The sequence below is a fragment of the Eublepharis macularius genome, chromosome 6 (genome assembly GCF_028583425.1).
Source record: "Eublepharis macularius isolate TG4126 chromosome 6, MPM_Emac_v1.0, whole genome shotgun sequence".
Taxonomy (NCBI): Eukaryota; Metazoa; Chordata; class Lepidosauria; order Squamata; family Eublepharidae; genus Eublepharis; species Eublepharis macularius.
The window spans coordinates 60,328,863-60,905,578 of NC_072795.1; the positions used below are offsets into that span (position 1 = coordinate 60,328,863).

The 576,716-nt window shown below is 42.8% G+C and overlaps 9 protein-coding genes and 2 non-coding genes across 19 annotated transcripts; 8 read left to right on the top strand and 3 right to left on the bottom strand.

The window, feature by feature from the left end:
* The first annotated feature begins 3,731 nt into the window (after positions 1 to 3,731).
* Positions 3,732 to 24,223, top strand: AIRE (autoimmune regulator). Its single transcript, XM_054983905.1, has 11 exons — positions 3,732 to 3,881; positions 5,057 to 5,231; positions 5,859 to 6,011; positions 9,786 to 9,919; positions 16,125 to 16,240; positions 18,027 to 18,123; positions 18,471 to 18,632; positions 20,184 to 20,305; positions 21,293 to 21,389; positions 23,689 to 23,757; positions 24,143 to 24,223. The coding sequence occupies exons 1-11, from the start codon at positions 3,732 to 3,734 to the stop codon at positions 24,221 to 24,223; spliced, it is 1,356 nt and encodes a 451-aa protein (XP_054839880.1).
* Positions 24,224 to 25,383: 1,160 nt separating this feature from the next.
* On the bottom strand, positions 25,384 to 94,013 carry SP140L (SP140 nuclear body protein like). 2 transcript variants are annotated; one of them, XM_054983729.1, is made up of 17 exons: positions 93,889 to 94,013; positions 92,433 to 92,603; positions 90,662 to 90,824; positions 75,381 to 75,437; positions 75,133 to 75,243; positions 58,090 to 58,232; positions 55,182 to 55,229; positions 53,746 to 53,814; positions 52,007 to 52,046; positions 37,391 to 37,450; positions 35,655 to 35,794; positions 34,553 to 34,615; positions 31,581 to 31,699; positions 30,332 to 30,437; positions 28,761 to 28,829; positions 28,459 to 28,554; positions 25,384 to 27,182 (listed from the first exon to the last, which is right to left on the bottom strand). In XM_054983729.1, exons 2-17 carry the CDS (start codon positions 92,559 to 92,561, stop codon positions 27,102 to 27,104), a joined length of 1,494 nt encoding a protein of 497 aa, XP_054839704.1. In that variant the 5' UTR covers positions 92,562 to 92,603; positions 93,889 to 94,013; the 3' UTR covers positions 25,384 to 27,101. The 2 variants fall into 2 exon arrangements, with proteins under 2 accessions (XP_054839704.1, XP_054839705.1); XM_054983730.1 differs by lacking the exon at positions 75,381 to 75,437.
* A 41,819-nt stretch (positions 94,014 to 135,832) lies between these two features.
* Positions 135,833 to 178,011, top strand: EFHD1 (EF-hand domain family member D1). The gene is made up of 4 exons (XM_054983689.1): positions 135,833 to 136,251; positions 160,853 to 161,000; positions 171,868 to 172,002; positions 176,577 to 178,011. The coding sequence occupies exons 1-4, from the start codon at positions 135,917 to 135,919 to the stop codon at positions 176,709 to 176,711; spliced, it is 753 nt and encodes a 250-aa protein (XP_054839664.1). The 5' UTR covers positions 135,833 to 135,916; the 3' UTR covers positions 176,712 to 178,011.
* A 10,935-nt stretch (positions 178,012 to 188,946) lies between these two features.
* Positions 188,947 to 289,453, top strand: GIGYF2 (GRB10 interacting GYF protein 2). 2 transcript variants are annotated; one of them, XM_054982823.1, is made up of 28 exons: positions 188,947 to 189,025; positions 209,188 to 209,244; positions 222,664 to 222,793; positions 224,542 to 224,637; positions 227,889 to 227,997; positions 233,251 to 233,362; positions 235,442 to 235,482; positions 255,620 to 255,799; positions 260,468 to 260,685; positions 260,773 to 260,935; positions 261,019 to 261,216; positions 262,030 to 262,220; positions 266,454 to 266,613; positions 267,015 to 267,181; positions 268,685 to 268,776; positions 269,370 to 269,471; positions 270,457 to 270,557; positions 273,045 to 273,145; positions 273,881 to 274,036; positions 278,481 to 278,639; positions 280,906 to 281,142; positions 282,318 to 282,440; positions 285,115 to 285,345; positions 285,496 to 285,704; positions 286,062 to 286,216; positions 286,714 to 286,874; positions 287,205 to 287,352; positions 288,387 to 289,453. In XM_054982823.1, exons 2-28 carry the CDS (start codon positions 209,204 to 209,206, stop codon positions 288,452 to 288,454), a joined length of 3,849 nt encoding a protein of 1,282 aa, XP_054838798.1. In that variant the 5' UTR covers positions 188,947 to 189,025; positions 209,188 to 209,203; the 3' UTR covers positions 288,455 to 289,453. The 2 variants fall into 2 exon arrangements, with proteins under 2 accessions (XP_054838798.1, XP_054838799.1); XM_054982824.1 differs by having other exon boundaries at positions 260,776 to 260,935.
* KCNJ13 (potassium inwardly rectifying channel subfamily J member 13) lies at positions 243,875 to 245,932 on the bottom strand. The gene is made up of 2 exons (XM_054982825.1): positions 245,455 to 245,932; positions 243,875 to 244,494 (listed from the first exon to the last, which is right to left on the bottom strand). Exons 1-2 carry the CDS (start codon positions 245,930 to 245,932, stop codon positions 243,875 to 243,877), a joined length of 1,098 nt encoding a protein of 365 aa, XP_054838800.1.
* A 7,194-nt stretch (positions 289,454 to 296,647) lies between the features above and the next one.
* Positions 296,648 to 312,328, top strand: SNORC (secondary ossification center associated regulator of chondrocyte maturation). The gene is made up of 3 exons (XM_054983258.1): positions 296,648 to 296,865; positions 308,713 to 308,892; positions 310,160 to 312,328. Exons 1-3 carry the CDS (start codon positions 296,793 to 296,795, stop codon positions 310,267 to 310,269), a joined length of 363 nt encoding a protein of 120 aa, XP_054839233.1. The 5' UTR covers positions 296,648 to 296,792; the 3' UTR covers positions 310,270 to 312,328.
* A 76-nt stretch (positions 312,329 to 312,404) lies between these two features.
* Positions 312,405 to 403,774, bottom strand: NGEF (neuronal guanine nucleotide exchange factor). Of its 3 annotated transcripts, XM_054983255.1 has the most exons (16): positions 403,603 to 403,774; positions 372,225 to 372,488; positions 368,860 to 368,989; positions 360,918 to 361,169; positions 359,992 to 360,134; positions 355,483 to 355,760; positions 343,983 to 344,143; positions 340,331 to 340,480; positions 335,296 to 335,425; positions 334,572 to 334,646; positions 331,936 to 332,025; positions 327,367 to 327,530; positions 324,432 to 324,587; positions 318,828 to 318,907; positions 314,534 to 314,638; positions 312,405 to 314,092 (listed from the first exon to the last, which is right to left on the bottom strand). In XM_054983255.1, the coding sequence occupies exons 2-16, from the start codon at positions 372,466 to 372,468 to the stop codon at positions 313,920 to 313,922; spliced, it is 2,331 nt and encodes a 776-aa protein (XP_054839230.1). In that variant the 5' UTR covers positions 372,469 to 372,488; positions 403,603 to 403,774; the 3' UTR covers positions 312,405 to 313,919. The 3 variants fall into 3 exon arrangements, with proteins under 3 accessions (XP_054839230.1, XP_054839231.1, XP_054839232.1); XM_054983256.1 differs by lacking the exon at positions 360,918 to 361,169; XM_054983257.1 differs by lacking the exons at positions 360,918 to 361,169; positions 368,860 to 368,989; positions 372,225 to 372,488; positions 403,603 to 403,774 and adding an exon at positions 360,259 to 360,301.
* A 15,429-nt stretch (positions 403,775 to 419,203) lies between these two features.
* INPP5D (inositol polyphosphate-5-phosphatase D) lies at positions 419,204 to 531,498 on the top strand. 2 transcript variants are annotated; one of them, XM_054983732.1, is made up of 28 exons: positions 419,204 to 419,433; positions 438,392 to 438,455; positions 458,511 to 458,661; positions 462,373 to 462,535; positions 465,388 to 465,528; positions 465,896 to 465,983; positions 466,891 to 466,959; positions 468,845 to 468,916; positions 469,834 to 469,957; positions 477,285 to 477,391; positions 478,480 to 478,582; positions 479,735 to 479,931; positions 480,458 to 480,575; positions 481,993 to 482,089; positions 485,346 to 485,484; positions 493,143 to 493,251; positions 493,635 to 493,723; positions 493,913 to 493,994; positions 494,790 to 494,879; positions 495,027 to 495,140; positions 497,231 to 497,313; positions 511,717 to 511,804; positions 512,459 to 512,608; positions 515,543 to 515,639; positions 516,157 to 516,273; positions 524,933 to 525,202; positions 526,437 to 527,001; positions 530,450 to 531,498. In XM_054983732.1, the coding sequence occupies exons 1-28, from the start codon at positions 419,300 to 419,302 to the stop codon at positions 530,489 to 530,491; spliced, it is 3,663 nt and encodes a 1,220-aa protein (XP_054839707.1). In that variant the 5' UTR covers positions 419,204 to 419,299; the 3' UTR covers positions 530,492 to 531,498. The 2 variants fall into 2 exon arrangements, with proteins under 2 accessions (XP_054839707.1, XP_054839709.1); XM_054983734.1 differs by lacking the exon at positions 524,933 to 525,202.
* Positions 531,499 to 547,902: 16,404 nt separating this feature from the next.
* On the top strand, positions 547,903 to 574,890 carry ATG16L1 (autophagy related 16 like 1). Of its 4 annotated transcripts, XM_054982804.1 has the most exons (20): positions 547,903 to 548,026; positions 548,198 to 548,391; positions 550,253 to 550,346; positions 551,053 to 551,158; positions 552,076 to 552,149; positions 552,250 to 552,501; positions 554,003 to 554,068; positions 555,241 to 555,327; positions 556,456 to 556,512; positions 556,708 to 556,755; positions 557,447 to 557,549; positions 560,848 to 560,953; positions 561,972 to 562,042; positions 563,356 to 563,427; positions 564,234 to 564,354; positions 569,929 to 570,034; positions 570,737 to 570,886; positions 571,149 to 571,196; positions 573,142 to 573,243; positions 573,569 to 574,890. In XM_054982804.1, the coding sequence occupies exons 2-20, from the start codon at positions 548,277 to 548,279 to the stop codon at positions 573,660 to 573,662; spliced, it is 1,872 nt and encodes a 623-aa protein (XP_054838779.1). In that variant the 5' UTR covers positions 547,903 to 548,026; positions 548,198 to 548,276; the 3' UTR covers positions 573,663 to 574,890. The 4 variants fall into 4 exon arrangements, with proteins under 4 accessions (XP_054838779.1, XP_054838776.1, XP_054838777.1 ...); XM_054982801.1 differs by lacking the exon at positions 556,708 to 556,755; XM_054982802.1 differs by lacking the exon at positions 556,456 to 556,512.
* LOC129332976 (small Cajal body-specific RNA 6) lies at positions 557,709 to 557,981 on the top strand. The gene has a single exon (XR_008597375.1). It is a non-coding gene; the product is annotated as a small Cajal body-specific RNA 6 (non-coding RNA).
* LOC129332975 (small Cajal body-specific RNA 6) lies at positions 562,311 to 562,576 on the top strand. Its single transcript, XR_008597374.1, has one exon. It is a non-coding gene; the product is annotated as a small Cajal body-specific RNA 6 (non-coding RNA).
* Positions 574,891 to 576,716: the final 1,826 nt, after the last annotated feature.

The window sequence follows — 576,716 nt, forward strand, 5'->3', positions numbered from 1 at the left end:
GTCTTGCATTTACACTTCCAACCAGAACCAGCAAATCATACGGCTAAAATCTCTTTGCATTACTGTCTGGCCACTAAATGCCTGCCCAATACGATCAATTGCTCAGCTGGGGTCCATAAAAGAAGACCTACAGGTTCTTTAAATTTAAGGCCTAAGAAACGTAATAGATATAATATTGGCACCTTGTTCCCCAATGCTTGAATGATTTATTTGCTGTGGCAAGTGGTTGTGCTGTTGCTTATACATAAGGTACTTGAAATGTAGGACATTGCAAAAGATCTGTTGTCATGTGACCATTGAGTTGAAAGTGTTCTATGGAGAAACTTCTTAAAGTATGAAAGTAATAAACATTTTAGAATTAGAAGGGGGGTGTATTTTGAAATCCGGTTGTACTCCTTGCATATTGTGAGGGAAAAACTAATTTGAAGACTTGTGTTAATACCAGCTGGTTAGGTGCTTTGTAGTGCAATCCTAAACAGGTCTATTCTGAATCCTACTCATAGTCTATTAATGACGCTTACTCCCAGGAAACCTGTTAGGATGGCACTGTAGAGCAGTCATAAATAGGTTGCTTAAGTTCTATCTTAGTCAATTTTTATCCTAAAAGCCAGTGTCTTTAAAGCAGCAGTGAAAAGGATGTGAGTTATTTACGCTTGTTTTTCCCTTCGTATATAGAGTTTTCAAGGCAGTATCTGTTATGACAATCAGTCATTTTGTGTTCAGGTTGGTCTCTGCCAGTACTAGCAATGTCAGATTTGACAGCATATGTAGGAGCCACTGGTTCTTCAAGACTACTGAATTCCTTACATGCCTGGAATGTCTAGCTCTGACAAAGGCTAGAAGTGTTCTTCTTCAGACTTATCTGTAGATGAGACTGCCACCTTTTTCATGTTCAGATCGTCTAACAATAATGAATCTTATCATCAAAATCCTTGATTCTCAGCTTCTGATATATTAATTCCATACAGCAATTCTGAAAATCTTAGTAGGTACAGCTGAGGCAAATATCTTGTCTCCTGCTACTAGCCGTGCACCATTACCATTGTTGCAATGTTGACTATGGCTGCCTATAATTTTCCAGACACAGTTCAAAGTATGATTGTGGAACTATGTTGCCTGGGAAATGGTTAGAAATAAGTTCTTCGGGACTAGTCCATTTCTCTAAAGGCTTGTTATACACCAACTCTTGAGTGTTCTCCAAAAGCAATGTACAGAGTGAAATGAGGCAAAAGAGCAAGGGGGTAATTGAGCTCTGTGGGTATGCAATAGTGAAAATGAAAATGGGATTGCTGAGAGATGGGAGTATAAAAAGGTTGGGGAAGTAAGGGAAATTGGAAAAGGAGGGCAAATGGAAATAGAAGTGCAGACATGCAGTAAAGAGAGGGAGAAATTGTGGAGCAGAGAGGAAAATTGTAATGGTGAATCAGAAGATCTATCATGAGTCTGAGGTTTTTTTTGGGGGGGGGTGTTAAGTTCAAAGTAGACATGAGGAATGGGAATCAAATTAGGGAACCAGTGCTTTTGGAAGGGGTGTTTAATCCCCCCCCCCATACCATTTCCCCCAATATAAAGTACATACAAAGCTGCTACTTGCCCCATGGAGGGAAACCAAACAAAAATGGCCATATCTAGTTAGGCTGTGAGAAATGAGGGTGAAAAAGACCCTGTTGGTAGGAAAACAGAAAAGAAGGGGTCAGCTGAAAATTGGCAGTGATACAATAGAGGAAGCATTATTTCCCTGCACCAATTGCACATGCTTCTGTAACAGACAGAACTATAGAATAGGGGGGAAAGGAAGGGATTCACTAAGGGACAAGCTACACATGACGAATGACACTTGAACAGCAAGTGTATTTCTCCCTGTTCACTTGCCCTCCACTCAATCCACTTGCTGTTCAAGTGTCATTCGTCATGTGTAGCTTGGCCCTCAGAGACTGGCTATGGGAGGCGTGACTTTGTGTGTATTGAGGCATGACTGGGAAAGGGTTGGAGGTTTAATAAGGAAATGGTTAACAAGAAAATGATGAAAATTATAATAAAATGATTTTTACTACAGTTAATAGAGCCTTCTTGAATTAGTAAAAAATGTAAGTGGCCCTGTGTGTGATTTTTGTTGTGCACCCATTCTGATGATTATAGCTTACTTTCAGTGTGAGGGAAGCTAAGCATTAATGGAAGTATAATGGAAAGTCCATACATTCTGAGATTGCCCATAGCAAATGTCTAGAATCAATCAAGATGCTAGAGCTGCGTCTCTTGCATGAGCAATCGCCTCTGAAGCAGTTTAAAATTAGCCTGTTGAAAGCAAAGCCATATGCTGCCTGTATTTAACTACTCCCTCTCACCCTGGATTACATGTACACACGAATAAGAAAAGCATGGGTTTGTGTAAAGAGTCAAGAATTTTGAGATCCACTGGCATTCTGAGGCAACTTGCGATCTTACATGGAGCCTCTCATTAACAGGCTATCAAAAGATGCTCCAAGCAATGCAGAAGGAATCTGGAAATAACAGTTTTTCATTTGTGCGTACAAGGATTTCTTCCAATCAGTTTCAAAGAAAAAGTTCCAAAAGCTAGTAGGTTACAGATTGTATCACGTTTTGCTGATGCTATGAAGATCTACCCATAATCTGACAATTTCCACCTTGACTTTATGGGAGAACCACAGGTTTCTGCTGTATCTGTAACAAGGGCCCAGACCCACCTTCTTCTGACCTTGCTCCATCCTTAACCTACAGGTTCCTCTATAATATGGTCCACCAGACTCTCTAAACTCTGCTCCTAACCTACTATGTTCTGCCATAGCACCATCCCATACTGATATAGCTCTGCAAGCCCTGGCTCTGGCTCTAATCTCTTGCCAGAGCAAGTATTTTTTTTAATCAACAACAATAATATTATGAAATAAGCATGGAACTCATTTCTTGATGACTGTGTGGTTCATTATGGGTACCCCCTGCAGAGACTGTACAGCTTTTCTAAATTATTCCTCGGGCATTGAGCCTGTTGTATTGAGGATGTAGAGTTCATTAAACTCTGTTACCACTATATAGTGTAAAGTTTTTATTTTCTGCTCATGTAAGGTAATATATAGGGAATGCAGGTGGAGCAAAGTTCTCAGATCACAAAGAAGCCAAACAGGCTTAACTGGATACTGTTTCAGCTTCCTAAATTCATCAGAGCTTCATCACTGGAATTTTATTAGTTTCTTGATCAGTATTTTTTTTTTGCTATTCTATAACGACCCACACACTCACATCACTCAACCTATCAAACCTTATAAAAGGTACAAGGAAATTGCAGAAAACAGAATAACTAGTGCTGCTATCAATGTGACAAGTAAGGTCAGTACTCCTGCCTGTTTGTAAGGATATAGAATGGGAAAAGGAAATCAAAACTTGGATTAGTTGTCACTGAAGAAGTGAAAGACCACGAATAATAGAAAAAGAAGAACATGAAAATATGTTTTGATTTTCCAGATTTTAACACTGGAAGTACAGCTGAGTTGACAGTGAAGGTTGCACTGATCCAGAATGCTGTTGCATTTTTACTTTAGAAGGGAGGTTTAGTCTACGCAGAAGGGTCAATTGCACAAAAGATGCATGTTCTTTCCTTCCACCTGCCATTACAAAATAGGGGTATATCACGAATAATGGTGAGATTGTGACGTCTTCAAGTAAGAGTTGACAGATACTCCTAACTGCCCTGTGAATATTATTTTCTACCAAGGATGTTCAGTTCTGATAGGCCTTTGGGAGAGGGGGACCTACGGAAATTACTGAAGCTATACCGCACAGAGATTTCAATGGCAGTGGATGATGTCTTCCCATTGCTTCATGGGCTTGTGGATCATGACGTTGTCACTGAAGAGATGTTCAAGGTGAGAAAGCTTTAAATAAATGTTTAATTGTGGGGAAAGAATCTTATGTTTACACAGCATGCAAGGCATGGGGAGTTGTATCCCATCATGTTGATGAAAAGTAGATACTAATTCTCCAGTAAATGGGAAGACACAGAAGTGTAAGAGAGTCGAATATATTGTTGGGTGTGGGTCTTCTCAAACATCTTAATACTTTTTTTTCATTTTGGAATCACAGTGACCTTTCTTTAGGACTGTCCATATGCCATATTCTGCTTGTATATGCCTTTATCTAATTATGGAAAAAAGATTTCCAACAGGAGTTGATTCGTAGTGCACTGTTTCAACTGCATTCAATCATGAATATCAACATATTCTCTGGAGGACTGATGTCTCAGTTTGCACACACCAGTAGTACCTTTTGAAAATCCCTACACATATCTTCTAAACTGTAAATCTGATTCTCTCTGAAACTATGCACGCATGACAATAGGGTTGCCAGCCTCCAGGTGGTAGCTGGAGATCTCCCGGAATTACAACTGATCTCCAGGCCACAGAGATTAATTCCCCTGGAGGAAATGGCTGCTTTGGAGGGTGGACTCTATGGAATTATACATGCTGAGGTCCTTTCCCTCCCCCAAACCCTGCCTTCTCCAGGTTTCACCCCTCAAATCTCCAGGAATTTCCAGGCTTGGAGCTGGCAACCCTACAGGACACTGCTTTAAGCCAATGATTCATTTAGTTCAATATTGTCTGCTTTGGCAAAAGCTCTCTAGACTCTCACCAGAAGTCTTTTGACACTTGTTGATTCCAGTCTTTTAACTGGAAGCACCAAGGATGGAACCTGGAGGCTTCTGCATGCAGGGCGTAGTACCTTCCCCTTTCCTAGCAACTGTGCTGTATAATAGTGTCTTTGTTTAAAGCAGTGAATGGTTTTGCTACTTAAAGGAGTGCTTGTGCTTTAGCAACATCCAATTCTCTGTTTTAGTCTTCATTATTTTTGTTTATACCACTTCAGCTTTATTAGTGTTTTACATCTTAAGGATGTTTTGAAGATTTGATGTGTATATTTCCACACTGCAGTGCCATAATGTTGAACTTTCCCTGCAACTGTTAGCTTCCTTTTCCTGTAGGCAATTGCTAACACTCAAGTATTTACTATTGACTTGGGTTTTTCATCCCCCTGGTTCTTGAAGGACACTATCCATTTGAAGGAGAAAGAGGGTTGCCATAAGGCTTTTCATGCCGTGTTGACGTGGCTGCTGAGTCAGGAGTCACCTTCTATCCAGGACTTCTGGAGGGTCCTCTTCAAGGATTACAATCTGGAAAGATATTCCAAGCTCCAGTCCATTCGGAGTAGCTTTCCCAAAGGTATCAACTGAGATCACTGTAGCCCAGAAGAAATTGAAGTTACTCCTATAGTTGAATTATATTTGGGGAGAGGGGGATATATCCTTCCTCATTTTTGCTTTTGGAAATGATCAATTGATCTTCATGCAAACTCCTCCCCCCCCCCCCGCCCCCGGAAGCCCAGGCACAACAAACTTACAATACCATCCTGAGGGGAGTTACACCCTTCTAAATCCACTGAAGTCAATTGATTTATAATGCTGTTACTCTGTATAGGTTGGCACTGTTAATGGAGGGGAAGCAGAGTGGATACTTTCTCTGCTTTAGAATTGCTGCTAGAGAGGGGGTTAACTGGCTACCTATGTCTATAGGTGTCATTGGGCAAAAAGTGTCTTTCCCCTTTAATAGTGTGTGGAATAGTGTGTTTAGTGTGTGGAAATGGGTACTTGAAGCTTTTAATGGCATGGTAAATAACATGACCTGATATTTGCAGCAGATCAAATTGATATTAAAGAGACAGCTAGAGAAAGTAGTGTAAAAGATGGCAACCCAACCCATATCTGATGCAGTTGATTTTAACCAGTGTTTACCTAATAGTGCATCAGTTTTATCAAGCAATATTTTTTTGTCTTTTCCTTTTTTCTTCAGATATGGATCTTGGCAGGCACCGTAGGGCAAGGAAACTCACAGCCAGTCCTAAGATACTGGCTCAGCCCAAGTCTCAAGGAAAGCGGAAGGCAACGGAGGAGAAAGACCCTTTGCACCTTCCTCAGCCTTTACTGAAAGGCGACCCACACTTTGGTATTAAACTATTTGCTGGGATTAGAATTAAGCAGAAATGTATGACACATAAAGCATAAAGGATAGGATGCCCCAAGGTACATGTAACAAATTCAAATTATTACACACTCATGCCCTGAGGGAACAATCCTTTTAATATCTGCATAACATGTTCCCTTTCTTTTAAAGCTGTATTCATATTAAATGCAACACGATGTGGAAGCTCCTCTAAATTTCCTTTCATGAACACTTCTGTGCAGGGCTTTTTTTCTGTGAAAAGAGGTGGTGGATCTCTCTATTATCACATGTGCATGAGCAAAGTGTGTGCACGCTGCCAGAAACACATGATGACATCACTTCCGGGAAGTGACCTTGCTTCCCAGAAGTGGCCTCGCTTCCCAGAAGCAAGGTCATCGCGCAGGGCGCAGCCACCCCCTGGAGCGCTGGATCGATTTGAGCCCGCTCGCCTCCCCGTCCCTTACCGGCAATGTTCCCTCTAAGTGGTGCAGTGTTGTGAGCAGGAATCTACTTTGTGAGCAGCAAATTGCGTTAGGTCACGCCTTTTCCAAAACCAGAATCCATTTGATTAAAAAACTTTTGAATTAGATTGTCTGAGGCATTAGTATTGGGTGCCATCAATATTTTGATGACACCCACTTATGCATGTGGTTCTCAAAAGCTTATGTCTCAATACAGTTGGTTAATCTTAAAGGTGCTACTGGACTCTTTACTATTTTGCAACTACAGACTAAGAAAGAAAGAAGGAAGCAAGGAAAGAAGGAGAGAGGGACTGAGGAAGGGAAAGCCGGGGAAGAGGCTGGGGAAGCAGGCAGCCTGGGAGAAGCTCCACCCAGGGAGTCAGCTCACGGGTCTTTGGGTGCCAGGGGCAGGGCCACCAGTCACGTGATCTTTTTTCAGAGTTTCCAGATCTCAGATCCTGGAAGATCCCACTGAAAAAAGCCCTACTTCTGTGCAAATGATTTATGAGCTTCTGGCCAAGGCTCAAAGCACCCATGTTTGCTTAATGGGATGTGCAACTGCAGTGCATTTTGCTTTCAGAGTGTTATAACCTATACTATGGGTCAACAGGGACTCTGCCAAAGGCAAAAGCAGCAAAGAAAGCAGAGAATGCTGACATTCAGCACTGCCCACTTCCAAACGGTAAGCACTTCACTTCGCCATGCCCATGTCCTTCTTTACTGCTTGTCTCCTGGTTCAAAACTTTTCACAACAGGTTATTAATTATTTGTGAGATTTTTTCTCTGTGGAGAACATTTTTGCAGTCCTTATCTCCCAAAGATCCTGCAAGTGAGTTTAGGCTGAGAAGAAACTACTATCTCATGACCACACAGGAGCTTTCATGGCTGAGCAGATATCTGATCTCTTCTTTGCCATATCCAACCCCAGTATGCTGTCTGCTGCATGAAAATATCCCCCAAGGTTACTTGAGTTGAAAAAGTCCAAATTACCATTTGGAAATTTTGTTCCATGCTGTATTTCCATCCTGCCCCACAAACCAGGAGGAAATTAGACTTTCCTCTTGTAACTCTGTCACCTTTTGTACCAAACAGAACAAATGGGTAGCTTGGAGGAAAGGCAAGGAAGAGCATGGATACGTATGCCACTTTGGTCAACACACAACTAGTATGATAGCTACCATGAAAACCAAGCATGGATTTGTGTGGCATGTCCACATCTGCTTGTAAACTTTGACTAAATCTGGGTGGGGTTTTTTAACCACCAAAAAAGCAATGACACTTGAATTCAACAATCACATTGTCTATGGGATACATTTTAAAATTTTCAGTGCTTTTCACTGTAGACACTGTGTGCAAGCTGTATGTTATCTGCTGCATTGCAATGACAGTATTTGTCCCAACAGTATTTGTTGACTTTATCCTGTGGACAAAGAAATACTAGGATGATACCTGGCTAATTCTTAATTGTTTATAGAGTGAAAGTTATAGGCATCCTAATATCCAGTATGTGAGAATAATGAGCCATAAACTGCTGTTTCTGTCCTCCAATTTCTCTCCTGTGTAGTTTTTATATTATGGGTCCTCCTGTGATGTTAGGACTGTTTTTGAAACAATAGGCGTTCATATTGTATCTGCTTCAGTTCAGAAGGCTGTTCTCATGACAGACACTCAGTGAAAAACCAGTGAACAGTAGGGATTTAGAAGGAATTTTCCTCAAGCAGTTTCTGAGTCAGGTATATGTTCACCTTTTCTCATGCTGAGAATTAACCAGTTCAAGGATAACAATGACTATGAAGTGTTACTGGAACAGTGTTCATAGCAGGTGTATTTGACACAGTGATTTCTGCCTAAGTTCAAACTGGTTAGATGGAAAAATTTAATGCAATATTTTCTGTTCCATATGTGACATGTAGTGCTGTGCATCTACCTCTGTGTTGTTTAAGAACTGCACTGAATGTCCATCTAGCCCAGCAATCCGCCTGCAGTACAGGCCAGCCAAATGCCCCTGGAAAGCTCTCCAGCAGAGGATGATAGTTAGCCACCCTGGTGGTCGATGTATTAGCAGGACTAAATTTTGGGTAGTTATCAGTTTCTAATAGAATAATTACACCTTTGAGTGATAGGATATTCAGAGCTGTCTTTGCAGGGACACTTTCCTTTGTAAGAACGACTACTGGAACAGTGCCTTAGTGAAAATTTGTTTAAAAGTGTACAAAATAAGAGGAAAAATATAATGATGCACTAGAAAATTTAGGCAATACAAAATTAGTGCAGGTTACTAAATCTGACAAGACTTAGGCATACCTTCTTTTCTTTACCGGACCATTGCTTCCTATATCCAGGGCTCCACTTGAGCATTGTATCTCATGCATTGAGGAAGGGTGGGTAGTAAAAAGGAGTTGTAATTGTTTTGTTTTGCTGAAAGTAAAAAATTATTGTTTGCAGCCTGATTCTAACTGTGTTTACTGCCACCTCCTTCATAGAGAGCTTCAAGGAGGAGGCAGAATCCCAGCACTATGTACTGTGTGTGAGTGTGTGTATTACAGGATTTTTATCTTTGCCAAAATCAATGTAAGGTTAGTTCAACGATGAAAGACGGGCTGAGATGTCGCCCAATGGAACAGGTGGTGGAATCCAAGTTAATTAAAATCCAGCACTCTGTCCACTTCATCTCTACAAAACAAGGTCTGATGTTCTCTATAATGTCTTAATCTCCTCCCACCCCCCCCACCCCCGGTGTATTAGACAATATACCAAATCATGATTCTGGTGGACAGATGAAGAAAAAAGTATTTTCCATATGTCGTTGTGTACATTTTCACAAGGAATAGTTCATTCAACATTCTGTTTACAGTTAAAATGTCTCAATTCAAACTATACCAAATATGTCTAAGGAAACTTAAATATAATTTGGTATCAAGTTTGAATTGAGAAACAATGGCTTACAGTTGGCTGGCAGGCCAGAATCAGATGTCACAGTTTAACATGGACTTGCGAACAATGGTGTGATCCTTGAATGAACAAACCATAGTTAGAGCAAAAGCCCTGCCTTCAGGGACTCTTGCACTTTAGAAATGGGAGTGACGGCATCAGTCCGAGTGCCGAGATAATGGATAATGGAAGCATAGTTTTAAGCTATGTCTTGCCTGTTGTATGTTTGGACACTCAAGTTATGGCTTGGAGTCTAACCTATCATAAGCACAAATTGTTGTTTGACTTGATGTCTGAATTGGGCCAATTACATTTTCCCTATTAGAACAATGGCAACTTATTTCAGTACTAGAGACATACATTTAGCATAATCTTCCTTTTCCAGGAGATGGTAAGAAATATATCAAAGTTGGTGGTGAGTTTTATACCACAAGAAAATTGGAGGAGCCTGTAGAGAAGAGTAGAGCTCGTGAACCAAAGCCCAGTGTGAAAGCCAAAGAATCCCAGGCCCCCGAATATGTATGTACCACAACATGTTTCTTCCTACACTGTGCTGGCTATATACCTGTACATGTTAATTACTGAATTAACATGTTCACACAACCACAAGTTCATGGTAGCTACATGTTTGTTTCGTTTATGATTTTACATAGTGATTGTAGTGTGACAATTTTAATGTAAACTACTCAAGGCATAGTTTCAGGTAGGTAGCCGTATTGGTCAGCAGTGGAACAGCAGGATTTGAGCCAATGGCACCTCAGAGACCAACAAGATTTTCAGGGTATAAGCTTTTGAGTGTCAAAGCTCCCTTCTTCAGATGTAAAAATGTTGTTGGGCTCTAATATGCGACTGGAATCAAATTCTACTTAAAGCATGTTATTGGGGAAATGGGGATGTTATTAATGCCTAATATGAACCCATTGGGCTATATTAATTTATGGGAGTCTGAGGCATCCATCATACATACACCTATATATCCCAAATATCTTAAATGTTATCTTTGTGTTGGAATCAAACTGTTATAAGAAAAGTGAAGCATTAATATAATTTAAAATGCATTTGTCTAGAAGAGATGCTATTTATTGTTATTTGTATAGCACCTGTATAGCTTTACAATTAGTTCTGTATGACACTGTTTCATACCATGATGCAAAACAGGCAAACAAGTCACATGACTCAGAGTTGTCAGAGGCTGAAAGAGCTGATTCCACAAGTCCAGTAGTTGTGTGCATCAGCCCTTAATAATGTATATAAAGGCCTCAGCACGTCACTCATCTGGCCTTCTAAGTTCGCAGCTCATTTTGGTTTATTTCTATGGGGAAACTGAAGTGTGTTTGTGCATTACTTTTTCTTGCTCTAAGGAAGGGTAACAATTAAAATTCTCTAACTGAAACTTACAGTATTATTTTTTGGATTTGATGTGCCTCAGTTAATGAAATTCTAAAAAGAGATACTCGAGTCTAAGCCCATTGTGTCTCTCACAAAGCCCTGGAGATGCCTGTTTCTTCCACTATAACCAAAATGGCTGCAAAAAGTCTAACAGGAAATACATTATTAAGTGACAAATCTGCTGAAAGATTGTTCTTTTTTTCCAAATATTTTTATTACTATAAAATAACTCCTCCATTTACATCAGATTGAAGAGAACAATATAGATGATTGAACATTATCCTTACATGTATTGCTTTAAAAATTTGAAGGGAAAGCATATCTTTCCATGAATTTATCCATAAACATGCCTTTTCTGTGGCTCTGCTACAAGTTCACTTTGAAAAAACAATTTTCATGCCATCTTCAAGTATTTGAAGGGCTGTTACACAGAAGATGGAGTGGAGTTGTTTTCTGTTGCCCCAGAGGGTCAGACCAGAATCAATGGGTTAAAATTAAATCAGAAGAGTTTTTCAGTTAAACAGTAGGAAGTACCTCCTGAGTGATTCCTCAGTGGAACAGGCTTCCTTGGGAGGTGGTGGGCTCTCCTTCTTTGGAGGTTTTTGTGAAGACACTAGATGACCATCTGACAGCAATGATGATTTATTGACTCATTATAAATTTAGGCTGATTGGGAAGGGGAGGGCAGGAAGAGATGAGCTCATGCTAGGCTTTTGTGGCCCTTTCTTATATATACAGCATAATGCCAATCTGCACTTTGGGGCCAGGAAGGAATTTTCTTTTAAGCTATATTGGCCAGAGACCCTGGAGAATTTTTGCCTTCATATAGGCATAGAGCAGTGGTCACTGGGGGAGGGGGAAGTAGCTGTGAATTTCTTGCATTGTTCAAGAGGTTGGACTAGATGACCCTTGGGTTCCCTTCCAGCTTTATATTTCAATGTTTCCACAAAAGAGCAGTATATTGATTTCTTTGTCAAGGTGCAACAATATTGAAAGCCTGCATTGTATTTTAAGTAGCCCATAGTCAGCATGTTAATTTGTACATCTTCACACTTCTCTTCGTCTTCAGAAGGGAGAACAGAAAGGAAGTTTGCAGAGCAAGTTCCCCACTATCTCTTTCCATACTGTTGACCCAGTCCTCCAGCAGGTAATAGGAAAAGTATTTTTACTTCTACACTAGGATAATGACTTTTCCAATCCCTATGTTCTTCACATTTTCATTTGCTTTGGTTTGTCCATTTACTGCTCTTTGTACAATTCCTGTCATGTGAACAGTAGAAGGTGCCTTTGAGCTACCGAAGTTGGTACTTTCTACTTAGTTCTCCAGACTCTCAGGGTCTTTCACATCACCTATCACTGATTTTAATGGGTGATGCTGGGTATGAACTTGAGAAAAATTGCATGCAGTGTTTTAGGACCTGAGCCACAGCTCCTTCCCATCTACAGTCTATACAGACGTGTCTGTCTGTACAAGCTTTGTCCTGTTGGGATTGTGGGATGTTATGGGAGTCAGACTTTTTAGTAACGTAAACAGTTAATGCGCCATTAAATACTTCACCTGCTTTGTAGCCCATCCTTCTTCTAAGGGTTTTTCTCATTTTATCCTCATAACATTACTGGTGAGATAGGCTAGGATGAGAGAATGAGTGGCTCAAGGTCAGGCTGCCAGGCAACAACAAGGAGACTGGGGGAGCATGGGGGAGGGGGCAACAGCATGACATCACTTCTGGGGAAAATCCAGGTGACAGCAGTCCTCTTTAGGAATCTCTATTATAAAAGCATAGAGTTTTCAGCAATTTCCAAAGAGGATTTGAACTCAGATCTTCCCAGTCCAAGTCCAGCACAATATCCATTATATCACATTGGCTCTTTAGAGTACAAAACAAGAATCTATGAGAGATTTCAAAGTTGCTGGAACTAAAGGCTAAAATGAAAACCAAACAAAAAGGGGGTGGTTGAATAGATAGGAGGCTGTAAATGCAGCAACATTTTAAATAATTTTAAAAGGAAAACATAGAAGAGGAGCAGCTGGGCCGTGGTCTATATAAACAAGTATAGTCATGCAAAAGGTAACAACATTTCAGTAAGGGATATTTGCATTTTATGCTGCAAATTTTCTGCACTTTCTCCAAATGTACTTGTGGTGAACACAGCAGCATCTGAAGGGGATGGATGCATCTAGAAAAATGCAGCAGGGTGCACGTTAGAGACATGCAACCAAAAGCAGCTCCCTGGAGTAGGTCATTTACATTGTCCTGTGTCTTTAGTGTACAGCATGTATCCCCTACTTCTGATATTGCTGTTTGGCTGTGAAATGTGTTACAGACCCCAAGAAATAGAGATGTCACCTGAAGGGTAACCAGCATTCACTTTTATATTTAAAAACTTCAGAGATTGGATGCTGACTGAGAGCACAATTACACATTACAATTTCCTCTATATTTAGTTGAAATGACTTATTTGAAATTTAACTGCCAGGATTGCTCAATTGTGGAAGAGAATGGTGTATGAACAGAGGAGAATTTTAATCTTTTCCTCCACTGCCATTTTCTTGCTGGAAAAAGCCACTCCTTAGCTGCTTTAATCTCCTTTGGGGATAGCATACAAGTACCTATAAATTTTCCCTAGTGAGGGTAAAAGCACTCCAGGAATAGGTTTTTCCAGTGAAAAGCATGGCAGGGGAAGAAAGGGTTTACATTTCCTCCTCTGTTTCTCTGCACCTCCCCCTGATCTGTTCCCCTTAATAAAGCAATCCTAGCAGCTAAATTCCCAAAAAGAAAACACAAACTTACTTTAAGCATTATGGTTATTTTAAACATGGATGCAATTGTAAAGTATAGCTGCTCTTTAAGATGGGGAATGGGAAGAAGCATGGACTGCATAAGCTTTTGCCCAACTGCTCCTCTCTCACATTTTCCCTTTTTAAAGAATTGCTCAAAATATTGCTGAATACACACCCTTCCATCTAGGCAGCCATTCAGCTACAAATCATACCCAAACCATCTGGAGTTAACAGGAACACTGAAGACAGTATTTTGATCTGAAAACTGTCCTTTCCATTTACAGAACAGGTGCTCAGAAGGCCATCACAAAATTCTCCAATGCAAGACATAACAAAGGGGCATGTTGAGAGCTACTCCTTATGTTTACTCACTAACTCATTACTTCCACCAAATTCACTGCATGGGTGAGGTTAGTCTGTTATACTCTGGAAGTTCCATCTGACTTGGGAAGTCCCAGGTTTCCTGAGCTATCTACTTGAGTTTGTGCCAGATTCCCTGAAGGGATAGGGTTTGGTCAGGGTGAACATTTTTCCTTGGCAGAACTTGTCCTCCTCATGTCAAGATGGAATTCCCCAAAGATTTTAACATTAAATCAATGGCACAGAACACCCGTGCTGCAGTTCACAGCCAAGTCATTATTGCCGACCACCTTATCCAACAATTTTTTTTGTTGAGTTCACTTCTGGCCAAACAAATAAGTGATGTTTGCAGAGGTTCTGCTTCCATGCACTATCTACATCCTATCAGGGTTATCAGAGCCTATGCAGATTAACAAATTTAAAACCTGGAATAGAGGGAGCACTGTTTCACATAGGAAATACTACATAATTACACTGCCAAATGGTTGTCACAGAGATTATCAAAGATCTTAAGGCAAAGGGTTTAAGAATCACAAAGTCTGTTATCAGCTCCTTCTTCCTATCTTTGCTAGCATTGTTTCTCATGCTGTAAAGAAATATTCAAAAAGATCAGCTCTTTGAAAACTTCAGTGTTCCCAGTTTAGGGTGCCCACAATTGCATGTCATGGTTTTGCCAACTCACAGAATCAGAATTGGAAATGGCATCTCAAAAGAGGGAAAAAAAGATCATCAAGATCTAGGTATGGACAGTCCAGTGTGAAAATTCCAGATGTGGAGCAATTACAGGCTCCAGTACATGCTGGAGCCAAGAGGAATCTCATAAGACTAGGATACCAGCCATAGTGTAGACCCTAGCTTGAATCCTAATGAATCTGAAGATTCAGATACACATTCATTGCTCCAGTCTTCATCTAGCCCCAGTACAGCAACACCTCAGAATCACTTTCTGGATTCCAAGGAAGACACTGCTGAACCCAAATTAAAGCCAACTTTAGCAGGCAGTGTGCTTGCTTTGCACAATAGCCCCCCCCCCCACCTCTTCAGAGCACTGCCCCAGTGGAAGAGCACTTGACTTAAGTATTACTGTGGTTGTTCTAGGAAGGCTGGAGCTCAGGGCAAAGCTCCTTCAGTAACTGTCTGCATATTGCCAGACAGTACCCTTTTTGCCTAGCTCCTTGATGTCACACTGGGTATATAGTTGGACAGCTCCCATGCTATTTCAGCAACCTTGACTTAAAATTTGATTGTTTTCCTTGGCACGCTGGATAGCTCCTCTGCCTTGCTATTAGACTTGGAGTCTGAGTCGCACAGCCTCAGAGCCAAGCTACAAGTGACGAATTACACTTGCTTGGCACTACTTGATCAAGTGGAGGGCAAGTGGAGGGCAAGTGAACAGGGAGGAATACACATGAGTCTGTTCACTTGCCAGGCAAGAGCTTGGCTCTTAGTGTTGATGGTAACAGGATACTGAGGAGCTTCAACTAACACGGATCCATGCAGCTGACCACAGTGGACTGGGCATTTTGTATAGGACTTTCTGAGCTAACCAGAGGGTTTACCTGGGGAGAAAGGTACTGGGTTTTCTCCATCTTGGAATTTAATTTCTGGGGTATCCTATACTAGGACCTTATAAGACCATATCATCATTTTGAATTCCCTCAGCATGGCATAGAGATCAGGGAATGATTAGTGAAAAGGCAAGCCTCCATTTGAATGTTTTTCTTAGCTACATGTGGCTTCTGAGCCATAGTTTTGTCACCATACTGCATCTTGATAAATTTCAAGGTAGGTAACACTTCTTTGTTCAGGGCAATGAATACTGACCATAGTAGTAGAAGGACTCCACTATACTGACAAAGGACATAAAATGCAATAGCCTGAGTGTTGAAGTGCTTGGACTAGGAACTTGGGTTTAAATCTCCATGAAGCTCAGTGGCTGACCTTGTCTTAGCCTAAACTACCTCACAGAGTTATTGTGAGGATGAAACAGAGAGAACTGTGGAGAGAACTGTGTTCACCATCCTGAGCTCCTTTGAGGAAGAGAGAGATAAAAATGTGATAGCTAGCAGGGGATGATGGTCTGGCTTGGTGGGGGAAAGCGTCATAGATGGTCCTGCTGAGTTATATGCAGAGGAACTGGATGATAACAGACTTTTCTCTCTGCTTTGATCCTGCTGTAACTTGTTGGGTCAGAAGAATGATGATGAATGTGCTGTCTGCAAAGATGGTGGGGAGCTTATCTGCTGTGATGGATGCCCCAAAGCCTTTCATCTTGCCTGCCTTATGCCACCACTGACAGAAATTCCCAGGTAACTGCAGTGGCCATTTAAACTTCAGCAAACATTTATATATCCTCCTGGAATCAAATAGTGATCTTTAGAATATGTCCTTTCCTTCCAGCTTGTTGTTGTTGTAGTGTAATCACTACACTATTTCCTTAGCTGACTGTATTCTACAGTATGTTCCCACAGGTATCTCTCATATGCCCAAAGTTATCGCTAATGCAAAAAGGAGTACATATGTATGTATGTACATATGTACATATGTCCATCTTTCTCACTGAGACCCAAGTCAGATTACAAAGTGCAAGTCAATATGATCAACAGCTGGGACATTCAATAAACAATACAATAGGAATGCATGGCAGAAATTTGAAAAGAAGTATACAATTCAAATACATGAATACAGCAATTAAATTAAACAAGTAATTTGACGTGACCTATTAAATGACATGGAAACTACCCAGTAAGATAATATCTACATCCATGGACAGTTCCCAGTAATATAATCTACAATCCCTGTCCCTTTACCAAATGATGTCTTTGAACCATTTCCTTATTCCTTGTTTTCTGGTTTTTCATCCAAAGTATGTCTCCTATATCCATACCAGTATATATGTCATATATGCTGCCGGCATATCTGTCATGAATGTATATTAGCCTCTGATCTCTGGTCTCTGAGAGTATAGGGAGTCCTTTATTGCTGCAGTGCCAGTAGGTTATCCTGCAAATGTTTACTTTCACTTTCGCACTCTGCTGAGCCAGTGTCCTTGACTGCCAGCTGAAACGGGCCCGAAATGTATCCTTCTTGAGAACCAAAGATAAGTTCATCTTTCTCACTATCTACTCTAAAACAATGTCTCACCTCCCATCCCCCACCCCGTTAACGGTCTCCTTTCCCAAAGGTGGGAAGATTCCCTATAACTAACATGGCTAGCCCCACATACATCACTTCTCCAATTCCACTGTCTATGCACCTTGTACTGAATGGATCTCTAATAAAGTTACTTCAACTGGAACACCTGTGTGTTAACTGTGGAGAACTTGGGGACCTAACTGCCAGGGACTGTCAATATAGCACTCTGGTGGTTCTAAGGTCTTTGAGTTGAAAATACTTATTAAATATTAGGTCCCCCTTTATGTTCTCACCCAGTGAAACGGAAGAAGCTGTCCTATGGTTCAATCCCAAACCTCTAGGAAGTGTCTAAATATTCCAACCATGTAGCCAGGAACTGTAGAATGGGTCATTTTCACTAGATCAGTACTGTATGACCCCATGGGAGATGCTACCAGGTAGGAAAGAGCCATGTGATTGACTCCATCCATGTGCTTAGAATATTCTCACAGATGTTACCCAGCAGCACAGAACCACACTGTAGGGAAGCCATCAGGTGAATGTTTACAAGTTTTCCATCTTTTATAGGCTGCTGAGAATGTGATAATACGTTCTTACTATGGATTCTCAGAGTACATATACTTGAAATAATTCAGCCCATGTTGGTTCTACCACCAGCCCATCCCCATCAGTTCACAGAGGGTAATCACAGGCTGCACAGGAAATTCTCTGCTGGGATCATAAGAGTATCTAAGCAAAAAGCACCTGTCCTTTCCCAGGATTCCTCCCGGTCACAGACAGCTGCTCTTTGGATAGGTCTCCTCCCTCCATAGCCGCAGCATGTCTGAGATTGGTGGTAGTTGCACAGAGATGCCATTTGCAAGGGGAAATTATTTCTGTTTACATTTATTTAGCTTTTTCATTTCTTACCTTGTTATTCATGATCATGTTCCTGTCTTTCTGCTTTGGGATACTGGGCAGCGGAACATGGAGATGTGAATCCTGCTCTCTGGGGAAGCTGAAACTGGACAGGCACAGTGAAGAAGAGAACAGCAGACAGCAACTTTCTCAAACTCTGGTATAACGGTGATCCACAGTTCTCCATTTCCTAGAAACTCCATGCCTCTTTATGCTGCTTTTCTGTGTAGAGCCGTAACCTACACGAGGCAGCCCTGATGGGGTGCCCTTATTTCGATGGCTATTTGTAGTAGCAGTCAGAGCTCTTCATGCTCAGTCTGAATTTTGCTCATTTACAGCCCAGACATTTGAAATGCAGGTAGTCATGCCATCTCTTTCAAGGCATTTTAAGATTTACACAGAGCAGCCAAAGAGCGGAAATGTATACAAAGTCCTGTACTGCCTCCCTGTGGTTACTTTCATTGCTATAGAATAGGGACTGACATGATATTTCTCCTTCTTGCATAGGGTGCTCTTACTCTCTATGGCCAGAGGATAGCTGAAGATCGGAAGAGAGTTCTCATCAAAGAACCTTTGGGGACTTCCTTTGGGCAACCTGTGTCTGCTGTATCCCCAGTGTCTGTGGCAGTAGTACCAACAGTACAGAATGTGGGAACAGAGGCCCAGCTGGTCAGTAATAGCGCACTTTGCTATGGAACTTTTTACTAGTTTCAATTGTCTTTGACATTTCAAATGCTTTATGTAAGAACAGAACTATTAAAGTATTTTGTAGCTGCAGTGGTACTTTTTTCTGCTAAAAGGCTTTTAAAAATACTTTATTTTCATTTTAACAGTTTAACAACAGACATCAACATAATATTAACCCAGCTATGTCATAAAAGACACTGTAGTTAAAATTATATAGTGTATTAACCAGAAGATATAAACAATTTTACAGATATATAAAATAACATAAGATCGGCTTATACATTTCTATTATTTCAAAGAATTGCAAGAATACTGCATGCCACTGCATCAGGTAATTGTGATTGGCCTAAAGCAACCATATCTTCTAGAAACAGAAGCCATGTGTGCATTAAGTTAGACTGAAACTGTGGATTATCAAACAAATAGAGTTGATCAGCTATTTTTTCCATGACAAAATACGCCCAGGTTTTTTTTGTACCAATTCATTATAGGGGGAAGGGCAGCTTTATTCCAAGAAAAAACAATATTTGATTTAGCTGCAGTAAGAAAGAAAAGGATTAGGTCTTTTCTTATATTTGGGATAGTAGGGTCTTCACAGAGGATTAGCAGTATAACTTCAGGTTGCATAGGGACTTTATAGCCCATGAGTCTATATGTTTGGAGAAGAATTTGTCTCCAATATGTTTGAATTTTGGGACAGGCCCACCAGCAATGAAAATAGCTACCATCTTGGCCACACTGTCTCCAATAAAGAGGGCTGTAACTCAGGTTGATCAAGTGTAGTTGAGACAGTGACAAGTACCACCTAGATATAAACTTAAATGAAAGAATCTGGATATTAATAGCCTTTGTATTTAATGTTTTGGCTTTCCAAATTATTTCCCATTAAGCATCCATTATCTCAAGGTTGCAAGCCTTATTCCACAAGTTTTGATAACTCAAGAGTATATGAATATTTCTGTTATTAATCGCCTGATAATGCTAGAAGGCTTTTGTGACAGGTTTAAGATTCAAAGGGCTATGGCAGAGCTCGGGGGGTAGGGGAGGAAAGGTTGTATGATCTTCTAAATATGAACTAAAATGGATTACTTAATTGTTGACATTCACTCTTTTCTCCCATGTTCAGCATAAGAGGGGGATCAGTGCAAAGTGGATTGTATATGTTCTATATAACACACATACCCTCGAGTATACAAAGCATTCCTTGTTTATCATTTAGTGCATCATAAGTCCACTAATATTAGCAATAACAAGGGCAACAAAATAGATGGACCTGTTCTTACTCATTTTGTATGCATTTAAATGGGAGTTATTTTAGTTGTGCTGCTTGTATTAAGTTTAATTTTCTGTTCTGCTTCAGTCACAAGAATAGGGCTGGTTAGCAATTACAATTCCAGAGTGGCAGTAAAGCATTAGGTACGGGGAAAAAAACATTTAAGTACAGAGGCCAGCTGGAAGGACACCTCTGCAAGATAAGAAAGAGCCAAGTCTGGCTAGAAAGGTACTCCTCGTTGTTGTTTGCTTGTTTTGCAGAAACTGACCACTGGGGAAAAGTGTGGTGTTTGCAGGAAAGGAGGTGACATGATCTACTGCAGCAAATGCTTCAAGGCTTTCCACTGGCAATGCCATTTTCCTGCCCATGCAGATCAAATCAGGTGCAGATTTCATTAGAGAACAAAGCTATTATGAATTCTCCGAACTTCCTGGCTCCTGTTCTTTGATGCCTTGTTAGGATGGTATGCCATGGCTGGTTTGCACTACAATCCTAAAAAGAGTTACATCCTCCCAAAATTTATGAAATAATCTTAACAGTGACCAAAAAATACAAATCAGAGAAATGGTACATCTCAAACTTCTGGCAATCCTGTGGATGTTCAAAACATTTTAACTCACAAGAAAAAGAACAGAACATCCCTCACATGTACAATGATCTAAGACAGATTCTCTTTTGTTGTCATGTGATTGATATTAGAATGAGTGGAAACATCCTGAAAATTCTTAAGTTCTTTTAAAACCAATAAAGGAGAAATCATTACAACCAGACATATATACGTTTAAACACATGCCAGAGTTTACATATTATTCTCTGGATGAAATAGGACAAATGTGTATATTGAAAAGCCCAGGAAATGTAATTCTTACCAGGTTTGGTTTTATCTAGAAGCAGCTCACTCATGCATATTTGTTCAACTCTTAATATCAGCATCCCAATGTATGGATAATTACTATCTACAAATTAAATAAAAACCTAATTTCCTTTTTTGAACGCAATACTCATGTAGTGTTGAGTTCTTCTTCTTAAGACTGTTAAGCAAAGCATTCAGGGGCAGACTGGAAAGTTAAAATGGCCCTGGAGTAAGCCAAGCTGAGCAGTCTCTGCTTCAGTACAAGCAAGTGTTGCAGTTTAGCTGTGCCAGCACTAATATTAGCTTACTCATTCCCACAAATTGGTGGTCGTGCAAGAGGAGGAAATCATGATGAGCTGACCCTGATTATTGCTGTCATTGGAGAGTCCAAGCCAAGTGAGCCCCCATTTACAGCCTGAAGTGATTCATCTCAGCCACAGATCATCTGCTGTTTGTTAGCTCTAGACCCCTGTCTTCAAGAAGATCTTAATGGTTCTCCTTTATATTCTCTTCCAGTGGAATCTTGATCTGCAAGTCCTGCTCCAGCAGCTCTGCAACTATCACCGTGGAAGGAGCAGCAGTCTCAAACAGCTCAGTGCTGAGAGCGGTAAAGGTCAGGACTTCTGTTGTCTTTTTAGCCTTATGGGTAGAAGTGAAAACAACTGAAGGAACTTGCTGAGAAAGAACTGCACTTTCACCAAGATGTCTAAAGATTGATACCCTTTATTTTCTACAAGCTTTTTTGTTGCAGGATACCTAGAAACATGATTGACAGAACCTCGTTGTATTGAAGCAGTTCCACATTTTGCAAATGGTGACACTTGACAGTTTGCAATTTTTTTTGCACAGAGAAATTCATGTGACATGGTTCCCACATATTACTGTTGTTGCTGTTATTATTTATATGACACCAACGGTGTGTATGGTATTTAACAAAGTTTCATAAGTGAAAAAGGGGAAGGTCCATGCCCAAGGAACTTGCAGTCTAAACTTAACAGTGAAGAAAACAGTGGAGGGATGGGAGGGAGAGGCAAATGTAAGAAAGGATGAATGTGAAAAAATTCAGTTACTTACTCAGTTTTGTGTGTGAGAAGGAACGGCTGGTTAAAGTCATCATGGAAATGATGGGTTTTGAGGAGGTATTAGAAGTATGAGGCAAAATCCTTACATGTTCAAGGGAAGTGTTCAAGGCATCGGGAGCAACAGGTGAAATCCGGGAGATAAAGTTATGATACTGCTTAACTTAAATTAGGGTATATCTGGATCAACAACCACATCCATGTGACTGTTATTTGTCTGTACCACAAGGAGTTTGTGCAGACTGTGTCTCCTTCCATTTTCCAGTCTCAATATACTGACTCCTGTATTTTTGGACATCCTGGCCATTATTTCACTACCATTCTTCCATTTATCATCTTTCCCCCCGTTTAGTTAAAATAACACCAACAATGCATATTTCCACATTCTCCTTTCTGCTGCTGAAACATCCTGTTTATTTGCTTTGGAAAGTTATTGTTATTGCTCAACCAATCACGTTCCGAATCTCAGGCCTGCCTCTTTCTGCATGTGTGTGTGTAGACAGACTGTCTCTACGCAAATTCAGAGATTTCCTATTTTTAAAAAGCCATCTGACCCATGAAATAGCCCACAGTTCTGAGTGGAGGAAGCATTTATGGAGAGGAAGCACACAGAGAGCAGGAGAGGAATATGGAGTATTGCAGCCGAGGGTCACTACTAGGCACTGCACTGTTCCAAAAAAGGCACCTGGCCAAATCCTATATCTGCCAAAAAATAAAGTGGACTAAGGCTGACGCAGTTCCAGATGTTCTGCTGACTTTTATATAACTTGCCCTAGTTATTTAAGAATTATGTGAATTTATTTAAATGTATCCTGAGAATAATTTTTTAAAAATATTTACCATCTGCTAATTTAGAATGTGGCATTATCAGGCTGTAAAAAGGTAGGATCAAATGAAGCTGATTGGATGATCTTGGGCACAAGACTCATTGTCTGTCTACATGAGACATCTTACACGGGGATGCTCAAGTGTAGGGAGATGCAATGTTAGCTGGGAAGCATAGTTTAAAAAAGACAGAGCCAAAGGCTCAATTTCACCTCTCTACACGAGGGTAGTTTAAAACGACAGAGCCGTTGGAGATTGCCCGGGGAAATTAACAATCCTCTGAGGGGCGATCTCCACTGGCTCTTTTTAAACTTCCCGGCGAACATTGCGTCTCCCTACACTTGAGCATCCCCGTGTAAGATGTCTCATGTAAAGAGACTGTTAGACTAATCTACTTCAAAGGGTTTTTGAGATAACATATAATCATGAAGTCACTTCCTCCCTTCTCTCTTCTGTTGCAGTTTCAATACTTGGGGTGATATAGACTGATACCTCTCTGTTGTCTCCTGGTCACAGAGCTCTATGACAAGAGATAAAAAGAATGGTTTACTTCAGTGGGCTTAGGAGGGTGTAACTCTGTTTAGGACTGCATTGTCAGTGTTTCTTGAAGGTCTTTTAGTATGCAGAGCTTTTTGCAACGCTTATTTCACTCTTCTTCATGGTAACCCCATAAGATTTCTATGCAGTAGGAAATCTTGTCTGCCAGAAGGAATGAATCTATAAATGTGATCTAAAGGTAATTTCCAGCTGACACAAGACACTTGGGGGAGGCAGTTTTCCCCTTTGCCCACCATGTTCTTCCTAAGGGCTCCCTATCCTCTGGGAGAAGCATTTCGCAGTGCTCACTGGGCTGCAGCAGGAGGGGGAAGGTGATAAAGTATTGCTCTGTTGTGCGGGGGGGGGGGGGGCGTTGCTGGCTATACTATGGATCTCTTACTGCAGCTGATTGTTGGCCAGCATTTATATGTTAGATTGATTGAAATACCAAAATTCTATTTTGAATCATAGGTGGTGGAAGAATCTGCTGAGGCTGAACCAGTTATGAATAAAGATGAGCTGGACTCTCTGTTAGGGGAGGTAATGAAAATGATCTTCGTGTCCTTTGACTTACACACTTATTTGGCACGCTACTGACAGCCTTGCAGGTTTCAGCACTCCCTCCTAATATTACATTGCCAATCATTGCACCACTTGGTACTCCAGCCGTTATGACATGAACAGTTTCATAACTTCCCATTTCCTCATGCAGTAGAATCAACGGCAAGTTGCTATAAAGGATGCCACATCACAGTTGTGTGCCCTGTAAATTTATCCTGAGACACAGTCAGTGAACTCAACTCAGAAAAGCACAAGAACAGCTGTAACAGTATTGTTCATAGTATGTCCTGTTTCAATTTTGGTTTTGTATTTAAATATTTATTAACAGGCAGACAAAGTATCTCTGTTCTTTATTATCTTCCAGAACACCTTTGATGGTATCCTGCATTGGGCATTCCAGAGCATGTCTCGCCCTGTGCCAGACACCCAAGCGTTTTTTTCATAGGATCTTGGATTTGGCTCTTGTTTTCTAACGTCAGACTTGTCCTCATCCAGCTGCAGTTGAAATGATGGCACACAAGTTTACTCCAACATACCGTCTCTTGTTTTGGTAATAATTCTAATAAATTGGTACCTCTGTGCTTCTATCTACTTGAGAGAAACAATTTGTTTTTTTCCAGGCTGTACTTGAACCTGGGTCATCTCCCTCAAATAACTGTACAAGGGAGTATGAACTGATTTGTAAGAAATTCAATTCTTTTTCTCATACTTCTTTTGCTAGGGGCTTTAAAAACAAAACATTCTTTCTAATGTGCATATTTCATGTGTCCTGTCTTAATGAAATCATTTTGCTCCATTCATACAGCGTGCTGCTATCCCAATCTGACCATAGAGTTTCTCTAAATTGCTCTCCAAATTATTTTTGTGCTTTTAAACACCATAACAGTGATTGGAATGATTTCTATAGTTGTAGCACATCTGATTGTTTCCATAATATGTGAAGAAAAAACTGCAACAAAAAAGAGCAGAGCAGAAAGAAAAAGGATGCCCAAGGGGGGGGGGGCAATAGGAAAAAGGCCCACAAACAGTTGTTTCTGTCAAATACAATAGTTATATAATGATCTTCCACAATTCCAATTGCTCGGAGTTTGAGAGATGAAGTTTCTCTGTTTTTGAAGAACACATTCTGGTCTGTCCAGCTAGAGCTGATACGTGGCCAGCTGTACTGAGTAATCAAAAGTGATAAACATTTAGCATTGTGCCCTATGATACCTTTATGCAAAGTTGATCCTCAGAATCCCTTCTGGTAAAGAGTTCATCTGATAGCAGAAGTCTTTATCCATTGGAATACCACATGTTTCCACTAGAGAAGAACTTAGTGGAAAGGTAGTATGGAATGCAACCCATGATGTTATCTGCCTTCAAAAATACCATAGAATTGGGCGTGTCCTAAGTAGATCAGTACAAGGAGCTGATCACATTTTGAAAAGTTATTAAGTTTTACTAGTTATTAATAATAGATCAGCAGGAGAAACTGCACCCTCTTGAACTTATGTCTTAATGTGTTTTATTACATTTATACATTTTCACCAAAGGCAGTATACAGTTTAAAGTAATGGACTCATGACACGAAGAAAAAACATAGGTTTGGGGGGAGAAAATAAGCAAATTCAAAGTCCAAACTCTTTCATTATGATGGCAGTTATACAACAGAACCATAGGAGACAGTTTCTCCAGGTCAAACAGATGGAACCTTGCTGTCTCTTTTCTCCCTCTAATATAGCCATGGGTGATAGCCAAGTTACAGTAGAGGCAAAGTACGATGTTCTGAAAAGTAAAGCTTCTCTAGAGTTAAGCTGAACTACAAATACTGCATTTAATGCAATCTTTCTACATTCAATGTGAGTGGAAAGAGGCAGATAAGTGAAAAATGCTGAACAATCTTTGTCAAGACTACCAAAGCAGAGATGATATATTTTCCCCTAAAATGTAATGATACAAAGCTCTGTTTTTTAAATTAAGCCATATATTTGTGCACAGCCTATCAACAAACTGAATATGCCTAGTCTGTTTCTTGGCCTATTCAAACTTTGGTTCAGGTTGTGTGGCCTAGTTAGAAGCTAGTTAAAAGCAAAGGAAGCTTTCTCTGGGAATATGCAGCTAGGATGACACTGCAGGTTCCCGGATAGATAAGAAAGTGAGATGGAGCCACAGGTGCAAGATCTGAAGGACTTCAAGGCCAGAAGGTTGAAGGGAGTTTTCATAACTGCATTTCATCTCATTAATGCATGGCACTCTGGAAGTGGAGTGATTTACTCCCAACCTGTGAAGGTATGCTAGCTGCAGGAGAAGCTCTTCCCTGATTGGGCAAGCTGGATAGGCCATACTGTGGGCAGGTAGCCTTAAAGCCTGAACGCTCCTTGCTTGGGATCAGATCTTTGTTCTTGGATGCTATTCTTGTTGGGATGGTTGCTGGTGGAAGCCTGTAGCCATTTGCCATCTTGCCTTTGTTCTCTGGATTTTGAACTCTTAAGTTTTGCCTGAACTTTTGTGCTCTATCTAAAAGGTAACATCTGGTTTGGGCTGAAAGCATCTATAGTGTTATCAGTTTAGATATTTAGCTTGTTATGTTCCTTTTCCTGTTTTGCACACTTCTATAATTTGTATTTTCTTGGACTTCTTTTAATAAACTTTACTAATTATATTTGTGTGGCGTTCTTTGGGTTTTATAATGCTTCAGACTGAATCCAACCCCTTGACCAATTTGCCATAGCTACCTGAGTAATTGTTTTGTGGAACTCAGTCTGTGAAGTGCCTTACCTTCTGTTTTGGTTAATTCCCAGCAGGACTTGAAATTTACCTCTTGGTCTCAAGTTGAGGGTTAGTCAAAGAGGCTGGTGACTGCATCACTACTCTGGAAGTGAGGGTTTACTTTCCAGTCTTGAGTGTTTTGTTTCTTGACCGCCCCCCCCCCTATGAAAAATGTTCTATAAGACAAGGAGGTTTTCCATACAACCTAATGATTATGCACGGTTAAAAAGCATTGTCAGAGCTGAGATGATAATTGCAACTTTTGCCCAAGGCGGAACTTTTTAAGAGTACACAGTTACATATCAAAACTCTAGTGCAGAAAAAGCTCCAAATACATGAAAGTTTGTTTCCTACTGCTTGCTGCATATCCATATGAAAAGAAAACTAGCAGTTAAAATCTTGACTTCTAAAGGAATCCACATGGCTTTGTGATATCCTGACTATTTTTTAAAAAAGAAATATCTGACATTTTATAGTAGTATAAAAGTTTTACGAATATAAGATTTTTTCATAATTATGATATTTTGTAGTAATCCTTGATGAGACTGTTATTTTTCAGCTTCAGAAATTGGTTACTTAATGGAAAACACTTCCTTAAAATTCTTCTCAAATTCATCTTGTGATTTCTGTATCATCTCTCTAATCTTCTCATCCTAAAGAACAAAGAAGTTAAAATCTCATTTTGAATCCTGTGGAGTTTGTTGCTTTATTTATTTACAATTTCTCTACAAAATACCAGATATGCAAGGGTAGATCCTTCAGATCAATTCGACTAACAGCAGCACTTCTCCTAATGGAAAGTGCTTTTACCAAACACGAATGCTCTTTCACTGTGCTTGGTCATAGGAAAATAACTTGCACCAGGAAAGCTCCACGACAGTATCAAATCCCACAGAAAAATCTAGGGAAATCATCACAATAAATTTTAATGATAAATGCTGGAGTGAGGGCAGAGAAAATAAAGCTGCCAGAAAACAGAGTGCAGTAAACAAAAAACCCGCCTTTGGCACTAGGACCCTGCAGCAACTGGCCACAGCTCTGGAGGACCCCACAGAGCTGAAGGAGGCTCAACCCACCTCAGGAGGCTGTTTTGGTCTGAGGAGAGCAAGAAGCTGCCCAGGGAGACCTCCTGTCCCTTCCCTTATGCTTACTCCTCCTCTATGTGGCAGTTTTACTGCTCTGTCTTTCTGTGCTTGCGGCCTTATTCCTTTGCAGGGACCAAAGAGGGTGGACACAGCAGACTCCTCAGGGTCAGCTCTGCTGGGCTTTCCTTTCCCGCCAAACCCTACTCCTATCAGAATGGCTTTTGCTTTTTGGAAAGCCTCTTGGGTCTCAAGGGGGAAGCTTCACCTGCAGTTGCCAACTCTGGGGTGGGAAATTCTTAAGAGATTTGGGTGTGGAGACTTGGGAGGGTAGGTTTGGGGAGGGACCTAAGGCAGTATAGTGCTATATACAGTCTACCCTCCAAAGCAGGTATTTTCTCTGGGGGAACTGATCTCTGTTACCTGGAGATCAGTTGTAATTCCAGGAGATTGCCAAACCTTACTTCACTACAATATCAAATCCCTCAGAAAATGTAGGGAAATAATAGAATCTTAAAAAATACCTGGCAATATTTTATTACATTTCAGTTAAGAAAAAAGCCCACACATAAAAGAAGATTTGCACCAATATTCTAAATATTGGTGGGCGGGGGGGCAGTTTTTCTTAAGAAGGCCCAGTTGGCTGCATGGCTCCATGGAGGCGGGGCTGCCAGTGAATAGTGTGTGGGGTGGGTGAAAGTGCTATTGGATTAAGTCACCTCTAGCCCTTGTCCAAGTTTTTTGTTCATAAATTCAATATGGAATGAAATTTTGACTCTACCCCACCCTTATGCTGGTTAACCATTCATAGGGAGGGAACTGACAGGAGGTAGAGATTAGTGCTTACCTGAGTAATCTGGAAATTGCTGAAGGTCTGCTGCACATCATAGATGAAGTCACCTACATTTTGATAGAGCTTTTTCTGCAGCTTCTCTTTTATCCTCTTGAGACATATGGATTTATCAGATAAGAAATTATAATTATTGTACAAATCAGTAGTACTAGACAGTAATATTAAAATAATATCATCTTTGAATATTCTCATTACTTTGCAATCTCAATGAAAGAATCTGAAATATTTAAAAGTATTTGCTCTGTGATGATGACCCCAAAATTGTGCTGTTTTAATCTTGCCATTAATATACTTACTTTGATTGGATCCTTAGCAAAATCTCTGGCATCTTGACAACAGACCTTCAGAAGCAGGAACTCACATTTCTATAATGCAAGAAACCCATTTCTAATCAGCATCAAACAAAATAAGAGCCTTTACTAATACGCATAAACTGATTTATACCTCTACTTAAAGAAGATATACTTTGAGATGAGTCCCACCAGGGCCGGCGCACCCATGGAGGCCAGGTAGGCAGTGGTCTCAGGCGCGTGGACACTGGAGGGGCGCTGGAGGGGGTGTTGGGGGTGGAGGCGCGCGCAGCGAAGCTGGCATGACTGGGCTGCCTGCAGCTACTGCTGCAGCCAGCCAGCCAGCCCCTTGCTGCCGCCGCCGCCGCCACACACCCCAGCCGGGCACAGCCTCTGTGCGCCGCTCAAGCAGCGGTTTGCGGCTTCTGCGCCCAGCTGGGGCGCGCGGCGCCGGCGGCACGGAGCTGGCTGGATGGCTGCAGCAGCAGCTGTAGCCAGCCCACGCCAGGTCCGCTGCACGCTCCTCCGCCCCAGCTGGGCGCAGAAACGGTGAGCTGCTGCTGGGGTGGCGCACAGAGCAGCCTCCGCGTGCCGCCCCAGCCCCGGCTCGCAGCTTCTGCGCTTGGCTGCGGCATGTGGCGGCGGTGGCACGGGGCTGCCTGGCTGGCTGCAGCTACTGCTGCAGCCAGCCACCTCAGCTCCGCTGCGCACTCCTCCGCCCCAGCCGAGCGCAGAAGCCATGAGCTGCTGCTGGGGCGGCATGCGGAGCAGCCTCCGCGCGCCGCTCCAGCAGCAGCCCGCAGCTTCTGTGCTCGGCGGTCCACATGCCGCCCAGCCCCCCTGTGGCGTGTGAGGACGTCTGTGATGACATCATCACGCCACGCAGAGGCGCACGCGGACGCCGCCGCAGGCGCTAAAACCTCTGGCGCCGGCCCTGAGTCCCACTTATTTAAATGAAAGTTAAATTCAGAATAAGGAGTTAGCCGTGTTAGTCTGTAGTAGCAAAATAGTAAAGAGTCCAATCCATGCATCTGATGAAGAGAGCTGTGGCTCTCGAAAGCTTATGCTACAATAAAGTTGGTTAGTCTTAAAGGTGCTACCAGACTCTTTACTAAATTCAGAATAAGCGTCCTTAGAGAGCAATACTAAGCAGGTCTATTCAGAATCCCACTCAGATTCAACAGGGTTTGCTTGCAGGAAAGTGTTTTTAGGATTATATTCCAGTCTGTCTCTGGCAACCATCCAGGCTTTACTGCAATCTTTCACAAAACCTCACAACAAAGCAGGTTTCAGAAAGACCAGAAAAGAGCTGGGGAAACCCCAGAAGGTGCATAAGTGCACCACAATGCTATGGTGAAGCTGAGGAAAAGACCGATTCCCAACAGCATTGAACCCAGGGCAGATAAACCATGTGGAAATGGCCTTTATCACAACCAAGAACCTACCAGCAGAGATTACGGCTTTTTCTTTTGTAAAGTTACTTGCAGAGATTTTACTGCTTTGCCTACCATTTAACAGCAATAGGAAAGACTCATCTCTAACAGGTACTCCCACTCCAAATGTCTGATGCGACTCACCAGGCGATGCCGAGGGACCATTTGATATCCTAGGACATCTCTTTGGTTAGAGGACTTTTCTGAAAACTGACTTTCAATTTTGCAAAAGGTACATATCCACTTCTTGCTAAAATGCAGTACGAAATGTGAGGATAGTGTTAGTTGCAACTTTCTCATAACCACTGAGAACGTCTACTATGGCTATAATAATTATTAGCCAGACTGCCATATAATAAACATGGATTGACCCTCCCAATGGAATAACGTGGAATATTACATTCCCACCTAAGAAAAGGGACCGTGAGAGTTTTTACTACTATTAATGCCTAAAAGTAATTGTACAAAGAAAGTAGATTCAATTCTTTTGACCACAACATATATATTTTTCCTTGCATGGAGAGTACAAAGTCCCTGCATTAAAGGGAAACATCCACATGACTTCATGCTTCTTCTGAATAAGGTTTGTGCAGTTCTCAGAGCTTTTCCTTTCAAGTTGGACCAAAGGAGAATCTGCAGATTGGCAGCCAGGGAACATCCACGTGGAAATCACTCTGTTGCAGCTGAGGAGGGGAGGAGTAGACTAAGCTCCACTTTCAAAATGGCATGTTACAGCTCACTGCGGTATGCCATGCTCACCCACCCACCCCCACTTAAGCCCTTTAAGGGGCTTTTCCCTTTCTCTACTGAGCCTTGCCGATGCATTACAGTACACTTTGGTAAAGAAAATGAAAGTAAGGGGAATGGGTATTCTGGTGTGATCACTATCATGCCAGTGCTTTGGTAGAAGCAGAGTGGGGAGAAGTGGGGGGAGTGGGGGTAGGACAACAAACAGTGTGGGTGTGAGAGGGTGCTGTTCCCATGCCACTTGCTGGTGCTGCCATAGCTGGTGAACAGATTTGCATCTTTGGCTGGAAGCAGCCTCTGAAAGCTACTCTTTTTCAGTATTCATTAAACAAAAACTATTGCTAACAGATTTTTTTCATCAGTGTAATTTTGCTTTCATAAACTTGTAGCTTTACCAGGAGAATACTAAAATTTGTCTACAATACAATGGATCCTAAATCCCTTTGTTAACATTCATTCAAGGGGTCACAGTTGGGACAGCCTAGAGTTCGTTAGGGTAACATCGTTAATTTTTCATAGGCACTGGTTGCAATTAAAGTTGTGTGGCTCTATTCTACTTGCCAAATGTAGCTGCTGCTTTACTTTTATATTCAAGTTTTGCTGAGGCGCTAGAATTCTAAATTTAAAAAAAAGAAACTAAACCAACCTTTTCGTAATAGAGGCATCTGGAACATGGCAAACACCATGGAAGGATCTAGGGCATGAATCACAGCACATCAAGAAACCATCTTCCTTACAAACTTCACAGGTATCATCATTTTCTGTCTTTTAAAAAAAGATTACTATGAAAAATAAACATATACCAAACTTGAGAAGAATTATCTAAATAAATAATGATCACTGTAAGTATCCAATTTATTAGACTACACCCCCTTGGCATCTTCCCATGTTCTCAATGCGGTACTTTTGTTACAAACCAGAAGAGCAAGAACTGGTAACTTTTCTTAGGGGATGAAAGCATCACTTCTGCTTTGCCGACTGCATCATTAACAGCAGAAGGGACTGTGGACAAATTTCTTCCTCATTTAAAACATCATTTGTAGATACCTGAGGCTGGCTTCTAAGGAAAATAATAAGCTTTTGAAATGGCTTCCCTGTGTTGTGTTTGCTCTCTACATATTTTGCATGTGTGAAGCAGTGCTTGCGCTGTTCAGTCTATTTCTATGCAACTACCTCACTCAGTGGATTAGATCATGAACTGAACAAGTTTACAAAAGCAATTTTTGGTGCCCTCTCCTCTGTCCAGCACCTTTCTGCTCTGCTCAGAAGCCACTGCTTTTGGAGAGACCCTCCATAACAGTACGTAACACAGTACAGGGAGTTGCAACAAGAAGGGCAATTCAACAGGAATAATTCCTGCTTCTGTGTGTGCAAAGCAAACCCATGGAAGCACTGGAGCTAGCCAAATACATATTTTTTTATTTACATTATTTATAGTCCACCTTTCTCAACAAGACTCAAGGCATATTAGTAAGTGTAAGTCAATAAAATCAACATGATGTAACATCCCATAAGCAATGTAATATAGGATTAGGATTGCAAATATCTGAAAGAACATGACATGTCAAAAATGCAGAAACTATCCTATGTATACATTCATACAGCAACAGATAGTATGTACTGTACACAGTAGTAGTAGTCCATAGTCCCTTACTAAAGCATCTTTCTGAAACTTTCCATTATAGTATAGCCCAATTGTTTGTGTTATGTGCCGTCAAGTCGTCTCTGACTTATGGTGACCCTATGAATGAAAGATCTCCAAAACGTTCTATCGTTAATGGACTTGCTCAGATCCTGCAAACTGGAGGACGTGGCTTCTTTTATTGATTCAAGGCTTCTCATTTTAGGTCTTCCTCTTTTTCTGTTGCCTTCCACTTTTTCTAGCAATATTGACTTTTCCAGATAATCTTGTCTTCTCATGATGTGACCAAAGTACGATAGCTTTAGTCTTGTCATTTTAAATTCTAAGGAGAATTCAGGCTTGATTTGATCTAGTACCCACTTTCAAATGAATCCATTTTTTTCCTGTCAGCTTTCTTTACTGTCCAACTTTCACATCCATACATGGCAATGGGGAATACCATAGTCTGGGTTATCTTGATCTTGGTTCCCAGAGAGACACCTTTATCTTTAAGAATCTTATCTAGCTCCCTCACAGCTGCTCTTCCAAGTCTTCTTCTGATTTCTTCGTTGCAGTCTCCCTGTTGGTTGATGATTGAGCCAAGGAATAGAAAATCTTGAACAACTTCAATTTCCTCATTGTCAACTTTAAAATTCTGTAACTCCTCAGTAGTCATTACTTTTGTCTTCTTGATGTTCAGCTGTAATCCCGCTTTGGCGCGTTCTCCTTTAACCTTCATCAGTAGTTGTTTCAAGTCTTCACTATTTTCTGCTAGTAATGTGGTGTCATCAGTATATCTCAAATTGTTAATGTTCCTCCCACCAATTTTCACTGCACCTTCTAGATCTAATCCAGCTTTCCTTATGATATACTCTGCATAGAAGTTGAAGAGGTAGGGACAAAATATGCATCCTTGCCTGACACTCTTGCCAATTGGAAACCATTCTGTTTCCCCATATTCTATCCTGACAGTAGCCTCTTGTCCAGTGTATAGGTAGCGCATCAAAACAATCAGATGTTGTGGCACCCCCATTTCTTTTAAGACTCTCCATAGCTTTTCATGATCCACACAGTCAAAAGCTTTGCTGTAATCTATATAAAACAGGCTGATTTTCTTCTGAAATTCCCTAGTATGCCCCAATTAGCTATGTAAAAATGCTCTAATGCATAATTCAGTTTTGCATTGTTTGCCGAATGCAAGGAGAATGGCAGCCTTCCTGATTTCAATTAGATCACTCCCAAATGTGCTGCCGGTTATAGGAGTATGCTATCTGCATGAAGACAATTTCAACTGTGGAGTCTCCTGGATTTGCAGCTTTATGAAAAAGTGAACATTTTGTGTGTGTTGATTCATGCAGTAAAACACCGAAGTTTTCCCAGTAATTGGTGTTTCATTCTTGAAAGACTACCATTTCCCCCATTCCACCTTTCTTTTTTCCCTCCCTTCCCTTCAGATTTCTTCTCTTGGCCTTTTATTTTGCCCTTCCTTAAATCTTGAAAAATAAGATAAATTTAAACTTAATTTGTTCATGTTAAATGTGACCAAGGTTGCTTCCGCACCAGGTATTTGGTCCACCTTTACTGCTGATGGGAAATGGGGTTTCCCCTGCTTCCACACAGCATCATGGGGCTTGCATGCCCTTTTGGCTTTTTTCTGGCTTTCCTGTGATCTTTTCTACACTTGCTTTACAACAGATTCCAGCAACTGGTTAACTGATTAATGGCTACAGTGATTTTTTTTCAATTAAAAAAAATTGGAAAAGCCCACTCATGGCATGGAGGGGCCTGAACCGTGAGGCACTGGTGCAGAAAAAATGCAGAGAAATCTGCCATGTGGAAGCCCCATTGCTGCTGCAGTGGCAGTGAGAAAACCACAGAATACTGTTGCTGTGCGGCGAGTCCTCCAGGGTAAATCTGAATGATACATTATATGATCTATATGAATATCAAAGTTAAAATGAATAATAAACATGAAAAGTTGGGTGACCTTTACTTACCCACTTGATTCCTTTGCAGTTATAACAAGAGCAATCATTAGAATGAGTTTTCAAAGTTCCATCCTATCAAAGAGAATAATTTTTCTTCACTTTTTGTTTTGAAAGCTGATTACAAAAATTAATTAGATATTTTACAGTGAATATTTTCAGTTCAAGGGAATTCAGTTCTGAAATGTTAGCTTCAATTATTTTTTAAAAAACTGAACAAGAACAAAGTTTATTTGAAGTAACACAAACAGTAGTAAATACTGAGGTAAATATAAACCAGTCACATACTCACTTCCATTACAGTCTAGGGGGACTTAATGAAAAATCTGATCCCTCTATAGACCCTTAAAATCACTCCCTTGTTAAACTAACCCATTAATCAACTAATTAATCAACTCTCTTCTCCATGTCCCAATTTCCAACTGAGAAAAAACCCTACCTGTCAATTTTTAACTCTCTTCACCTGCTTCCCAGCACTCAGGTTCTATTAGCTTTTTCAGAACAGTGTTTTCATTAGCTCCTATGTTACTGGCTCCTGTCCTGTGTTACTGTGTTACTCAGGGGTTTTTTTCTGGGAAAAGAGGTGGCGGAACACTCAAGAGGGAAATGAGGAAGAAACACACGGGATTCTTTGAAATAATATTATTTTCAAGCACTATTGTTGAGTATTTTCAAGAGGTGCCAGAACTCCGTTCCACAGCGTTCCCCCTGAAAAAAAGCCCTGGTGTTACTGCCAGAATTACCAACCTGTATGCCAGCCTCAAGTGTGGCTGGCAGTGTTCCAGTAAGTAAAAAAGCCAGTTAGAAAATCACAACATTTTTCTTTATTTGATTTGCAAATTTTTGCAAGCAATACAACTTTTCGGCCTCAATTCCTAGAAAATGTTCCCCCAGATTTAAGTGGTATCAGCTGGGAAACTATCAAGAGATTATCATGTCATGTAGGGGGAAACTGAGCCACCTTGCAGACCCAGGGCAGCCTAGTATGCTTGTCATAACCAGAAGCACAGACACTTTGAAAAAATAGGAAGGTGTCGGTGACCTGTGCTAACAATGCAAAATGGCACTTTAAAAAGGTAACCTGCAAGTGTGGACATGCTATAAAAGAGATTACCTCTATTAGATTTTGTAGTGGTCCTTCATTGAAATGAATGTCTTTGTTATAAGATCCATTCGTGATTTTATCATTAATTTCCACAAACTCCTTAGCAGTACACCATCGCTCTTCCATTCTGATGCATTTTTTAAGTGGACCTACACATGAAAAAAATTGTTTAGAAAAGGAGAAGTTAGACATCCTGTGCACACAGAATGATGTGTCTGTTATTTAACCACGCTCCTCTTCCCTTGGAGCTATTAAGCTGTACATAGCAAAAGAGGCATACATGTCAGAGGCAACCCTGGCCCATCCTGACTTAGGGCCTGCTCATAGTGCAGAACAGCAGTCATCTTTATTTTCTCTCTCTCTGATGTTAGCTGAGTTGAAGCACTGAGCTGAGGAAGAGCCATTGTCAATGTTTTGCCCTACTCATGATTTGCTCTATTCCTTCTGTGCCAAAGGTTCTCTTCGATGTTTAGGTAACATAATGTAAAGAGTACATAGTTTTGATGAGCTCCATCTTTGGTGCTAGACAGTGCCAGAGAGGCTGATAGCCAACACTGAGCAGGCCTTGAGATATACCAGCTGCCCAGGATAATTCTGGGAGAAAAGCCTCTCCTTAGGAATACCCAAAGAAGGTCGAATTGTGCATCTTCTGGATGATACAAGATACTAATTAGTTAGGGATGGAAAATTGGAACTGGAGGTATAGAACTCAGCGTGCAGTCCTGGGGCAGGGCAAGGGGGGGGGACCAGTCCTGTGTGAACTTCATTGATTTGCCCTTCCTGCTAGCCAATACTTACAGCAAGATCTCTCTGTATGTTTTGTGTTGAGTGTGGGATGAAAGGTCCTGAAGTAAAATCTCGTAAGTGCTTGGGCTCTAAAATGTGTCCTCTGGGCAGGACTGGATGTGCTCAGAATGAGTTTTTTATTGACAGCTACATTACTATCCATAGGAACTCCATAATACTTATACTCAATACATCATGTTAGAATTCAGGACCTGTGTGACTGGTGAATCTGTTCAGCAAAAGGGGAAATCAGATGTTGCTGTTTCGGTAAACCTGCAAGGTGAGATCACCCTTGCAAGGTTAATGGGAAGGCCACCTCCACTCACAAAGAGAATTCCCTCTAACCACTGTCTGACAGTCAACAGCTTTTAACTCTATCACACACACTAGCCCACAAATGTCTCAACATTTTGCTCTTGCAAAACATGTATAGATGTTTTCAGAAGCTATATATCTAAGAAAATACCTTCCTGAATTCCAGTGTGCTATTGTAGTGCATAATAATAATAGTAACTGCACCTTCTAAACCACTCTTCTAGATAGATTAGTGTCCCACTTAAAGTGGTGAACATAGTGTTATTATCCCCACGATACAGCTGGGGAGCTGGGGCTGAGAGGAGTAGTTTACTGAAGGCCATCTACTGAGCTCATGGCACTAATGGGATTTGAACCAGCTGACTTGCAGCCCAACCACTTAACCACTATGCTATAGCATAAACAACATAAACATTAATATAGGCAGTATATCAAGAGGAAAGTATCTTTCTTGCTCCATGACAAAACCAACTCCTTGGAATGTATAACATGTTTAGATAAATGCAATTTGAAAACTCTTTAGATCAGGTGATCAGATGCCCTACAAACAATGATTCTATTCTTTTAGCCACATAGAGATGTTCCCATTTCAAGCACAGGATTTTGAATCTTTTTTTACAAACAGAAACAGCCACTAGACTCACCTGCTACAAATCTATGTTTATACAACACTCCTTTCACAGCACCACACTGCACTGGGATACCTGAAGAAGACAAGAGATTAGTAAAGCTTGTGCAGTACTCCACAAATGAAAACATTTCCCCTGCTTCTATGCCTTTAATAACCAGAATGCAAGGAGAACCAGAATGCCAATGAGAGTAGAGAGATCAAGAAAGCGCTATCAATTTTAGATGGGTTAAGTTTGATAGAAAGTTGTTTACAATGATTCTCAAATAAAAGCTTTAACAACAGCCATCTGGTTGTTGTGGGTTTTCCGGGCTGTATTGCCGTGGTCTTGGCATTGTAGTTCCTGACGTTTCGCCAGCAGCTGTGGCTGGCATCTTCAGAGGTGTAGCACCAAAAGATAGAGATCTCTCAGTGTCACTCAGTGACACTCAGTGACACTGAGAGATCTCTATCTTTTGGTGCTACACCTCTGAAGATGCCAGCCACAGCTGCTGGCGAAACGTCAGGAACTACAATGCCAAGACCACGGCAATACAGCCCGGAAAACCCACAACAACCATCGTTCTCCGGCCGTGAAAGCCTTCGACAATACAACAGCCATCTGCTCAGTCTTTATGAGTGAAATCACTGTAGACAGCTTTTTGTACGAATAATCAATCAATCAAAACATTTATTAGCCACCTTTCTGCCTTAGATAAACCAATGCAGCTTACAATGTAAAGAACACAATGATAATACATACATAGAGCACAATTTAAATCACAATTAAAAGACTATCAATAATTAAACAGAATAAACTAATCGAATACTAACCTAAAAGCAGCCATCTTCTCTCAACATTACTCATCGCTACAGAATTGCTTCACATGGTGGATTTCATACATTAAATACATAGTTACATCTGTTACATTTATTATTAAAAAGAAGAAGGGCAAATCATCTGCTTCTCATAGATTTGAAGGAAATATTTGGAATAATTAGGCTTAGAGGAATGGCTTATTAATAGGTCGTCAGTTTTCCCCCCTCTCCCTTGGCCAAGAATAGATACATATCACAGGGATATGTAGAACAGGGAATCAGACTTTTCCAGAGAGGAAGAAAAATACTTTTGTTCAGTGGTAGACTAGCATTTACATGCAGATTAACTCAAACACAGTCTTCTCGTATACATTCAATATGAAGAAGAATGTGAAATTGACATATAATCAATGTATCTTAAAACTATCGCTAACAGTGTACACCAGGGGAAGAAAACATGGGGAATGCATATTATGGTTCCTAATCATATGTGGTCATGGTCAGAGGGCACCCAATGAAAAAATCGCAGAACATTTTGCATTATGTTCCTATCCAATATATAAATCCCAGCCCATTGCAAGGCCATCCTGAAAAATTAGGCATCCAAGACAGCTAATTGAATATCTTTATTGAATACATGGTTTGGGGGACTCAAACTACCCTGTGAGTTTAATACATGAATAGGGGCTTAAAACTAATTTCCTATATATAACCTGTATCTAAACAGGATAATGATCAGGATAATGATCAGGATAATTTCCTATATATAACCAGTATATGATCAGGCCAAAATAAAGGATAGATGGAAACAGTACATTGAAGAACTATACAAAAGAGATGGAAAGACGATAGATACTTTCAATGAAGAATCTTTCGATGAAGAACCAGAAATCCTAGAAAGTGAAGTAAAAGCTGCACTCACAGCAACTGGGAGAAACAAAGCACCTGGAGTAGACGGAATACTATTTCAAGCAACAGAAATGGTCCGTCAGAATCTTAACAAGAATCTGTCAACAAATATGGAAAACAAAACAATGGCCCACGAACTGGAAATGCTCAGTCTACATTCCGATTCCAAAGAAAGGGTATGTCAAAGAGTACAGCAACTATTGGACAATCGTGTTAATTCCCCCCCCCCAAATTTGGAATGAAGAGACAGACACAAGGCTTGGGTGAAAACAGGGCCATTTATTGACCAATATTAACTCAATAATGGCAAGGGCTAACTAATGGTACAGGTTGAGCCAAGGGGTCTACCCTGGACCACCTCCTTGACCTGTCTGGGTGAGCACCCACTACCCCAGGTGTGAGCCATTCAACTGCATGGCTGTAACCCAGCCGGCCAGGCAACTGGTTCCCCCCTTAAAGCTCCATGCACTCCAAGCCATGGACACCAATTCCCCACCAATGGGCGATGCCACCGGATGCTCACCAGCTTTCAGAGCTGACTGCTGCCCTAAAGAGGTGGGGCCAACCTTTATAGGGCTTGGCCCCTGCCCATTAAAGTCCCAGATGCCTGGGAAGCGCAGAGGCTGTCTCCTCCGGGTGGGGAGGCAAAGGGCAGCTCCCAGGTAAAGCGCGTTTTATGCACCTTGGGCATGCCGTTTTCCCATGCAAGCAAAGTGATGCTCAAAATTATACAGCAAAGACTCTTATCATATATGGAATGAGAAATGCCAGCTGTTCAAGCTGGATTCAGAAAAGGAAGAACACCAGAGATCGCATTGCAAATTTACGATGGCTAATGGAACGTACCAGGGAATTTTAGGAAAAAAATCAGCCTGCGTTTTATAGATAGATTACAGCAAAGCTTTTGATTGTGTGGCTCATGAAAAGCTGTGGAAAGTCTTAAAAGAAATGGGGGTGCTACAACATCTGATTGTTTTGATGTGCAACTTGTACTGTGGACAAGAGGTTACTGTTAGGACAGAATATGGGGAAACAGAATGGTTTCCAGTTGGTAAGGGTGTCAGACAAGGATGCATATTATTTCCCTACCTGGTCAACCTCTATGCAGAGTATATCATAAGGAAAGCTGGATTAGATCTAGAAGAAGTTGGCATGAAAATGACACCACGCTACTAGCAGAAAATAGTGAAGACTTGAAATGACTACTGATGAAGGTTAAAACGCCAACGCAGGATTTCAGCTGAACATCAAGAAGACAAAAGTAATGACTACAGAGGAGTTACATAATTTTAAAGATGACAATGAGGAAATTGAAATTGTTCAAGATTTTCTATTCCTTGGCTTAATCATCAACCAAAAAGGGAGACTGCAATGAAGAAATCGGAAGAAGATTGAGACTTGGAAGAGCAGCTGTGAGGGAGCTAGATAAGATCCTTAAAGATAAAAATGTCTCTCTGGGAACCAAGTTTTGGAATATAGGCTGCAAGGTCTAACATTCAGTTATTATGTGCTTACCCAGTGTGCTATTATTTGTATTGACCTGGAAGGGAAGCCTGGCAGAGAGGCAATAGCCTTATCTACCTCAAAGCCTGAGAAACTGAGAAACTACTATTGGTCAATAGGTCAGGTGATTTCCTTTCTAAGGTCAAGAGGAAAGATTGCCATTACTGATGTGGTCTCAATCTAAGTTTGTACTTTGTGGTGTCAAAATGTAGGTGATAAAGAGTTCTTTGTTTTGTAGCATTCCCATGTACCTTTTTTCATTTAGAGTAAACTTTTCTCAAATTCTTAAAAGCAAACAAAGTGTCTGTCTCTATTGATTCAAGATCCATTGCAACTCTGAATTTAAACTATTTTTAACCCCTTTTCCCAACACCTAGATCAAGATAATCCAAACTATCGTATTCCCCATTGCCATGTATGGATGTGAAAGTTGGACAGTGAAGAATGCTGACAGGAAGAAAATTGATTCATTTTAAATGTGGTGCTGGAGGAGAGTTTTGCAGATACCATGGACAGCCAAAAAGACAAATAAGTGGGTACTAGATCAAATCAAGCCTGAATTCTCTGGAAAAGTCAATAATGCTAGGAAAAGTGGTGTCAGAACTGTGGCTAGATAATGTCCTTACTCCAGACTACCTTCTGCAATCAGACAAAAGCCCGTTGTTTTCAAAAGTTTACTGAAGAAAGAATTCATTATAGTCCACGAGCCTGAATACAATATTCAGGATGGTACACGTGAATTGTTACCAATGACAGGCAAAGCATAAGGTACAAAGTAACAGATCCCAGCCGGCCCAACCTCCCCCCATAGTTCTCATAACAATCCCTTTGAAGCCGAGAAAGTGAAAGTCCTTCAAGGCTGGAAAAGCGGTAGCCAAAACAATCCTCCTCTGTGAGAACGCTGCTTGGGAACATCTCAGCACCTGTGAAGAAAGCACTCATAATACTGAAAGAATTAAAATGGAGTCGCTTTGGTTATAGCATGCAGGAAAGTTTTCTGAACATGACATTCTGCCCCCTCTAAGATGCTCCCCCCCCAGGTTTATGTGGATAGCGATTATGGAACGCCTTGATTAATCTAGGAGCATGAACATGCACAGAGTTCACCCATTCATCAAACCCAGAGTCAAAGTCCTTCCACCTGATGAGGTAAAACAGCTGGTTTCTTTTTAGTTTAGAGTCCAAAATTTGTTGTACTTCGTAATGGGTTTGATCATCAATTAGAGTTGGAATAGGAGGGGCACGGGTGTGCCATTGGTTTGCTGGAGGAGCTCGTTTCAACAGGCTGAAATAGAAGGTATCATGTACGTAGCGTAAATTCTTTGGTAAATCTAGGGCAACAGTCACTTTGTTGATTACTTTACGAACAGGAAAAGGTCCTAGAAATTTCAGAGCCAGTTTGCGGCTGGTTTGGGTTACTTTTAGATTTTTTGTGGAGAGATAGACAAGATCACCTGGTTGTAAATCCCATTCCGCCGCACGGTGGCGGTCGGCATACTTTTTGTAATCCTGTTTGGCTTTGTCGAGGTGTTTTCTAATTAGAGTCCATTGTTGAGCAGCTTCCCCCCACCATTCGGTGACGTCTCTGGATGCTGAAGAAGGAGGGGGGAGTGCTTCAAACGGGAAGTTTTTGAAGTGGAAGCCATAAACTACTTTGAAGGGAGTTTCTCCCGTGAAAGCGTGCACGCTGTTATTGTAAGAGAATTCTGCCAGGGGAAGCAAATCGACCCAGTTGTCTTGCTGAAAATTAATATAACAGCAGAGAAATTGTTCCAATATTTGATTAGTTTTTTCTGACTGTCCATCGGTTTGAGGATGATGGCTTGAACTTAAACCTTGTTCAATACCTAGCATTTGCAAAAGCTCCCGCCAGAAGTTGGCAACGAATTGTCCGCCGCGATCCGAAATCACCTTTGATGGAAAAGAATGTAGTTTTACAATGTGCTTTAGAAAGATATCAGCTAGTTTTCGCGCCGAGGGTATAGTGGTACAAGGTATAAAATGAGCTTGTTTGGAGAACAAATCCACCACCACCAAAATACAGTTATGTCCTTTGGAAGAGGGTAGGTCGGTAATAAAATCCATGGATATGGTTTCCCATGGTCTGCTAGGTGTTTCTAACGGTTGCAATAATCCCGGTGGCTTGCCTTTGTGGGACTTGGCACTAAGGCAAATGGGGCAGGATGCTACATATTGAGAAATGTCTTTGTGCATGCCCGGCCACCAGAATTGGCGTTGAACTAGATGGAGCGTTTTTAAGTACCCATAGTGTCCTGCCGTAAGGGCGTCGTGACAGCGTTGTAAAACTTCTTGTCTCAGACTTTTGGGTACATAGAAGCGATCTCCCCAAAGCCATTCTCCTTGTTCCGATTGTTTCAGTTTGTCTTTGGGTACTTCCCCCCCCTCCTTTTCCACTTCGACTTTCAGTTTTAGTCTCCACCCCTGACCGGGTTGAGGGGGTTGGGTTGTGCGGCTGCGCGTAGTCACCACTCCCCCTAATTGCGTAGGCGAAAAGACGGTGTCTATTGTCTCCTCCCTTTTGCTTTTGTGCTGGGGCATGCGTGATAGAGCATCGGCTAGAAAGTTAGTTTTGCCCGGCAAAAAGTTTAAAGTAAAATTGAATTTTGAGAAATATTCTGCCCAACGCAGTTGTTTAGCATTCAGTCTCCGGGGGCTGCGTAAGGCTTCTAAATTCTTGTGGTCAGTCCAAACCTCGAAAGGATGACGGGCTCCTTCTAACCAGTGTCTCCAGGCAGCAAGAGCTGCTTTTACAGCAAAAGCCTCCTTTTCCCAAACATTCCAATTTCTTTCTGCTTCAGAAAATTTTCGGGATAGAAAGGCACAGGGCTTGAGCTTCCCGTCCTCCCCCCTCTGTAAAAGTACGCCTCCAATTGCGGTGTCGCTGGCGTCAACCTGTACCACAAAGGGGCGATTTTCATCGGGGTGTTGTAGAACGGGTTTGGAAACAAACTGCGTTTTGAGGTGGTTGAATGCTGCTTGGCATTCCGGTGTCCAAGGCAATTTGGCACTCGGTTTTTTGGCTTGGTCCCCCTTGTCTTTGGTTTTTAACAGTTTGGTTAGGGGGAGTGTAATCTGAGCAAAGTTCGCGATAAATTTTCTATAGAAGTTGGCAAAGCCCAAAAAGGATTGTAATTCTTTGCGGGTAGTGGGGGTTTGCCAATTTTGTACTGCTTGTACTTTGCCCGGGTCCATTTTCAAGCCATCTTTGGAGATGCAGTAGCCTAGATAAGTGAGTTCTGTTTTGTGGAACTCACATTTAGATAGTTTGATGGACAGTTTGTTACACATTAAAGTGGTCAAGACCTTTTTTACAAGTTCTACGTGTTCTTCCTCAGATTCTGAATAGATTAAAACATCATCTAGGTACACCACAACTCCTTTGTATAAGAATTCATGCAGTACTTCATTGATCATGGACATGAAAACCGAAGGGGCCCCGGCCAGGCCAAACGGCATAACTAAATATTCATACTGGCCGAGGGGCGTGTTAAAAGCGGTTTTCCATTCATCCCCTGCCCTGATACGAACGTGGAAGTAAGCGTCTTTCAAATCCAATTTTGTAAAGATCTTACCTTGAGCCACGACGTTGAGTAAGTCTCTGATGAGCGGGATGGGGTAGGCGTTGCTGGAAGACACAGCGTTAAGTCCTTGAAAGTCCGTGCACAGTCTTAAGCCCCCATCCTTCTTTTTAACGAAGAGCACTGGCACAGCATGTGGGCTGTTGGCAGGTCGAATGAATCCTCTTTGAAGATTGGTGTCAATGAATTTGCGGAGTTCTTCCCTTTCGTTAGGGCTCATGGGATATAGTCTGCCTTTGGGCAAAGAGGCCCCTGGTAATATCTTTACGGCACAGTCCGTCCTTCTATGGGGAGGTAAGGTATTGGCCTCTTCTTCAGTGAATGCTTGAGTGTAAGCCCGGTATTGTTTGGGTATTTGATTGATTTCTTCTTGAGTGAGAAGAGCATGTTCAGTGAGGGTAGGATTGGTACCCCAATTTTGATTCCAATGGTGCTTTTTGCAAGCATCATGGGTGAATGTGATACTCCCAGCTGCCCAGTCTATGTAGGGGTTGTGATCCCACAACCATCTGCTTCCCAGAATTAATGGATATTTGGCAGTGGCACTAATTACAAACTATCTCACTTCCCAATGTTGCCCCATGCCTGTTATGACTGGCGCGGTTTCAGTAGTGACCGGATTCATGTTAGTGCCATCCATTTGTTCAAAAATAACTGGAATTTCCAATTCTTTGATGGGAAGAACTAATCCATTCACTAGGGCTGGTGCAATAATGTCTCTAGAGCAGCCTGAGTCTATAAGAGCTTGAACACGGATGTGCATTTTCCTTTCTAGATTTACTAACGTTACTGGAATGAAGAGTATGGACCCTTGAGGTCTGTTCAAAGTAGGAACTGACTGAGATTTGATCTGCCGTTTGGGTCCTTTTACGACAGATCCATTTCGTTTCCCGAGGTAGGACTCTCTGGATTCTCCTCCCCGGTTAGAGCTGTTGAATCATAATCCATAACTTCTTCTAGCTCTAACCCTCTTTCGGGAGGATTTCTACGAGAAGCTCCTCTACCTATTGCTGTTCTAGGAGCTGGTGTCGGGCGCGGTGGCGCCGGGTAGTTTGCGGGGGCTGGACGTCTTAGTTGGAGTGGAGGTCTTTGCACAGGCCGGTACGGACATTGCGCCGCAAAATGACCACTTTGGCCACACTGCAGGCACAAACCTTGTTGCCATCTAGCGTCTCTCGCTCCACGAGTAGCATATCCAGCACCTCTGCCTCCTCTAACGAGAACTGAGGAGCGCCTTTGTCCCGCATGTTGTTGTTGTTCCACTAAACGGACTTCTAGCATGCGGTTTTCTACTTCGCAAGTCAATTGGATCCACCCTAGTAAGGTAGGAGGATTATCTTGCATAAGGGCTCTATCCAACAACTTAGGATTCATGCCCTGTTTGAACAGAATTATTTTGGTCGATTCCTCACACCTTGGGCATTTGGCGGCAAGCTGTCGGAATTTCGTAACATAGTCCCTAGCCGACATGTTGCCTTGCCTAATGGACTGCAATTCTGTTCGAGCTCTCGTCTCCTCTAAAGGGTCTTCATATTGAGCTCGCAGTGCATCCACTAACCCTTGAAGAGTATTCAATTTGGGGGCACCGATATCGTAAAGTCCTACATACCAATCTGCAGCTTTACCTTGGAGTCTCGATCCAAGGTGTTCGATTTGACTGGCCTCACTTCCAAAAAGATGTCCCCATCGATTAAAAAACTGCACCGCTTGTACGAGGAAAAATCCCAGTTTGGAAGGGTCTCCATCAAAGGTAGCTTCTAACTTTACCCAGCCCATGGGTAGTTCTTGCCTGGAAGCTGGTGCTGGCATCGGGTAAAAGTCGAGCGGGGCGAGTTGTAATGGAGGTTGTTGCGGTGCGGGCGGTGGCAGCAACGGAGGTTGCTGAGGCCGTGGCTGAGGTTGTCGTGGAGGAGGTCCCCCCGGGATCGGCTGGGGAGGAGGCCCCCTAGGTACGGGCAACCTGGGTGCGGGCTGTACTGGTGCTGGCTGTAAGGGCACAGGTTGAACCGGCAGTGTACCTTGAGGCGCCGGCAATCTGGGTGCTGGTAACAGCGGAGCGGGAGTCGGTCCTTGGGGTGCCGGTTGTAACGGGGATGGGTGAGGAGATGTAGGCTGAAGAGGCAAAGGAGTTCCTCCGGGGATTGGTTGATTCGGTGTTGGAGTCCCTCTCGGCCCCGGCGTTTGGAGTGGCCGGGGAGTGGTGCCTCTTCCAATCGTGCTCGTCACCGGGATGAGACGCGGAGTATCCCCTCTCGGTAGAACTGGTGGCTCACTCCCTTGGGTCGTTACTGGGGAAGTAACCGGGGAAGCGGGCCCCGTAGGGCGTACCGGTATTTCTCTTTTTTTTTTTTGTAAAATTTTTATTGGGTTAGAACATTAATATTTTTACATTACATTGCATTCAATTATCCCCTAATTTTTCGTTTCTAACCCCCTCCCTTTCCCCCCCTTTTGTTGACTTCCAACAGCTTTCCCACCCTCTGTCCCTTTTCCCTTACTTCTATTAATTTCCTCTATCTAAAACAAATATATATTCTCCATTATATTAAGCAGTACATCTTTAACTCTTTTACTTACTAAACATCCAAACTATACTTCTTTAGATAAACAATTTATCCCATTTTCCAGTTTTGAATATTTCTGTATGTCATAAACCATAAAAATTTCCCACATTTAAATCAAACAATTTGATTTGTTCTCTCTATATTAATCATTTCTTCTTTTTATAGTATTTCTATATAACTCATCACATAGTCAGTCATTTTAACTCTTCTATACATTCAGTTTGGTGCATATAAGTCTTATCAAGTAAAAAAAAAATATTGTTAATTACTCAATCCTCATGTTTAAACCGTTAATTATTCTCTATCAATATTCTATCAATTAACCTTTACATATCTATATATATCTCAATCAATTAATTAATCTAACTGCTTATAAATTCACATTTCTCTTCCTCCCCCGGTAAAGTCACCCCTCTCTTTTATACTTTTATTGTACTTCAGTAGTTCTCAAACTGCCACAGTTTTCCTCCCACCTCCCACTTCTTCTCCAGATATTGTTTCAGCTTCTCCCAGTCTGTGTTAAACTGCCCTGAGTCCAGATCTCTCAGTTTTCTTGTCATCTTGTCCATTTCAGCCATATACAGCAATTTGTAGATCCAATCTTCAATAGTTGGCACTTCTTGTACTTTCCATTTCTGCGCATACAAAAGTCTAGCTGCTGCAGTCATATAAAATATCAACGTCCTATGGTGGGCTGGGATTCCCTCCATTCCCAAGTTTAGCAGCAGGAGTTCTGGGTTCTTATTTATTTGAAACTGTAAAATTTCACTCATTTCTCTTATTATTTCCCCCCAGAACTGCCTAGCTACCTCACACGACCACCACATATGATAGAGGGAGCCCTCATGCTTTCTACATTTCCAGCATTTATTAGAAGTGTTCAAGTTTCCTAGCGCAATCTTCTTTGGTGTCATGTACCAACGATAGATCATTTTGAAAATGTTCTCTTTAATATTAATACATGTCGTTGTCTTCATTGTAGTTTTCCACAAGTATTCCCATGCCTCCATTGTTATTTCTTTATTAAAATTTATAGCCCATTTCACCATTTGTGTTTTAACTGTCTCATCCTCGGTATACCATTTCAACAGTACTTGGTATACCTTGGATATTCTTTTCTTGTCCTCTTTAAAAAGGGTCTGCTCTAGTTCCGAATTCTCTGTTCGTATACCTCCCTTTACAGAGTCCGAGTTATACAAATCTCTGATCTGTCTATACTGGAACCAATCGTAGTTCGGTGATAGTTCCTCTTGCGTCTTTATTCTAAGTTTAGACACTTCAGTTTTAGTTATTTCTTTGTACGTTAAACATTGTTGTTCATTATCAACAGCTCTCGGATCTATCACCTCGTATGGAACCACCCACAAAGGGGTTCCTTCTTGTAGGTAAATTCTGTACTTCTTCCAGATTGTATATAAACTTCTCCTTACAAAATGATGCAGGAACATCGAGTTGACCTTTACTTTGTCATGCCATAGGTATGCGTGCCATCCAAAAATTTTTTTATATCCCTCTAGGGCTAATAGTTTCTTATTCTTTAATGTCATCCACTCTTTTAACCAAACTAGGCAGATTGCATCATGGTAAAGTCTCAGGTTGGGCAGTTGCATTCCGCCTCTTTCCTTTGCATCTTGTAGAACTTTTACTTTCACTCGAGGCTTCTTGCCTGCCCAAACAAAATCTGATATTTTCCTCTGCCATTTTTCAAATTGTTTAGAGTCTCTGATGATTGGTATTGTCTGTAGCAAAAACATTACTCTTGGTAACACATTCATCTTAACTGCTGCAATCCTGCCCAACCATGACAAATTCAGTCTATTCCATTTGATCAAGTCTCTCTCTATCTGAGTCCATAATTTTTCATAATTATTCTTGAACAAATCTATATTTTTTGCAGTCAGCTCAACTCCCAAATATTTCACCTTACTAGTTACTTCACAGTCCGTTGTTTCCATTAACAATTGTTGTTTCTGCTTAGTCATGTTTTTACATAATATCTTTGACTTCTTTTTGTTAATGAAGAAACCTGCCAAGTCACCAAACTCCTTGATCTTGTCTATCACTTTTGGCATGTTCTCCAATGGATCTTCTACAATTAACATTATGTCATCTGCAAATGCTCTAACCTTGTATGAATAGTCCTTTATTTTTATTCCTCGTATTTCCTCGTCTTGTCGTATTTGTATCATCAGAATCTCCAATACTAAAATGAACAACAATGGAGATAACGGGCAACCTTGTCTTGTTCCTTTACTAATCGTCAATTTCTTGGTCAGTTCATCATTCACTACAATTGCTGCAGTCTGGTCTCTATAAATTTCTTTAATTGCTCTGATGAATCTTTCTCCCAATTGTAGCTTTTCCATAGTGGCAAACAAAAAATCCCAGTTTAAATTGTCAAACGCTTTTTCAGCGTCTACAAAGAAGAAACCAACCTCTTTGTCACAACGCTTATCATAATATTCAATAGCATTGATCACTGTCCTTAAATTGTCTCTTATTTGTCTGTCTGGCAAAAAGCCTGCTTGTTCCTCCTCTATGACTTCCGAGAGCCACCCCTTCAGTCTCTCCGCCAATATCTTCGTAAAAATTTTATAATCATTGTTAAGTAGTGATATAGGTCTGTAATTTTTCACGTTAGTCAAATCTTGGCCCTCTTTTGGGATCAATGATATATTCGCTTCGCTCCAAGTGTCTGGAATTCTTTGATCCCTAAAAACTCCGTTCATCACCTCTTTTAGGAATGGTGCCAGTTCGTTGGCCATTGTCTTATAAAATTTAGCCGTAAGTCCATCTGGCCCTGGCGCCTTTCCTAGATTTGCAGATTGTATTGCCTTACTTATTTCCTCATCAGTTACTTCACTATTCAACTTATTTCTCCAAGCTTCCGAGATCTCTGGAAGTTTGGTTTTCTCCAAATATGATGCTATTGATTCTTTGGTTACTTCTTTTTTATTATACAGCTTAGCATAAAATTTATAAAAGGCTCTACTAATGGTAATCTGCTCCAGGTACGTTTTATTTTCTTCACAGATTTTATTTATTATTTTCTTTTCCCTTTTCTTCTTCAATTGCCATGCCAAATATTTCCCAGGTTTATTAGCACCCTCAAAAGCTTTTTGATTCAGTCTTTTAAGGTTCCACTCCAATTCTTTATTACTCATTGCTGTTAACTGTTCTTGAAGAATTTTAATTTCCTGATGTATTTTCTTTTTCCCTGGTCTCTTTTTTAACTGTATTTCTTTGGCCTTTATTTTCTCCTCAATCTCTTGTCTTTTCTCCTCTTTCTTTTTCCTTGCTCTGCCATTTAAGTCCATTAGTATGCCCCTTACAACCGCCTTGTACGCGTCCCAAACTTTACTGGTTGGTACTTCTTTATTCACGTTATATTGTATAAAAAACTTTGTCTCTCTTCTCAATATTTCCATATTTTCACTTTCCTGTAGCAAGTCCTCATTTATTCTCCAGGCTTTCCTTTTTCTCCTTTTTCCAAATTTCCACATAATTGGATTGTGATCTGAGCCTACCATCAGGGCGTACCGGTATTTCTCTGTCTCCATCGTTTCGCTTGTCATTTGGTTCCGTGGGATAAGGTTCGACCGGCCCTTCTGGACCTGGTCCTTCTGGACAGGGTCCTTCTCCGGTATCAAGTTCGGGATCTCCGGGTTCATCTGGTTGCTGGGGCCACGGTTGGATTGGGCCCCCAGGCTGTGGAATATAGCTTTGTAACGTGGACAAACTTTGACTGATGTCGGGCAGACCAACTGGTGGTTCTCGCCCACCGTCCCCCACTACTAGTACAGACAGCAGGTGGACAGCGTGGGCTAGGCTTTCTTCCATGCTTGCCAGTCTGGTCTCCAACACTTGTACTCTATCTGGATTTCCTTCCCCGAGCTCAGCATACGTATCGGGTAGTTCCTCAGTAGCCTGCGAAGTTGGCACATATTCGGCATGTGGTTCCGTCGCAGCTGTCCGGGGCCAAGGCTTTATTTCTCCCATGCCTTGTTCCTCTTGGGATCTTCCAGCTAAAATCCCTTTCGCTAAACCAGTGACCGCCGAAATACCAGCGTCAATCGCAACAGTTCTGCTTTGAAGTTGCATCCAATGGTGCTCACTTACATCCGGTTGCCCCGACCATGGGGTAACTTCTGAGTAATCCCAGCTTAGGACACCGTGGCGGGACGTCTCCCACTCCATTTGCTCGGTTGTCCTGTTCCAGTAGAGCCACGGTTGGCTGCTGGCATGCTCAGGAATCGCCTCTAAACTTCGTCGGCCGTCCATCGGTGGTTGCGTGAACATTGTACTAGCCCTTCGTTCTCTTGCCTCCCTTGGTCTCGCGCCCCATTGCGTCAGGGTGGGTACGGAAAACAGTGGTTCGGCTGCAGCTCTAGGCCGGGTATCCGCACTGCTGAGAGCGAGAGTGTAGATCATAGTAACAGAGGAGCCGTTACCTCTTGGTACGGGTCCTTGGGGTTCCAATCCTTGAGAGCCGGGGGAGGCATACGGGTCAAACAAAGGGTCCCTGACTGGGACAGCTTTGGAATCCGTCTGATCCGGCCTAGGCATTGGAAAATTGTGATTGGTAACAAAATGTCAGAACTGTGGCTAGATAATGTCCTTACTCCAGACTACCTTCTGCAATCAGACAAAAGCCCGTTGTTTTCAAAAGTTTACTGAAGAAAGAATTCATTATAGTCCACGAGCCTGAATACAATATTCAGGATGGTACACGTGAATTGTTACCAATGACAGGCAAAGCATAAGGTACAAAGTAACCGATCCCAGCCGGCCCAACCTCCCCCCATAGTTCTCATAACAATCCCTTTGAAGCCGAGAAAGTGAAAGTCCTTCAAGGCTGGAAAAGCGGTAGCCAAAACAATCCTCCTCTGTGAGAACGCTGCTTGGGAACATCTCAGCACCTGTGAAGAAAGCACTCATAATACTGAAAGAATTAAAATGGAGTCTCTTTGGTTATAGCATGCAGGAAAGTTTTCTGAACATGACAAAGTGGAAGGCAGTAGGAAAAGAGGAAGACCTAAAATGAGATGGCTTGACTCAATCAAAGAAGCCACATCCTTCAGTTTGCAGGATCTGAGCAAGTCTGTTAATGATAAGACATTCTGGACGTCTTTCATTCATAGGGTCACCATATATTGGAAGCGACTTGACAGCACATAACACACACACCCATATATAACCCAAATTTCCTATTTATAAGAGGGAAGGTGGCAAAACCCTTCATCTAAAACTGATACTGACCTGGTAACTGGAACTGGGTTAACTCTGAAGCATTTCCCACCTGACAAATAAAAAGAGACAAAGGTGATAACTATTTTCCACAAAACAAGTGTTATTCAACAAAAGTAGTTCTGCAGTCCATAGAAACCCCAAGTCTACAGAAGCCAGTTTAGTGGAACAATGAACTGAAACCAGATGTGCGTGGCCTGTCACAGCCAGTGCCAACTTCACCTCTTCTCTGATTGGCTTTTGCTGGCTCCCTTCTTATAGTATTTCCTAGGTCAACCCAAGGCTCTTGCACTGGACAAATAAAAAGACAACCCTGTCAGCTGCCAAGAATATCACCTCATCTTGCTGATTTCTGGTGCACGTCATTCTTTCATTATCAGTTCACAGTGTCTTCTTTATCTGACCCGTTTTCTGAAAGATCTTGTAATACCTGACCCATCATGTCTTTCAACCATAATATTTAGCTCATTCTTTAGCTTCAACTTTGGCCCCCTGCCCCCACTCCTTTTGCTCCAATCTAACCTGATCACACCCTTGAGCATTCTGCCACAAAGAGCCTACCTGAAGATCTAATCCTGATGACAGTAACATGTTCTACAGAAACACAAGATATGCAAAATAACTTTCTAAATCACGTATTCCCATATTCCACATTCTTCAGAGACTCTGTTTTTTGAAAGCCATTTGTGTCAAAATAGGTTCCTAAGACAACTGAACTACACTTCCAAAATGCTCCCTTTACATGTTCTACAAACATCTGTCTTGGGGGGGGTTGCACGGGACTGATATGAAACCAGCCAGATGCAGAAATAAAAGGAAGGAAGAAGATTTTACTAATTTCATTTCATCTCTTCCCCGTGGAACAAACTCAAGGAGGCATACATAAAGGTCCCAGAAAATCTCCCATCCAGACACTAAGCAGACTCAGAGCTGCGTGCCTTGGTAATGGAGTCCCACATCTAGTACCTCTCATAAACTCATCCTGAGAGACACCTTTCACCATTGAGGACTTATAAGCATCTTTCTGGCACACTTGGGCCAGCAGGAAGGAAAGTGATATAGTAATACTAGCACATATCACATATATCCAGATAATTATGTGTAAGGATGCTGAAGACTAGGAAGAAATCCAGGGTGAAGAAAAGCAAGAAAAAGCACTTGGATTATGGTGAGCAAGTCCTACCAATAGCTAAAAATGCAGTAGGATAACACACCATTCCCAGAAAGTACTAGCTAGAGAGAAGGTCTGAGCTCTGGGGAGAGTATCTGTGTGTTCAGATTTGATCTTGACTTTCTGCATTCTCCTGCCATCACAATTTGCAGAGTGAGGAAATCCCAAGTTTACTTAAGAGACAAACCCAAGCCACTGATGAGAGAAAACCTCATGCTGTATTTATTATAGACCTATACCCTGCACTTTCAGTCAGAAAATTCCAGTCTCAGCGCAGCTATTTTTGGGGGAAGCTAAGCATCTAATATGTGACTCAAACCACATCTGCGACCTCCAGGGTCTCGCTAGATGATATGTTTCTGCTCAGGCATGCGCTGGTCAAACAAGGTCAGAATGGCCCCCAAGGAGAAGGAGTGCTCCAGCCTTCCCTCAAGCCATTTTCCTAAGAGAAAACAGCACGGGGGAGGGAATTCTGCCCATTTGCTGCTCCATGTAGGGCTGCAAAATCTATTAAATGACTGCCCTCGCAAGCAATTTTCATGCAAGAATCATGCAGATGCACAGTTCCACCATCACTTACAAGTCCTGCTTGACTCCAAAGCTGTGAAAATTCTGTAACTTTCTTTTTCCGTAGACATAGTCTTGAAATCTGGTTTTCAAAATGGAGAAAGCCGGTTTTCAAAATGAAGATTTTACACATCACAACACCAGTATCATTTCAAATACTTTGATAGTGATCCAAGAAAACTCCATGTGTTTGTGAGTCAGACCCTCACAGCCACTTGTATTGCCACCATTTGCACTGTTGAAGAATCAAGCCACTTCCTCAGAGGTATAAATGGCTGCATATAGCTTTGCTTCGCCTAGTGAACCATAACCTTGTCATTCAGCACTGACACTTCCATTTCTGTATGTGGAAGGGTGGAACACCTTTTGCCCCTCACTTATCTCATGCAGCAGTGGCAGTGCTGCTCTAGTGGTATGTTCTACAGAGTATAACTTTGTATACAGACACCTAGGCTGTTTTCACATGTCTTTAAAATAGCAGTACTTATGGAAGGCTGCCGGCTTCCTCGATTTTTGATGCCACCTGTTTACAAATCGGATGCAGGCAGCCACGAAAGCACTACCATCACGGATGGTGTCAAAAACCATGCAAGAAAACCGGCAGCCTTCCATGAGTATCCTGCTATTTTAAAGATGTGAAAATGGCCATAGGCTGCATCCACACATTGTTGGATATTGTGCTCCCATTGTGCTACAGCAATCATTTGCAACTGGACTGGCTTGTCTACATGGGGGTGGGGGGAAGCTACCAGTCACCAAGAAAAAAGTAGGCAAAAAGCCAATGATGCAATAAAAGACAGCGAGTATTTATTAAATTAATAATCCCTACGTGTTTTAAATAAGCTTCATTGGGGGATCTAATAGAATCTACACAGGATAATGCACTCACAAATGAGTGCTATAGAGCAACCATAGTTCAATATCTAATGATATATGGATGACACCCCCTAGAGCAGGTTCTCTTTTCAAAGCTACAACACAGCCAGAAGCTACCGTTATATGACTACTATTAAAGAAATGGGAAAATTTTCTGTCCACTCGTACAACAGCTCTGTGAGGTAGGTTAGGCTGAGAGTATGTGACTGGGTCAAGGTAACTCAGCAAGATTCCTTGGCTGAGTGGAGAGTCAAATCTGGGCCTCCCAGATCCTAGTGTGGCACTCTAACCACTACACAATGTTGGCTCAAGTGAGGACACAAGTCAAAAATCTGGATTTGTTATGTTTGGGAGAGGAAACTCTCTTGGACATGTGCTAAGGATAGAAACTGATGGGATAGGATTAGTACTTTCCTTGAGATTTTCTTCATACTAATGCACAATCAGATCATGTCAAAAGCTTTCTTTCTTTAAAACATAAAATTATAAATAAAATATGTTAACAGGCTCTCAGGATAAATTAGGTGGTTTGTGAATAGCATATCAATCTGATAAAAGTTAAGGAATCATTACCTTATTTTTCATGGGGGATGATCGTGGTGGGTTCAGAAGATATCCTTTCTGAAATAAACACAAAATGACAGAATCACAAAATACTGTACAGAATTGGAGAAGTAACTCAACTGCTTCTAGCACTTCCCATAGATACTTGTTCAAACCATTACCACAAATATACCCTTTATTGTCATATATGCTTGAAACTTTTTAATATTAACATATTTGAATAGAATATACAGCCTGACTTCAGTTGGCTCACAGTTGAGGAACTTATCTGATTTTGCACACCATTAGGGCTGCTCTGTATGATGACTTTTTCATTATTTTTTTTGCAGTGGATTCTATAGGATCATTTAGGCAGAACATGAGGTTATTCATACAGCCAATAATCAATGAAATTGTTTTATATGTTGGAGAACTGCAATGTGCCAGTTGTTGACTGTATTGTCTTACACTGAGTAATCTACCTTGAGTCTCAGTGAGAAAGGCAGACGATAACATAAATAATTAAATAAATAATAAAACCACCCACCCACATTTTCACTGAACAAGCTTTTCCATTTTTAACGGAGGAGACTGAGGGAGGTTGTTTCTCTGTCAAGCTTACATTATGTATATATTTTTGTATTTGTGCTAAGCAGTACAATTTGTGCATATGCAGTACACATGTGTACTAGGCAGCTCACCCCACCCTAGGTGAATCCATTCATTTGCCTCCTAGGATTATTCTCACATACCCTTCTGGCCACTTTGAGCCCAGAATGCAGGCTGGCAGCCTGGCTAGTAAACCTATTTGTTTATTTGGTATATTTTATCCTGATCTGAATAGCCCAGGAAACTCTAATCTTGTTAGATCTCAGAAGTTTATTAGGATCAGTAATTGGATGAGAGACCTCCAAAAAAGACCAGAGTTGCAGAGCCAGGCAATGGTAAACCACCTCTGTTAGTGTCTTGCCTTGAAAACCCCAGCACGGGTCACAACACAGTTATGACTTGTGGGCACTTTCTACCACCACATGTTTTATTGTGCCCTTCCTATAAGGAGCTTGGGGCAGGCATGACTTTCCTCCATTTTATCCTCAGAACAACCTTATGTAGTAAGTTAGGTTGAAAAAGAGTGACTGTCTCATGGTTCCACAGCAAGCTTAATGGCAGAGTGGAGAATTGAACTTAGATTTCCCTCAATCTTTGTCCAACATTCTAACTAATACATGACACTGGGCTCCTAGAGGAGAGTCTGCTTCAAAGGCAGTTTAAGCCAAGTAGAATGTCCGTGTATGTGTGAATCAGTGAAAGAAAATGATTGAATGAAGGGGGTGGGTAAAAGAAAGAGAATGAATATGGTGTATGAGAATGAATGAAGCATGAAAGTGTACACAGCTATCTAAATCAGAGAGGAGTTAAGTACACATGGGAGTGTTGGCTTACCCCCTGCATTTTCTGCTTTGCGGGAATGTTGAGTCCTTTGCCATGCATTCCCAAATGAACAGTGTTTCCCAGAAAGTGTCCTACGTACTTCATTTCTTAATAATGTGTGTAACTTAGCATGTAAGCTATGGCTGGGCTTATCTGCTTGAGTACTTGTTTTTTTACTTGTGAAACGATAGATGGTGTTAGGTAGGTCTGTGTTGGGCTGCTGTCACATATGTATGAGAACAGGGGTCATTTCGTAGAAAAAGACATGGAGGAACTCATTAGCATAACTCATTAGCATATGCCATGGCCCTTGACATCACTGGAAATGTGTCATTAGCGTGACTGATTTGCATATGCCACACCCTCTGACATCACCTATCCTGGCCGTTTTGGACCCAATCCTGGCCATTCAAGGCCGAAATTGGGCCCAAAATGGCAAAAGGGGGCATAAAGTGGTTGAAAAGGGGCCCAAAATGGTCAGGATCGGGCTGCTGCTGAACAGGAGAGTGATCCAGGACAAAACGGGCCCAAAATGGCCAAGAGTCAGGTGGGCAGGGCCACCTGACATGTGACCTCTTTGAGGAACTGCTGGAACTGCGTTCCTGTGCGTTCCCCCTCGAAATGAGCCCTGTATGAGAGCCAGTTCAGTGTAGTGGTTAAGAGCGGTAGGACTCTATTCTGGAGAGCTGGGTTTGATTCCTCACTCCTCACTTGAAGCCAGCTGGGTGACCTTGGGTTAGTCACAAGAGCGCTCTCAGTCCCACCCACCTCACAGAGTGATTATCGTGAGGATAATGATAACATACTTTGTAAACCACTTTAAGTGGGTGTTAAGTTATCCTGAAGAGCAGTATACAAATTGAATGTTGTTGTTATTATTATGATGTCTGCATTGCTTGGGGTAGGGAACTTCTAAGGGCATGAAACAGCCATGCAGGTTAAATAAATAGTTTTCTACAGGCTCTGCCCCCCTCCTTATTAAGGCTGCTACTCTCTTAGCACTGGTTTCCCCTCCTTGACTATTTGCATGGAATTTTTTTGTCAGTTCTGTCCACATACTTCTTCAGTTTATTGCCTGGTTTCTGCTCACATTTCTGTGCCCTTTAGTTTTTGCTTGTTATTTTGTTTCCCAACCCCCCATCCCCATCAATTCTTTTGAGACCACTTTTACCCCAGCCTGCTTCTGGAAGCCAATTTTGATTTCTTTGCCCTGCCCACTCCCACCCCATCACCATCAAACCACTGCCTCTCTCCCCCTCCTGCCCTGAAGACAAGTGGTTGCATGTTTGATCTATTTATTTAAAAATCAATGCTTATATCAGTATTAGCATGCACAAAAATAGACTGATAGATTTAGCAGCTTTCGTTTTTTCAGGGGGACAGGACAGGGCATTGGAGATGTTAAGAATAAAACACATTTCTGGTCATCCAAACAGGCTGGTTTCTTTGGGATCAGAAAGAGAAAATAAGTCATTAATAGTTCAGGTAGTACAAATGAACTACATACCTCTATTAATGTCTTTAACTGAAATCTATTACAGTGAATGCTTTTTCTCCAGTTTTTCTGACTTCCACGCCCTCCTTTACGTTCAAACTCTATTGGCGTGTACCAGTTTCCACCATCATCCCTGATACATTTCTGCGAAACTCCTATTAAAAGCAAAAAAGTGGCAGCATATGTCTTATGTACTACTCAGCAAAGTTCACCGAAGGGAGAAAAGACAGAAGTTGCTGGTAGCCATTCTGGAAAAATCCAGAACCAAAGGCCATATAATGCTTCTTATTGAGACCAAAACACCATAAAACAATGTGTCAGTTTCCATGTTCAACCAAAAAGCTTCATCAGGTTAGATATTAAAATAGGGTGTGAGAGTGGGAGAGATGTTTTAGGCTGTGGTCTTAAAGTCTATTGTCTGCATCCAGTATAGAATACTAGGTATGTTTAGATTTCTCAGATGGCTACTGATGGTTTTATGTTTTCAATTGGAAGCCTCAATTTTCTCCTTCTTCTTCCAGAAGATTAAATATGTTACTTTGTGTCAACTCCACACCCAGCACTACTTAACCTATTCAAGTCTGCCTGGCATTCTACACAGGATGCAGACTAGAGGCCTGATGAGATCTGAAAACAACACACACACCCCATCCAGCCTAATGAAAATTGCTGATGTTTGAAAGCCTGCACACTATTTTGTGTTGTTTTGTGTAATTTTGGTTATTCTGAATAAAAAGTATAATATATTGTCCGGGGTGGGCCCCTCCCCCCCCGGACTGGACCCGACCCCCCACCCCGACGGACCCCCCGGGAGCCCACCACCAGCCGCCCGAGCCCCGCCAAGTCCCCCAACCTACCTGGGGGCCCGCAGCACCGGGCCCGGAGTGGGCGTCGCCCCTCGGCTTCCCGGCCGCACCCCCGCCTGGCCCGTCGCCGCTGCGAGAGCCGCGAGGCCTGCCGCCGCCGCCGCGGCCATCGCCGGAGCGGCCGGGCCCAGCACCGCCGCGGCCGGAGCAGCAGGGCCTACCGCCGCCGCCGCCGAAGCCGCCGGGTCTGCCGCTGCCGCCGCCGGCGGAGGGGTCGGGCCTGGCGCCGCCGCTGCCGCGGCGAGGCCAGCCGCGGCCGTGGCCGCGGCTCGCGGCGGCGGGGCGGCCGGGGCCGGGCCGGCTGCCCGATGCGACGACGACCGCACAGCAGAGAAGCGGGAGCGGCGGGCGGAGGAGGGCAGCACCAGCGCCGCCGCGGCCGCCCTGGGAGGCATCCCCGGGGCGAGCGCGGCCAAACGCTGGGAGAGGGAAGGCGGAAGGAGGGACGCCCAGCGAGCCATCCCCGCTCTGGGTTGGCTGGATGGCTCCTGGGAGGGCTCCCCGGTCTGAAGCGGCACCAGGGATTGGTGATGGATGGTGGAGGGAAGGAGCAGGCATGAGGGAGGGGGCATGGGGGGAAGAGGTGATGGAAGGGCGGGGGAACCAACCGGGTGGGCGTAACCAGGTGTCAGCCACCAGGGCAGATGAGCCGGGGGAGGTGGTTGGTGGAAAGCCAGGGGGCAGAGCCAGGAGGGACTATAAGAGGGGAGCTCCCAGTGACGCCGAGGAGGAGAAGGCTGGTTGGAAGGTTGGTCACAGAGAGAGAGAGAGCGGATTCCAGAACGCCGGATAGGAGGCAGGCCTTGGTGCTTAAACCACTGCCCCTATCTAGTCTGAGGTAGAGGGAGCACCTTCAACCTCCCCCTGGTGGTCACCCCGGGACGGCGGGGCCTCACAAACTGGTGGAGAATGCAGGCACTGGCAGCCCCATGAGGCACCCGCGCCCGCACCTGCCCACTCCAGCCGGCTGGAGCAGCCCCCGGCCTCTCCTGCGCCCAGCGGTACTGAAAGCAGCAAGTGCGGAGACTCCGGCCGAGACCACCAGCTCCACGATGGATCTCGCGCAGTTTGGCCAGTGGCTGGCCGAGCACCAGGGGCAACTACTGAAGGAGGTGGCCCAGCAGCAACTGGACGCTCAAGCTGCTCTGGCGTGTCAGCAGCAGGACGCCCAGGCGAATCTCTTCCAGAACCTCCAACAGGCATTGGCCGGCGCCGGGGCCGGGGCCGGCGGGGGCGCCGGGCCCAACCCCCGGCCGCCATTCCACCTTGCTAAACTGGGCCCGGAGGATGATGTGGATGCGTTCCTGGAGGCCTTCGAGCGTACCGCTGAGGCGGCAGGATGGGCACCGGCCAGTGGGCCTTCATCATTGGGCCTTACCTTACGGGGGAGGCGCAAGCCGCCCTGAAGGCCCTTCCCAAAGCCGAGAGCGCGGACTACGCAAAGCTTAAGGAGGCGATATTGGATCGCTATGAGATCACCCCGGAGACTTATAGACAGAAGTTCCTGTCCATCGCCTCCCAGAAGGCGGACCGGCCCCGCACCCTGGTGGCCAATCTCCAGGATGCCGCCTACCGCTGGCTGAAGCCCACCTCGGACGAGGGCCGGAGGATTGCTGACCAGGTGGTGCTCGAACAGCTGCTCCAGGTGATTCCCGCTCGGGCCCGGAACTGGGTGGCCTATAACAAGCCCGCCACCCTGAAAGAAGCCACCACGCTGTGGGAGAACGTGATGGCCGTAGAGGCCCGGGAGCCGGGGAAACCAGAGCCCCGCCTCGGGGGCGGCGACGGGAGCCGCAGCACAGGCGAGAAGGGGGGACGGGCGCGGGCGGAGCCCCGGCACCCCGCCCCTGCCCAGCTGGATCGAGCAACTGGAGGGCACTCGGCCGGGCCCCGACTAGCCCTCCCGCCGCCCGTGACCCCCGCAGTGCCTAAGCCTGGCGGCTCAGCCCGGGAGCTGGGAGACAAAGGGCCGTGCTTCACCTGCGGGCAACGGGGGCACTGGAAGAGAGAATGCCCCCTTATGGAGTGCGACCTGGGCTGGGACACGGCCCTGCCCGCAACAAGTCGGGCCCCCCGGCCTCCCCCTATGCTTGTCCTGGTCTCGGTGATGGGCAGGAAGTTGACGGCGCTCCTCGACAGCGGGAGCTCCGTGTCAATGATCCGCTCCCACCTCCTGCCCGCCGACCTCCCAGTGGTCCGCCAAGCTGTCATCGCCTGTGTCCACAACCATGTGGAGGAGTGCTGCTGCGGTTCTTCGCCCAGGTGGGGCTGCCCCGGGAGTTGCTGTCGGACTGCGGGAAGCCGTTTACGGCCCAGCTCACCAGACACCTGTGCCGGATGCTGCAGGTATGACAAATCTTCACCAGTGTCTATCACCCCCAAACCGATGGACTGGTGGAGAGGTTCAACCAGACCTTGAAGGCAATGATCCGCAAGTTGGCCCATGACCGCCCCCGCCAGTGGGACTTGTACATAGACCCCTTACTCTTCGCGGTCCGCGAGACGCCCCAGGCCTCCACGGGATATGCCCCCTTCGAGCTCCTGTATGGGCGGTGACCCCACGGGATACTGGGACTGGTGGGGGAGCAGTGGGCCCCGAGGACCACCCCCGAGGGACGGCCCGCCCCTGAATATGTCCAAGACCTCCAAGCCCGTCTGGAGACATGTCGGGCCGCCGCCGGGGAGCATCTACGAGAAGCCCAGCAGGCCCAGAAGGCCTACTACGACCGGGGGGGCCAAGGCCCGGACATTCCAGGTGGGGGCGAAGGTCCTGGTCCAACATCGGGTCATGGGCCGGGCCCAGGGACCCCGTGGCGAGGACCCTACCCCATCACCAAAGTGCGGGGACCCCTGTCGTATGAGGTCCAGTGTGGGCCGAGCCCCCGGCACCGGAAGAGACTGCACGTTAATGACCTAAAAGCCTGGCACGAGGCGGAGGCGCACCAATGCAACCTGTCGCCCGACCCCCTGGAGCTCCCCGCCGGCGAGTTGCCATGGACCCCGAGCGGACACGCCGAAGAGGAGCCCGTCCTGGACTCGGGCCTCCGGGACGACCAGCTGGCGCAGGCAAGGGCGGTGATCCGACAGAACTCGGGCCTTTTCGCCTGCCGGCCGGGCCGGACCACTATGCTGTCTCACCACATACCTACACCCCCGGGGCAAGTGGCAAGGACCCCCTGGAGGCCACTCCCTCTAAAGTGGTGGGAAGTCATGGCCAAGGAAGTGGAGGACATGCTCCGCCTCGATGTCATCGAGCCCTCTCGTAGTGCGTGGCGGAGCCCCATCGTGCTAGTGGGGAAACCAGACGGCTCCATCCGCTTCTGCGTGGACTACCGGCAGGTCAACGCCATCGCCACCTTCGATGCCTACCCCATGCCCCGGGCCGATGTATTAATCGACCAACTTGGAACGGCACGCTACCTGTCAGCCCTGGACCTCACAAAGGGGTATTGGCAAATACCCATGGCACCAGAGGACCGGGAGAAAACGGCCTTCGCGACCTCCCAAGGCCTGTTCCAATTCAAGGTCATGCCCTTCGGTCTGCATGGGGCCGCCGCCACCTTTCAACGCCTCGTGGACCAGGTGCTGGTCCACTGCCAGGGATTCGCCCGAGCCTATATAGATGACATCATCATCTTTAGCCCGGACTGGACATCGCATCTACAGCACCTGGGTACGGTCCTAGCAGCCCTAGCCGGGGCAGGCCTGCGAGTCAACCCCCGCAAGAGCCGGATCGGATTCCAGGAGCTCACATACCTGGGTTTCCAGGTGGGCCGCGGGGTCCTGCGCCCCGTGCCCGACAAGGTCACTACGCTGGAGCAGAGCCCCCGCCCTCGAACCAAGCGCCAGATGCGGCGCTTCTTAGGGCTGGTGGGCTACTACAGCAAATTCATACCCCACTTCGCCACTCAGGCCAGCCCGCTTTCCAACTGCTTGCGTAAGGACCAACCGGCTACCATCCACTGGGACCCCGACTGGCTCCGTGCCTTTGAAGCCCTGTGCCGGGCCCTGTCGGGAGCCCCCGTACTGCGGAACCCGGACTTTGGACAACCTTTTCTCGTCCAGACGGACGCCTCCGACGTAGGGCTGGGAGCGGTCCTCTCTCAGGAAGTCAACGGTCAGGAGCACCCCGTGTTGTTTATCAGCCGGAAGCTGCAACCCGCGGAGATCAAGTACGCCACCGTGGAGAAAGAGGCCCTGGCGGTGAAGTGGGCAGTGGGGGCACTTCAGTTTTACCTTGCCAACAACCCCTTCACCCTGATCACGGACCACGCTCCCCTGCTATGGATGGCCCGCATGAAGGACCACAACCCCCGGGTTCTCAGATGGTACCTCTCTCTACTCCCTTTCAGCTTCCAGCTCCGACACCGCCCGGGGCGGCTCCATGTGAATGCGGACTACATGTCGCGAATCCCGGAACACTCCACGGACCAGGAAGCTCCCGGCCCCAGGGGGGGCGTGTCTGGGGTGGGTCCCTCCCCCCCGAACTGGACCCGACCCCCCACCCCGACAGACCCCCCGGGAGCCCACCACCAGCCGCCCGAGCCCCGCCAAGTCCCCCAACCTACCTGGGGGCCCGCAGCACCGGGCCCGGAGTGGGCGTCGGCCCTCGGCTTCCCGGCCGCACCCCCGCCTGGCCCGTCGCCGCCGCGGGAGCCGCGAGGCCTGCCGCCGCCGCCGCGGCCATCGCTGGAGCGGCCGGGCCCAGCACCACTGCGGCCGGAGCAGCAGGGCCTACCGCCGCCGCTGCCGGAGCCGCCGGGTCTGCCGCCGCCGCCGCTGGAGGGGTCAGGCCTGGCGCCGCCGCTGCCACGGCGAGGCCGGCTGCAGCCGCGGCCGCGGCTCACGGCGGCGGGGCGGCCGGGGCCGGGCCGGCTGCCCGACGCGACGACGACCGCGCAGCAGAGAAGCGGGAGCGGCAGGCGGAGGAGGGCAGCACCAGCGCCACCGCGGCCGCCCTGGGAGGCATCCCCGGGGCGAGCGCGGCCAAACGCTGGGAGAGGGAAAGCCCGGGTGGGGCAGGCGGAAGGAGGGACGCCCAGCGAGCCATCCCCGCTCTGGGTTGGCTGGATGGCTCCTGGGAGGGCTCCCCGGTCTGAAGCGGCACCAGGGATTGGTGAGGGATGGTGGAGGGAAGGAGCAGGCACCAGGGAGGGGGCATGGGGGGAAGAGGTGATGGAAGGGCGGGGGAACCAACCGGGTGGGCGTAACCAGGTGTCAGCCACCAGGGCAGATGAGCCGGGGGAGGGGGTTGGTGGAAACCCAGGGGGCAGAGCCAGGAGGGACTATAAGAGGGGAGCTCCCAGTGACGCCGAGGAGGAGAAGGCTGGTTGGAAGGTTGGTCACAGAGAGAGAGCGAGCGGATTCCGGAACGCCGGATAGGAGGCAGACCTTGGTGCTTGAACCACTGCCCCTATCCAGTCTGAGGCAGAGGGAGCACCTTCAACCTCCCCCTGGTGGTCACCCCGGGACGGCAGGACGCGGGGAAGGCGCGGCCGGCGGGGCGGGGCCTCACATATATATTTTGAAGTGATAAAGAAATTCTGCCAACAGAAGACTTACCCAATTTCTACTTAGGAAACATCATATCAGCAAGTAATATTTGGGAAAGCAAGTTCATCCTGGAAACCCAGCATGACATTGTTCGATTATGACTTAGAATATTTATATCTTTTCTCTCCCTATTAACTGTCCAAGGCAACTTAGAATAAATAAAGAAAATAGCAAAACACAAAAGATCTAACTAACAAAATAAAATATCTGTAAACGTTGCCAAAAACATCCAACATCATGGCTTTTACTTACTGGTTCCAGGGCTTTTTTTCAGGGGGAACGCGGGGGAACGGAGTTCCGGAACCTCTTGAAAATGGTCACATGGCCGGTGGCCCCGCCCCCTGATCTCCAGACAGAGGGGAGTTTAGATTGACCTTTGCGCTGCTGAGCGGCGTGGAGGGCAATCTAAACTCCCCTCTGTCTGGAGATCAGGGGGCGGGGCCACCAGCCATGTGACCATTTTCTCTGAGGACAACCCACTGAGTTCCACCACCTCTTTTCCCAGAAAAAAAGCCCTGACTGGTTCTTTCATGATGGATCCACAGATCCACACCACAGATGAACAGAGACAAAGCAGAAGCTAGGCCACTTCTACTTTTCAGACAGCCTCTTCCATAGAGGAAGGCAGATGCCCCACTTAGGGATAAAAAAGGCAACCACAGCAACAGCCAGTGATGAGGAAGGAGTCTTTAAAAGAGTTCTCATAAAAGACACAGCTTACAACAGAAATTCCTAACTCACTATGCTTGTTTAACTCTCTTGGTGCTGGAACCACCAGATAGGTGATGTACTGAAAATACCATTGCCTTATAGGAAAAACAGTTTTTAAACAGTCTTCCAAAATACAAGTGATATTCACATGCTGATCACATGGATACATTCTTCCTTCCTACTACGCAAGAAAAAAAAATAATCTGCTATCTTATATACTGATATGTAAGAAAGGACAAGCCCACGGGGATACAATGAAACAATGCTTCACAAAGTGTTAAATTTTTAAAGTGCCAATGCTATATAATTCATACATATTTGTGCAACTCTTTCAGGAACAAGAATAAATCCATCATACAAAAAGTGCATTCATGAATATTGCAACATGTCCGGGTGTAATAAAGTCAGTACAAATTCAGATCCTTGCATTGGTCTCTTTCCTTCTTTCTTGTGACCTTTCCATGCACAGAGCAAACGCAGAGGTGGGATGGATGTAGAAATCCTCCTCAGGCCCGATCTGGGGCCGGCTTAGAAACCACAGATTTCGTGTCCTCTTCCACGGGAGCACTGCCTCTGCTACAATATTACAACATTACAGTTTACAGTGTCTTAACTACCCTTAAAAGGCTACAACATAACGCATGGCTTTACTTACGTTCCATATGCTTGGAGATTCTCACATTATATCAACTGGATTGGGCGGCCATCTATTCCAGGGCGCGCCCCACTAATGAGCAGCAAAGCTAAAAATACTCTCATCCATTGAGAATCCAATTTGCGGGTGACGTGTGTGTTAAAGCTATATTCCACCCCAATGCAAAATACAACAGAGACAGCTTTCAAAAATACATAGAATTACTGACAGTACAGAGTTATACCAGGAGGTGGCACCATAGGACTTCTTATACATAACAATTCACGGATAATTTGTTGTTTAGCCCCTTTGGTTTAACCATGTTCAGTCTGAAAATCCAGAAGGATTCCCGACGGAGTAGGAACGTTTGTTGAGATGTGTCCACCACTTCCAACACAGCTACTTGGAAAGCATTATCCAAATGTTTATGTTCCTTAAAGTGCCCTGTCAAAGGTGCTTCCTGTACATCATTCCGGATCCTTGAAATGTGTTCAAGGACTCTAACTTTCAGGGGTCTGGTGGTGCACCCTACATATACTAACTGGCAGGGGCATTGCAATGCATAAATCACATTTTTGGTATTGCAATTAGCAAAGTGGGTAATAACACATTTATTTCCATTAAGTATGTATTCCTTACCTTCCCATAAATTCCTACATATTCGGCAATGGCCACATTTAAAATTGCCTACAGGGCGATGCAGGGAGATCTGTTTGCTCCGAATATCTGCTCTAACCAGATGGTCTTTCAGATTTCTGGTTCTTCGAAGACTACACAAAGGTAACTGTTCGCACCCCTCTATACCAGAAATTAATTTCCAGTGACGTGTAACTATTCTTTTAATGTTGTTACTCAATGGGGTGTAGTCCAGGGTCCATATAATTCTATTTGGTTGGTCCTGGCTCTTAACATTAAAGAGAGAGCGTCTATCAGTGATCCTTGCTCTCTCCCATGCTCTTTTTACAACCCTCACCGGATAACTCCTCCTAGAGAAATTATTACACAAAATGTTGCCATCCCGTTCAAAATCTGAAGCGGTGGAGGAGTTACGCTTTATTCTTAAGAGCTGAGTGAATGGTATATTCTCCCGCAGATGTTTAGGATGAAAGGAGCTAAACTCCAAAAAAGAGTTCTTGTCTGTCTCCTTATGGAAGGTCTTGCACTTGATTTTGTTATTCTCTCTGTATGTGATCACATCCAAATAATTAATTTCTGTAAGGCTATAATTCCAAGTGAATTGCACATTGGAATCCCTCCCATTCACCCAATGGCAAAAGTCCTCCACTTGTGTCATGTTCTTATAAATGAGGTAAAGATCGTCAATGAAACGGAAATAAGTAACTATATTGTCCCGAAAGGGGTTGGAAGTATTCAAAATGTGTTCATTTTCCCACTTATGCATAAATAAATTTGCTATGCTGGGTGCCGCGGGACATCCCATGGTGATGCCCTTGGTTTGAAAATAAAAAGAGTCTCCAAAGCGGAAATAATTCTTCTCCAAGACAATATCTAATAACTGTAGTACGAAGTGAGGTGGTGCATACAAATCCCGCCTACCCTTCACTTTGTGAAGCATTGTTTCATTGTATCCCCGTGGGCTTGTCCTTTCTTTTCTTTTTTTAAAAAAAATTTTTTTTTTATTGGATTAGAAATATTTTATGTCCATTACAATCAATTCCTTTTAAATATTCCAATTCTAATCCCCTCCCTTCCCCCCCCTTTTGATGACTTCCAACAGTTTTCCAACCCCTTGTCTATTTTCCCCTACTCGTTCCAAACTTATTTTACCTATTAAACATATACTTTCACTCTCTTCTAAGCTTATCTATTATATCACAGTGCTATCTCTGTTTCCCTTCCCATTTAACTTAACAACTAAATAGTACATTTCTGGCATATATTCTTCAATAATCATTTTAGTAGCCTATACTCTATCTTACTCATTCTGGTCTCATCTATATGGGACAAACAATTTGTCCCTTGTTATACATAGCGTTAAGTACATTACTAACATTTCATACCTTCAATATAAATCAATTTAACCTCTACACCATGTATTACTCTTTGCTTCCTTCTATATATCTTATTTTCATACTATTTTAATTATCTAATATCTCCATTATGCAACTCTATCATAGATAGTCAGTCACTTTGACCCATATATACACATTCGGCATAAGTCAATCAATTTGACTCCTATTCTGTATGCTACTGTATGTTTTCCCCTCCTTTCTTGTATTCATTCATTTTAATTATATAGATTCTCTGTTATACCATTATACCATTATCAGCCAGCAATGAGATTAATTAGTTTCTGTCCTTATAAATCTTATAATAACACCACTATTACTTAATACTATGCATAGTAGTCGAATAAAATAATTGCTTAGAAATTTTCAGTTAACTCTCCCCCCCCCCCCCGGTATAGTCACTTCTCTCTTCTTTTGTTGTGTTTCAGTAATTTTCAAACTGCCACAGTTCTCCCACCTCCCATTTTTTCACCAAGTACTGTTTCAGCTTCTCCCAATCCGTGTTAAACTGCCCTGGATCAAGGTCTCTCAATTTTCTTGTCATTTTGTCCATCTCCGCCATGTACAGCAATTTGTAAATCCAGTCCTCAATAGTTGGCACTTCTTGTACTTTCCACTTTTGCGCGTACAAAAGTCTGGCTACTGCTGTCATATAAAATAGCAATCTCCTGTATTGTGCTGGGATGTCTTCCATTCCCAAGTTCAGTAGCAGGAGTTCTGGGTTCTTATTAACTTGAAATTGTAAAATCTCACTTATTACTCTTATTATTTCCCCCCAGTACTGCCTAGCCACCTCACAAGTCCACCACATGTGATACAAAGATCCCTCATGCTTTTTACATTTCCAGCATTTATTAGACGTATTCAAATTCCCTAGTGCAATTTTCTTTGGTGTCAGATACCAACGATAAATCATTTTATAAACATTCTCTTTAATATTGGTGCATGTCGTAATCTTCAGCATATTTTTCCACAAGTATTCCCACGCCTCCATTGTTATTTCTTTATTGAAATTTATAGCCCACTTCACCATTTGCACTTTAACTGTCTCATCTACAGTATACCATTTTAGCAACACCTTGTAGACCTTAGAGATTTCCTTTTTGTTTTCTTGTAAAATTACTTCCTCTAATTCCGAGTTCTCCATTCTTATCCCTCCCTTTGCACAGTCCGAGTTGTAAAGATCTCTGATCTGTCTATATTGAAACCAATCATAATTTGAAGACAACTCTTCTTTCGTCTTTATTCTTAATTTAGAAAGGTCTGTTCGTGTTATTTCCTTGTATGTTAGACATTTTTGTTCATTGTCAACAGTTCTCGGGTCTATTACTTCATAAGGAACCACCCAAGACGGAGTTCCTTCCTGTAAGTAATTTCTATACTTCTTCCAAATTGTGAAGAGGCTTCTACGGATATAATGGTGCAAAAACATAGAGACTGCTTTTACTTTTTCATACCACAGATATGCATGCCATCCAAATATTTTTTTGTATCCTTCTAAGGCCAGTACTTTGCGATTTTTCAAAGTCATCCAATCCTTCAACCACACCAAGCAGATTGCATCATAATAAAGTCTTAGATTGGGCAGTTGCATTCCACCTCTCTCTCTTGCGTCCTGTAATACTTTCATTTTCACCCGAGGCTTCCTGCCTGCCCAGACAAAGTCCGATATTTTCCTCTGCCATTTTTCAAATTGCTTAGAGTCCCGAATGATTGGTATTGTCTGTAACAAAAACATCACTCTTGGCAACACATTCATCTTGACTACTGCAATTCTTCCTAACCATGACAAATTCAATCTATTCCATTTAATCAAATCTTTCTCTATTTGAATCCACAATTTCTCATAGTTATTATTGAATAGGTCTATATTTTTTGCAGTCAGTTCGATTACCAAGTATTTCACCTTACTTGTTACTTCACAGTCTGTTATTTCCGTTAATAACTGTTGTTTTTGTTTAGTCATATTTTTGCATAATATCTTAGACTTCTTTTTATTTACATAAAAACCTGCCAAATCTCCAAATTGTTTGATTTTTTCTATTACCTTTGGCATATTCTCAATCGGATCTTCCACAATTAACATTATATCATCTGCAAATGCTCTGACCTTATAGGAAAAATCTTTTATTTCTATTCCCCGGATCGCCTTATCTTCTCGAATCTGTATCATCAAAATTTCCAAAACTAAAATGAACAACAGTGGAGACAACGGGCAACCTTGTCTTGTGCCTTTGCCAATCGTCAATTTTTTGGTCAGCTCATCATTCACTACAATTGCTGCACTTTGGTCTCTGTAGATTTCTTTCACTGCTCTTATGAATCTTTCTCCCATTTGCAGCTGTTCCATAGTGGCAAACAAAGTCCCAGTTCAAATTGTCAAATGCTTTTTCAGCATCCACAAAGAAAAAGCCAACCTCCTTATCACAGCGCCTGTCATAGTATTCAATAGCATTTATAACTGTCCTTAAATTGTCTCTGATTTGTCTATTCGGTAAAAAACCAGCTTGTTCTTCTCCAATAACTTCGGATAACCATCCCTTTACTCTTTCTGCCAGGATCTTCGCAAAGATCTTATAATCATTGTTAAGTAAGGAAATTGGTCTGTAATTTTTAACATTAGTCAAGTCTTGTCCTTCTTTGGGGATCAATGATATATTAGCTTCACTCCAAGTGTCTGGAATTCTTTGATCACGCAAAACACCATTGATCACTTCTTTTAAGAATGGTGCCAGTTCATTGACCATTACCTTATAAAATTTAGCTGTAAGTCCATCAGGTCCTGGCGCCTTTCCCAGATTTGTTGACTGAATTGCCTTTCTTATCTCCTCCTCTGTTACTTCACTATTCAATTTATTTCTCCAATCTTCCGAAATTGCTGGAAGCTTCATTTTCCCCAAATATGTCGCTATTGAGTCTTTATTCACTTCTTTTTTATTATACAGTTTAGCATAAAATTTGTAAAAAGCTCTGCTAATAGCAGTCTGTTCCAGATGTACTTTATTATCCTCACAAATTTTATTTATTGTCTTCTTCTCCTTTCTCTTCTTCAATTGCCATGCCAGGTATTTCCCAGGTTTGTTTGCATCTTCAAACGACTTTTGGTTCATTCTCTTAAGATTCCATTCCAGTTCTTTATTGTTCATTGCCGTCAGCTGCTCTTGAAGGATTTTAATATCCTGATATATTTTCTTTTTCCCTGGTCTTTTCTTTAATTGTGTTTCTTTGGCTTTTATTTTCTCCATAATCTCCTGTCTCTTCTCATCTCTTTTTTTCCTAGCTCTTCCATTTAAGTCCATTAGTATACCTCTAATTACTGCCTTATAGGTATCCCATACCTTGTTGGTTGGAACTTCTCTGTTAATGTTGTGTTGTATGAAGAACTTAGTTTCCCTTCTCAACGTCTCCATATTTTCTCCCTCTTGTAACAAGTCCTCATTTATTCTCCATCCTTTCCTTTTAGTTCTTTTTCCAAACTTCCACATAATTGGATTATGATCTGAGCCTACCATGGGCATTATTTCCACATCCTTAGTCCAAAGCACTAAGTCCTTTGAGGCCCAGATCATGTCGATTCGTGATAAAGTGGAGTGTCTTGCGGAGAAAAATGTATATTGTCTGCCTTTGGGATTCTGTATTCTCCATACATCTTCCAACGTTTCCTGCTGCATTAACGCAAAAAAAGTCTTTGGTAATAGTCCTCTTTTCTTTTGTGCAGTTGCTGATTTTTTATCCTGCTCCAAATTTGTAACTCCATTGAAGTCTCCTGCAAGAATTATCTGGTCATAAGAAAGTTCATCTAATTGCTTCTTCAAGTCCTCGAAGAAGCTCTCTTTTGCACCATTCGGTGCATAAATTCCAATCACCAACACTTTCTTTAAATTCCATGTACATTCCACTGCTAAAAATCTGGCTTCCACATCTCTAATCACTAACTTTGGCTGTAGCTCCTCTTTCAAATATAATACCACTCCCCTTTTTTTCTTTGTTGAGGCCGCTACAAAGTCATTGCCCAATTTGCTCGATTTAAGATATTTTACATCCTGTTTTCTGATATGGGTCTCTTGTAAACAAACAATATCACATTTCTGTTTTAATAGCCAGTGGAAAATACTTTTTCTCTTATTGGGTGAATTAAGTCCATTTACATTCCACGATAAAACTTTACACTCCATGTTCATGGCCTTGTTGTTGGTAAGTCCTTTTCATTGTCCCTCAAAAACTTTTCCATTTCAAATTCAGATCTGATGCACTTTTTCACTCCTCCAAATTCGAATGACAATCCTTCCGGCAGTTCCCATCTGTACCTTATTTTCAAGTCCTTCAAAATTTGGACTAAAGCTTTATATTTTTTCCGGTCAAGCAACACCGATCTGGGTAACTCCTTCATGATAATAACCGTCTTGCCACCAACCTCCAGTGGATCTTGAAATTGCTTACTTACAATAATTTCTCTTATATTTCTAGTCGTAAATTGCACAATCACATCTCTTGGTAATTTCCTCTGGGTCGCAAATCTTGAATTTATGCGATACACCACATCTAGGATAGCCACAATTTCCTCCTCCTCCTTCCCCAGGTATTCAGCTAACACCTCAACAATTTGTTCTTGGGCTGTCTTTCCCTCTGCCTTTGAGGTTTCTGCCGCGAAACCTCAGCTGCTTCTCCATATACTTGCTCTTCGCAACCGCCATTCTGCCCCTCATCACCCTCATCTCCGTTCGTTGCGTATCTGAGAGATTCTCCACCGCCTTCTCCACTACATTAACTTTTTGTTGTGCTGCTTGCACGTCATTTTGTATTGTTTCCATTCCCTTCTTCACTTCTGCCAGTTCATTTTTTACTGTCTCCTTAACCTCTTTAACCTCTTTCACCAACTCCTGTTTTGTCTCTTTCAGTTCCTTTAACATTTCCATAATTTTTTTGTCCAAATTCTCTATAGCCGTTTGCCACTCTTTCTTCGACATCGTGGGGCCTGACTTACCTCGCTCCCACGTGTCTGCTCGTTTCCCTAACTCCGTGGCGCTTAGTTTATGTCCTTTTAGTTTAATTTGAATGTCCCGGTTTCATGAAGAAAAAAAAGATGTTTAAATAGTCCAAAATGTCGGGTGTCTTTTCTCTATGGTTTTTCTGTAGTTTTTGTAATCCAATATGGCCTACTTCCTCTTCTGCTGAAGTCGGGACCCTTCCCTTTTCCAAAATGGCGATTCCCTTCTTCCTGTCTTGGGGTAAGGGCCGTCTCTCTCCAGCAGCTCTATCCCTGTTACGCACTTCCTGTTTCCCGACTCCCCACAGCAACTCTCGTGATGGTAGGAACTTTCTCACAGTCTGTTATCTCCTTGCAGCCACAGGTATGAATAACAATAGTCCAATTTCTTTAATAACTTCGTTTAATTTAGTCCTTTTTCTAATCTGTTTCTTGCTGAGTCTTCCCCTGCTTCTAGTCAATCTGTTGCAGTTTAAAAGTCCACTTTAATACTTCCTTACTTTAAGTAGTTCGTCCCGTTTCAAGAGATAGTGATCTTTACCTTTTCAAACGTCTTTCTGGGTTGTAATCGCTGTTTCAAACTCAAAATCTTCTTCACCTTCTTTCCCCCTGTTGAAGCTTGGGCAGGTAGGTCTTATGCCAGCCGCACTGGCTCCAGGACTGCCGCAGAGATTTAAGCCGACCTGTCTTAGGGTGGGACCTCAAGGGTCGAGAGAGAGTCCGTTGTGTAGGACCCCCCCTCTCCCGAAATCAATGCGCCCTGAGGTGCTTGAGCATTCTATGCCTGTTCTCCGCCTGAGAACAGTTGGCCGCGGGCTTGTTTGCCCCGCCGGCCGCTGAAACGGCAGCCCGGTCAGCTCTGCACTTAGAGCTGTGTTAGACCTCCATGGATCCCAAACCGGAAGGACTTGTCCTTTCTTACATATCAGATTATAACGGGGTTTGCCATCCCTCCCCTTTTCAATCTTATATACTGATAGCCAAGTGGCCCTCATCTGCAGATCCTTAAATCCAGAGAGTGGAGCCATGAACAGACAAGACAGATCTTCCCTCACACCTAAAAAATGCCCTAGATATGCAGACAAATCTGAAATCTGAAAAAATATATGGGGTGGGTGGGTTTAAAAACCCAAAATGATAAAAGGAGAGCCTGTAACTTTAATCAGATGCCCTCAGTGGCTATTTCTAGGCAACCAGCCAATATTCCAGGCATGGTTTTTGTCAGTAAAAGGCCGGGGGATGGGGTAGGGTTCTTTAGGCCTTTGAGAGAGGACTCAGTGGGCCCAGGCCCAGAAGCAACCACCTGGCAATTTGTTACCACAAGACTTGCATGACTCATCCAGGCCTGGCTGCTTGCTATTGTATAACAGCAAAACCCTCCCCCCCACACACACACACACAAAACCCCACACTGTAATGTAGTGGCTGGAGTTTCAGTGCAGGATGTAGGAGACCCAGGTTCAAATCATCATTCTGCTGTGGAAGCTCAGTGGAAGACTTTGGTCCAGTCACACACACTCAGCCTAACCTACCTCTAAAGGTTGTTGTGAGGATAATATAGAGGCAGTATAGAAAGGAATAAAATTATTAAATATAGATGAAGCTGGAGTGACAGGTAAAAAGTAAGTTGTTTAATGGGCCTGAAAAAGAGAAAAACATAGGGAAAGGTGAGCATATGGAGGCTTCCAGGAGGAAGAAAAAAAGAAATCGTGTGGGGAAGAAAATATCGCAAAAATTTAAGTACCCTCAGCAAGACCTTGCTGATTTCCCACTATGCAACTGGGCCACAGGAGAGATGCTGACAGTAGGGGGATGTGAAGACAGGGGAGCAGACAAAGGTGGGTGGGAAGGAGAGAAGGAAGTAGGAAAAGGAAACACTGTGGGGGACAGAGAAAGCAAGAAGACATTTTTATTTATGTCATTTATAGTCCGCCTTTCTCACCGAGACTCAAGGCAGATTATACAGTGTGAGATTAGTACAATCAAGTACATTTCAATACAGTATCAAGGACATTTCATACACAATACCATAGGGTAAATAGATACAAGTTAAAAAGACATAGTGTTAGCAATAATCCAATACAGAGTAGAAAAAATACTGAAGCAGAACATAATCAATTCTAGAACTAACATTAGACAACATGGAGCACTGGTGGTGGGGATAGGAAAATGAGATACTACCCACAAGTCCTTGCAGGTCTCCGCCTTGTTGTTAGAGTCTAATAGCTTGAACAGACTTAAAACATAATTATACTTTTCCAAACCAATTGTTACCTGCTGCTAATTTTTTTTTGTACAAAACTCCTTTAGCTTTTCCGCAGCTTACATTCAGTTCATCACTCTGGAAATCTAAAATCTGGTGTTTCTCCTTTTGTACCCTTTTTCCTAGATGGAAACAAGAAATGGAAGTTAAAAGATTTGTTCCTTGTATCCTGGGATTTGGGTTTGTTTTTTTTTAGGTTTTGGGTACTTATCTGTAAAACTAGCTTGGCAGGTTTAACACATTTAATATGAATACTTACCTATATTTAGAGCAGAAGATCTGTGTGGAAGCAGCTCATAAGAGACATGTGGAAGGCCTAAGGAAAAAGAATGACTGAGAAAGAGAACATTCTGGTTCTATCTTTAATTATGTTGCTTAAGTTTGATTCTTTATACATATTTTTCCTGCTTTCATTTTCCTAATTAAATAAAACATTTATAATTCTATTTACCAATGGCAAGAGATAGGGTTGCCAACAACCTAGAGAGAGAAAAATGTCCTGCCCAAAATGTAATGCTTGGAAATGAGCAGGTGAAGCCTTTCTTGGCACAGAGGTAAATAATATCAGCTGGGAAATAACTTCCCATTAAACCTGTATAAAAGCAGCAGAGCATTTTTCTCTAGATTAATGATAACTCTAGAGGTTTACAAAAAGGTCTGTGGATTTGTTTTAAAACTATACTTATTATCTGCTGGTAGATCTTTCCTGGTCAGGAGTAGTAGAAGCCAGAAGGCTGGAGACGCTGCTATTTTCTCCTCTTTATCTTGCTTCAACTAACCCAGACCCCATAACTCCTTCCCTTAAATAGGGTTGGTGGGAGAAAGTGGAGTTACATAAATAATTATTATTTGTAGTACAACCCTCACAAGTCTCACTCCTTCTTAGCCTCATGGTTTCATCTGTCACCACCAAACATATAGGCTTAACCCCTCACCAGCCATTTGGAAACAAGTGAAATCCTAAGCATGTGCAAAGTACTAGCACAGTTGAGCAGTAGACCTGGGGGTGAGGGCACCTTGGTACAGCTTGTGGCTAACCAATGAAAGATTTTTATTGGATTACTACAGAATATAAAATACAGAGAGCACACAAATTATAGGAAGGTATGCCACACTAAGCTAGCAACTAAATAAGAAAGTTACTAAATCTAGATATAACCTTGAGAGTTACAAAAAACACCTGGACATCTCTTCAGGATGGGTGAACATCACTTGGTGAAGATTAAGAAAGTAGAGATGAGCCTGGCTCCACACACCCCTCCCTTCTCCCTTGCAGATAACCCCCACCACACACCCACACAAGGCTACAGACTTTTTAAAACACTCTCCTAGGGGTAGGATGTCCCTACCTTCTTGTGAGTCCCATCAGCCTTTCTAGGGTCCATGACTAGTCTACTCCCCACAGAGCTGGTTTTATGGTGCACCAAAAGGCTGGGAAAGCAGCATTCCTCCATCCCAAGGTGACAGTTGGAGCAAATGATATACTGCCCTGCCAACTTTTGATATCCCAGGGGAGATTAGGCTGAAAGGTGAATTAAAGGCCAGCTTGATATCCTTGGCATGACAATCTGTGCCTGGATTAATTGACCATAGCAAGTGTGGTCACCTGATAAATTTTAAATAAATAAACTGTGGATCAGTTGGCTTCAAAGGAGTTTGCCCTGTTAGTTACAATTACAGGACCCAATGGCATCAACTACACTGTCTCTGGCTCTTACAGCTGCTCATCCTCCAATCTGATATATGCCCTCATGTGCCAACAATGTCCTTCTGCTCTGTACATTGGACAAACCAGCCAACCTCTACGCAAAAGAATAAATGGACACAAATCTGACATTAGAAATGGAAACGTCCAGAAACCAGTAAGAGAACACTTCAATCTACCAGGACATTCCATCAAAGACTTAAAGGTCGCTGTAGTTCAACAGAAACCTTTCAAAAACAAAATCCAATGGGAGGCTGCTGAACTGGAATTCATATGCAAATTTGACTCTCTCAAGATGGGACTGAATAGGGACTATGAATGGTTATCACATTATCACAGGTAACAGATTTCCTTTACAGAGGCGGGGTCTGGGGGAGCTCAGTGGCACCTGGTGTGGGCTTTCAGGGACCACAGATCTCTTTGTCAGATGCATCTGGCAAGGAGAGCTGTAGTTATTGAAGGCTCATACTGCATTGGAATTGGATGGTCTAGCTGTTTGGCTGCTACAAACTAACAGGGCAAACTCCTTTGAAGCCAACTGATCTACACACCAAAAGGAGATGTTTACATATACTAGCAAAGGAATGTTTTGGTTGCACCCTCCCCCTCTTCCCCCCCCTAATTGCCTCTTCTCTCTCCTCCCCTTCTCCTCCCTCCTCTTCTATATTTGACCAGTCTCTGTATCATGCATCTGACGAAGAGAACTTGATTCTCGAAAGCTTATGCTACAATAAAATTGGTTAGTCTTAAAGGTGCTACTGGACTCTTTTTGATTTTGCTACCACAGACTAACACAGCTAACTCCTCTGTATCTATGCAGACTCCCTTCTCCAATTGTCTTTCTCTTATAGCTACTGCCAAAGGTTCTAGGGCAATGGCAAATAGTATTGGTGAAAGTGGGGCACCCTTGTCTAGTTCCTCTGCTAATATTTACATTTTCTGAAGTTCTACCATTGATTCTTATGTTTGCAATAGGATTGGAGTATATTGATTTTATTGCGGTGAGAAATTTAGAGCCAAATCCCATATATTCTAGAATATTGAGTAAATAAGGAACTTCTAGGGAGTCGAAGGCCTTCTCAATATCTAAAGATAAGAATGCTGCCTCAGTATTGTAAGCTTTACAGTGCGTTACTAAGTGCAGTGTTTTATGAATATTATCTGTTATGTTACGAGTAGGAATAAAGCCTGTTTGATCAGAATGTATGTAATTGGAGATGAATGAGTTTATACGCTTTGCCAAGATGGCTGTAAAGATTTTATAAAGCTGATTTAGTAAGGAGATTGGGCGATATGAAGCATTTAAGAGGATCTTTATCTTGTTTATGGATTACTATAATAGTTGCCATTTTCCAAGAAGGAGGTATTTGGCCAGTATTCATGATTAAATTGCAAGTTTCAGTTGAAGGTTTTGAAAGTAGAGTGGCATATTTTTTATAGAATTCTGACGGATAACCATCTGGCCCGGCAGCTTTATTGTTTTTCAGTTGCTTTATAGTTTCTATAGTTTCAGTATTTGTTATAGGGTTATCCATAATCTTGCTGTGATGGCATTCTAATTTTTTTAAAAAATATTTTTTATTGTTTTCCAAAACATATATACAAACATGAGACAGTTATCATTTTACTTGTCGATATCTATTATCTATTTCTTTTATCTTGTATATTCCACCTTATTACATCAATTGTGAGCTCTATTATGTCATTATACAGTTAATCTTAGTATCATATTTATGTTTACTGGTTATTGTTGTTTGTCATCCATTTGTAGAAGGGTTCCCATGGTACAGAAAAATCTTCTTCCACTTGCCCTTTCATTAACAGTGTTAATTTATCCATTTCTGCTATCTCCATTACCTTCGTTAGCAATTCTTCTTGTTAGGGAGTCTTGTTAGACTCTTTGTGGTTTCCAATAGGTTGCTAATAAAATTCTAGCCGCTGTTACTATATGGATTACTAAGTGTTCTTGCTCTCTCTTCATATCCGACATACAGTTTAATAAAAAAACCTCTGGTTTCAAAGGAATTGTTATCTGTAGGATATTTTGTAATAACTTATGTACCATTACCCAATATCTATGTACTTCTTTGCAGGACCACCACATATGGAAAAATGTCCCTATACCTTCTTTACATTTCCAACACTTATTTGACATATTTTTAAACATTTTAGCCAGTCTAACTATCGTTAGATACCATCTATGGAACATCTTATATAAATTCTCTTTAAACACAGCAGATTTAGTTATTTTAACATTTACTTTCCATATCTTATCCCACTGTACTTGGTCAATATCATTACCTAAATTCTGTATCCATAGTCTTTTACATTTCTCCACCCCATCATTTTCTTTCATTTTCATTAGGAAGATATACATTTTCTTTATCAACTTTTCATCTGAGTCACATAACAGTTTTTCAAACTTTTTGTTCTAGATAAAAGCCCCCCATTTTTTTAAATCTTTATTGTATCTGGATTCAATCTGCATTCTTGACCACCAGTTTAAATTAACACCTTGATTTTGTAATTCTTTCGTTTTCAGTAGTCCTTTATCATCTAGCAACTCTTTGTATCTAATAATTTTATTTGCCAAACAGACATTTGGTTGAGTGAATGTTTCTAATGGGGAGACCCATTGAGGGGTCTTCTCATATATTTGCGGTGCAATTTTTTTCCCATATTGTCATGAGGGATTTCCTTATCAGGTGGTTTTTATGTCCAGCTGTCTTCCCATACCATACAAATGCACGCCATCCCAGCTGTAAGTCATGACCTTCAAGGGCTAATAGTCTTGAATTTTCCAATAAAATCCAATCTCTCATCCACACTAGACCACACGCTTGGTAATACTTTTCCCAGTCTGGTAGTGTGAAGCCTGAATTTTCTTTCAATCCTTGGAGTACTTTTAATCTAATTCTTGGTTTTTTCCTCTGCCAAATAAATTTACTCACGGCATTCTGATTTTTTAAGATCCTAAAGTGAATTGATAAAGAATGATATCTTGTTGATGTTTGGATTTTTAGAAATATAAAGACATTTGTAAAAGTCCTAAAATACTTGAATAATGTCTACAGTTTTGAATTGTAGATTGTTATTCTTATCCCTAATATGATTAATATAGTTAACAGATCATTTTTGTTTTACCCTGTTTGATAGCAATCATAGAGATTTGGGGCTGTTGAACCAATATTTTTGCTTTAAATGCATAAGATTCTTCTTTATTTTGTTAATTTCTAATGTTTCCAATAATTTACGTTGGGCTATTAGCTTTTGATATGATTTTTTATTACCCATTCTTTTGTGTTGTTCCTCAAGGGATTTAATATTATTTAGTATTTCCACCCTTTGAGCTTTCCTTTGCTTATTTATATGAGCTGTTAAAGTGATAATATGCCCTCTTGCTACTGTTTTAATTGTATCCCAGATGATATTTGCACTTGTACAATTAGATGGATTTTCCTTAATTACCAATTCTAAAATATTTTCAATTTCTTTAGCTGCAGAGGGTAATGTCAGTAGTGTTTTAGGTAAACAGCAAAATCTATTTTCTTGTACCTCCATATTTCCAGAAATTATTAAGTTTACCCATGAATGATCTGACACTGTGATAGTGCCAATTTCTGACTGAATAGCTCTATTTATTAGGGTGTTTGAAATTAGTATAAAATCAATTCTGGTGTAGGTGTTGTGTCTTGGAGAATAATATGTATAATCCTTTTCATTTGTGTGTAGATGTCTCCAAATGTCTATAATATTATTATTTTTTAGTATAGATGCTAATCTAGTATCCTGTTATTTTTCCTAATGCTAGTTTTATTGAAATGTGATTTATCTAATTTATAATTGATTATATAATTTAGATCACCACCTGTTATCCGTTCTCCTTCCTGAAATGTGGAAAGCGTGGATAGAGTTTCTTCAATAAATTCAAGTTGGTTTTTATTTGGAGCATATATTGATGCAAACGTATATGTTTGGTTCTCTATGTGCCCTTTTATAAAAATAAATCTGCCTTTAGGATCTTTTAATGTATTTTTATGCTGAAACTGAATATCCTTAGCAAGCAAGACTGCCATCCCTCTAGATTTTGAGGATCCTATAGCATGGTGTTGCAACTGTATGCTTTTAACTCAGTTTGCTTTTAACTCAGAATTTTTTTTAGGATCAAAGTGAGTTTCCTGTAACAAAACAATCTGAGATTTCGTCTTGGCAATATTCGCAAAGATCCATTTTCTCTTGAAAGGATGACCCAAGCCTCACACATTATATGAAGTTATTTTTAAATTTAAACCCATTATGGATTAAATAACAAATAAATATGGTACAATGAAAAATATAACTTTTAAATATTACCTGGAATTATTTGTAAACTATGAAGCTTCTACTTACAGGTAATGCAAGTAAATAAATATATGCAAATATATATGTGTAACAATAAATATGAATAAATATATTGTATATATAAGTATAAATATATAATTATTAAATGGTATATATTATTTCTAAATATTGCAAGTCCCTGTAATTATGATAATGATATAATTTATCTGGATTTATTTAGTAGATTTATAGATGCCAATTAAATATATGTATATAATAAAGAATAAAAATATCAAGTATAATATAAAATTAATTGTAACAAGTATTAAATAGATTTAAATTAATACAATCTATAATTATAAACAATTAATTTGAAAAGTATAATTTATAATTGATTCAATCAAAAATTAGAAATAATAATAATATATGATTTATACCATTACTTTACACTTAGCTTACCAATCCCTTAAACCACACCAAATAAAGCCAACAACCCTCCTCTACTGTACAACCCCCCTTAATTTTTTTTTAAATAAGGACAAACACAGAAGTAATCACGTCATTAATGAGCAACCCTATCTATTACAATGTTAATAATAAATATCACTACTGCCAAAATATTGATAATTAATTATTAATAGGAATTATGGGTATGACTAAAAGTTATATTGACAGAGGATAGAAGTGTAACTATGTCAAAATCTATTTTATAAATATAGAGAAATAATTGTACAGCAAGACTTCTTGGGAAGGTAGAGTCCCGTCCCCAAACCCAGATAAACCTTCTCCTATTTCCTCTTCAATAATATTTTGTCCCCTTTTTGTTATTTATATGTTTATTTATTTTAATTTTAGATAAATAAAAGAATAAATATGATACTGAATAGAAGAGAAAAAATAACCCCACCCCAATTTCCCTCCTCCTCCCACCAATCCCTCCCCTTCGTCTTATTCTATAAGTTAATGAGAATTAAATAAGGTATAACAGTAACAATCCGTAACTGTCATGCTTAGGTTAAGCAAGACAGTTATCAGCCTAAGATAACTACTTTAACTGTTACTTAGTGAAAGGAGCTTAGGATTATTCTAAATGGGTTCTCCCATAACCTCTAAGAAGTATTTAAATTTACAAATATACATATAACATCTATAAAGGTATATTAACAAAGATTACTACAGCTTCAGTAAGATTCAGATGTGTTTGATGGGGATTTTACTCCCTTTAATGGATGAAGGTGATGATGAAGGAGGCATTTTGCGCTTCTGCAAAGCTCTGTCGTACTCCATGGGTGAAACAAAGTTCAGAGTTTGTAGGAATTGCTTCCCTGATAATTCATTTTCAATTATAACACGTTTTCCCTGCGATCGGATAAGCAGGTTTGTGTAGTTCACCCATCTGTAATTTATATTTACCTCACACAGCGCCACAGTTATTGATTTCAAAGCTCTTCTTTTTTCTAAAATCTCAGCTGGAAGGTCAGTGGGAATGACGAGTGGAGTACCTTTATAAGATATAGAGCCATTCTTTTTTGCTTCATTAAGGATTTTCAATCGTATTCTTTGATCAGGGATTTCAATTAGCACATCCCTTGGAGTTTCTTTTTTTGTGTGTTTAAGAGAGCCAATCTGGTAAGCCTTTGTTATTATTGGTGAAACCTCCAATTGGAGCTGATGGGAGAGCCATGTGGCTATAAAGGCTGTAAGGTCGACATTACGTGTAACTTCCTCATTCAAGCCCCTAATCTTGATGTTCCGCTGCCGGGAGAGTAAGTCTAATTTAACATTTTTTCTTTAAGCATATCAATTGATGCCTGCTGCTCCCTCAGATTGTTTTCTGCCACAGTGCTCTTACTAAGTGCTGTATAAGCTTTTGAATTCACTATCTGTAAGTCATGTTGGATTTCAGCGATCTGATCTGCTAGGGTCTTGATAATTAGTGACATCTGATTCAAAATATTATTCTCTAGCCTTGCTAGTTTAGTGTCCAGAGACTCAGATGTTAAATCCTGTGGTGAAACAGCAGTTAAAGGAGCGGTTGCCATTTTAGTTTGAAGTGAGATAGAGCTGGTCTCCGTCTCTGGCAAGTCTAGTAACTGAAATAGATTATTAGTTTTCCTTACTGTCCTAATAGATTGTTTATTCTTTTCTGAATTGGATTTTCCCATTGTACAGGAAATTGACTGAGTCTGAGGTGATGTTTTTGAGGTTTAAGGGTTCAGGGTTGGAGAGCAAGTTCAGTTGGCTTCCATCTTCTCTGGTTCCGAAGCCACGCCCCACCTTAAGGCATCATGTTTGAACAAACTTTTTTTAAAAAGCTCTCTTGATGTGATTGTTTTTATGGTGTCATAGCCAACAACACTAGTAAATTAGTATGCTACACATTCAGAAGATGACAGCCCTGATAGGTTTCTAGGATTTGAGCTCAGTGGCACCTTAGAGACCAACAAGCATTTTAGTGTGTAAGTTTTTGGTGACATTGAACTCAAATTCTGCTATTCTGTTGCAGACCAGCAGTTACCTACTTGAAACTAGATTTCCAGGAGGGGCTGTTTGAGAATGGAATAGTACATGATAAGCCAATCAGGTAGTATCTCCCAAGGAATGAAGTCTGGCCCAGGAAACGTCCATTGCAGCCCCTAGCTGAAGTCAGTCATTTACTCTGAACAAGTAACAGCTCCTTCCAGGCATGTAATACATTCTGTGCGTCACTATTAAAAATGACACCAGGCTAACAATAATAACCTGTACAGTAAAGGTAAAGGTGCAAGTACTGAGTAATGGGGGGACATGGGGGGACATCACATCACGACATTTTCTTGGCAGACTTTTCTTTACGGGGTGGTTTGCCATTGCCTTCCCCAGTCATCTACACTTTACCCCCAGGAAACTGGGGACTCATTTTACTGACCTCAGAAGGATGGAAGGCTGACTCAACCTTAAGCTGTCTACCTGAACCCAGCTTCCACGCCATGGTGCAGAGTGGTAAGCTGTAGTACTGCAGCCCAAGCTCTGCTCATGACCAGAGTTCGATCCTGGCAGAAGCCGGGTTCAGGTAACCAGCTCAAGGTTGACTAAGCCTTCCATCCTTCTGAGGTCAGTAAAATGAGTACCCAGTTTCCTGGGGGTAAAGCATAGATAACTGGGGAAGGCAATGGCAAACCACCCCGTAAAAAGTCTGCCAAGAAAATGTCATGATGCGACATCCCCCCAATGGGTCAGTAATGACTTGGTGCTTTACCTTAACCTGTACAGTATTCATGTATTTAAAATGTTTCATGAATATTCTCTCCTTACAAGATCAGAGTTAATATTCCCATACTGCAGACTAGAATCCAATATGGTGGCTGACTGGTAGGAACTATCTTTTTTCCTTCCACGCTGATCTACTCAATGGACTTGGTCCAAGAAGGCAAGATTGGAGTAATCGACCGGAGCCTATCTTCTTGATAAAAAGATTAAGCAAGCACCGCTGGGTGATTTGAGTTGTCTGCTCTTTTTAATTAGAGGGAGACAGCCTTTGTTCTTCAGCAGCAGTACATTTTGCTAGAGTTAGATTGTACGTGGCTATTGCCACTTAAGCTGATCTTGGAATTTTTCTCTTCTTAGATTCTGCTAGGACCTTATTTTTTCTTCTTCTTTTAATCAATTTCTTCCTTCTCCCCTGCCTCTAAGAGACTGTGAAGGGTATTTTTTGTATTTTGTATCCTGTATTTGTGCCAGGGACGATAGCAATTTCAACGGTGGAAACTATTAAAGACGTCTGCTCTTCAGCTCAGCATTGATGCATTCAGTTAAGTGAGACATAAAATAATTGGGATTTCCTCTCTGATCTGCAAGTTACTGATAACGATAGAACTGCATTTGGGAACTCAGCCAATTTTATACAGAACTCTTCTAATTGAATTTGGGAATTTTGCCAGATCATTTCCTTCCTTTCTCCTTTTACTGTTGGCTTGCTTTACTAAACTTTTTAAAGAAGGATTATGAGAAGTGATATTGTAAACAAACAACTGATTTTAATACCTTTCATTACTTGGCTAATCTGGACTGCAAATTACCTAAAGGGAAGGACTTAAAAGTCTTTATATTAGAGATTTAACAAATTTGTGGTGATAAACAAAATAGGAGGGGGAATATGGTGGATTTTGATCTATGTAGTTTCACCATCTACTACCACCTGCTGGACTAAAAAATGGTTGCAGTCATGAAGCAAGCTCGAGAAGAAATTATACAAAGAATCGCCCAAGGAATAGCCACCTCCCTCTCAAACCGACTTGAAAGTTTGCTAAGCAAAGTAAAGCAAGATTATGGAAATATTTTAGCCAAGATGTGTCAAGGGGAACAAGATCGTCCAAAACTAAATACAGAAGACAATGAACCAGTACTGCTATCTCAGCAAACTGATCAGGCCATGAAAGGAGTTTCTGAAGATCATGACTATGGATTTGAATTACCTTCTGGACTGCCCAAAACAAATTAGGCACTTCAAAGAACCAAACAAGCCATCCAAGAACTTAAGAAACAGTTGGAGAAAACTACTGATGTGGGAAAGGGAACTGAATTCCGACATTCATTAAAAGCAGACTTTGAACTCAGGAAAAATAATCTAGGCTTCCATGAGGACTATGTGAAGATCTATGGTGATTTTGACCCAGGAGGTCCCCCCCCCCTACTGAGACCCCAAGGAGTACAGATACTGAAAGCACATGTTTTGTTACATGTAATTATGGTTGACTATCTTGCAAAATTGCCATCAATTTACCTGATATATAATAAGTAAAATATGCTACAAAGTAAAGTTTTAGAAGATTTGGTATTTATAATAAATAATAAAATTAGGTTAAGAGGTAAACAAATTAATCAAAATAGCAACGTATGAGGCTAATAGCTTCCTAGAATGAGTAAATGTTGAAACTAAAATATGTGAAATTCCCCCTTCAGATAGAACTTAAATCTAAAGATCACTTTTCGGAAATTTATTAAGATCCAATTTATTTTTGGTGGAGGGAGACAATTTTTATCTGCCAGTTTAATTATATATTTTCTTAAAGTAATTGTTTACTTTCCCTCTTCTTTTCTTTTTTTTCCCTTTCTTTCTGAAATATGTTGTAATCAAAATATGTAGAATCTTTCCCTTAGACAAACTTAAAATGTAAAAGATTTTTTCTCTCTCTGTTGGAATATCATTACTCTTTTCATGAAATACCATGTTTTTTTAGTAATTTCTTTTTACTTTGTGTGCTAATGGAGTCTATATATTTGATTACTGATATACTTGCTTAGAGTAATTTTTAAGTTTTTTCATTCCTTTTCTTCTTTTTGCTCTGTTTTGAAGTAATATTTCTGCATATAGTGTCTTTATTATGTCCTTTTAATTATGATTTCTAATGGCTCAACATATAAAATATATAATAGGTTAATTTGCTAATTTAAGACTAGACGGGCAGCCCAATCCTAAGAGGGGCGGGGAAAGTGAATAGGAACCGAACTAAGGCTTGTGATGGCGTATCTGGGCTTTACGCCCGCGTAAATTGCCCTCCGCCCGCGCTGGGACGCGGTGCTGGCCCGCCGGCAGGCCGGCACCAGCGCAAGCCTCAGGCGGCCAGGCGGAGGCGGAGGAGCGGCGTAGAGCAGGGCGGGGTCGGAGTTAGTCTGCTCCCTAAGCCCCTCCAGAAGCGGGAACGCCCCCAGTGGCGCAAAAAAGCTACGCCACGGAAAAAGAAGGCGTAGCCCATAGGCGCTCATGGAACAGCGAAAAACCGGCCCCCTCTCCGAGCGCTCAGCCCCGCCTCCATGGCCCGAAGGAGCATAGGATGCGAACTATCCTGGGGACCAAACAGCATGCGCGCCCGGCGTGAATGAGCCCCCCTCTCTGCACCCAATCACCTGCGACTGCGTCCTACAAAACATCCGGCCAGCGCCGGCCAAAACCCTCAGGTAAGTGAGCACGTCGCCGGAGGCTCTGTCCGTGTGCTGCGTGGCATTGCCCCTTTGAACACAGAACGGGGGTGAGGGCATTCACAGTGGCAGGCACAGAATGCACTCGGGGGACTTTGCGAAAAAGTGGGGGCACTTCCCGTAAAAGGGAAGAAGTGCAAATGTCTGGCTAACCCCCTTTTTACCCCGACAGGAAGAACAACTCAACATCTAACTGGACTCATGCAAGCTAGTTGCTTCTAACTAAGCACAAACAAATTAACCCTTCCGTGAGAGAAGGGAGTGACACTTGGCGAATTTACAGCAGCCTCTCCCGTTTCCTTGCAGGTACCCTGACTCTGGTATTCCCGCGTGGTGTTGACTGACGGAGCGCTGACAGGTGAGGGGGAGGTAGGGGAGGGGGGATTAGTGCAAACTGCCCATTCACCTGACCCCACCCGCTCACTTGCCGCTTCGGGTGAGGCCCAGCAGGAGTGGGGGGCGACCATGGCCGCCCCTGGCTGCCCCTGGCCGCCTCAGAGGCAGGCGCCCCAAAAACCACATGCGACCAGGTGTTTGTTATGACCAGCTCATTCCTTCCCTTAAAGGTAAAGGCTTGCCAAGGCCGAGTGCATCCTCGCCAGACCGTCATGCATCAGCTGGTCGCTGCTGCCCTCGACTACGTGCATCCTCCCGGATGGCGATGTGTGGGGCTTGCCTCGCCAGTGGAACGAGGCAAAGCCCACATGTGTCTTTTTCTCCCGCAGGCACATCCAGGGCAGGGCTGCTCCCCCGCGTCCCGCACTCCCCAAACATCTCTGACGGAGGGTTGGCTGCAGCCCAGGAAGCACTTTCGCGCCACGGCCTGCATCTCAGCCCCGCCCCGCCGAGCGGGAAGGAGGGCTGTGAAGAATTCCCCGGCTCCCTTGCTAGCCTAAAAACAAGCCCACTTGTTCCAGTGCAATAAAACGAGTTGTAAAACAACTGCCTTCTGTGTCTGCGAGCCTGACTTCGTCCTCTGCCCCTCCCCCAGCACTCCCGTCACATATCTCCACCTGCACATTGCCACAAATGTATCTGACAGACCCCGTTCTGCCTCCCCGCCCCCCCCCTCACAGTAACGTCAGGTAGAGGGTTGGGGCAGGGCATGTCAGCAGGAAGGGGGGAGCCACCGAGGGTGATCAATCCCTGGTAGGGCGAGCAGCTGGCACCCGATAAGCCAGGGAGAGGGTGGCTGGGGGTGCTGCTGCAAGGGGGCGAGAGATGGCAGGGGAAACAGTCCACTCACTGGAACCCTAGCCCCATCAGTGAAGAAACTAGGGTAGCGGCAGACAGATGCCGTATCCCAGGCAGGAGGTCTTGCGCGCCTGGGGAGGGTCACTTCCGTTGCAGCCGCAGCCACAGCAACAAAGTCCCATGAGCGGCTGTCTCCCAGAGTGGGTCCAGCCCCTCGGGTGTCTGCGGCAGCCCCATTGGTCATTCCAACACCCTCCACCCCACGGTGTCCCACCTCGCATCCATCCTGCGGGGCAGTTGCGAGGCTCCCGCGCCAACATGGCGTGGTTGTTGGGAGGGGTGGGGTGTGTCCGAGGCTGTGTGTGGCTCTGCCCTGCCCAGCGGCTTCCCCCGACACTGGCCGCAATGTGGGCGGCAATCGAGAGGGAGCGGCTAGAGGTGCACGCCACATGGGAGGAGGCGAACAACCGCGGCCGGGAGTTCATGGCCGCGGTACTGGAGGTGGGAGAGGGGCTCCGTGCCTCTCAAGCCCGTGCCGAAGCCCTGCTCGGGCGGCTCGTCACCATCCTCGACCCGTCGGCCCCACCCGCTGCAGCAGCTCCACCTGCCCCAGAGGCACCCCTCCCTTGGGCCCAGTTGGCTGTGAGAGGCCGGGCCCGTGGACGGCCAAGGGGGTCCGGCCGCCGGCCTCGCCGGTGAGCCCCGCTGCCGCCTTGCAGGGGGTGTGTGTTCTGCTGGACAGGTGGGGCCGCGGCCCAGGGTGTTATACAGCTGCTGGAGGCAATAGGGCCGGGTCCAGGGGGGCCAGGGGCAGCGGAGCAGGCCTTGGCCGCGTGACCTGGTCGCCGCAGCCGGGAAGGCTGGGTGGAGGGGCAGCTGCTTCTGACCATGCACTCGCACAGGCGCTGGACGGCACAGGGGGCGAGCGGGGAGGGGGCTGGCGAGGCAGCGCCCGGGCCGTCGATGGGCCCCTGGCTGCCTGTCCTTCCAAATGGGCTCTGCCCAGCCCTGCCTCCCCATGGTCCCTCGACACCCACCCTCTCCTACACGCCTCCCCTTCCTCACGTCTGCTGGGGGAGGTGGGATGGTATAATAATAAAGACTGATTTCTGTGCAACGGGTGTCTTTGCCTTGGGACGGGGACGGGGGCGGGCCCGCTGTGTCTGCCTCTTGGTGGCGGCCTCAGGCCAACCCTCCCCTTCGGCGCGACTTGGTGGCTGTTCCCTACTGCCGGGACTGGCTGCTGCCCTGGATTCCTCATGGCAGGGTGCCTGCCAGTCTCATGCCAACCTCTCTGGACGTGGCCGCCACGGACTTGGCGCTGCATTGGGCAAACGGTGGAAAGGCTCCTCAGACCACGCCCACCCCTCTCCTTCCCGACTGCGAGCCCCACCCAACGCACGAGCCGGGGTGGTCTGCCGGCATGGGCGCGATTTGCCTTCTGCTCTGGGGCCTGGCCGGGATCGCGTGCTGCCCATTGGTTGTGCCTATCCTGGCCCCTCCCCCTGCTGCTTGTGGGGAACAGCGCCCTTTGGCTGCGCCCGGCGGTGGCCGCGCATCAGGCCCGCCCACAATGCTTTCTGGTTCTCCCAATTTGCATCTCTGCGCTGCTGCCGGGGCTGGCTCTGCTGCACTTTGCTGGCACAGGATACGGCCTGGCGGCACCACTGCTCCATCTGTGCAGGCACGCCAGCGTTGGGGCCGGCCATAGGATTGCGCAGTAAATTTTAAGATACTAACAATGCAATCCTATGGTGAGTTACTCAAGTCTAAGCCCACTAAAGTCAATGGACTTAGACTGGAGTAACTCTCCATAGGATTGCACTGTTAGTCAAGTAATGGAACTAATATTAAATAATCTGTGATAGAATTTAATTTGGATACATAACATACAGATGTTTATAGTTTCATTCATGCAGGATCCTCAACAATAGGTGGAAGTATAATTTGTATTGCTTTGGACTATCTGCTTTGGGGAGTAAAAAAACAGTTCATGTATTTTACTTATATTTTGTAGGTACTTCAATTTATTGTTATTACTCAATGTACTTTACAGCATATCTAATCTGTTAGATTTATTTAATAAGTTTATATATAAGGTTCTATGCACTATTAATTGTTCTTTCTTACTTCTTAAATAAAATTTTAAATTAAAAAAATACTCCCATACTGCTGAGGGAGGACAAAGGCACCATGTTTTGCCTGCTGCCTTGTAAATTCATGATTAAACAGAGTTTGAACCAGAGATTTCCTGGCTCACAATCTCAGGCACCAACCATACCAGCCTGCAAAGTATTTTGATAATTTTTGGTAATCTGTAAAACTAGTTTAGCAGGTTTAGTAAAGCCATCATGAATACTTACCATTTTTTAGACTTTTATATATTGGCTGTAAATCTTGATATGCATCCAAGTTCTCCTTGCAGAAGAGCTTCCTATATGTTAATTCATTGAACTCAAGGCCTCTAAGCATGTTGTATATTGCTTCATTAATACCTCGATTTGAATTTGCCTCCCTTTCACATTTCTAGAAGGAAACAACATATAGCTTATTTCACCTAAGCATTCAAGTATCTATTTATAGAGTGACAATACAGAGCAACCATATACTACACTATTTACTATTGCCTACAAAGGGCTGCTTAGATGATTATTCCAGCTGAATCAGAGCACTAAATTAATGTACACAGCCTGGCGAGCAATCCCCCAATATTGTGCTTTATTTACGGATCATATTAATTCCATAAATTCCACAACCTCAGGTTACATATTCTTCCAAAGCAAGCCCATAATCTCAGCTGTTTTGGATGCATCTTCACTTTTGCTTGCAGAAAGGATGTATTTCCCTATGGTCAGTCAACACTGCAGATGTGGCCAGTGTGGGGTAGTGGGTATGGTGGCAGATTAGCAGTGGAGAGATTTGTGTTCAAATCCTCACTCAGCCGTGGATGGTGACCTTGGATCACATACTTATCTATCTGCCTAACCTACTACTCAGGGTTATTATTATGAATGAGGGCTATAAAACCCAGGGATTCCAAAATCGCTGGGAAGTACACTCTTTCCCAGTAATTGGGGGTAATAAAGTGCTCAAATGGCCAAATGAGCAGAGATGAATTTCCTGTCAGGAGATAATCATTTGCCCCAACTGCCAGGAAGGGCAGGCTGGATCGCTATTTGGATAACCTATGCTGGGCAATAAAGCCAGGAGATGTGTGCTCCAACATGATTGGAGAAAGGCATGACCAAGTTTCCAGGAGGGTAATCCTTGGAAGGGCTTGTCAAAGGAGCATAAACGTTGTTGTTGCAGTGTTGTTGTTATGATTTGAGAGCTGGTCACAGAGGTGCACACCATTCTTCAGAGATTTATAAAGATGATTTCTAGATGCTTTATTATATCTAGAAATATATATGAGAATAGGCTAAAGCATTTGGTGTTTCTTAGCGGAGGATATGATAACGTTTTATAAAACTATTTATGGTAAGGAGAAATGAAGGATATTTTTTCTGGTTCTTAGAACTTTGGACCAATCAAACTGATAAGCAGTAACTTCAAGGACAGACTAAATATGTTTTCTTCACACTATACATAATTAATTTATGGAATTCACAGCCACAAGATATGTATTTATTGAATGTCTTTTTATCCCAGTCTTCCTTCAAAAGGAACTCATTTCTTTCCTCCTCTATTTTTATCTACACAACAACCCTGTGAGGCAGATAAGCCTGTGAGAATATCTGGCCCAAGGTCACCCAGTAATTTTCATGGCATAGTCTTAATCCAATATCTTAATCATTCCATTCCATTGTCTCTGGTGATGACCAGTAGCTTAGAAGGCTTTAAAACTGGATTAGGCAAATAGCAGCTCTATGAATGGCTGCTAGCCAATAGCTGTTCAGATGTAGTGTTGCTGGGTGGCAATAGCATGTGATGGCTATTGACTTCATGGCTGGGCATCTGATTGGCCACTGTGGGAAACAGGATGCTGTCCTTTGATCTTGCAGGGGTCTTATGTTTCTGTGCCCTCAGATCATTTAAGAAAATAAAAAAACACTATTCACATGAGAGAATAAGAAAAGCCTTGATGAACTCCATAGTTGGGGCTTACAAAATGAATTCTTAAACAATACTCACCTCAAAATCTTCTTGAGAAATTATTTCGTTATCTCGTAAGCCATGGAGGAATGGAAACGTTTTATTGATTGCACAAGATATAGAAAGTTTGACCTTCTTCCAAATGTCATCCCCAGCTGGAATACTCATTTTATAAACAAGGCCAGACTAATTTTCAGATGCCTTGAAAACCTAAAAGGGAGATCATCAATAGATACCTACTATATTACTACAAGAAATAGAACTGATCATGTAAATTATGAATATATTATAGGCAAGCATGGGAAAATAAAAACATGGCAAGAAATTCAAGCTCAAGGGGAAAACATTCCATGGTTGATGTAAGTGGTGTCCAAACTCAAAGAGCAACTATCCAAAGGTGGTCGACTAAGAGAAAAATAATGTTTGAATAACTAATCAGTAGAGATACAAAACAATTGTTAGGAAAAATATGTAAAATTTTACTGCAATACAAAACAGAATCAGAACAAGCTGAATGACAAGGAGCTAGGGTAAAAATTAGAACCCAGGTTTAGAGTTACTGTGTAGGTGTGCATACATGAGTTTGCAGCCTGACTTCTGTTCCTCTAAATTTCTAAATCTGAACAGGTTAAATGTAGCAGGTCTTTGCCACTTCAGGAATGCTTAATTCTAGAATTTTGGTTCGTTACTAGTATGTTTTTATCTTGCCTGTCCTCTAGAAACCTCATATTGGTGTCTATTGTTCTCTGCTTCTCCACTGTATCGTCATAACAGCCCTCTTAGGTTGAGAGACAGTGAATGGCCCAAGATCGCTCAGTGAGTTACATGGCAGAGTGGGGATTTAAACATGGGTCTTCCAGAGAACAATCCTAAAGAGTTCTACTCAGAATTTTATTCAAGTCTACTCAGTGGGGTTTATTCCCAGGTAAGTGTTCTAAGGATGGCATTGCCAGATACTAGCCTGGCTGTACATCATACTAGTTGTGATTTAAGCAATTCTTATTTAAATATCAAAATAATTTCTCTCTCTCTCTTAGGCTTTTAAAAAAAATATTTTATTAAAACAGAAAATAGCATTGAACTGTAGGAAAAATATCAAAAGCAGAATATATAACAGAAAGTGACATTAGACAGTAAACATAATATTGATAACAAAACATGTAATGAAGTATAACAAAGTAGCATTAGAGAATAGACATACTACAGATTATTAAAACTATGTAACATCTCTCAATCCACCCACTTGTTTATGTTAAAATACATTATACTCAACATTTTATATTCAACGTTTTAAAGAAAACTTATCTTTCAGCCACATAGTAAAAAAAAAGCTTTCAGTTGGTGCAAGCTGCAAATTTTAGTGCACAAAGCACTGCTGGGACAGATCAGTAAGTAATGGCTTGTGTCTACCTCAGTGATATTCTCATACAAAATGGCTGGCAAACAGACCTATCAGATTAGGGTGCTGTTTAATAGCAGTTCTTTTAGCACTTACCTCTGGCTGATTTTACCCTTCAGAGAGGCACATAGAGATGATGTGAAGACTGAGCACAAGGTTGAGAAAAAAATAACTGAATAGAACCACAAGGGTTGTCAAGAGGAAAAAATGACACACACTAATTCTTCGTCAATCAGTTTCACCAAAAATGAAACTAAATTTTTTGTTCCTCTTGCATGACTGCCAAATGGTAGTCTTTCCCTCCTCCCATCACCAGTGTTAAAGGCACAGAAACCCAAACAGGAAAAAAAATATCAGCCCTTAACTCAGCAGCCCTTAACTCAGTGGCTGACATGCCACTTGTAGCTCTTCTAAGCACTGCTCCTCATGGCATTCACCCCATGTTCTAGAAAAGTGGGCAGTTTCTTTCGAAATTAAAATTTCATTGTTACTATGGTCCCCAAGATATAACTTCTATTTTTAAAATGCAACAGAGTTTGCCCATGACAATTATATCAAGGTTGTATAGATGTAGGCAGGGCTTTTTTTCAAGGGGAACGCTGGGGAACAGAGTTCCGGAACCTCTTGAAAATGATCACATGGCTGGTGGCCCCGCCCCCTGATCTCCAGACAGAGGGGAGTTGAGATTGACCTCTGCGCCACCAAGTGGCACAGAGGTCAATCTCAACTCCCCACTGTCTGGAGATCAGGGGGCGGGGCCACCAGCCATGTGACCATTTTCTCCAAGGGCAACCCACTGAGTTCCACCACCTCTTTTCCCAGAAAAAAAACCCTGAGTGTAGGAATTCTGTGTTTGAGAATTGATCAACATATGCAGCTGAATAAGATGGTGGGACATACCACTGATGAATGTAGCCTGTGAAACAGAACTCTCAGTTGAAGAGAAAGACAACCTAGGATGCTAGAGATACTCTAATAATTAAAAGAGTTGTACTATATATTGTTTGTGCATTTTTGGTGTTGGAATAGGCGACTCAGCCTGCCTTTGGACACTGGGGGGCGCTGCATCTTTGAATGTAATGTATAAGTCTAGCAATCTGCCACTCTCTTGTCTAAGGTGGGAATGCCTACTGACTCCTCCTCTTGCCTCTATGCCTCTTGGGAGATTTCACACCTTCCCTCATGCTCTTCCAAGAGAAAAGATGTAAAGCCACCATGCTCCTCATGCAGCCCTTCTCTTTGTCCACAAACCTGCACCTACAACCTCGCAGCCTAGTTTCAGGCCGTGGTATTAGCCTAGAGAATGTAACTCTTTAGATAGGATCTTTCCCTTGTTATTACCAGAAGATATTGCTATGGAGAAATCTGCTACAATAAACTGTAAGTTCTATCTTTCTATGAATTTTGTCTGAGGATTAATTAATGCACGTTTGTGAGGGTTTAAACACTTCTGACTAAATTACTCTGCTCTATGATACTCTGCTAAGTTACTAAACTAAATATATAAAATACCATAAATCTCTAACATTTGGGTGGTGTCTGGGGCATATAGCAGTCATGTGGCTTTTTTGGTTGATAGGAATCATTATCTGCAGAAAGAGTATTACTGCCTTAACTGCCATTTATTAATGGAAGTGTCTGTGAGCCTTCAGAACCTTCATGCTTTGCTAATTCTCAGTTGCATGATATAAAATCATGAATGTGCTCTCCTCATCTTAAGAGGAAATGCCTACAAATTATTATCCAAGGCTGGACCTTCTCCCAGATTTACTTCGGCCATAGCAGATGGTCATGATGACCCTGGTCCTAACCTTCAGGCTGCCAACAGTTCCTAAGGCCACCCAGAGGGCATTATGAAATTTCCAAATCAAAATAAGCACGAAAATTGCTTTCAGGTTGTTACTGTGATTTTTTGGAATGGTAACATAAATCTGGGATGCCTGGGAATTATGCTGCCTCCTTCCCGAGAAACCCATGTTGTTTTTAATGCTCAGGTGCTTATTGTCAGCCATGCAGCAGGCACCTTGCTTTTCTTTTGATTCTACTGATTTCCAGGGTAGTGGCCCAGGGGAGACAGCGCCTAGCTGGCATGAGCAGGCACAGGACCACGCAGAGCTGTGGTTCTGGCTCACTCCTGCTTTCCTCTGTGGGGGCAAAACACCTTTTTCCTTGGCAAGTAGGGTGGCTGGGGTACCATTTTCAGGGGCCCATCGTATTAGACACCTTGGTCCAATTCATTTGAAACTTGGGAGATCTTTAGTGGACAGCAGTCCTCACTCTCCTGCAATTTTGGTGTGATTTGGTTGACTTTGGTTTTGCCCAAAATCCCTCATGGAGAATAATGGCAGAGCTGTAGGACAGGACGAGGAGGTTTTTTGCAAAGGAAGCCTTTCTCACTTTGTGAAAGGAAATAAACAACAGACCACAACAAAGAAGGATAGCAAACAGATTTTTTTTATTGTCAGTCTCTTTAAGAATAGGGAATTGAAATTAATGCAGACAGGGTTCTTTTAAATGCTGGTGGCCAGCAGGCACTCTCCTGTTAGGCTGCTGCTTGACTGCCATTCTCCTCCCAATAGGAATTAGTAGACAGAAGTGCAGCTTTGCTGACCCAACTACTTTGGGGATCTGTAAAACTGAAACCCTTTGTTCAACTTGCTTGAAATGTAGACAGTCTTTAGATTACATAGAGGACTATGTCCCGTGCACGCAATTAAGCCTGGCCCATATAAGAAGCCAAATGGCAGGTCAGGGAGGAGGCTCCAGGTCTCTGAGGAAAGGCTCAGGGAGAGAGGAAGCACAGTATTGTGCTGTTAACTCCCTCTTCTTTCTGCATCTGAAGCCTTTGCCAACACTGCGATCTCAGCTGGAACCACAGAGGCAGACAAGGAGGACCAAACAGCTGCAGACAACCTGGATCCCCACAATTATGTCTAGTTAATACAAGTATTTATTAATTCTTATCACAAACAGTCTCTTAGTAGAACCTTACTTCCCCATGACATATATCACAACCTGCCATGGCTTCCCAGGACATATAAACATAAGGGGGGGGAGTGTGCATGCTATGTCAAACTACATAGTGTTATGACACTAATTCCTTCACCAAACTGCCTTTTAGTAGAAATTGTGCAGTATATTATTAGGGCTCCTGCCCAATTATTCCTTTGTTAAGCAGGTCATTGTTTAATAATCTAAGCTATTTGATTAATGTTTACTCAATGGGAGGTAACAGTTAAAAAGAATTTCCTGCTATTTGGTGATCTCATTATGGTTCTAGAAGATGACATCTCTCTGAATCTGTTGGCTTGTGAGAGCTGCACCTTACCTGCACTTGTGCTATATTTGTAAGTGAAGCAAGTATTCCAAATGCAATGGGTTGGATTGAAAGGTTCCATCCTTCTCTTGATGAAGCCTTCTGCCAGCACAAGGAACCTTAGTCCAGGAAAAGAGGCAAATTTTGTGCATGGAAGGCTCCTTGTAGGAAGGCACCACCATTAGCTAAACAGGGCCTTTGAAACCCTTTCAAGTTGCCATTGCACTTCTATCCCGATGAAACTCAACTCAGTGTATTGCCTCAGGAACTTACTGCTCAGGGAAGTAACAAAACAATACTATAGCCTTCAGGCAGTGCACAGTTCTGGAGTGAGTTCTCCCAATTCAGTGAATCACGGTGATATTAATTCTCCCCCCCCCCCCGCCATCCAAATCAGTTTCTGCAGTCCTACTGCTTGTTTTGCCAGGGAACCCCTACACTCTGATTAGTCAGAGTTGACAAAAGCATGATGCAAACAAGGCTTAAATAACTATGGTTTTAAATAATTATGGTTGGCTGGCTTCATGACTTGGGTGGAGAAAGGGAAGCAGGGACATTAATCATTGATGGACTTTAGCCTCCTGTGTTTTTGTAAATTCATGATTCATATTCCTCAATGCATTTCTGTATCTCCTATGATTGAATGTTTTCTCTCTTATTATTGGCATGTGCCCTGCCACTACACTAAGCAAAGTTTGAAGTCTTCCTCCAATGGTAGAGCCACTTCAGTGGAAGACTCCTTATGCTAGAGGAGCTTCCTTCAGCCTAACACAGGATTCATGCCATTTGAATTTATCTGTTACAAGCAAGGGGCCTATGAGGACCTGTGGGGAGCATCTCATCTATATCTCCCCCACTATTTCCTCTTTTCCTTCCCTGAAAGCCCCCATGCCTCTTGCATTTTCCTGCTTCCTTCTTTCCTTCCCAGCCAACCTACCTTTACCACCCCTACCACTCCAGTCACTGCCAGTCTTCAGGTTTCCCTCCTTTCCTACCCTGGCAGCTTCTCCCCGGGAAAAGTCTGGCCAAGCTGCACAGCGCCAGTTATTGGGCCAGTCCCAGCTGCATGGTAGGGAGCCCACAAGGACTTTTATACCTTAACTTGCTCCACAATGGATCCCAAAGCAGCTTACACCATTATCTTCCATTTTATCTTCACAACTCCATGAGAGTGTGTGGCTAGTCCACGGTCACACAGCAAGATTTCGTGGCAGAGTGGGGATTTGAACCTGGATGTCCCAGATTGTCTCTATCAGACCACATTGGCTTTTGTATGGTGGCTGCTGTTGAACAGTAGTGAGCAGCCAGTGCTGTGTAAGTCTTGCAACTCATGGGTATCAAGTTTCCTGGTGGTTGCTGCCAAGCCTGGCCCCAATGAGTCCTCCCTCAAAAACCCTGGAAAGGGCTCTGCCCCTTTCCTCTGCCTTTTACTGACAGAAACTTGTGGACACCTAACAATAGCCACTGAGTACATTACTTTCTTAAAGCTACAGGCACTACTATTATTTGGAGGAGGGAGCCACACAGTGTATTTTTTATTTTTATATTTCAGATTTTTCTGCAAACCTCGGACTTTTCTCAGGTTTGTCTCAAGATTTATCTTGTCTGTCCATGACTCCAGTCTCTGGATTTAAGTATCCACAGATTTGATCACATTTAGAATTAGACATATTGACAAGTGTGATACCCCCCAGTACTTGTGGGGGCATCCTATTTTTCACTTCCCCACTATTTCCTCTTTGCCTTCTCTGAAAGCCCCCATAACCTTTCTCCTTTTCCTGATTCTTTCTCTTTTTCCTCACCCATCAGCCAGCCTACCTTTATCTTCCCACCTTGCCAATCTTCAGCATTCCCTCTTTCATTCCCTTGGCAGCCTCTACACAAGAAAACTCTGGCCCAGTTAAGTAGTGCAGGCAGCTAGGCCAGATCCTGATGTGCAGTCTAGAACTTTTCAAGGACTCAAGTGAAGCACTTCACTTTCCCCTGCATTCCCCTCTCTGCACTCTTTCTTCGTTATCTCCTCCTGGTAACTTCCATGTCATCACCTTTATCTGCTTCCTTTTTCCTTCCTTCTCACCCATCCACCAACCTGTCATGTCTATGCCCCATCCAAGCCACTACTTAATGCTGACCTGTTGTTCTAAAACCAATGTTTCATGCTATAACTTGATGTCATATTGCCAATGCCATAACTGTTTTGCATTCACAGGCTTATTGAAGCTGCGGGTGTCTTATCTAACAGACTGTAGAAACTCTCAGTGCTTTTGACCTTGCATACTGCTCACTCCCATGCACTGCTATGTCTTACCTTTGATCTCTTGTTTTCTCAGTGTCTCGACGGGATTGTACAAATATGTGAGTCATTCTCAGGAAGCGTTTGCACCAAAAGTCCTGTTTTACTGATGGGAGGGGGGAAGGAGTAAACATGTGTGTTAAGAAGAAGGGGTTTCCCTCATGTTACTGTTGCACAAAACGGTGCTCTTCCCCTTTGCCCCTTCCAATCTTCTGAGCAAAAGAGAGATGAGACAGACAAGGGCTGTTGTAACAGAGTATATTTGCAAATATAGGGTACCAGCTTACAAAATGAGCTTAGAATGTACCACAGAACAAAGGAGCACATGCTTCTTTTAAGGGCTCATGACATCATTTTGGAGAAACGAAACTCACATTCAAACAAAACATGTGATCTCTTTACACCTATGGATAGGCTATTCTCCATTCCTCACTCTCGCGACAGCTTTATTACTCTTTTTTGTCTTCACAGTAGTCACTCGTTACTTTCACACACACACACTCTTCCTCCAAAGAGGGGGGGGGGACTTACAATTTTCCCTTTGTCTCTGCCTCTGCATCATAAGAATGTTCAGTTATCTATTCCCAAGGACATACATTTCTTCTGTCATAAACAACTAGAGAAAAGGGGGTGGGTGGTGGTGGCTAAAGAGCAGAGACCAGTTACTTTAAAACATAAAAATCCATTCTTTTCCTCTTGCTAGCTTAATTCATAATTACATTATTGATTCAAGGTCTCCACTAAAAATTTGCTAATCCCACATTACCATTCCTGTCAACCTGCTCCTTACTGCTTAGTTGCTAACCTTGCTTCTGAGTAATCCTATGGACATATCTGTGGAAATGATCTGATTTCTGAATGTAACCAAGAGCCTGGATTTCTTGCTGTGATGGTACAGGGATCTATCGGCCATAGCCTGTCATCCATAGCCTGACATTTATTTGTTACCCATCTTCAAGTATATTTATAACTTATTTCATTTATACCCTGCTTTTTATTTTATGTATTTATTTATTGGATTTATAGTCTGCTCTCCCCACAAGTGGGCTCAGAGTAGCGTACAATATTTAAAATAAATAAGAATAAAACATCTCCACAGTGACTCAAAGCAGCTTACATCACTCTCTTCATTTTATCCTCACAACAACCCTGTGAGGTAGGTTAGACTGAAAATGTATGACTTGCATAAGGTCACCCAGTGAGCTTTCAAAGCAGAGTAAAGATTTGAACCTGGGTCTCCCAGATTCTGGTCTGAAATACTAACCACTACACCACACTGGTTTTGTGAGGTGGCTGCTTTTGAATCAGCAGCAAGCAGCCTGTCTTGGATGAGTCATTTAAGTCATATGGTATCAAGTTTTTCAGTGGTTGCTTCCAGGCCTGGTCCTGATGAGTATTCCCTCAAAAGCCAAAACAGCCCTGGAGAGGACCCTGTCCTCTCTTCCTGCTTTTTACTGACAGAAACCAAGGCATGAAGGCTGGCAATACTACTATAGTGGTTGTCTAGAAATTGCTACTGAGGACATTCATTTCTTAAAGCTACTGGTGCTGCTTCTGTCTTTTTGGAGGGCTAAGCCCCCATGGGTTTTGCTGTTGTTTCCCATTTTTCTGCAAACCTGGGGCTTTTCTCAGGTTTGTATAAAGACTTGCTTTGTCTGTTCATGGTTCCAGTCTCCAGATTTAAGTAGCCAAAGATTTGGCTATGTTGAGATGTAGATATATTGACGTCTTTTATATTTAACTAGCAGCCAAGCCTATTGTGTGAACAAAAACAACGGGCTCAAAAATGGATTTGGCGGGCCCCCTCCTGGTGGCAAGTGGCCTCCTAGGCCGTGCCTCTTGGCCAGGTCCTGCCATCACTCTGGTGGTTGTTGTGGGGCCTGCTGAGGACCACACTACCAGGCCGGGCCTCCCTGGCATCTTCACAGCCACTGCAAGACCTTGGGAGGGCGCACCGCCACACCAGGCCTCCCTGCCACCTCCATGGGCCCCCAGAGGCTTGGCGCAGGCAGCAGGGAAGCCTGGTGTGGTGGTGCAGCCCTCCCAAGACCCTGCAGCAGCTGCGACAGTGCAATGGGCCTCCCCACCACCTCTGTGGCCACTGCAGGGCATGGGAAGGGCTGTGCTGCCACTCTGGGCCTCCCCACTGCCTTCACGGCTGCTGCGGGACCTTGGGAGGGCCACACCACACCAGGCCTCCCCACTGCCTCCATAGGCACTGTGGGGCCTTGTGTGGGCTGTGCCACTGTGCCAGGCCTTTCCACCACCTGTGGCCACTGCAAGGCCTTGTGAGGGCTGTGCCACCCTGCTGTGAGGCCTTTTGAGGGCTATGCTAGGCCTTCTCGCTGACTCCGTGGCCACTGCGGAGCCTTGGAAGGGCCATACTGCACCTCTCCACTGCCTCCGTGGTCGCTGCAGGACCTTGGGAGGGCCACGTCGCCATGCTGGGCCTCCCTGCAGCCTCCGTGGCCCCTCAGAGACTTGGTCAGGCAGCAGGGAGGCCTGGTGCAGCAGCGCACCATTTTCTAGAGCAGCCTGGGAATGGCAAATTTAGGTCACTTCATCTTACCTGTGTGTGTGTGTGTGTGTGTTAAAAATTGTTTTGGCTCTACTTATATTGTAAATCCACAATTGCAAATGAGGAAAAATTTCTTGGACTGAATGTTCATTTGTGTGTAGAAATGCCTCTGGCACAGCAATTTTTTTGTGTTTTATTACATGGTCCTTAAGGAGGATCTCTACTTATCCTTCAAGATCCTTAGTGTTGTAAACAGGACATACAGATAACATCCAGCAGAGGGCAATCCCGCCTTGCTTTAACTGTAGATAGAAATCTCAAAAAATGAGTCCTTTTCCTGCAATAAACATTGTGTGCAGTAATTATTTCCTATAGCTGAAGATTTTGTAAAAACTAGGGGTAAACTAATGCAGTTTTAGCTTCCACACAAAGCCAAAACCTACTTGTAACAGCTTGGGTTTCATTTTAAACCTTTATAACTCTTTCATCACTGACAGCTGTGTTTATATTTTCAGTCGACATTCCTTTTGAGATTCAGCATTGGCTTTCATTCAACTTTTCACATTCACTAGAAATCATAAACAGATATACTAGTTGTTTCCCACAGAAAAGAAATAACTGGACTTTCATGGGCTCTTCCATTAGCACGTTTAATTATTCTCTTAGTTACTGGATATAAGAAGAGGGAAGTATTGGTTCTGGATTTATTCATCATAAACTTTGCTCTTTTTAATGATCTAATTGCAGCATTTGTCCTGGCTGCACCAGTCAATAATTGTTTACTTTTAAATCCATAAATGACTCAGGTTGTATTCCTAAGAGAGAGATTCTCAAAAAGTCCTATTGAGTTATTTCCTTGGATAATGTACAGCTTTCAGTATATTTTAACTACTATTTTGTTCACATAATTAAGAGATAGGAAAAGATGGGACTTTCCCCCATTATCTCAATCTATTACTGTAATTCTACTGATACATTGCACTTTATTACTAAAATTCTGTGCACTAGTGTTCTCTTGTCACTTAACTTTTAAAAAGCTCTTTAGAACACGTAAAAACTCCCATCCTCTTGAGTGAACAATAGGGCTATTAATGAGAGGGTCATGATTTTTGTTCAGTTCTCTTGTCTGAGTACTACCTGGGACTATGAGGAATCAAGGGTGGGTGAGCAGGATCTGTCCTGAGATCGAGTGATGAACGTGTATTTATTTATGGAGCTGGCAGCCCAATCCTAAGAAGGGCACGGAAAGTGAACAGGAACCGAACTAAGGCTTGCGAGGGCGCATCTAGCCCGTACGCCCGCGTAAGTGGCCTTCCGCCCGCGCTGGGACGCGGCGCTGGCCCGCTGGCGGGCCAGCACCGGTGCAAGCCACAGGCGCCCGGGCGGCGGCGCAGAAGTGGCGTAGAGCCCTACGCCGACGCAGGGGGGGCGGGGAGCAAGGCGGGGTCGGAGTTAGTCCGCTCCCTAAGCTCCTCCAGAAGCGGGAACGCCCACAGCGGCGCAAAAAAGCTACGCCACGGAAAAAGAAGGCGTAGCCCATAGGCGTCCATGGAACGGCGAAAAATCAGCCCCCTCTCTGAGCGCCTCGCCCCGCCCCTATGGCCCGAAGGAGCATAGGATGAGAACTATCCCGGGGACCAATCAGCGTGCGCGCCCGGCGTGGACGAGCCCCCCTCTCTGCACCCAATCACCTGCGACCGCGCCCTACAAAACATCCGGCCAGCGCCGCCCAAACCCCCAGGTAAGTGAGCACTCGGCCGGAGGCTCTGCCCGTCTGCTGAGTGGCATTGCCCCTTTGAAAACCGAAACGGGCTGAGGGCATTCACATTGGCAGGCGCAGAATGCACTCGGGGGACTTTGCGAAAACCGGGGGAACTTCGCATAAAGGGGAAGAGGTGCCTAACTGCCTAACTCTCTTTCTACCGTGATAGAAAGAATGACTCCACAGCTAACTGATGCATGCTAGTTGCTTCTAACTAAGCACAAACAAACTAACCCTTCCGTGGCAGAAGGGAATGACACTTTGCAAATTAACCGCATGCTCTCCCGTTTCCTTGCAGGTGCCCTGACTCTGGCGCTCCCACCTGGTGATGACCGACGGAGCGCTGACAGGTAAGGAGGAGGTGGGGGGGCATTCCGCAGATTAGTGCAAACCGCCCATTCACCTGAACCCACCCGCTCACTTGCCGCTTTGGGTGAGGCCCAGCAGGGGTGGGGGGCAACCATGGCCGCCCCTGGCTGCCTCAGAGGCAGGCGCCTCGAAAACCACATGTGGCCAGGTGTTTGTTGTGACCAGCTCATTCTCTCCCTTAAAGGTAAAGGCTTGCCAAGGCCGAGTGCCGTCATGCATCAGCTGCTGCCCTCGACCATGTGCAACCCCCCCCCGGATGGCGGAGTGCGGGGCTTGCCTTGCCAGTGGAACGAGGCAAAGCCCACACGTGTCTTTTTCCCCCACAGGCACGTCCAGGGCATGGCTGCTCCCCCGCGCCCCGCCCTCCCCAAACATCTCTGACGGACGGTTGGCTGCAGCCCAGGAAGCACCGTCGCGCCGCGGCCTGCATCCCAGCCCCGCCCCTCCGAGCGGGAAGGAGGGCTGTGTGGAATGCTCCGGCTCCCTCGCCAGCCTAAACGCAAGCCCGCTCTTTCCAGTGCAATAAAACGAGATGTACAACAACTGTTTTCTGTGTCTGCGAGTCTGACTTCGTCCTCCGCCCCTCCCCCAACACTCCCGTCAAATCTCCCCACCTGCACATTGCCACAAATGTATCCGACACACCCCGTCTTGCCTCCCCGCCCCCTCCCTCCCTCCTCCTCCCCCCCCCTCCTCTGTATTTGACCAGTGTCTGTACCACCCATCTGCCGAAGAGAACTTGATTCTCAGAAGCCTATGCCACAATAAAATTGGATAGTTTTAAAGGTGCTATGGGACCCTTTTTGAATTCGCTACCACAGGCTAACACGGCTAACCCCCCTGCATCTATGGCCAGGTAGAGGGTTGGGGCGGGGCATGTGAGCGGGGAGGGGGATCAATCCCCGGTGGGGAGAGTAGCTGGCACCCGATAAGCAAGGGAGAGGGTGGTGCGAGCTGCCGCTGCAAGGGAGCGGGAGATGGCAGGGGAAACGGTCCACTCGCGGGAACCCTAGCCCCCACCAATGGAGAATCCAGGGTGGTGGCAGGCGGATGCCATATCCCGGGCAGGAGGTCTCGCGCGCCTGGGGAGGGTCGCCCCCATCGCAGCCGCAGCCCCAGCAACACAGTCCCATGAGCGGCCGCCTCCCAGAGTGGGTCCAGCCCCTCGGGCGTCTGCAGCAGCCCCATTGGTCATTCCAACACCTTCCACCCCAGGGCGTCCTGCCTCGCATCCAATCCCGTGGAGCAGTTGCCAGCCTCCCACGCCAACAGGCCATGGTTGTTGGGAGGGGTGGGGTGTGTCCGAGGCTGCGCGTGGCTCCGCCCTGGCTCGGCGCCGTCTCCTGCGTTCAGCAATTGTGGCCACTCGCGTTGCCCTGCCGGGGGGGGAACTACTCCGAGGCTGCCAGCCCCGCCAATCCTGCAGGGAAGGCCGCTGGCCCCGCCCACAGGGGCAGTGGAAGAGCGCATCAGCTGCGCAAAGTGGCTAAAATGCGGGAGCCCGAGGCCTCCCGGCTGGCTGCCACAGCGTGCCCCTTCCCCGGCCGGGCCATGCAGGCTGGGTGGCCACCCCAGGCCCGGGAGGGCCCCCCGATGGCAGGTTGCGTGACTGCCCCAGCTCAGGGCGGCATGCCAGGCAGGGCAGGTGCGTTAGGGCAATATGGAAGACATGCCAGAGCGGCCCCTGGCCAGTCCTTGTGCATCCTAAGCCCCCCCCCTTGGAAGGGATGCGCTGTCACCGCGGGCCTGGTCATGCGCTCATGGTGCCAGGGCAGGATATGGCTGGCAGTTCACCAAAGTATCGCAGGCAGACACGGGTCCATGTGTAGATGAGCTTTATTCCCAGTCCCACGGCGCAACGTACAGCCAGGCCCAAGGGTTCACGTCCCGCAAGGATGCACTTGAGCAGCACAGCATCCCCGCAAGGGAAGAGGGCCCTGGGGCCATAGGAAGCCAACCACCACGGCCCCCTCCCCTCCAACCCACAGGTCTGAGACGGGGGGGGGCCTGTGCTGAACCTATCCATGAACTATGCAGCTGCCAGACAGAAGATAGGGAATTGTTACATCTCAGACCCTCCAAGGTCATGCCGGCGGGCGGTGTAGTTCGGTGGGCAGCACAGAAACACTATACCCACAGCGGTCCCGGCTGCATGGAGGGCGACGGGTGGCGGGAGCAGTGGGCGGCCAGGCTCGGGGCCCAGCTCATTGCCAAGGCTGCCGGGAATGACCTCCTGGCAGATGAGGGTGCGATGACTGCGCGGCCAGTTTACCTGGAGGAGCTCTTCCCTGGCCGTGCGGAGGAGGCCCACCTCATACGAGCGTGGCTAGACACGGCGCTGTGCGAGGTGGAGCATGACCTCCTGGAAGAGGAGGTGGCTGCGGGCCCTGCGCGCAGTAAGTCAGGGTCCTCGGCGCCATCCAGGGAGCCTCCTCCGCTGCCACAGAGGGCAGGCCATAAGGGCCCGGAGGCGTCCCAGCCACTTCCGTCGAGGCGCAGGTTGCAGGTGCTTGCAGCAGATGCCGGGCTGCCACCAACGGGTGCCCCCCCTCCCTCTCTCCCCCCTCTGCAGGGACCATCAATGACAGGTGGATGGCTGCCATGGACCGGGTTCACGGGGCATTCCAGCAGGCGCGGGCAGCGGCACCATGTGAGTCTCGCCAACAGGAGGGGCACGGGCATGTGGGGTGGGGCGGCCTGCGGCCGCGACAACAACCCCAGAGCCCACAGGGGCCCTGACGCTCCCATCCCCCACCTCTTGCCCCCACAGCGGCGCCCGCCCGGAGCCCCTCGCCAGATGAGGAGGAACTTGGGAGGGGCTTCACCGCCTGGTCTCCACCCCGCTACCCGCCACCCGCTGAAGACCCAGAGGGTGACCCAGTGGAGGGGCCTGGCAGGAAGCGGCCGAAGCTGGAGCCCGTCCCCGCAGACGGCCGGGCAGCTGCCGATATGCCATCCCAGGCACAGGCATCTTGGACCCCAGCCGGGCCCCTGCTCTGTAACGGGGATGCCGTGGCGGGGCCGCTGGCCTCCCCCTGCTCCGACGCGCTACCTAGCCCTCACCCTCCTGGCTGCTGAGGCCGGGGTTCTGGGTTGGCAAGCTGCTCTCTGGGCGCCTGATGCGGCCCTGGAATCGATTGGGAATAAAGCCAAGTTCGTTAACCGCTTTTCCCGTGCAGCCCGTCCATGGGGGGCGGTGGCTGCTGGCCGGGGCGGCTTTCCCATGCTCTCTACATGCAGGGGTTGAGGGAGCGGGGACTCGGAGGGGCCGCCTGGGACACCATAGGGGCGTAAAGGGCGAGTGTTTGGCCGGCCGAGGCCCCCATGGCCAGGCATGGCCCTCAGCGCGCAGCATGCCACAGGTGCTCCGCGACCCTGTCTCGCACAGCTCGGTCATGCTCCTGGGGCTCTGCAGGGGCGTCAGGAGAAAGGCGACCGGCGGGCGGCAGCCAGGGGTCCTCGCCTGGGCCCTCTGTGGCTGGCAAGGGGAGCTGCTGGCGCACGGCAATATTGTGCAGCATGACACAGGCAGCCACGAGCTTGGCGACGGTGAACGGCTGCATGGCCAGGCGGCCGCCCGTGTGATGGAGGCATCTGAAGCGCATTTTCAGCTGACCGAAAGCACGTTTGATCACCATCCTCGTGCGCCGGTGGGCCTGGTTGTAGTTGGCTCTGTCGGCGGGCTCATCCGCAGGGTATGGCGTCAGGAGGTAAGGCAGCAATGGATAGCCACGGTCACCTGCAAGGGGAGGCGGAGTTAGGATCTCCCTTCCCATCCCCGTCCCCTCACAGCTCCCCCACCAACTCCTGACCTAGGAGCCAGCCTCTCCCCTCAGGCCATGATGACAGGAGCCTGTTCAGGCCGGAGGTGGTGAAGATCTGTGCGTCGTGGACGCTTCCCGGGAACTTGGCAACGAGGCCCGTGAAGATCCCCTGGTGGTCACAGGCTGCCTGGACGTTGATACTGTAGAACCGGTGCCGATTCCTGTAGACCTGCGGCTCCTCTCTGGGAGCGCATATGGCCACATGCGTGCAGTCGACTGCTCCAATCACATTGGGGAAGCCTGCAAAGGAGGAGAAGCCAGCCCGGATGGGTGCCAACTCTGCCTCCGAGGTGGGAAAGTGGATGTGCTCGCGGATCCGACCAACTAGGGCGTCCAGGAAGGCATGCAGGCAGCGGCTGGCGGATGACTGGGAGACCTCCAAGGCCTCAGCCATGACTCCCTGGAAGGAGCCGGTCGCAAGGTAGCGGAGGGACAGCAGGACCCTCTGGAGGACGGGGATGCCCCGGGGAGCCGCAGCTTGCCCCTGAAGGGCGGGTGCGAGCTCCTCGCACAGAGCCTGTATGGCTGCCCTGTCCAGGCGGAAGCGGTCCAGGCAAGTCATGTCGCCCAGGAGCAGGGATGGCACCCTGGCCTGGAACCGGCGGCGGCGTCTGAGGCGGCGCCGCCTGAGGGCCGCTCGGACAAACACGGCTGGCAGGAGGTGGCTGGTCCGGATGGCTGGGAGCCGCGGCGGCAGTGGCGGGCACCAGGCGGGGATGATCAAGGTCCTGCCTGGAAGGAACGCAGGTTGAGTTTCAGCACCCTGAACCCCCCCCCCCCACGCACAGCAGCAGGCCTACCGGTCTCAGCGGCCCGTTGCAAGTGGTGCTCAGGAGCAGGTCCTCTGTCCGCTGCATGGGCCGTCCCAGCCACCCTTCCCGGTCCTGCACCCCCTGTGCCCTCCTCCATCTTGCCGAGGGGATGGGTGAGCACATGACTAGGTGGCTGGTTCCCACCACTTATCTCGGGGACCGGACATTCCAGCGGGCACTACCCCCATGTCTGCTGAGAGCACTAGTGGCGGCGGAAGCCAGCGCCAGGCAAACTGGACAGAGGCCGAGAGAGTGCTGCTTTTTGGGCTCGTGGTGGAGAATGCGGAGGTCGCCCTGAGCACGCACAGGGGCGCCTCGTCCCGGTCTCGACGACGGGCATTCTGGCAGATGGCAGCTGACAGGGTCTCGGCTGTGGGCAACGCGCCCCGCACTGCTCACTCGGCAATGAAGCGCTGGAATGATTCTTTCGGGCCCGCGCGCAAACGAGTGCGCCTCCTCATGTCTCAGGGGGTTCCTTATGAGCGGGCCCTTGACGAGGGGCTCCCAGGCCCAGAGGCGGTCATGCGAGCGGTCATCCCGGAGGCGGTGGTGGGCGGCCTGGGCGTTGAGGTCCTGCCCGGTTAGTATTTGTGGATTCAGGGAGGCGAGGGGGGGACGTATGGATCGTGGCACATGTGTGACAGGGCCTCTCCCGTGAGTAGGCACGGCCCCTGAGGGTCCAGACCCAAGCCAGGCGGAGGCAGAGGCAGCGGAGTCTGTGCCCCCCCTGGCAGAGAGCGGGGCCCAGGAACAGGCAGCCCTTCCACCGCCACAGCAAGCCCCTGCTGCCAGCGACGAGGAGCCTCAACCGGGCCCGTCGGGGGGCATGGATCCGGAGCACGGTATGTATCTGTGGCCCTGCTGCTGGTGGGGCCAGGGACCGGCTCGGCCGCCGGCCTCGGCCACACATCCAAGGCCACTCATGGCGCCGACCGGTCTCAAGACGAGGGGCTGCGGCCGCAGTTGGAATGGGTGTGCTTGGCCCGGCTCGGTGGCCTGTGGCAGCCCATGTTGGGCCGCTGCTCTTCCCTCCCTGGGGCCTCTTCCCACCCATGTCTCGCTCCAGCAGGGACCATGCGCCTGGAGATAGGCGGGGAGGTGATTGCCCAGCTGCGCGAGCTGCCACCCTCCCGGAGGACCTCTGCTGCCGGAGCGGCTCTCCTGCAGTCGCTCGGCTTCCCTGTGTCGGTGGAGGGTGAAGGTGGCCCTGGGACTCCGCCGGTTCAGGACACCTCATCGACAGAGCCGCTCGAGGAGCTGTCCCAGCCTGCAGCACCATCCCCTCCAGCCCCCCCGCCCCCGGGTGCCATGGGCCGTGTGCGGGAAGGACCTGGCTCCGCCTCTGAGGGGGAGGGGCCCATGGAGGGGATCCTTCCAGGCGCACGGGCTCGCGGCCCCCGCCCTGCCCAGCGGCTTCCCCCGACACTAGCCGCAATGTGGGCGGCGATCGAGAGGGAGCGGCTAGAGGTGCACGCTGCATGGGAGGAGGCGAACAACCGCGGCCGGGAGTTCATGGCTGCGGTACTGGAAGTGGGGGAAGGGGTCCGTGCCTCTCAAGTCCGTGCCGAAGCCCTGCTCGGGCGGCTCGTCGCCATCCTCGACCCTCCGGTCCCTCCCGCTGCAGCAGCTCCACCCGCCCCAGAGGCACCCCTCCCTCGGGCCCAGTTGCGTGCGAGAGGCCGGGCCCGTGGACGGCCAAGGGGGTCCGGCCGCCGGCCTCGCCGGTGACCGCCGCTGCCGCCTTGGGGGTGGGGTGGGGTGTTTTGCTGCACAGACGGCTCTCCTACACGCCTCCCCTTCCTCACGTCTGCTGGGGGAGGTGGGATGATATAATAATAAAGGCTGATTTCTGTGCAATGGGTGTCTGTGTTCTTTGCCTTGGGATGGGGACGAGGGGGCAGGCCCGCTGTGTCTGCCTCTTGGTGGCGGCCTCAGGCCAGCCCTCCCCTTCGGCGCCACTTGGGGGCTGTCCCCTGCTGCCAGAGACTGGCTGCTGCCCTGGATTCCTCATGGCAGGGCGCCTGCCAGTCCCATGCCAACCTCTCTGGACGCGGCCGCCAGGGACTTGGTGCTACATTGGGCAAACGGGGGAAAGGCTTCTCAGACTACGCCCACCCCTCTCCTTCCCGACTGCGAGCCCCGCCCGACACACGAGCCGAGGCAGTCTGCCAGCATGGGCGCGGTTTGCCTGCTGCTCTGGGGCCTGGCCGGGATCGCGTGCTGCCCATAGGCTGCGCCTTTCCTGGCCCCTCCCCCTGACGCTTGTCAGGAACAGCGCCCTTTGGCTGCGCCTGGCGGCGGCCGTGGATCAGACCCGCCCACAACACTTTCTGGTTCTCCAAAATTGCATATCTGCGCCGCTGCGGGCGCCGCTGCGGCCACACTTTGCTGGCACAGGATCCGGCCCGGCGGCGCCGCCACACCACCAGTGCAGCCGCGTCGGCGTTGGGGCCGGCCATAGGATTGCGCTGTAAGTGTCATGGGCTCTGATTCCTCTGAGGATGAAGACTTCGTGGAGGACAACAGGGGACAGAATATTCCAAGCTCCTCAGGAGTCAGGCATGTGGAGGACCAGCAGGGAGTGGAACAGCAGGAGCCCTTGCCAGAGCAGGCTGAGGAATCCAGGGCAGAATCAGAGACAGAGGCTGTTCCATTACCTGTGCCAGCAGTTGAGATCAGGGCAACATCCCCACCCAGCTCCCCTGAACCTGAGAGGCAGCGTAGGGTGCGACAGCGTCTCAGTATACAGGAGACGAAGTGCGAGGCTTCAGGCACTGAAACGGCGACATAGTGGCCTTGAGTGCTAGCAGGATGCAGCACTGCCTTGGAGGTGATTGCTTTTAAGCCAAGACACCCTTTCCCTCATTGCAGAAGCGACTGTACAAAGACCTGCCTGGCTCTACTGTGACCCAGCTCTCTGCTCTACCTGTTCTCCTGGATCTGACCCTTGGACTCAGTGCTCTGGACTACATTTTCTTCCTTGTTCCCTGGACAGCGTTGGCATACTTCAGACTCTAGTTGGGTTTGAGTCTGTTTCCTGCCTGTACTCAGCACACTACGTTATTCGACCCAAATTATAAATTACACACAGCTTTTAAGCAGCTTGTGGGGGAGAATCAAACTGGAATTCAAAGAAGGCTTTAGATGCACATGGAACCAGAGTCAGAATGGTCATGTAGCCCAGATCATGACCAAGAAGCAGGACTATTTACACAGATCGACCTACATGATTCTGGCTATGGACTGCTACAAGCAAAATGATGCATTGCAGAAAGATGCATATAAAGCAGTTAGCTTGAAATTACTTTTGCAAATGAGTAAAGATGGGCACGGACCACAAAAAAACCAAACCATGAAGTCTATGGTTCGTGGGTTTTCACGAACCATGAACCGGCACAGACTGGGGCAAATGTACGAACCAGTTTGTGGGGTTTAAATGCCCCTTTCTGGTCGCTTAGCAGCAGCAGGGAAAGGGACATTTGACAGTTTAAAGGGCCCTTTCCTGACTTGCAAGTGGCAGGTCCCTTTAAAATATCAGCTGGCAGGTGGCAGGGAGGATCCTCCCTCGCCACCTGCCAGCTGAGTTTAAAGGGACCTGCCGCTTGCAAGCAGCAGGACCCTTTATACTGCCCAAACCCCAGTCCCCACCCCCCCAGCCCCACACTTACCTTGCCCTGTGGGCCCGCGGCATCCTCTCCCTCCTCCCGCGAGGGGCAGAAAGGCCGGTTTTGGCCTCTTCCACTGCTCCGTGGGCCCGCAGGGTGGCAGATGCCAAAAACGGCCTTCCTGCCCCTCAAATGGCTGCAGCGGAAGTAACGTCATCACGCTCGCTGCAGGAGCGCTCCTGAGCTCTGATTTGGCCGGTTCTAAATAAAAAATATTTGGATGAGGGTCTCTCGATGTGGGTGGTGCCACTGGAAGTTATTGACCCGAGAACAATTTACAACAGAGATGAATGTTTGTCATATAAGGAGGTGTTGAAAATGGAGCAAAATATTATTAAACTTAAAATGGGAGACGAATTATCCTCTCACTATGGATGGTTCCAATACAGACAGATTAAAGACTTATATGACAAGGATCGTTTCAAATCGGGATTTAAATGGAAAAACTCTGAATTGGAAGAAAGTATACTACAAGAAGGCAAGAAAAAGATTTCTAAAGTCTATAAGATTTTGTTAAAATGGTATACAGAGGATGAAACTGTTAAAGTCCAGATGGTGAAGTGGGCCATAAATTGTAAGAGAGACATAACAATGGAGGCATGGGAATATTTGTGGAAAAATATATTGAAGATATCGACTTGTACCAATATTAAAGAAAATGTTTATAAGATGATATATAGATGGTACCTAACACCGAAGAAAATAGCATATGGGAACAACAAAATGTCAGACAAGTGTTGGAAATGTAAAAACCATGAAGGTTCATTATATCATATGTGGTGGACTTGTGAGGTAGCAAAGCAGTTCTGGGGAGATATTACAGAAGTTCTGACTGAAATTTTACAAATCCCAATAAATAAGAACCCAGAACTGTCGTTGCTAAATCTGAAATTAGATGAGATTCCCAGGAAACAAAAGAACTTTATTATTCTATATGACAACAGCGGCAAGAATTTTATATGCTCAGAAGTGGAAGACGCAAGAAGTACCATCTATTGAAAATTGGATACAAAAATTGCTGTACATGGCAGAAATGGATAAAATGACGAGAAAGTTGAGAGAACAGAATCCAGAAGAATTTAATGAATGGGGTAAACTAAAACAGTATTTGGAAAAGAAGTGGGACGTAAAGGGACAATTATGGTTGTTAGATAACTATTCATTTTGCAGAAAGGAGGAGATACTGATCTTTACAAGAGAAGAGAGGAGATAAGTTAGAAACATAATGTAACTGACAGTTTGATGTTAGGTTTTGTTTAATCTAATATATATTATCTATTTTACTAGTGTGTTAAGACAGTTAAGAATAGAAAAGGGGATATAAGTAGTAGATTCAGACAGTTGGAAGTCTTAGATTAAGGGGGAGGGGAAAGGGTGGGAGAACAGGGAAGTGAGGGTTTTAATTGAAAAATTGTAATATTAATTTTTACTCACCCAATAATTTTTTTTAAAAAAGAAAACGTTCTAGACTCTAAACTCAAGCACAATCAGGTGGAAATACTTTGACCCTAGTTACCAGGAATGGATTAAAAACTCTGACATGAAAGCTCCTGAACTCATTAAGAAATTCCATGAACTGTATCCTGACAAAACCTGGTCCCTTGTGAGAGGAAAAGATCTTTGAGGGGGCAGAATGTCATGTCTGTGTTCAGTCATGCCATGATTTTTTGTATGTTGTAACCACAATGCTCATTATTAACTAGATGTATTCTCTCCTTAGTACAAGTGTTACTTTGTGAGACCCAAAGTGGGCCTTTCCTGTTATCTTATAGAAATACGTTCCTCTGAGTTAGCACTGACCTTGAAGCGTCCAGATGCTAGCTCTTGCTACTTCGCCCAGATGCTGGGAATGTATGATTGTATACTGAATGTCTAGCCATAACTAAAAAGGGTTCTCACAGGACTCGTGTATACTGCACACCAAAACCTTAACAATTATTTGAGAGTGGGAAAATCAAGTATAACATAGAACTGCTTGCCTTGCCTTATCACTTCTACCAAGCTCCGTGATGGAGTGCAGACCTGAACTGTCAAATCCTAAATAAAGCTTTTCTACTGGAACCAATGTGTGTTCACTGGAGAGGGACTGAGGGATCTACCTGTCAGGAACTGACAGCTGTTCTCTTAAATTTCAGTGTATTTAATCATTGCTTTTGCTGTTGTGGGGGGATACTTTTGCTTGCTTTCTGGGGATTATTGTTGTTTCCACTTATGGGACAGATTGGTTTTGCTTGCTGTTATCATAAGAGTTGCTGTTCTTGTGGAGGGGGGGATTATTTTTTTGCTAAAAGAGTTTCTTGCTGCTAAGAGTTGCATGTTCTTGTGTAGGGGGGGTTGTTTTTCCCCCCTTGTTGCTGGTTTAAAGAGTTGATTGCTGCTTGCTGTTCAAAGTTGTTAAAGATATCTTTGTAGGGGGATTGCTTTTTTCTTGTTATTGGTTTAAAGAGTTGTTGCTGTTCAAATTTGTTAATACATTACAGAGAGTTGCTTGCTATTCTGAGGGGGGGGCAGCGGGGCAGCTTTTTATTTACCTGTAAGAGGTGTGTTGTTCTGCACTGCAGTTGTTTATTGGTTTTGCCTCTAGTGGACTTCTGGGATGCTCTCTTGTTGGGTTGTTCTGACCCTGAGTAGTAGTTGCCAGGAAATATTTTCATAATGCTTTTAATACGCATTATGTATAGGTCTTGTTAAGAAAACACAAATTAATTTTCAACGTAGAGACCACATTTTCCCTTTAAAGAGGCTTGTTTAGGCATCAAGAAGGGTTCAGGTGTTTTTGTCCTTCCCTGGTTTCCTCTGAAGCCAGCCGCAGGCCTTTCAGTGCGAGGCAAGAGGAGAGGATGGAGGTGGTAAAAGAACACCAGGGTGCCCCATCTCAACTCCTTCACTCTCACCTTTTTCTCCCCTCCCCCTCCAGACATGGTGTGTCTGCCCCGAGCACCTCACAGGAGATGGCTGTCTGGGATCACTTCCAGAAAACAGAGGACCTCCACTATGCACTGTGCCATCTGCGTAAGGCTCAGATCAGTCAAGGGAAAGACATGGCTCTTATCTTCACTACGGGACTCAGAAACCACTTGAAAAAGCACCATCAGGTAGTGCTTCTTTGAGGGAGAGAGGATGCAACCAGCAAGCCAAGAGGGGGTCATCTTGCAACCACTTCCGGTGTACTCCCCTGCTCCAGGCCTCCTGATGGAGATGTTTGGAGGTGGTGACACAAGTGTGTCAAGAAGGGGTGGTCTAAACACCTGGAAAGAGGGTCACTCAGAAAATCACCGATTGCTCTAGACAGACGTCACTTTTCCATGACTGAGGATGTCTGCTCCCGTAGGCTGCTTCAAGATGTCTGTCCTTGATACACGCCCCCTGCTTGCAACATGCGGAGGACCAAGGTGCCCTCCATTTGCACTGGGTCTGGGTTCTGAGCATCCCAGACTAGACACTGCAACCTGTAAGTGTCTCATCATGATATGCTGGTGCATCCCAGTCACTTCTTGTGCAGTGTGAAAGTTACTTACCAGCTACACCAGAAACAGGTCCTGGCAGGCGTGCCAAAACATCGCCTGATCAGTGACATAAGCACTCACTGTAATTCAACCCATGGCATACTTGACTATTTTGTGAAGCCGCAGGCCGCCGTCACAATGTGGCTCTCAGACAGCAACACTGGGAGAGGGGAGTCAGTTCAGCTAAACAGACTGGCGGACCATCTCTCAGAGAATGGAGGTTCTTAGGCCCTTTAAGGACTTCACTGTGACAGTCTTGTCTGATACAGCAACCCCAGGTCTGGCCATTTCTTTGATCCAAAGGTGTCAGAGAAAGATGGCCATTCTGGACCCAGGCACAGGACATGCAGACCTTGTTTCAGCAGTGCATACACTCATGAGAAGCCTGCAAGCAGGCATCAAGCATCACCTGCAACCTCTCACCAAGAACAAGTTATACATATTAGCAACCATGTGCAACCTACACATGGAGGGCAGCATTACCAAGCAGGTTGGGAAGCTCACCAGCTTGAGATGAGCTCTCTCAGCGGATGTTTTCCCAAGCCAGGGGGGCACCATGCCACAGAGGGACGAGGGGGAAGACCAGCTCTGCTGTTCCTTGCACCTCCCCCTTCTCAGCAGGGTTCCCCCACAGCCACTCCCAGCATGTCCATGAAGATGGCCATCAGGGAGGCACTTGGCCCCTCTGGGAATGAGAGGCATGTGAGCCAGGATGCAGAGGCAATATCAGGGATTACCCTTCAGAATCCTGCGAGTTGAGTACCACCTGTCCTCTGAGTTACTGGGGCCAAGAAAGAGGCAGTCAGACTAGAGGCTCCTCTCGTGCCTTCTGAAGATCCTGCAAAAACAAGCATGTCTTCTCTCATGTGAGTGACTGTCAGGATGTCACCTGTCATACTCTGCAAGATCCTGTGTATTGCTTGTATTCTGCAAGGCTCTGTGTACCGTTTGACTCTGATAGGGGCTGAAGCTGTTCTCTGACTGGAATGTGAAAGTCTGCAATGGAGGGGGCTATTCTGCTGTTATCTGAGTTTTCTCTTTAGCCTGGGAAGCAGTGCCTCACAACCTTGAAGTTTCCAATACATCATCTCTGCTTTGTCCTGCTACTCATCTCTTGAACTTGAATAACTGTTTCTTGAAGGGGGTGGGGACTCTGAGGATTAGGCCATGCTGAGAATCCTATGTATGTTATGTTCTTGTAGAGAAGCGTCATTCCTGGCAAGGAATGGAGTAGCGGTATGATTCTAGTATCTTAACAATAAAGTGCTATAACTCATGCAGTTCCTGGACTCATGCAGTGAAGTCTTTTAAGAGTTATTTAGCAGATCCTTACAGCTGACATTGTCATCTCTCATCACACTCACCTGATCTCCTGGAGAGTTGTGACCAACTAACTAAGGCAGAATGAAAAACAAATCCAAAGAAATAATGCAAAAGTTACTTTATAAGAAAGTTAATAGAATATAAAATAAACTCTAAGTGGTCAAAAGCCGGCACAAATTGCTAACAAGTGCCCTGTGGGAGTGAAATACAGCTGCAACATGCAAAATCAATGCTTGCACGCCGCACAAAGTCACTTTGAGTAACCACAGAGTAAATGGACAGAAATTTACTGTAGCTGTACAAGCTTACAACTCAAAATACATATACAGCATTTTGCATGGCAAACACCAAGTAACTGACCAATAAATATTTGAACATACAATCAGGTTTGACCACAAATGTTCAGTAGCTATACAAGCTTATATATCAAAATTCATATACAGCATTTTGCATGGCAAAAATCCAGTGACTGACCAATAAATATATTTAAAAATACAATCAGGTGTAACTGCAACAGGTTAGCTAGCAAGGAAACCTGTATCAGGCATCCCCTTCTTCCTGGCAGTTACAGCTGTAATAAATAATACACATTTAGCTATATAATATAACAATAAAGCACATTAAGCATAAATCACTCTAAAGAATACTTACTACCTCAGGGAAAGTCACAGTCAAGATTCAGGCATGCTGGCAGCTTGCTCAGTGACAAAGGCACAGTCAAACACAAGCCAATTACTTAAATGCAAGTCATTCCAAGATTCCTTAAAGAAACAGAGTCCTGGTAACAGTCCTCATAGAAAAGCTGTTAAATCACAGTCAATGTTGAGTACACCTGGTTCCAAGGTCTGGAGTCTATGAATCCACCACGCCTCCTTTCTTCTCAAGTCTCTATGTGCAAAGACTCTCTCTTTGTTTTGTGGTTCTCCTGTAGAGTTGAGCAGTTGATCTTCCTTACGGTCAGCTTGCTGCTCTTCAATTTTCCAGCTCTGGACTTGGAGAGTGAGTGAAGTGAGCATACCTTGTGCCCAAATCCCCTCTCAGTCTGTTAGTGGTGGTGGGGGAAGCACTCTTCCCAAAGTTAAACTTGGGCAGAAAACCAGTAGGACCCTATCCAGTTGGCACAACCTGTAGAATGCACACTCCAACTTGGAATCTCCCCCCACCAAAAAAACCACCAGCCCACTAGCACAATCCTTGGACCTTAGCACAATTCTGTGCAGAAAATTAAGAAAAACAACACCAAAATTTTTGTTCTCTTGCCACTGGAACAGGAAGATTCAGAAAGCTGTTAGGGAAAGTAAAGACCATACCAGCAATGTTTTAAAACAAGCAGAAGCCAAACCCACAGAGGCACCCAGGGCCAGAGCGCCCATAGAGGCCAGGTAGGTGGTGGCCTCAGGTGCGGGGGGTGGGAGCGCGCCCCACAAAGCAGCAGCCTCCTATCTGTCCCGCCCCAAGGCCGCCGCCAGCACAAGGCCCCACCCAGGCACAGCCGCCGTGGGCAGGCATCTGTGGTGGCGCAGGCAACTGAGCGGGAGAGCTCGGAGGCCGCCCGCTGCAGCGATTGGGCCGGCGGCGGCGCTCCCGTGCGCGTGCAGGCCGGTGTGCGTGCGCTTGCACACGCAGGGGGGGCACGGCCGGCTGCCCGCGAGCGCCGCAAACCCTTGCTCCGCCCTGGAGGCACCCAAAAGCTAGTGATTGCTGTTGGGCTGTTCTTGAGTACTGTTAACTTTCTTTACAGAGGTGGGAGAGAAAAGGAGGGCCAGTAATGAACGAACCATTGGAAAGAACTTACCTGAAGGTTTCTTCTTTTTAGTGGGGTGAAGGCATCCGAACTGGTTAGGTCATACCTCCTTTCGCTCCAGGCAGGGCTGTGCAATTTTGTGTACACCTCTCAGGGACAGAGCAAGAGACATAAAAATAGCCAGACATAAAATAGCCTAGCTTTATAAGATTTTGATTTCTCTCTCTTTTTTTGTAAATCTAACACATGAACCGTGCTGTGACAGTTAATGGATAATTTCATATCTTAATCCCCAAATGGTAACTTCTTCCAAACACAGGGGTGGGTCTTTGCCCCACTGAAGAGACCTTCAGGTAAGTTCTTTCCAATGTTTCATTCATTTCAGTAGGAGGAGGCATCCAAACGGGTTATGTAATGTAACCAAGCTTGGGCTGGGTGGGAGAAAACTTTCATTACTTTTCCAACTTCTGTTGGAGACTGGTCTCCCAACAGCAGCTTCTATAGATTTTGTGTGTGTTTTATAGTGTTTTACAAAAGGTGGTAAGGACGACCCTGTTGCCCTTACTGCACTCTACAACAGGAGCCCTAGTAGCGAAATAAACACAACGGACATAGCCTATACTCTGTTGGAATGGGCTGTGATCCTATTGGATGCCCTAAGACCTTGTACCTGGAGGTCTGCATATGCACATTTTTATCCAGAATGCTATAATTGATTTTGGAAGAAAAAGATCAGTTCTTAGCACCACTGATTCTTATTTTGGAAGGTACAGAGGTCCTTCCTTATGGACAATGCCCTTAACTTTGAATCTCTCCGTGCTGAAATTATGATGACTAGGAAGGCTACTTTCTCAGACAAAGGTTTTAAGTCTATGGAGCTTAAGGTTCCAAGCAGGGTGGATTTGATTTAAATCAAACTGATTTAAATCACGATTTAAATCACGATTTAAATCACTAGTCAGTAAGGCTTGATTTAAATAATAGTTTTCTACATAAAGACTAATTCTTGCTGGTATAACTTTAATATGCAAGTAGATGAAGATTTTTAGAATAACAACTTTTCATATTAGTTTTACAGTTGTATAAAATATTGATTTTAATACTATTAGAAACACATTATACTTAATTTATTGTGAGATGAATTATCCCCAGTTTAGGTTAATTCATATTTGGACAACTTTTCTGTTGTACTTTACTGGAAGGAGAAAAATAATCATTACCTTAATAATAACAATTTAAATAGTTTTATTTATTCAACTGAAACAATAACATTACCGCATATGTTATTTGCTTAAACAAACATCCATGTTTGTTAACTAATTTGGCTAAACAAAATATATATATTTTAAGAAACTTAGACTGTCAGCCCAGCCTACACATGAAAAACTTAAATACTGTCCTCTGTAGCTCACTCATCATCTTCATTTTCTTCTTTGTTCATAATCTGGAAAAGAAAAACAATGAATTCCCCTAAACAAAAAAGTCAATGCTGTTATTTTATTGTTTATACAATTTCTGCTTATTGTACAGCACTGCCCCAAAAGGAATATTTGCTTTTCTTCATAACTGTACCAAATGACAGTAACATGCAGTAATAATAAGAAATATAATTTTGCTCAAACATGACAGGTCAAGGCAGTCTTTAGAAATATGATTCAATAAAAATGTTTACCAACCTGAAGATCCTGCCTGTTCAAATGTGTTTCTTTGGTCATCTTCATCACAGCACTTCTCATGATGTTGCCTCATTTGGGCCACCAGGCCTTGCATTTCTTTGTTGCAGTGTTTGCATTTTGCACGCATGCCTGCCTTACCGATAGGTAAAGGAACTTCATTAAAGTATTCCCAAACTGGGTCTCTTTTACGGCCTGCTGCCATTATAGGTTTTTTCCTCCAAGGAAAGAATGTGATAAACCTCAGGTCATACACACAAAAGATCCAAAGACTTGTGCAGTATTGTGCTCAAAAAGTTTCACTTTCATTTTGTACTGCTTGCCCCTCCCTCCTCACACTTAGTTTCTTCTTGTGCAGATCTATTCCACTCCAAACAATCAGAAAAATATTGTTTCTATTCACTGAACTTCTTGAAACTTAGCACTGGAGGGGTTGATTCTGTCTTCATAGGTTTGTAGAACAATAGGATTAAGGTCTTTTTCTCAACTCTGTTCATGTTATAACATTTTTGCTGTGAAGAAGAGGCATGTGATCTCTGCTGAGCTGACACAAATTCAGTTTTGAGAACTGCAAAACCAAGCATCTGTGATAATATCTTGTAGGCAGAGAAACTGCCCAATAATCTTACAAAAACCTCTGGAAGAGCATGACATTGTGAATGGATTAATGGAATTTATTTACCAAAAAAAATTAAACATATACAGCCTTATTCTACATAATTAAAAACTAATCTTTATTTCATGATGGAATAACCTTTGGATGGTAATATATTTTCCTCAAAAAGCATTTTATTTTAAAAAATCCGATTTAAATTAAAAAAATCCGATTTAAATAAAAAAATCTGATTTTTTTATTTTTTTTAAAAAATCATTGATTTTTATCCACCCTGGTTCCAAGGACATTTTTGTGGACAGACTCCATGCTGGGAATCTGTGTTGAGCTGGTGGTGCTGGTTACACAATTCCTTTTAGGTATTAATTTATATTTGTATGCAAGAAAAGCAACGATATCCTGCACAGATGAATTCCAACTGATTATTATCCTGATCTCCTGTTCCATCACAGAAGGTTGTCTATGTGTAGAGGTATATACCTCAAAAGGTGAAGGTGAAGCAAACAGGGGCTTTGGCCACAAACAGATTGTATCTGATCAGTAGTTTTTATGGGACCTTATCAACATTTGTATCCGTTTGGAGAAAAAATAAGGCCTCCTATCCAGTATGTAACTAGTGGAGAGAAGTCCTCCTTTTCTTGTCGCCTCCTGGTCAGCACCCCACTGAGAATCAGACAGTGGGGAAAAAGTCTAAGGCAGGCCCTTGGACCAGGTATGGTGTTAGACGTCTATTCCTTCTGCTTTCATCTGATTGAGAACGGACCTTTGGACACTTACCGTGAAGGGTCCTTCTCCTCTGAGGAAAGGAGGACATCTTGGGTGATTCCCACCATCCAATCAGGGAGGCAGGAACTAACTTTCTTCCTCTTCCTGTCTAGCCTGTGGGACCACCCTCTCTTCAGTTCAGGTGACTCCACAAAGCAGTAACATTGAATTTATCATTCAGCAACTGTCAATACCGAGAGAAAAAACACCTGTTGCATTAACATGTACTGTAAATAAAGCATAACCCGGAGGAGGTATAAGAATGAGGCAGCAGGATAGAGAAGGACGGAGACCCGGGGAGGGCAAGATGTCCTCCTTTCCTCAGAGGAGAAGGACCCTTCACGGTAAGTGTCCAAAGGTCCGTTCTCCCTCTGAGGCGGAGGACATCTTGGGTGCCCCCAAAGGAGTTTCCAGTTTCTGGGTGGGATGTGGTCTTCGTCCATGATCATGCACTGCAGTACTTTTCTACTACAGTCGGTGCCTGCTGAATCATATAGATTCGATTTGTAGCATCTTAATAAGGTCAAGACTGACAAACTTGCAGCCTTCTTCTACAAAAGTGTTCCCGTGTAACGCTGCACTGGTAGTAGCATTCCTCAAAGAGTGAGCTGGTATTCCACAAGGAACCTCTGCAAAGAGAGTTTTTAGAAGTTTTGATAGTGTATGTTTTGCTATTGGCACCTACTGCTGCTGAAGACATTTTCTTCCCTAAACTGAGATGAGATATATTTAAGAACAGTAATACTGACTTTCTAATTTGCACTATTCGGAGCAGAGGCCTTAAGCCTCCTTCTGACATCTAGGTTGTGTCAGAGCCTCTCCCTCGTCTATTTAGGGTACAGGTAGAGATATGGTATCCGTATCTCTTGCAAACTATGCAGTTTGGAATACACTTTTGGAAGACTGTACGAGGCACCACCTTACTATTGGGAAAGATACAGAGTTCAGGTCTGACTAAATCTTCTGGCAGACGCGAACCAAATAAGGAAGATAGTCTTCATTCTCAGCCTTCTCAGGGGAACATCCTTGACTGGTTCAAATGGATGCTTGGTTAGGGCTGTGTAAACTGGCTACTGAGTGAGGGCTTCCCAATAAGAGTTGTAAATTCTGAGCATAAACTGTTTTCTGAATGCTAGGAGAGTGTTGGCCACCTCTCAGAAATATCCCCATCTTAGGAAGGTGTTCCTTTCTATTTCCACACGGTTAAGCAGAGTAAGTCTAAATGAGGGAGCCAAATTGGTCCCTGCTGTAACTTGACCGGAGAGGTCAGTAGGATGAAAGGTGGAAATATCACCATCTGTTGGAGGGTGGAAAGGCATGGTCTGTCACTGGTAAGGGTAGTAATACATAGAGGAGGCCTAATGGCCACTGCAATGTCAGGGCATCTGCTTGTGAGTAGAACAAATCTTGTCATGTACCCCGGTAGTTGATGGCTGTGTTGGGGCGCACATAGGTTCATGAGGTGTTGTGAAGTGCAACGTTATGAGATGTTTCTTAAGGGACTATTCCTGTTGTCCCCTCAGCCAGTCTGCCTGGGCATTGAATATGCCTTTGATGTGTACAGTTCTGATTGAAGCTAGGTGACCATCCTCCCAGGTAAGTATCCTTGCTGCCACCTGTGTCACTTCAAGGTCTTGAATCCCCCCTGCTTGTTTATATATATTTTGTCTGCAACCTTGTCCATACAGAGCTCTAAACTGGAACAGGGCCAGACAAATTGCTCCCCTTTCTACGTCATTGATAGGAAGACATGCCTAACCTAATTCTTACACCTGTAAATATTTGTTGTTCTCGAGGAATCATGAATCTTTTGCTTTGCATTGGGTTGGTGACCTTAGCTCAGATGGGTTTTGATCTGAAGTGGTACCTGAATGGGAAGATCTGTCTTCTCCATGATCTGTTGTTAATGAGATCTAAGAAAGGTCTGATGTGGTCTTGCCTATACACGACCCCAAAGGTATTGCATTGTAGGTAGCAACTAGCAAACCCATCAGTTTCAGTAGTGTTGTGAGAAGTGATTTTGCACTCTGATGACAGTCTCAGTCAGCAGTTTGGTCTTCCTGACCTTTTCTTTGGTGAGGGATAGAAAAAACCCTTTTGGTGGCTGTGATCTAACCCAGGTGTTCAAGCTTGTAGGAACTGAATGGTGAATTGAGTGTTGTGGTGAGATTTTCTCTTGAACCGATCAGGAGATCATCTGGGTACAAGTGAACATGAATACCCCGTCTCTGAAACGTATGATGGGGTTGATCATGAATTTTGTAAATACTCTTGGTGTGATGGACAGGCCAAAACAGGATGGCTCAGAACTGGCAATTTTTAATTTTATTTTATTTATTTATTTTTTAAACATAAAATCTTAGATATTTTTGATGGGCTGTCAGAATTGGTACATGGAGGTATGTCTCTGTGAGATCTGTAGATGTGTTCTTCTGATTGATTAGTCACTGCGACTGAGTACAGAGTCTCCATTCAGAAGTTATTTAATTTGATAAACTTGTTCAAAAAACTTGAGGTCTAATAACACCCTCCAGTCCCTATTCTTTTTAGGGACTGAGAAGAAGATTGAGTAGACCCCTTTCTGGAGGGCAGCTTTCAAATTGTATGGAATAGCCTTGTGAGACTATGTGTAAGGCCTGCCTGCTTGTCAACCTAAGCTTGATGGTAAAGAGTAGTTGGCCTCTCACGGGACAGCTAGCAAGTTCTGTCTTAGAGATCTGGGTATTAAGGTTGATCTCTTTCCCCGTGTGGAGGACTGTCTGTTTGATCTTGGGAAAAGGTAAGCATTATCCCCACAATACAGCTGGAGAGCTGGGACTGAGAGGACTGGTTTATTCAAGGCCATGTGGCAAGTTCATGGCAGCACTGAGAACTGAACCTGCAGTGTACTGCATCACTGTTCAGTTACTTAACCACTACACTACAAGTGCGGTCTTGAAAAGACCCTACTTACTAAAGGGCTGCCTAGATTAACCTCAGGATGGCCATTTGGAATCTTGTCTGGACCTCAGTAGTGTGTGTTATGAATAAAAGGCTGAGGGCCAATGGATCTCCTCTCAGATTGTTTGAGTGTTTTTGGCAACACGTTCTTCTGTCCTAGGTCTCAATCTAGATCTTTCCCAGGGCACCCCCAAATAGCTTGTCTCTCTGAAAGAGGTAAGCCAGGACGATATTTTTAGAGTGTGAATCTGCTGGCCATGCTCTTACTCAAGCGTGCCAGCTTGTCACTGCTGTCAAGACCATAATCCTAGAAGAAAAAGGTAAATGTATCCAGGATGATGTCTGTCTTGAAGGTATTGGCCCTTACATTTCTGTTTGCCCCTTCAATGGGGGCAGCTATTGTTGTACAGGAGGAGTTGGATCAGTTTCCAGATCCATACTCCTGACACTCTTGAGGCAATTGAGACAATAGCTGTAGCCTTAATAGCCATGGTCACGGCCTCGTGAGCTCTTGTTAGCATGGCCTCTCTCTTCTTGTGTAAGTGGTCTCTGACTGATCCTTACCCATCTTCTGACCAGAGCCCAGATGACTGAAGAGTAGCCACTGGAGGTTCCATTGCAGGTACCTGCAACAACTCATAGCAAAGAAAGGTAGTGAGTACAGTTTGTTTTGTTTTGGGACCAAGTTTGGGGATTATTAATTGGCTTATGGTTTAGAACACTCAGCCTTGAACCTTCTGCACAAATATTCTGGAAATGGGAGGACCTTTTCTGAGGAACCTTCACTAGGAAGTGACTCGTTTCCCTGGGTTGGATTTGGTATTCCCAGTCTAAGGCTCCTACTCCCCCAAGGCTAATTTTTACAGCTCTAAGGCTGAGAATGTCTTAGGTGTAAATACTGGTAGACCTCAGATTCTGACAGCTGGACTGACTGTTCTGGTAGGGATATTTCTTCCTTTTCCACATCTGAAGGAATTCATCCTTCTCCCTGTTATTACAAACTCTATCTGAGAGCGATCCCCCTGCTCTGTGGGGATCCCTGACTGATAAACGTTACAAAGTGCCTTATTCTGACTCAGACCATCGGTCAGTGTTATCTCCTCAGACTGTCAGCAGGTCACCAGGGTCTCAGGAAGAGGTTTTTCCCCTCATCTACCTAATCTCTTAAACTGGAGTTAATGGGGAACAAACCTGGATCTTTTGCATACAAAGCAGAAGCTCTTCCACAAAGCTACAGCCTTACTCATGGAGGGAGGAGGAGGTAGACACCACACCACTATTTCCTCTCTCCTGGTTAGTCTTAAGAGTTAAAAGGTTCAAAGACACTGGCAAAATTGCGCCCTTTATACATTACCCATCTGACAGGGAAAGGCAGGGCTAGATCCTGTTGTAAAAGCAGGGCTAAATCCAAAGGGGAAAGGCCTGCTGTAAAATCTCCAGCCAGGAGATTGGCATGGGCACATTCACATGGAGCCAGGGCTGAGGAGATTCCTGGAATCTTTATAGGGCCAAGGTGCTTCTGACGGGTAAAGTAACAGGATTTCCTCCCTCACAGCCAGTCTAATTGCTGACAGGAATTCTGGAGGTATAACACGCTCGGGGGAACACTTACGTGGCCCTCCTGGGCTTGTTGGCTGGAGCTCTGGGTGTCTGGATTATGTTTCAGCCATGTTTCTCCTCGCAGGAGATTGGCAAGCGCGTTGCGTTGTTTCCCGCCAAAATTGAGCTCCACCAGGTGGCGCTGTTCTCAGCTGGCTGGCTGAGGCAGGCTGTTTTAACAAGGTCCCTCTGTGGAAGATGGGGCTGTTGAGAGGCCTGCGTCTCTTCCAAGGCCATTTCCTCGCCGGGGAACCCATACAGCCTCAGAGGCATGCTGGTGCCGGCTGGGCCTGTTCCCGCCATCGGTAGGATGGCACTCCATGGGAACAGCCCATATTCTCCTTGCTGGGGAACCCATACAGCCTCAGAGGCATGCTGGTGCCAGCTGGGCCTGTTCCCGCCACCGGTAGGATGGCTCTCCGTGGGAACAGCCCATATTCTCCTTGCCAGGGAACCCATACAGCCTCAGAGGCATGCTGGTGCCAGCTGGGCCTGTTCCCGCCATCGGTAGGACGGCACTCCATGGGAACAGCCCATATTCTCCTCGCCAGGGAACCCATACAGCCTCAGAGGCATGCTGGTGCCGGCTGGGCCTGTTCCTGCCATCGGTAGGACGGCACTCCATGGGAACAGCCCATATTCTCCTTGCTGGGGAACCCATACAGCCTCAGAGGCATGCTGGTGCCAGCTGGGCCTGTTCCCGCCACCGGTAGGATGGCTCTCCGTGGGAACAGCCCATATTCTCCTCGCCAGGGAACCCATACAGCCTCAGAGGCATGCTGGTGCCAGCTGGGCCTGTTCCCGCCATCAGTAGGACGGCACTCCATGGGAACAGCCCATATTCTCCTCGCCAGGGAACCCATACAGCCTCAGAGGCATGCTGGTGCTAGCTGGGCCTGTTCCCGCCGCCGGTAGGACGGCTCTCCGTGGGAACAGCCCAAATTCTTCTCCATGAAGCTTTCCTCAGAGTCCGACGACTCTCTAGAGATCATCTCGTCCTCTTCTTTTCTTTCTTTGGCAAGAGGAGTAAAAGAAGAGGAAATGGGAGGAGAGTAAGGTAATGAGGTAAGTAAGGAGTAAGGTAAAGAATGATTTGAAGAAGAAGAAAGATAAACAAGAGATAGAGAGAAAAAAGGCAGCAGAGCTAGTCTGCTGCAGAACTGCTCTCCCTAGAGGCAGGAACAGAACTGAAGAGAGGGTGGTCCCACAGGCTAGACAGGAAGAGGAAGAAAGTTAGTTCCTGCCTCCCTGATTGGATGGTGGGAATCACCCAAGATGTCCTCCGCCTCAGAGGGAGAACAAGCTAATAATGTCAGCCTTATTGTTCTGGTTTTGAGCCATTATATACTGTTTGCTTTTCTTTTAAAGACATGTTCTCCCAGCACTACCGTGACTGGACGATGGTGTTTTCTTAAAACAGAAAACAGAGTCTATTGTAAGGATCATATTTGTGACTTTGCCCAAGTCACGAGGCCTATTGTTGCTAAAAACAAGTTTGTTTGTTTTCTTTGCCTGCATTTCTGATGACAAGAAGGCTCTTACCCGTTGAATGTCTATCCAAGCTCCCAGGTGTCCTAATACTCATGATAGGGCCACTTGATTCTTTTGGGGTATTTCTTCATGGAAATCCATGCATATAGAGAACCAAAAGGTCAGTATTGTCTACTCCGATTGGTAATGGCATCTCAGAGTCTCATGTAGGTGTGCTGCCACTGAGCTACGGCCACTCCCCTGTTGGTTTGAAGGGTTCTGTCAAATGCTCTTTGTCTTCATAAGTTTGCTCACCATTGATCTCCCTCCTTTAAAAGCTATCCTAAATTTTTTAAAAAGCCATTTTTCCCTATAGCTATAGGATGAAGTGGGTTCAGGCTGGATGTCAATTGTGGAAGGGAGATCCCGGCTAGATTTTTAAAAACCTGCGTCATCCTAACAGAAGAGGATGATCTGTAGAAAGCAGGAAGAATTGGCATGCCTACCATTTTCTCTGCCCCATCATTATCTCCTTCCCTGAAATGGTGGCCTGAGCTTGGCAGCCGGGAACTCCATCAGAGAATGGTTAAGCCAAAATAGGGCACTAGGCCACTGCCCATGTGGTTAACCAGCTGACAGAGAAGGGGAAAACCAACTTGGCCCTGAGACCTCAGAGCCGCTGCTCTGAGGTCTCCCTATCATCCTTGTTAATGTTGCCAACGAGTCTAATTTAATGATACAGGCTGTGTAAGCAAGATTGATCTATTTAAGGAAGTAACTGCAGCCTCGGAAACTCCTGATCTTTCTGCCTGTTGTGCTGGAGGCTCCCAATTTCCCTTCCCCTATGTCCAAACTCCCTGGATGGGGAAGTCTCTCTCTCTCTCTTTTTTAATAACATTTTATTGGTGAGTGGAAAAACAAAAGAAAATTTTCCAAATTTAACACATATAATCCCATTTTCCCCCTTACTCTGTCCCCCACCCTTTCCCTCCCCCCTCCCTATTGACTTCCAACAGCTTTCCAACCCTTAACCCTTATTACTTAAATCTATTTCATTTATATTTTCCTACCAACTTTGAATCATAATATCTCTTACTCTAAGCACATTCTTATTCTTTTACATAAACTCTATCAAACATACTATCAATATAGTATATCTCATATCAATATAACGTAACAATATAGTAGGGATCGCACTATCTCTTACTTTAAACTTATTCTATTTCTTTTCTTTTAGGCATATACTCCATCAAATACACTATCAATATGGTATATATTATAGTAATATATTATATATATATTGTATGCTATGCCACCAATGTAGCACAGCACACACCACCATATAGCATAACCACATAATATGTTATAATGTAAAGTCTGATCCACTAACCCGTTATTTTATGTTATATATCATATATAGTATATCTCATTGAAATATCTATTTACCCCTTCTCATTATCTCATATATTCAATGTAAAATTCCCTTAAATATTATATTATCTTAGATTATAATTACATTCCCCCTAAATGGTAAGATCCCTTCTCTCTTCTCATTGCAACATTGTTTTTTTTTAAAAAATTTCAAACTGCCACAGTTCTCCTTTTACATCCCACTTTTTTTCCAAAAATTGTTTCAATTTCCCCCAATCAACAATATATTGTCCTAGGTCAAGATCTTTTAAGTTTCCTTGTCATTTTGTCCATTTCCGCCATGTACAGCAATTTATAAATCCGTCTTCTACAGTTGGTATTTCTTGCGTCTTCCATTTCTGCGCATACAAAACTCTTGCCGCTGCAGTCATGTAAAATAACAATGTTCTATACTGCGTTGGAACTGCCTCCATTCCCAAGTTCAGTAGCAACAGTTCTGGGTTCTTGTTTATTTGTATTTGTAAAATCTCATTTATTGCTTCAATTATTTCTCCCCAGTACTGTTTAGCTACTTCACATGTCCACCACATATGATAAAATGATCCTTCATGCTTTTTACTGGATGGGGAAGTCTCAATGCCACCTCAGGGCCATTCCGCCTCACTCTTTCCTTGCCTAGTCGACGTCTCACATCTTGCTGGTACTGGCAGCATGGGTGAGATTTTATCTAGTCAATGGGAAAAACAAACCCTTGGGAAAAAACCCCCGACTTTCCCCCCTGTAGCTCTGTAAGATGTGCAGCCCCCATCTGCCCCTCCCCTATGTCCGAAGCCTCGTACGGGGATACCTTGGCATCACCTTGGGGCCATTCCTCCATGCCCTTCTCTTGCCTTGTCGACTCCTTTGATCACGTTGATAATGACGGTGTGGACCAGATTTCATCTAGTCAATGGGAAAAAAGAAGCCTCGGAAAAACCTCTTGATCTTTTCCCTGTTATGTTGAAGGGTGTGCAGCCTCCATCTGCCCTTCCCTTATGTCCTTAGCATGCTTTTATTATTTTTAATACAAATTATTCTTTTGCTATACTTATTCAGTGTATTCACTGTTTTTACTTTGTAAACCTTCACAAGCAAATCTCTGGAGAAGTGCCATATACACTTTCTAAATAAATAAGCAAATCAGGGTGTGGACAAAATAAATCTAGGGCTCTGTTGACCATATAAACATTTTTTATTTGTAGCTGTTAGATTTGGGGATTTTCTCTATTCTTTTGAAACAGCAATCTGCTTAGGGAAGACTTTGGCAACTGCTGGACAAATTTCCTTCATTAAAGAAAAAAAATAGGCATTTAATGAGATTTTAAATAAAGGCACTGACTGTTTATCAAGAGATTGGCAAGCTCCGGTTTAGACACAATACAGTTAAGGAAAGGAACACATTACTTCACAAAGATGTCTCATGGGAAAGGGTAGGCGAAAACATAAATAAGATACAAGGCTACACCCATGCAGAAAGAACCTCTGTTGATTCCTTGTGGAAGACAGAACACCAAAATATACTGTTGAACCTGGGACTTTGTTCTAGTCTATTTTAAAGCCCAGGAGACATTGAGAGGAGGCAAATTTCTTTACTTTTAAGGAGTCCTTTCACTCCTGGGACAGGCATTTTTTAAGTCCTTGTCCTGATCAAGGTGGAGACATCCAATAGCTTCTCTCCCACACCCCAAGCCTGATTATGATTAGACATTTTCTTCAATACTGCAGAGTGGTCATAGGCAGAGAATAGGATATTGGTTATGTCAAAGAATGAGGAATCTATGCAGCTAACCTCCCTTCCACAGCATCAAATAATTTTATTCAGGTTTAATTAAAATGCAGCAATTGTTCTCATACCTCCTTACAATCATAGTGTGGACCACACCCTTCATTGCCTGCATTAGGACACACTGGCAGTCTGAGGAAAAAAACCACTGGGTTTAATTATCCTGCCTAGTGGGATAAGGGAGCTGTTAAGAAAGTAACTAATGAATCCTAAATTATGTTCCATCTTTTTCCTCAGATCGGTGAAGATTAGTACCCGGGTTATGCCTGGGACTAACCAGGTTCCTACAGGTTCATAAACCAAATTACATTCCACATACTCCAGATTCTGCAGACCACCTGTCTTCTTCACCCATTACATGGAGCCAATGTTGTCATCTTTTCCATCCCTGAGAATGAATGCAGCAGAATATGCAGTTACCAATATGGGGGAAAGAGAGCTACAATGCAGTAGGCACTGAATGTAAAACTGCAGCAGAATAGCACTGGGGCTAAATATGCCACTAATCAAGTCTATAGGACTGGAAAGATGAGAGAATTCACAAGAAATGAGGACACAAATTTTCAGCCCAAGCCTATGCATGTATATTCAGAAGGCCAATAATTTCAATAGGACTTACTTTTGTATGCTTACAGCTGCAGTCTCAATAAAATTACTTAAATGCAAACTCAAATCCAAATAAATTTACAGTAAGATTCTGGGCATATTTAGAGTTTAATTATACTATCTCTTAAGCAGCATGTTTAGCAGCACAATCTTTCCCTCCAATAAATGTGCAATGGCTGTAATTAAAGGCCGTAGTTCCATGCACACAGAAATTTCAATGAACTCAGTTGGACTTCAGACTGCAAGGAACTAGGCCATTAGAATACCTTTGTAAAGAAATCCACATACAGCTTTTGAAAATGTACTCAAATGTAACTTGTCACAAAACCAATTTAATCTCCAGGATGTCTAAAATGCCCTAAGGACACCAATGAATTTGCTCTCTTCTAGAGTAAAATCCGAACCAGAGCTGTCATTGAGAAAAGATGGGGAGGGTGAGTCATCAGACACCTGACTATACCTCAGGAGGGCTGCAAACCTATGCTTACCGAACAGTGAAATTTAAGTCTTCTGAGTTGTGTTTCAGACTGTGAAGGACCTTTTTACTACATATCAATGCTAAATACACAAATCTCTTTGCTTCCAAAACAAAGTGCCTTCTTGTCTTCATTGCTATAGACAGAATTTTTTTTAATGTACAGAACATTAAATAAGTACTATTCAAGTACCACCAGGGACTAGTCATTTTTTCAGGTCCAGTACAGACTTACTAAGCCCTGACCTGGATAGCCCAGGTGAGCCTGATCTCAGAAGATAAGCAGGGTCGGCCTTGGTTAGTAATTGAATGGGAGACCTCCAATGAAGACCAGGGTTGCAGAAGCAAGCGATGGCAAATCACCTCTGTTAGTCTCTTGCCATGAAAACCCTGTCAGGGATCACCATATGTCAGCTATGACTGGAGGGCACTCTCCACCAACACCTCAGACTTGTAAAACATCCCCTTCCCGACACACCAACACCACATTCCCTCAACTCATACATACAATCTCATGAACTATGAAAAAAGTTTTAGTTATGAAATTACTGTTACATATTCTACATTACTGGGAAAAACTGCAACTTTTCTTTGTTTTTGTCTGAGAGTTCTACAGAATTTCTAACTATTTTGTAACTTTTTGGTCACTAAAAAAGGATTATCCTATCAGTGTTGTTTTATGTGTTTGTTTACAAGACTCTAACCCTGCCTTTCTACCATCACAGGGCCACCAAGGCAGCTAAAAAATGTAAAACATACAAATTAAAATCTCATATTAAAAGCCATTAAAACCAACACAAATATATTATTGTGTATTATGTGCTGTGAAGTTGCCTCCAACTTATGATGTTCCTATCATTAATAAACTTGCTCAGATCCTGCAAACTGGAGGATGTGGCTTCTTTTATAGAGTCAAGCTATCTCATTTTGGGTCTTCTTTTTTCCCCCCTACTACCACTATTCCTAGCATTATTGACTTTTCTAGAGAATCTTGTCTTCTCATGATATGACCAAAGTATGATAGCCTCAGTTTTGTCATTTTAGTTTATAGGGAGAATTCAGGCTTGATTTGATCTAGTACCCATTTATTTGTCTTTTTGGCTGTTCAGGGTATCTGCAAAACTCTCCTCCAGCACCACATTTCAAACCAATCAATTTTCTTCCTGTCAGCTTTCTTCATTGTCCAACTTTCACATCCATATATAGTAATGGGGAAAATATTTGAAACCAGAATGTAGAATAAATGCAAACAATAAAAATGCTGAGAAGGGAGGAGGGATCACTGAGGGAATGCCAAGCAAAACAAAAAAGTCTTCACCCGCTGGCAGAACACAGCAACAAAAGATGCCAGTCGAATCTCATTTGGCAAGAGTTTCAGAGTTTTGGTGCCACTACCGAGAGGACCCTCTTCTAGGTTCCCACCTGCATAATATCAGAGAGTGGGGGCACCCAAAGCAGAGCCTCCAAATATGATCACAGTGGTCGGGTAGGTTCATAAAACAGTAGGTAGTCTTTCAGGTATTTTGGTCCCAAACCATATAGGGTTTTAAATGTCAGCACCAGCACCTTAAATTGTGCCTGGAAACAGCCAGTGTAGATGAGCCAAGACTGGAGAGAGATGTTTGCTGCGACTCACTCCAGTAAACTCTCTGACTGCAGTATTCCGTACCAGTCGAAGTTTCCAAACACTTTTCTGTGATTACACTGCAGTTTATTAGCCCACATCCTCTCAAAAATTGCATCCAGGTACCAGTTCAGGGTTTCTACAGCCTCTCTACAATCAGCTGAAAGCATGAGATAGAGATGGGTGTCATTTGCATCACCTTTTGAAATCTGTCATCTAGGTAGGACTGAAACCACCAAAGAACAGTGCCTCCCAAACCCAACCTGGGAAGGCGATCTAGAATGATACCATTATCGATGGTAATGAAAGCTGTTGAGAGGTCCAGGAGATTTAACAGAGTAGTACTCCTTCTTAGGCTTCCCCGTTGCCCACCAGTGGCAGGCAATCTCCCAGGGGTTTGCTCTGTTGGTCTGCCAATCACTGGCAATCAGTAGGAAGTGACAAACCGCCTGGAGATCGCCCACCACCGGCACACAACCCAGAAAAGCATGCAATGGGTATGCTCCTGACGGGGTGTGACAATGTCGCTTCAGGAAGTGATGTCATTGCGCCTGCTATTGGTGTGCGTGCTCCCATGCTTTGCTGGGGCCAAGTTTGGCCCCGAACGGGCTGAATTTGCCCATGCAAAGCATATTAGCATGCCCATGGTCAGTGTGATGATGTCACTTCCTGGAAGTGACATCATCATGCAACAGCCAGGACCGTACATGTGCACTTTGTGCACATACAAAAACTCCTGGGAAGTGCTCAGTCCTCTTCTCTCCCAGTGGGAAGATATAGAGACCTGGCAACCCTACTCCCTTTGTCCATCTCCTAGCACAGATCATGCATTAAAAAAATTCGAATGGACCTATGTGGATGCAAAGATTAGGCCACTTAACTTAAAACTTTATTTTTGTGGCCCTTTTCATTGCAAATGCATGAACTACACCTGAAAGTTAATTTCTTGTGCATATTCCCACTCAATAGACAAGATGACTAGGTGGCTTAACCGTTCTTACTTCATTGTAGAACACCTGCAATTTTTTGATGAGTGCTAGCTTGCTGAAACTTCTTTCAACTTTTTACAGTCATTGGCAGTGTGCAAAGAATCTGTAGAGCTATGCACAGTCACTGAAAGTTATTTGTTACAAACTTAGTTGCTATACTGAAATCATTTTGATTTTGATCATCTGCTTCCCTCGTTACTCTATGGTTGCCTGACTGCCAAAAGGCCTTGTGTGATTTGAAAAACTGGAGCACAGATTTCTTTCCCTTAGCTTTTTGATCCATTTCTTTTACCTCTTTACCTTTCTGGTTGCCTGGTTTATATTTATAGCCACTACCAGACACTGCGGCATGGAGCGTGTATGTTGACTGTGAGTGAATTAAGACACGTATATTTTGCGCCTGCAAAGCCTACCCAAAGCAGCAGCAGCAGCACTTGCTCCCCACTGTTTTACCGTGCTTAGCTTTGCCCTTCCTACCAAGTGCCCCCTCTTGTGCAAAAGGAACTCTGGGACTGTACCCCCGCCCTCCCCGCCAAAGCCGTACATCTACTGTTTTGAAACTTAATTACTAAAAGCTTGAAACTTAAAAGTCTTTTGAAACTTAACTACTAAAAGCTTGTCCCTGTCCAAGCAAAATCTAAAATGACCAAAGAATATTATGGGTCTCACGTGTGGAAATGTAAACGATGAAAAATGTCGCCCACCACATTCGGTGCCCTTTCCCCCGGACACTAGATACCAATGCTACTTGCCCAACGAAAAGGTAAACATTACTACAAGAAGGTGGTAAATGCTCAGGGTGAGCAGCCAACCTATTTTCGAGGCCCTCTGGAGAAAAACGTCTGCGGCGTCCGCCCTCCGGGGCGAATTCCCCGGCGCCTCCTTAAGTCTCGGCCCAGCCTCCGGCGTCTCCCCGCCTCCTTCCCCGCCAATTCGACAAACTCTTAGAATAAAGTTTGGGGCCAGTGGGGCGGGTGGATCTTCCTCGAGCGAAGGAACTGCTGGAGGCGGTGAGGTTCGGGACCGGCGCGTTCTGGCCCCAATCATGGCCTCGGCTGAGCTGGCCCAGAAGCTGCAGCGCCGATTGCTGCGGGACGGGAGTTGCTCGGAGCCCACCCCCGACAAGGAGGAGAGCGAGGAGGGGGTCGCTGTTGGGGGCGCGACGCCGGCAGGCTCTGAGGCTAGCCCGGGAGACACTGACGAAGACCGGAGCGTGGTGAGCACCGCGGCTGACCCGGAGCTGAGCGCCAAGTTGAGCCGCCGGCAAGACATCAACGCGGGCGCAGCTCGACCCCGCTTCGCCCAGATCTTCAATCCCTACACCGAGTTTAAGGAGTTCTCCCGCAGGCAGATCAAGGACATGGAGCGCCTGTTCCGACTGTAAGCACCGCCCCGACCCTTCTTCCCTCTCTCACAGCCCGCTGTTGGGTTTACTTTGATTTCAAAAGGATTTAGAGCCACCGGGGTTGCACCCCTAGGCAGAGCGCATCACGCCTGACTAGAAACCGGATCGGGCCGCACGTGTCTTTAAGGCTGCGGCACTGTTGCTGCGCGCTTGTAAGTACGGTCGGTCCACGATAACATCCCATTCTATGCAATGGGTTTTGAACAAACTCCCTCAATTCACGAGTTTAGGATTGCAGTTATGCAGCACCGCTCCCCCCCGTGTATGTTTACTCAAATGTACGCCCTTACGGTTCAGCATTTTATTCCCTGAACAGCAGTGTGTGTATGACGTTTACATGGGGAAGGGAGTTACAACACAATCCCATGCAGAGCTACTCCTGTCTAAGACCAATGAGATCAATGGGTTTAGTCTGGAGTACCTCAGCATAGGATTGCACTGTAAGGGCAGTAACTTGTTCCGCAGAGCAGTGTGAGCACGTATCCGGTCCGGTCAGGTTCTTGGCAGTTCCACGCCAGCAGTGGCCGTTGATTTAAAAAATGTGAAGAATCCTCCCTTCGACATGGATATGCTGCCTGTGGCCAGATAGAGAAACTGGCTGGTCAGTCCGTAGAGACTGCGGTCCTAAAGAGAGTTACACCCTTCGAAGCTCGTTGACTTCAATGACGTTTGAAGGGCGTGTAACTCTTGTTGGGATAGGAGACAGCCTAAACTCTGAAGAGCTAGAGGCGGTCAGGCTTTAAAAGCACCAATTCTCTCTGGTTGCTTCTTTTTCTGGAGAGGAGTGGTTCTCAATTAGGCTGCCCATCCTAAACTGGCAGAGTGTGAAGTTATTCTAGCCAGGTCTTCTTCCTCATTGGTTGCTCTGCAAAGATGAGCTGTTGAGTACTCTAGTGTAACCCTGGAAATGGGTGGAAGTATAGAGATACCTGTGCTTCTTTCCTTCATTAATGTTGGTGCGCATATTCTTATGAAAGCCAAAAGGGAAAGGGGTTGTGTAGAAGAAAGTACTGCAGTTTACATTCACATGCTAAGTTAACACCATAAAAATAGGTTGAGATCTTTACCTTGCGGAACTGGTAATGCTATGTAAACTACATAGGTTTATTTTCTTTTTTCTTCCTTGAACCTGTGGTATAGGTTTGAAGTAGCATGTACTTGAGAGTTGTGTTTTTAAGAAGTCCCACTGCAACAAAAAGTTTGACCTTCCCCAGCTCTGCAAAGTCAACTGTGGCTATATTTAGCATGTTTCTTTAAAAGTCATGAAAGGTGGCTATTTTGTCACATATTCAAACACTACTTAAAGGCCTATTGACTTATAACTCCAGGTTAGTTTTGATAAATTAATGCTGAAGTGTTACTTCTAGAAAATAAACTCAATTGAATTCAGTTGGATTTATTTCCAAATAAATATGCATAGGACTGTGACTATTCTGGGTGATGTAATTTGCCAGTTGTGACTGTCCTAAAGAACATTATTATCTTAATAATTTGTGCTTGTAGCTGTAGTGCTTAATAGACTCTAAAAATGCAAATTGGACTTCTCTGTTTACTTCAAACAGGGTCATGTGCTCCTCAACTGAAAGGTTCTTGGGGTGATTTACAAATATAACCAAGCCCAGATTTCACAATCAATAATAGGATAACATCATAGTCAGCAGCACCAAAAAAGAAATAAACAGAGGCAACAAAACCAAATATAATAACATGAAAGTGCTATGAACAGATAATAAAAGTGTATAATATATATACAGCTGGGATTGTCCAATAAAGTTAGTGAACTTTAAAAACTTGCAAAACTATATACAAGAGAAAAAAGAACAAAATACAATCCAAGGTTAATAAAAGTCTAATAATGCTGTCTTTGTGATGGTGGGAGGCAAGGTCTTGAGCTGCCCTTTGTATCACACCCCCATCTACAATTATAGCAGCAGCTGTGCCTTTCCAAATTGGCCACTGTGACCAAGTTGGGTACCACTATTACTGCCTACCACCCTAATTTCTCATATTCCACTCTTGTCTCTAACAGCTGTGTGCCCCATTAGGATCTCCAGATCCTCACTGGACCTCTATTCCTCTAATACATGCACGGAAGAAAGATTTTCAGTAGATGTTGTTTTTCTTGTCATATATGATGTAATGATGAGGAAACTGTACCTGGCAGAATCTTTTCTATGAGGGGGGAGGGGAGGACTTATTCCTGAGAGGATTTAACCTGTTCCAGACCCTAAATGTTTCACATTCTTCTCCAGATTCTTCACCATCATTTATTTGAGGGCTCTGTAAGCTCTGTAAGCTCTGTATTCCCTTTCACATTGTCTTTGAGATAGATTTTCCCCAGTTTGAGGGTTTGTGAGTGCTGTTCTAATATGCTCCTGTAAATCATCACTGAAGTGGAATTAGTACCTTGCTTCCCTGCTGTTCGTGGTCTGGAGTTGGGAGGCAAGGGTCTAGAGAAGACCCTGTCAGAGTCTGGCAAAAACCATGCAAAGAAGATGCAAACACTTTGAGTTCTGTGTACATTTTGAAATATTCAGGCTTAAAACCTAGCTGGGCTTTAATATGGGAGTAAATCTGCCCTTGGTGCTAAGCAAACAATAACAGTCAGCCCTGAGTAGCTAACATTGCTTTAGCTCCCTGGCTGCCAACCAGGCCTTGTTGATATAACCTTTTCTCTATTCTATCCCTATGATTTTCTGCCCAGAAGTGAGTACTTACACACTTACTATTATATCAGGCCACAGCTCTCATATGAAACAAGGCAATTCCAAACCTCAGCAGCTCTATGAGTGGGAAGGCGCCAGTGCAGAACATCCTTAGAGATTTAGAACTGAACTTGATGATTTTGTTTATTCACACATATACTGCCTTTGTGTATATAATGTGGAGGCTGCATCTTTTAAATCTAGTTTGGCCCTTATCCCAAAGTTTAGAAACTAGTCTGGTTGGGGTTTGGGCTCCTCCTATGCTCATAAAGTTAAACTAAGTCATCTTTGAGACACACTAGGGATGTCTTCAGCGTAGACAGCTGCTGATGCAACTTTTTTGTTCAACCTTAATTGACCCATTGTTCACACTCACCTTTACTTAGAATAAAACTGCTTTTAAATTGAAGAAGGTGCTTTGCCAATTATGCTAAATCATCTAAAGTTGGGGGCAGGTGGTCTAGGGAAAACACAGACAAATCCAGGAGGAAAAGAATGGTAATGAGTCTCTTCCAGATCAAATAACACATAGCAAAACAAAGCAATTATTATTTGGCATGGGGATTCTGTGGAAGGGCCTTATTCAATCTTCCTGGAAAACTGTACACAGCTGGAATTTTGGCTAAAAGACTTACCTGATTTTTAAGTCCAGCAAATGCTCTCTATATTTGTGTTAATTTTCTGCCACTTCAAATTATATTTAAAATATTTTACATTTCTAAATTTGTAAAATATTGCCCACTGGGAGAAGATGGCAACAGAATGGGACAGACAAATATCCCTGGGGTGAGAGTTCCAGAGTTTTTGTGGCACAACCAAGGAGGTCATTTCCTAGGTATGGTGGCCCCAAACCATATAGGTTTTGTGGTAGGAGTAAGTGGAAAATATATTCATGAAAATACAAAACCCTGAAGGCTGAAAAACGAGTGTGGCTCCTACAACCCCCCTCCCAAAAGGCCTGACTGTAGATATGTAAAAGTAGCTATCAGCGATGTGAGTCAGTGTGGTGTAGTGGAGTAATAGATTAGGATTTGGGAGACCCAGGTTCGATTCCCTGCTCTGCCTTGGAGACTTGGTGAATGACCTTGGGCCAGTCACACACTGTCACCCTAACCTGTTTCACATGGTTGTTGTGAGGATATAATGGAGAAGAGGAGAATGATGTAAGCTGTTTTGTATTCTGGCCTTACGTTTCTGGGTCTATGAGTCTCCTCATGAGCCAAGACTTACCTACAGATGTTCACTGAGCAGGGTCTGGAGTTAGGTCTAGCACTCAAGGTTGTAGCCTTGCAAAGAGGTTGATCCGACAAAGGCTGTCTTCCCAAGTCTTGGTTTAAATAGGCTGGGAGAAAATTGTTCTTAGGGGCTGATGGGGAGGTGTCGCTCATAGGCTCTGACAGGGTGACACCGATGAGATATCCTCAGGGCCCCTGCAGTGCTGGGCCCTTCTTGGTCCCTCTGGTCCACCACAGACACAGACCATGGTGTTACCCAAATTGGGGGGGGGGAGTCTCCTTGTGAGTTGGGGGAATTAGCATTCAAGGAGATGCAGTGAAGAGGTAACTGGAAAATCTTCACCTGTGTATACCAGGATTGTTTCCTTAGAGAACTCCCAAATAAACAAGCAGATGTTCTATAGCCCTGGTCTTCATTGGAGGTCTCCCATCCAATTACTAACCAAGGGCAACCCCACTTAGCTTCTGAGATCAGGCTTTCCTGGGCTATTCAGGTCAGTGCTGATATTTACCAATCTTGGAGGGAAGGAGGAGGTCCGTGGAGCAGCAGCAATACAACCAGCATTTCACAGAGAGAAGGAGCCCAATGAAGTGGGAGTGCGTGAGTAGGTACCAAGGCACCTACTGACACTGAGCATATGGCTGAACAGCCCAGTTATAGGGTGAAACATGTCCTAGAGCAAAACTGACATCTTGCTTCCAAAAAAAAATATCTTAATGGCTTGTCTGGAAGTGGAACAATAAATTGGGAAAGGTGTGATATGACTATCTTGGGGTGGACTATAGGTAAAAATATAGCTTGATGACATGGTAAGTATCGGATAGGAAGGCTACAGATGGAAGAGGAAATGTGGAGGAAGGCATTGATGAGATTAGGTGGAGAGGTGTCTCTCAAGAAGCTTTGTTATCTCTACTTCTCTCTGGGGCATGGGGACCATTCAGCCATTCATTCCCCTATGACTCATGGCTTGGTAGCTTTCCAGGCTCCAGGCCAGCTGGCATCCACTCTACCTGGGGCCAGGAAGTGTCTAGGACTTCTAGCAAGGGGTTTATGATACTTCATATCCATAAACTGCCCTTTTAGTATGAGGGAGGGGTCTGACTGCTAACAATAGGTCCTCAGACTCCTCTTCTGGGGATTCTGAGCTGGAGTAACTGAGTGGGTCAGAGGAAGTCATGACATCTTGGGTCTCTATTGGGGAGGAAAGGTAGGGTATACATTAAGTAAAATAAAAGAAAATTAATGCCACTAATAGAATTTTCTAGTCCCTAATGATAATTTATGAGGATCTGATTTTTTCAGAGTATTTTCAGTCAAAAATAACAAAACTATGTATGCATTGTAATCTATTCCGTTCATTGAAATGTGTTTTTGAACGCTGCTCTACTGTGAGCTGTTTGCCACATACTAGTAGATTCCAAATGCTGCTTGTGCACTGTGAACAGCATTTCCTTTTTCTTAATGCATGACAGTATCATACACCCTTCTTCTAATATTACTAGTAACCAACAAGAGCAATTTTAGATCACAGGTTTAGCAGTCTCTTCACTAGACCACACAGGTTCTCAATATTTAAATAAGATATTGCTTACCAGAGCTATGATCACTTTGAACAGCTTTTACATTTGAAAGTGCTCTTACGAGGATTTCCAAGGGATACCTGGATGCAAACAAATTGTTATATGGGATAACAAGGAACTGAGTAAAAATTGACAGATTGGCAGCAAAAATTGACAGATTGGGAGTGAGACATCATTGCCTCAATTAAAATCTACCTATTTGTTGGCTATGAATTAAGAGATTCTCATGGAGTGTACTGTACTGTAGCTGATATTTGGAGCCCTGTGCACATAAGCCTTTGGGTCATGGCACATGAATGTTAAAATATGCATAATACTGATTTCTCCATGAGTCACAACATTGAATGACATTAGCAGATCCCTAAGACTATACTTACATGTAATGTAATAAAAAGTTGCTAGGCATTGTAGTTTGAGAGAACAAAATCTATTGCTAAGGGAAATGGGAGTTTTTGCTCTTTACAAAGCTTCTTTTGCTTTTGCTCTTTGCAAAGCTTCTTGTTGCTTCTTGTGACTCACAGAACCTATGTGAGAGCTAATGTGATAGTTAGAATATTGGACTATGATAGGGGAGGTGCAGGTCAAATCCCCACTCTGCCATGGAGCTTGTTTAGTGACTTTAGGCCAGCAATACTCTGTCACCCTAACCTACCTCCTTGGTTGCTCTTTGAACAGAAAGGTGAGGTATAAATAAATAAATACCTCACAAGGTTGTTGTGAGGATAAAGTGAGGGGATTGTGTATACCACCCTTAGCTCCTTGCAGAATGAGAGGTGCTGCATAGAAGTCTAATAAATAAATGAAATGTGCTCAGATGGCATCTTGTATATCTTCATACTTTACCCTCTAGTTTCTCTCTGCCAAAGTAATTCTGTAATATTTATAAGTAAATTTATGCAGATTTACTTGCATAGAATGGTTCCTGCATCCAATGATATTTTAATGGGCAATGTGAGAACTGTTGTCCGTATAGCAAGAGGAATGTTTTGGTTGCATTTGATCTTTGTTGGTATCTGCTAGCAGCTGAAGTAACAACTGTATTGATCAATCAAAGGTTAAAAGTTATGTATTATATCTAAGGTCGAGTTCACACTTGCAGGGGAATGGAGGGGCAGAAATCTGAGGTGATAGAATGGACTATACCATTTCAGAATGCAGGTGGAGGATCATAATGTTTCCCATGTTCCAAATATGAAAATAGAAAGTGATCACAGAAAGCAAAGAGGGAGTAGAACATTTCTCCCTGATGTGCTACTGTAATGTTAGCATTTTTTGTCATGCAAAAGAAAGTTCAAAGCATGTCCGAATCTGAAGTGATCATATCCATTCTTCTACCCCATTCACCTGTATATGCACATCAGGCCTATATCATGTTCTGAAATTTGTAATTTTTTTTAATCTTGAAATTATGCTGATAGTAGCATTTTCAGTTTTTTAATATTCATGGGTAGTTACAAACAGTTTCATTTTAAAGAGCAGTGCTGGCTAATGGAATTTTGAGAGCATCTTTTAGAGTGATGTATACTTGAGTCACAGAAAGCATGAAGAAATAATGGCAAGGATAAGAACTTTCCTATTCAGAGGCTAGTGGGTTCTTAAATATCCACTTGTTAGCAGTTGTGTTTCTCCTCAAGTGTGACAGCAGCAAAAAAAGCTGAACGATTGGTATTGTTGAGTGGCAAGAGCCTCGGGACTTCCATTGGTGTGGTTTACAAAGGCTGAGTTTAATACTGCTGAAGGACAAACTAGATATCACAGTGGAAGGTTTGTTTAAAGCTCTGAGTAGGAGTGATTGGAATTGTAGAAGGGGTCAGTGAGACTGGTGTTTGTCCACTCCTTTGCTTTAACCTGGCTCGGGAGAAGTGACAGCTGAGGGGGCAGGAGTGGCAAGAATGGCTCAGCACTCCCATTCCCACATACCCCTTTTGTGCTTTTTAGAGCCAGTGTGGTATAGTGGTTAGAGTATCAGTGTAGGACCCAGGGGAACCAGGTACAAATCCCCACTCTGCCATGGAAGCTTGCCTGGTGACCTAGGGCCAGTTACACACTCTCAGCCTAACCTATCTTACAGGGTTGTTTTAGGGATAAAATGGAGAAGAATTATGTTAGCCACTTTGGGTCCCCATTGGGAAGAGAAGTGGGGTATAAATAAATAATAAAGTAAATAAATGTATCTGTGATTGAAGCAGCTTTGCATTTAAACACAGGGGTCTGCCAGTGGTGTCTAAAAATGCATTCTTCCAGAACTCACCATGTGGGACAGAGAATCTTTTGTCTATTCTTTTATTTACTTAAAATATTTATACCTCATTTTTCTCTCAGCCAAACTACCTTGCCTTGCCATAAGGTTAGAAAAACATACCAAAAGAGATAATTAAAAATCAGAAAGAACTCCACATTCTATTAATTGCCTGAGAAACTACTTGAGTCCTGTGTAAGACAAGATTCCCTCATGAAAAAGTCCTTAAGCACTGGACCACCTTATAGGTCTTATGGTAAGCCTTTAGAGTTGGAGCTTTGCAAACTGCTCCCAGACAACCATTCCATAACACCAGGGTAGTAGTTGAAGAATCCTAGGATCATATAGCAATGAAGGAATGAATTAATGCATGGATGTTCAAATAGATTACTTGACATCACCTCTAATGCAGACGTTTCAACAGAGACATTTCCATTCATCCTGCTGAAAATACCAGAAGGTTAAGTCACAAGTAATGAGACATCAAAAATATGTGCATGTATGAATCACCTCTGAGTCTAATATGCGTTTGAAAAAGCCTACAAAGCATAAAGCACAGATGGTTTCACAAATACCTATATCACTTCAGGTGCATGCAACTAACTACATGTTACTTTTTGTGTGTATTAACTTGTGAAACAAACCTGATGATCATAAGTTGGAAATCTAAATACAGAGAATCCCAGTGAAATTGACTAGTCTGTATTGTGAAAAATCACAATAAACCTGTCAGCATGAACTATCTGATTAGTTTCAAGCCTCTTGTCAGTGAAACTGAGCCTCTTCTGGGAGTTTCCAGCTTTGAAACATTCCTTCTGTTTGCAGTGAAGATAAAGATACAGGAAGGAAATTACTGACCCCACTGGAGCAATGCAAGCACCTTACCCAAGACAAGGTGGAAATAAAGACTGTCTGTTGCGATAGTTTGTGAGATGTTAATATAGCAGGGAAATCTGAATGACCAGTATCACATTTACAAGACTTTCTAGTCACTAACTATGACTGCATTCTGGCATGTAACCAACGCATGATCCCTGCTAGGGTTTATACGGGGACTTTAAAATGGAGTATTTCCCATAGCTGTTTTAGTGAATAATTTGAAGCCACATATTTTAAAATATTTTTGAAGTCTTTTACCCCCTACCCCACTTCTGTACAGACTTGTCTCTGCCTTTTAGACTGTTGCCTTTGTGCCCTCTCAACCAACCATTATGTGTAATCTAAATTTATTTATCGCTGTCTTAATTTATTTATTGCTGTCATGGCAAGAAACCTGAAAAATGCTCAAGCCAAAAGGGAAATGCTTCTTCTCCCTCTGAGGCGGAGGACATCTTGGGTGATTCCCACCATTCAATCAGGGAGGCAGGAACTAACTTTCTTCCTCTTCCTGTCTAGCCTGTGGGACCACCCTCTCTTCAGTTCTGTTCCTGCCTCCAGGGAGAGCAGTTCTATGCTAGGCTAGCTCTGCTGCCTTTTTTCTCTGTCTCTTATTTATCTTTCTTCTTCCTCAAATCATTCTTTACCTTACTCCTTACTTACCTCATTACCTTACTCTCCTCCCATTTCCTCTTCTTTTACTCCTCTTGCCAAAGAAAGAAAAGAAGAGGACGAGATGATCTCTAGAGAGTCATCGGACTCTGAGGAAAGCTTCATGGAGAAGAATTTGGGCTGTTCCCATGGAGAGCCGTCCTACCGGCGGCGGGAACAGGCCCAGCCGGCACCAGCATGCCTCTGAGGCGGTATGGGTTCCCCGGCGAGGAAATGGCCTTGGAAGAGACGCAGGCCTCTCAACAGCCCCATCTTCCACAGAGGGAGCTTGTTAAAACAGCCTGCCTCAGCCAGCCAGCTGAGAACAGCGCCACCTGGTGGAGCTCAATTTTGGCGGGAAACAACACAACGCGCTTGCCAATCTCCTGCCAGGAGAAACATGGCTGAAACATAATCCAGACACCCAGAGCTCCAGCCGACAAGCCCAGGAGGGCCACGTAAGTGTTCCCCCGAGCGTGTTATACCTCCAGAATTCCTGTCAGCAATTAGACTGGCTGTGAGGGAGAAAATCCTGTTACATTACCCGTCAGAAGCACCTTGGCCCTATAAAGATTCCAGGAATCTCCTCAGCCCTGGCTGCATGTGAATGTGCCCATGCCAATCTCCTGGCTGGAGATTTTATGGCAGGCCTTTCCCCTTTGGATTTAGCCCTGCTTTTACAACAGGATCTAGCCCTGCCTTTCCCTGTCAGATGGGTAATGTATAAAGGGCGCAATTTTGCCGGTGTCTTTGAGCCTTTTAACTCTTAAGACTAACCAGGAGAGAGGAAATAGTGGTGTGGTGTCTACCTCCTCCCCCCCTCCTTGAGTAAGGCTGTAGCTCTGTGGAAGAGCTTCTGCTTTGTATGCAAAAGATCCAGGTTTGTTCCCCATTAACTCCAGTTTAAGAGATTAGGTAGATGAGGAGAAAAACCTCTTCCTGAGACCCTGGTGACCTGCTGACAGTCTGGGGAGATAACACTGACCGATGGTCTGAGTCAGAATAAGGCACTTTGTAACGTTTATCAGTCAGGGATCCCCACAGAGCAGGGGGATCGCTCTCAGATAGAGTTCGTAATGACAGGGAGAAGGATGAATTCCTTCAGATGTGGAAAAGGAAGAAATATCCCTACCAGAACCCTTAAGACTGGGAATACCAAATCCAACCCAGGGAAACGAGTCACTTCCTAGTGAAGGTTCCTCAGAAAAGGTCCTCCCATTTCCAGAATATTTGTGCAGAAGGTTCAAGGCTGAGTGTTCTAAACCATAAGCCAATTAATAATCCCCAGACTTGGTCCCAAAACAAAACAAACTGTACTCCCTACCTTTCTTTGCTATGAGTTGTTGCAGGTACCTGCAATGGAACCTCCAGTGGCTACTCTTCAGTCATCTGGGCTCTGGTCAGAAGATGGGTAAGCATCAGTCAGAGACCACTTAGACAAGAAGAGAGAGGCCATGCTAACAAGAGCTTACGAGGCCGTGACCATGGCTATTAAGGCTACAGCTATTGTCTCAATTGCCTCAAGAGTGTCAGGAGTATGGATCGGGAGACTGATCCAACTCCTCCTGTACAACAGTAGCTGCCCCCATTGAAGGGGCAAACAGAAATGTAAGGGCCAATACCTTCAAGACAGACATCATCCTGGATACATTTACCTTTTTCTTCTAGGATGATGGTTTTGACAGCAGTGACAAGCTGGCATTCTTGAGTAAGAGCATGGCCAGCAGATTCACACTCTAAAAATATCGTCCTGGCTTACCTCCTTCAGAGAGACAAGCTATTTGGGGGTGCCCTGGGAAAGATCTAGATTGAGACCTAGGACAGAAGAACGTGTTGCCAAAAACACTCAAACAATCTGAGAGGAGATCCATTGGCCCTCAGCCTTTTATTCATAACACACACTACTAAGGTCCAGACAAGATTCCAAATGGCCATCCTGAGGTTAATCTAGGCAACCCTTTAATAAGGGGGGGTCTTTTCAAGACCGCACTTGTAGTATAGTGGTTAAATAACTGAACAGTGATGCAGTACTCTGCAGGTTCAATTCTCAGTGCTGCCATGAACTTGCCACATGGCCTTGAATAAACCAGTCCTCTCAGTCCCAGCTCTCCAGCTGTATTGTGGGGATAATGCTTACCTTTTCCCAAGATCAAACAGACAGTCCTCCACACGGGGAAAGAGATCAACCTTAATACCCAGATCTCTAAGACAGAACTTCCTAGCTGTCCCGTGAGAGGCCAACTACTCTTTACCATCAAGCTTAGGTTGACAAGCAGGCAGGCCTTACACATAGTCTCACAAGGCTATTCCATACAATTTGAAAGCTGCCCTCCAGAAAGGGGTCTACTCAATCTTCTTCTCAGTCCCTAAAAAGAATAGGGACTGGAGGGTGTTATTAGACCTCAAGTTTTTGGAACAAGTTTATCAAATTATATCACTTCTGAATGGAGACTCTGTGCTCAGTCGCAGTGACTAATCAATCAGAAGAACACATGACATCTACAGATCTCACAGAGACATACCTCCATGTACCAATTCTGACAGCCCATCAAAAATATCTAAGATTTTATGTTTCAAAAATAAAAAATTGGCAGTTCTGAGCCATCCTGTTTTGGCCTGTCCATCACACCAAGAGTATTTACAAAATTCATGATCAACCCCATCATACGTTTCAGAGACAGGGGGTATTCATGTTCACTTGTACCCAGATGATCTCCTGATCGGTTCAAGAGAAAATCTCACCACAACACTCAATTCACCATTCAGTTCCTACAAGCTTGAACACCTGGGTTAGATCACAGTCACCAAAAGGGTTTTTTCTATTCCTCACCAAAGAAAAGGTCAGGAAGACGAAATTGCTGACTGAGACTGTCATCAGAGTGCAAAATCACTTCTCACAACACTACTGAAACTGATGGGTTTGCTAGTTGCTACCTACAATGCAATACCTGTGGGGTCGTGTATAGGCAAGACCACTTCAGACTTTTCTTAGATCTCATTAACAACAGATCATGGAGAAGACAGATCTTCCCATTCAGGTACCACTTCAGATCAAAACCCATCTGAGCTATGGTCACCAACCCAATGCAAAGCAAAAGATTCATGATCCCTCGAGAACAACAAATATTTACAGGTGTATGAATCAGGTTAGGCATGTCTTCCTATCAATGACGTAGAAAGGGGAGCAATTTGCCTGGCCCTGTTCCAGTTTAGAGCTCTGTATGGACAAGGTTGCAGACAAAATATATATAAACAAGCAGGGGGGATTCAAGACCTTGAAGTGACACAGGTGGCAGCAAGGATACTTACCCGGGAGGATGGTCACCTAGCTTCAATCAGAACTGTACACATCAAAGGCATATCCAATGCCCAGGCAGACTGGCTGAGGGGACAACAGGAATAGTCCCTTAAGAAACATCTCATAACATTGCACTTCACAACACCTCATGAACCTGTGTGCGCCCCAACACAGCCATCAACTACCGGGGTACATGACAAGATTTGTTCTACTCACAAGCAGATGCCCTGACATTGCAGTGGCCATTAGGCCTCCTCTATGTATTACTACCCTTACCAGTAACAGACCATGCCTTTCCACCCTCCAACAGAAGGTGATATTTCCACCTTTCATCCTACTGACCTCTCCGGTCAAGTTACAGCAGGGACCAATTTGGCTCCCTCATTTAGACTTACTCTGCTTAACCGTGTGGAAATAGAAAGGAACACCTTCCTAAGATGGGGATATTTCTGAGAGGTGGCCAACACTCTCCTAGCATTCAGAAAACAGTTTATGCTCAGAATTTACAACTCTTATTGGGAAGCCCTCACTCAGTAGACATTTTACACAGCCCTGACCAAGCATCCATTTGATCCAGTCAAGGATGTTCCCCTGAGAAGGCTGAGAATGAAGACTATCTTCCTTATTAGGTTCGCGTCTGCCAGAAGATTTAGTCAGACCTGAACTCTGTATCTTTCCCAATAGTAAGGTGATGCCTCGTACTGTCTTCCAAAAGCGTATTCCAAACTGCATAGTTTGCAAGAGATAAGGCTACCATATTTCTACCTGTACCCTGAATAGACGAGGGAGAGGCTCTGACACAACCTAGATGTCAGAAGGAGGCTTAAGGCCTCTGCTCTGAATAGTGCAAATTAGAAAGTCAGTCTTACTGTTCTTAAATATATCTCATCTCAGTTTAGGGAAGAAAATGTCTTCAGCAGCAGTAGGTGCCAATAGCAAAACATACACTATCGAAACTCCTAAAAACTCTCTTCGCAGAGGTTCCTTGTGGAATACCAGCTCACTCTTTGAGGAATGCTACTACCAGTGCAGCGTTACACGGGAACACTTTTGTAGAAGAAGGCTGCAAGTTTGTCAGTCTTGACCTTATTAAGATGCTACAAATCAAATCTATATGATTCAGCAGGCACCGACTGTAGTAGAAAAGTACTGCAGTGCATGATCATGGACGAAGACCACATCCCACCCAGAAACTGGAAACTCCTTTGGGGGCACCCAAGATGTCCTCCGCCTCAGAGGGAGAACGGACCTTTGGACACTTACCGTGAAGGGTCCTTCTCCTCTGAGGAAAGGAGGACATCTTGCCCTCCCCGGGTCTCCGTCCTTCTCTACCCTGCTGCCTCATTCTTATACCTCCTCTGGGTTATGCTTTATTTACAGTACATGTTAATGCAACAGGTGTTTTTTTCTCTCAGTATTAACAGTTGCTGAATGATAAATTCAATGTTACTGCTTTGTGGAGTCACCTGAACTGAAGAGAGGGTGGTCCCACAGGCTAGACAGGAAGAGGAAGAAAGTTCGTTCCTGCCGCCCTGATTGGATGGTGGGAATCACCCAAGATGTCCTCCTTTCCTCAGAGGAGAAGGACCCTTCACAGTAAGTGTCCAAAGGTCCGTTCTTTAAAACATTGTCTTTGTTCTCTGTTCACAGCTACCAATGGATTGGCTTATGAATAGTCAGAAGGGATCTGTTTGTTCAGTGGTCTTATACTGGGGGATGTAGATTAGGCTGAGTGAGGGTCAAAGGCCCATGGTCATACAGCTAGCAAGCTTCTGTGCAGAATGGGGATTTGATCCTGGGTCTCCCAGATCCTAATCTGACACTTTAACCACTGCACCACATAACTACGAGACATTTATTTTAGTAGTACTAGTCTGTGAAAATAATTGCAGTTCACTGTAGTGGTGACGTTGGATCCAGAATAAATTTTCCACTAATGGAAGGCACTTACATCGGGCAGTTCCTACCTCCACTCTCCCACTCCAGTCTACTGATCTCTTCAAAATGCCCCTGGGGATTAAGGGACCCTCATAAATAGCATGGGTCTGTAGCAGGAAGGGGGAATTGGCAGAAATTATCTGTCTTCCATTAGCAAAAAATTTAATCTGGATCCAACCCATGAATGTATTTCTTCCATTAAATTTTTGCTCAGAAGAGAATGTGTGTTTCTGTGTCAAAAAACACTTTGTATAAAGCACCTAAAGAATAGAACAAGACTTCCTATTACTACTGCTGCCTAATCTTTCTGCTTTGATAAAAAACAGCCTTCTTTAATTATACAGGGAATGTGCCAGATTTACAGAATCAAAGCCTGAACCTTTTCAGCACTAGTACATGCCAGGAAGAGAGCAATCATATGACATTGCAATCAGTCATCCTCCTGTCTCAGCCTGTCGGAGTGGAGGAAGTTGAAGCTGAGCCTTCAAAGAACTTCCAGATGTTTGCAAGCACTGAAGTAGCCAAAGCCCCCAAAGTAGTCAAAGATGTTACATGCTAATAGTTAAGAAATTTGATGCTGTGGAACTCTCTGCTGCCCCTAGGATTGGGACAGCAACTGTAATCTCCTACCTACCTTTTTGCTGTAAATTATTTGTGAGTTACACTATTTCTTACTCTTTTAATTAACCATCTACCTTGATTGGAACTTGTGCTTGCTTATCTGTTCACTGCATAAAATTGGAACTCATCTAGTACTATCTACTTGGACTTTTGCCCCCATAGTGTAACACATCGTTTCCTTTTATGCATGCTTACAAAATCCCACACCAAATTAGGAGAGCATGCATCTGACAAAGTGTGTTTTAGTCCATTAAAGTTTATGTCACAATAAGTATATTAGTCTTTAAGAAACTACAAGAGTGTCTTGTTCTACAGTAAACTAAGACTACTACCCCTCTGCAGTCTGTCAGTGTATCTTGAATTGTGATTACGTAGGTGTAGTGCAGCATGATCGCATCTTAGACGGCATCTTAGTTGGTGATGATCCAGTTGTAAAAAGGGGTTTGTAGCCCTTGTGGAGACAGTGTTCCATGAACTGTTTGAATATGTGCTTTGAAATGTGTATTTATTTGTTTAGATATTTTTGTGCTGCTTTTCTTCTCAGTGGGACCTCAAAGTGACTTACAAAAACCAGAAAAGGCTGCTGTAGCACAGTGGTTAAGTGGTTCGGTTGCGAATCAGCACTCTATTGGTTCAAAGCCCACTACTGCCATGAGCTCAGTAGGTGGCCTTGGGTAAGCCACTTCTCTCAGCCCCAGCTCCCCAGTGGTATTGTGAGAATAATAATAACACTAACTTGTTCACCTCTCTGAGTGAGTCATTAATCTGTCTAGAAGAGTGGTATATAAGCGCAGTTATCATCATCATTTAGACAATTAAACATAGAAACAGTGTGCATATAGCACAATGCCAATCTGGTTTGGTCTTACTTCCACTGGGCTGGCTTACTCAGTGCCACAGGCTGCAATCTAAGAGCCCTTTGGCCTGCCTAGGCTAAATATGGCCCATTCCACATGGCACACTTTAAGCCGGTGTTTCTGAGTATTCAAGCCAATCAGTGCTGAATCAGCTTGGACTCCTGGCATTCTACACTGCACAACCTTGAGGCCATTTGGTGTCTGCTTTCTTATTCCTGACAAGTCAAGATGTGTCCGTTTGAAGCCGCCTTTTGTAAGGGCTGTTGCCGATATCACCCTTTTAAAAAAAGTTTTAGTGCATGCGTCATAATGCAATGTTGGAGCCGTTCCCCCACCCCACCTGTCTCTCTGCCCCTGTGTTTGCTAACTGGACAGTCCCATGCCCACCGTTGTTTTTTTTAAATTCTGGAGAGGCAGTTGGTGGTAGAGTTCTGGGGGGAAACCTACAAAGTACTTTTCACGCTTGTTCCACTAGCTTCTAGCAGATTGTTCTGGTGTGGTTTGAGTTGTCTGTTTGGTGCAAAATAGCACTTCTCTGCCAGAGCAAAATGTTCAAATGCTGCTGCCCAAACAAGACGGCATTTTCACTGGTCTCCTCACATCATGTGACTGTGTTCTGGGATGGGGAAGGTGGATTCTTGAGAAAAGTACTCCACTCCCATTTCCAAATCTCTATGAACATGAGCCCCAGTTGTAAAGAAAGGAAATAAAAAAGTAAACCCAAGAAGTGATCAGTGCAGAATGTGGATCACTGCCAGGGACCAGAACGGACACTGTGCTTAAAGGGGTAGAATGCAGGACTGTCAAAGCATTGCGACTCTCCCCTAAAAGAAAGGGGGGGGGGAAATGGATGCTCAGTTGCTTGGGGATTGTTTCAGGTTTCTCCTAACAACAAGAGGAAAAAACCAAAGTGTGTACGGAGCTGGGGAGGGAGGGAGTGGTTAAGAAATGACACTGTAGCGTTACAACCCTTCCCTCATTAAAAAAAATTAAAGAGAATGTCTGTGGAGAGCTGGGGAGGGAGGGAGGGAGTGGTTTCCATCGGATAGCCAACTAATCAGTGCCCAGGAAAAAGAACAGCTGGGGGTGGGGAAAAGAGACACGGTTAGGGACTAAAAACTCTGCAGACACATAGGATACATCAGCAGCAACTCAACAGCAACTTCAAAAAAAGTCATCTTATGTGTACATGGAAAAGAGTCAGGGAAAAGTCAGGGAAAGATTGATTCTGTATCTCATGCCTCCTTTCCTCGTGTGGAACTCTGGAGATCAAGAGAAGGAAAATGGAATTTGAATTGCCCTAAACTGACCATGCAGAATAGGCCTACCTTAAACAGAAGAGGAACAGAAACTCAGCCTAGAGTTTCTGTGGGCCTGTATCCTACAGTTGGCAAAAAGATGTTCTCAACATTCCTCCCCTGCACTTAAAATATAGTGGCCTGAGATTGAGCAGCTTCTGCCTGTGTGTACCGCAAATGCTGCACCCATGCTCATAATTAGATATTATGTTATCCTTGTACTATAACAATCGTTCACCAACTCCATTTTTGTCTGGACAAAGCAATACAGTTTTAAATAATTTCTGTAGTGCATCATCCAATCAATCAGTCCTTTTTTGGGTTACAAATAAATATACCATCAGAATAGCTCTTTATGTCTTATCAGAGCACAGCTTAATAGTGCGTTGCAGAAATATAGCCATCTTCTCAGTTATATCCAGAGAGGAGTCATTCAGAATGAAGTAGATCTTAGTGGGATCGGAAAGTCCCATTTTATTTTCAGAATTGAATTTAAATATTTGCTATGAATTTCTACATAATTGCAAAGACTATGTGAGATTGTTTCAATGCAGACCAGCTTACAGAGACTATATCTAGTGCATCATTCAACAACATGTGGACGCAGCCAAAACTATCTTCTGAAAAGATCTCATAAGTCAGCTGTAATCTACTTAGATCATTGTTTCCATTCTATAATGTTACTGCTTTAAGGCTGCAATACTAAGGACACCTTCCTGAGAGTAAACCCATTGAATAATATGGGGCTTTCTTCCAAGTGGGCCTGTTTAGGGTTGCTCCCTAAGTATTACAATAACTGTTTAGCATATAGGAACAGAGAGCAAGCACCTGACCTCATCAACTTGCCGACCAAATAGGTACAATACAGGCAAATATGGGAGAGATTTTGTTGAGTTACTTGGTTGCTACTTCCCCACACGGCCTGTGTACATTGCACAGCTGCAGCTTTTCCAGAAGAGTTATGCAGTAGCTACTTCCCAGTGTAGCCTGTGTGGGCAAGGGGGCGTGGCTCAGTAGTAAAACATCCACTTGGCATGCACATGGTCCCAAGTTCATTCTTTAACTTCTCCAGTTAAAAGGAATAGGTAGTAGGTGATGTGAAAGACCTCAACTGGAGACCCCGGAGAGCCTTGCCAATCTAAATAGACAATACTAACTTTGATGGACCACCTTAGTCTTTGATGGATGGTATAAGGCAGCTTCCTGTGATTTGCCCACCTGCTGCTTTCCCACGTGGCCTGTTTGAGTTGTACCTCTGCTGCTTCCTCACAACAGTTGTACTGCTGTTGTGGCCTGGCCAAATGAGTTGGTTACACAGGCATTGTTAGCTGGCCAGCTCTCTTGATAAACTGTGACGGGTTTATTGTATGTGTTGTGGATAAATCTGTTTACAACTTTTTTGGACTGGCCCCTAGATCCATAGAAAATATGTCAAGGCCTGCTTTATACATATTGGTAGAATTAATATGATGTTTGGTATTGTGCTGTTACAATTATTCATATTCTGAATTGTCTTATTTAGATAGGATAATCCAAGCAACTAATGATTAAAATAAAGCATTATGTAATAACATGAATCCATTGGTTGTGAAAGAAGCTTTTTTTCTTGCCAAATATAAAGTGACAATAAAGTTGAGGGTGAAAAACACCTCACAGGGTGTTTGTTGTTGTGGAGATAATGATAACATACTTTGTAAACCGCTCCAAGTGGGCGTTAAGTTGTCCTAAAGGGCGGTATATAAATCGAAAGTTGTTGTTGTTGTTAAAGAAGTGATGTTAAAAAGTTGTTCTTTACAGTCCATTTTCTAAAGCTCTGGAAAGGGCAAAAACTATTTGAACAGTTAACATAGATATGAGCATTCAATTTTTGTTTGCTTTTTGTATTCCAGAACCAATAGGCGGGCAGCGAACAGTCCAATCCTAAGTGGGAGGGGGGTGGAAAGCTCTCAGGGAGAGGACTAAGGTGTACACGGGCATAACTCGTCTTATGTGGGTGTAACTCCCCATTCACCGGCTGCTAGACGGAGGCTCAAGTGCGGCGCAAGTTCCCACACCGGCGCAAGAGGCTGTGACTTAGTCAGCTTTCAAAGCTTCCCCAGGCCCGAGAACACCCCTAGAGTGGCAGAAAGTTATGCCACGAAAAAAGGAGGTGTAGCCCATAGACACCCATTGAACAGGAAAAACTCAGGCCCAGCACCCAGCACTGCCCACATGGCCTGACGGGGCCTAGGATGGCAAGTACCACAGGGTCCAATCCATGTACGCCCCCGTGGTGGACAATCCCCCCTTCCTGCATCCACTCAGCTCCCCGGGTACCCTACATAACCCCTGGCTGCACTGCCTATGAACCCAGGTAAGTAAGAAGGTGGCTGTAGGCTCTGCCCAGCAGCCCCCTGCTGCTGGGACTTAGAGTGCAAGGCAGGAGAGTGGGTGGTCATAGTGGCGGGCCACGAGTACACGGGGGGGGGCGGGACTTAGCAGAAAATAGGGAGTACTTTGCACAAACTCAAGGGAGGAAGAACAAAGTCCAGAATGTATGACTAACTGCAACCACTCAAGTCCTCTTGTGTGTTATCTGACTCAAGAGTCCCAGCTCAGGAACAGGCAAGGGAACACTGCCAGGTAAGAAGGAGCTGGGGTGATGGCTATCCCGGTTCATTGATTTTTGCCAGCTGCCCCTCTCAACCTGAACCCTCCCGAACACCAGCCTCTGCAGGTGAGGCTCACCGGTGGGGGAACGGCAGCAGCACCTGCATGCTACAGAGGCAGTTGCCCAGAAAGGAGAAGAACCCCGAAAATCTGCAATTTGTAGTTTTCTTAAAATGGGAACTGAGTATTTCCAATTTAACGAAATTGTGATGGGTGCAAAACAGATTTCAAGATGTCCTAGAGCCTCCTACGATGAAGAAAATATTAAAAACAGTAATTTATCAGAACCCTTCCCAGAGCTGTCTGGAACACCCAGGTCCTTGTAAAGCTGAGAGCAGTGGAAAAACGGGGTAGTCTTGGAGGAAGTGATCTAATGAGCATTTGTTTATGGGAGATAAGTCCTTCAACTACCACATAATGCTATCCAATTTGGCTTCTATGGATTTGCAACCTGTTGAATCATAGAAAATTGTTTTGCAGATTCATGAATATAAAGTCTGCTACATTTTAGCACCTTACAGCTTTATTTTATTGTCAGTATTAATTTTCCTAATTCTATTTTCTACAACGAAGATGTAGTCAAATCCCTCAGAAGGAACTACTACAAGGCTTGTGACTTGTAAGCATTTTTACTAGAGCACTACATTTTTAAAAAAAAATTATTTCACATAAATTGACTATTAATCAGTTTTGTTCTTCGTGAGCAAGGGAGGCAGTAACAAAGAGGCAGTGTACTCCATATATTATGACTGTTTGCATCTCTAGTGCTGATTATGGCATAGCAGGCTTCATTGAAACTCTGGGAGGCGCTTAGACCTCTTTCTATTGTTTCACAGCTTCTTGAAGGTAATGTATGATGTCACTGTAGTTCTGAAATGGCTGTGTATGGGGCCTTAAAACAGCTTCTCCATTTGAGGGGGATGTTTTAGTCCAGCTATATTATGCAACCTTCACTCTGCAGGAATGTGCACCAAGCTCTTTTTGCTCTGGAAAAACAAGTTTGCCTTTTGCAATTTCACACCCACTGACTGGATTTTTTTTTTAAAAAAAAAAATCTCCATGCTGCTTCTCAGGACATAGTAAAGAAGAAACCTTATCTCCTTTTGTATTATTGAGCTGTTTCATCTGCTGCCTGGGTTCTGCTGAATTGTGAACAGACTGAGTATTCTGTAACCACTTAGCTTTTAGAAGCTGCACAATTTTGGGAAACTGCTTTGAAGGCTGACTCTGGCACGGTGCACTGAACACCTATTGTCCTGCCAGGGCAGTGCCTTGCTTTGCCATCTCAGCCCACTGCTGGCAAGACCCACTTTCTCACAATCCCTGCTTTGTATTGCTTGTATGCTAGAACGACGGATATGTGAGACTTGTTGTGATGGCTGTGGATCCCAAGTACAGTTAGTTAACTCGTTTGGGGCTGCTGCTTCCTTTTTTTTTTTTGCAAAGTTTCCTAATTTGTCTTGACAGAGGCACCCTAAACATCATTTAGAGTGGCAGCTCTCAGATATTATTCATTTCTTATCTACTGATGAAGTAGAATTCACTTCCACAAGCACAGGATGAATAGATGGAGAGGTTTCTTGAGATTTAGGGCCACTAAAGCAGATAACAGTTAAAACACATCATTAAAATATTAAAACTAGAACTAAAATAATATATAAAAACAGATAAACAGTAATTAAAGCACAGAGCAGGAAGAAGGAATTATTGAAGGAGTGCCAGACACCCCCCCCCTCAATAAAACCACTTCCCCTGCATATTGAAGATAGTGACAGAAGCAGAAGAATATCCTTGGGGAAGAGTTCCATAATTTGTCATGTCCAAGAAGACATTCTCTTGGATTGCAACCCACCTAATCTCAGAAGGTGCAGGGTCTTGAAATTGGGCCTTGGAAAATGTCAGTGGTGGCGAGGTAGGTTTATATGGGAGCAGGCAGTCCTTGTATGTTGAACCTAAGCTATATAGGGCCTTAAAGGTCAACATCAACACCTTGAATTGAGCTCTGAGACAAATTAGGTGAACCAGTGAGATGGGCCAAGGCAGGAACAATATGGGCATTATAAACCAGCATTCTGGTTTATAAAGTCAGCATTCTTTACCAGTTTAAGTCTCCAAACACTTTTCAAGGGCAGACCCATGTAGAGCACATTGCAGTAACCTAATCTAGATGTTACCAGGTCATGCCTCACAGTGGCCAGATCTTTTCGGCCCAGGAAAGGGCACAGTTGGCTGACCAGCCAAAGCTTGTAAAAGACACACCTGGCCACAGCTGTTACTGGCTTATCCAGCAGTAGGTTCGGGACAAGGAGCACTCTCAAGCTATGGGCCTGTTCCTTCAAGGAAAGTACAACCCACTTCTAGAACAAGTGAAAACTTAAATCATGAATCATGGCTTCTGCTTAGCAGTAACACTTCTGTCTTTTTGGGATTACTCTTCAGTGTATTAAGCCATATCCACCCCATATTGGTGACAACCCAGCCTAAATCTTTGAATTACTTCACCCAGAAGTTCCATGCAGATACTGAAAAACAGGGAACGAGATGGAGCCTTGTAGGATTTCACGGGCCAAAGGCCAAGAGATTGAACAGCTGCTCCCCAGCACTAGCTTCTGAAACCTAACTTATAGGTAGGGCTGGAAACTGCAAAATGGTGCCTCCCAATCTTAACTTTGAGAGGCTGTCCAGAAGGATACCATAACTGATGGAACTGAAAGCTGATTCAGGAGAATCAGCAAAGTTCTTCTTCTCTGTCCATCTCCCTGTGCAGGTCATCCATCAGTAACCAAGCCTATTTCAGTCCCATAACCAGGCCTGAAACCGGTTTGGAAAGGATCCAAACAATCCACTTCATCTAGGAATCCTTGAACTTGTCCAGCAACTGCAGCCTATCCTTGAACATGTGCAGTCTGGGTTCATTTCCCCCATTGCCTTAAGTGCACATTATATTAGAATGAAATGTTTAAGATGTTGTTTCTCTATCTCAGCTCCAAGCATTGGTTGTTGCCTGTGGGCTTGTAATGGGGAAATGACTACTTGTTAAAGAATTAATGACATATACCTGGTCTACCTCATAACAGTTTTAATTTGTTTTTAAAATAAAAAGATGTGGCAAGTAATATTTGGCCCGCTTTGTTCGTCTCAGAGCAATTTGGGCAATGTAGATGCCATGAAAATTCCTTCCTTCTTTCAAATATTCTTTCATATATCCCTCATTTAGAACTGTTCTTTCTAGATGTCTGAATAGTAGTTGCACACAGTAGAAATAAAAGTTCCAGAGGCATCTCTATGCTGAATGAAGTATCTATAAATTTAAACAACATTGAAAGAATATTTTACTGTCTCTTTGAAAGGAATAGTTCAAGCTTGAAGACTTAAGTTGGAGTTTTGACTAAGACCACCCCTCCTCCACACACACAAAAAACTCTAATACAAGAGAACTGCATTATGCTTTCAGACGGGCAGCCTAGTTGACAGGATTCCAGTAGCACCTTGAAGACTAACAACATTTATTCCAATGTAAGCTTTTTGTGAGTCAAAGCTCATTCATCAGATGCATGAAGTATTTATTGTTATTTCATTAGACAGAAGTATTTATGCAGACCACAGAAAAGTGGATGTTAGGGAGATACAGAGAAGAGACAATATCCAATCAAAATAATATCCAATTAAAATAATATCCAATCAAGAGTAATCAGTGCACTCTGAGTAGATGAGAACCACTCCCAACTGCTGATAGATAGGCAAAGTAAACGTAAAATAGGTGTAGTGCTGGATGATCCATGGTATATAGATGCATGATCCAATTAGAAAAGTATGCAGGTGTAGCTGAACTAATTTACAGCTGTAAGGGGTGCGGCTAAGATATTAGCACCCATAATGAGTGAGAAATAGGGCTTTATTAAGACCTGGTTGGATTGTGTTAAACTTGTTGATTAATGTTAAGTCAGCTATTTCCCATTGGATTCTCCCAACATCTTCTGTAAGAGAATAGTGATTATTAGTTCAGCAACCCATGGAAGATTTCTGAACATGGTGATTTTAAATGTCAGATTTGTATTATCTGAGTGTATATGAGAAAAAAAGTGGACATCTAGGTTTGTTGGAGCATTTGGTTTCTTAGTTTGTCTCTCTGCATTATTGTAAGTGAGAAGTTGTTTTAGATTAGGGGATTATCTGTAAGGAAGAAAAGGTCTGCCAACCAAGGCCTATGAGATCAACCCAGAAAGGGCTGCAGGTCATTAATAATGAGTTGGAAAGGTTTGAACTATGAGCTATAGGTGATAACCAGTAATATTCTTCAGTTAGATACATTGTACGTGTCTTATATCAGGCTGCTTCTGGGTACAAGTGGGTGAGTATGCTAGACTGTATATAATTAATTGCTTTGTACATTCCAGATGGTAGCTGGAAGTCACTGGACTTCTGCTTTATTTTATATTAGACTTTATTTTCAGATTGTATAGTATGCTTAATACTAGTTTGCATGAATTCCCAAACATCCTAAATAGAAGTGCCTGCTTAGGAAGTAGCTAGCTTGACCTGTGTTATATGTAGAGAAGATCCTAGTGCCCTTACATCCTGTTGGTCAGCCTTTAGTTTATATCTTAATGCATCTCTCTTCCCTTTAGGTATGACTCAGGGAAAGATGGTTACATTGACCTTATGGAATTGAAACTAATGATGGAGAAGCTTGGTGCCCCACAGACTCATTTGGGCTTGAAGAACATGATCAAGGAAGTCGATGAAGATTTTGATGGCAAACTCAGTTTCCGTGAGGTAAAGTCCAGTACAAGAGAAATGTAATGCAAAACTGTTTATAGAGTAAGAAGGCAAAAGCTTGCTGTCATACAGTATTCTGTCTCTGCTGTAACTTCAAGTTTCTCTAACTTCCTTTATTGAGGCCTGAGTGATTGGTGGGGCAAGAGCACTTGCCTGTGGCAGGTTGCTACCTGTATGAAGTAGCCATGAGTTCTTAATTAGCATGCCAGCCCAACACCTGCCTGGGCTATGGACCAGTGGTATGCTAGCTAAGCATGTTTAGTTTTTTGCAGAGGTATTTGCACTTTTAAATGAGACAGTGTGAGTACAAAGAGCCATCCTTTTTTGCCAGCAGCATCTTGAATACATCAGGCCTAAGACAGACTGTTTAATGAAGTGGTTCCTGTTTTATTTATGTAGGAAATGAGTTTGTGGAACACCTTGAGGTATGAATAAAACTAAAACAAGGCTGAAGTTTATGATCAAATTTTGATTCCTGCAAGAGGGTCTCCAATACAACTCTGCAAGGTTTCCTGCTACCAGACTTCTCCTCCATCCTCTGCGGTCTGTCTAAGTTTGTAAGCACCCAGTTTTAAAAGGTGTTGAAAAGTCCTAATCCTACAAAAGAAGAGGAATTAGTGGTGCCAGGAGTATCTGGCCTGGTGACAGGTGGTGCTAGAGCCATCTAGACCCGGATGGGTCCATTGCAGTAGGTACAGTTTGGGATTGGTGCAACAAAATGGTACCGATTAAAGTTGGCACGTACATTTTTTCCCTTCACAAAATGTGTATTTGGAACAGGATTTTGCAGTAACTCATCATAGATGGGCTTGAAGAGTTGGGAACATACATGGAATTTGGCCATTCTCTGAATCAAATGTATTACAAAGTTAAAACACTGATGTCACAGTTTAGATTGCAATGTGGAAACCAGCTCTTTATATAATCAGGCTGATAACTGACCTCCATGGTGAACTTTGAATGTTACATCTGAGTCCTTCAGTCAGTCCTATGAATTGAGGGCCATTTCAGATGTTAGCATCTTAATGAGGAAATGAATAGAACCAGCCTGGGAGTTTGCAAGGTGATGGTCATACTGTATTTATTTAAAATTATTATATTCAGTGTTTCCTCTCATAATCTCAAAGTCTATATGGATAAAAACATTAAACCATTTTTTAAAATTATATCCACAGTATAGGATACCTAGCAATATGATGTAATAATCTTTAAAATGAGTTCATAGCAGCAGTCTTAAAGTCACAGTTATTGTATAACACCACCAGTGGTCCTCTGCTATGGTCCTGATAAAATTTGTCAAAATACAGACTGCGCATTGCCTCTTATAAGCCAATGATCAGATGCCCTGAAGTGGACCCCTGGGCCTTCCTTGGGTGACTCAGCTCCACTACAGGAGTCCCAGGAGCAGAAACTTTGTACTTGGCCAAACCAGATGGCACTCATGTGCATTATGTGTTGTTAGATCTCACTGCTTCACACAAGTGACTTCCCATACTCATCTGTATCCTCAATGAAAATGAACAAATGCTGGTAAACGGAGCAAAGATATCTTTAAGGGAGGGTTTAGATTGTAAGCTAATGTGCAGCTGGGCTGTTTGGGTTGTCATGGATCTCAATGCAGAGCTCAATTTTATGACAAGGATTAATATGATGCAGTCTAAGAGCAGATTTTTTTCTCCTGCACACAAGACAAGTTGGCCATCATTTGTATTGGTTTGTTTATAGGCTGTGCAGAGCAATTCAAGAGGAGAATCTACTATTGATAATAGAAGAGGGAATTCATCCTTTCCCCTTCCTTACTTTCACTTCTTTGTGGGGAATTCCCATGAATCAGATGTCCATATTTGACACTTGTAGCTCACAGAGGCACCACTGAATCAAAGTCAAGGCAAGCATATAGTGGCACTAAATTAATAGGCTGTATGAGAGAGCCGCAAGGAATCAGAATGGAAAGGGAGAGGCAGCTAATTTGGGCCTTGATTAATAAGCCTTCCAGATTTGCGATCATGGTACTAGCTAGTTAAGCCATGTTTATGGGTAGCCCAGTAAAAAAATTCTTTTCAAGGCTTCTTTGAACCTCCGCTTGGTTCTTGTTTGAGCCCGCTCACAGGGAGGGCGGAATAAAAGTCCAAAAATACATTTTAATCCACTTCCTCGCAAAAAAGTCATTTAAAAATATTTTCTCGAGTCATTTAGGTTTCATTTTTTTCAGTTGAAAGAAGTGGTATTTGGCCTATACTCTATGCAAGGCAAATCTGAACAAAACCTCCCTTTGACAGGGAATAAATAGTTTAATTTCTCATTGGGCATGGCATGATGAATGAGCAAAAAAAAAGACTAGTACACTGAATGTTGTGGTCAACTTGTGGGCTGGGAAGGGACTAGGGTGTAGTGATAAAGCACTCTACTGTGCATGTAGAAAGTCCCAGGTTCAGTCCCTGGCATCTCCAGTTAGACCAATGCTTGCTGCAAGTCAAACACTGAGCTAGATGGACCAGTGGTCTGGTTCTGTTTAAGGCACCTTCCTATTTGTATAGATTCTCCTGAATCTATAAAAAAGAGATAACTGATCTGTATTTAACAGTAAAGGAAGTTAAAACTGCTATCTCTGCATTTTAAAAATAAGCTTCAGGAAGCAGATGAAATATGTGATTTAGCTGAGCTGAGAAATTATTCTACACGGAGCTCCATGTCAGAAACACAAGTGCTACATTGAGAATGAAGTGAACCTGGTTTATTTTGAGTTCCCTTGTTCTCTCCATCCCTCTTCCTCTCACATGTGCAGCTGAGATTTACAGTGCAATCCTATGAAGAGTTACTCCAGTCTAAGCCCATTGAAATCAATGGGCTTAGACTGGAGTAACTCTTCTTAGGATTGCATTCTTAGAGGCAGACCCTTGATTTAGAATGACTTTAGTTTCAATTTCTAGTGACATCTGAATGCTCTCACAAATGGCATTTTGTAGTCTACAAACTGATTCTAAACCATCTTACTTCGTCGTCAAGGAACAAACGAATTTGTTAAAACACTTCAATATAGAAGTCACACCAAATCATGATTACACTGTGCAGTTCTTAAACCAGGAGTCTTCCATCTTGGTTCTATGCATGATGGGGAGGATGTATGTGAACCCAAGAATAAACAAGGCTGGTTGTCATCATGAACAAATTGGAGCTTGTTTGTGATGTCTGAACAGAGCCAGAAGATACATTTCAGTGTGAAACCTGTTGGAATTTCATCCTGAACGGAGGCATCATGTACCTGCTTGCTTTCTACTAAGTGCTTTGTTTTATTCATATTGTACTACAATAGCAATTATGCAACAGTTTCATGGGTGCTTAGTTTCTACACTGATTCCAAAAGTCCTCCACCCTCTGCAACAGAAATAGAAGTGGGAATTCCCCAAGATGTGTATTTTATATCCCAGTAGGTTTTAAGCCTTTTTCCAGTCGCACTGGTTACTTTTTCAAATTTGTCTTGGCAAAGGTTGCTTTAATAAAGTTAATTTTGAACTCTGCTATTGATAAAGAGTCTTTGGTAAGAGCTCATCACCAGTTGTTCCACACTATCAATATATCTAATTTTCAACATGACCAAATACTTAAATCTAAGGATACTTAAAACCCTCAAAACAATAGAAGTAGTGCTTGTAGCTTTAAGAAATGAATGCCCTCAGTGGCCATTTCTAGGCAACCTCAGAGGCTTCAAGCCTTGGTTCCTGTCAGTTAAAGGCAGGTGGAATGTTAAGTCTGTTTCCAGGACTATTTTAACCTTTGAGAGCCAGGACTCGCATCAGCCACAGGGTGACTTGATACCATGCTACTTGAATGCAAGTACTGGCTATTGTACAGCAGCAGTCACCCCACAAAAGCTAGTGTGGTATAGTAGTTAGAGTTTCAGACTAGGATCTCGGAGTCCCAGGCTTGAATCACTGCTATGCAGTGGAAGCTCTCTTGCTGGCCTTGGGCCATTTGCAGACTCTCAGCTTAAGCTACTGTCACATACCCGGGCCCTTGCTCCTCTGTCTGTACCTCCTCTTCAGTAGTGCCACCACCACCCCCAGGATATTTTGCTATTCACCCACCCTGCCCTTGAGCTGAGATGCCCCCTGCCTTAACTGAAGCAAAGCCGTATAAAATTGAATAAATAAATAATAAAATAATTGCCACAGAGGAAACAGCCATGCAGGGTTCTTACTCAGTAGCATACTGAACGGACAGGGTGTGTTGTAGCAGGAATCAAGGCACAGTTTCTCAGACTAAATAATTTTATTATCTACGAGGTACAAGCGCTAATGCAAAATACAGGAATATAGTAAAGCATGCAATCTAAGAAATAAAGTAGAAAACGGGGAAAAGTTGTCAGCTAAAGGCTTATAAGTTCCATGGCTTCTGGCTCTGGCTGAGGGACAAACCACACGAGACAAAAAATTACACTCGAATTGCACTAAAATACACTCAAATTACAAAATACACTTGAATTACCCATGTAATTCGAGTGCATTTTGTCTCGTGTGGTGAGACCCTGAGCCAGAAGGGTTTGCATGTAGTTCTTATTGTGGAACACCCACACTCCAGGTTTCCTATTCACGCAACACAACAAAACACACACAAAAAGACAGTATCTGTTTAGAGTTCAACCCAAGTGTGTCTCAAAGTAGGCTACCCAATCCAGGCTTGGGGTTCTTAACTCCAAGAGCCCATCATTCCACTGGTCCAAAGAAAGGCACTAACAAATCAAAGAGATGGGTATGTGTTCAGATTGGGTTGTAAAAGTAGCAATCCAGAGATGCAGGCTGGTTTCCCAGCCTGGATGTAGACCAAATGATCCCACTTGGGTCCTCAATCACCACATCTACCAAATGCTAGCCTCCCCTGGATGTTATTGCCCTGCCCCATTCATGACACCTACATCACAGGGTTGCTGTGAAGATAAAATGGAGGAGAGGAGAATGATGTCAGCTGCTTTGGGTCCTCCTTGTGAAGAAATGTGATATATAAAAGAAGAACTATAGAAACTGCCAGGGGAAGGAAAGGAGGGAAAGCTGAGAGCCAGTTTGGTGTAGTGGTTAAGCGCGGGACTCTAATCCAGAGAAATGGGTTTGAGTCCCCACCCCTCACTTGAAGCCAGCTGGGTGACCTTGGGTCAGTCACAGCTCTCTGGAGCTCTGTCAGCCCCACCCACCTCACAGGGTGATTGTTGTAGGGATAATAATAGCATACTTTGTAAACTGCTCTGAGTGGGTGCTAAGTCATTTTGAAGGGTGGTATATAAATCAAATATATTATTATTAAGACGGGGGCAGATAAAGGTAAGGTGGCTGGTGGGTGAGAAGGAAGCAGGAAAAGGGGAGAGGCTATAGGGGCTTTCAAGTAAGGGAAAGAAGAAAAATTGAAGGGAGGGGGAAATGAGATGTCCCCCACAAGTCCTTGTGAGTCCCCTGCTTGTTCCAGTCTAACACTCAAGACAAAGTTGCTGTGTAAAGTGTTGCATCTGCTTATAATACCATCATTCAGCAGTAGTAGTGACTGGCATTTCCCCCTGTATTTATGAAGAAGTTGATTCACAGTATGTGCAGAATATCTGGTTTGTTTTTTCCCATGTGTCGCTGTTGGAGAGGAACTGTTCTTTCTTTCTTTCTTTCTTTCTTTCTTTCTTTCTTTCTTTCTTTCTTTCTTTCTTTCTTTCTTTCTTTCTTTCTTTCTTTCTTTCTTTCTTTCTTTCTTTCTTTCTTGCAACTGTGTCTATGCTTGTGTCTGTGACTGTGTCTATGTAGCTCATAACAGGATAACATATCCACAGCCTGCATAGGTGGCCCTGCTTGGTCAGTTCAGGAGGGATCTATCAGTGTTGCAAGCTGTACTTGAGAAAATTACACAGTGAACACTCCTATGAGCATTATATATGATTGCACTGCAAATATCTATTCATTTATTTAGAAAATGTACATGCCATTTCTCCAGAGACCAGCTCAAGGCAATTCACAAGTAAAAACAATACAATGAAATCATTAAAAAAAAACATTGTAAGAAATTATTAATAATAAAACAAGCCAGGGCATAAAAACAGCACAAAATGATTCAGCAGCCGAAAATGATATTCATAAAAAAGTCTTTGGGCTAGAAGTAGAGTATTAAAAACTGCTTTAAAATAGAATGTTTTGGCCTTGTGCATGAAAATAATATAGTTCATGCAAAGTGTCACTACTGAAACAGTTGTCTCTGGTTGCTGCTCACCACACTCTGCGGGGAGGGGCACAAACAGTACAGCTTGAGACAAATATTATAACTTAAAGGCTGGACAATACTGGAGGAGGCAGTCCTTCGAGTATTGGAGCCCTAAAGTGTTTCTTAAAGGAAACAACTAGTACTTTGAATTTTGCCCGGAAGCAGGCTGGCAGCCAGTTGGCTTAGCTACTCACACTGCAGCGGCGTGAGTTTTTCTTTGCACTCTTTCTAATGAGTACAGAGTAGCTGTAGATTTGGAGGCGCCCATATTCAATGTCCTCAGCACTTTATGCTTGTGGAGAATGTCCTGAAAGTTGGAAAGATATTGTGAAGAATCTCTCCAAAAGCCAGATGACACAAATCTTCTGAAATCATTTGCAATTTGTACTGAGCCCAGTCCCTGTGCATAGAGGATAGTCTTGGCAACTTGTATCTATGATCTGTTTTCAGCTGTTTAGTGAGTCATTCCCACATGCCTTCACTTGACTGTGTCAGCTGGCACAACAGCATATTTCCCTGCTCTGTCAGCCAAATGGGGGAACCTGCCCAGTTCTGATGATGCTTTTTCATTTCCCCACTGTGGTCATGCCAGTGAGCCTAGTGGCAGTTGCCTGATATTCTCTGGACTGGAATGGTATTAGATATCAAAGCTGTGTGCTGGTGGTAAATAGGCATGTTAGAAAGCTTATCTTGTGAGTGTAGTGTAGGAATAGAGGGAAAGAATATTCAACTACAAGCACTAGGAAGCCTCAGATTTCTAGGGATTTGTGCTGGATAGACTGCAATTAAAGTTTATGTGTGTATCATCATTATCAGCATCATCATCATCATCATCATCATCATCAATATGTCTAATTGGCTACACAGCCCCATCTGTGAATACTTATATCCATAGACTGGAGCCATAAACAGACAAGATAGATCTTTCTGCAAACTTGAAAAAAGGTTTGCAGAAAAATCTGAAATTTTAAAAACTCCAGGACCTTGGGGGCTTAACCCTCCCTCCAAAGTAACAGAAGCAGCTCTGGTACCTTTGCCCACTCAGTGGTCATTGTGACTATTACTAGGCAACTACCACAATATTGTCAGTCTTCAAGCCTTGAAGCTCTAAAGAAGGGAGATTTGACTCTCAAAAGCTTATACCCTTGAAAAATCTTGTTGGTCTCTAAGGCGCCACTGGGCTTGGATCCAACCCTTCAAGCCTTGGTTTCTGTCAATAAAAGGCACAAGGAAGGGCCCTTTTCAGGACTGTTTTGGCTTGGACAGGACTCATTGGGGCCAAACCCATCAGAAACCACTAGGTAACTTGCTTCCACACAACTTGCAGGACTCACCTAGGCCCAGCTGCTAACTTCTATTCGACAGCAACAATCCCATGAAAGCCATTGTTGTATAGTGGTTAGAGTTTCAGACTAGGATTCAGTCCTAGACCTAGTTTCAAATTACCACTCTGCCGTGGAAGCTCACTGGGTGATTTGGGCCAGTTACACATTCTCAGCCTAATCTACCTCACAGGGTTGTTGTAAGGATAAACTGCAGAAAAGGAGAATAATGTCAGCTGCTCTAGATCCCCACTGTGGAGAAAAGAAGAATGTAAATGAAATAAATAATAAATATATCTGAATAAGGGGGCAGATGAAAGAGAGGCTGGTGGTGAGTGGGAAGCAGAGAAAGAAGAAGCAAAAAATTGCTAGGAAGAAAGAGAAAATAGTGTGGGGAGGGGAATATAGGTGAAAGGGAGGTGTCTCCTGCAAATCCTTGCAGGTTCCCCACTGCACACCTGGGCCCAGCCTGAAAGCCAGCACCATGCAGCTGAGCCATAGTTTTCCCACGTAGAGCCTGTCAGAGGGAGGGAAGAAGTGAAAGCTAAAGACAAGAGAACAGATAACGGTAAGATGAGTAGCAGGTGGGAAGGAGAGAAGGAAGCAAAAAAAGGGAAGAGGTTGTGACAGCTTTTAGGAAATGGAAAGAAGAAAATAGTGGGGGGAGGGGAAATGAGATGACTCCCCCCAATTATGGGTCCCCTGTATGTGTTGGTGTGTGTGTGTACATGCACGCTTATGTCTGTCTATACATATATCAACTGCAATGCTCATTCAGCTGGTTGGACTTCTTATTTAAATCAATCTAAAGCTTTTTTGCAACTTTACACTGCTTTAAGAGACCCATTGTGGTAAAGCAGATATACTTATGGTTTGAGACCAGATCCCCACTCAGCCATGAAGCTCACTGGAGTATCCTTGAGTCACTCATACTATCTCAGTCTAACTCCTTAGGCAGTGTGAGAATAAAAGGGGGGAATCATGCACTCCTTGGAGGAAGAGAAAGATAAACTAATGTTGGTGCTAGCAGTAGTAGTATTTGCTCACAAAGCACATTTTTTACACAAGCTTATCATTAAGAGATTGCCAAACCTCCTTCTTGTACCAGGCTTTGTTCAACATGGAAGCTGTTTCTTCATCAGTATGACAGAGTGTCATTAGAATTTGGGAGGGAAGTAGCTATGTGGGTGGAGTATTTGCTTTGCGTACATCAGATCCCCCAGGTTCAGTCCCAGTTATTGCCAATTAAAAGGAGTGGGAGATAGCTCTTCCTGAGACCCTGGAGAGCTTCTGCATGACATATTATATGACTAGCAGAATCATATTGTATATCATATACAATATTGGGCTATATGGGTTAAGGGTATGACAGTGCTTCTTAATAAGTTTTCAAAGGAATCTTCAGTCAGTTTCGCATCATGAGGAACAAAATTATGATCTTGGAGAGAAAACCAGAGGTAGTGTGTAATAGCCAAGTCAGAGAGCCCTTCCCTCCACAGCCACAGCCACCCCCCCCCCCTTTTCTGGCCTCTTTGGTGAGTAATGGCTGTTTCATGGCACTGTCTCAGCTCAGAGACGAGTTGGGCTCAGGAATGTGATTCAGCTCAAGGACCTGTCAAGTTCTGTTCCTGAAAAATTCACCAAACAGTTGGGTGAATACACCCATCCTACATTTGGAGCTTGAAAACAGCCAGAAGTTTTGTAATTTTCCCATATCCACCCCTAGAAGACTTGGATTTTTTTACACTTCTGTTTGAAAAACTACGTCGCTAAGCAGCTGTTGTGAGGGGGGGCAGGCTTGGGAACAAAGGGTTCTGCCAGATGCTTAACTTCCTCATGAAAGGAACTGGATGTGGTTTCTGGCATCCTGAGACTTTGCTGTCCTCTAGCGAAAGAATGCAAGTTTGCACAGGATAAACAGGAAAATCGGTGCCAACGACACAGTGGGTGGGTGAAACCTGAATGTCTTAAATGTTTTAAATGTATCCTTTTGTAAGATCAGTGCTAAAAGCTTTATTCTGTGTTCCATACTTCATAAGTTGATGTTATGCCATTTAGGATTTAGATTTGCTGCAAAATATAATTTGGAGCTTCACAGTAAGGCAGCAAACATGGTATTGGAATATTTGGCTTGAGCTGCTATTTCCAGCTGTTCTACACTGTTTAGCTGAAGAAATCTTTTGCGGTTCATCTCAAGAAGACCTTTGACAAAAAACGTTACCACCATTTGTGATCCCCTAGGCTTTGATTCCACTGTATGATAAGTTTGTAAGTCCATGGAATAAACCTTGTTATAATGAGTAACAAAACAGAAGCGATGTCTTCTAACAGTGCCGTACTAGTCTGAAATCTAATTATGTCCTTGGATCTTCAGCTGAGCTCTGGATGATCATGGCTTGCTCTTGGGCTGAAGAGTTGGACTCTGATCCTCTATTGTGCCGCAGCACTTCTGTGGAAAGACCTTGGACTGCTTATGAAGAAGGTTTTTGGGCATTAGAGTTACTCAGATGGCTAAAGGATGTTGCAAAGATATAATTTCTAGTCACTGGAATTTCCAGTTTTGTTGACCAGGCCAATACTCTGTGTTTCATTTTTCTTTACCCCCGGTTGTCTCACCGCATATTTTCAAACATGTCCTAACCACATATACTTTTCCATCTTAAAATAGTAGGCGCTATTGTTGTTTTTCTGTAGTAAATGCTGAATTTGTACAGTTGTACCCATATAAACCTAATTCATTTGATGCAGGCTCTAGGACTGTGCAGTAACCAGGTTGGCACTGGCTACTAAAAATCAGCAGACAAAATTAATACAGTATTGCAAAGAGATATAGGTTCACAGTTTACATTTATTAAAACAAAAAGACATAAAAATGGATCAAGGACAGGACAGTGGACAGGAAGAAGGGCAGGAAAAGACAGCTTTTCAGACCAATTGCACAAAACATTTCACTTCCACTTGCAGGCTCTTAGCACTTGGTTACCGCAGTTCAGGCTACTTTCCTTAAGTGCCAAAGTTTAATTTGGCAATTAGAAATGGGTAGAGCAAATTGATCTTGTAGTATTTGAGGAAATCAACTTGAACTGGTAGTAGCCAGGTCAGTGCAAGCTGAGATGGAGGAGTTTGCTCCAGAAAACTAACTTCCTGTGAATTCTGGAGGGGTGGGGGGTGCTTAGTCCTAAACAACAGAAGTTTTCCTTACCTTAGCCAAGTGGTTATTTCACCTTCCAGTAATGAAAATTTAGATTTACATGTGAGATACATCCAATTATGTTTTCTAAGTGATTCATTTTCACCCTTTCTTTCTTATTTAGTTCTTGCTCATTTTTCACAAAGCTGCAGCTGGAGAGCTTGAAGAAGACAGTGGTTTGATGGCTTTGGCTAAACTCTCAGAGATTGATGTTGCCCTTGAGGGGGTAAAAGGAGCAAAGAACTTCTTTGAGGCAAAGGTAAAAATATATATATTAGATCTTTGGGAATGGGAGGAAAGAAGCACTTACTGGAATTTCCTACTTCATTCCAGTATTACCAGCACAAATTAGAGCACAAGTTAGCCGTCATACTAGGAAACACATCTTATGGATGGATTCATATGATTTTATGACAAAACAGGTTTGTCTTGCTTTGCGCTGGCAATAAAACACCAAACCATCCTGGCAGGGAGATGCCATTTACAGAACCCAGATTGTGGCGGGAGTGAAATCAGTGCACAGATTCCACCTTTGGGCCGTCTTGTCAGTGTCCCATGCTCTCAGTGGGGAGAAACCTGAGATATATTTCCAGTCTAACACCACTTTCTTCCTGCATTGCGCACGTAGCATGCTAGTTTGTGTACCTCTTGCACCTTTATTTTGGAATTGATTGGTCAAAAGTTGTCTTGGAGGGAATTTTGAATTTGAACCGCAAGTTCACGTTGGCCTCATAAGGGAATTCCCCAACTAAAGATAAATATGTAAATAGGGGATCCAAGGGTACAAACTTCTGTCTTGTCTTTATCCTGTTTTTACCACACCCAAATACTGGGGTAGGGAAAGGACAGCCTTGATCCCTCTCTCAAGGTGAAGACATGCTTATATAATGTGTGTATATCTGGGTAGCGACTATGTTTTTTTTTATTTGTTTAGTATTCTCTGTTGTTCCACCTGACTGTAGATCTTTCCCAAATATCTATGGTTTTAGTATGCGTGCTTAGTAAATAAAATGTGAAAAGTCTGACCTGGTCCGAGAGGGAATTCCTGGGGAAAGCTTCTTCATGTGCCAGCTGCTCTGGTACTCTGCCTTGAAGAAAAGGCAGGGGGACAGGGGAGAGCGACCCTCATTTCTCTTAGACATGCATGGCTTATATTTTAAATAAGAAATATCTATACTGAGTTGGAGCACTTTGTCCAATATTGAGTCTTACCAGCATTGATACAAAATACTATAATTCTACAAGTAGCAGAAGCAATAAGAGAGGCTTAGGCTCAAACTCTTAATATTGGCACACAGTGCTGAGCCCCCTGGCAGCAGATAATGGCCAGTGTTAGAGGAATCATCATTGCGTACACCTGCCAACTTTTCCACTTTTGTAGTACATCGCCACACTGCATGCTGAATGGAAGATAAAATTCTTGAGTCAGGAGAACGTGAACTGAAATTTAAGATCAGATCAGTTTGGTTTAGTGAATGCATACTGATTTTTTGTGGCTTGCTACAAAATAATAGCTGGCATGTATATGGAAGGTTGTGTGTAATCAATCTGCTTGCTTGCAGGATAGTTTAAGATACTGTCACATCTCTTCTTCCTCTATTCCAGTGAACTGTCTATCCTATTACAGTGGTCATTCTTCTTTGCCTTTGTGGCTAAGGCTTGTTAGCTAAGACTAACAGAAGTTGATAGCTAGCAAGAAGGACTATGCTCCTGGTCACAAGAGATTTCTGTGTCTGGTCACAAGCGATTTTCTCCAATAAATTATTCCTGTATTTTAGAATAAAGCAGACCACAAGCTATGAGAGAATGTGACCATATTTGTGAAGATTTGGAACTAGAATAGCACTTACACCAAGATAGCTGACTCTGATAATCAATTACAACTGGATGTGATGGGTTGATAAAATTGGGTGTTGCTACATGAGAGAATGACATGACTATTATCTAGAAAAATAGTTTGGCTTAACAGCTTAATGGCCCAGATGGTTTGCTGTGGCTTCCTCTCTATGTGTGCCTCTTTTAAACTAAAGTTACATATTATTCCAGTGTGAGGGTTCATTTGGGTGTACATAATTAGTGAACTGTCTGTCAAACCACATTTGCCATGTTTTATTTTTATTATTTATTATACTATATTTTCTCCTAGATTGACTTCAAGAGAAACTATATTGCATATTTTCATAGTAGCTGGCTAGGTTTGAGCAGCATCTTGAGTAGGTATCTGTGCTGGTCTGCAGTAGAACAGCAGGATTTGAGTCCAATGACACCTTAAAGACCAACTAGATTTTCAGGGTTTAAGCTTTTGAGAGTCAAAGCTCCCTTCTTCAGATACAGGGAGGAAATCCCTGAGACTTTATATTCCAGCCAGGAGGTGGATGGAATGAAGCAAAGAAGGGAGTCAGACTGTAAAGGTAAAATGCAGTTTGATTACAGCAGAGATTAGCATCTGTAGTAAAATAAGATTCCTATGTGTCTATTCAGCCCTGGGGGTTCCACTGTTCCGAACTTGCAAATTAACTCAAATTCAGCAACCTCCTTGTAATCTGCCCTCGAAGCTTCTTTGTTAGAGGACCGCCACTTGTAGATCATTTTGACAGAGATTCTCACCTGCAGGCTCTTCAGCAGACATTTTTGGAATTCCAATATCCACCTGATGTAGTAAGGAAATAGATTGACAAAGCCAGAATGGCAGCAGATTATAACCTGCTACAACATAGGCCCGTACAAAATCTTAAGGGATTAACACAAAACAACAACAGAATGTCACTGGTGGTCACATACAACTCTTGGCTTAAACCAGTTCAACACATTCATGACTTGCAACCTATGCAGGACAATGATTTCTATGAGGAAAAGTTGAGGGAGCTTGGTATGTTTACCCTAGAGAGGAGATGACTGAGAGGTGATATAATAACTATCTTCAAGTAGTTGAAGGGCTGTCAAATAGAGGATGGTGTGGAGTTGTTTCCCCTTGCCCCAGAAGGTCGGATCAGAACCAGTGGGTTGGAATTAAATCAAGAGTTTTTGGCTAAACATTAGGAAGAACTTCCTGACAGAGCAGTCCCTCAGAGGAACAGGCTTCCTCGGGAGGTGGTGGACTCTCCTCCTTTGGAGATTTTTAAGCAGAGGCTAGATGGCCATCTGACAGCAAAGCTGATCCTGTGAACCTAGGCAGATCATGAGAGGGAGGGCAGGAAGGATTACATCTGTGCTTAGTTCTCGTGGCCCCTTCTTATATGCCCAGGGTAATACCTATCACCACATTGGGTCAGAAAGCAATTTTCCCTAGGCCAGTTTAGCTAGGGATCCTGACAGTGTTTTGTCATCTTCTGGTCATGGAGCAGGGGTCACTGGGGGTGTGGCGAAGAGGTAGTTGTAAATTTCCTGCACTGTGCAGGGGTTGGACTAGATGACCCTGGAGGTGCCTTCCAACCCTATGATTCTATGGCTCTCACAAGCAAACCTTTTCATGCCCACAGATAGCCCCCTAATCTTAAACAACTTCTTACTCACAATAATGTACTTCCTAACACAGACAAAAACTCTGGAACCAGGACCTGCAGCAAACCAAGATGCCAACTCTGTCCCCATATTCATTCTGACAAGACAATCACTGGACCTAATAACACCAGTTACACCATCTTAGGCTCATTCACTTGTCCATCTTCCAATGTTATATATGCTATGAAATGTCAACAATGCCCTTCTATTCTCTACATTGAACAAACAAGTCAGTCCCTATGCAAAAGAATAAATGGACTTAAACTTGATATTAAAAATCACAACGCTTAAAAATCAATAGAAGAACATCTTTATCTTCCAAGACATTCCATTGCTGACCTTAAAGTAGCTATCTTCAAACAAAAAAGCTTCAAGGGAAGATTACAACGTAAGATTGCTGAATTTGAGTTCATTTACAAATTCAGAACAATGGAACCCCCCCCCCCCCCCCGGGCTAAATAGACGCACAGGAGTCTTATCTCACTACAGATGCTAATCTCTGCTCTAATCAAGCTGCAATGTACCTTTACATCCTGACTCCCTTCTTTGTTTCATCCCACCCACCTCCTGATTGGGATATAAAGGCTCAGGGATCTCTCTGTATCTGAAGAAAGGAGCTTTGACTCTCAAAAGTTTATACCTTGAAAATCCAGTTGGTCTCTAAGGTGCCAGTGGTCTCAACGCCCTAGGTCTGAGCAGAATCAGTGATGTTTCAAACCACATCCTGCTCCCTAGAGTAATTTTTCAGCTATTTTAAAGTTGATTGTGCTTTATTGTTATAAAAGTATATGGATATATATTCAGTTTAATACATATTTGTGTAGCATTTTAAAAGTAGAAAAAATGAAAACCCTTCCTGAAGCATTGATGACGGGATAAACAATTTAATCATTAGTCAGTTCTCTTATGCACATGTGTAATTTGCATGCTAGGAGGAAGCCTGGCTAACCCCAAGCTAAAAAAAATGCACTGTGACTCCTGGTTTTGTGTTGTACATCTATACATACTCATGGTGTTGGATTCAGAATTCATTGGTGATTTCCACTGATTCCCCCTTCCCACTACAGACCTCACTTATGCTATTCCTCAGGGCCCCCTGTCCCCAAGGAGCAACATTTTGTGGAGATCAGGGAGCTGCAGTAAGAAGGGGCAGGCAGGAAAGTTCCATACTGGTAATAGAAAGTTTAGCCTGGATCCAGCCCAGGGTTTCTTTTAAGGGGAATGGGTGATTATGGATTTTCTAGAAGAATTGTGCTATCAGGCCTACCAAATCTTGGCAGTCCTGAAGAAGTGACAGACTTCTTTCTTTACATTTCTGCTACTGCATTATAGGTTCAAGCATTGTCTTCAGCCAGTAAGTTTGAAGCAGAAATCAAAGCAGAGCAGGATGAACGAAAACGTGAGGAAGAGGAGAAGAAGCACCGCAGAGCAGCTTTCCGAGAGCTCAAGTCAGCATTCAGTCAATAACTGAGGCAACTCATCTGCCAGATGAGACTGGTGTATCTTCTTACAAGCTGTGCTGTGTATTGGACACCCCTCTGGAGAGGAATCATAATAGATTTAAAGCTCTTTTTAAAATATGAAACTACTATCAAGATGCTTGAGCATATGCCACACACCACAGCATTTGCATCATTCTGAATGCCAAAAATTATCCAGGTGACCCTCTCGCTGTAATGGGCATGGCCAAAAAGAATGGAAATATTCTAATGCTGAAGGCCTAGACAGAAAATTGGAGCACCAAATAAGCAACAGTGGTACTAAACAAGTTCATCTTGGTCAGAAAATAGGTAGAAAATCCCATCTTACTCTCCATTCTGAACATCCCTTCCTTCAGCTTCCTTTCTCTGTATCTTTTAGCTCCTATATTTCCCAAAGCCATTTATTACTTCCAGAGAAGCAGGGGCTTCTTTTAGATATAAACTATGTTCCTTTCGTGTTCAAATAATTGTGCCAGTACCCTTTTATGTTCTAATTTTGCTTCACATGCACTGTTTCCTAGCAAGCAGGCTTCTGGGGCAATCCCATTAACAAAGATAAGGAGAGTGCCATTTTTTTAAATTCAACTGTGACAACTTTCTATTCAAGGGTACAAGCACCCATCACCATGTTTTTTTATGTGGACATAAATGTCTCTGCTCTAAGCAACAACAACAAAAGTCCCATTAATATATTTTCTGATTCTATCTATCTGGTCACATTCCATTACATTTTTGTTGTTGGGTCCATAGACTTTTTCCAGTTTTGGGGGAGTTACACATCTGACAGTCAAGTGGGTAAGATAGTTTGGCAGTACTTCAGTTGTCCACCTCTGAAAATCTTCTGTCCTCTTGTGGCCACATGTGGGAATGCAACTACTACTTTAGAGTTATTACTTAATCAAAATTGCCATTTCTGTTTAGCAGTGTTTCTACTTTGAAAGGGTAATAGATTTAGGTTCCGAAGCATATATACAGTAGGTGGGTGCCAGCTTCTTTGCCAAGTCTGTTTTCAGTCAATGTAACAGATACCACATTCCTTGTTTTTAGCTTCTTACATTGTGATACTGTGAGCGTGGAATAGTGAAAAGGAGCCCATCTCATGTTAAACAATGGATAGGATAACTGCTAAATAATTAAAACTTTATTTGCAAGTCCACAGATTATATTTGATAAAAATCACACTTTTTAGCTAAAAAATATTTATAATAAATGTTTTATACGTTACAAGGTTTGAATTATTTTTTCTCTTCTGTTGCTTATACAAATAAAACATTTCTAACTTGCCACATGCTAGCTTGACATCCTTTGTTTCATCTTCTTCTTCAGACTTTATTCGTCTAGATCTCTGGTCTGCAAAATATGCCTGCACTTCATATCAAAGTCAAGGGTTTTAAGGCTTAGTACTCCAGTGTTTTGGTGACAGCACAGAGTGGTTGCTATGACTATTGAGTTACTATTCTTGACTTTAATGCCCAGGGAGCCACAAAGAGACTACTCCCTGAAAATATCAATTAAGTGTATTAATTGAATGGAGTAGTAGACAATATTCTGATGAGCAGCCTGATTAGTGGAGGTAGAGAGAGTGCCATTTTTAAAAATTCAACTCTGAAACTTTCTGTTCAAGGTTACAAACAGCCTCCACCGCCTTTTACCCTAGAGACCCAAGAAGCAGGGAAGGTACCACTGATTGGCTGCTGTAAAATAATTGGTCCCTTTATGACGGGGGAAGTGTGATCTTAGTCTATGCCAAGACACATTGACTGGTCCATCTCTCTGGACTGCTGTAAGGATAAAATGCAGTGAAAGGATACATTAGGTATGCTATCCTGAGCTCCTTGGAGGAAGGGTGGGAAAAACAGAATGTAAAGAATAATGTATACATAGGTATACATAGAACCTATTATTAGCCTATACATGCTAAGGCATACATACAAGGTATACATAGACCCTATTATTAGCCTATTCATGCTAAAAATGATTTATTTTCAAATGATACTTGGGTTGGGTCTGGTGTAAGTGGGGCTCAGAAGGAATCTTTGTCTGAAGGCCTGTGGTAGCCCTGATTTTCAGACACAGCAAGTTTCCTCTGATCTCTCGAATAGCACCCTAAAGACTTAACAAAATTTATTCTGGCACAAGCTTTCCTGAGTTAGAGCTCACTTCATCAAATGCACAGTAGTATGTAAATCCATCTGGCCAATTTATATACACAACAAAAATGTGTGTGTGTATGTTTGAGGGGGAGGTAGAATATGTTACAAAGAGAAGCTGGTTCAAAACAAGATCCAATCCAAAGGGTAGTCCATTCATTTTGCATGGACTGTGAGACACTCCCAATTATTGTTAGAAACTTTGTGCAGGATAAAATGAGACAAGCAGATACAATACGAAGCTACAGGGGTATAGGTGAATAATTAACATCTGTAAGGAGCAGGATATACAAGTTATCAGCACCTACAGTGAATATGGAAGAACTGGCCTGTTCAGTTGTTTTCTAAGTGTGAACCGTGTGTTCCTTCCTGTTAATATTTTAGTGATTCTTGATTATGGCATAGATTTTCTTTCCACCTTTGGAAAAATCGATGGTGACCTGGATCAGTGTGCCAGTTTGGGGGCCATTGTGGAGTTTGAGAGGTATTATGTAAGATTTGTATGTGGTGTCTGTGACTTTTGTTTTAAACTAGAAACAAAGAATTAGGTCCTGTGGGAAATCTCTACTGATAGAAAGGATTTCTATCAGTGGAGCGGACCTCCCTTGCCTACCTACTCCTGCTAAGCTCAAAATGATCCTTACAGTGCTACTACTGGGGAAGAGGGCATCCTAAGAAATGGGGAGGGTGTTGGACATTTCAATGGGAGGGGCAATGGACAAAAATCACACACACCCTCCATCTGTGGAAATTTCAACTCGATCCAAGCCAAGGTTCTTAAAACTGCCCTTGCCACTTGCCACTGCCTTCAGGAATGTCTAAGCAGTAAGAAAGAAGCTAGAAGGCCATCCAAGAGTTAATTATAGTCAATGCAAAGCTTCTTTTATTGAATTGTACTTGGGTCAGCTGCTTTTAGCACTATAAACATGAGAACAGGTTCTGTTGCCAACATTCCTGTTTGTTTCACTGCCACCTACTGGATGATCCATTCTCATTTACTAGCAGTTGTAAAAATTGCTTCCAATATACCAATGTAGCTATGAGAAAAATTTCTCCTCCTCCTAGAGCATCTAAACCTCAAAGATCACTACTATTCCAAAAAGTCTTAACTAATGCGGAGTCATCAAACTTCAGTAATTTCTGCTCTGGACTCATTTCTTGGATTTATATCCCACTTCTGATGCAGCGTTAAAGTGGGGGATAACAATAAAAAGTAGTTTTGATGCTTCTCCCAAGAACAGGTCAAAGTATGGGTTTTTTATCATCTCTTACTTAAGTAGAATGCTGTGAATAAAATCCATTATTTTCAAGAGAGGAAGAATTGAACATTAGGAATAAACTAAAGTTTCTATGAAATGGCAATATAGTGCAAATAAGACTGATGGCTACTGATATACTCCAGTGATGTCATTACTGTTCTTATTTAATATTTAATTTATTCAATTAATATGGCAAATCAAGGATCATTCTACACTGAGTGGTGTGAAGAAAACAGAACATTTCAGGCTTAGAAGAATCATTCAGAATGGAGCAGGAGGGAATCTCTTAGAGGCATTTGCATCATCAGCCATATGTTTTTTGCAAGAGATGCGTTGTCATTTGGACTGGACAAGTCCCCTCATACCAGGTTACTCAGGCTTGCTGTACCAGACTTGCAGAAATCTAATAGAAGCAATTCAGTTGGTAAAGATAAAGGCTGAACAGTAGTGGGGTAGCTGTTTGCAGTGAAAACTAAATCTTTTGTGGCATATAAAAGACTAAAAGATTTCATTGAAAAGTAGTCATTCATCGGGTGGAAGTCTTCATCATATGCATAATGTAAAATGTGGATTTGTGGACAACACCTTGATGGGGCTGCATTTGTCTTTGAATTTCAAATGATGGTATAAGATAGGTGGTTGCTGGCTGCAGAAAAATACTCAAGACAAAAAACTGCAGTCTTCCAAACAAGTTCCTTCTTTAGTTTAAGGAAACCTTTCAGTTTTGAAATATTCAAGATTATTTCTCTCGTCATAATTCTTATAATCCTGTTTGTGACGTGACAGACCAATATATATTGGCACATAGGAGGGTCATGCTATTCTGGCACTGTCCAGGCACATTGGCACAAGTCTCCTAGATTCCATTCTGAAGCCAAACTCCTTGGACTGCATAAGCAGAGCGGACTTGAGGCTATATCTATGACTCATTCTCTTCAAATGGCTTTAATTCTAAAAGCATTTTTTGCCCAGAGCATGATGCCTGCTGGAAGGAAACCATCAAAAATTCTTGATTGCAGAGTCAAGTAGTCCTACCCCCTTGAGATATAAAGCTTTCTCAAACTGCTCTACGACACCCATTCTCACCTAAATAATATGAGAATAGCACAGAATAGCTGTAAACAACTTTATCAGGATTCCTTTGTGCAAAACTCATTAAGTTGTGCCTTAGCTTTTGGGAATTTAGAGCGTTTAACTGTACCCCAAGGGCTGAATATTCTGTTGGTACCCTAATCAAGATACCAATTTGTCCAATCTGGTTCTGATCTGAAATCATTACTTGGCTCCCTGCCACTTCTGTCTGAAATTATATCCCATATAACTCCTTTCTTCTTCAATTGAGTCCCAAGGTCTCTGTGATACCATCCTACTATATAAAAGGCTAAGCATATTCAAAACAACTCACTTCCTACCCTGGTGTGCATCCAGAGGGTGTTGCTGAGGAGGGAAGCCCAGATGAGGCAGCCAGACCTCCAGACAGCATGCCACAGCGGGAAGTCCAGGCTGGGATCAGATGCGGAGCAGGTGGCAATTCCTGCCTCCTGCCTTCACCCAGTTGGGATCAGGAGCAAAGCAGGAGGAAATGCCCACCTCCCTTCACTCAGCTCAGATCAGGAGTGGAGCAGTTGGCAATGCCCTCCCCCTTCACCCGGCCGGGGTCAGGCAAGAAGCAGGGGACAATGCCCTCCCCCTTCACCCAGCAGGGATCAGAACCGAAGCACGAGACAATGCCTGCCCCCAGTTCACCCCCTTCACCCAACCTGGATCAGGTGCAGTCCTGAGGTTTGAGGAATATCCATTCTCTGGGAGCTAAAACAGCAATATATTCCAGTTAGACTTTGTTTGTGTTGCAGTGCTCAAGTACAAGTGTTAGATCAACAGCAGCAAGCTGATTTTTAGCAGCAAGAAAAGATCTGACATTGTCACGGTTTTAAGTGCTGCACTAAGGGAGGATAGAAAACTGGATAGGCTAAAAACATTTGATTAAATGGCTGCACTTGTGGCATGCAAGAGAGATTGTAACATGGCAATTATCACTTTCCAATAGTCAAAGAAAAATATAATGTCAGCAGGCAATGTTTTTTTACATTTAAAGAGACAGTAATTTAGAAATCATGCTGATAACTGAAGAGAAGAAGTAATAAATGATGAACAAACCAGGTATGAGCTTTCTTGAAGTATTCTCCTGTTCCCACCCACCCTTGAACTCCAAATTAAAATTGGAGGCTGTTGCTCTTGCTTTAAGTCAGAAACTGGGTACCTGTACACGTGTGACTTTAGTTAGAGTTAATGACTAACATTCAGGTTGGTCCTTGTAATTTGCAGTAGACAGTTATAATTATGAAGCTATTGATTCTCCTTTTGTTAGGTGTCTAGTCACTGACAATGTGTTTAGAGTTGTATGTGGCTCAAGCATTCCATTATACTATTAAAACCAGACAAACTAGTACCCCTCCCAATAACATGCTCAATAGGAATTTTGACTCATATTGATTGATAAATCCATAGGCCATTTTTCAAGGGTTTCTTAGAACACCATTTAATAAAATCATTATATCATCATGACACAAAATACCAACACAGCTCCTGCTGATCTATTAAAAAAATGAATCTACAGAGTCTGTAGCCAATTTGATAGTGGAAAAATTTCCCAGATCCCAAATAAAGCAGCCAAGTATTCAACGTAAGTATAAGCCACCCAAAGCCATCCATTTTGGTACATAGATCTTTTTTCCAAGCAGGCAGCATCTCTTTATTATCATTTGAAAGTTTATTTAGATAAGAATGCCTGTGAGACCATATTTTCCCAAGTTATTTTTTTCTCCTTTGACATTTGTTCTTATAAATAGCTACAGAAACAAGAATCAGGACAACCTGAGAACACACATGGAAAGGGAAATTTCCATATTGCATTCTCCTAAGTGGGTACTAGATCAAATCAAGCCTGAATTCCCCCTAGAAGCTAAAATGACAAAACTGAGGCTATCGTACTTTGGTCACATCATGAGAAGACAAGATTCTCTGGAAAAGTCAATAATGATGGAGAAAGTGGAAGGCAGCAGGAAAAGAGGAAGACCTAAAACAAGATGGCTTGACTCAATAAAAGAAGCCACATCCTCCAGTCTGCAGGATCTCAGCAAGTCTGTTAATGACAGGACATTTTGGAGGTCTTTCATTCATAGGATCACCATTAAGACAGAGGCGACTTGACGGGACATGACACACTCAACTTATCTATAACATCTCTGCTGCTAACAAACTCATTTTTAAATTGCAAGAAGGGGAACTGTCACCTGTGGTGACAGTGCTGGTGGCCCAAGAGTCTACTTCTATATTTTGAATCCTCCTTCTATTGAGGTAATATTGCCTGAAATTTGTCAGGCAATATTTTATTTTCAATTTTCTCCCACTGTCAGGCTTTCCCTGTCATTGTTTGCCCTCTAGTGGTACAAAATTATTTGAAAGGACTTGATAAAAACAACAACAGTCCTTTTCTTTTCTTTATATAATAACTTTTTTATTGAAAAATTTAAGCGTAATTATAAAACATACAGCTGAAAGAGGAAATGAAAGAAAAAACTAAAAAGTATACAAATCAAAAAAGGAACGGAAAAAATGAGAATAAAAGGGAAAGCAAGTGAAGGAAAAACTAATTAGTAGGAATATATACCAATTTTCCATTTGAAATAATCAAAAGCTGATACTTATTCTAGACTAAATTTAACTTTAATATTTAACTATTTCTCCTTTCTTCCTAATCTTCAAAAATGCATATCATTAATTCTTCTCATTCTGTTTCAAGCATAAAGTCAATAAGAGGTTCCCATACAGTTAAATATTTATCTAAAGTCTATTCTCTAATCAGAGATGTTAGTTTAAACAGCACAGCACAATACAACTTCTAACAATCAATAAATACACGAAATTGCAAGAGAATTACAAAACAATAACAGCAAATCCAACAAAGAGCAGAAATTAAAATAACAGCAATGAGACATTCAAACAAGCTTGGTTAAATAAAAAAGGTTTTACATGATGCCTAAAATTAAGTCCAATTGGTGCCTAGTAAATGTCTCTGTGAGTGATCTTCCACAATTAAAATATCATGATAGAGAAGGCTCTGTTTTAGTAGCTGTCTATCTAACTTCAAAAATTGAGGGCAGTTGGAGATTAGTGTAATCTAGGGTTGCCAACTTCAAGGTGTGGTCTGAAGAGCTCCCAGAAATACAACTGATCTCCAGATAAAAAGAGATCCATTCTTCTGGAGAAAAGGGCAGCTTTGGAGGGTGGGCTCTGTGGCATCAATAACTCACTGAGGTCCCTGTTCTCCCTAAGCCCTGGCCCACTTGCTGATACCCCAGATGTCCAGGCATTTCTATCCTGGAGTTGGCAACCCTAGTGTGATCTCAAAGTACAGGCAGGCTCTGGAAATGTGGGGTTTGTGGTAGTCTTACCCAGAAAAAGTTCTATTTAATACTGCTTTTGCTATAATAACATTTTACTTGTTAATTTAATGTAAGTTAATAACTCATGATATGATTACAACGAACTGCTTTAAACATCTGTTGAAGTTTGTTAATGTTATGTTTTGTGAGTTATATGTTGTAAACTAATTCAAAATTAATAATAATAATAATTTAATTTTTTTTTAAAGTACAGGCAGGCTCATATGAGAATAGCTGATTTATCAAATTCGAACTCATCCGTGAACTCCTTACTTGAACTTCAATAAAACGCTGTCTATCAGCCTCATTTTACCAGAGGACAGATAGATAAAGAAATGTTGTGATGGGGATAAATACATCACAATGCAGTCTTTGCAATACACCCCCTCCTGCAATATAGCCCCCCAATTCATATAGCTTCTTACCAACAATAATGTCATCTAACGTACCATTTTTGCATTCTGAAACTACCCTGGGGAGCTACTGGTTTCACAATGAAGCAAATAGTGGTTCCCAAGCTTCAGGATACAAAAATGGTGCAAGGGAGAGACTTCTTATCATGTGCTACAGTTGCAGAGTTTCAAACCTGCACCTGCATCCCACCATCCCTAGAGATTTTGGGGGCAGGGCTGCATCTGACCCCAGAAGTGAAATCACTTCTGGTTGATAGTCTAGGACCTCCCCCCCCCCACAAATATTTATGGTATAAACAATAGAGATGTGGGTGGGATTCCTAGAGTGTCACCCAAATGCAATGTCACTTTTAGGGTCGGACTCCATTCTCTGCCCCTTTTTCTACTGCTGCGATCATCAGGCAGGTGAACATGGCAGTGGGAAAAATAGGCAAGCCTGTACAGTTGCAATCAAAATTAGGCCTGCATGTGTCTGGGGGATACAAAACTCTCATCACAATTTCATACAAAGTCCTCATAGTGGCCATAAGGACTTTGTAACCTGAATTGGCCCTCAGGCATCTGATCTACCATCTTAGACTCATCCACTTGCTTATTTTCCAATGTGATATATTCCATCATGTGTCAACAATATCCTTCTGCTCTCTATACAGAAAAATAGAGTTGTCCTTATGTGAAAGAAAGTCTGCCCTATGATTCACTCCAGTCATCTCTGGAGGTCCTGCTTCAGGTGCCCCTGCCATCTGAGGCTAGATGGGTAGCAACCTGAGAAAGGGTCTTTTATCAGTTATGGTACCAAAACTTTGGAACTCCTTCCTCAGGGAGATTCATCTGTCCCCCTCTAATGCTGTTTTATGCTAGTGGTTGAAGACTCCCCCCTCCATTTTTCCCATCCCCCCCCAAAAAACTATAATTGGCCCTCCTCCCTGTTCTTGGTGTTATGTGTTTATTTATGTTTTATTGAATTATCCGATTTTAAAAGTTGTTCTAAATTTAAATTGTTTATTTATTTATTTATTTATTTCTTACTGAGACTTAAGGCAGATTACAGAGTGTGAGTCAGTATAGTCAATATCAAAGACATTCAATGAAACATACATGCGAATTTGCAAAGATTTAAAACCCCCGCAGAAATCCAACACAGAGCCAAAGAAATGCTGAAACAGTATAAGTATGATCTTACCCACTAGGATCAGGGTAGGATCATACATAGCAATAGTAGTGGAGTCTATGGTCCATCAATAGTTACAGCAATAGCAGTAAAGTCTGTGGTCCCTCCCTATTTGTTTACTGATGGACATCTATGAGACCACTTCTTTACAGTACAGCCCTCCTATCTGAGTAAAAAGCTATCTTGAATAATTCAGTTTTGCATGGTTTGTGGAAAGCCAGGAGAGTAGAAGCTTTCCTAACCTTCTCTGGTACACTATTACATACAGTGGGGGCCACCACGGTAAACACACATGTATGGGTGGCTTAGAGTTACCTCCTGGCAGGAGGCATGATACCCGGCATTCACCATGCTTGTGGTCCTCTGTGCGCATGCTCCCAGGCTGCGCAATAACATCATTTCCGGGAAACAATGTCATGGCATAGGGCATCATGCCACCCCTGGGAGCACTTCCAGGCTCCTCAGTGGGCCAATTTGGGCCAATTTGGGGCCTAAATTGGCCCACTGTGAAGCACAGAAGCTCTCCAGGGCCCTCCCAGCAGCGCTCCCACCGTCTGCAGCAGGCCAAATTGTGCCTGTTGGGGCTGAAATTGACTCACTAGGTAGCATGGAAGCGCTGCTGGAGCAGCGTGATGTCATCATGCAGGGCTAGGGTTGCCAGGTTCCTTGAGTCCCCTGGTGGGAGCCTGGGAGCCTGGCACTTACCGTGAGGAGACTGCAGCTTCTTTTCTTGCACATGCGCACAGCAACCGCTCCCAGCATGTGTGATGATGTCACTTCCTGGAAGTGATGTCATCACGCAGGTCAAAGGGTGGCCTGGGAGTGCTCCCGTGCTCACCAAAGGGCTGAATTGCCCTCCCGCAGGCCCGATTGGGCTCGAAATAGGCCCATTGCAGTGCGTGGGAGTGAGCTGAGGTGGGGCGTGGGGGAACGCCCCCCCTGCTGGCTAGGTAAGTAGGACCAGGGGGAGCAGGGGATCCTCCACCCCGAGCGAGGGAATGGTAAGCCTATGTAGGGTCCTGGAGTGCTTCCACACTTTGCAACAGGCCTATTTCAACCCCAAATGGGCCCAATTCAGCCTGCTGTGGACTGTGGTAGTGCTGCTGGGACGGCCCCGGAGAGTTCCTGCATTTCACAGCAGACCAATTTAGGCCCCAAACGAGGAGAATCATACCATACCACTCGGAAGCGTGCCCTGGGAGCCACATTCCCCTGCCTTTTCCCCTTGCCAGACAGATAAGTGGTGGTGGAGGCAGAGGGTGGGAGTGAGGGATCCCCCACGCCCAATGGGGGACTGGTAACTCTAGCATGACTTTTGCTTTTGCCCACATGCAAGGAGGCATCTGAAGAAAACCCTGTTCAGATGAGCAAAAGTTGCCATGATGGAATATCTGGAGAGAGGTGGTCCTGTAAATATGATGGACTAAGGCCATGAAGTAATACCTTGAATTGGGCTTGATAACTGATAAGTAGCCAAACAAGTGACAGTAGAATGTTGTTTTAATTTTTTTTAATGTTAGCTGCCTTGGCGTAGAAAGGTGGCATCCAAATGGAATAAACAAACAAACAATATAGAATGCAATATACAAACAATATAGAATTCCTGTAAGTAAAGCGTACTCCTAGTGTAAGTAAATAGGGGAAACACATGTGTGAGAAAATTTGAGGATAATTCTGCTAACCCAACACAATCCCAGATATTTGTTGTTGTTCATTAGTATGGGCTCTGTACCCAGTTCAGTATTTCCTGGGTCACAGACCTGTTAACACTGAACCCCCGAAGGTCAAATAAGAGAGGAAAGGCCCCCTTCTTTACCCAGTACACTCCTTAGGAAATATTCTCAAGATGACTCTTAGAGTTATTTCTGAACGCCATTTATCTGCCCTTGTGTATGCACACTCAACCTAGGCAAAGGAGTCTTCTTCAGATATGCATTGGTGTGAAGATTCTAATCTACTGCAACTAAGTATTGTAATCCAAGTAGTGATAATTATTGCATGTGCAGGTGCAGTGGAGATGATAATTTGCATTAGCAATTGTGAGCACAGACGAGGGTTGACAATAAATTCAAACGGATCATCAAGCTATTTTACAAGGGATCTTCCGGACAGACGTAGTTTAATAATTTCATTACTTCCTACAAACAAGCACCTGTCTGGGTTGCTCCCACTTCTTCATAATTGTGGTGTTGCCAATTTATTCACGACCATCGGTATACCAAGTCCTCTGCAAACGGTTTACCTGTAGATTTGAAGCGGGGCAGAGAAACTATCTACAGAGAATGTTCTGGGATTAAGGGGTTGACGAAGGTAGATTTTTGCCAATAATAAAGGCACTTCAACCCTCTTGCCAGTAAGATAAGTTTCAAAAGGCAATTAACTTGTGTTAAATTATTTACTTGTGCAGAATTTAAGCGGGGCCACAAACGTCCAAAGGACAGCCTTGAAATATGGCTTTCCCTTTAGCATTTGTTACTACAGAAGGCACCATCTGAACAGGAACTCCCTCAACCTCATAAGCGAGGCCAGAGATAAATGAACAAGAGCCAAGTCTGTCTCGGGTGACAGTTACCGGTTAGTTAACGCGGCATCACAAGGATGCCGCCCGGCACTGAAACTCGTTCTGCGAAGGACGGGGCAAGAACGCCGGGCGAGCTCGCAACGGCTCTTGCCGCCCGCGTTCCACAGCCCTTCCTCACCAGAAAGGGCCGTTTCTGGCCTCAGCTGGCAGGGAGAAGGGGGCGGAGCCACGGCAAGAGTGGGGAGGTCACATGACCTTGCGTGTCGGCGCAGCAGCCATCTTGTGTTGTTGGGGCTGAGAAGTGGCTTTGAATTCGAGAAGCTCTCCGTCCGCAACCTCAGGTAAGCTGAGTCTCGGTGGCCTTCCGCATCCCCTTTTAGACGCGACCTCCTTGCTGAGAGTCCGTTTTCCTCCACTGGCCCGTGACTGTCTCACTGTCGCGGCCCTTCCGCGGGAAGAGGCGTAGGCCTCTCGTGAAGCACCGGCCTGCCTTCTGGGTCGTATCCCGTGGAAGCGCATGGGAAGCGGCAGAACAGTTCGGTAGGGAGGGTTGCTAGCCTTGGCATGAGTGACCGGTTTGTCCGCTAACGTTTGGGTAAGCGGAAGGAAGCGTTGGTGGGTTTGGTCTTGCCTTGGGCTCCGGTCTAAATCCAAACAGCTGTGGGCCTTGCCTTCTCCATGCGGCATGTTGGCAGCAACTACCGGGGCTTGGTGGGTGGATGATACTGGGCTACTCCTTGGCAGGCAGTTTCGGAGGATCATGTAACTTCTCTGAGCTCCTGAGACGCCCCCCGCCCCACTTCTCTTCGTCCTGCCTCATTCTGAAGGAAAGCACCCTTCTTCCCTTCCCACTCCACGGTTCTGACTTGCCGGCATCGAGAGGGAGGAAAGGCTTCAACACCATGACAGCTCTCTCTCTGTGAACCAATGACTGAAGAGTTGTAATGGCACGGTGTGTATATATGGCTGTGTACAAGCTGCGGGAAATGGAGGGTCATGTTCAGTTTGAGAAAGCTGTGGGGTACTTTTAGACAAACAGATAAGCAATATGTGAAGAGGTGATAGAATGTGAGTATTCTCAGTATTTGTTTCTCTTTGAGGATTCATCTTGTGGACTATACTACATGGAATAATCCTGTAAAATTGCTGTCTACCTTCATTCTCTTAAAATATAGAATCCAAACACAGCATGTTCATAGTGCATTCATTTGTCATTTGAAAATATATAATGATGCCTAGAGTAATGTAGTAATAAAAATTTCTCATGTGTCCAGAAATTCTGTACTTCCTCAACTATTCTGTTTGCACTTCCTTTAACTCGTATTATTAAATCTACTTAAAATCACCATAGTTTTTTTTATTTGTAAAAAATGAAGATAGAAATTCTATGAACCTGTTTAATAATGTCCTTCATAATTGTATTATATAAAAGAACAGGAACAAGAGTGAAATTTGTGAGTTTAGAAACTCCGGCGTAGCAAGATGACAGTCCATCTTTCATGATAAACAATAACTGAAAAAATGAGAAGGGAATGCTGAATTTTGGAATGCTTTTATATATGCATATGTATATGGTTTAGATGTACAGAATACTTTGTCTCAAGTTTTCATAATGTAACAAAATGCTAAGGAAACTGTGTCCATACGAAGTGGCTTGAGGTGAAATTTCAAGTGTTTACCAAATAATGGCCTGTAATATTTATACTTTCTTGTCTTGACAAAAAAAACTTCATATTTTTGACAATCTTTAGAATGCTGTGTCTCTATACACTACAATTCCATCCTAAACAGAGTGTAACTCTACTTAGGATTGCATTTCTAGTGCTTAAGATCTTTCTTTCTAACAGTCTTCACAAAAACTTGCATAATATAAGGGAATCTGAATGGTCATTTTTTTATATTAAGTAAAGAAATATCACAGAAGTCCAGGTATTTTTCTTGTGCTGTTTGCTTATGATCATTGAATTTGTGTACATCATCCATTCCCTCAGCAAGAAATCCTCTTCTTAACAGAGCATCTTATTTTGCTAAACAATTGTATTAGTCACATTGTTATAAATGTTGCCATACCCATCTGTTAGAATATTCTGCATAGGCCAGGTGGACTACAGCCCTAAAGTAGTCTCTGTTAGGCTTTAGAAACTACATTTGTCCTGTCTCTGCCCATAATTGTACCCTTTGCTTGTTCTGTTATCTGCAATTTCTCTGAACCAAATGACAATGTTGCCTAGAAAGTAAAACACCTCATCTAATAAAGTCTTCAGGAAGTGCTTGAGATACTATATATTTGCTGCTTTTAAGTGTTGAGCTTAGCTCATAAAGTAATTGAGCAAAAAGTTATGGTGGAGGAAACATATCTTGCTTCATAGAGCAGGTTTGCCTGCAGAACACTGAATGGGCAGATAAGCAGAGACACAGGATCTTAATTGAAGGTAGACGTATTGTATTATGGGCAGAACCAGTAAAACTGTGTTGTTTGTGGGCTTTGTATGATTGGGTCCAAGGAGCATGTCCAGGTCAAGAGGTTTGATTAGGTTGGGACTGAATAAACGTCAAAGAGGCACAGGATGGACAGCGCATTTGGGAAATCTTTGTAGGAACAAAAGGCAGATCAGGGTGGGCAAACATGAACATACTGGAATATGATGGAGGAATTAGAGAAAGTGGTTTCAAAGATCACGGAAACTTTTACAGGTAACATTCTAAAATGGAGACAGGTACTCTGTGGGATGACTGCCAGCCAGTGAGCAGTATTCCTGTTTTTCAAAAACTCTTTTAAGCTAACAGCAAGGAGAATTGGGCACAGTTAGGAGGACTTCCAATATCTGTTTTTGTCCCAAATAGTGGTAGAGCATGTTTAAGGCTGTTTAGTATCCATAAATCAAATTAATCTGCAATAAAATTTCAGTCTCCTAATGTCTGACAAAACAGGTGTGCCGTGCAATCTCTTTTGAAAGCCGATACGGAAAGGTGTTTGCACATTTCACCCACAACAATCTTGGGAACAACCACTGCTCTATACTGTTGTGTTAACATTGATAATTCTTGCTGTGGAAAGTCTTTTAAAAGAGCATCCTCATGGTCCTTAGTATGTGAAGAATAGATGCAGTACAGATGAAAGAGGCACTCTCAAGGTATATAGGTTCCTGCTGTTAACAAGTTTCACAGGTCAACAACACCTGCTTCTTAAATTGAGCCTTGAAAAAGGCTGGGACCCTGTGTATTTGATACAAAGCTAATTAAAACGGCTTCCATTTTCCCACAGGTTTGGGAGTTGGCCTGTGGTGTTGTATATAATCTGCAGTTCCTGAACAGCCTTTAGTAGCAGCCCAATATGATCCCATTGCAGTAGCCAAGCCTTGAGGTTACAAAAATATGGATAAATGTTGCCAGATACTTCAGTTGGGGCTGTAGATGGATGTTTTAAAATATTTCACTATCCACAGGTGTTACCTGCTCATTTTTCAGCAGCAGAGTTGAGAACCTTTAGATTATATAGCTGATTAATAGATCTATAAATACCCTGTGATAAGTGTAGATTCCTCCATAAGAGATTCTTCCCATAATGCTTGACAATTTGTTATCAGTATCATATCCCTCTTGTCTGGATTCAGCATAAACCGTAAGTTTAATCCTTTTGACGATTGTTTCAAGATGCTGGATTAGATACTATGGGATTCTTAACATCCAGCTATATATATTATTGTCAGTATACTGATTGCACTCCATAGCTCCAGATAGTCTTGCTTAGTTGCTTCATGTACACATTATAAAACATAGATATTGATTCTACCCTGTTAAATGTCATGTCTAGACCACTGAGCAGGCCATCTCCTAGTAATCATGCGAGATTTTGCTTGCACAAATATGAGTGTAAACATTTGAAAACTTTCCATTTTGATGTCCCAAGAAAGATCCCAACCAGTGCGAAAATATTTAATGGTCCACATTGTCTAAATCCAGTGAGAAATTTTGGAGAACTAACAGCATTGTTCTTCCTGTTAACTACTAGGTGAAGATTATCCACGAGGGTTATTAATGTTGTCTTTGCCCAGTATGTAATTCTGAAGACAGACTGAAATGTGTGGAAGAGGAATGTGTCATCCAGAATGCCCTGGGATTGCTGCTTAATTTTCTTCACAAGAAAGGGAAGGTTAAAATCTGGTCTAAAATTAGCTGGATTGTCAGTGTTCATAAATGGTTTCTTAAGCAGGGGTCTCAATGATTAACTCCTTAAATGAAAATTTGTTCCACTTAAGCAAAATATTAGTGAATCTAACAAAAAAGTTACCTAGCATCCTCCATCCTAGGCAATCTTTCCATATCTTCAAGGATCACAGACCAAATTAAGAATGAAAATGCACATTTTCTAAATCTTTGTGCATTTTTTACTTAGAGGGGTGTTCTTGATACATGTTTTGGATTCATGCCCTGTATAAGCCATCTTCTGAAATGGGTGCATGAATTACAACTATAATGCTGTCTTTTCATGTTTCTTCAAACATAGGCTTGATTCTCTGGTGTTGATAGCTGCCTTATCAGCGCTGATTTAGAACTCAACAACAAAAAATTCAGTTGCTAATACCAATTTCAGTTCTAGGCTGTCTAGTGTGTGTATGTGCATGTGTGATGTTCTAGTTCTTTTAAACTGTGGTGTGCATAGAGGTATATTTTGAGAACTTGAAGATGCTGGAGAATGTAGTCAGGTTCTCTGAAGTTGCTAGGCTGTTGGAGGAAAGTAAAAATACAGTTAGGGCATGATTTATATTGCCCTAGGATATACGCACACAATTCACTTAATTGTGGATGACTCCATTCACATTAAGTCTGGAGGACACAATTTTAAATGTATTGCTAGATTTCTAACACACCTTTTTATTCTGAAGGATCCTCAAGATGGCTTATATAAAATACAGTTAAGTCATCCTTTCCAACATATATCATTGTTTATACCTAAATCATGGTTTGGAATGTCATCTCACTGCTCACTCTTCCATGTGTTGGAAATTAAAAGTTCATTTGCCAACCTGCATATCCTTACTTCTTCTTCACACTACCAAAAGCTCAAGAAAGTGGAGCCAGATGCATTAGTTATGCCTATATGCATTGCAGTGGCATCCTGAACTAATGCATTGAAGTAAGAGGAGTTAAAGGGTGTCATTCTGCTTAGGATGGCACCATTAATTTATGTTGTACTGCTTCTCCCCAAAGTGAATGAGTCCCTATATAGACAGTACTCAAAAGTAAGGCTTAGTATGAAACAGTTATTTCAGTTACTATACCACAGCCCAACTACTATTGGGCACAGGTAGAACACACATCTCACACCCATTCTGCAGACACTCCGTTAGTCACCATTCAGTTCCAAATTCAAGGTTCTGGTTATGATCTACCAGTGTTCTAGTTAGCAGGATTTGAGTCCAGTGGCACCTTAGAGACCAACAAAATTTTCGGAGTATGAGCTTTCGTGCGTCAATGCTCCCTTCTTCAGAAAGGTTGTGGTTATCACCTACAAAGCCCTAAATGACTGTGAACCCCACATACCTGCAGGACTACCTGTTCTGCTGTGCTCCACTGCTAGAGCTTTGCTCATTTGAGCAAAGCCTTCTAAAGGTGCCACTCTGCAAATGAATAAAATCAACAGCTGCCTGTTCATGCTTATTGTCAGTGGTGACTCCCACCTGACTCCCACCTTGTGGAATGACCCTCCTGAGGAGGTCAGAACAGCTGCTGCCCTTCTGTCTTTCCACAGAATGCGCAAAACCATAATGTTCAAGAGGATATTTTAAAAAAGAGATTAGAGCTGTAGTAGAATAAAACAACCCAGGATGGCCCCTTTATAATGGAATAGGATTGTAGTTCGCTGCAGTAATTATTATAAGTATCACCTGTTTTTATTGCATTATCTTAACCTTGTAATCCACTTTCTGGATTGTTTGTCGTATACCCTGCCTTACAGTTTGTATTCTCATTGTTCTCAAATTCTGTAATCCTAGCTCTATTGCATGTTCATTGGTTGTCTTACATTATTTAATTGCACTGTTTTATATCCTGTAATATGCCTTGAGTCTCAGCAAGAAAGGCAGACTATAAATAAAGTAAATAAATAAATCAGTAGTGAAATTAAAAAGACTCCTTTATTATGATATGGAGCATGTTTGATGAGGTCTATTGCTATGACATAGTTTTGGAGGGAAGACTATACTTCAGGATTTTCTTCTGCTTTTCTTGACAAGCTTTCTACCCCAGTGATTCTGAATAGGAACTCCAAAATAACTGAGAGATGTTATGTGTATCTGGAATACCCAAATTTTGATTGGCTTTGGTAGATATGATAGACATTTTTTGTGACTGTCCCTTAATACCTCCCCAAGTCCTCTGGCATGTAAAAGCTGTGGGAGGCACTGGCATAGGACTTTGTGCCAGACTAAGAGACCAGTTCAGAAGCAGCAAGAATCTTTCTGACATCTTCTGAACACTGCCAAAGCAGGGCGTAGGTGAGTGAATGACTCTTCATTTTTAAGAGAACTTGGGGTGAGGAGTTCTCTCACTTCGTGCTATACTTTGGAGGTGATCAGAAGCAAGAAGAGTCTTGCTGCTTCTAACTGCCCCCACAACCCAGGTTCATTGCTTCCAGGTGTCCCAAACCCACTGTGAAGTGAGAGGGAAAAGTTGCTTGCCTTAGGTTAGTGTCTAAATGTAAGCCATATATATATATATATATATATATATATATATATATAAAAACAGGATATTTATGGATAGTGGCAATTTTAAATTTAACCAATATCACTTAGTCAAAGGAAAGAATATCTTTTTGGTGATGATATGCAATTGCACACACCAGAGAATCACCCAAACCAAAATGAAGCAAGAGACAGCCTTGCAACTAGAAGCAAACTCCAGCAAGGGAATGGACATCCTCCCCCCCCCCCTCCCAAACCAAATTGATGCAAAAGTAATACTTCAGATAAATAACAGAAAATTAGAATAGTAATTTTAAGGTTATTAAGCAATAGCTCAGCTTATATTGCTAGATCTATTTTGAAGATAGCAAATGCTTATTTTAAGACGTTCTTTTTCCCTTCCCAGATCTAGCTAGACTTTTTTCCCTTTTCTCTTTTGTAGCACATGGAATAACATAGAATCCTAGAATCATAGGGTTGGAAGGGACCTCCAGGGTCAACATGTTTATTTTAAAAGCTCAAGACTCTGTCTAGCCAATTTAAGCTCTTTCAGTCATTGGTTTCTGTGGTAGATTGAAGCCTGTGTTGAATCCTTTCTGTTGAAATAAATTGGACTGAAAATTGTTATGTTGTGGGAAGTTGGAGTTGTTGAACACTTTGCCTAGACTTGCTTAAATGTATTTCCAGTTGCAAGACTGTCCCGCCTTGCTTCATTTTGGTTTGAGTGATTCTCTGGTGTGATGTTGGTCCTCATAGGGAACAATGGAGAGTGGCTGGACAGCCTGCTTAGGGGATGCTAATTTTTTTGGGGAGGGGGGGTCCTTCAGTTTGGTTCTGTTGGGCTGTCTGGTGTGTTGTGTAGATTGTAATTGAGAGTGTGGCCATGGAAATCATGAATCATGTATTTCTGAAGTGGGAATCAGTTTTGTCCCACAATAGAAACAAATGGGGTGGCTGAGGGAACCTTCTTTGGGGAAGCATAAAATGGCTCTCCAAGGTCCAGTCTCCCTGAAACTTGGAGGTTTTTAAAGGATAGTTAGGAGTAGGTCCACTGCAAATTTGGTAGATTTTGCTTGCAGAATGTCACCTCAGCCCCCTAGATAGCTCCCCTGGTTTTCCCTATAGGGTATAACGGAGATTGGAGGTGGTTGGGGGCAAACAGGCAGGAAACAGTGTTTTATGCTGACAGCAAGAAATGCTGCTGCCATAGCTCCTGAGGTTTACCATATTTTTCCATGCTGTGCAATGTAGTACAGCGCCCCCCACCTCCATGCCTGGCACCTGTCTCTTCCCATGACACGTGGCTCTGCCAACCCCCCCCCCCCCATCTACCCCACCACTGACAGCCTTGAAGGACTAGGAAGAATGTCCTCTGATCCAGCGATGAAGCGATCTTACACATAGAGGAAGGAAAACAAGGAGTCTTTCCTGGGAACAAGGGGGCTGGTTGGAAAGTGGGGATTCCCAACCCCCCACTTTGCATAGATGCCCCCCTTCCTGGTGGCCTGAACTGCAATATCTCAGCAGAGGTGTGGAACCCCTGTTTTTTAGCCTCCCCCCTCACCACCAGGAAACCCAGCGGGGGTTTTTTCCTAATAGAGGTGATAAAGGAAGTCATGAGCTCTTGGCAGGAGCACAGTAAATAAGGAAGTTTTGAAAGCTGGTTTTCTGATGAACTAAAGGGGCCTAGGGATGTCAGTTCCAAACCCAAGGGAGCTGGTCATCACCATAGCACTGTAGTGGGAAAAGCCATACCTGCCAAAATCCTTCCATTGTATGATTTTATTTTCCATGCTAAAGGAGTACCATGGAGCTCTGGGTTGGTAAAGATAAGTTTAAACTTGTTTGTGTAGAAACAAGCTGCAGCATTCTGTGTTTGATCTGCTCATCCATCACCAATATGAGTGACTTGTTCCTTCTTGATCTACCATGATTAATCATGATTTAAAACTGGCTTGTACATAGTTAATTACAAGAGGGAACCTGAAAAGACTTACAGAGAGTGTCTTCCCCTCTCCCACTATTTCCTCTTTCCCTGAAAGCCCCTGTAGCCTTTCTCCTTCCCTGATTCCTTCTTGCCTTCCCATCCACCAACCAACTTATCTTTATTCGCTCCCATCTTCAGCTTTTCCTCCATCTCTCCTTTGGGCAGGTTCTACCTGGGATGAATATGGCCCATTTGCTGGCCACCAGGCCCAGTTGCATGGCAGGGAACCCCTAAGGACTTGGAGGCACCACATTTTCTCCTGTATCTCGTTCCTCACAATATTTGCTCTTTCCCTTCTCCTGAAAACCTCCATACCTTCTCCCTGCTTTCTTCTCTCTTTCTCATTCACCACCCAACCTTGCATATTTATTATTTATTTTTACCTGCCTTTCTCCACAATGACATAAAAAAGCATTTTGCATCATTCTCTTCTCTGATTTATCCTCAGAAAACCTTATGAGGTAAGTTAGGTTGAAAATACCTAAGTGGCCTAAAGTCACCAGGCAAGCTTCCATGGCAGAGTGATGATTTAACCTGGATCTTCCAGATCCTAGTGTCAGGTCTTGCCAGGTATTTTCCCCAAGCACTTCACTGCATCACTCAGGTGTATGAGTTAATGTTACTTTATTAAAGAAGAATACCAGTATCAAGATGGTCAGACAGGATCAAGATGGTCAGACAGGATCATTGGCTGAAGTGACTCAAGGTAGCAAAGCAAGGTTAATTATAGGACAAAGTCCATGCCCCCAGTGAGAAAGAAAGTCCGTTAGGATTTTGGCGCGCTGAGCCGGGGAGGAGGGAAAAGATGAGGTCTGCTCAGTCTCTTGGAAGGTTGGTGCAGCCTCGGCTGGAACTTCAAGGCCATGTTCTCAGGCTGGCCAGGAAATGGAAACCAAAACACCTGCAAGATAAGCATCTAGCAGCCAGTCAGCAAAACAGGTTCCCTCTGCATGTTTTCAGAGGTACACTACACACTGCAGTAAAAAATCCATAACTCATGACAGATATGCTGGAGACGTATCTGACATACTGCCCCCCCCCCCAAGATTCTCCTAAAGTGACCCCCCCGGGTTTCTCCGGGTACTACTTGTGAAACTGACGTACAAGCTTTGGAGCATTCACATCAGAAGCTTTTACCCACTCCACATTACTCTTGTTGAAATGAACCCATTGAATTAAGTAATGCAATTTCCCACATTTCAATTTAGAGTCCAAAACATCCTCAACTTGGTAGTGAGGTTGGCCATTCACAATGAGGAGGGGTGGGACCTCCGGATCTGGGTGCCACAGATCAGGGCACGGAGCCTTCCTCAGGAGGCTGAAATGAAATACAGGGTGAACATTTTTTAGGTTCCTTGGCAGTTTTACTTCCACCGTCACATCATTGATCACCTGAATGACCTCGAAGGGTCCCAAATATTTCCATCCCAGCTTCTTGCTCAGCTGCTCCCCCTGTGTCATGTCTGCATACTATTTATTCATGCCATTCCTATATTCTCTGCTCTCTGTATTGATCTGATCATACTGTACCTGTGTATTTTCATGTCATGCTCATATAATGTAACCATTATAATCATGCCATCCTTAGCCTGCCTAAAAACGAAAGTACAAATGCTAAGAGAGTAGTCATCTTGTTATCTCCAAAAGTATGCTTGACCTTGCAGCTGTACTGTAACTTTTCACAGGAGACAGAGGGAGTTTGGTTCCTTGTAATCTTCTACTTTTCTTTGTCCAAACAAAGCTATTGTGTTCTCGTGAGATTTTTAGGATTTTCGCACCTAGTTGCTAACTGCTCAAGGGGAGGGGGGAATCATGCTCCTTATATCAAAGTGCCTATGCTTGTATCCCCATTCCTGCCAACTTACCCATCTATGGATGTACCCATGAACTTACTGGATCTCTAAAATAAAACCTTTTCATCCAATGCACTGGAGTGCTTGCTGTGAGCGGTTTGGGGGTCTATCTGCCATGGACTACCGTCCCTAGAACTGACATTTTGGCAGGAATCTTCTTTTTCCCTCTGTACCCGAGAGTACAGAGTGGTGGTGGCTTCATTTCTCGGCCGTGTCGGCTTCTTAGTGGCCTTTGAAGGTTCCACTGGGCTCCTCCAAGTCTTGTGCCCTCTCTTTGGGGCTTCTGTTCTCAGCCCCGGGCAGGCAGTGTCGAAATGGCCCACCCTCCCACTCTGCAAGCAGAGGCCCCGTTTAAGGTGGAGAGCTTGCTCTGCCACTGGAAGGAGGCTTCTGGAGTGTTTCCTCTCTCACGCCCCGGCAGCTGAGGGGGGGTCTGTGCTGATCCACTTGGTGCTACATCTGCAGTAGCTTGACCACATGGTCCTGATTCTCGATCTCATAGGCTAGCTGATTCCACCCCAGCAGGATCCGGAGGTCATCTTGCCTTGGCCACCAAGTCTGGGTTCAGGCCCACCCTGAAGAATTTGATCCTTCCTTCTTCAGTCTAGTCTCTTACTTTGGCTGTATACTGCCGGAATTCCGCGGCATACTCTCTCACACACCACATGCCCTGTTTTAGACTTCTCAACTTGAACCTTGCCCTCTCTTCCTCGAGAGGGCCCTCGAACTGTTCCTTCAACGCTTGGACAAAAGCCTCCACACTTCTCAACTCTGGGGCTCGAGCGATGTACAGGGTTACATACCACTTCGCTGTGGGGTCCTCCAGCCGGGATCGTAAATAGCTTACTCAGCTGGCTTTATCTGGGAAGGTGTGCCCCCACTCCCTGAGAAACTCTGCAGCTTGCACCAGGAAATATCCTAGCTTCTCAGGATCACCATCGAACCGAGCCTCCAGTTTGCGCCACCCAGGTGGTGGCAGGGCTGGGAACTCTCCACCCTTTTGCGGTCCCCCCTTCAGCAATGGCCCGAGTGCCCTTGTTCCAGCCGAGGTTGCACCAACCTTCTAAGAGGCTGAGCAGAGCTTATCCTTTCCCTCCTCCCCTCTTTCCTGGCTCAGCGCACCAAAATCCTAATGGACTTTCTTTCCCACTGGAAGCATGGACTTTGTCCTATAATTAACCTTGCTTTGCTACCTTGAGTCACTTCAGCCAATGATCCTGTCTGACCATCTTGATACTGGTATTCTTCTTTAATAAAGTAACTTTAACTCATACACCTGAGTGATGCAGTGAAGTGCTTGGGGAAAACAACTGGCAAGACCTTACATTTTGGCTGAAGTCTCAAAGTACCTTCAGAACCAGAGCCCTTAACCTGGTTACCTGCACCATGGCAGATGGAGAGGATACAGGAGCTCCTGAGAAACCTCAAGGACTACCCAAAGAACCGTGTAGGCACGGTGCTGAGGCACCGGTGGAACTTAGAACAATGATGGAACGAGAGAGTAGTACCTCCATGCCCTGTGGGTGGACTTCCCTAATATTCTTTTCCTCATTCCTGGCCCTACCTGCCAGCCACACCCCTCTTTTGCCCTCTAGCATTGGCCTTGGCTGCCTCAAGCAGCTGTACCTAGGGTAGCTAGTTTGGCTGCTTTGGGCAGCTACAGCTGTGCTCTCTTGACTGGCTGCCAAGCCTTCTCTGTTTGGAGCTGCCAGCATCCTCAGCTGGTCCCTATTATTCCCTTCCTCCCTGTTTGCAGGTTGGGGTGTGGCCCTGTGCTGCTTCTGCTGCCCTGCCAGTAAGGTTGCTGTCTGTCTGGCTGATGGCTTGCTGTTCCTATCTCTTGTGCCTCTCCCTCTACCCTGGTCCCCTCCTGGCTGTCCTTACTTCCCCTGTCAGGGCTCTTAGCCTCCCACTGGAAGGTGGGGCTAGCTGTCTTCCACCTGCTCCTTCTGACCCTCTGGGGCTTGGGAGCTGCTTCACCCTCCTGTGACTGGGGTGCCTCTTTCCCCCCTTCTATTGTTGGTCCGTGCTGGCCCAGGGTGTCCATTGGGGTGGCTGGGTAGTTGTCTCCCAACTTTCTCCCACCCCCTCTTCCTGGTAAGTCCGGGGGCTGAGTCTCAGACTCCGTACAAATCCTCCCTTAAAGGCCCAAACAGCCCTGAAGGGTCCTTGCCTCTTGCCCTGCTTTTTACTGAAAAAAACCAAGTTTTGAAAGTTAACCAAACTGTTGTGGTTGCCTAACACCATTGTTTTTTTAAAGATTTTAGAGTTTTCTACAAACCTGGGGCTTTTTCATGTTTGTAGAAAGATTTGTCAGTTCATGGCTCCAATCTCCTTATTTAAGCACCCACAGATTTGGCCATGTTGAGAATTAGATATAGGGAAAGAGTCATGTAGAGCTGATGAGAATTTTTCCTCTCCCATGTGTTTGTGTCAAAAATGCTATGTATAACCATGTAGGTTAGTAAAAAATGGGTAGGCTTGTGTCTGGGGTCTGATGCTCAGCCCCCGGACTTGCCTGGAGAAGGGGACAGGAGACAGTTGCTCAGCTGCCCCAACAGACTCCCAAGGCCAGAACCTGCCAGCACCCAAGGGAGGGAAAGAAGCACCCAAGCCTCAGAGGGTTAGAAGGGGCAGGTGGAAGCCAGCTAGCCCCACCCTACTGTGGGAGGCTAGGAGCTCAGGCAGGGAGAGGGAGGACCATCAGGAGGGAAATAAACCTGAGGGAGAAGGTACAGGGAGCAGGGGCAATCAACCAACAAGTCAGCCAGCAACCTTACTGGAAGAGGAGGAAAAGCAGCAGCAAAGACAGCTCAGGACCATGCCCCAGCCTCCAGGCAAGCTAGAGGGGATTAGCCAGGACCAGGAAAAGTTGGGAGCAAAGCCATCCCAGGTGTGGCGACCTGAGGCACTCAGCAGGGAAAGCTTGGCAGCCAGCCAGGAAAGCACAGCTGTGACTGATCAGGGCAGCCAGCAGAGAAAACCCAGGCGTGACTGCCTGAGACATCCATGGCTAGAGTGCAGAGGGGGGCGGGGCTGGCAGGTGGAGCTGGGAATAGGGGAAAGGATATAAGGAGAATCCACCCACAGGGCATGGTGGGTTGTGTAGGAGTGTGGTGAGTTAGGAGCAGGATGTGGGAGAAGGAGGATGGCGTGTTGTGTAAGAGTGGAAGAGGAGAGAGAAGGAGAGCGAGAGAAATGGAAGGAGGAAGAGCGGAGGGGCTGAAGAAAGGAAGGAGCAACGAGCTGGAAGCAGGAGGAGGCAGCAAGGAGTCAGCCAGGTTGAGCAGGCCTGCAAGGGGGTTGAGAGGGAGCGAGGGTGAGGTATAACCCCTTTCCTGCCACAGAGCAAGGCCCTGCAATATTCCTGGTGGCTGCCTGGAATCGAAGTCAGGTGCGCTGGCTTACAGCACTGCGGTGCCTGCATTGGAACCTGACAGCTTGTAACCATTAGGAACTTATTCACAAATTTGTTTCCATTCCTAATTAATAAGAACTGCTAACAGATAACTTGTTAGTTGTGATTAAACTGGATTTTTTTTTGTAATTTCTATACCATAATAACTGAGTCATCAACATAAATATTGGTTGTTCTGGATTTTTCAGGCTGTATTGCCGTGGTCTTGGCATTGTAGCTCCTGACGTTTCACCAGCAGCTGTGCCTGGCATCTTCAAAGGTATAGCACCGAAAGACAGGGATCTCTCAAACGTCAGGAACTACAATGCCAAGACCACGGCAATACAGCCCGGAAAATCAACAACAACCATCGTTCTCCGGCCGTGAAAGCCTTCGACAATATAACATAAATATTTCCCAGTTAAATGTATTATTGAAAATTATCATAAGCTTATAAAATCCCATGCTCAAAATTGAGTTTTGTGGTTGTATTCAGAACTATGGACTCAAGTTTTGGTTTTTCCAGTGGCATGACTATGATAAATTACAGTCTTCATAGACTAGTACTGCAAGGATTATTAATTGCAGAAGAGAGATCTGTACAGCAGCTGTGTCACTTGTAACCTTGGTTAGGTGAAATTCACCTTGTCTCCAAGCTTACTATTAGGAGTTTTTTCAATTGTTCTAGTACTGTCTTTATGCAATATAAATTATAACTTGGATCCTATCTCTCTTGCTTTCTGCCAGTAGGAAAGGGGGAAACCTTCATTAATTCCACCTGCTATTGTAGATTCCTACTTTGTTTCCCTACTATTTCAAAGTGGGGCAAAAGCAAACTGCACAAGAAGGGTGGAAGATCAAAAAATCTACTTCTGTTCATGTTAAATAGGATTAAAGCCAATGTTTCAGGATATTAAAGATTTGGCAGGCAATTAAAAAAAATTAACAAAAGATACTCAGTGCTTCCTCCATCTTACTATATAAAAGGCTAACCGTGTTCCAGACAACTAATTTCCTATCCTGCTGCGCCTACAGAGGGCATTGCTGTGGAGGGAAGCCCAGAAGAGGCAACCTGTCCCTCTGAAAGTGCACCGTGGAGTGAAGCCCAGGCTGGGATCAGGCACAGAGCAGGTGGCAATACCTGCCTCCGCCTTCACTCAGTTGGGATCAGGAGCATAGCAGCAGGCAATGCCCGCCCGCCTGCCTTCAACCAACTAGGATCAGGAGCAGAGCAGATGGCAATGCCTGCCCCCGCCTTCACTGAGTTGGGATCAGATGTGGAGCAGGTGGCAATTGTAGCCCCACATCAGCCAGTTGGGATCAGGAGCGGAGCAGGTGGCAATGCCTGCCCTCTACCTTCACTGAGTTGGGATCAGATGCAGAGCAGGTGGCAATGCCAGCCCCACATCACCAAGCTGGGATCAGGAGTGGAGCAGGTGGCAATGCCTACCCCCCCACCTTCACCCAGCTGGGATCAGGAGCAGAGTAGGTGGCAATGCCCACCCTCACCTTCACCCAGCTGGGATCAGGAGCGGAGCAGGCGGTAGTGTCTGCTCTCCTTCACCCAGCTAGGATCAGGCACAGAGCGTGTGGCAATGCCTGCCCCTCTGCCTTTACCCAACTGAGAGCAGGAGTGGAGCAGGTTGCAATGCCTGTCCCCTGCCATCATTCGGCTGGGATCAGGAGCAGAGCAGGTGGCAGTGCCTTCCCCCTACCATCACCCCAGACAAAAAGTGGAAACCCACCCGGGAAACTGAAAAATATCTCTGCATATTATACTGGCATGTGATTGACAAAAATACATGTTTTCATACAGTCATAATCTATTCACGTTCAAAAATCTATATAGCTTCTGTGTCACTCTCTGGGTTGCATGAAATTTTCCTATTGATTCAGGTGATCCTACAGCCCCTGAGGAAGTCGAGAAGACGAAATCTGCCGTATAGCTGGCCGCAGCTAGGGCTGCTTCTTGTTGGATCCTTATATAACATCTTGTGAGGCACCTGGAAGAGAAAAGATAAAGAAATGAAAAATTAAGACATTGTTACAAACGGACATACACTTACCGTTTTGCATATGCCTGGAGCGCTTGTTGATTTATGAAGCAGACTGGAACAGGACTATGAGTCTGTGCAGAATCTTTTAGATTTTTGGACGTGAATAGATTATGACTGTATGAAAACACCTTTTGTACGAGTATATGAATGTCACATGTATTTTTGTCAATCACATGCCAGTATAATATATAGAGATATTTTTCAGTTTCCCGGATGGGTTTCCACTTTTTGTCCACGGTATTACCAGGATTTGCCTTGTTGTTTGTTGCCCTACCATCACCCAGCTGGGATCAGGAGAAGGTGGCAATGCTCACTCCCCCTTCACCCAACTTGAGTCAGGAGCAGAGCAGGTGGCAATGTCTGCCCCCCTCCACCCAGCTAGGATCAGGAGCTGAGCTGTAGCAATGCCCTCCCCCCTTCACCCAGCCAAGATCAGGAGCGGAACAGGTGGCAATGCCCGCCCCCTTCATCTGGCCAGGGTCAGGCACAGAGCAGCTGGCAATACTTGCCCCTCCTTCACCCAGATGGGATCAGTCATGGAGGAGGAGGCAGTGCCCGCCTGCCTGCCCTCCCCTTTCTAGAGCCCTTGTATTTTTTCCCACATCGGGCTTTGTTACTAGTTTTTAATAATAATGAAATGTGAAAACCTGGCAAGAAATCCAAACTCAGGGCAAAAATATTCCATGGCTGATGTATCATCAAACAGTATCAAGATTAAAGGAACAAACTCTTAAGCAAGGTTGAGAGAAAAAATGCAATTATGAACTATCCGTATCTGGAGATCTGAAGCATATCTTGGGGAAGATATACAAAATCTTACTGCAATATCATACAGAAATGGAGCAAGTAAAAACTTGTATGATAAAATTTATGGAAAACTTTGGAGAAACTATCCTAGTGAACGTATGGGAAAACTTACGGACTAGGGACATAAAATTTACAGACTGTCAGTTACTGAGAGAGAATTGGTATAAAATGTTCTTCAGATGGTACACTTCTAAAGACATTGTGAGAATTAGTAAAGGTTACTGTGGACACTGCTGGAAATGTCAAAGTGTGAATGCAACATTTTATCATATGTGGTGGACCTGTAAGAAAATGCGAAAATATTGGATAAAGATACATGAAGAGATGCCAAAGATTCTCAAACTAAGTTTTGAATTAAGTCCAGAAAATATGCTCTTAAATATCCTACCAACTAATGTTAGAAAAGAACAGGGAGATCTTTTCCATTACATGGTGACAGCAGCAAGAATATTATTTGCAGCGAAATAGAAAATAGATATCTGTCCTGATGTATTAGAGTAGAGAGATAAGATTCATGAATATGCATTAATGGCTAAACTGACTACCTATCTACATAATAGACTGATAGCCGAATTTTGGGGGAAATGGATTTCTTTGATTACTTAAGTAGAAATTAACTTTAATTAAGGCAACATAGTATAAAGACAAGAATTAAAAGAAAAAAGCTGATATTGTAGTTTGTATAGGTAAAACTAACCAAGGAGAGGGAAGGAGAACTATTATGCAACTAAGGTATGGTAAATTTTGAATGTACTCTTTTATCAGTTCAATGTAAGTTTAAATGTAGTGCTTGTACAAGTCTCAAAACAATTCTGTATGTATTGTCTATATAAGATTGTATAAGTCTCAACTCAATTTCCTATCTAGTATTTGTATAATATTTTTACATATTTTCTTTTTAAATGAAATCTAAAAGAAGGAAATGGCAGAAGTAAAAAAAAATAATGAAACAGATCTAATTCTTAGGAGATTTAATTGCAAGCTTTTGAGTACTGTCCATAAAGTCTACTGGAGCTCTAATTAAGTTCCACATCATGGAATTGTGAGAGGTTTGGGACTGATGCATGCAAACACGTGTATTGCTTGTAACTAAAAATGTGAGCTGTCTCCATTTTTATGAAGTATTGTGTTTGAGAGTTCTGGTAGCTTGAGATTTCGCAAATGAAAGGTATTGTTTGCAGTTATTGAATGAGCATCCATATAGGAATTCTTTCTGTGAGGAACAAAGGAACATTATTGTTGTTTGCCTTTAGATTTAAGAGAACCATAGATATTACACTGTATATATTTGTTTACATGGTACTATTGTGACAAAGGTTTGGATCCTGTCTAACATTTCTGTGGGTGGAAGTAGGTAGTGATTTCTGCCAATTTCTCCCTCCCAGTGGAGACTTGGCTGCTATTCCTGGAAGTCCCTCATCCCCCAGTAGTAGCTCATTGGGCTGCTGGAGAAGGCAGACAGTTGCACTTGTTGATGAGAAAGCATTCTCACAGTGGTAATTTAGGCCATAGTCAACATTCTATGCCAGCTGCAGTTTCTGGGTTGCCTTCAAGGGCAGCCCAATATAGAACATGTTAGAGTAGACCAGCTGTGAGGTTACAGTAGTATGGATTAGCATGGCCAAGTCAGTTGTGTTTAGAGAAGGAGAGAGCTAGTAAACCAGATTGCTACTAGTAAAAGGCCACCCCATGAGCCTGCTTTTCAAATAACTGTCTGGGTCCATGAGTATTCCCAGGTTCTTAACCTGCTTTGCATATGCAAAGCTCCACTCCATCAGTGGATCCAAACCTTCCCAAGCATCAGCATTCTCAAATAGTGTTACCTCTGTCTTATCTGGATTCAGCTTGTTCTGCCTTAGCCACTTGATCACAGCCCTGAAACACTGGTTCAGAGCCAGAATGGACACGTTTTGAGGATTAGATGACGCATGTGCTGGGTGTCATCTGTATATTGATGACTTCCAACCCCGAAGTTCCCAGAGATCTCCTCATACAAATACAGAATATAATTAACAAAATGGAATGCTGAAGTGCTCCACAGTACACGGCACAACCCAATTCTCTGGTGAAAACTCTGTCCAATCCAACAAAAAGGCCAAAACCACAAAAGAGTTATTCCTTTAATACCAGCTTAGTATGCCAGCTGATAAATAAGGATGGAGTGGTCAAGTTACTGAAAGATCTAACCATATCAGCAGGCAAGACTAACCTGTATTAAGCTTTAAACAGATTGTCCACCAGTGTAATCAGTGGCACTTCAGTTCCAAAACCATACCCAAACCCAACTGAAATGGGTCGAGGACAAACATGTCACCCAGGAACCCCTAGAACTGTTCTACCGCTACAACCTCTATCACTTTCCTTAAAAAAAAGGCAAATTGGAGACTGTCCTATAGTTTACCATGTCATCCCCAGCCAATGGAAGTTTTTAAAGGAGAGGTCTAATAACTGCTTCCCTCAAAGAAGTATGGGGGAACAATCCCAGTCAATGAGGCATTAATGATTTTAATCAGAGGTTTCAACTATGTTCCCTGGCATGATTTTTCAAGCCAGGATGGGCGCGGATCAAGAGTGTAGTTGGTAGCTCTCACACCTCCAAGGGCCCTGTCAGCACCCATCAGCAAGATCAGTCTGAATCGATCCATAGGAAAAGGACAAGCGTGTCCGTCTGACACTTCAAATACTGATGCTAGTCTAGGCTTTCAAGTTGGAACAGATGAGAAAGATTTAATTAATAAGGAACCTTGTATTTATACATGTTAGGAAAGTGTATTTCTAATGTTTAGGTCTCCTTATCCTAAACATGAGGTCTAGTTAACCGGACAAGGGCTCCTGTTCAACAGCACAACATGAGAAACCTCTCTTCTGCTCTCCTGAGTCAATGCGGGATTTCTCATGTTGTACTGCTGAGTTTTGGAGCAGGAAGAAGTGTTTCTGCCTGCTAAAAAGCCCGGTATATTATCAGAAACTCTCCTCTGCTTGTTGGAAAGAGAGGAGTTTTTCATCTTGTATTGCTGACATGTAGAGCATAAAGAAATACGGATTTTCTGCCCACTCCAAAGCCTAGAACATTATGAGACATAATTGGAAGAACTTCCCCCAAGTTCACTGGTAGATAGAGAATACTTAGTGGAGAGGATGGGTCAGTGGGGATCACAAAATATGTCAAGCCAGCCAAGATAACATTTATGAACCCCCAGAAATATAACTGGAGTTTATAGAGCTTATGAGAGTTTTTCAAATAATGATTTTACTTGCCTATTACTTCCATATTTTGACCTGGAGAGGGTGAATTTCAGCCAGCAAGAAATGGTCTGTGTGAGAATTTGATTCAGAGCACTTTGCTTTTTAAGAAGTTGCTGTAAAAGCAGAACTGTGGGAGGAAAAAAATAGTCCTTCCTCCGCCTACAGTCTGATCCCAATCCAGTGACTTCCCCTCTGGGCACTTGCACTTGGTTTGTTTCATATGTTTCAGATTGTGAGCCTAAGGGGCAAAGACTTAAATATTATAGACATTTTTATAATTGATGGTGATCAGAGAATGCAGCCCCACAACCCTTTCTCTCCCTTTGGGAAAGGAGGGAAAATTGAAAGCAAGGACTCCTTCTTCCTTCTGAACATAATTTAGTGGAGTGCTTCTGTAATTGGCATCCAGCTTAAACTTTTTGTATGTTGAAACAAGATTTCTAATGCATGATCTTATGTTTCTTTTTCAGGTTTACTTTTTAAAAAATGGCAGCGGAAACTCAGACACTGAACTTTGGGCCTGAATGGTGAGTTTCTTGTTTTGTGTGTGTTAAAGTCTCCCCCCCCCCAATTTTGCTAATGTCTGGTTTACCTGTATAACATTGGCATTTATACCTGTGTTTGAGGTCCATGAGTCTAAAGCTGGCCTTCCCCAGCCCTGCTTGCACACATAACATCATTTTGTCTTCCAGATAACTCTGAACAAAAGTTGTCATGGATCTTTGAAGGGAAAGAAATCAAACTGTTAATTGTCTTGTCTACTGTGCCGTCCCACATGGGAACTGTGCATGCACAGGCCAGTCGTGGATGTTCTAAAGCTCCTGTAATGTAAGCCCCACTCACCACCACCACCACTTTGAGGCAGATTTCCCCTCCAAAATGGCCAAGAGAGCCAGTTTGGTGTAGTGGTTAAGAGCGCGGGACTCTAATCTGGAGAACTGGGTTTGATTCCCCACTCTTCCATTTGAAGCTAGCAACATGACCTTGTATCAGTCACAGCTTCTAGGAGCTCTCTCATCTTTCAGCCCCACCCACCTCACAGGGTGTTTTGTTGTGGGGATGATAATAACATACTTTGTAAACCGCTCTGATTGGGCGTTAAGTTGTCCAAACTTCAACTCCTCCAACAATTCTGTCAGCACCAATTGTTATCTTCTTACTGGTCAATCACAGAGAGGAAGGAGCAGCCTGTCAATTATTCTCCATTCAGGCAGTATTTTAACCCTTTCCCTTCCATTCTCTGGGTGCTGCACTTAAGTAAACCTTTCATTTAAAAGCCCATTCTGTCATATGTCCCACCCTTAAAGAACACTGTGCTAGGTTAGGTTCTGCAAGTCCATCCACAACAATGGGGTGAAACGTGCAAAGGAAATATTAAACACCATTAACTGTTACACATTTCAGAATTTTACAGTCACAAGAATAGAATTCAACCTTTTACATAAATATTTATATATACATAGTTTGGTTCAGCAAAACCTTAACCTTTCAAAGGTTCCTGGAGAGTGCATCTGCTATGATCTACATTCCTTGAATGTGTATCATATTGAAATTGTAATCCTGGAGTTGTAAGCTCCACCAAATTAATTTACTATTAGTGTTCTTTATTCAACCACTGCAAAGGCAAGTGATCCATGCACAAAGTGAATTTTCTTCCCCACAGGTATGGTTTTAGTTTTCCTATGGCCCATACAATGGCTAAGCATTCCTCAATGATAGCAAGATGTCCACCAGCTTCTTGCTGAGGTATAGGATGGGATGTTGCTGTCCATCCTCCCTACACTGACTTAACACTGCACCAATACCTATATTTGAAGCATCTGTGAATAGAGTAAAGGTTTGCACAGTCAGGCGCCCCCAACAATGGCTCAGTTTTTAACATAGACTTAAGATGTTCAAAAACAGTATGGCACTGGTTTATGCTTCCGCAGCCTTAACTTTTAGAATCAGTAATTATGAGGTTATCATGACCCGCTATGAGTTTTTCTTAAGAGAAAAGATAGGCCCATACTTAAGTCTAATTCCAGTTGGTAAACAAAGGCTTGCAAAAATTCTACAAGGAGAAACTTTAAGGCTCTCCAAACAACAAATTAATACGGCTAGACATACTGGGGACTGCTAACTACAATTGTAATATGTAGACATGAATAGCTCAGAACCATGGCTCTCACCCCTTACCATAGGATGAGGGTAGAAGGCCTTCCCTTTGAACAGACAGACTTATTTTTGTCTACCTTGGATGAGGCACTCAAAAATATTAAAGATAAGTTAACAGTAAGGTTGATGAATATTACACCCCTCTACCCAAATCCCCAAGGGCATATGCACCTTATAGCAACAAATCCAGTCGGTTCTATCCCCAGCCAATGCAAACGTTGCCCAGAGGCTCTCAACAGCCTTCTTCCTCAGCATATGTTCTACCTCGGAGGAGATACTTCCAAGCTAAATCAAAGGATGGTTCCCAGTCTCCAAGGGATCAGTCTGGGTCCAATAAACAGGGCTTTTGATGCTAGGTTGTCTTCTGCTATGTCAGTCAACCATTCACTTCCTTTACAGGCGTGGGAGTCAATCACCCATGAGGCTTGGGTGTTGTACATAATCAAAAAAAGGTACTATCTGGAGTTCAACAAAATTCCACCCAACATTCCTCCTCTGTCCAATCCTCAACTTCCTCCCGCTTTACTTTTAGAGGAAGTGCAGTCATTGCTGCAGCAACAGGCCGTAGAACAGGTTCCATCTTGTTGTACCAACAGAGTGTTTTCCTAGTATTTTATTGTGGACAAAATCAGGTGGCTCCCTGGTTTTCTCCTGGGAATCCTTGCTAATATGGGAATGGACTATTCAACATTGAGTCTCTCTCTTTGCCGTACGCATAGCAGGCAAGGACAAGGTTTTGGCAGATGTGTTAAGTAGCTCCTAGTCCCAGAATTATGAATGGTTCATCCACATAACTCAGCTTAACACCCACTCAGAGCGGTTTACAAAGTATGTTATTATTATTATGCTCGCAACAATTACTCTATGAGGTAGGTGAGTCTGAGAGAGCTCCAATAAGCTGTGACTGACCCAAGGTCACCCAGTGGAGGAGTGAGGAATCAAATCCAGTTGTTCAGATTAGAGACCTGTTGCTCTTAACCACTACATCAAACTGACTCCAAACTTTCTACACCCTGTTTTTTGCAATGTGGGAATATCCTACCATAGATCTGTTTTCCACAGACCTCAACAGACAATGTGCTCAATATTGCTTATGGGCAGGAAAGGGGAAGGCCTCTCTCGGGGACACCTTTCAAATCTCTTGGTTGGGCACCCTCCTGTATGCATTTCCCCATCTTCCTCTTATGATGCTGACACTCAGCAAGATGATGAGGGAGGGTTCCTTGACTATTGTAATAGCCCCTTACTGCTGAGGCAAGCCTGGTTGCTACTCTATTCCAAATGTCGCAAGGCAGAATCTACAATTTTCCCCTAACACCGCACTGGCTGCAGGACGATGTGGTTCTCCACTATGACCTGGGCATTCTAAAACTGACAGCCTGGTTCATATCTCCCTTGAACTGAATTCTTCCTCCTCAGTCCAGAAGGTCCTGTTGGAAGCTAGGAAACCATCCACCAGGAAATCATACCTATCCAAATGGGAAAAAAATTCAATTTGGGCTACAGACAACAACCTAAACCCAGTCTTAGCCTCATTATCACCTGTTTTACACTATGGTACAGGTAAAGGACCACAATTTGGCTGATTCCTCCCTTAAGGCCCACCTAATGGCCATTTCTGCCTACCATGAAGGAAAATCTCTCTTTGCACAAACACAAGGCAAATCCTTTCTCAGAGGTTTAACAAACGTATCCTCCAGCATCTAGGCTGATTTCCCCAGTGGAGTCTTTCCTAGGTTTTCGCTTCACTGATTCATAAACCTTTTGAACCTCTAGCTACCTGCTCCCTTAAAGTTCTGACTACTAAAACAGCCTTTCTGCTGGCTGTCACCTTGGCTAGGAGGGTAAATGAATTACAAGCCCTATCTTTCATTAAGATTGCAGATAAGGTGGTCCTCTGTCCAAGCCTCCCTTTTCTGCCAAAAGGTTGTCTCCAATTTTAACTTAAACCAGGAAGTTGTCTTACCAGTGTTTTCCCCTACTCCTATGACTGACACAGAGAGACTTTTGTACACCCTTGATATTAAAACAGGCTTTGTGCTTCTACTTGGATAGGACAGCTCCTTTCCAAAAGAACCCTAATCTTTGTCTCGTTTAAAGGACCTAAGAGGGATCCGAAGGTCACCGCCCAGACCATTTCAAATTGGATAGTTTTGCTCATTAAGAATTGTTATAAACTATCTAAACAACCATGCTCATTGCATGTAAGAGTGCATTCTACAAGGGCTCAGTCAGTTTTGTCTGCTTTCAACTTGGGCTGGGCATCCCTCTAGTGGTCTTGTCCAAGGTGGCCACCTGAACTACTGTGTCCACTTTCATCAAGTATTTATGCCATTGATGTAGACTCCAGAAGGGACGCAGCTGTGGACAAAGTGATCCTCAAGAGTCTCTTCCATTAAAGAGCTTCACGCCTACCTCCTGGGCAATTTAGCACGCTAATCTCCCATGTGGGACTGCACAGAGGACACAGCAATGAAAACAGGGTTGCACTTACCTGTAACGGTTATTCATTGCATCTTCTGTGCAGGCACATATCCCTCCCCCCTTCCCCATAGTGTGCTCTTTTTTCTTACCTTCTTTATTCATCAGTGGCTTAGGGAGCAGCTTACTCTGCCTTTTATAGCCGTGCCTGGGGGGAAAGCACATGAAAAGGCTAGATGAGTGTTTTGCGTCTTTAAGAGCTTTAGAATGTCCACATGCGCATTTCCCATGTGTACCTGCATAGAAGACCACTTGATGAACAGTAGTTACAGGTAAGTGCAACCCTGTTCTGCAGCAGCCTCACAAAAGAAAAACCTGACTTTCTAAAGAATTTCATGAACAGTACATCAATTTTGCTTGTTTTTTCATAACCCTACCTATTCTGCAGCTAGCAGCAGAACAGCTATTTTATTACTATTAACCTGTTTGAACATTTGAAAGGAAATGGATGGAGAAGGGGGCTTCTCACTATCCTAAAGAATGATCTGCCCAGTTACTTAACTTGCTGTGAAGCCCAAGACGGGAATGGGAGCATGGCAGGTTTGATAGATGTGAACTGCTCCTTTTGCAGCCACCTAGCAAATTTGATCCTTGCTGTAAACAAGCTTTGAAACATTGTTCCTACCCCTAAGCAAGTTGGTTCACATTTCATTGAAGGGAAAGGGTGTAAAAGATGCTGCTGCAAGTCTTGTTGGAGAAGAGGAGGAGGGCTGAAGGGCTTTATGGAGTGACAAAATAGGACATGGCAAGGTAGGACTATTCCTTTGCAATGTGACCCTGCCTACCTCCATGCCCCCCATATGGTTATAAATGGTTCAATTTTCCCTTGAAAACTGATAGTATATGATTTGCAAGTTTTAAACGTACTGTAAAAACTCGGTTTGCTTCAACCCTCCCGGTTCCCCCCTCCCTCGGGGGAACTCTCCTTTTGATTTTGCAATTTACGCATGAGACAACATTGTTGTATAAATAGATTAAATTTATGTTGCAAAAGCCTGAACTTTGTAATTAAGAGATAAAGCTCATGTTTTGTTAGACAGTGTACCTGCCTTGTTATATTCTTTGAGAATTATTATAAGCTTGTGTATGCCACATTTGTGACTAATTAGCCTCTGGTGGAAGGTTCCTCTTTTGTTTTACTGCGCTAAGGAGCAGCAGCCATGGCCAGAGTATGGCCAGAGCCACTCCACCACTAGGGCTGTGCAAAGGCAGGTTGCTTCAGGTTTCCCAATTCGGATTTACTCGAATCAGGAAACTGCTTCGGAATAAGGGTATTTCCGAAGTGGCAAGCCACTTCGGAAATACCGCTTCGTAAAGATTCAGGTGTCAATTTCAATGGGGAACTGGCTCCCGGCTTTCCAGGAACCGGGGGGGGGGCATTTTCTTTCCGAGGCAAACCAAACTCGGTGGGGACCTTCTCCTAACTCTTGTCTAACTACCCCCCAAGTTTTAGAAAGTTTGGACTTTCGGGGACCATGTTATGGCCCCCCAAGAAGGTACCCCCATCCTCCTCCACTCACCATCATTCCCTATGGGATAAACAGGCGACCTTTCTACATGGCTTGGGGTGGCATTTTGCCAGCAAAATGCCCCCAACCTTCAGGGGACCTGCTCCCACCTGTCCTCCCACCCTCCCCCAAGTTTCAGGCAGATTCCACTTTGGGGGGGCCATTTGGGGGGCAATCAAAGTCCTGAAGCCTATTCAAGGCTTCCCTCCAATTTTTCAGAGATGGGAGGGGGAAGGAGGAGTCACTCACTCCTTCTCTCCCTCCCCTCTCCAAAGCCCAGCGCGGGAAGCCTTGAATAGACTTCAAAACATTACCGGCTGCTTGCAAATGCAAGCAGCCGGCAATGGGAATCTTATTCAAACTTCCCGCGCTCGCGGCTGCCCTGAAGCTTTCAGAAGCGACCCGTATCGCTTCGGAAAGCTTAGCTTCAGCATTTCCGAAGCTGGCCCCGCTTCAGAAATACTGAATATTTCCGAATCGGCTTCACTTCGGGTATTTTTACCTGGAGTGAATACCGAAGCGCACAGCCCTATCCACCACTGCCTGCTCTGTGCTGGTCTACGTGGGGTCTGCAGCCTTCTCTGCCACTGCTGCTATCACATGGTGATGGAGCAGACAGTTGTCCTGCTGTGCTTCTGATCAAGGGTACCTTGCGTTTGGCAGCAGCATGAGCAGACAGCACCTGTGGCCTGGATACGCTGTTTGTTCCTTTGGCCTCTGGTTCCTGCTCTCATATGATAGTAGATGGCAGTGGAGCAAGTCTCATTCTGGTCAGTTCCTGAACATGGGGGCTTCTCATTTGACAGCAGCATGAGCAATCGGTACCAGGCACAGGATGTGCTCCTTCCTCTTGCTCTGGGACAAGCTGCATTCCTGCATGCAAGTTAACCAAGTTTGCCAGGTGCTAGATATCTCTACTTCTACCATACTCAACAGCGCCTCAAAACATGTTTCCATTTTAGCTGTCTATGCTAACTTTGCTTATAAGTCTAAAATTAAGAAATGTATCTAACAAAATGTGAGATGCAGTTCCCAAAGGACACAAGAAACATTTAAGAGATTAAGATATAATTGGATGTAGCGATTTGGGTTTTCAGGGGAAATTAGAATTAGAAACTATTCTAGATTTTTTTCTGGAAATGTATTCAATGCTGTAAATAGAGTCTGGTCTAATTTAGTATATTTATTTGACATTTAATAAACATATTTAGAAGGTACAGCCTGTTAATTTTATATCTCAATAACAACAAATAGTTGAACTGAAATATTTAATGAGGAAAAAAATCAGATCAGTTCTGATTTAAATGTTAATTCCCGCACAAAGCTGTGAATATATTTCTATTGGAATAACATTTGTAAGAATTTAAAGACAGTATAGTATTTACTCTCCAGCAGCCCACCACCCTCTTTCAGAATTCCAAATACGCCCATGCAGGCTCAAAAAAGTAGGAAACCCTTGCTTTGGAGTGTTTCATTGAATGGAACAGTTGCCACCTGTGAGGTTTGATTTCTGCCCTCCTGGTGCAGCACAAAATGCCCTTGAAATACTTTGCCCAGCAGGAAATTGTTCTATTCATAGAAGAGTTCTGGAGGATCCAAGTAGATGAATCTATAGAAATTAAAAATTTCTTAGAGAAAAATAAAGCACTGAAACATTTTCCACTCCATACCTATGGTTTTATGGTATGCTGTAGTTTTTATTTTATTTATTTTATTTACTTAATGGGAACTCAAAGCGGATCCCAGCTTTTTCCCCTTCTCCTCCAGAACCCCCTTTAAGATGTTTTGTATAGGATAGGCATCTCTCCCTGCCTGTTTAAGGCTCTCTGGAATACAACACAGTATAATTGGTTAAAATATTGTTAAGGATACTAATAAGTCAGTAGCAAAAATTTACTCAGATTGAGCATATATAAACTGTTCTTTAATAGAATATTAGTAAGTTAAATCTAGAGCCCAGAGGAGCACCTGGATACTTAGAAATTAAATTAATTTAAATCATATTTGGAGTTAAGTAACTTTAATCATATATTTAGGTTTTTGCTACTAAGTTAACTGTTACTGTGCCTTCCTCAGTGTATGTGTCCAGGGACTGGCTCCTCCGCTGCCCCGGACTCCCCCACCTCGCCCCACGACCCTCCCCCAGCACCCTGAGGAGAAGGCCGTGGCAGTCCTGCTCACCTGGGGAACGAGGCCACTGGGGGCCTGAAGGCCAGGATGCCGGTCATCCCAGCCCCAGTGGCGGCCGTCGCAACGCTGGGAGCCGCACGCCCGCAGCCGCCGAGGAGGAGGGCCGACAGTGACGACAAGACCCTAGGAGGCGGCGGTGCAGAGGGGGGCTGCGAGCATCCTGGCGCTGGCACTAGTGGGCCCGATACTGAGCGGGGCTGCCCCGGGAAGGGCAAGGCCTCCCGAGCCACTGCGGCACGTCGGAGCAGGGAGAAGGGGCAGGACCCACGGCCAGCAAGAGCTAGGGATAGGCCCCTGGGCTGATCCCTCCAGCCGGCCCCAGCAGACGCCTGTGGGAGGGACACGAGCATGGCCGAGGAGAGGAGGTAGGGCCAGGAGGCTTCTCCGAAGCCTGCACCTGGGTGCGGGTGGGGCCGGAGAATGGTGCCAGCGCTGGCACAAGTGATTGGGTTAGCTGTGGGGGCGGGACACTGGGGCGCGGGGAGGGCCTTCCTTTAGAGGGAGGGATAAAAGGGCTCACATACCCCTGGCCGAGGGGGAAGTAGTGCCCGGTGGCTCGTCCTGCTGCAAGGGCGGTCACTTGGCGGGAAGGAGCTGAATACAGCGGTGAGGTAACCCTGTCGGGGCTCCCTCCCTTCTGAGGCCACCAAAGGGGCTAGAGCCCTCAGCTGCTGACGGGCCGCAGGCATGGCCCTGCAGGGACAACCCTTCCCAGGACCCGCCAGCCGGCTGCTCCCGCTGCCCGGCCACGACGGACCTGCGCAGCACTGGCCCCGGTAGCTGGCCACTTCACAGTATCCTTAGATCTCTCAACATACATTTTCTGGCTTTGGGCTAGGACTCGAAGCAATGGGCTTAAATTACATGCACAAAGGTACTGGCTGTATATTAGGAAAAACTTTTTCACAGTAAGAGTAGTTCAAAAGTGGAATCAGCTGCCTAGGGAGGTGGTGAGCGCCCCTTCACTGGCAGTTTTCAAGAAGAGGCTGAATGAATATTTGTCAGAGATGCTTTATGCTGATCCTGCACTGGGCAGGGGGTTGGACTAGATGGTCTGTATAGCCCCTTCCAACTCTATGATTCTATGAATCTTTCTCCTGTTGAAACATTAACAGTGATTTTGCTTTACATATGCACTGAAACAAACCATCATTAATATAAATCAGGTTTCCATGCAACTGTGGTTTGCCAATCCAATTAAAAGGCCTTCTTATCTAGTTTATGAGGGACCTGTGTTTTGATTTGCTGAATCTGAGACTTTTGAGTTTAGAAAAAAGGTATCTAAAGGGGATCATGCATGCAATAGAGAAAGTACCCCTCTTCCAATATGCTAGATATTAGAAGTGGGCAATAGATTCAGGATGGACAAAAGGAAATACTTTACTGAATGAGTGATTAAATTTTGTCATTCATTGCCAGTGAACATAGTGCTGGTCATAATCACAGATAGCTTTAGAAGAGGGTTAGACAGATGAATAGAAGTTAGGTCCATCAAGGGTTACTAGCCATGGTGAGTTAAGGGAATCTCCACATAAATCTCCACATAAAGAGACAGCAAGTCTCTGAATATCAGTATTAAGAGGCAACTTCAGGGGGAGGCCTGGGTGCCTTATTCTTGGCCTTCCCAGGGCAGTTGTTTGGCTGCTATGTGAAACAGGATGCTGGACAACTGTTTCTAGGAGAGAGGCTGTAAGGAGGAGCTGTCACTGCTGTTGCTTATTTATCATAATACCTTTAGGCTTGCTTTTATTTTGTAAGAGAGAAGATACCACTTGGGTGTTTGTTGACTGCTGTAGAGTTGACTGCTGTATCTTGTAGTTGGAAAGTAATTCTGGAGAGAAGGCTGTGACAGGCCTTTTCTTCCAACTGAAGAAACCCACACAGCCTCCTATAACTTGAGGAACCAGGGCCGTTTCCAGATGGCTTACCTGCACCTGGAACGTCGCGCCACGTTGTGGGGAAAACGCGAAATATAGCGTTTTCTCACGCGAGTTTTGCGCGACGTTGCACAAAACTCGCGCGAGAAAACGCTATATTTCGCGTTTTCCCCGCAACGTGGCACGACGTTCCGGGTGCAGGTAAGCCATCTGGAAACAGCCCAGGTTTGTTTTGAGATGCACACCTCCCTCAGTTGCTAAACGTTCTTATGGTAGCAAACTTACCTCTCTGCTGTGAGGTAAGTTTTGTGAATAAGAACTCAGATCACTGAAGCAGGAGGTTTATAAAAATAACAAAGATTTATTTATGTACAGGTTTTTAAAGAACAGATCAGCAGCCTGGGTCTCATAGCATTCAAAGGAGAAATCAGGCTGAGGCACAAAATTTGAGCTAGTTGTGCTTTCAGATTGTGGTTTTAATTCCCTTTAATGCTTTCAAGTACAAACAGGCTTTCCCTGACTAGAACTTTTTCCACATGCACAGGATTCCGCTCACACCAGCCAGCCCTTTCCCAAGAGTCAGACTGATGGATCTGAGTCCTGACAACTCTGTCTTCTCCCAGAGGTAGAATTAAACCCCTCTGTCCCAACACCAGACAGAGCTATACCCCAACTGACTGCTCTCTCCCTGAGGCTGCGTTTCCCTCCAGCTTTCCATCCCCCTTCTAAAAAGTGATTGGATGCTGGGGCAGTGCTCCCATGAGCCAAGGGATGAAACAGCTGAGTGACTGTTTTACCTCTCAGGGGCAGGACAGCCACCTGACAGTTGCAAAGCATACACTTTTTGTAAAAAAGGGGAGTTCAAGTGTGGAGAATTCTGTGCATGTGATGCCTCACTAAGAGACTAAATTGTGAACTTGAACGAAGATTCCAGTGAATGTAATCCAGCTATTTAGCATATTGTTGAAAATTTGGAGCAAGTCTATGAAAGGGCCAAGGCATGTAGGCTGCATTGTTTATGTAAAAAGTTAAATACCATTAAAAGAGAAGATAAGTAGCTTTTTATTTGTATAAATTATAGCATTGTTTTGTTTTACTTTGGCTGGGCAATAGAACAATTTTGAGGTAAAATTAGGTTCAGCTATTCTAATTTTGACACATGAATTGCTTTAGAAATTCTGAGATTGTTCAGATACCAATCATACTCTCTATCATGCTTAATTTGTCAGGTTGTTAATTCATGAGAAAATGGAAGGTTACCGGTTTGGACAGTTTACTTAAATGACATGAAAACAATTGCCACAAGGGGGCAGCAAACTACAAACAGTATTCTAAGTTTCTAATGATTACATGTTCTGCAACTTAGACTTGTTTTTATTCAAGTTAGGAGGTTGACTGTCAATCCGCTTGTACTATTGTACAGATGTGATAAACCTTTCAAAGAAGACAAATCACAATTCTCACTACTTCTGCTCATCGAGAGTATCTGTGCTGTGATTAAGACTGAAAGATTTTGTTTTCAGATGTTATTCTGTTTGTGACTGTCAAAATATAAAATGTGGAAGCAAGATACTAAATTAAGCTTTATATTTGTCTTGACTTAGCAAAACCTTTAACTTTCTCTCTCATGGTCAGATATTATACATATAACTATTGCATATAGATGAGTGGAAATGGAGGGGATTAAAAAGGGATGCCCATTTAAGCGAAGAGTGGAGGAAGTTCTCAAAGTGTTCCCTACTCCTAGCAACCAGTTAAGCTCAGCTTAGATATTACACAGTTGGTCCTACAAACTGTGGTTTGGAGCATTGGGAAAGTGCTGCAGGTTCACATGCTTCTTCCTCTCATCTCCTTCTCCAAGTTGTTGTGACTGGAGTTCAGTATAGCATCTAAATCTGGTGGCTATGGTTAGTAGGTAATCACAGTTGTCTAGTTTGGACATCATGGAAATTAATATCAGAGACCAACCCAGAAATGGAGCAGAGAGTGTGTGTGCAAGGGGAGCTGCTGGAACAGGCAATCCTGAGACATGTTCCTAATCATCCCCGTTATAGTTCAGAAGATCATCTGAATAAAACATCAATTTTTATTTATACTAAGTTAAACTGCCAAAGTTAAGAGCTTCGTAAGATATTAGTAAGTACATATTCATTATGTTTATGACAGGCAAACTTAGCTTGAACCAAAACCCATATTTAACCTATATTTTTCTTCTGAAATATTGAGGGGGTGCTATTTGAACAGAGCAGATCTCCCTACTGTAACTCCAAGTACTTGGACAGCTGGTTTAGAATAAGAGTAATGATGGCAGAACACACACTGGTCCCAACCAGAATGGATATAAGAGCAATTTTATACGTTTTGGGTTTGCCTAGGCTTCTATATTCTCTGTCTTCAAGAGCTAGAAAGCAGCAGGCAGTAGAAAGACCTGCTGCTTTCATGCTGCAATCCATTGCCGAGCAGGCTGTGAAGGTAAACAGTTTGGTAAAGGCAGGCAAGAGGATAGCATTTCTGTGCACTGTGGTGTGCTTCCTGCATGCTCAGCTAGTCTTTGTGACTCTTAAAAGATGTTGTTGAAAGCATTTCTTTCTGACCTTTAACCAACAGATTAGTATATACATACTAAACAGTGAGTTCTTTGACAAGCTGCATTTGTGATGGTTAGACCTTTATGGTTTCAAGCCAGTGCAGAGTACAGTAGTCTACTAGTGTCCATCCTCTGAGAGGTTAGAAGAGGGAATACGACAACTGGGGTGTGTATGTGTGACTGGACAAGAGAATGCGTGTATTTTTAATTAAACATACGGTGATTTCCCATTATATTGCGTATTTCAGTTTCAAATATTTCTGAATAAGCACCTTTCCCATCCCTAAAAGGCCTCTTTGACTCAGCCGGGTTTGATTCCCCACTCCTCCACTTGAAGCCAGCTGGGTGACCTTGTGAGAGTCACAGTTCTCTGGAGCTCTCTCAGCCCCACCCACCTCACAGGGTGATTGTTGTGGGGTAATAATAACACTTTGTAAACCGCTCTGAGTGGTCATTGAGTTGTCCTGAAGGGCGGTATATAAATCGAATGTTGTTGTTGTTGTTGTTGTTGTTGTTATTTTACTAGCTGTTTGGAATTGTTTTCACTTTTTTTCCTGTGTACAGTTGACCTCTCATACCATACTACAAATTGCTTTTGAAACACCCTTTGGTTATAGAACTGATTTCCTATACATTACACAAGTAAGGCTGCTTTTAAAGAAAAAAACCAAGAGTAAAGCCCTCTAAGCTCTTAAAACTAGTTTTGTGGCTCTTTGGATCCTGGCCATCTTACTCCTTTTCCTTATATTTCTAAATCCGGTTGGCTAGTTTGTTTAATTATAGGTGCAGTGTTAGGATGAATTAATCATCATCACATGCACTGTTCGGAATGTGAATGATCTTGTGGTTAGTTCAGGTGTTCTTGAGTGGCTACCAAGTTTCTGTTAATCTACCAGAAGCCTACCTGAAATCAAACCAAAAACCATCACGGCTCCTGGTATGTGCTCATACTATCTGAAGTGCATTTAAGGGTATTGAATGAGTACCAAATCCATCTAAAGTTAGGTAAAATAGTTTTCTCTTGCTGCTTCTGTACGATAATGAGGGATTTATGTTTGATATCTTGGTATTCTTAAGGTCCATTCTCTTGATTTGATATAAGCAACTAGTATCATTACTTTCATCTCCTTTTTTCTTTTGTTTTAGGCTGCGAGCTTTGTCTAGTGGTGGGAGTGTGACATCTCCACCTCTGTCTCCAGCTTTGCCAAAGTATAAATTAGCAGATTACCGCTATGGGAGAGAAGAAATGTTAGCACTTTTCTTGAAAGATAATAAGGTAAGTAGCAGTAGACGTGCTGGTAGGTAAATGTGGGTAGAGGTGTATTTAATCCATAAAAAATGCTAACCTGATCAAGGGAAAAACAGTGCTTATCTCTAGGATAAAAATCAAATACCCAGAGAGAACTGAAACCAAATCATGCAGTGAAATAAAACCCATATTTATTATATTCTATACAAATCTTTACAATCTAAAATACATCCAAACTATTCATATTCATAAGTTTCTATTAGTCAACACAGCATAAACGAATACATTCAGTAGTTGGAATGTATTGAATGTTATTATTCCAACAAGGAACTATAGTTAATGTTCAATGGACAGATTATGTAGACACTTAAATATGAAAAGCTTGAAGATGGACAAACTTGCTTTTAAAAAAACTATTCTTTTTTAATATGCTAAATATGTAACTTTTTAAATGGTGTGATTTTCTTTTGACTATATGCTTAGTGTCCCACTGTTCAAGTACATGTGTAAAGTAAATTGTTTTCATTGTTATGCAAGGAGACACAGCTCTTCTGTATTGGAAGAAATTATATATGTCTGATCTTAAAAATTCTCTAGAAGATGGGTAGACTATGCTGTGGATTTGAATAACATGCTTTTGATTACTAAAATGTTTATATGTCCTCTTTTTAAAGCTTTGCTTTGGTCTTCTAACCCCCAGTACTCAGTTTTATATAGTAAATAGTGTTAGCCTTGGACTGGAGACCTGGCTTCCAATCTCTACTCTCAGTTTATAAAGCTTACTGTGGAACAGTTCCTCTTGTCTTCATCTCCTTTTCTGGGTTATTGCAATAATAAACTGGAATCATCCTGTGAATGTCTCCTTGGAGGAAATTTGGGACTTCAGTGTGTTAACGGTCTCAGTGATTGTAGTTTTAGACAAATAACCTGATGCCAAAATGGAGCCTACTACCTGGAGGGACAAAACTGCCAAGTCAGACATATTCTTCAATCTCTATTTCCTGGAAATGAAAAAAACCTGACATTAATATAGTTGCAGTATTACCCTAACATAGTTTCCAGTAATCTAGATTTCCTACTCAGCATTAGACAACCTATACAGCTGAAATCCCAGAAGGAGAAGTAAGAAGTAAATAAACATCCTCATCATTTCCTCTTCCCAGGATCTGTTTCTCCTCTTCTAACCTGTTACGCTTTTCTGCCCATCAAATCCAGAGCCTTCTGTTGCTGCTCCCATGTTCGAGCATTACTTTGCAGCTTCCAAGTTCTATAATCTAAATCCTGATCCCAAATGTTTGCTATTTGCCCACCTGACAGCACAACTATCCGTCTTATCTAAGACCCATTTCCTTTTTTCTGCCACGTTAGTAGATTCTATATTCCAGTCTGCTCCAGTGCACTTCAATCTCCTTAATTTAGAGGGACGGAGGAGGAAAAACTGCTGTGGTATGCCATAGCAGCCATCCACAAACCAGCTGTTTTGCTCTGCAGGGACAGAGGTCATAAAGATATTTCAGTAATTTGTGTGCTGGGTGCTAGGGATCATGTGGGGGAGGCTCTTGGGTTTTCTGTTTGTAGTTTAACACACCAATTAACTAGAATTGAAATGTTTGGTTTATAGCTATGACTGGGTAAATACTGCAAGATGGAAAATGAAAGTAGAAACAAAATAATGTATGCTCTGCATGTTTGTTTGTTTTTACCACAGCAGCAGTATTTGTATTTTGAAGTTCAGAGTCCCCCCCCCCTTAATTCCCTCCCCAATTTACTTCCAGGTACCTTCAGACCTTCTGGATAAGGAGTTTCTTCCCATTCTACAGGAGGAGCCCCTACCACCACTGGCACTAGTACCTTTTACAGAAGAAGAACAGGTTAGTCTCCTAAGTAAATTAAAATGAGATCTTGGTAAGTCTTTGAAGGGAGAGGGATAGAATATGCAAATACAAGAGCTCATTGTCCATCTAGACTGAAAGTCTTATACACAGATATAAATTGTATTGAACTTTTTGCTACTTGAGATTTGTTAACCAATGAGCTTCCAAGGGAATAAAAGAAAAGGAAATTGTACTGGTTGCATGATGTTGGTTGCGTGTTTGCGAGAGATGGAGTCAGGCATGAAAGCTGTTAGACCTGTAAGCAGAAGGCAAGGCTGATACCTCCTGTGTTTGTATTGAGTGAGCAGAGAATGTTGTTGAATTTCCTTGCATACTGCAACTTGGACTGCTAACATTAAAGCAGGCTGAGACTGTATTCACTCTAAAAGAAGCAGACTTGATCCTCCCCGCTCCCCACATACCTAAGCTGTTCCTTTCATATTAAGGTAGTGCATCCAAGGATGGTGAATATGAAAATCAGGTAATCCCAGCCCTGTGTGCTAAAAGCAGCAATTTCCACCTTCTTATTGCTGCTGTGAAGAGAAATTGCCAGACATGGCTCCCTCTACACAACAGTCAGTTAGCTGCACAGAATGAGAACTTGTCAGTTTGTGCCTTTCTCCTTCAGAGACAGCCTATATAGTGCAGCGAATAGGATAGTCAACGAGGAATGGGAAGACCTTGATAACAAATCTCCAATCCAGATTTGAAGTTCACTGAGTGGCCTTAAGCATGTTGAAGAACTTCACATACAATTTGGAATCTGTGTCAAGTCTTGTCTGCAGACTACTTGTATTATTTGCACATATTGCCTTGATGAAATAATTTTAATACTGTGCCACTCTTTTAATAAAAAGGTGATAGCAGGATACTCTCCTAGAATAAGTGGAATAGGTGCTATTTTTGTTAAATTTCTTTTCACTTGAGAGAAGTGTGTGCTTCAACCAAAACTTAATAGTGATAAAGAGAAGAGTATTAGGTTTACCAGTTGTGATACAGATGACAACCTGTGTGTTACATCTGTAACTGTTCAGATGATTATTTTACTGTTTTGTAAATATCTCATACTGATTTTCAAATGAAAGTGAGCTAATTTTTTTTTACAAGACAATGATTGTTGTGCAAATGCTTTTCAACGTTAGGTATAATGTCATAGGTCTCCAATCTGCCTGGGACAAGTAGCAGTTGTTTTAAGGTGAGCGGTCATGATAAGCCAGACATACCCTACCTATGGACCATCTATGTTACTGTTACCTTTAAAAGGGTATTGCCCAAACAGTGAGCCTCACAGCAGCAGCTGTAGTATTAAACTGTGTTTCTTTATCATAGGAAAACAGCAGAATACTATAAACATCTGTATTTTGTGCTCCATGTACTGTAACAGGAGTATGGATTAGAGCACATTATACCTTAATGATACACGTTATTTTAGGGAACTGTGTATGAACTTTAATGTAGTTTTAACTGATAATATAACCACACATATTCTTTTCATCTTTGATAGCCAATTTAAAAATAGTGGACAGTAGTAGATAAATGGTTCTCTAGTTATTAGAATGGGCCAATGAGGATCTACTCACTTAACTTTTCCTATCGCCTTCTAATGATTTGTATAGCTTATAGTACAGCTGGACATAGTTAAATCAAAGCCAATCATATTTTTATATTGATGTAATGTGTGAAAGATCTCAGATTTCTCAGCAGATAGCACATGTCAATAACTGTAAAAAGTGCTAACCCAGGTAGCAGATCAGGGTCTTACTGAAAGAAATCTCATGAAGTCTAGGTGAAAAAATTATATTTGTCTGTGTGCTTATTGAAAGTTCAATGCATTTCATAGCAAATCTGATTTTGTATCTATCTTAGATTTAATTGAGAGATGTTAGGAGAGTTAAGCCTTGTTGCTTGTATTTGTTTCAGTCTTCTAAGTTCTTTCTTCATAATCCTTTATATTTTAATATTTGCCTTTATTAAAAAGATTAGAGTTTATTTCAGTAAAGAATATTAAACTCTTAAGAGAAGTATCTGAAGATAGGTATCTGATACCTTCAGATCGGTATCTGAAGAAGTGAGCTGTGACTCACGAAAGCGCATACCCTACCACAAATTTTATTAGTCTTATAGGTGCTACCGGACACTTGCTCTTTTCTGCTAAGGCCTAGGAGTTGCTCAGACTCAAGATAATAAATCTGGACAGTACTCGAGTTCTCCCTTCCTCCCCATCCTTAAAATACTACTGGGTCTTTAGCATCCAGAGTGAGAGAAAGGGAGAGCTGTGCTCACACAGTTAGTACTGTGCTGTGCTTTCTCAGCTGTGGGGAACTAGGTTGCCTGTCTTTCCCAGCCTTAAGAGCTGCTATGGATGCTTTAAAATTGAGCTGTGGTAGCAGAAAATTGGGGGGGGGGGTGAGGCAGAAGGTCACGTTTCCAACATTTAGGCTTCCCTCCTTGAATGTGGTGGTTGTAGTTTACTTAGTTCAGAATCATATATATCTTCTTACACTCTGTAGTTAATTTGAAGAATTATTTTGTGTGGTCTGAAATATTACAAAACCAACCCATCATTGTGTCATATAACATAAGTTCACATTGCAATGTTACTAAATAAAAGGTCCATGTCTAAATAGGCATCTGATTGCTTATTTTATACATGTAATCTGGCTGTATTGAAAAATAAGCCACTTCATGGTTCATCTAATCTGAGCAAGAAAAATCATTCTCGTTGCCTTTGGGAATTTCCATCATAGAAACATGCAAGTGATTGTATAACTGACATCCAAATGTTGTAGAACATCCGCCTTTGAGAAATAAAATATATATCCAAGGTTTATTTTGATCAAAATTGAAAAGTAATATAGTAATGCAGTTTCAGATGCTTCCCTAGTTGCTAGCTATGTATCTGTCACATTTTTATCCTTTTCTTCCTTTGAGCAGCCCAGAGTAGCATACATAGGTTTTCATTTTATTCTCACAACCACTTTATGAGGTAAGCTATGCTGAAAGTTATTTAGCCAAGGTCACTCCCTAATATGCTTGATGGGTGAATAAGGTTTTAAAACCAGATCTCGCAAGACCTTGTTTGACACTCATTTGCCACTGTATTCCAGCATCTTGACTTGATATCTCACATGGAAGTGATTTTAGTTGCAGGTAGTAATTTATATTTGAACAAGGAAGTGGTAGGATAGGCCTGATTTTATGATCTTAGTTCTATAAACTGATTCACTCTTGTTCCCTTGTTTTGGCAGAGAAATTTCTCTATGTCTGTAAATAGTTCTGCCGTCCTGCGATTGACGGGGCGAGGAGGAGGAACAGTGGTAGGGGCTCCTCGAGGTCGAAGTTCCTCTAGAGGCCGAGGTGAGATGTTTTGTGAACATAATAATAATTGTAGTAGGAACAAATGCCTTTCTAAAATTTAACAAAACTAAACCGGTTCTCCCGATATAAAGGTATGGGGCATGTGTAACCCACCATACCTTTCTTTTCTTTGGATGGAAAATGGGATAAATGTTTTAAGTAATTAAATATAATACAGCACCTGCTGCACTTGCAGCAAAGAACTGACAAAGACACTCACTTCTCCAAATATATGCAGAAGATAGTTGTGGTGCCAAAAGATAACTGAAGATGTTCTTGCCTATATGTCCCATGTTCTGTTTTTACTGATTTTCAACCACTGTTCATAAACTGAGTAATGGGAGAATATATCAAGTGGCTTGTTGATGGGATCTAAGACAAGGTATCCCAAAACCTTGATCTCAGAAGATAGAACAGGTTATAAATATAATAAATGATATAAAACCAGTAGTAAATTGTAAAGGGAAATGAGCACTTATGTTCTCAGCACAGTATTCTGAATCTTGCTCTTCAAAATGAGATAGTATAATGATCAAAGCACTGAGAGGATACCTGCCTACCACTTCGGAGAAACATGGAAAGATGAAAATAAGGTATGTATGAATTCAGCTTAACAGCCAAGGAACTGAATGTTTGTCCATTGTATAGTCAGCACCTATTTGAGTCTGCTCAGATTGTGATAGAGTTGGGGGGTGATATTCCTGCATTGTTCTGATCACTGATAGTCTTGTAAAGGTGAAGTAATATTGCCAGCAAAACTTTCTAGCCAAGCTTAGGCTGCAAATAGTGGGATAGTGGAAAAAAAGTAGGGCACAATCATGTTTGCTATTAAAGGAATAGACTCAACTGCCATGTGATTATACCTTCCCCCTTTTTTCTAATTTAACTCCTAGTGACTTCAGCTGAATTGCAGTATAGTTTAAAGTGGGAGCAGTAATAAAACCACACATGAGACAAGTGAAAGAATGGAATTATTTCAGCATTCTCTTTCATGGCTGGGGGTGGGAGCAGTTGGCATTTTCTTAGCATGGGTTCTTTCTCTTTAATATTATCAGCAGAGAAAAAAGAGAGCCAGGGAGTGGGGAGGGGGGTAGAGAAATAGCAAAGAGGAATGCAAAATGTGTGTCTGCACCTATCCCTTGTGCCTTCTTGCTCTCTGTGCATTTGAATCCACATCTGGGCCACCAAGTCCCAGTTCCTTATACAAAGCAGCCACTACTTTGCTGGAAAGCCATGCTCTATAAAGAATCAATGAGGATTGACCTTGGGGGAAAGTTACTTGAATTAAATTTTGGCAAAGTGCAGGAATAACCTCTGGTCATGGTTATCGCAAAAGAACTTTGAGAGGGGTAATTTATTGGTTTTCTAAACTAGCATAAACTGTCTGTCGGTGGGTCAGGACCCAAAAGTGGGTCATGAAATCTCTCAAAGCCCTCCCTAATGGCCACCCCTGCCCTTTGCATTGCTCTGTTTTTCCCTTCTTCTTCCATGCCAGCTTTTCACATTTTCACTTCCTCCACCCTTTGCAACATACACATTTTCCTATGTAGAATAATATTTCTGAAGGAAATTCATCATGTGTGAAGTGGCTTCTATTATTTATTTATTTATTACATTTCTAGACCGCCTTCCCCATTGGACGGGCTCAGGGCAGTGTAACAACATACAATTTATAACATAACATACCTTTGAGCCCCAAACTTTTAAAGTATTTGTCCCAATTATCAGTTCATGCTTCCCTTATTGGGTTTGAGAAAGATACAACCCTCTGATTTTTTATTCTGCTAAATAATCTATTCAAGGAAGACAATGATACTCCTTTCTGCTCGACCTTCCAAGGATCATTGTTTCCTTCAGAAAACCAATATGCCAGCATTTCCAATAATATCTAACTATGTTAGGGGCAGCCAAACCTCCTTTCACGTATGGTACTTGCACAGTTTTCGTATAAACCCTTGGCTTCTTACCATCCCAAATAAATTTATTCAACATAGACTGAATATTTTTCACTACCCCTGAGACAAATAAAGTGGTAAAGCCAAACATAGGAATACAAATTTAGGCAAGATTTACATCTTAAGAACAGCAGTTCTTTCCAGCCAAGATAATTTTTTCCCAAAAATAGTCCCTGCTTTATAAATTAAAAAGTTCAAGTTTTTAACCAGATTACCTACATCCTGTGAAAAACTGATACCTAGGTATCTAATGTTTTCAATTTTCCTTGAGACAACTGAGAGTGCCAGGATAAATTCCTTATCTGCCAATGACATATTAACCCCATTTCTCCAAGTTTATTTTATAACCAGCAATTGATCCAAAGAGATTAATTCCATGAAACAAACAACTAATTGACTCCTTGGAGTTTGTAGCTGTAAATGCTACACCGTCCACATAAAAAAGTTTATTTAGTTAATATATTTGCTGCTTTGAGAGAACAAGTCGCTGAAAAAGGTTTCCTCCAAGTTTCTCTACCATCTACCAAGTGCCCCCCCACAAACCATTAATAATTAGGAATTTTAAAAAACCCTGTTAACACCTGTTAAATAAAAGGTGAGTGTCTGCCTATAGGTCTGAACTGGTTTAATAGGAATTTCCTTTCCAGAAAACTATGGAAAATGTAATTCCAAATTCCAAAAGAGAATTCTCAACATCATTGATTGAATACATTTGGAAAAATTCATAGCAACCACAGTGATGTAAAGCGGATATAAGTTTGTAGCATATCTGCACTCTCAGATTATTATTTACGTGGGTTAAAACTACATGGTGATTGGTAGAATACAAAGTGTTTTTTTAAGGCTGCTATCCTGAGGAGTTTCGAGTCCAAATAAGCCGCCGGATGCCATGCAGTCTAGCGGGGAATAGCGCATGTCTTGTAAGAACCAATGTCTATAAGAACCAATTTGCTTAATTTGAGGCAAATTGACCTGTATTTTGGAAATGAGAACTTGAGCCCCTGCATATATATGTTGATTGATTGATAAAGAGTCAAGTAAAATTTGTCCTACCGATTACTAGATTGAGTTTCTAGAATCTTAAAGGGATTAGAGAGAGTAGTGGAGAAGACTAGAATGGTCAACAGTTGGACTGTAGCTCTCACATGCAAAGGCTGTGTACTTTGGAAAGCCACTTGCCTGGGGTTCATAGTAGGATGTGATGTTTATTGGTTTCTAAAACATAAGATTGGCTACTGTAGACAATGGAATGCTGGACTAGATGGGCACCAAGGTCATACTTTACCAAGGGCACCAGAAAACTTTGGGCTGACCCTGGATGGTCAGCCCAAACGTGTTGGTCACCATATCCAAATGTTTGAGAACCACTGGTCTATATCTTGATTAGGTGAGATCACAACAATTAAAATGCCTGTGTTACCTAAAATACCTTTTCTGTTTAACAAGGTACTATAGAAGAGTAGCAAAAAGGGAGTCTTAGATTCATTTGGAAGCTAAACCTCCTAGGATAGCAGCAATAACACTTCCATCAGAGAATCCAGATGGAAGAGTTAAGAGTGCCTAATATCAAGTAGCAAGGCTTAACATGATGCTGAGAGATGGCCCTCCCAATAAGGATGTAAAAGCAATTGAAATATTACTTAAGAGGAAATTGATACACCTTGCCTTGTTTCGAGAATGAAAATGAATTTTAAGTGTATGTTTCTTTCTCTGTTTTGAATCCAGGGTTAACTCCATTGATACCAGTGTTTTACAATGAAAAGCAACATGATTTACATCACACTGATTTCAATGGACTTCAACTGGAGTAACTGCATAGGATTGCACTGTCTATCCATTTATGGAATGTACAGAAGTGGTAGGAAGCTAACCTATATGCTATCAAATGCATAGCAAAAAATAAGAAAATATCATATGATGAAATAGCAGGAAGTATGTGAGGAACACAATCAAAGCTTTTCCAGTTTCTTCAGATTATTTAGGTTTTATCTGCATTAAGTAAGAAATGTAATGTCATATTAAAACTTGTTTTGGAAAAGTTTTATGTGTATTATTGAACCAGGGACGCCTTAATAATAGATATTTAAACCCAAGCCAGATGTGATGGCTGGCATGGGTTTATTCTCATGTCTGCTGATACCGTTTTAAATTCATTTGTTGTTTAACATAGTTCCTCGAGGCCCCATCCAGAATGGGTATGCAGCAAGGTAGCCCTAGGCATACAGGCTCACTGGCCAGCCAGCTTGTCTGAAGATATGGCAAAACCAGGTGAGAGCAGGAAGAAGACAGTAGCAGCGGGGCCGCTCAGCCATTTCTCCTGGAGGCATGGCCTCATCCTGGTGTGCCGGGATGGGGAGGAGAGGGATTGCCCCTCAGCCTTCCACTGCCACCTTCCCCCTTACTCTTGCCTCCTTTCACAGGAAGAAGACAGCAACCCAAGCAGCAAATCCATGTGCCCTACAGCTGCTGTCTTTTTCCTTTGCTCATCTGGTTTCACTATGCCTCTGTGTGAGCTGGCTGGCCATCGAGCCTGTTCTAAATGGGCCGTCATGACTCTTTGTTAAAAAGACAAAAACAAATCCATTAAAAATGGCATCAGCAGACCCAGGGATAAACCTGTGCCAGCTGTCACATCTAGTTTGACCTTTAGTGAAACAAGCAAACATCATAAAAAGTAGTATTATTGATATAGGAAGTAGTCTCTAAAAATTAATATCAACAAACAGTAAAGAAAAGAAATTTAAATACACTTTTAAATACCTGGCCTCAAAGATTAGCATTATATACAAGACTCCTACAGATTTATGCTGGCGGGAAACACATTGGCAAATCAATTTCACTTATTTTGGGGTTGTTCTGTGGCTCAAAATTTTTGGATGCTAGTATTAAATTTAATACCAGAAACTGCAGAGTAGAAAAATCCCACCTGAAATGAAAGTGACTTTGTTATGTTATCTTAAAGTTCAGGTGGAAAATACAGATCTGGAGATGATATTAATTGCTGCATTGCAGCACAATAAATAAATTGAACCTCCTACAATTTCTAATTGGTTGTACAGTATCTGGAGGGTTGCTTCTTTGATTAAATTAATATGTTAGGAATTTCTAACGGACTTTTTAATATTTATGCAGATAGGTTTATTGAAAGATGGAGCTTTATACTTAATTGTTCCAAAACATAATTCAAAAGATGGGACTTGACCTTGTGTGTTTTTTCAAGATATTATAATTCATTATTGTATATTGTTGTATATGTATATATTTTAAAAAATCCCCAACTCCCTTTTTTTCTTTTCAGGCAGAGGCCGAGGAGAAAGTGGTTTCTACCAAAGAAGTTTTGATGATGTTGAGGGTGGATTTGGCCGTGGAGGGGGCAGAGAAATGCACAGATCACAGAGTTGGGAGGAAAGGTAATTTTAAACATCTATAAATATAAAGCAATTTGCATCTTTTGTAGAATTTGGGGGACTAGCTTTGTTGGTATAACTGGCTCTGCTTGCAAGTTCACACTCCTAGGGTGCTCAATGTAAACATTATTTTAGGTGTAAAGCTGAATGTGACAAACCTATGCTTGCAGACACTTTTATTATGCAGGTACAAGTGTCAGGAAGTTCAAATGGGCTTCAGTTCCTTACTGGAGATGGGCACGAACCATAAAACAAACTGAAGTTCATCGCAAACTGGGCTGGTTCGTGGTTCGGGAACCTGCAGTTCATGGAAGCCCCATTTTCATGAACTTCCACGAACTGCTCTGCTGGTTGTTTGGTTCAGGTTAAACCAAGCCGGCGAGGTTAAATGCCCCTTTCCTGCTCCTGCAGCAGGCGAATGGAGTGCGTGGCGGCAGCGGGGCTGTGGGCTTAAGCCAGCAGCCCCACTGTTTCCTCACTGGGGACCCCCTGCCACTCCTACAGCGGGCAAATGGAGCACCCGGTGTCGGCGGGGCTGTGGGCTTAAGCCGGCAGCCCCGCCATTACCTCCCTTTGCCTGCTGCGAGAGCGACCAGGGAACCCCTGGCCGCTTCTGCAGCGGGCAAATGGAGCACCCGGTGTCGGCGGGGCTGTGGGCTTAAGCCGGCAGCCCCGCCATTACCTCCCTTTGCCTTCTGTGAGAGCAACCAAGGGATCCCCTGGCCACTCCTGCAGCGGGCAAATGGAGTGCCCAGCGGCAGCAGGGCTGTTTGGGCTTAAGCAGCACAGAAAGGGGTATTTAAACCCCATAAACCACGAACTGGTTCATGAACTGGGGCATGTTCGTGAAAGTTCCTGGTTCCTGGTTCGTGAAATGGGACGAACCACGAACCACACAGTTCTTTTTTCCCTGGTTCATGCCCATCTCTATTCCTTACCTTAGGGGGCAGGGAGGGATTCCTTACATAATATGTGAAATGGCCATAAGATTCTTATCCTTTTGAAAATTGCGAGGCTGTGAAATCAACAGTAGACTACAGATTTTTTGGAAGTAGTACTGTATAAATAAGTGCTATAAAATGAAATGAAAAATTAGAAAATTAGGTTAGCAAAATGTTATCCCATGGGGAATTTTGGAAGGACATGAAGCTGGATTCATGAAATCATTAATTAGTACAAGCTTATAATCAGCAAGAGAATGAGTCATAATTGAATGTATGTTTGTGTTATTGTGTAGATAAAGGATTTGAGAAGAGTCAGTAAGTCATTAAGAACTATGGGACAAGTTCTGTGAACTCAAGTAGGCCTAATAACTCAGTGATAGCTTCTTCAGGAATCTGTGCTGCATGGCACACTGCTTTTAAGTTTGAGCAGAATATCTAAAGTAATTGATGATTTGGCATGTGGGCCAGCTGTTCAATGGAAAAAAGACAAGCATAAGCATAATTGGTTCTTTGTATTCCACTTAAAGGAAACGCACCTGCCTACTAATCAGTTATAAAGTGATCCAAATAGTACAGTGGGAAACAGTGTGATTCATCAAGATGAGGTTAAACTTCCCCTGAAATGTTGGTTGAGAAAACGTTACTTACATTTTTGCAGAGGGCAAACATCAGTTAATCAATAGGGAGTTTCACAATAAGTTTTATAAATAACTTATTTTGTTATATTAGAAGAAACTCATTTTTAATTGGATTAAAAAGCCATGAAGATACAAACAAGATATAGCAGAGAGCATCAGATGAAGAGCTGAAAGAATATGGATTGATCTTACCAATGAAATTGATAAAACTGGAAAAATAATAGTTACTTTTAAACGCTTGTGAAGTGTAGTTAATAATTGTTCATTAGGGCAAATGAATATTTTAAATTGGTGATTTAACAATTTCATATCAGAGGGCTTTTCTTAAACAGAAGTTCATCTAGAATTTGGTATGTCAAAGTAATGCAATTAAAAACATGATTAAAAATCCATTTCAACATAATTCCTATCACTGAAATAGCTTTTCTTCTAAACTTTGACATTTTTAAAAGTTCAAATGCTTTTGAATGCTTATGTAAACTTGCTTTTTGAATTTTCAGGGGTGACAGGAGATTTGAAAAACCTGGGCGAAAAGAACCAGGTATGTGTGTGTGTGCTTTAAATAGCAGTTTAGATATGGCAGGTTATATCTTGATTTATCAGTAATATAAGGTTCATGCATCTGTCTAGGATACAGAAAGAAATTGGGTATGTAGCTAATAGTGTCTTTATGCTAACAGAATGCAGCATAGCCTGAAGGAAATGAGCAGAAGTAGGTTTTAGGTTTATCCAAGTCTTGCACTAGGTTTCTGAAGACAATCCATGTTAAGTTTTTAATGTTTTATCTAATTTAAAATGAATCCTTTGAGATTGATAGTTGTGTTACAATTATTGCATAGAATGAGACTTAATCCTTGGCATCCTGAAGGCTTGCATGTTGTATTTTCACAGATGTATCTTGCAGACAAGTGTTCTTAAAGGCTGTTTCAGATCACCCCAAAATGGATATGAGCACATAATGAATCCAGTGCCTGTCAGAGTTGGTCTTACTGTGGGTTACTCTGTCAGCCAACTTTTGAGTTGCAATGAAGTAAAAATGGAATTAAAACTTACTTACAACATTGTGTGTTCAAATTACCCCAACTAATCATTGGATTTATTTATTTATTTAATTCAATTTATATTCCGCCCTCCCTGCATCAGCAGGCTCTGGGTGGATGAATGTTTTGCTGAAAGTAGCAGGCTGTAGTGTACATTATTATACTTCTGCCTTTCTTCGTGGTTCGAGGAGGCTTACAAATTAAAATTAGAAACATACAAAATACAGTAAAACCCAGATAACCCCCTCTTCTCCCTAACTTCTAACTCCCGGCAGTCCTTACACTGTAGCTCTAGCAAATAAAAAGGGCCTTGCAGCACTTCCTAAAGACTGCTGGAAATGGCACCTCCTCAGGAAGTCTATTCCATAGGGTGGGAGCTACAATGGAGAAAGCTTGGGCTCTGATCACTGTCATCTGGGTGACTGTAAATATCGGGGAACATCTAGCAAGTGACAGCCTGTAAATTATTGGTGCATGGGGTGGAGGCATATGGGAAGAGAGAGTCCTTTAGGTATTAGGTATTAGGATTGGAATTGGATGGTCTAGCTGTTTGGCTGCTACAAACTAACAGGGCAAACTCCTTTGAAGCCAACTGATACACACACTAAAAGGAGATGTTTACATATACTAGCAAAGGAATGTTTTGATTGCACCGTCCCCTTTCCCCCCCTAATTGCCTCTTCTCTCTCCTCCCCTTCTCCTCCCTCCTCTTCTATATTTGACCAGTCTCTGTATCATGCATCTGACGAAGAGAACTTGATTCTCGAAAGCTTATGCTACAATAAAATTGGTTAGTCTTAAAGGTGCTACTGGACTCTCTTTGATTTTGCTACCACAGACTAACACGGCTAACTCCTCTGCATGTATGACAATGACCATGTTTTAGATTGTAAGACTCAGTCCTCAATGGAAGGTTTTTATTCCCTAAGCACTAGATCTGTTGTTTAGCTATTTTCAGAGGTTTAATGCAAGACTGCATGTTTGAAGAATTCTCTATAGGGATGTGCATAGGAAAAATATTCAGTTGATTCAGTCTGGTAATACTGAACTGGAAAAAAAATTCAGAATTTGTGGAATACCAAATTCATTCTCCAGTTTGGTTTGGTATTACAGAGCAAATTCAGTAAAATTTGGACATCATTTCCAATTCGGAAATTTCCAGTGACCTGTGGAGGGTGGTCGTTTTTGACCAAATTTGCAGAGGACCTACTTGTAACTGTCCTGTAATGACCCTCCACGTTTCATGAAGTTTGGACTCTGGGGGTGGCAGTTTATGCCCCCCCCCAAAGAAGGTGCTCCCAGCCACCTCCAATCACCATTATTCTCTATGGGAAAAACCATGGAGGCTATACAGGAGGCTGGGGGTGGCATTTTGCAAGCAAAATCCACCCAATTTGCAATGGACCTATTCCTAACTGTCCTCTAAAAAACTCCCAAGTTTCAGGAAGATTGGGATTGAACCCCAAAAAGGTGCCCCAGCCACCTCCAATCTCCATTATTCCTTATGGGGAAAACCTACAACTAGCCTATCTTAAAAACAGGTATTAAAAGTTTATAGTTCACAACTCTCTCAGGATACCCAAAAAATACACCCAAACACCACTAGGTTAAGTTAACAAACTGAACCAAGCTCCCCAACAAATACCCTCCCCAGAAAAAGAGCAACAATTGAACACCTGACTAAACCAAAGTTCTATGCCAACAGAAAACAGATCCAAGCAAAACCAACCAAACTTCTATAAAGAAAGCCCAACAACGGGAAAGCAGCTCTTCCAGAAGAACTAGTGAAGTTAATAAAACTAACAGGAACTATAAAATTCCAAACAAATTATCCACAACAGGATAAAACAACCCTCCCAGAAGAACAAGCAGCAAATGAACAGTAAATCAAAAGCCATAAATGAAAGCACTCCCTACCCAAAAGCCTAACCAAAGCCCCCCACACACACAGAAAAAAAGCAATTTTGAAAATGCAACCCCCCCCTGCCCCCATCCCTCCCAGACACCAGGCTAACCACCACACAAAGAGAGAAAAGACCCAGCAGCCAGGAATCCAGTCCAGTCACTTGGAAGCAGGATCCAGTCGCAGTCCAAAGTAGATCAGGAGAGAAAGCCAACAACCAGCAACAGCAAGCAGGCAGTGTCTATCAATCTCCAGGCCAGAGCAAAATGGAGCCTGACTGAGGCAAGCCTCCTCCTAATTTCAGGGGGTCTAAAAAGGGATTCTCTTTCTTGAGAGAATCCCATTAGCCAGAGAAGGAGAGCTGCTGCAAGGATTGACCACACACACTCTCCCTTCCCTTCCCCCCTCCGCCTTCTGCCTCTGCCTCATTTCTACTCATCCCCCTCATACCTGGTTAAAAAACGCGAGCAGCAGTGTTTCTTTGCTGTTCCTTAATAAAGGAAGAGCAAGGAACAGCGCTGCCACTCTTCCTGAATTTACAGAATAAATTCAATAACCTTAAATTCAGTATTACTGAATTACTGAATTCAGCATTACTGAATTTATTCAGTAATGCATATTTAAGTTCGGTAATACCGAATTATACCAATCAGGTAAAATTCAGTGTTTTTGCTGAATTTTGAACTGGAATTAATTCTCTAGGAGTCTTTGTTGACCCCCCGCTCCCACCCAAATAATAAACTGTATCCTACCACTATGCTTGGCTAATGTAGCATGAAGATCCTTTTCCAGTGGCAGAGGTCTCAACTCTTAGATAGCAGGGCAATAAAGTACAAACCAATATTGCCCAAACTACATTTAATTTGTGATTTGCTGGTGTGGATTGCATTGTCTACCAGATGGCTTCTGTGTACAGGAATGCAAGTTTGTAGGTAGACAGAATATGTATGTGAATCATTTGTGTAACTTTTCTTGTTCTTTGATTACTCAAAATAATAAAAAATATTGGGAGAAAAGATCTCTATCATACCCTTTCCAGAGACAGCAGAGCTCTTTTCTGTTCTAGCATTGTGGTATGCTTCTGAAAGTTGCTCAGGCTTTTGTTGCCCATTCGTCCTACACTGGCAGGTAGAAGAGAGGAACCATGGACTCTTCTGAGGGAAATTTTAACAATGCCAGAATCTGCTAAGCACTCACTCTGCTGAAAGTCAGTAGGATTTGAGAGCATAACTGCATTTTGCCCTTCTCTGTATAAGGAGATTTTTAAAAAGATGTCTAAACCCTGCATTTTGTAACAGTGCCAGATTTCTATGGTGATCCATGCTTGAAAAATTGTATAAATCTTCATCTGTTTTTAATACCTTTGAATCCCGTTAAAGCATCTAAGTTATTTGTTTTTGCTGTTCTATTTTAGTTCTTGTGGCTTAGGCTGGTAAGGCAGAATTAAAAGGCGTATTTCTAAATCTGTTGGGTTTTGGTCTTCCATAGTTTTAATTCATCCAGTTCCTTCAAGGTTGTTTGTTAAGATTAGTAATGTTTATTATATACTATATTACTAATTTGAAGTTTAAATTTTTATCATTCTGATAACATCATTCAGTGTGTAAATTCTACAGCGTTTTAACTAATTTTTCCTCACAAAATTCCTACACTGCACTTAACACATAACAAGTGAGACTTTAGGCTGAGCAAGGATTTAAGACTGGGAGATAGTGATTCAACAATCTATTCCCTACATAATAGAAGACATACAATTTTTAGTTCTTGTTTCCTAGGAAACAGTAGTGAATTGTGTGTGTGTGTGTGAGAATGACTACAATACAAAGCATGATGTGGAAGTAGGACACAAAATGATGTAAAGGTTTCCACAGCATTTTTGTGCTATTTTTATAGAATCCTGAGAGCTACTGGCATGATTATTATGTTTCTTCATTTCATAGTTGAAATGAAACCTTGAACTGAGACATTCATTTTATTTTAAGCTCAATAAATGCAACTGTGGAATCTTAGCTTTTCCTCATCTCACCCTTTTTAGTGGGTACTTTTGGCCAATTGACCTGTTGAGTGGAAAACAAGGCAAGCTTACATGACAGGATTATTTTGAGGCTAAGTGAGATAGAGATCATCTTTTAATTTTTTTATATGCTAGATAAAATATTTTTGAAAGAAAATATGGGGAGGATCCAGTGGAAGTTAAGCACTTTTCCATTTCATAGATTATTAGTAGGAATTATTTATGCATATTCTTATCCATTTGTAGATCAGTGGGATGGAAGTGTGTTTAATTTTTACTGGGTTAGGTCAAAGGAAAAATGGACAGACATTGCTTGAGGAAGGGACAGCAGATGTAGGGGAATCATGCTAATTTAGTTAGAGATACAGTTCAGATGCTTGTTTTTTTATATGATCAATTCCAAAGGAGTAGCTCTGTTAATCTACTGCAGTGTCTTCTGGAATACAGATGGGCACGAAATGGGGAAAAAAACCCATGTTTCGTGGTTCCTCGCATTTCACAAAACACAAACTTTCACAAAATTGTCCCATTTCATGAAACGATTCGTTAGGTTCATGATTTGTCAGATCCCAGGACCCTTCAATGGCCCCCTTCATACCCAGAGATGCCAAACTCACAGGGAAACTTCAGCAGGCTCTCCTCCAGCCACCCTCCAAGTAGCTCTCTTCAGGCTCTCTTTGCTGACTTTTCCCTCCTGTCCTCCTAGCCTTCTGCTTTATGCGACTGCTAGAAGAAAAGTCAAGTGGAGCAGATCTGCTTGGGTTTTCCTATCTTCAGGTTTTCTTTGCTGACTTTTCCTTCCCATTCTCCTGCTGCTCTGACATGTCCTCCCCACCCACCCCCGCCTGCAAGTTCTCAAAAGAAAAGCTGAGCAGAGCAGATCCGCTCAGGGAGCTTGGGGGCAGGGGTGGGGGGTGAGAAGGCATGTCAGAGTAGCAGGAGGACAGGATATAGTCAGGGAAGGGTTCCTGAAGCTGGCAAGCACCATCTCGTTCTTAAAAATGGAGAAGGGAAACAGAAGGGAAGTAGTCTCCGACTACAGTTCCCAGGTAAACTTGTGCAGACCTGCATTGCTCAGCTCTCAGGTTGGCAGGGAGAGCTGCCTATCAAGGTTATGTGGGCTAAGATTGGGGTTTCCATGCAACAAAAGTCTGCAGACATTCCGGGCCTATGTTGCCTAGGGAATCAATGGATTGGTGCCAACCTGTCTGGCACAACTAATTATTCACGAATCGAACGAATCGGCCCCAAAAGTCATGAATTTCATGAAAAACACGGCCTCATGAAATGCGTTTTTGTGATATGCAAATCGGCACGATTCATCATGAAATTTCATTCGTATTTCAATTCATGCCCATGTCTATTCTGGAACTGGGGCTCTGGCACACTAAGGCTTATTCAGTGTTAAAGTTAGTTTTTTAAACTCTCAAATGCTCTTTGTTGCTTTTTATATGGAAGTTAGCTGCAGACTTCAGGCTGTCTTTTGTACTGGTCGGTGATCTCATTCAGATCTCAGACTGTTAGTATTTGTTCAGTATAATCCTCCATGAAGAATAGTGCAGTCCTATGCAAAGTTACTCCATTCTAAGCCCACTGATTTTAATGGGACTTGCCTGGAATGACTACACTGGAAGTCGCGTAATCCATCTTTATATCTTGTAACATGCATTGTGCTTAAATATATCCAACTTTCTGTTTCTTAATCTAAAGAGAATCAATTAAAATCATTTTATAATCTACCAGGTAGCTAATATTTGTTTACAGGAACAATTTGAGCCTGTAAATCGCTATCTAAATCAGAAATTAGATAGACTAGTGTAATTAGATAAATAGAATGACCTTGCACACATGTAGAAAGTATGAAAGTACTTCATATCCTGACTGGAAAATTTACTTCTTGGATGAATTTTTACAGCAGTTTATGTATGCATTGAATATATTGAGCAGTGGGATCTTCTCAAATACTTGTTTAAATTTCATGGAAGGATAGGTGCCAATTTTGGTTGAATTAGGGGATAAAAAGGTTAAAATTGTACACAGATTAAAAGTTTTCTTTTTGATGTGACTGATAATGTTGTAAAGGGGAGAGTAATCTTTTAAAGTGACCATGATGAACAAAGAATATAGTGAGCACAAATACAATTTAATGTGTATTAATCCAAGATGATGATTGCTATTGTTACTCTGTCTCTGCATTGGGCTAAACCATTATTACATTTCACTGTGAATGAAAAGATTAAAGCCTCAGCACAGACAAGGGAAAAATATTATCAAAACCCTATAAGAGAACATGAGGATCTACTGCTATAGTGTGGCTACGTTTCAGATATAAATTACTTTTAACATAAGGTTGTCATGACTGCTTCCTCTCTTATGCTCAGCTATAGAAGGCGCTTCTTCCCATCTGAGTATATACTGACCGTAATAGTAGGTGCTTACATGGAACATCAGTGTTAGTAGCATTAGTAAAAACATATATTATTTCAATTGCCTTAAGAACTTTTAGCAATGGGAAGTTGACAGCCTGCACCATTACGCCAACTAGTTTTCCAGAGCCCCTTCTCCCATGTCTCAGTTGGTCATGGCCTCCAAATCTTTACCGTCAGCCACAAAATCATTCTTTAGTTTTAGTAAATGGAAACACAGTTTCTTAGAAAATATTCTTGTGATATGATTTGATAACAAGACATCAACACTAGTATATACATATAAATATGTTTATCCATGTTCAAGAGCTAAAGGCAAGGCACCATAATTACAAGTCAATAACTAATTGACCACTTGAAAGTAAAAATATTGATATCTATTATGTTATGTTTTCTGACAGGAGCCTTTTAATTGTCCTTCAGCATAAAAATATTTAGTGAAATTGATGATACTTAGTAGTTTTTCTTGGTTTTGAGTAGAGAGTGATTATTGATCTCTCTATCTGAAAAATCTGAAGAACCTGTAAGAGTGTTTCTTTGGCCATTCAAAAACAGTGCTCATTTTCAAAAATAACATTATTTCTGGTAATTGGTTCTAGTAATATCATGAGGCAAACTTGGCAGAGAGCCTTATGTTCAAAGCCTCATAGTAGACTTCATATTTGGATAATTATTTTAGAGTCAAATGTTTTTCTCTGTATCGTATGAAGAAAATATCTATTCAGCAGTGTGTCCTTCTGATACCAGGACTGCAAGTTTTGACTTGTATCACAGCCAATACCAGCTGCGTTGGTTGTCGTTGACAAGAGAACTGCAAACCAGTTTTTTTCTTCTGATAAACACATTGCTTGTTTTTTAATTATGACAAGAGTCCAGATTCAAAATATTAAGAGTCTAATACATATCAAGATTCTTGTCATTCACTTTCAACACAGAAATGCCTACGGATGTTGAACTTGTTCTTAGCTGCTGGAACAAATGCTTCAGCAAATGCTTGTGATTTTTCTTAATAAACAAGCACAGCAGGCTTGCAAGTTCATTGCCACAGAAAATACTAGCAACATTCTTCATGGCATGTTTAGACATCAGCATATTCTGTTGTAACCATATAGTAAGACATAACTAATTCAAAGAATCTGAGGGCTCTTGAGCTTTCCAGGTGAAAATTCTTTTTAGCTGAGATAGTTTATTAAAGTTTTGTCCATTTTGCTATAGATTTTACTCTCCTGTACTTTAATCAGATTTTTGCCAAACTGTGAGTCTTAAAAGTCTCTTGTTTCAGGGTCAGTGCAGTTTTAATCATAGTCTAGTGAATTCAGCAGGTAGCACTTCTGTTTTCCCAGAATTTTTGTAGTGCTGCTTGTCCCTGACTGTTTTTGTGCAGTTAATCCTGTGGCTCATCACCGTGAACACACTATGCTCTTTATTCTGCACACTTTTCTGAACTCAAAGTTGTCAAGAGAACAAAAAGAACATAAGAAAATGAGAAAAAGGAAGATATTGACATGATAGTCTAGTCCAATGAAAAAGAAAAATACCACTTTTACAGTCTATTCTGTCAGGCGAGTCTCGCAGATCTGGAAGCTATCGATATGTTGTCCATTGATGCGGATCTCCATGTCAGTCCTCTTGGAACTTTTGGAATCTGCAGCTGGAAGCTCTGGGACAGTCTTGTCAAAATTCTCCATCTTGATTTGATATTCCCCTTTGGAGCCTCGAGCTAACATGGAGGCAAAGTGGTGGTGTAGCATGATTTCAGATGGTAGGTAGGATGTCCTCCTTTGACAAGTTTCTCCTGTACCCTCCTGTGTGGCTGAAAGGAAGACTACTAGCTCAAAATGATGATGAGCCTCCCTTTGTAGGAGAATGGCTAGAGGGCTAGATGGTGTTATAGAGTGGTAATAGGTTAAGGGGAAAATAAAGAACGGGCATTCTTCAGAAGTGATGCTGTCCAGATGAAAATCCACACTCGTTTGATACAGCTGACCATTTTCCCGTTCTTCATAAAGAACTGCAGAAATCCGAACACTGGTAAGTGGACTTGGGCGAGTATTAGCCACTTGGAACATTAGATATGGCTTTCCTTCTCTGTGTGTCACTACTGCAGAATAAGTGAACCGGATAGACAGAGCTCGGTTCTTTGGGCGGGCAATTTTTGCTACAAATGCACCTAAATAAAAAGAGAATTGGAATATTGATCATGTAGTTAAGCATAATTTCATGGTGTAGAGTAGACAGACACTAAGTTCTGTTAGAAAGGTGGTTCTGTATACCACAGTGTTAATGTTAGCAGTAATATTTGTATTATGTTTAATTGAAATACCAGGATTATATAGGTCTGTCACAGTGATTATATGACCCATTAAAAATCAGTTGTTGACTAAAGTATTTGCCACCATCGTGGTTAACTTTACTACAGAGAAGAAAAAGAGCTCGCATCTGATTTGTGGTTTGGTCAATTGTGTTCATATTTTGCTATATCATATCTGGTAGGTGTAGTTTGTAATAAATCTCATGTTTAATTATACATTAATTGCTTCTTAAGCTTACATTTATATGAAATAACCTAAAATTTCCAGTAATTAGGCCATTTAAAATGACTTTAAACAAATACAATAAGGTTTGAACACCCTCTAATATTGTCAATAAAATATCTTAGGCTGCTGTTCTAAGTACACTTACCCAGAAAATGTGCTATTGAACTAATTAGGGCTTATTTTCTGGGCAAACCTGTTCATTTTAAACTACACAAACAGATCTGGGCAAAACTGTTGAAGTCTGTAGAAAAGATAATAAACCGACTGTTCTCTCACACTGCAGTAATGTAGTAAAGAGTGTTCAAACTAAAATATTTCTTATTTGGAAGTTTGAGGAACTGAACAGTAGGAATAATTACATGTGAGACATGCATTAGTAATACACAGTGAAATTCTGAGTTCCAGTTTCTCACACTGTAAAAATGAAAATACAGCCTTGTCAAGCCCTTCATAAAAGAATTTTATTATTTTTAAGAATGCTTAGTGGCAATGCTATATCCTCTGCTCTGTCCCCCCTCCTTTGCCTTCACAACATCATCTTTCTTTGAATCATAGCTCATGAAATATTTAATAGTGAAATAAGATCTAATTACCTGTAATGAAAGCTTCCAGCATAAGTCCCAATACCATTTGTATAGCAAGTAGAGCAATTGCACTTGGACAGTCTCCACTTGGAAACATCGTGCCATAACCAATAGTGAGCTGTGTCTCCAGTGAGAATGAAAATGCAGCTGTAAAGCTGGTGATGTACTTTACGCAAATAGTGTGGTTTTCAGGTGGAGAATCATGATCTATTTCTAGATCCCCATTCATCTCCGCTAGTAGATACCAGAGAACTGCAAAGACCAGCCAGTGGAGGACAAAAGAAGCAGAAAATACTAGCATCATCCATCTCCAGCGCATGTCCATTAAGATTCCCCAAGCATCTTTCAGGTATGCAAGGCCTTTCCCATGAGCACCATCCATCTGGAGAGTGCTGTGCCCATCTTTGGTGACCATTCTTGGGTATCGTTGGGCCAGGAGAGGAGCACTAGGTTTGGTGTTATTTCCTTCTGTCACTTCCGTCCTCATCTTCTGAAAATGAAAATAAAAAAACTGTTGGATGCTTGTTTATTTGAAGCTCAAATGATGATCAGAGAGTCTGACACATTGGCAATAGACCAGATACCACCTGCAGCTAGCCAGGGGAGTTTTAAAACATGCCGTTCTGAGAAAATTAACTTTGTAGATCCAGGTTTGCCACTGCTTTCATGGTGCAGTAACAATCATTTAAAAAAATTAAACAACAGATGACTTTTCCAGACTTCTATGTAATTTAGAAATGTAAGCGAAACTTTCATATTTTAACTTTCATGTTTTCTTACGGGTTTGATATCGTTCTGAGAAAGCAAAGGAATATTAGAGAAGTCAGACATATCTGGAATTCAAAGTTTAATTAGTTCATTTTAAAAAAAAAATAGCAAATGGTATTTTAATATCTAAACAAAGTAACAGTGTTGCTAGTCTTCTAAAGCCTTTTAGAGTTATTTTGTATATAATTTCTTCAAGACCATTGGTCTTAAGACCATTACATCACTTTTAAGGCATGAAACTTATTGGGGCCATCCAAAGACTTTTACTACTAACAGCCGTGATATTTTTATCATCTAGAATTTTGGTACCTGGGATATAGCCTCTTCTGCTGAACATACTCAGGCCACTGCTGATGTAAAGCTGCATTAAAAAGGGGATAGAGAATAATACGGAAAATATTATGCAATTGTATAAACTGAGAGGAAACCCTGAGGAAAGAATTCCAACTCTAAATCAAATATGCCAAAGAGGAAAATGGAGCGAGGAAGCTTTTGTTGGGCTCTGTTGCTCATATTTAGTTTCTAGTTTTGCTTTCTGGTTTTCAGAACTACTTTGGTTCCTGCAGGAGGTATTTAGAACCTCTAAAATCAAACCCCTTTTTATGAGCTGTTACTTCTGTTGCAGCTCAAGAATGTTCAGATTTTTTAAAGTAGCAACCATAACTAAAATAAAATATCCAGTCATTGCTATCTCACTGTCTACCAGAGATTGGTTGGATAAACAACTTGTAGTATATGAAATTGGTCTGCTGATAAATGATACTGCTATGGGACACCAAGTCCTAATGGCTTAATAACTGATGGGAAAATTGAAGCTACATTCAGATTACTGGCTTTTGATGCACAACAATTTTTTTGTATAATAAATATACAACATAGGATTGAGATACATTGCACAGAGATAACCTATTACCAGAACTGCTATCACATCTTCCCATTGATCATATAGCAGCATGCACTCTACAGAGAAGGTGCAGTTCTTTCCTCATACATCTCTTTATCCCTCCCCTCACATAAACAAATGTAATTGTTTACTTTAAAATGTCTGTATTTTAGTATGTTGCGGTATGTTTTTCTCTGCTGTGCCAGACCAGTGCAGCTCATCTGATTTAAAATTTTTGTGTTCTGTTTTCCCATTGTTAAAGTACACATCCATCAATTGTTCTCCATTTAAAACAAACTTAAGGAGCAGTAGTTTTATTGTGTAAAGTCTAGCACTTGTCTACCTTCTGATACTCTGGAAGATTGGATTTTCCTGAAGCCATTCAAAACTATGGCAGTATTCTCATTGACTTGGAATATGAATGGCAAACTTGTATGCAATCAGCTGTCTGTTAATAGCCAGCTGATCCCAAACTTGTATACCTAGAACTTGGTATAGGTTTACTGGAGAAGTAATTATGATTATGAAAGTGATTTAACTGAAATCTGCAGGAAAATGTCTTTGGGCATTTAAACATGTATTATCCCCATAATGTTACAAAGGTAATTTTATTATAGCATATAAAATACCTAGAATTAACTTCTTTACAATGTGAAACAATACTAATGTACAGAGCATCTGTAATCACCCCAGTGGTTATCTCCTGCAACATATGTGGGCAGTGTTCTCACTACAACCTTCTGATCCTAAGCCTGTATACCTAGAGCCAACATCCTTTAGAAAACTATTTTAAGTTTTGTGGTTCATTCACCATTTTGTGCCACAAGTGTACAGTTTAGTTCTTCCTGTAGTCCTTTGAATTAGAAGGCTTTTAAAAAAAACCTGTGTCCTGTTGATAGGAGCATTGTGACTAAGACCAGACCTATTGATAAAGCTGATGGGGCCAGTGAAGAGTATTAATAGCAATGCTTCATAGTTATTTGGCACTTTAGAATTTTTGGAAGGGTTTCACACTCTCATCCACCCTTATCAAAAGCCCTGTAAGTAGGTCAGAATGATTATTCCCATATTGCAGGGTTAAGTCTGAGTTCATAGCAGAGGTAAAATTTGAACTGGAGACACTCTGAATAACAGTTTTGTAAAGACCTGAAACACTCTGAGTAACAGCTTTATGAAGAACCAAGAGGGTTGTAGATAGAGCCTCCATTTCATTCCATTGTTTCATTTCATTGTTTAAAGGGAGGTTTTCATCCATTCGGGGAAAAACAGGATATTTACCTAAGTATTCTTTTCGATAAGTCACATGAGCTGTGAGAAAAAAATAGCTCCTTTCTAAAATAATGTACATAATATCTGGGAAATGTTGAATGAGTTTTCAAACATACTTTCTTCACTGTGCCTCTGTGGTTTTAAGGAGCTATAGCTAATGTAAGGTATTTCTAACTGCTACAAGGTGACAAATTGATAGTAATGTTATGTTTTGCAATTGCCTATATTTTTAAATGAAAGTTACTATTGCCTATATTTTTAAATGAAAGTTACTTGGTTTTTCAAAAGGGGACTTTTCATTGAAGAGAGATGTACTAAGAGAAACTAATTTGAAAGCTGAGAAAGATCTATTTTGAAAGTAAGCCATCCCAAAATGCTAAATATGCACGTTTTTAAACTACATGTAGCCAGTACTTTTGTTGTTAAAATAGGTGCCAGTACTCATATATACAGTTACACTGTTCCCTCCTCAGAACTAGAGCCTTCCCAAAAGGTGCTGTTATTCATTACCATCGAGAACAACCACAAAAAATGCCCTGTGTGTAGTATGGATTCATTACCGTGCACCACTGTATATTTGTGATCAGCTAACCAACATTTTGCATTTGCCTCAGGTTCTAAAACTCGTTTTTATGATGCATATTTTGAAAGTATTAACTTTCTATTGTAATTCTAGTAGAGTTAAATTCATGCCACAAAATCATGTTGTTATGTAGTCTGCAGCAGTGAACAGTGTCAGTTAGGTTTTTTAAACGACAGTTGATCTGAAGCAAATCAAATATTAAAATAACTGTTGGGCTTCAGAGTAGGCTCTTGCTCTTGCTGAGTAATAAAGGCCTAGTAATGGCAGAGTTTAGGGGCATAGACTGTTTCTGTTTGTTAATGATAATAACAGAAATTCATTGCGCTAATCTGAAGATATAGTTGTAGTATGTGCAGTTGGTTACAGCTAAGTCATTTGCTTTTTGTCTAGAGCAAGCAACAGTTGTCCCAGGAAAACAGCCATTGCACTCCCCCCTCCCATTTTCACCATGCCCACTTACCCACATTTTTGTCATATTGCTGTCTACTATGAGAGCCTGAATTTGTTCTTTAAAGCCAAAAGGAAGGGAATGTGTATACAGTTGTGTGTGTACATGCAGCCAATATAGATCAGTGCTACATTTTGAATTATTCCCACTGCTAGAGCTGGAACAGATGTATGAAAAGATTAAAATTGGAGAGTGGACCGTAAGAGTCTAGGCAAAAATAATGTAGGCTTAGTTGGCATACCTTTGCATAATCTACATAAAATAAATGAGGCATGTTGCATGACAGTTTGTCTGGTCACAGGCTGGGATACATTATGTATACCTAATTTGGTAAGGAAGGTTAAAATACAAAAATACAAATATCTAAATAGCATCAGTGGAATATAAATTAAGTAATGTTGCATTTACCCTTTCTCATTTGCTGAGTTTTAACATATCCATCATAAGAATGTGAAAAGAAGAGTGAGGAGATTTTAGAGGGCAGACTTGCTATAGACCAAACCTTGCTCTTGTATTCTGCTCGCAGGAAATTTTAAATACATGGGAAGAAGGTTGTGTTTGATCCTGCCATTCTAGGTTGTGCTCAGGAAGTCTGATTAACTGCCCCAAACTAAGGTTCCCTCTGCTAGTGAACAAAAGCTTTGGACACAGCATACCTATAGTTACACACAGGCTGCATCACAAGACATAAATACACCAACAGTGCACCGAATCTGTGATGGCATCACAGGCTCATGTAGCAATGGAGACATTTAAGAACTGGATGCCAGAAACTCCTAACCAGATTTTTAAAAGCTAATTTTTACTGAAGTCTTAAAAAGTACTCCATGCAATTTTGCTGTGCTGCTTTCTAATTTTATTTGCCATTCACTGTTATTTCCCAGCTATAGGAAATGAGTTTGCTTTGGGTAAATCCCTTTGTGTGAACACACAGTTGGGAACTAGGCAGGCACTTCTTTATCATTGAACTTTTTAGTTTCCAGTTGAGATAGACATTGTGAATATTTCACATACCATGTTTATAAAATTCATTTGAATTGCTAAGAAACCATTTAGTTTCAAAATGTGAAATATGTCTTCAAGATTACATTTGTATCCAGCAGAGAGAAAAGTATATTTCAGTCAGCTCTACAATGACTTGACAGTTGAAAATAAGAGGAACTTAATAATCCAATGAAAGTTATTTCATATTACTACAGAATTTGCTGGTTTATTTTTTACTGTTTTTATGTTGGTCAAGATATATTGAAGCTGAAGTAACAAAATAATGTTTTCAAGATAATTAGAGATACAGATGAGAGATTGGACCTGTGATTTAATTTCCTAAATCATGATACTTTAAAATAAATGCACTTATATCTTAAACTCACAGACATACAATTGTTTCAGAACTGTGCACTGTCAGCCAGTAAAGTTTTCATAAATGCTTCCTTTTAAGATCATTATAGCAATATTGTCTGACAATTTTTAATTTTAGCCAGTTAAAATCTGACTCTAATCACACGTGGTAATTAATTTGTGAAGAAATGTCTCTTGGGAGCTGAACAGCTAGGATCTACTTCATACTTTTTTTGTAATGGAAGCCAGATTATCTTGGAAGATGATATGTTTATTCCTCATGATCTACCTGTAAAGAAAATGTATTCTTGCTCTGCAAGTCATCTGAACACAGTAGAAGTTTGAAAAGGCCTGATGAAATAATCAACTCTACTGACTATAAACTTTTTTCTCAAAACACAAAATCTTTTCAAAGTACACTGTCTAAATCTTCCAAAAATCCATTTTTGCCTCAGAAAACCATACAGTTGGATATATACATTAAAATGATGTTAGGATCATGTACTTACCAGTCAGTTTATCTGTTTGGAGGGGAAAGGGAGGTAGGTGTATGGCTTGGATAAGGAAAGTGGACCAAACTGTCTTCTGTTCTGTATGCACTGATCCCAATGCAATGAAGAAGAAAAAATCTTTTGACATTTAGTTTGGAAGGATGTTTGTTCAAAATGGGCTTACAGGTCTCATTCCACAGTTTATATTGTGGGGGGGTTGGTTTTCATATGAAGCTGATGTGATTGGTCATTTGGACTGCAGGGGGGCCAATTAGCTGTGGTCATGTGGAAAAGAATGCTGATTTGTTGGAGCTTTCTTTACCCAATACATACCCTAGCAGCTGTGGAGAAATTCGCAAGAACTTGGAGAAAGGGGTGAATTTCCCCCCTCTTAAGCAGGATGGGTTTTTAGGTTTGCGTAATCTTATTTAAGGTTTTACTTGAAGGTTCAAAGGAATGAAATCCTTCAGAACTGTTTCCTATTCAGCTTCTCATCTTACAGACGTGTAAAGTGTTCAGACATAGTAATATTTTCTAGTAAGCAAAGTCAGGTGGATTGTGAAGGTATAGTTTCTGTTTCACTTTCCTCCAGCATCTTTTAGAATTTTTTTATTGCTGTACTTTAGGCTTGATAAAACTTGCTACTCAAGCGATACCTATACTCTAGAGCAAGATTGCTGCTTAGGCTGCTACTCACTAATACCTATAGGTGCCAAGGCCTTTCTCTAATGGACTGCAGCCCTTATAGTGCTTTCCTGTTCAGCTTGTATTGTTCCTAGGACTGCCTTGATATAAGGGGAAGTAGCAGGATGTATTTAAGTAGTATTGCTGGGATGGAAACAGTGATTGTTCTGATCGCTAGATCAATCAGAACAATTTTTTGCATTATCTGTGATCTTCCAGATTCACATTGTGTGGAATTTAGTGTGTAGCAATTGACTAGTAAAAACATTACTGAACACTAGCCGACAATATCCACCTTCAAGAACCATTTACGTGATTTGAGAGGGCTGCTTTGTAATGTAGCAGCATTTCACATTTTTCCTTAGTTAGCTGCTGATGTGAGGACTTTGATCCAACTTCAGATGTAAGAGGATCTGAGGAACAAAGACTGTGATTGTTTGCAGTAAAAAGTACTGAAGACCTGCTGTGAAAATTATTAATGTAGACCAATATAATGCTACTTAGAAACTGAAAATCTCCCTCATGTTTTTTCTTTTAAAAAACCCTATAAAATACAAAACATTAATTCTTGATTTCATTAGCAGAGAACATTTCTATACATGTTGAGACATAGCACTATAAAACTGAGAGACAACCACTGTGACCTTCCTGGTGATAGAAGTAGGGGACACTTCACTCATTGAAGTCTTGTTTTAATTCCACCCAGAGGCCTTAGCACAGGATTGTGCTTTTATTTTTTTAAACTACAATCGTATATTTTTACTGGTAGTTTTAAACCAATTTCTTTTTTAACAATGAATTGTCTCATACTGTAGATTTATGTTTTCATGTATGTTTAAATTATTTTGAAAATGTAGTCTGTGCTGTAGATTGGGGTGTTGAGCAATATAATTCAGTATGAAAGGGAATCTGCCACATCATGTTTTTAGTCTGTTTCTAAAACTTTAGTAGCATTTACTATTGTATGAGAAAACCTTGGAGCATTTGGAAATATTCATTCATCATGGAATATTGCTGTTGTTTGAGTAAGCATATAGGCGTAGGAAAATTGCGAGGTTAAACAAATCAAATTGAGAGGCGACAGATGCTGCTACATTCATCCTAGAAATCATGGCCAGAAAGTACGAACTCTCTTATGTGTGGGCATCATTTCAGGGCTGTGCAGATAGTATGGCTTTTTCTGCTTAAAAAAGCCATACATACCTATTTCTATCTATTCATCACAAGCTCCATTTTACTTTGGGAAATTTGCCCATACACTACATTGGAATAAGACCTGTGTGCAGTCAACACTGAAACGTGTTTATAAGTTCCTAAAAATACAATTTGTCACAATGTATTTATCTGTACATGAGAGGTACTAAAAGAAAACCTTTTTATTATAGTAGAGAACAGTATGGGTGTTTGTATATCTTATAGAAAGACTGTTGACATTGCTGTTTGCTATTCTAGTAAAAAATCCTCAATAAACAAGTTCTCAAAAGATTGTATTCCAGAACACCACTTTAATACTTTGAAGTTAGTCCCTTTTAAAACTTCAGATTACATAGCTGTAGACTTTGTTGGCTGGATATCTTTGTTGTATCTGAACTTTTCCATAAACACCATAGCTGGCTTTGGGTCAGACATGGAATGCAGGTGCCCTTTCACTGCTCCTTCTCCTCAGGAAGTCCAGTCAATTAGTTTGAGGCAAAGCCACAGATCTTTTTCTTTTTTCTTTTCATCCTGGGAAATCATGGCCAAACACTGACCTCTGTGCTAAATAATTTAAACCCAGTAAAATGCTAGATGCATAAACTTACATATTTAAGGAACTTTTGAGTTTCATTAAGCATTTTTTTTTTAAAGCAAACTAACTGGGTCTCTATTTGGTTCCTCATTGTTCAGCAACTTTATAATATCAATCAATCAAGTTTATTATGATGAAAGAGCAGCTCTGTAAAGTCAGCACTAATGGAAATAAGAATAAAAAATGTGAAGTAAAAAAAATCAAAAATAGGGAGGGCACATGCAGTGTGACAAACACAGAGCTGTGAATGCAGATTATGGGAAAGACAGAGATAGTACCTTCCTCCGACAAAGAAATAAAGTTATTGAGGCTCAGTCAGCCACTTGGATATCCCACATGCCTGAAGGTAAAATTTAGCAACTTTATTGGTTATGTCCTGGGAAGAATCTGCAAGAAGGAGGGAAGCGTAAAGTTGTTCAGATCTTCCTGGTAAAGTTGACAAGATTGGAGCTACATATTGAGATCAGATGTTTTTATAGAATGTGCAGCGCAGGCAGAACATGTTCAATACACTCTACTTTCCCTGTATGGCATGGGCAGAGCCATTGAGGGAGTGAAACATCATGGTATCTGCCTTCCAAGACGGCTGAATTTAGACCGTTGAAACATGCAAGGGGAAAAATTCTCCGATGTTTGGGAGTCTTGGGATTTGAGATAACCTGCTGGTTGGAAGCATTTGGCAGACTGTAAAATAATTGGATATTTCTGTATCTGTGCTCTATTTGATTGTTGGGCATGATCCCAGAACTAGTTTCATTGTTTCTTTTGCTTTTTGGTACCCAAGATGCAATAAAACTTGGGAGGAAAGGCCATACTCACTCCTCAGTTGCTCTTTGCCAGGTTGTAGTTCTCAGCCTTTGGCTTTGAGGCTAAACATTCTCTACCAAGTTATGTTTTTATCAGTTTAAATAGGGTGGCATGTCCCCATTTGGCTGGTGGTCAGCTCTCACCTAAGATCTTGATGTATACACTGCTATCATATGCTGAGAAGAGGCAATAAAAACATTAGCTACCAAGTTATCTATTCTTATGAGTTTAACATCATAATATAATATCCAGTCTGAAGATAATTTCATGCAGTTTTTTGTAACTAGCTTTTGATCTGCTTAGGCTTTGAATTCTGTTACAACTTGTTGATAAACACATTTTTGCATTCTCCTAGAATTAGTAACCTTGAAGCTCAATCATATGCATGGAAATAATCTCATCAAATTCAGTGTAATGCTCTCACCCCAATTTTCCTCTTAACATTTATCCTAATTGAAATTGTTGCTGCCATATAGTAGTTTGCTGTAATCATTGTTCTAAAATAATAGTAGGTGTTCAATAGGACAGAAGATTGAAGTAAGGCTTTTTAAATGAGTTGGATAGTGCAATGTTTAAGAACACCTCCCATGCAAACAAAAACAGAATTGCTGTGCCATGATAAACTTTGCAGTGACTAGGAATAGGGTCTTGATAATGCTGGAAAGCGATCTCATTGAACATCAGGTGGCATGAAACTGTTTATGCAAACAAACTCTGCAGATGCTCCTCCATCATTGTTGCTAAGTGAACTTTTGACATTCTTAAATGGTTACAGCTGTGCTTTAGCTAATTCTCTGTAGTGCAATCATGTGCAGAGTTCCTCCAGTTTAAGTCAATTGATTTCACATTGAAATCATTGCCTTATGCTGGGGTAACTCTACATAGTATTGCCATGTAAATTTGCTCTTTGAAGCTTAAAATCCTAAGTTTTGTTTTTACCCCACAAAAAGAAGATAGCTTATACAAAAGAATTTATCCTTAGAAGAAAATCAAAGGAAAAGATATCTTTGGTCTTCTGGTACTTTTGTGCTCTAAATTGCGACATTCTTAATTACATTTCAGATGTCCTTCATGATGCGTGTATATATCACTTGCATGCTTATTTTGTTTGCAGTGAGACCAAACTTTGAGGAGGGTGGGACAATAACAACAGGAAGGAAGCATGAATTTATACGCTCTGAGAGTGAAAACTGGCGCATCTTCAGGGAAGAGCAAAATGGTGAAGATGATGATGGAGGTTGGAGATTGGCTGGTTCACGGAGGGACGGTGAGAGATGGCGTCCTCCTAGTCCAGGTGAGAGGAAATAAGGGAAGGGAAATCACAAACTGCTCTAAAGGACAGCGAGTAAACAAAATCTGGAAGGAAAAGGTCTTAATTGAAAATATTTTAAAACTGCTGTATGATGCAAATAATCCCTTTTAGTTTTTTAAAATGAAAAAAAAACTTTGACAATGCTGTATCCTAGAAAAACTGGACAATAACCGAGGTATTCTTACCTTGATGTTCTTTCCACAAAATATTCTTCAAGTCTGTTTTCTTCTAAGGATCACTCAGGATCCCAAGGCTGCAGTATTATCAGATGCTTTCTGCTACTTGGAAAGAAGCGGAAAGAAATGTTTGTCACAGAGAATGCTGCATTGTGTATCTTCCTGACGTCAGACATAACTGATAAATGCATAATAAAGCAGCAGTGTGTCTAACTTAGACAGTATTAAAACAGCTGAACCAGCACCTCATGATGATCAGATGTGAGAGACTTAGTTAGGACATGAGTATCCTGTTTAGCACACAAAGAGTACTACTGAATCCCATAGATGTTTTGAGTTCTGAAGGGCTGTCTATATGACAGGCTCATGTCTAGATTATTTCTGAGGATGAAGCACTGTTAGATACTTTCTGCTACTTAACCAGCAGAGAGAAACATTTGTGTCAGAGAATACTGCATTGTGTAATATATGAACATTCTATAATCTCTCCTTAGTTCATATATAAATTTAAGGAAATTTTCCAATGCTGAAATTTCAGTATCTTGTGTTGCCAACTAAGTAATGTATAAAGTAAGATCTAAAACTCTTAGCTTGCTGTAGGATCAGTTGATGGTTGTTCAGGTCTTATGAGACTAACAAAAGTAGCTTTATATTATGAGATCCATATTCCCTGTTTAACAGGAATTCTGTGCTAGGATTACATTAATACTGGAGCACTCTGTATATCTAAATCTCTCCATGTTCCAACTTGCAGTTCCTCTGTTGTGGAATGTATTGAAAATAGGCATAAGACCACTAAATGATTTTAAAAGGGAGACTTTTAAGTGCACAAAGGAATGGCAGTAGAGTAATGCTTCTGGATGTTAAAACAAAGTTGTTTATATAAAGGAAAGTATTGACAGTAGAGTGCACTGTATCTTATTCAGTTTGGCTCCGTTGCCTTAAATGTGAAACTCAAATTGAAACAGAATTCATCTGTGTTATATTGAAGGCGTCTGGTGGTATTATTTCTTCTCTAACTCTTATCTAGTACAAAATGGGGGATAACAATGTATACAAACTGTCTGATGACAAATCAGTTGAAAGGAAGTTAATTTCTAGCATAGGGTTGCCAATTGCCTGGAGAAAAATGTCCTGCCCCTTTATTAGAGGCTGAATGGGATGTTTTTTACCAGGTGATATACCTCTATGGTATGAAAAACTTCAGCTGCCTCTGTTAAAGGGAAAGTACATCTCTCCAGGCCCTTGGGCAACCCTGTTCAAGTAAAGAAAAGAAATTACTACAACTTCCAATTTTAGTCACTGTAAGTAGAATGTGTCCTAACCACACACCATTTAGCACTTTACACACATGTAGTTGATCAGTGGAGTGGAAGTTGCAGTAGCCTCAGGCCCTCTATTGGTTGACCAAAGTACTGTATATAATTGAATAAAGGTTTTGTGTATTAAGTCTTGCTCTCAAGGAGAGGCTTACAGCTGTATGACTGAATCCCAGGCTTTTAATTCTGATAGGAAGTTTTTCAGGGTTAGGAACACACTGCAGACTGCTAACTTCAGGGCTGCTCCAGGGATTCCTGAATGAAGGGGATTGTTTGGATCCATTCCAATCTGGTTTCAGGCCTGGTCATAGGACTGCAACAGCCTTGGTTGCCCTGGTGGATGACCTGTACTGGGAGATGGACAAGGGAAGTATAACCCTGTTAATTCTCCTGGACTTCTCAGTGGCTTTTGATACCATCGATCATGGTATCTTTCTGGGATTCGGTTTTGTTTTCTCGGCCATGTCGGACTCTCCTCTCCGCAGGTCCGGGAGGAAACGTCCGAGCACCCTGACCGGGCGGCTGATCTGCGAAGATTAGCCCCCAGGACTCCCAGTGAGGGAGGCAGGGTCCGGGACGCTGCGGGAAGAGCCCCCTGAAAATCAATGCGGGGGATAAATTGCCCGTTTGTCCCTATGGAGGCCGGCAGACGTGCGCGGCGCCTTGAGTGCTGCCGGGCCATGGAAAACGGCAAAGAGCAGAACTAGGCAGAAGCCTGTAAGTAAGCAAATCCCTTCTGTTACTACAAGCGCACGCGAAGGAGTGGTGGGATCTGAAGCTAAGAAGGCTTGTTCTTCCCCCTCGCTGAGTTTCAGAATTCGGCTGGCGGTCCCCCCCCCCCTAAAATGGCAGCGAAAAAACAGAGTCCCGCTTTGGGCAAGTCAATCTCGGCTGCCCTGCAGGGGAAAGGAGAGTCGCTCGAGGAATTGGTGAAGAGGTCGGTTATCGAAGCCATAAAACCCTTTGTTGACAAGCTGAATGAAACAGATCAAAGGGTGGGCTTAATTGAGAGCGAAGTGAAAACCATTAAGGAAGTAGCGGGGGGGGCAGAGAAGTCTGCTCGGGAAAGTGCGTCACTCGTGAGGGCTACGAATAAAGAGTTAAAGCTGGTGGAGAACCAGCTGATCGGGCTACAAGTGGAACGAACACAGACAATTTTGCACCTCCAGAACGTGAAAGAGGAGGAAAATTAGGATTTATGGGGTCTGGTCTCGGAACTATTGGCGACACCCGCGAAGGCAACTAAAGAAGAGGTTAAAAGCGCCATTTTGTAAGTCCGTCGGGCTTCTTCAAAATATGCAACGAAGCGTCAGCTGCCTCACGAGATCATCATCGATCTTTCATCTGAAAGGATCCGAGACACTATTCTATACAACTCATACAATGCGGATCTGGACTTTTTGGGCAATAAAGTCAAGATACTGAAAGACGTCCCATTTTTAGTTCGGAAAAGAAGATTTAAGTATAAAAAGCTCGCAGCTCTTCTGAGGGAACGTGGAATAAAGTACAAATGGTTATTTCCGGAAGGTATCTGGTTCAGTTACAAAGATCAAGCTTACAAGATAATATCAGAAGATCAACTAAGGGATTTTGAGGACAAAAATCTGGAATTTCAGCAAGACACCAAGCAAGAAGAAAAGGCGAAGTCTGAGGGGAGGGGGGAGGAAACGAGCACGGCGGCTGCAGTTGCTCAGAGAGAATTGCGTCCGGGGCCCAGGAGGGGGAGGAAGACTTAATTTGAATTGTAATTTGTATTTCGCAAGGTCAACCACTCCATCAATATTACACAAAGCTTTAATTTTTTTTTTTTTTAATAATGGCAGTATGAAGGGAAAGCATTTTGTGTAGTGTAGTGTTGTTATATGTTGTTGGTTTTTTTCTTTCCTTCCCCTGCTCCTCTTCCTTTCCTTTGTATCGTTAGTTAATGTAGTTAATAAAAAGAATAAAAAATCTTAAAAAAAAAAAGATCATGGTATCTTTCTGGAGTTTGGACTGGAAAGCCCTGTTTTGCAGTTATTTCGGTCCAACTTGAAGGTAGGTCTCAGAGTGTGGTGCTGGGGGACTGCTGCTTTACCCCATAGCCTCTTGTCTGTGGGCTTCCTCAAGTTTCTGTCCTATCCCCCATGCTTTTTAACATCTGTGTAAAGTAGCTGGGAGGGATTTGTGCTGAGTTGTCACCGATATGCAGATGACATTCAGCTCTGTCTTGCACTACCAGTAGATCCCAGGGAGGCTGAGGAAACTGTGAACAGGTGTATAGAGGCAGTTTTGGATGGATGAAGGCTACCAAGCTGAAACTTAATCGCAACAAAAAAAGGTGCTACTAGTGGGGGGGAAGTTCGACCTAGAATGGGGCTATCTTCTGTTCTAGATGAGGATGCACTCCCCCTTAAGGAGGTCATAGATGCAGAGGAGTTAGCCGTGTTAGTCTATAGTAGCAAAATCAAAAAGAGTCCAGTAGCACCTTTAAGACTAATCAACTTTATTGTAGCATAAGCTTTCATGAATCACAGTTCTCTTCGTCAGATGCATGGAGGGCAAGAAGAAACTGGTCAGATATATAGGTGGAGAGAGGAGGGCGGAGTAGATGCAAACAGTAGCTTCTGATATGGAGATCAGTTTGCTTCTGTTAAGGAAGTCAGTTACTTCTGATAATGAGATAACCATTCATAGTCTCTATTCAATCCCAGCTTGACTGAGTCAGATGTATCACTCTAGTCTTGTTCCATCTGTACTGGCTCCCACTGCAACCTCTTATGTTTTATTCATCAGTTTAAAAAAATAAGGGAATAAATTAAGGCTGGTCACTTTTACCAACCAGTCTTCACATTCAGAAAATCAAATTGTTTTTTCTGCAGCTGTGTGGTCCAGTTGCTTGAAGTTACACTGCTCAGTCATTCCTAAGCTACTTGTTCTTTAATAATAACATAGCTAAGAGATAATGGTATTTTAAGGGAGTACTGAGAGGGGATAACTGTGGTGGCAGACTTATAATAAAATACTTATTTCACGGTGAATCATAAGCTGCAGTGATGTTATAAAGTTCTGTCAGTTTGTACTCTCTTCCATGTCCTCTTTTCCTCTATCAATTTCTCTTTCAAAATAATTCTTTCCCTACCGAACTCTTGTGTAAAGTTACTTTCCTGCATCCTTAGATGGTCCACGTTCTGCAGGCTGGAGAGAGCACATGGAGCGACGGCGAAGGTTTGAATTTGATTTCCGAGACCGAGATGATGAACGGGGTTACCGAAGAGTGCGATGTGGCAGTGGCAGTATGGAGGATGATAGGGATAGCCTTCCTGAATGGTGTTTGGAAGATGCAGAAGAAGAAATGGGAACTTTTGACTCATCTGGGGCATTTCTGTCTTTAAAAGTGAGAAACTTACTGTGGACTTGGTATAACATAACCTTTTGTTTATAACTAGTGATAGAAAGATGGATGTGTGTGTTTTGTCTTCAGAAGGTTCAGAAGGAGCCAATTCCTGAGGAACAGGAAATGGATTTCCGTCCTGTAGAGGAAGGGGAAGACCAGTCTGATTCAGACAGAAGTCACAGTGAAGAAGCCAAAGAACTAGATAAAACACATGAGAGGGAAGTGGTTAAGGCAGAGCGAACAGCAGCAGGTAAGAAGGGTATCTTGGGTATATTTTTCAAGAATTTAACTCCATTTCCCAGACCAGTTAAGTAAAATTGTCCATGATTTCAGAAATAACAGAAGAAACAGTCAAAGAATCTTCACCATCCGCCAGGTCAGGTACTCCAATCAAACTCCAGTCACAGGAGCCATTACCAGCAAGCTTGCTTGAAAGAAGGGATGACCATGTTCCAGAAGTAATAGAAAAAACAGGGGACAAAGAGAATCAAATGGAGGATATCCCACCATCCAAAGTGCCCAGTAGAGAAGGTAATCAAAATAGTTAAGTAAGTATATGAAGTCTGACATATTTTAAGAAAGAACGTATATCCAGAATGTGCACATAAGAGTGCATTTTCAAAGCGAGGTATACATAAGGAGCTGAAAAATAAAGCTCTTTCTAGCAGTGTTGAAGTACTTCATGTTTTCACTGGCTAATTTTAGTAATTTATTCAAGTATAAACATAAGTTTGGTGTAGCACAGCAGCTGGATTGGTTGGAGCCGTAAGAAGAAATAATGTTCTCCGTTGTTCTTATTTACTGTATGTACTACCTCCTTGGGTACTTAGCTGAAATAAAAGACACAGTCCAAATTGCTGCCCGACCAGGGCAGAAGGGAAAAACTCTTCAGGAACATGTGGATAGTATAGCCCATATATATGGAATGTTCCTTCTCATTTCTCCACCACCTGCCCATCCTTATTCCAAGCCAGCTGTGAGCAGGTTTGCTAAGGCTAAAAAAATTCTTTATAAAGGAGGGCAATTAGTGATTTTTGCGTGTTGAATTTGGCTTAGTTGTCAGCTGCCTATAATCAGTGTGAAATGTTTCCCTTGTATAGAATTTAACTCTGAAAACTAAGCTTTCTGGTACAACATTTAACTCATTTTACCTGTGCAATTAGAAACATTAGGTGAAAGAGGGTCAGAAGTATTTTATTCTTAGAAGTATTTTACTCCTTACAAATAAAGATAGGTTTAGCCAGGAACAAATGATTTGGATAGTAGACAAATCAAGAGTTTCTCATGAGTCAGCCATCCATAGAGCATGCAAAGAAATTTGCTTTTCATTCTCCCCCTCTTTAGAGCCAGTTTCCACTGTCCAGCCTTCACCACAGATTGCTCCAGATGTAGCTTCCCCTGCTCATCTTCCTCTTCCAGACTCTAATCCACATCCCGCCTTAAGGCCTGTTCAGACATCAGTCACTGCTGCTCCAGGCATGGGGAATATTCCTGCTGACCCAGATGATGAAGAGGGTCTCAGACATCTAGAACAGGTAATGAATATCTGTCTTAAAGACTTACTGTTAATTTTTATTTGTACTTCTGCCAGCTGTATTTTCCAATTAGCCAGAAGAAAATTTCTGATCTTTCAGTTATGTTTGCAGTCTAATCTTGTAAAGCCAACTCTCAGTACTTAAGAGAAGGAAATGTTGTTTTGATTGGCTTGGATCAGAAATATTGTCAATTTTCCTTCTACTTCCAACTGCATACCTATGTTACATTGCATGCCATCACAATGGCATGAGAAGCTGCAGCAGAAAGAGGTGTCTGGGAAGAACTCATTGCATGTAGACAACATTGTACGTTGTTGTCAAAGCCACACCAGGGTTTCAGTAACTTAATTTGATGTCCAGTGTTTACTTCTGTAATGAAATGGCCTGCATTTCTGCTCTTATGAGTGCCCTAGAATATCATTAGAAAAAGTTAACAGCTTTCTTAGTGCAACAGTGAATATCCATCAATAGTAATTTTGAAAGCACCAGCAATTTTTACTTCCCATGACTCATGATGGGATTTCATTTTCACTGACATCTACTACATGTTGTTTGCCAGCTTTAATTTGTTTGCCAGCTTCATGTTGTTATTACTATTGCTGTTATTTTTAGTCCACCTTTCTGACTGAGATTTAAGACAGATTATACCGTGTAAGACAAATACTGTCAGTGATCAGCAGCTGGGATATTAAACATTTTCTCATAATTATGCATGCAAATTCTCTATTTTGAAAAAGGGTTTGCGGTTTTCATAGAAATACTTGTTTTTCGCTTTGTTTTCACTTTCTTTTTTAAAGTAATTTCCTTCTGGTAGTTTCAGATAGGTAGCTGGCAAACAACAAGTAGCAGATAATGCAGATCTCAGATTTATTGGGATATTTTGGAAATTTAATTAACTATCTCTCTAGCATTTTTCCAGGCAAAAGCTCAAACTTTAATTCTGCTTAAAAACTTGGGTTTACAAAACTAATTCTGAGATAATTATTGTTCTATTTTTTCTCCAAGAACGTAACTTGAACATTGTTAGTTGTAAGGATTTTTAACAATGTTGAATGTTGTTAGTTGTAAGGATTTTAGAAGGACAGCTGGAGCTGTTTTCTACCTGGTATTTATTGATGTACTAATGAAAATGATTGAAATGTATTTTGTAATCAGGTATTGATTTCCAGTTCTATTGTTCAGTTTTTATACACATTGCAGGAGTTTTCAATGTTCTAATAATTTCTTGAAAACCACCAAATATATCATCATCATCTTATATACTAATAGCGAAGTGGCCCCACTCCTGCAGATAGTTAAATCCATGGATTGCAGCCACTAGGCTAGAAACTGGATGCTTCTGCAACTTCGGAGAACCCCTCAGGGTTGCAGAAAAATCTGGAACAGTAAAAAAAATGGGGGGGGCCCTAAATCCCCCTCAAACTACTTACTTGACTTCTACGTATGCTCACTGTCTCCACAGAAGTGGAAATCATTCTGCACTCTGGCCTTCTCCTCTCTCAGGCTCAGACACAGTAGCAGCAAGCTGCCTCAAGCCTAGCAGAGGCGGCAGCGAACAGCCTATGCTGGGCCTCAAGAAGTGCCAGTGTGCTGACCCTGTGCTGGGCCTTAGGAAGCACTTTAAGAAGGGGGGCCCATTGTGCCTCCCCCCCCCCACCATGTCACACTGACACAATCCACTACATTTTGTTGTGGCTCTCCACTTGTATATCCTAATAGTCAAATATGACCTAATCTGTGGATACTGCTGTTTGCACATTGGGGCCACATTGACAGAAGACAGATTGTTCAGCAAACTTGGTGCAGGCTGAGGGAGCTGCTGGGAAGGTAGGAAAAGCGAAGCAGGAAAGATGAAATCCTCTCACATTGTTGCATATTCCCCTTTTTACATATATTAAGCATATATTAGTGGCATATATTAGCAGATTTGTGATGTTTCAGTACTTATTTGCACATCCTTTAAAAGTCTGTTTTCTGAAACTATATAATACAGTTGCTGTTAACTATAACTGTTGTCTGCTGCAATATGGTATGTAACAGAATAATTTTAAAATAAAAAGCGTTGAAGTCAACGAGGCTCGTTTCCAATGAAACATGCATAGTTTTGGACTGCGCATACCTTAACTGGAACTATTTAAAGTATAATTCTGTTTTTTTAATACTTGGCATTTTAGTAATCCTAAAGCATCTATATGCATGCAAGAATTCTTTGTCAGCAGTAAAAGACATTCTGATGTGGCTAAACAAAGGAATGGGTCCAGAGATTAATGGCAGTAGAAAGTGCATGCCTGTACCTTGCTGTTGCAAGGTTTCAGGCATTTAACTTGTGGTGTAATTCCAGCATGGTTTGAGCTAACCTTAATTTAGAATTCAAACCATGGCTGAGGCTTCCAGCATACAGACTTCCTGCTGCAGACAGCTGCAGTGTATGGTCTAGAGGTGTGGAGTTCAGTTTGGAATTCAGATTAAAATACTGAATTTTGGCTGATTTGGTAAAATCAGAGTATTCCAAATCAAAAATCAGGTATCCTGAATTCTTCCATACTTTCAAAAAGAATTTGGTAAAATTTGGCCATTGTTTTCTGTTGGAAAATCACACTGGGAGCTATCTGCTAGGCTGGAGGAATCATTTTTCAATCAAACTTCATCAGATTTGGTGGGAACCTACTACTGACTTCTCTAAAGACCCCGCCCCCCAAGGTTTTATGAGGATTGGACACTGGGGACCAATTTTATAGGCCCCCAAAGAAGTTGCCCCCACCCATTCTCCATTAGTCTCTATGGGGAAAATACCAGGGAGCTATCTGGGGGCTGGGGTGGCATTTTTCATGAGAACTCACCAAATTTTCAGAGGACCTACTTCTGACTGTCCTTTAAAGACCTCCCTAGTTTTAGGAGGATTGGACCCCAGGGGCCAATTCTATGAGAGCCTAAACAAGGTGCCCCCAGCCATTCTATTGCTTCCCCGGGGGGGGGGAATCAAAGCTGACTCCCATTGGATAAACACACTGAGGCAAGGCTGCCATGGCCAAGGCACACTCTCAAGTGCAAGTTGAGCTCATCTCAGAGAAAGCCCGGTAGAACCAAACTGAAGCACAGAAATAGAATCCCTCCAGGACCAAAGTGAAAGAAGAGGACCAGCACTACATCAGAGAAACACATCCCTTCCACCAAAACGAAACTGAAGCAAGCAACACTGTTGCAGCTTAGCCCAACAGAAACAGTGTCATTCACAGCATCCAGACACTGGGTTCAGGCAGTGGGGAAACACCACAGAGCAGAACCAAGCAGTACATAACTACAAACACAAGGCATTCTCTTGCTTCAGTTTGCTTCTGGGGGGGATTCATTCTTGTGCTTCAGTTTGCTGCTACTGTTATTTCGGTTAGGGCCTGTGGGTGAGTGAGTGAGTACGTGCCTGCGTGTGTGTGTGTTAGGCAGCAGCATGAGGCCTTCATGGAGGGGGATGAGAAGGTAAGGATGGTTCTTCCCCCAGTGGAGGTTCCTGATGCCTTTGGAATTTGTCACCTTGAAACTCATGGGGGAGGCAACCATCTTATTCTTTCTCCTTCAAATAAGTATATCAACTAATCCAGTAATTGCTGCCTTGGTTCAATATCAGAGTCAAAAACTAGGCTGCATGGTTTAATCTGTAGAGCCATTTGTACCTTAGCCACCCTCTTGCCCATTTTCTTTTATCAGGAACTTGTTACTTACTGATTTGAGACTACATATCACATGCACACTAAAATAGACTGCATTGACCAGCACAGCAGCCTACAATGAATCTTGATCAGTCAGAATGTGTGTGCCCAACTTATACTACCTGACTATCCCTGAGCATCCTATGTCTAAGAACCATTGAGTGCAACCAGTCCAAATATGCAAGAGAATAATGTGCTTTCAGACTGCCTCTAGAGATTCAGAGGTTGACCTGAGTGATTAACTCTGGTCATCATTTAACCTTTCTTGGTTTATATTACAAATTCAATTTCTTAACATAATTGCACCATTATCCGGTCCCAAGGGAAACAAGTAAAAGTTTAAAATGTTTTTTCGTCCATTCTTACCTTGCACCTGAAGGTATTGTTTGTAAAGTCTTCTTAACGTAATTGCATCATTATCCAGTCCCAAGGGAAACAAGTAAAAGTTTTAAATGTTTGTTCGTCCATTCTTACCTTGAACCTGAAGGTATTGTTCGTAAAGTCCTCTAAATTTCAATTTGTTCTGTAGCAAGCTGAGAAAATGGTGGCATATTTGCAAGACAGTGCCCTGGATGATGAAAGACTAGCAGCCAAACTTCAAGATCAGAGAGCAAAGGGTTCCTCAGTACCATTACTCCATGAGTCCATGCAGAAGTGGTACTATAAAGATCCCCAGGGAGAAATTCAGGGTAAGCTCTGCCTCTTGATTTTTGTTATAAAACAGTATTGAAAAGTTGAATACAATTCTGTGTATATAGGCAGTGTACCAGAGCTGACATAAAAGTAGGATGAAAGTGAGGAGAGGTATGTTTTGTGGCTATCAGAGAATATGTTTAGGATGTTTCCATCAGAATAGTAGTTGCCACTGTTTGTTCAACATGCAAGCTGCAATGTCCTGTCTTCAGCTATACATATACCCATTGTGGGTAAGGAAATGTCGCTATTTTTATAGTGGCCCTCCACATCACATTCCTATTTACATTATGATCGTTCTAACTGTTGGGAACAACCCTCATTGGAAACTTCTTTTCTTGATTGTATTGAATGTATTGCCTTCTATGCCTTCTATGTCGTTGGGTGATTTTTGCAGGTCCTTTTAGTAATCAGGAGATGACAGAATGGTTCCAGGCTGGGTACTTCACAATGTCACTGTTGGTGAAAAGAGCATGTGATGAGGGCTTCCAACCGCTTGGAGACATCATGAAAATGTGGGGCAGGGTCCCTTTCACTCCAGGTCCAGCACCACCACCACACTTGGTAAATCCTTAAGAAACAATATGTAAGATGATGAACTTTAAATTGAAAACTAAAATGAGACAATAAATCAGTTGATGGTTTCATTTATGACTCACCTTACATTATCCTTTCTTCAATTATTAATGTGCAGTATTGTGTATTTTATTTATTTAAAATAAGTATTCCCCACCCTCTCAGCCTAATCATCTGAAATTGCTTTATACTGAATCAGACCATTATTCTATCAAGGTCAGTATTGTGTTCTCTAGACTGGTAGTAGCTCTCCAGAGTCACAAGTTGGAGGTATTTCACATCATGTTTTTAAAATGGATATATTTGAAATTAAAGCTGAAAACCTGTACACAACGCAGATGCTTAACCTCTGAGCCACAGCCCTCCCAAAGCTGTATCCTGTCACTCTGTTCAGTTAAGGATGGGGCCTTTGGTGAAGGCAGGGCATGTTCCATTGTTAGAAGAGCCCCTTGCACCAATGAAATATTCCATGCTCAGATGGAACCAGGGCTTTTTTTGTCATGGTAAGCATCAGTGCCTGGCGGGGAGGGGGCTCTCCCAGTTACTTATATACCAGCACTTCTTTAAAAATAAAAAGACGTACCTTACAAGCCTAGGTCTCTGTGCCCCTGCCTTCAGAGGTGAGGCATGTGAAGCTTTTTCAGTAGTGGCACCTTGCTTATGGTGCCCTTCCCCTTGAGGTGTGTCTGGTGACCTGCACTGCTTTCTTTTAGGCTCCAGGCCAAAATATTTCTATTCACTCAGGCATTTCATTAAGGGATTGATCTTTTAAGACTATCTTAGTCTGGAAACAGTTATTTTAAGCTGTCAGTGGTCTGTTTTTATGGTCTGTTTTTATGCTGGGCTGGATTTTTAATGCTGGATTCTCATTAATATCTGTTAATGTTTTTATTACTTGTATTTTGTAAGCTACTTCAGGCAAGTTCCTGGCTAGGTGGCATAAAAAACTTCTGAATAAATGTCACCCCCCCCCCAAGTTAATCCATTGATGTTCCATTTTCTAACATGTTCAGTACAGAAAACTTCATTATCATTGTGATCACTATAACCACAGCTGTGTATAATAATGCATTCTAAGCACAGAATTACTGGACACAGAATCCAATATTGTGAAAACCTTAAAATAATTGATTGCAAAAGTGGGTTTAAAAGTTAGTGGGTTGTGCCTGATGAAGATGGCTAGCATTTTTCTAGTGGTTGCTGAGAGGCAACATCCTCTCCTAATGTATAGCTGGATAACTAAAAATAAGCTAGTGTCTGCATATTTGCTTAATTTACCAAATGGGTATAAGTCACAGGTCAGCTTTCTTGAGTTGCCAGGGTGCAGCACTACATTGCTTTAGTACAGAGTATATACAGCCATTTTACATATTGTGACGCTGAAAGTTAACACTATGACTGAATAGGCCTTTCACATCAGGAAAGTAATGAATGCAGAAAGTTGATATTTTTTCCTCAAAGTTCAGTTATGGATTTGTTTCATATCCACAGGGGGAGTTGGACCAGGAGAGACTGTCTAGACAACAAGAACTCACGGCCATGTACCAAATGCAGCATATCCAGTACCAGCAGTTTTTGATGCAGTAAGTCTAGAAAAAGATCTGCTAAGGGCTGCATTGTGCTGCTTTAGGCTCACTTCAGGCTTGTTTTAGTCTCACTTCTAGGCTCATTTCTAGGTTCACTTCAGGGTAGTTCTTAATACTGGTAGAACTGCTGCAATTCCAAACTGCACTGGACATACGTGTAACATGCAATGATTGTGAGAGCTTTCAGGTAGAAATGCTTGCCATGTTCTCTGTAGAACATGGCTGTTTTTGCCATTTGCAAGATAAAGTAGCTATCTAACAATATATGATTATCCTCCAACCTGTACTGTGACAGTGAACACTGGGCCGTCCTTGCATCTGGGAGGCATGTGAAGAATCTATCCTGAATCCTCTTTGTTGAAAACAAATACTGTAGTAATTGTTCACATGGTTTTTGGTCATGTCTGTCTAAATTCTTATAGAGCATTTATTCTTTGGGTCTTTGCCTCTGTGCAGATATTCTGATTAGAATATTATGAGATGAGACATTGTGATATGTCCCAGGAATTTTATTTTTGCATTTTTAAAAATGAAGAACATGGGTAGCATAATCATTTCGATAAACACGACACTTTTCCTCTCTTTTAAAGGCAACAATATGCACTGGCACAGCAGCAAAAAGCAGCCCTCTCATCTCAGCAACAGCAGCAGCTGGCTCTCCTCTTGCAGCAGTTCCAGGCACTTAAGATCAGGTAAGAGTGCAGGTCTTAGAGCCACTTCACATATGAAGCAGTTGCAAACCCTGTTGAGTACTGAGTGTCAACTCAACAGGAAGCTACAGTCAGTTACCGCTAGAGAACCTATAAGTTGCAGAGAGCAGACATATTTGTTGCATTCACACTTCACATTTTTAGATAAACACTTGAAACTTCATAAGTGTATATTTAAATGTGTAAAAGTGGCCTCTCTAAAACAGCGTGGCTGTTTATGCTAGCTCAAAAATACATTGTGCTACTGTTTATTAATTAAAACATTTTACCTTGCCTTTCCTCATGGTTTAAGATGGCTTACAATAGTAGATTAAAAACATTTACAGTTATTTATTTATTTAGTTATTTATTTATATTTCAATTTATAAACCACCCATCCTCAGGGGCTCTGGGTGGTGAACAAGTTAAAATCAATAAAAACAAGAAAACAACAATACTAAAATCAACATACAATAAACAATAATGAAATAAAACCAAAATACAATAAAGGACCCCAGATTCCCCCTCCCCCCTTAAAAGAAGCCTGCTGTTCGAACTCCCTCAAAAATCCTGGCGCACAGGCCAGCCTTGCAGTGCCTCCTGTTAATGAGTTGTTTTTTCATGTGTAGCATGATGCACCCAGAATTGAGTAAAAAGATTGGTGTCATTTTGTTCATGATTGTTGACTTCATTCTTGTTAGTCCTATCCCTGTATCTATTTTAACAAATTAAACACCATTCTACCCTTTACGACTGCTAGTGCACAAGTTTGTACTGAAATGTAAGCAAGTTTTTTGTTAGAAGCCTTCTTTGTGAAGTTCATGCAGCGATATTGGAATTAAAAGGAAGCTATACAGTGATTTTACCTTAATACTGGATTTGAGTCAAGAGATGGAGGAGTATTAAAATTCAGAACAGTTCCATTGTGATATTAGAGTAGAACTACATTTTGAGGTTAGCATGCTGAATTATCATTTTTATATTACAGGAAGTCTGAGCAGAACATAGTGCCACCAGTAACAAGATCTGTGACAGTGCCAGATACTGGGTCAATTTGGGAACTTCAGTCGGCAGCCCCACAGGCCACAGGTATGTAATGAATATTTTGATATTTAATTTGAACTATTTTTTCATAATACATTAGTTACAGCTGGAGATGGAGTTAAGTGGGTACACTTTTATCATTGACAATATCAACTGAATTCTGCATATGTAAAAGAGGTTTTATTTTCTGCATGCACAGGGCAGGATATGCATATGGCGTTGGACTCTCTTCTTCTAGTTTCCCCAGTTTGTTTATTTGCTTATTATTTATTTAACACATTTGTATGCCACCTTTCAATCCCCAAAGATTCCCCAGTTTAAAACATTTAAAATGTTTTTAAAACAATTAAATAAACACAGACACACACAACACAAAGAACAGGGAGGAGGGCCAATAACAGTTACTGAAAATATGCCAAACAAAATAAGTCTTCACCTGCTATCTGAGGACAGCAATAGATGGGGACAGATGTATATCCTTGGAGAGGGAGTTCCAAAGTTTTGGCACCACTACTGGGAAGGCCCTTTCTTGGGTTGCAACCCATCTAGCCTCAGATGGCAGCAGCACCCAAAACAGAACCTCCCAAGATGACTAGAGTAAACAAGTAGATTCATATGAGAGAAGGCTGTCATTAAGATATGCTGGTCCCAAGTTGTCTTTAAAGACTAGTACCAGTACCTTAAATTGGGTCTGGAAGCAAATTGGGACCCTGTGCAGATGGAAAAAGACAGGAGTGATATGGTTCCTATGACCTACTCCAATCAGCCTTCTGACTGCAGTATTCTGTACCAATTGTAGCTTCCAGTCACTCTTCAAGGGCAGCCCCACATAGAGTGTATTGCAGTGATCTAATCTAGATCTTACTAGGGCATTTACTACAGTGGCCAGATATTTCCTGCCAAGAAAGGGCCACAGCTGGCTCAGCAACCGAAACTGGTGAAAGGCACCCCCTAGCCACTACTGCCACTTGTTTATCCAACAGGAGGCCCAGGTCCAGCAGTATCCCCCAAGCTGTGAACCTGTTCCTTTAGGGCGAGTGCAACCCCATCTAGAATAGGAGATAGCCCATTTCCAAATCTTTGGTTGATCTCTCTCAGTAGCTTTACATAGATGTTGAAAAGCATGGGGGACAAGATGGAACCTGGGTCACCTCTTAGGCCAGAGGCAAAGGAACAGAGCAGCAGTACCCCAACACCACACTCTGAAACCTACCCTCGAAGAAGAACGGGAATCACTGCAAAACAGTGCCTTCCAGTCCTGAAATGTGATCCATAAAGATACCACGATTGATGGTATCAAAAGCTACCGAGAGGTCCAGGAGAATTAACAGGGTAAAACTCCTTCTGTCCATTTGGCGCAGGTCATCCACCAAGGCTGTTTCGGTCCCCGTAACCAGGTCTGAAACCAGATTGGAACAAATCCAAACAATCCACTTCATTCAAGAATCTCTGGAGCTGGCCAACCATCGTTTGTTCAGTTACCTTGCTCAAGAATGGTACATTTGAGACTGAATAATAGTTATTTAAGTCTCCTGGGTCCAGAGTAGGTTTCTTTAGGTGTGGACACACCACTGCCCACTTCAAGGCAGGAGCCACCACCCCTCTCTCAGGGAGGCTTTTACTGTCTTGCAGGTCCTGTCTGCCAGCCCCCCACCACAGCAGCTTTAAGCAGCCAAAAAGGGCAAGGGTCAGAAGTAGGTTGTAGAATCAAGTCCACTTAGACTATATACACTGAAAGGTATCCTGGACGCATCAGCACCCTGAGCCCATCCAGTCCTGTTGCTGCTAATATAGAGTTCAAGACAGAACAGGGGCAAGAGATTTTATTCACAAAGCTCTTAGCAAAATGATGAAAGCGGGCAGCAGAGCAGTACACCACCCTCTGTGTGCTGGAACCCAATAGTCTCCTGATCACCTGGAAGAGTTTTGCAGGTCTACATTGTGCGGATGCAGTTTTTTTCCTTTGCCACAAAGTTTAAAGTATGGATACCAGTGTTCTGTTAGAAGTCAGACTGGCACAGAGGATGTCATTTGGAGCATATGAGAAGAATGTATTTGATAAGGCAGAAAAGAAAGCAAGTTCAATAGCAAATTTTATTTAGATTTGCTTTTAAATAGATATTTTAAGACTGTCTCTAGCTTGCTGGCTCCAGTTTTAATATTACTTGTCCTTAACGTGCCTGAGTTTAATTAGAAGCTTTTCTATAAGAGTTTATTTTCATTTGTTTGTTTCTGCATATTTATTGCATTTGCATGTATTCTGCTCTTTCTTGGAGGTAAAAGAAAATTCCGCCTTGTCTTGCACAGGACGTTTGCAAAATCCAGCTGGATCTTTCCTTTTTTAGACTTTCAGAGGTTAGGGGTGGAATCTGAGAAATAGAAGGGTTTCTCCAAATGAGACTCCATCCAGGCTTATGTACTATGATATTCTTAACTTCTCCATGAATTGGCTAGCATACACAACTCTACACATTTCTGTCCTCATTTAATATTCATTAGCATACAGCCCATTTTCCCCGCTTTGTTTTGCAGTCTGGGAAGGAAGTAGTGTCTGGGATCTCCCGATCGATACTACAGCTCAGGGACCAGCTCTAGAACAATTGCAGCAGCTTGAAAAGGCCAACGCTGCAAAGGTAAGAAATGGTAGATAATCATGTAGTGCATATCACTGGCAATTTCAGTCAAATTTCTGGCTTTCAAGATTTGTGACATGGCCTGTGTTCGAATACAGCAAGTTATGAAGGTGTTAATTATGAAACAGAAGTTGCTCATTCATTGATTCACTTCAACATATTTATATTCTCCTTCTTCAGCCTAGTGTTCCATGGTGGCTTATAGTAAAAACCATACAATAGAAATCATAAAATACAATTATCAACTCATAACATACGTGTACATATATTAAAACAAGAGCAGATTAATACAAAGAATCTAAAACCAATAAAAGGCAGCTAGAGTAAAATAGCATCCAATTAAAATTACATATATAAAAGGCAATATAAAAATAATAAGGCTTGGGCAGGAGGAAACATGGGGACAAATGTCAATGTAAAAATTTGGGGAAATAAAAATTTCTTTGCCTGGAACCTCAAAACTTGTAGAGTTAGCACCAGGGAAGTCAATTTGGGAAGGGAATTCCACATCTTTGATGCCACAGCCTGTCCCTGGTGCTCATTTTTGTAGTGTCTGATCTTATTGGCTCCTAAAGATATAAAGAAGACATTACCTAGCAAATCAAATCAGTAGCTATAGCAAAGGATAGTAATGTGAAACCAATTTTTACTGTATCAGCAAGAATCACGCTGTATGCTGTAGATATATTTCACTTACTGTGGACTTCACTTCCAACGCCAGTTCTATACTTTCAGCTAGAGCAGGAGCGAAGAGAAGCAGAACTAAGGGCCAAACGAGAAGAGGAGGAACGAAAGAGGCAGGAGGAGCTTCGGAGACAACAGGAAGAGCTCCATAGGAGACAAGAGGAAGAAAGAAAAAGACAAGAAGAGGAGCTAGCTCGCAGGAAGCAGGTAATTTGTCAGAAATGTTGTATAAATATTTCGGTAATATCCTAAAGAGAACCTACTCTCATGACTTCGTGAGTGTGTGTGAGTGTGTGTAAGTGTGTGTAAGGCCTACTCCATCTCTTATGTAAAGGTGTTACTTAGGCTACCAGTCTTTATTCTCCTTTTGTGAAGCATGTAAATCTGTATCCCCTTGTGTGTATATCAGTATCTTCTAGACAAAGAAAGTTCTGTCCAACAAAGTTTATGTCCTTTTTAGGTGGGTAGCAAAGGAAGATGTCAGGATGTATTACACACGCTAATTTCTGCTCTAAGTTGCATTGTATCTTTACATCCGGACATCTTCTTTTGCTACACCTCTCTCATCTAATCAAGCTGCATTGTACCTTTGCATTCTGATGCCTTCCCTTGTAACACTTCAGTCACCTTTGGCTGGCATATATAGTCTCAGGGATCTCCATTCTTGCTTGTGTCTGAAGAAGGAAACTCTGACACTTGAAAGCTTACACGCTGAAAATCTTACTTGTCTCTAAGGTGTCTCTGGAAATGAAGATTATGTCAGTATCAGCTGTTTTTCTTCACTGTACTGCAGGCTTCTTTCATGTTATTCTGGATGACTCTGATCAGGCTTGATTCAGATATAGAAATGCAGTTAAGAAGAAGCCCTGAGTGTCTGATTAGCTTTTCTATGTCAAATCATTTAACTTCTTGCAAGACATACACCACAGATAGCATTTTCAGTTCTTTACCAGGTATAATACACAAGTAATACAATTACAGAATCTCTACTTCCATTCTAACTCTTTATTAGTAAAACACGATTATTCAGCATTCTTAATTTTGGCTCAGTCAACAGAAATTCATACCATCCATTACAGCAACTACGTTTATCATTAAAAGAGAGCAATTATTATGAGTCTAAATCTTACCCAAAAATAAAAAGGTCACAGGCAAGGCTTCTAAGAAGAAGCTCACAATCAGTTCAGCTTGTCATATTTATAGGGTTTCCTGCTTCAAAGGGTGCACTTTCTTGGCTAACTTACCTTATAACTTCAAACACCATACAAGGTTATCTTATATTTGAAACATCTACTTAAAGTATATAAAAATGTTAGTTCATTCTTGCTACATTTTTATCTTAATGAAGCCTGTGATTACAAGTTTCTCATACATATTAATACCTTTAAACCCTCCATCAATACATCTGTCCTCGAGTAATATCGCCAACTTCTGTGAAAGATCAAGATAGGTAGCTATTTGTCTGTCTGTCTGTAGCAGTAGAAAAGCGGAAGAGTCTCATAGCACGATGGTTGTTGTGGATTTTCCGGGCTGTATCGCCGTGGTCTTGGCATTGTAGTTCCTGACATTTTGCCAGCAGCTGGCGAAATGTATTTTCAGGCGGATATTGTTGAGGTGGTTTAAAAACTCCATCAATTCTTCCTCACCATGGCTCCAAATGATAAATGTATCATCCACAAACCAGAACCAGACTGTAGGTTTGTGGGGTGCTGATTCTAGAGCTGTTTTTTCAAAATGTTCCACGTAGAAGTTTGCTATAACTGGGCTGAGAGGGCTTCCCATGGCCACCCCATCCATCTGTTCATAGAATTCATTATCCCATTGGAAGTAACTGGTTGTCAGACAATGGATGTAACAGAGGATGTAACAGCCGAGTTATAGCAAACTTCTACATGGAACATTTTGAAAAAACATCAGGAACTACAATGCCAATTCGGTTTCGTTGTCCCGGCCATGTCGGACGCTCCTCTCCGCAGGTCCGGGAGGAAGTGCCCGAGCAGCCTGACCGGGTGGTTGGCCTGCGAGGGTTAACCCCCAGGACTCCCAGTGAGGGGGTCAGGGTCCGGAGCACTGCAGGAAGAGCCCCCTGAAGTCGATGCAGGGGGTAAATTGCCCGTTTGCTCCTACGGAGGCCGGCAGACTTGCGCAGCACATCGCGTGCTGCCGGGCCATGGAGAACGGCAACAAGCAGATTTAAGGTGAAAACCTGAAAGTAAGCGAATCCCTTCTGTTATTCTAAGCGTATGCGAAGGATTGGTGGGAGTTGAAGCTAAGAAGGTTCGGATATCTTCCCCTTCATTGAGTTTTGGAACTTAGTTGGCGGACTCCCCCCCCCCCCCCAAGATGGCGACGAAAAAGCAGAGCCCTGCTGTGGGCAAATCTGTTTCGGCTGCTTTGCAGGGGAAAGGAGAGTCTCTTGAAGAGGTGGTTAAACGGTCGGTCGTTGAAGCTATGAAGCCCTTTGTTGATAAGCTAAATGAAATCGGTCAAAGGGTTGGCTCAGTTGAGAACGAAGTGAAAACCATTAAAGACGTAGCGTCTGGGGCAGAGCAGTCTGCTTGGAAAAACGCAGTACTCATGAAAGCAACAAACAAAGAAGTAAAGCTTTTGGAGAATCAATTGATAGGGTTACAAGTGGATCGTGCTCAGACAGTATTGCGTCTTCAGAATGTGAAGGAGGAGGAAAGTGAAAACTTAAAGGATTTGGTGTCGGAACTTTTGGCGTCATTTGCAAAGGCAACTAAAGAAGAGTTAAAAAGCGATATTCTGGAAGTCCGCCGGACATCTTCAAAATATGCAGCGAAGCGTCAGCTGCTTCACGAGATTATGATTGATTTTTCATCTAAGAAGACTCGGGACACCATCTTATATAATTCGTACAATGTGGACTTGGACTTTCTGGGTAACAAGGTTAAGATATTGAAGGACGTTCCATTTTTAGCTCGGAAAAGAAGATTCAAATATAAAAGGTTTGCAGCTCTTCTGAGGAAGCGTGAAATAAAATACAAATGGTTATTTCCGGAAGGCATCTGGTTTAGTTATAAAGACCAAGCCTACAAGATGACATCGGAAGCACAGCTGAGGGACTTTGTGTTTAATCATCAAGAGTTTCAGCAAGGAGAAGATTTAGGATCTGAAGGGGGGAATGGGGAGGAGGGAGTGAGCGCAGCTACTGTAGCTGTTCAGAGAGAGCTGCGACCGAGACGCAGGGCGGGGAAGAAGACCTGATCCTGACTGTAGTTCGTATTTTATAAGATCTACCAATCTAATAGCATATTAGAAAGTTTAACTTTAAATAATTGTATTATGAAGGGAATGCAATACTTGTAGATGTAGTCTGTGTTTTTTATATGTTGTTTCTTCCCTTTCCCCCTGTTCCCCTTTTCCCTTCTTTGTTGTTTTTGTGGTTAGTAATTAAAAATAAAAATTTACAAAAAAAAAAAAAAGGAACTACAATGCCAAGACCACGGCGATACAGCACAGAAAATCCACAACAACTATCGTTCTCCGGCCGTGAAATCCTTTGACAATAAATATAGTCTCATAGCACCTTTGTGATGGAGAATGCCCTGTAGTCATAGCTGACTTATGGCATCTCCTGGTGGGGTTTTCATGGCAAGAGACTAACAGAGGTGGTTTGCCGTTGTCTGCCTTGCAACCCTGATCTTTGTTGGAGATCTCCCATCCAATTACTAACCAAGGCCGACCCTGTTTAGCTTCTAAGATCTAATGAGATCAGGCTCACCTGGGCTATCCATGTCAGGGTACCGTAGCAGATATAAGACTAGCCAAATTTGTGGTAGGGTATGAGCTTTCGTGAGTCACAGCTCACTTGTTCAGATACCTGAAGTGAGCTGTGGCACACAAAAGTTCATACCCTACCACAAATTTTGTTAGCCTTGTAGGTGCTACTGAACTTCTGTGAAGTTAGACATTCCTGTCATTCTCAGATGCTCTCTGCATCTGGTTCTTAATTCATTGTATATATTGATATGAGTTAGACTGCTTCTGTTTTATGCCCCTCTCCAAGGATATTCTATCCTAGGCATCTAGACTCCCTTTGTGGTATATCTAGTTATGGGACCAGGTAGTCCTGTGTCTATGTGCAAAAGCATTTTCTATGACTTTCTTTTTCAAATCCAGCAACCATCCTCCTCTATTTCTAGCTATATCTGTGACAATGCATTGAAGTAGTGAGCATAGTTTGAGAGGTAAAAGTACATCAGCCATTCCTGGGTTCTGTATATATCTGTGTATAATATTACTGTTTTGAATAGATCAAAGAATTTGTCATTCATTTTTCAAAACAGGAAGCTGTATATTTGGCTTTACTAGGAGGTTACATGGGAGAGACTTAGTTAATTGTCAATAGACTGAAAACTACCTCCTTCACATTTTCAGAAGCCTTGATAGCTTTCTCAGACTAAGGAGCTCTTTTCCCTCTATAGAAGGGCCTCCAAACCCAAAGTGAACAGGCTGGCAAAGACAGTTGTTGGTAAGCTACATTTAATGCCAGGGAATTCTCCCCCATGCCTCACTTTGGGTTTTTTTGAATTGATAATTTCTGGTACTGTTATCCTGAAAAGCTGTTGTTTTGCCTGCCTCAAAATGGATATCTTTCCCTGGCATTTTCTTCTCGTTCTCTGTGTAGGAGGAAGCCCTGAGGCGACAAAGGGAACAAGAAATTGCACTAAGACGGCAGCGGGAGGAAGAGGAACGGCAACAACAGGAGGAAGCACTTAGAAGACTTGAAGAGCGGAGAAGAGAAGAAGAGGAAAGACGGCAGCGAGAAGAGTTGCTTCGTAAACAGGTGAAAAGAAGGGCAGAAGTCTTGCCTTTTTCAGAATTGTCTAATTTGCACAAGTACTTAATGACTGAAGCAGTGGTCACTTGTGTGTATTTATGAGCCATTTGTATCATATGAAATCTGTAGCAATGGTGTTTGAGCTAACACTAGCCACAGCACTTTCATGTTGCCTCACATCAACAATGTGTAGGATCCAAAGAGCCATGAGCAGAACTACTCTTCTGCACAAAAGTTCATACAGTTTATAACAGTTTTTATTACATCTGGATGTACATCTGGAAAATTTCCATTTCAGTTTTGGTTCTGGAGGTTATGGAGCAATTGCATCTCATTACTAGTTTGTTCTGGCTAGGGCTTTGCTGGCTCAGAATTGATCCATTTGGTTTTTCATTTCATGAGTTTCGGCACCTTGTGCACATACCGGCCACACATTTGCGCACATTGCCTGCTTGGTGTAGTGGTTAAGAGTGGCGGGACTCTAATCTGGAAAACTGGGTTTGATTCCTCACTCCCAGCCACTGGCCTGACCTTGTACTGTGTGTAAAAGCACACAGAAAAGAAGGGCTAGGGTTTTTCCTTCACAGGAAAAGAAATAGGGGGAGGATGGCCTTCTCCCCCCCCCTATTTTTTTACTAGTAAAAGTGGGAGACTGGACAGGTTGCTGGTTGCCAGTCTCCCTTTCCATCCAAACTTGTTAACCTAAAGTTGAACGAAAAAGAAAAATGAGAAAATGGGATTACTGAAGAAACTGAACAAAAGAGGCTTGTTGTTATGCCCAATGATAAAAAAAATCTGACCAGATCTGTCCCTCCATGTGGAGTACAGATCTGGAAAGACTTGAGGTGTGTTGTACTTGTACGAGCGCACTATATAAACCTGCTACGTCCCTGTTATTTAACGCTGGGTTAGCATTATAATCAGAAAAGCCCCCAAAGCTGGAAGGCTTTCTGGGCAAGATGCAATTCCTCCTGGTGCTCCTTGACCCACTATCTAGCCTGGTGCTCCTTGACCCACTATCTTTGGAGAACTTCTCAAGTCACAGTGAGTGGCCCTGGCATCATGGGACCTAAGTGAAGGACAGCAGCAACAGAAGGCTACTGGATGGGCATGAACCCACTCCACATGCCTGGGACCTCCTGACTCCCCTTTAATAATTGCTTTTTCTTTCCAATTTTCAACCTGATCTGCATAACATGAGCCTTTACGGCAGTTGGGGACTCAGAGGCTACAGGAGACCCCTCCCTCCTCAAACCTACATGTACACGCCTGCATGCATGTTGCTGAGCCAGCCTTTCCTTGCATTGTGTGTAAAAGTGCACAGAAAGGAATTGTGAGGGTGACACTGGCACAATGGCACCATGCCATCTGTTGCTCTCCCCTCCCCCCCTGTGCAAAGTAAACCTTTGATCCCTAAAAGCCACTCAGTGCCAATGCCATTGCCCAGGAAGTGCTGGAAAAAATGCACTCGTGCACCACACACATCTCCTTCTTGCCAACACTAAGGGCTCAGTCTGTCCTCTTTGGAGTCAGTTGGTGGCATGTGCAGACCGACTTGCCATTAAGGAAAACAAGATGCTGCCAGATGGCCTCTAACTGCCAGGCCTGCTTGTGCAGCCTTGGTATGGTAAGTATTGAAACGAAACACACAAACTTTTCAGCGGTAGAGGGAGGGGTAAACCTCATTTTCCGGATTTTGTTCAGGGTTCTGGAAGCCACTTTAACAAGCCGTACCAGCAAGTTCTATGTGTATTTTCAGTGCTTTTTTTTCATTGTGCACACTCTTAGTTCTTGTTCTTGCTTCTGCAAGGCAGTGGAAGGCTCTTTGGACTTATTTTAACTTCTTGCATAGTGATCTGTCACTTTCACATACTGAAGGGCATCTTTGCATCCAACCTAATGAATTTCATTGCAAGTGATGTTAATATGTGTGTGAACCAGCTCTCAGCAAACATTATAATATACCATCTACATTTTATTTGGTTGATTGAGCAGGTCAGTACAAAGATTCTGTATCTTAAACTTAATAAATGTTCTTAAATTTTTGAATTGTAACATGAAATAAAGGATGTGATGGAGTTGGAGGGATTGATTTGGCTGGGGGTGGGGAGTATTCTGAAATAAATTCTCTATAGTATTCCATCAGACTTAAGTTTTGGAATAAGTAACACTCTTTGAAATAAGTTTATCCTGTGTATTTTTAAAGGAAGCAGTTGTAAGAAAATTATATGAAGTCTCTAAGTAGGTTTAATATTATTTCTGTTTTCGGAAGGAAGAGGAGGCTGCCAAATGGGCACGTGAAGAAGAAGAGGCAAAGCGCCGGCTAGAAGAAAACCGTCTGCGCATGGAAGAGGAAGCAGCTCGACAGCGGCATGAGGAGGAAGAACGAAAGCGGAAGGAGCTGGAACTCCAACGCCAGAAAGAAATTCTGCGGCAGAGGCAGCAGCAGCAGGAGGCTTTACGCCGATTGCAGCAGCAGCAGCAGCAGCAGCAGCTTGCACAGATGAAGGTATCAACTTGATTTTCCAATCAGTGTTTCCATTCCCTTTGCCAACTGGTTCCACCATTGAGAATAAGCTGCTTTTGAGCAAGAAAGCAAACTGCTCAGGCAGACTTAAGGCAGGGAACAATTTCATGCATCTTTAGGCAAAATCTGTTTAAGCACCAATAGTGTGTGCTTGCAATATTATTTTTAACTAGCAACAAAGTCCTTTGCGGGAAAAAATACAACGGGCTGTAGAAAGGGGAGGGGGGCAGGTGAGCATTGTCTCCTTCTCTGCATCTGATCTCGGCAGGGTGAAGGGGAGGTGGGTAGTGCCCCCTACTCCATACCTAATCCTGGCTGAGTGAAGGGGGTGGGTGGGTGGGCATTGCTGCCTGCTCCACGCCTGATTCTGGCTAGGTGAGGGGGGGCAGGCATTGCCTCCTGCTCTGTGCCTGATCCTGACAAACAATGGCTCTCCCAATGCAAAAAGTAACGTAGCAAAGGAGGAAGATTCCCACGGGAGAAAAATACTCTATTACGTGTATATTACAACATTTAAAGCGCTCAAGTGCTAATTAATATGGTTTTGTCACAGTTCATATAGATTCAGTATTCAAATATTACAGTACATAATAGTTACCATATATTATAAAGTAACAGGCATCAGTCTTACCCAGCATGTATCGAAGACACTCAAGAGGCAAAGATGAAGGGGGAAGGGGGGCGGGCATTGCACTTGTTCTGTGCCTGATTTCAGTGGCATGGAGGGGGGCAGGCATTGCCTCCTGCTCCGCGCCTGATCCCGGCTGGGTGAAGGGAGGGTGGACATTGCTGCCTGCTCCACGCCTGATCCCCTCCTGGGCTTCCTGCTGCGGCAGTGCCCTCCGAGATAGGTCATGAGTTGTCATTAATATGGCTTGCCTTTTATATAATAGGATAGCACATTCATCTGTCTGATTCCCACCATTTTTCTTGATCTGGAAACTTGCTTTTTTATATATATATATATCATTGAAGTTCTTTTGAGGATAGGGGTTATCTGTCCAGCTAGGAATGATGAAAATCCACTTTTTGCTGTAAAAGTAGGTATAGTACTGTTTGTGTGCACATATAAGCACATTAGCATCTATAGTAGCAGAGAAGAGAAGCAGTTTGTGTATTCTACATTGAATTAGCCAGTATCTCCTCTTTACCTCCAGCTCCCTTCTTCGTCAACGTGGGGTCAGCAATCTAATTCAAGGTCATGTCAGTCCCAGGCAACATTGTCATTAGCAGAGATCCAAAAGCTTGAAGAAGAGAGAGAACGGCAGCTTCGAGAAGAGGTAAATTTCACAGGTTTCCTCTTAAATAATTATTTGCTTGCCATTCCTCTTAAGTATCCCATGTTCTGAAAGACATCTGAAACTGATGACCTTGAATTTCTTGACTTTAGGAAGTCCATCCATGATTATTTGGAATTCCTGGCTTGCTGATTTGCCTGCATTTGTGGCTTGTAGCTTCTAGGGGTCACTGATGCCTGTTAAACTTTTTTTGTTTAGCTGATGTTCCCACTCAAGTTCCACAGGCAACTATACTTCACAGAAGGCAAAAATGGCAATAAGAGATACAAATTCAATTCCCTCTTCCTCTTTTTTCATTCATCTCTTTTTCCTCCCTCTCCCTCAATACCCCAATTCTCAGCCCCACTGGAATAATCAAAGGCATTAAATGTTACTTCTTTCATCTGTGTAACTCATATTCGAATTTTACCTATTTCTTGCTCTATGTGACACTTACCATTTGTCCACGTTTTTCATATCTTAAATTTCAGCAGCATGCCTTATTTCAGAACCCTGTAAAACTGATGTTATACATCTATCCTTCGTTGTAACAAGTCAGTGTGTTAGCCCTTCCTAGTAGCTTGCATGCTTTTGGCTGCTTGGCTTGACCAGTCTGGCCTAACCTTCCTCTTATACAACCTCCAAATTTTCAAAATACCTTTCTATCAATCTTTGAGATCTAATGGCTCTTCTACGCAGGCAACCAGTCACTATTGTGATGGATGTCTTAAGATAACAGCACACCTAGATGAGTGGGAAATTGGAATAAAATGTTACCTTTGTGAATGGTTATGAACACATGTACATTGAACAGTTATTTCAGCTGACAAGAGAAACTTGTGAAAACTGTGTACTGCTAATATCTAACGCTATATAGATTATCTCATATATACCCTGAATACCAGAACTTGTGTTGGAGATGTTACTTGGATCAGGCAAATTTATTAGATTTATTAGATCTGGCACCAGATATTTTTCTGTATTTTAGAATTAATGGGCCATGATTTACCCTCTGATGTTATGTTAAAGATTGTGTCCCTCTCTCACATAAAGATTTTATAGTGAGCTCGTTATCTGCTGCAAAACAATGTGTACCATTCTGTTGGAAATCCTCTGTGCTTCCCCCCCCCCGCCCCCCGCCAATATTAATTACTGGATTATGAAAGTATATAAAATTGCTCTCATGTCTAAACTGACATATGAAAAAATACGTAGAAATCAAGAAGATATAAGGGGGAAATGGGCTTTGGTTGTAAATATCATGGAATGATAAGGTTTCTCCTTTTGTGTTTTTTGAAACTTCGTAATGAGTGATCCTTTTATATTTGTCTCTTCTTTCCCTTAAGAACATTTTTTTTTAATTTTCAATTAAAAAGGGGGAGAGGGGGGAATACCAGCACATTTCTCAGTTTCTGACTTCCAAAAATGAGAAGTCCTCTCCAATACTAATGAAATAGCTTGAGGACCCATATTAGATTATTCCCAAATTCCGTAGCTCTATTCATATAAAAATAAGGCATTTAAGTAGAACTGCAGGGTTTGCACGATAGAAAAACATAAGATGGAAATGGAATAAAAAGGTGAAAAAAGGAAGACTGAACAACAGCATCTGAATTTTTGAGAAATGCTGTGATAAGGTATCTGTTATGATTCTATAATAAGAAATATCCAGTACTAAGCCTGTAAAGTTTAAACATGGGTTATTTTATACGGAGATTAATCTCACAGTTTACATGCAATTTGACATATCTGCACTGTAACTTGTACAGCAACTAGCCTTGAAAGGAGACTGCATGAAGGCTCTGTTGGCCACAGAGTTTTGATATAAGAACAGTTAGGTACTTGATACCAAACTCAAAAGTTTTTTTCTTTGACTCTTGGTCAACAAACTGCTGTCTCAGATGGCCAACACAGAAAGCATGCAACTGTTAATACTTTATTGTGTGGCATTGGCCTAAAAGCATTGACACAAGTGGATCACACCGGTGAGATAGGCACAGAATTCAAGTGACACAGTTTATTTCCCATAACAGAATTCAAATGAAGAGTTTTCCTCCCATCATAGGTAAAGTCTTCACTGGGTGCCTCATTCATGAGGTTACCAGACTTGGTCTGTGATGGAATTTGCAGCTGGACATTTCAAACGAGCTGTCCATTCCTCTTGCGGACATCCACTCACACTACTTTAGATCAAAGCCTAAGGCAGGAGAGATGTCCAGGAGGAGCTTCTGTTCGGAAGTACATTGTCTGCTGCTTGTGGGTAAAACATTATTCAAAAACATGAGGGGATGGAGTTGTTGCAGACCCAGAAAAGCGTGTGTTTCGAACAATTGTTAGCTCTGTTGCTTTTCTTTAAGGAATATAATTTCATCCATTACCCATGATAAGACTTCACAACAAATTGCTTTTGTGAAGAAGTAATTTGCTCTGCCATTTTGAATTCCCATTTGTTGTTAATGTATAGGTGGATATATGCTCATGTGGACATTACAGAAGTACTAAGTATTCAAAAAATAAGTGACAGATTGCATTAGCATGTCTCCAGCAAATTTAGATAACAAAAAACTTCTATTCATATTTATTGAGCTGTAATTAAAACATTTTTGTTGAAAGTGAGGGCTGATTATCGTGTATATATCAAGATGTTGGAATACTCTGCATTTAACTTTTCTTCTAGCAACGGCGCCAGCAGCGTGAACTAATGAAAGCCCTCCAGCAGCAGCAGCAGCAGCAGCAGCAACAACAACAACAAAAACTGTCTGGTTGGGGAAATGTTGCCAAACCAGCAGGCACTACAAAATCCCTCTTGGAGATTCAGCAGGAAGAGGCCAGGCAGATGCAGAAGCAGCAACAGCAGCAGCAGCACCAGCAGCACCAGCAGCAACCGAACAGGTCCCGCAGCACGACAGTGAGTACCATTTCTAATTTTTCAGTTTTTTAAAAAAAGAGAACAAATTTCCCCAAATAATCTTTACCCCGTTGTTGGGCTTAGTTAGTTGAACCACTTGCTTTTCCTCTTAATTTAATAAACATTTTCTCCTCTTCCTTTGTGTTCCAGCAACATTCTAATCTGCACACCAGCATTGGCAATTCTGTATGGGGCTCTCTAAACACAAATCCTAGCAGCCAGTGGGCATCAGACCTTGTCAGCAGTATTTGGAGCAATGCTGACACAAAAAACTCAAATATGGGATTCTGGGACGATGCAGTGAAAGAAGTGGGACCTCGGAATGCAACCAATAAAAATAAGAGCAACGCAAGCATCAGGTAAACACCTCTTCCTTTCATTAGAGAGACTCAGACCTATTTTCTGGATTCTTTCAGTGGATAGGAACTTTTTGTGGACTCTGCTGTGTGTTCAGTGCAACCAGAATTTCTTAATGTTCCATGCTTTCAAATTTGCCTCAGCCAGTTTTGAATAGAGAGGACAGATTATAATAATTTTAAATATGTTTTATTTTTGCTTTTGTATCTCTGTATTTTCCAATTTGTAGTTTTGGCAGAAGGCAGAAACTTCTGTAAAACTGCTAGACATTACTAATCTCCAGACTTGCTCATTGTGTTTGTGGGAAATGTATCTCCTCTCCTCATACCCTGCTTTCATATAGTATTTGTCTGCCTTAGTAAATCTATAGGTGTCACAAGCCGTCAAAATAAGAAGGTAGAAGAAGAAGAAAAATTGTTGAAGTTGTTTCAAGGGGTTAATAAAGCCCAAGATGGATTCACTCAGTGGTGTGAACAGATGCTTCATGCGCTCAACACAGCCAACAACTTGGATGGTAAGAACTGGGAAAGAGTGTCAGTGTTCCACAGTGCATCACAGTTGCACATTAAATTGTGCTGTTCTGGCTCTATCCAGTGTTAGAACCATAAAGAAAGATGTGGCGACAGGTCTGCAAAGATGCCAGTATTTACCACCCAGTATTTTTTAAAGTAAGCTAGAATTAGACCTGATCTATACTTTAGGTTGTGAATTGTAAAGCTGGATACCTCATCACATTATCTTGTGCTATTTCTGAAAAATTAGACAAGATAGTAACTGACATCTAAGAGTACATGTCACATCATTGACTTCATTAGCAAGAACATGACTCATTCCATACCTTAGTGAGCAGGGCAAGGGTTTTCTGTTGCCTTGGAGGTTAAAGTTTTATATATATATATACACACACATATATGGGGGGCAGGAATTAATACTGAAATGCTCTGGATTATTTTTCAGTGTCTTTATAGTCTGAATGCACATCTCTCAGTTCGTCTTCTCTTCTTATTGCAGTACCTACGTTTGTTTCTTTCCTGAAGGAAGTGGAATCTCCTTATGAGGTTCATGATTATATCAGAGCCTATCTTGGAGACACCCCTGAAGCCAAGGAATTTGCCAAGCAGTTTCTTGAGCGCCGTGCCAAACAAAAAGCCAGCCAACAGCGACAGCAGCAGGTTCATACTTTTATTTTGGGGAAATGTTTGTAAACTAATTGCTATGTTATTGGAGAAACAGAAGATCTGCCTTTCTGGTTGTAGAGATATAGTAATCCAGGGCAAGCTATACTATGGAATTGCTGCTGATAAGATAGCTAACCTGTCCTTAATATTTTTGTAGACAACATTGAGCTGGGGGCGGAGGGGCGATTTGCAAGTATCAACAGAGGTGTCAATGGACACTGTGCAAAGAAAGTTGGTGGAAAGTGTTTTGTTTGTGTACTCTTTCTGAGTAGGCATAGCATAACTCCAGCACATAATTAATAACATCATTTATTTGCCTTCCAGGATTCTGTATGGGGGATGAACCATAGTTCATTGCATTCAGTCTTTCAGACTAATCAGAGCAACAACCAGCAATCCAACTTTGAGGCAGTGCAGAGTGGCAAAAAGAAGAAGAAACAAAAAATGGTTCGTGCAGATCCCAGCTTGTTAGGTGAGTTCTGGAAATCCAAACTGGAATCAAATTGGCTTAACACCCTGGTCCTAAACACTACGCACATTCTTCTGCCGTGTCAGAGCAACAGCCTGTTTTATGGTGCATTAGATAAACGGGATCGGAGTTCCAGGGGTGAAAATAGAAACTTAGATTCCAGAGGCAGTGGTGGCCAGGTGCTTTCCTTTGCCCTCTTTGAACTACCCCCATGTTTAACAACTGCCTGGCCACCACTATTCCAGTGCTCACCTCTGCCAGTCCCTTTGTTTTTATTCTGTTCCTCCCCATCCAAGACTCTGTACTCAGATTTATGCCGTATGTTATGTTGGTAAAGGTTGAGAGGAAGTTGCAGTTTGTTTTTTCAGTCTGAGCCAGAGAGTGGTCTGTAAAGGGAGGACATTTCTTGGGTATTTGTATATAGAACTTTATATTAAGATGTTTGCTCACCCACACTTGTATAGAAAATATAGTTTTAAAATAGAAACTGAAAGCATTTCAGATCTTACCCTATCTGTGGAGTTAAGCAGAAGTTTAAGTGCATTGGTGGCACTGCCAAGTTCTGCTTTGAATATTATATAAAATCTCTATTGGATATTTTAAGAAAAGTTAACAATCTCCTTATTTCTTTGCCAAAGTGTGGTGCGGGGACCGGGGGAGGTATGATTTGAGGGATGTGACATTTGCCGATATTCAGAATGTGTTCATTTTTCTGTCAGTATGAGTGATAGTGCTCTTAAAATATTTTCGAATACTATATTTACTTGAAAGGAAGATAACCTTGAATGTAAGATATTAATATTAATCACAACAAGTTTATTATTGGACATAACTGTAATTTGTACGCAAATGTAAGATGACTATCTTTTTATGGCATATCTGAAAAAAGCCTAGTCTTGCATTTGAGTAAATATTGTAACGTTCTATCTCACTTAAGTTGTCATCTTTGACTTGCATCACTTCTGTTCACTTAAAGGGATCTGTGAATACATGTAGCATTTTTGTGTACTAAACACTGACTCTGTCTTACTTCGTAGGTTTCTCAGTCAATGCCTCATCAGAGCGGCTCAATATGGGAGAAATAGAGACTTTGGATGACTACTAAGTATATGCAACTCAACTGGCTTTTCCTGTGTCTGTTAACCATGCATTCTCCACTGCTGGACAGTACTTTCTATCTCCTGCAATCATCTTTGCCTTGCAAAATGGATTACAGAATCAAATCATCTCAGGCTGCTGTTTCTAGCCTCAACAAGTCCTTTCTGCCCAGGATTGCACAATCTCCATTTTATATCAGCCTCTGGTTCTTTTTGCTGGGTAGGTGGGAAAGAAGATTTCTTCATGAGGCTGAGGGCAAATCACTGTGCTGTGATTTCTTCTCCCAAGTTATTCAGAAAGCCATTTGGAGGTCTACATTTTGTAGCTCCTTTCCCTTCCCTTAACTAACTGGTGCAATCATGGTGGAGAGCTCATGGTTAACAGATGTCATTCAAAACCAAAATGCCACGCAGATACTGACTTCCATGCTCCATCAGGGCTACAAGATGCCTTCCAAATCCAGGAGGTACATTCATAAGCAAGCACTAGAGCTGGAAGCAGCAGGAAGTGATGGGCAGCCTACAGCTTGGATTGGATTGGCATTGCACATCCCTGCCAGCCCTTCTTCTGCACATTGAATTTGGAGAGGAAGTTCAAGACTGTCTTCATCGGGTGGTGATGTCAAAGCTGCTGGAAGTCATGCTTCAGCATGCTCCAGCCTTCCTGGACAGTTGGGGACTCAAGTTGTGGGAGGAAGCACACAACTCTTACTTCAGGCTGAATTTTCCTGTAATTATACTTACTCCAGAGTGATTGGGCCAGTTATTTTGGACCCTTCTGCTGTGAATTTGTCTCGTTTCAGAGACGCATAGGATCTTTACCATATGTATCTTCGCCTGTTGGTTTTGTGTGGGAGTTGACACTACTTTTGGAACCTGAAACCTAGCCAGATTCATCTGGTGACATACGGTGATGGTCCAGAATTTTGTAAGTTCTGCAGCAGCATTCACGCCGAGAACAGGGAGCTGTCATCTTCCAAGTGAAATAAATGAGACAAGGAATCTGAGCATTGGCAGCGTCTCTGTTTGTAACAACCACATGGAGGGATAAAGTGAGGAATGCTGGTCCTCATTACGTAGTACACTCTCCTGTCACTTACAGTCCATTGTGCTTAGATATTTGTCATCCCAATTTTCCTGTCCCTGCCACTGGAAATGTTAAACTGTCTGAAATGGTCAAAGCACATTGGTTGTTATAGTCCCCTGCCCACGCTCCCACTTGCACAGGGTTGCAGTGTGCCCATGGAAGTTATGCTGCTGTGTGAAGCATCTTTTTCTGCCATTACCACCTGAAGAAGACAACTGAAGTTGCTCCAGAGCAGTTTGAGTTAGATTTTATTTCTTTTGATTTTTTCCTCCCCCCCCCCCCGCCCATGTGTACAGTAAATATAAAGAGATGGCTGCAGACTTGTATATAATTTTTGGATCTAGTAGCACAGAGAGGCTAGGAGGTGCCACAAATCTGGTCTCCTGATCTCCTTTGCTTTGTAAACTTATAAAGGGGAGGAATGGGGTAGTTAATGTTTACAGAACTTTAAATTCCCTCTAAACTCTTGCTAATACAGGGGTGAAAAAGAGAGAACTTAAATAAAACCTGGTTGTATTATACCTGAGCACACATTGTTTGCTTTTGTCAAAGCCAGCTTTGGCAATCTTTCCTGGTGCTAAAATAGACCTGAAAGTCTACCCCATACCCCTTTCAAGTAACAATCAAGCATACAGGACATGGAAGGACAGCAGGAGCTTTATTTTATACCTCTAGAGGAATGTTGGTGGTTTTTCTGCTTGATAATTTTAGAGGTGAAAATAAACATCAGTTAAGTTGAGATCGGGCATATTTGAAAAATCTTCCCTTCTTCCATCCCCAGACAACAACCCTTTCATGCTTTTGCCTTGGTTATGCAAGAGGATCAAGCCTGGCTAGTTTTTTCTAAAATTGTAAACATGTATTTTTTTAAAGAGAGAGAGAAAGTTAATAAGCTGAATGTGAACAAAACCACGACTACTACACAGAAACCAAGATAATTTTTAGCAATCCCAAAGAGATGACTCTGTAGCCCAAGCCTGGAATATTCTGCCTTTAAGGACAGAGGAGATTTTCTGTAGCTCTTAAATATAGACATAACCAATTTCTTGTTTTTCACTTTTTCCACTGCTGGTTTTAATTGATTTATGATATAAAAATAATTCAGTGAAGCATGAGGATGAGATGAGGAAAGCGACTTATGATCAAAGGGAAGGGAATAGATGCTATGGAAGATTTCAGATTTTGCACTTCTGCCTTTGTGTGTTAAGTTTGTCCCATAGTCGCCCATCTTTTCTCTTCTTTAGAGAATTACTGAATATGGTTAACTTATTTTACATTGTAATTAGGAATTTAACCCTATTTCTGAAGCAGCATTTTGTTTACTGGGATGAGAATAATTCTGGACGATAGGAAGATTTAAAAGGCTACACTAGATGAAATTTAGTATGGCAAAACTTTGCAGCAACAAGGGAGTTCTGAAGCTTACAACATGAGTGTATCTTTAATGGACGGTTACATATTTAAAGTGACCCATCTGAGACCTCCCTCAGGTGAACAGTTTCCCCTTATGGTTTCAACAGATATATTAACCTCCCAACACTTTTGGAATAGTGTGCTCTCTTAACTTACCCTTTGGTGATCTTGTCTACTAATGGTGCATTTGAGTTTTATCTTTAAAGGATCTATACAGATTATCATTATTTACAGTAGCTTTCTACACTGTGCATAGAGCTTCTTGCCAAGTTGGATGTCTGAATTTCCAAGAGATGAGTGGAGAGAGGAATACACTTCTTCACTTGATCTCAAATCCATAGAAAGGGGAGGAGAGTAAAATTAGGTGGGTTGCCATGTTGGTCTGCAGTAGAACAGCAGGATTTTAGTCCAGTGGCACCTTAGAGACCAACAAGATTTTCGGAGTGTAAGCTTTCTAGTGTCAGAGCTCCCTTCTTCAGTGTTAAAGACTTGCCTCATCACTTGGCAGGACATTTTAACAAGTACATATACCATGGTAAATTATTAGTAGGCAAATACTGTAATTAGGAGAAAACCAATAAACACCGTGCTGTAAACTGGCAATTAACAATGCAAAGTTTACTCTTACAATACTTGACAAATTAAAATAAGGCGTGTACAGGTAGATATACAATCAAATGAAAGTCATTCTCAATATACAGGAAACTTTCTTCCCGCTGTTTCAGTTTTTCATCTTCTGTAATGCTGTTAATGAACACACCACCTACGCACATCCGGTTATAGCATGCGTTTCAATGCCTTCCTCAGCGTCGTGTTTCACAATAGCTGTGTAAAAAATAACATGAACTAGAGAAATAATCTTTACATACATATATAGAGAGAGAACTTATTTTGCAATAATAAACACCCTACACGCAATAAACATATGACTTGTGAGCTTGCTCCTACTTTAGAGGGTTCCAACTCTCCCTTCCCTTCAATGCATCCCAGTTGGTTGCTCCAGAAATCTGCATGTCTTTGCCTCTATTGTCATGGTTAAATCCACATTCTAATCAATTACACTTGTTGCTTAAAGCAACAGATACCATTAAATGAAGGGAGTATAATCTACCTCATTATTGAAACCATAAGGTGCATAAATCTTGTATTCATATATGTACTGCGTTTCTTTTTGTAACGATGTATTTTTATGTCCTTTAGACTGTAGGGATTAGGGTCATATTTATAAATTACAAAATACCTTGTCTTCAGTGACATTTTGTTTATCTAAAAAATGCGATACTAAAGGAGCCTCTACAATTTGATTCTTGATCCTAGATGGCATGCTATAACATCCTAATTTTAATTTTCCTTGTATTCATGCCTAAATAATAGAGGCCACGTGGACAGAAAGCTAAATATACAACGTTTTTAGATTCACAATTGAAGAAATCTTTTAATGTGATGGTATACCCCTTCTGAGGGTGTGTATATTCTTTTAGTTCTACAACAAACTTACAGGCAGCACAGCCCTGACCACATTTTAAGTGACTTGTTAATTTATTTGGCTTACATCTCTCCTTTGTGATAGCTGTATCTGCTCTAACCAGAAAGTGTCGAATGTTTCTATTCCTCCTAAAACCTATGTTTGGCTTCTCCTTGCATCCTGGTAGACTAGTCACTAAATGCCAGTGTCTGTGTATGATATTTTTAATGGCCACAGCCAGGAGAGAAAAATCTAATGCACATGAAATGTTGCTACTTCTAGATGATGGCTTCTCCCTTAATAATTCCTTCCTATCAATACTATCAGCCCTTCTTCTAGCTGCTCTAATTATGTGGACTGGATACCCCCTAGTAATTAGTTGTGTTTGAAGTGTCTCAGAATCTTTCCTATAATCCTGAGATGCGGTGGAATTTCTCTTTATTCTCAAAAACTGACCATAGGGCAAGTTATTTCGTAGGAAAGAAGGATGTGAAGAGCTGTAATGTAATAGAGCATTACGATCAGTGTCTTTCCTGTATAGCGTCACAGCCAATCTGTTAATTGGATTCCTTATAAATGATGGTGTCCAAATAATTAATCCTGACCTTATGGAATTTACCCTCAAACTTAATGGTGGGGTGAATAGTATTAATCTATTCCAAAAAATGTGTGATCTCCTTTCCTTTCTCATGCACAAAAAATAAATCATCTACAAATCGCCTAAAAATAAAAATAGAGTTTCTGAAGGGATTGTCTGAAGAGTAAAAATACTTCTTCTCAAAATCATAAAGATAATGGCCAAACTTGGTGCACAAGGACTGCCCATGGCAACACCTCTACGTTGAAAATAAAAATCATCTTCATATCTAAAAAATTGTTCTAATATGATATCCAGTAATTCAAGAAGAAAAGAAGTGGGAGCTGATTTATTTGTTCGTTGTTCTAGTAAATCCACCACCACAAGTCTAATCTCTTCATGGGGAATATTAGTATATAATGCTCTCACATCAACTGAGCAAAACAGAGTCACCAGGGACTAATACCCCTTCTATGACATGAATGAAATGCTTAGTATCTTTAATATATGAGGGTGTTTGGTGTACAAAGGGTCTTAAATGTTCATCCAAAAATTGTGCCAGGAGTTCCAACACTGAGGCAGACCCTGAAATAATTGGTCTGCCCAGTGGTGAGAAGCCCTTTTTATGTACTTTGGGCAGGGCATAAAAAATGGGCACCCAGGGTGTTTCTGTAATGAGAAATTTAGCTGTAGATTCATTAATATGACCCAGGACCATGGCCTCTTGTACTGTGACCCTAATGATTCCCAATATGTGCTGGGTTGGATTATAGCTAGTTTTAACACAATGATCCTTATTTCTCAAGAGACTTAATACCATCTCATTATAATCACCCCTATTCAAAGTTACTGTGGCTCTCCCTTTATCAGCTGGTTTTATGATGATGCTAGTATCATTGACCAGTCTCAAATGGGATTCATATTCTGACTTACTAATATTGTACCTAATGTATCCATGTCTTTTTTCCACTTCTCCAATGTCCGTAAGGACCACCTGCTCAAATGCTTAAATAAGAGGGTTATTGATGGATGGCATGAAAGTTGATTTAGGTTTGCATTTATTTTCAGTTTTACACTCTCCAAACCAACACCTCAGTTTCAACAATCTGATGAAATGAAAAATATCGATCCTGGTATGAAATTCATTGTATTTCTGTAATTAAGACTGTAATTAGGCAACAAACTGTTGTCCTAGCAAGTGGTAAGGCAACTCATGCCATATTTTTGCACCTTAACAAAGTGAATACAGGCAACCATTTGCCTAGTGGTAACTTTCTACATTGGGCATTGGGATTGCAATCATTTGGCAAATCAGTGATCTGTACTATCTTGCTTAGAGGTAAGGAGAACCTTTGCTGCTTCAAAGTTTGGATCAGTGCAGATAATGTAAAACTTTCCACACTGCCTGGCAGGATGGTAGAGCAGAATGGCTTACTAAGTGTTATATGCACATTGTGTTAAGTAACTTCTTAGGATATGGTTATCTATAGTCACTTAAAGATGACCATTTGCCAAGTGATAACTTAGCACCATCATAGGTGACTACATGGTCATATACTTAGCATCCGGTTTTACATGTACATCATTGTAAAAATAACTACTTGAGAAATGGTTCCTGCTTTATCCATTGAATGTTCTCTTTAGTCTCGCTGTGTTTTGAAGTTGTAGAAATCATTGGGAAAGTGACATGATATTCCTTACAAGAGTGGTAGTTCTGTATAAGCAAAGGAAGTTGGCCTAATTAGGTGCTGACCTGACCATTTTTGCATTTGAGCACATACTTGTTCCAGTGGATTTGGTCACCAAAATGTTCTATTAAGAAAACGTGCTCACAACCTCTGCATTTATTTGTAGCATGTCGTAGAAAAAACACCATCTTAAGGTTATATGACACAGTGCAAAATATAATAGGTTCAGAGGGCATAATTGGCTTCTTAGAGCATAGGGTTTGATTTCTGGTGGGGATCAATAGAGAGCAGTCAACTTCCCAAACTTTCCCAGTTACAATACTGCAACGTGCAACTTTTATTGCAACAAAGTATTTAGTAATTAAATGACCAACATAATTAGTGTTTCATGTTAAGGATATTATCACTTGAACAGTGGCTAGCAAGCAACTTGAAAGAACTTGATGGATCTGTTTATATTAATAACCTCATAATGAAAGACAAGTTGTTAAACATATGCTATCTTTGTTTAACTTTGTTAAAGTTTTTTAGTGATCTGCAAGAGTGCAATTTTGAATCAACCTAAACAGTGAGGTTAAAATTACAAACATGGGATTGGATTGGTTCATAAAAGTGTTGCTGTCTATCCGTCATGATTTTTTTATCATTAAACATGAGAGAAGTCCTGATTGCGGAGCATATGTCAGCAGTGGAAGCCATTTGAATTATTTGTATTTTTCCAGTAAAACAGGCTGAGTAAAGACATTGTGTTTTTTTTAATGTAAACTCTTAAGACTGCTCATGCCCAACATGCTGGAAATCTTTACCCAATGTGTTGGTCGTGTGTAAAGTGGGCTCTGGCAGATACTCACTCTGATCTGTTTCTAGAAATCTGTCTTCTCCCCAAGTTTAAACATTGGATCAGTAAGAAATACTGTGGCCATGCCTGCTATGCATATGCTCTATTAAAACCTAGGGCAGTTCTAAATGAATGCCTTTTAACTCTGTTGCCCAGCGGATCTCTTTATTGATTTAAATCTGCCTAATTTTGCATATGAGAAGTAATAGTTCTAAAGAAAAAGCATTGTTTTTAGATTATCTGTGCATGTGTTATAGCACACAGCAAGGAATGATTGTTAAGATTGTGCTTAACACATGCAGTTTTTAGAAGCAGTTGTGTTAAAAATAATAGGTTGAATTCCATAAATCCATTCCACTAGTAAAACTGCCTTCCCCTGATGGAAGAGGAAGAAAGCACCACTTTTAAGAGACCTGAAGGATCCAACCCACCCCCCTCCATATATATTGCTCTTCAGTTGCTTAGTGCCACCCTTTTCATTGTTCAAAGATGTTTTTAATGTATATTGAGGAATTCATTTCTTACAACAGCTGTGATTTCTGAAACTGTCAAATTGTCCCTTCCCCATTTGTTTCTTTCCAAATTTATAACTGAAGAGGAACCTGCTTTAAAAAACTGGATATGACACTTCAACATCAGTTTGAGGAAAATTTTGATCAAATGCAGTGAACATCTCTTAATTTTTAACTCAGTCAGTCATGAAAGTATATTATGTCCAGGAAGACATTTCTGATACCTATAACCCTAAAAGTTCTGTAGTCATTAATTTTTGTTATAAGCTGGCCACTGAGTTCTTACAGGATGTATGGTTCAGCCTATCCAAATATGCGCCTGCTTTTGGTTTCGCATTTTTAATGAATGCTGTTATTCACCACTGTCCTTAACACAGGGTGATGTTTGATGTGTACTCCAGTTGTTAGACACTTGGTGCAGTCCTTGGCGCCTTTGGGGTTTTGCAGCTAACTGCCAGAAGGTGTATACATTGCTCTGGTGGGAAGGGTTGGTTTTCTAGGATGGACTGCAGAATGGGGGGAGGGAGTAGGGCAAAACTGTAAGAGGGTGGAGCTGCCTTCTAACTGGAGGAGGCAGATTGTCAGAGTCAGTAAGTGTATGTGGATGAGGCTCTACAGAGGGCTTGCAACTCTTATGTGTACACATTTGAAGAGATTTGAGAGCTGACTGGACAAGGATTTCATTTAGCCTTCGAAACCTGCTTCCTCATTAAGGCTTCAAAGGGTTTGAGCATTCCCAAAGGCATCTTGATTTCTGAAAGAGGCAATGCCCCACACTACAGTCCTTCGTCTCATCCTGTTGACACTGTCTGGCATCCTGCTCCCTTTCGTGAAAGCTGGTAAGTTTAATTTCTTCTCTCTGGCCACCATTTCACCCTAGATCCTCTGGCTGTTTTATCTCCGTACTTTGTCTTCCTGTTTTTTCTCACAACATTCAGTGTTCCTTCCCCAGTCAGTGTACTGGCAACTACTGATGAGCAAGGGAAGTTTCTAAACCTCATCCTCATTTGGAAGTGAGGGTAGGCCATAACTTTTAGGCCATAACTTCAGGAGGATGAACTGCAGAGCTAGTTTGAGAGCACGTTGCTTGGATGCATAACTGAGTTGGAAGCAACGATGAAGCATTTGCTAATAATGTTACTAGGACTGTGTCAGTTCTGTGTTTCTGCATGGATACTGTAGAAGTACAGTGTTCTTTGCCATGACTCAAATTCTCGCTTTCATACCTGTGGAAATAAATGCCTGGATCTGCTTAGGTGGCTGAGTAAACTGTACAGTTGTGAAGAGTTAGGAATTCCGTGTCCATCTTTGCCCCTTATTAAAAAAAAGCAAAAAATATACCAAAATGCTGGATGCAGCAGATATTTTTTCTTAATGCTGAATTCTCCAGTATACAATCCTAATTACTGACTCCTTGGGACTGTCCAGGTAGCTTTCAGTTCATAGCCATTTGTCCAATGTTCTGGTTGGTACTTATCACATATCAGCAGAATTCGGTTTTAGGATAACAATGTTGGGTTCTGCTTCTACCAGCTTTTACACTTGCTCTTTTCCAATTTCCCCTCCTTGCTGCAACCCCAATGCAGGTCCCATAATCCCACAGGATACCCGTTTTGGTGACCCTCTGTCATGAGCATAAACACCTATAGCGTCCAATCCATAAAGGGAAAGTGTTGTTGTTTAAATTAATCTAAAACAGCAAATATCCTTATTTAAAACAGCCATTCTGGAAGTGCCCATAGTTTATTCTCATACTTGGCAATCTGCTTGTGTGATTAACACAATTGATGGGTGGGGCATATTTGGGAAAGGAATGAGCAGCCTTTTTGTCTCTTTCTTTTGTGTATTATGTATTTTGTTAATGATACAACTAATACATAGTTCCAAAGTTGCTGTCCTGCTTTGTGCAAACTTTTAAAAGATTTGTATCTAAGGGCTGGAAGTCTTCGTCCTTAACATAATATTTTAAGCAGAGACAAAACATACAAGACATTTGTACTCAAAAGGGCGCTAAATTAAAATCCATATTGTTTGATTTACAAATATAAATGGAATAGGTTGCTGAGAAAGGCCCGGAATCATAGAAGCAGTGTGCCTACCCTGGCTTTGTTAAATTTGGACTTGAGTTCTGTGGACAGATTCTTATGTGCACAGTGGATATTTGTGCTGGTACTGCATGAAACACTGCATAAAACACATGAACAAATGGCCAGTCTAATGAGATCTTCATCTTTTACATCAGGATAAGATAAATTTTGCACAAAAAATCTTATCTGTGCAGCATTATGAAATAGTTCTGAAATCTTATAACAGAAAATAGTTTACAAAGTGATGCTGTATGTACTAAATGTACAAAACAGTACAAGAACAAAGTCCCTATTTACCTGTCAGTAAGATTAGGGTTTTTTCCAGGTGTGTCATTAAGAAAAGGAAAAATTCGCATACAGTTATGTACTGTAATAAATTTCTGGTATAATGTTTTAGGGGAGTTGTCTTGGATTCAGGTTTGTCTAGTTTTTGGGCAAATATAACTTTAACATATAAGATTAGGTAGTGAGAGAAAATGTTTGCAAGTATGATAAATCCTGTAATTTGATGGATATCTTTTACCTATAATACACGGCATAAAATGTTAAGTGCTTTGGTTTCAACAGTTGCAGTTGGCTGTTGCTGTCATTCTGTCCTGCAAATCTTCCACTTTGTGTTTTTCGTCTTTGGAACCACAGTAGTAATATGCTTATCTGTACTGGATGAGTACAGTTCATATTTGCTTTTGCAACAGGCCAAAAGATTAATCTCTCTATATGGTCAGTTTCAGTAGGTTAATTGACAATCATTTGGTTTCTCATTTATTCAACACTTGATTCACAGATGAATGTGTGAGATTCTGCTGAAAAAGAATTTGGTTTAATATTTTTTCTGTAGTCTTTGATCTTGTGTGGCTTATTTGCCTATCACTTGATAGTGCAGTTATCATGTGATAAACTTGCCATGTGAGGGCTTTCCCTAGCTTACTGGTGATGAACTAAAATCTGCAAATTCTCAAGACCACCTAATGAGTTCATTCCTGGAATAGGGCTTCATAGATGATTTAGATATACCTATTTCTTTGATGCTGCTTTAGTATATAAATAGATAATAGAACAGAAAAAGCACATTATATGAGAGTGTAAGTAATTGTTGTAAGGTTATTCATTTTTCCCTTTGTGTTTTGATGTGTTTTTTGCATTTTAACTAAATAGTCAAGAAGAAAATTTCTTGCCTGGTCCCAACAAACAGATGAAAGGGGTACAGTCAGTCCCCCTGGTATGCTCAGATATATACATAGTCCCAGCCTTTTTGTAAACAAGTTTATTTAACATTCAGCACAACCATGGCGCTCTGTGTGGACCCATGCTTCAGTTTGTACTATCACAGACTTCCCTTTGTGCTCTGAAGAAGGGCTCTTTTCATCCACACACTGGACACGTGCCATTGTGGCTACCTGAGTCCATACTGCCCACTCTCGGTTTCCAAATACACTTGATCCAAGGCTTTTCTGTGTGTCTCAGCATCCTCTGGCTTTCCACAGCCCAGCCTTCCAAAGTGGGCAGGGAGATCTTGATCTCATCCCAAAAGCATTGCTCATGTTTTAAATCTTGGCTGTTAAGAACCCAAGGGACCGGCCCTTCACCACCTTATGTCACATTACTGTTATGGAAACTAGTTGGGTACTCCAAAGTAACTGAATCCAGAGTCTGTCCTGATTGTGGGTGAAGAAAAATCAGGCAAAAAAACTGAATCAGTATTTGCATACCTACTTTCTGTTACAAAGGAAGGCAAAGCCGTATTCAGGGGCCTAATCTGAGCCAAAACTCAGATTAAACACTGATTTAATCCTACAAACAGTTTGAAATAGTGATGCTCAGCCCTGCAACAAACTTAAGTGCCTTTGAACATGTGCAGAGTATCCTGCCTTCAGTAAAGAGTGTAAGCAGTGGCAGCCCTAGTTAGAGGTCTGAATGCAGAGGGTATGGATGCAGAAGGGGGAGGGTAGGGGGGCCCTAGTTAGAGGTCTGAATGCAGAGGGTATGGATGCAGAAGGGGGAGCTTGCACAGGCTCCTGCACAGACGGAAGCATAAGGCTTACTATAGAATCTCTTACAATGCTACACAATGTCTTGTGCAAGCGTTAGCAGAATAGTGCTCGCACCTATTTTCTCTCCACTTATAATTCTTTGGATCTAACTCCTTGTTATCCACTCATCCCACATGGTTGTTACAGATGTTCACATTAAGGTGTAGGACCAGACTATGCAGATATGACACCATACTGCACAGGTAACAACTCCGGAAAGTCATGCTTGTAAGAACAGCAACGGTATGACATAAGAAAATGTAGAAATTCAGATGGTTGTCTTGGCCCTTTTTTCATCCCAGTTTGTAGGGCAAATGTGTGGTGGACAAGGAGCAACTGAAGGATGATAGATCTGAATCCATTCAAATCACACATCTTCCTTTATTTAAATTTTAATAAAGCTTAAAAATGACTCTTACAAAAAAAAATTAATACTGCCAGCATAATCTTTATATGTGCTGACTGAGAGAAGAAAAAAAAAGAAAAAGAAAAAAATTAACAGCCCCCAGACAATGTTTGTTCTCAGATGTTTTCCATCACGGTGTCTACTGTATAAGGAGTTCCATGTCATGTATTTCTAAAATATCTGTTTAGATGTATCTTCATTCTCAGCTGTTTTGAAATTGATACTCCGAGGGTTTTCTATGGTTTCTTTCTCCCTGTCCCTGCAGTAAATGTTGTATAATCTGTCACTCAATTACAAGCCTGATCTCAGTCAACACGGTTAAATTGTCATCACAGTTTAAGGACCTTCCTGAGACATGATTATATCAATGGTCAATATTTATTACCAATTCCAGATTAAAGGGCTAGTGTGACCAGCGTAATAAAACACTAGTTCCTGTTGATCATTACAAACAATCCCATGTCCATGACATCTTCAGGTATTCACTCATATTAATAGCCCACCTATATTTAAATACCATATATTCTATTGTGGGTAATTTGTATGGGAAATGCTGTACTTTGGCTGGCTTTACTAAAAGTGTGTGCTTCCTTGTCTCTCAAACCATAGGCACAACTTCAGACTTTCGGTTCTTATAATTATTTAGATGGGGGAGAGGAGGTGACAGGAAGAAAAGAACTCTTGTTTAGTGCAAGAGGATGATGGATTATTACAAGCAAACTGCCACTTGCTATAGGAGGATCCAATCATCTCTCTTGATAGTAACATTTCCAAGGGAGGAAAACTACATTCATATCACAACATTAAAACTATGAAAAGTTGTCAGGCAATGAGGGGTAAAATCAGGCCTGCCCTTGCCCTGCATCTTTAACAACAGCTCAGCATGACGGAATATGCTGGTGAGGTTTTCCAAGCCACAGAGAGAAGCATTACTATGTGTGTGTTTTTAAAATTTTTATTAACAAACTATAAACGTACACGAAGGAATGACATACATACTCAAAAGGGAATACAGGATACAGATAAAAACACTGCTATCTACCAGTCCTATCACTGATCCAAAACCACCTGTACCATCTCCACGAATACACAGGGCCGGAGCTTGGGTTCCCGGTGCCTGGGACAACCCAATTCCAGCCGCCCCCGCACACGCGCACAGCCCATGCACGTGCTCCCGGCACTGCTTGATGATGTCACTTCATGACATCATCACGCAAGCTGGCGTGCTGCCAGTGGAGCAGCAGCAGTGCCAGCGGCTGAGAGGCCACTTGCGCCACTCGCCTACCCAGATGAGGGGGCGGCTGGCTTGCCGTGCGCTCCCTGTCCTGCAGGGCAGGCAAATGGCGCAGGTGACCTCCCAGTCCTCCATGCCATTCACCTGCCCAGGAGGACAGGGAGTGTGCAGCAAGCTGGCCGCCCCCTCAGCTGGGCAGGTGAACAGCACGGAGAGCTGGGAGGCCCCCTGTGCCACTTGCCTGTCCCACAGGACAGGAGCACTCAGCAAGCCAGCCGCCACCTCAGTGGGACAGGTGAGTCGTGCGGGTGGCCTCCCAGCTCTCTGTGCCATTCACCTGCCCGGCTGAGGGGGCGGCCAGCTTGCCATGCACTCCCTGTCCTCCTGGGCAGGTGAATGGCATGGCTGGCCGTTGAGCCGCCCGTGCTGCCACCGGCGCGCTCCCAGCGGCTGGCAGCTGCGCCCAGCACCCTCTTTGGTGGCACTGGGGGCAGACTACCCCCCTGCCCCCCCTTGATCCGGCCCTGCCAATACGCAAAATCATACATCACTGGCTCATACTATCAAAACCTCCTCCAGTTACATAATTGATCATTCCATTCTTTGTATTGCTTCTGACCATAAAAGATCCATACTGCAAATATCTCTGTTTTTATGATATGCAGTTAATTTCACTAAGGTATAGATCTCCTTTATTTTCAACAACCAATCATGTAATTTAGGGGTTATTTTTTTGTTTCTATTGTCTGGCAAAAACCGATCTGGCAGCTGTAATCATATATAGGGCAATTTTTTGCTGATCTCTAGCTAAATTAGGTAGATCGTTCAGCAGTAATAGAAGCATTACTATGTGTTAACGTCTATTAATCACATTGCTATTGAAGGCTGATTGCTCCCATTTCACCAGAGTACAGAAAATCTCTTCTAACCTTTTAGAGAAACCAAGGGACAAACACAACAGCTATGCCCCTACCATTTTATGAACCTTTAAAAAAATGTTTTCAGCACCTGGTACTCAGCTAGACTCCTAATCTTTTAGAGACTCCCCAAGTCACCTCATGTAAGAATGTGAGTTAAAATTAAACCCAGTCTTGCCCCCAGCTTCTCACCAGCCAAGCACAGTTGGCGTCTCCAACGTGGCCAGTTTAAGTCATTCACCAACAGCAATAAAATGAATAGTTGTTTAAATCAGGTATTAAATTGAATGTTAATAGAAAGTGCTAAATGCTCACCAGTTTGTTCTGGAGGCAGGAAAATCAATGCAGTGGTTGTCAGTTACTGCTATAATTGACAAGAAGGAAGAACAAAATGACAGGCACTTTCCCCTTTCTTAGTCATTTTGCATGCAAAAGAAGACAGTTTTACTTTCTGTGTCTTAGCAATGCTTGGGCATTCACTGGCTAGAACACAGGAAGGCAGGAGCCAGGTCACGGATCACCTGAACTCTGGAAAGGGTCTCTTGTTTAAAAGACTCAACAAGTCATGCTGCCTTGCTGTTCCATTATGGAATGGGTTCCCCGAAAGGGTATGAGGAGCTCTACTGGCCTGCAGAAAAGCCTGAGCAGTAGTCCTTGAGAGGGCAGATTTATTGCAGAAGGGACAATGGAGTTTTTGTCAGGCTACTTTCCGAGCTGTATTTTGATCTCCTTTGAGAACTGAGTTTCTTTGAAATATGTATTTGTGCATCTGTTAATTTTATTTTAAGTCACCCTGAACTATTTGAAAGGTGGGATAGAAATCTTAAATAAATATTTCTACTATGCCCTCCAATGACTGTGATACGGTTTACTTTCAAGGGGCAGAGATGTTGCTAATATTAGATGAGTAACAGATCTTTGGTCTTTGCCTGCTCTGTTAGACAGCTAGGGAGGACAAGTAAAAAGGGTGTTCAGGATGTGGTTAAGTTAAATCAATCTTTCCAAATATTTACAAAAATATTCCCAGACACACAATTTTTACCCTCCTCTTTCCATCACAATCTCTATGGCAAACTGGTCTGGCAAGTTGTTTACCATGAGTGAATGGTCAGTGATCACTCGCCCTGAGTGAGGGGCTTACTGCTTTGGGGGATCCCACTTACTTGTACCTCCCTTTGCAGATCAGGATTTATGTTCTAAACCAGGAGCTAAGTTCCACCATAGACTGAACTAAGCCTGTACAGACTACAGACAAAAAATACACATGAAGTGGTTGAGATCCTCATCTTCACCTGTACTGAAGTTGGTTTTATTTGGCATGTGGTGGATAGCTAAGGGACTAATGTTACGTTAGTTGTAGTTGGGTGTTTGTTGAGACAATTCTAAGTGTGTTTTAAATTGGATTTGTTTACAAGACAATTACTATACAAGATAGAAACACAATTTGCAGTGTTTCTGGCAGAAAAGTAGTTCATGTTAAAAATTCAAATAAATATTACCAATAAGGCATCAAAATTACCTGGGTTAAGCATCAAGAATAAACTCCTACAATGAAGAGCCAGGTCAGCAGTGGGATCAGCTGTCTAGAGAGGATACCAGTCTCTTTTAAAATTATTATTATTTTATTATTTTATTTTCTTTATTTAAACGATAAACAGTAAATATAAAAGGCATAAACAATAAACCTAAAAGATAAAAAACACAACATTCTAATAATACACTAACAAAGGAAAAGACCAAAACTAAATTACAAATTGAATTCCGATTTTCTCCACAACAATTATATATTGTTTTCAAAGTCTCACTTATTCTGTTAAGCATAAGAGCCCTCTTTTTTCTATTGTTCAAGTTTCTTAATCCATAAATCGAGATTTCATCAAGTCGTTATTATCTATTTAATGTAAAAAGCCTATAAACGGTTTCCATTCAGCCACAAATGTAGCTAATGTCTTTTCTCTATTCAGTCAAGTAATGCCATTGACGCAAACTCCAAAACCTTTATCCTCCATTCCTCCATTGTAGCAATGTTGGAGTTTTCCATGAGAGGACACCAGCCTTTTCTTAAGAAAAGGCTGAGCAAGCAACTGTTAGATGCTTAAGCAGACTGGTAGCACTGTGCGTTAAAAGAATCCACACCCTACAGCCTTACAAAAAATTATGCTAAGAAGAGGCACTTGGCAAGATTAATGCATTCCAAATTCATATTATCAAACCCTGTAAAACAATCCAAGATAAGGGCATATGTAACTTTTATTTTTATTTTACTTTATTTATACCCCATCTTACTCCCCAGTGGGGACTCAAAGTGGCTTACATTACTCTCCCCTCCGTTTTTTCCCTCACAAACAACCCAATGAGGTAGGTTAAGCTGAGAGTATGTGGCTGGCCCAAGGCCACCCAGCAAGCTTCCACAGCAGAGTAGGTGGAGCGGAGGCACTGAACCTGGGTCAGCCAGTTCCTAGTCTGTCACCAGGGCTAATTTTCAGGGGGACCGCGGGGGAACAGAGTTCCGGAACCTCTTGAAAATGGTCATATGGCTGGTGGCCCCGCCCCCTGATCTCCAGACAGAGGGGAGTTTAGATTGCCCTCAGCATGACTTTCTTGCTCCCCACTCTTGCAGCAATCTGTTCCTGGGATTCTGGATCCAAGCCAGTATATTTTACTTACTGAGGTATCTATACCCTATATTTCAATTTAAACACATTACTTTGTAAAATAATGGATTTTTAGCAGACTTTTGGATGATTTGGACTAAACTGGATTATATTTGCCTGCTGGGAATTAAGCATGGGCTTAGACTGGAGAACGCTGCTTAGGATTGTACTGAAAAAGGTTGATCCTGGATTTGTAGGACTTGCCATGGGTATGTCACATCTGGAATCTTTACTGAGAAGGACATAATTAGCTTTTAAAGGCTTATACTTCTCTGGAGTGCTGGGCACCACTGACTCATGTAATTTCATATGCCTGGCCAGCCTCTGTAGTGGTAATGTTCCTGTTATTTCTGTATGCCTCTGTCTGTCTCACTTATTGATGTTAACCTTAAAAATCACAGGGTGGGGCCATTGGTCAGTAGGAGAATGTTGCATGCAGAAAGTCCCAGATTCAATCCCTGACTTCTCACATTAAAAGGCTCAGGTGACAGGTTATGTGAAATATCTCCACTTGAGACCCTGGAGAGTTATTCCCAGTCAGAGTAGACAATACTGACTTTAATAGACTAGTGGTCTGATTTAGTATAAGGGAACTTCATGTGTTTATGTCAGCTTTCAAACACCTTTATATTGATAGTTTGTGACATCTGAGGCCCTTAGCAAGAACAAGGCCAGCCTTGCCAGCATTTGATGCATTGGTGATCTTACCTAGCCAAAAAATGCCAAGGATGTGATATGAACGGCAAAAAAAAAAATTCTTACCTTGACATCTAAAAGCAATCCATGTCTCACTACTATAGAGAAGGGTGCTGAAGACCCTTGGAATTTTTTTTTAAATGCTTTTTGGGGCCGTATTTCCAACAAGCTTCGGAAACTGTCCAAAAGTGAAGTCTGCTTTCCCAATAATTTAGCTAAGCAAGAGCCAAGTTTTCAGTTACCGTAGGTTAACAATGGTAGAATTTATTGAGCAGCTTGAATAGGTTTTGGTAAATTAATCAAAGAAGGTTGTGAAGCACCTTGTCTCACAGCTATAATTTTTAAAATACGAATGTGAGAGGAAACATGGAGAAGACGCGTGAAAGACTTGTGAGGCTTTTTGGTTCTTACAGGTGGAAATGTTTCATGTGCAGCAAGTGTGGTTTCAAGTGGTTAAGATGCTTAATCAATCTGGGCGCAGCATTCATTTGCAAGCCAGACTTGGCTGAGGAGCTGCCAGTGGCTGATCATGGCTCTGTACAGTTATTCATTTTCAGTGGTGCCAAATTTCTCGTTTCCACCATGATAAGACTAGAAATGGAATTTTAGAAGGATGAAATGTCATTAGTATGTATCACAGTCTTTAGGTACCAAGGAGGTCTGAGTTGCTCTGGTTTGCTAGGTTCCTCTTGTCCTTTTGCTGGGTTAGGGCAATGGCAACCCTGCAATTTTAATTTCTCTTACTGGCAATAATACATATTTAAGCTAGACACTCAAATGTGAAAAGCGAATGCTTCAACACTGCTCACCTTTTAACTGTGGTTTTGTGGGGAGGAAGGAGAATCCTTACTCTGTACCACTTTGGTCTGGTCTGAGTTTTTCTTATGCAGTGCATTTGTATAAAACCCCTTGTGTGTAGTCTTGTTTTGGCAAGCTACTTATTACTTTTGGTCCTTAACTTCATTTTTCCTGCGGACAGTTGGTCATCTCACAGTGATTAGATGACCCTGTTCAAATCAAGTCCTCTGTTCAAATTTTCAGCATGGTGTGACATTTCCAGCGGTTTCAACAGGGCCTTGCTGAATGTCTCCAGTCCTTGCGAGGGCCTCAGCTTCATCCTGCCTGAACAAAATGAGCATTGATGCTGCCTTCTGGGGCCAGCCACATATAAACAGAAAAGGCTTTTTTAGTCCCTCCAGAGCCCGCTTGGGGGAAAAAAAACAGGACATGAATTGCAACATCAAAGAAAATGTAGTTTTCATAGAATCTCACCTGAGAAGGCATCATAGGGGCACAGTCAGGGGAGGATCCGTGTTCCTGTCTACTCTGGTTCCCGGGCTGTTTGTCCTGGTTGTGAGACAAGTTTCTACTGCAGGAGTGAGAAGCTAATAGTGGGGGCAGGAGAGAAATCAGTGGTGCAAAGGCCCCATTAAAACTGGTCATCTGTGCTTAATGCTGTCCTGTTACTGGGCCAACTGCTTGTTTGAAACATAGCAATCTTTTTCCTACTGTAAATTCTTCAGTTGACAGAACAGATCAAATACAACTAGATCTTTGGTTCTAAAGGCATGATGACAAACCCACTGACCCCTAGGTAAAATCATCAAACTGAAATGTGACCACTTTCTACCCAACACATTTCACAAAATAATCTCCTGCTCAAGCAGTGTGATCGGAGTGCTTTTTATGAGACGACGGCTATGTATGGGATATGTGGGATATACATGGACAAAGAGCCCTGGGCTGTAGTAAGGAGGGGAGTGGAATGAGATCATTCCTCTTCCCTCTTGTACTAACAGAAAAGCTGGTAGGATCCAACCCTAACAAATTTGTATTCCAGCATAAACTTTCATAGATGTTTATGCATATGGAGGAGCAGCCTGTAATCCATGAAAGCATACCCTGAAATAAAAATGTTGCTAGTCTTTTGCCTGATCTGTTTTAGTATAAGCTTCTGAGGACTACAGTCCACTTCATCAGATGCATGAAATGAAACCTCAGACAGCATATATCGAGAGAGGAAATGGAACCATGGGGATGCCAGCAAGGCAGCCATGTTAGTCTGTTTCAGCAGTAACTATTTCCCTCTCCCCTTTTGTCTGGCTTCATCCTTATGTCTAGACCAACATGATTTAGCCATTAAAATGAGAAAACATAGAGTATATTTGTCCAAAACCATTACACCAGAGCACCAAAATATAGGTTTTCCAACTCTGGCTCGGGAAATTCCTGATGCTTTGGGGATGGCATCTAGAAATCAGTTGTAATTCTGGGAGATCCCTATGCCCCACCTGAAATATTTCACCTGGATATTTTGCCAATATTGTATAAGTTATAATGGTAGAATATAAATTAACATGAACACAGATTCATACTTGGCATCAGTACAAACTGTTGATAGAAAAATAGAACAAAGATATTGGCAGAAATAAGGCAAGGGTATGATGGTTACTAGAATGCAGCATTAGATTCTGCTGAACATTACAGGCTGAATGTTAAAGGACATTTGAACCAATCTTAATGTGTTATCTAGCAGCAATACTATGCACCTGCAGTACTGCTGAACAAGGCAGGAAGCCTTTGTGCATCTCTCTGTATGGCAGTGCTCCAGATCTGGGTTGGTGTGTCAAGAGACTTATTGGACTTATGTTTGTTCCAACAGAATACCCCCAAGGACCCATCCCTACACTGTGGAATGATCCACCAGAAGTGCCCTCGGGAGGGGGGCCTTTAGAAACCACCACCACTGCCCGTTCCTCAGATTCTCCAGGATTCCCACCTTATACTTCTGATTATGAACCAGAAGACACAACCCATCTCCACCAGCTGGAAGATGGGAATGGTAAATAAATTCTTGGATATGGTGCTGATCATTCCTCCTCTTTTTGGTGAGAAAAGTCATGATAAATGGATACAGAGTAGGATGCTTATATTAGCATGCCAATAATTCCTCATTGTGCAAATAATTCTGTTATGATTCTGGGAGACCTGAAGAGTAGCAATGCTCCTGACCTCTTGCTATGTATGACCTAAAATTATTTGTGATATTGCATTGCTCTACAAACCATAAATGCTAGCAAAGCAGACCTTATTGTCATACAAGTTCATTTATTCCAAAGAACATACAGCTGATGTTCTTAGTGTGGACCAGCAGCAGCAGCAGCATATGCCCAGGAGAATATTGTTTCTTACAAACTACATTGCAATCCCATCATGCTCTCCAATCAGTATTTATTCTGGAGACCATTTTATTAAACACAGAAGTTTCATGTGCCAAGGCTCCTCTGTTATGCTTATTTGTTCCTTCTCCCAGTAGTTATTATTGTGTATCTTCTATATGTACATGCCGCCTGCCCTTGAAATTGTAAACCTGGGTTAAGATCCCTCCAATAATGTTTGATTTGCACAATTGTCCCCATACGTCCATCAATAACTTAGAAGCAACATACCTCACAAAATGGGTAAGCAAATTAAATACTGTCAGGGTTTCTTTGGTTGATAATGAACTTTCTGTCAATTTTTATCTGGACCTCATGAATCTTCAGGTTAAATGAACAAGTCCACGGTTGAACTGGGGATCCATCTGTGAATGAATTATCTGGGTTTTATCACCATGCTGCTACTCTCCTTCCTTGTTTCCAGCTTTGTAAAACTTTTAAGATGATAATATTTTTGCAACAAATGTAGGAGACCCAAGTGCCAAGCTCGGTCACAGTCTTTTTATTTATCTGTTAAAGGGACAAAGATAAAGATGGTATGTGAGATGGTGGTTGCAAAGATGAATGGCAGAAGTGCTGAGAAGCATAGTGCCAAAGTTAGAACCAGTATCAGTTTTTTTAGAATCAATCATGGAAGTGTACCAAGTACTTCATGTAGCCTCCCCTTCCTGTATTTTTTCGTAGTCCTCTGCCCTGCCTTAAGTTGACTTGCCAGTTAAATATATAATATAATTAGCAGCTTCCTGTTTTAAAGAGTAGTGTTGATGGGCTTTGGATACAGCCATCCTCTGGCTGATTCAGTTTAATCCAATTATATTATCCAGGCACTGTAGCTTATAGCAAAACATTCCATTGCTTTCTTACAGCTTTTTCTCCCCTTGTCCTTTGCAGGGTCTCTTGGTCCAGGAGCTATTGGTGCCATTGTGATTGCGGCCTTGTTGGGCATGTCTGTAATCGTGGCCTTGATTGTCATCACCCTGCGAAAGTTCTCTACTTCTTAAAATCAATAAAAGTGGTTTTTCCCCTAATACATGCTTATCTGAGCTCTCTCCTTCCTCTGCGCCCATGTGTGTTTTCTGAGAGTGAAATGAAACAAATGATGTATTTCCCGTACATCCCAAGGAATAGTCTTTCTCTTTAACCACTTGGATTCAAGGGCAGTTTGCATATAACATTTTCTGTTATAGATGCTTTGAAAGTGTATGAAATGTCATGTTTTAACAATTGCTTGAGGTGGGAGTTTTTAGCCATGTGTACAGAGACTGAGAAGCTGTTGCAGGTATAGGCTTCCTGACCTGTGCACGGATCAGACATTTGCACCACTGTTCCAGTGTTAAGTACATGCACAAGTCATGTTCTGAAAAGCACAAGCCCAACTCAACTCAACATGAGAAGATGGAAGACTTCAGATGGACTTCAGCTCTAACTAGCGGCTCAACTTATAGCTTCTGCAGCATTTGTCATTGTGGTAGGAAATATAATACCATGTATTTATTTTTGGAATGCCTAATTTTATGTTTGGTTTTCATTAAATGACCCTTTTAGTTTAAATTATCATGTTTTTGCCTTGGCTTATTCAAGAAGCTCTGGCCTACCAATGAGCTTTATTACTACACAGAGTTATGATACCGAGGGAAGTGGGCCTATCGACATAGGCCTTGTTATTGTTCTACTGCTGTTTATGTTAACCAGGTATTTAGTTAAGCTGGACATAAATGTGCAATAGTACAGAAGCACCTACTTAGGAAGAAGGACCCATATAAAACTTGGCTTGTGTTTCTGAAGTCACTCCAGGACTTAGTCTGAGTGATGCACAGTTCTAGGCCTCTAATAGATGTACAGCTGGATTTCAAGAGGAAGAGCAAACACTTGTCTGAATATGAGAAGCAGACTGAGCCCACGTGAGTAAACTAAATCCATAGTTAGCATACGATGTGCAATGTCTGTGGTGGGTGGACGGGTAGAAGGGGTATACCATCTAGAGAAATCAAATCAAAATAATAAAAGGATCAGGATTTTAAATAATTTGGTCAGTTATGCTTTTTTAAAAAAACAGGAAAAGAGGAGAGGCTGACTCTTCTTCCCTGACCCATTTGATTTCATTCAGGCCTCTGGTTCTTGACACCTACAGTTCTGACTTAAAAATACATTGGACTACCTGAAACAGCTGAAAGAAATTAAGTGTTCATTCTGTATCTTTGACAACTTAGCAGTATAAAAATTATAGCAAAACGACTTGAAGCTTTGAGTAATTCTAAGAACTTTTGTTGTACAGTAGCAAGCATAATTGAGGCTTATTGAAGGGGTTCCTCCCCTTTTGGTAACTCAGCTGCTACATTACATTATAGTCCTGTACAATTCAATTCAGGAAAAATATATAAATTATTTCCAGATTGGGGGGAGCGGGAGTGCCATAGTTAACCTGTGTTTACAATAACTGTACAAGGCTCAGTTGAGCCAGAATATGATAATCAGATTGCCTTACTATTGCTAAAGTTTCCTGATTTTGCTTTAAAATGGATCTCTGAGCAGTTGAAGCTGAAAGCAGTTCTGGGCCCCCCGTTAGTTCCCCCCACCATGACCACATCTGAAAAGTTTGGACATTTCTAGGTGTGCCACTTTGAAAAAGATCAGTTCCTAATAAAACTTAACAAGGCACAAAAATGATGATGGACATCCAGGGTAAGCCTGTATTTGGCCATTTTATGTGGACCAAATGCAGTGGTCTTTACATCCCTGTTTTTTCCCCTCCTACATGCCACTTATTATTCTGGATTTATATTGATATAAGGTGCTTAAGGGTCTAATTTGAGATTAAAGGCAGTCTACTAGATTCAAAGGCTTTGAATGCAGAAGATCTTGAGTTCATTTCTAGCTAAAGGGATCTCCGGTAAAAAGGCTAGGAAAGATTTCTGCATGAGACTTGGGAGAGTGGTTGTCAAGCAGAGTAGATACAACAGGACTAATATGATAACTTGGTATGGCTGTTTCATACACAATTATGATGGTCATGTTAGAAGAGCTGCTATGTACACAAGACAAGACCTCAGTTACCTTTTTAAAACCATCATGGAATGGCATTTTAAAGAAGACTTCATAGTAGTGCTGCAGCTAAATCACTTTTTATCATCAGTCATTTATGTAACACTTTTTTTAATATGCAAAGTGCTTTACAATCTTCTGTTCATCTCTCTGTCACATTTCTCCTTAGTAAAGTTCTGTTCTTTCTTTCAGAAGCTCCTGGTTGAATTAAAGGAGGAAATGCTTTTTTGTTTCTCTTGGCTTTCAAAGGCGTTCCTATATACACCAACTTGAAATTGTTATACATCGAGTTCATGCAAATAGCTAATGTGCAAGAGGCCTTCCTATTGTTTTAGTACATCATTTGCAGATGTTTAGTACAAAATATGTTATCCTCTGCCTCAAGCCTCTTTTTACCTAGTTCCTCTTATTCCAGTTTGCATGAGCACTGGTCCATTATCTGAGTATAACCTTCCTGTACTGACACAGATGCATTTTGTTCAGAACGATGTAAGAAATATTCCTTCAAATACTGTGATCAGAGTTTGTATGTACATCAGGGAAAGGCAACAGGTTATACAGAACTTTACAGGCCACAGAAAAGTTTGTCTCTCCAGACATAACACCTGTTAGAATGTCATGTGCATCCTGATTTAGCTTCCATAATGCTGGCTTTACAGTTCTTGTTTTCCAAGGCAAATAATTCTTTAGCATTTGAAACAGACCCTAGAAGCAAAATCTATTTGTGGCAAAGGAAACCTTAAGTATGTGCTGCCTCACTGCCTCCACCTCTCAACATGTTTGTACATTAATGAACTATTGCGTGGGATAGGGGTGTGTGTGCACTATAGTTTGATACGTAAATACAGGTAGTGATTGCTTACAGCAGAAAATGATAGTTCTTGCAGGAAAGAATCTTCTAGGCCAGGACTGAGTAGCAGCAGACCTAGCATGGGCCGCAGAGTGAGCAGCAGGGCTGAAAACCCATAAGGATTCCTTCCAGAGTTTCCAGTCTTGATTCTGCCACTGATTCTCCAATTTTCAAACAAGACACTTTCTCTGCTTCAGTACTGATGCACTTACAAGAAAGATGCCTGCCAGTATGCTTTGCAGGCAGTCCATACTTGTTTCTTAAGGAGAAGATTCCTAAACATAGACTCCAGTGTGGATGCTGGCAGCTTACATCTTGTCAAAGGTACTGAGTTCCTAAACACCCAAATTCTATCTTTAACTTGAAAAAAAAATCAAATGTTACACGTTGTGGTACCATGGTTTGGAGTGTTGCTTCTTGGGCCTGGACATAGTTGTTTTTTTCCCTAGTTCTTCAGTGTTCAAGGTTTCCTCATCACGCAAAGGCAAGAGATGTGTACTCTTTAGAGTTTGCAGTACACTTGGAAATACATTTTAGGACTGCTCCTAGGTCTGTCCAGGTGCAAGGTGGCCACACCTCCTCTTCAGAGGTATCATCCACACTCTACCGAGTGTGCAAAGAAGCCCGCTAGCTTGGAAGTGAGAAAGATGCTTGTCTGAAGCAAATATCCTTTGCCACCTCCTAATTAATGAAATCCCCATTGCCTCAGGTTCTGCCATCAGTTGCTTCTAAAGCGGAACAGAAAACTGTGCATCATAATCATTGTTTGTTCCTGCTGCTCAGCTTTCTTCGCTGACTATCATCAGTCTTGTGCACCCGGAAACACTCCTTCAGGTTCTGGGATCGTATCTTGGGGTTCAGGATCTCCTCCCCCATAGAGCTGGGGAACCAACCTCTTTCTTGATCATGCAAACGCTCCCCAAATATCCAACCTGAATAAAAAATGGGAGGGGTCATATAGAGATGCAAGTCACTAGTAGAATGAAGGCATTTTTGAAAACACAAGCAGCCTGCACTGCAGGCCTCATGCTGGATTTTGTTGCTTTTAAGTGCAAATAAGCTCTTAGGATGCAGCAAGGTATACTCCGCTTCATTGGGGCTAGAATGCCTTTAAACAGATTTGTTTGTAGATGGAGTATGGAGAAAACAAAAAATGCATACCTCATTCATTTTCTTATTTAACCTAATTAAAAGGGCTCTATCTCATTATCTGAAGAACCCTGGATTCTATTTTTTTATAAGTAACCCAGCCACTCAAAAGCCCTCAGTTCCAGCTCCTTTATACTAAATGCTGGATATATATTTCTGTTTTATAATCAGCTTGCCTATGGATAGAAGACTACTGCAAGAGCTTCAAGACCACTTGTCCTTACCATCATCTGTCTTTTCCAAGATGTTCAATACATCAGCCAGTTCCAGTGAGAGCTCATCTGGCTGCTGAGCCACATAAGGATGGACACACTGTACTTGGGGGCAATCTGCCAAAGGGAAAAAGAGTGTAAGACAGAGACTAGTGCTTTGTGAATGCTATAAAGTAAATGGGGGCTGAAGAAGTGTTGGGTCATAATTAGACTCCAACACTCTGAAAACTGAAAAAAGCAGAGTGACTAGGTCTACTGCCACGGTGGAGAAATGCTTTTATTTGTGAGTTTGGACTGTGTCAAAACCTTCACCCCCAGTTTAAAAAGTCTCTCTTAGAGCCAAGCTACAAGTGACGAATGACACTTGCCTGGCAAGTGAACAGACTCACGTGCATTCCTCCCTGTTCACTTGTGAACAAGGCAAGTGAACAAGGAGGAGCACACATGAGTCTGTTCATTTACCAGGCAAGTGTCATTTGTCACTTGTAGCTTGGCTCTTAGCTGAGAACAAATAGGAGGGGGAAAGAAAGCCAGATGCTTTCTGAGTTGCACCCAGCCTTGGGCTTTAGTCATGAACTGAAGCAAGGGAGGGGCTACCTCCGTTACAACGGAATCACCAAAGAGAGGCACAACTGCCCAGGGGTAAAGAGACTATATGCATGATTAGTATCAGTTCAATATATATTCACTTTTATGGTGCAAAGGGGTTCAAAGTGTAAGGTGCAAAGTACAAAATACAAAAGTATATATATATATTCCAATCTAATACAAAAGCTGTCAAATTGTCCTATATCCTCTATACATCAGAGATACATTCCATTACAATCTCTATTACTGTAATCAATAGGAGATAAATAAATACATATATCCAACCAGCTTTTCTTCTCAGGTGGTTTGAATGTCCAACCGGTGAAGACAAACCAGATAAGTATCAACAGAAGCAGAAGACCAACACCCAGCCCAACGGGGTTTGCTGCCATACAAAACAATCCCATTTCACATTAAACTTCCTCAAGAGCTGATATCATCTTCACTCTGTATTTAGCCATCAGTGTTACATTCATATCACCTGACTGGTTCAGCGAATGACGGTCCAGCACTGATATCAGCTCTTGAAGAAGCTTAATATGAAATGGGATTGTTTTGCTGGCCGTTGGTCTTCTGGTTCTGTTTTTCCATGTTGGATCCAGGTGGAGGTCCGCCTATCATCTGCAAAACAAAATTATTAACAATATTATTGAAACACTACCAATACAGCCTTTGATATTTACTTGATACTTACCTGGTTTGTCTTCGCCAGTTGGACATTCAAGCCGCCTGAGAAGAAAAGCCTTTCAGGATTGGTTGGATATATTTATTTCCTATTGATTACAGCAAAAGATATTGTAATGGAATGTATTGCTGATGTATAGAGGATATAGGACAATTTGACTACTTTTGTATTAGATTGGAATATATATATATATATTTGTATTTTGCACTTTGCGCTTTATGGTTGAACATCTTTGCACCATAAGAGTCAATATATATTGAATTGATACTAATAGTGTATATAGTGTTTTTACCCCTGGGCAGTTGTGCCTCACTTTGGTGACTGGGCTTTAGTCATGCAGATATGGCCAGAGGACCTTCCGTTAGAAGCTTACCCTTCCAGGTGAGTGTGTGGGGGCGAGGGGCAGAGACTTGGAGGACTAAAATGCCAGAAAGGTTTCTTCTTGGTACCTCCAGGAAAAGTCTCTCTGTCTTGTACTTCTGACCTGCCCAGGGGATGGGCAAAGAGAAAGAATAAAACCTCCTGGCACAGGGAGGATGCTCTCTCTGGCAGACTTGAGCTGGAAGTAGAAGCAGCTGAAATCTGGTCCCCTGCAGGAGGTGGCCACTGACCATGTGGAGGCTGGAGGCCTGAACCACGAAAGGTATGAGAAACTTTCCAACATAGAGCCTGCCTAAACAGAAGCTCTAAGTTAGGCATATACAGATGGAATTGTGTTTTTACCCATTTCTTTTTGATTTCCCTTGCTTGCTTTGGAGCTGTGCTTAAAAGTGAATGAACATTTTTTCTTTTTTAATAAATGCGTTTTAAAAATTCTTAAATGCTGGTAGCTATTCTCTGTACCACATACACTATCTAAAACAGGTGCTACAGGAAGGGGGTGGTCTGTTGGCAACTGGCTGATCCCCCAGTGATGCACAAGTGCATTAATCCATTTCTGTAATAACCTGGTTCTGGGTAGCAGGAGACTGGGAATAAGGCAGGACTCTGAGTGGCAAGCCTGCCCAGGAGAATTGGGGGGTCTCTTGGCCCTCCCCATAGGCAATCCCCACAAAGGCCAAGTGGTGGCAGTGGGTGCAAGAGAAAAACAGCAAAAGCCCTCTAAAGGTTTGGGGGGGGGTACCATGTGGGTGGCATGTGCCAGGTGGAAATTAGGAGTCTCTCTAGACATGCAGGGTTTTTAAAGAGTTGGGTGCAGGTTCCCCAGACCCAACTTGGTTTCCCACACAGCAGCTGTGGGGAATGGTTGCTAAAAAAATAAATGATAGCCCAAATGGCCTCAACATAGCACAGTGGGAGAGGAAGGGCTTTTGCCTCCCCACTCAAGCTGCCCGCCCCCCGTGTCAAAATAGTACAGGGGGAGGAGATTTCCCTGTTTTTACTGATCCATGAGCACAAAACACTCCACATGTAATAGCATGCATGCATGCAATTTTGGAATTTAGAAAGCTGGGAATTTAGAAAGGGGCTGGTTGTGGCAGAACAGCTCCACTGACTTGTGAGCACTGCCCCTTCTTGCCCTCTGGGATGTTTGGGGTTCACCAGTGGCAATCCAAGGGTCTCTCTAGAAATGCAGTTTTTAAAGAGTTCCCCAGACCCAACTCAAGTTCCTGCAGCCACACAGCAGCCGCAGGGAATGACTGTTATAAAATAAAAGTGAGCCCAAATGGCTGTAGAACACCACCATGGGGGGGGAGGGCTCCTTCCTCCCCCCTTCAAGCTGAAGGCGCCCCCCCCCCCCCCACGGTGGTGTTCTACAGCCATTTGGGCTCACTTTTATTTTATAACAGTCATTCCCTGCGGCTGCTGTGTGGCTGCAGGAACTTGAGTTGGGTCTGGGGAACTCTTTAAAAACTGCATTTCTAGAGAGACCCTTGGATTGCCACTGGTGAACCCCAAACACCCCAGAGGGCAAGAAGGGGCAGTGCTCACAAGTCAGTGGAGCTGTTCTGCCACAACCAACCCCCAGCCTCCAAGACCATTCATAGTACATGATCTGGTCTGCAGCACAAGCCTTGATGAGCTTTGTTTGCTGGGAACACTGTACCTACAAAGCAGAATGCTAGATGCTCACAAAAACCAGATAAGGGGGAAAGCAACATACAGAATATTCCTATGCAGATTTACTCAGATGTAGAACACTATGGGACCTACTCTGTGGTAAGTATGCATAGGATTGCAGACTTCATCAGGCCGAGTCATTTCAGCAAATGCAGTTGCTGTTAGTGATAAAACTGGCCATTTGTGTAAACACTGAGAGCTCAAATTCCTCTTTGTTACAGCCTTAGCACAAGCACCCTTGTTGGGAAGGTCATTTCAGTTCTGTCTGCTTCTTCACTACAAAAGCTTTCTAAATATTTATTCATATGAAAATTGTACAGAGCACGTGTTGTTATAGGTAGGGCAGTGGACCAAAACTGTGCTTGCTGCTGGAAGTCAGCATGGTTATCTCTAAGTATACAGTCTCCTACTTGTGCACCTATGACAAGAAGTGGGGCAAAAAGCTCACCTGAGACAACTTCCACTCAAGAACTTGTGACCTCATTGCAGAGGCTCGCTAGTGGGTAGTCACGTCCATAGATAGCTCATGGCTAGATGAGGCTCAGGCAATGAGCAAGGAGCTCATGGAAGAAGACTTATAGCAAGACACAAAAATGTGCTATCATACTGATGATAGATCTAGTGGGTATAGGGGTGACTGGGGAGTAGACAGACTGAGCAACAATTCTGAAAGGCCTGACGCAAAGCTTGAAATTGACTGAAACTGTCGCTTAAGTAGGATGGGAAAGACAAGGCAAGATCAGTCATTTTCACTAAACCATCCTTTAGTGAAAGATGAGATGGATTCAGAAAGCTTTGCTTGAGATGACAATTCAAAACTGAGCCAGCAAAGTTAGCTCAGTAAATATGTGGCCTGTCTTTGCATCCTTAAACTGACATTGCTAGACATGGACAAAAAAAGAGAAGCGACATGGTCTTTGGACAAGAATGGCCACTTCTCACAATGAAACCCTTTCCCCTTGTCCTTCTTACCCATGAGCCTCGATGTAAAGGACACAAATTTGGTTCTTCGATTTGGAGCCAGCAAGATCATCCAACGCTTCATCTCACTTCTGTGGGGGGGGGGGGGGAGGAAGGGATGGAGAGAATTCTGCAGTCATCATCTTCCACACAGGCAATGGCGAGCCATCTCTGCTTCTCATTTGCCTTGAAAGCCCCTTGCTGTGGTCAGCATAAGTCAGTTGTGACTTGACAGCACTTTACACACACACATCTGCCACACAACAGGGTAGTTCTTAAAATTCATCTTTCCCTTTTCCCTTTAAAAAGTGTGTCTATTTGACAGATAAAAATCACCAAAGGAAGATACGACAAACCTTTCCACAGCACTGCTGTCCCATTTTACAGTACGCTGTATGACTGCAGTTAGGATGCTAACCATAGCTTTAGTCTGTGGCCCCGCAAATCCAAAAAGCTGTGGAATTGCTAAAAGGGATAGTTGTTACTTCAAAGTATATGATAGAGCTAGCAAGAACTTTAAGCAACATACACATGGAAGGCAACTTTTTTTTCTAGATGCAGGGAAATCTCCTCCTCTGCAATAATAATCTGGAAATGAGCACTGTGCAGAGGCACACTTGAGCTACAGACGAGCCCCCCAACAGCTCAGTGGTAGAAGACTGAGGAGCTCAAACATACCTGCTTTGGTCTCTTAAACCCGTCATGTGGGTTGGACAGCTATAGTTGCTGTGTGTCTGTTTGAGCAGGGCTCTTCCTAGCTGAAGGCTGTGGCTGTCCTACAGCCAGCTTTGGGGTGACTCTGCCAAGGTATAGGAGGGTCAAGTAGTGGAAAGGGAAATCTTGTTTGCCTTGTCATCTTCCCTCTCCAGGACATTTTGTTATTGAGCCCCCATTTCTCAGATCTAAATATTAACCCACACAACCAAAGAACATCTCTGTTAAAATGCCTGTTGGACTATAATACTGATTGTACTGATTACTCATTATACATAACAGAACATTAGCAGCATAACTAATTTGGAATACTCTCAGATGGCATCTTACCGCTATTTGGTGTGTGATTTAGCACAGCAAGCAGAAGTGCTGGAATCAGTGCCAGTAGGAAAGACATAAAACTACAAGCTATGTAGGGCATTGCACAACAGCTTGTACTTGGACTTATTTGAGCTAAGCTACCTGTGCTGTTCCTGTTCTTTGGAATAGTGAGATTGGTATGGGGACTGGCTCACTCCCCATATGGCTGGCAAGTAGAGACAGACACACCTAGCATTCTTAATACCCTACAAACTACTGGATGACAACTAGATGGCACCATTGAAGAGCAGAACTGATGTATTTAGTGGATTTCAGAATGAAAGATGTACCATTATTGAAAATGTCATATGTATACATTAACTGTAGGCTTTCAGACTTACAGTTCCTACAAGAGACAATAAAACCTTCACATATATTGGTAGTAGTTAGGATCTGGGATTCAAGCAAAAAAGCAGGATTTTTGCCAGTCCAGCGAAATCCGGCTTTCCTGAATCAAATCAGAGAATTCTGGATCCAATCCAGGAATCCAGATCTAGACCCCTGGATAAATCCAGATTTATCCAGGAAATGTTGCTGCAGCCTCAGGCTGGTTCCTTCTTGGGCTTCTCTTACGGTTTTTTTTCCTATCAGGGAAGGAGGAGGAGGGAGTGGAAGTGAGTGGCCAATCTGTGCAGGAGCTCTCCTGTCTGCCTGGCTTCTGTGAAATATGGCACTGGTTCAGTTGGGCTAAGTTGCAACTCTGTCCCTTGCTTTAGTATAGTTTGGCTGGAATTTGTGGTTTTGACATACTTTGCTTCATTGATGTATTTGGTTTTGGAAGGATTCCATGCATTCCCTTGCTTCAGGGTGGTTTGGGTAGAATTTGCTGTTTTGACATGATTCTCTGGTTTGATGTTGGTCCCTTTGCTTCACTTTGTTTCAGGGGGGATTCCATTCCCTTGCTCTGTTGGGCTTCCTCTTTTGAGTTTGCATTTGGCAGTGTGCATCAGGCCAGTGGCAGCCTTGCCCCTGTGTGTTTCTGCCTTGAGAGCCATTTGAAACTTTCCCACCATAAGAAATTATGGAGAATGGCTGGGCAGCTTGCTCAGCAGGCACTTGAATTCTGGGAAGGTATCTGTTTGGTTCAATTGGGCTTTCTGTGTGTTCGGCTTGCACACCTGGGACCCAGTGTGTTTCTGCAGTGAGAGTCATCTTTGGCTTTCTCCCCATAGGAAACAATGGAGAGTGGCTCAGGGCACCTTGTTCAGGGGGTCCATAGAATTGGAGCCCAGGGTCTAATCTTCCTGAAACTTGGGGGAGTGTCTTTATAGGATGGTTAGGAATAGGTTCTCTGCAAATTTTGAGAAGTTTGCTTGACAAGTACCCCCCCCCCCAGCCCCTCCTCTGATAGTGTTTCCCATGGGAAAAAATGGCCAAATAAATCCAGGACTCTCTAATCTTGCCAAATTAGAGAATCTTACCTGGATTTCAGGGAACCCATTTTTTTTTGTTTCCCTAAAACCTGGATCCAAATTTTTTTGGGGTGCACACCCCTAGTAGTAGTTACTTTGTTTTTTAAATTTTTGCCCTACAGTTTTAGCAATATTTAAAAACCTGTAATGGAACTTATCCCTATAAAAAGCATTGGGGTGAATTCAATAAACTGGGAACAGAAAGAATTCATGAAATGTTATCTTCTCCATACACCCTGCCCAGGATGCTTTTGAGGGCTGGGAGGCCCTTGGGTGGGATGTCACACGTGGACTGCAGCAAATGTGGAATTCAGGAAAAAAACCTTGCACAAGCTCTTCTGCAAACTGTAAACGTGTGCAAGAGTGTTTATGTGGTTTTCTACATCTCCCCCCATCTTGTTGCACTACATTCTGACTCTCAAGGATATCTTTTCAGGGGGAAAGAGACGGCAGAGGGATGCAGAAAAAAGAGGAAGAGATCAGTTTGGTGAAGTCATGGAATCCAAACTTGCATATTTGCATGAAAAAGGCCTGGGAAAACATGGGGGAAATGCGGCAAGCAATCTGCCTACTTTAGAAGAGATTTGCATGGGGAGTATTCAATGACATGGGCGCGGGTTAGGACATCTGTTTAACCTCTCCATCTTATTACTGGCTGCTCTCTTAATTCAATATTAATTATATTGTGCTGAATTGCAGGCAATTCTTTCAAATTACCTCTAGGTGGTGCGAATGTGTCAATTACATGGCTACAACATTAGGTCACAGAACTCTAGCTCAGGAAACCTCCTTTGAAAAAAACTTGTCTTTCATTGTCAATGGTAGGGAGGTAGACAAAAATACAGTTGTCAGAGGCGATTGTATTTACTCAGCACAAACGAACAAACTATGAAGCAGGCCAGCACACAAAAGAGGAATTTCAGTAAAGATAGAACTGTTTGAAATATGGAAGAAATCACCCTGACTTGGATGGCCCAGACTAGTCCAATCTCATCAGATCTTGCAAGCTAAGCAGGATTGGTCCTGGTTAATACTTGGATGGGAGGCCACCAAGGCCATGGTTGCTAAGCAGAGGCAGGCAATCGCAAATGAACTCTGCTCATCTCTTGACCTGAAAAACTTGGCTGCAAATTGACAGCACTTTGGACCATATTAGAAGCCACTCAAGTGGATTATAACACAAAAAAGAGACACATAGGATACAAAAAAGGGAAACAACCCTGCATAACTATCTGATTGTGTAGATTCCTCTTTAATAGCATCATATAAAGGAGTGAATTGAGAAATACTCTAAGGATTATAAGGCAGTTGTCATTCAATGTTGTGCGGTTAATGGGTGGCTCCAAAGTGATCCCTGTGACCATGCATATGAAGATATACTGTGCCATCTTAAGCAAAGTTACATCCTTCTAAACTTCTTGACCCCTTGATATGAATGGGCCGTATCCAAGCAACCTGGTGAAAAATTATTTCGAGATTCATAATGGTCCAGAATCTATTTAGGATAGTGTATGAGCAAATAGTCCAAATGATCCCTTCTTTCTATATATCTTCATTCATACTTCTGACCATAAAAAAGAGACACATATTTACATCAGCATCAAGCTCAGTTTCTCTAGATTTCTCTTCACTGGCTGTTATCAAATTAAGATAAATACATAGCAGTTCCTGTCTGTTATAGATGCTATTTGGTGTCCAGCCACTGCATCTCTAATGCCCACTTTTGCGTATGTGAAGTAAAAGAGTGATAGTTTTCTAGGTTGGGTCCTATGGGAGACCAAGAGGAAGTCTGCCCCCCCCCTTTCTATTACATATATATGGGAACCAAAAGTAACTTACAAGATAGTTCTCCTCACCCTAATTTAGCATCACAGAAACAATTCTGTGAGGTAAGTTAGGCTGAGAGTGTGCAGATGGCCCAAGATGGCTCAGCAAATTTCCATGGCAGAATGAGAATTCAAACCTGGGTCTTCCCGATCTTGCTCTAACCACTATGGTAGGCTGACTTTCTCACACACACACACACACTCTATTCTACCCTCACTAGACTAAAACAGTAAAGGAATTCACTTGGATGATAAGCCATGGAATTTGGATCATTCTGAACAAAGGAGGACAATCCTCCTCTGGCGGGTCGGTGCGGGGGGAGGGGGAAGAAGGCTCTCTAAGAACCATACTGCATCTCTGGTGTTTGAGACTGGGGCTTACCACAGGTTTATTTCTTCCTTGCAGTTGTTTCTGACAAGTGGAATTTGGTGAGGGGCTACCAGCAAGACCCTCCTCTGTCACAGGCTTAATGTCTTCCCATTCCAGTGTAATATCACTGTCCATTAAGAAAGTTTAAAGAATTGCATATGGTACTGGCTCTATAATGAATATAGACCATTACTGAGAGGTCACTCCCGTCAAGCAATGTGCTAGAATGAGGACTCCAGCTTATGCAGCATTGTTTAATGCGCGCAGTGTTCTCATTTCAATGTAGAATACATCATAATCATCATCACATTTGATTTATATACCACCCTTCAGGATGACTTAACACCCACTCAGAGTGGTTTAAAGTATGTTATTATTATCCCCACAACAAAACACCCTGTGAGGTGGGTGACGCTGAGAGAGCTAGAAGCTGTGAGTGACCCAAGGTCACCCAGCTGGCTTCAAGTGGAGGAGTCAGGAATCAAACCCAGTTCTCCACATTAGAGTCCTGCGCTCTTAACCACTACACCAAACTGGCTTTCTACATTACTGAAGGGAGAAAGTCTGGTTGATTTTTCCTTGTCCTGCCTGGAGAAAGCACTACATTTCAAGGGACTTACTATGACTTACTTGAAATCTGTTCCCGACGTTTGCTTAGTAACAAGAAGCACTATCCGTATGAGTACTTGTTTATATGACTAAGCTTCTAATTATCTGTACCACAGAGGGGGAGCTAAAGTTAGGTAGAAACTGATCTGAAATTATTTCCAAAAGATGGCCTTACTAGGCACCATAGTGAAAATTTTCACAATGTACCTAAACAGCCATCTTTAGAGAACTGAGCTAAAGTGAGCCCTCTAATCTCTTGAATCCCTTGCCTGCTGCACCTGTTAGGGCACACAGCAAAGAAGTATCGAAGGCTTGCTGTACTCACTGGGACAATGCTTTTAGCATATAGCTGACTTCACGGTCATCTGCATTTTCCAGAAGCCTCAGGATGAAGACATTGGCCAAGCTCTGTCCTTGGTCTTCCAGCTCCTCCACCCGAAGAAGTCCTCGGGGAGCAGAGTCAAACACCTGGTATTTGTCACTGTGACAGAAAAGAAAGTCGCATAGCTAAGGTACGACTTGAAAAAATGTGACACAGAAGCAGAAGACCCTCTGGAGGGTATGAGCATTTAGGTCAAACCACACAACACTCTGGAAGGTCTATGAAGGAGCTTTCCCCAACATGCTTTTATTGATAAGCATAAGCCATGCAGGTCCAAATCTGGATGTAAGCTACATAGCAGGGTTTTAATTCTTTCCTTCTGCACCATTTATCTAACCTCATCGACTCTCCTTCCCATCAAGTGTCTATGCTTGTTTTAATTGTTTTGTATATATTTATGTGTTTTTAACTTGTTTTAATGTTTTTATTGTTTGCTGCCTTTAGTGATCCTACGTAGGGTGGAAAGGCACTCTAAACATAATTTAAAATCTCAAATGCACCCAAGAGCTGCTGTTTTGCTCGTTGGAGGAAAACATATGTAAGATCGTAAGAGTAGCCTTGCTGGACCAGATTGGTGGTCCATCTAGTCCATCATCCAGTCTCACATTGTGTCTAACCAGCTACAATGGAGGGCCACCAACAAGGCATAGAGGCCAAGGCTTTCCCCTGAAGTTGCCTCCTGGCACTGGTATTCAGAGGGTTACTGCAACTGAATGTGGAGGTTCCCTTTAGTCACCATGGCTAGTAGCCACTGACAGACCTATCCTTCGTGTAGCTGTCCAATCCCCTTATAGAACTGTCTATGCCATCACTATATCCTCTAGCAGTGAATTCCACCTCTTAATCACTTGTGGTTTACAGAAATATTTCCTTTTGTCTGTCCTGAAACTACTGAATCTACTACTTTATAAACCTCTATTGTGTCCCAGCTTAGCTGTCTCTTTTCTAAACTGAAAAGTCCCAGGCTCTTCAGCCTTTCCATACAGGAAAGGTGCTCCGACCTCCTAATCATCTTGGTTGCCCTCTTCTGTACTTTCCTCACCATTTCTATGAGCAAACTTTATGTTTTTTGATAGTACAATAAATAGCAGTAGGAGATGGGGTGAATTTGAGGTTGGGAACCTAGAGTGCATTGAGTTAATCCTCCCATACATCACACCCCCAATATGATGGGGAGGACTACTGCAATTTATCAATCACAAACACTCAAGATTCGTGGATATTCCAGCATCTCATCTCTTTTGATGCTGTACAGCTTTGTATCTAAAGGGAAAACTACATGTATTTTATTGTAATGAAACATTTTCATGCTATGTTATATTTATTGTTAATTTTGGGGGAAATAGTTGAGTATTGGAAAGGCCCTGATGGTTCTCCTGTCTCTACTGCAAAATGTTTTGGGAAAGGGGAAGTTATTTCTAAGAAGTCAGAGGAGAGCAGGGGTTGCCAGCTGTTTTTTTCTCTAAAACTCCTCCTAGCCACATTGTTTTCACTTCCACCAGTCTTCCGGACCGGTATTTACTTTATTAACATGGGTCTGGCACCCCTCAGGGTAAAAGCCACTGGAGAGGTTAGAAAGTGACCAGCAAAGGAATGGATAGGTATTCCCTTCTTCTCCAGGGCAAATCACCTTCTCCCAAGGATGTTTTGCACCAGTGAAGGGCCTTCCTCCCCACCCCCATACACTTTCGCACTTACAGTTTAAAGCACTATTTCTGAGTAGTCGGGGCGATTGCAATGGCTTTGGCTTAGCACCTGCTTCTTCTACACTGTTCCCAGCAGTTTCGATTTGGCCGCTTGTGATTCCTTTCAGACCTGCCTCAAACCCTCGGTTCAGGTTTGGGCTTACGGGGCATTGCAGTGCACATCACCATTTTAAAAAATTTTGAGCATGAGTAGTAATGTTTTAACATTACTACATCTTCTGACCGACAAGGCCCATGCCCACCCTTATGTCAACCACCCACCCCACCCCACTGTTCCCAGGGATAAGACAGGACTTCCCTTTGCGGGGGGGGGGGGGGCAAGCACACTTGTACCCAGCCCCGGTTCAGCTGAGACATGCTGAGCCGGGGCTCAGCTGGGGCGGCCACTCTCCTGCTCCACAGACCAGGAGGGCTGCAGAGCAGGAGACCGCCCCCCCCCTCAGCTGAGCCCTGGCTCAGCATGTCTCAGCTGAGTGCGCAGCAAGCCATGTCTCAGCTGAGGCAGCCACTCTCCTGTTCCGCAGGCCTCCTGGACAAAGAGCAGTACCGCATCCCATGACTAGCTTGCAAGTGTGAAACCTCTGCAAACAAGGGATGCAGACACACTTTGAAATCCGAGTGTGAAAAGTACCCAGGTTGCAGCATAATGTGTACTTTCCACTTAAGGCAAAGGATTAAAAGTATGAAAACCAAGTTCTTCTCTGTGAACTTCCACATGCTGTTTTCTTGACCCTGGAGATAAATATGCATTTCACAGAGCTGTCCTTCCCTCCCCTACAAAATAACCTGCAGGATTCCTCCACGACAAAGCAACCAGCTCTCCTTTCACCAGCTCTGGGTCATCCTTCCTCATCCTAACCTCACTCCTTGCCACATATTTCAGGAATGGATAATTTACCATTTTAAAAATTCAGAATAAGAAGGTAAAGAGATGCAAAGGTAATTAATTCTGCTATGCAGGCCCTTTGCTTACTGCTAGGTTTGCAGCATATTGATATGCTCAGCTAATAAACTGAAAGCTAAATAGTCAGGTATCCTGTAAATTCAGAAATGATCACAAATATATGTTGTGTGATCTATGTAATCATGAGAATCTTTATATACAAAGCACAGAATTTGGCAGCCTGAACTCACAGATTAGGATGCATAATCTTTCTCTACGTCAAACTCACCCAGGAATTTGCCTGCAGATCACTAGCAAATCATTGAAGAGGAACAAGTAAATTTCTCGGAAGAGTTTCTTTGTCCTGAGGGTACGCGATGTTTTGGGGCCATTCATCTGCTGTAGTTCTCCCTGCTTTAGCAGCCAACGGGAGTGAGAAATGATGGGAACAGACTAGTGAGGAAGATAAAACAATAATTAGAAGTATGGTAGAAACTGCAACCTAGCACCTTATGTTGAATAATCTGAACCCAGTACTAAGAAGAGACCACTGCTATTTGCAAGTGTCAATCCATTATGTTACACATATTTCAAAACACAATAATGGCTAATATCCAGCAGAAGTTTTTGCCATCAGAAAGAGACTTCTGGGAAGGGTGATTTATCTCAATTTCTCCCACTACTGCATACTGCCATTGTGCATGGCACTGTTATTGAAAGTCCCCTGAGTGTCAGGGGTAGTTTGGGGGGGGCATAATGGGGCTACAGCAGATAAGACAGGAAAGGCCCATGCTATGAGCTCTGTTCTGCTCAAGTTTCTTGTTTGATATAAACCAACATTTATTTTGCCTAAAATTAATGATGAGCTGTACAAAAATAGTTTGAAGACTAAAACAGCAATACCACAATTTCTACAATCCAATTAACTAAATAATAGAAAAGAAGAAAGGTTGTATGATGGGACCTGTGAAATGATAAAATAAGCAGGAGAACTCTAACCAAAATAAATAGGTTTTAAGAGAATTTTAAAAGCAAGAATAAGCTAACAAATTGTATCTATGTAGCTAGTATAGGTCAGGTAGAAATAATGATTAAAGAAAAGGCATAAAAGCTTATGGTGTTGAAAGAAAAAATCTGAACAATGCAAAGAATATGAATAAGCAGAAAGGTATAAGGAAGCCAGAGAATAAATATACTTAAAAGTCTATAACTTAGACATGCTAAACAAATAATACTCAACATAGTGAAAAGGTATCATATTTCTAAACAGAGAAAAGAAGTCAAAAAGCTGAACGAAAAGCTGAAACAAACATCCTGCAATAAGAAATCAATAAACAGAATTACAATAATTCCAATGAGATAAAATTAAAGAATGACTCAAAATTGCAAAATGGAGAATGGACTTAAGAAAACTTAAGAAGTTGATACTGACATGTTTCAGCAATAGAAAACCAAGACAAAAATGAAAAATAAATCAAGCAATATTCTAGTTAGTTTCTAACCTGCAAAGAATAAGAACCCAAATATCTTTGGTGATTTTTTGAAACAAAGAAATCATAAGAGAGGCAATGGGGACCCAGCTTACATCATTCTTTTCCATTTTATCTTCGCAACAACCCTCTTAGTTAATAGGTTAGGCTGAGTGTATGTGACTGGCCCAAGATAACCCAGCAAGATTCCATGGCAGTGTGAGGATTTGAACCTGGGTCTCTCAGATTCTAGTCTGAAATTCAAAACACTACCCTACCTTGGCTTTCATGGGGTGGCTGCTCTTGAACATTAGCAAGCAGCCAGGCCTGGGTAAGTCATGTGGTAGCAAATCACCCAGTGGTTGCTGCTGGGCTTGGGCCCAATGAATCCTCCCTCAAAGGCCAAAACAACCCTGGAAAGGGCCCTGCCCCCACCCTATGCCTTTTCCTGATAGAAACCAAATCTTGCATACTGCTGTGGCTGCCTAGCAACAGCCACTGAAAGCTACAGGTGCTCCTTTATCATTTTGGGTTTTTTAAAGTGTGTGTTGTGTGTGCAGATTTCAGATTTCTCTGCAAAACTGAGGTTTTTCTCAGTTTGTTGAAAGATCTTTTTCTCCCTCTGTCTATAGATTCAGTCTCTAGATTTAAGTCTCCACAGATCTGGCCATGTTGAGAATTAGAGAAATTGGTGAGAAATAGAGTAAGAGCAAACTGCTGTAAAAACTGAAAGATGAATATTAAGAAATTAAATAGTGGATTTGTAAAAGATCCGAATAGAAGATAACAAAAAAGAAGAAAATCAAGAAAGCAAAGTAAGATGCAATGGCAAAGGACTATACAGAGAAAAACAGATCTAATAGAAATGAGCGATGATCTATGGATGCTTTAAGAAAAATTGTGCAAAAGAAAGATGAGAAGTGAGATGGGAGACAAAGAAATTAGGATTAAGCAAAGAGCTAAAAGAGAACAAATGATGATATGAAGAAGAATAAAATGACAGTTCAAAAAAGTAAGATCATGTAGTCTAGGAGACAGCAGAGGAAATAAAAGAGGAAACAAACTTATAATTAAAAAAATTAAAGACCAGATGAAATTTACCCTATAGCTTGTGTAAAGTGAAAGTGCATGAGCAAAGAAGGAATAAGAATGATGGAAACAAAAGATAAATGAGCAGAAGCAGAATTAAAAGAGTAAAACAGTGAAACAAAGGCATCAACATTATGTACTGTAGATGCAAGAGACAAAAGATCAGTCAAAGGAGCAGAAAAGGGATTGCTGCAAAACTGGAAATGATGAAGAGAGTAGGTGGAGAAGAACCAAACAAGAGAGTAATTGAAATTCAATTATCATCAGAAAGGAGGCAAGGAATGTCAGAAAACTCAAGAAGAGGACAGCACGAAATCAACAGTGTGGCTGGTTGAGTGAATAACAACTAAAGGAAAAAGCCAGAGCACCAAAGTGTCAAAAGACAATAAAGTAAAGTGCAATCGTATTAAAAGTAGAGATTTAATCCTGTGTCTGTGAAAGAAAAAGTAAACGAAGTGAACAAATTACTGTGAACTGAGGCCTTATTTGCAAAAGAACAGCTATTCAATAAGACATGTAAAAAGAAAAAAAGATAAATACGAAACAGGAATTTTCAAAGCACAAAGCACAGCAAGAAGACGACGACGATGAAAACTCACAGGGCATCAGAGAATAACATTGTCAAGGCAAATACATTTAGACACCTCTCCAATAATCATAGGAATTTAAGTCATAATCATATGCCACTGACACCTGATGAACACTTTAAGCCACTGATTTGGAGAGACTGACAAACTGTTTTTATTTGAAAACCTAGTGGTATAGAGTTGTAATAAAAATGCACTATAGATTGCTTAAGATGAATGGAGGTGAAATTCAGCAATATCAAAAGAAGGGACATTCCTGGCAGTAATGCCCTGGATTCAGTTTGCTTTAATCCCACATCAAAGCAAATGGGACGTAAGACATTACTGGTGTGGGCTAAAGGGTCTCAGCCAATTAGGGAAAGGAAACAGGAAGCTATTTATTTTCTTTTGCCTTCTTCTCAGCAGGCATTTTACCACAGTGACTGACCCACCCTCCCTCCCAAGATACAGTGGGGGACGAGCTGGTCACCATTATGGGGACGAGCAGGATTGTTTGGGGATTGGCAATGGTATATCTCCCTTTTTTTGCCTGTTCCTTGCTGTCTCTGGGTTGGGAGTCATTTCAGATAGACCTGGTTGAAATACTGATTAGGCCATAACTAGTTGGTAGGAATAGGGTGGGTTGGTCAAGGTAGGCAGGGTTAATCAGCAAACATCAAGGTGGCATCACGGTGATAGGTGTGTGTGTTCGGAACAGGCCATCACATGCCGTGCAGCTGGGTGGTGCTGTGAAGGAGCGCCCTGAGAGCTGAGCGGCATTTCTTGAACATGGTAGGTGAAGCTGCGCCAAGAGGGGAGGCAGATGTAGCTGGGCACCTCTTGGCACAGAATGGCTGTGCAGGCTGGATAAGGCTGGCAATAACTGCTGGCTGAGTTTGGAGCCAGGGTGGACCTGCCTGGTGGACGCCCCAAGCGTTTACCTTGCGCAGCCCATCCTTAAAATGATTGGCTTATTTAAATAAGCAATGATGTAGATTAGACATTTAAATGGATTTAAATAAATAAACAAAACTAGTTGAACCCACACTCAGTTGTCTTAGTCTTCATTGTCTTGTATCGTATTTAGGGGTGCCAGGGCAAATGGGAGAAAGATGCAAGTACATAGAAATGGATCTGATTAATGTTCCCTCAAAATTAGCAGGATTAAAAGGTGCCACTGAACTCAAATCCTGCTATTCTACTGCAGACCAACATGGCTACTCACCTAAAACTATCCTCAAAATGAGCTTATGTCAACTTGAAATAATTCCTTTTGGTAAAATGCTGTATTAGAGATGTCTTAAATAGGCTTAGAAGGATGTAACAATATTTAGGACTGTGCTGTTAATGTTCTTTATGTTATAAAAAATTTGCCATGGTTCAGCCAAGCATTAGGGATTGTGTTATCTGCTATATAAACTAAAAAACTTTGGTTGTACTAATCAAAGTGAACTAAGTGAACAATCTTTTATACAAACTGAGCAACGGCACAAAGAAAATGTACTACTGCAGGCTTCTTTGATCTGATACCAAATTAACAATGCAATCCTATGCAGAGTTACTCCAGACTAAACTAAGTTAATTCAAAAGGCTTAGATTGGAGTAACTCTGCACAGGTTCACACTGACAGTTATTTTAATGAGATAATTATGGGGAAAGTTTATTGTTACATAATTTCCCACTATGTTAGATGTCAGTATGCTCTCCACAAGATTTGCCAGACCATACTTATACCTTGATCTTAAATTCCAACTTCTTCTGGATGCTGATCATCTGTTCTGTACGACTCATCTTCCTAACACCTTCATTGCATGCCTTCACCACCTAGGAGAGGAGAGAGAGAGAAACTGGATTTTCTACAGCAAGATCACTCCATGTCTCAAGCTGTTGATATAGCTCAGAACTCAAGCCACATTTTGTAAAGATAATCAAGCCATTTTGTCCATGGTATAGGAAAATGACAGACCACATGCTGTCAGAGCAAAGGTAGGATACTATTTGATTACATCTTGTAAATTTTTATTTCACACTTCCTTTGAGGAGTTCACAGCAGTGTGTATAGTTCTCCCTTCCCTATTTTACCTGTGCAACCCTAAGAAGCAGATAAGGCAGGGAGCATGTGATGGGCCCAAGATCACCCAGTGAGTTTCACTGTCAGAGAGGGGATATGAAAATGGGTCTCTCAGATCCTAATCTGACACTGGCTCTTTAACAAACAAGCAACCTCCTCCACAGTTTGTATCCAGATAGTATGGGCTTCATAACACCTAGTGTGCCTTATGGGCAGTGACTGACCTTGAATAGAGGATATCACAAGTTGGCTTAGGTACAGCTAGTAGCCTCTCCTGATGCCAAAACATGTTTTGGTACCCAGACACCATATTCTGCCCCTCTATTTGCAGTTGTCCAAACTGCATTCTTCAGACTCAGAGCAGCTGTCTGATAAGACAGATATAAATCTGTCCAGTGAACAGTATCATCCTCCCCTCCCACCCACCTGCCTAGGCTACAAGCCCCTGAGAGGCTGAGTGATCCGTGTGTGTGTGTGTGTGTGTGTGTGAGGGGACTTGAACCCACATTTAGGGAATCCTAGCCCTTTTAAACCTGAGTAGATTTTCTGCCTCCAGAGAAATCTACTTTGTGCTTGTTTTTGGTTCTCTGCTTAGTTTCTGTAACACCATAGCCTTGCTCTGTATTTATTCCCATATGCCTTTGTGTTCTTACATGAAAGGAATGTTTTCTAGTTACATTAAGAATTTTTTTCTTTTAAAGATCTCTCATAATGTGAGTAAACTGGTCACCAATTTACGGCCTTTGGGATCCAAAACAGATTCCAAAGGGTTGGAATTTTGGCAGCTAGCAAAAAAATGACTGTTCAATGTTCATCAAAACTTTGCTAGTCAGGAATCTGGCTCTATCCATCTCTAACGACAAGTTCTTTATCCTTACCCAAAATATACAGTGGGGCAGCCAGTAGGGATGCGTGCTTCAGTATTTCTGGTTTTAAAATATACCCTAAAAATACCTTATCAGTACTTTCTGGGTATATTTGGGAATATATCTGAGATTCTCATGTATATATTGGTATTCTGATCCTGATTATTCCTGAAAATATTCGAGAATAACCATGACTGGCATTGTAAAGGTCACAGGCAGCAGCTTGTTTTTCTTGGTTTCAGAGGTTTCCTGGGCAAAAAGGGAGGAGGGAGGGAGGCATCTCTCACAGGCAAATGGTATTGCACAGGGGGAGCTCTGCTGTACGTCTAATCACAGCAAAATTTCTCACAGCCCGCAGAAATGCTGGACTGGCTGCAGGCAGCTTTGGGGGAAGTTTCTTTTGGAGTGCATATTTTTGCCCTTTCAGGTCTGTCAGTGCCTTACTTATGCTTCCAGGTTGGTTCTGCTGGGATTCTCTGGTTTTGTTGGGGCTTTGGTGGTTCTTTTTGCATTGGGAGGCTTTTGGGAAGTGGTTGCCCTTGTGTGTTTGGCTAAGGGTTCTTTGCCAATACATTCTTCTCACCCATAGGAAACAACTGGAAGTATCTCGGGGCATCTTCTTCAGGGGCCTGTAGAACTGGACCCCTTGACCCAATCTACTTGAATTTGGGGAGTCATCAGTGGACAGGCAGTATCTGCTCTGCTGTAATTTTGGTGTGATTTGAATGAAAAAGAGGCACTCCAGTCCCCTGGAAAGATTGCCTCATAAGGAATAATAGACTTGGTTAATTTCAGAATCCCCCCAAGACATGGATCCAAATATCAAACCACTATGGGAGGATCCGAGTATCAGGAATATTGATATTTATGGCTTTCCTGATAAACATCTTAAAACATCTTTTTTTTTTAGCGCACACACCTAGCAGCCCATACATAGATGATAAACAAACATCACTTATTCCATTGTGCATGCTCAGAACCCTCCCAGAAACTGAACTCAAAATAAGCTGATGCTCTCATTATAGGTGTCTCATGACCCAGGCAGTTTTGAGAAAGGAAAATAAGTTTGCACTCCTGGATGAAATTTGACCTACTAACAGTTTGATTCTGATGGCAGCTAATTAAACTATTGCTCTCCATGGATTCCATCACCTTCAAGCGTCTGACAAAAGGTTTTGTACTCAGGTATTTTTCCTCCAACTGCCCTCCCACTAGATATTGCAAATGTACATAGCAATGCCTCTTCAGTCTATCACTGGAATAGTTTGCTCTAAGGATACAAAGAGCTGATAACTGTACAAAGAGATTAACTGTATAATAGTAATACCTTGACTACTTTCCTGGTTTTATTTCATTAAGATTAATGGAATTGCACCAGAAAAGCATATGAAAATCTTCAGCATTTTGACAAATGTTAGGTGGCTCAAACTTACTGTTTCCAGTTCCTTGTGTGCTTCAAGGGCAGTGATTTCCCGTTCAGACTTTTCTTCTACTTTCTTCAGAATATTCTGTACAAGAAGCAGGCAGGGTTTTGTTAACTTCCACATCTTCAGCATCTACTTGGTACTATAAATGTTTTGAGCAATTACAGTATTTCTGTTTAATAGCTGAAAATAGGTTCCAAGCATTTTAAAGAATGTTGATAGTCATTTACCTGAATATTTTTTACTCGTGATTACAATCCAGGTAGTTTTTCCAAATAATACCGTATTCAATTCACAGTTACTGAGTATCTTTATGAAACAGTAGGCTGATAATGTCACTGAATAAGTTCTATGTGTGTGCATGGGTAAGAAAGGAGACAGAGGTTAACAGTGTCTTCCTCTTCCCACTTTAAACTATTAGATTATTGACTCTGGTTATTTGTTTCCCCTCCCAAACATGTTCCTCAGTGACTTTTCCCTCCGTTTCAGTACATGAAAAGATGAGGGAGAGGGGATGGGGAGACACAACAGCACCTGGTCCTGCCATACCACAGGCCTGATCCTAATTGAGCCCTCATGGCATTTTTAAATTGCCTGTGTTAAGCTTTAAAATGGCACTGGTATCCCTAGATCGGACTTGGAAACATTGTCATGTCTAGTTTGCCCCTTAGCTAGCTTGCCATAGGGCCTTGTGGAGTGAGCCATGAGTGATTGCCAGATAAAGATGTTATACCTGAACCAGCAGCTTCAGTCTAGTGATCCTCTGAAAAGGCAAAATCAAGAAGGATGAGAAGGGCAGGCCTTTGCACTTGGGATCCAGCTCCAACTGTGAGATCACCTCCCGAAAAGCTGGCTTGTCCTGGCTGACAACAGAGACAGATGGAGAGGGTTTTTTATGTTCTTGTGTTTTAAACCCATGTGAGTAGGTAACATGCTCCATTTGGTTCTCTATACTATGGTACTATGTACCTCAGACATGGTATTTGGCGATATTCTATCCGAGAATTGTGGAAAAAATATTTATTAACACTAAGTGAATTTTAGTTTAAGGTTGGGGTCTATTTATAGTATTAGGGGATGGAAAAATAGGTTTTTAATGTGCAAGTCAGAGTAATGGTTTCACATGTGTACCACATACAGACTTAGCAGCATATGCTGTGTGTGTGGGTGTGCGTGAATGGAGCATGTGTCCAAGTAGATGAGTCAGAGAGGCATAATTATACATCTTTACACAGTTAGATTATTGTGGTAAGGTGAAATACATATAGTCATAAGAGCAAGGCCTTCCATAAAGTGATTTAACTAAGCTAGACCTAGCTGGAAATAGCAGGATGAAAAACTCATCTGGCAGAGAAGGGAAGCTGAGGTCTGTCAGTGTCATTGAAAGTGTGAATTCAGTGCTGTAGAAAAGCAGCTCACAATCCTTTTATTCGTGCTTTAACAAAATTCATAGTATTGGGTTCCTAACTGAAAACAAGGACACCCGTATGAGGGAGATTTCTATTTATAAGCAGTGTACAATGGGTGAAAAAAATCAATTTTCAAATTATCACAACTCCTAGGATCTGCCCCATTACATTATTTTCTGTCCGCTATATGGGGTGCCCAGAAATAAATTTCTGGCTGGTATTCTATCTGCCATAAACACATATCTTGAATCTGAGAAGATTGTGTTCCTATTATCAGATAATGATACTTACATATCCTACAGAGTCTCTCAGTTTGCCCTTGCGGCCAAGAAGGTTAGATCTAGGGCGGCACTGACTGGGGCAGTTTCATGATCTTTTGGTCGGGATAGTCTATTTTATTTTTTAAACTGTTTTAAACTAATTTTACAACTAGATTCTAAAGTTTTTATTAGCTATTGTATCTTATGGTTTTGTAAATTTGCAATGGCCAATAGTCAAATACAATAAAATTCTGATTCTTTCACAACTCCTAAGATGATCCCTATGGCACGCCTGAGGAGGGCGGGGTTTGGGGAAGGGATAGGGTTGCCAGGTCCCCTTACCATCCCAGGAGGGTGAGACCTGGCATTCACCTTTTGAGATCCCTTGCGTGCATGCAAAGTGCATGCATGCTCCCTACGTGGCACAGCCCCTGTGAAGGGTGGGAGCATGCCCACCACTGGGCACAATGATGTCACTTCCGGAAGTGATGTCATCACACCTGTGGGAAGCGTATATGCTGCATGCTGGCCTGGGAGGTTTTTTGCCTCCTGGGCCTGTTTCTAAGGGCCTTTTCCCCCTGCTGGCCAGGTAAGCAGCAGCAGAGGTCAGAGGCTGGGAGCGGGGGATCATCTGCCCCCATCAGGGGACTGGCAGCCCTAGGAAGGGAGAGACTTCAGCAGGATATAATGCCATATAGTTCACCCTCCAAAGCAGTCATTTTCTCCAGGAACTGATGACTGTGGTCTGGATGGATGTGAGCACTTCTCAGGAGACTAACAGGATAGAAATCTAATATATACAAATGAGACTAGATTTTACCGTATGCAGTAACTACTACTAGGGTTGGCACCCCCCTTACATTCAAGCTGGGATGAAGAGTGGCATCCAGACGGGGATGTCGTTGTTCTTTCTTTGCATGAACGCTCTAGAGGACTTCTGGTGACATCACTTCCAGTTTAAAACAGGAGTGATGGGTTCTCAAAAATAACACTTTGGCCCGCTAAGCCCACATTACTTCCACTTTAAACTGGTAGTGACATCATTGGAAGGCCCATGGCACACACACACTCACCATTTTGCCACATGCTCCGGGGCTCCAGCCAGCCTCCCAACACTTCCCCACTGCTAGTCAGATGATCAGGGGTGGACAACACTAACTACTACTCGGACTGACTTTTTCCAGTATGTCCAGATGGGTTCCTGAACTTGCTCTTTCTACTGTGTAAGAAATGCAGGGTTTTTTTTATCTGGATACTTGAATTACAGGTACCATTGTTTTCTATACCTTATTAACAGACCCTTTTATGGGTGGCAACTGCCTGACACCTTACATGTGGAAGGGGTCACATCACCATTGACAAACAATTCTAAGTTTCAAGGTATGAAATGATCATCTACTTTTCCTTCCAATAACATGGTCAGGAAAAATGTAACCGCGTGCCCTAAAGTAATTTCAGTACTTTGAATCTTCCCTGAACTCCCTTTAATGAGCTATAGATTCCACTCTTCTGCAATGGAGGGATGTATTTTTACTGCCATGTTCTCTGACCTGCAGATTTAATCAACATATAGCTCATTAACCCCTTTCTTCATTCTCTCCACTACACCTCCAGGTAGAGTAATAACGTTGTTGAAAGCCTGGCTTGAGAGCAGCACAATGAGGCCATCACTACCATCAACAGCAACAAGGAAGACCTTCTAGCTTTGTCCTGACAGGCAATATTGCCATTTTTCTTTCAGGATCTCACTAGCTTTACAGTGGAATCCTAAATCGAGTTACACCCTTCCCTAAGCCACTGAAGTCAATGGGCTTAGAATGTTACAATGCTATTTAGGATTGTACTGTTAGGAATTCAAAAGCCACTGAACAATGGGGGGATCCCATTTGCAGCAGAAGTGCTGAACTCTGTAAGTTGTGCATTTTGTCGTGTATTTTTAATTTTTGAGAAACAAAATCTTAATACATTGCTAGATTAAATTTGGATGTCTCAAAAATAAATGATTCTTGAAAAGAGTTCATGTCTATTTTTCAATTGTGCTAAACAGAACAGTGTTGTACAGTGGTTAAAATGTTGAGCTAAGATCTGGGAGACCTCCATTCTCCCATGAAGCTTGCTGGGTAACCTTCAGCTAGTCATAGACACAGTGTGCAATGAACTTGGGAAGGGGGCTCAAATTAGCATAAATTCCCTAGTCCGCCGAGTCTTAAAAAAAACCTGCCTATAAGCACTTATCTATAAAGAATGCTGATCCAACTGCCTACCATTGAGCTGCATATCTATCTAGAATGAATGGGACAGAAAGGCAGCATATCTACCTAGAATGAATGGGACAGAAAGGTGAAGAGAAAGAGAGAGAGTGAATATCCAGCATTCATAATTCAGCTTTATTGCCTAGAATCACTCTCTAAAGTCCATTGTTATAGGCACTGAATTGGTTTAAAGATTTATTTCTCCTCCCCTGGGGATAGTGTAACTCTGAAAGAATAATGCTAGAAATGACAAGTGCATTTGCACCATTTGCATTCCTGCCTTTGTCTCATGCAGTTCTGGAAAGCAGACTATGAGGTGCCAGATGAATGGCCACTTTTGAGATTGTCAGAAATTACACATTATCATAAATTTTCCTAATGAGGTCTAGAATATTAAAGAAAAGAGAGGAATTAGTTATGATTTTCATTAATTTCTGAGTGCACATCCCTATTTTCTTAGAAGAAAAACAAAATGTCCAAAATAAAAGTTAAAATAGTGGAAAATATTTGCTAATTTCCAAGATCTGTGCTCAAGAAAGCAGCAAATGTTTTTCAGCTTTCATGATCCTTTTTCTTAAAAGTTTGGAAAAGATCATTACTTCCTCACCAAATCATTAATAAGCCATCCTGGTTACTGGGTAGAAGGGCAGGGTATAAATGCAATAAACAATTAATAAATTGCAATCCATTTGTAGAAAATACATTGTATTTGTAGAAAACCAGATTTTCTGAGCCAGTTCAACTGTTTTTGTTGGCAAGGTATAATGGCAAACTGTGGCTTTCAAGGCTTAAATGTATCCATTACTGTCATAGATCAAAATAATGCTGAACTATTGTCTTTATTGTAATAAATTTTGCCTATTGATTATGAAGGGTTCAAATGAGACAGAAAAAATGGAACTGTGCAAATAAACTACCTGTAATTTAAAGTAGAGTTACACCCTTCTAAATCCATTGAATTCAGTGGGCTTTGAACAGTTTCATAGAGGGCCGTTTCCACACGGCTTACCGCTGCTCGTAAAACCCGGAAGATCGCGCAAAAACGCAGAAGATCGCGTTTTCTCGTGAGAGATTTGCGCGACACCACGTGACATCGCGCAAATCTCGCACGAGAAAATGCGATCTTCCGCGTTTTTTGCGCGATCTTCCAGGTTGTTACGAGCAGCGGTAAGCCGTGTGGAAACAGCCATGCCTAGGATGGCACTATAAAGCTCTTAGTACATTGCTGGTGCAGGCATATGCATGTTTACTCAGAAGTAAGTCCCACTGTGCTCAATAGGGATTGCTCACAGGAATGTCTGTACAGAATAGCAGCATTTATCTTGTATCTGTTCCCACTTAGAGTACAAACAAGAGGAATGGAAGCAAGCTGACAACTCAACATAAAAAAGTATTTCCTGCAGCATAAGCAGAATTTAAGCAGATGCATAGTTCAGATTGCGCATGTCATATGTACACTGAAGCACATCGAAAACAACACTGCCCTGTCAAAAGCCATTCCAATTGAGCTGAACTACAACTATGGATAATTTCCTGACATGCTCCTTTTGGCAATCATGGATTCAGTCATAGTTATCTGCACAGCACACTATGCACGTGATGCTTGGATGTAACCCCTTAATGTAGTACATTGTAAAAACTGCACAGAGCAAGCTAAGGGACAGAAATAGCGCAGCACGGGATTTGTGTATGCATTATAATATACTTTGGGAGGAAAATAAGTGATTACATTTTAGTGAGAGTAAGTTACCCCTATGTGCTAAACCTTGTTTAAGTATACAGTTGTTATCAAACATTCACCAGCTGATTGATTTTAGCAAGCAAGTCATGCTTAGATCATTACTCACAGAAGTTGCTTGTAAGCTCTCTCCTGGTATGTCTGGTTGGAGACATAGGTTACATACACTGAGAAATGGTTAGTATGCTGGTAGACAATATCACAGACATCTGATATCACAATGTTCTCTTCTACCCGCTTCTCAAGGTCCAAGAGGAAACTAAATGAAAAACCCAGAATTAATCACATATTATCTGCATCCAAAAGAGGAAAAAACTAAGTAGCCATGTTAGTCCATTAGAAAAAAATGCAAAACTAATAGTGGAGTAATATCTCTTATCAAGACCAACCCAAATGCTCACTAGCTTGTGACTTCATTGATTCTAATACCTATTGTTATTGAGTGTCTGAAATAGCTCTAGTAAAAACAGAAAAGCAACGCAAAATAAAGTTTAAAGGAACAACTTCATGTTTAAACTTTTGCTTGACTTCTTTTTATGTTGTAAACTACAGATCTTGACACTATCATTCTTGTTTGTGCTTACTGGCAGTGATGAAATTCTTATGTCTTTCACTATAATTAGAAACATGGTGTATTTTATCGAAACAGAAACTTCATTAATTGATACCGACTATTAAAATCTCAGGAAATATACCATCACAGTATAATCCAAGTTATAAATGCTGAGACAAATCTAGTTACTTCCACTGTGTGTACTAGTTGAATGGAAGAGGTCTCGTTGATTAGGGTTTTCTCAGAATGAGACATGCTACTTTCTTGGGGGGGACATGAAAAATTTAATGGGGATTACAAGTGTTGGAATTTACTGAGGAAATTTCAGTATTCCATTTTCTGAGATCTGACTAATTAAAGATAAATTTGTAGCAATATCTTTTCTGAAGTAAAACTTCATCCCCCCTCCCTTTCCATGAAGATGGGGCAAAGAAAGAAGGTATATGTGGCTTAAAAGTGTCTCATGTCAATGAAGAGAGGGCAGCTTTTTATATGTATAAGTGTGAAAGGAAATGTGAAAATATGTACATGTGCATGAGTGACTGGTGTGTATGACAGGAAATCTGGGAGATACATGGAATGAAAGTCAGGAAATCTGCAGCTTGGCTCTAATAGAAATTGGATCTGCACTGAGCAGGAATTAATTTAATCCTTTATCAAATCACAAAAGGTAAATGTAAAACATACATTAATAAATATGATTTCAAAATGTGTGTTTTGCACATTTCTTACTATGCTAGTTTGAAGAGGGTCAAGCTTCCCACCAAAATTTGAGATACAAAAAATGGGTACAAAAATCTGAAAAATCAGGTTGCTGCCATATTAGTGCTATTACACTGTGTATTACACTGTACTGCCATTGATTCCCCGTGGCACAAGATTAGTGCCCAGTGGAGATTTCTTTCCAAAGGGGAATGAGTAGTATGGAAAATGCTCTGCAACTGATGCTGGATCAAAGAACTCATCCTCTTTACATCCTGTGGTGGCAGTCCAGAGAAAAGTCATCTTCCCTCTGGACTGCCTCAAGTCTTGCTCCCCCTTCCATCTAGCTTGCGTGGTTTTCATATGTGGCTGCTCGAGTTCAAAAGAAAAGATTGTGTAAACTGTATAGGACTTGACAACAGAGTTGTTTCATGGTGGTTGTTGTGGGTTTTCCGGGCTGTATTGCCGTGGTCTTGGCATTGTTGTTCCTGACGTTTCGCCAGCAGCTGTGGCTGGCATCTTCAGAGGTGTAGCACCAAAAGACAGAGATCTCTCAGTGTCACAGTGTGGAAAAGATGTTGGCAGGTCATTTATATCTACTCAGGAGGGGTGGGGTTGAGCTGAGTCATCCTGTAAGAGTTTCCCAGGGTGTGAAATGCTAATGGCGGGAGGCTTCACTGTATCCTGAGGAGGTTCTTTTGCATATGGATTGGTGCTTGATGTGCTAATCTTCTCTGCAGGGCTATTGTCGGGTATAAAGTGTTTTGTTAGCCTGGTGTTTTTCAGAACTGGAAACCATGCTCTGTTCATTCTTAAGGTTTCTTCTTTCCTGTTGAAGTTTTGCTTATGCTTGTGAATTTCAATGGCTTCCCTGTGCAGTCTGACAAAGTAGTTGGAAGTGTTGTCCAGTATTTTGGTGTCCTGGAATAAGATACTGTGCCCTGTTTGAGTTAGGCTATGTTCAGCCACTGCTGATTTTTCAGGTTGTCCAAGTCTGCAGTGTCTTTCATGTTCTTTTATTCTTGTCTGGATGCTACGCTTTGTGGTCCCGATGTAAACTTGTCCACAGCTGCAGGGTATACGGTATACTCCTGCAGAGGTGAGGAGGTCTCTACTGTCTTTTGCTGATCGTAGCATCTGTTGTATTTTTCGGGTGGGTCTGAATACTGCTTGAAGGTTATGCTTTTTCATAAGCTTTCCCATCTGATCAGTAATTCCTTTGATATATGGCAAAAACACGTTTCCTGTAGGAGACTGTTTTTCCATGGTTGTTTGATTCATCCTGGGTTTGATTGCTCTTCGGATTTCATTTCTGGAGTAGCCATTTGCCTGAAATGCGTGGTTTAGATGATTAATTTCCTCATTGAGAAAGTGTGGCTCACATATCCGTCTTGCACGATCCACTAATGTTTTCATTATGCCTCTATTCTGTCGGGGGTGGTGATTGGAGTTTTTGTGTAAGTACTGATCAGTGTGAGTTGGTTTCCTGTAGACCTTGTGACCTAACTGAAAGTTTGCTTTGCGGATGACCAAGGTATCCAGAAATGGGAGTTTTCCTCGATTTCTTTCTCCATTGTAAATTGTACGTTCAGGTGGATGTTGTTGAGATGATCGGTACTTACACAAAAACTCCAATCACCACCCCCGACAGAAAACAGGCATAATGAAAACATTAGTGGATCGTGCAAGACAGATATGTGAGCCACACTTTCTCAAGGCTGAACGTAGCCTAACCCAAACAGGGTTTGGGTTATCTTAACCCAGTATCTTATTCCAGTATCTTATTCCAGGACACCAAAATACTGGACAACACTTCCAACTACTTTGTCAGACTGCACAGGGAAGCCATTGAAATTCACAAGCATAAGCAAAACTTCAACAGGAAAGAAGAAACCTTTAGAATGAACAGAGCATGGTTTCCAGTTCTGAAAAACACCAGGCTAACAAAACACTCTATACCCAACAATAGCCCTGCAGAGAAGATTAGCACATCAAGCACCAATCCATATGCAAAAGAACCTCCTCAGGATACAGTGAAGCCTCCCGCCATTAGCATTCCACACCCTGGGAAACTCTTACAGGATGACTCAGCTCAACCCCACCCCTCCTGAGTAGATATAAATGACCTGCCAACATCTTTTCCACACTGTGACACTGAGAGATCTCTGTCTTTTGGTGCTACACCTCTGAAGATGCCAGCCACAGCTGCTGGTGAAACGTCAGGAACAACAATGCCAAGACCACAGCAATACAGCCCGGAAAACCCACAACAACCATTGTTCTCTGGCCGTGAAAGCCTTCGACAATACAGAGTTGTTTCAGTGTGGCACTCATGGATAATGGTATATTTCTCCATGAAATTAATGCAGGAAAGCTACATAAAAAAGATAATCTAGGCAGCCAGAAGATAAGCACAGTCCACTATTACATGACTCCAGGGACAGCAAGAAAGAAAAGGTGGAGAAGTATTTCATTCTCACTTATAATAATGGTTTAAAAGATTTACCGCTCACTGACTGCCATGACATCCAGGACATTGGAGAACAGGATGTGAGCCTCTGAGGGATGCAGAATCTTTTTTAATCTCTCGTTTTCCATGAAATGATATATCAGCAGATTTAGGCTCTTGTAGTATGAAGCTTCTGAAGTGACCAATTCAAACATGGCCTGCAAAATCCCAAAATTCCATGTGAAGACACTGAACGCATCAGATATTGTCACCTGTTTACTTCTAGCAGTGTGTGAACATTTCCAATTTTGTATAATTTCTGTATCACCACTTTAGGTAGTCCATACAGACCAAAGAAAATTGAAAGTACATGCAACAAGTGGCATATCTTAAAAGGCTTATCTATTACTAGCTGTAAAAAGAGAGCCTAATAAACTATTTTATAACATATGGTTTATATACTGCTCTTCAGGACAACTTAACACCCTCTCAGAGTGATTTACAAAGTATGTTATTCCCACAACAATCACCCTGTGATAGGGCTGCCATTCCCCCGCCTGGGGCAGGGGATCCCCTGCTCCCACCCTTCCTTCCCCCATGCCCACTTACTCGGCCTGCAGGGGGCATGCTCCCGCAGCCACAGTGGCCCAAATTGCACCCTGCAGTGCCCCCAATGGGCCCACTTTTGGCTGAATTGTGCAGCTCGGAAAGCGCCCTTTGGCCCGCATGGCCACCTTTGACGTGTGTGATGACGTTACTTCACGGAAGTGATGTCATCACACAAGCCGGGAGCAAGTGCGTGCTGCATGCATGAAGAAAAAGACCCAGGACAAGGCAGGATAAGTGCCAGGCTCCCAATCTTCCGCCGGGAGAGTCAAGGGAACTGGCAACCCTATCCTGTGAGGTGGGTAGGGCTGAGAGAGCTCTAGAACAGCTGTGACTGACCCAAGGTCACCTGGATGCAATATCTACATTTTAGAAACTACTGTCCTGATCCAACAAGGAAAATTCGTACAGTGGATGCAGATGCTCTTTCAATCTTACTGAACTTGAAGGATGTACAATTGATTTGAATGGGAATGTGCATCTAAATAACTCTTTCCACCAGGCCTGCAAAACAGAGATGTTCTGTCAGGCATACGGTGATTGAGGCGAGCATTCCCCTCCCCTAATCGGCCTCCCACTGGAAGGAGATATGATCCCCCCTGGTCTGTGAACATCAGGCAGCTTCCCACCCACCCCATGGGTTTTTGTACACAGAGCAATTGTGCAATAAGAATGCCACGTTTTTATTGAACTGTTTTATCTATTATGCTACCTGTTTTATATTCCTACTGTGATCCCCTCTGAGCCTGGTTGTCAGGGAGAGCGGAATACAAATATAGTAATAATAATAAAATAAACTCATATAACAAAAGATGGTTACAGATGGATCAGAATCAGCACATTTAAAACAATCAAAATACTTTTTCTGCAGTGTTGAATCTTGAAACTGTGGTGGGGGGGCATGGCATCGGCATCAGAGAAGATGGACGCCTGAGAACTGAGCGTCATCCTGCCCTGCTCCAAAAACCTCCCAAACCCTCAACTTAATAAATTAAAAATCAACCCTAGATATGGGAAAACACGACACAAACTCTAAGAAACAAACCATCAAAGTAGCAAAGTAGTAGATAGGAGTTCCTTTGAATACCCCTCCAGAGCCAGTGCTTGTATCCTTACTTGCAAATATGGATCTTAGTATCCTACACAAGACTGCAAACCTTCTAAAACCACTCTATGACCAATTTGCAGATCTCCAAATCACTTTAAATAACATCAGACAAAAAAAATGACTGTACTCCAGACATCTCTATTACTTTGCAAAATGGTATGTGTACTCTGCAAAAAGAGAATGAGGAGGACATGCTTGAAAGGATCCTTAATCTGGAACTAACAACACATCAACAGAACCTAAAATTTAGAGGGTTCGACGAGGAATTAACAGTAAAACAAGATCTCCATATTTCTAGTCAACTGGCTTTTTACACTTAGAAAAAAACATCGCTCCAGTAATCTCTAAATCCTACAGAGTCAGTCCCCTAAACTCAACTAGAAAAATTCCAAGAGACATCATTGCTATTTTCCCAAATTGGAGAACAAGGAAAAGAATTCTGGAAGCTGCTAGAAAATGAAAAACCCTCCATCATAATGACTCCCAGATTCTAGTCTTCACTGACCGAAAGAAATATTAAACAGAAGAAGAGAACTCAAATCAACCACTGAAGCACTTTGTGAAGCAAAAACTGAATACAGGTGGATCAACCACTTCAAACTACACATCCAATTTAAAGATAAACAGCTTTATGCGATGGACCAAAAATCAGGACTAGCCCTTCTGCAAAAGCTGGACATTTCTACTTCTATGGATTCAGAAAAAACATCACAAAAGAGAAAACTAAATCAACCACCAACCCCTCACAAAAGTAGCAAAATCCCGGTTCAAAATAACTGAAAAGAAGTCTGCTCTCATTTAAACATCATAACATATGCATGGTAATCACAAATCTGATTGTTCTTTGTGGGGGGAAGGATAAAAAAATGAATAATAATAATTAAAAAAGCAACATGAGTGGGAAAAAAATAAAAAGGGGGGGGGAGGAATCAAGGCTTAAGAACCAAGCTAATAGATTATACTACTTTACTGTATGGAGGTTTTAAGGGGGGTGGGGTGGGAGGAGCTAGTTTCTTGTTTTGCTCCCCTTAATGACAGCCCTTTGATACAGTGTATTTGTACAATAACCCGAAGGAGGCTTTTCCTCGCAGTGTTATTGAGGGCTGCACCATTATTGTGTCTTGACAGTTAGTATTTTGTTTGTGAAACTCTTGAAGTTAATAATTAAAGTATATTACTCTCTACTTCTCTAGAAAGAAAAGGAAAAATCCTTGTCATTGTTCTATCTTATAAAAAAACACAAAATATTTATATATTCCTCAAATTATTAGAGAGAAAATCTTTCCTAAGTCAATTCACTCTAATTAGAATTCTCTTTACTCTCCTCTTCGCAATGCCAAATAGTTATCAAACTACTGTATGTATATAATAATCTTTTTAAAGTTCTAATCCTCTTTGTATAGTCAAGTCATAAGCTTAATATTCTGTTATATAACCAATTCATGGTTATAAATGTTTAAATGTAACAACTCTTTTTTGATTTCTGAAACTGTACTTTAATGCTCTGATGTAATAAAAATCAAAAAATCAATTAAAAATGTGGTATGAAATTTTTATTTCTCTACGTCTATAGAAGATAGCATAGAACTGGAATATGAATGTCATTATTTCTCCCTTATTATAGTGTTTTAAATAAAAAGAACCACTGTCTAATTTGATATGAATTATCCCAATGATGTTGACAATTGTAGACAGGGAGGAAAACAGATTGACAGCAAAATTCTACAAGTACAAGGGAAGTGTCTGTGGGAAAAGAAATACATAAAGGAAAGAGGATAAAAATTCAGACTTCAGTGTTATTGCGAGTTTTTAATTATCAGGATGAGAATGAAATCCACAGAGCGCATTATTCTTTAATTGTTTAATGTGAGGATGTTGCACATCCTCTGATGCATAGACAGAACACAGAAATAAATTGAGCATAGTGGCAAAGAGTGTGAAGGGGAAAAATAAAGTAAGAAAGCAACCATTTATCACACCTGAAAATGCTTTTCCAAATACTGCTATTGCCTGTTTCAAGAAGGCATTTAACAAATGAACACCCCAAAATGTACTTACTGTACCTGACGCCTCTTATTCAAAATTTCAAATTATATTCATAATTCTTACTAACATTCTGATGTGGATAATAATAAGTATCATCATAAACAGATCCTCATATATGGATCTGTGTTATTATTGGTGTGTCTCTACAGTATAAAATTAACCAGTTGCCAACATAACTCTAATTCAGCCTGCTGCAGCCAACTTCAGGTTAGTGAAAACCAACTACTTGATAAAATCTAGTGTTATCAAGTTTAAGAAATTTAGGGATTTGAACTTGGAATCATGTATTAACAAGGCTTTTCCAAGTAAAAAGGCTGTTTAAAATGTTATAGTTTACAAGCAGGTGACCCACAAGGATTTGTGGGGGGCATCTCATTTTCCTTTCCCTACTATTTCCTCATTCAGTTTCCTGAAATCTCCCATGCTCACTCTCTTTTTTCTGCTTCCTTCTAACATTCCCACCCATTAGCCAACCAACCTTTATCTCCCCACCCTCAGCTGGGCCTCAGCTGGGTATAATGCCATAGGGTCCTCCCTTCAAAGAAGTCATTTTCTCCAGGAAAACTGATCTCTGTCATCTGATGATCAGTTATGATCTCAGAAGATCTCCAGCTGCCATCTGGAGGCTGACAACTATCCAGGACTTGCAGGAGCAAGTCACTTTTCTTGCATCCCACTCTGGCAGCCCCCATATCCTTACTTTTCCCTGCTTCCTTCTCTTTTTCCCGCCCGATCAGTCTATCTCCTTTTCACTTATATTTATTCGCTTCCTCTGTACTCTGCCTTTCTCCCTGTGGAGGTGGAGAGTGTTGTCAAGTCATAGGTGACTTATGGCAACTCCTAGTGGGGTTTTCAAGACAAAAGACTAACAGAGGTGGTTTGCCATTGCCTGCATCTGCAACTCTGGTCTTCACTGGCAGTCTCTCATTCAATTACTGACCAAGGTTGACTCTGCTTAGCTTCTGAGATCTGACAAAATCAGGCTTGCCTGGGCTATCTAGGTGAGGGCACCTGTTTCCCTAATGGGAACCTAATGTTGCTTACATCATTGCGTTTTATCTTCTGGTGAGGCAGAGTTAGGCTGCATGACTGACCCAAAGTTACCCAGTGCAGATCATGGCAGAGTGGGGATTCAAACTTGGGTCTCCCAGATCCTAGTCTGAAACTCTAACCACAACAACCACAATGGCTTTCATGGAGCTGCTGGTGCTGAACAGCTGCAAGTAGCAAGGCCTGGATGAGTCATGCAAGTCACATGGCAACCAATGATGGCTGCTGGGCCTGTCCCCAATGAGTCTTCCCTCGAAGGCCAAAAGAGCCTTGGAGAGGGCTCTGCTTCCTCTCTCCTGCCTTTTACTGAAAGAAGCCAAGGCTTGAAGTCGGGCAATACTGTTTCATTCCCCACTCCTCTGCTTGAAGCCAGCTGGGTGACCTTGAGTCAGTCACAGCTCTCCTAGAGCTCTCTCAGCCCCAACCACTTTACAGGGTGATTGTTATGAGGATAATAATAACACATTTTGGAAACCGTTCTGAATGTGGCATTAAGTTGTCCTATATAAATAGAAAGTTGTTGTGGTTGCCTAGCAATGGCGATTGAGAGCATTTCTTAAAACTACAGGCACTGCTTCTGTTATTTTGGGGAGATTTAAACACCCTCCCATTTTATTTTTATTCTTTTTAGATTTCAGACTAAAAGTCCCAAATCTGAGACTTTTTTCATGTTCATAAAAAGAGCTGTCTTGTCCAGTCCCTGGATTTAAGTATCCACAGATGGGACTATGTTGAGAAATAGATATATTGATGATGATATATCAACAGATAGCTGGTACATATTTTAGGAGCCACGAAACAAAATATTGATGATGGACAGCAGGGCAGTGGTGTAAGACATGGAGCACTGGGTGAGTTATCTGCACAGGCAGAATGCTGTCCCTCTCTCCTCTAATTAAGAATGCGGCCAATGCAAGGTCTTTGTTAACCCTCAGCGACATTGTCATCATGTAGCAAAATTCGGTTGTTCATGGGTGAGGACAAGCAGGAAATGAAGGAAAAAAACCTTAAAACTGAAATAAAGCAGCATATTGCAGCTGCAAACAGAGCAGACATTTAAAAAATGAAAACAAGACATTTAAAAATGAAAAACCACTATCAAACCCCTACTTTTCACCTTGTAAATGGGTAGGAACATTCAATACAACACTATAAACAATGTTTCATTGCAGTTTTGAACTGCAGTGTCCCAGTTTCCCCTAAAGTTATTGCTTTTTTAAAATCTTCAATGTTTCTAGTTAAGTGCTCATCATCTTGTTTCTTGCATGACTGAATTAGGCAAGACCAAAAACAACAGTAAATTCAACCTTTAATGTGACATCCCTAAGGTTCAATGCTAAACAAAATATTTCTTGGTGGGATATGTGACATTCTGGTTTCTTTGGCTGCAATCTCATGAATGCTTTCCTGAGCCCTATTGGATAAAATGGGCATTACATCCAAATAGACCTGCTTAGGATTGCTCCATTATGTTCCTAGCCTCCATGTCCCAAGCTTTTTCATTTTTTCTTTTGCAAAAGATCTGTGTAGGATTCCCATTACAATGGTGCATTCATGAGACCATTCTACCGAGGATATTCTTCTGGGCTTAAAAATTTTGAATCCTAGGGAAGCAAAATTAGATTAGAAAATCAATACATACAACAGATTGTGGTTGCTATGAACTCTTATAAGAATGAAGAGAAGCAATGTGAAGACTGAACAAGAATACAAAATCATATTTATGTCTGTTATGAGAAAAATGTTATATAGCCAAACTTCCTGTCAAGTTTTCTTAACTTCCATATAGGGACAGAATTTTGAGGTGTACAGGCGTAGATAAAGTGCAGCAGCAATGGGGCTTCCATGTGGCAGATTTTCCCACACAGTTGCCCCAATCCCCCGGAAGTGGTCACACATGCTTTGGAAATTTTTTAAAAAATGGCACCAGAATACTGTTGTATCACTATACCATTGGTACAAAAAAAAAGTGTAGCAATTTTTCTGAATTCCCAGCTTTGGTTTTTTAAAAATAAGTCTAGCCCCTTCCCTTGCAGAGATATGCCTTTTTCCTTATATCTCCACAAGGGAAGGGGACTAGAGACTTTTTTTTTAAATGAAGGCTGAGAATTCAGAGAAACTGCTACATGTATCAGTACAACAGTATATCATTAAAATGATATTCTAGTGCTGATTTTTAAAAAATACCTCCTCAATGCAGTGGGATGAGTGGGGGAGAAATGGCTGCCAAGGGGACATGGTAAAGGAAAATGGCTGCCATGTATGCCCCCAAAATCTGAATTTTCCCACCTACACAGCAGCTGTCCAGTCTTGACTGAGATCCTTCCCCAAAGTTCAGAGCAAAGTGGGTTTGAGAAGCATTGTAGAAAAGCCCAGGAAACTCCTGGAGGTGCATGATTGCTTTCCAAAAGCATTGAACTTGGGGCAGATTACTTGTCCAGAAGATACCTCTGTGAAACAAGTAATCCAATATCAGAGTGAAAAATGTTTTCAGTCTGTAGTACTAAACTACTGAATTCATGTAATCGATAGATCCTTGTTCCCAGCCTCCCCCGTTACTGTCACATTCTTGGTCATTTCCTCTATGTCAAGTCAGTTAAAGAACCTGAGTAATGTCTCCTCTAGCTTGTTCTTCTATTTTCTGCATCATTAAATTATCTTCCATATAAATCAAGAATGTCCTTGATGATTCATGTTATTCTGTGCTTGATGCTCAACAGATGTCTAACTAATTAAAGCTATCCATCAACAATAAATTTTTATTATTATTACATTAGTGGTTTCCCCCTCTTCTTTATAACCCCTGGTGGCCTAATACACTTCAGCCCACTATACTATACTATGATTTTCAATTAGCATAATTTCAAACTATTTTTCATATTTATTAGAAACTTAAAGCCATAAGTAATTCCTTCCCCCTTTCCTTGAACACAATCTCTTCTTGACTATGCTTCACAAGGAAGATCCAACTCTGGTTTTGGAAGTATCACTTTAGCCAACATTTATTTATAGATCAGTGGTCATTTCTTCAACCTCTTTTTGTGCCTATTCATCCTTTATTACAAGTTTGATAATGATGGATTTAGCCTTCCTAGTATTTTTATGATAAATTTTTCTTGTTTTGATGCTGGACGACACAGCACCCGTTCTAGACTTTGATTACTTATGGCCTCTTGCAGTCTTGTATTCATCAACAAAAGCATTTGTATGATTCTCTCTTCTTGGCAAATTTCCAAGTTCTTTTCTATAACTATTTCAGGAATTGGTGCAGCATACTGTACTTCTGGACACCCTAATTATACTCCTCCTATACCAGTGCCAACAGAGGTTTGCACTGTAATGGCCATCTTGGTATCCTGTGCAAGGCGTGCAAAGCACAGTGGGGGCAACTCTGCCTTGCTTGTATCGGAGTCATGGAGACAAGCCCCTGCTACAGTTCCTACCTGCAGCAGTCCTGAAAGCAAAGTGATGCTCTGTGCAGCATAAGATCTTTCTGGCCCATTTAAGGATGGCTGGGAGAAATGACCTTCTGTGTTTCAGATCACATTTGATAATGCATGTCACCGCATGTGATACGATAACAACTCTGGTTACTATGAGGTATGCAAAGGAGGTATATAAATGGTCATTAAATGTTTACAGTTTAATCCTGAATATATGCAAGCGTAGGGTTTTGATTCTGCTGTGAATTTTGTCTCCCCATTCCCCTTTCTCAATGATTTTGCCGTTCTCCCTACTGAAGTGGTGCCTCAGGGCTCTAGCATTTATGAACTTCTCAGAAGTGCTATCCTTCCCTTTTTGTGGCCTTTTTTTCTAAACAAAAGTACTTGCTAAGTACTATTTGGCATTCACAACTTTTTGCTCGAGAAAAAGGAAAACAACACTTTCCATTTTTTTTGTTGCCTTGTAGATTACCTGAATGCATATTCTCACTATGATATTATGAGCTATATCACTGCTCTACAGAATCCTCGTGTACATATCTCATTGAGTAATCTGGTGCAAAAATTCCTGTTGATAGTTTTTAACAAAATACAGTTAAAGCTAGGGTTGCCAGCTCCAAGTTAGAGAATTCCTGGAGATCTGGGGGGTGAAACCTGGAGAAAGTGCGGTTTGGGGAGGGAAAGGACCTTGGCATGGCAAAATTCCATACAGTCCACCCCCAAAAGTAGCCATTTTCTCCAGGTGAACTGATCTCTGTGGCCTGGAGACCAGCTGTAATTCTGGGAGATCTCCAGCCACTACCTGGAGGCTGGCAACCCGAACTGTAAATTAACTTCAGAGTCTTGTGTTTTTGTTATACATCCAATTTTTCATATCTTCCCAAATCTGTTTCCCAACTCTTTTTTGGGTACTTTGAACTCTTAGTTTTTACAAGAACAAAACTATTTTGGTATAATTATTCAATACATACATATTAATTTATCACAGGAATTTTTTCTGATTTTTTTCTTCCCAACTTTGTTCAATATCCTACAGTGTTTATTTGCTATAAATTCTTAAAACGCTTCTTAAATAATAAAATTACCTTAGCAACAACACAAGCTATAAACAAGTATCAGGCAAAAAAATATTTAAATTTAAGTTACACTCTTAGCTCAGTTTGCCCTAGTTATGATATGTAAAGTAAGGGAGGAAAATATTCATCACACTTAATTCTATAATGTCTACTTTTAAAGTTGTGAGATTCTGACCCTAAAAAGGCTGTAGATTGAATGTCACTAAATAGGAAAAGATACTAATATTAATTCAAAATGTGAATCAGAAATTGTTAGACTTTCCTGAGAACACAAAAGCCAATACTGGAACTGGAGGTCTCTCACTACCCCTACACATTTCAGCTATTTTTAGACTACATAAAATCTGCCCAATAGAAATTATGAAACTGAAACAGAACTGATTTGTTACATCTTCAGAAAATAAGCTTTCCACAATGAACAAAGGCAGGGGAATCATTAAAAAGGTTGTAGAAACAAGTATCTACTGACAGTACAACATACACCTCAATCAATTCTATATGAATCACTTGGACCATAGGACTGCAATGATTTTGTGCCTCCTGGAATTACACTAGTAATATTGATAGTAATGAGAGTAGACATGATAGCCACACCATCATTAAAAACATGCTGCAAGATCATTGAAATTGTGGTCCAAAAAAGCTAAACTTGCCAACAATTTTAAGCAACTTTTTGAAACCACAGAAGTAACAAACTTGCTTTCTTAAACATGAAATCTGAGATTCTCAAGACGCGGAATTCTGAACCCAGAATCACTTTCCATGCTTTTCTTGCACTTGTATACAATCATGTGTTATACATAGCATAAGAACAGTTACTAACTGCCATGAAAGATTAAATGAAAGGCTTATCTAGACCATCACACTTTCTTTCACAATAAATACCTCTAGGAAGCTCACAGACAGAACACAATAGCCACTTCTATTTTGTTCCAAGCATCTGGTAATCAGGAGAACCTTGGCGGTTCAAATAACCACTAACTTTTAACAGATTAGACAAGGGGAGAATAGGCTATCACTGCAATGAAATTCACAATTTAAATACGTCTTGTGTAAAGAATTTTTTTTTTGTCTGCTCTGAACCTACTGCCAGGTTTCTTGGATGACTTCTGATTGCGGGACATTGTTTTTTAATGGGCTTAGACTGGAGTAACTCTCTTTAGGATTTCATTGTTAATCTCTGTTCAGGTTTTCTACATATCATGTATAATAATATGTATTCTATGTCCTTTTTTTTTCTAAAGAAGGAAGTCCCAGCCTCTGCAGTCTTTCTTTGTAGATATTCTTCCAGCCCCTCCCCCAATTCCTCTTTCTGTATCTTTTGTAACTCTAACATGTCCATTTTGTGATGGTGTAGCAAATAACCGTAGACAGTATTCCAAATGTTGCTACTGGATCATCCCTTCCTACAAACTTGCTAATACTTCCAAAACATTCAAACATGTTGGTGAGATAAGAATTCTCTTTGCAGAAGCCATGCTGATTTTTAACTCAGCAAGGTTTCCTCTTCTTTATGCTTTTATCAACTCTAGCCTTAATAGCTCTTTCTACCAATCTACCTGGGACATGGTAAACTGACATGTTAAACTACAAATTCCCCAGATCCCCTCTTCCCCTGAGATTCTTTTTTAAAGATGATAGAACATTGGCTAGCTCTCAATCATAAAAGAAAGCTATCTAGTTCTAGTGATAAGTTACTGATTTTAGTTAAAGATCAACAATTTAACATATGAATTTGTAAAGGGCTATTGGGTGAATGCCATGCAATTTCCTGACTTGTTATTGTTTAATTCGTCAGTTCTAAACCTTGGTTATATCTCTTTGGTATTCAGCTCATCTTATGCATCGCCCAAAAACAATGATTCAGGAGTGGGCATTTCTTAAGTATCATTCACAATGAGAAGTGATCCAAAAATTAACCTTTTCTTCTACAATTTCCTTGCATAATTTCAGTACTCCTTAATATTTTCAGCAACTTCAGCCCTGGCAACCTAATCTTATATCCAGAAGTAGCAGAGCAGAAGGGACAGAACATTAGATCTTTCTTTTCTTATGGGAAAAAATAGAGGAAATCAGTTAAACCTTGCAAAACCATATCTTAATGATACCTCAGGCTTAATTTTAAATTGTGTCATCTCATATTAAATTACTCAAGTCATAATGATGTTCACTAACATGCCAATAGAGCAACACCCTTTCTTTCCACCCTGCCCTACAGCAGCTATTACCTCTTGATGTTTGATCTCATCTGGCTGGAGAATATTCAGAACACCACTGTTTCTGACTTCTGGAAGGTCTTGCCATAAATTAAACCTGGAAGTGGAATTTCTGAGTAGGTTAATCTGGGGAACAGCCTTGCTTTCCACTGTATCTGTAGGTTCTTTTTCTGATAGTGTCTCCTCAGTAGTTGTGCACTCGTCTTCAGTATCAGTCTGTGAATCCTGCAGCCGCCTAGTTTCTATCTCCTGACGTGTGGATTTATCCCGATATTCTTGATATAAGAGCCCTAAAAAGAAACAAGATAGTCAGAGTGAGTGAACAAAGCAATCTATTTGTTTCAGTAGTTACTATATTTGTGTAGAAACATTTATTTCAGCAAATAAATACTGATAGCATCCATTAATAAACTAGTTTGAGACCTCAGTTTTAACAAAGTAATTAAGTTAACACGCACCACACTTGTACAACACAAGAGTTTTGATTTACATGCAGTTCTAAAACTGGAATCATAATGAGGAATGGGTCATTTCTGAATCTATTTTATAAGCTAAATTGTAGAAAAATTATTCTACAGCCAGCAACGAAAATGTAAAGAAAAACTGTCACATATACCATTATGAGAAGTGGAGTTCTACAGCTACATTATTGGGATTGTAGATACAGGAATACAAATAAAAGCTTACAGTAGCAAATTAGAAACTACTTGCTACAGCTCACCATAAATCCTGAGAAAACAATATATTATTTTTGTTTGTGGAAATAGGATGTTTCATACCTAAGAGAACCACAGCTGCTGGTATATCATCAGCTGTAGATAATGAGCATCCTGGGTACAACTAGAACAACTTGGAGTAAGGAGAATTGGAATCTGATAAATGTCAGACAATACTTGTAGGATACATTTTGACCTGTTTTTTCCAAAGCTCAGAAAGTCAAATGCAGATCAATCAACGCCAGAGGGCTTAAGCCAGTGAACCAAACCATGATATCAAAGCAAAATAAACAAGCCAAACCCCAAGACTACAAGCTTGCCCAATCAGGAGAAAAATTATCTCCATCTAAATATGATGGTCAGACTCCACATATTAACAAACACTATCCATGCAGACTTCCCAAGAGAATTTTTATGAGGGCAGGTTCCATATAACCTGGTATACCTTTTTAGTTGTTGAATTCCTCGGTATCTCATAAGACAGAAAAGAAGATAGCCTGATGGTATTTATTTTATTTTATTTATGTTTTTATAGTCCGCCTTTCTCACTGAGACTCAAGGCAGATTACACAGAGTGAGCCAGTACAGTCAATTTCAAAGACATTTAGATGCAGAGGGGTGAGGTGGAACCTTCTTGAACTGACTACAACTGAAGCATGAAAGAGCTAAAAATTCCTTCAGAAATACATCTAACACTTCAGTAAATTGTTCTTGTTTCCTGAAGCTGTCTTAGCAACAGAGTATTCTAAACTCTTATATCATTAACAGGCATAAGGTATAAGTCAACAAGTAGTAACTGTCACCTAGGGTTGCCATCCGGGCCTGAAATGGCCTGGAATGGGCTTCTGCAGAGCACGGGAGTGCTCCTGCGCTCCGCAGTGGCCCATTCCATCCAATTCAGCCGAGATTGGGCCGCTGTGGAGTGCAGGAGTGCTCCTGCACTCCGCAGCAACCCGATTCAGCCCAAATCCAGCCTGATTCAGGCCTGATTTGGGCCTGAAGCGGTCCTCCATGAAGCGCAGGAGCACTCCCGGGGGGGGGGCGCAGCCTGCGCGATGACATCACTTCCCAGAAGATGCACACATAAGGCCCGGGAGCATATGCAACAGACATCAGTCCAGGTAGGTGCCAGGGGCCCCACCTCCCACCAGAAGGACAGGGGGACCTGGTAATCCTACTGTCACCACAAAATGCACTTAAAGCAAAATATTCATGTTAACTCAAACTCATTAGGAGACAGGCCACTGTCTCCAGGTGAACCCACCATACAGCAGGTTCTCATTATCCAAGCCCTAGTTTGAAGACTGGGCCAGTGGAATACCTAAACTGAGCCTGTGTTGGCCTGTTCATCACTGTATAGTGAAATTTCAGACAACTATTTTAATAATAATGATAATAATAACATTCAATTTATATACCGCCCTTCAGGACAACTTAACACCCACTCAGAGCGGTTTACAAAGTATGTTATTATTATCCCCACAACAATCAACCTGTGAAATGAGTGAGGCTGAGAGAGCTCCGTAGAGCTGTGACTGACTCAAGGTCACCCAGCTGGCTTCAAGTGGAATCAAAACATTAGTTATATGTATCTGGAATCAAAATATTAGTTCTGTCTATCTGGAGCATGAATTAATTTGTTGAAACCTGTGATCCATTAGCACAAGGAGTACAAATCTTAGCCAGCAATCCCTTCCAGTCCTAGGGAAGTTGATTCTTAGATCATGAGACTCACGTGGATTAATAGCCATGAGGATTGCAGGGGCTTCAGTGAGGCAGGAGAAAAGGATGAAATCATCCCCTCCTCCCTCAATGTCAGAGAAAGTGAATTTACCTCCTTCCTCTCCTCAGTGTAGCCTACTGCCCCACATGGTTATTAGTTCACATGGGTCCTGTTACTCCAGGAATCAACTTTCCCATGGTCTAAAGGACTGCCGGGAAGGGGAGGTATGTGGCAAAAATCAACATACGCAAGTAAATTATGCTAACAGCCTGGTGAATCTAACCCAATAATTCAAAAACTCAAAAGTCTGTGCTCATTTCTTGTGAACCATTTTCAAAGAAGTAATTTAAATTATTTCCCTTTCAGTTTTATTAAATTGTAATTCATAAAATTTCTTGTACATACATTCCTGCCAAGCACTTCAATATTTCTTTACGTAAAGCTATATTTAGTTTATAATCTTAGATGCACACATAAGGAACATTTTTTGCATACTGTGAGTGTACTTGGTAATCGCTTCTTTCTGAAATGCTATTCAAAATGGGATTAAAATAGCAATAGGATAAACTGTACCTTGGAAACCATGCACTTTCCTGTAAGCTTCCCACACTTTACTGAAAAGGAGAGATTACACTTAAATGTATTATGCTGCTCTAGCAGAATGATACTTACATAATTCCTCTTGAACTACTTTGTTACATATTTTCAGTCAATGTTGAAATGATTATTAATATGATATGCTTAGCACTGAATAAGGCACTGAATATGGAAAAGGAGCAAGTCTTTAGTGACTGTGGCTGAAACTCAGTATCAACTGAATTCAATATGACTGTTGGTCTGAAACAGAAGCAATATACCTAGTATATAGCCAGTACCTTTCACCATCTACTTAAACCACAGTATTGAAAAAATAGAATCCTTCAATTTAGAGATTAAAAGAATCTGAAGACCCCAACCACTGCACTGGAAAGACCTTCCCTGTTCGTAATGACAATGTTTTGAATAAATAATCCAAACACCATGATCTAAAATATAAAAAGAAACAGTTGTTTACATTAAATCCCAAGCTTTCGTCTATTTCAGGTATTTCCTTGGCTTTTATTACCTATGGCTGTAGACTAATAAGGGCCTCTACAACTGGTAACGACAGTGATGAGGATGAAATTTAAGACCTGCATTCAATGCTGATGAGATATTAGCAAAGGAGAGCACTTCTCATTTCTTGTGTGATCTGCTGAAATTAACAGGAATATTTAGACTGCAATTTGACTAGGATATATGAAACAGGAGCAATAAAGATAGCACATACAGTTACTGAGGCCCTCTGTAGTTGAGAAATGGTGACCTAGAACAATGTTGCTTAGATGACCTCTTTTTTAGAGGAAGAATTCTCCTCAGAAGTGTAACAACACCATCTTGATTGCTTGTTACAAATTTCAGTCCAAGTTCCTTTCTAGCATGTATTAATTTTATCCATTACATATATTGACTGTATTCATCCATTGAAATACAAATATGAGAATCTAACCTAGTTTTAATGCAATTTTATCACTTTCAATCAGTCAACCTGCTGTCCTATGGTACATTAATAGTCCAAGGTTATGCACATTTTCTCAAAAATTAAGTTCCACTGTGTTCAGTAGGAATTAGGAGCTACCTCTATGTCACACGCAAGCATACATATTAGAACCTATCACCATGGGCTTTTTTTTTGAGGGGGGTGAATATCTGAAAGAAAAGCAGCAAGACTGGAGGTGGGCTTAAATCTTTCTCTGCCTGTTTCCAAGCTCACCAAGCAACCCCTCCCCAGTGCCTGTTAATAAGAGCAAACACTCATGTGAAGATCCATAACAGAAAAAGCAACCTGGGTAGGGGCGATCTGAAATTGGGACAGTGGCTTGCAATGAGTTAAGCACATATGCGCGCATGCACGCACACACATTCTCATTTTCCTCCCATGCCTGCTTTTTTTCAAAGAAAACATGGTGTCAGAGCTCTGTTATGATCAATTGCACATAACTTGTAGTTAGCCCCTTATTCCCAAGAGGGCACAGAACTGCTCCCTATGTGTTCCCCTCTTACCTATTTGCTCAATGAAGTTTTTCCAGGAGTCAGCTGTCATAGGGTGAATCATTTGCAGGGCTTCTGGGAAAGCAGCAGGACAGTCTTGAAGCACTGGGCTCTCTTCAGGAATAGGAACTGGTACAGCCATGGAAGGGGACTCACTTTGGGGAAAGGAAAAAGAAAACTGTCAAAAGTGCAGGCACTTGCTCAGCACCCCCCAGAACAGGATCAGTGGGCAACAACTGCATCAACATTAAGGGCTTAAGGGGTGGGAATAAATCAGACCTAAAGACTTGGGGCTCCATGATCCCTAGTTGTCCTTCTGTTTCTCTGAAGACAGAGCACACTGTGTTCCCTAAGGGAGACTATTAAAACCTAAGAAAAAGAAGCAGGAACATTGGGTTGGAATGGGGTGGGGGCGGGGGCAAAAAACGACGGAGTTCGAATAAAGGTCTCAGTGGGAGCTACAAGACCACGATCACTTAACGGGGGGGAAAAGGTGCCGGAGCTCAAACATTCCCGCCCCCCCCCAAGTTGCTCTGCTCCCCGATCTGTGAAAAGATTCATTATAATCTCTCATGGAGACTCAGAAGCTCTAGCAGCCAAACTCGGGGTGGGTGGCCGACTGAGGGGGGCAGAGGTGCAAGGGAAGGGAAGGTGAACCAGGAGAGGAAAAGAAGGCGGGAGGCAGCCGGGAGGAGGTCCGCAAAGCCAGTCAGGGACCCGCAAGGCGGCCGAAGGGCGAGAAGCCCAGCGCTGCCCTTCATCCCCTACAGGGGGCCGCCAGCCGAAGCGTGCCAGGAGCCCGAGGTCCCGGGCTGGAATCCTTCCGGCCAGGCAGGCGGTTGAAGGGGAGACACGGGGCGGGCGGGAGGCTCCTGAGCGGTCGGGGCGGAGGGGGACAAAGTTCGTCCTGCCGCGAAGTCGTCTCCCCCCGCCCTCACCTGTCAGCCGGGCGGGCTCCGGCCACGCTCTCTGCGGAGCCCTCATGGTCCAAGGCACAGGCGGCGCTGAGCGCGGCAGCCAGCAGCTCCATGCGAGGTGGCGGAGACGACGGCGGCAGCAGCGACAAGAGCAGCGAATCCGGCAGCGAGCGGCGGCTGCTGCTGCTGCTGCTACGGAGCGATTCCGCAGCAGGCGCGGGGCTGGGGGAGTCCGGACGGTTGCCACGGTAACCGGGGTAGGAAGGGAGCAGCCTGCGCGGGAGGGAAAAGAAACATCGGCGCCGCGTGAGGGGGAGGGAGGCAGCCGCCGCCACCCCCTCAGCCCTTTCCCCGGTGTCAGGGCTCCTTCCCCAGAGCTCCCAGCCAGGCACCCGCCCTTTTGAGAAATATGCCCCACAATAGGAGAGTAGGCCAAGACCTAGCCAGCCGACCCGCAGGGACGAGACCTGCTGCCAGAGGGTCCCCTCGAAGTGCTGTTACTGGCGGGTTATTGTTCCAGTTAGAAAGTAGCCTCAAATGGCACCCCACTGTGCTCTCCTTAGATGCTTTACGGACTCTAATATTAAAGGAATTCTCACAATATTCCTCCAAATGCCTTCCCGAGCTTGGAAAGAGTCCCAGAGGAGGTGGTGTTCCCATTCTGCATTTGAAGGGGCTGGGGGTCTCGCATCTCTCTCGTGTAAAGAGTCTCTACGATTAGACTAATAATATCAAAGGTTTATATACTGATTAAATTCAATATTCTTTTTAGTCTATAATCATACTATATCTTCTGTTGCAAATATGTCTCTCAGGTTCCTGAGGGTTCCTGCTTTCTACTGAAACTGGGGTGGATTTGTTTGCATCCTACAATGTCTTCAAGAATTTGGGGGTCTCTGAGAATTTGGGGGATCCCTACAATTCCTGTAGGGTCTTGTGTGTCAGGTATGCCTCTGAGGACCCTGTGGGAATTGGACCTTCTAGGTGTCAGCCTAGATCTGCTATCCTGGGATCCTTTTAGCTGGAGAAGCCGAAGACTGAACCCAGGACCTCCCAAATATGCAACCAACTTTGAATACTGTGAATCACTTAATGCAAAATATTTTTGAAAAACTTTAACCACGTTACCAGTCTCAATCAGAGTGAGTAGTAAAAAGACACACCCATCACCATCCTCTCATTCCACACAGGTGATAGAGCAAGGATTCTAATCCCTGACAAAAAGAGCTTTGATTCTCAAAAGCTCATACCTTGGAAATCTAATTGATCTTTAAGGTGCAGTCTTAACATTGCTACTCATCTGAAACTAATCCCCACCCCTTCAAGGAGGCTAATGGGCAAAAAATCCCTTATGGGATGGCCTGCCTGATGAGGTCAGGAAGGCTCTCACTCCTGGCTTTCTGCAAACTATGCAAAACTGAATTTTCAAGAGGGGTTTTCTGCACAGCTAATAGGGTTGTAACAAAATGGTTCAGAAAGTTTCTTGGGTTAGAGATGGTAGTCTATACTACTGTGTATATAGTTCATATTGCCTGTTGCTTTAAGTAGGATCCTACTGTTTAATTTTCCCATCACTTAATGCATCATGTTAATACTTATGCTTTAGTTCTGTTTCACTTTTCCGATTGGGTCCAGATTTTTACAATCCAAGCTCCCACTGTTTATTGGATATCTCACCCTGTTGACTGTATTGACTGATTCTGTGTAATCTGCCTTGAGTCCCATTAATAAATAAATAAATAAAAATAATGCCGCAGTAAATTTGTTATTCTTTAAGGTGTCATAATACTCTTTTTGTTAAATATTGTTTGTGATTCTGAGCATATCAGGCTGCAGAGTAAGACTGCAAAATGCCTAATCTAAAGTAAAAGATATGTAGTGTATTGTGTTGTTATTAGCCAAATCAATAAATTACTATCTATTATACAGTCTATAAAAGAGGCCCTTGCAAATTATGGAGAACAGATATACCATTCATGACAAAAATGAGACCACCTTGTTCAGAGAGAGTGTATCTAGAAGCAAATACCAGTAAAAGTGATCTCAGCACTCTATCTTCCTTGTGAGTTTATCGGTGTACCTGTCTGATCACTTTTGGAAATAGTGCTGTGCTATATAGACATTAAGTTTAACCAAGTAAAGCAATTTGATGTTCATATGATGTCCAATGAATTTTCTTGCAAGCTGGAGTGTAGGAGGAGAGTTATTTTCCTCCATTTCTTTCTATTTTGGTGCATAATGTGCACTTATTTTTACAGAATTAAAAAATTGAGAATTTAAAGAACTTAATTCATTGTCTTCTATTGATACATGGATTTCCAGATCCAAATTACAAAAAGAAATAACTGATAACTGAGGTTATAGAATATCTCAGTGATTGCTTTCTCTTGCCTCAGCTTCTGACATGATCTACAACTCTAGTTACTAACTTTATGGAAATACTTTTTCTTACAAGACAGCAGTAAATGGTTTTGTATAAGCCACACAAACACATTAAATTTGCTATAGATAATGTCTGTTCTGATTCAGAGATATTTTACAAATGCCAAGCAAGTTTTTTGAGATACTATTTTATGTTTAAATTAGTACAAAGTTGACTACTTTATGCTAAGTCTCAACATTGAAACAAAACTTCAAAAATCTTTCAGACATGCTTTACAACATACTTTAGTTCTAATCTGTTTCTCTGGAATTAAATGCATGGAATATAGGCAATAACATTTAAAAGCCCATATTTGTATCCCTGGGTAAACAGAACATTGGTCTCATTCTATATTAGCAGCTGTCAAACTGGTACTCTCTACTTTGGATAAATTTTTCAGTTAATCTGGCACAAATCTAAGTGCATTTGCAGAAACAATTCTGATGTTTCTAAGGACAGAATTTGACCCATATTGTGTGTATATCAGAGACTGTGCGTGCTGTGAAAATATAGTAATGGCACCAGAGATATTTGACAGTTTATAGAGGCTCTAAGGGGACAGGGCAGGGCATTACCACTGGACTGGGTATTTGATTTGGTCTAATGTTCCAGTCAGTTTCCCCTGATAGCAGGGACTTCTGAAAGGAAAAGAGGAATGTAACTGGCAGGTTAATTTTTACAAATTATTGATTTGGGAGAATGAAACAGCTCATTCACAACATGCCCATTTATAGCTAGTAGCCTGTAGGTGGTAGCTCTAGTAATATCCCTTCTGATAAGACTGGAATCCCTCACTCTACTAGATAAGGGGTGTGTATGTTTGTAAACATGAACATGTAGGCAAGTTATGTGTTTCCATTTGTGGAGGTATTGTGTACAGGGATGGTCGTGTGCATTCTAATTTATGGGTGGTTTGGTGTGAAGAACAGAATTTTGAAGGCCTCAAGGGTTCTCATAAGCAGGGCTTTTTTTCAGCTGGAACGCGGTAGAACGGAGTTCCGGAACCTCTTGAAAATGGTCACATGGCTGGTGGCCCCACCCCCTGATCTCCATACAGAGGGGAGTTTAGATTGCCCTCCATGCCACGGAGGGCAATCTAAACTCCCCTCTGTATGGAGATCAGGGGGCGGGGCCACCAGCCATGTGACCATTTTTTCCAAGGGCAACCCACTGAGATCCACCACCTCTTTTCCCAGAAAAAAAGCCCTGCTCATAACAATAGCTTTTCACCAGGCAGGGAATGCTTGGATTTGGTGTAAATTTCTGTCCCTCAGTAAGAGAACAAACTTGTATAGCCTTTCTTAGGGTGGCTGGGAAGAGAAAAGTTTCTATAACATCTGATTTTGAAAACTATTAAAGGATTAAGAATTTGTAAATTAATTCAAAGTATCTGTATGGTGCAGATATTTAAATTTAAAATTACTAAATTTATTTAAATTACTATAATTTGTATTTGGTATATGTTCAAGACATTCTGATTAGTAGAAAATTTGGAAAAACAGGACTTTTTAAATGTAAAATCTAAATACAAGTTAGAAAGTATTAGAACCCTTTGATTAAATACAGATAACAATAGAAGTAGACTAAGGACCACCAGACTAAAAGGGGCTATCGATGAACAAGTAATAAAAATGCAAGGGGTAATAATAGAGCCTGATCTCGTCAGATCTCAGAAGCTAAGCAGGATTGGCCTTGGTTATAAATTGGATGGGAGACCTCCAACGAAGACCAGGATTGCAGAGGCAGGCAATGGCAAACCACCTGGTTAGTCTCTTGCCCTGAAAACTCCAGCAAAGGTCACCATAAGTCAGCTATGACTTGATGGCAGTCTCCACCACCAATAATAGGGGACTGCAGCTAGCCAAACATCTGTTGGAAAAATACTAGAGAGAAAAAAATAGAAGTGCCCAAATTCCAGCACCTAGTTTAAGCTAATTTAAACTTGGATAGTTGATTATCTCTTCAAAGAGTCTTTGAAGGTTGTATCAAGTCATTGTGTGAGTGAATTTCTTCTAAAACATTTTATTAGTGTGCTGTATAACAGCTGGAAAATAATGAATTCTTAAATTGTTTCTCTCTGCATTATCATCTTATGACTCATTTTGAAAGCAAAGTGATGAGTTATCTTTAATCACTACATTGAGTATGTTTTAATGGAAAATTCAATACACTGGCAAATTGATATTTAGTTTTTATGTTTACAACAGTTCAATACATCTGGCCATTTCATGTCAATGTACTATTAAATTAGTTTACTTTCTTCAAAGATTTGCAAACTGTGTTTCTATTAAATTTTGTCATATTGAAAGTGAGATAGTGGTCACCTCGAAAAGGAAGTAAATTGAGGGGAAACAGTGCTTCTAGAAAAATGATTTCCTATGATTGTTGCAAGTTTAGCCTAGTCGTCTTCCTTCAAGCTCAACACATCTTGTTTCTGCATCATCAATAAAAGGATGCAACAAGAGCATCTAAACTACTGTATGACATACAAATTACTTTTCAGTGACAATGACATATGTCCATACCTAACACGGGTAGGGGAAGGGTAATTGCCTTGTAGGGCTTTAAGCTTCTTTGCACTTTGGTTATTTTAGTAATTGGTTTCTGTGAACTTGAGGTGTGTATGATTTTTTTTCTTTCCAATACAAGAGTGAAACTGACAGCTTATTTATGTTTAAAATTCTATTAAAATAGCGAAGTATAATTTTCGTAAGCTCTTTTACCCACTGAGGTCAGATCGGCCCATTTGCTGCTGTCCAAAGGCAAAATTGGACATGATGGTGTCCTCATGGCCACCATGACGATGCCACCGCCAATTTAAACTCACTTAAACATGCTATGATGGCCTGATCCTGATTGAGCCTGCAGCACAGCTCTTGTCCCCACCCATTATCAAGTACCAAAAAGGTCGCACACACCCTATAGCAGTTTTGGCGCATGGAAAGGTGCAGTGAAGAAGCAAGAACGCCACACTGTGGGCCTGATCAGGACTGAGCCCTTGCGACATTTTTAAATTACTTTAAAATGGTGGCAGCATCTTTATGGCAGCCACAAGGTTGCTGTTACATCTAGTTTGGTCCTAAGATAATGGAGAAATGAGAGAGAGCTACCTCTCCCCCACCCTGACCTAGATTGCCCAGGGCAAACCAGATCTTATTGGATCTCAGAAGCTAAGAAGGGTCAGCTCTGAATAGTGATTGGATGGGAGACCTCCAAGGAAGGTAATGGTAAACCACCTCTCTTAGTTTCTTGCCTTGAAAAACTCAGCAGGGACCACCATAAGATGGCTATGACTTAATGGTTCTTTCCTCCACTACCTCTCCGCAGACCAAAAAAAAAACCCCTATAAAGGAGGCTGTCAGTCTCCAAGGAAATCATACTTAAACCAAGAGATGTTGATTATTCTAAAATATTTGTGATGGGAGTTTTCTTAATGGGATAGTTTCCACCTCTAGCGTGTAACTTCATGAATAGAGTTGCCACTGAATATGCCTATGGCACAATTTCAAAATACTTTCAGAGATTCCTACTTTATGAAGTGTCCAAGTGATTTCAAATGAGAAAAAAAAGGATTTTAAGACAGATGGAACTGAAGTTTGTAAAAGAAACATGGGTTTCTCAGCCCTACTTACTCCATAATTCTAGTATAGAGACTAGGGGTAGACTGGGGGTATTTGGTGCTCATTCTTTGACTTTTTTTTGTCAAAGAGAAGGGATGGCTAGTTCCCATCAGACATAACTACATAGCTGTGCCAGGCTTTAATTTTATTGATCGAAGCAGACAGTTCCTTATCATAGAAGTTTGCTGGGTGACCTTAAGTTTCTCTGAGCCTGCTCAACCTCAGCCTAACAAGGTTGTTTTTGTGAGGATAAAAGGGAAGAGGGGAGAACAATGCTGTGATCTGCTCTAGGTTCTCATGGGGGAGGAAAGCAGGGTAAAAAACCAAACAAACGTAAGATTTAGCAATATTTTCCCACTGGGGTGGATTTCCCACAAGTTCTTTTTTGTAGTGCTATGTAAGTGTACTGTACTGTAAGTACTATGTAAGTGTACTGTAAGGCTATGTAGAAAACCAGTAAATTATCAAAGAAAGAACACATAATGGCCAGATAACAATTGATGACCTAACTAAACAGTACTTTTTTTTCACAGGTACTTTCCCAGATCCGGTTGACAGATATGGTCAGGGGAGTTCAGTGCTGTGAACTTGATTTCCAAGCATACAGAGATCATGGTACATAAGGAAAGAGGGCTTGTGCCCTATGCCATTTTCTTGACCTAAAATAACTCCTGATTGATGGACATTAGTTTCTTCAGAGGGGCAACTATTGATTCCCTGTTGTTCAGGCTGCTCTTTGCAGGAAGGTTTTCGTGGAACTATTAATCCTGCAATCATCCAGGAGAGACTGAGGCTGTTTAAAGGCAAGAACGTATAGCTATCACCAGGGCTAGAATCCTGGCAAAGAGGTTCTGACTGCGCAGCAATCAGGCTCTCTACCACCAGAGCTGAGCCTCTATGCGGGCTCTCCTTCTTCTCTATTCCAGGGCTTCCCTTGTGGGATCCCTGGCAAAGAGTAGGATTCACCGATGGGCTGTTCTATGGACCCCATGTCTGGCTCCTGTTTAGGAGTACTTTGGTTTTCTGGTTCCATGATGTCAGTAGGTAGCCCATTTGAGTGTCTGAGGGCCCAGAGACTGCAGAACCAAGGTCTTGATTTCCACAGGGTTAGCAATCATGACCCCTTCGTCTTCCAAGGACTTGTCAGGCCCAACCCTGACACGTGGGGCCAATAAAGCCTAAGTCTGCTGACCGTTACTGATGGAGTAGGCAAAACTCTCCCTCCCCTCACAGCCCACACCCCATTTTTGCTGTACTTTAACTTTAGGCTTAATTGCGTAAGTGCATGTATCAGAAAGTAAGTAGCTTGAATTTTGCACTGCAACCACAGTATTAACAATTAAGTTTTCAAACAAAGATTTCTAGATGGAGGTATATGCCCTGATCTAGACATGGCACACTGCAGCTATATTCATGGAGTCTGCCATCATTCTAATTGGACATATGATTGAATCCATCACCCATTAATACAGTGACCGTGTAAAGGTGGGGAAACCATCATCCTGCTTCCAATGCCAGCCACCTGCCTTTTGAACATATATTGAGGGAGTTCCATGTGTGGAAATCAAGAAGAGGCACCACATTTCTGTTTCTGAATCTTTCTGAATGCCATGCCTGTTGATGTAATTATTTATAAAGGGAGGTGAAACTGTTTTCCATTTCTGAAGTCCAAAACTTCTCATACTATATGAGCAGGAAGAAACATTTGCATGCAAAGCTCATATGTATATAAGAAAAGCATACTGAATAGTTCCATGGAATTTTAAACTAAAGACGTTGCTGAAAATTGAATTAATAGAAGTGAAACTGGTGGACATTATTTAGCCAATTCCTTTTTTCCCGATTTTAACTCCATTTTACCTATTTTTTGGTTTCTATTATCTTAAGGGAAATGGGATTTATATATTGCTTTCTTCCTTACCTTTGAAGCCATTGTTCTTCTGTAGCTGTCATATCTGGCTTTACATGTAGAGACAGGCCCTTGCGGAATATACGTAACACTTCATCTTTGTCCAGAAGCTCATTTCCAGTATTGCCACTTTTTAGTGAGCCTTTAAATTAAATGGAACATTGATAGGTAAACTATTATTTTTTGTCCTTTTAATGAAACAAGAGATGCTGAATTATGTTTGGAGGGCCAACCTGGCCCATCTCTTCAAATATGGTATTTCTTACATGTTTGAAGAAAACACACACACATACAGTCAGAGTGTGGCTGTTGCCTTTTGAAAATCCCACCCCTTTATTTTTTTTTAGAACATACAAATCCATTATTATAAGAGAAAAGATCAGGATTAATTGTATGCTTTTTCTTCCCAAGTACAGAATGACAAGAGTCTCAATTCTATATAAAGCTCCTTCCTTTCATGTTAAAATGGATCCAAAAGGCTCCCATAAGAAATTAGACATGCTCTGGTTTGATTCATTGGAAGAACAAGAAAGAAAATTATGCTCTGTATCACTTTAATTTTTAAGGTGCTTTCAGCACAATCAATCTATTTTGGAGTAAGTGTAAAATTTGTTTCTCTTCTGTTGTACATGATCCTCACATCTTCTCTGAAGGATGCATTCATGTTGCAGAGATACAAGAAAGTGCATCTTTTCATATCTGGAGAAATTCACCATTCTCCCCAGAGAGTGCATTCATTGCTATTATAATTGCAGCACTGAATGTACTTAATGAAAACCATGAGAAACAACTGGATTTATATTGTGGTTAATGTAGTAATAATAAACAACATGGTTTTCCGTCCATGCTGTTCCTTTACCCATTTCCTAAAGCAGAACTCTAGAAAACAAAGGTTCTGTTCAGATATATCCAGGAACCGTAGCAGTCACCATGTAACATTTCCATGTCAACAGTGATGTGATTCCTTTAAAAAGTCCACACTCCAATGGTTACATCTTTGAATAAATTTCAAAGATTTGGTAAATGTTTTGTGCTGATGGCAATTTTATATTAATACACTTAATTTTTTCTCAAATGGTAGTTTTCTGATTTGTAGGAAGTTAAAAAGACCCTCCACAAGGAAACCACCATATCATCATATCCTAGGACACTGGGCTCATCTTTGCCAACGGAGTGTTGAGCGATTTATATGATACATACTTAGAGTCTACACAGCTTTTATTTCATTGTTCTCTCTGCTCCCTCAGGTCTCTTAGCTGCCCTCATTTCATTCTAGTAGTCAACTGCTCTTACTGCCTTCCCTTCTCCCTTCTGTACTAACAAAAATATGAAACTAGAGCCTGCTTGCTTTGGGTTTTTAATATATTTATTCTGGATACTAGTGTTGCATTTGATGCAATACATTCACCATACCAACTGGTTAACTGCATTGCTCCTGCTGTACTACACCTCCCTCCCACTGGCTCTTTTTGTTTGAGTGGAATGGCAAATTTCCTGACAACTGTATATGATAGCACACCCAAACCACATCTGCATCCACCTGTCCTGCTGGGCAGCTGCAACGTTCTTTCCCCTCATCCTCAGAAAAGCTGAGAAGGTGGTAGAAGAAAGGAGGGTGCAGAGATGGGCTCGTGTTTAAGGTACCTAAATACTCATATGAACTAGACATGACTAGGTTTTGCACACAAACAATATCCCAAATGTTCTCAAATGGAAAAGAAAAGGGCTTACCCATCTTTGTTGTCCATGCAATTTAGAGGCACTGCAGGAAGACTCTGTGTGTGTACAATATCCACTCAGATAAGAGAGCTGAAGAATATACCTTCCTAGTTTGAATAAAATTAAGCTCAAATAGCAGAGAGAGCAATTGCCTTTTAGTAATAAAGTTGTATCAACTGGACAACACTTTTTCTTCCAGCCCTTCTGGTAGGCAACTGCTACCTTCCGTAATGCAATAACAGAGGGCAAGTAGGGCTGTAGTACAGTGCAGATCTGGTCTGTTTACATGGATGCCAATCGGACTCTGCAAGAGAACAATCCTTCTTCAAATGGCTTCTTCTGCAGGGGCCCAATACAGAGATACATGTCTTCCTGTACAAGTGGTGTAGTTTGTAGCATGATGCAGGCGGTTCCTTTAATCCGCACTAGTCTTGGTGCAATGACTTTCTTGAATTCAGGTGATTCGGTGAGAAGCTGTATGTTTGCCTGGATGCACACTGCAATGGCACAGTGGAGAAGACGTATGCCTTGGCATACAGAAGAGCTCATTTTGTCCATAAAACCACACTGATGACAGGAGTAGAATATTAAGCAGCAATTTTTAGTCTTGTGCTGTCTGCTCACAACCTTGGAGAAAGGAAGAAACTTACCTTGTGTGTTACATATTGCAAGACAGATCGGGTAGCCCAGACTTTTGAGAGAGAGTGGAAGAGTGGGACAGTTTGTTAGGAAATAAGACACATCTATTATCTCATTCTTGGGGCAAATCCATGTCTAAGGAAAGTGATGCTCCTTAATCAGTAGTTGTGGTGGTGGTAGCAGAAGCAATACAATGATTGCTATAATCTGTATTGTCGAAGGCTTTCACGGCCGGAGAACGATGGTTGTTGTGGGTTTTCCGGGCTGTATTGCCGTGGTCTTGGCATTGTAGTTCCTGACGTTTCACCAGCAGCTGTGGCTGGCATCTTCAGAGGTGTAGCACCAAAAGACAGAGATCTCTCAGTGTTGAGAGATCTCTGTCTTTTGGTGCTACACCTCTGAAGATGCCAGCCACAACTGCTGGTGAAACGTCAGGAACTACAATGCCAAGACCACGGCAATACAGCCCGGAAAACCCACAACAACCATTGCTATAATCTGTTTGAAGAATTTTGATGTGCTATATACATGCTAAGTATTAAAAACTTTACTATAGTTGGAACAGAAATTGACTGGCATTTCTATTGTTCAGATTATTTAGACTCCTATATTCTTGTTACACTTGATTCTTGAATGGTTCCCATGTCTCTCTTGCGCCAGAAAATGTCTCCTTTGAGTAAAATTTTGCACACCATTCTTTTTGTGCATCATTAAGAACTCTTTAACCTTCCTCAGTTGCCTTCAAGGTTTTGTCAGTTGAGCAGTGTTTCCCTGTTAAGTAGAATGGCACGAGATCGAGAATCTCTTTCTTAAGGCCTTATTTTGATTGCTTCTGCAGTTTCAGACTTGTTGCAACTTGACATTCCATAAGTATAGCAGATATATAAAGGCAAGCAACCAGATTTTACAATCACAAGTAATTTGCAGCCTTGTTCCTATAACTCCCCTTCCACAATATTTGCCTTGACCTGTACCATAACTATCAACCTTAGCGGACAAGAGTAACAACCATTACTTACCTTCAACGCACTCTGTTTGAATCTCTTTATAACTCCTCCCTTTCCCTCTGTTTCGAAGTCTGATGGAACGATAGTATCTGGAATTCCGTCGAATAGGAATATAGTGTGACTGTGGTTCCTTCTCAGTCATGTGATCAGAAGTCTGTGACTCATCATGCTCACAGTTCAAGTCCAGGCATGATACTGTCTGCGGAGAACTATCCTTTCTGAAACCATTGGCTGATTTCCCATTGTGTCTTTCCATCTTTTCCAGTTCTTCTGTCTCTATGGAAACAGATCTGATTGTTTAATAACACAGTAGATGATGAATGGGAACCTTCATACACTTCATCAGATCCTTCTGCTTTAAAATTAAAAACAAAGGATAGGAAAGTTTATCTAGGCACCAACAGTAATTTTTTTCTACAATAACAGTGAATCAGCTACTCCCCCCACCCTACTGTCTCTTTTTTGTGGTTAGCCCAGGTGTCATTTCAGTCATAGCTTTCAAGGTTATCCAATTGTCTTCAATATTAATCTAAACAAGTGCTATTATACTTCAAAATAATGTGTCTAGACATAATTTCTAATATTTCTTTCCAAAATACTCTGTAATGAGCTGATTTAGCATAAAAATGATTAAAACTGAAACTCCACATTTGTATCTGATAGAATTATTTCTAAATATAAGACATTAGGCCTTCTCCAGTCTCTTTGAAGGCACAGTTTTCCCATTCCCTTTTTGTTGCACATCTAGAAACAGAAACCACACAGGTTGGTGAGAAATTGCCACAATACAATTAACAGCCTGTTATACATTTGGAGACAAACAATATTTCCAAGATGTATTCCACGATCGCTCTATGAAGCAGAGATCAGATTACATGAAATAGTTCCATGTATTATTTATTTACAAGAATTTTAACCTGGCCTCTCCGCTCTCATAGGGCCACCAAGACAGCTAACAAATTAAAGCAAATGAAACTCTCATCTTAAAAAGCATTAAAATCAGAGCTTAAAATGAATACAAAAAATAAAAACTATAGTTAAAACATTGGGGAAGGAGGAAGGATCGCTGAGGGAATGCCAAGCAAAACAAAAAAGTCTTCACCTGTGGGCAGAAGATGGCAACAGAAGGGGACAGGCAACTCTCACTGGGGAGAGAGTTCCAGGATTTTGATGCCACTACTGAGAAGGCCCTCTTCCAGATTGCCACCTGCCTAGTCTTGGAAGGTTGGGGCCTCCAAAGATGATCAAGTGGTTGGGAAGGTTCAAAAGGAAGTAGGCAGTTCTATGTTTGTCCCAAACCATAACATGTCAGATCAGTACTTTGAATTGTGCCCAGAAACAAACTGGAAGCCAGTGTAGATAAGCTAAGACTGGAATATGTTCCCTATGACCCACTCCAGTCAGCATTGTGGATCATTTGATCAACACTGTGGAGGTGAATTAGGTCCATGATCACCCAGTGAGCTTTGTGGCTGAGTGTGAATATAAACCCCCTTCCTTCCCCCAGCCCAACATTTTATTCACTGCTATACCAAATGAGACCTCCTCTAGAAACAGCAAGAGGACAGCAAACATCATTTCCTACTGCTATAGGGTGGATTAATAAAGTGTGATAGCTCTAACAGCTATTTAGATTGAATCTCAAAGATAAGACATTCAGCACATTTCTCATTTATAACTATTGTCACGAGTATTTTTGAACCTAAATAATTTCTCCAGACTTAGCAGGGTTACACTGGTATGGGGACATGTCTGTGGAAAATTGGCAGGAAGAGATGTTAGTTCAGATTCCAGTCATGTCTCCTAGCAGAAACTGTACCTGGTCCCTCCTTTTCTACATGCATTCCCCAATGTATATTAATTCCTTAGCCACTAACTGCCACTTACCTGTTGCACAGAAAAAGTTTCTGATACTAATAAGAAATTTATTGACAAAGCCCACCTGTGCTTCTTGTTGCAACATTGTTCTTCTTCAATTATTTGCAGGTATTATTTGATCCATAACTTGTGCCAGAATATAGTTCAATTCAGGTATCATAGCAAACCATGATTTGCATTAATTATCCCTGAAATAATGGCTTAGCGTTTCCAGATATGCAGCCAGTAAATCACAGTTCAGAACTGCTTGTTTGCTTTTGTTTTCTGTCTTTGGGGCTTTATCCTGTCTCTTAGTGATGCAGCCTCTGGCAGTTTGTCAGTTCAACCATCATACTATAGTTAGCACAAGCCAATCTCAGTCGTGGTTTGCTATTCGGATTTGCCAGCTGATCAGAAACTATAGCTTGTCAGTTTAAAAACCATGCCTCCGACAGAGTTGGGACCATAACCTCAGACAAGGTTATCACGCTTTCAAACACTTCTCTTGCGCAGTTCTCACTATGGATGTGAACAAATAGAAGCGGTTCCCAAAGAGACCGCCCCCTCTTAACCACCCCCACTTCCTTGTTTCTTGCCTTTCCGGAACACCGTCCCTCTTTGCCAAGCAATTCTTAGGGTCCCAACTCTGTCCAAGGCATGCCCGCACTCCTGTCCTGTTTATTTTTATTTTTTAAAAGGGGGCATTCCTAGCACTATTGCGCAATCCCATTCATGAAGATCACCCACAAGTGGTTTGAGAAGTGGCATTGTAAAAAGTCCATGGAGGCATGGGTGTGTGTGTGTGCAATTTTGTTTACAGTAAATAATGTTTCACTGCCAAAGGAGAGCCTAGGTAATTTCTGATAAGCAGACTGTGCCTGCAAAGGTTGACTCTTTCCGGGTTTTTTTTTAAAACAAATATTAAAATTATCGGTATAGCGAAAAATTGCTATCCTATAATTATAGTTGAGCGGTAACATTAACCAATTGCAGGCATCAATGGGGGTGTGGCCCCGCCATTGCAAATAAGCAGAACATCGATATAGCGAAAATCTAGCATTAAATTTAAAAAAAGGCTACGTGATGTCATCATCGGCGACGGCGGATCTAAACCCGCCCTGTATCACACAATTCTCCCAGGGATGTGAATGGAGTATAGCGCGACGCTGGCACAGTAAAAGAGGGGACGTGAACACAGATGGGGACACTGCAGGATAGAATCCAGCGCAATTATTGCGTATGAAAAGCAGAAGGTAGGGAAGTGTGGATTCGGCCAGGGAGATCTGAAAACACTATTCCTCTGTGCATTCACAAAGTGTTGCTTCCTGCTTATAGAGGTCAGATGAGAGGCTTGAGTCTGCAAGTTAGGGTCTTGGTGAGACTCAAAACAGTGCCTTAAAAACTAGACTGATGAAAGGCTCAAGAATGAAATAATATAATAAAAATTGTTTGCAATTGGGAGAGTGACCTGGTCATACACTCCCATAAAAACAGAAGAAAACAAACCATAGTGAAAAATGATTCAATACAAAATGGGAAGAAAAAGCCTCTGTAAAATGGTGGGTTGCCCGCTTTGGGGTGGCCTTAAGGGCCTTTACTATATAATAGAAAATGACATTATAGCAACAACAACAATAACATTTGATTTATATACTGCCCTTCAGAACAACTTAACTCCCACTCAGAGCGGCTTACAAAGTGTTACTATTTTCCTCATGACAATCACCCTGGGAGGTGGGTAGGGCTGAGAGAGCTCCAAGAAATTGTGACTGACCCAAGGTCACCCAGCTGTATTCAAGAGGAGAGGGGAATCAAACCCAGTTCTCCAGATTAGAGTTCTGCTGCTCTTAACCACTATACCAACACATTCATGAATGATATGGTATGGCCTCTGTTTGCTGGAGAATGAAATCTGGTGCCTTACCCTTCAAGTTACTGCTATTTGGGTCAGTCTTAAGCCAAATTGCAAGTGATTAATAGGAGATGGGCTACAATGTACTTCCAAGCTTTAACTTTTGAGTCCTCTGTCACACAATCCATCTTTACACATACCTCTATCCATCTCTACATAAAACCTGCTTAATCCTTACCTCCTATGGCTAGCGCTAGTAGCAGCAGTCTAGTGAGACTAGGCCCATCTTGCTTCTTTACCTTTCACTTTCTATAAGACCTTCTTAAATATACAACATTCCTTTATAGTTCCTTCTGCTCAATTCATCTCTCTTACACTCACTGCCTGTTTCCTTCTTAAGCATCCTTTACTGACTTTTCCACGGACCAGCCCAGTCCATTTATTGTTGTCCCATTGGTCCAGGATTTATTACTGGCGTTACATATAACAAAAAGGCTGGGGAAAGGGGGGGTGTAGTGCACATTTCCTGTACAGATGAAGAGAAACTTTTTGCAATTTGGGGTTCAGTGAACCTGCAAGTCTGTGAGATACGCATCTATATCCTCCCCCTGTTGCTTCCTACAAAAAGGAGGGCAGGACGAGGGTTGGCCATTGGCTCCCCACACAAAAAAAGGAAAAGGGGAGGGTGAGTGTACCAAACCCCATAAGGCCATGAAAATTTTGACCAAGTTGATTGTGGAAAGGATCTTCAATAGCCAACTTAAAAGTCACCACCATTCCTGTAAGATAGGCCATTGGCAAATGGAGAGAGAGAAAAACAGGAAAAAAGTAACAATTCTCTCCACCAGCCCTGTGAGATAGGCCATTGATAAGGGGTGGGGGGTGTGGACAAAAAGAAAAAACAAAGGGTACAAATTCTGTGTGTCTCCCCCGCCCCCCTCTGAAAAATATAACTGAGCATAGGGAGGGCAACTGGAGGAACAATTGTACAAGACAGCAGAGTGCCCTAAAAAGTGGGGGGTGGCAAAGGGCAGGCAGAGTTGTCCCACATATATTGAAAGAAAACATAAGAACACAGACAAGAAATCTACAAAGAGGTTGTGAGAGGGAAGGTGAAAAAGGGAACTCTAAATCAAATCACTCCCAATCAATCTGGACCTCTAGGGCTTTCCAGTTGAGGCTTATCTCAGCCTGGGCGAGAAAAAAGGAAGAGATGTGAAGAGGTGAGGATTCTGGCCAGTTTTTCCACTTCAGTAGGTTTGGGGCGGGGGGGGGGGGGTGGAAAACTGAATGGGAAGAGTCTCTTTTAGAAGCTGCTAGCAACTGGGAGCCTTCTCAACCAGCATTACTTTGTTCACAACTGCACCTAGTGCTGGAGGTTCTACTTTATCATTTATTCTCAGGCTAGACAAACTTTCTTGGTCAGGAGGACAAGCACTATTAAACCATAAATGCACAATACAATATTTTCCTCAAAGTTGCTGGTATGGGAAGGCTGAGACAGAGCTAGCTGTTGTGTAGTTTAAATCACTGGATTTTTGATCCAGTCCAAGTCCTTTGGGGAAACTACATTTTTACTCTTCTTTGTCAGGCTTGTAATATTGTTGCAAGGGGGTATAGTCACAGTTGTCTGTGTGTAAATTGGCTGGACATGGGTCCTGACGCTTTATTGAAGGGTCTACTGAGGCCAAATAAATTGCTTGCTTCCAGACTGCCCATGCTCGAAGGCTGGGGTTGAATCCGGATTCTGTGATAAGGGAGCTGAGGTAGGAACTGTGGATGGCAAAGCCAAGTCACTCACTGTACTGCCTTTAACACTGTTTAGTTCTGTTTCCTTTGCTGATGGGACTTCTAAAGTTTTTATTCTATCTTCAGTGATTTTCTGGAAGCCTATTACATTTTGCACTAGTGTTTTTTAAACTAGTGCTTTCAGTTCTGTCTTTCTCCAGCTGGGTCTGTAACAGAATAAGCTTGCTCTGGAGTTGGTCTCTTATCTTTTCTGTAAGCTTCTGATTTTTCTTGTAGCACCTGATTTTCCTTATGCAGGTGTTTTATTTCTAAATTCTGGTCCCTATTTAGGGTTGTAAGTTCTGCTATCTCACCTTGTCAATCAGCCAGTTTTCCTTAAAGGACATCTAAGTTTTTGTTGGGCTTTGGGTGATAATCACACTTTGAGTCTTTTCCTTTTCTCTTTGAGAGGCTGAGCTAATTTTCCCAGAGGTCTAAGGCTAGCTGCAACCTTTGGTCTTCTCCTGAGGGCAGTTAACTGTGGAGAAGAGTGTGGGGCTCCCAGACCTCCCAAGAAATTGTCCTCATAATCAGAAGAAGGGGGAGCAGAGAGGGTTAAAGCATTCACTGGTGTTTCTGGTGGTTTAGAGGACTTGGCTTTCTTAAGGGCATTGACGAGGACAGAGATGGGCAGTCTGTCAAATTGAGCCATATCTATGCCTGTTTGTCTTAATTCTGCCCATAAAAATCTCCTAATGTCCTAGTAAAAACCTATGTCCTTATTTGCTGCATTTCATGTTTCCCTGCCTGTTGGAACTATCCTGTCTATCTGAGTGGTGGAGGCAGTCAGATTTTTCCTGCTACCTACAGTTTCTATTCCCACCATTTGAATGGCTGCCATAGTTAAAGCTCTGGTTTCCTCCTCCATTACAAGGGGGAGGGAAGTGGCTGAGGCCATTAGCTGGGTAATAGGGATCCCAGGCCCCCCAGTGGGGGCAGGGATCCCCTGCTTCCACCTTCCACCCCTTCCCACCACTCACCTGGCTGGCAGGGACAGAGGAAGCAGGGGAATAGGCATCATCAAGCTGCCCCAGGAGCATTCTCACACTTTGCAGTGGGCCAATTTGGGCCAAAATCGGCCTACTGCGAAGCACGTGCTTCCGGCTCCTCCCACACTTCACAGTGGGCCAATTTTGGCCCCAAACAGGCTGAAAATGGCCTGCTGCAAAGCATGGGGGCACTCTCACCCCCTGCATGATGATGTCACCTCCCAGAAGTGATATCATGGCACTGCCCCGGGAGTGCGCACATGTGGGTATGTCACCAAAAGTGAGTGCCTAGTCCTTCCCTCTTGCTGGGAGGGTAAGGGGACGTGACAACTCTGGCTGGGCAATGACCTTCAGGTTTTTGGTGAGAATGGGGACCATGGTTGGCATAGGTTACAGTTTGTATGGGCTCATGGTAGGTCTCCTAGAACATTTCTCTTGGGCTTTAAGGGCTCCTGTCTTTCTAAACAAATCTGCTTCTTGCTTAATTTTCTCTTCCATGTTGGCCCATGCTATGGCTGTGGGATCTACAGGATCTAGAGCCTTTCTAGTATGAGCATTTAAACCAGCGTAAACAAGGCTCTTAAAGGCAGCATCATTAAATTGATAATTCCCATTTCTAAAAGATACAACATCTACTACTATGGCTAACAATTTCTTGTTTCCTACATAGGCTACAGGATTTTCCCCTGGAGCCTGTCTCTCCATAACAAATAATATTTCAGGGGTCTGACCAGGTCAAAGTAATCTGATCATTTCCCTTGTCCAGGGGCAGGTGTCTAAATGGTTTAGGTTTCTGGAAGTCCTTCCAGCCTTAATGGTAGAGGCATCATGGCTGGATGCATACATTTTAGCTAGCTGAGTGAGGTCTGTCCCTGTTGCAGTGGGGTACAGATGGTCACCATCCAGGAAATCCCAGTCTCTTGAGAGAGATGTCCCAATTGATCTGCAATTGCCGTGGATTTCAGTAGTAGACCAACACACAGTTCCCCTAACTTTCTCCCTTTCTGGGGTCCATCTGTTTGTACTTCATTCTATCACTTCAGTTTTAACGGGAGCTACAGGGGCAACTTCTGGGTCAGTCATGGAGCTGCCAGACAGCAGACAGAGGGTTGAACAGAAGCAATTAAGCCTCTGTGCAAGCCAAGTTGCCATTTGAAGCCCTCATTCTCAGCATGGCAAGCTGCATGACTCACTTCCATGTGCTGGCTTTTGTTCTGAGATGCAAGAAATTTTGCTGCAAGTTTAGCCTCCTCAGGCTGACTATGTAAAGAAACAATTTCCTGCTGAGCAGACTGAGCAGTAGCATCAGTCCACTGTACTTCTTCCTGTGATTCTCTAAGACTCGCGGCCAAATTACTTTTCTCTACAATCAGATCATGCTTCTCAGCATGCAACCTATCAGATTCTTTGATACATGCATCCAATTTCTGCTCCATGTCATCTACCTCTCCTCACTCACATGCTCAAATATACACCTCCATTCATATGCACTATCAATAGTTGCATTCACAGCTATCAACAAACCCCATACAGCACAAGCGTTCTTGCCTTGTACCCCTACCCCACAGATGGTTCTTTTTAAAGGAGGGAATTGCCCTTGGCCTCAGACACGGTGGGGACGACATCAAAATATTGCCAGTGGTGGTGGAGAGTGCTGTCAAGTCATAGCTGATTTATGGCAATCCCTGGTGGGATTTTCATGGCACGAGACTAACCAAGGTGGCTTGCCATTGCCTGCCTCTGCAACCCTGGTCTTCATTGGAGGTCTCCATCCAATTACTGTCCAAGGCCAACCCCAATTGCCTTCCAAGATCTGACAAGATTGGGCTTTACTGTAAGGGTTGCCAAAAGACCAGGAGGAAAATGTCATGTCCCTTTAAAAGAGGCTTAATATGTATAAATAGGCTGCTAGAGTTTTTCATGCAATAGAGATAAATAACATCACCTAGCAAAGAACACTCCATTAAGCCTCTATTAAAAGGGATGTTTTTTTCTCCAGTCGGTTGGCAATATCAGCCCCAAGGAGAGAACTGTAGCAGTGAAATTGCCTAGACTTTTAATCAATTTTTTTTATTGGTGCAATGGATAGACTCAGCTGTTTCAAGCCTGTGTATTTTCCATGTCACATCACATATCCAAATCTGTCAAAGTAAAAAAATAAAATATTGTTTCATGCTTTCCTATTTCCCCAGGCAGTAGGAAGTTTATGGGCAGCTGTTGAGTATATAATTCTGGGAAATAAATAATGAGGAAATTCAGAGCCGTCTTTGCAATGTCAGTTTCCTTTATAAGAGAAAGTAGTAGAGACAAACTGTGGATTTTTTAAAAACATATTTACAGAGTGGAAAGGAACAGGATGGAAAAAGCAGCCAATAAACAGCTTTTGTGCCAAGATTGAATCTGTACAGGCCCAAGTAGCCAAGAACTCCATAGCACATTGGGCAGCTTTTGCCAAACCTCCGCTTACATCACCCAACAGAGCCATTTTAAAATTTCTTGCTTTCTTTCCAGGTCCACACATTTACCGAGCAAACTTAAACAGGGTTACTCAGAATCTTTCTCAGATCTATCCACTGGCTTACTCCCAGGACAAGTATTCTTAGGACTGTACTGTTACTCTTGGTTTTCAGGGGCTTGCTCTCAGTTTTTCAGTGCTGCTTACTTCAGTGTTTGCTCACTGCTCTACGTGCATAGGGTATAACAACTATGAAGACTTTTTCCATATTACTTTTGTTCACAAGAGATGCCTTGCCAGATCATACTGGTGGTCCATCTCATACAGTTTCATGTAATGGCCAACCAGTTACCCTAGAAAACCAACCAAATTCATTTTCAGAAATTAACAGTGCAATCCTAAGTAGAGTTACAGCCTTCTAAATCCACTGAAGTCCAGTGGGCTTAGAAGGGTATAACTGTTCTTAGGATTACACTGCAGGTGTCTAGTCTGTTTACCAAGAGATAAAAAGAAAATATGCTTGCAGTATTTTACCTGAAATGAAGCTGCTAGACTGCTCTGGAGTAGGCTCATGGCCACTCTGTTAACCCCTTCTTGATTATGGTCATTCTCAGGGCTTTTTTTCAGGGGGAATGCGGGGGAACGGAGTTCCGGAACCTCTTGAAAATGGTCACATGGCTGGTGGCCCTGCTCCCTGATCTCCAGACCGAGGGGAGTTTAGATTGCCCTCTGCACCGCTGGAGCAGCACGGAGGGCAATCTCAACTCCCCTCTGTCTGGAGATCAGGGGGCGGGGCCACCAGCCATGTGACCATTTTCTCTGAGGGCAACCCACTGAGTTCCACCACCTCTTTTCCCAGAAAAAAAGCCCTGGTCATTCTCCTTTGCCCTGTTCCTTTTTTTTTACTTCCTCTTGGGCAGAAAATCTGAGTGTTTCGGGTGGCCCCTTCTGTTTGCACAGGGCATTTTGTCTCAGAAGTTGGGTATATGGGCCGTCGTCACACGGGCGTTTATTCCGTCAAATTTCCATTATGTGGCGCTATTGTTCCTATCGGCGCTATGATGCAATCTTTTGTCAAATACCGTCTCCTCCCGCTTCGAGTTGTTCACACCGTAGCGCTCTGTGCCGTCATTTTGAACGGGCACAGAAAAAACTCCTCCCCCCTTTTTAAAATTTTTTTTCCGCTTTATTGCGTTATAACGACATTACATCGTTATAACCAAACGTTAGCCCAACCCCAAAAGAGCAGGATAGGTTGGCCAAGTTTTCCCGCCCTGGAAGCAGCTTGAACATTGGCTAAGATTGTTTTTCTTCCTAATTTGAACATCCATAAATATACTCTTGTTCTGAGAAAAGCCCCTGTCTGACGTGATCCCCATCGCCGAAGACTCAACCATGGCTCCACCGAGTGAACTTGTAGTTCTGGTGGCCCAACTGGTTGTTTTGATGGTTCAGAGCACGTTCACTCTGTGCCATGCACACCTGCGATCCCTCCGTCGGAGGCGAAGGGCAGCGGAAAGACTTTTTCGGTCTATGCTGCTCGAGCAGCATAGAAAGAACACTCTTTCATTGCTTTGTATTTTTATAATATTATGACGTTATAGCAATATAAGGACGTTTAAAAAAAAAAAAAGGAGCTCGCTGCAGGATAGCGCGAAAGGGCGTCTGGGATAACGGGTCAAGATAAGAAAGGGAAAATTCCGTCATTATGGGATAGAAATCGATGCCGGATGGTCACACGGAAGCAGATTATAGCGCAAAAATTGAGACCAGAGGAGAAATCTCAGACTCGCAACAGTGCCAGAATAAGGTGGGAATTTTGCGGTAGATTGCGCAATTTTCGCGCTAATTTTAAGCCCGTGTGACGACGGCCATGGTATGTGCATGTCGGGGTTGGGGAAGAGAAGGGAAACTATCAGTACCCAATCAACTCGGCCTGATATTTATTTAATCAAATATTGCAACCTAGCTTGCTGTAACATGCCTGTGCAAGGGAATGTGTGCCCCTGAGTATGTGCAGAATTTATTTTACTACTAATCTATGAACAGCCACTTTGAAGCCTCGGTTCTTGTTTCCACCAGTACCTGATATTAGAGCTAAGGGACTGAAGTGGGCATAATACTTGGGCAGATTTAAATCCTAGTAAAATTAAATGCTACGTGGTACAAGGCCAAAGCACTGAAAGTGCATCATATTCAGGCACTGTACCTTTCAGCAATAAAATGAATGGCTATGGTCCTTCTATAAAGACAGTGTTTGTGTTCAATTATGTTATAACACTCTGCTCTTTGTTTAGGATGTGCAATCATTCCTGCCACATTCAAGTGACAGGAAAGAAGGTTCAGATGTAGTTTTAGTCTGCTTTTTCTGAAAGCAATTAATATATTGTTCTTAAAAATGTTTTTGACCAATTAATTAACTGTAGAGCTATAGTTGCAATAGTCCACAAGAAGTAAGTATTATGGTACATTTAAACTCCCTTTACAAAGAATCTTTATAGTGCAATACTAAGCACACTTTCACCCTTTTAAGCCCATTGACTTAAGTGGATTTAGAAAGCTATAACTCTACTTAGGACTGCACTGCTGAAATCTATGCTAGAAAACAGAAGACATAATTCTTACCTCTTCAAATGTATGATCATATAATATGTAATAAAATACTCCCCCCCCCACAACACTTTCCTGTTACTAACAGCATTTATGAAGTTGCTCTAAGTTTTGTGAATGATTGTTTATATGTTATGTAGGGTTGCCAATCTTCATGTGAGGCCTGGAGAGCTCCTGGAATTACAACTGATCTCCAGGTGACAGAGAACCAATATTAATAGAGAAAATGACTGCTTTGGAGGGTAGACTCTATGGCATTATACCTAGAGTTTCTAAGTTCCCCTAGGCAGCAGTGAGGGGGGGGGATTTACCCTACCCTTGCCCCATGTGCATGCAGTCGCACACAACACTGCAATGACATCACTTCCATTTATGCCAGAAGCGATGTCATAGCATTTAAGGCTGATTCTTAAAGGATTGGTCCTCACACAATTCTGTCACTTCTGGTGCAAACGGAAGGGACAACATCATGTGCTGTGTGGGAGCATGCATGACCATTTGCCCAGCTACCTGCAGGTGTCGAGCAATCCCCAGGTGGCCTGCCTCCTCTTGACGATCACCAGTGATCAGTGGGCAAAGAGAGGCAAATTCCCAGGAGTTTGCCTGCCACTGGCAGGTATCTGGCACGCGTAATTATACCCTGCTGAGGTCTCTTCCCTACACAAACCCTGCTGTCCCCAAAATTCACCTCCAAATCTCTAAGAATTTCCCAATCTAGCATTGGCAATCCTACGTTACTGCCTCTTTGACCAAGAGTCACTTTGGGAAAAGGGAAGGAATAAGCAGACTCAGGCACAGAAGTGATCTTAGTTCTGAAAATGCTGTAGTTCATATGTGCTCCCTTCTTTTATCCCTCCTCCCAGTTTGTGTGTGTGTTATGTGCCATCAAGTCGTCTCCAACCTATGGTGACTCTATGAATGAAAGACCTCCAAAACGTTCTATCTTTAACAGACTTGCTCAGATCCTGCAAACTGGAGGACATGGCTTCTTTTATTGAGCATCACTTTGCTTGCATGGGAAATTAACGCGATTGTCTGATAGTTGCTGCACTCCTTGGCATCCCTTTTTTGGGGGACTGGAATGTAGACTGAGTGCTTCCAGTCTGTGGGCCATTGTTTTGCTTTCCATATTTGTTGACATATTCTTGTTAAGATTCTGGTGGACTCCATTTCTGTGGTTTGAAATAGCTCTATTGGTATTCCATCTACACCAGGTGCTTTGTTTCTCTCAATTGCTTTGAGTGCAGCTTTTACTTCACTTTCTAGGATTTCTGGTTCTTCATCAAAAGATTCTTCGTCAAAAGTATCTGTCATCCTTCTATCTCTTTTGTATAGTTCTTCAGTGTATTGTTTCCATCTTTCCTTTATTTTGTCCTGATCAGATATTGTATTTCCATGTTGATCTTTCTGCATCCCAAGCCGTGGCTTGAATTTCCCTTTGATTTCTCAGATCTTTTGGAACAATACTCTTGTTCTTCCTTTTTTGTTGTTCTCTTCTATTTCTTTGCACTGGTTATTATAACACATTTCTTTGTCTCTGCGTGCAAGCTGCTGAAAAACATTTAGAATTTTGACCCTATTTCTGTTGCCTTTTGCTTTTGCTTCTCGTCTGTCTTTAGCAATCTTAAGAGTTTCCTCATTCATCCATTTAGGCTTCTCCTTTCTTTTGGCTACAGGAATAGTCTTTGCACATTCTTCCTTGATTATATCTCTGGTTTCACCCCATATTTCTTCTGGCTCACGATCAATTAAACTTAGTATTGCAAATCTGTTCCTTACCTGGTCTTTAAATTCTTCAGGAATATTACTTCAATTGTATTTTTGGCTATGATTCTTTTAGTGTTTCTCTTCAGCTTTATTCTAATTTTTTATATTAGCAACTCATGATCTTATCACAATCAGCTCCTGGTCTTGTTTTAGCTGAGAGAATAGAGCTTCTCCATCTTCTGCTTCCAATTATGTAATCTATTTGGTTCCTGTATTGGTCACCTGGTGATTTCCACGTATACAATCATCTTTTTGGTTGCCTGAAGCATGTATTAGCAATGAACAGGTTGTTGGCTTCACAAAATTTTATGAGCTGGTCAGGGCTTGCCACGGCCACTACTGGGCAGAGCACTGGGCAGTCTGCTCCTGACGTCAAAGGGGGGCCAGGAATTCTGCGGGACCCTGCTCTGTGGATGGAGGGGCGGTATAAATCACCCAGACTCCCTCTCACTCCACTCGCTGGCCCGCTCAACCTGTGCCACTTACTCCCCTTGGTCTCCGCCATCTCCGTCATCTCCTCCTTCATCCACTCTCCACTCTCCACTCTCCACTCTCCACTCTCCACTCTCCACTCTCCACTCTCCACTCTCCACTCTCCACTCTCCACTCTCCACTCTCCACTCTCCACTCTCCACTCTCCACTCTCCACTCTCCACTCTCCACTCTCCACTCTCCACTCTCCACTCTCCACTCTCCACTCTCCACTCTCCACTCTCCACTCTCCACTCTCCACTCTCCACCCACTGCCTTTGTTCTCACTCTGCTCCACTCCATCACCCCAGAGCTCTTCCCAGCCAGCTTTTATAGGGCCTTCTCTCACCACCCCGCCCTCCTTGCAGGTTCTGCCTGCCAGGCCACACCCCTCCTTGGCCTCCCCGCATTGGCCTGGGCTGTCTCAAGCTGTTGCAGCTGGGGTAGCTGGCTGGGCAGCCTGGATCAGCAACAGCTGCATCATATTGGCTGGCTGCTGGGCCTCTCTGGCTGAGCTGATTACTGAAGGTAGGCCCAGCAGTGGCCCCTTGGCTGGCTGCCCAGCTCTTCCCACAGAATGCCTTCAGCAGCTCCACCTGGAGGGGCTGGGTTCTGAGCATCTCCTGAGCCAGGTTGCTGTCTTCAAGCTGAGGTGGAGGCTGGGGCATGGCTCTGAGCTGCTGTGGCTGCTTCTCCTCCTTGGCTGGTAAGTGCTCTGTTTGGGCTGCTGCTGGGTCCCTATTCTTCCTGCTTTTGCCTTCTCCCTCTGTTCTGCTCAGCCCTCCCCCTGGAGGGTGGGACTAGCTTGCCTCTCTCTGCCCCCTCTAGCCCTCTGGGGCCTTGGCCCTTTGCCCCTCGCCCCTCTCCTCTGGTGTAGGGAGGTTCTGGCCCTGGCTGCCGGCTGAGGCGGCAGGACTGCTGTCTCCTGGCTGCCTCCCCCTGCTTCCTCCTGTTGAGGCTGGGGGCTGTGCCTCAGACCCTAGATACTGCTCTCCTGCTTCATTTTGTGATCCTAATCCAGATTTTCCAACTATGTTTGATTCTGCTTTATTGCCTGCTTTTGCATTCCAGTCATCTATGATTATCATCTTGTTTAGGTGTATGGTCAATTTCTTCTTGGACTCTTGAGTAAAAGTTTTCTATTTCTTCCTCCTCAGCAACTGTAGTTGAAGCATAAACTTGAATGATGATTATGTTAACAGGTTGTAGCTCTTAACTGCTTATGCTATGTCTCGCCTCACTATTAGAGCAACACCATTTCTTTTGAGTTCATTTCCACAGTAAAACACTGTGTGATTTTCTGACTGAAAATGTCCTGAGTTGGTCCCCGTTAGTTCACTCACATCTAGGACTGCAATGTTTAACCGTTCCATTTCTTGTTTTACGATTTCTAGCTTACCTGTTTTCATACTTCTCATGTTCCATGTTCCTATTATGTGTGTCACACAGCTTTGGATGTTCCTTTTGCATCTATTCATGTCCACAACTGGATGTCCTTTTGGCTTTAATCCAGTCCCATAATTAAGAATAGCGCTATTCGTACTTGTCCTTGGCTCTTCCCCAATAGCCAATTAAGTGCCATCCAACCCAGGGGTCCTGTCTTCCAGCACTATATCTTTTTTCATTTTGGATTGTCTCATCATAGGGTTTTCAAGGTAAGAGATTAGCAGAAGTGGTTTACCATTGCCGATTTCCACTTCACGGTACTAACCAGGGTTAGTTGAAGTGACACTGATATTGTCTGTGAAAGATCCTCTGTCAGTGTCACCTTCCACTACTGCTGCTGCCCAGTAGCTAACCTTCAAGAATTCTTCCACTCCCATCACCATGGGAACATTCAATTCTCTTTTGCTGATGTGACCACTGATTCCTGAAGAGGGTGGATGCATGGTGTCTCAGTCTTAACCATTCCATCTTGAGTGACTCTTCCAGAAGTTTAGACTCTTGACCAAGCCTGTGCTCCTGATGGTGTTGCTCTCAGCTTCACCGACACACTCAAACCCCTCACTGCGTTAAGGTATGTATCCAAGAAGGGGCCTCCTAGTTTATGGGGAAGAAAAATTCCAGTTTCCAGAAGGCCTTTCTCACTGCCATTACAAGATTTCAGAACTAATTAAACTATATTTAATTTAATAAACTTAATTTTATTCACACTCTTAAACCAGTTCATAAATAAGGCCTGAAGCTTCTTTGTTTTCTGTAAATATTCTTCTGCCTCCCCCAATGGAATCTATGGCAAAACTGGAAAAAAAATTGGATAGAAACACATTTTTATCCCTCCTCTATAATAGTATAAATCATGTTGGTGCCCCAAAACACAGGTGTCCTCCTTCAGCAACTGGACCCTCTACAGAGGAAAGAAAAATTGTAAAGACAGCTTGCACTGATATGCTCCCTCCCTCCTCTCATTTTCCTGTGGATAAACATATGCCTAAACCTGCCAGTGCTGTCAAGCTCATACTTCTCTCTCTTCCTCACGTGTCTGCATGTGTGCATGTAACTCACAAGGTTGCACCAGGCACATGTTACTTGCAGTTCTGATAAGACTCTCTTTGTTGAGATCACTTGGTGCCCAGGATCCAGTCTAGGCAGGGTCCATCAGGATTTTTGTGCCTTTATTGCAACAATTACTTGCACCCCAAGTGATACTCTGCCTGCAAACGTTCAAAGTTTGTATTGTTAATGTGCTTATCTTTTATTATCAACATGTCCCCACCTTCTAATAAAAAGTACAGTTGGTTTGTCCCTTTGGATATGAGAGTCACTACTGGCAGCCCATTCCTCCCTCTCATACTTGAGATCTAATTGCACAACAATGGTAACTTAAAACTGCCTGTTTTCCTTCCGTGTTCCACCCAAATGCTTTAATGCATTTATGAATCACAGTATGCTGGCAACCATGACGTACCTCCAATAAAATCCACAGGTTCATACCTGGATGGGGTGTGCACAGATATCAAAGTGCAAAAAAAAAAAAAAAAAGCAGGCAAGTTTCTGCATGAGAATGGCCATGCCATCATTAATTCCTTGAAGGAAGGGAAACATAACAGAAAACAAGTTTGGATAAAAAAATGATAATAATGCCAAAATGCTGGATGCACTTTTAGAGTGATGGGCATTACAGTACTGTAAATTTGGGAACCCCTCAATTTTCAAGCACTTGCAAAAAACATCAAAACAACTGAAAAAGCAATACGGAAGATTAATCTATCTTTGTGTGAAGCTACCAGAAGACAATGCTCCAAGTGTGGATTTGTAGCACTTGGAACCTAAGTCTGTCTTCTTCCCTGATTTTAGTAGAGCATTCAGTGTGTGCTTAGGATCAGGGTATTAGCTTTACTCATTTATTTCTGTTCATTAAGAATGCAGATGAAAGATGATGAGGTCATGTTATATAATGGAAAAACTTTTCCTCTTGTTGCTTCACAGTAACATGAAGGTAAAAATCTCTTCCTCTTCAGTCTATCTATTCTCTTCTCAAAGAAAACTGCAAATCTGTAAGTTCTTATCTTGACAAAGTGATCCTTGACTCACAAAAGCTTAGACCCTCTAAAAAAATTTCTGTCTTTAAGGTGCTAGTGGACTTGAATTTTGTTTTTCTGCTACTGCACCCACCTAAAACCAAGTTCTTATCTTGCAGTTGTCAGTCAGTTGTTCACTCTTTGTTGCCTATGAGAGGTCCTATTATCACAATTGGGAGAGGAGTTACTTTTTTCATTACACTTTGAATACTGAAGTGTTCACGTCTGACACTTTGATGTGATATTGAGGGCTTCTGTTCATCAGCCTTATTGCCACAGTATTTACTATAGTGAAATTGCTTCACTAATATTAATAAAAACTAATATAATGATACATTGGTCTGCACTAGGCAGCTGGTTTCAGGGTTCATCATGAAAAATATACTGACAAATATTTATGCTAGAGCATGGTATGGGTATTACTTTTTTAAAAAGAAATCACATAACTTGATAACTGGAACAGTATGTGAACAGTAGCAACCACTAGACCTCTACCCATGGTGCACTATCCATTTAAGAGAAAAAGGTCGCCTAGGAAGAAAAATAATGTTTAAAAATCTAAAAAGTCTTGTCTTGGGAGACCATAGTTTTAAATTGCTGAATGCTCTGGTGTCTTGCCTCAGCTTTATGCCAGTATTAGTCCAAAATACTGTTATTAGGATTGACCACCACCTAATTTCAGAAAAATGCAGAATTCACGAGGAGCCATCCAGGAATAACCACCGCTAAATTGAGAGGCTTGCCACAATCTGTGGTGGGTTCTGCAGAGTTGTCTGTCACATCTGCCCACACTTGGCCTGTGCTATAGGAGGAAGTATACAGTTCCCATGATACTGTACATAGAATCATAGAATCGTAGAGTTGGAAGGGGCCATAAAGACCATCTAGTCCAACCCCCTGCCCAGTGCAGGATCAGCCTAAAGCATCTCTGACAAGTATTCATCCAGCCTCTTCTTGAAAACTGCCAGTGAAGGGGCGCTCACCACCTCCCTAGGCAGCTGATTCCACTTTTGAACTACTCTGACCGTGAAAAAGTTTTTCCTAATATCCAGCCGGTACCTTTGTGCATGTAATTTAAGCCCATTGCTTCGGGTCCTACCCTCTGCTGCCAACTGGAACAGCTCCTTGCCCTCCTCCAAATGACAGCCTTTCAAATATTTAAAGAGAGCAATCATGTCCCCCCTCAACCTCCTCTTCTCCAAACTAAACATTCCCAAGGCCCTCAGCCTTTCCTCGTAGGGCTCAGTCTCCAGACCCCTGATCATCCTCGTCGCTCTCCTCTGCACCCTCTCGATTTTGTCCACATCCTTTTTGAAGTGAGGCCTCCAGAACTGCGCACAATATTCCCGGTGCGGCCTGACCAAGGCAGTATAGAGAGGGGCTATGACCTCCTGCGATTTCGACGCTATGGCCCCTTTGATACAACCCAAGATTGAATTAGCCTTTTTTGCCACCGCATCACACTGACTGCTCATATTTCGTTTACAGTCCACTCTTACCCCAAGATCCCTTTCACATATACTACTGCCCAGCAGGGCCGGATCGAGGGGGGGCAGGGGAGTAGTCTGCCCCCAGTGCCACCAGGGAGGGGGCGCCAGGAGCAGCTGCCAGCTGCCAGAGGGCACAGGCAGCAGTGCGGGCAGCCTCGCAGCCCCCTGCGCTGCCTTTCGCCTGCCCTGCAGGACAGGGGGCAGCCGGCTTGCCGCGCACCCCCTGTCCTGCAGGGCAGGCAAAAGGCAGCGCGGGGGGCTGCGGGGGCACCCACGCCATTTGCCTGCCCCGCAGGAGAGGGGGCGACTGGCCACCCCCTGTCCTGTGGGGCAGGCGAATGGTGTGGGTGGCTGCGCTGCCTTTCGCCTGCCCCGCAGGGCAGGGGGTGTGCGGCAAGCCGGCCGCCCCCTGTCCTGCGGGGCAGGCGAAAGCAGCGTGGGGGGCTGCGAGGCTGCCCATGGCATTCGCCTGCGGGGAGGCGAATGGTGCAGGCGGCTTCCCAGCCCCGCACGCTGCCCCCGCCGTTTCGCCCTGTGTGATGATGTCACCGAAGTGACGTCATAACGCAGTGCGGGGAGCGCACGCTGTGCACGTGCGCAAGGTGGTCAGCTTAGGGTTGCCCCGGGTGCAGGCAACCCTAGATCCAGTGCTGCTGCCCAGAAATGTATCTCCCATCCTGTATTTGTGCTTCCCATTTTTGTGGCCCAGACATCCTTGGATGCAGTGCAGATACAAAGAAATATCCAGGACCTCCAAGCCAGCTGTGGCCTGTATAGTTCAAATTGGACTCTCGCTCAGAGGAGCACAGTGAGTTGGGCCCAATATACATTCTGCATGATGCAGCAGGTATACGCAAACTTGGAGAGAGGGACTGTGGCTAGACATGTATAATTTCCAGAAATTTTGAAGTAATGGAAAAACCCCGTTGGTTTTTTTTCCCAAAGGGGGGAAATCAAATTGGGGTGGGAGGATGGAAATATATGCAACTCTTACTTTCCTGTCAAACCTAAACTTCTCTTACTGATTTTAAAACATAAAATGCATCGTTTATAACATTAGCTATAAAATCAAACTATTTGGCATATTTGTGGAATTTAAAAGTATAAATGTCTTTGTTTTCTATAAACTGAAAATATGGCCAGTACTTGAGAAAGAGTTACAACGGCTGCACCCTAGGGCCTCATGGCACATGTTTCTAAATTTCTGCCATCTGAGAGGTAGGAAAAAATAAATGTTGAAGGTAAAAACAAATTCTCATAAAGTCACAACAGAGGACTACCTGCATAAGTGGACATGTCTGGGATCAGCTACCCTCCACTCCCCGGACTTACCTGGCAGGGCAGGAGGAAGACCCTCAGAAGTCACATGTACAGTGGGTAGGGGCGAGGCAACCCCAGAGGAACAGGCTGCTGCGTCAGCAGGGCCAACCCCGCCCCAACAACTGGGTCTTCCTTTGAGTTATATGGAAGGAAGCCCCGCGGACTTCTCGACCTGTTGGAGAAGGGGTGGGCCCCCAAAGAAAAGGACCCCAGGTTGCCAGTGAATGAGCACGTCTGACAACTAAATGAGTGCCTGGAATAATTGTGTGACGAAGCAGCCCAACATTTGGCCCACACGCAGTCCCAGCAAAAGGCTACCTACGACCAAGGAACCCGTTCGTGAACCTTTACCAAGGAAGCCAAAGTCAGCCTTCCCATGGGAGGGCGGCAACCCCTGGCAAGGTCCATATGAGGTGTTGCGAGTACTCAGGCCCCTTACTTATGAGGTCCAATGTAGCCCAAGGGAGCGCGAGAAGTAGACCCTCCACATAAACTGCCGGATGACAACTGCTGGGATGCCACCTGTCTGACAACCCCCTCAAACTGTCGGAGAGCAACCTGCCGTGGTCCTCCTCCGCCCTGGAAGCAGAGTTCCCCCAGATAGGTCCGGCCTTGATGCCCAAACTGGCAGCGCAGTTGACCACACTCTGTGAATGCATTTTGGGCATCTTCTCCCGCCAACCTGGGTCGACGGGCCTGATAAAGCACGCCATCCCCACGGATTCCAGCCAAACTGCACGAGCCACCTGGCGACCAGTGCCGCGGAAGCAATGGGAGGGTGTGGAGAGAAAGACTGAAGAGATGCTCTAGTTAGTCATCACAGGACCCTCCCAGTGCATCTGGAGGAGCCCTGGTGACATGAGACAGCCAGGGCTGAGTGATAGTGAGGACTCCTCAGGGGAAGAGGAGCTCCGTGCAGCCAGCCTTGAACTACCAGAAGCTAAGGACTCCTCAGGAGAAGGGAAGCTAACAGAAGCTGACCAGCAAGGAATGCCTGCTGATTAGCCAGCACCACCAGCAGCTGAGGCAGGGCCAACGACCTCTAGCTCTGATCCAGCAGGTGAAACCCAGTTAGCCGGTCCAAGCCCTCCAGCTTCACGTCCACCCTTACAGCACTGTAGATGAAAGCTGATAACTGAACTGCAGACAAAGAGAAGTGCATGCCTTCTGGGCTGGCACCAGCTGCTCTCTGATGATGAGAAGGAGTAGTTGCAGGATCCTTTCCCTAGTAATGGCTCTTAACCCTGGGGCTATAAAATCAGCTGAGAGAGGCTGCTGGGCATGGAAGCAATGCGTCAGTTTCCTGCTCTCGCTGTGACCACTCCCTGGAACCTTGCCTTGCTCTTGTAGCTTTCAGACCATGCCCTGAACCTTACCGGCACTGACCTACGGACCCCCTGACTTGGCTTTTGGACTTCAGACTTGGCTCTTGGAATTTGGACTTATGTTTTTGGGACTCACACACTAACCTCAGACTGGACTGTGACAATCCTGTTTGGGCTGGCCCCGCCCATGACACCTATAGTGCTTGTGCTGAAACCCGATGGGTCCACATGCTTCTGTGTGGATTATAGAGAACTAAATCGGGTGGCACAGTTCAACACATACCCCATGCTGCAGCTTGACAAGCTGGTCAACCACCTGGGGGTGGCCCGCTTTCTGTCCAACCTGGACCTGACCTAAGGGTATTGGAAGGTCCCAGTCCAGCCTGAAGACTGTGAAAAGATGGCCTTCACGATGTCCCAAGACCTCTTTCAGTTTCAGCAGATGCCTTTTGGCCTCCACAGGGCAGCTGCCACTTTCCAACGTTTGGTGGATCGGATACTAGGAGACTGAAGGTTGTTCGCACTTGCATACATCGACGACATCATCATTTTCAGCCCTAGTTGGGAGAAGCATCTACAACACTTGGAAATCATCCTCACCGCCTTGCAGTGAGCAATACTGAAATCCAAGCCAACCTGAAAAAGAGCGGGCTCGGATTTCAGGAACTACAATACCTGGGCTTTGTTGTGGGAGGGAGTAGGCTTTGGCTGCCCCCAATAAAATTGTGTCCATAGCTGACATCCCCTGCCCTAACACCAAGAAGCAAGTACATCATTTCCTGGGCCTTCTAGGATATTACGGGCAGTTCATACCCCACTTTGCGCCATGAGTGGCCCCTCTAACGGACTGCCTAAAAAGGGATTGCGGAACCACATGGAGTGGGCACCCACCAGGGACAGCATCTTTCAGGACCTTAAGACCACCTTATCTCACAGCACCACCCTTTGGAGCCTGTACTTCAGAAAGCCCTTCACCCTAGCCACTGACACTTCTGAAACAAGATTGGGAGTTGTCCTCACCCAGGAGCAGGATGGAGCTCCCGCCCCTATTATCTTCCTGAGCTGCAAGCTTCAACCCTCAGAGCAGGATTGGAAAGGGGTGCCTCAGAGCATGGTGGAAAGGGAGGCCTTGGCGGTTAAGTGGGCCATCAGGGCCTTGCAATATTACCTGGAGGACAACCCCTTTGTGCTATTGACACCCTTGCACTGGCTGTATCACAACCTCTGGGTCTTACGCTGGTACCTCTCCCTTCTGGTACCCCCCCATCCGAGATGCCATAGTCCAAGGAGGGATGCGTGTCCGGGGTCAGCTACCCTCTACCCCCGGACGTAACTGGCGGGGCAGGAGGAAGACCCTCGGAAGTCACATGCACGGCAGGCAGGGGTGAGGTGGCACCAGAGGAACAGGCTGCTGTATCGGTGGGGCCAACTCCTGCCCCAACAACTGAGACGGGTGCGAAACTGGAGCCAGGCGAGTCGACGGCAGCCATGCAAGAGCCCACTTGACAGGAGAAATCCACAGGAGCAGAGCCAGAATCCATCCCACACCTACCACAGGCTGTAGTGCCAGGGGAAGACACCGGCCAGCCTTCACAAGCCCCGGGCCTGTTAGAGGCCGCAGAGCCACACCTTTTAGCTAGGAGGCGAGGCAATGGTGAGCCTAGCACAGGCCAGCCAACCCCACCCTACAGGAGGGCAGGGAAACCTGAAGGAAGAGCTCTGATCAAAGAGAAGCCAAGGAGGCTCCCTTGAGAGGCTGGCGTAGCTGGCCATCACACATGGGCATGGGAGGGATGGTGGGGGTAGGGCGAAGCTGGGGGGAGGCGGGGATTCTTACCAGGAAAGCCCCATAAAAGCGGGAGTTGAAGGAAGGCTGATGAAAAGTGTTTAGGAGACAAGAGAGTGGAAGCCAGAAAGAGAAAGAAAGAGACAGAGAGAGAGAATTTTTTCAGCCTAACGGAGGGAGAGAGGGTTGAGGGTGCTGTAAACCCCCCTCTTCCTCTCCGTTTCTGAGGTCATTCCTTGAGCCTGCTAGGGGAGAGGGCCACCCTGGAGGGCATGCTCTCCCCCACCCACCCCTGGCTTCAATGTCCAGAAGGTAGAACCTCACAGGAAATCAAGCTAAACTTTTTATCACTGAATATTCTGAACTCTTTAATAATGTATTGTAATAATCATAGCATATTAATTGCTGCCAAAATTATTTAAGCAAAAATAATTATTGAAAATAGGAATTATCATTACCTAATACTGTTGATTGTCTTACATAAAATTTTCATACCACACATTTTTAGTAAAACCTTATCTTTCATTTCACTCATTCCAAAATGGGGAGGGAAATCATAAGAGTCCCCCCTCCTCCAGTTTTCCCTTTTTTTCCTCACTCAGAAAGAGAAAATATTTCATAGGAGTTTTTTTTTCCAGTGCTTCCCCCCCAAATTTTCCAATTTTTCCATTCCAGGTAGTAGGTTATATGAAAGACTTCCAGCTGAGACTCTGGAAACCTGCTGCCAGTCAAAAGAGACAATATTGACCTTGAACACGTGATGCTCCCTGTACTGAATCAGGCCATACCAAAATCTGTATTGCTTACTCAGACTGGCAGTGACTCTCTAGAATCTCAGCATCTTTCAAATCACCTATGGCTTGATTTTTTAAAACTAAAGACGTGAGGGATCAAACCTGGTTCCTTCTGCGTGCCAAGAAGATGCTCTAACATTGAGCCACTGCCCCTTTCCAACCTTGATAAACCAATGGCCAGACTCAGTATAAGGCACTTTCTTGTGTTCCTCAGATTTTATCAATGATACGCATGGTCTCTAGAGGCCTCAAGATGAGCCTAGTGCAATCTTGCTCTGGTAAGTGCCAATGTCAGCCAAACTTCCTTAGTTCTTTTTTTTTTAAATTTATTTTTTTTTAAACCAAACAAACAAACAAAAACAATGTACATTCCTTAGTTCTGTAGAATAATTCATCTCCAAAATCTGATGGAACAGGTTATGCCATGGAATCTGCTTTGGGTGGGTTTGCCCATCTAAAACTGTTAAAAATGACTAGAAGGCAATGTTCATTTCTGTTACATACCTACTAGACATATCTAGCATCCTGGATTGCAGTGTCACAGGGTAAAGTTCCACTGCCCCATGACCTACTGTGTAGATTTAATAAGAAACTATGCTTGGTAACTGAAAATCAGTGTGGTTGATAGTTGTTTATCTCACTGTAGTGGTGGTAGACTGGATTAATTTGATAGTCTGTACACCCAGTGGCAGCTGTGAAATGTTTCCCAAGGTCACAGTTGCCCACTGACAGCAGCATGACAGGAGATTCAAAACAGAGCCTCTTTTCGGTTTTACTGTCACTCCTTCAGCTCATTTCTGGGACCAATAACAGTCTATATTTAGAAAGATGAGCAGAGTTCCACAGAAAAACACCTCTATTTCTGTTTTGGAAGAAAGGGAGAGAAAAGGCATGCTTGATAATTAAGACATAGGACTGTGATAGGTATGCATTTTCCAACTCGCCTTAGGAGAACAAAATTAAGTTACTGAATCTCTCTCTGCCTCAGTTAACCTTGGGAAATGATACTCATAATCCTCATCTCCTGTATCTATCTTTATTCTACTTGTGTGGCAGGACAGAACAGTTCATTAAAATGTGTGCTTATAGAAGAGGGGTATCTGTGTATCAGCTGCAACCCAAATTTAAAAAGGGTCTTTTGTGGCACCTTAATATCTAATATATATATATATATATTAAAGCACAAGCTTTTGTGAGTCATAGTGTCAGATGCTTGTACCACAAACAAGTCACAAGTCTTGAAGGTGCCACAACACTCTTGGTTATTTTGCATATTTTATTTCTATAGGACTCTTCAGTGTACAAACTCCTATTTTTTCCAGCTTAGACCCCTGTCTGAAATGTGGAGTTAATATACTGGCCTCTCTTACAAGGCTGTTGAAAGGCTTACCAAAACAATGTATCTGAAGTATTATGAATACTTGTAATATGTTATGTAAATTGTAAGGATGATAATGATGGTGATGATAATTACAGTTCTTGTCTCATTTATTCTTACAATGGCCTTTTGTGAGGGAATGTTTGACAGTCTGTTTCAGTAGAGGCTGGGCCATTAGGGCAAATGGGGCAGTGCCGCAGTGCCTGGCTGACTCAGGCTGATCCCAGCCCCCTTGCTTGTTTCCTTGCCATCACCATGAGACTGTCCAGGGGGGTGCAGGCAGTCAGCCAGTGCCTGGCTTTGTATTTTTGTTTGTTTGTTTAACATAAGGCTGTAGCCAACCTCTTTCCTACAGAGGCAGAGGGCCTCCTCCCAGGCCCATCTGCACCTTGTAGTTCATTGGGCATCAAGGCATACTTATGGTTCCCTTTAAGTCCCTAATTGGTCAATGAATCCATAAGAATCCATAGTTCAGGACTGTCAATCCTTCCTCTCTCTCAGGGAGGAGGAAGAGGAAGAAAAAAGTGAAGAGTCAGGAACTCTCTTAGATGGAGATCTCTTATGACTTCCACATGAGTTGGTGTGTTGTCTCTTTGGATCCTTTATTTTATCCCGTTCAGATTAGACCTATACAATAGAAATATCCAGGGTTTTTTAAAAAAAACATGCCATTTCACTTATATATTCCACCTCACCCTTTAGTAAAAGGGGAAGACGAGGAGAAAGTCTTGAAAGGTATGGTCATGATGAAATTTTGCTGTAGTAGCAACTTCTCAGATAAAATATTGTTTTTCAGTCTTTTCCCTGGTGGATAGGAATAAAACCAGAATTAGGCCTTTTCTGCACCAGCAATTTACTCCTCTCTTTTAAAATATTTGCTCCTTAAGGATCAGATTCACTTTGGCCGCCTACCTTTCTGCACACCATTTTGGCTGCCTACCTTTCTGCGCACATCATCATTGTTCAGGGCCCTGGAGTGTTCCCGCGTTTTGCAGCAGGCTGATTTTGGCTTCAAATGAGCCCAATCCAGTCCACTGCAGAGTGCAGGAGCACAAACAGAAGGTCCTGGAGAGCTCCTGCGCTTTACAGCGGGACAATTTCAGCCCAAATAGGCCCAATTCAACCTGTTTATTAATGTATTTTATGTATTAATTCGATGTTTAGCCCACCCTCTTCACAAGCAGGCTCAGGATGAGTTACAATAATGTAATTAGTACAAAGATTAAAACATTTAAATAGGTTTAAAACCAAAACAACAGTACATATACAGTCACAGTTTCAAGATGGCGCCCCCCTCCATTCTCCACAGCCACAATATAAACAAGGGGAGGCACAGTTAATATAGTTTCTGTGACTAAGGGGGGCGGCATGCGGTTTTATAGCCCCTCTGGCAGGAGACCAGTAGGGAAGCTTCCAAGCAACCTGCCTTAACAGTATGCCTGGAGGAACATCTCTGTCTTACAGGCCCACCAAAAGGATATAAGATCTTGGCGGGCCTGAGTGTCCTCTGACAGAGAGTTCCACAAGGTTGGGGCCAGGACTGAAAAGGCCCTGGCCCTGGTTGAGGCCTGCTGGGTCTCCCTGGGGCCAGGGACCACCAGCAGATTCTTATTTGCTAATCTTAACGCTCCCCAGGGTACATACGGGGAGAGGCGGTCCCTCAGGTATGCTGGTCCCAGTCCATTTAGGACTTTAAAGGTTAGAACCAAAATCTTGAACCTTATCTGGAACTCCATGGGGAGCCAGTGCAGCTGCTGCAAGATCGGAGTAATATGTGCCGTGTATGGTATACCTATCAGGACATGTGCAGCAGCATTCTGGACCCGTTGTAATTTCCAGGTCAGACCCAAGGGAAGCCCTGCGTAGAGCAAGTTACAGTAGTCCAATTTGGAGGTGACGTTGCATGGATCATTGTAGTTAGATCGTGAACTGACAGATAGGGCACAAGCTGCCTGACCTGCCAGAGATGAAAAACACAGATTGGTGAACTGCCGCAACCTGGCCCTCCATTGACAAGGAGGGGTCCAGTGTCACTCCAAGACTCCTGACCAATGGAACGGGCACAAGCAGTGCCCCATGAAAGGTCAGGAGCCAGATTCCCAAATCTAGCAGTCCACTGCCCAAGTACAGGACCTCCATCTTTGCTGGATTCAGCTTCAGTCAGCTCTGCTTTACCCATCCAGACATGGCCTCCAAAGCTCTCACTAGGACATCTGGGGAAGTGTCAGGCCATCCACCCATCAACAGATACAACTGGGTGACATCTGCATATTGATGACAGCCCAGTCCAAAACTTCGTACCAACTGAGCAAGGGGGCACATATAAAGACTGAATAACAGAGGGAGAGTATCGCCACTGATGCCGCACACCAATGGTTGGCGGGCAGATAAGCTCTCCCCAAGCACCACCTTCTGTCTCTGACCATGGAGAAAAGAGACAAGCCACTGGGGTTTGGGCAGCAGGTCCCTTTAAACTATCAGTTGGCAATCAGGGGGGAATCCCCCCCCTGCTGCCTTCCAGCTGATAGTTTAAAAGGACCTGCTGCTTGCAAGGCAGGAAAGGGCCCTTTAAACTGTTAAATGCCCCTTTCCCTGCCACTGCTAAGCAGCCAGAAAGGGATATTTAAACCCCATGAACCACGAGACGGGCTGTAACTGGCCCCAGTTCCGTGCCAGTTCGTGGTTTTTGGTTCGTTAAAATCCACAAACCACAAATCTCATGGTTCGTTTTTTTGGGGGGGTCCGTGCCCATCTCTAGTCCAAACCAGAGAGCACCATGCAAACTGACTCAGAGCTGGAAGGCAGAAGCAAGCAGGGAGCAAACCAACACAATGCCATAACAATGATGTTAAATGTTATAATGTCATTAAGTTTTCTTCACAAAAAAGTGTCTTGGGAAAGGAGGTGGATGAGGGGAAGTAGGAAGGGGGAGGGATGAACTGAGAGGAAGATGGAGAGACGAATCAGCGAGAAATGGCCACTGGGGGGAGGGACAGAGGGCGGAGGGGGGGAAACCTAAAGGAATATTATGCATGGTTGAAAAAGCCGGCTCAAAACTGCATTGAGAAAAACACTGAGGAATAAGGGCAAGCAGAAAATTCATAGAGAAATCTTGAAAATGCCACACTGGAATCTGAAGTGGGGCTTAAGCATCCAGAATTTGGAAGAAAACCTGAACAGGTATCGAGCCTAAAGCAGCAAAAATTGCCTACGCAGAAAAGGCTGGAGTTGACTGCCCAGCTCTTTGCCCCATCAGCACCAATGGCTAGGGGGTGCCATTTACCACTAGGGCTGCCAACCTTCAGGTGGTAGCTGGAGATCTCCCAGAATTACAACTGATCTCCAGGTGATGGAGATCAGTTCCACTGGAGAAAAGGGCTGCCTTGGAAGGTGGACTCTATGCCTTATACTCTGCTGAGATCTATCCCGTCCCCAAACCTTGTCCTCTCCAGGCTCCACCCCCCCGCCCCCCAAATCTCCAGGAATTTCTCAAAGTGGACCTGGCAAACCCTACCCCTGACTTATTTATATATATAAAAGCCTTTCCCCAAACAGTTCATGTTGCAGGGAGGAAATGGGAGAAAGAGAAGCGAGAGAAAGCAGCAAGGAAGAGAGGGTGAGAAAGAGACAGGCAAGAAGGTGATGAGAGACAGAGATGTGCCAGAAAAAAATGTAAAGCTGAGAAGCTGACGTGTGTAAGAGAGAAGGAGAATGATGACTGAAGAGAAAGAGAGATTCCCATAAAATTCACTGAATAAGTAACTTTGTTGGGGAGTGGGATATATGCAGTAGAATTTACTTCCCAAACTATGAGTTCTGGCATCTAGTCACACAAAAATTAGTGTGACACTTTTACCAAAAATATAACTTCCTTTTGTAATGGAAACTAACAAGTCATATTGGAAGAAGGGACAAGCTTATCAGATCATTTTCATAACAATAGTCACATCGTAGCTGGCAATTTTTAATCTGCTTGGGATTGGAAACTCACTTAATGCAATACACATAAAATATAAAATTCTGTATGATAAATTAACTTTTCTACATGATAGCTTAACCCAATAAAGTCAACTGAAACAAATTAATTGTTGTGGGAAATGTTCAGGTTAGTAGAACATGAATGAAGCAACAAGAGATGGGGGGGGGCAACATTTTTGTGTGTCAATTTTTATCTTTGCTTATGGATGCTCTTCCAAATGTGGAAGCACCCAAAGTATTAGTGGTATTTTAAAAGATAACATTGCTTTGGTTTCAAACAATGTTTAAGGTGTGGACTTCTCAGTGCATGGCTGTGAGCTATTTAACTCTGTGGACATTAATGGGTGTGGGATGAAAAACCACCATTACTCATCGAGCTGTCAGAACAATATGCTTGCAGCATATGTATCCCTATTCCTGTCTGTTCAGACAGTTAACTTATAGTTGGCTTAACAGTCTTCTACGAAAATCATACACAAACAAAATCATATGTTAATAATAGTAGGTGTTATCATAGGTGTAAACTACGGGGGGGGGGGGGCTGAGGGGCTCGATCCCCCCCGGATTTGGCCAGGGGGGCTGAGCCCCCCCCGGGCAACCGGTTAACTACATGGGGGCTGAGGGGCTCAAGCCCCCTTGAATTTAGTCAGGGGGGCAAGCAATGACAAACTCATATGAGGGACTCAGTTATAATGGCAGATGAAGTGCAGGACTGTCCACTCCTCCTATTTATATTACAATTTCCGTGATTCTTTGGGGCTTTGTTCCTGTTTTTTGCTCTTATGTATTTCTGTGTTTATTAAGAATTTATAATTTTAAAAAGGAGTTGCCGTTTATATAAACAATTTACAAATAAATGCTACAGAAGAATTCAGAGACTCTGACAGAAGATATATGATTCTGAAAATCAGGCTTCTGGAAGGCAAGATTTACACACTAGCAACAATATATGCACCAAACAATGCAAGAGAAAATGTTTATGAAAATATTTTCCAATCCTTTTTCGATTTTCAAGCAGCTAATGATCATGGGTGCCTGGGTCCCCCTAAATCCTCCATGGCCCCACCTCCATAGATGGTGGCAATGGAAGCCCCTCCCTGTGGTGTCATTGGTGTCTCCCTATGATGTCACTGGACCCCGGTTCTTTTAAGGACCAGCCCAGCCCTAGCCCCCCCCCCGGGAAATTGGCAAGTCTACACCCCTGGGTGTTATTCAATTTGATTAAAGTCTGAACAAACTTCAGTTTCTGCTCATCAGTATATATATCAATCAGGCGATCTAGCTCTCAGATTCAAAGACATTTAACCAAAATTCTCTTTTTAAATAATTGCAACCTTAATCTTTCAAGCAGCAAAAAGTCTCAAAGGATGGCCAATCTAACAAAAAGCATACCTTTGATTCTTTTTTTCTCAGCCCAATTAGGCTATGGGTATTTTTAAAAGATAAAACTTCTCTTTTCAGTATTTCCATAAAGTACTCTATATAAGGCTAGGCAACTTAAGAACAACTATTTTTGTTGCTGGGCTAACAATAACTTCCAAGTAGGAAGGATAATCTCAGTGAGAAAAAGGGCAATCATTTATTTTTTTAAAAAAGGTTGGTGTTGAAGAGCTCCCAGAAACAGTTGCTTGCTTCCCATCTCTCCAAATCATGGTGACTTGGTGGGCTAAGAGACCGTTTCTTTAGATATTTTTGCCTCTTCTTCACATGAGTTATAGCACAACGTACACACTAGGTTGTGCATATTGGATCTCCAGGAACGTGGACTTAGTTGCAATAGAGTCCAGCCTGCTATGATATGCCAAAGATGTGCTCTTTATTTCCTCTTGCTGACATTCCAACAGTTGAATGCTTTCATTCCAAAAGCCCCCTTTACCTCACTAAATGCTTTCTTCGCTCAGTCAGAGTTTCCAGACTTATACCCTTATATCCCATTCCCTACCTAAGATTCTTCTCTCCATCCCATGATTCCTAATCACAAATTAAAGATTTTTTAATAAAAAACTCACCTGTTGTTAAATGATTGGTTTATACTCTCAGTCTCGCCATTTTCCCAGCAGGATAGTATTTGGATATAACCACAAAGTCTGTCAACTCCATTCTGTGATTTAGAGAGCTTAAAGTGAATTTCTGAGGCCTAGATTGGGAAAATCCTTTTCTGGGAACAGCTACGACCTTCAGCCCCAGTACTTTCTTGTCACCAGCCTCTCTATGCTAGAAAGCAAGGTTTTACTAAGACATTGTTTACTTAGTTTCCAGAGTCACAGCAAACATAATTTAAAGCAACAGATCTCTTTTATTCAGGTAAGTTAATACAAACACAATGCCAAGTGTCATTTGTGCTGCTTGAAGGTTTATCCATCAGGCATAGGCAAGTCAAACACCCACTGAAAAAATGCCTGGGTGAGTTCTTGAAACCTTATGTTGACAAGTGATGGCTGTCAAACAATGAAGTGTTTTTTGGTGGGGCAAAGTGTGTGCTAAAGCTATTAAATGCAATACATTGTGACTGCAATTCCACTAAGTTTTCTGTTTTTAGTTCTTGCCTTTTTAATGTTCTAATGCTGATGTCTTCTAATTCAGACATAAGCATAGATAGGCAGAACATAAGAATCTACTCTGCCTTTCATAAATCATGCCCTAAGACACTGAAAGTGGCCTAAATACAAGCTTTAACAGGACCAATGAGTGCAATGCCCCACCCAGAGCCCTGATTCATCCCACCTAAGATTTCTGTTGAAAACTAGGCTTTTTGATTTGTGACTTGACAATTTGCATTTAAAGAATGACAGATATTTTTAGACCAGGAAAATTTCTGGTTAAGGAAGGTGGAGCAGAAGCAGCCTAGTACCCTCCCAAAATGATAGGCACCCCAAGTCGAAACTCTACACATCTGGCTTCTTTAGCTGCACTTATTCTATATCCCCACTTCATCTGTATTTTCATCCTTATCATGCTTAAATTAACCTGGAACATAATCCCTTCCTGTAGTCTGTAAGCATGACAAGGTACTTAAAGGAGGTAAGAGGTAACTGAAGAAAGATATTATTTACTTAAGAGAGGTGTTTGTTATAAGTAAGCAATAGTTGGAGAACAGAAAAAATGTTGTTATTCAGCTTACAATTCAGAAATACATATGGACTTATATACCTGGCAGCCAGTTTATAAACATTTCTGAATTTCCAGGCTTTTTCTTTAATCCCCCTACAATGCAGCCTTATTCCCGTCTGGGTTTATTGAAGTGCATGTGCTTACAACAGTGTAACTTTGCTTAGAAGGGTGTAACTCTGTTTAGGATTGCACTGCTAAACATCCCTGCAGGAAATGTGTAGTAGCCCCATTGAGTGAGGACAGGTGACTATGGCCCTAATAAAACTGTGTTGACATTTGTCTGTTTTCATTTTCTGTTGACCAGGTAAACAGGAGAGTAATGGAACTAAGTACACCTACAGTATTGAGCACAAGCACAATGCTCCACAGGACAATGGAGAATGTTGTGAAAGCATTCTTTGGTAGTCATACTGGCTTTTTATGTGAGTCTATGCTACATCAATCCAGAAAATATACCCATTATAGTAGTGCAACAGAATAAAAGTATGGATGGATTCTCTCTTTGATCCAAGAATCCAGATATAAGAATTCATCCTTGAGGAATAAGGTGAACAGTTTTAAGCCTTTGTCACCTTACTATTTTATTTCCAGAAACTCTTCCAATACTTCACATTCCTACTCCAGCCCCCTTCTTTCTTTCGCGAGCTGCCAATGCCCCTTACGTAAGTGATGACACGACAAACTGAACACAGCATTCCAAATGAATACTCCATTGTTCAATATGCTGTCATTATATTATGCTCGGAATTATTTCTGAATCCCCTTTATTAGCACACCCACACATGTTATTTGCATTTTTTATAACTAGAAAAAAATCATGGCAGCAACCATAATGTAAGAGTAATGAAGTAAGTAGAGTGCACATCTCAAAGTGGCACTCTATCAATTGTAGCTTTTGGACAAGAACTGGGAGTTGTTTCAATTCCATGGTATTCTTGCACAGTTTCCATTCATTTCAATGGGGTTTTTGCAGGAAATTTTGATTGTGTGCAGATTTTTACAGACATAGTGCCTAGCTACATATTTTCCACTCATCTTCCCTAGGTCCTAACAATCAGGTTTGTGTTGTGAGTTTCATGCATGGAACTAGATGCAGAGGAGTTAGCCGTGTTAGTCTGTGGTAGCAAAATCAAAAAGAGTCCAGTAGCACCTTTAAGACTAACCAATTTTATTGTAGCATAAGCTTTCGAGAATCAAGTTCTCTTCATCAGATGCATCTGACGAAGAGAACTTGATTCTCGAAAGCTTATGCTACAATAAAATTGGTTAGTCTTAAAGGTGCTACTGGACTTTTTTATTATGCATAGAACTGAAATTCTAGGTGTGCAGGGGCCAATTTGGATCAGGACCAGAGATGAGCATGGAACAAACAAACAAAAAACGAACCAGGAGGTTCATGGTCCGTGGGTTTCACGAACCACGAACTGGACCAGTTACGAACCAGTACGTGGTTCATGAGGTTTAAATGCCCCTTTCTGGCCTTAACAGAGGCAGGGAAAGGGGCACGTAACAGTTTAAAGGGCCTTTTCCTGCCTTGTAAGTGGCAGGTCCTTTTAAACTATCAGCTGGCAGGCAGCAGGGGGGGATCCATTTGAGGGACAGAGGAGGACATTTTCTGCCTCTTCCACTGCCCTGTGGGCCCCCAGGGTGGCGGAAGAGGCCGAAAATTGCCTTCCCACCCCTCCTGGGAGGAGAGGAAGGATGCCGCGCCACAGGGGAAGGTAAGTATGGGGCTGGGGCTGGGGGGTAGGAGGTGGGGGTAGGGGGTGGGGGGGCTGGTGTTTGGGCAGTTTAAAGGGACCTGCCCTTGCAAGTCCCTTAAAGGGGCAGTTTAAACGTCCATTTGGCCATTTAAACTGCCCCTGTAATACAACCCAACGAACCAGTATACAGTTCATAGAAGTTCCATGAAATGGAGCTTCCACGAACGATGGTTTGCAAAGCCTGAACTGGCCTGGCTCGTGGGTTTTTTTGGGTCATATTTAGGTTTGTGCCCACCTCTAATCAAGATTGGCATGTGGGGAAAGGGTACTTAAGTCTCCCCTCCTGCCCATGCTGATTTCCTGGAATGACCCTGGGAGGCCCTATTGGTGAAATTTAGTGCAGCCTATCAATCCATGTGGTTTCACCAATGGGACAAACAACACCTTTTGGGGCCATATCAGAATAGGAAAAAGGCTTCAGGAGAAAGGCTTAAGCCATCTCTCATGACACCCCCCCCCCACAACACACACACCTGAGCACTGAGTTCCAGGCACGGATCTCTCTGCAGATGTATGCAAGAAAACATAATGTACAGTAGTCCACAGTAGTTGTAGGCAACAACTCTGTTATGTGGACAGCTGAGCATTTTGCTGACATAAGGAACCTCTTATGCCATCAGCAATCTTCTATCACCAAAGGAAATTTCTACCATTAGTGGAACAGAGTTTGTGATGTAATGGCCCTGATAACCCTCAGGCCCTGCTCCATTCTGGCTCTCTGAGATATCTAGGCACCAGCAGTCACCCCAAGTCTCTCTGTAGGTGACATGCCACTTTCCTGGCCTTCCTGACTCTCAGAGGGTTTTTCTCATGCTTTTACTTTGGTACACTGCCACCAGCTGGTCAATTTCAGAATTACTTGCCAAAAGGGCCAGAACTCCCAGCTTCCATTCTCCATTGCCAATTAAGGCCCTGCCTAATACCGGAGTCTCCTGCTACCCAGCGACTGATTACCACGGGAAACAGCTTATTGCACTTGCACTCCTGGGGAACTAATAATCAAGCAACTAACCACCTCCCTTCCCCTGGTGCTTGTTTTGAATAGTATGTTTGAACAATGGAGGCCTACGTTGTACAGAGAACAACTACAAGCATTTAAAATAGCAAAAATGTTTAAAGGAAAAAAGTCCACACACATATTGTACGCAATAACAGACTGAGCAAGGGATACAAATTAAAGGTGCAAATATGCAATTTCCAGTTCCTCAACTCCATACATGCCCCAGCTGGTCTTATTCTAAGGAAGGCTCTTTAAGCTTAGAAGTTATAGTGTTCTAAAGTCTTCCCATTACCTTGGAATCTTCAGCTACACTCCTGTATCTCCCACTTGCATCTGTGTATCTTTGGGCTTAGTCACCTCTTAAACTGTCCTCTGTTAATATACAGTGTGCAATTCTGGTCATCCCATTTTAAAAAGGATATCATAGAGCTGGAAATGGTGCAATCAAAATGATAGGGTTAATAAAACAATGCATAGTGTGGAAAAAGCTAAAAGAATTTCCTACTTTGCTAATTTCATTGATAATGCCAAAGTTTAGTAATCAGCAGATTTCTTCATATAACTCATAATTAACTCTTTAGGCGGCTTTAATTAATAATAAATAAATAATAACAAGAGGGCTTTATACAATAATAATAATAATGACAATAACATTCAATTTATATACCACCCTTCAGGACAACTTAACACCCACTCAGAGTGGTTTACAAAGTATGTTGTTATTATCCCCACAACAAAACACCCTGTGAAGTAGGTGGGGCTGAGAGAGCTCCAGAGAGCTGTGACTGACCCAAGGTCACCCAGCTGACTTCAAGCAGAGGAGTGGGAATCAAACTCAGTTTTCAGGATTAGAGTCCCACACTCTTAACCACTACACCAAACTGGCTCTACAGGTGATAGGGCTGTGCTGTAAGGAAACTGTTTAGAGAGATGTGTTGGTACAGGGATAGGAACTGTAGACGGTACTGTATTGGGTTTCTGCTTGTTTTCAAAGTTCTGCTACCTTTACCATATTGTATTGTTTATTGAATGTCTCAGCTAATGTTCATACTGACTTGTGTTATATAATCCACTCTGAATCTTAGTGAGAAAGGTGGACTATAAATAATGTAAATACAATTTTTTTAAAAAACCCAAAAACTTACAGAATATATTGCCACAACATGCAGTGACAGCCATGAATTTAGAGAGCTTAGGGGATTCGATTCATACGTAGAAGAGATCCATTACTATTACCCATAATGGCTAGCAGGACCCTGCATACCTGAAGTCAACAGTTCTCTGAACACCATTTGGGGAGGAAGAAAACAGCAGGAAAGTCTGTTGGCCACTGTAGGAAACTGGATGTTTGAATAAATGATTCCAATAGACCTTTTCTTGTTCAAACCCATGCAGTATTATATTTTCTTTGTTTTCTAAGTGAAAATAATAATGCCTGAAGAGAGTCAGGAGAACCCACTAAGATGTGGCAACTCAGCCATTCAATGGAAGCTCTGTATTTTGCAGTACGTCTAGAATAAATTTGATAGCCACACTGGGGACTATTCTGTGTCAATAAGAGGAATCAATGCTCCATCTGGGGTAATTTTTGACTGTATCTCTATTGACATTACTTGTTGGTTGTCTTGATGTTTGACAGGTTCTTCTTGATTGTTTTTTATTATGCTTATATATTTTGAAATGCAGCCCTTTATGAGCTGTGAGGGGTGTTAAGACAGTTGTGAGATCTTTTTAATGTGATATGACAGCAGTGCAACAACAATTGTGTGCTTGACTATGAAATATTTATTAACCAAAGAAACTACCTAAAAGATCCAGGCAAAACTTAGGATGTATATAAAGAAACAGTCATCAATGACCATGTTGATTTAGGATGTAGCACTCCCTTGAGAAATGCAGAGCATTTTATAGACTGACTGAAACTTGAAGTGGGCTGTAGTCAACAAAAACTTATGCTTAAAATTTTGTTGCTCTTTAAAATGCCACAAGACTCCTGTTAATTTTAAAAGTACTCCTTCTCTGCTTACTCAACATTGTTGCAAATTGTTGAAAAGGCAGTAGACACACAACACTGTTTTCCTCCAGTTCTATCTAGGGTTGCCTACTGGATAGAACAAGAATGGCTTAGTTTGCTCCTGGACAAAAATAGCATTAACACTTGCTAATTGCTGTGGTTCAAATAGTTGTTAAAGGGGAAACTGCAGGGGACAATTCAAAATTTGGCAACCCTAGATCATAGCAAAATCCAGCAAGGACTCAGAGTCAGTGAAACAGACTGGGAAGTGTATCAGTTTTTAAACAACCTTCAATAAAAGGCTGTACTCTTTCCCCCCAAGAGGAAACCATTAATAATCTGGGCTAGAGAAGAAGAAAAAATATGTGACACATGCCAAATGAAGTTGTGCCAGAATTATTACTTCCCATATACAGGCCAGAGGCCTGAACGCCCTCTTGTGGTCAATGGGTTGTTCTATGACTACAAATGTCTCTTGACTGAAGAAATGAGCACTTTCAGAATGGCTCTATTTAAAAAAGAGTATCAAGAATATTTTTAAATCCTTCATTTAAAGTATCTTTGTAAATTATTCCTGTAGGTATAGCTAGATGCTTGTCAGTTATAAATCTAATGATGCACATAGCAAGAACTAGAGACAAATAAATCTGACTGGATGTACTGTCTGTTATGCTCTTAAAGATAATGCGGTTTAAGGGCCAAGCTACAAGTGACGAATGACACTTGAATGGCAAGTGGATCAAGAGGAGGGCAAGTGAACAGGGAGAAATACACTTGCCGTTGAAGTGTCATTCGTCACTTGTAGCTTGGCCCTTAGTCTGTTGGTTTGTTGTCCATAAACACTGCACCTTGTGCAGATTATACAGATTTAGTTTAGCTGTATTTATAGATACATTTGCCATAATATGCATTGCTGCACAAGAAAAGCGTTTCTCCTTTCAAAAGTGGCAGGGCATTTGAAAGCAGCAACACTTTTCTTGCCACGCAAAAACATTGTTGCTGCTTTCAAATGCCCACCGTTTTTTTCAGGCTGAAAAAAGCGGCAGGACGGGAAGTTTGAAACTTTTTTTGCTAGAAAAGTGTTGCGGCTGCTGCCGCTTCACCCAAAGCTTCCTGAAGTGATATGAATCGCTTTGGAAGCTTTGCTTCTGAATTCCCGAATCGTATCAGCAATGCTGGGATTGAGTCAGGAATCCTGAATCTTTCCAAATTGGGCCCGATTCAGGTTAAAAACCTGAACTGGAAACCCAAAGCACACACCCCTACTGGTAAGAGCATCAGCAGGATCTAATATTACTGCCACTGCTAACAGTGTTTATGCAGCCAACTGAAACCACATCACTACTCGTATTAACTTACTACTTTTGCAATCTTCACGTGCTTTATATCCTCATGAAGCAGATGACAACATTAACCAGCATCTTGGCCAACTGTATCTCTTAGGTGTTATATTGGTGGTAAGGTATTCTCAATATTAGGACTGACTTTTTTCACTGCTTTTGAAAAGTATGGTGTTCAGTGATCTCTGTAATCAGATGTGCTAAATGTTACTGGTATGAAGGCAAACAAGAGAAAGCAGAGCTGATAATATATCAAAAGTCACAGTTCTTCAGCAGGTCAAATAACACCAGTAACAGTACCATTCTGAGCAGAATTACACGCTTCTGAGACTACTGAAGCTAGCTGCTTAGGATGGCACTTTAGGAGTTCTACGAAAAGTCCATGTAGAATTTGGACAAATACCAAATAATTAGGTATACAACACACACCACTAAAATATGGCAACTTCAAAAAAGTTTTGCTGTTAACATACCTAGAAATAAGATTTGAGTACATGAAGAGATGGCCTTTCACCAGTAAATAAACTGAGAATGAGTTCATGTATTCAGTCAGTTCATACATTCAGGTCTCATTCTTAGTTTTATTAGTTTTACTTTCAATATGGATCAAGAAGTTAGGATCACAGGGAAAACCCCAAATCTACTTCTTAGGAATTCTTTGGAATTCAAAGCTGAGGAGTAGCCATCATGGGTTCCTGTAAGAACAGCTCTTCAATCCTCTGCTTTTAGAATGGATATGCATGAGGTTCTGCACCCACTGTGAATTACCCGTTGTTTCTGTAGTGGGCAATAATGTACAACAATAGATTAAATGAAACCCTGACAGTGATCCAAACCAAGCATAAAAATGAACACCAATATTAGTCAGTTATAGCACTAGGAACATATTTTATTTTGATTGATTTGAAAGAATGAGGCCATATCCAAAATAACCACCAAACACAACCCCCTCCAAACCCTGAGATATGTTATCTTTTAGGCAACTAAATCCCAAGTCTCAACTGTCAACTGAATTGAAATTGGAACATTTGGCATGACATGTGCAGTATTAATCCGTGTATTGATTATTATATTTCATGCAACCTTACTAATACAAGAGAAGCGTTGCTGCTTTCAAATGCCTTGGGTAAACCTGAAGCGGGAAATGTGAATCTTTTTTGGGTGCACACCCCTAGTTACCAGTAAAGTTCTTGTCACCCAATTAAAGACCTCTCAGTGAATTAACTGAATGAGTTTAAACCAATTATTTAATATGCATAAATTTTCATGAAGAAAACAATAGTTTTGAAAGAACAAATATTTTTTTAAGGTTATGCACACACATATTGCAAAATGCATTATCTTAGAAGGCATTCCTTCTTAGAATGCACCTGTCATTTTTGGCTACTGTAGATATTTGTATAATAAATAATTATAATTCTTTTAAAAATCTGCTGCTCAATTGCAACATATTTGATTGATCAAAAGATTTGCAACTGATTAATCTGACTGATTAATCAAGTAAGCATTGCACCTGTATGCTGCACTGATAAGAATAAGAGGGCTTTAGATCAACACCAAACAAAAGAATCACATAATGACTGGCGCTGCATGTCATTGTGGTCATATAGAAATCCTATAATGTGGCATCTGTGACTTTCCATTCTAGGATCTTTCCATCCTATGTTCCTTTAATACTGCTAGGGATGGCAATAATTATGGTGGCAGAGGTAAAATATGCTCGTGTATCAACATCTATTCCTACTGTAAATATGTGGTGTGCTCAAACGATAAAACCTAAAAACCCGATGGATATTATAGCTCAAACTATTCCTATATAGCCGAAGGGTTCTTTTTTACTTGCATAGTATGTGACGATATGTGAGATTATTCCAAAACCAGGCAGAATTAAGATATATACTTCTGGGTGTCCGAAGAATCAAAATAGATGTTGGTATAGAATTGGATCGCCTCCTCCTGCAGGATCAAAAAAGGTTGTATTTAAATTACGGTCGGTGAGTAACATAGTGATGCCGGCTGCTAGTACTGGTAAAGAGAGTAGTAAGAGAATTGCGGTAATTAGTACGGATCACACGAAGATGGGGGTTTTATATTAATACAGGTAGTAATAAAATTAATAGCCCCTAAAATAGAGGATACGCCGGCTAGGTGTAGGGAGAAAATTGTTAGGTCGACAGAGGCTCCTGCATGTGCAAGGTTTGCAGCTGGGGGGGGGGGTAAACAGTTCATCCTGTTCCTGCTCCAGATTCTACTCCTGAGGAGGCAAGTAATAGAAGTAGGAGGGAGGAAGGAGTCAGAAGCTTATATTGTTTATTCATGGAAATGCTATGTCTGGTGCTCCGATCATTAAAGGGACTAGTCAGTTTCTGAACCCGCCGATTATTACAGGTATTACTATAAAGAAGATTATGATGAAGGCATGGGCTGTAAGATTATGATGAAGGCATGGGAAGAGCTAGGCATTGCTCTTCCACAGTCACCTAGAAGTGGAGTTAAAACTATGGTTTTGTACAGCCGCTAATACAGTGCTATATTTTCCATAACAGTCTTGCAGTGCCCTTCCCCATGAGCAAGATCATAAGCAGAAGTCAACTTTGATTCCATTGCCATCATCTATCCATTTAATGTGGTTTAAAGTGGTTCTTTCTTCTCTCAGCTACCTGCATAGTTGAAAATGGCCATTTAATGTCTCATTTCCTCTTTGCAACCACTGCAATCCCATTACCTGCTCATTTTAAAAAATTATTAGCGCACTTTATTTTAGACAAAAAATAAATACAAAAAAATGTTTAGCTAACCCTTGTGTTCAAATAATAATAATAAAAAAACTAATGAGCAAATACTAGAATTGATTATAGTAGAGGAAATGAGTGATTAAATGGCCAATTTCAGTCATGCTGAAGTGGTCGGAAAGAGTTAATTTAAAATGTTTTATTCATATTTTGCCTGACTCACTGTGTAATAATGAAACGAAATTTAAAGACAAAAATACCAGCTACAACTTTGGCTATTTTGGAAGGGACTGCAAAACTGGACATGGTAATAGTCCAACCAGGTACATTAAGGGCAAGCAGAAAGGATGGCTATCAACCAGCCACACAGGCTCATACTTCCACCATGTGTTTCAGTAGCACTTCACCAGTCCACATTGGATAGACTGGTGCTGTATTTGTTCTTAAAGTCAGAAAAATTACCACAAGCTAGATCCTTTAAAAGATGGGAGGAAAACAATGCTATGATCTGACAGTGGAATTGTTTGGTTTCTCTGTAACAACTGCTGAAAGAATGGTGACCGTTCCAGAGAAAATGGCTAGTGTGGAAGCCATAAGTAATTGCAGGTTGGCCCAGTTACACGGAAAAATGTTATTTGGACAGGGCATGATAACTCCAGGGGTTTCAGGAGCAAAAAACCTGAGCTGGATGCTTATTGATCTCCTTGCTGTTTCAGATAAGCTCCCTCATTGCTGAGTTCTCAAAGAGTAAGCCTGTTTCCTGATACAGCCAGGCTGAGTTGGAATTTACCTGGGTCAAGAAGTGAACATAGGGCAATGAGTGGTCACATATCGCAAGAGGAAGTGTCATTTCCATATACATCCATGCAGTATAGTCTTTCCCTTCTATTGTATGCTGGAGGATTTTGTACCAGATAGGACCCAGCAGATGGGCATTCCCAAGACGTCCAGAGCCTGGCAGTTGCCCAAGCCAGTTTACTATTGGTACTAGGCATGATGCTGGGCTACAGAACTGTGCTGTATAAAGAAATCAAGGACAGAAAACATTGCTTTAGCCACAACTGTACAACTTTCTTACATTTCATAATGCTTAAGCAGTTTATTTGTATGAGTAACCCCCATGAGCTTGTTGTAGGGATGCCAGACCCCCGGTGGGGGCAGGTGATCCCCCGCCCCCACACCCCGCCCCCACTTACCTGGCCAGCAGGGGAGCTCGCACCTTTCGTGAGCACTCCCCTGCGGCGCTGCGCGCTCCTGTGTGCAGCAGCCACCTGAACCGGGCCTGTTTGGGCCCGGATTGGGGCCACTGCAGAACGCGGGAGTGCTCCTGCCCTCTACAGCAGCCGAAAATGTGCCTGTTTTTGCCCAAATCGGGCTTGTTTCAGGCCCGTTTTGGCGCAGATCAGGCCTGTTTTGGACCGCTGTGGAGCATGGGAGTGCTCCTGCGTTCTGCAGCAGCTCAAAACAGGCCCAATCTGCACCCAAATGGGCGTGTTTTAGGCACTGCGGAGCACAGGAGCGTTCCCATGCTCCACAGCACCTCAAAACGGGCCCGATCTGTGCCAAAATGGGCCCAAAATGAGCCTGATTTGGGCCAAAATGGGCATGTTTGGGGCCGCTGTGGAGGGCAGGAGTGCTCCCGCGCTCCGCATCGGCCCCAATCTGAGCCCCTGCGGAGCGTGGGTGTGCTCCCAGGGGCTGCGTGATGACATCACTTCCAGGAAGTGACATCATTGCGCATGCAGGGGAGCGTGTGCACCCCTCCACACACACACCAGAGGTAAGTGCCAGGAGGCAGTCCCCCACTGGGAGGTTGAGAGGCCCTGGCAACCCTAACTTGTTGGTTTAACACAGAAGTATAGAGTTAGTGACTGGTCCTCCTGAGTACTCAAGGAGAAGGCTGCTTGCGGGGGAGCTTGATAAGTTTTCAGTTCTTGAATAAGGTAATTGGAAACACATTGTATGTGAACAATAGTGATTAAAAGTGGTGTGTGTGTATTACATTTAGTTTGGTATTTTTACTGGAATCCTATTATCGTTGCAGGGCTGTAATTCCCAAACTAAAGACAGAAGCCTGAGTTCCAGTTTGTTCCATAATCAAGAGGACTGTAGCAAAGGACTCTGGCACTTGGTGGGACTGAAAAAGTTGGACTCTGCTTACCCTGAAGTGGTTTCAAAAGACAACCAGTTATTTGGCTGAACTTAAAGACATTATTAAGCTGCAAGTTTCTGTTCTTTGTTGCACCTGTGTGTCTGGTTAAAAAAATAGTTGTATTGTTCTGATTATTGAAAGGTTTGGAGTAAAGAAATTTTCTTAATTTACATTTGTGTTGCACGTTTGGTTCCTAAATTAGCCCCATAGAACACAAACAAAACAAAACAACAAACAGGTTTTATATATGTAGAAGGCCACTGCTGCATTAGCAGCCAATGTGACACTGGTGTCATCAGAATGGTGGACTGCAGAAAAATAAATGTTACCATCTCTGAGAAAATAATGTTCAATTGTCTTTCATTGTATCTTTAGCCATATGCTAGCAAGAATCACTCTGCCAAAGTCATTCAGAGATGTTTGGGGCATTCAATTTCCATAAATCAAAGTCCATGATAATTTAAGGTAGTTTCCATAAGTGATTTAAAAAAAATGTAGGCCCAATTCTCTTACTTTCCCCTACTGTGTATTTCTGTATAATCTGATAGTCATCCTTCAGTTCATGTTGATGATATACACATTTTTGGGAAACAACATCAGCAGTTGAGCATGTCAGCTATTAGTTTGTTGGCATTGCAGAGCAGTACAAAATAGAATTTAAAGGAAAAATCAATAAAGAGGCACTTTTTGAAATGCAAGTGATTAATTCTCTATTAAAGAAGTGTTCTGTAGGATTTTTTTTAAGAGTAGGAACAAATTTCTATGCCAAGTTCTCAAAGACTTAAAGGATGCTGTCTCCAAAGTGGGCCTGTTTTCACAACCTTGGCTGCTTATTTTTCTCCACACGGAATACAGGAAACCCCTGATTTGAATGGGAGAATTCACATGACATTGTGCTCATTCTGAGAATGATTTATGAGCCTCCTGGGGCTTTTAAACAGGTCAAACAAAAATGATAGACTTATTTGTTCATCACTGCTGTTCCATTGGGATACTTCTACATAACTTTTTTTTTTAAAAAAATTGAAACAACATTATTGCATTAAGTGGTGACATGCTGTGGCCTTGGCATCTGAGGTTGCTGCTGCTTGTGACATACCTGTAAATTTCAGCAACAGGAACTTTAAATGTTCTGAAAAAGTGACATCCAGCCTCAAAATGCAGAATGAAAGATGTCCCCCCCCCACCTCCCCATCCTGGTTACTATGCAGCTATTCAACTGAGTTTTGATATAGCTCACCAGAATTCCTTAAACGTACACTTCCCATCAAAGCACCCAGATTTTCTTTCTTGTCAATCATACCCTATGGTGTTTGAAACACTTGGGATTAAGTCTCTATCTACTGTCGACAGGAAACCACAAGTCATACAGTTATACAAATTCTGCTGACCAGCCTACCTCCCTACCAAATAATAGCACCTTTACTTGAAAAACAAAACTTCTGTAGCATGACAACCATCTATGGAACACATTTATCAAGGATTTCCACCAGCACCTGTCTGATCTTGCCCACAGCCACCCTGAACACAAGGGATAAGGAACAGAAGAACTTTGGACTCTTCATGTTTCTGGGAGATGATGAGTAACCTCCTATCACAGTCCGTTACAGGAATAACAGGAACTACTTGAGTCAATAAGGGTTTGAATTAACTCATACAGTTTCTGCAGACATTATGCTCTATTAATCTTCCCTCTGCCTCCTGATCCACTGTACTGAAGGACTGAAGCAGACCTAAAAGGATCAGTGAGTCCAGTTTCCCCTTTCAGCCTCTGGGTGGAGATCAACCACCAAAGCCACAAGCACCATGTCAATGCTGTGCAAAGGACAAATGGCAGAGACCCAATAGTGCATTTAAAAGGTGTCCTGCGCAGTTGAGCCTCCATATACTCACCAAACCTCTTCAAACATTTGTAAAGAAGATTGTAACTGGCTAGAGAAGCTGTATTGAATGAACACGTTAAACTCTGCCACCTTGAAGCTGCTTGGAACCCTGACGACTCAGAGAAAGGCCTTGTTAACTGAAACTAATGAGAAATTCAGCTTTTGGGTTTTATACTCAAGAGGTTATTTAGGCAACCACAAGCATTAAACACAGGACAAAACTCACAGCCTGAGTCTAATTCTGTAATTAAGCTAGCAGCCCCAAAGCTAAGCCAAATATGAGTTATGTTGGCCACAAAGTGGATAGCAGACTTGTGAGGCTGAAAGAGAGTAACTGGACAGAAGTCACCCAGCAAGCTTGATGGCAAAGTAGAGATTTGAACCTAGGTTTCCCAGATTCTCATTGGCTACTCTAACCATTACACCACACTAGCTCTTCCTGTTGGTGCTCCCAAGCTACCGGTATTCCATACTATCTGTGAGGATAGATATTCCATTTAGCCATTTTGATTAATTGCCATTGATAGACAATCATGAATCAACAGAGCACATATTCTCAGTCTTATGAAAAATATCAGATCTGATGTTTGTTATGTCACATATATCATTTATTTGTTTGTTTGTTTCATTTATACCCAATGGTATAAATGGTCACTCAAAGTGATGAACATCATTCTCCTCTCCTCACAGCAGCTCTGTGAGGCGGACTAGGCTGAAAGAGCGTGACTGGCCCAAGGTGACCCAGAGAATGGGATTTGAACCTGGCACTCCCAGAACCTAGTCTGACACCTCACACTGGATTATAAACACATGAAGCTGACTTATCCGATGGTCTATCAAACTCAGTATTGTCTACTCTGACTGGCAGCTGCTCTCCAATGTCTCAGGAAAAGGTCTTTCTCATTACCTCCTGGCCGATCTTTTTAGCTGAAGATGCTTTGGAATGAACTTTAGGACCGTCTACATGCAAAGCAGATGCTCTCCACTGAGTCATCATGGTCTTCCCCATTTACCTTACCTTCTCACAGAGAGCAATTAGTCTTGGGGACCACACTAACACCCCCAAGACCAATTACTTTGCCAGAAATTCTTCTGTGCAACAGAACATAAGAATGTGCTATGGGTCCTTGAAGCTAAACCTCTGTCCGTCTGTGTCTCACTGGCACACCCCAGTATGGGATTTTTCTGTAATTACACTTGTAGACTTTGAACTTTTTTCCTCTTAGGAAGGTTCCGCTGTGGCAAAATTTGCCCTGATCTTTAAGTTAAATGGAGTATGGAAGTATTAACACACCATTGTTGCAAGAGGACTGAGTGAAAAGCAAAGAGAAAGTGAAAGGAAGAAGAATAGTCTTCAGGGCTAGATTAACTTAGTGGTTGATGCATTGAATCTATACTGTCTACAAAGCTGCAAAGGACTAGAATGGGTTCCTGCCTGTAGTGCAGAGGCACAGACAACAGAGTGAATGGAGAGGTATGAGCAACGTATCTTTCTCACTCTTTGCTTGATTTTTATGAGGAAGTTCTCCTCAGCTCTGTTTCCTTTCCCTCTCTGCACCATTGAAACAGGAAGCTGAGTGAGCTGTAGCTGCTGAGCGATACAGACAGCTAGCTCTGGGATCTCCACGCAATTGTTGGCTGGGTAGTTATTTTTATTTTAATTTACTTTTATTTTATTTTGCGGTGGTTTTGTTTTTTGGCACATTAAGGCATGGATCAGTGCTGGTACCATGGAACTATCACCCGCTCCAGAGCTGAGGACTTGTTGTCTAAAGTGGGCAAGGATGGAAGTTTCCTTGTGCGGGCCAGTGAGTCCATCTCCTCAGCATACGCCCTCTGCTTGCTGTAAGTATAGCTTTTGCCTTTCACTAGACCAAGCTGCTTCTATGCCTTCTTAGCTAGACAGAGAAAGCTAGAGGAATTGCAAAAGTGCACTTTGTCTGTACAGGACACAAATATTCAGTCAAGATGGTGGTGGAGGCACTAAAAGAACCTGGATACAAGCCATCTGGAAAGAGTTGCTAAAACGAGCAGGTTTAAAGGGAGACGGTGGCAAAAGAATAATTGTTCCAGAATTAATAAAATATCTTGCTATAGCCTATATTTGTTTCAACCACCCCATCCTCCCATGGGGTGAGCTTGGAATCCTCTGGTTTTCTTAGTAAGTGTATATCTGCTAGAGTAGTTCAGACATGCCAATTTCCTGAATAATTCCTTGGGTATTCTTTGTGTACTTGCCTAACTGGGAGAATGTAGGAAATGTTTCAAGGAAACAGATCACCTGAGGACCCCCACTCACACACTGGGTGTGGGGAATCAGCTAGGAAGATTTTATCACCACTGTCCTTGTCAGGTGTATTAGCTAGCATGGGCTAGCAGAAGCACAGAGATGACACTGTCTATCCCTTCAAATTAGACCAGCATGACAGGCCTTTCACAGGCCAAGGTCCTAGTTGTGCTCAACCTGTTGAGATAAAAGCCTGAGAAAACTGTCTTCTGAAGCTTCTTTTGTTTTTGTTGCCATAGTCTAAAATAGCTGAAATCCAATTTCACACACATTTGAAATTTGACAAAATTCAATAAAGTTTCAATTCAGTGTTTTCAATTTTTTAAAAATTCGGTATTGGGTGGGCAATAAATTTAAATACCTTGCATCTTGAGCCTTGTTGATTCATTTTTATGGCATGTTTTTTTCCATAGTTCATAAGTCCAGCATCCATATTCGGTAACCCTGAAATGTTGGTGATAGTGCAAAACAGTCTTATTAAGCAAATATACATTTGAATTTTACAGTCAAATTTTAAGTGGGAAAATGCACATGGAATTTCCTACTGTATATTAATTTCAGCTGTAGTCTCTAGAGAAGATTTGGGCTGGGGGGTTTAGCAGCCCTTCCCCTTGGCAAACATTTCCCTCAGTATGCCCAGTAACTATTTAATTCCAAGTAAAATACATTTGAAGGATCAAATGGGAGAAATTGACTCTCTGCTTTGGTTTGAGAAGCCGTTGGATTAGGGATAAGGAAATGTCAAGGAGGCTTTGAGAGACTTAAGGAATTTAATAAACAGAACGAAGCTGGTATTATTATTAGTTTTAATACCTGTTAATGGATCAATCATTAGTTAACTGGGGAATAGTCGGGCCAGGGGGCTTGTTCAAAAGAACAAATGTTCCTTAATGTTTTGGCATCTCCTTTTGGTAGTCTAAAGGTGAACCCCTGGCTGCAGTTACCAGGAGAGGCAATAAGAGAATTGGGGCAAGTTAGAACTGAGAAACAGAGACTGTAATGTATTGTCCAAGGCTTTCACGGCCGGAGAACGATGGTTGTTGTGGGTTTTCCGGGCTGTATTGCCGTGGTCTTGGCATTGTAGTTCCTGACGTTTCGCCAGTAGCTGTAGCTGGCATCTTCAGAGGTGTAGCACCAAAAGACAGAGATCTCTCAGTGTCGAGACTGTAATCTTGTGTACATTTACTTGTGAATAAGACTTACTCAAGTCAGTGAGATATACTGCAAGTAAATATGCATAGATTCAGGCTGCATACTAGCAAGAAATGGAAATGTATGAGCTGCATTGTGAACTGGAAGTCATATAAATGCAGGGTTAGCAGTTGACTAGGGCACCTGAAATAGAATCAGCAGTGTGGTCGCCAGCTGTAGGAGCCAGTTTGCTTCTGTTACATTATTCTTATATATAGGTCAGTAAGACTAAAATTATGGAAACTGTCTAAGGCTCCAGCAGTCTCAAAAGAAATTAAACCTTGTATTGCCTCTTTGGGGAAGAACAGAGCAATTAATAATATATCATATCTCATCAAAATAAAATACCATGCCTTTTTTATATTGCGGTAGCTAAATTTGTTCCTTTTTAAAAATGAAAGTTGGGCTACTCAGCTCTGGTTTTGCAGCACTGAAACTAGTTTGTCAGTCAAGAGACAGGGAAATAAAGACAAAAATCGGCATCCTTTATAAGTTCTCAAATGTATGGTTTACTTATTATCTAATACCTCAAAAATTTTTGATCTAGAAATGATCAAATGTGAGTATAGAAGCCCAACTTTTGTCATCTACATTTAAAAACCTTGATCTCTGTGAAGTGACAGTCTAGAAAGTACGTTCTTAGAATCAGAAGATTTTGGAGAACTTAAAGGGAACTACATGTCATTTTAATTTTTAAAATCCTAAAAATTAAATTATGTCACACATTCTGTATGGATCACACATATGTTGTGTCACACATTCTGTATGGATCTGCAGTCTGGTACTTTTGTGGCTTTTCTGACTTGGAGTAATTTTGAAACAGTTCTAAATGCTATTTTAAGGCCCCAAGGGGGTACCTCTTTGATTTCTCAAATAGATTGAAAAGTGGTACTTCTACTGTAGGTGAAAGTATGCTTAATGGAGCAACATTTAATGGGTCTTACTCCTAGGAAAGTGTTTTTAGGATTGCAGCCTTTGTCACTTATTATGGGATAAAGCTCATGAATAAGGTAGGCATTCAGGGATTTGCCTTCCTGAATAGTTGCAATTTAATTGCCCCAAACTGCTCATGGTCTCAGACAAGAGCTCAGTTGGTCCAATCATTTAGCTTTTATCTAGATTCATATTGTGGTTCTGATGAGTCAGCTATGAAATTGGCGTTTCTGATGAGAATGAGAGATATCTTTGTTTCATACACTCTTTCTTTTTACAACAAATGCTAAAAATGCTCCCTGGAATAAAAGGATTAACTTTCTACATGGCCTGGAAAATTACTTAACTGACTGTTGTAGAATTACTCTAAGGAAATCTTTCTTATACCAAGTGTTAAAATTTATTGCAAGTTCAAGGTGGCTTACAAAAATTGGATAAAAACATAAGAATAAGATAACTCAGTGTCCAATGAAAAACAACCTACAAATTCCACAGCAAAAGTTCTGCAAAACAGTAGGCTTTTACACCTCCTGTTAAATGCCAGTGAGAAGGGTACCTTCTGTGCATCAGATCCTTAAATTCTATAAAAATACCTATCAAAAAAGTATGTTCCGTCACCATGGATGTACATATCCAGTGAATGCAGGGTAAACATACAAGAATGCAGGACACCTCCAGGTGACTGGAGAAGGCAATGGGATGGATAAGGGCAAATCAATGGAAACTCACTGGACTGGACAAGATTGGAGGTGCTGTTGGTCAGTGGACAAACTGATTGAGGATTATGGAATCAGCCTGTCCTGGTTGCATTCCTCCTGAAAGAGCAGGTACCTCCTACCTTTAGAAGTGAGGTGGGTGGTGGCTAAAGACAGGGCTTTTTCAGTGGTGGCACCTTGTCTGTGGAATGCCTTTCCCCATACGACATTATTTTAGTTAAGACTAGAGATGGGCACGATCCAAAAAATTTAACGATCCAGCGGATTGTGGATCGGCGCCAATGACGATCCCGAAATAACGATCTGCGCCGATCATCTCCCGTTCCCAAGTCGTGGATCGTGGATTGTGATCGTGATTGTGGAGGCCAAAGCAGGGCACGCTGGTATTATGTGGGAAGGTGGGTGGTGCCAGCGGCCGCCGGGCCTGGCGGGCACGGGGAGGCGGGGGGTCTGGCCGCTCACCGGCGGCACCCCCCATGTGCCTGCCCGCCAGGCCAAACTGGAGCGCGCTGGTATTCCCAGCAATACATGAATGGTGGGTGCTGGCGGCAGCCGCTGGGCCTGGCAGGCACGAGGAGGTGGCGATGAGCTGCCTCCCCTCAGGTCCCGTTCAGCAACACAGGAGGTCTGTGTTTGGCCGTCAGAGCTGCCTATCAGGGTTTGCAGGGATGAGATTGGAGTGCCCATGGCTACAGAACACCCCCTTCCCCCTCCCTCCCCTGGGTGTCTTCTCTGCTTTGCTGCTCCATGGTTGGAAGGAAGCCCTGCTGATCAAGTAAAGCTGTGTGGATTGGGCGTGGTTTGAGAGTTTGTTCCTCATTTCAAACGGTTACGCTCCCTTTTCATCTGGGAGGTTCCAGGAATTTGCTTGTTCGACACAAGATTTTGCATAGGAATCTACAATAGACTCTGTTCGTGTTTATGCCCGATTGTTGGATGTACAATTGTGAAGGTGTTCCCTGTACAGTTTGTTATGGATATGGAATGAGATAATGTGAATGAAATTGATATATGTATGAATTACCACTATTTATAGCACTTGCACTTTGAACACAATTTTGTAAATTCTTTGATTAGTTTTGTGTGTGCTTCCCGTGGGCTTGTTCCCTCTCTGTCCACTTGTATATACGGGGGCAGCCAGCTGCTTTTTTCAGTTACTTGATCAAGGAAAGCTGGGCTTCCATTCAGGTTTCCAGGGCGACAGAAGGAGGGCAAACAGAGCTCAGGCTTTCCCCTGGCTCCGTTGCCAGGGGAATAGATTGCTGGCGTGTGAGTGTCTGGATCCCCGATCTGAGCCCGAATGCAACGATCCAGGCCTCTCCCGATCGCTGGATCGTTGGCCGTGGACGATCACGATCTGCCGGGTCACGATCATACGATCGCCATTATCGTAGGTATTTTTCGATCGTAATGCGGATCATGCCCATCTCTAGTTAAGACCTATTTTTAACTGAACTATGTTTTCTATTGTTTTATGCCGTGTCTGTGTTTTTGAATGTTGGGTTTTAATAACTTTTATGAAGTTTTATTTATTATTATGGTTTATTTTGTAAGCTCCCTTAAGGCAGGTTACTTAGAGAGGCAGTATAGAAAATTTCCAAATAAATCCAAAGCAGTCAATAAATCTTTAGATAGCGTGTTATTGGCAGAGGAATGTCCCACATGATTTTATTTGTTGCTTTATCACCCCAAATGTCCAGATCATTAGTTATTACGCTTTTATTCTGTCATTCTTCCAGAAAGCTCAGGGGATGTGTCTGGTTCTCTCTTCTTCCATTCCATTACCCCCCGAGACCCCTGCTATCCACAATGAAAGAACAAGCCAACCTGACTAATCTGTAGAAATTAAGCATTTCAGTAACAAAGAAGCATTGGAACATTTGGAGCATTTGCTTTTATGTTTGGGGTGGAGCTGTGGCTTAGTAGCAGATCCTCTGATTTGCATCTCCAGTTAAAAGGCTCAGACAACAGGTGATGCAAAAGACCTTTTTCTGAGTTTCTGGGGACCTGTTGCCAGAGTAGACAATACTGAGCTTGACAGACCAATGGTCTGACTCCATATAAGGCAGCTTCATGTCCGTGTTAATGTACTTTGACAGCCACAGCCAGATGTTGACCAAAAAAACCCCTCTCTGGATGATTCTAAATTGAATATATTATATCTTATTTTATATATTGATTTTTTAAAAATTTACACTTATTTTTACTGTAACAACTTTTACTGGTATGGTTAGTGGCTGAAACAAGTACATTCTGACCTGTCCAGTGATCCAGCTTTTAACATCCTTTTGTGAAGTGAGCTATGTGTGAATATAGTCATTCTTGCACAGACTCCGAAGCAAATGTAAGCCAAAATGTGGTTTTGTAACACGTAGTCAAAATTACTTACTAGTAATCTCAAATAGAAATGACACTCAAAGCTAAATAAACATTTTGGTAAGATTAGTTTGTCTAGCTGGAGCAGTAAGCTAAATTATCAGACAGGAAGAAAGGTTTATTGTGTTTAACAAAGTATTAATTTTCTTAGCATGATCTCAGAGGGAAATAAAAATTTGAATAAAGACCAGATGAAAGATATTGCATATGCTAGAGGTCCCTCTCCTCAAGTACCTGCTTGTCTTTAATGTAATCCCTGGCAGTTAAATAAAACATAATAGGTTTTCAAAATTGGTACTTAATTGGTCCTTGAGCCTCAGATGAGCTGTTAAAATATATGTGTGAACATTGTCAATGCAGATTTTAGCCATACTGTCAATGCAGAAGAGAGCTACATTTTAAACGATAGTTATGTTTGAGGCAATGCAGTCTTTATATTCAAAAAAGAAATGCAATAAACATAAAAAAGATTCTGTATAAATATGCCCATAGACTACTGTGTCAAAGGCAAAAAATCAAAAGTAGAGATCTCAGTGTTTATTATAACCCCCAGATACAATAGCCCAAACATCATGCAATGGCTGGGCCATAAAACTTAACTGTCTAATTGTCCTTTTAGAGACTGGAACCCTCTGCTTGTTGAACTTTCTATCTGAAAATGGCAGTTTGGATATTAGGATGGAAATTATTCAAATTATTTCTGCTTGAACAGCAAGCTCTTTCTGCTGGGTGTTATTTTCAGCATCGATTCTCTGTCTTAAGCGCTTTATTATTCATACTTAAAATATGAAAAGAGATCATGTTTTAGATGGCATCTTGCTTCTTTGTTTAACAGACTATTTCATTGCACAGCAGTTCCTCAGGGAAAATAGCTATTTTGTAAATACAAAGGTACCATAACATTTATTAGCTTTTAAAAAAGCATTAATACATCTTTGAAAAGTAAGAGAAGTCTCTTTTAGAATTTCACTCAACATGTTACTTTAAGTATGGGGTGTACTCTGTCTCTGTGGCCAACTTTGAAGCAGGGTTGCCAACTGTGAAATTCTTGGAGATTTGGAGGTGGAGGCTAGGGAGAGCAGGGTTGAGGGAGAGGAGGAACCTCAGTGGAGCATAATGCCACAGAGTCCTCTCTCCAAAGCAGTCATTTTCTCCAGGGGAACCTATCCCTGTAATCTGGAAATCTGCTGTATTTCTGGAAGATCTCCAGGCCCCACCTGGAAGCTGGCAACCTTATGTTGAAGTGTTGATTCATACATTTCTAAGTCAATATGTCCCCTACATGGCCACTGTAGGGACTTCAGTCAGACATGCTCAGAACTTAATTCCCAGTCATGCATGAGTGGGACTCTCCAGGGCTGTTTGAGGGCAGAAAAAGGGGTTTAGCCTAGTTTAGCATCCCTTGCTCCACCTGCTGACAATTATGTCATGCAGGCCATGATGAAGATCAGCCAAATAGAGGTCACACCCTTCCTCCATCACTTCTATACATGCGCAGCCTATCATGTTTGATTGAAGCATGAGGAATAATGGCCCCTCCATTTGCCAGAACAGCCTTTTTAATGGCCATGTCTGCATTCCTTCTGGCCTTCTTGATCCCAGCTGGTTTGCAGGCACCCTTCCAATTTCTCTTCTGAAGGAATTCCATCCAAACCAGCAGCAGTCCAGGGCATAACGCTCTAATCTTCTCCAGATCCCTCTGTGCCCTAATTACAAGTGCAGGCCCTTTTTGTCTGCACCAAATCATTCTCAACTAAATGGATAGCCAGGACATTGGGCCCAAGCCTACCACTATTGAGACAGCTCTGATCCAGAAGGAGTGAGTCCCAAACTCTCAGGCAGGCAACCCCTCTTCCACCAAGATCCTTAAAGCAATGGCTCAGAATTGATACTATGTTAGTGCCTCCCCACTGGTGTGCTGAAAGAGATATCCAGGTGTGTTGCCCTGCACCTCCAAATACCTCCCCAGCTCTTAGGATCACTCAGGTCTCCTTGCCCTTCTGATCAGTTGTGGACCTCCGATTACCAGCCCACCTTCGCCAGCCTCATCACAGTGTCAGACTCCTGGAGTGTGCTTTGTGACATGTCCCACCAAGATCAATACAACAGCTCACTCACTCATAGAGCAGCACAGAAAGCCAGCAGGGCTGTTGCTTTAAAAAGCAGTTTCTCATATTAATTAACACAGTGAGACCCATACCCTAGCTGTAACAGCATCAAGAAATCAGGAGTAAATAGTCGTCTCCTGTCCTGAGCCACCAGGGTCTCCCTAGCCCAACCCTCTAGCATCCTAACCACCCTGAAATCCCCTGTAGAATCCCCTAATCCATCAGCCTTAGCCTTAAAGGCCAAAGCTGCTAGATAAGATTTCAGAGTTCTCACCCCCAAGCCACGCTGCTTTAAATGAACCAAAAACTGCCGGATGTGCCCAACGGGCAAAGTAGGGTTGCCAGGTCCCCTGGAGCCCAATCCAGGGGACGGGGGTATCGCGGGGGGGACTTACTTGATTTTCATCAAATCAGCCCTGTCAGAGGCCTTCCCTTCCTTGTCACACCAGGAATGATGTCATTCCCAGTGCAACAAGGAAATGCTCCTGGGTTCATTCCTTGCGCTTCCCCACCCGCACTGCCAGCTGAGTGGTGGAGGTGAGGCAGAGGCTGGGAGTGGGAGATCCCCTGCTTCCACTGGGGGACTGGTAACCCTATAGCAAAGGCCAAATCTGCCCCAAACCTCCCTCCCTCTTATAAGCCTCCACTCAAACTTCTGCACAAGTCTGAAATAAGTTGCCCTAGAGCTTGGAGCTAGTGATGCCAAAACTGGTTGCTAGGCTTCTGCCCTGCAAGGTACCAGAGGCTCGTCTTGGGTATTAGAGTCTGTCTCTGGCGCCAACTCCCAAAACCGCTGCTCCTGAAAACAAGACAGGGCATCTTCCTGCCTGTTGAGGGGAGGGCGCAACAAGGTAAGTAGCCCCCTGCTGCCCTCTTGACTGGTGGACTCTCTATTTACCTCCACCAATCAAGCCTTGTGCCACATTTGAATTAATGTAGTCTGAGGCAAAATGGCCATGGCCTTAAAGCTTACTGGTAATAAGTTGCAGTATTTCTTATGAGAATAATGCAATATTAACTTGTTTTTTCTTCTGAGTATTTGAGTTCACAACTCCTGTATCTGAAGAAATATTGTTGGGATTCGTTAATAAAGGCCTTAAAGCCACGAACCTCAGTTCTTTTAAAAAGCCTTTTCCCCACTTGCCACCGAGCAGTTCTTGCTAGTTCAATTTGGGTCTCTTGCTTCAGAGATCCATATGAATTGTTTCCATTAATCATGGAGGTTCTGTGAATAGCTTGATCTTCAAAAGAAAAGTGGAGCACAGTTGTTATTAAGGACAGATCTAGCTAGACAGCTACATGGAAATGGCCTATGGTGGCTGAAGTGGAGATACATGGAGCCTGAGGGAACAACCTTCATTTCAAACAGAAATATCAAGTTTGTCTCTGTCTGCATCTCTGTCTCTCTCCATCAAATCTTATTCTGGAGTAAAAATTTGTTAAAATACTTAACACAGATACCCCTCTGGAATTATTTGCTCTTGTTAGCAGAAAACATTGTGTTCACTTTTGCATGTCAGCAGGAAGAAGTGATACAAAAAAAAAAGCTGCGTAGATAGATAGATTGAGTAAAGCAAAACCTAACCACAGAACATTGCAGTTACAGTGGAATCTATCTACAGTGCTTTATTTAACCCAACAGTAAGAATGTGTATTTGCTTATTAATTGATGGAAACATGGCATATTTGTTGTTATTGTTGTTATAACAGGAAAACTAACAATGCTTGTTAATATTCTGAAAACTAGCTGTTGGCTTTAGAGAGTTCAAGCTGAGAATATACTTTGAGAGAAGGACAGGCACTGTTTTCAATCAGCAGGTCTTGTACCAGAAACAATTCGCCCAATTTTCTGTCAGTAAGGTTTGGTCCTCCAGTGAGGCAAATAGTGCCCACTGGAGACATCTGAGCTCAGGAAAAAGGCATAGTGGAAGGCTGAAGCCTCTTCTCCCCTGGCACCATGGTCCCCATTCAGCTCAGGAGACCATGCGCTTGGGAAGCATGTTCCCCTGCACCTGACATTCGAATCCCCACTCTGCAATGGAAACTTACTGGGTGACCTTGGGCCAGTAATGATCTCTTCTCCTAACCTACCTAACAAGATTGTTGTAAGAATACAAGTGGAGGGGGGAGAATGATGTTGTAAACCACAATGAGACCCCATTGGATAGAAAAATGGGTTGTATATATTTATAGGAAATGAATAAAAGAAAATTGAGTTGGGGGACCTCAAATTCTGTGTGTTAAAAATTGTTAACATGTTATTTGGCCTCTTAAGGCACCTTAAGTGGACAGCCTACTTTTCATATATACAGCTGCTGAGGCTTGGGGTCTTACTGAGCCATGAAAGACAAGTTGGGTCCGACTCTTGTTTCATGTCTGTCTAGGACTCACCAAGAATTGAGGGAAGGGGCAAATTGGCTTCAGAGTATAGCACAGAGGCTGGAAGGAATTCAGCCTTCTCTTCCTTACATCCTGCATAGGGTAGTCAGATCCCTTTACCCTCTGGGCAGGAGGTAGGAGATCTAGCACTCACTTTTGAGATGTCCTTGCGTGCACTTTGCGTGCGTGCACTCCCGGGCTATGTGATGATGCCACTTCCAGGAAGTGACGTCATTGTGCAGGCCACATGCTGCCCCTGGGAGCACTCTCATGCTTTGCAGCAAGCCAGTGTTGACAGTTTGGAGCAGAATCGGGCTCGTTTTGGTAGAAATTGGTCCATTGCAGAGCATAGGAGCACTGTTGGGGTGTTGTAACAAGCCCAGGAATGCTTGTGCACTTAGCAGCAGGCCTACGTAGGCCCCAAATGGGCCCAGTTTGGCCCATTGTGGCATACTGGGAGGCGCATTTCCCCACCTTTTCCCTCACCAGCCAGGTAAGGGGGGGACAGGGGTGAAGGGTGGGACTGGAGAATCCCCCATCCTCAGCTGGGGACTGGCAACCCTAGTCCTGCACCACTTTCAATAGCAAAAACTGGTGCTGGGGGAGTGGACTGCTTGTCCCATTGCTGATTCCACATGTCTGCCTGCATATCCTGGGGTTTTCTTGAGGGTAGGGATTGGGAGTTTGGGGAGGGTGGGGTTGGGAGAGTGGAGGGACCTCAGTGGTGTATAATGCCATGGAGTTAATCATCCAAAGCAGCCATTTTCTCCCAGGGAACTGACCTTTGTAGTTTCTAGGGTTGCCAGGTCCACTTACCCCAGACTGCAGAGATCAGTTTTCCTGGAGGAAATGGCAGCCTTGGAAAGCAGTCTTTATGGAATAACATCCATGCTGAGCTCCCTCTCTTCCACCAAATTTGTCTTCCCCAGGATCTGCCTCCAAATCTCCAGGAAGTTCCCTACCAGAAAATGGCAACCCTAGAACTAGGCCCTAAAGAAAACTGGAATATATGGGGAAACTTACTACGAAAAAAGCAATTGCAATGCCAACTGCAACTTTAGAATGATAACATTACCATAAACCAAATCAGGGAGACTTAGCAATGTGTATCAGTACGAGTGGATTGATTGATTGATTGATTGGATTTCTAGCCCACCCTCCGCGCAAGCAGGCTCAGGGCAGGTTACAATCACAGATAAATTACAACAAATAAAATACAAAGATGTTACAAAGATGCTTATTTGTTCTTCAGAAGCCTATGCATTATGCAACTCCCTAGCATATATTGCACTTTGCACATAAAGCAATATGATTCATTGTATAATTCCAACCCATACAACTCTTTAAACAAGAAAAAATTCATTACAGAAAACACGCAGAAGTCATAAGCGCCCTAGAAAATAAAAGCATTAGTAATCCTCACATTATCTGAACCAGAAATATCTTTTTGATAGCGTAAGACAAAAATCCAGGATACAGAGTCTAGCTGTGCAGAATTTTTTATTTCTCATTTTACTTTTATTCCTTGCCCAGAGTTTGTCACAGCAGCTGAAGCAACAACATAAAGTCAAGTTGGCAGCAGTTAGTAGTTTCTAAAAAAAGACAAGTGCCATGGCCCAAGCCAGCCAAAGGAAGCCATACCATCTGTTCTGGAAACTCGCCTCCTTAATTCTCTGGTATTCCAATTCACACTGTCAAATTCCTCTACATAATGGTATATACAGTTGCATGGAGAAATGCAAGTGTAAATCAGTCTATACTTGTAAGAAGTAGTGTTGCCAGCATAAGATTAATAATGAACAGGAGACTTTCCTCCCAAAATAAGACCTGACCAGTGACATAATGACATCAGTGCATTGCTGGCATTAGCCAAAACTCTATGGTTTAACCATAGAGTTTGACTAATTGCTAGAGTGTCACCAGCAACATACTGATGTAACTTCCAGTTGTGCCAGAAGTGACATCAGCACATCAGGATGCTGATGTCTGCCCTCTCATTCCTCTCATTTTTCCCCACCCCGCAGCAGGCATATGGCAATCCTAGTAAGAAATCAGCAGCCATCTTACTGATTGTGGCTGCATGGGAAAGCGGCTATGAATGTTATAAGAGACATCAAACCACCAAACAAGTACAATCAGATATCACTAGGAAGAGAGTAAAAGAGACACTTCTTCTCTTCCTGGTAATGCCTACTTTAATGGTCCCCCACCAGATAGGGTTACCAACCTCCAGGAGGGGCCTTGCATTCACACAGAATTAAAATTGCCCTCAGGAAAAAACCAAAGGTTGTAGCTAGCCTTAGATCTCTGGGAAAATTAGCTCAGCCTCTAAAAGAGAAAAGGAAAAGACTCAAGGTGTGATTATCACCCAAAGCCCAACAAAACTTAGATGTCCTTTAAGGAAAACTGGCTGATTGACAAGGTAAGATAGCAGAACTTACAACCCTAAATAGGGACCAGAATTTAGAAATAAAACACCTGCATAAGGAAAATGAGGTGCTACAAGAAAAATCAGAAGCTTACAGAAAAGATAAGAGACCAACGCCAGAGCAAGCTTACTCTGTTACAGACCCAGCTGGAGAAAGACAGAACTGAAAGCACTAGTTTAAAAAACACTAGCGCAAAATGTAATAGGCTTCCAGAAAATCACTGAAGATAGAATAAAAACTTTAGAAGTCCCATCAGCAAAGGAAACAGAACCAAACAGTGTTAAAGGCAGTACAGTGAGTGACTTGGCTTTGCCATCCACAGTTCCTACCTCAGCTCCCTTATCACAGAATCCGGATTCAACCCCAGCCTTCGAGCATGGGCAGTCTGGAAGCAAGCAATTTATTTGGCCTCAGTAGACCCTTCAATAAAGCGTCAGGACCCATGTCCAGCCAATTTACACACAGACAACTGTGACTATACCCCCTTGCAACAATATTACAAGCCTGACAAAGAAGAGTAAAAATGTAGTTTCCCCAAAGGACTTGGACTGGATCAAAAATCCAGTGATTTTAACTACACAACAGCTAGCTCTGTCTCAGCCTTCCCATACCAGCAACTTTGAGGAAAAGATTGGTTTAATAGTGCTTGTCCTGATCAAGAGAAGTACAGAAAGTTTGTCTAGCCTGAAACTAAATGATAAAGTAGATCTTCCAGCACTAGGTGCAGTTATAAATGAAATAGCGCTGGCTGACAAATCTCCAACAAACTCTCAGTTTGTAACAGAGACTCTTCCCATTCAGACTTACTCCACCCGCCCCCCCATTGAAGTGGAAAAACTGGTCAGACCAGAATTCTGACCTACACCCACCTCTTTGTTTTGTTCTCTCCCAGGCTGAGATAAGCCCAAATAGGAAAGGTGGTAGGAAACATGGGCAACCCTGGCAGAAGTGTTCCCATTGGGCCCAACCCTGGGGTGGAAAAGCCCCCCTGAAGTGACTTGGATTAGAGTTCTTCCAACTTCCTTCCCTGTATTTGTAAAGTTGTTGTCTGTTTTATTTTTTCTGTCTAGCGCCAGTTTGGTGTAGTGGTTAAGACTGTGGCAGGACTCTAATCTGGAGAACTGGGTTCTCTTCCATTCCTCCGCTCGAAGCCAGCTGGATGACCTTGGGTCAGTCACAGCTCTCTCAGAGCTCTCTCAGCTCCACTCACCTCAGAGGTTGATTGTTGTGGGGATAATAGTAACTTTGTAAACCACTCTGAGTGGGCATTAAGTTGTCCTGAAGGACGGTATATAAATCAAATGTTGTTGTTGTTGTTATTATATGTGGGATAGTCCTGCCTCCACTTTTCAGGGCACTCTGCTGTCTTGCATAATTGCTCCTCCACTTGTTCTCCCTCTGCTCAGTTTTGTTTTTCAGAGGGTGGAGAGACATAGAATTTATACCGTCTATATTTTTCCCCATTTACCAATGGTATACCTCACAGGGCTGATGGAGAAACGTTATTACTTTCCCCCTTTTTTCTCTCTCCATTTACCACCTTACAGGGATAGTGGTGATTTTTAAGTTGGTTATTGAAGATCCTTCCCACAATCAACTTGACCAAGACTTTCATGGCCTTATAAGGATTGGTACACTCTGCTACACTTTTTTCCTTCTTTTTCCAGCAAATGGAGGCCATATGATATCATTCACGAACATGTTTGTGTGTTTTTGTCTATTTTATGTTATCTAATGAGGAACCTTAAAGTTGCCCCACAGTGGGCAACCTCCCCTTCTAATGAATCCCCCCCTTTCCTTCTTATATTACATCATTTTCACTATGGTTTGTGTTGAAACATTCATGGCCCATTAAGCCAAGGGTCATTCCTTTGTGCAGCCCTTCTGCCTTCTGAAACAAGGGGGGAGGAATAGATCCAGAGGAAGAAACTGAATACTCCCTTCTGAAGCAGGTTGTTTCAGAAGATCAGGAGTTGTCTGTTGTTGTTTTGTGTATCCTAACTATGATTACTTTTCAGGTTTTTTTCCACTTTATTGTTGCTTATCCTCACCTGCTGGGTGAGATGCTAGATCACCAGGTTGGAGACCCTGAGTGATCTGGAATGATGCAGCAAGTTTGGGTCAGTCTAGGCTGTCTGCCTTTGCTGCTTCCAGTTTTGTTTTTCTTCCCTCCCCCCTTTCTTTAACTTTATTTTGGGGGAGGACAATGCCCCTTGGACACCATAGAGGAGCCCCTCCGATGTAGAGACTAGCGCTCCAGAATCAAGTGGAACAGGAGGCTAGGCTTGAGATCCACCAGGCTGAATCTACACTTCCCTACCTTCCGCTTTTCATACGCAATAATTTCACTGGATTCTATCCCGCAATGTCTGTGTTCACATCCCCTCTTTTACTGTGCCAGTGTTGTGCTATACTCGGTTCACATCCTGGGAGAATCGCGTGATACGGGGCGGGTTTAGATCCGCCATCACCGATGACGATATGACGTAGCCTTTTAAAAAAAAATTAACGCTAGATTTTCACTATATCGATTTTCTGCTCAATTGCAATGGCGGGGCCACACCCCCATTGATGCCTGCAATTGGTTAATGTTACCACGTATAATTATAGGACAGCAATTATAGGACAGCAATTTTTCGCTATACCAATAATTTTAATATATATATATATATATTTTAAAATACGGAAAGAGTCAACCTTTGCAGGCACAGTCTGCTTATCAGAAATTACTTAGGCTCTCCTTCAGCATTGAAACATTATTTACTGTAAAAAAAATGGCCACCCCGCCCCCCATCCCTTGATGCCTCCACGGACTTTTTACAACACCACTTCCCAAATCACTTGTGGGTGATCTTCATGAACGGGATTGCACAATAGTGCTAGGAATGCCCTGCTTTTTTAAAAAAATAAACAGGACGGGGGTGCGGGCATGCCTTGGACAGAGTTGGGACCATAAGAATTGCTTGGCAAAGAGGGATGGTTTTCCGGAAAGGCAAGAAACAAGGAAGTGGGGATGGTTAAGAGGGGGCAGTCTCTTTGGGAACTTCTTCTCTTTGTTCACATCCATAGTGAGAACTGCACAAGAGAAGCGTTTGAAAGCGTGACAACCTCATCTGAGGTGCAGCGCAACAGATATGATAGAATGTCAGGATTGAGGTAAGAGTATGTGAACAGCCCTCTGAGAAGCGCATAAATGGCAGGAAAATAGCAGCAAACTTGAGCCGTGTGGATTCAGCCTCAGCTTTTGTCTCCAAAGGAGTCTCCAGGGAAGAATTCCATATCTGTACAGATCCAGAGTTCTTACTAGGGGGCTAGCCATACTGCCACACTTGGTTCTGAAGGTCTGGCCCTTCACCAGTGAAAGAACACAACTTTTTCCAAAGGTCTTCTACTTTTACCGAAGCAATCATTGTGCTCCGTGTCAGCAACCCACTTTTTGGACAGTTTTCCACATGGCATATCACAGCCCATGTTTGTTATTTTTGAAAAACTTTTCCTTTTCAGTCTTTTTGCTCTTTTCCTTCATGTTTTTGGGCATATCACCTGATTTGCATAGCCAGAATGCTTTGCATTGGTATGAGCCCCCAGCTGTGAATGCCTCATAATTAACCCTTTCAGCTCTGTTTAAAACTGCAGCACCCAAGCCTGGATCCGCCAGCCTGCAAACCCTACTCATTCTCTGTTCAAAAGCCATTGTTCCTGTTTCTGAGAGCCTCTGCTTGCTAGCACCCAGTCATCTGCAGCCAGATGCTGGCACCTCTCCTCGGCTCTCCAGAAGCTGTCTTGGATTCTGTGGGGGGAGGGACCACAAGATTCAAGCATGCCACTGCACACTGGGGGGGGGACTTCAAGATTACGGCCCAAACTGTTTGTGCTGCTGTTTATTTTGGAGTCGGGGGGGGGAAGTAACTCCAAAATGCTTGCCCCAGCACAAACTGCTTGTGCTGCTGATTACTTTTGGACTCAAGGGGGGGGGGGGCGGTGACAGCTGAATCCTCCTCTCAGCACTATCTTTTATGTATATAGTTATTTGTGTATTGATTGGTTTTATTCATTTGCCTTGCTTTATTGCCATGATATTGGGTTGTGTCAGGGCTTTTTTTCTGGGAAAAGAGGTGGTAGAACTCAGTGGTGGAACTCAGGACTGCACAATGACATCACTTTGGGTCAGCTGGAACAAGGGGGGAGTTTTTTAAAGTTTAAATCGCCCTCGGCTAAAATGGTCACATGGCTGGTGGCCCCGTCCCCTGATCTCCAGACAGAGGGGAGTTTAGATTGCCTCTGTGCCACTCCAGCGGCGCAGAGGGCAATCTAAACTCCCCTCTGTCTGGAGATCAGGGGGCGGGGCCACCGGCCATGTGACCATTTTCAAGCGGTGCCAGAACTCCATTCCACCACGTTCCCACTGAAAAAAAGCCCTGGGTTGTGTTATTTGGTCCATTAGTTGATTGCTTTGAATAGTTCCATTTGCTTGCTTTGCTATTTCATTATTCAATTATTTGCTTATTTTATGTTACAGTGATACCATTGTCCTTGTCAATGTTTTGTTTTCTTTATTATTCAGTTACTTTAAGATATTTAACTTTGATATTGTAGATAGGGAACCCTATTTCCCTCTCTTGCTCTGGTCCATGGAAAAAGCAGCCTAGGTTCAGAAAAGGAAAAAACTTGTTTTTTTAATCTGATCCTTTACATTTTTGTCCAAGAACCCATTTTTCTAATTGATAACTCTGGTCACTAGTCCTACCTTCTGCTCCTCCTCTCCTCTCTTGGGAACTTAATCCTGCCTGCCTCTCCTTGTAAGTGGAACGAAGTCACACGCCAAAGTTGTCAGCAGTCAGACCCCTTCTTCAAGCTGAGAGGGCAGTTTATTGATGGAATATTATAAACTCCTTCCTCCTATGCCATAAGTTCAAGGCAGTGCCTGGCCCAAGGCAGGATGAATGCCAGCTGGACAGGAACCTGGTAAACTACCAGAACATGAGCCAGAGGCGATTGACTGACTGCCTCCCCACACCCCAGAGAGATGCAGAGATAACAAGGTTGCCTGAGAAAACCTCTGTCTAAACTCATCAGTGCCTTCTTATACCTCCCCTCACCCATTTACCCTAATGAAAGCTATTCAGCTTACGTTTCAAAAACATGAGCAGGCCAAATCATTCAAGGTTCTGAGGTGGGATTCCTCTCCTACAGGAAATCATTTCTTACCTCAGGATCCTAAAACCAAGCTTTCTTACGTTTTAGTTCTTCCCATCTGGTGCTTACCAGGTCATGGAGCAATATTCTCCTCTATAGTCTATCCCAGATAGGAACCATCAAACCTCTCCCAACTTATTGTTCTATCTCTGACAAACCATTAAGCCATTGTTTTTGGAGCAAGATGTCATCTTGCCCAACGGAACATTTTGCCCTATAATTGGGCTTCCCAGCCATGTGTTATGTGTGTTTTGGGACCCATCCACGCACCTCCAAATTTGTTTGGGCCTTCTGTTCCCTCTTTTTTCTGTGAAATGCTTGTAGTTTTGCTGCCTCCACAGACCTCTGTTCTTCAAGACTGGTAATCATCACCCTCCCTGAACAGATTTCTCCCCCTTTCCTCACTAATTTCCTCTTAATTAGCCTTGTATGTCTGCTATGTGTTTTTGTGTTATTGCCCTTTTTATTTCTCTTTTAATAAAAAAAACCCTTTCCAATTGATCATCTCTAAGGGAATAATCCCCATAAACATTGGTGGAGATTCCTAGTTACCCCCTCTCGCTTGCCTCCTTAATTCTAATTCCCCCAACCAATTAAGGAGACTTTCTATCTGTGTAACACTGCCATTATCCACTGACAGCTGTGGAGCAGGAAAAAATGCAGCACAATGACATATAAGCCCCACTTTAAACAGTGTTTTCAGCAGGTAGCTTGTGAGCTACCAATAGCTTGCTGGTTGCAACAGAGTAGATCTGACATCCGCTATAAGACCCAGGAAAAGATGCTGCAAAAATCTACTCTAGCCTTTTAAATAAAGCTTTTCTTTCATAGGATTTTTCTCTGTGCTGCTTATTTGATAGCTTCATTTCTGGTGTCCTCCTTTCTAGTCCATGTTCTATTTCTATGACAGAACAAAAAAAATGGTAACTTGCTGGGAGGAGGGGTTAGCTCAAGATAGTTTTCATTACTCTGAAGTAGCTCTCATTAGAGAAAAGGCCAGTAACACCTAATATAAAACTAGATGTTACCAGCATGAGAGGTGGAAAGACAAAGAATAGCAGTGGGTTCATATCTCTTGTAAGCATATAGTTAAGATGTTAGCCTCAATACAAATTATTTTGAAATACAGTTTCTGGTATAGTGGGAATTTCTCGCCATCCTAACATCCTCTCTTCCAATCTATTTCAGGTATCGGAACTGTGTGTATACCTACAGGATTCTACCTAATAAGGAAAATAAGCTAGTTATCCAGGTAAGCCTCAGTTGAGTATGGAACCATAGCTATAAATTACATAAGTCTTACACAACAAGGCTGTTTGAGAAACAGGGCTCCAGATTCTAGCAGGATTCCTGGCAATGCTATCACAAGCCATCACTCTGCAAACCTATTTAGGGCAGCACTTGCCAGGGGCATAGTCATCTGTTTCCCTTGCCACGTTGCAGTCTAGCCAACCCCTGGCCCCGTTTGTTTTCCCTTATTTGGTTGGTTGGTGGTATCTTTAGACCTTTGTTGAAATACCACAGGCTTATAAAAGTGCTGTACCATAGCTGCTTTTCCCCAGGTACCCCCTGGAGGGGTCCTTCCTAGGAGATCACAGCCTGTGGTAAAGCAAAGCAACCATTTAGCTTACTGGGGAACCAGGCTCAGTCTGAAGTCTGTTGGTTAATCAAATCTGGGTAATGTGAAATGTGGCCAATTTGTTTCAGACTTGATTTTTAAAATTATTGAATTTGTGGATATAATTGAATAGCTATTGACTTGCATGCTTGTTGACTGACCTGCTGAATTACAATACCATGTACAAGATAAAAATAAAGACCTTTTCAGGCATTACAATTTTGGTACTCCAACCTCATATAATGGAAGAAGTTGTTACAATGGTCCCCCCATTACCATTGGTTGCCATTTTGTAGGAACAGGGCAACCTGCTTATCTTCCAGCATAAGTATGCATAAACTCTTCAGAGGAGTTAGCCATGTTAGTCCATAATAGCAAAATAGTAAAGAGTCTAGTAGCACCTTTAAGACTAACCAACTTTACTGTAGCATAAGCTTTCAAGAATCACAGTTCTCTTCGTCAGATGCATAAACCCTTCAGGTAATCTGGAGTGGAAAATATATGTGTTGCCCAATATGATGACTGTGCATACAGGGAGGATCGCAAGTTGTGCACTCTCCTGTTACGCGAGGTTAAAAACCAGAATTGTAATAACTGAAAAGTGCTAGCAGGGGAGTGTGTTGAAAGAGTATTTCTGTTGGGGGAAAGGAATTACCTCAAGAGGCAACTTCATAATAACTACTGATAGTTTATGTAAGTTGTGTGTGTCTTTTTACCTAATTTCAAAACAGCAAAACAAGGCAAGTTATTTTAATGGGCTGACCCTGTCAAGGGATCCCCAACATGAATTTTTCAGTGGGTAACTATCTGGAACTGACTGAACACTTCATAGCCTACGTATATGTTCAGGCTGATAAATCCTAGCAATCACAGTAACAGTATTCTGCACCAGTTAATTTATGTGGTTTGTTGCACCACTTAAAACCTTAGCCTTTCCCATTAACGTTCCCCACTAATACCACATTGTGTTGCCGTTTGTGGCTCAGGGGGAGCAGTAAAATTAATATTTCGTGAAACAAGTCCTAGTGCTTCTTAATGTGACTTGTTCTTTCTCTGACAAAGGCAATTCCTTTCATCGTTTTGCTCTTCGCCCTCCAAATTTATCAGAACAATTCATCCCTTTAAAAGAATTTTGACATAGTATATGCATACTTCTTCATCAGCCTTCATGAAGGGAATCTTTTCCTGATTTGCATATTTCCAAATATTTTATAATCCCATGATGCTTTTTTCAACCCCCTCCCCCTTTTCTTTTTTAGATTTGAAATGCCCCTGCAAAGTTTGTTATATGTCACACAAAATACTCATGATTTTGGATTATTAATATGATTTTAACAATCTCAATGTAATAATCCAAGGAATAGTCCAGTAATTTAAAGAGGAAGAAGTATATTTATATCCTGTTTTCAGTCCTTCTTCCTACTTTACCCTCCTCCTACCCTGGACACCATTTCAGGATATCAGTGACAGTAGGAATATGAATGATTTGTCAAATCGGGGTCCGGAATGTGGACTTGCTAAAATGTAAAAATCTTTGGCAATTTGCCATAAAAAGGATAAAAACAACAACCTACTAAGCTGCTATGATGCCACAGATGCCTCAAGGTCAGAATCTGCCCAGAATTTTGTCTTCAGTTTATATGCAGTTATATGCATGGCCATTTGATGCGCACCTGGAGCAATCCAATTAGAGGAAAGTGCAGAAAATGCTACAAAATTACAGTGCTGAGTAAATCCATCTGACCAGTGGAAGCCACGAATTGTAGAAGCCAGGGCTGATTCAGGATTCAGCTGATGAGCACAGTGGGCTACAGTCAAGCAGATCCTTCAGGTGTTTTTTAAAAGGCTGATGTAATCTGTCAATTTATCATTGTATCCTTCTGGTACAAAGACTACCCAGCCTACCCAAAGTCTGCTGATGAGCAGAAGACCCATTAGGGATGTAAAACAGTTGTCTGGTGCTACATTTGCTTAACAATGTTATGAATTCATTAAAAAGTTCAATCCCTGTTACCCCTCAAACTAGCAGAAAGGGTTAGATAGTCTCCAAAAAAATTAACAGCAGCTGACTGATTAACAACAGTTTGGGGTAATGAGGTACAATGAGACAGTAAACAAAATGTAGAGGATTTCCACAGCAGTACACACCAAGGTGGATACAGTCTTGTTCAGAGGTTACATTTTGGTGTTCCTTCCTACCTTGCATACTGGAAGAACATGCTGCATGCAATCCTCTAGATATATGCAGTCACCATTTTGTGTGAATAGGGCAAGGTATATATTTTCCAGCTTTGGTATGTGCAATCGGAAACCTCTGTTTGTTGCCAGCATGTGCTTAGGAATACCAAAGCTTTAAAAGACACAGGGCTTCCCTGTTTGCGCAAAATGACAGCCATAGATAATAAGAAGACTACAGGCACCTCTATCTTGAGGCCAGCCAGCTTTTCCAGTCGCCCGATTTCCCTCCTTGATCACAGAATCACAGAGTTGGACGGGGCCGTACAGACCTTGATAAAACTCTTGCCCTTGCATGGTTTTTGAACGTGGTGGTCCCGTGACCCCCAGCATACCCTTATTTGGTGGACAAAAGGAGCCTCTGTTTCCTTTTTCATCTGCAAAGGAAGCTGGTTGGATCCAACTCTCTAACTAGTAGTATTGTCATGGTGATGTTTCTTGAGTCGTCTACTTTATTAATCTATTTTAGAAAAATAATTTGCAGCCTGATCTGACACTTAACTGTTCATGTGCTATATTTCCAGAAGCCTCACCCACTTAGCTCTGATTCTGGCTGCATCCACACAACTGTGGATATTATGCTCTCATGGCACATTCTCCTCTTGGATGATCTTGTCCATACAGGAAATCCAGTTACAAATTATTACTATAATACACAACCGCACAATATCAAACGACATATGGATGCAGCCTTTATGAGAAAGATCTGCCCTCTCCAGTATGTCAGCAGCCGCCCTTGATTTACTCTTGGGTTCTGATTTCCAGATGAATTTGTGACTGCCAGTCTTGGAAGAAGAAAAACCCTCATTTTTGGTGCTCTGTGCTTTGTCAGGGGAGAGAAGAATTAAACACGTTATGCCACATCCTAAGGTCCATAAGAACAGTTTTGTCCTACTAGTATCATGTTGTGGTAGAAGATAAAAGGGGGAAAAATTTAAATCGCAAGCAGGACAAAGTTGCAGGGCTCTGCCCTACTTGCCTGGGGCAGGAGGTCACTTTAGCAGTTTCTATACATCCCTCTGCTTGCACCTCAAGATCTAAAGTAGGCCTATGACTGAGCTGTTCATATACTTTAAGAAGCTATTTTTTATGCTTAATATTTTTCAAAAGCACTTCATTTATCCAATGTTGTTTTTATGTCCTCTGAATTCTTGGCAAGGAGAAGGTTTGATTTTGCTCTCCTTCAGCACCTATTGACCTCAGCAGACATCAGAATTCCTGAGTTTGAAAAAATTGGTGTTCATTTTGAGCATCTGGTCACTTTTTTCCTGCTCCAAGTCCAAGGTCAAGACTCTGTGTAACAGGAAAATGATACACTGTGCGTAATTCGAAAACATGCCAGCAACGGTGACTCACTGCTCACCAGATGAAGCTCAAACTGTAGGGTTCTTATGTATCCTTATCACACTGGAAGCTATCGGTCTGCTGAAGAGCAGATGACAGTTGATAAGTAGGAAAGTGGTTTAAGTTTTATAGAGCTGTCCCTCGTGGCCAAAAGTGGCGGCAGCTGACATCACCCACCATCCTGTCTTCGCGGAAAGGATGGGAGGGACAGGACAGGTCGTTGGGAAGGGTTGAACTGGTTCCAGAGAGGGAGAGGTCGAAAGAGGGACCGGGAGCTGGGAGATCCCGACAGTCGCGAGGCCTCCACCGAGCAACCCACTGATGTGCTCAGCGGCAGCAGCTCACATCACCCACCTTCCTGCTTTCGCTGAGAGGACGGGAGGGAGAGGAGATGTCCTTTGGAAGGGTTGGAGTGGTTCAAGAGTGGGCAAGGTTCAAAGAGGGATGGTGAACTTGTCAGGGAGACAGGGACAGAGGGTTGCCACTTCCTGGCCACCTCGCGGAGCAGGACTGGAGAACACCCAAAGATTTGGGCTCCTTCATCTTTGAAAGCCACTGATCCTGTCAGCGGTGGAAGCAGCCATCACCTACCTTCCTGCCTTCACGGAAAAGATGGGATAGGGATGGGCAGGACAGGAGAGGTCATTGGGGAGGGTTGGAGTGGTTCCAGAGATGGTTGTTTTCATTGAGGGAGGGGGAGTTTGATGAGGACGAGGAGGACCCCAACAACCAACATGTCAGATTTCACAGACTGCTTCAGCATAGGTTCTCCTGCCCCTCCTGTGTCGCAGTGGAGGCTGTCGCCGGTGGCACCTGTCAGGGCTTCTCGCTGCTGCCCCTGGGCGGGGCACCAGCTGGGCCGGCCCTGACGTCAGAGGGGTGACAGGGATGCTGCAGGACCCTGCTCTGTGGAAGGAGGGGCGGTATACATCACCCAGACTCCCTCTCAGTCCACTCACTGGCCTGCTCAACCTGGCATGCTCACCCCCTGCATCCTCCATCATCTCCTCCCAGAACTCTCCTCCAAGCCTCCACTCTTGCACTGCTCTGCTCCCACTCCATGCCATCACTCCTTACTCACACCACCACCCCAGAGCTCTCCCCCAGCCAGCCTTTATAGGGCCTTCTCTCACTGCCCCGCCCTCCTTGCAGGTCCTGCCTGCCAGGCCACATCCCTCCCTGGCCTTCCAGCGTTGGCCTGGGCTGTCTCAAGCTGCTGCAGTTGGGGTAGCTGGCTGTTCTGCCTGGATCAGCAACAGCTGCGTCATGTAGGCTGGCTGCCAGGCCTCTCTGGCTGAGCTGATTACTGAAGGTAGGCCCAGCTGTGGCCCCTTGGCTGGCTGCCCAGCTCATCCCACAGAATGCCTTCAGCAGCTCCACCTGGAGGGGCTTGGTTCTGAGCATCTCCTGAGCCAGGTTGCTGTCTTCAGGCTGAGGTGGAGGCTAGGGCGTGGCTGCTGTGGCTGCTTCTCCTCTCTGCCAGGTAAGAGCTCTGTTTGGGCAGCTGCTGGGTCCCTATTCCCCCTGCTTTTGCCCTCTCCCTCTGCTCTGCTGAGCCCCCTATTGCCCCCCTGGAGGGTGGGTCTGCCTCTCTGCCTCCTCTAGCCCACTGAGGCCCTGGCCCTTTGCCCCTTTCCCCGGGTGTAGGTGGGTTCTGACCCTGGTTGCTGGCTGGGGCAGCAGGGCTGCTGTCTCCCAGTTGCCTCCCTCCCAGCAAGTCCGGGGGCTGAGGCCCAGACCCCGGACAGCACCCACCTTCCTGCCTTCATGGAAAGGACATGACTGGTCGTGGCAGTACCCGTTCCCCCCTCCCCAGAGCAGACAGCCGCTACCGTTGACAGGGGCCACCACATTGTACAATTTTATGTGCAACAGTATGTGATCTGTCCCTCATGGCCAAAAGTGGGTGCAGCAAACCTCACCCACCTTCCCGCCTTCACAGAAAGGATGGGATGGGGATGGGCAGGACAGGAGAGGTCTTTGGGGGGGATTGGAGTGGTTCCAGAGAGGGTCGTTTTCATAGAGGGAGGGAGAGCTTGACAGGGAGAGGAGGACGAGGAGGACCCCCACATCCAGTGTGTCGGATTGCGCAGACTGCTGTGGCATAGGCTCTCCCGCCCCTCCTGTGTCTCAGTGGAGGCTGTCGCTGGCAGCACACACCTTTCTGCCTTTGCGGAAAGGGAGGGAGGGACCCATTCACCCCACGCCCAGAGGGGTCATCAGCAGGAGCCCATACATAGGGCAAGGCAGGGGGTCAGCAGCAGCAGCAGCAGAGCTGTCCCTCGTGGCCAAAAGTGATGGCAGCTGACATCCCCACCTCCCTGCCTTCGTGGAAAGAACGGGGTGGGCAGGAAAGGAGATGTTGGGAGGGGCCGGAGGGTTCCAGAGAGGGAGAGGTCGAAAGAGGGAAAGTGCAGGACCTTGCCGGGCAGAGGAGCACAACGGGTTACTTGTCACACAGCCGCATCGCAGAGCTGGACCATGAAAGTCCAGAGATAGCGGCCGAAGTTTTGTATTCCCCCGTGCCCATAGGTGGAGACAGCTGACATCACCCACACTCCTGCTGTCGTGGACAGGATGGGATGGGCAGGGCAAGTTGTGGGGTGGGGTGGTATTGGCACCATACAGAGAGGGAGAGGTTGAGAGAGGGAAGGAGAAGGGTTTTCCCAACAGAAGACTGCAGTTCCACAGAATCTGCTCCAATCAGAGACAGTTTACCTGTCAAGGCAGTTCAGGCAGGCTGCTGACAGCATAACCTACCTTCCTAGCTTCATGGAAAGGATGGGACCCATTCCCCCCTACTCAGAATGGACAGCAACTGCTTCTGAGCTGCACCTTGTGGCCAAAACCAGCAGCACCAGGCAGCACCCACCTTCCTGCCTTCGCAAAAAGGGTGGGAGGGACCCATCCCCCCCCACACCCAGAGGGGTCAGCAGGAGCCCATAGATAGGGGCCCCTGTGCTGTGTTGTCCTACCACAATCAGCAGCAGCAGCAGAGCAGGGTAGTGACGGCAGCTGACATCACCCACTATCTGGCTTTCGTGGAAAGGATGGGGTGGGCAGGAGAGGAGAGGATGTTGGGAGGGGTTGGAGTAGTTGCAACCACAGACGGCAAAGGTGAAAGAGGGACCGTCTGGGGATTTGTCAGCTAGAGGACAGGATGGGCTGGACAGGTTGTGGGGAGGGGTCGTAGAGTTGCCATCAAGAGAGGTAGAGGTAGACAGAGGGGCTGTCGGGGAATTTGTCTGGGAGAAGAGGACCAGAGGTGCCAGCCTTGGAGGCAGCCCCAAGAACCGAGGAGTGCTGGAGCCTACTGTGCAGCACCTTGGCCGAGAGCCTCAGTAGACTTGGGGAAGCTCAGAGGGCTGATAGGTCCAGGTCCAAGGAGGGATGCCTTAGGAGGTTGAGGTTGACCTCCACGAAAGTCAACATGTCCACCAGGTCTGGGTGCAGACGTGCGTGGCGGGGACAGAGGAGGTCTCCCAGGTGGGAGAACATCCGCTTGCTCTGCACGCTGGTGGGAGGGCAGGACAGGATGTTGGTTGCTCACCCAATACTCCAAGGATTAGAGTGGGGGGGCTTGGTGGGCTCCACCAAGTACTCTGGCACCATAGCCCCCACCGAGTCCTCCACTGCGAGCGATGCGCCCAGTGTGCTGCGGCCCGACGATGCGCCCAGAGATCAAATGGGGCTGTTTGGGAGGGTCTCTCCTGGCATGGCTCTCTTCCCAACTCCCCCTGCCCCTCCTCCTCCTGCTGCTGCTCCTTCTCCGGCGCCCATCCCTCACCCCTGCACGGTTCCCTCAAGCCGGCCTTCTCTTTCTGGTAATGGAGCACCACTTTGCGGAGCTCCTTTTTCCAGCACAGCATCTGACCTGCCCGCATGGCGATGCTGCCCTTGATCCAGGGGTCACAGAGGGAGGCCATTTGGCACGGTGCCTTGTGGTGCAGAGGATGCAAGTGCTCGGCCATGCATGCCTGGATCCTCCTCACAAAGTCCCAGACCCTGGGGAGCAGCTCTTTCTCACTCTCGAGCTCCTTGGCCAGGAACTGGTCGAGCCCGTGGATCAGGGGGATGATCTGACCCAGGCTGGCCTCATAGGAGCACAGCTTGGTGGCCTCCTTAAAGGGTTTCAGCATCCAGGACATCTGGGCAAGGACTCTCCATTCCATGGAGCTGAGGCTCAGCTCCTCTCCCCTCCTCAGAACGTCCGTGGATGACAGGATGTCCTGCAGTGGGCCCCTCTGCTTCACCAGGTGACATATCTTGTTGTAGGTGGAGTTCCAATGGGTGGGCAGGTCTTGAAAGAGTTGGGGTCCCCCCTCCCCCTGCCTCTGGAACAGCTCACGGGATGAATTGATGCTGCGGGAGAAGTGGGAAGTGATGTGGCAGCAGCTCTCCAGCAGGTTGCACATCCACAAGGTTCCCTCGTCCCAGATGTCCCTTGGCTTGCTCCCCAGCCCGAGCACATCCCTCATCACCAGGTGCAGCTTGTGCACCATGCACACCAGGCCAGGGAGGGATGCCTCTTTCAGGGTTGCCAACATGTTGCTTCCGGCATCCGTCACCATGAAGCCACGGACAAACCCTTCCACCCCCGCTGTCCACTCCCTCAGAGCCGCCTTCACAGTGGTGGTGATGTTTTTCCCCGTATGGACCTCGTCCATCTCCCAGGCCTGGAGAAGAACCACCCTGTAGCCCGGTGTCAAACATGGCACCTTTTCCCGGGGAACAGTTCTTGGCCTGGGGCGGTGGAGGTCCTCTGGTTGCCACCCGTGGGCAGTGATGGCAAGGTACCCATGATGGCAGCCGCAAGGTACCCGTGATGGACGGTACGACCTTTGGCAGCTGACAGCTCCCTGAGCACCACATCTCGCATAGACTGGTAGAGGGCAGGCAGGACTTGATGCCCAACGGTGTGCCGTGACAGCATGGAAACCATGGGGCAAAGTGCTGAAGCAGCCTTTGGAAGCCCACACCCTCCATGTCGGATAGGGGCAATCCTTGCAGGGCAATCCTCTCCGCCACCACACAAACACCCGCCTCCTGAGCCCTTGACCTCACCCTTTCCAACGGTAATATCCCCGACCCCGATGGAACAACCTCCCCAAGGGCGGCCTGCCTGACCGTTCTGCTCCCACCGACAGCACCTTCAAGGCAAGGCTTCTTGCTTGGGATGGATTCCGGTGACCATCCCACTGATCCCTGCTCATTGGAATTGGTAGCCCTCTGTCTCCCCCCGCCGGATGCTTCACTGGCCAAGGACGGAGACCACAGGCTTGGGTGGTGCGTCTTCAGGTGCCTGGTCAGGACTGTCATTGACAGGTGCTTCGGGTCATTGCCCCTGCACACCAGCCCATCGCAGACACGGCACCACACCACATGGGGGTCATTTGGAAGGGCCCGGAAGTGCCTCCATGCAGCTGATTTGAACCATGGCCCACTAACTCTTCTGGGGGAGGTAGGACGAAGGGTTGTTGGCTGCGCTGCGGAGCAGGCAACAGAAGGCGGAGTGAGGGGTAGACTACAGGCAGGGACAGCACCAGCAGTTTGGGATGGGGACGGGATGGATGTTTCATCAAACCCAAACCATTCCTCCATGGATCCCTCGGCCTCCTCCTCCTCAAACAATTTAAAAGAGTTCCTCTTCCCCCGGCGGCAAGAGCTCTTTGGCCTCCTCCACAACCCCCACAGGTGATTTTTGGGGAGCGGGAGTCTCTGCTGCCACAGAGCCCTGCCCACAACTGCTTCCCATGGAGCAACCGGGACAATCTTTGCACTTCCCCCCACAACCACCCTTTGACCCCACTCAAAGCCTCATTGTGCCAGCAAACAAGAAGGAGGAAAGAAAAGGGGACAACACTGTGAGCCCCCTCAGCCGAGGTGCTCACTGAGCAGCCCTGGAACCAGAGGGAGGGGGTAGAGCCCTAGCCCAGCACTCCCAGAAGCCTGATCGGATCAGGCACTGATAGTAATCAGAGTGAGCCCTCAGCCGAGGTGCCCACTGAGCTTGGCCCCAGGGCCTGGCAGCAGCCCTGGAACCAGAGGGGATAGCTCCCTATCCCACCCACCACACAGAAAAAAGCCCAGCTCCAATGCACTCTCCCACTCTCTTCTTCCAAATGCTATTAAGAGCTCTGTCCCACTCGACTGCTTGCTGAAAGTGAAACCAGAACTGGGAGCGCAGTGCCCTTTTATAAGCTGAGAACTCATGGAGAAATGCAGGAGGCATGTGGCTGGCAGTCAGAACTGCCTAACAGTGTTTGCAGGGATGAGATTGGAGTTCCTATGGCCACAGAACAACCCCTCACCGCTGATGTCTGCTTCCATGTTATCAATTGTTACCACACTTGGAAGGAAGACCTGCCCATCAAGATACGTTGGCTTTGATTGGGGTGTCTGGAGTGACAGAGGGAGTGCAGACAGAGTTCAGGCACTCCCCCCTCCATTGCCGAGGCAATTGATTGAAGGCGCCTGAGTGTCTAGCTTCCCGAACGGCGGCCAAGCACAATGAACGAGGCTTGCGCTGACTGCCTGTTCAGCTGGAATGGCACATCCCAATAGCGAGCAGCCGAGCGGCCTGTTCGTGGGTTTTTTTCGTTCGTAATGCTGTTCGTGCCTGTGTCTAATTATGATTACTGTTCACTCCTGATCGCAAGGAGCCATGGTTGGAGAACATGCACTTAAAGTTCCAGGCAAAGCAGCTATGACCACCAGACCTGACAGTGAAGTCAAGTTAAAGTCTATGTTGTTCCTTACTTTGTCTAAAAAGAAAAATAGAGCAGTCTTAACCGAGTTGCACTTTTCTAAGCTCAGTGACTTCAATGGATTTTGAAGGATATAACTTTGCTTAGGACTGCACTGAAAATGACTTATTTGTTTATAATAGCACCCATATAATTTTAAGTTTTAATTTTACTTCACTGAAATCTTGTTTTTCTCCACAATGGAGCCTTAAAGTAGCATACATCTGTTTCCTCTCTTCCATTTTATCTTCACAACAACCCTGTGAGGTAGATTAGGCTGATGGTATATGACTGGCCGAAGGTCACCCTGGGAGCTTCTGTGACAGAGTGAGGCCTTAATCTGGAATCCTAGTCTGACATGTCATACTGGGTCTCACTGGAAGGCTATGCCTTTAGACGAATGGGGAGCAGGATCCAATCCTATGTTATTATATTTAAAAATAATGTGATATTTATTGGGTTTTTTATTCCTTGTGATGAACCTTGAGCATATCTTTTAAGGGAAAAGAGTCACAGAAATTATTCCTGTCTGGAGGGTTGCTGTCAAATAGCAGTAGATGAACCGTCTGAGGAGCCAGATAAAAAGGAAGATGGTGTTTCTGGACCTTAATAGCAGTGAAAATAAATTCATTCGGTTTAATTCTTTTTCTCATTCTGGTAGGGTGAGAAAATTCCAGCACCGAGCCATGACTGGGAAGATACAAACCTATTTTGGTGATTTGCCATTGGGATTGCTTTCCTCTGCTTCCCATTCATTCAGATGGTGAATTTGTGTGAAGATACAGGTTGTTTCCATCCTGTTTTGTCATAGGCTGGAATGTTTTTCTCCTAAAATGTTTATATATCTGAAGAAGACACAAAAGAAGAATTTGCCTGGGGTTTTGTTATCTGTTAGTAACTGCAATTTCCTATGCATGTTGTATTGTTTTTACGTTGGCAATACAAACTGGTATTTCTTATGGTCCTCTCTGTTTTGTTTTTTGTTTTGTTCTGTCTGCTTGCATTCAGGACTTGATCCTCCACCCTTACCTTATCAAAAACAGTTTGCTAAACCAGTTTTTGGGCTGCACCACTTCAAGTCTGCAGGACAGAGATTCAGATAATGGCATGTTTCCAGTTATGAAAAGTTCTGTGCTCATAGAAAACTAGAGTCCAGAGGGAAGAGCTTTTAACCTTTAACCATTTGTCTGACATGCTAGTTTTCTACAAGCAGGGTTTTTTGTGTGTGGAGGAATATTCATGTGTGCTCCCTTGCAGCCTACAGTGGTTCAGCCCAGAAACAGGTTTACTTCCTCATCTGCTGGTTACTTTGGATATGAGCATCATATTTCCACACGTTTAACTTTCAGGAGCAGCTAAACCAGAAAAGAAGTAATAATGAACACAGTTTGCTGTCCCACTTCCAAAATGCCTCATATTCCTCCTGTTGCGCTCATTCAGTTCTACTTTCCTTTCCACCCTACAAAAATAGTCTGAACTTATGGTTGGCTTGTATTTTGGGAATCAGCTCTTTCTCTTGGCTGTGAATGCCCTTGAAGATCACATTCCTAGGATATGATCCTAGAATTGTTTAGCATAACATTATATGTAAGAAACATTTGCAAATGCTTTAGAAAAAGAGTATTTTATTCTTAGATGTTTGCTCTTCAGCACTTGGACATAATGAAAGTGACAATAGTTGTACTTACCTGAGTATTTAGAATGCTGGTGTCAAAAAAATCTGGTCATTTCAGGTCAGGTTTTTAAAATAGTAGAATCTTCATCAGATAAATGAATCAGATTGGCCACTAATCATTTGAAGACTGGCTTAGGATAGTTCTTGTCAACAACAGAGAAAGTGTATCACTTGAGTGTACCACTTGAGTCTGTTGGTGCAAGAACTCTTGCATGGCAGAACAATGTCATATAATTGCTACCTGCAAAATGGTACATTCCAGGCATCCATATACCACTTTATCAATATTTCTGAGAACTTGGCTGTGTAGTTTGAAGATAATTAGGATTTTTTCCCAGCATGATTCTTAGATAACCTGTTGTTTATTTTATATTAAAGCCTATATGGATATATTAAGATGAGGCTAAAAGCAGCGAAAATCAGCCATACTAAAAAGCCTTTGATCAACATATGCTGCCGAATTAGATGGTGGAGTGGAGCGTAGCACTGTTAAATGTTAATTCATAAAACAAAACTCTGTCTGAGATTGTAACGATCCTTAGTACAGAGAGAGATTGTAACGATCCTTTCTCCTGCAACAGTAGAGTTCAGCTTGAATAAAAGCATTTAAGTTTTAGTCTCTAGCCTAATAAAGATTCCTGAAGAGCTTGAAAGCTTGCACATTTTTTGGTGGTAAATTTAATTTGCAATCCCTTCCCCTCACTACAAGATACGCAAGGTCTGGCTAAGGTTCAGTAGTGGTGGAGAGAGACAGTCTTCCTATATGCTTAGAGGTAGTCTGGTAATTTAAAAGGTTACAGTTCTATATTTAATAAAATATATCTTACATTATTGTATGTATGTTTGCTGGGGTGATATGCAGAGCGCACAGTCATGTCTAAAGAGTCATGTGGCTCTTTAGATTGATGGAATGTGGCTCTCTGAGCTGCAAAGTGAGTGCTACTGTGTCAGTTTGACTGTTTGTGATCATTTATTAGAAGATTCATCCACTGTCTAGCACCGAATCCACATTACTCCTTTTTTAACGCATTTTTCCCACCTTTTCCCTGCATTCCCGAGTGCCAGTCACATTACCTGATAAATCACACGCATCTCTTCCACATTCCTCTCGGATCTTTAGTCACTGTTTTCTTGTGGGAATTTCACGGTGGACGTGAACGCCTACAAGCGCAATGTACATGCCTTTTTTTTAAAAACTACCCCCATTCAAGTATTTCTGGCCGTTCCCTGCGTTCCCATTGGCCGATTCTATTACCAAGTGCTCCGTAGTCTGTTAATGCCTGTTTTTCATTTTTTCTTTCATTGTCTGGGAATTATAACTCAGATGTCTTTGAAATCATTTCTGGTTGAGTGTAAAACTTTTTTTGGCAATGTAGCCTAATACCGGCCTCGCGCAACTTCCTGGTTTTTTTCTATTTTTTATTTTTCTCTAGATCAATGTAATAGCGAAATTACAGCGTATATTCCTGCGCAATAAAGATCACATAGCAGCACAGCTATCAGGCTTCCCGGCTTTCCCCACGTATACTCAGTCCCCTATGACACTTCACATTAGCTCGAATATTGCCTGGGATGATGTTCTAACATTTGGCACGTCTTTTTAAAAAGATTAATTTATTCTTATCAAAGCATCACTTTTACGCAGTACTGATGAATAAAAAAAATATTTTTTTATTTATTTCTTGCAAGCTTCTTCCTATCGATATAGCAAAATTAAATATCCTAAATTATTGACGGTGCTTGAGTTGATTGGTGGTTGCAACAACAATGGGGTAACACACGTCTGGGAATATTGGATCTCCGTCAATGCCCCAACGAAGTAAGGCATTGGTTTCTATTTAGCATAATATCGTTATGCCAAAGATTCGATCAAAAAAAATTGTAGCTTAAATGAGCCTCCACCAGCTTGATGAACGTGCTCTTGGACATTCGGAAGCGGCGCATCCAGCGACGGTCATCCCAGTGCACCATCACAATGTTTTCCCACCAGTCCGTGCTGCATGGGTACACCCAGTGCTGCCTCGGCTCCTCCATCTCAGCAAGCAGGAACCACTGCAGAAACTGCTGGCACCGCCGTCTTCTTGAATGCACCCAGGCAACGGTGGTTCCAGAACTCTGGAAAAAAATCCTGGTGGCGGCCCGCCACCTTTGAACAGAGTACCGCTGGTAGGCCAGCAGCATCTGCGTCTGCCACTCCATTAAGATCCACATAACATGAGCAATGATAGCAATTATGGGATCCATGACCATCACACAAAGCACCGACACCAACCAAACTGACCATCCACTAACACCCACAAAGAGTTTTTTCCTAAACCCTTCCCTTTTTATCAATTTTTTAAAATCCCCCGCCCGAAAACGAGCACCAATTGCTTTCCAAGTGTTCATGTGATATATCGCTTTGATGATGTTTCCCTATATGGTAAAATTGAAATAACAGAAAAGTGCGTTAAAAAAAAATGGGCGGGAAAATGAGGTCCTGCCCACAAAAGCGGTTTTTCCAGTGGCTGTGTGACCGGAGGAATGCGCGAGAAAGACGCATTGGAAGCATGAATGTGAACGGAGAGGAGAAATTTGTGGATTGGAGACAAACGGAAGATTTCTGTTAAAAATGCGGGTAATAGGTGAATGTGGATTCGACCCTGAAGAATTCAGGGAAGAAGTCATGAAGAAATGATGTAGGTTTTCTTCTGATTCTCACTTACAATCATGAATCGGCCAGCAGAGTCACCAGCACAGGTACCAGGCCCTGCAACAGACCCAGATGCCCGCTCTGCCCCTATATCTACCCAGGGAATACAATTACGGGACCCAATGGCATCAACTACACTGTCTCTGGCTCTTACAGCTGCTCATCCTCCAATCTGATATATGCCCTCATGTGCCAACAATGTCCTTCTGCTCTGTACATTGGACAAACCAGCCAACCTCTACGCAAAAGAATAAATGGACACAAATCTGACATTAGAAATGGAAACGTCCAAAAACCAGTGGGAGAACACTTCAATCTACCAGGACATTCCACCAAAGACTTAAAGGTCGCTGTGGTTCAACAGAAACCTTTCAAAAACAAAATCCAACGGGAGGCTGCTGAATTAGAATTCATATGCAAATTTGACTCTGTCAAGCTGGGACTGAATAGAGACTATGAATGGTTATCACATTATCACAGGTAACAGATTCCCTTTTCAGAGGCGTGGTCTGGGGGAGCCCAGTGATGCCTGGTGTGGGCTTTTGGGGACCACAGTTCTCTTTGTCAGATGCAGCTGGCAGGGAGAGCTGTGGTTATCGAAGGCTTATACTACATAGGAATTGGATACCTTCACTGCTACAAATGAATACGGCAAACTGACTGCACACCAAAAGGAGATGTTTACATTTCCAAGCAAAGGAATGTTTTGACTGCCTCCACGCTAATTGCATTCTGTCTATTGTCGAAGGCTTTCACGGCCGGAGAACGATGGTTGTTGTGGGTTTTCCGGGCTGTATTGCCGTGGTCTTGGCATTGTAGTTCCTGACGTTTCGCCAGCAGCTGTGGCTGGCATCTTCAGAGGTGTAGCACCAAAAGATCACTGAGAGATCTCTGTCTTTTGGTGCTACACCTCTGAAGATGCCAGCCACAGCTGCTGGCGAAACGTCAGGAACTACAATGCCAAGACCACGGCAATACAGCCCGGAAAACCCACAACAACCATGCATTCTGTCTCCTTGTGATATATGTCCCTTTCTTTCTCCCCTCTCATCCCTCCTCTTCTGTATTTGACCAGTTCGGATCATGCATCTGAAGAAGAGAACTTGATTCTCGAAAGCTTATGCTACAATAAAATTGGTTAGTCTTAAAGGTGCTACTGGACTCTTTTTGATTTTACTCAAGGACACGTTCTCAAGTGGCTGTGAAAATGAAAGTAGTCATCACAGCCGGCACCTATAAGATAAGCAGCTCCCAGTTAAACAGGCCCCAATAGGCCACTTCACATACTCTCAGAGGATCAGCTCACATTACAGAGCACATAGAATACTCATGGCAGATATGTATCTCCCACATTTCGTTCAGATTTAGCAGTGCAACTGTCAAGGAGCATTAACAATGTATGGAGTGTGCCATTCTTCTGAGCCAAGAGAGAAGAGGTGACTGATGGACACAGAAGACTTCATTGACAAGAATGTTTAAACTGGCAAGCTTGGGGAACAAGATAGCTTTTTGTCATATGAGAGGATTTTGGAAGGCAAGCAGTGGCATGTAGGAAAGAAGCTTAGCTTATGAGGAGCTGGAAGCTGCAAGGAAGGCTAGCAATGAGCTTTTGGTAGACAAGATATGATTGGGTGACAGACTGGGGTGATGGTGAGAAGCTCTCAAAATTTTTACTACTAATGACTTCCTTCCTCCATCAAAACTACTGATTTTTAGATGAAAATTATTAATATGGAATGCTTCTCGGAATCTGGCGGGTGGAGATTCTAGTTCTCCAGCCTAATTTGATTCTCCAGTGCTACATGAAACTAAATACAAAAGTGAAGTAATTTCATTACTTTTTATTATGATGCATCTGATCTTTATTCTACTGATTCAGCAAATACAATGTTCTAAAGTATGAGGTAGGGCCTACGTTTCTAGCATCAGTAGACAAAGACAAAGAAGAGAGTGTTTTGTGAAACTGTGATCTTCATTAGCTAAAGATAGGGACTGTCATGGACCTTGGCCAGAATCCCAGCTTGCTGTCTGTGGTTGTGCGTTTCGCACTTCTGCTTACATTGTTTGTTTCCATTTCTATTCCTCTTTTTAAAGAGAGAACCCATGTATATGCAGTTAATATTTCCTTCTGCTCAAAACTTGTTGCATTTCTCTCATAGAAGGTTTACTTGAAATGTGATCCCTATTTTTCCAAGATTCATCTCTCAATGCAAGTGAAAAGGAATATACAGAATTGTAAATTATAGGGGAGGGACTGTGGTTCAATGGTAGAGTATCTGCTTTGTGTGCAAAGGGTTCCAGGTTCAATCCCAGACATCTTCATTTAAAAGGATCAAGTAGTAAGTGATTTGGAAAACCTTTACCTGAGATCCTGGAAAGCTACTGCCAGTTAAAATAGACACATTACTGACCTTGATAGACAAATGATCTGACAATATAACATGGACTAATATGTGACACTAATCTGTGATTTTTGACTTGTCCTGCAGACCAGGATTAAACTACAGGCAATAAAGTACAGGTGGAAATCTTGACTGGGCGGGGCAGTGAATTTAACAGCAAACTGGGGTTTGTACCAACCCAGTAAATAACTAATTAAGTTGCTGTATGTGAAGGAAGGAAGAATTGTTACACCACCAGAACCCAAGATTCCTTCCAGGCATGCTGTATAGCACAAAACCTTTGATATGATAACCAAAGTAGAGATTTTGTAACAGTGTGATGAATGTTAAGTTTGCAGTTGTTTCAATAGTTTGGGTACTATTATTGCTCACTTCACAGGAACAATGAAGAATTCTAGCAATGGATTTGGCTGGAGTGGCAAACAAAGTTATTTTAAAAATATGGCTTCTAAAGTGCTAGAGAATGGTAAATATAGGATTTGTATCCTACAAAGAGAATAGGATTATGTGTGTTTTTAAAAATGCTGTTTTATGGTATAAAGGGAAGAGCAAGCTGCTAATGATTTTTTTAAAGTCCATTAATTAGTAACAGAATCATGGACTTCTTCAAGAATGGTGAGAGACCAATATGCCAATATCTGTTAGTCCATGCAAGATAATAGAACATTAGTATATATAAATGGGTTGGGGGGGTGTTTACAAATAAAGTCACAAGAAAAATACAAAGTGAACATAATTTGATAATATATTATTGAATTTTAAATCCCTCAAGGGACTATTGCATTAATTAATTAAAGAAAATGTATATCCCACCTTTCTTTTATTAAAATAACACAAGAATAATAACAAATAAAGCATCAAAACAATAAAAGTAAGGAACAAAAACATGTCAGCAAAAGCCAAAAACAGTTAATAAAACTGATAAAACTCACTAGATAAAAGAGCAGATAGTAAGATGAGAGGCTAGAAAAATCAGCATGTCAATCAGGGTCAATAAAAATTTCAGCCAAGCAGATGAAATTAGGAATATATTTTGGTATACATTATCATTATCTCAACAAGAATGCTGGATCAGATGGATTTTTGCTGCGATCTAACAAATCCTGGCAACCTTTCCCATCCTTTTAAAGTAAAAGGGGTAAACTGATATAGTTTCAAGATGCACTATTCAATATATGGAGAAAGCAGCAGCATGCTGTTCTGCAGGCTGAAAAGGAAACCTCAGATCTCTCCTAGATATAGCCTGTTTCAGTTCATATGCTTTTGGCTCTCCAGCCTTATGTACCAGAAGACTGTGCCTTCTGTCCCTTTGTTCCGTGAATTGGCCATTTTGTGTGAATAGGGCAATGCACATATTTTCCAGCTTTAATACTCAGATTGAGAACTCAGGCTTTATGTAAGTACATATTCGTGTGCAATGAAGCTGTAGCACTGCACATATTGGGAGCGGTGTGAATAGCGTGCTCTCCTGTTATGCAAGGTAGGAGCACCAAGGACATATAAACTGAAAAGGGCTTATTTCCTCTTGTTTTAAAGGGCAAGAAGCAGAAGCAGAAGTGTAGCTCTCTTTCCAACGCACACAGAATTTGCAAGCCTGCAGTGTTCTGCCCTTAACTGGAAATGCTGGAAAGGCTGCAGTGTTCTGCCCTTAACTGGAGCTAGAAAGTCTACATTTTTCAGTTTCACAATGTTTTGATTTTGGCATTAATTGCTAAATGTGGTTCTTAAATGCTCTTTTTAAATCTGTGATGCTCATCTGATACATTTATAAAATAACTGGGGCAAGAGATTCTGTTATGCTACTCCACCATAATTTTGAGACTGAGGGGGAAAAACATTGCTATGGCTAAGAGGAAGGCTGCTACTACTAGTTAGAGTTTGCCTGGGAACAATTCTTATTTGCTCAAAACAAGTAACAAATTGTACTCCACACAGTGATCTAAACGTATGGCTGAAAAGGGAAAAACACTTATCTGTGGGACTTTGCATTAGTGCAGCAAAGCAACGCAAATAAGGTTGCTAACAGAGTTTTGAAATTCCTAGAGATTTGTGGGTGGAGCGGGGGAGGATGGAGTTTGGAGAAGGGAGGCATTTCAGTAGGGCATAACACCATAGAGTTCACCCCACAAATAGGGTTGTCAGGTCCCTATACCCTCCCAGTGGGAGGGGGGCCTGGAACTCACCTTATGCCAGTCTCATGTTTTCCTTCTTGAGTGGGCTCCAGCACCTGCATGATGATGTCTCTTCCAGAAGTGATGATGTTGTGCTACCCACAGAAGCACTCCCATGCTCTATGCAAGGCCAATTTGGCCCACTTGGGGCCAAAATTGGCTGCCAAACGAAGCATAAGAGCACTTCGTTAGCAGCCATAAGTGCAAAGTACTTACCACAGATTTGTAGCCCATGGAGTTGTTGCATTGACATGGTAATTATGAATGCATAGCTGCTTTGCATGGGTAGTAGTCTACTGGATGTCTGGAAAGCAGATTTTTCTCTCTATGACTCCTCACTCATACTTATTCCTGTTTCAGTGTTGGTCTCCAGGGAATGGTCTCCAGCAATATTTGATGCATGTATTTTGTGGGGTATTTTCAGGCATCTGAGGGTGTTCCAGTGCAGTATTTCAACAACTTGGATGAGCTGATAGAGTTTTACAAAAAAGATAATATGGGTCTGGTCCGGAGCCTCAAATACCCAGTCCAACGGGAAGAGGACGAGGTGACGGATGACCCAGATGAGTATGTAGGTAAGGAATCCAAAACATGTTCTACTCTTAACCATCATTTTATTTGAAGCATTTGTTTCCTGCACTCTCAACCAAAGTTCACAAGGTGGCTTACAAAAGAAAAAACAATATAAAACAATAAATAGTAAGCACTGGCAGAATGAAATCAGTGATAACATATCAATAACATTGATGATTAAAAGCCTTAGCATAAAAGTAATGAAAAACATTAATGAAATAGGCCTAAGGTTGCTGGAAAGAACAGGCTAAAATGGTCAGTATCTGGGTGATAAAAGCCACCATTTCATTCGAAGAAGAAGATGTTCAGCCTTTTTTTAAAAAAAATCACAAGCTCTTTAAAGAGCAAGCAGATGCCATACCATTGAAGAAATGGCTGAAACCATCATTGTTGGAGGCCTTGACAAAAAGGGGAGATTTGATTATCATGTGAGTCACATCTTAAACAATAATGGCGTTATCTGGCATCTGTCTTATAGTTGCAGACTTATATATTATTCCACTTTTGATCTTGCATTGCATTCATACCAAAAATGCAGGACGGAAAATCTAAACCAGAATCTCATTAAAAAAAAAAAAGCATCTTCCTGACTAATGCTAGAGTTCAGCAGCAGAGTATGTGATGCAATAACTGGTTGTCTTAAATTCCAGGAATAAGCTCCTAAACATTTAGTGATGTCCTCTTCTTCTTCTTCTTGTTTGCTCACTGATATTTCTTACTTCAGATGTAAATGTTCTTTAATGCTTTTTAGCTGTAGACATTGGGTGGGGAGAGTTTGAAGGGTAATACAACACTGCTTCATTCGTCTTTAAGGTTATCACTTATTTAACAGGCCCAAAGCCTGAGAGGGCAAGGAGCAAGGAGTGAAAAGCGTACACCTTACAATGCCCAAGGGTCCTTGGAGTCCCTGGGAGGTTTGCTTGGTCTGTAAATCCACTACTATGATATGGACTAGTTAAGTAATTTCAGAAATAAATAAGACATAGTTCTTTCATGACTAATGAGACTGGCCGTTTTCACATGTCTTTAAATAGCTCAATACTCACGGAAGTCTGCTGGCTTCCTTGCACAATTTTTGATGCTATCTGTTTACAAATCGGAGGCAGGCAGCCATGAAAGCGCCATCATCACGGATGGTAAGACCTAATACACCGGGGTGCCTCCACAAACAAACAAGCTGAACCAACCTTCATCACGGATGGTGTCAAAAATCACACAAGGAAGCCGGCAGCCTTCCATAAGTATCACGCTATTTTAAAGATGTGTGAAAACAGCCATTGTATGCAGCATGGGATGGGATCATGTGTGTGAAGAAAGGTGGTGATGCTCAACACCCACGTTATAAGTGTGTAGTTATAAGTGTGTACTGTGTACTCCAACAGTGATGCTTGGGGCTTGTTTTTTAAGCTGGCCACCTTGAAGTCTTTGATCATTTGCTAGTTCTCCTTTTAAAAAAAACTTACTGGGGAGACTGTCATTCATTTGCACCTTTGAACAATATGGCTGAATCAGTACATCTAAACTTCCATAATCAGAGCTTCCACATTTGGCAATTTAATTTTAGTAAAAACACTGGTAACACCAATTCTATCCTGCCATTTTGTTTTCATTCAGTTTCTCAAGCAATGTAGAGTCAATCTAAACATTATATGGGAAGTCCGTCCATAACAGTGGATTTTGGTTTGTTTTTATAGGGAGTTATGGGGGACAAGTAGGTTTGCCAGCTCCTGGTTGTGAAATTCCTAGAGATTTTGAGGGTTACGCCTGGGGACGGTAGGGTATAAAGACAGGAGGGACCTCAGTGGGGTATAATGCCATAGGATCCGTCCTCCAGAAAAAACATTTTCTCCAGGGGAACTGAACTCTGTAGTTTAGAGATCTGTTGTAATACTGGGAGATCTCCAGCCACTGCCTGGAGTTTGGCAACCTTAGCAGCAGGGAGTCTTGGGTTGCTTCCACATGTCCTTAATGAGACAGCCTGCTAGCAGAACTTTGGCGGGTTATCTCACTCATTACATACGTCATCATTTTCCATGCGCAAGTGGGTCGCGATGATCCCAGTTTTTAAGCGTTTTTTGTGAAACTTGTTTTGTTCTATTTTCATTTTTGATGCCACTTTTTTCGCACGATTATCTACTGTTCCAATGCATCTGGAGGCTTTTTTTTTGCGCTTTTGAAATGTCCTCCCACAAATCTCCAACCCTTCCTCTTGCCATTACCCCTCCCACACAAGCGTCTGGCTCACATGAGCGATCGTATAAACCCCCCCCCCTTTTTAACCTTTTTAAACTATCGTTGCGCTGTTACAGTGCAGTGCTTGCTACATTGGATCACTCAGCAATCAGTCTAGGAACAACATTGGGAATGGAATGCCATGTCTGATTTTATTTCAAACTAGCATTAAAGCCTGTTGTTTTGGAAAATACAACAGCCCCTAGCAGCGCTTCCCTCCACCCCCACACCTCTCCCCACAGCATCAGTCAAGGTGGGGATCAGGGAAGAGAGCAAGGGCTCCCTCTTCCTCTGAGCCCTCGGCCACCGCTTGGCTTGTACGCAGCCCTCTCAAGGCCCCACAGAGGTGGTGCGAGCACCACCCCAGCTGCTGTGGGACATTAAAAGGTTCTTGTCACCACGCTGAGCCTTCCCGCAGCCCATGCTGAGCTCTTCCAGGCCTCTGGAGGCCCCAAGGAGGCAGCAGAGAGGCAAACCGTTTTGCCCCTCACTCACTTCTTATCCCTGCATAATGTGCCTCCCCAGGGATAAGGAGTGAGTGCTAGGGAACATGGTTTGCCTTTTATATAGTAGGATATGAAATCATGCAATTGTGCTACTCTACTGTTCGCATATTAAATACTTTTGCATTTAAAACTTTGAGTGGGAAATTAACGGTAGAGAATGGAGTTCTGCGCATGCCCAGTTTCTACAGAAGCTGAAAGACAGGACAACGATATAGCGCAATCCCGCATGCACTCCAAAAAAAAAAAAGGAAAGTTGGGCGGGAATGCACCAACATCATTTGTGATGAGGTGCAGAAAGAACGTGCTTTCTGTTTTGGGACCTCCCCCCCCCCCGCTACAAACACACACAAGATATGCATGAGGACGCTGAGTGTGGAAGGTGAGTTCCAAAAACGGGCTGGGAAGACTCGACTTTGGGACAGAGAAAGCCGGGGGGGAAAAGAACATGTGGAAGCGACCTTGGCTTGGGAATGGAGCCTCAGGGCAATGGGTGCTTACCCTTTCTTCTACACCGTTTCCCCCATCAAATTGTACCCGTTAATGAAAATTCCACTGCTATTAGCCACAGCTGGGTAAAAAGATATACATAATAATCTGCATTAAGGAGGTCTGGAAAGGTAGCACAGGAATCTAAATAAATAAATAAATAAATAAATAAATAAAAGCTCTGTATTTTAAGACTCTTTAAAACATTAAAAAGGTCAGATGATCTCATTGCAAATCAATGTGTAGTTTCACTGTAGGATATCAGCTTTATAGTGCTTATATTTCAGAAGCATCAAGAAGGGAAGATGGTACTGTGGTGGTTATATATATTTTTACTTTGGTCAAAAAGTATACATCCCTCTTCACCTACAAGCATGCTCAAACCCTTCTAAAAGCCACAGTCACTTACCTGGGCTGTTACATTCATGACCCTGGATATCCCTTCCAACTCTATGATTCTATTTCCCCCTCCCCTTTATTTTGCGGTAGATTTTGTTTCTGCAAGACCTGTATTACCTCCACGCAGTATTTCAGTAGCACCTTTGACAAATGAGGCAAAAGAAGATTCCTCTCCAAATGGAAAAGTGGAAGTGAGCAAGCCATCCCTTTCTGAGACATTACTCCAGCGGTTACAGCACCAGGACACCAGCAGGTGAGCTCCAGCAACTCATTAAATCATCCAGGAAAGAGTAAAATAAAAATAATGGAAATATGCAAGGTCTCTTTCTGAAGGACACCCTCTCAAGGAGATTTTTTTTAACAGTACAGTGAAATTTATTTGAGGGCATATTAGGCTGCATAGGAACATAGATATTTTGAATGGTGATCTTATCTGCATATGGAGCCCTGTAAGAATCAGTTCTGTTCTCTGTGCTTTTTAACTTCTACATGAAGCGACTTGGAGAGAGGCTCCAAAGACCTGGGGCACAGTGTCATCAGAATGCTGATGATGACACACACCTCTCAAAATAGCAAAATAGCAGTGTTATGGGTGGGGAATAACACTGGTCTGGGGATGTGTGCATGTGCCATCAAGGGGCAATCTACTCATGGCAACCCCAGCAAGGGCAAGTGAGAAGCTGAGGTGGTGCCAGTGCCTTCCTCTGCAGAATCTTTCTCAGTGGTTGCCTATCCAAGTACCGGCCCTGCTTAGCTTCTGAGATCTGATGAGATTGGGCTATACCATGCTGCCGTCCCTCCCAATCTGGGAACAGGTGGTGTTATATTGTGAGAAGCTGTGAATTTGGTAATATTCCCTTATTGTATTGTATAGTTACTTTAACATGATCCTTTAAAGGAAGAAGCATTTACTTTAGTTTCACTTTTCAGTTAGTTATGTTGGATGCTGGCCGGGGCTGGTTATGGCTTACCAGGGCCCAGTCCAGGACTTGCTTTTGTATATTCCAATATAGTTTTGAACAGTTTTAATACTGGGTGCTGGGTAATTATTACAGGTGTTTAACCTGTTCTGGATGAATATTCTGCCTGAAAACTTGGGGATGTTTCTAAGATTCATACGCACATTGTCTGCACATTGTTGCTCTTAATAAAAAGTATTACATTTGGGGGAAGGGATTTTGCTTCAAACTAATGCTACTTGAACCTCCTCCCACTGGTCAGGTGAGCAGTGGCATGGGCGGCGACTGGTAGCTGAGGGCAAGAGGTCCCCCACCCCCAGTGGGGAACTGGTAACCCCACTGCAACCTCTGATTACTTTTGAGAGAGGTGAAGGAATTGTATGTTGTCCCTTGTTCCTGGTCTCAGGTTATAGAGGGGGTTTAATAGAAACAGAGGTAGTCACACTAATGCTATCCCTTTGATGTGTAGATTGCTACTCTCAGGGAACTTCCTTTCACCTTCTTCTCCCTTGCTTGCGCACACACACACTCTCTCTCCATCTTCCCACCATGGAGGAAGCAGGGTTTGTTCCCTGTATCCTAACTTAGATAGATTAGACTAGATTCTATCTGTCCCCTTTCCTATCCTGAGTGGAATTCCTAAATAAAAGGACTCTTATATTCTTTACTAACGTAAGTAGACTTTGTATGAGTTTATTGCTTCATCAGCACACACGCACACACTTAGCTGTGCTTACTAAATTGCCCTGCTTTACTTAACCTGTTTCGCTTACAACTTTTACATTGCAATATTTTATTTTTTATTTTTCTAGAATTTGTAAATCCATGGCCTTCTATAACTGGGGAAATTAGAAGAACATAAATTAAAAATGTCACATGCATGCTTAGATTAGGATTAGGATGGATACCTGGATCAGCACTAGAATGTAGATCCATGGTTCAATGTTGCACATCACAACCATCTTCCATAGGGGCTTAAAGAGACATCCTGTCACCTTATCTGTAGCTTAGAAGGCAAGACCTTTGCCAAATGCTGCTTTCCCTCTTATATCATTTCTATGAGAGGAGGAGGAGAACCTGATGAAATTATCTTTCTGTGCATCTTTAAAGGTAGAGGAGGCCAGCCACACTCATGACTGTATGACATATACAAAATCAAAACATCTGCTGTGCGTAATAACAGGGGTGTAGGGTTATCTGGTAGATGGCAGTTAAATCATCTCACTAGGAGTTCTCTCAGGAAAGGGTTAGGAGGTTTGGTTTTGTGTGGGCTGCAGACAGGAAGAAGCCCTCCTCCCCCTCCGTAGAAAGAGTTAGTCACACATAATGCAGTAATGATGAAAACAAAAACCATAAAAGAGATCTGGTGCAGCATGTAATGGCTAAGTGCTTGAGCTACGAACCAGGAAGTCCCTGGTTTAAATCTTGCTTCTGCCATGAACTTATGTGGTGGCATCAGGGCTGGCGCGCCCATTGAGGTCAGGTAGGCGGTTGCCTCAGGGTGCGGGGTGCCGGAGGGGGCGCCAGAGGAAGCGCTGGGGGCGGGAGCATGCACCATGGAGCTGCAGCCTCCCAGCCCTCCTGCCCCGCACTGCCGCTGTTGCCAGCACACGTCCCCGGCCGGTCGCAGCAGCCACGGGCAGGCATCTGGGGCAGCACAGGGCAACTGAGCGGGAGGGCCGGGAGGCCACCCGTGTGCTGTCCCAGCCGCCCGCCGCAGCAATCGGGCCAGCTCATGTACACACACTGTATGTCAGCCTCAATACCTGTATCTGCAATATGGGAATGGCAATGCTGACATACTTTACAGGATTGTTTTAAGGATTATAAAGAGGTTACATAAGTGCTTTTAAACACTCGTGCTATATAAATGGTGTTGTATTTGTCATTGATATAGATAGGGATGCATTTCTCCCCTGATATCCTCCTCCTTTAAATAAATGATCCAAGATACTGGAAAAGAGGACTCATTCCCGCCACAACTGTGTTCTCAAGCTCCCCACCCCTGTTTCAGAGCTGAAAATGCATGTTAGATACAGTATATACAACTTGCCCTTGTCCACCTTCAACAAGACAGTTTGAGCCATCAGTCAGAGTTTAGATTGAAAGCCCGATTGTCTTCCAAGCTCTGATATTTCTTCCACAGTGTTCCAGAAGAACATCTGAAACTCATTCAGGATTATCTGCGTGTCCATATCAGCAACGATCTTGAGGCAGTGCAGCTAGGCTCAGGAGGTCTCCCTCAGCTGAAGAAACTGCTCTCAGTGCTGTGCAAAGGACTCTTCAGGTAGACACAAGTTCACTGGGAAGCGTGATTTGATGTGAACATAATGGAACTATTTATGCATGATGTATGTCCTTTTCTCTATTACCAGTTTTCCTAAATAGACCTGCCAACCTTACTGCTTTCAGCCAGATACTGCCTTTTTTTAAAACATAGAGGATAAAGCTCTCTTTGGTTCAGCATCTGAAGATGTTTCTCTTCCTCTGCTAGTAGTTTATAAAAACAGCTAGTGGCTTATAAAAACAGTCTGCATTTATATCATATTGAGTTATCTGCACTGCTCAGGAACAGCTCATCCATCTAGCTATATATTTAGAGATTCTTATGACTGCAAGTCTCGTTCGTATGTGTTTTTCCTTCCATTTTCCAGTGAGGTGTCTCGAACTCTTCCTTCTCTGGAGTCCATCCAGCGGGTATTTGACCAGCAGCTGCCTCCTGGTATCCTTCGACATTCTCAGGTATGATTGGGAAGTAGCAATATGGAATCAGATCTCACAGAAAGAATCAAACTGTCTGTGGATGCAGGGGAGGTCATAGTGATTCCTGGCCCTCAGCAAAAGTCCAAAATGGGGCCTCAGAAGCACTGCCACCCTACTACTGCCCCCACCGGGGCCAAGCAAGGGGGTCCCTTGCTCCATATGAGGTGAGTGGGAGCTGCCACAGCTGCTGGAAGCCAGCTGCCTAAGTCCCAGATGGGGAGGGTGCAAGTAGCCCCCACTGCAAGCCTGCTGCCTGAGAACCAGGCAGGGCAAATGTAATTGGCAGCAAGAGCCTGTTCTTCTCCTCCCTCCTCCTTTGAGGGGGATGGTAAGTTGTTCGGGCTGCTTAGGGAAAATGCAGCAAGGTTCCTCAGAGATTTTGTCAGTGCCCCAAGATTAAAAGTTTGTTTTGCCATATGGTTTAACATCTTTGAATGTATAGTTTCCCATCCCCCTTGTCTTCTACTGGCCTGCCTTCCCCTCCATCAACTCACATAATTCAGGCATCCAATGCACTTCTGACCAAAGCCTTGAAAAACCTGCCTGTGACACTATAAATGCCACTATTTCAGTTTCTCTGCATGGATCAGCTCTGGGCCCATAATTACAAAACTGCCTTTCCATCACTTGCTAGATTCCTCTGACCAGTGCATCAAGTTTGAAATGTGTTATTTTCCAATGTATCTCTTCAGCATGTTCCGTTAAAATCTGGATTTCAGTGTTTCTGATTACAGATCACTGGCTGAGATAATAGAAGGTGCGCTCATGTTGACTGCCTTTTCTGGCATTCATGCGTGCAGCATAATTCCAAGCTTCTTTGGGGTGGGGGGAAGGTGTCAACTTCATTGGTACTTACACTTTTGTTTTTCTATGCCATTTTTGCTAGCCCTGTTCTGAAGCCAACCGCTCAAAACTTGGCCAGTTGACCTGCTTGCTCTCTTCCATTGAAGATACGGTATAATAACATTAATATGAGGGTTTTTTAAAGTCTATCTTTATCTTCTAATGAGTTTACTTGCACATTTTTCATTGTTTAAGGCTAGTTCTTAGTGAAGGAAATGGGGGGGGGAGGAGTCTCAGAAACACCTGCTGTGAAATTTACTAAAAAGTGTCACTTCTTCTTTCATGGGTCTGTCAGAATTCAACAACTCTCACAATCCACCCCCACATCTAAACTTCTTCCTTTCTAACAACTTGCAGGCCAAATTCTCAAGCATCTCTCTTTACAACTATCGAGTTATATATCAGCCTTTTCTGTTTTAGAGGCATTTTATGCGTACTCATAAGCCTGTAATGCAAATACATGGCAAACTCATGTTCACATCCACATGTATCTTTGGGCACTAATTGGTACCAACTTTTTTTGTTACAGAATGCAGCCATTGGGGCTATGATTTAAAGGAAAAGACTGGCATGAAGGGAAAGGATATTTTAAAAAATATTTTCCTGTCTCCTCATTTCCTGGTGAAAATTGCCAGCCCCAAGCTGCTTTTACCAGTACCTATAAGATAGCCAGTAGCCACCCATTCTAAATTATTCACTTCAGCTTTTTCAAAAACCAAATCTCTAGCTCTTGTGACTGGAAAGGCTAGAAGAAACCAAATGGGATAGAAAATAAACTGGGCAAAATCATATCGGGAGCAGGCCACATTGAAGTTTTGCAAGTTTGTAAAGTTTGTATTTTTCAGAAAGGAAATAAGTACAGCCAAAAGGAGAGCCACAGGCCAAACACTCAGGAATGGTTCAAAAGGAGAGCTCTGTCCAGTCATTACGATTTTGGCACTCCAATCTTGCATGAAGAGTGAGCATGCTACCTGTGATTCTCCTGATACGGGCAGTCACCATTTTGTGTGAATAGGACAACATGCATATTCTCCAGTTTCAGTACATGTAAATGTGTACTCTCAAACATCTAGGTTTCTGGGTATCCAAGCTGGAAAGCATGTACTTTGCCCTATTTACCTGAAATGGTGTCCACACATATCAAGGGTATTATGCATTCTGTGATCTCTCCTTACACACAATTGGATTGCCAATATTGTGACAACAGGAGAAGATTGAGGCTGAAGTAGGAATTGAGGAACAAGAGGTGCAAGATGGCAAGGCCTGGAAGTTCACTGTTGTCAAGCAGAGACCATGCCTGACCGACCGACATTTATAGCTATTCCCTGTCTATGGGGATGAATGGACTACCAGAGGATAGGATTATGATGGAGTCTTGGGAAGACTGCCCCTTCCCTATCCATTTTCTAAAAAATTGGCACACCATGGGAGAGCTAATACATATGTCAAAACATTCTTGTTTGTAGCTGGCTGGCTGATATATACATTCCTGCTGTTGCTTCTAGCAGCACAAGAAGAGTCAGGTGATGGTACTAGTTCCCCCACCCTGACCATTACGTACAGTGGATCCACTTAAGGTTCATGTGAACAGCTCAAGTATTATACTGCAGACAATGTCCTCTGATGTACTGGAGACAGCATGAAAGAGGCATTGTTATCCATGGTGTGGAATATTCTTCTTACTTTCACCTCTGGTGGCAGGGTTTTGTATTGCTTCAAAAACCTAAACAACCAATGTGACCAGAAAAGAAGCATGGTTTTTTTTGCCACAGACAAGTGATGTTTCTATAATCCCTCTTTCAGTTTTCTTCATCCATCACCAGTTTCCAAAAATCCTCTGCCATAAGGAGCAATAAGAATCAATGGCTAAATTAGTGTTAATTTGTCAGGTATGGTTCATGTATGTTTATCACAGAGATTGTCTAAATCTTGCATTATCTCCTTCAATTGAAGATTAGGATTACCAAACAGTAATTTATATATTTGCATTTTTACAGGTAAAGACACTATTAATTGAAGGGCCTGAAGCAACCCATCGACGATCCCTTATTCCTCCAGTAACCTTTGAGGTGAATGTGACCTTTTCATTTGTTTAATATGTATTAATATATATATCTGCATTCATATCGATAGTTTAATTTGTATTCAAAACACCATACGTGTCAGTTTTATATATTTCTGATCTGTAGATACCATGCTCTCTTTAGATAAAAACTGAAATAATAAATCCGGGGTTGGATCTGAAGTTCAGTCAATGTAGCAACTTGATGGAAGTGATTTTTGTTACTTTCTTCATCCCTAGCTGTCTCCCGAATCTTCTGAAGGCAGCTTTAGCCAGTGCTGAATGTCAGAGGGTTCTGCAGAATCGGGTAGGGGTGGGGGATTCAGTGAGGAGGGCAACTTGGCAAGTATCACCCTCTCTCCCTCTTTTGTGAACAAAACCTCTGCACATTACTCTGTACATCAAAAATGAAGGAAAGGTGATTCTTGACAGATTCGCCTCTTCACTGCTGCACTCGCGCCTCTTTGTGCCTTGTGTTTCCTGACCCTCAACAGTGGCATTTTGGTGGATACCAGAGGCTGTTGGGAGAGGGGAAGCTGAAGAAAAATTACTTCTATTAAATTGTTATGTTGATATAACTTTGGATCCAGCCCGTAATTCTAACAAACCTTTGTCGTCTGCCAGCTCCTGAGAAGAAACTGATGTACATGTACTTTTTTACTTCTTATATTATATCTTTGTAGAGGATTTTAAATATTGTAAGGAACTATTGAAGCCAATGTTGGCTGAAAAGCAGATTACAACTTTAATGTAAAAGATTAAAGAGCTGTGATAAAAGATCTGTGTGCCAACAGCCATACCTTCTGAATAGACTACCACCAAAGAACCTGGAAATATACATATCTGCTTATAATAATATGATGTTTTAAGTACTTTCCCTAATATGAAAAAATCACTTATAAATAATGTGTCCCTATATAACAGGTGAAAGCTGACTCTCTTGGAATTTCTTCCAAGATACATCTTAAAGTTGATGTTGAGATGGGAAAACTCATTATCAAGAAAGCTAAGGATGGGCCTGAAGACAAGTTCTATACCCACAAGAAAAGTAAGATGCTGGACTCACCAGTAATGGGCTGACCTCACTGTAATCTATTGGGGAAGGACTATGGGTTAGTGATAAAGCTTATGGTTTGCAGGCATAAAGTCCCAGGTTCAAGTCTTAGCATCTTCAGTCAAAGAGTCAGGTAGCAGCTTTCTCTGCTTGAGATCATGGATAGTTGTTGCCAGTCAGAGTAGGAAATGCTGAGCTAGGTGAACCAAAGGTTTGGTGGCCAGCAGTACTATGAGAGAATGATGTTTTCTCAGCACTGTTTCAGACTCATCATTTTGCTTACACAGTTATAAGATGGGGGGATGTATTCCATGTCATATATGAGAACCACTCTCATGATTATTTTGCTTTGGGTACACATATTGAATCCACTGCCAATTGTAGCTTTCCAGTATGTACATGTCTACTTTATCACACATATTAAAATAGGTACATGTATTGTCTTTGCACATACATATTTACCCCTGAAAATAAAATGTAATATGTGATGCAGCCTCAGAATCAGGCTCCAGGTCCAACATCATTGCTCTGTTATAGATGGTTGCTTTGACAGTGAGCCTGCAAGGAGAGAAGCAAGTCTTGATGTAAAGTTTCCCCACCAGATATGAACTAGCCCTACTAATACAGAAATAAACACCTTCCTGCGTTACCCAAGAATTAGTTTGGAGAAGAAATTTTCTGCTTCTGATGGCTGCTTCATCACAGAGGGCAAGGGGAGAAAGGGGCAGGAAGTATTCAGGTTTCACCTTCGTGGTGACAGTTCTCTGTTGGGGGTTCATTGCTGCTATAGATGCAAAGGCAACAGAATGGCCTTTGCATCTTGAGCCACCAGAGGGCTTTTGCCAGCCTTTTTTTAAAAAGCACTCCAATTGTGCAGGAGAGGAAATGACAGCTGCAAGAGGATTACAGCAATAAAATTGTGCTGATGTGGACAAGAAGTGTGAAAATGTGCACCTTCCCATTCTTATAGTGGACAAACCTACTTGAGCTGTGGATCTTTCAGGAAAGATCACAGCAAAGCATGTTTCAAAAAGATCAGGGCCTTGCACATTGGATGGTGAGAGGAAGGCATCTTGTGGATGCTCCAAACCAACCTGCTCTAGTCTGAGAACCAAAGCAGAGCAAAGCAGCTGTGCAGACGCAACCTCAATGGGAAAAATGTCCCAGTTGCAAGCAATACAAGATAGTTCCTATCTCTTAGATTCAAGTCACAAATTAGTCTTTGAACCCTTGGGATTTGGAACCGGGAAAACTCGACTGGAGCTCATAGGGGACTGTCTCCAGGTGATGTGGACACATAATTTTGGGTGGTCCAAAATCTAGTCTGAGATGCAGCACTATCCTATTTTCTTATTTCCATTGTGCTTCTCATATGAGAACAGACAGAAACTTGTTTAAGAGTATGTAGTGCACAAACCGATTTTGTGAATGAATAATATTTTATAGGATTCTGTAATGAATGATCTTACAGTGATGTAAAACCTAGGTTCTCACTGATTCTCCAACTGCACTTTTTAATAAAAAGAGAACTAGGAACTGCAAATAAGGAACTGGGAACCAACTTCTTCTGTGGTTCAGAGTAATGTTTCCCCTCCCACCTTGCAGACAGCCACTGTATCACTCATTAGAAATATTTTTAGGCTGCTGACTGGTTCCTCTACTTTATAACTGCACCAAGTGAAAGCAGTCTTATCTACAAGGCAGCTTTGAAATGAGACCAATGTGCATCTAGGGCACATCCAGCCAGTGAATGTTCATCTATATCTATGGTTTCATCCTGCCCAGTCATATTTTTCACAACTGGTTCTGAATCAAGTTCTGTTCCCATTTATTCATACTGCAAATTAGTAAGGGTGGTGGGACTAGTGCTTGCAGTCTACATTGTAAAGCATGCTCATTGAAGAGACCCACTCATCTCATATCCCACATTTCCACCTTAGCATACAACTACCAGCCCGAGAGCATTCTTTTTAGCATTTTCATATCTGATGCTCAATGCAATTCATTTTATTTTATGCGTCTATACTCTACAAGTAAAACCAACTTTGTCTGAAATTGCTGCCTTCAACTTTCTATTCAGCATTAACAATGTTTGCAAATGATAGTTTCCAGATTAAAGGTGTTCTAGAAGTGGCAATTGTGGAAATGCCCTTTGTATTTTCTTGTCAGCATTTGTGCATTGTCAATGACTGTTTGTTGTGGTACAATGTTTGTCACCCAGCAGCCTATCCTCAGCAGCTCAGACTATTTCATTTTTCTTTCTTTATCTGAAATCTTCCTTTTTTTCTTTGCCAGAGCATATATTTCCATTCTCTTCTTTATCACTTCACTCTTTCTTATCTTTTCCTTTTGTCTTACTTTCCTCTCATTCACCCAGGTTCTTCGCACTCAATTTCCAATATATTTACGACAGATTCTTTCTACATGTTCAATCTAATAGCTTCATTCCATCGTCTGGGATAAGACAGTATTTGTTTTTGGAATGGCTATGTAATATTTGTCACTCTATCTCAATTCTCTTTGTTGGGCAAGAGTGCTACTGTCCCTGGTGACTGCTGCAAACTCTTAAGTCAGACAGTACATGAAACCAACAAAGGCAACCAATTGTTAGGATTTGTCCTGGGTGTTGCTGTGCCAGATGCCGGGGTGCCTGATTCTGACTCTGGGGTGTTGTCAGGGATACTGCAGGGTCCCGCTTTATGGAAGGAGGGGAGATATACCTCACACTCCCTCTCAATCCACTCACAGGCCCACTCAACCTGACCCCGCTCCTGCTCCCGCTCCTGCTTCCACCTTCCTCCTTCCACTCCTTCACCGACCTTTCTTTCCTTCCTTGCTATACTCCTCCTTGCCATCCAACCTCCAACAACCACCACTCCTACACAACCCACCCTGATCTCTCTTCTAAGCCAGCCTTTACAGGGTTTCCTCCAACTTCCTCCGCCCTTCCTCCCAGGCTCCTTCCCACTCCTGACGCTGTCCAGCTGTGTATGCACCTGCAATGGTGCATGTTTCTTCCCTCATCCTCATTTCTCCTTGCGTTCCTCTCTTCTCTTGCAGGGCAGGGCTGGATGTATCCCAGCTGGGGCTTTCCTCAGGTGTGCCACCTTTCTCTCTTCCTTTCTCTCTCATTCATTCCTGCAAGACAGGGCTGGCAGGGCCCATCCAGGCAATGCAGCACATCCTCCTCTGTCTCTGCTCATGAGGTGCCGTGCTGGTCTCCTGGGGTCCAGCCAGCTCTACCAGGTGGCTGTTGCTGCTGGTTCCTCCTAGGGCTTGCGCAGGGGCTTCCAGTACCTTCATCCCGGTGTTGGCGTCTCTGGCTCTTTGGGGCAGGGTTGGCCGGCACGCACCTGGCTGGTTTCTCCCCCTGGCTCCTTTTTCCAGTGCATCATTTCCAGTGCATCATTTCCTCACCTGCTTGCCAGCCTTTTCATTACCTGGGCTCACAGTCATGTGTTCACCTATTCCCCAGTTATGCTGGGCAGCACATGCAGATGAGAACACAGGTGGCAGAACACTCAAGAGCATGGGCAGAGAAAGGCACCTGTGAGGTGCTCAAGCAGGGGGATAGGGACAAGTGGGCCCACCAGAAAACCTGGGTTAACTGTCACATCTCAGGTTATAGTGACATCAGCTCTGAAGTTATTCCCTGAACTGTAGAGATTCAAGTTTTCCTTTAAGGAACAGTTTGGGTCTGCCAATAATTTTCACGTAGGCATTTCCCCTTCTTGTGGCAGTCCTCTGTCTCCCCCCTCATGCTGTTCCTATGGGACCCTTGTCCTCCAGGAGCAGCATTTCTGGGGGCATTTTTGGGCTGCAGCAGGAGTGGGATGCTGGCAGAAAAGGAGTTTTGAGAGCTGAGGAGAGTGGGAGTGATTACCAGCAGACAGACCAATCAGCTCCTGGTGAAAGGAAGGGCGGAGAGAAGCAGAACAGGAGTTTTTGATTCTTCATGGACAGAATGAGTGCCAGCAGCAACTGAGCAGCTGTGTCAAAAAACATTGCAGAATGTGTACAGGGGGAAAAATGAGGGAAAGATGGACAAAAACCATTTCTGCTTCCCATGACTCCCTTGCAGGTGCAGAACTTGGGAGAACATGGGAAGCATAATAGATTCTGAAATGAAATGCTATAAAGTGACCATGTGGAAAACACCATTGCTTGTATGTGTTGAAAGACTTAAACATGTGCAATTTCTGTGAGGCTTTAAATTAATTTTTAGAGGGTTTTTTAAAAAACAACTTTAAAATGAACTTTTTTTCTAACCACTTTCATTTCAGTGTAGTAATATACGTGTGCACCAAAATGAGATGCCATTTTTTGAAAAAGCAAAATGCACTTGTGTAAAGAGAATATACATGGATGATTTAAATCATATACAGCAGGGCCTTGTTTTAAACTGCCATCCATCCACTTCTGCAAACAAAGAACTAGGAAATAGTGATAAACTACTGCAGCAGTGCATTGATGGATAGGTAGAGTGAAGGCTTCACACCATAGCAACAGAACGAGACAGTGATTAGGGGTGGAGTAAGAACAATCACAGAATAGTATAGAGCTGAACACAGTTGTATATATTGCAGCACTTCAGCATATATTTAAGAAACAAGCAAACTTCCTCATAATTCCCACATGATAAGCTGGTCATCTATATTCACCCAAGCTTAGCTGAGGCATTTAGTAATCATTGCTAATTGTGAAATCTCACCCTCTTCAAACACTGTTACCAGTGCAGATGGAAAAAAATATATTTTCAGCTCTGGTTTATCTTTCATTTCTCTCACACAGGAACAGGATATTAAATTGTAGTTGCCTTAGGGAAAAGGGCACTTTGGAAATCCATAGGGACTGGATGAATCCCAGGCATAGTAGCAAGAGTTTTTCTTATTCTATCTTGCTTACATTAACCCTGCTTTCAAGCTATAAATATCACCCGGGGTGGAAGCTCCCATCCTGACTATATCTGCCATTTATTTCTGCTAAATGTATACCTCCATTTCACAATACCTCTCTTCAAGACAGTTTCATAAACAGGTCATATAACATGAGGAGAAGGCAGAACTGCAAAGAAAACCTCTTACAACATTATGATTTCCTGCTTTAGTAGCCTAGCTTCTCCTGAACCTCTTTTGTTCTAGCCAACGACATCTTTTCTGAAGAAAACTAATCTTAAATAAGCATTCCCCTACTAAGAAATACTCTAAAATGCACACCCCACAGAGGCCATTTGTCAATAGCTGTTGCATAAGATGTGTTGAGGGAGTGAAAAAGGAGCTGAAATCCATGCAAGGACTAGCCACAATTTCACTTTCTTCTTGTAAGGAGGAGCTAATTTAAAGTGAAATGGGAACATCTCTGTCTCTTGACTCAGAACTAGAGATGGGCACAAACCAAAATATGAACCAAAATTAAGCACGAACCAGGCTGGTTCACGGTTCGTGAACTGCGGTTCATCAGATCCCTTTTCTGATGAACCACCACAAACTTTAGGCTGGTTCGTTTTTTGGTTCGTGACAGCAGACAGCTTGGTGCCAATCAATCAGTTTCCTAGGCAACAGGGGATGGACTTCCTGCAGACCTTCTGCTGGCCCAGAAGTGACAATTTTCTGACCCCCGGATGTGACGATTTCATAAACCAAACGAACCGGTTCACGAACCAGGGGCAGGTTCGTGAAAGTTTGTGGTTCGTGGTTCGTGGTTCATGAAATTTGATGAACCACAAACCACATGGTTCAGGGTTTTTTCCGGTTCATGCCCATCTCTACTCAGAACCACTTCTGAAAAATGGAAATGGAGGAATTTCTAAAAGTCTACTCATACAAGGAGAGTGGATGGAAGAGCCTTCTCCGAAGTGGTCCATTTTTAAAAAAATAAGAACATCCTCTGGATAGGCATCCCATTTACAGGTTTTTGTGTCAGGCTGGATACCATGATTAGAGAAGCATCATCTTGTTGCCATGCCTTGGAAATACAAATTGATTTAAGCTTTAAAAAATGGCAAAAAGTAAAGGCTGAGCTAGACAAACATGTTGCTTGGTCCCTATGAAAAGCCAACTGATCTGCTTTTCAGCCTTGTTGTTTTAAGCACGTGATTACAGAAATACATAGGGCTGCCATGTAGTAATGCTGCAGCAATAGTAGAAGCTACAACAAGTTTTAAAAAGTCCTGTTTTATAAGGGTTTAATCCCAACCAAATTGACAACCTTTCCCTTTCCTCAGAACCTGGGTTATAAATATTGACAGCTTTGTTGTCTCGGGAGTTCAATAATGGGACAAGATGTAAATCTAACTGAAAGAATGAACGATAGTTGATTCTAACTCACATCATCAGAAAGCTTCCTGTTCAAATAATTGAATGCTTTTCCGGTTCATTTAAAACTTTCTCCCCATGGTGGAGGAAGCCACATACAAACCTGCAGACAAATTTTCTCCCGACTGCACCAAAAAGTATATGTCATCTCAGCAGGCCTTAAATCACACAATACTTTACAGCTGAAGACATGAACAATATGGTGGATGAGTATACATGTTAAAAACTTGAGGCAATACCGGCAATGACAAAAAATTAGTCGTATGGCAGTTAGTTTATTTTATTCTATTTAATTCGTAAATTTTTTATTCCACCTCCTTCGCTTACAATATTAGGAACAGTAAGTGCTAAAAATGTCTTCCAAGTTTGTGAAGTATTGAATAGGTACAGAAATCTGTCTTCCAGTGCATAGTTCCTAAGAAATTATAAGCTATTTAGAAGGAAAACATTGGCTAGAAATGTGGTCATCTAGAGGCTACTTTACTAGAAAATGTCTGTGTTGTTTTGTTTCTAATTGCTGGGAGCCTGGGAGAGAGAAGGTAGGATATGAATTGATTCCTGAGCTGAACATGGGAGTTCATCCATTTGATTCTCTTCTGCTAATTTTGGAATATACGCATCAGTACTTTTCCTAATAACCAAGTTGACTTTTATAAATTAGGGAATCTTTCACACTCTCATATCACAATGAGAAAAAGGCAAAGTGACACATAGACATTTGAGCAGCAGAAAATCAGAATTTCTTATGACTGGGCTTCTCCCAAGTTTAATGAGCAGAAACTATTCTAGCAACAGATAGGCTTCAGCCAAAACACATTTACACCTCCAGGCTTAGTCTTAAGTTGCTGTCAAGTTTGTTTGTCACTCCAGCTTTATCATAGAGCAAGAGGTTTATATATGGGAATGGGGTTCACAAATGTTACATTTTATATATGCAGGTAAACACCGGTTCTCATAAAATTAAAAATCTGTTCCTCTTTAACTGGGGTCCTCTCACCTCTGCTTAGTTCTACAGCTCATCAAGTCCCAGAAGTTCCCTAACAAGTTGGTGATTGTCCTGGAGACAGAAAAAGAAAAAACACAGAGAAAAGAATATGTCTTTGCTGACTCTAAGGTAAATTCCCCACAATATAAACCACAATAATTCCAAGTTTGAGGTTATCGTTGACTGTCTTCTTGTATCACAAGATAAACAGAGCATCCAGTTCCCCAAGTTCATTGCCCAACTTGACAAAATATTCCAAGACATAAGTTCCTAAAGGGAAATTAGAGCGTCTTTGTGAGGCTGTTTTACAATGTGATGCTAGCAGAACAGAAGATTACCTGTGTAGGTTTATGCCTTGCATATAATTTAAGCTGAGTTGCTACACAGCAAAGCAGCTGGATCTGCAATGCTAACATGCTAGAGATGGGTGTTACGCTGGCATGCTAATATTTTGTGGACAGCTGTTTGTATGACAGCTGCCTACATGCATAGTGGGCCCAGTTTTAATGAGATACTAGCTATGGTGCAAAGTCACACAGATAAATTCTTCTGACCTGCCAGTGTCACATTTAAATCAGGCCTATGTTTGTGCTTTTGTACAAACTTAAATAATTTTTAAAAAGATTTTTCAACTGCTCTATGAAAATGAAGTAGGAATATATTCAGGGAACATCTTGTAAATTCAAGAGAGTCTTGACAAAAACCACAACAATAGCACAATTACAGTACTTGTTCTGTTGGTCTGCAATGACGGGGACAAGGAAAGTGGCAGATCAGGTTATTCATTGTAATGGATTAAAGAAGGCAAAGGGCAAGCTTCAGCTCTGGAGCCATCTAGCAAAGAATTTTTCAACAACCTTCATTCTTGGCATCTAAAGTAACTATCTGCAGGGGAAGGACTACAGCTGATCTGTACCTAAATGTTCCCATATTTAGCCTATTCACTAGCTTCAGGATAAACAGAAAATTCAAATGTTAAACAAATGAAGAAAGGAAACTGCCAGAAATGCTTCTCTAGCATTTGAAAGCCTCCACCATGGTTTGACTGGCTTATATGGAGAGGTTCCACAGCAGTATTTCCCATCCTTGTTGCATAGCATGCTGCCATGAGGAAACTATTTCCCACCAGCCTCTACCTAACAAGGCAAGGGACCCCGGACCAAAGACATTTGCTTATTAGCTCCTTCATTTCCTTTTGTTTGCTCCTCTGTTTTCAGAAAAGAGAAGGGTTCTGCCAGCTTCTGCAGCAAATGAAGAATAAACATTCTGAACAACCAGAGCCTGACATGATCACCATCTTCATTGGGACCTGGAACATGGGTATCAATTTCCATAGTGTGTCCAAGGCTTACTGTTCCAATTTCTGCAACTTTGGTCACAATGGATTGGATCCAGACTAAAATTTCTGCTCATACAAGTCATTTCCATCAGTGGAACAGTGGAAATCACCACACCCCTTACATTAGTGGAAAATTTATTCTAGATCCAACGCAATGGGGGTTTTTTACAGCAAAAGAGAAAGAGGAACATACCTCTGGTTCAAAATTTCAAAGGCATTATAGCCCATTTGCACTGCTGCCCTCTAACCGTATCATTGCTATACAGCTTTACATGAAGTTGAAGATTCATGTGAGCCAGTTTGGTGTAGTGGTTAAGAGCGACAGGACTCTAATCTGGAGAACTGGGTTTGATTCCCCCCTCCTCCACTTGAAGCCAGCTGGGTGACCTTGGGTCAGTAACAGCTCTCTAGAGCTCTCTCACCCCACAGGGTGATTGTTGTGGGGATAATAATAACATACTTTGTAAACTGCTCTGAGTGGATGTTAAGTTGTCCTGAAGGGCAGTATGTAAGTTGAATGTTGTTTTTGTTGTTGTTATTAATGTGTGCATAATGCCTCCATCATTATGAAGAGATTTTATTTATTATTAGGTCATTTCTTTGCTGTATGTACCTCCAAAGGGATCTGAAGTGGCTTATGGAAATTTCTAAAATACAACACAACCAATTTATACAATATAATTCAAATAAATGTAAGAAAGAAAGAACTACATCTGGAGTGAGTCCTGATTCACTGGGCTGGCTAACAGAGATGCCAGGCTGCAAGCTCTTTGGCTCTTGCCCTTTGGCTCACTCCCAAGGGAATCATCAGATAGGCAGATTCATCTAGGATTTTGATTCCTTTCCTGGAAATGTTTTGTGTTTTAAAAGCTGTGTGATTGAAAATTCAGCTTCATGTTTCTCCATTATGTAAAAGTTGCCCCACTTGCATCTGTTAAAGGCATAGGAGCGTCTGTCAGGAAACCTGCCTGTTGGATTTCTGTTTTTCAATAAGTTAAATGTGGGCAGATTATCAGTAACTCTTGACCACTCGCATCTAGGATTCTGAACATGCCGGCCCATTTGAAGCCAGCATCTTCAAGGTTGGTGTAAAAGTTGATGAGTTAGTTTTGGTTTTGGATTTGCCAATCCAGGTGATGCTCCTCCACCAAAGAAGATCAGCTCCTGGTTTCTCTCCAAAGGGGAGGGGAAGACCCGTGATGACACAGCTGACTATATTCCACATGACATCTATGTAATTGGCACACAGGAGGACTGCCTGGGAGACAGAGAATGGCAAGATATCCTAAGACAATCCTTGCAAGAGATTACCAGCATCAGCTTTAAAGTGGTAAGGATTTTTTTTCTCCTGATGCTTAAAGCTCAAAGCAAATACAGACATTTCTTAAGAAAGAAGATGTGGATGTTGTTTTGGCAAGATATGTTCCATACCATTATGGTATGGTATTATGGTATGGTATTATGTACAGTTGGTGTAGACAACTTCTTATACCAGTAGTAATTTACAATGAATAGGTTGATGAAACCCTCAGTCTTTTTAAATATGTAAAATGCTGTTTTAGTATCATGGAGACACACAGTTCTTCACATGGATCAACTTGGTTCCACTTATTAGTGTGTATGGCTCATAGAAGGACAGGAAAAATCCTGTGCACACATAGTTTCCATTCAGTAGCTTGTTTATGTACACAAATATCAGTAAAGTTCTACGGATAAGAACATTTAAAACTAGAGGCATATTGTGGATTACATATAGGATCAATTCAATACTTGTTACAATACATATATCATTATCTAGGCTATATAACTCAGCCATATGGATCTACATGACAGCTGATTTCCTGTTTCCTGATCAGATAGCAATCCATACCCTCTGGAACATCAGGATTGTTGTCCTCGCCAAGCCTGAACATGAGAATCGCATAAGCCACCTCTGCATAGACAATGTGAAGACAGGAATTGCAAACAGATTGGGTAAGGTTTGGACCAAACATACCTAACAAATGGTCCCATCATGGTCTCCTGGGATGACAGAAGCAGAGAAGCATCCTCAGAGACCACAACTACAGACCTCCCTCTCTGTGGAGATTCACAGGAGCCCGAACATCTTTTGAACAATGTTCTGTTTGGACTTATTTAGCAAGCTCTTAGTGCAGTGCTAAGTAGAATTACACCCTTCAACATCCCTTGAAGTTAATTTAAGGGCCAATTCACATTACAGAGAATGCACAGGTTGTGTTTGGACACCAAGTCCCCACCCTGTGTAACAGTCAAATGTAAGTTGCAGGTTATCCGCAATTCCTGCATGATATGTGGTGCCTGATTTGGATTGGGACCATGGTGCACATAGAGAAAGAGTGCACATAGAGAAAGCCTCCCCCCCCCCATTTTCCTGACTTTAAAAGGTCAGAGGGGCACTATTTGGCCCATGCCAAAACCCATGTGTCCCCTGGGTTATATGTAAGGTTCCCCAGGGGGCAATAGCACCACCTCAGGTCACACAAGTGGCATGTGGTGGTGGTGGGGGGGTGATGCCCTTATTCCATGCAGGACATGGTTCCCATCCAAATCAGGCACTGCACATGCTGGAACTGAGACAAACACGTAGCTCTTGTCTGCATGTTACAAAGGGTGAGGACCCCAGACCTAACTTCTTTGCAGCTAAAGATGAAACAGAAAGGTTAGTAGAAAACTGGAGGTTTGTTATCTGTTGTGGTTTTAACTATTTAACTGAATCTTAATGAAATGTTCAGGGATTTTATTGTGTAGAATACATTCACTGAAGTGGAATCTGAGAGATTCTCTCAAGGATTCTCTCTTTTCATGACTGCTACTGAAAATAACTGCTCTTCACCTCTGTCAACAGAATTACTAATGTGATGGGGTCTGTATCCTTGAGCTATGATCTATAAGAGCTGATGTAACAGTTAGCATTTGTCAGAGAGCGTGTTTTCAAGTTGATATATCTGCTCTCAGTGCTACAGTTTTTGCTCATATAAATCATTCCAGTCAATAATACTGTCATTATATTTTTGCAGTTCTGGTCATATCAGATTGATGGGAATCCAGGAATGGACAAGATCCTTGCAAAAAGACAAATATAAAATCCTTCTAACATTACAGTTTTATTCAGGGAAGTAGATTGCAGAACTAGGAAGGATAGCAAAGGGAAATTTAGCTTTCACTTTTTCTTTCTAAGCTTCTTGAAGAAAATCTTCCATAGTATTCTGCATTACATATGTTAATTGCCCCTATTCTGAATCTCTCTCCTCGGCATCTTCCATGCCACTTGAGAAATGTTTTGTTCTTTATTATCTTTACCTGGGGGTAGATTGATTTCTTGCTATCTTTTTGTTTTGTTCCCCCCACCTCCCCACTCCCCACCAATCAGGCAACAAAGGAGCTGTGGGAGTGTCGTTCATGTTTAATGGAACCTCCTTTGGTTTTGTAAACAGTCATTTGACTTCAGGAAGTGAAAAGAAACACAGGTAAGGGTAATCATTACCTTTCTGAGGACCTTGATACAGAGTTGTCTTGTTGCTGATAGGAACCTCTTTCTCAGCATACCTCCATGTCTGATGATGACTGATCTTGGCCTTTCTAGAGGGGAAGGCTTATGACATCAGTAAATGGTAACATGGACAGGAAGGTGTACTCAGAGTGTAGGCATCTTACTCAAAGAAGCATCGTTACAGCTATTCCTGCCTGTCCATGGCAGCTTCCAAGGATTTTTCTTTCTTTGCTCTTTCTGGTGGGGTTTATGTCAGCAAGAATGGGAGCGCTGCACACAGGAGACTTTGGAAGCACTGTGGGATGCACATAAGGGCCATCTGGTCATCTGAAAATGGAAGCTAAGCTGAGCTGCATTCTTAGGAAGCCTCTGTGGATAATGGAGCACATAGAACATATTCAAAAAACCATTCATGTGGCCCAACTGGTGTTGTTGCAAGGTTGCAGTCCACTCTATGATGTAAGCAAAGATGTCAAAGACTGGCCTGGGGGTACAAGGACCTTACAGTTGCCTTAGGCTATTGGTCAAGAGCAGGGCTTTTTTCAGGGGGAACGTGGGGGAACGGAGTTCCAGAACCTTTTGAAAATGGTCACATGGCTGGTGGCCCCGCCCCCTGATCTCCAGACAGAGGGAAGTTTAGATTGCCCTCTGCACCGCCAAGTGACGTGGAGGGCGATCTAAACTCCCGTCTGTCTGGAGATCAGGGGGCGGGGCCACCAGCCATGTGACCATTTTCTCCGAGGGCAACCCACTGAGTTCCACCACCTCTTTTCCCAGAAAAAAAGCCCTGGTCAAGAGAGATGGAATACTAGAACTGGTACACAGCATCTTTCTACTTTCTGGCACACTGCATCTTTCTGCACCCCTTACTTTGGCAGCTTGAGGCATTGGCTGCTACCATTATAAAATCTCTGAATTTTAAAAACAGAATAGCTGAGATTTTTTTGTTGCCATTGTTCAGTAACTAACATTCCAGGAGAACGATAGTGGAGGAGCTTTATCTGTTTATTGTATGATTTGTTTGCTTATTTGTTATATTTATAATCTTCTCTTTCCTGAGGACTTCAGAAACAGAAATCACATGCAGATGCCAGTGTAAAACAGAGGAAACAAGAGCTGTGTAAAATTACTGTTCTTTTCTTTCCCCCCAAGTTAGTTTTCTACAGCAGCTAAGAATTCCCATGGCAACACATACTGCAGGGTCTTGCTTCTGTCCCCCATGCATGATCAAGATGGTCTCTCCTGGGCACTGCGTTGTTCTTTCGTATTGCATGTGTGACAACCATTTTCCCCATGGCCAAAATTTAATGTAGCATCTCTAAATACAGATAAAATTCCTGATTATTTCTCTTTTGCCATCATGTGGTACAGCACCATGTATTCCAAGCAGAATATACAAGCAAACACAAATGTGCAGATACACATTTGCGTAGTATATTTGTGGTTGCCACTTTTCACCCAGTCAGGCAATGATCCAGGGCTGTCTTGCTGTTCCAAGACAGTTGGGTTGTGTAGCGCTGGTAACTTTTCGGATACTTTGAAACAATATTACAGATTTGTCATAGCTCAAGGGGCAAACATTCAGTGTGTGCGCGTGCGTGTGCGTGTTTACAAATGTTAGCTGTATTAGGAGTGCATATGGGTTACAAAACTAGTGTTGCTTCCAGACTGAGGTTCTTCTCTGCTTTGGCTTCCAAACTGGAGTGCTGTGGGAGAGGGGGCATGCATACAACATCATGCTCTAATAGTGCTCCATTCGTCTGCTTTCCCAAACCTGCTTTTCTTTAATCATTTTGGGAAAAACACAGTCCAAACATGTTACCACACTGCCTGGACAAAAAGGTCCTTCCTGTATCGGCATCTTTTATCCTGTATTCAACCCTTCGTGTAGCCTTTTTCCCCACTGCACTGCTGGAGGTATTTTTCAGCTGCTATAGTACTATTGCAGTTACCATTTTTAAAGCCCCCCCCCCCCAGTTCTCTGTGGAAGCTCTGGGTGGCTCTAGGTGATACGTTTTTGTATGGCCGTGCGCTCATTTTAAGGCACTCTGCACAGGTACATGGCAGCTCAGGGGAACTTGCTTTAAAAAAAAAAGGAGAGCTCAAACAAGCTCAGACTGGCACTGTGATGAGGAGTACTACCTTTCCCCCAAGCCGTTTTCCTGTGCACTTGGATGGGTTATTTTGCCAACTTTGCTGCTCCACAAGGAAAAATCTGTGCACAGGTTTTCTATGTTGTGTTGCAAAATCAGCAAAATAACTTCCCTCACATGTGGTTTTCATGCAAGAAAATGGCATTGGGGGAGGGTGAGAGCCTTTCCTCCCCCTGTGATGCTGTTCTGAGCCTCTTTTAACTCCCCTTTTTTATAAGAAGCAGTTTCCCCTCAGTTGCCATGTGACTGCAGGGGGCATGTTAAAAACCAGTACATGCCCATGCAGAAGAAACCTGTCGTCCATAGCCACTCTCTGATTCCAAGGTACATGCCTCTGCATCTTCACCATGTGGATTCATTCTAGTTCCACAATTAGCACTACTGCGATTGATTGATTATATACAGATCTTGAGGGCAGCTGTTATAGAGTACTCGTACTGAATTTGACACAGACACGTCAATAGCAGTTTTAAAGTTTACCTTTATATAAACACACACACACATTCATTTATCTAGTTGTAGAAATATTCAAGTAATCATGTAAAAAAAATTTAAAACAGCACAAAACTCCCTTTACTCCTTGGCATTTCAAAAATGCTTTTTTTTCTGTATAGATTTTGTTTAGCAATGTGTACTTCTTGCCAGTTATTTTCTTTTATTTTCCTTCAGGGTGTAAGTGACTATACCAGAAGCTGCCTGCCATCTGGTCTAGTCATAATTTCATCGGGCTGTTGATTTGTATATGGTTAGATCAAGGAAGTAGTTGTCCTTATGGATTAGGAAAAAAAGAGTAGGCCGTTTTGTCCCTCAGCCAGTCTTTTATTTTTTGTCATTTATTTACAGTTCCCAAGCTACCAATGTTGGGTTAAATAGAGCTAAGTCACTGCAGAAACCATCATAGGTTTATATATCACCTTTGTGAGGCTAGGGCTGCAGCTAGATCAGAGACAGGGAAGGATCATTTCTTACCTGACCTAATTCCATCCATCCCACCTCACACATACACTGGCTCTAGGTCTTTGCAGCCACTGGTGAAAAATTACAATAAAACAGCATATTGAACATCCTTTTTATTTTTAGGCGAAACCAGAACTATACAAGTATTCTACGCTTTCTGCAACTGGGAGATAAGAAGTTGAGTCCATTTAACATCACGCACCGCTTTACTCATCTCTTCTGGCTGGGAGACCTCAACTACCGCTTAGAATTGCCTCCAATGGTTAGAGGACCTTTTTGCATCCTTAATAATCAATAATAGTATTTATACAGAACTTCTTTAAAGGTTTGGAGTGCATCACATACATTGTTTTGGTAATCCTTACAACAACCTTTGGAATCATGCCAGTATCATCTTTTGTTTTGCAAATGGAGGGGCGGAGGCTGAGAGGCTACTGATATCTTGTTGAGTTCATGGCTGAGGCAAGATTTGAACCAGGATCATTCTGATACAGAGCTGCCTTTGCCATACCTCATAAAGCAAGTATAGCAATGAGATAGGGCTGCCCAAAGTGACAAAGAAAGCTGGGTGATTTGAGAGATCAAGGTTCAGCAACAAGCCTTTATCACAATTCCTCAGGGATGAAGCAAAATATCCATCCATACAAGTTGTGAATGCAGACTAAGAACAGATTGCTTATACTTTCAGAATGAACATTCTCTGAAGAATGTTGATTACTGAGCTGTTGGTCCAGGGACGGCTCCCCTGACTCTTGGGGGGCAGCCCGGACTCCCCCACAGCACCCCCACAACCGGCCCCGGAACCCCGTGGCAACAGCCCCACTCACCAGCAGGGAGCCCCTTGGCAGCCCGGTGGAAGGGAAGCACAGGAGATGCCGGCAGCCAGCTTCTCTCGGGTCCCTGGCCAGACGTCCCTGGTGGCTCACGCCATCCTGACCCCCGCCAGCCAAGTTGTACGGACCCCCTGGTGGCCCCTGCCATGGAAACAATGTGAGGCAGTTGCCAAAGAAGTGACAGATATGCTCGCCATGGGGGTCGTTGAGCCTTCCCATAGCACCTGGCGGAGCCCGATAGTCCTAGTCCCAAAGCACGATGGCTCTGTCAGGTTCTGTGTGGATTTTTGGGAGGTCAATCATATTGCACAATTTAACGCCTATCCCATGCCTTGTGCTGAGATTTTCATCGACCAACTAGGAACGGCGAAATATCTGTCAGCATTGGACCTTACCAAGGACTACTGGCAAGTGCTGATGGTGCCGGAGGACAAGGAGAAAATGGCCTTTGCCACACCTCAAGGCTTGTTCCAATTCAAGACAATGCTCTTTGGCCTACATGGAGCTACCACAACCACACGGCTCTGGCTCAGTGCCAAAGCTTCACAGCTGCTTACATAGACGATATCCTTAACTTCAGCGCTGATTGGCTCATGCATCTACAACATCTGCGGAAGGTCCTGCAGGCCTTGGAGGCAGCTGGTCTCTGAGCCAACCCCAGGAAAAGCCGCCTGGGTTTTCGAGAAATAAAATACCTGGGGTTCCTTGTTGGCCGGGAGCAATAACGGCCGCTACCCGAGATGGTAGTGACCTTGGAGTAGTGCCCACACCCCAGCAACAAAAAACAGCTGAGACGCTTTCTCAGGCTGGTAGGGTACTTCGACAAATTTGTAAAGGATTTCACAACCCTGGCCAGCCCGCTGACAGACCTCCTCAAGAAAGATTGGCCCAACAAGATCACCTGGTCCCTGGCCAGCGAGGGGGCTTTCCGCACCCTATGCAATGCACTGTCACGGGCGCCAGTGTTGAGAAACCCAGACTTCGATAAGCCCTTCATCGTCCAAACAGATGAATCTGACACTGGCCTAGGGGCCGTACTTTCTCAACTCGTTGATGGGCAGGAACAACCCATCCTCTTCATAAGCCACAAGCTTCAGGAGGCTGAGCGCAAATATGCCACAGTAGAGAAGGAAGCCCTAGCCGTTAAATGGGCCATTGGGGCTCTTCAATATTATCTCACCAAGAACCTGTTTACGTTGGTAACGGATCATGCCATGCTGCTATGGATGTCCCACATGAAAGACCACAATGCAAGGGTGCTTAGATGGTATTTGTCTCTCTTACCTTTCAGTTTTGTGGTGAGACATTGGCCGGGCAAGCACAACGTGAATGCTGACTTTATGTCATGGATGCACGAGGCCAACAATCACATAACAACCGTCTCAAGGGGGGGTGTCCGGGGACAGCTCCCCAACTCTTGGGGGCAGCCTGGACTCCCCCACAGCACCCACAGCACCCCTACGACCTGCCCAGGAACCCCATGACAACAGCCCCACTCACCAGCAGGGAGCCCTGCAGCAGCCCGGTGGAAGGGAACCACGGGAGACGCCGGCAGCCAGGGAGAGTGAGCAGCTGACCAGCCCAGAGATGGTTGCCTATGAAGGGCCTTGGCGGTGGAACAGCGGAACCCAGGCCCACGGCATGGCGGCAAAGAGGGCAGACGAGGGCACCCGAGAGACACGACGGCTGCCTGGGAACAGGCCTCTGCCGGGCCCCATCGGAAAGGCGCCGAGAAAGCCAGTGAAGGGAGAAACACCCGAAAAGCTGGCGCAGGGCGGCCGTGGGCAGTGAGGCCTACCCGGCCAGTGCAAAGGGGCGGGGTCCCCCCGGCAGATGCTGGGGCCTGGGCAGCGAGGGCAGAGCCCACACCCCTGCCTGGCAGGGGATAGGTTCAAGGGCCTGCCCACTAAGCAGGCACCCAGTAGAGGGCTGGGGCCAGAATGGGGGGAGGGCCCAAAGGAAGGCCTGGCCAAGGGACCCACTCAGGAGAACACACCTGGACGGAGGTGGGGCCAAGTGCTGGGACCTGCGCTTGCGCAGGTGATTGGCCTCACCTGGGGTGCTGGCAATTGGGGAGTGGGGAGGAGCGTCCATTAGGGGGAAGATATAAAAAGGCCTTAGTAGCTCCTGGCCAGGGAGGAGAGAGGACGGGAGGGCTGTCCCTGAAGTAAGGGCGGCCACCCATCAAGGGAAAGAGAGGGCATGTGACCATTCTGTCACATCTGAGGCCTGAGAAAAGAGGAGCTGGAAGCCCTAGCCAGCCCACGGGCTGCAAGCACAACTTTGCAGGGTGCCCATCCATGGACCCGCTGATGAAACCGCAGACCCTCGGACCATAATGGATCCTCCCAGTATATCAGTATGATATAATGGCTAAAGCATCCAACAAATATCAGAGAGACCTAGGTTCAAATCCCAACTCTACCATCAAACTCATTGGATGACCTTAGGCCTGTCATTCCCTGTCAGCCTAACAAAGCTCATAGGGTGGTTGTTGTGAGGATAAAATTGAGGAGGGAAGAACAGAGTTGTAAACACCTTTGGGTCTCCATTGGGAGAAAAGCACAGTATTACTAAATAAATGGCATACTGTTTTTACCTAGCCATAGGCTGTACTAGCCCTAATCCAGCAATAGCACATGAATTTGCCCTCAGTACCTCTAAGGTGGGAGTTTGAGGTGCAGCCTTGCTCCAGGAAAAACAGCCTTCCTTAAAGTTTTTTTTTAAAGAGGGGAGTTTGCCATCATTCAAAGGAGCAAAGGTACATACAGCCTCTCATTCTCTAACAATAATTAGAATAAAGAAGTGTTTGCAGAACAGAAGGGCATATCCGTGGAGACACAGATATACTTGCATTTTCTCTGCCTTTCTGGTGAAGATAAGGCTATGGCGGCGGCAGTGGCTGCTACTGCTGAAGAACTTGGAGCAATCTATCTATCTATATAAAGACAAGTGTCCTCACCAACACCCAGCCCAAACCACTGGACCTAGAAATGTGAAATTTGGGCAGGCTGTTCCTTTTGTGGTGTAGGGGCTCACTAAGAAGGGATTTTAAGAAATTCACCCTCTAAGGAGATAAAAAGGGGTCAAATGTGTTTTCCCATAGGGATACAGCTTCCCTGTGTGGCTGGCAGGCTTCTCCTCCCCTACCAACTGCCAACTCAGCCACTCTGCCCTGATTGGGCTAGCTTTCAAGGTCATTTGCATATAGGGCCAACATTCTAAACAGTTGTTAAGGGAGTCAGTGAATGTGTCCTGAGGTAAAATGCACCTTCCAATCCTAAAAGTTCACTAGGGTTGCCAATCTCCCTGTGGTGTAGGGTTGCCAGCCTCCAGGTGGTGGCTGGAGATATCCCAGAATTACAACTGATCTCCAGGTGACAGAGATCAGTTCCCCTGGAGAAAATGGCTGCTTTGGAGACAGTTGAAGAAAAACAGTACAAGACTCTGAAAAGAGATTTTATATAAAAGTCAGTATGGCAGGTGATCATCCCTTCAGGCCTGGGCACAGTAGTGACGACCCTAGCAGACCTAACAGCCACGATATACCCTGATATCATCACTATCACAAAGAAGTCCATGGACAGGATGTGCAAGCGTGACACTCTGACCTCCAAAAAAGACAAGGCTGCCATCATTAATGAAACACAACTCCCTTGAAAGGGCAGAAATGGAGTACAGATCTGTGGACTCGGTGGTGCAAATGGATGATGCGGTCCACTACCCTGTGGAGTTCCTCAAGATGCTCAACCCTCCTGGCTTCTAAGCCCACAAGCTTCTCCTCAAAGTGGGGGATTCGAAGTGGGGGAAAACCACCAATGAGGTCTACAAAGAGGTCCTTCAGTAGAAAAAAAAGGTTGTACATATTTTTCACTTTATTTCTTGCACTACAATCTTTTTCTTTTAAAAATCTCTTCAATAAATGTTACATTTCGAAATTCACTTCATCAGTTTTAGGCATCAACACACTTTGCTTTATTCAAATGCTTTTGTGAAGCTCAGGTACTATGCTATTATACTACAAAACCAACTCAAACCCGTCCCCCAACCAAAAAATGTTACATACCCATAAATATTATAATTGGATTTAAAGTAGTTAAATACTGTAGCGAAGCATGGGCATCAAGCTAGTCTATCTATATAAAGATAAGTATCCTGACTGACTCATCAATGCACAGCCCAAACCACTGGACCTAGAAATGTGAAATTTGGGGAGAACGTTCCTTTTGTGATGTAGAGGCTCACTAAGAAGGGATTTTAAGAAATTTGCCCCCTAAGGTGGTAAAAAGGGGTAAAATGTTTTCCCATAGGGATACAGCTTCCCTGTGTGGCTGGCAGGCTGCAGCCTGCTCCCCCACCCCACTCCCAACTGCCAGCTCAGCCGCTCTTCCCTGACTGGACCAGCCTTTCAAGGTCATTTGCATATGCAGCCTGATTGGGGCTCAGCCCAACATTCTAAACAGTTGCTAATGTGTCCTGAGGTAAAATGCACCTCCCAGACTTCCCCTAAAAGTTCACTAAGGTTGCCAATCTCCCTATGGTATAGGGTTGCCAGCCTCCAGGAGGTGGCTGAAGATCTCCCAGCATTACAACTGATCTCCAGGTGACAGAGATCAGTTCCCCTGAAGAAAATGGCTGCTTTGGAGAGTGGACTCTATGGTATTATACCATTCTGAGTCCCCTCCCCTCCCCAAACTCAACTCCAGGCTCCAACCCCAAAATCTCCAGGAATTTCCCAACCTGGACCTGGCAACCCTACTGTGGAGCCTGCCTGCTTGCACTCCCTCTCTCTGACTGGTCAGCTGTGGAACTCTGTGTTCTGAGGTAAAAATCAGGGCCGATTCCAGACGGCCCTTCGCATCGCGAAATGTCGCACGTCGTCGCGCAGAAAACGCAAAATATCGCATTTTTTCGCGTGCGTTTTGCGCGACGTTGTGCAAAACTCGCGTGAGAAAACGCATTATTTCGCGTTTTCTGTGTGACGACGCACGACGTTTCGCGATGCGGAGGGCCGTCTGGAATCGGCCCAGGTCAAGGAAACTGCAGACAGTTGAAGAAAGACGGTACAAGACTCCTGAACAGGGATTTTATATAAAAAGCAGTATGGCAACTGAATTTTTAAATGTTCATGGGGAGATGCTGCATAACCTTTCTAGGGACCATTTTGATGTGAGTCTCTCACATGAACTTGCCAAAGTGCCCACCACATAGGGTTGCCAGCCTCCAGGTGGTAGCTTGAGATCTCCCAGAATTACAACTGATCTCCAGCAACCGAGACCAGTTCCCCTGGAGAAATGGCTGCTCTGTAGTGTGAACTCTATGGCATCATACCATATCATTGGTATGGTGATAAAGTATGCATGATTTTAGCTTAAGGCCATCACCTCTTACCTCCCCCAAGAAGCCTCCTAGCAAATGTTGTGCAAGATATACCGATGCTAAACGGAGGAAGCGACATAGAGATGCGGCAAAGAAATATGCACATCGTACTCTTGCAGTGCACTGAGAAGCAGTGGCCAAGTACCAGCAAGTCCTGAGTCCGAGGGAAAGGTGACCATCCCTGCAGGCCTGGGCACAGTAGTGATGACCCTAGCAGACCTGACAGCCAAGATATGCCCTGATATTGCCACTATCACAGAAACGTCCATGGACTGGCTGTGCAAGCATGCCGTTCTGTCCCCCAAGAACGACAAGGCTGCCATCATTAATGAAACACAAATTAACTGCCTCGAATGGGCAGAAATGGAGTACAGACCTGTGGACTCAGTGGTGCAAATGGATGACGCGGTCCACTACCCCATGGAGTTCCTCAACACGCTGAACCCTCCTGGCTTCCCAGCCCACAAGCTTCTCCTCAAAGTGGGGACTCCAGTGATGCTGCTCCGGAACCTCAATCTACCCAAATTCTGCAAATGGCACTAGACTGTGAGTGAAAGCCCTCCACAGGAACGTCGAGGCCACATTGTTCCCCGGCAGTGCTTGGGGGTGGAGGGAGTCAGTATTCATACCATGCATACCACTCATACTATCAGAGAACCCCTTCAAATTCAAGAGAGTGCCGTTCCCCCTCAAGACCTGCTTTGCTATGCTGATCAACAAGTCCCAGGGCCAGACACTGAAGGTGGCAGGAATTGACTTGAGGGAGGACTGCTTCTCAGATGGGCAGTTCTATGTGGCCTGCTCCAGAGTGAGCTCACCCAGCAAACTGGTAATCCTAGCACCTGAGGGGAAAACCACCGACGTGGTCTACAAGGAGGTCCTTCAGTAGAAAAAAAAAGGTTGTATGTATTTTTCACTTTATTTCTTGCACTACAATCTTTTCCTTTTAAAAATCTCTTCAATAAATGTTACATTTTGAAATTCACTTCATCAGTTTTAGGCATCAACATGCTTCGCTTTATTCAAGCACTTTTGTGAAGCTCAGATACTATGCTATTATACTACAAAACCAACTCAAACACACACACCCCAAACCAAAAAATGTTACATACCCATAAATATTATAACTGGATTTAAAGTAGTTAAATACTGTAGTGAAGCACAGGCATCAAGCTAGTTGAGTGTAAAGGAAAGTATTGTTCTTGGGAGTGGTTGCAAAAAGAAGTTTAGGATGATTAAGGATATATGGAACTGGAAACTCAAAAGCAAATGGTTGGAGAGCAGTGGAAACTGGTGCAGGATGCAAAAAAGACAACAAAAGAACAGTGGAATTAGTGCAAATACATTTGTAGGGGGGTTGTTCTTTAGGAGAAGAGAAAGGGGGAAACTTTCTAATGGGTTGATCCATTGCAGACCTACTCTAGTCTAAACTCATTTATTACAATTGGCTTAGACTGGCATGACTCTGCATAGGATTGCACTGCAAAAGACTTAACACCTGATCATGATGGGTTCTGTATTTTGTTGTGATATTGCTATCGTCATATTCTGGTGTAATAACTAAGTCTAACACGTTTGCAACAAAGGTGAGAAGTGTTTGGAGCTAAGAACAGATTTTCATAGCCACAAATGCTAGATTGCTGTTTAGTAATGGGGGAGGAGAAAAGAGAGTGGGACATCTACCATTATGACATTCCCCTGTTCTTAGGAAGCAGAGAATATCGTCCAAAAGATCAAACAGCAGCAGTACGCGGAGTTGCTGTGTTGTGACCAGCTCCTCATGGAGAAGAGGGATCAAAAAGTGTTCCTACAGTTTGGTAAGATATAACTCTGCAGTCAGCTCTTTCTACTCCCTTCCCCTTTCCTCCTTTGTGTGGCCATTGAAAAACACTCTTGAAATGGAGTGATAGCTGAGAGCTGATGCATAATTTATGGTTGCTTTAAATTGCTCTGTAAAGCAGCTGTCTCTGAGTGGTAAACCATTTTTGTGTGTGGCATAACGGAAATTATTCTATGTGGCTGCAGTGGCATAACAGAAATTGTTCAGCCCTCTGGTAAGAGTGCACACTGGCAGCTAACGAAATAGTGTTTGCAATGTGGAGCAGCTAAGAATGTGATGACTGTTCTATGTATACTATCAGCTCTAGATTTTAAGGTATCAGTGATAAAAAAATAATAACAAGCCACCTTTCTGTTTCAGATGAGGAAGAAATAACTTTTGCTCCAACCTATCGCTTTGAAAGGAACACCAGGGAAAATTATGTCTACACCAAGCAGAAAACGACAGGAGTATAACATATGTTCTGACCTATTGCAATGTTTCAAATAGATTCTCTTGCCAGACCATTTTTCAGGGGCGGGGGGATAATACAGCAGAGGAAATATAACTGGGAGCAAGCTGAGGACTTCCTTGACAACAGAGATCTTCCGTCTAATGAAGAAATGCATTCTTGATGTTGATTCTCTTTTTGTTTGCAGATGAAATACAATTTGCCATCCTGGTGTGATCGAGTGCTTTGGAAATCATATCCCCTGGTGCATGTGGTGTGTCAGTCTTATGGTGGGTAGATAAGAGATTGAAAATAGCAGTAAAGCTGGTTTGTACGGAAATGATTCAAAGCAGAATCTGTAGAACCTCCTTTCACTGCCAAGTTCTCAATAACGGATACATAAACCATTATATTTGGAGCAGGATGGTCTGAAAGGTCTGGGCAATATTATGATTCTTAGCAGTGCCTAACTGGTAAAAAGAGAGGCGGTGGAGCTCAAAACAGAATATTCTGCAACAGTCTTCATTTGTTAATAAGGGCTGTAGCTCGGTGGCAGAGCGTGCTTTGCAGACAGAAGATTTGAGTTCAATCTCAATACTTTCCAAGTAAAAGTTGCTCAACTGTTTTGCAAAGGACATCCACTTGACACCCTGGAGAGCTGAGAGCTGTCAGAGTAGAAAATACTGGGCAAAGTAAACTGATGGTCTGATTTAGTATAAGGCTGGACCTAACATTCAAAAAGCCCTCACTTCGATCAATTCAAGCTACTCTATTAGAACATCTACTTCTAAGGAAGAACAGCTGAAGTATCCATGACAGTTGCTTGTGTGGATATCCCATCTCCCTGAATCAAAAGCCATGTAGCATGGAAGGATTGTTATTTAATAAAACATGCAAGTCCAAAGTTCTTGTCTCTCGTTCTCTCTGTGTGCAATGAATCCATTCAGTCCTCAGTCTCCATTGAAAAATTCTCCCTTGGGCCTGTTTTGATAACAGGACGGACAAAGACATTGCTTTCTCCCTGTTTGTGGAGTCAAGGACAGAGCCCCTTAGAACTGACTGCTTTTCCTTCTGCTGGTTGGCAGGATGTACCAGTGACATCATGACAAGTGATCACAGTCCTGTCTTTGCCACATTTGAAGTTGCAGTCACTTCTCAATTTGTCTCAAAGAACGGTGAGTAAATGCTGTAGCATTGTGGGCTTTTACTTTGCGTTAATAAAGGGATATGTTGTGGGATGTATGTTGAAGGAAGAATCTAGTTCATTAACAAATCTTTCTGTAAATGACTTTTACCTAAATGAGTGTTCTCTCTCCTCCTAGAAGCCAAGTACACAGATTCCCTGGGACAGATTGAATTCATGCGCTGCAGCGCCACTCTTAAAACAAAGTCACAAACAAAATTCTACATTGAGTTCTACTCCAGCTGCCTAGAAAGTACTGTTCCTCCCCTCTTTTTTTCTTTATTGTCTAGAAAGTCATAATCTAGTTTAGGTTATTTAGTGGAGGAATGTGTTATGGGAGGTTCTTTTAGCTTATACAGTATTCCGACTCCAAGCGCAGGAAAAAAGCAACCTTTATATTTATATAGGCATCTCTTGTTTGTTGTGTTCGCTTGACATTTGGCAGAAAGTCCTTCTATTTTTATAAGGATTTTATTGAAAGATTTTTCAATGTCAGATCCAAGGCTCAGGTGCTATTTGAATAAATGGTGCATTAAAATAAAGGTTTCTTCAGTTATCGTTATCTTTTAGAAATGCTTGATGTGTACACCTACAATAATATATTTTGAAATAACAAGAATGTATCTGTGGATTTATATAGGCAAGCATGCCAGGCAGGAAGCTAGGACTAGCTGCAGACCTTGCCACTCTGGGAAGCTTTGGACAGTTCTCTATCTGTCTACTACACAGAATTATTGTGAGAGTAAAAAACAGATGTGATAACTACATTTTAAAACTTTGTAGTTAGATATTTGTGCATCAGTATGTACAAACCAGGCTCCCTGATTATTTAAAGTCTTAAAGATAATGAATCCCATAGATGAGTCACCTCCAGCCCTGCCCCCTTTTGAATTGTATAATGGCAATATACAGTATCTGCCTTCCCCAGGAAGGCATTGGGGAAGGCAATGGCAAACCACCCTGTAACAAAAAGTCTGCCAAGAAAACAGTGTGGTGCGACATCCCCCCATGGGTCAGTAAGGACTCGGTGCTTGCACCTTTACCTTTACCTAATATACAGTACATGGTTAGATATGCTATATGCTGCTAGCAGTGTTACAATACAATCCTGAACAGTGTTAATACCTTTCTAAGCCCATTGACTTCAATGGATTTAGAATAATGTAATTCTGTTTAAAATTGCACTATTAATCTGTTGTGTCGTGTTTTTGTGACATCCTAGGTCAGCCTATGACACCAGCATAACATCACACCTTGTACCATTGTGTTGGCACAGAATGCATTTGGTGTTATAGCAGCTCATGTCCAATTCTCACAAATTTCTTATAGATAGCCACATCCCTTTTCTTTGTCTCCAGAATGCACAAATAATGGTTTTCCACAACAGACTTCCATATTTGTGTGTGTGTGTGTGTGTTTAACCAGTGACTTTATAACAGACTTCCATCTTGATCAAGAAGGCTTGCAGTGGCCTAGAAAATCAGTTAATTGCCCTTATGACAAACAATTCAGATTTTGCTTTTGCCATGGCCACCTCGTAAATCAGCTGAGGGTGGGGAAGCACAGCAATGTACGCATATGGTCAGCCCATATTTTTCTTTTATTTCTTTGGGATGAACAGCTTAAATCTTGGGTGCTGCAGGTTGATTGAATTGTGAATTAGACTAATTGAGTTCTTGGACGGCTAAGAATTAATACCATTGGAAGGATCCAGTCATTGTCTTATGACAGTTCCAGAAACAAGACAGTATATGGGTGCTTTAAATTAAATTCCTGAATTTCTGAGTTTGAGATGCATTTATGTTATGAGAGATGACATTCCCAAAGTGTGCTGATTATGCTGTCCCCTGTCATAGGGACAGAGCTGAAAGAGAGGTAGCATGCTTCTAATGTACTGTTCCCATTATATTCGTGCCACAGAGGTCTATTAACCCAGCGCCACAATTTTTTTTTACTATATAGAGATTTGCATACATTTCTATGGAAACCATGTGTTAGAATCTTAAATTAGAATTTTCGAAAATGTGCTATCTTGAGTGGCGTAGGAAGAGCTGTCATGTTCTCCTTATCCCCTTGTCCATGCATTCACAGAGCTTCCTAATGCCTTTCTAATTTAGAATGAAATAATAAAAAATACAGCCCAGAAAGGCCATTTACAAAGGTTATATGTTCATTCAGAGTCAAATCACATATGCTCAGGTGCTTGCCATTCCTGTGTCCAGAACAAGAAACAATTAGCAACCTTCCTAGGCTGCCAAGGTTTAAAAAAAAATATTTTTACAATGTGTGTATGCATGTTGTGTATTTCTCAGCTGAAATTATTTTCTTTTCTAACACTTGCAGGCTTTGTGAAGAGCCAGGAGGGAGAGAATGAGGAAGGAAATGAAGGGGAACTGGTGGTAAAGTTTGTAGAAGGCCTTCCTAAGGTATCTTGGAATATGTTTTTGTACTTATTTTAACAAAACTTTATCTGTAACTTGATTACAGCAAATCTGTACTGTGCTATATTTTAAAAACTTATTTTAAAATTAGTGTGAAATAGAACACTAGTTTATACATCTGGAATTACAAATCTTTAAAAAAAGCAATCACAAACCTCAATCTGTAAACTGAGTGTAGATTTTCAAAACCAGGGCTTTTTTTCTGGGAAAAGAGGTGGTGGAACTCAGTGGGTTGCCCTCAGAGAAAATGGTCACATGGCTGGTGGCCCCGCCCCCTGATCTCCAGACAGAGGGGAGTTTAGTTTGCCCTCCGCGCCACTCCAGCGGCACGGAGAGCACTCTAAACTCCCCTCTGTCTGGAGATCAGGGGGCGGGGCCACCAGCCATGTGACCATTTTCAAGAGGTTCTGGAACTCCGTTCCCCCACGTTCCCCCTGAAAAAAAGCCCTGTTCAAAACTGTATACAAAAGCTAATTTAGAGCTCATCCATAAGATTGGGGTAAATATACTCCTAAACAAAATTAATTTTATTTGCATAATTCATGTCTCTATTAATGTGATACCTTGTCCCCAGGGCAGGATATAGATGGGGGAAATCACTTCCTGCACAGCTTTGCCAATGTCAGTTTCTTTTCTCTGCTACTGAGGAGCAGAGAAGTGAACTTGACAAGAATTTTCTTTTACATTGGAGCTCCCTCCACTCACCACAATAGAGAAGTGGGTACATAAAGCCTTAAACATTTATTAATAGAAATAGAAAGGTCCATAAAATGTAGCTTTGCCGGGTGTTTGCAACTTTTTAAAGTTGAAGCCGCTGAACAAGCATACTCCCCCTGTTTGAGTGCAGGAAAGTGCTTTGTCCCTAAAGCATAGGATGGGGGAGGGTATTGAAATAAAAGCTTTATAAAGATGCACAATAATCACACAAGCATATGGAAGAGGAATCATGTCACTAGTTACACTCTCAAAAGGTTCTTGTGACATTAACATATCCATATATCCCTATAGCAATTGCAATAGCAGGGGAGAGCTTGGTGAGATGAGAGTGGAAAAAAACCACATTCTTCAGCAACAACATTTGGTAGTTTGATTGCTGTGAGTAAGCAGTTTCCCCACAACAGGAGCGTTATTTTGACGGAAAACAATCTACAATGTAGATCAAAAATCATACTTTAGGGAGATACTTGTCCTTACAGAGAGCCTATAAAATGTCCTGTCAGGTCTCTGCTGAAAAATCTCCATATGATCCTTATAGTACATGAACATATGGGTAATTAAAAAGCTTGGAAGAACATGTTGAAATGACTCTTCAGCTGGTGTCCATAGAAAGATTTCCAACTAAGCATTGCAGAGAGGGCTGTAGAAGCCCCACAGTTGCCTTTGTATGGTGAGCAACATTCCAGACAACAAGCATGGGAAGGAGCAAGACTTACTGGCTGTCGATCCTTCTACTTAACAAGGTTATGTTGGCAGCCTGTGATGAATACACCTGTCTCATGTCCCCTCTGTACTTCAGCTCAGAAACTAGTGCTGGGTTACAACTAGAACCATTCTTTATAACTGGCTCTTGTGGCAATCTTTGGTATACCTATGGATTTATTAAAGTATTATGTGACCAAAGAAATTAAATTGACAGACTTTCTGCCTAAAAAGAGTGCTGATAAATCTGGATATCTGCAGCTTAGGTGCATATAATAGCTTTCAATTTAGGATAGAATGTTGCTTTCAAATGTTACATAAAACTCATTTAAAATAAATAACCCCCACCCCCTTTCAGTGCAATTCTTTTAAGTATTTCAGTCTGTAGACTGAAGCTGTCTTCAAAAGCTATCTTCAATAGCTTTCTACTCTTTTCTGTTTTGTCTGCATATATCCACTTTTTCCCTGTTTAAATTGCTTTATGTAATTGCATGTAGATCTTTCTTTTGCTTCCAATTTCCTTTCATTTTTTTCTTAGAGTAGTCTACATTTTCCTAGCATGTGTTTTATCAAACTTAATTGCCTTTTATCACATTTTGCCTCATTTCACATCTAATCATCTCTGATATGTTCCCATTCATTTTCTTTTATGTCAACTCACTTTACATGTTGTGCTACAGCATCCCATCTCAGATGCTTCCAGTTTCCATTCTCATTTCACCTAGGATCCATGCTACACATCAATTCAGAGCTATACTTTTGGATATATTGCTATTCCAAGATCTTCTAAGGGTTGGATCCCTTCTGCTAAGTTGGATCCTATAACTCTATTATGCAAAGTCTTCCTTCAGGGTAGAACATCTTCCTTCACTGGAGAATGACTTTTTCTGATGGAGAAAGGCTTCCTCTGACAGAGAAAAGTATTTCTTTGTTGAAGGAACTCTATTATTTTTGAAGGTGTTGGAATAAGTGACCCAACATGCCTGGACATTGGGGGCGGGGGGCAATGCGTGCCACTCTGCGGGTATGCATTATTCTCTTGATGAGCAAGTTGCTTCCCATTGTCTAAAGTGGGAATGCCTCTCTTGACTCCTCGCATCTTTCTGTGTCCATTGTGAGAGGTTTCTCTATTCCCCTCCCCCCTTTCATTCTCCTCATGGCTTCCAAACCTGCAGGATGCACCTCTCTCTCTCTCTCTCTCTCCTGCCATACACCCATGCACGCAAGATGTTGGACAAGCCAGCCATACTGATAGGGAAAGTTAATTTTAAACTAGGATTCTTTCTTCTCCAGGAAATGCTGTGAATTGAAACTACCTCAATAACTTAAGTTCTATTTTTTTCTACAATTTAATTGCCTGAAGAATAATTTTTCTGCATGCTGAGTTCACACTTTCCTGACTGGGTAACTCTGCTAAACTATATTCAATTAATAGCTCATCTCAATAGGATTATCAGGACCCAAAGTAAAGCTAAGAGTTTAACCTGCAAAAGGAAACTTACCCGTTTGATTGCTTTCTGCCTGAAAACAAAAGAGCCTTAATAGCCTTGCAGGCAATGGACCAAGAGGGGAAAAAAACACCTGGCTGCATGACTTACAGTGCCATCCTAAAAAAATTTAATCCAGTTTAAGGTCATTGAAAGAGCCCCATAGCACAGAGGTGTAAGCTGCAGTACTGCAGCCCAAGCTCTGCCCACGATGTGAATTCAATTCTGGTGGAAGCTAGGTTCAGGTAGCCGGCTCAAGGTTGACTCAGCCTTCCATCCTTCCGATGTCAGTTAAATGAGTACCCAGTTTCTTGGGGGTAAAGTGTAGATAATTGGGGAAGGCAATGGCAAGCCACCCCGTAAAAAGTCTGCCAAGAAAATGTGATGTGACATCCCCCATGGGTCAGTAATGACTTGGTGCTTGCACAGGGGACTACCTTTACCTTTCTTTAAGCTCATTGAAATCTGTTTAGAATTATACTGCTAGTGACCATCCCATCTCCCTGCCTGCAAAGTAAGAAGAGTCCCTTTTGCATTGAAAAACAATGTCTTGCTGACAAGACTTCCTGGAGAAGCTGAACGGAGAAAATTATGATGCATGCAGGGCTCATTTGGAGGTGGAACGCACAGGAACAGCGTTCTGGTAGATCTGAAAAGAGGTCACTTGGGTTTTGGCCCCGCCCATGTGATTCCTTTTCCTCCAAGTGCAAGCCGAGTGGTGCTGGGCTCCAAAGGAACGTAAGCTGCTTGGATTCATTCTGCTCTGCTGCTTTACTTTCATTTGTGACTCGTGACGGGGGTGAGGGAGAGAGAGAGAAAATGAGTGAATGAGTGCAAGCCGGGTGGTGCTGGGCTCCAAAGGAACATAAACTGCTTGGATTCATTCTGCTCTGCTGCTTTTCTTTCATTTGTGACTTGTGATGGCGGGGAGGGGGGAGAGGAAGAGAAAATGAGTGAATGAGTGCAAGCCGAGTGGTGCTGGGCTCCAAAGGAACTTAAGCTGCTTGGATTCATTCTGCTCTGCTGCTTTACTTTCATTTGTGACTCATGAGAGGGAGGGGGGGAGAGGAAGAGAAAATGAGTGAATGAGTGCAAGCCGAGTGGTGCTGGGCTCCAAAGGAACTTAAGCTGCTTGGATTCATTCTGCTCTGCTGCTTTACTTTCATTTGTGACTCATGAGAGGGAGGGGGGGAGAGGAAGAGAAAATGAGTGAATGAGTGCAAGCCGAGTGGTGCTGGGCTCCAAAGGAACTTAAGCTGCTTGGATTCATTCTGCTCTGCTGCTTTACTTTCATTTGTGACTCGTGAGCAGTGGGGGGAGAGAGAGAAAATGAGTGAATGAGTGCAAGCTGAGTGGTGCTGGGCTCCAAAGGAACATAAGCTGCTTGGAATTAATGCTGCTTTATTTTCATTTGTGACTTATGAGAGAGAGTGAGTGTGTGGGTGCAAGCAGGGCTGGCTCTCCAGAGGAGCTGCTTTGAGTTCATTCTGCTTTAAGGAAATACCTGGAGATTTTTGCGGAAAGGGGCCTGAGGGGTGGATGTTGCCTTCTGACACACTTCCGGTGATGTCAGGGGGTGTGGCCTATGCTAATGAGTTATGCTAATGAGTTCCTGCAGTTATTTTTCTAGGAAATGACCTCTGGATGCATGGTTATGCAGACTATAGATTCAGCTCCAGGAAGAAAAGGCATATTTTGTCATTTTTGATCCAAAAGCAGATCATGGAGATGATTCCAATTCAGATGATGCAATAGAAATATGGAATGATGCAGATGCCAAAGTCACAGTTACAAGCACCTTAGGAAATTCCCAACTGGTACACATAAAAGACCAGGAAACAGCAAAAGGTGTGACTTACAGTGAAATCCTAAACAGAGTTAGTCCAGTCTAAGTCCATGGATTTAGGATTTCACTGTAAAACACTTAGAAAGATTTATGGAAAATAGAATTAATGCATTCAAATTGCTTTATTTAGAGAACTTTTTTCAACTAGGCTGCAAGAAAATGAAAATGCTAATGCTCATATTGAACATTGTTAAATCTCATTGATGAACTAGCCATTGCTGGTAAAGTGCTGGATGAATAATTAAAAATTGAACTGTTTTTTAAGTTCTTTACCAGAAAGTTACTCTGCTTTTATCTCCAGTATTACTAGGAACGATATTACATTAGAAGATATGTTGGGTCAGATAAGAGCTGAATATTATAGACAAAGGTCTTACCGTTGTCAGACTGTGGCTTGCTAAAAGTTGCAACTCAGCCTGCCTCTTGCAATAAGACAAAAGTCCTTTGATTTCAAAAGGCTTTACTGGAGATAAACAACCATTAGAGTACACATTCCAAGATACACGGATCTTAGCTGCACTTGAAAATTGTTACGAATGCTAGGCAAAAGCTGAGGTACAGAATAGCAGTTCCCTGCAGGCCCCATCCTCCCCCACAGTTCTCAAAACAATCGGCCCGAGGGTGAGAAAGTGAAAGTTTCTCAAGGGTGTCGGAAAGGCAGACATATATAGACATAACATTCCTCTTCTCTCTGTAAGCTTTCATGGGAAGGCTTGCCACCTGCAAAAGAAACACTTAATATACTGACAGGATTAAAATGGAGTCTCTTTGGCTTAAACACAATCAGAACCTGACATTCTGCCCCGTCTAAAATGTTCTTCCCCCAGGTTTAAGAGGATATTGAGTATGAAAAGCTTTTAACAATTTAGGGGCACGAATATGAATAGATTCCACCCATTCATCATGTCCAGAGTCAAAATCCTTCCACCTGATGAGATAAAACAACTTATTGTGTCGAATTTTAGAGTCCAGAACTTCTTGCACTTCATAGTGGATCTGGTCATCAATTAAAGTAGGTATTGGTGGAGTGGTGGTGTGCCATTGATTTGCAGGGGGAACCTTTTTTAACAAGCTGATGTGGAATGTAGGATGGACTTGACGTAAATTTTTTGGTAAGTCAAGTGCTACAGTGACTTTGTTGATCACTTTGCGAACAGGAAAAGGTCCCAAAAATTTGAGAGCCAGTTTACGGCTTGTTTGAGCCACTCTTAAGTGCTTTGTTGAAAGATAAACAAGATCTTCTGGATGCAATTCCCATTCGGCCACACGATGGCGATCGGCGTATTTTTTATAATCCTGTTTGGCTTTTTCAAGATTGGCTTGAATGAGAGTCCATTGCTGCGCAGCCTCTCCCCACCATTCCGCTACATCTTTGGGAGCTGTTGGAGGGGGGAGAGCTTCGAAAGGAAAAGGTTTAAAGTCATAGCCATAAACTACTTTGAAGGGCGTTTCCCCAGTAGAGGCATGCACGCTGTTGTTATAGGAAAATTCTGCCAAAGGCAACAAATCAGCCCAGTTATCTTTTTGAAAATTAATATAACAGCGGAGGAATTGTTCTAATATTTTATTAGTTTTTTCCAATTGTCCGTCGGTTTGCGGATGATGGGCGGAGCCAAGGCCTTGCTCCATGCCCATAAGTTGAAGAAGCTCCCGCCAGAAGTTGGCAACGAACTGTCCGCCGCGGTCAAATATCACCTTGGATGGAAAAGAATGTAGTTTTACAATATGTTTCATAAAAATGTCCGCTAGTTTCTTTGCCGACGGTATGGTGGTACAAGGAATGAAGTGGGCTTGTTTTGAAAATAAATCCACTACGACTAATATACAGGTGTGGTTCTTGGAAGGAGGGAGATCAGTGATAAAGTCCATAGAAATGATTTCCCAAGGTCTGCTTGGGGTTTCAAGGGGTTGTAATAGTCCTGGAGGTTTTCCTTTTCTAGTTTTGGCGCTGAGACAGATTGGGCAGGATGCCACATACTGGGAGACATCTTTGTGTAAGCTTGGCCACCAAAATTGTCTCTGCATTAAGTGAAGCGTTTTCAGATACCCATAATGGCCAGCAGTTGGGGCATCATGACAACGCTTTAACACTTCCTTTCTTAAGCTAGCGGGTACATAAAAACAATCGCCCCAAAGCCATTCCCCTTGTGCAGATTGAGTTAGTTTATCTTTAGGTATATTCTCCCCCTCCTTCTCCACTTCGCTTTTCAGTTTTTGTCTCCACCCTTGATCCGCTCGAGTATGCTGTGCTGCGCGACTGCACGTTGTGACCACGCCTCCGAGTTGTGTTGGCGAAAATACTGTGTCTATCGTTTCCTCCCACTTGCTCTGTAGTTGCCCATCTTAATTGTTTGGCATTCAATCTCCTGGGGCTACGTAATGCTTCTAAATTTTTGTGATCTGTCCACACTTCAAAAGGATGATGGGCCCCTTCCAACCAATGTCTCCAAGAGGAGAGCGCTGCTTTGACTGCAAACGCTTCCTTTTCCCAGACATTCCAATTTCTCTCCGATTCTGAGAACTTGCGTGAGAGATAAGCACAAGGTTTCAGGTTATTGTCTTCCCCTTTTTGCAATAGAACTCCCCCTAACGCCGTATTGCTGGTGTCTACCTGCGCAACAAATGGGCGATTTTCATCGGGGTGCTGCAAGACTGGTTCTGATACGAATTGCTGTTTTAACAGGTTAAAAGCTAACTGGCACTCTGGAGTCCAAATTAATTTGGAGGTGGGTTTCTTGGCGTGCTCCCCTTTGTTCTTTGTCTTTAGTAATTCTGTAAGGGGGAGAGTTATTTGGGCAAAATTCTCTATAAATTCTCGATAGAAACTGGCGAACCCCAGAAAGGATTGCAGTTCTTTATGGGTAGTAGGGGGTTGCCACTCTTGCACTGCTTTAATCTTGCCTGGATCCATTTTTAGCCCATCTTTGGAGATGCAGTATCCCAAATAACTGAGTTCAGATTTGTGAAATTCACATTTGGACAATTTGATGGGTAGTTTGTTGTGCATAAGGGTGGTTAATATTTGTCGAACTAATTTCACATGTTCCTCCTCAGTTTCTGAATAGATTAAGACATCATCTAGATAAACGACCACTCCTTTATATAGGAATTCATGTAAGACTTCATTGATCATGGACATGAAAACTGAAGGTGCTCCCGACAAGCCAAAAGGCATGACCAAATATTCATACTGCCCTAAGGGCGCATTGAACGCGGTTTTCCATTCATCCCCCTCTCTTATACGAACGTGGAAGTAAGCATCTTTTTAAGTCCAATTTCGTAAAGATCTTACCTTGGGCCACGACGTTGAGCAGATCTCTGATGAGGGGAATTCGATATGCGTTCGTGGAGGAGACAGCATTGAGTCCTCTGAAATCAGTACATAGTCTTAGCCCCCCATCCTTTTTCTTGACAAACAGTACTGGGGCTGTATGAGGACTATTAGCAGGTCGGATAAATCCTCTTTCCAAATTGGTATCAATAAATTTGCGTAGTTCCTCCCGTTCTATAGGACTCATTGGGTATAGTCTGCCCTTGGGCAGGGTGGCTCCCGGGAGGATTTCTACTGCACAATTGGTCCTCCTATGAGGAGGTAAGGCGTTTGCTTCTTCTTCAGTGAAGGCTTGTAAATATGCTCTGTATTCTTTTGGTATTTGGTTGATTTCTTCCTGGGTTAGTAGAGCTTCCTCCATCCGGGTAGGATTGGTACCCCGGTTTTGGTTCCATTGGTGATTTTTACAGCCATCTTGCCAAAATGTAATGCTCCCGCCCGGCCAGTCAATGTCTGGGTTATGATCTCATAACCATCGGCTACCTAAGATTAGAGGGTATTTGGCGGTAGGGCTAATCACAAAGGACCTCGTCTCCCAGTGTTGCCCCATTCCCGTGATTACAGGTATGGTTTCGGTGGTCACTGGGTTCATGTTGGAGCCATCCATTTGTTCGAAGATGACTGGTGTTTCTAGTTCCTTCATGGGAAGTACTAGTCCATTGACCAGAGTGGGTGCAATGATATCTCTGGAACATCCTGAATCAATAAGTGCTTGTACACGAAAATGAGTTTTCCGCTCTGGGTTGACTAAAGTAACTGGCATGAACAGAATGGACCCTCGTGGTCTTTCCACTATGGGAATGGACGGTGGTTTGATCTGTTGTTTGGGTCCGCTTACGACAGATCCATCTCGTTTCCCGAACTCGGGCTGTCGGGTCCTTCCTCCCCAATTAAAGTGGTTGGATCTAAGTCCATGACTTCTTCCAATTCTAATCCTTTCTCAGGAAGATTCTGGTGGGTTGCACTGCGACCTCTGGCAGTTCAGGGAGCCGGCGTTGGGCGGTACGGTGGGGGAAGGGTGGTAGAGGTTGTATGTTCTGGCTGGAGCGGAGCTCGTTGCACAGGCCTGAGTGGACATTGCGCTGCGTAATGGCCGCTTTGGCCACAATGTAAGCACAGTCCTTGTCGCCATCTAGCTTCTCTCGCTCCTCTTGCTGCGTATCCTGCTCCTCTTCCCCCTCTAACAATTATCGAAGTTCTTCGGTGCCCCGTAGCCTGCTGTTGTTCTACAAGCCGTACTTCCTGCATACGGTTTTCCACTTCACATGCCAATTGGATCCAACCCAATAATGTTGGGGGATTGTCTTGCATAAGAGCCCAGTCCAGCAATTTAGGATTCATGCCTTGTTTAAACAAAATTATTTTTGTGGACTCCTCACATCTTGGGCATTTGGCTGCTAGCTGTCGGAATTTAGTAACATAGTCCCTGGCCGACACATTGCCTTGCCTAATGGTTTGCAATTCTGTTCGGGCTCTATCTTCTTCCAACGGGTCCTCATATTGAGCTCAGAGAGCTGCTTCCAAGCCTTGCAAGGTATCTAATTCCGGGGGCCCCAATTCATACAAAGTTACATACCATTCTGCCACTTTCCCTTGCAGCTGGGATCCTAGGTATTCGATTTGACTAGCTTCGTCTTCGAACAAATGTCCCCAACGATTAAAAAACTGCAGTGCTTGTACTAAGAAAAATCCTAGTTTTGAAGGATCTCCGTCAAACGTAGCTTCCAACTTTACCCACCCCATTGGTAACTCCTGAGGTCTAGCAACTGGGGCTGGAGCTGGTAACGGGTAGTACTGTACAGGCACTGGCCTCGGTCTGGGCTGTGTGTCGGGTTGCCGCGGAATAGGTTGTACTGGCGGTTGTTGAGGTATCGGCTGCGGGGGACCCTGCGGTCTCGGCTGTGGGGGACCCTGCAGTCTCGGCTGTGGGGGACCCTGAGGTACTTGCTGCGGGTGAAAAGGTTGCGGTGCTGGACCTCTTGGAGGAGGAAAATGAGGCGGTTGTTCCCACAGTGGCGGGAGTCTCGGAGGCTGTTCTTGGGGCTGAAGCGGTGGCTCTCGTGGTTGAAGAGGTTGCTCTTGAGGTTTAAGAGGGGGCTGCTTTTGAGGTCTGTCCTGGTTCCCGTCTCTCGGGGGTCCTGGAGGGTGATGATTATCATCTTGAGGAGGCCCCTGTGGGAGATCCTCTGGTAACACGTCCGGTGGACCTTGGGGAGGGTCCGGTGGTGGCGTCACCAGTCCTTGTTGATCATCCTCCAGTAAGACCAACGGTTCCCGGTTCAACGGGGGGACCTGACCTTGTGCCGGCGTTAATACCGGTGGGCCTCTCGGGATAGGCGCTAGCTGTTGGGGGGCTACTACGCCTCGACCTATCGAGACCCTAGGACACTCTCCAGCTTCTTGTCGCGGCCCCTCACCTCTTCCCTCCATGACGAGTACTGATAGCAAGTGCACTGCGTGGGCCAAGTTCTCCTCCATAGTGCCAATTCTATCTTCCAGTCTCTGTACGTGAATTGGCACCGAGGTATCTACATCCTCATATGGCAATTCCTGGGGCATCTCCGTTGGGAATTGTACTGAATCCACATAGTCCTCAGAGGAGGTGGTAGCACGGGACCAAGGTCGAATCTCTCCCATTCCGGTGGCCCCAGTAGTTTCACTTTCCTCTGATATTCCAGCGAGGATTCCTTTCGCTAGTCCCGTCACCGCTGAAATCCCCGCATCAACAGCTAGAGTTCGGCTCTGTAGTTGCTGCCAAGTTTGATTACTTGATTCGTACTGCCCCATCCACGTAGCAACTTCGGCATAATCCCAGCTCATCAAGTCGCGGCGGGTGGTCTCCCAATCCTGGGTATTCTCTGTACCCCTGGGGTCCCATTCTTCCAGTTGATCAGGCTCTTTATTCCACATATACCATGGCTGGTTGCTGGCCCACGCCTTGATTGGCGTTCGGGACTGTTTGGGAAGCTCCCAAATAATGCTAGGTCCTTCCTCCATTGACGAACCGACCATCCGTCTCACGTCAATGAGCGACCTGGAGAACATCGTGCTTGCTCTCCTCTCCCTCGTTTCTCTAGGCCTGGAGCCCCACTGCCTCGGTGTAGGCAAAGATATCAGGGGTTCTGCCGTCGCCCATGGTCGAGCTCCCAAGTCCCTCCAGACGTCCTGGGTGCCAGCTCTGTCGGGTACAAGGGGATACACTGTAGCAGGACCAGACTCCATTCCCCCTGGAACGGGTTGATTTGTTGTAGTAGGTTCCACTCCTCCCATGCTGGAGACATATGGATCAAACAAAGGGTCCCTGTCGGGCTCGGCCTTGGTATCCGTCTCCTCCGGCCAAGGCATTGGAACAGAGGTGATTCGTAACAAAATGTAAGACTGTGGCTTGCTAAAAGTTGCAACTCAGCCTGCCTCTTGCAATAAGACAAAAGTCCTTTGATTTCAAAAGGCTTTACTGGAGATAAACAACCATTAGAGTACACATTCCAAGATACACGGATCTTAGCTGCACTTGAAAATTGTTACGAATGCTAGGCAAAAGCTGAGGTACAGAATAGCAGTTCCCTGCAGGCCCCATCCTCCCCCACAGTTCTCAAAACAATCGGCCCGAGGGTGAGAAAGTGAAAGTTTCTCAAGGGTGTCAGAAAGGCAGACATATATAGACATAACATTCCTCTTCTCTCTGTAAGCTTTCATGGGAAGGCTTGCCACCTGCAAAAGAAACACTTAATATACTGACAGGATTAAAATGGAGTCTCTTTGGCTTAAACACAATCAGAACCTGACAACCGTGACCAGAGCAAAGGCAAAAATGCCTCAAATTACATGGTGAGAGAGGCCAAGCCCAGAGGACAGGGACTAGGCAAATTGACCACAAAGAAAAAGCCAGTCTCAGAGCCAAGCTACAAGTGACGCCTGACACAGGTTGGACACTTGTCAGCTTCCCTCAAGTTTTGATGGTAAATGTAGGCATCCTGGTCTTGCAGCTTGGCTCTCCATTTAATTGAAGTTTACAGAGCAGCAGTCTATGGAAGCGAGAACATGTGGTCGGGAGGGGATTGCAGGCATCGGGTTCTTGCTGGGTGCCCCCCTTCCCCTTCACTGTGTGTGTGTGTGTAGGTTTCTGTAAACTTCAATTCAATGGAGAGCCAAGCTGTAAGACCAGGGTGCCTACATTTCCCATCAAAACTTGAGGGAAGCTGACAAGTGTCCAACCTGTGTCAGGCATCACTTGTAGCTTGGCTCTTCAGAGAAAGAAAAGAATTTCCCCACTACTTCAAGTGAAATAAACCAGGTCACCTCCAGAGGGAATGCTTTAGCAATAAAAATGGGAACAGCAACCATGCTGGAACTAGCAGGTGGCCTCAATCCCAACAGGAGGAAGACTTGATAGAAGGGAGACTAGGATCCAGCCCTATGTCTGTTGAAATCAATGGGCTCAGAAGGGTGTATATCTGCTTAGGATAACACTACACAATTTTTATTTCCCACTAACTCATGTGCTCAGATGCTAAGGGTTAGAGATTGCCATTGGCTGTGTTGCTCTGCTCTTAAGTGTCTCTGGACTCTGGAGTAGGACTGGAAAATCAGGGATTTGGAAACTAATATTGAAAGGAAGAGTAGTCCAGAAGAAAGAAGTGAACAGGAAAGGACCATAAGGACAAGAGGAAGGAACACTAGAAAAGGGGAAAAGGAGAGGATAAGTCTGCATAGCCAGGATCTGCAGAGATGAGAATGACTAACATTCACAAACACATCTGAAATCATCATCCAGATCTTTGGTTTTGGGTCTCTGGTATCCAATAATGCTGTAATGGACATTTGCCACTGAAAACGTTAGTGTATGGAATGAAAAATAGAGTGGATAATGAACCTGAAAAATCTCTACTTTGTATCAGGTGGAGATTTTTAATATAATGAATCAGTTAATCAATAAGTTGTGCTTTTTACAATATCCTCAACATATATGCCTGACAGCTAGTATTGTATAGCAGCTAAGAAGGTGAGACAGAAAGCAGGAAACTCCCACATAAGAAACTGATTTAGCTTATAATATTCTTTTAAAAGCTTATGAAGCATTTTAAATACTAGTATTATTGTTTGGAGGATGCTGAACGAACTGTGAAAACATACAGGTTTGACCAAACTCACCCAGGTTCAAAATCTCTATTCTACCTTGAAGCTTCCTGTCTTTCAGCCAAACCTACCCCACAAGGTTGTTATAAGGAACTAGTGGAAGGGAACCCTATCTTGAGTTTATTGGAAGAAGGGTGGAATAAAAATGTAGTAGAAAAAAGTTGTTGCCTAGCATGTAGTAAAAGTTATTACTAATTATTAAATGTTTTAATGGGAGGCTAGCTGCCTACTGGTGGTGTCTGGAGAAAAGAGGCAGTGTTATGGTTGTTAAGATGGCTGCTGGTGCTGTATATGTAAATAAAATAAGTTGAGTTCTTTAACAAGCGGCTGGGATCAGTTCTTTATGGAACCAGGAGTATCTCCCTAAAGTCACATTATAATACACTCCAACTAAAAATTGCCACTATGGATTATTCAGCTAAACCTCCCGTTGATTAATCTATCTGTTACATGGGCTAAAGTGCACTACTCTAGAAAAAGCCATGACTCTGTTTGCTGCTTGTGTTTATGAAGCAGTAGAATGAAAAAGATAATGTGGTGCTTCAGTGGCAATACTAGTTACCTGTTGTGGTTGCTGCCTCTGCCGCCACAAATCACCTGTGTGTTGCTTCTGATGTTCATTCTTTTTGCTCTCAGAAGTGCAACTGCAATTCATTCCAAATCATTGATGTCAGAGAGAATTGTACGTTTGCCATATTGTAAAGCAGACAGAAATAAGCCCGCTCAATTCCTGGATTTTCATCATACCTTTAACTGAGGGCTACTTTACATATTATGTTTTTTAGGCATGGGCTCAAGATCTAACTGCACACCTAAAATATAATGTGAACATATATATCCAACACATCTATTCATCATAGATCTGGCTGCAGTTGCCTGTCAATGGCAAACCCAGGTTTCAATCCTTGTGAAATACTTTTGAGTACAAGTCCCTGAACAAAAAATACAGCATCAGAATTCATCTTTAAAAGGGCCTTAGGCTAAAATCATGCATACTTTATCTGAAGTAAATTACTGGAATACAATAGGCCTTTCTCCTATGTAAATACCGACTTTCCTACTTTAACATAAAAAATATTCACAAGGAAAAGGTACTGCTCATGGAGAGGAATGTGAATAATACATTTGCTTCTCTCATTTGACTGAACTCTTTGGGCTTTTTCTTGCAGCTGACTCCAATTATTTCAGACCCAGAGTATCTACTGGACCAACACATTCTGATCAGCATCAAGTCATCAGACAGCGATGAATCGTATGGTAAGCCCTTATCCCAAAGGCTTGTACGTGAGTCAACCTCTACTTTTCAGTTAGATCACTGAGAGCGTGGGGGGAGAATGACAGCAGAAAGCTTGAATGACAGCTTTGGTGCTTTATTTTCTGCTATAAAAATGCATTTTAGCACATGTTGTAAGAGGTGACTTTATGTACTCATGAGGGGCTTTGACTCTTAGGTGCTTTTCCCTGTAGGTTTATCTACCCCCTCCTGCTACCCCAAATCCAAGCTACTTAGTGGACATGCATTTTGCTGGCATTGGTATCCTTCTCTACGGCTTTTTCAGACTTTCTCACCTACAGGCCACAGATCAATCCATTTCCATGTTTACACCAGGGTTGGTCTACTACAGTGAAGTCCCAATAGGCATAGCCCCCTAGGAAGTTCTGTTGTGCATTGATCCTACTGGATCAGAACAAATGTCCATCTCCACCTACATCCTGTTTCTAGCAGTGGCCAGGCAGATGCTTCCAGGAGGCTGACAAACAGGAAATTATTCAGATATACACAAGAGGTAAAATCGACAATTATTTCCAGTCCTTTTTTCTGGGTACGTTAGTCCTGTTTGCTCAGAAAAATGAGAGGAATATGTTGTCAGCTTCCTCATTATCTGAACTCATTCCTTCCTTGTTTCCTAGGAGAAGGTTGCATTGCCCTTCAGAGTGGAGCTACAGAATCCCAAGTCCCTATCCGAACTATGCTAACACACCATGGGGAGATGACAGGAGAATTCCAAGGAGAATTCAAGCTACAGACTTCCCAAGGCAAACAGAGAGAGAAACTCTATGGTAAGACAATGGCTCAAACACAGGTTACTTCTTGGCCAGGAAAGGTCTAATATGGTGCCTGAGAAAAAGCTTGTTTTCTTTTTCTAGCAGCATTCTGGGCTACAACCAGCCCAAACTGATGATGCGGGACAGTGCTCTGAGTGGTAATTGGAAAAATTGGCTTCATTCCATCATACGGTCCTTGTATGATCCTTTCCCCATGTTAATACCCCTTAGCCTCATTGGATTTTTCTCTTCATTTACAGACCATTTCTTTTGATAGTCTGTCCTAGTTTTTTGTCAATTTAAGAAGCTGAGCTGCATCAAAAACCTAGTGCGGAAAAGCCCATTTTTCTCAGGGTCAAATTACATGGTACTTTTTGTCACAATTTGGGCCTGAGAGAATGTCACTTTTAAAGCTGGCAGGAGCCAATTTCACTCAGGAAAGTAGAATGGCGGGGGGGGGGGGGTGGAGTCTCCTGACCTCCCTCCATGGCTTTTTCCTGAGTAGAAACAGCCTCAGTGAAGCATTATTTGCATAACTTGGGAGTTGGATGGGGGAGTATTCTGAGCACATGCATCTTCAGAGTTATACAGATAATTCCCCTGGAGCTCTTTCAGCTCAGGAAAAAGGTGTGGAGGGGAGGCAGACCCCCCCTCCCCCACTGTGCCACTGTCAAATTGGCTCCTGCAGACTTTAAAAGTGGCATTCCCTGCAGTCTTGATTCGAGAACTTTGATTTCGAGAACTTGATTCTCGAAAGCTTACGCTACAATAAAATTGGTTAGTCTTAAAGGTGCTACTGGACTCTTTTTGATTCCCTGCAGTTGAAGTGTGATTGAGATGAAAGTGAGTCTGGTCCAGGGAACGCATTGAAATAAATATTGTGTTGTTTGGCTCTCAGAGAAGTTGGAGGAACAGACACAGTAGCCACCTGGTAGTCCCTGGAAGTGTTCTGTGTTTGCCTAGAAACCAAAGAAGGTGGCCTGTATATTTAGTCTTTTCCAGAATATACCTCAGACTCAAGGGAAAGAGGAAACATGCACTTCAAGAAGCAGCCATGTAGCCTAGCCTCACCTCTCCTGAGAGAGGAACAAGAAGGGGTGGGAATGCATGTAGATGATCTTTTTGCAGGAAACATTTATTATGTGAACAAGACCAAACTATTGTGAAGATCACAAAGGACTGGTTGCATCTGACGAAGAGAGCTGTGGCTCTCGAAAGCTAATGCTACAATAAAGTTGGTTAGTCTTTAAGGTGCTACTGGACTCCTTACTATTTTGCTACTACAGTAACATGGCTAACTCCTCTGGATTTATGACTCTGATAATAGAAGAGATCAGTATTTTTTAAAAATAAAGACCATAAGAACATCTAGTGTAGTTTCTGTACTCAAAAAGTATTTTTACTCTGTGACTGTCTGAAACTTACAAGAGATGCACAGAATCCAGTTATAATTTTCCCTTCTTGCTTTGAAGCCCAAGAACAGAGAGAGAGAGAGCCCTCTACCTGATTGTCAGCAGAATATATTTCCACTTTTACCATTATAAAGCTAAGAAGTGGCGATCTCTTTCTTCACAGTCAGATCTCTTGAAAATGGGCAATGAAGCACACAAGCAAACAACAGGCTCCAAAATACAAAGATAATAAATGCTGTTGTCACTGTTTATCTGCATACTGAAAACATCCCAAATAGGATCAAAAAGAAAAGTGTTAATGTCATTTATTAAACATGCCTGTTGGAGTAATATTATTCTCTTTATTCTGAACAAGGACATTCCTCCATGACTTTCTATTATAGCAGAAAGGTTGTAGCCGGGGTATCCTCAAGGACCTGCTGGTATTATATGTTTTGAATATTCAGTCTCTCTCACAGCTACATGGATAGAAATATTCTGCCAGAGGTTGAGGAGAGCAATTTCTTTTTTTCCCCCTTCCAAAACTTTTATTTGAATTCAAACAGTATACAATAAAATACAATTTTTTATAACATATAGAAGATTATAATCATTATCATTGGAGCGTCCAATTTACATTACACTATATATATATAATTGTCACTTTGTGTAATCAACATTTCTATTTGCTTATCACCTTGAGTTAAGGAGAGCAATTTCTGACTCACTGACTAGCTGTACCTTGGGCCAGGCCAGGCCAGGCCGGGCTGCTCCAACCAGACTCCTCCTGTGGCCAATGAGAGATCACCATGGTGGGCAGCAACTCTGGACTTCACTTTGTTTCCCTCCCTTGCTAGCTAAGGTGGAAGCTTTGCCCTTAGAGTGGTGCAAGTGCCACCACGGAAAGGTGAGGAAGAGCCTTACCTTAGTCTAGGCCTCACTGTATCTTACTTTGGGCACCCTCAGCCTGATCCATACCACATGTAACGTGGATAGTTTCATGTGGGTATGTATGTTGGTCTGCAGTAGAACAACAAGATTCAAGTCCAGTAGCACCTTGAAAGCCAAAAAGATTTTCAGGGTATAAACTTTTGAGAACAAAAGCTCCCATTATCTGATAAAAGGAGGTTTGACTCCTGAAAACTCATACTCCGAAAATCTTGTTGGTATTTAAGATGCGACTAGGCTTGAATTTTGATGTAACATTGAGGAGCTAATGATTGAAGCACTCAGGGATGCATTTGGCTTGCGAGCATGGTGCAGGGGGAGGAGGGGCTTCAGCCTTCCCAAGCCAAAAAGGCCATGGGGGAGGCCCTGTTTGCCCCACTGGGGAGATCCATGTGTACTGACTGCAGTGTCACAGTGCTAGGTCTTGAATATTACGTACAATTGTTTAACTGGCTAATGTTCATAAATAGTGTTGAAATGGGGAGATGCAACAGAGCTTCTAAGAAATGTTTAGCTTTAAGCTGATAAACCTGAATTGTAATCCAAAACACTAAGCTAGTGAACATGTGCTCTCTCTGTCTCTCTCTTGTGATTTTTTTTCGTGCTTCAGACTTTGTGAAGATTGAGCGGGATGAGTCTGCTGGACAGAAACCAGCGAGAGGAATGTGCAACATAGACCATGGCAAAGAATGGGAGTCCACAAATAGGTAGGTCAGCAAGCAGCTGGTTTTATATATGCCAAAATAAGTTAGCAGTTGACTGCTAACATGCCTTTAGGTGGATCTGCATCTGTCAGAGGTAGAAGAAACTGGAGAATAAAGATCTAGGAAAGCTGCTTCCATGTACATTAATAAACAGGAGCAGACAGGAAGTTTTCTCTGAGTTAAAATGATTGATGCAAGACTGGCATGGAGAAAAGAGTTCCAGATTAATATAGCCAGATCTCAGATCTAGTGTTGTGTAGTGGTTAAAGTGTCAGACCAGAATCTAGGAGACTGTCTTGCAAAGCCTCACTCTGGCATGGAAGCTCACTTGTTGATCTTGGGCCAGTCACTCTCAACCTCATCTACCTCACAGGGTTGTTCTTAGGAGGATAAATTAAAGGAGGGAGAAACGAGGTTGTAAGCCACTTTGGGTTCCCCACTGGAAAGAAACATCTGGGTTCCCCACTCGGGTTAAACATCTAAAAGAAAGAAAACTAACTAACCTTTTCTTCATTTCCAGGGGCTCTTCTTCGAACAGGAGATCTAGCCAGCTGGTAGCCAAAGAAGCAGCCGCTCTTGCTCGCTGTCGTGGAACCATAACAGCATCTCTGGACGAGGGCAAAGAAGATCACTTGCGGTACTCATGATTTCATCTTCATAAGCTTTATGTAGGCACTGAACATTTCTTTCTGCCTGAACAAAGAATCTCAAAGTACAGTAGGTCTATCTGGATGCACCCACACCATCCTTTCTGCCCATGTGCAGTCTATTATCCCACCCAAGGAGCTCAGGGCAGGTTACATTTCCATCCTCCTCCATTTTACCCTCACAACAGGAGGTTAAGTTAAGAGAGATTGACCTGCCCAGGTCATGCAGTGAGTATCGTGGTTGAGCAGGGAACTGAAGCAAGTTCTCCCCAGCTCCAGTCCAACTCTGACCTCTAAACCTCACTGGCCATCTCAGACTACTCCTCACCTTGTAAAGCAGTTCATATCCTGCTTAACAATTAGTTTTAGGATTTGGTGTTCAACTACCAGATGAAGGGCATGGACTGGAAACCTTTGCTCTGAGATTCACAGCTGATTTCTGTGGTTCCCTCAGGTTATTTATTTATTTCAAATTTCTATTCTGCCCTCCCCGCAAGCGGGCTCAGGGTGGATAACAACATATTAAAATACAATAAAAATCCATACATATTTAAAACAGGACGGTGGACAGCCTTCACAGGGAGGGTTAAGATTTTATACACCCCTTTTGGGGGGGGGGGGCTGGCAGAGGCCCAGCCTCAGCCATATGCCTGGTGGAACAAGTCTGTCTTGCAGGCCTGGCGGAAGGATAGTAGGTCCTGCCGGGCCCTGATTTCAGCAGACAGAGCGTTCCACCAGGTGGGAGCCAGGACTGAAAAGGCCCTAGCTCTAGTCGAGGCTAGGCGGGCCTCCTTGGGGCCAGGGATCACCAACAGCTGTTTGTCCCCTGATCAGAGTGTCCTCCAGGGAATATATGGGGAGAGATGGTCCTGTAGATACACTGGTCCCAGTCCACACAGGGACATATAGGTCAATACCAGAACCTTGAATCTAATCCAGTACTCCACTGGCAACCAATGCAACTTGCGTAAGAACAGTGTTATATGTGCCTTATTTGGCACTCTTGTAATAACACGCGCTGCTGCATTTTGTACCAGCTGTAATCTCCGGGTCAGGCTCAACGGCAGCCCCACGTAGAGCAAGTTACAGTAATCTAGCCTAGAGATGACCGTTGCTTGGATCACTGTAGTTAAGTCACGGGTTGACAGGTAAGGGACAAGTTACCTGGTCTGCCGCAGATGGAAGAAAGAGGACCTGACAACCACTGTGACCTGTGCCTCCATTTTCAGGGAGGCATCCAAGATCACCCCCAGGCTCTTAACCCTCGGAACTGGCACTAACGGTGCCCCATCGGGGGCCAGGAGCCAGAGTCCCGAACCTCATCCCCTGTGGCTCAAGTACAGGACCTTCATCTTTGTCCGGTTCAGTTTCAGCCAACTGTGCTTCAACCAACCAGTCACGGCTGCAAAAGCATGTTCCAGGACATCTGGGGCTGAGCCGGGCCAGCCGTCCATCATCAGATACAACTGGGTGTCATCTGCATATTAACGACACCCAAGTCCAAAACTTTGCACCAACTGGGCAAGGGGGCGCATATAGATGTTAAACAATAAAGGGGAGAGTATTGCTTCCTGTGGGACCCCGTACACCAAAGGGTGGTGGGATGACAATTTCTCCCCAAGCGCCACCCTCTGTCCCCGACCGTGGAGAAAAGAGACAAGCCACTGTAAGGCAGTCCCTCGTATCCCCACATCAGCAAGGATTCTGTTATCATACAGAAAAAGTCTTTCCCAACATCTGCGACCAGAAATCCTTTAACTAGAGATGCCAGGAATTGTACCTAGAACCTTCTACAAGAAAAGCACAAGCTTTACCACATAACCACAACTAAGGATGCAGAGAATTTCACATTGAACATGTTCAAACTGACCTTGTTCAACTGTGACAGTCAGATGTGAGCCAATCACTAGGTTTGTTAGGTTTGACACTGAATGACTCTAATCCCTTCCAAACAGGTTTGCATACAGTTTTTGCAAAACACTGCCGATCTAAACAGATCAGGAGCCATTAACATTATTAAGGTCTGTTCAGAGTAGAATTCAATCAGGCTATGTAAGAATACTCATGTACAGAAAGCCAGTTGTGCTCTAGTACACTGTTAGGGAGGAAGGTAAAGTAAGGTAAGGTAAATCAACCTGCTGAACAGTCACAAACAGTCTATCAAAAAACCCAGCAACCTATTCATGACTAGCAAACAGGACATGAATGGAACCAAAAAGTACGCAAGCATCCTTAGTCACATCCCCTCCTCTAATGCCCACTAAGGTAACCAACAGATCACAGAGTTGGATTAAAACCCTCCATGTATTGCCTATTTACTATTGTGAAATTATATGTGCAAAAATGCCTGTCAGCCTTTATTGCAGCTCAAGGAACATCCTCTTTTCCACAGTTATATGAATTTGTGGAGGTGCTTTTGGAAGCCCTCCCCGCAGGTCACTTCAACAATGCAGTACAGTCAACAAAGCAGACCAGATCAGAATCCTTGCTCAGCCATGAAGCTCAGAGAGTGGGCAAGATATGATTTGTCAAGCGGATCTCATGAGATTGTTGAAAAAATAAATGAAAAAGGCTGCCTAATTTCTTAATGGCTGTAAAAGTATCCTGATACATAAAAAGGAAGTAGGTAAAGTTTTTCTTACCACTTCTTTTTATGCAAGAAAAAGATGATTCTACTACACTTCTGTGCATCAAGCTGCTATTAAAGGCACAGTAGCAGCCAAATCATTCAAAAATTGGCAACCTAGGATAAACTCTCACTAAACTACCCAAGGGTATGAATGGATACATATGGGCTTTTAAAGCTAAACAGGATGCAATCTGGAATAAGAAATCCTTTGTAGAAGCAGCCTTTTCATGATAACTGATTAAGGAATGGGATTTAGGGGGGAATTTTTTTTTTTGCATTGCAAAGATAATATGTGAAACTATGATTTTTAAGTATGTGAAACTAGGCTTGCCTGGTTGTCGTTCAAATCTTGATTTATCTTGATAAATACTGATTTCATTATCTTTATCTCCTGCAAAGACTTGGCTGAAATCCTGGCCTGAATTGTTGCAAGGGCAGTGTCATGTAGCAAGCCAGAATTAAGCGAACGTGTCCAAATCTGTAGAGTGAAACTACAGTTTCTGATCATAGTTTGATGTTAGTGGAGCAGTCTGCATTTGCTCATTCACACTGATCATAGTTAATTTAACTTAATTTAACATGGTTTCATGTGCCATTTGAAATGAGCCACAGTTGGTATCAACAAAAAATACACTGAGAAAATATTCATAAAAACAATTCACGTATCAGTAAATTGAATAGGATTTGAGGATACATTCATGTAGTCTTCAGAAAGAGGGTAAATAATAGTCAACAGATTTAAAGCAGACATATGATAAATATTAACAGAGTTGTATTGTTTGTAGGGAAACATGGGGGTGCAGGAGCTTTGCTGGCTAGTATGTGTGTAAGAGAAAATAACAAACTTACTCTCATAGGCTTGGCTTAGGTTTAGAAATGTGAGTTCTTTATTGTAAAAAACTCCATACCTTGATAGGAAGAAGGAAAGATAGATTCCTCTGTCTGTCTAATCTGCATCCATGAATCCTGCATCCATGATGCAAGATGGTGAGGAGATAGAGACTGCGACAAAGAGAGGAAGAAGAAGGTGTCTCGTGGAGTAAGTCTTGAGATTAGCAATCTACACATCAAAGGGTAGTTCAAGACAGTAAAAAGTAAACTTTATGGTTTGTCCCCCTCTGAAACATGAGTAAGTGACAGCATTAGTCCTCTTCTTCTAACAATAAGGAGAAATAACTACTCAAATGAGGAAGAGTGAGCTGATTGGGTCTAAGCAGGGCTTTTTTTCAGCGGGAATATGGTGGAACGGAGTTCCGGCAACTCTTGAAAATAATATTATTTCAAAGAATCCCGTGTATTTCTTCCTCATTTCCCTCCTGAGAGTTCCGCCACCTCTTTTCCCAGAAAACAAAACTTGGTTCTAAGTGGTGTTAAAGATGTTATGCGCAAAACTTTGCGCCTCTGTTGTTCGTTCTCCCTTCTCCGACCAACCACAATAAAAATTAAAATAAGATCCTGGAGTCCTTCTTGAATTTTTTTAATTGTTTTTTTAAAATTGTTATAACATATATACATAGTCATACATTGAACTGTATACAGCTATTTTTACCCCTTCCCACCCCCACCCCCCATTATGTCTTCATATCTTTAACCATGTGCACAAATTCTTCATTCGGGTTTGAATGCTTGGGTTGGCTTCCCCCCTTTCCACCCAGTACCTATAACAAGTCCATTTACTTATAATCTTTTGACGTTTATCCTCCCATGTCTCATCAGCAGTTATCTGTACAAATATATCTGCTTGAACACCTTCAAAGACATAATTGTTCCATTTTTCCATTGTCCATTTGTTCTTATCCTTCCATCCCAATGCTATTACAGCCATTCCGGCTAAAATCATGATTTTATATAGATCTTGCTTATTTCTATCTACTCTTTTATTTCCCAATATTCCGGAAACAAGCAAATCCCTATTAACCTCTATATTCACTTGAAATAAATCAGAAATTACCCTTATAATCTTTTGCCAGTATTCCTTGACAACATTACAGTCCCACCACATATGAGCATATATGCCTACTTCTTGGCCACATTGCCAGCATTTAGGGCTCATTCCTTTAACTATATACGATATCTGAGCCGGTGTTCTATACCATTTCCATATAAATTTCCTAGACAATTCTTTATCCCTTTTAATTTTATTTATCCCTTTCATTATTTCTTGAATCGTTTCCTGATGAGATAAGCCTTCTTATCCCATTTATTCTGTATTATTCTTATCATCCTTTCCTTTTCTCTTATCATTAACTTATGTAACGCCCCTGCTAGCCCTTTCTCTTTTATTTGTCTTTTACTTAGTATATCATCCATTTCTGTTTTTACCCCAATTATCTCCTTCACTTTTTCAGATTTAATTAACTCGTATAATCCATGCACCTCCAACCAGTATTGTTTTCCTATTTTCACCAGCACGTTATTTTTTGCCACTAAAGTCCCACCTTCAACAAACATATCTTTTAATCTATTAAATCCAAATTCTTCTAATTTCTTCCATCCACCGGTGTCTATATAATCCTTATTTATATATTTTAATGGAGTCCACTTTGAAAGACCCGGCATCCATTTCCTATACTATCTTTTCCAAATACTTAATGCTGTTTTCCTTGGACCAATCGCCTTCTTATAAGCCATCTGAACATCCCTATTAAAGATCCCCTCTCTTCCTATTCTATTATTTATCTCATTCTCCATCCTAACCCATTTAACTCTATCCTTATACCCAATCTCTATTAAATATTTCAATTGAAACGCCTCACAATACAACTCCAAATTTGGTATCCCCCATCCCATCTCCTCCTGTGATGCATAATTTACTATATCTGGAGTTCTAGCCCTTTTGCTTCCAAAAACCCAGTTCTTAAGCACCTTATTCCAGGTTTTAAACCAATTTGTTCTTATCGGAAGCGCAATTACTTGAAATAAATATAATAGTTTTGGCAGAGTCCTTCTTGAATTGAAGCAAAACAGATGATTTAATTAAACCGCTGGATGAGCCCTTTTTCTTACACAGAAGTAGACGGTCTCCTTGTGTGCAAAAGCTCATCAAAATTACAATAGAAGCGCAGAGCAATTAATACTTTCAGATAATCATAACAATATTACAATATTCTAATATTTGTTATCTTATTGGCTCGTAAGGTATCTAGGGTCAGTTCTGATTTGAAGATGCAATTCTGGGTTGGCCCCTGTACTTGGGGGAATTCCAAATCTTGCAACCCCCTTATCTTGCCCTCAGTTTGGAAGGACACCTTCTAACCTCTCACCTACCTTCTTCTGGGCATAATACTTTCAATGGCGCCAATGAGTCTCAATCTGGCAGCCTTAGTACCCTCTGATAACTGAAGTCTGTGGGGAGGAAGGGATGTTTTTCCCCATCTGTGCCCTTTCCCCCAGTTTCTTCTCAGCCTTAAGGAAGATAAGGCCACAAGTGGCCAAAACCAGCTTGCTGCATCAAATCAGTTTTCTACAAAAGGCTCTCTGGTACTGATTCCTATTGGAATCTTATAGAATAATATAACATATGCGTAATATTTTATAAGTGCAGCTCTACAAGCAGTATATTATTAGTCCTCAGTTCTTGCAGAGTTTCAGCATACTTCTCTTGATCTTGTTTCAAGTGTCATATTCTTACAGGTTGCATTACAAATACTACATTGGCTCCTGTGCGTAGAAAAAAAGTGCAAGCCATATACGTGATATATAAAAGTAGTATATAAAATCCTTTTCTTCAAATCTATATCCATCAAAGAGGAGCATATTGTTTTTATTATTATATTTGGTGACACTGCCTTTTAGATTCCCCCCATCTATGGCCACTGGTCTTGTTTATTTATTTGTTTAGCAGGATAAATTTCCTTGGTGGTGGTGGTGGTGGAAAGTGCCATCAAATTGCAGCTGAGTTATGGTAACCCCTTTAGGGTTCTCAAGACAAGAGATGTTCATAGGTTCTTTGCCTGCCTCTGTATAGCAACCCTGGAGTTCCTTGGTAGTCTCCCATCCAAGTACTAATTAGGGCCAACCTTGCTTAGCTTCCAAGATCAGGCTAGCCTGGGCCATCCAGGTCAGAGGAAGTTTCCTCAATGATCTGTTAAGTTTCCTTTCTGGAAACAATAACAGCAAATCTCCAGGCAGGAAGAAGTTGGCTAAATTACCGTGGCCACTTGTCTTTAAACCACGTTTCCTGACACACCAATTGCCATTGCGCTTTCCCAAGAGTAAGATCTCGTTCATTAAAGAATATTGCTGGTGCCAGGAAGGAAAGCTTTTTGGTGTAACATGTTAGGATATACTCATGAAGGATAATTTTGTCTTTCTTTTTCCTCTGTCCCTAATATATTAGTCTGGCCTGTGGGCTGGCTTTGTGAAGCTCATGCAGTGACAAGGCACTCCATCTTGCCTGGCAGGTGTAAACATGGCAGGGCTAGAAGTGATGTGGCAGGGTGTGGGTGGGATTCAGCTCAGAAGGGGAAGCAGAGATAGCAGAAGAGAGGACAGAAGAAGGAGAAAAGGACAAGGGAAACTGGCTAGAGGCCGGGGTGGCTAAGCCAGCTAAGAGGAAGGAAATGGGGACACCCAGGAAGGCTTGCCTACACTGCTTGGCCTCACTTACCTGGAAGCACAGGGACGTGAAGAGGGAAGACGTGCCAGTGTAGAGCAGTGTAGTAAAGGATCTTGGGGAGCATGGAACACCTGCAACAGCAAAACAAGGTTAATGAAAGTGTGGGACCAAAGAAAAATTACCCAGGGGAAGTCCCAGAGGGTCAACAAAGCAGCCAAGGACCCCAGTCTGAGGCCCCTGCTTGACTAAGGGTGGCAATTAATTAGGTTTAATGTCCCTCTCTTCCCTGAAAGGAGCCAGTTTGGTGTAGTGGTTAAGAGCAGCAGAACTTTTCTCTGGAGATCCGGGTTTGATTCCCCACTCCTCCACTTGAAGCCAGCTGGGTGACCTTGGGTCAGTCACAGCTTCTAGGAGCTCTCTCAGCCCCACCCTCCTCACAGGGTATTTGTTGTGGGAATAATAATAACATACCTTGTAAACCTCTCTCAGTGGGTGTTAAGTTGTCCTGAAGGGTGGTATGTAAATCAAATGTTGTCGTTGTTGTTAATTATTGGAGATGGGTGAAGAACATTGCATACTAAGATAATTGACTAGATAAGCGCTGTAAGGCTAAAGGAAGACTACCCATTCCATAGAGATCCAGGGAAAGCAAGAGAATATAATGTTCCAACATTATCTGTTACTTCCACAGCAAAATTAGAAATAACTCTTTAGGTTTTAAGCAAAGCACATTAACATCATCAATATCATCTACACCTGCTTCCAACTTTAGTTGGTGGTGCTCCTACAGAGAATTTGCCCTTTCCATGAGCACCTATGGGCTATGCTGTCTTTTTTCATGGTGTGTCTTTCTGCTGCTGGGGGCATTCCCAGGCTGCAGCAGCATAGGGAGCTGACGAGCTCCTGGCATGCCCCCCAGCCTGCCCACTCCCATGCTGGTGCAGAAGTTTCCACCGATAGCCTGCAAGGCAGCCAGCCAACAATGGGCAATGCCAGTGCATGGGATTGGCAGGGCACCACCAGGGCGCTGCACCAGTGTAACTCTGGCTTATGCTAATGTAAGTGGAAGATGCATTGGCATTAGGGCTAGTTACCTCCCTAAGCTCCCCACCTCCCCACCACCAGGATTGTGCTGTTAGTGTGATTAGCATTTTAAAAATCATGTCTACTTTACAGGGCTATTGTAAAGATTATTATAACATATGTGCAGGACCTTGAACTTTGTAGGTGCTATAGAAATGATAACATTTTTACTTTTTACGGCTTCTCATACCCCTCCCTTTCTAATGGTTGATGGTAGCCATCTAATGCAATGACACCCAAATTACGGCTGAGGCATCTGCCAACCTTGTGGGAAAGGATAGTGAATCTGCCGCTAGCAAAAGTGGCAGGCTGCCTGGCTTCTCTTGCTGTGTAGGATTCAGATTTATTTCTCTCCACATTATCATTTTCACTTCTGCAGTACAACAGCCACAGATATCAACAATCCAAACTACTTACGAATGGCTGCTGCTTCTCAACAGTTCTGCTCAGCAAGTCAGCTTAAACAGATCCCATCACCTGACCAGTCAGCTGCCCTCTGGAATTATGACCTACAACCCAAAGACACCACTTCTCTCATGGGACTGGAGTCTCCCACTGTGCCTTCCAACCTATCACCCCAGTCGCCAAGACCACCCGCTCAGGTTGTAACTCATCGAATTTCCGGTCCCAGGAATCAGGACCACCAAGTGTGAGTTTTCTCCTGTCTCCTGGAGATGTTCTACTCTCTTCCCATTTCACCTGCTCATCAGTACAAACTCTGGAATTGGAATGATTGCTGAGTTATAGGTGCTGGGAGTACATGCCTTTCAGCTGCATAGCCTGATGTTACAAAATGAGATGCCCCCAACAACCACTTTCACAGTGGTTCACGGCTGAAGGGCAAGGGAAAACCAGAGACAGGGAGGACTTTGCTTCCACTGACTGAATAGTCTCACACTCTCAACAGGTAGTTGTTTCCAGGTCTGTCAGAACGTATGCAGAATCTGACAGACCCATTTCTGCCTTTCTCTGTCCCACCCCCATGTAGCCTGGTTGTGTGGAGATCTGGCATATCCATATCCCAGTCCTATTACACCTGAGCAATTTGGGAATAACATTGGGTCTCTTTAAAAAGATTAACTTTGTTTGGGAAACAAAGGAGGTAGGTTGCATATAACTGTGTGAGAAAAGGGGAGTGGAGGATGTAAAATAAGAGTTAAAAATAAAACAGTGAGCTAATGCAACCTGACTAAACTAGTTTTGTAGCTTAATGGCTTTAATAGACTTCAAGCTAAGTTGGCCTGACATCAAACTATTCCACAAAGGATTCTTCTTCCCTTGCTTGCTCCTGGAAAAGAACATAGTAACTCTCCCCTACAAGTTTTATCAGTTTTGTTATAGTCACACCTCCTTGGACAGATACACTTTTCCTGCTCTGGCTGATGCTAAGCCAATCAGCTAATAACTTTTGAAAGAGAAACTCTGTCCCTCTCTCTGTGGCTCTATGATTCACTGTCCTATTCCCATTCTGACTATTGATGATGCCTGCTTAGCCTGGTCTTGGAGCTTAGATACAAACAGGAAAATTGTGTGTACCAGGATGGGACTCGTGACAACCATACTCTTGTTTTGGCTATAGAGCTCGCAGATACAATACTTCTGTTATTTTGAAGTGAAAAAGTGGTGTATCTAATTTCACTAAACTATTCCCAATATCTTAGTTTAAGGGATTTTTTCTTTCTAGCATTGCAGTTATAGGAAACTGGTTTTAACATTGCTGCTGTTGTGGTTGTGTACATAGCCACGTGTTCCTATTTCTTCTTTTTAATCAGTACTCTCATCTGCTTTCATCACAGTCATTTTGATATCCTCTCCACCCTTTAAAAATTTTCTTTAACCTGGTCTTGCTCTATCTTTAATTGCTATCCCTTTAAACATTGCAGATATGCTGAGGTGAGGAAAAGCATGGTAGAATCCTCACTATTGGAAGAAATGCATCCCCAACTAGAGATGATTGACAACCCACTCTATGATTACACAAAATCCAAAGACAAACTGGTGTCTAAGAGAGAGCAAGAACTGATCAAGGCTCCACGAAAAGAACTACCATCTACCCCTGATCAGAGCTTCCCTTTTACCAAACTGCAGGAGGATGAGAGCAGCAAAATTTGTAACAAGCAACAATCCCCTCCTCCTTTCCTAGTTCCCACACCCCGATTTCGTTCTTACACTTGTTCTGCCCAATCAGAGGAAAAGACTGTCCCAAATGAAAAGACTCAGAGCAAGCACAAGCCCTGTGCCAGTGCAGATGCTCTGGTGCCAGCAAAGAAACCTGTCAAGCTTTCAAGGTCTGAAGCAGGGCAAAGCAAACCACCTCTTCCGTCCAAGAGCCAAATGGTGCTTGACATGCTGAACCCCAAAGGGCGAGATTATCGTGAGAGTTTGGAATTCCCACACCTCAGAAAGCACCAAAATGAAGAGGGGACTGCTCCTGGAACAACGGTGCCAGTAAGTTGCTCAGTTGCATTTCAGTATAAGGCAGAATGATATGTTGTCTGTTATATTTAGATTGTTCATTGTATGTGTCTGCCTTTATACCTACATGGGCACAATCAAAGATCATGAAACCAACCATATACCGCAGTATAGTGCCTAAAATAATCCAATCTTAAAACAATTAAAACACACCATAGTACAATAAAGCCACGATCATTGGAATCAGATGGGCACATACGATCATCGAAGAACCAATCAAAAGGTCTTCCAGAATAAAAATGTTTCTAATCTGCTGTGGAAGTTCTGAAGAAATGGTGCTGGTCTCATCTTGTAGAAGAAGGAGCTCCATGGTCTGGATGCAGCAGCTGAAAAGACTCTCTTCTGCTCAAGAGGCCCCATCCTTTGATCTCAGGCCTTAGAAAGGTCAAAATTATTGGGCCCATGGCTGTGGCAAAATGCCTACTGGGGAGAGGGTGTAGGTAAGCAAGTAGCTTCCTACTGCCATTCCCTAACTGGTTGAGACCCCTTAACTCCACCAGTAATGTCTTCTGTCCCATTTGCATTTGAGGGCTGGGGCAAATTGAATTCACAGTATTAATGCAATGAACCCAACTTATGCCTGCATAATTTAGCCAGAAAACAGAATAAAACAGTTGGGAAAACACAAATTTTGTTTGTTCTTTGCAGCAAATCAGGCTGAGGCATTTCGGAACAGTTGAAATGTCCAGACCATCTTCATGGGCAGCTGCGTATCCAGCATCTTACAGTAGTGGTTACTTAGCATACTTATAGTCTGATCCAAAGATGGGCAAATTACAGGCGGGGGTGGGGCAGCATATCAGGCCTGGAGGAGCTTTTCATCTGACCACTGAGCTACTTTGTTAGGAGCATCACCCTGACACCCTACAGAATTTGACTAAAGGGCTGGTGTTAAGCAGCTTGAAAGCCAAGAGGTATTTCAAAAAATGGGTGAGAGGAGTATATCCGGATCTCTGCCCACAATAGATAGTAGCTGCTGAAAGTAAAGGGAGACTAGCCAAAAGTGATGCAGGACCATCAGTGCCAGAAAGAGAAAAAGCTGATGCACAACTTGAAGTCCTTAAAACTGGATGGAGACCCAGATGTTGCCCTCAGGCCAAAAAAAATGCCCATGCCATTCTAGTCTCTGGTTATCTTCATAATAACCTGTAGTTGAGCCAAGGGCCAAAATAGATATGATGGCAGCAGACATATGTTTTCTGTCATGAGTCAGCCCCAGCCTCGACTGGCCACGTTACCTATTGCCTCAGAGTCCTCCTCAGAAGATGAGCAGGAAGGGCCAGCAGGATCTTCTCTAGAGTCGGAAGCCCCTGCAGAAGCTATTGGAGAGGAAGAGCAGTCAGAAACCACTGCTGCTGCTCCAGAGGGAATTCAGCAAGAACAGCCTGGAGCTTCTGCAGAGACTGTCAGGGATGAGGAACAGCCAGAAACCTCCACAGAGGCTGTAAGAGACAAAGACTCCCCCAGGGCAAAAGCGAAACCAGAGCACCTGGGCCAGCTGAAAGGAGGAAACATAGAGATAAGTCAGCTCTGTTGGAGAGGTGAAGGAGTGCCCGTTTACAGGCACAGCACTGAGCTGAGCTGTTAGAGAGAGAGGCAACAGCTGTTTCTCATTAGGACAGCATAAAAGGAAGACACCGAGGAAACCAAGCGTGGAAGCAACTCAGCTCGCCACTCCCTGCTACCAGAGCTCTACGCCTGGATGCTCTTGCCTTGCGCCCTGCTCTGCTGCTTGATTGGACTTTGACCCCGGCCTGCCTTCTGACTACCCTTCTGCCTGCTCCTCTCTCTGACTGGCATATTAGTCCTGACATTTGGCCTGACTTCTGGACCCTGGTTTGCTGCCTTCTGGACTACTGACCTCCTGCCTGTTGTGCTCAGCCCTGCAGTACCAGTGAGCCTCCTGCCTGCTATGCCCAGCCCTGTGCGCGACATTTTCTTTCACAGGTCTACATAATGGCTCTGATTTTAATAGTAAATAGAGCATGCAAAAAAAGAATTAAAGCCAGGATTGGATAAAAGAGCCTGGAGATTTAGCTTTCTGTCCTTCATGCTCCTTTTACTCTAGACCAGTGATGGCGAACCTTTTTCAGCCCGAGTGCCCAAACTGCAACACAAAACCAACTCATTTATTTCAAAGTGCCAACACTGCAATTAAACCTGAATACTGAGGTTTTAGTTAAGAAAAAACAACTCATACAGTTGTCCAAACTAATTAACATCTCTCTCTCTCTCTCTCTCGCTCACTCAAGAGCCACGACTGAAAGTAAAGCAAGTTAAATCAAAGCAGCTTACTCTTCTTTAGAAAGCCAGCCCCAGCAGCCCGGTTGCTGCCTCCGCTTCCTGCTGCTAAAGAGACGGGCAGCAGGGAGGCAGCCTTGAGGAAAAGGAATCACGTGGGCAGGGCCAAAACCCATGTGATCTCTGCTCAGAGCTACTGGAATGCCGTTCCAGGCGTTCCCCCTCCAAATGAGCCCTGGACCTAGCGATCGGCGACTTGGCTCGCATGCCAGCAGTGGCACGCGTGCCATAAGTTCACCATCACTGCTCTAGACCATCTGCTTTAGATGTGAACAGGATAGACCCATTGCTAATTGTCTCATTTGTCACTCAGGAACTATGTGAATTTAGGTTACGTGTTGTTTAATAGTTGGTCACTAGCTAATGTTTGTGATAGATTCATAAGTTAGTCAGAATTCCAGAAGGCCCACAATTGTGGGCTAAACTACTCTATGAAGCAGCAGCAAGTACTTAGCAGTATGAATCTGCAGACAACTGGCTCAGATTTGTTGAGTGTTTTAAATACTATTTTTCCCCTGAAAGTGTCCTTACACAAAAACCCACCTGCTAAGGCATTACAGAAGAGCATCTTAAACAGATGAGAGCAAGGCACATGTTCAGTGCTTCTGCAAAGCAAGCAGTCATTCTATTGTGGCTTGAGGCAAGCTGCTTCTACTAGACAAGTTCCCCTCTTTCATCTACAAAGCAGTAATAGATTTTTTGAGGCAAGCTGTATCTGGATAGAAAGGCTGGCTGAAACGTCTAAGTTTTAATTGATTAATTTAATACTATATTGACTTCATTATACCCTGCCTTTCTCCACAATGGGGACCCAAGGCTGCTTACATCATTCTCCTCTCCTCTATTTTATCCTCACAACAATCCAGTGAGGTAAGTTAGGCTGAGTACATGTGACTGGCCCAAAATCATCCAGCAAGCTTCCATGGGAGAACAGAGATTTGAACCTGGATCTCTCGGGTCCTAGTCCTATACTCTAACCACTATGCTACACTTGCTCTCTTTCTGATGTACAGTGCTTGCCCTTGAACAATATAACTCTTATAACAGTTCTCTTGCAAAAAACTGAAGAGTGGGTGTGATTTTTATTTAATTTAATGAATTTTCGTTTTTGTTTCTGCAGCCGATACGAACATCGAAGATGAGATCCTTGGATGAGTCCTGAAAAGAATCAGACCTTTCCCAGAGTCTGTGTTATTTCCTGGCCTGGAACCAGATTTTTAATGTGTAAAAGAGAGACACTCAATATATCTGCACACATCTTTTGAGAATCAAGGGTAGTTAGACCAACAGTCATCAGGTTACCATTAGACTTTGCAACTTTGGCAATTCTTCTGAGATCAAAGAGGTTGTCTTATGAAAGGTACAGATGTGGGAATGGGAAAGATCATAGGTCAGGTACATCCAAAGACTGCTCTGGACACACTATTTGTCTTTGTAGGTTACCATATTTTCAGGTCTGAGCAAGAAAGCAGACTGCTTACCAACAACTATCTAGACAATGGCAAAGCCTACTCCATTGCATTTTTCCTTACTGATGAAGAGAGAGAGGAAGAGCAAAAAACACAGGTGTTTTGAACGTGCGCAGTCTTATAACTGCAACAGGAATAGAGCAGAAAGAATATGGATTTTCTGCAAGTGTAAAAACATGTCCTTTGGGCTACAGCTCTTTTGATTATCATTGCTATTGTCCCACTCCCCAGCTAGGGGAAGGGAGAAGAAGAGAGCTCTGACTCTAGAAAGCTTACACTTGGAAGTTCTTGTTGGTCTTTAAAATGCCACTGGACTCAAATCCTACTATTCCCCAGCTAGTTCTATATTTCCTTGATCTGTAATGTAAATCAGGATGAAAGAGCTCCCACTGAAGTATAGAAATTCCTAGAGGATAAGGCCAATATGCTCAGTGACCTGATCTATACTCCTGTATTATTGAGGGAAATGTGGAGGTTTGTTTATCATCTTCAAGCACAAATGAGAAATAAATAGAAACAACCATTCCAGCCTTTTCCAAAGGCAACCCTTCTGTTAATTAGAAAGTCTTTCAGGTTGGTTAGTATCAAGATTTGTGCTAGCTTCTTTCACATCAGCAATAATGTTACATTTGTCTTTATTGTTATATCCATCTCTGACTTTTAGATACAGCTTTGGCATAAAACTGTGTAGTTTACATCATCTTTGCTGCTTTTCCATGTTCATTGCAAAAATTAAAGCGGTAATAACTCCTTATCAAATCTATGGCTGCTTCCACTTGAGGGTGTGACAACATATTCCTCCATGACAACAGCAAACAGCATGGGAATGGGCACAAATGGTATCCATACTCTCCTATTTCCAAGCCAATCACCACTACCACTACCCAACCCTGGCTAAACAACATAGCTCAGTAGGAAAAGAGAAAAAGTATTTAAAATGGCTAGCAGAGATGCAAATGACACATGATAGTGAGCTACCCTGCAGTATTTTGAAAGCAGAGATTAGCTCCACCCCCTCTCCATGGTGTGTATGGGGGAGTGTCCAAATGGATGCTCCACCTGCAATCAGTCCCACAGTTTCCCCTTTTCTTTGGAGGAAAATTCTCCAACATAAAGTGGGAAAATGGGAACCAGACAAGTCAAGCGCAGATTGGGCATGATGTTTGCTGTATCTATCTAGTGAGAATTCTCCATTTGGCATTAGTTGATGAAGCAAATGCAGACATACGTACACTGGCGATGGAGCTTCCACATGGGAGTTTTCTGCATATTTTCTTGCATCAACTGCCATTTCCCAGCATCTTTTCCCCACCACACCATCTGAGGGATATTTTTTAAAAAATCAGTTACTGCTATACAGCAAAAGCATTATAATGTTTATAGCAATTACCAAGTTACTTTTAAAAGTAGAAAGACACCTTCAGTGGCACAGTGGTGGGGGAGAATAGCAGCTGCAACCAACTGAGAGAAGAACTGAGTCAGTATGGGTAGAACCTTTACAAATGTGCCCCTTCCCATCCAGGTGGTGAGATAAAATGTGCTTGGACTGCACTCTTTCCAAAAAGATTGGAGAAAAGCAGGTTTGGGAAAGAGCATTGCAAGGATGAAGAATGGATGACTGGGCCATGTTTAAAGCATGACATAAGTGTGGGTGTTTCCCCTCACACTCTAGTTTGCCTGGATACTTCCTGCAGTCCATTGGAGAGGGAGCAGAATCTCTTATGTGGAAGTAGCAGATAAAAGAAATGATTCCCTGCTGTGAGTCCAAGAACAAGATAGAAATGTTTAAAATAAATAAATAAATGAATAAATAAATAAATGTCCACTATTTCAGTGGTTAGTTCAGCCCAAACTTTGAGTACAATACTCCTGACACCCCAAATAAGGGTGATCCCTGCTGTTCCCAGAACAACGTAAAAAAGCTTCCTCTTGCCCTTATCTGGGCACAGGTTATGCTTTAAAAATGTGCAATGCAGCAAAAGCTTTACTGACTTTCTGCAGAATAATTTTCCGACTCTTTCTAATTAAATTGATCATGTCTTTTAAGAAATAAATATTTATATGAATAAATGTGCCTGTGGCACTTTTGAAACAAACACAAAAAAACTTCAGTGGACAACTCACCTAAAGTACAAAGAGAATGGGAAGTCTGATGACTGAATCAGCATTCAGTTTGCTGGGCATTACATCAGTCATTATGAAGGGGAGAGGAAAACCATCCACTGTGGCTCCTGTTTAATGTTATGTTTGAAGACACCCTAATTCCTGTAGACTTCTACCATCCTCACCTTTACTTCTTGGGGAATGAAAACCCCACCTCCAGAGTTCTCAGCCCATGAATCTGTCTACACAAGACACCTCAGCGCATGTTCTTCAAGTGTTGGGAGATGCAATGTTAGCTCAGAAGCTTAGTTTAAAAAGACAGAGCTGGCAGAGATCGCTTCTCAGAGGGTTTGTTAATTTCATCTCCCCAAAGGCTCTGTCAATTTCATCTCTCTAGTCTAAAACTGTGTGGAATCGCACCAGAGGGTAGTGAAGAAGTACTATCTACATTAGGGGTTGCCAACCTTTTCTTTAGTGAAAGCAGCTTCAGAGTAATGAAAACTATACTGAGCTACTTCTCCCTCTCGCCAGCATGTTGTAAGTTTTTTTTCTGTTCTAGAAACAAAACATGAACTCAGAAAAGCACTAGAAATGAAGCTTGCTAAATAGCACAGAGAAGAATCCTACAAAACGGGATGGAAGAGCTACTCTGTAGCAGCCAGTGAGCTGCTGTCTGTTGAAGACCCTAACCCTATAGGCTATGCCAGGAAAATATATGGTATCCCTCTGTGTGTGGGTTATGTGCTGTCAAGTTGCTTCTAGCTTTGTTTTCCTCCACTGTCTGGTATCCCATTTGCCTTGATCACAATGACATTTTTCTTTGATTATCTCTGAAATTCACTAGAAGTATTTTGTGTGTAAGAGATAAGGATGTGAAGTATGTTGGTTAACTTTGGATTTTGTCTGTCTCACCTACTATAGGAATGAAGTTGTTATTTAAATTCTTCTGATATAGAGTCTCTCTACACAAGACCTCTGACACATGAAGAACGCGTGTTGGGAGATGCAATGGTAGCTGGGAAGGGTAGTTTAAAAAGACAGAGCTGGCAGCAGAGCAAAGGCTTTGCTATACACTGGAGCTGTTTGAAGGGTCTGTGAAATGCCAGAAGGGAAACTTCAGCCAGGTCCAAGCCCAGCTCTGGAAGGCAGCCCCAGCCCATTTCCATTCCCCAGCACTGGCTCCCCCCATACCAAAGACATCCACTTACTGCAAGTGTTGATTATTCTATATCTCCTCATGCCTCTTGGTTGTGTCCACTTCCTAGTGCAAGACCTCCCAAATGGTTGGGACTAGAGGTACATTTGATGCCCTTGGAGCTGCGCAAGTCATGTGATTTATTTTCATGTGATTTGGGGGTGGAATCTAAGCGGTATGAGGTAAGCTCAGATGACATCTTTGTTAGGGGAGGAGGGGAGAGAGCAGTTCTTTCTAGTTGTGCCCAAGGGTCAAACTAGATGTGCAGGCTTTTAAAACTTTTGTTCCCTGCAACCACAAGCAGTTTTGAGGAATGGCTGTTAAAAAATAAAGGAGAGACCAAACAGTCTCAGAATGCCTTCCTCCCTTCCCCCTCAAGCTGTTTCCCCATGTCAAAATAGCATGGGATGGAGGTCCCCCCCCCCGCCCCTGTTTTTTCCACTTCATATGCACAGAATACTTCATCCTGACCCAACACCTTAAAAACCTGCACACCCAGCTTGGCCTCAAGTTAGGCTGTTTAGAATCTCTTCTGCTGTCGCGCTCAGGGCTGGCCATGACAGGCAGGTGGCTCACTGGTACTGCAGATGGTCCCAAGGTTAGTTGCCAGGAAGTCAGTAGCCAAGGAGCTGGCAAACGAGAGTCCAGAAGTCATGCCAAGTGTCAGAGCCAATACATCAGTCAGAGAGAGGAGCAGGCAGAAGGGAAGTCAGAAGGCAGGCTGAGGTCAGAGTCCGATCAATCAAGAAGCAGGGCAAGGGCAAGGGCAAGTCAGGAGCTTCCAGGCGCAGCGCTCTGGTCACAGGGAGTGGCAAGCTGAGTTGATTCCACACTTGGCTTCTTCGGCTTCTCTCTCTTATACTGTCCTAACGAGGAGCAGGTGTTGTCTCTTTGCCTGATAGCCCCAGCCGGTGCTGTGCCTGCAAATGAGCACTTTTTCTCCTCTCCAACAGAGCTGCCTTTGCTTTATTTTTCCTCTTTTCAGCTGGCCCAGGGAACTCAGGTTTCTCTTTTGCTCTGGGGGAGTCTTTGTCCCCAACAGCTTCTACAGAGGTTTCTGGCTGCTCCTTGTCTCCAACAGCCTCTGCAGAGGTTTCTGGCTGCTGCTGCTGAGTTTCTTCCGGAGCAGCAGCTTTCACGGCTGGCTCTGGCTCCAGAGTAGTCCCTGCTGGCTCTTCCTGCTCGTCCCCTGAGGAGGACTCTGGGGAAAGAGGTAAGGTGGCCAGTCAAGGCTGAGACTGACTCATGACACCTGTACTCATTACTAGAGGTGGGCACAGACCGGGAAAACCCCACGGACTGCCAGCCCATGGTCCATTGATTTTCATGGACCATGAACTTTTCATGGACCGGTTCATCAGTCTGTGGTCTGTCACTTCTGGCAGCACTAGCTCTGCCCCCTTCACACTGAGAGAGCCCAAATTCACACAGAATCATCAGCAGTCTCTCCTCCAGTCACTCTCCAAGTTTGATGAGGATTGCATTTCAGACATCTAAGTTACAGACTCCCAAATTGGCTGCCCCAGGAAACTTGCAGTAAATACTGGAGTCACAAATGCCAATGGACTTGCATTGGCTAGCAGCACCAAAAAGTTGCAATGAAACAAAATCAAACAGAAAAGGGTGGGGGGAAAGCCTGTTCACTCACCACACAGACACCTTCCCAGCCATTGCCTGGGGAATTAATTCTTGCTTTTTGCTTGCATAGTGAAGAATGGGAGCTCTCTGATTGGCAGGCAGAGCTGCCTACTGTCAGTCCTTGGCAGGTAGAATCCTCAAGTTCTCCACAGCAAACACGCAGGTGCATTGGTTGAAGTAACATTATTAGAGATCCATCAAGTTCAAGGTGCTCAGACAACTGAATTGGCAGAAGTGACATAAATGGGGTTGGTGATGTTAGTTATAGGGAATGTTCCCGCCATCAGGATAAGGACCATTAAAGTTTTGGGCATGAAAACGCCGGGGTGGGGGGTGAAAGGGAGAAGCTAGGTTTAGGCTAGACAGAACAAAGAATGAAATCATCTCAGTTCCCAAGAAAGATACATTTCGAGCTGGCCGCAGCCAGCCTTCAAGGACACTTGCTGGAGGCACTGAGGAAAGCGAAAGTAAATACTTGTGAGATAACCTACTGCCTTAACATCAATAAGAAACTTCTCATGCCCTCAGAGGACCAGTACATAACACAGAATTCATTCATGGCAGATATGCAGACAGGCATATATGATACCTACGAAGGTTTGGAGGGCTAATATTGGCTGCAGAACGTCCACTCCTTCCTTGCAGAAAGGGAGCTCTCTGCTTGGCAGACAGAGCTGTCTATCAAAGTTCTGAGGGCTAAGATTGGCTGCAGAACATCCATCCTTCCGTTGCAGAATGGGAGCTCTCTGCTTGGTAGGCAGAGCTGCCTATCAAGGTTTTGAGGGCTAAGATTGGCTGCAGAACGTCCACCCCTCCGTTGCCTAGGGAATTCATTCTTGCTCCTTGCTCCATAGAGCAGAACAGAAGCTCTCTGCTCGGCAGGCAGAGCTGCCTATTAAGTTTTTAAGGTCTGCGGACGTTCCCTCCATTACATAGGGAATTGATAGATCCGCGCCAGGATGGTCATGGACCATAGACCAATGGACCAGCCCAAACGGACCAAAATTCGTGAAAAAGGTGAGTCCCACAAACTGTGTGTTTGTGAACCACGAACCGGGCCGGACCGTGTCTAATTGAGGTCCGTTTTCCGGACCGTGCCCACCTCTACTCATTACCCCTCCCCCTTCACAGTGGCTCAATACTTACTTTAAGACAATGAATACATTCTTTACTTTTCATACTCTGACAACTTGTACAACTTGCAAAAAGAAAGAAGCAAACAAATTAATTCTGTAAGCTTGGGAGCAAGGGAATTCCTGATGTGTAGGGGAACTTTATAGACCCCACAACTTTCAAGTCATCTCTAAATTCAGAAGGAAAACAAAAAGAACTGCTTTACCCAGAGATAATCATAGGAATTATGCCATACAACACACAAAGCCTGCTGTGTACAGTCAGAATCCGAGCCGTTCATTACAGAATACAAAGCATAAACACTTATTTTGCTACAAGAATTGTGAAGGATAGTGCTCCCTCGGTGGCACAGTTGCAAATGATACGCTCCAGGAGGGACTACTAAAAGAGTCAGGCCAGGAGAAATATCCAAATATCCAAGTAAATATCGAAATAAAATGTCTGTTTAGATGACACAGGTTAGAAAGTAATGGAAGTCTAAACTACATGCTGTGCAAGAGATCCAGCAATGAGCTCTCTACTTATTTATTAATTAAAATATCTATTCTCTGCCTTTCCTTTTGGCTCATCTTGTTAAACATCTGAAATGCAGATGCTGTGTGAGTCTGTGTGTTTAGGGGGCTATTAATTTTTTTTAAAACAGCAAGTAGGACCTAACCTTTCCATCCGTACCATTTCCCTGCTCAAAATGGCCCATATAAATCAATATGTCGTTTGCCCAGTGGGGGAGAAAAATCCCCCCCCTTCCTCCTGTGTGTGTGTGTGTGTGTGTGTGTGTGTGTGAGAGAGAGAGAGAGAGAGAGAGAGAGAGAGAGATGTGCTGTCAAGTTGCTTCCAATTTATAGCTCCCCTATGAAAAAAAAAAGCTAGGAATTGGTGTTCCCCCGCGGGGCAACAACAGGTGGGAGGAGGTAAGTAGGAAAATAACACATGGGTGGGTTTTATACACACACAGCAGTGCACTCCAAACAACCTGGAGATTCTGAAGCTGTACTTCATTTTTAAAAAACACCCAGGAGATCAGTCACAGATCTCCTGAGAAATATGTTCTAGTATCAGAGATGTGATATCCATTAAATGACGGCATTAGCAATATCAAGGGATTTTTAAATGCTCTGACAAGGAAAAATTGGTTAGAAATCCTATTTTTCCATATGAAATAAGGATTATGTATCATAATGATTCATTTTGTTTCTTTTTTTCCTGACTGGGATTGGATCCCCTTGAATAAAACAAAAGGTCCCCAATATAAAGCACATCAAATCTGCTTCTTTCATACCAAAAGGTTATATTTGAGTGAGAGGAGGCATTCCTTCCTCCAAGGCTCAAACATGCTGCTTGTGCCACACAGCCCATTTATTTCCCTGCTAAATTACTGAGAGTGCTTCTAAGCAGCTTGTTTCCCACAGATACATTTCCCAAGTTTAACCCAGTTCTTAAAATAGCTATGTTCTTTCAGTGTGCTAATTTCCATGGAGATACAGCTGTCAGGAATGCTTGAAGGTTTCAGCTCCTTTGTAACATGGAAAATGCAATTGAGGAGGGATTTTTGTTCCTTCCCAATAGAAATCTCTTTTACAGTTTTACCTATAATTTCCAGGTCAGTCCCCAGAATGCAGGCCTGTTGATTTATTTTGCTAGTTCTTCTGTAACACTGACATGGTTCAGGCCACATGAGAACTGGGCAACCCATTTTCTTCGTAATGCATGTGATTTTACAGCCATGTTTGCACTGTGACTTCAGTTGGAGTCAAGAACTGCTAAGACCACAGCAATTATTCATAATAATAATTCAGTATAAAAATTATTTGCCGACTTGTTCTTGCTTGCTTCTAAAGCATATAAGGTCCGCATTAATAGTACGGAGGAACTTGGTGTGACTTAAGAAAGAGCATTGACATGCTTGATCAAAACTACCAGTATGTAGGTATTATGGTTGTTCTAACTGGTCATACATTCCTGTAATAGGCTAAGTATTGCAGGAACAAATGATAAATATAGTACAATATGATAGCAGGAACAGAAAAACAACAACAAACCCCCAAAATCCACAATTAAAATTGGTTGAGAACATTTGGACTTTGCTATTTTTGCTTTGCATCTCTTTCTTGCAAATTTTATTTACAATCCATGTCGGCACCAGATTCAATAGACAGTACAACAAAAGCTGTGAGATAGACAATACAAGAATTCATTCACCCACACAGACTTATCTGCCGGCTTATGATGAAATATGCATAAATTTGCTCTTAATGATAAATGTGCTTTTCTTTCCCAGTTATGTCTAATTTTGTTTTTTTTCTGCACACAAGAGGAGTTTTGCCCAATGTAACTCAAAGCAGATCATACTCAGGTGCTTCAGCAACATCCAATTAGGCAACAATATACATAATTCAAAGAGGTACTTTAAAGATGTTTTTAAAGATCACTTAATTTTTGACTGAACTATGTTCAGTCAAAGTAAACAAGCGTATAGAGAACACTAACGGTGTAATGAGACGGTTGCCCGTGTCTAAAACCAAGCTTCAACTTGCCAGGAGAAAGATGGATCTCTCTCCGGGGAAGCCGAAAGCAGTTAGTCTTTAGACCTGTCAAACAGATAAGTTCTTTGAACCAGCTGTTTATCAGTACATTTATTTATATAGGGTTCAATATTGCTTTGCAACTCCTTATCAAACACACAGACACCAATCTAGAGTTTATTTCACTTTATTGAAAATATACCCTAGTTTTTTAATGAAGCAAGTAATCAAAATATAAATGGCTATTAATATGAATCCTATAACAACAGAACATAGAAAGGCAATAAGAAATAAGTTCACTAACATTTCTCAATAAATCCTAAGTTTAACATTGCTCAAAGTTTCTATGAAATACATAGGTAGAAATAGGTTCTCACCTAGATTCTCCCAAGAGATCTCTTCCATCAGTACCCTGCTTATTTTTTCTGTGTTTGCAATTATATACCTAATCATATGCAAATATTTAGGGTCTATTCACATGATAGCACAAACAAATATTGATTGGTTTGACACTTCACTGAATATTCATAATTTCATAGTACAGCCTTCCAATTAGTTAAAAAATTATGTCATTGTCTGATCTGCAAGAGAATACTATAAATCTCTGACAAGTGTCAAGAAAAGTTAAGTTGGGCGATCACCATTGGTTGAATCTCTGATAGAAGAACATCAATCTCAGTAGAGTCCACTATTTTAATTAATTATCAAAGGATTAGAGCACACCTGCTGAATTACCTTACACATAGAAAAAATACACTGAAAGTTCATGCAAAGTTTAAAAGTTCATCTAGAGAGTACAGAAGCTAGGCCTGGTATTGTTCAGTATTGATTATTGGCATATGATTTTAATCTGTATTGGCATAACAACGGGACTGTTGAAATGTTTTCTGCCAGTCATGGATTTTAAAATACAACCAATTTGCTTAAGCAGAGTCACTTTTAAACTAAGCATTCTTATTGTGATTGATAAATAACTTTGTCTCTTAGGACTCAGCTGTGAAATTGGAGCTCTATTGTGCTGGGCAATATACATAGAAAGGCAGGCAAAGAATTTGCAATCTATTTACAGCCAAATTTGTGGGCATGTAATCATCATGGCACAAGTGAGATATGGATAACTTAATAAGACAAAGGTCTGAGATCCTTAGTTCTACTGGAGATGCAGCTTCTTATTTGTAAGACTGTCTTTAACTACTTGATTTTAGTTGACAGGAAGTGTCCTGGTAATAATAAGTAAGCACTTCTGGTGGTGCTGGAGAGTGCCCTCAAGTACTAGGTGACTTATGGCAACACCTACTGGGGTTTTCATGGCAAGAGACTCCCAGAGGTGGTTTGCCATTGCCTGGCTCTGCAACCCTGGTCTTAGTTGGAAGTCTCCCATCCAATTACTAACCAAGGCTGACCCTGCTTAGCTTCCAAGATCTGACGAGATCAGGCTCTCCAGGTCAATTTGTACATTTTTAAAAAGTTGTTTAGGTTATTTCCTCACTATATCAAGAGTTCATGGCTGAAGTCAGGCCAGTAAGTACAAAATTTATGGATCTTATATAGAAAAAAAATCCTCATGCTTACATTCCAAGCATGAGAAGCATGGTGCCTCTCAATCAGATGTGAGTAAATTGTAGCCTTGGGACCACATCCAACCTATGATAGCTTTTCATTCAGCCCTCAGTTTGCCTAATGATTTGCAGAAGCATTAACACCCTGGGCTGCAACATGAGCTAGCAAGCCTATGTTTCTGGAAAACTGTTAAATGGCTTGAGAGTCAAGTGCCATTAACACTCATAAAGAACAGAAGAGAGGAGGAAAGGACCACATTTAGGCTTATAGTTGCCAACCTCCAGACCTTAGAATTTCGTTCCCCTGGATAAAATGGCTGTTCTGGAAGATGGACTTAATGGCATTATATACTACTGAGGTCGCTCCCCTTCCCAAACTCTGCCCTCTCCAGGCTCCACCCCCCAAAATCTCCAGGAATCTCCAAACCCTGAGCTGGCAAGCCTATCTGGGCTTCAACTTGGAGGTCTCAAAATCCAGCAGAGACCAAGATGTGGCCCTCAGGCTGAAAGACTGACCCATGTCTTCTCTAGAGTTATTTTACTTAATTTATAGCCCACCTTTCTGCTCCAGAGGGATCCAAGGTGACTTGCATAACTCTTATCTCCTCCATTTTATCCTCACAGGTTAGACTGAGAGTGTGTGATTGGCCCAGGATCACCCAGTGAGCTTCTATGGCAGATTTGAACCTCTGTCTCCCATATCCTATTCTGACACTAACTACTACACCACACTGGCTATCATATATATGAGTGTACAAGCATTCCATGGCATACAGTAGCCTATGTACTATGGATTGCACATACCTGGCTGTGGGCCAATGAAAAAGAGGACCCAGGAAACAGGGATCCCGGTGCAGCTGTGAGCAGGTCAATGGAATGGGCTCTTGCTTTGCCAAAAGTTGTGGTATTTTTTATTTTATTTCTTTGGGCAAATCTTCCCTTGATTTTCAGTTTCAAGTCTGTTTCTGATATATCCAATAATATCTACATTCTCTTACCATCAGCATTCATTCAGGCCTGCATCAGTGTTTCTAAAACTGACATCTTTGAATGGTTTGACATGTGGATCATGTCTAACCATCTCACAGTGGGGGCTGACCATCTCAGAAAATAACCTCTATCTCACTGGAACAGGTGGTGGTTTGACATAGGGAATTGCCTGGGACAATAGCTAAAGAGACCATCATGGATGTTTTGAAAAGGTCTCGGAGTGTCAGGTGTTCACCTGTCATACTCAACAAGACCCTGCGTAATGTTAAGAAGTGAAACTGGTAGCTTATCAATAGCTGAGCTGAAACTTGGTAGCTTATCAATAAAGTTCTTTAATTCATGCAGTGAAGTCTTTTTGAGTTACCTGGCGGATCCTCACAGGGAGGTAGCCACGGCCATGTTCTGCCTCCAGCTCAGATGTGAAGGAAGTGGAGATAGAGAAGAGGAAGGAATAGAAAATAAAGGAACAGGAGTTACACCCTTTCCCCCACAGTTCTGATGCAGAGGGGCTGTCCAGCACGTGGTGGGGTGCATGTAAAGGAAGAGGGGAAGGCCTGGGAGTCCAGAATTTTTAAAAAATGCAGGACCTCAAAAGATAAAAATGTAGGACCTCAAGTTTGAGAGCTACTGTCCTAGATTCTTAGTTTGTCTTTATATGTCTGTTTGTATGTTAATATTCCCTTTTGACGCTGCAAATCGTTCTGTTGTTTCCATCGGGTTTTTGTGCACTTGTCAATGTCAGTTGGTTTCAATGAAAGTGGAAAACACAATAAAACCACTCCACCAACAACTGTAGGAAACATAATTAGGCAGAAGGCATCCACAGCTGTGGCTTCCCTGATTAAAGTAGAACTCAATACTTTTGTCCCTGAATGCCTTATTGGGGTCTCCCTTTGCCTTTTTCCTGTTCCTGTAGATCAGCCTCTGAGGAGCACACTTATTCTCTGAAGGCCTGGGAGATCCAGAGAGCAAGTAGGTCTGCTTAGAATCCTACTCAGGTCTATTCAATGGGGCTTACTCCCAGGAAACTAATTCTAGGAACACTTTCCTGGGAGTAAGCCCTATTGAACTGGACTGAGCAAGCTTCTGAGCAGACCTGCTTAGGATTGCTGTCTAACAGTGCCATCTGCAGCAGAGTTATAGTGGCTTAGAAGGGAGTAGGTCTGCTTGGGATGGCACTGTAAATCACAGGCCCTCTAGCATCTCATTTAGTTTACCTAAGAGCATGGACTTGCATTTCTTGGGCGGGAACTAAATATGGCTGAAAGATACGAGGCCAGAGTATTAAACCTTGGCCGTTTTCACACTGTCTATGAATCTCGGGAGACTCACGGAAGGCTGCCGGCTTTCTCGCACGATTTTTGACACCATCTGTTTACAAAACGCCACAAACAGTGATTTACGGCGTTTTGTAATCGGATGGTGTTAAAAATCATGCGAGGAAGCCGCCAGCCTTCCGTGAGTCTCCCACAATTTATAGACAGTGTGAAAACGGCCCTTGTATTTAAACACAGGCATAAAATAATCTTAAACTGTTAAAATCCAGTAAAATGATAAAATCTGACGATTTCTATACAGAGTTATTAAACATCAACCTAAGAAAGAAGTCTTTGGATTGCATTTTGAAAGCAAAGAGCAAAATGGGATCCACATCACTGGATACTATGATATCATCATCATTCATCTCCAGCAATTTCTTTTGCAAACAAGAAAATTCAGGAGGTGAATGTTCCCCCCACCCCTTACCTATGTCATTAGATAGCAGCTGTAATCCCACCCCCCCTGAAACCGCTGCCTTAGAACCATCCTTGTAGGTTATCAACAATTATTTTAGCTTCATATGTAAGCTAAAGGTAGCAGACAAAAAAATAAAAGTGATTGAAAAAACTCCTGCAGTACTACATGCTCTATGGTATATATACATCAGCTATTTATTGCACTAAAAACACCCATTAATCTGTCATGTACATTTTGCTCTGCTGTGCAAGACAGTGACAAAGCTTTTGTTGTGCTTTTAGAGCAGCTATTTATACATTCTGAGTCATGCTTCTTGAAATGGTGCTCTTTTGCCACCTATTAAAAATTAGGCACATCATTAATTCCTACAAAAGATTCTGAGCACTCTTACTGTTCTGCTTCTTGGGAAAAGGAAACAGATTAATTGTATCAATTGTCGTTACTCAAAGTCTCTAGGGAAATTCCAAAATAAATAGATATTTTTACAGCACAATCCTGAGGGCCAGCACTGTGGAGGTGGGTGGCCACTGGCACAAAAGTGGCTGTGCTGGTCCCTTCCCTATTGGTGTTCTGCAGGAGAAAACAATGCTACCCTCCAAAAGGCACAGATGGCATAGCAAGTGTGCAGGTGTTTTATGAGGCTCCTCCCTCACTGGCGCCCTCTCCTGACGGCCTGCCATCCTACCAGCTCTCCAGGCAGGTGTCCTCCAGCCTCAGATGGGTTGCACCACCTTGTTCCTTCTCCTGCCCTGGGAGTAGCAGCACGCTCCAGCTGTCTCTCCCTGCAAAATCCTCCTCGGCCTTCACAGGAACCTGAATTTAAAGGCCTCCCCTTGCCCCACCTCCCTGGCTCTGCCCCCAATCGCCACCCAGTCTCCCTGACCGGCCCTGGTCCCAGCCTATCTGATAGGAGGGCTGGGTAGACTCTGTAGTCTCCTGGCCCCACCTACTCCATCCCCACCGAGGGTGGGGCATTTGGTCTGCTCTCTGCCTGGCTCGCCCCTGCTGCTTCTGAACCCTCCCCAGTGGCTCCCTTGGCATCTTGGGGCCTGTGCCTGCCTGACTTGTGCTGATGGCAATCTCCTGTGAGCCTGGATGAAGTGGAGCCATCTGGGCAACTGCAGGAGACAGGTGAGTCTGCTGAGTGGCTGCAGGCTGTTCCCCAGAGCTGTGCCTGGGCATCGGCTGCAACTCGCCTAAGGGTGAGAGAGGCCTGGAGGCCTGTAGGGGCTCCTGCAACTGAGGTACTGCCAGAGGCTGTGCTGCAGGGCCTAAAGGGGGCGTCTGCTGCTGCAGGGCTGGTGGTGGGGGTGGACAAAAGGCCAGCGCCACCAGACATGTTTTAACCAACCTTTGCAGCATCCACTAATCAGTCAGTGGCAGCCTATGGGTACCACATACAGGCACAGCGAATTACCGGCTATTGATCCAGCCACTGTCTCCTGATGCTACTCCTATTTTCCCAATGGAGAGCCAGCAGACGAGCAGAAAAGACCCTGCAATAGCACAACCCAGAGGCACAGGCCCAAGCCCCTCTCCCCAGCCTATAGTAGAAGGGCACCCCTGCAGTGGACAGGATGCCCACCCCCTCTCCAGCAAGACTGACTGGCAGCAAAAGTGCTGCCCACACACCCTTTCCTCAAAAGACTAAGAATAGGAAGACAAAATAAAATAGAGGCCAGCCATGAACCTACAGGCCCTCCCCATCAACATCCTAATCACTGGGCTGAGAGGTTCACAGGAGGCCTGACAGCAGACATAGGCATAGGGTTGCCAGGTCTCCTTACCCTCTCAGTGGGGGTGGGACCTGACACTCATCTTCTTTTTCTCCTGCTTTCTCTCCTCTCCTGGTGCAATGATGTCATTTCTGGGACTGACACAATCACACAGGCCCGAGTGTTCCTGGGCTTCACAGCAGACCAATTTGGGACCCCAAACCCCCAGGGCCTGTGCGATGACATCACTCCTAGAAGTTATGTTATTGTGCTAGGCCAGGAACTCACCCAGGGAGGCCTATTCTTTTGCCTCCCCCCGCCCCCCGCTGGCTAGGTGAGTGATGGCAGGGGGAAGAGACTGAGAGTGAGGATCCCCCAACCAAGGGACAGCCCAAGAGGAAGTAACAGATTGGGAGAGGGGAACTGGGAGTGTCACGGAGCTAGTCTCTTCCACCCAGAAGCAGACAGGGACAGATTTATAGAACACCCCAGATTTTATTGAACTGCAAATCATGAAAAGATCTGATAAAATAGATTGCCAACTCCCACTGTTGAGTATGACACCTGTGCCTTTCTGAGCTGCTTCCAGGGGCCCCGGTGAGACTGGCTGAGCCATCTTTATCACAGCATGCATCTGATGAGGTGGACTCCCAGGTCAAAAAGTTGCCAAAAGCAGGATGCTCCAGGAGCTGGGTTGCAATTGTTGACTGAGCAGAGTGGCAGGGACTGCAATGGTCACTCCCAAGTTTCTCGGTTCAATTACTACCTCCAGAAATGTGTGCAGTAATAACCAGCAGCACAGATGCTGTACCAGCCACAGCTATTCCTGCTGTGTCCTGGCAGATTCCACAGTCCCACTGTCCATTTGCCAGGAGATTCCCCTCAGGTGTAGGCTGTTGCCATCCCAATGACATTTATCTTCATCCAGAGAGAAGGCAAGGCCCTGTTCCAGAGCCAATGTGGGGCTTTTTCACAAGCTTGACTTATTCATGATTTTCTTCGCAGTTGATCCACAAGCATTGAAATCACTTTTGTTAAGGTTCTTCCACACATATCCTCCCCCACCCCCACTGCATTTTTACAGTTGTGGAATCAGTTTATTTTCCTCACATGCCTTAATCTGGATTTTCAAGCAAGGTGCTGTTGTCATCAGTGGCATCCTCAGTGATATCATAGCACACTCCTTTCATTGACTGATTGATTGATTGCACAAAAGTGTATCATTATACTGATTTTTAGGGCTGAATATTTTTTTTAAGATAGAAAATTAACACACTGCCATTCTTTGGGGAAGTCTTAAAAGGGAGCAACTCCGCCACCGATACCCAAGTCCCTCTCCCAGTCCAAATTTGAGAGGTCGCAGGGGTAGACCCAGAGCCAAGAAGCAGAGGGCGGCACAGTGGGGCAAATGCACCTCTGTTGGGAAGGAGCCAGCAGCACTACCACCACATGCTGCTTTTTCTGGAACTTGAAGTGGCCAAACCCCTCCTACCCTAAGCCCTCAAGGCTTTTGCAATTTTTAAAACAATCATCCAAAAACGTGGGGAAATCAGTGGATAAACCGAAGCTGTTATGGGGCCAGAACCGACGAACAGCAGCGTAGCGAAGGTTGTGAGCGCCTGGGACAACTCTCGGCAGATGGCCCCCGCGTGGTAACATCACGGCGTCGCGCAGGGCGCGGCTACCCACCGCGAGTGCTTCCCTGATTCTGGGCTGCTCGCCTCCCTATCCCTTACTTCTCCACCGCAGCCGCTCATCCCCCGAACGCTCCCGCAATTCGGGGCTGCTCGCCTCTCTCCCCTCCGCCAAAGCGGATTAGCAATTGAAGGATTAGCAATCGTGGGACATTTCATCAACCCCCCGCCCCTTCTGTTCACTTTTCAGGTGCCCCAAGACTCCTTTTTACCCCGCTGCACTGAATGACCACAGCTACCCCCCGTTGGCATTTAAGAAATTTTCGTTCAAAAAAAAATCGGGAACAAGGACTGACATTGCTACTTTAACGACAGTGGGATTTAACTAGTTAATGTGGGCAGAGCTTAATTCTCAGATGCCAATCAGATCAGGGGTCTTCTCCATCTGCAATCACAGAGAATCCGCCAGAGCGCCCCTACGCGTTCATCCCAAAGACTAGTGGTTCTTTCCTCGGAATCGGTTTTGCCACCACCGCTTCCTACGACGGCAAACTCAGACCCGCCGTTCCTCAGGATACCTTCTTAAAATGGTGTTTAGACGAGGTCCCTCCCCGCAGCCATTTTATGCGAAGCTGTCCGAAGTATTTGCCAGTTTTCTAAAACTGTAGTTTAATTTTTTGAAAAAGGCGGGAGGGGGGGAGGTCCACAACAATGAAATAACTCAGAGTAGGAATAAAATTTGGATGAGATGTGCACCGTAGTAGAGGAGTTGGCCTTGCACCTTGATTTCTAGTCAGGCGCTACCATTCACGTCCCTGACGAGCTTAATCTGCGAGTCTGAGATGGAAAGCCCCCTAGTGACGCCGTGAGACCCGGCCCTACACGGTGCTTGCGGGAAGCGGGCGCTGAGTGGATGGGGGCTGCGGCCCGGATGAGGAGCGGAGAAAAGGCCCGGCCAACTAAGCCCCCCCCCCCCCGTTCTCCGCTGGCTGATAGCAGCGGTAAGCACCCTACGCGCCCCTTGATTATCCCCGCGTACGAGCCCGGGCGGCTGGGTGGCCAGCCGTCTCCCCCAAACAGCCCCGTTGGCTTCTCGGTGCTCGCTCTGCCCAGCACCGGCCGCTGGCCTGTTTGATTGGTAGTATCTTTTGTCTCCTGCCTCTCTCTCTCAGAGCCCGTTTCCCAGGCCGGTTTAGCTTTTTCTTGGGCAGAGCGAGAAGGCCAAGAGCTGGAAGAACGGCCTGTCTGAAGATGTCTTCTGGGCTCAGGACAGCGAGTTTCCCAGCCTGGAAGCGCCACATCTTGGATGAGCTCAGACGACGGGATCGGCTCCAGAGGCAGGCTTTTGAAGAGATAATTTTGCAGTGTAAGCCACGTGTTTTGGCAGCGTTTTGAAGCCCTGATTTTGGGTGGTGTAACTCATGCTGTGAGCAGTCTGAGAGATTAGAATACGTTTGAGCTGCTGCTAGTTCTCTTACTTCTTGGAACCTATTCACTAGGTGGCTGTCATTTAAGTTTCCCTTCTGGGGCGTTCTGAACTACTGGCCTTGTTGCCATCTGATGAGTTGGTGGCCCTTGTAAGGTTAGAAGCGAAAAGTAGGGATTTCTGATTAAAAAACCTACTCTCTTAACTTTGCTTTGCTTTCCTTAATGGTCATTTCCAGTACCTGATAGGATCCACATTTGGGTCCGGACTTGGTTTCTTGGCCTTTTGGTCTGCTCAAAAATAAAACGTGAATTAAGGTCTCTGTATGAACTGTTGTAGCTTTTTCTTCAGTATTGCTTTGTTAGAGGGCTGGTTAGCATGGGCTACAGGGAAGAAAGATAAAAACTTGTTTTTCCTTAGTGTGGCGATTTACTCTATAAGCATCCTGTACACACAACACAAGGGATTTGTGGCTAGTCTGCAGTGGTTGCAAGATTGTGTTGTCCCTAAGAAAATCAGAAGGGCTTATTTCAGGGGTCCCCAACCTTTTTTGAGCCTATGGGCACCTTTGGAGTTCTGACACAGGGTGGTGAGAGCAACCACAATTTTTTAATTAACTTTATTTATGTCCTGCCTTTCTCCCCAGTGGGGACCTAAGATGGCTTATATCATTCTTATACCATCTTTATATCATGGCTTATATCATTCTTCTCTATTTTATCCTTACAATAACCTTGTAAGGTAGGTTACACTGAGAGCATGTGACTGGCCCAAAGTCACCCAGAAAGCGTCCATGGCAGAGTGGGGATTCGACTAAGATCTCTCAGATTGGTCTGACACTCTAACTACTGTACCATGCTGACTAAAATGGCTGCTGCAGGAGGCAGTGCCAACCACGGGGAGTGAGCTATGCATAACTTTGATAGTAAGCTATGTGCAGCCAAGAAAATATTCCACTTCTGCCTGAAATACTTAATAACAATCAACAGAAGATCATGCCATCCATTAAAACAAATACAAAGACTGTTAAGGAGAGCAATTACATGAGTCCAAAAAGTATCTTACCCCAAAATAAGGTCACAAGCAAGGAGCCTCTTTAAAGAAGAAACTCGCTATCAGTTTAACTTGTCATACTTACAGGGTTTCAGAACCTTTTCTAACAATAGCTGCTTCAGAGACTCAAATTCTAGGTTAACTGAGATACCTTCTTAAAATGGTGTTTAGGCGAGGTCCCTCCCCGTGGCCATTTTGTGCGAAGCTGTCCAAAGTATTTGCCAGTTTTCTAAAACAGTAGTTTAATTTTTTTTTAAAGGTGGGGGGGGGGCAGGAGGCCTTTTTAACACAGGTAATAGGGTAGTACAGTAACAAAATGGTTCAGAAAGGTGCTTTGGTAAAGGGACAGGAACTTTGAGCTGTGTACTGTCTCTTGCTCTAAGTATGTTCCTATTGTGTTAAGGTTTTGCATCATTTGGCATGGTTAACTTTTGTGCTTTGTTTCAGTACTGATTCAGATTTCTGCAATCCAGACCCTGTTGCATTGTTTATTGCAGTCCCAGTGTTTATCGTATTGTTTTATAGTATGTAATTTTCCTTGAGTCTCAGTGAGAGAGGTGGATTATGAATAATGCAAATAAATAAGCATTGCAGAATGTATAAAGAGTATTGTACTCTTACTTCAGTGCAGTTGGCTTTTGATACAAAGGTTACAATCATTAATAACTTGTGTTCTTATTACTGGGTTGTGAAATTTCTTTGGGGGGTTTTGGGGGCTGTATTTTAATGGAAAATGTTTGTCCATTAGATAACAAATTGCTGGAGAAGTCAGATCTCCATGCAGTGCTGGCTGACAAGCTACAAGCAGAAAAATATGACTTACCAAGCCGCCATGAGATCAGGTATTTGCTGTGAATATCAGTAAAGATATAGTGGAGTCAGTAAGTTGGGAGTGGGGGGGAGAGAAGTTAGCAGCACCTGTAGCATTGTATGTGCAGTTCTGACCACTGAAACACTCTTTTCTGTGTACCAGAGTAACTAAAACTGTTAACAACTGTTTTAATGTTTATAACCTCATCCTGTGTATGCTTTCAGTTCACTTGGGCTTATCCCCGAGTAAGTATACATCAGATTGAAGCCTTTAAAAAAAAAAAAAGATTGAAGCCCTGCTTTTAACAGGAGTTAAGTTGGTGATACTATTTAAAAAAGTGGTTCAATATTCGTCCTTATATCCACAGGAACTGCAAGCCTTGATCTTAGATATCAGTTCACCCATGACTTGAACAATTATCCAGCATCTATGAAACCACAGATGTACAGATGTACAATTACCCAACATCTATGAACCTACAGATGTACAGAGAGTGTACATGTACAGAGAGTGTAAAGATCAGATTTTCCTTGACATGTGAATAGTGTTTCAGTTACATGATAGGAGGACTACATGATAAATGGTTATCCTAAAAATAGGAATGCTAATGATTATAAAAATGATAAATGAAATTTCAGTGAAAAATTGTCTGGATATTGTATTGTCACTTGATGTGTGGTTGGAAATACTTTATGAATTAGTCAGCATTTCCCCTTTTTTCCTTTTAAAATTTCCAGTCCAGGACACGATGGGTCAAGGAATGATGCTCACTTGCAAGAAATAGCCCAGCTAAGAATTAAACATCAAGAGGAACTGACAGAGCTACACAAGAAACGTGGCGAGGTTAGGATAACTTTACCCACCAACACACTCTGTTTCAAGCATGTGTTTTTACAGTAGTGTCTGTTATTCCCATGGGCTTTCAGTATTGTAACTATCTCAAATTGAATTTTTTATGTGCATTTCATTGGGTATTTACATCCTTAATAAAAATTTTATCCTTATGTGACAATTCAAAATGCGTTCTGTTAGGTCCAGAGAAATATGTAAATGTGTTTTTGATTAGGATTCATATCATCCATTTTTAAAATCTTGTTTTCACATGGCTAGAAGGGAGGCAGTGATTTTTGCCAAATTTTCAAATTTGTTCCCTGGTTGCTGCTGAAATATACCATAGTCTTAGCTGGGACTGATTAAAATGCCATAGGGGCATAATTATCAAATATAAATATAGCTGGTTTTGTTACTGAAATATCTAAAGTGAGAGTGGGATAGTATGCTAACATGGTTATCATGAGATAAGAAATCCTTTATTCTAGAAATATATAGTCTGTTACAAATGTCATGTTGGTCTTTGCGTTCTTTAATTGTTTGATTTAGTTGAGGAGGTAGGATTTTCTGTATATGTGCACATATCATATAAAACTTGTATATGCTAAGAGCAAGAGTCCAGTAGCACCTATAAGACTAACAAAATTTGTGGTACTGTATGAACTTTCGTGAGTCACAGCTCACTTTTTCAGAGACTGAAGAATCTAAAGAAGTGAGCTGTGACTCACGAAAGCTCATACCCTACCATAAAATTTTGTTAGTCTTATAGGTGCTACTGGACACTTGCTCTTTTCTACTTCTACAGGCAGACTAACACAGCTGCTTGATCTGTATATGCTAAGAATGTGACAGTGACTTCTTGCTTGTCAAGTATCTTTTCAAGCCAGGATTTATTTCCTTCACAAATGTAGTTTCTTCTTTCTTTATAGTTGGCCCAATCGGTGATAGATCTAAACAACCAAATTCAACAAAAGGACAGAGAAATGCAAATTAATGAAGCAAAGTGAGTAGAATCCATTTTTATGACATAACTTGTTCAAAGTACTATAAATCAACTGTTGCCTTTTGGTTGGAATTTCATGTATCGGTTGCTTCTCTTGAAGGATTGCGGAATATTTGCAAAGAATATCTGAGCTAGAAACAGAGTGTCAGGAACTGCGTAACATGCTGCAAGATCTTGAACGAGCCAATCAGACTCTTAAGGATGAATACGATGCTCTTCAGATTACCTTCACAGCGCTAGAAGAGAAATTAAGAAAAACAACTGAAGATAATCAAGAATTGGTGACTCGTTGGATGGCAGAGAAGGCTCAGGAAGCTAATCGTCTCAATGCAGAAAATGAGAAAGATTCAAGGTGTGATAGTGTCATTGTGCTCTGAGTAAATAATTTGGTTATAAATATGAACGTGTGACCATCTCAGGGCTAAGCTCCTTTCCAAAATATTTTTTATTCTCTTTGGTTCTGTGTGAGGGATGACCATATACACTTCAATAAGTTTTCTAAGTTTTATTTTCTCAGTATATCACAGTATATTGATCACAGTATATCTTCTAGTATCCTGGATTTCTAATCACTTGGTGATCTGAATGTACTTGGTGAAGGCTGGTTCTCATAATGCATTTTGCTTCTGTCATATGGTCCCACTTTGCCACATCTCGGTGCTCAGATTAAAATGGCTGCCAGGATTGGACTGATTGCTGCTGAGTACGTTAGCAGTTCACCAGTTTCTGTCTGTATAAAAGTTTTCTTGGGTAGATCAGAAAGAGTCCAGTAGCACCTTTAAGACTAACCAATTTTGTTGTAGCATAAGCTTTCGAGAATCAAGTTCTCTTTGTCAGATGCATGGTACAGAAACTGGTCAAATATAGAAGAGGAGGGAGGAGAAGGGGAGGAGAGAGAAGAGGCAATTAGGGGGGGGAGAGGGAGGATGCAACCAAAACATTCCTTTGCTAGTAAATGTGAACATCTCCTTTTGGTGTGGGGATCAGTTGGCTTGTGTGAGGCTTCAAAGGAGTTTGCCGTGTTAGTTTGTAGCAGCAAAACAGCTGGACCATCCAATTCCAATGCAGTATAAGCCTTCGATAACCACGCCTGGCGTGGGCTTTCGGGGACCACAGTTCTCTTTGTCAGATGCATCTGACGGGGAGAGCTGTGGTTATCGAAGGCTTATACTGCATTGGAACTGGATGGTCCAGCTGTTTTGCTGCTACAAACTAACACGGCAAACTCCTTTGAAGCCTCACACAAGCCAACTGATCCCCACACCAAAAGGAGATGTTTACATTTACTAGCAAAGGAATGTTTTGGTTGCATCCTCCCTCTCCCCCCCCTAATTGCCTCTTCTCTCTCCTCCCCTTCTCCTCCCTCCTCTTCTATATTTGACCAGTCTCTGTATCAGGCATCTGACGAAGAGAACTTGATTCTCGAAAGCTTATGCTACAATAAAATTGGTTAGTCTTAAAGGTGCTACTGGACTCTTTGATTTTGCTACCACAGACTAACACGGCTAACTCCTCTGCATCTATGACCTTGGGTAGATCAGGAGTTCCTGTGTGACAAAAAATGTATTGTGCGAATCATCCTTTGAAATACCTTCTGTATCAAGCTCCCCAAAACAAATTAGTATGTTCAGTTTTTAATCTTGATCTGTGTGGAAATGTAAAAATTTCTTGAAGCAAAAAATCTGCCAGTTAGCACTTCTAAGTGATTGTTCTTAACTCAATATGGTCTTTTGAGTGTGTTTCTCTGGTTACCATATTACAGCACACTTGAAATTCATCTTCCAAGAACTTGTCAGCAGACTGTGGCTGAGTTGATGTGGAATTTCCCAGCATTTTTGTTTCTGTCCTTGTAGAAGGCGACAGGCCAAGCTTCAGAAAGAACTAGCGGAAGCTGCCAAGGAGCCACTGCCAGTTGAACAGTAAGTATTCCCTAAAATATTGTGGCATTCTGTTCTTTAAAATTTGCAGCTAAAAAGTACTTAATTATGCCAGTAAAAAAAAAAGACAGGCAAGTAATTAAGTTCATCTGTGTTATCAGTGTTGCATTACTTCATCTCAGAAAAGGAAATAGGGAGATAAGAGAGGGGTTGTATTAACTCAGTAAGGAATTGGAGTCACTGGTTTATGAGCTTTAGCAGGTAGTCTTTGGGGAAATAAGAGTTTCTGTTTAGAGGGAAAAGGTTTCATCCATTTAATTTTCCTCCCCTTGAAATCACCACCTCCCTCAGACACACCTGACACTCAGCCAGTGCCTCTAGTCTGTTGTGCATGGGGATTTGTTAAACAGTTTCTTATGTCTAGGGTGGGTTAACAGACCACTGCTGGCTCTAGCTGTGCCCTGTGCAGCTTGTTTAGAAAAGTTGCTTTTAATTTTTTTTAAGGCTACATATAACTAACACTAGTCTATGTGGACTAATAAAAGTTTGCATGGCAGCTCTTAAGGTTATCATATTGCAGATACTACTATCTTGTTTGGGAAGCACATAGTAATCACGATTAAAAAATACAAAAGATGAATTGCAGACTTGGCTGAAGTTCCTAGCATGAAAAATGGCGGGAAACAGAATAAAACAGGAAGTCCAGTGGCACCTTAAAGACTTCAAGAGTTGGGGTCCTCGTCTTCAAATGCCAAGTGAGCTGTCTCTCATGAAATGGGAATAAATGTTATTATTGAAATAGTCTTTAAGGTACCACTGAACTCTTATTTTACTGCAATACAGTAACTTGGCTACCCCTTTGAAATTATCATGAAAGATGGAAGCAATCAATTAAAAGCAGTTATTTGCTTAAATTAGCACATTTTATATTTGAATATATCCCACCTTTTCCCAAAGTTAAAGGTCTCTCCTTTCAATTCTACATTCTGCAAATACACTCAAAACCATAAAATGTTTTTTAAAAAAGGAGCATGGTAATCTTCCTTTTTGAATATCATCCTTTCGTGCCCCTTGGATTACAAGGAGAATGGTGAATTTCTATATATAGGAAATCAATTTTATGACAGGGTTGTAAGATGTGGATAAAACCAAACACCTGATTTCCTTTAAGTCTCAAATGATTCAAAAGAAGGCACAATCCTGTTGTTCTTCAGGGATGATGATATTGAAGTGCTTCCAGATGAAACCTCAGATGCAGCTGAGGATACGTCTCCAGTCCGTGCTGTCAGCCGGACAGCCAGGTAAGAAGGGCAAAGAAAACAACAAAAAAGGTCTTTTTCAGAGAGGGTTGCAAAAGACTTTGGGCAGGTGGAACTTTGGCTATCCTTTATGGCAAAACAAAGTAGGTTCCCACTGCTGTGTCTAAAAATGGAAAATTCATGAACATTAGATCTTGTTGCTAAAGAAGTCATTACTAAGGGATATCCCAAAAGTTTAAAAATATTTCCTCAATGTGCTGTGTTAAAATGAAATAGATATGGTATGGCTATCGCCTACATGCATTCAGTGAGCAGGAGGAAGGCCCTTTGAATTATGCCTATGGTGTGCAAAATGTTAGCAAAGACTGTTTCTCAGGTATTTGGTATGACAGATGCTGCACCATTTTCATTGCACTTTTTTCCTGAATAAATCCCCTCTAGTTCCATGGGCCTCTTCCAGTCCAGAAAAGGTAGAACTTGGAGTTCTCTCAGTTTTCCCTTAGGCCAAAAAACACCCCCACCACACAGCTGTCCAGCTTCCTATCACTGCATCAGAGAGCTGGGATAGTCCTGTCCCACTGATTCTGGATGCATCAAGAGTCTTGTGGTGGCGGCAATAGCCGTGCATGAGGGAGAATGAGGCAAGCTTCCTTGGTATTTGCAAGAGTAGGTGATTTGAATGTGTGTGTGAACCTTCATAATCACAATGAAAATGTGATTCTTTTCTTCATGTACTGTTAAAAAATTAGTCTGGTTTTCATTCCCAGCTTGAGCCATGAGAGCACTTAAGTACAAAGCACCAGTAAGCACCCAGCCTCCTTGCTGAGGTAACCATTCTGTATGCCTAACACTTCAGTTCATCCTAATAGCTCGCTAAGCCCTTGATTTTATTATCAAAGTCTAGAAGATGAAGGTCCTTCAGGTTTTTTTCTTACTCATATCCAGCTGTTTACTGGATTCAGTTCACATGGGCCTAAATGAGCATTTTTATTTCTGCAATCTCAACATGATTGTTGGGCTTCTGGGCTGTCTCAAGGTGATTGACTTTCCATGCTGAATGTGGGTCTTGATGAGGAGGAATGTCCTCTCTTATGCATGTGGTGGGCTATGTGTGGTTTTGACCTCTGCTTAAACAATTAAGGTTTAAATCTGTCCTCCCCTCCTCTTTAGTAAGCGACTTTCCCAGCCAGCTGGAGGCCTTCTGGACTCTATCACTAATATCTTTGGGTAGGTTAGAACACATTCGCCTCTTTTGTTACATAATTGGTTCAATATACACTACCATTTCAATGATGCAAGGAATGCCAATAGTTGTCCTTATGTCAGCCTTTTTTCCAGCTTTTGCCTCTTCTTCTTTTTTTGTTTTTGTTTTGAACTTCCTGTTCCTTCTGCTGTTTGCTGACCTCTGACTTTTCCCTCCAGTCTGTCTGAGTCTCCCCTTTTGGGACATCACTCTTCTGATACTGCCAGGTGAAAATTCACTTGAAATTATTCACATTTACTCCAGCATGTGAGCAAGGGATGTTGAAATAACTGCCTTGTTTGACATATCAGTAGCAATGAAAAGCCTTTTCTGTTAAAAAAAATGCTTTAAACCAATTGAAAGAGGGCTAGATTATAGCAAGTACCGTAGCTGACTTGCTGAGCTGACTGTCATCACAATGATTGTGCTGTGGCCAGTCATTGTAGTTTCCTCATGCATTAAGAGGAAGATCCATGTCTATGAGTAGTATTGCAGTGTGAGCTTTTGAATAGGTAATCCTGATAGTTTGTATCTTTGTATCTTGCTGGGATTACTTTGTATCTGGACAAAAATAAGAACTGTTCCAAATATCTACTGAGACTTGGCATGTTGGTGACCCCAGATTCAGCTCAGTTCAGTTCAGGGCTCCACATGGTTGCTATTATATTGTAAAGTCCCCTACTCCAACATCATTGATTGGGGGGGGGGGTGAAGAAGTTGCTATAATCTGGCAGCGCCTGCATGGAGTCCCAGTTATGCAGAAATGTTTTTCGGATGTAACCGAAACCATCCCTTTCCTCCCATTCTTACCCTATTGTGTAGTCGGGATTATCCCTGCTCTCCCCCATCCCAGTAATTTGGAAACAAAGTTTGTTCCACCCTTGTGTTTCTATATTTATTGTGTGTGCCCTTTCCCAGGAGGCGCTCTCAGTCCTCAATTTCCATCCCACAAGATAATGTTGATATGCACCCGGGTACAAGAAAAGAAGTGCGAGTTCCTACTACTGCAGTGTGTGTCTTTGTAAGTATATTTAGAAGATGTTGTCTTTAGAAATAATACCAGGCACTAAGTGGCATATATTCTTACTAAAGCTGTGTAACAACTGTAAGCAGTTTAACCAATACAGGTTTTATCTCCTAAAACAAGTTGAAGACTCAAGTTAACTGTTAGATATCTTGAGGTCAGTGATGACAAGAAAAAATACTGATTGTACTATTGAATTGCTCACCCGTTGCTTTCCCAGCTCCCAGCAGCGTTTTTTTCCCTGCCCTATCATGTTCTAGTAATGCCATGAGATATTATGAAACTGCTGATACTGTACGGATAAAGTTGGTACATGCTGCCTACAGTGCCAGGGGGTTTGCACCAGCTATAATCCAACAAAGCTAGTCAAGGAGCTGTCAGTTTCGGGTTGGCTTAACGTGCATGATCTTAAGTTTTCAAGCTGAGACCTCTTGGGTTGTAATTTCATTATGAATAGTAATGGAAGGAATTCCAATTTGTCTCAACATCAGTTTTCTACATTAATTGCTTTTTAACTTTATATATTTAATGACTTTTATTAGAGGTCACATAAAAGAGTTTGGAATGACTGTGTAAAGTTAAATGATAGAACCAGCTTTTTAAACTCTTTAAAACTTTTTTTAAAGTTCTGCTTGTTTTTTTAATTTTAACGCTGTTATTTTAACATAGTTTTGTCTTTCCCGCAGAACCAGCAACAGCTGGAACAATTTCTGTAAATTCATGCTAATCTCAAAGGATTTAAATGCCACTGATACAGCATTTTACAAATGTTTTTCTAAATAATACACTAACTGAGAAAGTAGCATAGAATAGAAGCCTGAGGCCGGCACTGAAGCCCAAGGATTTCCTCCACTTCAAAACACTTCAAATTTGAAGTGGGTCCATGGTTGACCTCCAATAATAAAACAGAATTTTTTATTAAAAGTAGACAGAAAAATGTTCTGCTTTTGATGCTTTTTTTGTTCTATAGTCAATAAATTAGCCCTGGGTGGTGGTGAATAGTATCTACCTTCAGTTTTGCACATGAGTTAGGTTAACCATGTTAGGTAATGACCTGTTTTTCTTAGCCACTGTATAGATCTTTATCAGTCATCTAATATTTTAGAGTGAACATTAAAGCAGTAGTAATTTAGCATAACACTAGTGCATTATGTTTGTAATGTTATCTTATATAACTTTATTCAACATGCAATTGTGGATTTTGATACTGTATTCCAAAGGAATACACTGACTATGAAGTATTTTCATCTCTCTGGTAACCTTTATGCCAGAATGCGAATATATTTCGTACATTAATTTCTCCCCCTTTCACATTGCATCCAGGACATACAGTTTCGTAGTTCTAACTTCTCATAATTTTTTTTAAAAGAGAGCCAGTTTGGTGTAGTGGTTAAGAGCATGGGACTCTAATCTGGAGAGCCGGGTTTGATTCCCCACTCCTCCACTTGAAGCCAGCTGGGGTGACCTTGGGCTAGTCACAGTTCTCTGGAGCTCTCTCAGCCCCACCCACCTCACAGGGTGTTTTGTTGTGGGGATAATAATGACATACTTTGTAAACCACTCTGAATGGGTATTAAGTTGTCCTGAGGGGCGGTATATAAATCGAATGTTGTTATTATTATAAATAATTACTACTACTACTTCTAAAACAGCTGGAGGTGTTCAGAATCATCAATTTGTCTCTACCTAATCACTGATTCCCAGGTTATTAAAGTCATATCTTTATTCTCCTGGTCAGGTTATTCTCTGTGTTTGTGTTCTGGTATTTGGAATCAAACAAGAAAAGAATAGCAGAAAACTAAGTTCTCCAGTGGTGCAAGACAGTGCCCTGAACGATGAGTTACTTCTCCTGTTGGCTGTATTAGGCATGGCTTATAAAATTAGGAAGCCTGACATCCTCTGCCATAGGAGGAAGGGCCTAGCAGTTGTCATTCTTATACACCTCAGAGTATGGACATGCTAGAACTACTAATTTTTTTCCTATTGACCTACACAGATCTATAGGTTTTAGAGCCTTCTACTCCAGAGTTAATAGGAAGGAAATGGGTACGTTGCTCTTGAGGCTTCATTGTAATGACCAGACCTTTGATTATTTCAGAGGGTAGGACTGAGCATCACCTATGGCCCTGGAAGGAGGGGAGGCTATATGAGCTGTGCTCAGAGCTGCATCAGACAGCCCCATGCAATGCCTTGGCCTGTCTTCAGATTGGTACCCTGGCTATATACCAAGCCAGTATAGGACTCTCAGGCTAAAGCATTTGGTTGCTCTTTGAGTTAGAGAAACAATACAATAAGACCCTTGAGGTACAAATTATTGGGGGTGTATTTTGTTGCTTTTAAATTGTAGTGTTTTAAGATTCAATTTGTAAGCCTCCTTGAGCCATAAGGAAAGGTATTATTTTATTATTTATTACATTTCTAACCCGCCTTTCCCACAAGCGGGCTCAGGGTAAGGTATAGCAGCTATAAAAATATAATATAAATATTAAAAACAATTCATAAAACAAGAGTTCATCATAAAATCAACAAACAGATAATAACTGTCCCAAGGTGGGGTCAATTCCAGATTCCTGTCTATCAGCATACAGGGGGAGGGAAGTGGATAGATAATATACTGCAACCCATACATGGGTCAGCAAACAAATGGGCACTGCATAGCCCCATGCTGTACCCATATGTTGGGCAGCTGGCTGGTGGACACTGTATAACCCCACACTTAGTGGGAGACGGGTGGGAGGCTCAGTGAGGATCTCATGCTGGCCTCAACCATACGCCTGGTGGAACATCTCCGTCTTACAGGCCTGCCAAAATGATAGAAGGTCCTGACGGGCCTGGGTGTCCTCAGACAAAGAATTCCACCAGGTTGGGGCCAGGACCGAAAAGGCCCTGGCCCTTGTTGAGGCCAACCGAGCCTCCCTGGGGCCAGGGACCACCAGCAGATGTTTTCCAGCTGATTGGAGCATTCTCTGGGGCACATATGGGTAGAGGCAGTCCCTTAGGTATGCTGGTCCCAGTCTGTTTAGGGCTTTATAGGTCAAAACTAACACCTTGAACTGAATCCGGGATTCCACGGGGAGCCAGTGGAGCTGCTGCAGAATTGGTGTAATATGTAGGATATTAGGTAGGATATTAAATAAATCTGTACATGTCTTTTTACTTGCAATTAGAAAGGGAAAGAATAGTAGAAAACTCAGATTTGAATTTGTGTATGCTGCTGGTCAACTAACAAATCAGCTTTGTTATCCCTGATACCATCTGCAATTGTTGTATAAGTCTCTCTCCTCTGCAACCCTAGGATGCTCATGATGGAGAGGTGAATGCAGTTCAATTCAGCCCTGGCTCTCGGTTACTGGCAACAGGTGGCTTGGACCGGAGAGTGAAACTCTGGGAAGTCTACGGAGGTAAGCTACAGTGAGGCAACACATGCCATGAGAAGTCATTGTGGTTGGCCATTGACGATTTTCTTCTCATTGGATCTGTGGAAGAGAGGTCTCATTCATGCAAGCTCATACTGGAATAGATGTTGTTAATCTTTAAGGTGCCACTGGACTTCAGTTTCATTTGGCTACACTAGACTAACATGGTTATTCCACTGAAATTACGTTGGTCAGTTGACCAGTCAAATATTCCATGGAGCTAAGAATGTCCCTGCATAGGTGGCTGTTTACTTTATTAATTCACATTACAGTGTCATCCATTTCAAGAGAGAGAGTGAAAACTGCTTTCCCCCTGGCCCTGAAGCAGTGTAGCAAAGTTTCTCCCCCTGGCCATCTGCTATAACTATAGGCATGTCTAAACAGAAAGAATTGGTCTGCTGCCTACTTGGTACAACTGCACTTAATAGTTGCTTTTACTTTCCTTGATTTCTGCTTAACTACTTGAAAACACTGAGCTTATAGGCTGACCTTGATGTTTCAAAGAAAAAAATTATTTAGTACATTGTTCACATCTATAGAGCACTTACTCAACCTTGTTAAAAATTTTAATAGTTCATTATAATTTTCAAAAGTTTATTTCATTGTTCCACAATAATTTAATTTGTTGTTCTAATTTGTATTTGTATGAGACCTGAGGATTAAAATTCTTTTTTTGTTCTTAAAGCTTTGAATGTAACTCTTATAACTTGAACACTGTTCAGTGGATCTGTTGACTGGCTAATTGTATGGCAGTGGCATGTTGTCTAAAGTTGACTTAGTAGTTGACCTCTTCTGCAGCTGTAGCACAGAAATAAGAAATGGTGAAAGTTATAAAGTCTACTGCTCCTAAATTGCTAACTACAGAACAGAAGCTACAGTTGTTGCATGCTACTGATTATGGTTTTCATCAATTCTGTCTTGTGTATTTTCATTTAGCTAGGATGAATGAAAAGAGACACGGGAATTTGAACTGTTCCTTACTGACAATTGTTTCTTCTTACAGACAACTGTGAGTTTAAAGGTTCTCTGTCTGGCAGTAATGCGGGTATAACAAGCATAGAGTTTGACAGTGCTGTAAGTATGTGTGGCCATTTTGACATCTATTTTCCATCCCTAACCACTTTGCTAAGGGCATTACAAAATGTTTCTGGAGAACAGAAGCATTACTTAGAAATAATGTTGTACCAGTGAGTGAAGCACTGCTCTATATTTTACTTTACAGGGGATCCCTGAAGTGGTTAGACTTTCTCTGTGTATCTTAGTGCAGCACAGTAAGTTTTATCTAGGGTATGAAATGTCACTATGCAGTAACTCTGCTTTTAAAAGCCTGATGTTTTTCTGAGGTCAATGATGAACAGTAAAAGGTCTGATTGCCCAGCAATGTTGCCTCCTTTATCTTCATAACTCCCAGCAATTTCTCCTCAATCATGCTCTAGAAGTGCTATTATTGGGTCACCATTTGCTGATAAATAGTGATATATTCAGCTTGTGTTACCCTACAGTGTTGGGTAGACACTGCTGAAATTGCTATCCAACATAAATAGATACAGGAGTTTGAGGTATTGGTTCTGTGCTTGGGTATCTGATCTCAAATGTTTAGCTGAGACCTCATTTGGAGTAAAGCATCCCGCTCATTCTATGAAGTGATGGTTAGTGGCAGGAAGCAGATGTAAAGGTAGGGATAAAAGCAGGGACCCTGAAGCAAGGAGGGCTTAACAATAGATAAGAATGAACAGTAGGAGACAATTTATTTTAGAAATTTTTATACCATCCTTCAGAGTCCTACTTGAGGAAGCTTACAATTAAAATAATATTACATTGGACATAAATAGCATTAAAATTATCCATAAATCAGAGGCAGGCCATTTAAAAAGCTGGCAAGAGACAACCTCTTACTTAAAAGCATGATTTAAAAAGAGATGTTTTAGCCTTGTGCCTAAAAGAAAGTAAAGTAAGTATCAGGTGAGCCTCAAGGGGGAGGGCATTCCAGCGGTAAGATGCCATCACAAAAAATGCCCGGTCTCCAGTTACCATGAGTGTCACCTCTGAAAAATAAAGAAATAGGAGAGAAAAGAATTGGAGTAGAGAGATGGGGAAACTTAAATCTAAGAATAAGAATTCATGCAGAAAGTAGCAAAAAGTAATTAAAAACTTTAATGATAAGGGAAAGAGAAGGCAGGAGCTGGAGAAGATTACAGAGTCATAGCCCGGGATGATCATGCCAAAGGTAAAGACTGAGAATATTCCTTGAATTGCATGAGGGGGGGGGGGGAAATTTGAATGGGATAGGGTAACAAAGATAAAAATTTGTTAGGTATAGAGGACTGGGCAGATTGTTGTTCTAGAAAACAATTTCTTTTTTTTCTTAATCCTATTTATTTTCTCAGGGCTCTTACCTATTAGCAGCTTCAAATGACTTTGCCAGTAGGATTTGGACTGTAGATGATAACCGGTTACGGGTGAGTATCTTGTCGGAAGTATAGCTTCAGTGGCTGCTTCTCCTGAGATTTATAAATATCAGAAGATGATAGAAAGTTGCATAAAGACACATTTCATATCCGTCTTTCATTCTCTAAGCTCTCATTCTTCTGCCATAGCTCAGTGCTATAACACATTTTCTGTGCAGAAATTTTTGAGTTCAACCCTCGGTTACCTAAGAGGATCTTAATAGCACTTGGAAAGGCCTCAGCCTGAGACTTCAGAGAGTTACTAGTTGGAATGACCAAAAGGCCAGTAGTCTGGTTCAGTCTAAGGCAGCTTTGTATGTTCATACAATTGTTAATATTAAAATGAACTTGTGAAGGAAATTCTAAGATGGTAACTTGGCAGATTTAGACAAAATTCATCTGGCTTAGCATTTCATCTCCAACAGTGCTTGGCCAGATGCGCTGGGAAGTTGCTTGGTCAGATATGCTGAGAAGTGGAGTATGGTGGTGTTAATCATTTTCTGTTAATCTTTGCTATTAGTAATAAAAAGTTGCTTGCCTCAGCTAAATAGAATCTCTATAATCAGTCTTTGTTTATAGATCTATTCTCCATGAATATGGAGGATACCTTGCCCATGCAAGTGGTAAATGGCATTTCATGAAGTGTTAAGGGTGCTTATGGTAAAAACTAACAGATTAAGCATCCAAACTGGCTTCTTTATACTTAATTATTATAGATGGACTGAAGTGTAGGTAGAGTCATTCTGTTCCTACTAGAGCATTGAAGGGTGTAGCTAGAGTGTCACAAATCTTGTTTACTGTTGTCAATCTTTTTCTAGCACACGCTCACAGGGCACAGTGGAAAAGTCTTGTCAGCGAAATTCCTGTTGGACAATGCACGCATTGTATCTGGGAGTCACGACAGAACGCTCAAGCTATGGGATCTGCGCAGCAAAGTCTGTAAGGCAACTATTTCACTTACAGGCGTGGTTTTCATCTTAGTGTGCTTCCTGTTTGTATTGAAGAAAGCAAAAGTAGAATAGCCTGGCAGTCCACAGCAGTCTCAGAGCATTCAGACCTGCCACCGATCACTCTTCTGCTAAATAACTAATGTTCACATGGGACCAAAGCAAGCTTGTCCCTTGCATGCTGTTGTAAGTAAAATTGATAATGGGTAGAGCTCTAAGCAATGCAGTTGCTGCAGCCCAGTTCTGAAATAACGCCGGGCTTCCAACATTGCTTGCCCTTGGGGCTCTTGCTGCTCTTTTGTACAGTGGCAAGAAGAAAATGGCCAGATACTGGTGTCTTTTAGGAGAAGTCTCATATTGTCATATATTTTTATCAGCATTACTCAGCTGATTGCTTTTTGTCTTTACTATTGTTATTTATTGTCCGCTTTTCTCATTATGCTCCAAGATGGATTACATACTGCAAGTGAATACGATATAATCAATAACAGAAATATTCAATAATTAGGACATTCACAGCAAAAATACAATATGATTAACAGTTGGGGCATTCAATGAAAACCAGAATACAATACAGCATGGTAGCTGAAAATTTGAAAAGTAGCATAATACCTAAACCTTTCTGCATTGAAGCATAAGTGATTAACATGACATCTTTAGCAACATCAAACTACCCAGCAGGGGACTATATTTACATCAGCAGATAGTACCCAAGAGTCTAGTGTATAGTCCCTATCCCTTACCAAGGTATCTGTGAGCTATTCCTTATGATACAGCCCCATAATCTGAGTAGAAAGCCCTCCTGAATAATTCAGCCTTGCATAGTTTGTGGAAAGCCAGGAGAGCGGGGGCTTTCCTGATCTCCTCCAGCTGGCCATTCCACAAGGTGGGGCTACCACAGAGAAACCATGTGTATGGACAGTTGTTGATTTAGCCTAACTGCAGGGTGGTATCTGCAGAAGGCCCTGTTTAGATCAGCATCACTGAAAATTCTCATCACTTTGGTCACCTTTCTGGGCTGCTAGGTAGTGTTGCGAATGTTGTGTAGGAGATATTGTGTTGGACCTGGGGAGACCCAACAGTGCAAAGGGTGGCTAATAAAAATAGATCTGAAATTAGGTGCATATATTATTGCAGTCAGTGCTTGCTGGACCCACAGATGGATGTAGTTGCAGACAGCTTTTGTAGTGTGAAGCTTCAGAAGCATGAAGTATATAATACCTAGGAAATACCAAAATTCAGTAGTGGACTGGCATTAGCTATTTCCTCAGGAAATCTTTGTAGGGAAGAGCAAGAAGACTAGTACAAGCACTGCTGCTTCCTTTGTGGTTTTGTCCTGAAGGAGGATCTATAGAGCAGAAAGTAGACCAATTATGCAATCTTACGTGAAGTTACACCCTTCTCTGTCAGTGGAGAGAAGGTATCCTTGTATGGGTTATGCTTCCTATTCACTCCACAAGGCAGGGAATATGCTAATTAATTTGCAAGTCATCCACATCTGGCGGGAGGCAGACCCCCAGTCCAGCCCTGCCTGTTCTGCAGTAAGATGAGCTTCCACAGCTGCTCCTTTCTATTAAGCATCTTTAGGCCCAAACATTTCAAAAGAATGGCAACATTTCAAAATTTTCAAAAGAATACAAAAAAAAATGTGTCCTTTTGGCAGGCCTGTAAGACAGAGATGTTCCACCAGGTATTTGGTTGAGGCCAGTATTCAGATCCACCGATTTGCCTCCCTGCCTGTCTCCTATTAGTCGGGAGCTATATGAGTCATCTGCCCCAACTCACGTCTTCACCCCTCTCTTCCCCTTATGATTGGCAGGGAAGGGTGGAGTGAATCCTGTCCTGGGATATTAGGAACATGGTGCAGAGTTTGTTTTTATGCTGCTAAATCTGGCTTTTACTAGTATTCGATGTACTGTTTTATTAATGTGTTTTTATCGGTATGTTGTAATCCGCCCTGAGCCCGTTCGCAGGGAGGGCAGACTATAAATTTAATAAATAATAATAATAATAAAAAGGTTCAGCAGCCCATCTCCTGCTTCATGCCCAATCTTCAACCAGATGCAAGCAGGAAGGAAAATAATACCTCTCTGGCCCTCCCTGCCCTAAGGCCTTGGTGGTGGTTAAGTCCAACAAGAGAACTTCAAAACGACAGAAGTAACCTTGCCTCTCCCCTGCCAAACTCCTAGTAGGGGACAGGGAGTGTGTGGCCAGCTCTCCCCAACCCTGAAACCTCAGTGGTGGTCATGCTCAATGAGAGAACTTTGAAATAACAGCTCCAACCACGGCTCCCCTTCAGCATCTTCAAGCCTGCCCATGCCAGCACCCGAGGCTGAGGGAGCAGCAGTCAGCTGCCAGTATTAATGACCCTTCTTAATGCCAGTATACCCACCCCCTGGGCTGAAGCCTCAGCAGCAAACGGGAGAATGCAGAAGGCCCTCTTCTGATCGAAGACCTTGGTGTCAGCAAGAGGAGGCCAAACAAAAAAAGAAAATGGCATAAAAGGAGAATAGATGGGGTCACATTCCCCTATCCCTCCTTTCCTCCTCACCCTCCATATGGCACAATTCAGGGGTCAGGCACTGATACTTCTTATTCTTGTGGAGGCTCAGGCTTCAATTCCCTAGGCCTTAAGAATCATCAACATGCAAAGGCTCCGTGACTTCATAAGAACAGGAGGGAGAATGAATGGAAGAACTACTGTCCTCTTTGAGTGCTGCCTTCACCAGTCCCTCCCAGCTCTGGCCTTCTCCCACCTCTTGGGAAAGACTACCTCCACTCCCTGGAGATTCAGCATAGGGAGAACCAGGGCAGTTATGGCTATATAAGATTTCAGGTCCTGGGTTCAACTCCATGCAATGCCATGTAGCTTGTGGGGTAACCTCGGGCCAGTCACTCTACCTCAGCCTGCCTTATTATTTATGAGACAGAAAGTTATCCCTTTCTCAAAGGCCATACTTTCCAATCTGTAGTTCGTTGCTGAGGTGTACCCATGCACATAGGGTTGCCAAACTCCAGGTAGTGGCTGGAGATCTCCCGGAATTACAACTGGTCTCCAGGCCACAGAGATCAGTTCACCTGGAGAAAATGGCTACTTTGGGGGATGGATTCTATGGAATTATGCCATGCCAAGATCCTTTCCCTCCCCAAACCCCACTTTCTCCAGGTTTCTCCAGGTTTCACCCTCAAGATCTCCAGGAATTTCCCAACTTGGAGCTGGCAACCCTACATGCACAAGACATGAATTCCGAGCTTCAGCTTTCTAAAAGATAAGTGTATTAATCAAACAGCGTCTCCACAAAACAAGAAGCACTTTCTTCAGGCAACACACAATAAAACAGGAAATTCTTGACTGATGCTAAATACTAAAACTTGTCTGTCTAAACTTAAAAGCTACCTAACTAAGCATCTCTAAGTGATTTCCATAGGTGCATATCTCACCCATCCATCACATCACATCTCTCTTGCACTCAGTTGATCTAGCATAACGACATGTTAAGGGTGATAGAATAAAGTAGTACTGTCTGCCACTACTACTTTTGTTATCACAGAATTGAATGAACGGAGAAGCCATCTTTCTAGGCCTCACTGAGCCTTGCCAGCGTGTCTGGCAACACAGGAACCAATCAGGGTCAGTCTGTCAATTGGCATTACAGCTGTGAGAAATCTAGGGAATAAAGTACAGAGCTCTCCCAAGGAACAGTCCCTCAAGGTCGAGTAGTTAGGAAGTCTAGGAATTGTTCTGCAGATGTTCTTAATCAGCTCTGGTAATCACATTCCTGTGCTAGGCCACAAATCTTTACCACACTTCCAGCTTGAGCCAAAGTTCAGCCATTGTCCCTCTGAAAATCTAGTCACAAACTATCAGCTTCCGTATAGCTACCCCTCTGGAATCTCCAAAAAGGGTCTGTAATTTCTAATTCATAGGGATTGTAGAAGTGTATTTTCGTTCCACCACAACCAGAAGGCTTTGGATCGACTCCCTCAAATGCCAGCTAGTGACTCTTCTTTTGGACCTCCCTCCGATAGAAGACCTGCTGCTTTGTGCACAGTCAATTTTTATCCTTCCTGCTCCAGATAGTGTACCTTCCCCAGATCTCCATAAGATCCTTGGTACTCTCAGAGTCTTCATTCATCCCTAGGGTGAATGCGGTCTTGCTCAGAAACTAGGACCTCCTGTTTTCCTCCTTTGCCCTCATTCCACACAGTCCTGGGAATATGGAAGGCAGGTTTGCAACTACTTCATCATCAGAGGAGCCTGTGCACATTGTTCCTGATCTGCAAAGTCCAGCATCTTCTGGCCCTCTTAGTTATCACAGCCATCTGCAATAAGGTTGACCCTTTCACCTGCCTTTTCCACCTGCATGGGAATGATTTGTAGGGCAGCTACTGGAGCACATTTTTCTCTGTTTAGGAGATACTCGAGCCTTGTTCTAATCAGTATGACTAAGACAATCTTAGGCAGATAATTCCTCCAGCAAGTGGTTCCTCAAAAATTCCTAATCTCCTACCTGAGATGATACAGCTTTTCAAGATCCCATACAAAGATACTTTCTTCCACTGATGGAGAATGAAACATTGGATTAGTTGTGAGGGTTTCTTCTCATTGGTAGATTGGAAAATATTCTTCCCCATCCTCATCATGGGGACTGAGAAATTTTAAGCAAACCAGCCCTTAATGCATTTCACAAGGCTTTCTGGTTGTCCTCCTTATCTCTGTTGCTTTGAGTTTTTTTCCAAGTTTTCCAGGTTGATTTCCTTGGGTAGGAGTTTCTGATCAAGCAGTTTCCTATCCAGTAGTTTGGCAAGCCATAAACTGGGGATGGGTGGAGGTGGATCTGCCTCCAGGTAGCTGTGGAAGCCTTGCAAAATAATTTGCATATGCTGTGCCTTGTGGAGTGAGTAGAAGGTGTGTAACCCATGCAAGAAACCTTCCAGTCTACTGATAAGAATAAATAAACCCTCACGGTAAGTCCAGTGTTTCCTTCTAAGCCCATTAGAAGGGTATAAATCTATTTAGATTGCATTGTACTGTTAGTTTTTGTTTCATGCTGTAAGATTCCTAGAATTACTAAATAAGTAGAGTAAGAGGGCTGTCTTGTGTCTTCATAGATTAACGCATTTTAATTTTATACACCTTTCAAAATAGTGTTTTTCACACCAGTCCTCTCATTGAATATCTTCTCTTACTGTAATGTCCAGCATGGAGGGACAAGCACTGTGCTGTCATTCTTTTCGCCATCTAAGATTCCTTACCACTTCTGTGAAACTAATTTGCTCTAGCAGACTTCTGGGAATGGGAGGTGCTTGTATGATGAGGTTAAAGAGTTCATCTCTGTGCCTTCCCACATTAGTAAAAATAGGTGGCATAAAAATATGGCTGGCATCCTTTACTGGTCTGTAACTGCAGTTATAATGCAATAACTTCTCTAAAGCTGTAGGATTCCAGTGTTGTATTTTGTATGTTTGGGTGCTATGTTCAACTGAAATCTGTTGAACTCACAGAATAGATCTACTAAGGCTGTTAGTAATGTCTCTTTCTGTTACTTGTTCATCTCTTTTTAAGGTATAAAGACTATATTTGCCGGCTCCAGCTGCAATGATCTGGTCTGCACAGAACAATGTGTGATGAGTGGACACTTTGACAAGAAAATTCGCTTTTGGGATATTAGGTAAACTATTCTACTAGCAGTTGTGCTCTGAAAGCCTCACAAAAAGAACCAGAAGGTATCTGTGACCATGGTATTATGTTAGGAACACATTGTGTCTTTAATAAGAATCAGGTTTGGGGAGGAGAGTTTTCCTATGTAAATGAGTTAAAAATTAATAAACTGAAACGTGTCTTGTCTTTCCAACAAATTAGGCCAAAGGCTTGGGAGAAGCAAATATTAATGAATACATTTAAAGTGAATGTGTATTGAATTGGATCATCCCTTCCCCAAAGATGTAATGGAAAATATATTTAAATTGCTCAGACAATAGTGAAATTTGGAGTACTTCGACAAATACAGTGGGATTAAAGAATATAGGTGATAGAAAGGTGCCACTACCAAGGAAAGGAAAGAACATGAAGTCCCGCTCTCGCTCTCAGATGAGAAAACTGCCCATTGCAGTGATTCATACATATAATTTAAACATTTCTACACAAATGTTAGAATTGTAAACTTGTTTTAATGTTAGTCAGAACATTCTGAAATAAGCAAATTCCATATTAGACTGCAAGGAGTGTAGCAAACACAAAATATACCATGATGCTCATTCCATAATTGTAGTTCTTCAGCAGGATGTTTATGAGGTGCTATGGTGGTTCTGTTTTATAAAATATTGATCTTGGTGCTCTTAAGGAATCTTTCTCTTCCTCTTTTGTTTTTTAGAACTGAGAGCACTGTGCTAGAAATGGAACTCCTTGGTAGGATTACAGCTCTAGATCTGAACCCAGAGAGAACAGAGCTTCTCTCTTGTTCTCGAGATGATTTGTTGAAGATTATTGATCTTAGAGTCAATGCTGTTAAACAGACTTTCAGGTGAGTGTGATTCTAAGGTAAGGACGCTGGTTATAAAATTATAAGTGTGTGTGTACATATACATCTACTAGTGTGTGGCCAGAAGGGGTACCCAAGTGTGTACCCAAGATGAAGGGATGCGCTGTTGTGGTTAAATTATTCTTCTATGGATTAACAGAGATGAAATACCTGTTTTGCAGCTGTTAGGCACAAGCTACTGAAAAATTAATATTTGAAAAATAATTGTATTGAATGTTCCATGGTTTTCCTTTCTCTTTGCCAGTGCCCAAGGGTTTAAATGTGGGTCTGACTGGACCAGAGTTGTATTCAGGTAAGAAACTAAACAGGTTGGGCTCCAGGGCTCCTGATAAATTCTTACTAGAAGTTAATTACTTATTTATTTTATATTCTGCCTTTCTCACTGAGACTCAAGACAGATTGTACAGTATGAAAAAAATGTGATCAACAATTTTGACATTCCATAAAGCAAGACAATAGAATATGGAATTGCAGAAATTTCAAAAACATGCATAAATCCAGTACAGAGTTGAAACAATGCTTAAGAAAATAAACAATTTGACCAAACATATTGAGGCTACCCAGTAGTAATATATCTACCTCAGCAGACATATCCAGTTGGTATAGCCCACATTCCTTTATTCCAAGACTACTGTGAGCCATTTCCTCACGGCACCCCCCTCCCCCCCCCACACACACACCTGTGTAAAAAGCCCTCCTGAATAGTTCAGTTTTGCATAGTAATTCCAAGAGAACTCTTGATTCCAAGAATGCGGTTATCTACTTGTAGTAGAATTCTGGCTTGGTTGAGTGAAGGGGTGTCTTTTTTTTCTTGACACATGATGACTGGATGGGTCTATTTAGTTGGCAAGGGTCACATAGTGGGAGGCATGCTTGTTAATAAAAGTAAATGTTGGTCGTCCCATAATGAGGTAGATAAGGGATGTTTGTGTTTGTATGAAGATGTTGGTGAAGTATGTTTCTACCCCAGCAATTCAGCTATAAGGTTTATGCTTCATAAAAGTGAACTGGCTACGATCACCCTTAACATTTTGCTGGAAAAAATTTGATTCTGAGAGGCCTTAGCTAACTTGCAAGGCTAGGAGGTATTTGCCTTATCTACAGCCCTCCAAACAAGCGGAGAGTAATATATGGTTCAGTGTTAGAGCATCTTTGCATGCTAAGTTCCCTAATTCTGTCCCCAGCATCTCCAGTTTTAAAGGGGTTAGGGCAACGGTGTAGAAGACTTTAACCTGAGACCCTGGAGAGCAACTGCCATTCCAAATAGTAGAGAGTAGGGATGTGCACTTTGGGTTTCCGATTTGGGTTTTTAACCTGAATCGGGCCTGATTTGGAAAGATTCAGGATTCCCAAATCGGCCCCAGCATTGCTGAGCTGATTTGGGGATCCCAAAGCAAAGCTGTCCAAAGGGAATCATATCGCCTCAGGAAGCTTTGGGCAAAGCGGCAGCAGCCACACCCGCAGCACTTTTCTAGCTGTTTGCTTCCATCGGGGGGGGGGGGGAGCGGTGAGGTGGGAAGTTTAAAAGCCACCCTTTTTGTGCCACTTGCAAGAAACGGGTGGCTTTCAAATGCCTCACCACTTTCTTCACCTGATGGGAGGGTGAGGAGGCTCTCCCTCCCATCAGGTGAAGAAAGCGGCGGGGCATTTGAAACCCTTTTTGTGCCAAATCTTTTTATTCCAAATCTTTTTTGGGTGCAGAACCCTAATAGAAAGTACTCACTGTATATTAATGGTCTGACTCAGTATAAAACAGCTTCATCTATTAAGCTCAGCCCCACTTCTGCACTGCATTGTGGCCAGATGTGTTCCTTCCTAGAATGGTTCTTGTTGCCTCTCCAAAAAAGTAAACATTCCTTGATGATTTTTTTCTCCTCTAATGCAAGTAGATGTTGACAGAATAGCACCAGTTTGTTGTCAAATAGTTGTTACTTTGTTATCACCTAATCTGGAAAATTCTTGTAATTTGTGATGAAACTAATATGATTTTTCTGCATGTGGATCTGAATCTCTCTTCACTGACTTTAAAAGCTCATGACTTGTGCTTGGAAATGGCCAGCTACTAACCCCTGTATCTTGTCTGGATTTTCTGGGTGTCTTTGGGTGGGCTTCTGTAGCATTTGTGCATTATGAGCAAAGAATATGTTTAGTAATTGAGTTTAGTATGTTCCTTAAGATAACAAGCATCAAAGTAAAACTTCCATTTTTTTCTTCCACACACAATCTGATTTTTTCAGCCCAGATGGCAATTATGTGGTGGCTGGCTCAGCAGATGGTTCCCTGTATATTTGGAATGTGCTCACTGGGAAAGTGGAGAAAGTGCTCTCCAAGCATCACAGGTGAGTCAAGGTGGTGACTGAAGTCAGCTCGTCATTTAATGGGGCATTTGAGGGATGCACAAATGAGAATTTTTTTCTGGGTGTTATCAAAATGCAGGCGATCTTATGGTGCTGAGGAGTCACCTGTAAAATCAAAGGTTCTCTCAAATCACTGGCTGATTGATTTAATCAGAGCATCGCTGGTGCACATTGAGAAGTTAATGACAAAAACAGCTTTATTGGGACCCTTGAGCTCATTAGCATTCCCTGTTTTAACCCAGAGGTAGTATCTCTGAGAATATCTTGAATCTCGTGTGTATAGACTGACTTTTGTGCTTTGTTTTAGCAACTCTATTAATGCTGTGGCATGGTCACCATCTGGAGCCCATGTGGTCAGTGTGGATAAAGGAAACAAGGCTGTCCTGTGGTCTGACTTTTGACTCAAAGGTGCAGATGCCAGTATGCCAAAAACCTGCATGGGAAAGCAGCAGTCTGTGTCTGGACAGGACTGATGTTCCAGTCAGTGATCTTTTGCTAAGTGTGTAGGTTTGACTCTAGGAAAGAACTCTGATGCAGCAACCAAGGAAGGCAAGCCCTTCCACTCTAAAGTATGCTTCTGGGATTCAACCTTCATGAAGGACTGGGTGCAGAACCAACTAGGCTTTAAGATACACCGTTTGTGCACTGGAAAGAGTGTTTGTTACCAGGCAGCAGTGCCAAACAGTTCCTTAAACAATTATGTACCGCACTTCATGCCTTGGGGTGCTTTAGCAACGTTCCTGTGTATCCTGATGTTATGCATGTACTGTCACCTGTGTTCTCTTCTGTGGATTAACTAAAGATATGAGGTAAAGAGTCCTGAAACATAATAAGGGGTGGGTCTCAGCTGTGATGTTACTTGGTTTGGGCAGTTGTGTTCACAGTGCCTCCAGCACTCAGTGAATCACAGCTCCCTGCATTGGCTTGGCCTGTAATAGGGGGACCTGCCAATTCTGCAGTGATGATGCATCTTCCAAAGCCTTTCCAGGTAGCAGCGGAACAGAAGCTTTTTAATTTGACCCAGTTATGTCTTGGGTTCTACTTGTGGGCAGTGACTACTGCTGTGGTGAAGAAGAATGTATTAAAAACATGATTTCAGCACCAAATACTCAATTATTTCCATTGTCCTTCTGTACCAGAGCCTCAAGCACAGAAGAGTGAGGAGAAATAGAGCTCTGAATGTAAATGTTCTGGTGGTGGCAAATCCAGATAGCTCACCTACATGTGCAATATTCTTCCTGTGCTGGAGCTCTCCCTTTGCCAATGAGCAGACTTGTACCACTATCTCCTGGCAATCAAATGCACAGTATGGTTTGGGGAGAACTAAGATGTGCCATTGAGCATTCATCCAGCCAAACATTTTTCCATGTTCAGTGGGCCTCAAGACAAGCCACCAGCATTTAATTGCCTTTTAATTTGCACTTTAATTTTGCTTCCTTCCTAAACTTGTTTTGTATGGAAGTGCGTTTGTATTGAAGGGCAGAGGTGAGCAGAAATTCTCTTTGTGTCTGGACCTCTTCATTTTTGACAATTTCTGCTAAGGAAAACAGGTCAACCCTTATTTATTGTATTAATCCGCCCACTAGTACTTGACTGATTATAAATAAACCTGTGTCCTGCTTCTAAATCCACAGTACTTTCCCTTCCTTTGTTCTTTTATCTACTTAGGGTGTGTGTGGGCAGGTGAAATGACAAAAGAGTTTTTAAAAAAAATTCCCCAAAGCAAACTGTGGTTTGCAAGCTTTGTGATGGTATACTGCTTGGAAAAAGTAGATCAAAAGATCTTTACAATGGTCATCAGGCTGCGCCAGCTGCTGTTATACTCACCAACTTGTCATTCTCTGGAAGCCATAAGATGGTGAAGGCAGGCAACATTGTGCTTCCATTTTTTTTATAGCTGAACATAATAAACTGCTCAAAAGAAGGTGAACAAATTCTTCACATACTGGGAGATACAGTTTACAGTCAGGAAGACTTTACTACTTTTGATGGTTCCAGGTAGGTAACCATGTTGGTCTGCAGTTGGTTTATGAAGAAGGAAGTTTTGACTCTTGAAAGCTTATACCCAGAAAATCTTGTTGGTCTCTACAGAGATGGGCATGGAACAAAAAAAGAGAACCATGTGATTCATGGTTCGTAGCATTCCACAGAACATCAAACCACGAACTTCTGACCTTTTCCCAGTTTGTGGTTCGTTGTTCCGGACAGCATGGGCAGCAGGAGAAATGGGCTGTCAGTTTCACAGTCTCTGCGCTGGAACAGTGTGGGGTCTGTAAAACTGACAGCCCCGGCAACAGGGGAGAAAAGCTGTCATTTCACAGACCCCCACCCCAGTTCCAGCGCGGGGTCTGTGAAATGACAGCTTCTTTCTTCTGCTGCCAGAGCTGTGGGAGAAAGAAGCTGTCATTTCACAGACAGCCCGTTTCTCCTGCTGCCGAGGCTGTCAATTTCACAGACCCCGCACTGTGAGTCTGTAAAACGGGCAGCAGGAGAAACGGGCTCAGTTTCACAGACCCCACACCAGTTTCAGCCCATCAGCTGAACCCCTCACAGGGTCTGTGAAACTGACAGCCCCTTTCTCCTGCGCAGGGGCTGTCCATTTCACAGACCCCGCACTGGGTTCAACCAATGGGCTAAAACTGGCTCAAGGTCTGTGAAACTCTGAACCCGGACACAGAACGGCTGGAAAAATTTTTTTGCTCCGTAAACACGCATTCCCATGGAACGCGTGTTTCGGTGCAAACGAACCAGCCATTCCATACGGAATTTTGTTCCGTGGTTCGTTTTGTGCCCATCTCTACTCTACAGCCATTGAACTCAAATCCTGTTTTACTTCTTTTGAGTGTATTGTATGCATACATACACACACAAACATGGTCATTCCTGTGGGCTTAGAATGGCTTGCAATATTTTATCATTTGGTTTATTCTATTGCTTTCTAACCCTGCATCCCTCCAAGTGATATTTAGGCAATTGAAGCAAATTCAGCAGAGGACTAACTGGCTGCTGAACAGACAATTCCATATATACAGGAACACTGTCGCTTTAGTCATGGCTCCCAAGTTACTATCGCTTTCCCAGTTATCTCTTTCCCAAATCGCTATTATGTACCTGCTTTTTCCATCCATCTTGTATATTCTCATCCCAAACAGAAAAAGGGACAATCATGAACTTCATTCCAAGTTGACTTCTGTGGCCAACATACCATCTTGTCCTTTGGTTATATAAGAGCAGTTCTAGTAGTTGGGTTGGAGGACAGGAGGTAGCCAAGTGGTTGTTTTACATCTTCATGATACAGCAGCATAGTGGCACCCAGCTTTTTAGCTGTTTGCAACAAAGATGGCATAGAGGAACTGAATTATAAGCCAGATGGGTATTTTACTATCGCTTTCTACTGCAGCAGCATCATGCATAAGAGTTGCTAAGGGTGAAGTGAACCTTAAGTCTAGCAGAAA

What these genes read in the sequence shown, in the direction of transcription:
- SNORC (XM_054983258.1), top strand. Translation starts at nt 296,793, where the DNA reads ATGCCCCACACTACAGTCCTTCGTCTCATCCTGTTGACACTGTCTGGC. An exon ending in GCTCCCTTTCGTGAAAGCTG is followed by an intron (nt 296,866 to 308,712) that starts GTAAGTTTAATT and finishes TTGTTCCAACAG; the next exon opens with AATACCCCCAAGGACCCATC. An exon ending in CCAGCTGGAAGATGGGAATG is followed by an intron (nt 308,893 to 310,159) that starts GTAAATAAATTC and finishes TGTCCTTTGCAG; the next exon opens with GGTCTCTTGGTCCAGGAGCT.
- INPP5D (XM_054983732.1), top strand. Translation starts at nt 419,300, where the DNA reads ATGGATCAGTGCTGGTACCATGGAACTATCACCCGCTCCAGAGCTGAG. An exon ending in CAGCACCAGGACACCAGCAG is followed by an intron (nt 462,536 to 465,387) that starts GTGAGCTCCAGC and finishes TTTCTTCCACAG; the next exon opens with TGTTCCAGAAGAACATCTGA. An exon ending in GTATCCTTCGACATTCTCAG is followed by an intron (nt 465,984 to 466,890) that starts GTATGATTGGGA and finishes CATTTTTGCTAG; the next exon opens with CCCTGTTCTGAAGCCAACCG.
- EFHD1 (XM_054983689.1), top strand. Translation starts at nt 135,917, where the DNA reads ATGGCCTCGGCTGAGCTGGCCCAGAAGCTGCAGCGCCGATTGCTGCGG. An exon ending in GCAAACTCAGTTTCCGTGAG is followed by an intron (nt 161,001 to 171,867) that starts GTAAAGTCCAGT and finishes TTTCTTATTTAG; the next exon opens with TTCTTGCTCATTTTTCACAA. An exon ending in AGAACTTCTTTGAGGCAAAG is followed by an intron (nt 172,003 to 176,576) that starts GTAAAAATATAT and finishes ACTGCATTATAG; the next exon opens with GTTCAAGCATTGTCTTCAGC.
- GIGYF2 (XM_054982823.1), top strand. Translation starts at nt 209,204, where the DNA reads ATGGCAGCGGAAACTCAGACACTGAACTTTGGGCCTGAATG. An exon ending in CAGCACCACCACCACACTTG is followed by an intron (nt 267,182 to 268,684) that starts GTAAATCCTTAA and finishes TCATATCCACAG; the next exon opens with GGGGAGTTGGACCAGGAGAG. An exon ending in AGCAGCTTGCACAGATGAAG is followed by an intron (nt 281,143 to 282,317) that starts GTATCAACTTGA and finishes CTTTACCTCCAG; the next exon opens with CTCCCTTCTTCGTCAACGTG.
- AIRE (XM_054983905.1), top strand. Translation starts at nt 3,732, where the DNA reads ATGTTCAGTTCTGATAGGCCTTTGGGAGAGGGGGACCTACGGAAATTA. An exon ending in GCCCATGCAGATCAAATCAG is followed by an intron (nt 20,306 to 21,292) that starts GTGCAGATTTCA and finishes ATTCTCTTCCAG; the next exon opens with TGGAATCTTGATCTGCAAGT. An exon ending in TGGACTCTCTGTTAGGGGAG is followed by an intron (nt 23,758 to 24,142) that starts GTAATGAAAATG and finishes ATTATCTTCCAG; the next exon opens with AACACCTTTGATGGTATCCT.
- NGEF (XM_054983255.1), bottom strand. Translation starts at nt 372,468, where the DNA reads ATGGAAAGACACAATGGGAAATCAGCCAATGGTTTCAGAAAGGATAGT. An exon ending in ATCTGCAGGCAAATTCCTGG is followed by an intron (nt 324,588 to 327,366) that starts GTGAGTTTGACG and finishes TTTCTGTCACAG; the next exon opens with TGACAAATACCAGGTGTTTG. An exon ending in ATGCTAAAAGCATTGTCCCA is followed by an intron (nt 318,908 to 324,431) that starts GTGAGTACAGCA and finishes CCCCCCCCACAG; the next exon opens with AAGTGAGATGAAGCGTTGGA.
- SP140L (XM_054983729.1), bottom strand. Translation starts at nt 92,561, where the DNA reads ATGAGTATTCCAGCTGGGGATGACATTTGGAAGAAGGTCAAACTTTCT. An exon ending in TTTGGAGTCAAGCAGGACTT is followed by an intron (nt 52,047 to 53,745) that starts GTAAGTGATGGT and finishes TTTATTTGTCAG; the next exon opens with GTGGGAAATGCTTCAGAGTT. An exon ending in GATGCCTCTATTACGAAAAG is followed by an intron (nt 30,438 to 31,580) that starts GTTGGTTTAGTT and finishes ACTGCATTTTAG; the next exon opens with CAAGAAGTGGATATGTACCT.
- KCNJ13 (XM_054982825.1), bottom strand. Translation starts at nt 245,932, where the DNA reads ATGAGGACGGAAGTGACAGAAGGAAATAACACCAAACCTAGTGCTCCT. An exon ending in GCTGGAAGCTTTCATTACAG is followed by an intron (nt 244,495 to 245,454) that starts GTAATTAGATCT and finishes CTTTTTATTTAG; the next exon opens with GTGCATTTGTAGCAAAAATT.
- ATG16L1 (XM_054982804.1), top strand. Translation starts at nt 548,277, where the DNA reads ATGTCTTCTGGGCTCAGGACAGCGAGTTTCCCAGCCTGGAAGCGCCAC. An exon ending in TCTATCACTAATATCTTTGG is followed by an intron (nt 556,513 to 556,707) that starts GTAGGTTAGAAC and finishes TTTTCCCTCCAG; the next exon opens with TCTGTCTGAGTCTCCCCTTT. An exon ending in GCATAGAGTTTGACAGTGCT is followed by an intron (nt 562,043 to 563,355) that starts GTAAGTATGTGT and finishes TTATTTTCTCAG; the next exon opens with GGCTCTTACCTATTAGCAGC.